General features: G+C 40.8%; 9 protein-coding genes, 4 non-coding genes and 3 pseudogenes across 44 annotated transcripts; 9 read left to right on the top strand and 7 right to left on the bottom strand.

Moving 5' to 3' along the window:
- Positions 1 to 29,513: 29,513 nt before the first annotated feature.
- Positions 29,514 to 177,279, bottom strand: Brap (BRCA1 associated protein). Of its 3 annotated transcripts, none has more exons than XM_087198403.1 (12): positions 177,112 to 177,279; positions 57,713 to 57,874; positions 56,386 to 56,584; positions 54,821 to 55,010; positions 48,625 to 48,738; positions 46,246 to 46,394; positions 42,811 to 42,886; positions 41,945 to 42,083; positions 41,310 to 41,419; positions 38,834 to 38,923; positions 34,968 to 35,071; positions 29,514 to 31,884 (listed from the first exon to the last, which is right to left on the bottom strand). In XM_087198403.1, exons 2-12 carry the CDS (start codon positions 57,864 to 57,866, stop codon positions 31,521 to 31,523), a joined length of 1,689 nt encoding a protein of 562 aa, XP_087054529.1. In that variant the 5' UTR covers positions 57,867 to 57,874; positions 177,112 to 177,279; the 3' UTR covers positions 29,514 to 31,520. The 3 variants fall into 3 exon arrangements, with proteins under 3 accessions (XP_087054529.1, XP_004843847.1, XP_087054530.1); XM_004843790.4 differs by lacking the exon at positions 177,112 to 177,279 and adding an exon at positions 60,036 to 60,297; XM_087198404.1 differs by lacking the exon at positions 177,112 to 177,279 and having other exon boundaries at positions 56,386 to 56,465; positions 57,713 to 57,871.
- Acad10 (acyl-CoA dehydrogenase family member 10) lies at positions 60,335 to 107,457 on the top strand. 11 transcript variants are annotated; one of them, XM_087198393.1, is made up of 22 exons: positions 60,335 to 60,692; positions 64,420 to 64,495; positions 66,010 to 66,209; positions 69,666 to 69,814; positions 72,009 to 72,203; positions 73,709 to 73,867; positions 74,532 to 74,691; positions 77,253 to 77,394; positions 82,667 to 82,735; positions 85,086 to 85,267; positions 86,283 to 86,433; positions 89,970 to 90,115; positions 91,024 to 91,197; positions 97,363 to 97,763; positions 102,009 to 102,149; positions 102,568 to 102,705; positions 102,808 to 102,898; positions 103,800 to 103,958; positions 104,375 to 104,547; positions 105,734 to 105,877; positions 106,574 to 106,651; positions 106,913 to 107,457. In XM_087198393.1, exons 3-22 carry the CDS (start codon positions 66,023 to 66,025, stop codon positions 107,051 to 107,053), a joined length of 3,180 nt encoding a protein of 1,059 aa, XP_087054519.1. In that variant the 5' UTR covers positions 60,335 to 60,692; positions 64,420 to 64,495; positions 66,010 to 66,022; the 3' UTR covers positions 107,054 to 107,457. The 11 variants fall into 11 exon arrangements, with proteins under 11 accessions (XP_087054519.1, XP_087054516.1, XP_087054520.1 ...); XM_087198390.1 differs by having other exon boundaries at positions 106,574 to 106,666; XM_087198392.1 differs by having other exon boundaries at positions 60,382 to 60,562; positions 106,574 to 106,666.
- On the bottom strand, positions 87,978 to 88,161 carry LOC147822024 (U2 spliceosomal RNA). Its single transcript, XR_015446355.1, has one exon. It is a non-coding gene; the product is annotated as a U2 spliceosomal RNA (small nuclear RNA).
- LOC101725761 (rho GTPase-activating protein 15 pseudogene) lies at positions 119,073 to 124,795 on the top strand (annotated as a pseudogene).
- Aldh2 (aldehyde dehydrogenase 2 family member) lies at positions 132,981 to 164,146 on the top strand. The gene is made up of 13 exons (XM_004843781.4): positions 132,981 to 133,181; positions 146,698 to 146,802; positions 148,040 to 148,180; positions 149,335 to 149,414; positions 151,427 to 151,538; positions 152,022 to 152,150; positions 153,241 to 153,354; positions 154,822 to 154,924; positions 155,426 to 155,610; positions 156,641 to 156,805; positions 158,591 to 158,748; positions 160,139 to 160,253; positions 163,671 to 164,146. The coding sequence occupies exons 1-13, from the start codon at positions 133,056 to 133,058 to the stop codon at positions 163,701 to 163,703; spliced, it is 1,566 nt and encodes a 521-aa protein (XP_004843838.1). The 5' UTR covers positions 132,981 to 133,055; the 3' UTR covers positions 163,704 to 164,146.
- Positions 177,158 to 364,973, bottom strand: Tmem116 (transmembrane protein 116). Of its 8 annotated transcripts, none has more exons than XM_087198411.1 (13): positions 364,830 to 364,962; positions 364,232 to 364,278; positions 363,535 to 363,598; positions 352,559 to 352,690; positions 288,171 to 288,275; positions 283,990 to 284,039; positions 282,899 to 282,982; positions 282,454 to 282,592; positions 276,884 to 277,028; positions 276,136 to 276,209; positions 203,581 to 203,657; positions 197,598 to 197,682; positions 177,158 to 177,300 (listed from the first exon to the last, which is right to left on the bottom strand). In XM_087198411.1, exons 1-12 carry the CDS (start codon positions 364,875 to 364,877, stop codon positions 197,622 to 197,624), a joined length of 1,026 nt encoding a protein of 341 aa, XP_087054537.1. In that variant the 5' UTR covers positions 364,878 to 364,962; the 3' UTR covers positions 177,158 to 177,300; positions 197,598 to 197,621. The 8 variants fall into 8 exon arrangements, with proteins under 8 accessions (XP_087054537.1, XP_021113119.1, XP_021113120.1 ...); XM_021257460.2 differs by lacking the exon at positions 177,158 to 177,300 and adding an exon at positions 181,622 to 188,308; XM_021257461.2 differs by lacking the exon at positions 177,158 to 177,300 and adding an exon at positions 195,201 to 195,571.
- Mapkapk5 (MAPK activated protein kinase 5) lies at positions 186,717 to 226,906 on the top strand. 12 transcript variants are annotated; one of them, XM_004843773.4, is made up of 14 exons: positions 186,717 to 186,894; positions 194,442 to 194,515; positions 195,128 to 195,203; positions 196,183 to 196,280; positions 197,226 to 197,334; positions 198,844 to 198,933; positions 199,543 to 199,638; positions 214,992 to 215,072; positions 217,510 to 217,697; positions 219,550 to 219,670; positions 222,966 to 223,096; positions 223,359 to 223,474; positions 224,454 to 224,558; positions 226,713 to 226,906. In XM_004843773.4, the coding sequence occupies exons 1-14, from the start codon at positions 186,859 to 186,861 to the stop codon at positions 226,805 to 226,807; spliced, it is 1,416 nt and encodes a 471-aa protein (XP_004843830.1). In that variant the 5' UTR covers positions 186,717 to 186,858; the 3' UTR covers positions 226,808 to 226,906. The 12 variants fall into 12 exon arrangements, with proteins under 12 accessions (XP_004843830.1, XP_004843828.1, XP_004843829.1 ...); XM_004843771.4 differs by having other exon boundaries at positions 226,707 to 226,906; XM_004843772.4 differs by having other exon boundaries at positions 223,359 to 223,480.
- LOC101705123 (disintegrin and metalloproteinase domain-containing protein 1a-like) lies at positions 227,105 to 234,970 on the top strand. Its single transcript, XM_004843776.4, is given in 4 exon segments — positions 227,105 to 232,744; positions 232,746 to 233,155; positions 233,158 to 233,785; positions 233,787 to 234,970. Coding segments are annotated over 4 exon segments (2,424 nt in total). The 5' UTR covers positions 227,105 to 231,824; the 3' UTR covers positions 234,253 to 234,970.
- Positions 248,283 to 250,852, top strand: LOC101705493 (disintegrin and metalloproteinase domain-containing protein 1b-like). Its single transcript, XM_004843777.3, has one exon. The coding sequence runs from the start codon at positions 248,283 to 248,285 to the stop codon at positions 250,698 to 250,700; it is 2,418 nt and encodes an 805-aa protein (XP_004843834.2). The 3' UTR covers positions 250,701 to 250,852.
- On the bottom strand, positions 363,867 to 363,971 carry LOC147822023 (U6 spliceosomal RNA). Its single transcript, XR_015446351.1, has one exon. It is a non-coding gene; the product is annotated as a U6 spliceosomal RNA (small nuclear RNA).
- A 558-nt stretch (positions 364,974 to 365,531) lies between the features above and the next one.
- On the top strand, positions 365,532 to 365,635 carry LOC147822022 (U6 spliceosomal RNA). Its single transcript, XR_015446350.1, has one exon. It is a non-coding gene; the product is annotated as a U6 spliceosomal RNA (small nuclear RNA).
- Positions 365,636 to 372,660: 7,025 nt separating this feature from the next.
- LOC101725367 (large ribosomal subunit protein eL6 pseudogene) lies at positions 372,661 to 379,125 on the bottom strand (annotated as a pseudogene).
- A 194-nt stretch (positions 379,126 to 379,319) lies between these two features.
- Erp29 (endoplasmic reticulum protein 29) lies at positions 379,320 to 387,122 on the top strand. The gene is made up of 3 exons (XM_004843768.4): positions 379,320 to 379,669; positions 384,693 to 384,831; positions 386,288 to 387,122. The coding sequence occupies exons 1-3, from the start codon at positions 379,526 to 379,528 to the stop codon at positions 386,788 to 386,790; spliced, it is 786 nt and encodes a 261-aa protein (XP_004843825.1). The 5' UTR covers positions 379,320 to 379,525; the 3' UTR covers positions 386,791 to 387,122.
- On the bottom strand, positions 382,864 to 465,485 carry Naa25 (N-alpha-acetyltransferase 25, NatB auxiliary subunit). 2 transcript variants are annotated; one of them, XM_087198401.1, is made up of 24 exons: positions 465,168 to 465,485; positions 453,298 to 453,383; positions 452,053 to 452,191; positions 448,588 to 448,706; positions 443,913 to 443,987; positions 442,365 to 442,472; positions 441,915 to 441,993; positions 439,123 to 439,234; positions 437,930 to 438,019; positions 436,142 to 436,311; positions 433,014 to 433,126; positions 425,071 to 425,278; positions 423,968 to 424,057; positions 420,585 to 420,765; positions 419,240 to 419,339; positions 414,365 to 414,516; positions 413,234 to 413,359; positions 410,973 to 411,216; positions 410,427 to 410,550; positions 409,334 to 409,399; positions 407,128 to 407,225; positions 406,139 to 406,249; positions 401,018 to 401,164; positions 382,864 to 395,048 (listed from the first exon to the last, which is right to left on the bottom strand). In XM_087198401.1, exons 1-24 carry the CDS (start codon positions 465,223 to 465,225, stop codon positions 394,926 to 394,928), a joined length of 2,919 nt encoding a protein of 972 aa, XP_087054527.1. In that variant the 5' UTR covers positions 465,226 to 465,485; the 3' UTR covers positions 382,864 to 394,925. The 2 variants fall into 2 exon arrangements, with proteins under 2 accessions (XP_087054527.1, XP_087054528.1); XM_087198402.1 differs by lacking the exons at positions 452,053 to 452,191; positions 453,298 to 453,383; positions 465,168 to 465,485 and adding an exon at positions 443,487 to 443,563 and having other exon boundaries at positions 448,588 to 448,694.
- On the top strand, positions 459,119 to 459,660 carry LOC106009281 (large ribosomal subunit protein uL23 pseudogene; annotated as a pseudogene).
- Positions 465,486 to 475,970: 10,485 nt separating the features above from the next.
- On the bottom strand, positions 475,971 to 477,069 carry LOC106009319 (uncharacterized). The gene is made up of 2 exons (XR_015446185.1): positions 476,687 to 477,069; positions 475,971 to 476,224 (listed from the first exon to the last, which is right to left on the bottom strand). It is a non-coding gene; the product is annotated as an uncharacterized LOC106009319 (transcript).
- Between the last annotated feature and the right edge of the window lie 11,608 nt (positions 477,070 to 488,677).

Below are 488,677 nucleotides of genomic sequence, written 5' to 3'. Positions count from 1 at the left end.
TTTTTTTTAAAGTTTTGTGAGACATAGGGCCAGGGATTTAGCTCAGTGGTTTTGCCGCCTGCTACCCAAGCGCAAGGACCGGAGTTCCATCCCCGGCACCAAAAAAAAAAAAAAAAGAAAAAGTTTTGTGAGACAGGGTCTCATTATGCAGTTCAGGCTGGCCTTGAACTCATTATGTAGTCCAGACTGGTCTCAAATTCATGCCAATCCTCCTGCCTCAGCCTCCTGAGTGCTGGGATTACAGGCACGGGCCACCACACTCAGCTGTATTGTTTTTCAGAAGTTAAAATTGTAGCCAGGTATGGTGGTGTACCCCTGTAGTCCCAGCACTGGGGAGTCAGAAGCAGGAGAATTGCTGCAAGTTCAAGGCCAGCCTGGGCTACATAGTGAGTTCAAGGTCAGCCTGAACTACAAAGCAAGACCCTGCCCTCCCCCCCCCAAGAAAGGTTAAAATTGTGAATGCTCCCTCTACCCCATATGATTTTCAGGTAGCCATCTAAATAAAACTCTCAACTCTCTTGGGAGAGTTGTCATCAAAAAGAATGAAGGATATTGTGCTGAAAGAGTTTGGTAGCCAAGAAGTACTGCTAACAACCTTAAAAATATCTCTGACTGGGCTGCGGATTTAGCTCAGTGGCTCTGTGCCTGCCTGGCAAGCACAAGGTCCTGAGTTCAATCCCCGGTACAAAAACAACAACAACAACAAAAAGCTCTGACCAACTAATATTTCAGAAATGAAGCAAAAGTCTGTTGTGAGAAAGCATATAGGGAGAGACTTTCAGACTGGGGAATTTAATCCTGTGGAGTCTTTACTTAATTGGGTGATTTTCAGTGACACCCCCCACCCCAGCAAGCCACACAGTCCTTTTATTAGCCTGTTAATTTTCCTCACTTCAATGATTAATCAAGTCTCCGGATTTGGAGATGACAACCTGATGGAGCCATGTTCGGCAGAAAGTACAAAGTGATTTGCTATCACTAACTACAACAGCACACATCACATGATCCAGTATTCCCAGCAATTCATCTTTCCGCAATCATTTCTTTTCAATTTGCTTCATTTGCTCGTGTTTAATGTATGATGATACATCATTTACTCAGTGCTCTTGATTTCACTTTCTAAAGCATGAATATTCAAATCAAAACTAACTTGTACTCCCCAAAATCCATCCTCTTCAAGGTTTTGTATAGTCCAATCCTCATTTAAAAAAAAAAAAAAAAAGATGTAATTTTGAAAATGGGACCATAGCTAATTAAACCAATAGTTTTTTTCCTAACCATGGTTTCTCAGGATTCTTAGAGGCTAATCTATCTGTTGACACTCCAGGAATCCCAAAAGACTAAAAAAAAAAAAGAAAAAGAAATGGATATGGGGTGGGGGCTTCCAGGAGACAATATTTATATACCTTGTGTGTAAAGTAACAACTTTACCACAGCTTAAAAAAAAATGAAGGGTGGGCCAGGGATTTAGTTTAGTGGTTCCGGGGCCTGCCTCACAAGTGCAAGGTCCCGAGTTCAATCCCCAGGACCAAAAAACAAAAACAAAATGTGAATAAATGAAGGAGGTATAGCAAAACACTAAGGAGCAGCCTGGGGATTTAGCTCAGTGGTTCCACTGCCTGCCTCACAAGCACAAGAACCCAAGTTTGATCCCTGGTAACAAAAAAAAAAAAAAAAAAAAAACACTAAAGAGCATAGCAACATTATTTGCAAAGCTTTTAAATAAGGCAGTCCCCCGAAACACACACACTCCTTAGGATGTTGTTATGTTTCATTTTTACCTTATAAAGGTAATAGAATAGTGATACGGTGACTTTATTCACAAGGCAGAAGCTGGTTGCCAGCTAAGACACAGAAGAAAGAATTCTTTATTTTTCATTGGAAATGCTTGTGTTGTGCAGGGCCAGAAATTTAAAGAAACTCAGCCTTTTGTTTTTCCTCCTTTTCTTCTTTTGTTTTTATTCACCCCTGTTTGGGCGTGAATTTTGTGGGCAGGCTGTAGTTTCAGGAGCACAGACTCATAGAAAGCCAGAGATTTGAAATGTACATTTAGAGATGCAGGAAAGGATTAAGGTAGATATGTATGGTGCAGCATCGGTGACAGCAAAGTGGACCTTCACAGGAGATCCTGTTAGAATACCACGAGCCCTTCAGTGGAACCCCAGAGGGTCAGACTGTCATTAATATTGCCATGGCTGGTTCCACCACTCCCAGCCCAGAGGAAGGGGCTTCCGGGCTGCCGTTCCACCACCCAGTGCAGAGGAGGTGAGCTGTGCGGGTGCCAACAGCACACACACACACACCTGCATCGAAATGAGAAGACACGTAAACAAGTCTCAAAACCAGACTTCCAGATCACCTACAGCAACCCCAAAGGGAAAGGAGATGGAACACTCTGATACTCAACCGCCTGGACTCCCAGAACTGGCAACAAAAGAGGATCTGGAAAAAATGAAATCAGAAATAATTTCTCAGATAACAGAGATTGTGCCCGTAGTGCAAGACATAATTAATCTAGAGAGGACACAGATTAAAAAAAATAAATAAAATAGAGGAGCTGAGGAACATGATGGAATCCCAACATAGGAAACAAATAGAATCCATAAAACAGATACAAACAGATTTCCAGGAGATTAAAAACTCCATTGAAAGTCTAAACAGCAGAATGAGCCAATGTGAGGACAGAATTTCAGTTGTAGAAGATAAGATTGCAATTAGTGACCAGGAAAAGAAAAATTTCTTTAAAATTGTAAGGGACCCCGAGAAATCAATCCAGCAGCTGCTAGACGATGCAAAGAAGAATAACATAAGACATTGGAGTCAAAGAAGAAACAGGAGAGAGCACAGATGACATAAAACTGTTCACAGAAATAATGGCAGAAAACTTCCCAAGCAGGGGAAAAGAGCTTGACATACAGATAAGTGAGGCATATAGGACTCCAAATAGCCTTGATCCAAAAAAGTCTACACATAGACATCCAATTGTTAAGGTTCCAGAAACCCAATAGAAGAACCAAGTTCTACAAGCAGTTAGAGAAAAGGAACAAATCACATACAAAGGAAAGACCATCAGAATCACAGCAGACTTCTCAACACAAGCCCTCAAGGCAACAAGAGCTTGGAGTGACGTATTCCAAGCCCTAAAGGAAAACAGCCTCCAACCCAGATTGATGTACCTTGCAAAACTATCTTTCAAAATTGATGGAGAAATAAGATACTTTCATAACAAAGAGCACCTTAGGAACTTCGTGAATACCAAACCAGCACTCCAAAAAATTTTAGATAATATCCTAGGAACAGACAATGAGGATCACAACCCCAGGAGGCCCAGCAGAATGAATCCATCAGGCGCGACAATACATTAAATGTAAAGGGGAAGAATCCAACAAAAAGAAATGTTTTGAAGATAGGATCCAAAGCTAACCACAAAATTAATTTGTCTCATATATAGCATATACACATTGCCTGAAGGTAATTTTATAAAATATTTTTAGTGTACCTGCATTTTGATTATAACTCATAATGTAAGATCACATGTGGAATTTTCCTTTTGTAATGTCATGTTGGTATTCAAAAAGTTTTGGATTTTGGAGCATTTCAGATTTCCAAATTTTGAGGTAGGGAAGCTCAAGCTGTAAACTTTTAAATGTAGGGTTCTGCTGTACTGCTTGTTACTATTTTAGTTTTTCTTCTTAGATCAGTTCATATTTTTTCCCTTTTGCTTCCTTTCATCTTTGTTGCTCAGGAGGCCCAAGTGTTGGTTTTCTGCCTTCTTGAGTCATTCTCTTAAGGAATCGATCCCATCTCATTTTTTTATTTTTTGGTACCGAGGATTGAACTCAGGGCCTTGCGCTTGCGAGGCAGGCGCAGTACCCCCATCTCATCTTTTACCTGCACCTCTACAACCAACTTGTACCTTTGACTCAGCTTTCTATGATGTACTGAGCTGCTAATTTGACTTTTATTCACTTGGTACACTAATTTTTTTTTAATCAGGGTATTGAGCAACATCATGTACATCAGCCTCTTTGTTATTCCTTGTTTAGGCACCATTGCCCTTTATTCAAAGAAGCATTGGCAACGGGTCAACTATGAATAAACCCAGTCCTAGCTCTCTGGCAATTTATCTTAAATATTACTTATCATTGCTTTTTTAAAAGAAATGCACATCTATGTTTTTTGTTTGTTTTTGGAAAACAAATGACTTGCAGACACTATAGTGTAACACAACAAAAAGTTAGAAGTCAGCCTACAGTGCCTGCTGTAGGACTGTCAGATGCTGTGTTAGAGTCTATGCTTCTTGTAAGATAACTTTGGGGTTTGGAGGAAGAAGCCAAGTCTAAAATTCAACAACAGCATCATGTAGACATGTTGTGACATGATGCATTGTTTCATAGACTGGAAATGCCTAAGAAAGGCATTTGATAAAGGAAAGGTAACACTAAAACAAAATGAAATATCACTAAAGCCTAATGTGATAATATATGTACACACACACGTACACGCAAAAGCACACATTTTTTTAAAAACACAGTTTCACTGTGTTGCCCATGTTGGTCTTAAACTCCTGCACTTAAGCAATTCTCCTGCCTCAGTCTTCAGAGTAGTAGGAACCATAGGCATGTCCCGCTATGTCCAGCCCTGATGAAAAAAGTACTTACCTCCAAAACATCTCTACTGTTACTAACAATATTTCTCATCACCTTTTAGTGGATTTAATACTTCTCCAGGAAGTTCAGAAACCTGGGTATTCTCTTACTCTTTCCTCTAACCTCCAGCATTAGCTGACATCCTCAAGTCTATCATAGTCAGGACCCACCATTGTTTGATGGCCTCACTGGTAGCATTCTTTCTCTTCCTGGTCCTAGCTGACAAAATCACTGCAAGCCTCAGAATCAGCCACCATGGCTAAGATAAAAAATCTGAGTTGCTCTGCAGATGGATCTTGAAAGGAGCTATAGGGTCAGGAAGCATGAATAAGCACATTTTCTAGGGAACTGACAGTTGCAGGGCTGACACACCATCCCTAGAACTGGACGCCTGATTAGAGAAATTCTGTCAGAGAGCCTAAATGACAGCCTTTTTCTTCAGTACAGGGTCAGCACAGGTCTGTTCTTTCTAGCTTGGTGTTCAGACATAGCGAATATTTTCTAGCTAAGAAAATTGATCCAAGACAGGAATTCTTTTTTTATTTTGTATTTTTTACTAGTATATGTTTGCAACACATAATAAATATGTTCATCATGGGGGACTGGTACATACATATATTGCATCTGGATCCTTTTTACATCCATTTCCCTTCCTTTTCATACAACAGAAATCATGCAATACTTAACCCTTTGTGTCTGGTTTATTTCACTTAACATTATGGTCTCAAGGTGCATCCATTTTCCTATAAATGACTCAACTTTACCTTTCTTTCTACCATAGTAGTACTCCATTGTGTATAAATACCATATTTTATTCACCCATATATCTGTTCATGGACATATAGATTGTTTCCAAGTTTTAGCTATTATGAATTGTGCTGCTATAAATATAGGTATATATGTATCACTGTAATATGATAAGTTCTATGCCTCACTTATCTGTAAGTTAAATTCTTTCCCCATATTTGGAAAATTTGCTGCTATTATTTCTGTAAACAGGTTTTTAAAACACTAAAAAAAAATATATTGCCATGGCTGTCCTCTGATCTTAGAATAGGGACTTGGGTTCTTGTTCTGGAGTTGAATCAAATATAGGCTTAATAATACTCCCCTAGTACCAAAAAGATGTAGTTTCTACAAGGTAGCCCAGGACTGGGGAATAATACAAACTGCAGACCCTCGTATGTGCAGGGTATGTTCTATGTGCTTTCTACACAATGACTTGAGCATAATTCTCAATGGGAGGAAGGAATTTTTGCCTCTAACCAAGACATTTGGCAGTGTCTAGAGACATCTGTTATGTCACAGTTGGAGGCTAACTGCATCTTGTGGGTTGGGCCAGGTATGCTGCTTATGAAGTAGGTGTTTGGTCCTTGTCAGGGTTGTAGCGCACAAGCACTCAAACCCTTGGAATCCCCAAAGTGATGAGTGACTTTCTGGATGCTAATGAGTACACTAATTAAGTCTCCTGGTCTCCTAGACTCAGGTTTGCATAGGCTAGACTGGCCTCACCAACTCGCCTGGCAGTTGTTTCTGTGTCAGCTGGGAATTTAGGGACAACTTGGCCACACCTTTCTACTCATTCAGTGGATGAGCCTGGGCTCATTTACCTGGTGTTGGATTCCACATTCCTAAGAGCAGCAAAGGAAGGCAAGCCCCATGCACAGGCACTTTTCCAGATTCCTCCTTGTGTCCATTTTTCTATTATCAGATTAGTCAAGCCTATGGCCAAGCCTAGTTTTGAGGAGTGGAGAACAGATTCCATCTCTCGATGGGACAAGCCACAGAATCATTTTGCAAAGGTGATTTGCAAAGGTTGGCATACAAAGGAGGAAAGAATGAGGGGCCTTTTTCAGTAATCATCACAGTTACAGACGGACTATCTGAAAATTACCCTTCCCCCCACTTTTTTTAAAGAAGATACCTTACAAAATTCCGAAGATAGGCCAGGGATTTAGCTCAGTAGTTCTGCCGCCTGCCTCACAAGTGCAAGGACCTGAGTTTAATCCCCGGTACCCCCCGCCAAAAAGAAACCCAAAGAAAGCTGAGAAGCTGACTTTTAATAATCTTGTGACTTCTAAACTCTACATGTTTGGTTATCTCTCTCAGGACTATTAGAACCATCCAGATGAAATGGCAAAACTGGAGCAACCCATTTGGGAGCCCCCCATCTCTCAGGAGCTATTCTTATTCCACATTCCTATTCTCCATTCCTATAATCTAATAAATTTTCTTACTCTTAACCTCCATTTATCCTTAGAATTCATTCTTTGACTTTGGGGGACACAAATTTGGTGTATCTGGCATCTAGGATGTTGGGAGTTACATTTATTTCCCTTATATCATTCCTATACCATTTGGAGGCCCCAGTGAGATCATTGGATGGAGAGACTGCCAAACTCCAAGTGATCATGCAGATGGAACTAATGATAAATGTGTTCGACTCCTTTTACTGAGATCCACCAGATCCACCTTGTTAAGAGAATTCATAACTGCTAATTTACATCATGGCTTTTATCTGACACCCATTATATTAACTATCTGGAGAAGGTCCCTGACTGCGATCTGCCCTACATGAATCCCTCTCCCCTAAGTACAGTTAGGGAAACCTTTTCAGAGGGGAAAATGTTATAGACAGCTAAGTTAGGGAGAAATACTGTAGGTAACAGGGATGTAGCTCAGTTGTACCATGCCTGCCTGGCAAGCACAAGGTCCTGAGTTCAATACCTGGTCTGGAAAAAAAAAATACTGTAGGCAGTCAGACAGGGCTGAGCCCTTGAGGAAGTCAATGCAGAGAATGAGAACACATTGAAGCTGTGGCTCGAGATGCATCTGAAGAAGACTAAAGTCACAATGGCCAGATTTGCATACTTCCCTAAGGGATGAACAGAAGCTTCAGATTATTAATACCACTCTTTTGGGGCTCCTTGTGTAGATAGACCATTATCTCCTTGGGGTTGGGCCATCCTCTCCCACCCACTGATGCTAAAACCACTAAGACTAGGAAGACTAAAACTACAGATTATTGACCAAGGTTAATGATGTCATCCATATACCCTTGTTACTATTGGATCAGTACTACCTAAGTGACTATACTTGTAATCTTATTGGTTAATTATAGTTTCTAGTCACATTGTAACTACCCCTCATTATTTTGCTCTATAAAACTTCCTTCACGGGCTGGGGATTTAGCCCAGTGGTTCCGTCGCGGTTCTGTCGCCTGCCTCGCAAGCGCACGGACCCGAGTTTTATCCCCGGTACCAAAAAAAACCCAAAAACTTCCTTCGAGAAGTGGGCTCCTTGGCAACCCATTCAGGATCCCTCCTGTCTCTCAGGAGCTATTCCATTCCTATTCCCCAATACATTTTCCTACTCTTTCTCTCTCTCTTTTTTTTTTTTTGGTAGTGGGGATTGAACTCAGGACCTTGTGAGGCAGGCGCGATGCCACTGAGCTAAATCCCTGGCCCTATTTTCCTACTCTTACTAAAAGAAAAGAAAAGAAAAAATTGCAAAACTGGTTGTCGAGAAATGCAACTGTAAGACTAGAGAAAAAGTCATCCTCATTGTCTCTCCTCATTGATGGGGGGCTATGCTACATGTTCTTTTTTTTTTTTTTTTTTTTGGTACCAGGGATCAGACTAGGGTCCTTTCGCTTGTGCAGCAGGTGGCAAAACCACTGAGCTAAATCACAGGCCCTATGCTACATGTTCTTAAATTGTAAGGAATTTTTCAGAAGTGCTGTTGCGGAAATGTGAAAGAACAGTCCATGCACTGGACTGCCAAGCCCTGCTTGTAGAGATAAGATAGAGCCACAGCTCAGTGGTAGAACGCATACCTAGGATGCCAAGGCCCCAGGTTCCATCTCCGGCACCAAAAATAAAATTAAATTAAGAGAAAGAAATGAAAAGATATAGAAATTGGCCCCAAATTGAAATCAAGCCTGAAAATTTCAGCTTTCATCCAGATTTTGGGATGGTGTGTGAATCTCTGGTTTTCAGTTTTTTTTCTGTCAGGCCCGACCATACTCTTTGACCTCACTTTGTTGGGCAATATTATTACACCACTTTACAAACACACCACATGGTACAGGCTGATCTTAACAGTCATTTCCTTTCCCACTCCTTAAAGGGCTTTGGTCATTAGTAGAATCCTGAACAATACCAAATTATATAGTGGCTGTTGAAAATGTTCAGATAGAAGGTCAGGTGGAAGAGAGGATGCTGGGTGTGTTGGCACATGCCTATAATGCCAGCACTTGGGAGGCTGAGGCAGGAGGATTGCTGTGAGTTTGAGTCCAGCCTGGGCTACATAGTGAATTCAAGCCCAGACCTAGTCTCAAAAATAGATAAGAGCTGGGGATTTAGCTCAGTGGTTCCGCCACCTGCTTCCCAAGCGCAAGGACCCGAGTTTGGTCCCCGGTACCCAAAAAATAAAAAATTAAACAAAATAGATAAATAAAGAAATAAATAAAGAAAATTTTAAAAGAAGGAGAGGAGGAGAATGAAGGCAAATGAACATAAGAACTTGTTTAGGATATTTCCTAAGCCTGCCCAACTTGAATGTTTTTTTTTCCAGTACTAGAGATTGAACCCAGAGTCTTAGGCATGGAGCTACACACCCAGCTGTCCAGCTGTTTTAATTTTTTCTTTTGAGACAAGGTCTTGCCAAGTCAGTGAGTTGCCCAGGCTGGGCTCTACATTGTGATCCTCCTGCCTCAGCCTCCTGAGTAGCTGCAATTGTAGGCATGTGCCACCATGTTTAGTGTTTCAGTGATTTTTTGAAAGTTTATTCACAGAATTGGACAACTGTCACCATAGTAAGATTTTTTTTCTCATTTTTTATTAGTACATCTTTACAGTACATAATGTTTACATTTTTTTTCCTGGTACTGGGAATTGAACTCAGGACCTTGTGCTTGTCAGGCAGGCAAATCCCAGGCCCAATGTTTACCTTCTTTATGTAGCATTAGTACACATAAATTAATACTTTTTTGCTTGGAGGAGAGACAGGATCTTGCTATGTAGTTCATGGTGGCCTGGAACTAACTGTGTAGCACAGGCTGGCCTTGAACTCACAGCAAGTCTCCTGCCTCAGCCTCCCCAGTGCTGGGATTACAGATGTGCTCCACTACACCTGGCTACATAACACATTTTAATTCCTTTTTTCATCACCTCTTCCTCCCCTCCCTCCCTCTCTTGACCCCTTCCCATTTGAGAAAGATCTGTCTCCCAGGGCCAGGGATTTAGCTCAGTGGCACCGAGCCTACCTCATAAACACAAGGTCCTGAGTTCAATCCCCAGGCGGGGGGGGGGGAATCTGTCTCCCTACTTCCTATTATCTATCTTTTATTTTGTTTTTTATTCATAATTTGAGCTTCTCATATGAGAGAAACCATGTGATATGTAAGCTTATGTGTCTGGCTTGTTTTACTTAACATTGTGGTCTCCAAGTGCACCAGGGTAAAACTTTAGAACATTTTCCTCATTCCAAATTGAAATCCCTTACCCATGAGCACTCAGTCCCTATTCTCCCTTTGCTGAACCGTGGTGACCACTATCTACTTTCTGTTACTTGGGCTACTTTTTTGGTGTGCAATAAAACATACAGAATATATTACCATTTTAACTGTTTTTAAACGTACAATTTAGTGGCATTAAATACATTCATGTTGTTGTGCAATTATCACCACCATTCCTCTGCACAACTTTGTCATGCTCCCAAACTTAAACTCTGTCTTCATTCAACACTACCTTCTCAGTACTCCCTCACCCAGTCCCTGGTAAGCACCATTTTGCTTTCTGTCTCTATGAATTTGACTAAACAAGGCTGAGGTAGGAAGATCACAAGTTTGAGCCCAGCCTGAACAACTTAGCAAGATCCTGTCTCAAAATAAAAGGGCTGGGGATGTAGCTGAATGGTACTGTGCCTCTGGCTTTGATCCTGAGAACTGTTAAAAAAAAAAAAAGTCAAAAAATCAGCTAGGGGAGTGTGCTGCCTAAGAGGCTGAGGCAGGAGGATTCCAAGTTGGAGACCAGATTGGGCAACTTAGTGACATTCTGTCTTAAAATAAAAAGATCAGGGAGAGGGTTTAGCTCAGTGTTAGAGTACTTGCCCAGCAAGTACAAGACCCTAGATTCAATCTTCAACACAAAAACTAAAAAATAAAATCAGAGATGTGGTTGTTCATACCTATAATCCCAGCGTATAGGAGGCTGAAGCAGAAGAATCTCAAATGAAAAACAATTTAAACTACATAGTGAGACTGTCTCAAGAAACCCCCAAAGCAATCATCATCATCATCATCATCATCATCATCATCATCATCATCATCATCATCATCATCTAACGTACCCTGGCGTGGTGGCACACATCTCTGCTCCAATACTCTGGGGGCTGAGGCAGGGGCATTGCAAGTTTGAGCCCAGCCTTGGCAATTCAGTGACTTAGCAAGACCTTGTCTCAAAATTAAAAAAAAAAAAAAGTTTTGAAAAGGGCTAGAGATACAGTGCAAAGGCCCTGTGTTCAATCCTCAGTACCGCACGATAAATAAATCCGTAAATAACTTCCAGGTGGCCTTGGGTAAGAGAACGTCGGTGAAGTCTCCACTAACACCTGAGGGGCTCAGCGTGGAGCTCAGTGCCCCGGGGAGGCGCCCGCGGCAAAGTCAGGATTTGTGCACACGGGGGCGGGCGTTCTGCGCAGACGCTCCCTCTTCTGGGCTCTGTGCTGCCCTGTCCCTCCGGGACACCCTTGACAGCGCAGTCCTCTCACAGGGCCGCCTCCTCCCAGGACGCCCCACTCCGGCCGCCCCTCCCGCGCCGCCTTCACGCAGTGCCCGCCCCTCTGGCCCACGCGGTCACCGCCTCCGTGGCAGACTCCGGTCACGGGCTCCCTGGCCGGCGCTCTCTCGGTCCTTCCCAACCCACGGCCTTCAGAACCGAAGGACCCTGATGTCTCCCACGCAGTTTCCAGCTCCGACGCCTCCGGAGCCCAGATTGCTTCCTTGAGGTCTCCCAAAGAGATGTCAAAGGGAGCTGGAGCTCCGCTCCACCTTCCCGGCCGACGACTCAGAAAACTCCACCTCCCGCGTCCCGGCAGCGCAGGGACAGGTTAGCCGGGCCCAGGGGAGCTCTGCTGGCAGAGGTCCCAGATCTTTGGGCGGCTGTGTAGCGGGGCGCAAGCTGGAGCCCATCCTGGGCAATTTTAGCGAGATCTCGTCCCAGAATTAAAGATTAAAACATGCACGCACGCACAGATCTGTCCTTGGCTCCTCTGGTCTAATTCCCCACCCCCAGTGTATCAGCACAGACTGTTGGCCTGACCCTCAGATAGATCCAGAATTAGCTGTTTCTCTCAGGCCACCATTGTCTCCCATCTTGACCTTAGCCAGAGCCTCCTGCCATGCTTTCCGCTCCCAATCGCACCCCATCAAGTCTGTTCTCCAATTAGCATCCTTTTAAAGCCCAAGTCATTCCATTAGGATTGGATCCCCTCCTGGAAACCTTCCAGGGGCTCTTATGTCAGGAGAGACACCATGCACCTTACCTAAATATCGGGCCCTTCCTTGCTCCTCAGTCTTCAAGCCCTTCCACCCTCCACTTGTTAACTCCATCCTGGATACCCTGTCCTCCTGCGAACTCCTCCAACATGCCAGACACACCCTCACCCCCGGGCCTTTGCACCTGATGCCGCTGCACCTAGGATGCCCTTCCCGTAGGTATTCACATGGCTCTGCTTCACTTCGTGCAGGTATCCGACCTCATTTTTATTTTTACTTTTTTACTTTTACTTTTCTAAAGCAGTGGCAAAGTTTATTTGAAAAAGTAAAAGTGAAGAGTGAGAGAGAAACTGGCTCTCCCGAGCAAGTTTCGTCTAAGTTAAAGAGGAAAACGCAAGATAAAAGAATACCCTGGAGGCTGGGGATTTAGCTCAGTGGTTCCGCTGCCTGTTTTGCAACCGAAAGGACCGGAGTTGGATCCCCGCACAAAAAAAGAAAAAAAAAAAAAAAAAAAAAAAGAATACCCTGGAAAAAGCAGGATGGGCTATTGTAAGGAAAGCCACAATAGCCTTGACCTCATTTTTAGATGCTTCTCACTGGGGAATTCTTCCCAGAGTACCCCATTCTATACATTTGGTTCCCCTCATTGCTCTCAATACCTCCTCCTCCTCCTCCTGTTTTGAAACAAGGTCTCCCTATGTAGTTCAGGCTGGCCTTGAACTCACTATGTGGCCCAGGCTGGCCTCAAATTTAGCAATCCTCCTGCCTCAGCCTCCGGAGTGCTAGGATTACAGGCATGTGCCACCACACCCAGCTGACTGATTGCTTGCTTGCTTGCTTGCTTGCTTGATTGATTGAGACAGGGTCTCACTATGTAGCTCAGGCTGGCCTTGGACTCACTGTGGAGCCCAGGCTGGCCTAGAACATGCAGCAATCCTCTTGCCTCAGCCTCCCAAGTGCTAGGATTACAGGCATGTGCCACCGTGCCTGGCTTGGTACATTTTAGATATACATAATGGTAACATTCATCATAGGGAATTTGTACCTGTACATGATATATTTTGCAGCTTCTTTTTCTCCCATTCCCCCTTCCTTATTTACAAAAGCTTTGTTTCCATTTTTCCTTCTATTTTCTCTTGTCCCGTCTTTCTTTTACCCCTACCCCTTCCCTTGTTCCCCTTCTCATTTGAACATTTTCTTCCCATTTCCCAATATCTATTATACATTTTGGTCCTTATTTTCACTTTCAGTTTCTCATGCCAAAGAAACAATGCCGTAAACATGTATCTGATTTATCTCACTTAGGAGTATGGTCTCAAGGTGCATCCATTTAGCTAGAAATGTCTCAAGCTTATCATTCTTTATGGCAGAGTAGTACTCCATTGTATAAAAAAAACCCCACATCTTCTTTATCCATTGATAGCTGATGAGCATTTGGGCTGTTTCCAAGATTTAGCTATTACAGAGTGTACCGCTGTGAACATGGAAGTGCATACATCAGTGGGGTAGGATGGTTTTAATTCTTTCAGGAAGATACCAAGAAGGGGAATAGCTGGCTCAAATGGAACCTCTAGTTTTAGTTTGTGGGGGTTTTTTTGGTACCGGGGATTGAACTCGGGACCTTGCGCTTGCGAGGCAGGTGGAGGAACCACTGAGCTAAATCCCTGGCCCTTAGTTTTAGTTTTTTGAGGAATCTTCACATTGATTTCCACAGTGGTTGCATCAGTCTACACTCCCACCCACAGTGGAGAAGGGTTCCCTTTTCCCCACAGCACCTCCAGCATTTGTTACCAGTTGACTTCTTGATAACAGCCATACTTTCTGGAGTGAGATGGAATGTCAGCATTGTTTTAATTTGCATGTCTCATTGACTGATGATGTTGAACTTTTTTCATATATTTGCCATTTATATTTCTTCATCTGAGAAGTATCTATTCATTTCAGATGGCCGTGTTTGAGTTGAGTCTTTAAATTTGGAGGTTCTGATTTTTTTGAGTTCTTTATATATTCCAGATAGTAGTCCTTTTTCTGAGGAACAGCTGGCAAAAAATTTTTTTCCCACAATGTGGGTTGTTTCTTCACTCTGTTGGTGATTTCTTTTGGAGTGCAGAAGCTTTTTAATAAGATGAGATTCCAGTTGTTGATTCTTCGTGATAGTTTCTGTGTGATTGAGCTTTTGTTCATAAAGTCTTTGCCTACAGCTATGTCTTCAGAAGTTCTACCTATTCTATCTTCCTGCAGATTCAGTGATTATGTTTTTTTTCCCCAAAGGAAAACATCATTTATAGTTTATTACTATAAAATACATTTGGCAAGCATACCCAAACAACTCAGTGGAGGAAAGAATACTCTTTGCAACAAATTATATTGACATGCAAAAGAATACCTACCTACACAACATACAGAAATTAACTAAAGGGGTCAGGGATTTAGCTCAGTGGTTCTGCCGCTTGCCTTGCAAGCGCAAGGATCCGAGTTCAATACCCCGTACCAAAAAAAAGAAAGAAAGAAAAGAAATTAACTACAAAATGATCATAGACCTACATGTAAGGGTAAAATTATACACCTCATAGAAGAAAAAAAGGAATAAAAATTTTTGTGATCTAAGCAATAGTTTGATATAAAAAAGAGAAGTGGCAAAAGTACATAAATTGGACTTGACTGTCAAAATTAAAAACTGTGTATTATAAAACATTAAGAACAACATAAAGAATAAAAAAACATATTTGTAAATCATATGCCTCATAAAAATTTGTATTCAGGATACATAAAAAGCTTACACAACTCAATAAGAAAATTACATAAGCAAAAGAATACTCTTGTTTCTGCTCAGGTCAGTTTTAATATTTAGATCTTTGATCCATTTTTATTTTAGTTCAGTGTATGGTGAAAGATTAGGGTCTACTTTTAATCTTCAGCACGTGGAAAGCCAGTTTTTCCAGCACCATTTTTTTTTCCACTTAACATTTTATTTATTATAAATTTTATTTTATCCTATTCCCCCTTCAATCCCCCTCCCCTCCCTATGTACAAAAGCTTTGTTTCCATTTTTTCCTTCCATTTTCACTTTTTTTCTTGTCCCTTCCTTCATTTCTCCCCCTTCCCTTGTTCTTCTTCCCATTTGAACATTTTCTTCCCATTTCCCAATATCTATTGTACATTTTAGTCCTATTTTCACTTTCGGTTTCTCATACCAGAGAAAAAATGCAGTGTTTAAACATGTGTCCAGCACCATTTATTAAAGAGGTTAACTTTCTTCCAGTGATGGTGTTTGGCTCCTCTATCAAAGATAAGATGGCTGAGATGTGTGGAGTTGTTTCTGCATCTTCTAATCTGTTCCACTGAGCCTTTCTGCCAGTACCATGCTGTTTTTATCACAGTAGCTTTGTAGTATAATTTCAAGTCAAGGATTGTGATGTCCCCTGCCTTGCCTTTGTTACCCAGAATTTCCTTTACTAATTCTAGGTCTCTTCTGGTTCCAAATGAATTTTAGGATTGTTTTTTCTAATTCTGTGAGATATGCAGTTGGAGTTTTGATTGGGATTGTATTAAATCTGTATAACAGTTTTAGAAGTATGGCCATTTTCACTATATTGGTTCTTCCTACTCAAGAACAAGGGATATGTTTCCATTTTGTGATATCCTCTTTGATCTCCTTTTTCAGAATACTGTAATTTTCCATAAAAGGTCTTTTACTTCCTTCATTAGGTTGATTCCTAGGTATTTCATTTTTTTGGATGCTATTGTGAAAGGTGTTTTTTCCCTAATTTCTCTCTCAGTGAGTTTGTTATTTGTGTACAGGAAGGCTATTGATTTTTGAGTGTTGACTTTGTATCTGGTTATACTACTGAATTTGGTTATTAAATCTAGAAGTCTTTTGGTGGAGGTATTGGGATCTTCTATGTAGAGTATCATGTCATCTCCAAATAATGATAATTTAACTTCTTCCTTTCATTTCTTTGTCTTGTCTAATTGCTGTGGCTAATGTTTCCAGAACTATATTGAATAAGAGTGGTGACAATGGACATCCTTGTCTTGTTCCTGATTTCAGAGGGAAAGCTTTCAGTTTTTGACCATTTAGTATGATGTTGGCTGTTGGTTTGTCATACATGGCTTTTATCAGATTGAGATAAAGACCATCTATATCAATTTTCTGTAGGGTTTTTATCATGAATGAGTGTTGGATCTTGTCAGACACTTTTTCTGCATCTATTGAGATGATCATATAGTTTTTTCCCTTGAGTCTGTTAATATGGTGTGTTACACCTACTGATTTGCATAAGTTGAACCATCCCTGTATCCCTGGGATGAATCCTACTTGGTCATGGTGTATATAACCTTCTTGATGATTTCCTGCATTCTACTTGTCAGTATCTCATTGAGGATTTTCACATCTATGTTCATTAGGGAGATTTGAGCCATGTCTTTTATTTTTGTTTTTTTTGTTTTTGGTACCGGGGATCGAACTTGGGTCCTTGTGCTTGCGCAGCAGGCGGCGAAACCACTGAGCTAAATCCCCGGCCCTGAGCCATGTCTTTTAAATGCATTGCTGATTAACAGAAATTTTTATTTTGTTTGTTTTTGGGTACTGGGGATCGAACTCAGGACCTTGCACTTGCAAGGCAGGTGCGCGGTGCCACTGAGCTAAATCCCTGGCCCCAGGAATTTTTATTTTGAAACAGAATCTCACTGAATTGCTAAGTTGTGCAAGCTGGAACCTGCAGTCCTCAGGCTTCAGCCTCCCAGAATATTATACCTACATTTTATTTATTTATTTATTTTTGTTTTGGTTTTTGAGACAAGGTTTTGCTATGTAGTTCAGGCTACCCTTGAACTCACAATGTATCCAGGGCTGTGCTTGAACTCCTGGCAATCCTCTAGCCTCTACCTCCCAAGTGCTGGGATAGGCATGCACCACCTCCTCTGGCTACCTATCTTTAATAGAGATTAGCAGATAAATACAAATACAACTATCTGTATAAACTGCTCTTAAACACTTCTGATCATGTCCAAATTAATACAATACGTATAAACAGTTGGATTCTGGGTTTTTTTCCTGTTTTGCTCTATTGAAACAAGGAAATCACAATTCTTTTTACCCTCTGATAATTATTTAGGAGCCTGGCTCAGCATTGTTAGTATGGGTTTCTACCGTCCTTTTGTCGATTTTGTTTTTAAGCAGTTTAGTAAGTTTAACTTACTAAGGGATATGAAGGTATTGTCAAACCTCAACCTGGTCAAAAATCAAGCCTTGTTGGATCAGATGAAGGGTAGAAACTTTGTCCCCCACCCTTCTCTTTGTTGTTAAGATAGAATCTTGCTCAAATTGGCCTCACACTTGTGATCCCCCTGCCTTAACTTCTCAAGTGCAGGACTACAGATGTGCGTCACCATGCTTGGCCTCCTGATGCATTAAAAAAAAAAAAATCAAATGAACCCGGCATGGTGGTGCACACTTGTAATCCCAGCACTCAGGAGGCTGAGACATGAGGATCACCCTGGGTTCCAGGCCAGCCTGGACTACACAGTGAGACCCTGTCTCAAAAAAAAGCAAGTAGGGGCTGGGGATTTAGCTCAGTGGTTCCGCCACCTGCCTCGAAAAAGCAAGGTCCCCCCCCCCCAAAAAAGGAAGGACCAAGTGTGATGGGAAGTGCCTCTAATCTCAGCACTGAGGGAGGCTGAGGCAGAAGGATCACAAATTCAATCTCACCCCGGGCAATTTAGTAAGACCCTGTCTCAAAATTTCAAAAATAACAAATGGGCTGGGGATGTAGCTCAGTGCAAAGGTTCTGAGTTCATAACCCAGAGCTGTAATAATTAATTAAAATTAAAAATGAAGGAAGTACTGATATATCCTACCCTGGATAGACCACAGAAACTTGATGCTGAATAAAAGAAGACAGACACAAAAGTCACATATTGTAATATTCATATGCAACATTCAGCAAACTCAGACAGAAAGAGGCTGTTGGTTGCTAGGGGTGGGTAGGGAGGGGAGGAGGGGGAAGGCAGGGTTTCCTGCTTAGGGTGATGAAAATATTTTTGAAGTACAGTAGACAGAAATGGTGGTTGTACAACACTGGGAATGTACTAAAGGCTACTGAATTGTTTGCTTTAAAATGGTTAATTTTATGTTCTATGCATTTGACTTCAATTAAAAAAAACATCTTGGCTTCACAGATCCTTCTTTAGCATAACCTTGGCTTTCATTATGTTTTTATTTCAGACTCAGTGATAAAAAGAACTATTGTGCCTCTAGAGAGAACGCACATTACAAAATTTCTAGAGCAGAGGGAACAAAACAGGGTCCCGGGTCAGAAATGAAACTCCATTCATCTTATTGTTCTCTTCCTCCTGTTAAATATATACTACTCAAGAATTCAGGATTGAACTGCGTGTTAAATTTAGCTCCTCTTCTCTGAAGCCCAGTCCCTGCCTGTCTGAGCTTCTTGGCCCAAAGTCCTTGAGCTTTCCCTGCGGGTCCCCCACCAGCCAGGCTTTTCCCTGCTTCTCTCATGCAGCCCTGCGCGTCCGAGGAAATGCTCAGCCCACTCCCAAGCAGCTAATCCCAGGATAATCCAGTCTCCTTGCTAGGTCAAAGTTCAGGAATAGCCAGTTGCCCTAAATCTGATGAATCAAGATGTGAGGAGAAAGCAGGAGGAGTGGTGTGAGGATTTCACACACATTTCAGAGAAGGCCACCAGGAGCTCCAGGCTTCCCTTCTACCTAGGTTGGTAATCCCTGGAAACAGAATTTTAGCCAAAGTTTCAGAGCAAACTTGCCACAGTGGTGCACACCTGTAGTCCCAGCTACTTGGCAGGCTGAGACAGGAGGATCACAAGTTTGAGGCCAGCTGGAGTAACATAGTGAGACCTTGTCTCAAAAATTCTTCGATCTTTTCCCTTTAAGAAATGGAGTTTGGGGCCAGGGATTTAGCTCAGTGGTTTCGCCGCCTGCTGCGCAAGCGGAAGGGCCTGAGTTCAATCCCCAGTACCAAAAAAATTAAAATAAAATAAAGAAAGAAATGGAGTTTGGGGGGTGGGGGGGGGGAAGAAGCAGCAAGATATATCATGTACAGGTACAAATTCCCTATGATGAATGTTATTATGTATATCTAAAGTGTAGCAATAAAATTTTAAAAAAGAAAAGAAATGGAGTTTTGCTGAGTGTAGTGGTTACATGCCTGTAATCCCAGCATCTCAGCACTGGGAGGCTGAGGCAGGAGGATTGCCACAAGTTCAAGGCCAGCCTAGGGTACATAGTGAGACCCTGTCTCAAACAAACAAACAAACAAACAAAAACCGAATGGCTAATGTGGAGAACTCAAAAAAAAAAACAAATGCTGACATGGTTGTGGGGAGAAAGGAACTCTTCTACGTTGTTGGTGGGAATATAAACTAGTAAGACTATGGATATCAATATGGAGATTCCTCAGAAAACTAAAAATAGAAATTTCATTTGACCCAGGTATCTCTTTTGGGTATCTTCCCAAACATGTTAAATTCATCTTGTTAACAGTGATATACACATCCCTTATTCCATAGCAGGACACTTTGTAATAGCTAAAGTATGGAAGCAGTCTATATATCTATTAACTGATGAATAAACAAAGAAAATGTGGTATATAGATATAATACAGTACTACTCTGCCATAAAAAAAGATAAATTTGAGTTACTTGTGGGAAAATGGATGAATCTTGAAACCACAAGGCTAAGTGAAATAAATCAGATATGGAAGGTTAAATATCACATGGTTTCTCTAATATGAGAAAACCAAGGTATAAATGAAGAGTGAAATAAAACAGAGATGGTAGGAAAAAGCAAGGTAGACTATGTGGCCATGGGAAGAGGATCAGGAGGAGAGAGAGGATAGAGTGAGAGGGGATGATGGAGAGTAAAAATGATCAAGATGTGACATATATATGTACCAGTTCCCCAAGATGAATGTAATTATTAAGTGTTCCAGGCTGGGCGTGATGGTGCACACCTGTAATCCTAGCACTCAGGAGGCTGAGGCAGGAGGATTGCCCCAAGTTCAATGCCAGCCTGCGCTACATGGTAAGTTCAGGGCCAGCCTGAACTATATAACAAAACACTGTCTCAAAAAAAAGTGTACCAAATGTATACTAAAAACCAGAAAGGAAAGAAAGAAAGAAAGTTAGTTCCACTTATAATCCCAACATTCTGGGAGGCTGAGGCAGGAGCACTGTAAGTTCAGCCCAGCCTGGGCAACCTAGCAAGACCCTGTCTCAAAATTAAAAATTTTTAAAGCAGCTTGGAATGTATCTCAGTGTCAAAGCTCTGGATTCAATCCCCAGTACTGAAAAAAAGAAAAGGAAATACAGGGTTGTTTTGTTTTGTTTTGTTTTGTTTTGTTAAGGAAATAGAGTTTCAGGCTGGATTTATGACTCAGTGGCAGAGGACTTGTCTAGCATACACAGGGTCTTGAGCTGAGTTCAATCCTAATACTGGCCCTTGTGTGATGGCAAAGAGGGCCCCCAAGAGCTCCATGCTTCCTTTCTGACCAGGTCTATCCCAAGAGCAAAAGTTGTTGAGCAAAAGGTCCAGGGCTAATGTTGACTGGACAGGACCGTGTCACATGGTCTTTCATGAACCTATCACTGTTCTCTAGACTAGAACAAGCTGATTGGCCAGGCCTGAGTCACATGACTACTTCCAGAGTAGGAGCTGGCTATAGGCCAAGAAGGAGAGGAAAGGTGGTTCCCTAAAGGAAAGTCACTCTTAGAAGGAGAAAGTGACACAACAGATCTCCACTGAAAAGTTCAGTGTGTTTACTGCTTCCTGTGAACATGTCCATGTCTCCCCCAGTCAGTTAACAAATCCAAACATTCTATGACTCCTTTGAGCATCTACAGATCACTCTCCTATCTTTTTCTGCCAAACTTCTGGTCTACAATGGCTGCCCATCTTCCCTACTTTGTGCCCTCTTTAGTCTTGAGTAACGAGCCCTGCCTCTGCATTCAAAGTGCTCTAGAGTGGTCACCAGTGACCCAATACCCAACATACTGGCATTTTTTCTACCTCTGCCTTGTTTGATTTCTGCTCCACTCTAAACCATTGGCACCCTGGTAAGGCCACCTCTTGGTGGCCTTCTTCTGTCCCTTCCTGCCCCAACTCCCATTCTTCTCTAGGTTTATGTCTTTTTGTTTGTTTGAGACATGCCCATCTTATGTAGTTCAGACTGGCCTTGCACTCATTATGTAGCCCAGGCTAGCCCTGAACTCACAGTAGTCCTCCCACCTCAGCTTCTTGAGTGCTGGTATTATAGACAGGCAAGTTAGGTAGAAGATAGCAGGCAGCTAAAGAAGCACAGGGTCCAATGTAGAGTCTGGATGAACAGGTCTTGATCAGATAAGCATGAGCCTGAGGTCAAGAGTTAATAGTAACCAAGTGGACAATTAAATCCAGGGGTATAACAAGCAAGGGGATAAACAACCATTATGGCAACTTATGGTCCTACCTATCTGGAAAACATTTTTTCCTTCTCACTTTGTTCTTTTAGTATATGTGCTGCTGAAGCGAGCACTAACTTTGTTCTTTTAATAAACCGCTTGGATAGGCTAGAGGCCAAGAGGAACCTACAATCATGCTTGCTACGTGCCTTGAGTCCTCATAGGCCCACTTCTACTTTAGGTAAACTTATTTCAGTCTTGTAGGTTGACCATAGTTTGACTCAGAGTTTGAAAGAGCCCTGTCATTTTTTTGGTATAAAAACTCCTGAACAAAGAGTCCATATGGCAATTCACTTTCAAGTCCTCTCCAACCACTGGGAGCTATTTCTCTGGTCTTAATAATAAGCATTCCTCCTGTCTACCTCCTTTGTCCTCATTCTCTGATTTCCTGAGACACAGACCCAGATCTGGATGCTATTGTATGGTAATTATGTCTCAAAAGTAAGAACATACAAACTAAATTTTTGTACTTTCTGTTTTCTTCTAACATTTAGAATATATCATTATAAATAGGATACATGGAATAAGTAGAGAAGTGAGTTACAGAACACAAAAGTAGGTAATAAATCACATCATAAATTTGACATGTTCTAATACTACAAAAAGAGAACATATTCTTGCAACACATTTGCATGTAGACACACATAGCACTGACTTACACCTTTCAAGTTAACACTGCTTTATACTGTTCTCCAGCAGTTTCTAGGCATTGGCTCCAGGCTTTATACTGTTCTCCCCCATTTATTCCATAATACACTGAAACTGCAAATGAAGCAGATCCCTCACAGCCTAGTTTCCAGCCAGGCTCTTTGTACGCTTTTCCTGGGGCCTATGGGGAGTAAGAGCATCTCCAGTCCCAAAGAGAGAACTCTGTAGAGTCTGGATAGTTTTGTTCCAGAAGCAACTTTTCTAGCCAAGGAAGCACCTTGGCTTCCATGAGTGAGGCTCTGTGTAAAAGACCTGAATTCGGCTAGAATGGTTTCTGTGGACTGCATGACATGCCTCCCAGGGCGAAGGGGTGAGGGCAGCCATGAAAACAGCATGACTTCCCACAGCCAGCCAAACACCCTCCCTGGGGGAAAGATAGCCTCTTTAATAAATGGTGCTGGAAAAAGTGGCTTTCCACAGGCTGAAGGTTAAAACTAGACCCATATCTTTCACCGTGCACTAAACTCAAATCAAAATAGATCAGAGATCTAAATATTAAAACAAAACACTGGGCTGGGGATTTAGCTCAGTGGTTTCACCGCCTGCTGTGCAAACACAAGGACCTGAGTTCGATCCCCGGTACCAAAAACAAAAACAAAAACAAAAAACAAACAAAAAACACTAAATCTGCTGGAAGATAGAATAGGAAGAACTCCTGAAGACACTGGTGTAGGCAAAGACTTTATGAACAAAAACTCGATCACACAGGAACTATCATGAAGAATCAACAACTGGGATCTCACTTTATTAAAAAGCTTTTGCAGGGCGGGGGATTTAGCTCAGTGGTACCACTGCCTGTGTCGCAAGCGCAAGGTCTGGAGTTTGATCCCTGGTACCAAAAAAAACCTTTTGCACAACAAGAGAAACCACCGACAAAGTGAAGAGACAACCCACAGTGTGGGAAAAACAACTTTTGCCAGCTGTTCCTCAGACAAAGGACTACTATCTAGAATATATAACAAACTCAGACAAGTCAGAACCCCCAAATTTAAAGACCCAATCCAAAAGTGGGCATCTGAAATAAACAGACACTTCTCAGATGAAATAGAAACAGAAAACAAATATATGAAAAACTGTTCCACATCAGTGGTTATTCAAGAAATGCAAATTAAAACAATGCTGAGGGCTGGGGCTGTAGCTCAGTAGTGCCAAGCCTGCCTGGCAAGTGCAAGGTCCTGAGTTCAATCCCCAGTACCACAAAACAACAACAACAACAACAACAACACTGAGATTCCATCTCACTCCAGAAAGAATGGCTGTTATCAAGAAATCAACCAGAGGGCTGGGGATTTAGCTCAGTGGTTTCGACGCCTGCTTCGAAAGTGCAAGGACCTGAGTTCGATCCCCGGTACCAAAAAAAAAAAAAAAAATCAACCAGTAAAAAAATGCTGGAGGAGATGTGGGGAAAAAAACCCCCTTCTCCACTGTGGGTAGGAATGTAAGCTGATCCAACCACTGTGGAAATCAGTGTGGAGAGTCCTCAAAAAACTAAAACTAGAGGTTCCATTTGAGGCAGCTATTCTCCTTCTTGGTATCTTCCTGAAAGAATTAAAAGCATCCTACCACACAGATGTATGCACTCTCATGTTTACAGCGGCACAGTCTGTAACAGCTAAATCTTGGAAACAGCCCAAATGCTCATCAACTACAAAATGGATAAAGAAGATGTGGGCTTTTTTATATAGACAATGGAGTACTACTCTGCCATAAAGAATGATAAGCTTGAGACATTTCTAGCTAAATAGATGCATCTTGAGACCACACTCTTTGAGATAAATCAGATACACACGTTTAAATACTGCATTGTTTCTCTGGTGTGAGAAACAAAGTGGAAATAAGGAACAAAATGTATAATCGATATTGGGAAATGGGAAGAAAATATTCAAATGAGAAGGGAAACAAGGGAGGGGCTAGGGGGAAAGGAAAGACGGGACAAGAAAAAAAATAGAAGGAAAAATGGAAACAAAGCTTTTATAAATAAGGGGAAGAGGGATCAAAGAAAGGGAATGGGAAAAGAAACATCAAGATATATCGTGTACAGGTACAAATTCCTTATGATAAATGTTATCATTATATATATCTGAAATGTACCAATAAAGATTTTCCTTCAAAAATAAAGCCCTGCAGACCAGGGATTTAGCTCAATGGCGCTGTGCCTGCCTCGAAAGTCCAAGTTCCCGAGTTGGATCCCCAGTAGCGGGGAGGGGGAGCCCTGGGATCAACCCCCTATACCACACACACACACACACACACACACACATACACACGCGCGCGCATGCAGAGAAAGCTCCAGGAGAAGCAGGAAAGGCTTTCAGACTCCCCCAAACTTTCCAGCTTCCCCAAAAGTAGTCTTAACTCAGTATTCTCTCCCTTTCCCAAAGCAACAGCAGACTAGGAAGGAGTTGCCTAAAACTTTCTCCAGCTACCAATAACAGAGCGATCACCACTCAAATCAATTACTCATTTTAAACATTTTATTATTATTATTGTTATTAGTATTTTGGTTTTTGAGACAGGGTCTTGCTATGTAGTCCAGGCTGGCCTCGAACTCATGGTGATCCTCCTGCCTCAGCCTCCCAAGTGCTGGGATTATAGGCGTGCTCCACCATGCCTGGCTCTACTTTGTGTGTGTGTGTGTGTGTGACCCTCCCGCCTCAGCCTCCTGAATGCTGGAATTATAGAGGTGCACTACCATGCCAGAAAATTCCTAATCGTGAACAGAATGTGTCATTTACATTTTCAAGTCCCGAAGGAGGCCATGGATTGGAGTGGGGCTGAGCCCAGATTTGGGGATTAGGGGATCAGATGAAGCCAAAATTGAGCAGTGCCTTTATCACTTATCAGCCAGGTGACCTCAGTCAGGGCTCACCAAGTCCCACCCTGTCTCCTCTGAGCCTATGCTTCCTGCTGTGTAAGATGGGATGAGTGTGCGAATCTGACAGGGCTGGGCTAGGAGTGCATGAATGATATGTGCCAAGGGCTCAGCAGTGCCCGTGGCTCCCCAAGGGGAATTCTGCAAACGTGAGCTGGCTTTGGCATAAACAGTTAAACTGCAGGACAGGCTTCACCTCCACTCTGATTCTCAGCAAGTGCAAGGTGACTAACACCTCTGGGGTTCTTCCAAACCAGGTAGACGTTTGGGTCTGCCTCTCTGGGTTGTTTAGTTGGGGTGACCAAAGTCTCTTGGAGGGACGTTCTAGGTTTTTCCCATCACACAAGCTAGCAATAACCCAATCAGTGTTCCCATAAGAATGTTATCTCAGTAGGTGAAAACTGTTTTTGTTTTTGAGACAGAATCTCACTATGTAGCCCAGGTTGGCCTCTAATTTGCTAGGATCCTCCTGCCTCAGCCTCCCAAGTGCTGGGATTACGGGTATGCTCCACCCTACCCAGCAAAAACCGTGTTTAAGGAGTTAAGTCTGTGGGCCATAAAAGGGCTTAATGGACAAGAGTTCGGACTTGGTCATCGTTTTCAGGATTGTTTCTGAAAGCAGAACTTTCTTATTTACAACTGTGAGGGGCAGAGGGGCTGCAGGGAGAAGAGAACTTAGCTCATAGAGGAAGAAAGACAGGAGCAAGCTTTAGCATTGCTCAGGCCAAACACGGCCCAGAATCTCACCGACATGAAAGTACAGGATTGGAAGCGATGGAGGAAACTTGCACGGATTTTCAGGAAAGATTCTGGGCCACAACCCAGAGCCTCCTGTTTGGGCCAGGAGAATTCTGGCAGCAGCCCCCAGCCCAGGCATGTCCCTGCATAATGGAAGTCGGGTGTGCTGGGAGAAGAGTGGCCGGAGGAGGCCTCGGCATTCTTCCTGGCTGCAGAATCCTCAGCGTCCTGCAGTTGGCGGGGTTTGGGATCAAAGCCATAGTGTTGATTTTCTGCAGCATGAAAACAAATGCAATGAAGCTGTTTTCCCAAGGCCTTCATTTTGAAAGGAGGATTTTCTCCCCCCCTCCCCAAGGACAGGTTGGGTAGGGAGGCTGCAGGGAGTATAATATGGCTCTTGTATTGCTTTTTTTTTTTTTTAAATAGAGCTCATAGCTTCTGCATGAGCATAAACAAATCAGAAAATGAGTGGGTACAACTTCAGTTAAGGCTGTGTCTCTCACCAGAGATAAGACTTATTTTAAAAAATTGCTGCTGGGAGACCCTCTGGCAGTGTGTGATAAGTCACATTTTAGTTGCTCTCTGTTGGAATGTTTCCAAGAGAAAACTCTCTTTAGTCCTAAAAATTTTCCACTGACTCTACTTCACTTCTTGGTCTTTCTCTGTGATCGCTTCTTTTTGCTCCAGAAATTAGTTTGTGTTCCTTCTTTGCAGTCAGCACTCAAGTTCGTTGGTGCTGAGCATTATGTTAATGATGTAAAGTGACATGGGCAAGTTACAGTTGTGGAAACATCTCATTCTTTTACAGGGGACTTGACTTCTGAGGTGCTCTGGTCAAAGTCTAAAATTTTTGCCTGAGGCCTATCACCAAGTCATTGAGAATTTACAATCAGGAATCCATAGAGCTAAAGGGGATCTCAGTGGGCTCTTTATTATATTTTGGTGTTTCTGGGAATCAATACCACACACTACTTACCGAGCTATGGTGCCAGGGCTCTTTTTCTTTTTTTGTTTGTTTGAGACAAGATCTCACCAGGTAGCCTAGGCTGCCCTCAAACTCATGAGCCTCCTGCCTCAGCCTCCCAAGTGCTGGGATTATATGCCCAGTTTAGTGCTCTTCCTTTATAAACAAGGAAACAAATATGAAGTACATCTGGTCTGGGACCTGCTGCTTCTGGGCAAAGTAAGGCAAATGACATCTCCATGGAGGCCAGGCCAGAACTGGTCCTCCCTCTGGGTACTTACGCTCAGTGCTATGCTCAGACTTTTATTATTTGCTTTGTACTAGGGGCCATCTACCCTGGGTCTTGTAAGCTTTCAGGTTGCAAAACTCTGAATGTGATTTCACTCTTTCACTTCTCTTGGACTAACCTCCCTGCATTAATTTTGAGGCAATCTTGGGTTAGATCTGAAAGGAGTTTCAGATCAGGGGATTTAGAGCAAGGTCTGAAAAGAAACAAAGCTGCTTTAGTTCATTTAGTCAGCTTCGTAATTAGCTTTGAAGTAGCAAATGTTATCTCCACCAGCACAGCTCCATGCCAAGTACCAAATCCACATTTTCTAGATGATTCCAAAAAGATGTTTTTGACCCGAAGCCATTCAACATTAGGCCCTGAAGGCCTGCAATCATCTTGTAGAAAAGATTGTTCATCTCTTCTTACATTTAGTTTTTTTGTTTGTTTGTTTTTTGGGGTTTTTTTTAGTACTGGGGATCAAACTCAGGACCTTGTGCTTTCGAGGCAGGTGGCGGAACCACTGAGCTAAATGCCCAGCCCGTTCATCTCTTCTTTAATGAGGCAAGAATGCAAAATCCAGATTAAGAAATGACTGCAGACCAGCTTCCACGCTCTCCTGTGCTTCCAGGATTACAGTGAGATGACTCCGTGTCCCTGAAGAGCATACCTAGGTTTCTGAAGTACAGCTTCCACATTAGTCCCTGTGCTCCAAAGTATCTGTGAGCCTTCCAGGGATAGCACACACCTGCATTTCAGGAACTCAAGGTAAAGAAGGGTTTTCATTAAAAAATGAAAAGATAGTGTAAAGTTGATTATGACATTAATCAGGATAAAGGGGCCACAACCCCTCTGTCCCAATAAAAACATGAGAGAAGCCTTATATAATTTCTTCTAATAAGCAAGTGCAAACATTTTTTGGTTTGCTCCAGGAAGACCACAGAACATTTCTGGGGAAATCTCAAGTTTATATCGCAGAGTGGAAGGAGACACTTGTCCCTTGTCACTTTTCTTCTTACTGCTTCACTGTCACTTAAAGATTTTAACTTTAAATTACATCTGTTGGTGCACTATGAAGATATTCTAGAACTCCCAATTTAAGAATTTTCACAGCAAAAGCCAGGGATTTAGCTCAGAGACGCTGCACAAGCACAAGGTCCTGAGTTCAATCCCCGGTATGGGGATTTTCACAGCAATTATGAAAGGGGACAGGGATGAAGCTCAGTGGGAGGGTACTTGCTCAGCAGATGCAAGGCCTTAGGGTACATCTCACAGAACGACAGAAAGGGGCTTGCCAGCAGCAGAGGGCTGCCACAGAATACCTGGTGGTGCCCTAGGCTTTATAAGGTGATGGCTGGGTCTCTGGGTAGCTCAGATGTCCTCTGTATAATCAAAGAAGCAGGAGCTGGTTCTTCTGACTCTGAATCTCCCTCTGCAAAAGGAAGGACTACAGCTTTATTGCAGAGAAAGCAAGTTTCCTGCAAATGTTAAGGGTAATTTTTGCAGCAGTGTTGTGGTGCAAACCTGTAATCCCAGCTACTTAGGAAGCTCAGGCAGGTGAATCCCAAGCTTAAGGCCAAACTGGACAATTTAATGAAACTCTGCCACCCCACCGAAAAAATATATATTTTTTAAACATACGCCCTTTGATCCAAAATATGCTACCAGCCCAAGAACTGTGGCATTGTGCGTGGCCACTAAATCTTATGAATAAGACTTTGGACCAGGAGGTTTTCCAAACGATAACAGAATGGTGCTGTTCATTTGTAATGTGCTGAATGCTCACCCTCAGTGGCTGCTGTCTGCACGAGTTTCCCAGCCTTTGGATGAGGACACTTTTGCTATGCAAACAGGGACAGGTAGTAGCTTCAGGTGACTTACATTACTCAATGTATCCTAACGGGTCACATTTATTTCCAAAAACAAAAACAGTCTCAGCTTGGTGTAGGGACTAGAAAAAGTCACAGGCGTACAAAATTGGTTGTTTTTTGCTTTCACGAGTTGTATGTCTAGGTCTTCAATTACCCTAAGACTCCAAATTCAGATATTTTCTCTAGCTTATACACCTGGCTCCACATTTTTTTCCCTCTGGGCCAAAGGGATCCTTCTCCTTCACCCTCCGGAGCAGCTGGGGTTACAGGCCTGTGTCACCGTGCGTGGCATAGGTTCAGGGACTTTTCAGTAGTTTAGGGTGCTGGAAGAAAGATGGAAAATTTAGTGGCTCACTATAATGCTGAGTTGATTTTCATGCTGCTTTCTAAATCCAGGCCACTGTTACTTAGATCACTGGATACATGCTCCCAAACAAATGTCAAGAGAATGCAAATTTCATACTTGGCAGAGTAATTTCAAAGTTTAGTTATTTTAATATAATTTTATTATTCAAGGTAGTAGGGGTAAATTAAGTGGTTCATTTCCACCCTGAAGAAAACATTAACAGCTTCTATCTCATTTAATTTTGTCAAGTTCAAACATAACTTTTTGATCTTTTGAAATAATATTTTCCTTAATTTTTTTTTTTTTTTCTGGACAAGTTTCTTTTAAACCTTCAAGTAGTTTGGAAACATTTGCCTGTTTGCTCATCCCTCCGGGCACAGCCTTCCTGAGCATTTATTCCACCTGTGCTGAAAGACTCTGCTCTCCAGCTGGTGGCAGGGCCACTTGATAGAGGCAATTAGAATGAGACGAGGAGCGAGCAAGCTTTGTAAAGTACTTCTAATTCTCTTAATTAATATGCTACGATCCACCCCAGCTTCTGCAAGGTCAGACATGCAAGACAAGTACTTGGCCAAAACAGCAGGATTCTAACTACTGCAAAAATAGATTTTAAATAAAATAGAATCTCTATAGGAAAGAGAATTAGGTTATGCTTTGCATTCCCACTCTTGCTTTATGCTATCTGTATATTTAAGTCCATGGAGTGTTGGTCTGCCCTAAGTAAAAATTAAGAATGTCTAAGTACATTCATTTTTCAAAGTTCCAGATGAGGTTTTCTGAGAGATGCTGCAGCACATCCCACAAAACTGGATGGTGATTAGCAACACAGTTGATGTGTTAGTAACATGTAAGACAGGTCAAAGGGGATGGGGCCCAATAACAGCCTTAAAAAAAAAAAAAAAACCTAAAATGTGATAATTAAAAAACTTTGGTTATCAAGCAGAAAACAAACCCATCATTTAACAGTATGGCTTGCTAACAGCCAGCTACCTGTTCTAGGAGCTCATTTCCAATATGGGTCTTGCTTCAATTTTGCTCGATTTCTCCATGTTAGGAATTATTTGATGCTTCTGGTTCAAGAGAAAGTACACAGCCCTCTGTTGGCCCACAACAAACATTATCTGACTGCTTTAAAGGGGACTCTGTTGAAATTCCAATTTCAGGATTTAGAAAGAGCCTTTGGTTATATCTTGAAAGCATAACTGAAACTCTGCCCAAGCTCCCTCTAGCTGCAACCTGAACATGCAGCCTGATCTTCTGTAAACATTCAGAAAATACTGATCCTAGCAAAATACAGAATTAGCTAGTCAGAAGGCTCACTCTACATTTTCACAGGGATGATACATGGCCTTGCTTATTCTTGCTAGATGCTAGGAAATCCACTGAAGATTTGAATCTTGGAGTAGCCATTAAGCCTCTCTTATTTGAGGTGTAAAAATAAACAATGTGGAACTGCCACCATTTTTCCAACACTGGTGGGTCTACTCAACCTGCCCTGGGCTGCTTGTTTTTCCTGGCTAGCCCCAGAGCAAGAAGAGATGGCTGCTGATGACAAGCCAGTGCTTCATTTACAACCCAGCCTCTCTTCATATAACATTTGAGCAATCCTTCAAGTCCCCAGAAGAAGGGAGGGATAGCAACGATATGACACTGATGCTACGGAACTTTCCTAGCTCCTCAGCAGCCAAGGGGAACCTCTCTTTAAAGCAGTAGCTATGACCTTTGGGAGGTTTAGTGCTTCAGTGCTAGGTAACATTACCTTTGAGGTCACAAAAAAACTTCATGTCTTAAACCTACCCAAGAAGTGAACGCCAAATATTCCAACTCAATAAACATAACAGAAAAATGCACAGCAGAAGTGGGGCATCTACCAAGCAGGAAGGCAAAATGGTTATTAGAATGTCTGAGGTTAGTGAACTCTTACCACCTTTGAAAACAGTGCCCATTGCCATCAGCTCTCCTGACAGCAGCCTCTACATTTACTACACCACACGCTAGCAAATGAAAGAGCCAAATGCTTCGGCTTGATCCTCACTTGTACTTATTAGGGCCCACCCTCCCACTTAGCCAAAGGTCCCAGCACACCCTCGAAGTGCCAGGAGGACAGTCTCAGGGACTCCGTTTCTCCAAAGGTCACTTGCCCCTCTTGCTGCGGCCCTTCCGGGATGGCACTTTCCCACTGCCCCCTGAAGAGGAGGGGCTGGAGGCTGAGGCCATGGGGATGTTGATCTGTCCCTCCTGGATCTCCTGTCGCGCCTCAGCAGGCAGGTGGCTGATCTGCTGCTGCGCCTCCAGGTAGAACATGACATCTCGAAGCTGCTCCTGGATCTCAGTGATCTGCAGGTCTTTCTGGTCGCAGGTCTCCTTCAATAACCTCTCCTCCTCCTTCAGCTTGTTCTGCAGAAGAACCTGGTTGGCTCGCAAGCATTTGTTCATTTCCTGCTCTTCCTGGAGCTCAGTTGTGAGTTTGGCCACTTTTGTGTTTAGCTGAGTGCACCTTTTGCAAAACAAGGGAAGATAAGAGTATGTTTTTCACTTGCTGACACAGACTCCCTCTGCATTTGGACTGAAGAGCAGCCAGCACCTCAGAATTCATTTCTAGCAGGCCCCTCCTCCCATGCTGCAGGAGACCACCACCACTGCAATCAGCTATACGATGCAAGAATTTGACCCAGGTGGACTTTCAAGACACTTTTTTTCTTTTATTTTTGAGATAAGGTCTCGCTATGTAGTTCAGGCTGGCCTTGAACTCACTGTGTAACACAGGTTGGCCTCAAACTCGAAGTAATCCTCTTGCCTCAGCCTCTGAGCGCTGAGACTGCAGGCAACCAGCTCAAGACACTTTTTTAGAGCATCAGAAAATTTTCAGTGGCAGAAATGTACGACTCATGGTAAAAACTCTACTGCTTCTCTGCTTGGCAGTCATGGCTAAATAGGTGCTTCAGAGATGGTAGCTGTGATAAGGAAGTTATGAAGAACAACGACATTCTTGGAGAGTCAAGGGCTCTGACCTCCTTGTATATGCTGGAGAAGAAAAGGTGTTTATGTCTAACCAAAGGGTTTTCAAGAATTGGGTGTGTCGATTCTTGATACCCAATCTTACTCATAAGTAAAGAATTACAAATTAAAACACCATTTGAGAGCCCATTTTTGTGTATCAGAATGCCAAAAAGCTCAGACACAGGAAATGAGGTACTCTTACATGCTGGCGCTGGAGTGTGAACTGGTACAAACTCTGGAAGTCAACGTGGCAATATGTAAATATGTACACAAATTAAAAATTCACATGCACTCAGACACAGCTAATCTGTTTTTTTAATCTCACAGAACAGATATACTTAGGATTGTGCAAAAAGTCAAATGAAGGGCCAGGGACTTAGTTCAGTGGTGCCGCTGCCTGCCTCGAAAGCACAAGGTCCCGAGTTCGATCCCCAGTACCAAAAAAAAAAAAATGTCAAATGAAGAAAGATGCTTATTCCAAGAATGTTTATACAGCTGGCTGTTTATAGAGTGCATGCCTGAGATCCCAGCACTTGGGGAGGCTGAGGCAGGCCAGCCTGGGCTCCATAGTGAGTTCAAGGCCAGCCTGAGCTACATAGCGAGATCAACTCAAAAATGAATGTTTATAGAAGTGCAAGACATGAGAACTAGTTAAATTATGGTACATCTATACTGTGAAGACCATCCAACTGTATAAAAATCAAGCTAGATCTAGATGTGCCAGTATGAAAAAGCATCTCCAAAACAGTACTTCACCAAAGGAAATATTTTTTTTTGTAGAAAAAAAAAAGATGATGTAGGTGAGATGTTTACATAGGTAGAGCCAAAGATGTAGAAGAATAAATATTCACTGGTACTGGTGATAATAGTTACCTCTAGGTAGCAGGACCCAGGGGATTAAAAAAGAAAACTTTTAGTTCTAACTTTGGTTTTTAATGCACTTAAACTTGTTAGGAGAATTTTTAATTTTTTGGTGTGCTGAGAATTAAACCCACAGTGCTGAGCTTTACCCCACCCCAACCCCCTTTTGGAGGGGCGGTACGGGGATGGAACTTGGATGGAACTTGGGACCTGGCGCTTGCAAGGCAGGCAGCGGAACCAGAGCTAAATCCTCGGCCCTTTTTTGGTTTGTTTTTTGAGACAAGGTCTTGCTATATAGTCCAGGCTGGCCTTGAACTTGCAGTGATCCTCTTGCCTCAGCCTCCCAAGTGCTAGGATTGCAGGTGTGTGGCGCCATACCTGCCTGGGCTTGAACTTACTTTTTTTTTTTGGTACAAAGGATCGAACTCAGGACCTTGCCACTTGTCAGGCAGGCGTGGTGTCACTGAGCTAAATCCACAGCCCTGGGCTTGAACTTTCAATCTGTCTGCCTCAGTGTCCCAAAGTGCTGGAATTACAGGCATATACCATGGTACCCGGCTGGACAATTTTTTTTTCCCTGGTACCAAGGATCGCACTCAGGACCTTGCGCTTATGAGGTAGGCATGGCACCACTGAGCTAAATCCTGACCCAATAATTTTTTTTTTAACAGAAGGGGGAAATGGGTGAAGGATATAAGGGAAACCTATACATACTATCTTTTCAATCTTTTTGTAAGCTAAATTTACTCCAAAAAAAAGATTATTGAAACACATTCTAAGGACCAATTACCTCCTCTACATGTGTTTTTTGATCTATTTGTAGGAATGTAAAAAAATCCAATCATTTCTGTGAATATAACTTAAGCCAGAAAGATAAATGCAATCAGTAACAATTTTCTTTCCAAACAACAGTGGCAGGGAATGTTCTTGCCATCCTGTTTGGAGCTTTTTACTCTGCAGCTTTTTACTTTACATCTTGGGCCTTTATTTCTTGCCAAAGGCCAGATCCTACATTTCCAGTGTAGGTGGGATCTCTTTCCTAACTGCCACGTCTCAGCCATCATGACTCAAAGAAGCTGTGGGCTCCTGACACAAGGAAGCTCCTTCCCACAGGCAAACATGGAAGAAATCCAGACACACAGCAATCCTAAGGACAGCAGGAGAGACTCCATTCTACACAGTACCCACTTTGCGGGAAGCACCTCACATTTTAGTAAAAGACAAATCATAGTAAGTTTGCTCCATCTGTAGGGAAGACTTTTGAAAACCTGGCCACATACAGAACCTAATTGAAAACAAGGGTATTTCTAAAAGAATGAAGAAAATTATCAGCTTATAGCGCCTGTGACCAGAAAGTGGCTAATTTAAAGAACAGAAGCTAAGAGCTGGGCGTGGTGGTACAACCCTTTAATCCCTAGCACTCTTGAGGCTGGGGCAAGAGAACTGCCCCAAATTCAAGGCCAGCCTGGGCTATGTAGTGAGTTGAAGGCTAGACTGAACTGCATAATGAGATCCTATCTCCAAAAAAAAAGCAAAAAGCTGGTGTAGTAATGCACACCTGGAATTCCAGAACTTGGGGAGAATGAGGCAGGAGGATCACAGCAAATCTAAGGCCAGGCTGGGCTATGTAGTGAGTTCAAGACCAGCCTGAACTACATACCAAGGCCCTGTCTCAAAAACTAAAAATAAAGAACAAACTAATGAATCAATTATACCTACTTCCTTTCCACAGACTGCTTTTCTTTCAGGAGGTCATTTAGTCTATGTTCCAGACTATCACACTTCTCAATTGTTTCTTTAAATTTGGTCTTCATGTTGTTAATCTGAAAGAACAAATGAGAGAACAGGTAAAATTTTGTGGTCCTTGGGACTAATGTCATCCCTCCTCCATTATCTGTTACAACTTTGACAGAGCAAACTTTGAAAAGGTCAGGTAATCATTTGAAAGAATTTTTGTGATAGGAAAATATATATATGTGTGTATGTATTTTTTTTTTTAGTACTGGGGATTGTACCCAGGGCCTTCTAACTGAGCTATTTCCCCAGCCCTTAAAAAAAAAAGAAAAACAAAAAACTGCTGGGAATGGTGGCACACACCTATAATACCAGCACTTGAGAGGCTGAGGCAGGAGGATCACCATGAGTTCAAAACCAGCCTTGGGCTCCATAGTGAGTTCCAGGCCAGCCTGAACTGAACTACATAGCGAGACCTTGTCTCAAAAAAAACAACAAAAAGGGCTGGGGATTTAGCTCAGTGGTTCTGTCCCCTGCCTCCCAAGTGCAAGGTCCCGAGTTCGATCCCTGGTACAATAAATAGAAAAAAATTTCTTTTGAGTTGCCCAGGCTGGACTTGTGTTAGGGTTACAGGTTTATACTACCATACCTGGCCCAGAAAGAAAATTTTTGAGGAATCTTTTTTCTGCTTACTATTTCTCTATACTAGGATAAGGAAGAGAATAAGCTGCTGAATATCCAGTGCAGCCAATGAAAAGTATCACCAAGCCTCAGGCCCTGGCACAGGAGATAGTCTGTCCGAGGCCAACCAGAGCTTCCCATTATTAACTCCCCACTGGCTTTTCCTCCTGAGCTTGTATTTCAACAGTTACTACCTACTGGTCATCTGAGAAACTTGGGACAGTTCATTATAGCTAGTTCTTGTGTTGTTTTCTAAACTACTGATTTTCTCACATACTTTGAAGCCATATAAAATAAAGGCAGCCAGTGGTTTTTTTTTTTTTCATTTATAAAGGCAATGTATCTTTGGAATACATACTGCTAGGGGAACATTGGACTGATCCCAGTGTGCCTCTACAGACTTGGGAACCACCTCAACTCCTCTGCCTAAGGACACTGGGAGAAGATAAATGGGAAAGGGAAGTGCAGAGGCTGGGTGACCTGGATCACAAGGCAGTAATAATAAGGACTGAAAGTGACCAAAAACTTAAACTCTATAGTCAAGACACTGGCTATGTGTTTCACAGGCAATATGTTGTTTATTTTGCATAACAGGCCAGTGTTGTAGATAAGTCAACTACTGACAGAAACTGGGGTTTAGACAAATACAAGGCAGTATGGCCAAGGTCACACAGCTGGAATGTGGTGAATCCTGTCTGGGACCAAAATCAAGTTCTAAACCTTGTTCCAGCAGGGAGGTAAAAGCTCTATACCAAAGGAGACATGACTTCTGGACTAGATCTAAACTCGTAACAGAGATCCTACCTGTGATTCATATAACAAGCCTCTATGGGCCTCTAGCTCCATTTAAATCAGTGACTGTGAAATGTGTCTGGTGTTATATAAAAATACATATATAACACGGTAAATGTAAAATGTTACAGTGTAGCCAGGCCTGGTGGTGCATGCCTGTTATCCCACCTACTTGGAAGGCTGAGCCAGGAAGATCACAAGTTTGAGGCCAGCCTGGGTAACTTATCAAGACTCTGTCTCCAAATAAAAAATTAATAATAAAATAAAGGTTGGGCTGTAGATCAGTGGTAGAGCACAGACGTAGCATGCGGAAGACCCTGGATTCAACCCTCAGTACTACAAAAATACTTAATAAAGAGTAGCAGTGGTAGAACAAGAGGGCTGCATTGGCCATGAACTTCTAAGGATAAATGACATTTGTTACTGGAAAACAAAAAGTTCAAGCTTTCATCTGGACTGCCCTGGGCTCTGTCTTACCCACCCAGAAGTATGGTACACACAGGCACAAGCACTTTTCTGGCGCTCCCTTTTCCTGCCCCTGACTTATTTCCTCTGGTACGTCTTCAGGAATGCAGTCAATCCTAAGAAATCTTAAAGGGCAGAGAGAATCCTGAGCTGAGCTCTCAGGGGTCTGCATCAAGTACTTTAGGTGGTCACGCTGGTGTCTCCTGTAGAAAAACCCATTAGTGAGGCTGCACCTGCGTTGCCAGAACGCCTCCCTGCGAGTCCATAATGTGAGACCAAGTGGCAGCGAGCGTGGTCTGCCTCCAGCGAGTGCAGGGAGGCAAGTCCTTCCCTGCATGTGCTGCAATCAAGCCCTATTCAGACTAGAAGGTCAAGTGACCCTGAGTGCCTCTGCTGCTGCCTCGAAGGTTCTTGTCAGAACTGCATCAATAACTTTTCATTAGAGATTATTTAAAAGCTAGTGTCAAGCAACTATTTTTTAAAATGAAATCCTGTTTCTCATACTTATAGTCATACCCAGAAAGTAGGGCCTGTGGTCCTAGCACAAAGTAAGAGCCTGGGCCGGCTAGGCTTCAGGACAATTCTACCCCGAATGTGGGCCCCAAGCCTGGCCTGCAATTCTTGGCTCAGAAGGTCCAGGCAATGGTGGGGACTCGCCAAATCACTAAGATAATCATTTTAAAAGCCTTTATTTGCTACTAAGGAAATGGCTGAATCACACATACTGTCATTAGGTCTAAAGCCCTAATTATGCACAAACCCACAAGTGCTTTTCTTTTTTTTGTACCAGGGATAGAACTCAGGACCTTGCACTTTCGGGGCAAGCGGTAGAACCACTGAGCTAAATCCCCGGCCCCTTTTTTTTCTTTTCATTAGTACATGTTTGCAGTACATGATGATTACATTCACTGTAGGAGCTCATCCATGTACATAACACATCTCAATTCTTTTTATGTCCCCTCTCCCTCTCCTCCTTCATCTTCCTCTCACTGGCTTTAAAACTACCTTCTTTGGAACCCTCAGGGTTTCCCTTTACATGCTGGAAACAAGTGTAAAATCAAGCAAGAAGTTTTGGGCCCTCCTGCAGCTTTTCATTAAAATCACACCACTTTTCTCTTTTGTGTGTTGGAAGAACTGAATGGGATTTTCCTCTTTCCCCTAGTTAATTATTTTTTGAGACAAAGTCTTACTATGTTGCAAAGACTAACCTCAAACTCTTGGGCTCAGGTGACCCCATCTCAGCCTCCAAAGTAGTTGGACGACAGGTCTGTAATACCCTGCCCAGCTGAATGGCATCTTTAAAGGTTATTTGATTAAAATTTGGAAACTTCTGCCAGTAGTAGCAGTTTGGAAACTGCTATACCAGTAACTTACCAGGGTGATCCCCAAAGCTCCAAGATATTGGCTCAATTTTCTTTCTTTCAATTTAGAAAGCCTCAGCACTATCTCATCGCCTCAGAAGTTCCCATTCAGCTCCCCAAAGCAGCTGTTCCCAGGTTGAAAAATCAACTGTGTGACCCAAATTACAAACCCTCATGTAAATACTTCTATGTTTTTTGGGGGGGTACTGAGGATCGAACTTGGGTCCTTTCACTTGCAAAGCAGGCGGTGGAACACTGAGCTAAATCCCTGGCATACTTCTATGTTTTTAATGGAATTACATAAGGTACTAGAATCTGATTGAGGTAAAAAACCACACAAAACCTCTTAAAACTCTAAAATACCGAAACATTCAATTTGTTAAGTCCAAGGTTTCTTTTTAGAGGTGAAATAGTTCTCTACCAATTATCACACTAGGAAAATTATCACAAAGGGAAAATTCTGAAGATTCCTTTTGCCTTGTGCTCTCCCTTCTTCCACACACCACCAGATTGCTTTCCACTGCATTTCGGCAGTCACCAGACCAGACTTACTTCCTCTGCTGTGTCCTTCTCTAGCCGAACTATCTTGTTTTCCCAGTAGATTCGCTGAGATTCCAGTTGGCTTGTTAGTAAATATGAATACTAGAAATAGAGAATAAATGTAAGTCATTGTTGTTAGTCTGTGAGATCCAACTAAAACCTGATCCTTAACGATTTATAAAAGAATAAATGTAACCATCACAATGTAGTTTTTTGTTTTTGTTTATGAGATAGGGTCTTGCTGTGTTGCTCAGGCTGGTCTCAAACTCCTGGGCTCATGTGATCCTCCAGACTCGGCCTCTAGAGTGGCTGGAACTATAAGCGTGGGCCACCATTCCTGGCTCATCAGAATGTATGTTAAAAGCTGGGGGTGGTGGCACATGCCTATAATCCCAGCATTTAGGGAGACTGAGGCAGGAGAATTGCAAGTTCCAGTCCTGCCTGGGCAACTTAGCAAGAACCTATCACCAAATAAAAAGAGCTGGGGATGTTGCTCCATGGTAGAGCACCCCTGAGTTTGATCTGCAATACCACACACACACACACACACGCACAGAGGAGTGTATGTATGATATGGCTGACTTCCACTGTACTCAACAGGCACTGGACTAAGGGACACAGAAATGAAAATTACACTTCTGCCCCCCATCCCTCTGAGGTCTAAAGTCTAATTGGGAAAAACAGAAAAATATACATATACAAAAACTTATAGTGGTCTGGCTGATTTTAAAAAGAAACACAGTGGCTTTAAATTTACTTATAACTCAGGGCTAGGGTGTAGCTCAGTGGTAGAGCATGAGCTCAGAATGCACAAGGCTCTGGTTCAATCTCCAGCACTGCAAAAAAAGAAAAAAGAAATCTGTGTATAACTCAAACGAACTCATCCATCTCCCAACCTTTGGTCTAAGCTCCCCTTCTTGGCTTCCTTAGCACCCTGCCCACCAGCAGCAGCAGTATGATACTAGTCCTTAGTCACTGGTTTCTCCACCTGTTTTCCTGACTGGACTCAACTCTGAAAGTGAGCTGTATCTTTACTTCTGTATTTCTAGTACCTGGCACACACTGGGTGTCAAAACTTGCTGCATGGGCGCATGAATGATCCAACAGTGCTGTAACTACAAAGAAGGAACAAATGCCTTATGGCACTAGATCTGGTAGGACTTTGGACAAAGCTCTTGACAATCAGAGAGATCTTACTCCAGAGGACTACTGGACCAAATCAGAGCTGTGGATGTTTAGGATCTCTTCAGCAATGAAAAAGTGACACCAATGAGGTTGGGGAGTACAGTATGGAGAGACAGGGCCTATGGAAAGCTTTAGGGTGGTATATTAAGAATTGTGGGCAAAGGAGAATCCAAGCAGTGGCAAAATCACATCATTATTTTGGAAAGACCATTCTAGAAGAAGAGACCTAAATGTTTGTAGGCTAGAGGGAAGGAACAATTAGGAGAATGTCTGTGCCATCAGAATACATAATTCACAAGGGCAGGGAGTGGGTTCCAGTGGCTAAAAGATAGCAGCCTTCAATAAACACTTCTCTCTCCTGTCTCCTGTCCCTCCCAACCCCCCTCTTATACTAGGGATTGAACCCACGGAGCACTGAGCTACATCCCCAGTCCTTCTCATTTTTTTGAGACAGGGTCTAAGTTGCCCAGGCTGGCCTTGAACTTGTGATCTTCCTGTCTCACAATAGTAAGTACCTGAGATAACAGGTGTGTACCACCTCGCCTGGCTTAAAACAGTCTTTTTCAAAATTTACATAAAGAAGGACTCATATTGAAATTTCCCCTTCATTAACACAGAATTTATGAGAATTTTACAGTAGACAGGATTTACTGCTATGGAGAAAAACAAGATTGTGCAAATTTTGTTTCTTTAAATATATTAATACTCAAAAAAGGCTTTAAGTATATAAGTCTATACTTACATACTTTAGGGAACTACCTTTTTTTTTTGGTACCAGGGATCAAACTCTGGACCTTGCGCTTTCAAGGCAGGCAGCGGAACCACTGAGCTATATCCCCAGCCCTATACTTATGTACTTAAAATGTATACTTTGAGTATACATTTAAATGTAAGTCTCTGATTCATAAAGTGCCAGCCCAAAGTATGTACCCAATAATTCCAGGGATGGAGAGATACTATGGGTTTTTTCTGTTTAGTTTCCAGTTGTTAGTGTGATGCCAACAGGAATGTTCTTATATCCGGTTTTATTGCAGCTATGGAAGCTACCTTTATTATGTTAATTACCCTGAATTTGAGATAGCTAGGAATGTCACACTGAAAGTAAGAAAAGCACATGAAGCTTAGACTTTCAAAAAAGAAAAACAAGACAAAATAATTCTTCACATCAATGATGGAATTTTTTTTTTTAAGTTTACATGTAGGGTAAATGACAAAACTAAATGGCCAAACAGCTTTTCCAGTTAGAATAGTAAAAGGAGCAGAAACAGAATAGGCTCTGAGTGATAACTAGTAAGTATCTTACCTCTAACTGTAAGGCATCTATTTTCTCTTCTTGGCAAGTGTCACCCTCACATTCATACTGTACTATTTTTCCATCTGTTTTACTTGCAACCAGTCGATGGACATAATTATCTAAAGGAAAGAATGAGTCAAAAAAAAGAGGAAAAGAATGAGTCGACCAAAGCATGTTTCTTTAAAATGAAAAGGGTTGCCATGTGTTTTTTCTTGTTTTGTTTTTTGAGACAGGGTCTCGCTATGTAGTTCAGGTTGGCCTTGAACTCACTGTGTAAACTAGGCTGGCCTTGAACTCATGGTGATTTTCCTGCCTCAGCTCCTGAGTGCTAGGATTACAGGTGTGCACCACCATACCACGTACTTTTAACTCTAACAGAAATTTTGTTTTTATACATCTAAATTTTTTTCAAATTGGTCAAATCATTTCAATTTTAAAGAGATACTGAGAAGCCAAGAGTGGAACCATAAATTCTCTTTATAATGTGGAATTCAGGTCGTTCCTAGGAAATGGCACCATTAGAATTAAAGTTTGCAACAGCTCTTAGGAAGATGACGTTTCACACTGTGAGGGAAAATGGAGAGGTTCAGAAGGAAAAGTTTCCATGCAGAATGAATCTAAATTAGAAAACGAGCGAGGTTCACCTCCAGCATAGTCCCAGACTCGGTGGTTGGTGAGCTGCATTGCGTAGGTGTGCTGTGTTTCCTCAAAGTGTTTATACGCATGTCGACTCACATACCGTCCACATCCTATGTGGCCACATATGAGACAAATCCAAAGGTTCTGCCGAGGAGGAGGGAAGATCTTAATTAAATAAAAGTACATGACCTGGCCCGCATGGTGTGGCAAGGCACTGACAAAGAACGAGACTTAAGAGTTGTTTCTATAAGAGTTTTAAATAAATAGGTTTAAAACCCAATAGCTAAGGATGCTTTTATGGGTCATTTTTTCTGATTTCTACAGAACTTTAGGGAAATGGCGAGAAAAACATTCACAGTATGTCAATAAAAGTTCAAGTCTTAAGCCAGGGATGTAGCTCAGCAGCGCTGCACTTGCCTGGCAAGCACAAGGCCCTGAGTTAGATCCCCAATACCAGAAAAAGAAAGAAAGGAAGGAAGGAAGGAAGGAAGGAAGGAAGGAGGGAAGGAAGGAAAGAAAGAAAGAAAGAAAGAAAGTCAGTCAGTCTAAGTCTTTTAAGGAACAGAGAACAAAAACATAAAGTATTTTGCTTAGGAATAACATATTTGTACATTTCTATGTCTTGTCTGACCCCAAACAAACAAAAAGACACAAAAGGAAAAAAAAAATATCAGACTCAGAAAAAATTTAAATCGCACTAGGCAGAAGAAAATTCCAAAGTTGTGTTCTCTGGATTTTTTTTTTTTTTTTTTTTTGGTACTGGGCATCGAACTCGGGACCTTGTCTTTTGAGGCAGGTGCCAGAACCACTGGGCTAAATCCCTGGCCCCCCAAAGTTGTGTTCATTGTTCTTCCCACCACCCATTACTTACTTCCTGAACACCACACTCAAAGCATTTATTTTCTTCCACTGGCTCTGGTGTTTGACAGTATCGGCAGACAGGACACCTATCCCAGACACCAAAGATAATGGTTCAGATTAGATATAAAAGAATCCGAAAGCAAAAAAACGGTTGTGTGACACACAATAGTCACTAAATATTTTGAACAGGAAACATCTTTTTGGGGGTGGTGCTAGGGATCAAACCTAGGGTCTCATGCATGCTAGGCAAGTGCTCTACCACTAAGCCACATCCCCAGTCCCCAAACTGGACTTCACATCCTCTTCTCTTAAAAGCTTTTTTCTTTTCTTTTGGTGGTTCCGGGGGTTGAACCTAGCTAGTGCCTTTGCACTGAGCTATATCCTTAGGCCATTTATTTAGTACTAGGAATTGAACTCTGGGCCTCTCGAATGCCAGGCTGGTGCTATGCTGCTGAGCTACATCCCCAGTAGGGGCTTTTTATTTTCTGAGACAGGGTCTAAGTTGCTAAATTGCCCAGACTGGCCTTGAACTTGTGGTCTTCCTGCTTCAGCTTTCTACTTTTTTTCTTTTTTTGGTACTGGGGATCGAACTTGGGTCCTTGTGTTTGTGCAGCAGGCGGCGAAATCACTGAGCTAAATCCACAGCCCTCTACTCTTTTTTTGTTTGAGACAGGGTCTTGCTATGTAGCTTTGAATTCACTATGTAGTGCAGGCCTCCTGCTTCAGCCTTCCAAGTGCTGGGATTACAGGCATGTACCACCAGTCCAGCCTTACATGCTATTTTAAAATTATTTTCCTAAGTGATTACTTTTAAATTTGAAATAACTAATTACCTTGGAAACATTTTGAGCTATTCTCAAATAAAATGAAATCATACAAAATGATACCACAGAAGAAAAGGGAGAATTTTTGCTTCATATACTTTCCTACTTTTATAAGAGTTAGCTGATCAAAAGCCTGAATATTTACAGGTTAGAATTAGGACATAAGAGTGCTTGCTTCGGCAGCATATATATTAGAATTAGGACTTGAGACACATTATTTATTTTGTTTCATGTCTGGTTATTCATAATGTACTTTTATGCCAAACCATCTACCTTGTCCCCATTTTCCAAAGATTTAAATCATTAAAAATCACAAAAATGGGGACTGGGGATTTAGCTCAGTGGTTCTGCTGCCTGCCTCACAAGTGCAAGGTCCCAAATTCAATTCCCGGTACCAAAAAAAAAAAAAAAAAAAAATCACAAAAAATATAAAAAAATTAAATCATTAAAAATACGTCCTTTATTTTTATTTATGTATATATTTTTTGGTACTGGGGATCAAACTCAGGACCTTGCACTTTCGAGGCAGGCTCCAGAACCACTGAGCTAAATCCCCAGCCCAGGTATACCCCTGTCTTATCCAGGTTTCTCCTAAAAGTTAGATCTAAAATCTGCAGTAAATGTTACCAAATTTTGTGTTTTGAGACAGGGTCTCAATATGTAGTTTAGGGTGACCTTGAACTGACTATGTAGTCCAGGCTAGCCTTGAACTTGTGTTGGTCCTCCTGCCTCAGCCTCCTGAGTGCTGGGATTATAGGCATGAGCCACTGCTACAGACTACCAAATTTTTTTTTAAAAAAGAGTGTGTCAATAAAACTAAACACATATAACATTTTGCTTTACAATGAAGATCATATTGAAGATCCCAGTGCTCTACTTACTTTCCAAGTTTGGATTTACAAAGAACCAACAAGTTAGACATGGTGGCACAAGCCTATAATCTCAGCACTCTGGGAGGCAAGAAGATTGGACGTTTAAGCCTAGCCTGGAGCCATTTATGTAGCAAGACCCTGTCTCAAAGTACAAAACAGAAAAAGGGATGGGGATGGGGATGTAGTTCAGTGCAAAGGTCCTGGGTTGAATCCCCAGTACCAGGGGGAAAAAAGCCAGTAAAAGAACAATGAAAAAAAAATGAATTAACCCTTTTCTTTTTTTTTTTTTTTTGGTACCGGGGATCGAACTCGGGACCTTGTGCTTGCAAGGCAGGCACCGGAACCACTGAGCTAAATCCCCAGCCCAATTAACCCTTTTCTATTAGTCAAGACAAAGTAATACTACTCAATATGTCATGAATATATTTTAACAGATGGGCAAACAGAAAGTGGGGTATATTTGAGGCTGACTAAACTGGCACCAAGAAAGAAAGCTCCAAGTCGGTAAAAGCAAGAAAAGGAGAAAAGCAGAAAGAATACTAAGTTCTTGCACAGACAGGCAGGCTATGAGTTTCCTATCAGAAAGCTGAAGGATCCAGTCTGTCTCCTTTGTATGAAAACCCACTCACACAATGACCTGTACGTTTCTGAGGAGGAAGCCATGTCTCACACTCCACGTGATCGGCATGACAGGGAGCAAGGCAGGCCAGGTCCTTGCTCTGTGGAAACTGTGCAAACATGGATTCCTGTGGACTCTTTCCCTCCTAACTCCTGGACTCCTCGAATGTGCACTTCCCCTTCTTGTGCACAGCCCTCTGCATCACTGCTTTCTCTTGCTCCCGTATTCCAGCTGCTAACTCCTACCTATCCCTCCCTCCTTGTGACATCACTTCTCAAGTGGCCCTGGTGGTGTCAGGGCCCAGGTCTCCAGTCACAATGCTGCACACTGGGAAGGCTGTGGTTCCACACTTAATTGTGTGGCTGCTTGGTTGTCAATTTTTCGCTCTGTTCTGGGAACCCGTAAGGCCAGTGCCTGACATACCTTTCTAGCTAAGCCCTGCAGTGCAGTTTGCAAAGGGAGCAATCACATTGGACTTAAGGGGGAAAAGGTATTCTTTGTGTGCAGCAATGTCACCTATGACTAAGGCTTTCTTTGTGCACTGGGAATCAGGACACGTAAGTGTGTGCCTCATAGCTGATGGCTGCTGTCACTAGCTGGTATCAAGTCATCAACAGCCCAATAAAGGTTGCCGCTGCCCAGTTGGGAAGACAGCTGAAGCAAATGCTAGAAACCAAGAAACCAAGTGCACATAATAGGTAAATTTGAGACCCAGAGTTCATTCTTTTTTCCCCCTGGTGTTTATGATTAAACCAGGGCCTTGTGCACACTAGGCAAATGCCCTACCGCTAAACCCAAGACACAGATTTCACTTTAACACAAAAGCCTTAAAGCCAAGTTTTGCTTTTTATTTTTTCGATTCTGGCTCTTGGAAGGAAAGAACAATTCATGCTGTTCTGGGAAATGCCAAAAGAATTCAGAACCAGCATCCATTCTAAGAAGGACTTGGTCTAAGAATCCAGATTCCCTGGTGAACTGAGGAAGAGGAGAAAAATGGAAGAGTCTGTACTATCATGGTGCCTGGCTGGTAGAATCAACACTTGGAGTGGCTCGTGTTTGGTGATGGCGATTTTTAATTCTGGGTAAGTGTTACAATGCGGTCCTGTGGTGGGGAACGGTCCTGCACTCACGTGGTGTCATCCCAGCGCTGTAGACACTGGCTGTGGAAGCTGTGGTTACACAGTGTGGTGAGGATGCCATTCACGGACTCGTCCATGCGCTCCAGACACACTGTGCACTTAGGGAGCTCAGTGAGGTCCATCACTGGGAGACTGGCGCCCTGCAGGAAGACACTGCGCGTGAAGCCTCACTGTGCACCCCTCAGCCATCTCTTTTTTCCCTCTTAACAATACTTTTCCAGTTGACTCCTAGGAGGGTGTTTTCAACATTACAGCTCTATGCAAGTAATTTAAATTAGTAAGCTTTTCATTTATTTATTCATTCATTCAACAAGTACTGATTGAGTACCATTTATATTCCCAGCCCTGTGCTGGGCCCTGAGAATACAGTAGTGAACAGAGCAGACAAAAACTCCTGGAAAAACAAAACAAAGGCCCAGTGTGGTGGTGTAGGACTGTACTTCCAGCACCTGGGAGGCTGAGGCCAGAGAATCACTATGAGTCTGAGGTGAGCCTGGGCTATACAGTGAGTCCAAGGGAAGCCTGAACTGCATAGCGAGACCCTGTCTCCAAAATAACCCCAGACAAATGGAGAAAAACCATATTACAGTCTCTGAAAAGTAGATATTTACGAGAAATTTCTCAAGAAGCCATGCACATTTAGAGAAAAGAACCTCAAATCAGAGGCCTCGTGCACTTGGCACAAAGGAAACCCAATTGTATCATTCATTCATTTTAGTTCCCTAATCAAACAACAGAACAATCGAAGTAGAATTTATTTCAAAGCTGATTTCAAGGTAAAAAGATCACTAGCTGTACTTTATTCATGTATTTGTTTTATTTTTTTTTTGGTACTGGGGACCAAACTCAGGACCCTGTGCTCATGAGGCAGGCAGCGGAACCACTGAGCTAAATCCCCAGCCCAATTTATTGGTTTTTTTTTTTTTTTTTTTTTTGGTACCAGGGATCAAACTCGGGTCCTTCCGGAAACATAGTAATGATTGATTTTTTTTTTTTTTTTGGTACCGGGATCGAACTTGGGTCCTTCCGCTTGTGCAGCAGGTGGTGAAACCACTGAGCTACATCCCCGGCCCATTTTCTTTTTTTTTTTGGTACCAGGGATTGAACTCGGAACCTTGTGCTTTTGAGGTAGGTGGTGGAACCAGTGAGCTAAATACTGGGCCCTGAAATTTTTTTTTTTTTCTTTTTTTGGTACCAGGGACCAAATCTGGGACCTTGCACTTTCAAGGCAGACAGTGGAACCACTGAGCTAAATCCCCAGCCCTTGGTTTTTTGAAACAAGGTCTCACTATGTAGCCCAGGCTGGCCTCAAACTCTTGGCAATCCTCCTGTCTCAGCCTCCCGAGTGCTGGGATTATAGGTGTGTGCCACTAAGCCCGGCACTAGGTCTACTTTCTTTCTCTGTCTCTGTCTTCTTTCCTCTCCTCTTTTCTCTCTCTTCTTTTTCTTTTCTTTCACTGGTACTGGGGATCGAACTCAGGACCTTACGCTTGTCAGGCAGGCACAGTGCTGCTGAGCTACATCCTCAGCCCTCTAGGTCTACTTTAAAAGAAAGGCAATCTTAAAAATTCTCATAGAGCTGAATCTGCTGTTTTATAAAATAATTTGAGTAAGCACATGTTGCAAGAAGGGTTCCCACTGAGGGTGGCAGATCAGAGCAACTGCAAATCACAAGCAAAGCAGAATTAATAATTAAAAGGAGGACTAATGGTGCTCACTGCGGCAGTACATATACTAAAAAAAGGAGGAATAGGGTTAATATTTCCAATAAAAACATTTCGGGGGCCGGGGATGTAGCTCAGTGGTTCCACCGTCTGCCTTGCAAGTGCAAGGTCCAAAATTTGGTCCCTGGTACCAAAAAAAGAAAAAAAAAAAATTTCAGGGCCCGGGATTTAGCTCAGTGGTTCCACCACCTACCTCAAAAGCACAAGGTCTAGAGTTCGATCTCTGGTACCAAAAGAAACAAACATTTCAGCACTAGGGATGTTTCACTGATCTGGAATAGATTAACACTCAATTTCAACAATATAGGGTTTTTTTACACATTTAAAAATATTTTTTGGAACATAAAAAAATGAAATAAAATTCATATCCCACGAAATTCTCTATGTTAAAGTGTACAACTCGGTGGTTCTTAGAGCAACTGTCACCACTATCTAATTCCAGAACATTTCCATCACCTCAAAAACAAACCCCACCACCTGTTAGCAGTCACTCTGCATTCCTCTCTGCCTCAGCCCTTGGCAGCCATGTATCACCTTTCTGTCTCTAGGGTTTGGCCTACTCTGGGCATTTCCACAGTTACCTTAGCATCCAATTTTATACCAATCTGATGGATTTAGAATCAATATAAGCAGCATTCACACTTACGTCTTCTGATTTCAGCACCTCAGCCCTTTCCACGTAGACCAGCTGGCAAACGTCATCTTCTATGGAGTTGAACTGGCGGCCATTGCATGCCGTATAAAAACTGTCTGCATCAGCCTGTGCACCCCAGTGGGGAAGAGGAAATAAGACAGAATGACTGAAAATCTGCTTCATATTCCAGATGTATAACTTCGATTGTTTACCTCATCAGCTTTGTAAATCTATGCTAAGGAGACAAAACAACTGCCAGAAAGAGGTAACAACTACTGAGGCAGGCTGCTGAGCTGATTACACTCTGCAGGGCAGTCTCCAGCAGCTTGGCAGTGTTTCCTGGGCTACATGTGAGTTTTGACTCGGACTGGCAGGAAGTATTGAGGTGTAGGAAGATGAAAGTACAATTTTAATATTCAACCAGCCGTGGTCCACATTTCCCTTGATAAGTTTTTCTCCTCTAGCCTTCACTTCTGCAGCAGCTGAGAAAACATGCTTCTATAAAGCTTGTAACCAAATCATAACTGATGACAGCTATGGAAGAATTCTTTTAAAGAAATCTATCAGCATTCATCTTTTAAAACAAAACAACAACAACAAAAAAGGAGTATGTGGTGAAAACCCAACTCCTTTTCAATAAATCAAATAATACATCACATAACTCATGATATATATAATGTATGATAGTTCCATAAGGATCCCATCAGGAGTGTCCAATATCAAAAGCAAAACTCTTGGTGATGGTCAAACAGTCCAAAATAAACCAGTTTTTAGAATACTAATAGTCACCAGCTGGGCATGGTTGTGCATGCTGGTAATCCCAGCACTTGGTAGGCTGGGGCAGGAGAATTACCACAAGTTCAAGGCCAACCTGTATTAAAAAAAAAAGAAAAAAAACAACCCAAACAAACAAAAGCCCCCCAAAACCAGCCAAACAAAACAAACAAAAAACTAATAGTCACATTCCTTCATAGTGGAAGACAGATGAAGAAAAGCAGCCTCCTTTAGGTAAATTTCCAAAAGCACATACCCATTTGTGATAAGGACACTGGTAAAATCGAACCTTCTAGCCTAGGTTTAATAGACAGCAACAAAAAAGATTACAGTTTTTAAACTGAGTCAGTTTTTTGAGGCAGCAGGGAGACCAAGGCTTGTCTGTATTTCTTTCCTCCACACAGGCATTAGCCCAAACAGAAAGTTGTGTGCTTTGGCTCTACCAATGTAGAGAAGCTGCTTGGGGTACAGGGGAAAGAGGGATTTTACTGTTGTCAACCTCTACTAAAAGATTTGAGGCTGTCCCAGGCAATGAGTCCTGCCTGTCTAACTTCTCTCACAGGGTTCTGAATTTCACTGCCACCCCAAGCTTCTCACAAAGCTTTTAATTCCACTCCAAAGATGTAATCCAATTGTGGATTTTTGATTATTTATGCTTTCTTAACATGACCAAGTAAGCTAAGCAGCCGAGGATGGACGATCAATTCTGAATGCAGTAGTTTTATTGGGAGAAGGGAAGGACAACTTTCTTGAAGGAAACATTCTGTGTACTGTGCATTTTAAATTCAAAATGTGTACAACCAGTTGTTGGATAATAAATCTCTGTAATATTAAGAAGAGGCAAACTCAAGTAGCTTCCTTCATTGTTTTGGAGCAATGGCTTTTTCTTGAAACACTACTGCCTGAGTAAGCAGCACAGGAAGCTCAAGGCATTCCTCGCTGAGGGAACTACCTGCCTGGATGATGGACTCAGCTCAGCTCTTCCAGGCTCCCAGCACCACCATGAGCTGAGCCAGTCCTGAGGGAAGGCAGACAGACTCCTGCTTGGATCTGGAGCTCTGCAAATGCTCACCAAGTGCCTGGGCCTCAGAGAAACAGATAAGGCATGTGACCAAATCTGCTTAACACCAAATTATTCTTTTCTTGGGGGAGATGTTCATCTATACCAAAGAAATGTACTTAAAAAAAAAAACCTGGTAACATCTACACAGCTGAGATCTCCAATTTGAACACCGTGATGTCTTCTTTAAAGTGTCATTATTAGAGCTGGGCGTGATGGTGCCCACCTGCAATCCTAGCACTGGGGAGGCTAAAGCAAAGGTCATTATTAGATAAATAGCTTTATTTGTTCAATTTTTTTTTGAGGCAGAATCTTGCTAAGTTGCCAAGTTCCCAGTGTGGGCTAAAACTTGTGATCCTCCTGCCTCAACCTCTCAGAGTCCTATAATTACAAGTATATACCATCATGCCTGGCTTACTTTTCAAATATTTACTGAGCACCTACTAAGTGCCAAGCACTGTGCTCTTCACCAGGAAGAGAGGAGGGAACAAAATACACACGGCTTCTTCTTCAATACAGTATCAAAATGCACAAAAGCCGGCAGCTCATTGCAAAGAACGGAGAGGAAGCAACTTTTAATGTCTGCATTGTATGGAGTAAAAAATTTAAAGGAACCCAATTTTCTCCCTCCAGTCTTTTGATTTTACTGTACTCTTCAGAGGCTACACTTGGAAAAAGAAACATCCATTGTAACAGGGTTCCTCCACTGTCACAGCAATCAACTGCAGCGTTGAAAATACATTTTTATTCTCAAAATGGTTTTCTAGACTGTTCTACCCAAGCAGGCAAGTGAAAATAAGCCAACACAGTACCGAGGGGTTATCTTTTTTTTAATCTCTAAGAACAATAAAATGAACCATCTCTTATTTTTGTTTCCTGATAAAGTATAAATTTCATACTCAAAGACCAGATTTCCTAAAGTTCATATTACAAATCTGGTGGGGGTTTGTTTTTTGGTTTTTTGGTACGGGGGATCAAACTCGGGTCCTTGAGCTTGCGAGGCAGGCAGTGGAACCACTGAGCTAAATCCCCAGCCCTGGTGGGGGTTTTTTGGGGGGGAATTATTTTTGTTTTTTGAGACAAGAGTCTATGTAGTTCAGGTTGGCCTTGAACTCGTTAAGTTGTAGCCCAGGCTGGCCTTGAACTCCCAGCAATGCTCCTGCCTCAGCCACTCAAGTGCTGGGATTACAGCATTGCACCACCACACCTAGCTCCATATTACAAATTTGTAAGCACATCTCTTTTTATTTTTTGGTACCAGGGATCAAACTCAGGACCTTGTGCTTGCGAGGCAGACGCAGTGCCACTGAGCTACACCCTCGGCCCCTGTGAGCACATCTCTTTATAAGATCTCCAACATAAAGCTAAGGCCAAAAGAAACCCAAGAGACTGCAAAAGATACAGAGGTTTATGAAAAATTCTCTGGTAATAAAAAGAACAGAGTAATAATGTAGATAGCTGCCCAGGATAGTCAGTCTGCCTGGGATTAAATCCTAAGTCTGACACTTCTTACCTAACAACTTTGGTTAGTGAATTATCTATGCCTATTTCCTCAACTATAAATAAATGAGAAGTACCACCACCTGTCTTGTGACATTGCTGAAAGGATTCAAAGAGCTACTAAATGAAAAGTACATAGAAGAGGGTCTGGTATCTAGTAAGTGCTCAACAGTCAGTTGAGCTATTGAGTCTATATTCTCATTAGAGCCTAGTAGTAATTTAACAACTTCAGGTCTTATGCCAAGAGGTTATTAGGTCTTAGTCCTTGGGAGGATGGGCCTGGGTAGGATAAGGATCAGAACCTAAGATCCAAGAGTAACAATAAATAGTACAACTCAAAACAAAACAACCAAAACAGAAGTGGAAAGGATAGTGCAGATGTATAAATAAAATCTACCAAAAGCAACAGAAAATATTCATGGTATCATGTGCACATTAAAAGAGTAGCACCTGCTACAAGGAAGTTTGTGGGTGTACTAAGTAGGTTAGTGTGGTGGGTTTATTAGACTTCAGACTATTAGAAAAGCCTAATACACTTTTTTCTCCCTTAGTACTGGGAATTGAACCTAGGGCCTTTGCATTGATCTATAGTACCAGACCTTTTTTATTTTGCAAAAAGGTCTTGCTGGGCTAGGGATGTAGCTCAGTGGACCGTCGCCTGCCTCGCAAGCACAAGGTCCTGAGTTTGATCCCCAGTACTACAGAAAAAAAAAAAAAGCTGAAAAAGAGAAAAGGTCTTGCTAAGTTGCTTGGGCTGGGTTTGAACTTGTAACCCTCCTGCCCAAGCCTCTCAAGAGTGCTGGGGGGTTGGGGATTTAGCTCAGTGGTTCTGGCACCTGAACACAAATGCAAGATCCTGAGTTCAATCCCTGGTACTGGAAAAAAAAAAATCGATCTTTAGGCCGGGGATTTAGCTCAGTGGTTTCGCTGCCTGCTGCGCAAGCACAAGGACCCGAGTTCAATCCCTGGTACCAAAAAAAAAAAGTGTGCTAGGATTACAAGTGTGTGTCTGTCATCGTACCCAGCTTTTTGTTTGTTTGTTTTTTAGAGGTTTTTTTGCAGTTCAGGCTGGCCTTGAACTCACTGTGCAGCCCAGGTTGGCCCCCAACTTGAAGTAATCCTCCTGCCTCAGCCTCCCAATAGCTGGGATCACAGGTGTGTGCCACTACACCCAGTTAATAAAGGTTACCTATTATCACCATTATTATTATCACATGTGCTACCAAATTCAAGGTGTCACTTTCCGATAGCTTCAGAAGTTCCTCAGAGCACTCAGAAGGTCTGCTGACAGTCAGTAAGAGGAGTTAAGTGCTTTTCTGTTCTCACTGTTAACTTGTGAAGTCTAAGTCTACAGGACCGTTGAAAACACATTTTAAATGTGTTTTAATGATGGGACATTTCATAAAGGTTAAAGATAGTAACTATGTGCCCTCTTGTACACAGAACTCCACACTAAAGGGACCTACAGAACAGGTACGAATATATTCCAACTGTCATTTTCTCTTGATTTCCTCCACATGGCCACTGAATGGCTGCCACTGCTCCCAATGCTGGAGTTCTGTAATGAGGAAGGAGAGAGCCTTGGGCTCCCTTTCACTCACAAACCTGGGGAACTGGTCAGAGAGGCAATAGCAAATGACCGCAGTGACACATCCAGCTAGCAACTATTTATCTGGGGCAAATTCAGGAGGCTATTTACCACTGAGATGACACAGAAATGATGACAAAGGTGCATTTCAAAACCTAAAGAAATTCCAATGGACATGTACAACAAGCTATTAACAGAAGATATACACTGAATGAACCCAAGAATAGAATAAGTGAATACCAAAAAAAAAAAAAAAAAAAGAATAACTGAATACCTAAATCTTATTCACATAGAAACATACATGCTTGCCAGGGATTTAGCTCAGTGGCACCGCGTCTGCCTCACAAGCACAAGGTCCTGAGTTCGATCCCCGGTACCAAAAAAAAAATACATGCTCAAAAGAATGAGTAGGCAAAACCAACGGGATACCTTCCTAACATCTTTAGAACAGAGGTGCATGAGAATTGCTGCTTAATGCAGTGAGTGAAATGGAGGGATGGTAAGACCTTTCTGCATCAAACAGTAACTATTATATTATTATTTACATGCACTTTCAAAAACTGAAAATAACACCATTTTTTCAGTCTCCCTGTTGCAGTGATTTCCAATCAGGACTCTAAAGCATCTTTAACACTTCAAAGAATGCCACAAAATCTCTCTTATCATCAAAATTTTACAAAAATTTCTAAAATGTGTCAAAGAGCACCTTGTAAAAAGAAAATGAAATAAAAAAAGAAAAAAAGAAAATGAAAGAAGTAGGGGTAATAAAATGGCAAATAAAATGATGGTGTCAACTTCAAAGAGTTTGGGAATTACTGATTTTTTTTTTTTTTTTTTGGTACCAGGGATTGAACTCAGGTCCTTGCGCTTGTGCAGCAGGGGGCGAAACCACTGAGCTAAATCCTTAGCCCGGGAATTACTGTTTTAAGAGTAGGGTTACCATTGGATAAACCGGTAAAACCTCAGATTTCATGCCCAGTGAGATACATTAAGAACTCACCAGTAAGAATAACAGTTGTATTTCTGCTAATGAATTCAGAAATACATCTACGGTTACAAGAGTACCCTACAAGACACATGTAAAGAACCTCACACACAGGGCTGGGGATTTAGCTCAGTGGTCCCACCACCTGCCCCGAAAGCGCAAGGTCCCAAGTTTGATCCCTGGTACCAAAAAAAAAAAAGAACCTTACACGCAAAACATTGTCAATCACATACTGCTAGATCATACAATTTCAAAATGACAGTTTCTGTGGCAAAGAGATTTTTAATATCTTAACTTTTACCTGTGTACTAAACTTTATCAGCACCATATATTGATTTGGAGTAGAGTCTCTGATGATTTTCATTTGTTCAATTACTTCATTAAATGGGGCGACAAACTTCATAAGGTCATGACTGGTCATTGTAGCAGGCACTGTGAGAATACACAGCATGGCACTGCGCCTCACATCTTCTTTTAAGGAGGTCATCTTACTAATAAGACAATAATTAGACTGTCTTGAATAGATGAGGTATGGTTAGTTCAATTAACACTAATTAGATAACTTATGTCCAATAAAATAGGAAAAATACAACTTGTAATACTTCCCAAATCAATTTAAATATCTTGTCATTTTGCTTGAAATATGCACTAGATGAATAAATGTGAAATCCCCAAACATATCTTCAGTGGACACTAAGGCAAGCTTTAAAATGTTCTATATTACACCCCCTTAGGGCTGGGGATTTAGCTCAGTGATTCTGCCGCCTGTCTCTATATTACACCCCCCCTAGAATTTCCAATCTTCAGTTAAACATTTATTATGGTCATAAATTAATACTAGGAAAATCTAGTTTGTGTTTTATTCTTTTCTTTTTTTTGGTACTGGGGATCGAACTCGGGACCTTGCGCTTGTGAGGCAGTTATTATTTTCTGAATAATAATCTGTTGTTGAGTAACTCATTTCTAGCTGTGACTTCTCTCAAGGAGTTTAGATAAAAATAAGACTCTAAATCTAGAAGAATTCTAAATCATGAGGATGGGATTAAAGATTACAGAAAGTATTGTTGAGCTGGAATAGCTAGAAGAGAGGACAGAAAAATCCCCCACAATTCAATTACTTTTTCTTTGGAACCAGGGATCAAACTCAGGTCCTTCTACTTGCGCAGCAGGCGGTGGAACCACTGAGCTAAATCCCCAGCCCTCAATTACTTTTTTTTTTTTGGTTTGTTGAGGCAGTCTTGCTATGTAGCCCAGGCTGGCCTTGAACTAACTATGTAGTCCAGGTTGGACTCAGCCTCCCAAGTGCTAGGATTACAGGCATGTGTCACCAGCCCGGCTTCATTTGCTTTTAAAATGCTACAAACTCACTTGACAGCTGTTTTTCCAGGAGGGAAGTGGCCAACAAGTTAGAACAAGGACAGCCTTTAAGAGATCAGATACCAATTATCAAGAGGCTCATGGCCCACCTCCTCGATTATCTAGCCAAATGTTTTCTTTCTCTGTGCCTCTGGCAAGCTTTGTATGGACCACAGTAAAGTAAAATTATAATTAGTTAACTGACTTCTTATTTTCTTTAGTAAGAATTCAGTGGGGGTATGGGACAATAATGATGTTGTGGATCATTTTCTTTGGTTGTTTTTATCATTTTTCTTTCAATTCCCCAATCACCATCCATGCCTAAGTGCTAAGGGAATATTTTCTTAACTACTACATGTTTCTTTCATAAGAGTTTTGATCCCATCTACAAAATCAAGAGAATATAAAATATCTAAGAATCCCCTCAGGCACAGTACATGAAAGGCCAAGAGTTTTCTCTACTCCAAGGCAAAAAACAGATCAACCTAAAAGGAAAAAGGTTTTTCTTACTTTGTCTTGTATAGGTGCATTATACCATGAACTATTTCAACTGAAGGATTTCCACTGAAGAATGAGATCTGGTCTGGAAGCTGTTTGGATGGAGAATCAGGAGCTGCATTTATGCATTCTTTATTTTGATCTCTATTTTTCTGTGCAGGGAGAGATGCTTCTGAAGACTCCTTTTCTTCCATTGTATCTTTTAACTCATCTTTTATAAATCAAAAATTAATAGATCATAAACAGAAATATGTTGAAGGATTCTAATTAGGTTAAAATACAAGTCAGAACAACAAACTCTGACAAAGGAAGTGTAAAGTATTGCATTAAGAACTAAATTCACAGAATAGCTGAGTTTAGGGTCATCCCAACTTTAAAGTGCCTTTTCCCCCATAAAAATCTCAATACTGAGAAACTCAAGGACACCTCTTATATCCAGTAGTAGCATAATCAGCAGGCATCTTCCATCATGTACTCCTAAGTAGGACAAACAACCAGGGGTATTGCATTTGAAAATCAAATCTACCAGTTTTGACCACACCCAGACACAGAACACAGTCACCCCTGAGCTGGAGAGTGCTGGTAGAGCAGGGGCAGGGGGAGGCACAATACACTTTTCTGGATGCACTTAGGATCTGCTGCTCACTTAGTGGTAAGGAGCTTTCTCCCCTCACTGACTAGAGTGGCAAATCCAACTTGTTAGGATGAATTAACTAATCAACCATATATAGATAGATAGATAGATAGATAGATAGCTATATAAACAGATATCTATCTATATCGATATAGATAGATACATAGATAGATATCTATCTTGGTACTGGGGATTGAACTCAGGACCTTGTGTCTGCGAGGCAGGCACTGCTGAGCTAAATCCCTGGGCCCCAATCATGTATTTTTTGAGACAAGGTCTCATTATGTTGCCCAGACTATGACTTTGAACTCCTAGGCTCAACTGATCCTCCTGTTTCAGCCTCCTGAATAACCTGGATTTTATGTGTGTACCACCATGCCTGACTTAGAAGAAACATTTAGAGGCAGTGAGACATGGCTTAACAAGAATCACATACGTCTCTAATCCCAGCACTCAGGAGGCTGAGGTAGGAGGATCACTGTGAGTTCAAGGCCAGCCAAGGCCAGCATGAAGTACATAGTGAGATCCTGCCTCAAAATAACAAAAAAATAAAGAACCAAAACAACAATCAAGCTCACATAAAGCACGGCAGTGAAACATAAAAGTATGCTAAAGGTCAACATGAGGGACTCATCAAACAACATGTGTAAAACAGGTAACCAGAGACCTACATTACAAGACAATCCAGGGTTTCAGAAAGTCTACCTGGGTTGGACTTCATGGTCTCAATGATCACATCTGTCATTTCCCGACGGCCAAGGTGCTGATGGATAATTGCCGCTTTCTCCCCTGGTGACTTCCCTTCTAAACAGGCTACAGCTGAGGCAAGTGTCTTCTTTTTGATCTCCTCATCAGACATTTCCCTGACTAAAAATAAACAAACAAATGGAAGATTAATACATGTAATAGACAAGTTCTTCTCCATTCTCAAAGTACCCATGAATAGGTTTCCCTTTTCTCTTTGCTCCTCTCCTCACAAAAAGATATGAAACCTTTGCAGTATCCATCTCACTCACTTTAGGACTTGTGCAGCACCCTCAGCAAACAGTCAATAAGCAGTCAGTACAATAAACTCAAAAATGTATGGCCCCTTTCATGAAATCATACAGTATAAAGTAAATCTATAAAAACTCAGGAGGTTGAGGCAGGAAGACTGCCACAAGTTCGAGGCCAGCCTAGACTACATAGTGAGTTCCAGGCCAGATTGAACTGTATAGCGAAACCCTCTCAAAAAACCAAAAAAAAAAAAAAAAAAAAAGTAAATCTATAAAAGGAGGGGCCTTGGAGGAAGTTCAAAGATGATTATGCCCAGAGGAACTAAAATATTAGCCACACCTGACAAACTAAGACCCTGTTAAGCCCAAAATGAAAGTGGCAAGTCCATTAATAAGCCATATTGTAAAAACCTTTAAAAATCATCTTGAAGATCCTAGATTATGCTCATGCTATAGATCAAGCCATGAAAACCTATGATTTGTCTTAATCCAATGAAACACATTAAAGGGAAAAGGAATTTGGAGACTTGACTGAAATACCCTTAATGCAATGTCAAGGAAGGAACCACCCACGCTTATCTTGCCCACCACTTACTGACACTACCATGTCCAGCACACAGTGAAGTCTCTCTACATATGTTAAAAGAAATGACTCCATGACTAACCCCTGCAGATGTATGTGGCTAAGGACAATTTAGTTGATGTTCAACTCATTTTTTGTTTGTTTGTATCTTAAGGCATGATCTTGCTATGCAGTACAGAAAGCCCTTGAATCTCTTATGTAGTCCAGGCTGGGCTCAAACTAGTCATTTTCCTGCCTTGGCCTTCTAAGTGCTGGGATTATTGGCATGTGCCATCAAGCCCAGCTAAGTCATATATATACTTAAGCCCCACTGGAAAATGTAGTGAGACCCTCCCTGTTTCAAAAAAGAAAAAAAATTTCTCAATCTTTAGTTTGCAACTCCGAAGTTCACATACTCAGGAAGTTTCCAGTGACATCATCTTTACCTGTCCCAGGCCCTCTCCCCATACCAGATTTTCTTGCAATAATGTTCCTGTTTCTCCTTTCATTGACATCATTTTTCACATTTGTAATCCTGTTTACTCGTGTGTGTGTGTGTGTGTGTGTGTGTGTGTGTGTGGTAGTGAAGATTGAATCTAAGGTTGAGCTACATCCCTGCCTTTTTTTGAGACAGGGTCTTGCTAAGTCACAAAATTGCCCAGGCTGGGCTTGAACTTGTGATCCATCCTTATTCACCTGTCTCCCTTACTGAACCTTTGGCACCTTTCAAGAACATACCACAACTAAATCTCCAGCAGACACTGAACATTCAATTAAAAATAGCTTTTGAATATTATTTGTAGGTAACTTTTTGAGCATCAAGGAAAATAGATGCATTCCCACTAAGGCAGTGTGTGGCTAGGGCGAAAAGTCCAGCTTTCTTGAGTTAGATTCCCAATTTGAACACGTACCGATAACCTTGGGCAAATCTTTAAATCACTGGGCCTCAGTTCCCCAATTTGTAAAAGGCGCATGCCATCCATCCATCTACCATATAGGGCAGCTTTAGAGATTCTTAAAGAAGATAATGCACACCAGGAAGGAGTTTAGCGCAGTGCTGGGACACAGAAAGGGTCTAAATTTTATTTTTAAACGATTTTTGTCATGGGACATCTCCATGAATGCCCTACCAAAGAATGACTTAAACCCGGGACCAGCAGCGTCGGTGGGTCCTTGCTTTCGCGGAGCCTAAAGGAAAGGAAGCAAGAGAAACAAACAACTTGATTCTCTGGCGGGGAGGAGGGAGATACGCCCGTGGGAGGGGACAGGAGAAAGGGTCGCAGAGGACCTCGCAGAGACGACACATAAGGATTTTTAATTAAGGACGGAACGAGAGAGATCCCAACCCACTCTCCGTTTCTGGCTGAAGTAAAAGCCCTCGCCGGGGCCTGTCCTTGGCGTATCCTTAGGGAAGGCGAAGCCCCGGGCCCAGGCCAGGGTATAGGGAAAGCGACGAGACCGCGGAACTCACCGACGGCGCTGAAGCCGAAGCCAACGGGGACGGGCGAGTGTTCCGCGAGCTCCAATCGGATGACAATCAGTGACACACTCATAGGGCAGGCGCTGGCCGGTGTAGGCCCCGGCGGCCTCTGGGGAGGTTGGGAGCCGAGCTGAGAGGCCGAGCAGCCCGGGGCGGGCAGCGCCGCCACCGCTTCGTCGCCACCGCCGCTGCCTCAGCAGCAGCAGGTCGCACAGTTCTCGGATTCTCCACCACCTCCACTTCCGCCTCCCGGCCGCCGTCGCTGACCCACGGGGTCACGCAAGCGCACAGCAGCACGCGCGCCGATTGGCGGAGCGGTGCAGAGAAGCTCCTGTGATCTTCCGGTAGCGGTCCGGTAAAAGAAGAGTAAATTGCGCCAGTGTATGCTGCTCTCCTTAGGAGACGGAGGGGTGGTTCTGTACCCCGGCTGAGTTAGCGTCTGCCACCCGGAGAGGCCACGCTCTCGCTCCACCTCGGCTGACGGTTCAGGGTGCCCGGCTCGACGAGATCTCCAAATTGTACGAGGAACCTGTTCTGTGCTGAGGGCTTTTGCCTATTGTTATTTTCGACCTCTCGCTCGCCCCCAGGAGGGGTTGCTTTGTGTCAGGCCCTCTTTACAGGTACCTAGGGACTCCGAGACTCTGAGAGGTGAAGTTGTTTCTCTGACGTCTCATGGGGACTCTGTTAAGGTTGGGCAGTGGGCAGGTTAAAAGCACAGAGCTAGCAATAGTTCGGGATCCTGCTTCCCGTCTCGCTTCAAAAATGTTTACTGATGTCTCAGCACTGTCAGGGTGGTTGGGATATATGGGTGAAGAGAGTAAGCACACTTTCTGCCTTTATGCAGTCGACCTTCATCACTAGTTATGCAATTTTTAAAATTTTTCTAGATAAAATTTTGCTGAGTCAGTAAGTTGCCCAGGCTGGGCTTGAACTTTGAATCCTCCCTGAGCTTTCCAGAATGCTGGGATTACAAGCGTGGGCCACCATGCCCGACTAACCAGTTGTGTAATCCTGAATTAGTTGGTATAATATATCGTAGTTGTAAGGATGGAATGAAATGTGTACAGAGATAATGGTAACATTCTTCTCAACATGTTACACTGCCTTTAATATATAATAGCAGCCACAACCAGTGCATATATGGCACATAATCACAGGATGCTATTCTAGGTGCATGCTGTGATGCATAAGATGTGTCAGTACATCCTAGGCGGGTATGGGCTATTTGGACTATATACGAATAACATGACCACATGATATATCTATACGTACAGTTTACGGGGCCGGGGATTTAGCTCAGTGGATTTGTCGCCTGCTGCGCAAGCGCAAGGACCGGAGTTCGATCCCCGGTACCCCCCCCCCCCAATACACCTTACGACTACACCCTGTGGAATACATTTATACCCTTGTTTATATCAAAGTTTTTCAACCTTTGCATTGTTGACATTTTAGGTCCTGATAATTCTTTGAGGATGTATGAATGTGTGTTCTGTGCATTATAGGATCTTTAGACACATCTCTGGCTTGACCCACTAGACATCAGTAGCACTCAATGGTGACCGACAGAAATGTGTCCAGATGTTGCTAGGGCCCTAGTCACCCCCTATTGAGGAACATTGGTTTATGTGAAAGTGCATAAGCCATACACACACACACAGTATATACACATAACATATGAGGTTTAATGTGAACTTTTTTTGTTATATTACAGTACTAGACAATTTTTTTTAGTGATGTTGGAGCCTTGCACATACTAAACACACTCTACCACTGAGACATGCACCCAGCCCAAGTGGTAGATAACATTTAATGTTGTGCCAGATACTAACTTGCAATGGTAACAACACCTTTAAGAGATAGGTACTGTAATTGTGGACATTTAACAGAGGAGGAACCTGAGGCTTAGAGTAATGTACCCAGGATCTCAAACTTAATCCAGGCAATCCAACTCCAGACCCAGAACTATTCATCTCTTTATTAAATCATCTCCTTAATGTATAATAACACATACTGTGCATGAATATAAAAGCATAATTTAGGGAGCAAATCTACATTATACTAATCACATTCTGAGTGGCAAGGAGAAGACAAATATTCTTTGTGGTTTAACAGTGCCAATTCCAGAGAGTAGGAATTGTTGGACAATGTTACAGTTCTTTGTGGCTGTCAACTCCTTCACCTTTTTTATTTATTTATTTATTTTTGGTACCAGGAGTTAAACTCAGGACCTTGGTGCTTGCAAGGCAGGCACAGCACCACTGAGCTAAATTCCCAGCTGTCAACTCCTAAGCTTGACCTCAACTTTTTCCTATTTTAAAAAATTTTCAGTACTGGGGGTTGAACTCAGGGTCACTCTACCACTCAGCTGTATCCCCAGCCCAGCCCCTTTATATGTTTTATTTTTTGGCAGGTTCTTGCTAAATTTCCCAGACTGGGATTGAATTTGCCATCCTGCCTCAGCCTCCTAGAGTGCTGGAATTACAATGCCTGGCTTTTCCCCTGTTTTCTGATATATCCAGTGTATGACTTACAAGTCATATTTATACTGAGCACCAGCTATGTCTAGAGCTGTACCAGGACCCAGGAGAAGATGTATACAAAGATGTATACAAAGACAGTATAGTTCTCACCTTAAGGGAGCTTATATTTATAAGGGCAGTTAGACATAAAAACAGTTACAGGGTAATTAGGTAAGTTCTCTATTGAAGGTATGGAGGAGTAAAAAAATGATTGCTGTCGTCTGCTTAGAAAAGGAAGGAAAGAAAGAAAGATTGATTCTGTAGAAGAGATAAAAAGGCTCATGCATGCTAGGCAAAAGGCTGCGATGTGAAAGTCAGTGGAGGGCTGGAGATTTAGCTCAGTGGTTCCACCATCTGCCTCACAAGGTCAGGGTCCCAAGTTTGATCCAAAAAAAAAGCGAACGGAAATTCACCAGGCAGATAAAGCAGGGGAAAGTGTTCTAGTCCATGAGCTTAGCAAGTATCAAGGCCTGAGGAGTGAGAGGTTACCTTGTTTTCCTGGTCTAAAGAGAAAGTTGGCAAGTGGCTAGAACAGAGCTGTCATCTGTAGTGGGAGGAATAAGCAAGCTGCTAGTGGGAGCATTACCCACATATCCATTAGCGGGAGAGTGTGGAAGATGGTGACCTCAGTAGGATTAAAGATGGTCCTTCAGGCTTCAAAAACACTTTTCATCTGTCTTAAGCCTCACACAAGATGTGCTGATGCTTTTACAAGACTATAAATACATTTCTTCTTATAGCGTAAACTTTGGCCTTGGCATAGAAATGTAAATAAATGCAAACCAACCTCAAAGTTGTTATTTCAAAATTTACTTACAAATACAGCAAATATCCCATTACCTGAGAAGCACATCATAAGATTTTTAAGCTTTACTGCTCAAAATTCCTAACCCTTTTTTTTAAACACCGGATATTATGGATGCTAGGCAAGTCTTCTTCCACTGAGCTACACTCCAACCCATGATTTTCTTTAGATGCTTACAGAGTTTGGTTTGTTTGTTTGTTTTGAGACAGTTTCACTGTGTAGTCCAGGCTGGCCTGGACTTTACTATGTAGCCCAGACTGGCTTCAGACTGGTGGCAATCCTCCCGCCTCATGAGTCTGTGAAACTGTGAACTGTCTTACCAACCTTTGTGCTCTAACCTGATTTTTAGAAAATTTTGGTTTTGGTGTTGGGGAATTCAACTTAGGACCTTGTATGTGAGGCACATGATATACCACAGAGCCGCATCCCCACACTTTTTTAAAAATGAGGTCTCCCGGGCCGGGGATTTAGCTCACTGGTTCTGGTACCTGCCTGGCAAGCGCAAGGTCCTGAGTTCGATTCCCGGTACCAAAAAAAAAAAAAACCCACACAAAAATGAGGTATCCCTTTGTTGACCAGGCTGTTCACACATTCTTGTGTTCCAGTGAACCTCCCACCTCAGCCTCCCAAGCAGCTGAGACTACCGGTGCATGTCACCACATCCCACTGGAAAAGCTTTTTAAGTATAAGACTACATGAAAAGCTCAGTGATTTCCATAAGAAAAATAGAACTTTCCTAATTCTTTTTTTTCTCCCAGCTTTTAAAAATCTATAGAATTTGGGCTGGGGATTTATTTAGCTCAGTGGTTCCGCCGCCTGCCTCCAAAGCGCAAGGACCCGAGTTTGATCCCCAGTACCAAAAAAAAAAAAAAAATCTATAGAATTCAAAGAAAGGACAGTGATCTCCCTTATACCTTTTATCTCAGTTGACTATTGACATACTGTCATATTCAGTTTAATCTCTGTACATATGCATTTAGAAGTATATTGTATAGATGTGTGTCTGTGTGTATGGTTTTTTCCTTGAACTTTCTTTTCTTCTTCGTTGCAGTACTGGGGATTGAACTCAGGGCCTTGTATATGCAGAGCAAGCACTTTTACCCCAACCCTCCTGCATCCTTTTGAAAGTAAGTTTATTTCTTCTTTTTTTTTTTGGTACCGGGGATTGAACTCAGGACCTTGAGCTTGCAAGGCAGGTGGTGGCATCACTGAGCTAAATCCCTGGCCCGTTTTTGGGGTTTTTTAGAGTAACTTTAGAAAATAGGCAGTGGGGCAGGGAGTGGTGGTGCATGCCTATAAGCCTAGCACTCAGAAGGCTGAGGCAGGAGGATTGCCTTGAGTTTGAGGCCAGTTTGGGCTACAAAATGAGACCCTGCCAAAAAAAAAAAAAAAAGGCAGCCAGGAGTTATTAGGAGTCCAAGTCAATGATCTGTGTGTGTGTGTGTGTGTGTGTGTGTGTGTGTGTGTGAGTGTGTGTGAGAGAGAGAGAGAGATGATGTTTTGATGGTGTGATGCTGGCATCCAAATGCTAGGAGGAGATGATTCTAGGATATCCTGGGAGTATACAAGAGAGACTCCTTATTTGTCTTTTCTGATAACCAGAAGAGTGATAGTACAACCCAGAAGACCGTTTGGAATTAGCCAGGCAACTGGTGCAAAAGCATTCCAGGTCAAGAGAATAGCATATCCAAAAACACGAGAATATTATGTATCTAAGGAAACCACACATAGATTTGTGTGTCCACATTATTCAGGTTGAGGTGATAAAACAGGGTGAGTTGAGTTGCTGGGGAAAGATCTTATTAGGCCTTTTTTTTTTTTTTTCCTGTACCGGGGATCGAACTCAGGTCCTTGCGCTTGCGAGGCAGGCTATTAGGCCTTTTAAACCGGGTGAAGGACCTGAAAGTTTATTTTGAGAGCATTAGGGAGCCACGGAAGGTTTTAAATGGGGTTAACATGTGATCAGATGTGCAGTTTTTTGTTTTCATTTTGTTTTTTGAGGCAGGGTCTCACTGTGTAGTGCAGGCTGGCCACCTTGAACTCAACTCTGTAGTGCAGGCTGGCCTCAAACTTGCAGTGATCCTCCTGCTTCAGTCTCCTGAGTGCCAGGATCATAGGTGTGTGCTACCACACCTGGCCAGATGTGCGGTTTTGAGTGACCACCCTGGCTGACAACTCAAAAAAGAATTGGAGAGAGGTTTGGGAAGAGGCAGAGCTGGAGATGACAGCAGTGAGAAAAAGTAGGTGAGCTGGGGATGTGGCCACTGCTGCCTCTCCTGCCTGGCAATTACAAAGTCCTGAGTTCGATACCCGGCACACCGCCCCCCCCCCCAAAAAAGAAAGAAAGTAGTAGGTGGAGTTTTCAGGAGGGAAAATGGGCAGTACAGAGCAACTGGAGCTGGGGTGACCAGGTCAGGATGGCAGAAAATCAGGGCCAGATCCCCCTCTTCTAGCTTGTGCAGCTGAGTAGTTGATGGAGCCCTTTGAGGAAGCAGTCAGTGAGGGAGGGAATGCTGAGGTCATCTGTGGATGCAGTTTGAAGCATTCATGGAGATCAGTTGGAGATGTCCACTTGGCATCCGTGAGCTCCTGGAGGGAAGCAGTGTGATTGAGCTGGGCCCTGTGTCTTCTTCCCGTGCAGCCTCAGCCTCGCCATGTGCATAAGGAGGCTTTTCCAGTCCTCAGACCTCCAGTGGGCATGGAGGGTGGCCTTCCTGAGATGCATCCAGTGCAGGTGGCGGGGAGCCCATCGTTGGACACATTCTGGAGGCAGTGCCTACCGAGCAGTGATTTTCGACATGGGTGGTGTTCTCATCCCTTCTCCAGGGAGAGTGGCCGCTGGTGAGCTCTTTCTTGTTTCATTTTGGGGCCCTGGAGTGGGCATGGGAGAATGGAGGTGTTAGGGGAGACAGGAGAACCTTTGGGCAGCAGTGGATCCTGTTGGGCAGTGCTCGGGTCCTGGACTCAAATTCCAAGCACTACTTAGTGGCCAACTGTCCTGGGGAGATTATTCTCTGGGTCTTAGTTTGCTCATCATTAAATTAGGGCCAATAATAGTACCTACCTTGTTGGGATTTGGGGAGAGTTAAGTGAAGTCGTGCATGGAAAGCACTTGCTAAGAACAGTGGGTGTTCGGCTCATCCCATATTCCCAGGAAATGATTGAGCTGCCCTGTTTACCGTTAGGATTAGAGTTTAACCGCTTTTCCCTGGGAATGGTGCTACTTCTGAAATCTTGGATGGCGCCCTGAATTCCTTTCTCTCTATCTCCCCAAACTTGCTTCTGAACCCACACTGTCAAACCTCAGATCTCTTTAGTCCTCTCTTTTATTGGCCTTTCCTTGGTTTTACTTCTGCTTAAACTCAACTCAACTTAAATTAGTCAGATTAGTTTTGGCTTCAAATATTAGAAACCCTAATAAAACAAGGACTGAAACAAGATAGAAGTTTGTTTCTCTACTACGTGAAAGCCCAAGTATGTTGTGTGGGGCTAGGAAGCAGCTCTGTGGCATCAGGGGCTCCAGCTGTCTGTGTCTCTGTCTGTCCCCCTCTCCCCACCACTGTGCTAGGATGGAACCCACGCCTCTTGCATGCTGTGCGACCTCCCTACCACTGAGCCACACCCCTAGCCCAACTCTAGCTCTCTCTTTCTGCTGCCCTGCCACGAGTTCTCTTCATTTCCCAGTTTCACACCATGGTGTGCCTCCTGCTGTCACCTCTTGCTATCACATTCTCATCCCACCCAGTGGGAAGGAGAAAGGGCCAAACAGCTGTCCTCCTGTGTCCTTCTATGGGGGATGGTGGGCCAATTCTTCCTCCTAAGGCGGCACAGAAACCTGTGCCCGTGTCCAGGCTTTCTGGCACTGCTGAGAAAGTCACCCAGCTGGCATATTGGCTGCATGGGCTGGGTTCTGTGCTCCAACCTCAGTTGGGCCCTCAGCACCGTATTGGAGCCTCTCAGTGCTCCCTCTCCTGTTCCTCTCAAGTATGTTGGGGCCTATACCAAACTGTCAGTTCCCCCCAGGCTCTTCACCCTCAACACCAGCCTTTATGCTGACAACTGAATCGTTTTTTTGGTTTTTCTTTCAGTGGTAGGGATGGAACCCAGGGCCTTGAACTCACTACATAGTCTAGGTGGTGACTATGATAGCCTAGACTTTGAGACAATGATGGCGAACCTTTTAGAGCTTTCAGTGATAATAAACAGCCCGCTGCAGCACACATGCCATAGGTTTGTCATCACTGATGTAGGCTGTCTTCAAACTTGTGGTGGTCCTCCTCCCTCTGCCTCCTAAGTGCTGGGAGTATAGGCATTTGGCACCATGCCCTGCCTAACCAACCTTGCCTACAAAGGGCTTTATAGGCTTGGTACTTTGTGAGTCATACAGTCTCTGTCACAACTATTCACCTCTATCATTATAGCGACAAAGCACTGATAGTAGTAAAGGAATAGATGTGAAGTATTAAAGGAATAGATGTTCCCATAAAACTTTATATGTAAATATAGGTAGGCCAGGCCTGGTGGCACACGCCTATAATTCCAGCGTTTGGGAGGCTGAGGCAGGAGGATCACTATGCCAGCCTGGGATAGATAGTGAGTCTAAGGATACACAGTGGGACCCTGTCTCAAAAAAAAAAGAAAGAAAGAAAAGAAGGCAGGGCATGTAGCTCAGTGATAGAACACTCTTAGGTTCAATCCCTGACACACACCCAAAACAAACAGAAAGGAGGCAGATTTGACCCTTAAGCAATATTTGTTCACCCTTAACCTACTTTGTACATTTTAATATCTGTACAGTGTTCCCCTATGTGGGTTTACCATAATTGATTTAATAAGCCCTTTATTGATATATACATTCAATTTTCAAGTTCTTTTTATAACAAATTTTGCACAAAAAGATTATGTATATAATCTTTGCTTAGTTCTATAAATGCATCTGAAAGAAATTCCTGGAAGTGGAATTACTACATTTAATATATATGCATTAAAATTTTGACAGTTGCCAAATTCCTTTCCATAGAGGTTATACTTGTTTATATTCCATCAACAACAGCATATGCAGCTGCCAGTTTACCCCCAGACTTACCAACTCTGGCACTATCAAAAGGGCTATACACTTTAGCTCTAAAATTAAAGAAGCATTATTTTTAGATTGAGTTTTAAAAGTCTTGTTGGTCTCAAAGTACATACATCACATCAGTAATGTTGGTTATTTCTGAAGAATGAAATTGTTTGTCATTTTACTTTCTTTTTTGTACCTTTTTATATTGTCTGAAATATTTTCAATGCGTAAGTAGTACTTTATTAGAAAAAGCAATAAAAATATCTTCAAAAGATATAAATAAAATGTATCATCTTAGAGATATAATTATGAATTTTATATATAATATACACACATATATATTGCCCCCAGTGGCTGTATTATATAGAATCAGCAAAGAAACAACCTTGTACAAATATGACATTTGTCCAGGTGTTCCTAGCATTACACCATGCTGATATTTCTCCTGCCTTAACTCTTTCTAAAGAGAAAATTTCCACAAAGACAGCATCTCCCAGTTGAGTATTTCAGTGATCCAGCAACACTGCCATAAAGGATCATGCAGCTTATTTATTTATTTATTTATTTATTTATTGGGTTGTTTTGTTTTTTTTTTGGTACCGGGGATCGAACTCAGGACCTTGTGCTTGCGAGACAGGTGGCAGCACCACTGAGCTAAATCCCCGGCCCATATTGGGATTTTCTGAGACTAGTCTCACTATGCAGTTCAGGCTGGCCTTGAACTCACTATATAGCAGACAGTGGCCTTGAACTCATAGTGATCCACCTGCCTCAGCCTACACGGAGTGCTGGGATTATAGGCATATGCCATCACACCCGGCGATCATATACCTTACAAAATGAAGAGTTTGGTGTTGGGAGTTTGCAGAATCTAGTGGCTTTCATGGGTTTCCTTAGTATGTGCCATGCCAGGATTGAGTAAGTGACCTAATGGATGTGGTCCATACAGTGACAGACAAGGATGAAGGTTCAGCCTGCTGTACCCCAGGTCATCTCAAACTAGTGGGGGTAAGGACCTGATGCTCAGCAGCACTGTGATGTTAGGCAAATTAGCATCTCTTCCTTTAGGTCCAAGGTTGAGATTTTGCGTTTTCTGCATTTCTCTGAATTCCCAGTAGCACCCTTCTGGGCACCACAGTGATGCCCTAGCAACTGGTACCATCATTCCCCTTGCCATCCTCAAGCCCCAGCCATTTGTGAGTGTATTTTACTTTCACATATTTTACTTCCTGTAGAATGGGAAGTGCAGAATCATGTCCCTTCTGGAACTATATTGAAAGCCTTGATCAAAGATGGTGAAAATGGACCTTGGATGAGATTTATGAGAGGAGAGATAACAACAGGGGATTTCATACAAGAATTTGGGAGAATTTGCTCTGAAATAGTAAGTGATAAACATCGGAATTTCTGTATTTTTCTTTTTGGCTTGAATAGCATTTACAACATTTCATCCATAAATTGGTCAAATTGAAAATAATGTGAAAACCTAGTAGGTTTTTAAGCTGTTTATTATGTTTTTGGCTATTATCCTTAGGTACTCAATTTTAACTTTATATATGAATAAGTAAAAATATTCTTTCCCATAAACCTCACCAGCAGCTGTTGAAACAAGAGCTGTCTGCATAATGGCTTTGATCCAAAAGCTGATGGAAGCAATAATAGTACTGACTATTTTCTCTGTGCTATGCATTGTTCTAAATTTTTTATTTATATTAATTTATATAACCTTTAAATAGCTCTACTAAAATATAATTTAAAATATAATAGTAAGAAAAGTTCTGTGGATGGATGGTGGTAATGGTTGTTGAACAGTATGACTATACTCAATGCCACTGAACTGTATTCTTAAAAATGGTTAAAATGGTAAATTTTATTTTATGTATACTTTCTACAATTAAAAAATGGTTATCCTTGAAAATATGTTAAAGCAAACAAACTTGTCAAAAGCATTCCTCCTGCCTCAGGCTCCGGAGTGCTGGATTTATAGGCATGTGCTGCCGGGCCTGGGTTATTATTGATTTTCTGACACAGGGTCTTGCTGTGTATTCCAAGCTTGCCTCGAACTCACTATATACCTCATACTGACCTCAAACTAAGTGATTCTTCTGCCTCAGCCTCCCAAGAGCTAGGACTATAGGCATGTGCTAGTTAGCTGGGTGTGGTGGCGCATACCTATAATTCCAGTGCACTGGGAGGCTGAGGCATTAGGACTGTAAGTTTGAGCCCAGCCTAGGCAACTTAGCCATTTAGCAAGACATTACTTCAAAATAAAAAATAAAAAGGGGCCAGGGGTATGGCTCAGTGCAAAGGCCCTGGGTTCAATTCCCAATACCACACACACAAAAAAGACAATGTATTATATGATTCCACTTATAGGAAATGTCTACAATACTAAAATCTATACATAGAGACAGTAGATGGGTGGTTTTCTAGGACTAGGGTTGTTGGAGGAAAATGAGGAGTGATTGCTAATGGGTATAAGTTTCTCTGTAGAGTAACAAGTGTTCTAAAATCAACTGCATGGTGTTGAACAACTTCATGTGTATATTAAAAACCATTGACTTGTACACTTTAGGTGAATTGAATGGTATGTTAGTTATATTTCAGTAAAGCTGTTAAAAATATAGCTGACTTGGCCTTTGCAAATTTTGAAACATGCTGAGGGTTTCAAAATCCACACAGATTAAATTTTAAAACAAAATTGATTGCAAATTGAGGTTCATAATGTTGATGTTAGGATAAAACAAAATCATTAAATGGCTTCTGGATCATTAAAAGTAAATTACATCTGCTTAATATACTTTTAAACTTTAATGTAACGTCTGATGATCTGATTTATAAAAAATAGTCAGCTAAGAGTAGAATAGAGAACTCATTTAACTGCAGTATTGATATGAACAGGCCATTTCCCTAATCATGGTAACTAATTCTGAGTCAGTTAAAAACTCATTTGTAGAAGAAATTCACTTTTGAATTCTCCCTTCCTGTCTAGAGTAGCTTTCTGCCATCTCTCTTCCTCTTCCTCCTCCTCTTCTTCTCCATCTTCCCCTCCCCCCGTCTCTCTCTGTCTCTCTTTCCCCTTCCCCCCACCTTTAAATAGTCTTCTTCTATTAAAAAAAAAACAAAACTCCCTTGTAGTGGAGGCGTGGTCCTGCATACTTTAGTCCTAGCTACTCAGAAGGCTGTGCAGCAGGATTGCTTGAGCTGAGAGATTTGGTGCCTGTTTGGATGAGGTAGCAATACCCCACTAAAAACAAAGAAGAAGAAAAACCTCACATGGAGAGTTCAGGACTCAAGGTGAGGGAGACAATTCCTTTAGGCAGTAAGCCAGTGGCTTGGGCTCTGACCACCGGGTAGCAGTAGCAAGCCAAGAATTAGTATTTTTCCCTTGTAGCTCATGAGCTTTGCTCCCCCCCCCCCTTTTTTTTTAAGATAGGATCTTGCTAATTTGCCAGGCTGGGCTCTCCCTTGCAGTCCTAGTGGCTCTGCCACCCATTGGCTAAGACTGCAGGTGTGTGCCGCCACCCTGTCTTGCTCTCACTCTTGATGACTGCTGGTTCTCTTCCTTCCCTATCCAGTCTAAGACCTCAGTGCCTGTGGACTCATTTTTCTCTCTGCTGACCAGTGAGCAAGTGGCACAGCAGTTCCCAGTGATGACCGAAGCCATCTCTCAAATTCGAGCAAAAGGCTTTCAGACTGCAGTCTTGACCAATAATTTTTATGTGTCCAGCGGGAAAAGCTTTTTGCCCCTGGACCGGAGCCAGTTTGATGTGGTAAGCTTGAGGAGTTCTACAGTGATGGACATAGGATCTTTGCACCTGGGCTTTTAGCAGCATTTGAGTGAATGTGTTTTTATACAGCCACTTGACTGGGTTATACTTAGATATAATAGGCCGAAACAGAGCTTTTAAAATATCATTGTGCCTTAAGCAAGGCCAGGCATTTATGGGATTTGATCCTCAGCTGTAGAGGCCCCTTTACGTTCTGAGTTCAGACCTCAGGTCACACTTAACACGAGCACCTCCATCAGCCTGGGTGTCTTCGTGGTCCTTTGAACTCTACTCTTCTTTTTTTTTTTTTTTTTTGGTGCTAGGGATCAAACTCAGGACCTTGAGCTTGCAAGGCAGGCAGCGGAACCACTGAACTAAATCCCTGGCCTGCAAACTCTGCTCTTCTGAGACCAACTATGTTGCCCTGTCTTTTTGTGTTGTTAAGTCCAGTGCTATCTAAGCCCTGATTTACTCCCCTACTAAATTCCACGTGATTTGCTCCATGTGTACACCCCAGCATTTAATGTTTATGGTAGAACTTTGACATGCTTGGCTATATTTGGGTACTTTTTAAATGTTTATCCCTTATAACCGACAGCAGTGATAATTCCCTTTGGAGACTCCAAAGCCGAGTGGCAGTAAGGCTTCAAGGGTCTTCCAGAGTTGTGATGACTCGAGGGGACCCTTCCCTTCAGTCCCATTCTCTGTGGATAGTCCCAGTCAGTGCAGATTGAAACACCTCACCAAACACAGTGAGAGATATGGCAGCCTCTGGAGCCCATGGGAGGAAATTTCCCTGATAATTTCAATATCATACATTTTATTAGCAGAGCATTTTTCTTTTTCTCTCCATCCTTAGAAGACATACTTTGGTTTGACTCTAGAAAATGGCATGTTCCCAGCCCTTACTTAGTCCCTTTCATTGGACTGATGAGGTGGAGATAAAGATTTTCAGCTCTGCCTACCCATTGGAATGACCTGGGGTTTGTAAAGACTTCAGGTTCCCTTCCCTGAGGTTGTTGTTGAGTGGTCTGGGTGGGACCTGGGCATGTGCATGTATGGAAAGCTCCACTGGTGATTGTGCTGTGTAGTTGGGGTGAGACCCTCTCCCCTGACATGCTTTTGGTGAAATGTACAGCCTTTCTTCTGTTCTGGGTATCCATAATGTGTGGCATTAACAAATGCTTGGTCTTTTTGAGCTCACCCAAGTTTCATTTAAGCTTCACAGTAACCACTGAGATAGGTAAGATGGCAGTTATTAGTCCCATTTTCCTGAGGGTGAAACTGAGGCTAGTTGTTTGTACATGGCCATGGGGTCTGAACCAGAACTTTGGTTTCCTGAGTTTGCCCCCAGGTCATAATCCAGAATTTCCTAATCATTCTATTTAAGAAGATTAAATTTCTTGTAATAAGTTTCAAATGTCCTGCTTTTTTTCGCGAAAAATGTGCCACCGTGCATGTGGGTGCTCTACCTTTAGGGATGTCCCTCTCCTTTCTGCCCCCCTCAGGTGGTGGAGTCCTGCCTGGAAGGGGTCTGTAAGCCAGACCCTAGGATATACCAGCTCTGCTTGGCGCGCCTCGGCCTGCAGCCCTCCAAGTCTATCTTTCTCGATGATCTGGGACCAAATCTAAAAGCAGCTGCCAGCCTTGGTATACATACTATTAAGGTAATTGTCCTTATTCTCCCCTCACCCCCACCCCTGTACTGGGGATTGAACCCAGGCCTTCACACATGGTGGGGAACTGTTCTGTTCCTGAGCTACAGCCCCTCCCCTTTAAATTCTGAGATGGGATCTCCCTTCGTTGCCTAGGCTGGTGTCAGACTTGCAGCCCTCTTGCTTCAGCCCTCCAAGTAGCTGGAAAACCATGCCTGGCTCATCACTTTTTAAAAAACCGTCTACTGTCCACCAGGAATTAGTGCAAGCCTTTCAGAGTGACATCTAGGCTTTCCAAGTGATGCTTCTCTAGATGGGGACTCAGCAGCCACCAGCCACGTGGGTCACCCAAGTTATGGCTGTGAGCATGGAAGCCAAGTGACAGGATCACAGGCCAGTTTCTACATTGGGTTTTCATTATTAAGCAGGTGGCAGTAAGGACACAGAAGACACTGCAGCACAGTCTTCTGCCCCATTAATAGGCACTCTTCCAAGCGGAAAGAAAGCTCAGTGCAGCTAGGAATTACCTGGAGGCAAAAACTCATTCTGCTTCTGCCTTAGAGTTGCATGTCCTGACTCCACAGGCTTTCCTCAGAAAGCTGACTCGTGGCTAAGTCCCTCCTGAGAATTAGCTCCATAGAGACTGGCACAGGGTGGGTCTTCTCTCCAAAACCAGGTCAACGACCCGGAGATTGCAGTGAAGGAATTAGAGTCTCTTCTGGGTTTTTCATTGCACCGGGGTATTCTCAACACTCGTCCTGTGAGGAAGACCATGGAGATCCCAAAAGATGCCCTGGAGAAGTACCTTGGAAACTTGCTGGGGACCCAAACCAAAGGTATGGAAGGTGGTTTTTGTTGTTATTATTGTTGTTGTTGTTGAGCTACACTCCCGACTTTTTTTTTTACATAGTGTTTCACTAAGTTGCCAAGTTGCCCAGACTGGGCTTGAACTTTCTATCCTCCTTCCTGGGCTCCCAGAGTGCAGGGATTACAGGCATACAATACCATGCCTGGCTAGGTTTTGTATTTGGGTGGTTCTCTCCAGGCTACACTTCCTTTCTAGTTTTCACTCTCAAACCCTGTTGTAATATGCTGTAGACAAAGAAGCAATGCCATGGAGAAGGTAGCCATTGAGCCTGGTAGATCCAAGTACTGATTTCAATTTTTCTTGGAAAAAGCATTAAACTCCTTTTTTATGGATCCACAGAAGTACATTTGCCCTTGTTATCCACTGAGAGTTTGGTATGGCATGGCAACATCTTCTGCAAATGGCCACCAAGGAGGAGAGGAACTTGGGGACTGTATTATGTGCATGGGGGTGTTTGAGTGTTTCTAATTTTTTGAGACTACATCCTGTTTTGTGAAGGTGACCTAAAAGTTGCATAATTTAGCTAGGTGTGGTGGCATACATCTGTAATCCCAGTACTTTGAGAAACTGAGGTAGGCAGATCACAAGTTTGGGTCAAAATACCTGACATCCAAAGTTAAAGGAGAAAAAGTTTATTTAACTCACAGTTTGTAGAGGTTTCAGTTTATAGTTGTCTGGCTCCAAGCAGGGTGGCATAGCAGAGGGGCATCTCAGAGGAGAAACAGTTCATGGTGGGCAGAAAACAACAAAGTAGCAAGCAAGGACAGCAGTCCTCTTTCTGTCCCTTACTTTCTATCTAGGCTACACACCCTTAGGGTGGATAGTACTCACACCCAGGGTGGGCCTTCCCACTACCACACCCAGGACTATGCCAAACCAATCAGTGGACTGATTTAGTAATCACACACTTTTTGTTTTGTTTTGTTTTTTGAGACAGGGTCTCGCTGTGTAGTTCAGGCTGATCTTGAACTCATATGTAGCCCAGATGGGTCTCAAATTTGTAGCGATTCTCCTTCCTCAACCTCCTGAGTGCTGGGATTACAGGCATGGGCCATCATGCCCATCCCCAGCATCACACACTTAATCCCAGCATCACAATTTAATCCTAGCATCACACACTCTAGATCCAACCACCTCTGAAAAGCCCCACTGGTGACTACATGAGGCTTTTGGGGACATCTAGACATAAGCCATAACAGGCCCAGCCTAGGCAAGTTAGCAACTTAGCAAGGTCCTATCTCACAATCAAAAATAAGAGGGCTGGAGATGCAGTTCAGTGTGAAGGCCTGATTTCATAACCCAAGTACCAAAAATAAAGTTGCTTTGTGGGGGTAGTTTGGAGACAGGTTCTCACTATGTAGTTCAGGCTGGCCCTTAACTGTGTAGCCCTGGCTAGTCTCGAACTCCTGGCAGTCCTCCTGCCTCAGCCTCCCGAGTGCTGGGATTATAAGCATGCACCGCCACACCCAGCTAAATTGAATGATTTTAAAAAGCAACAAGTTGACTCTACTTCTTCAAGGGTCCCTTTGTCATTCTTCATATTTTACCCTCAGGGAAAAAAAAAAAGAAATGCAAATTCTAGCCAGGCATGGTGACACAGGGATGTAATCCAAGCACTCAGGAGGCAGAGGCAGAAGCACCACTGCAAATTCGAGGCCAGTCTGGGCCACATAGTGAGTTCAAAGGCCACGTGAACTACATAGCAAGATCTTGCCTCAAAAAAAGACACAACAACAACAAAAAAAGAAGCACATTTCATCCTCAGAAAAATAGATTCCCTCTGCCCATGCACCCTGTTTTTTTGCCTTGAATTCACTATGTAGCCCAGGCTGGCCTCAAACTTGTGGCAGTTCTCCTGCCTCAATCTTGGGAGTGGTGAGATTACAGGTGTGCACCACCATGCTGGCTGTGTGACTCCCATTATTGCCTGCCCTCTTGACCAAATGAATGGGTAAGCATCTACAGTTTGGTTTTGCATAGCCAGGAGTTGGCAAAGGAGAACTCAAGTTAGTGGGAGGAGATTGCACCACCTGAAACAGCTTTGGTGGACAATGAAAGGCCCTGCATAGCTCCTTCCAGCTGTCACATCAGCCTCGGGGCGTGGTTTGGCTGAGTAGGGGCGAGGGACACACTAGGGCACTCTCCTTCTCAGGCTCAGAGCATTCCTCAGGCCTGATGGGTTGCCATAACTGAGTGTGTGTTGCAAAATAGAACTAAAGTGCTTTTGTTCCCAGGCAGCAGTTGGCAAAAAGCACACAAGCCGACACTGTACAAAGTGAGGAAATGATTGTGCTGTAAAGCGCGTGGCCTTTGCCCCACTGAGGCCTTATGTGATTCTGGACCTGAGCCTGTGGAATGTGCCCAAGACTCAATGCCCTGGTGCCCAGGGAGGAGGTGCTTTTATGCATTGCATCCCATGTGAGGATGTTCTGTATCCCAAATGCAAAACTCACTAGATATAAGAGATGTTTGTCCAGATGGGCTGGGTGCCAGCTCCAGTTTAACTGTTCTTTTTTTTCAAACTTGCAGGTCTGATGGAACTCCTTCAGTTTGATCACGGCCATTCAAATCCCACTTACTACATCAGGGTGGCCAATCATCAGCTGGTTCTGAGGAAAAAACCACCAGGGACTCTCCTGCCATCTGCCCATGCCATAGAGAGGGAGTTCAGGTAAATTCTCAGTGGCCAGGGCCGCCTCCACAGCACATCAGCTCAGACCTAGGCCAGGAGGTCAACCTCCGTAAAGTACCCTGAGTCATTTAAAATTGCAATTAGGAATCACCATGTTATTTTAAGTAAGAACATTTGACCTATTATTTATTTATGCATTTATTTATTTAAAGATCTGACCTCTCAAAAAACCAAAAGAGAGAGAGAATAAAAGAAAATATTATTTTCTTTTTAAAAAATGTATTATTATTAGCGTCATTATTTTGGCTTCTTTTTTTCTTTTTTTTTTGGTACCGGGGATCGAACTCGGGACCTTGCACTTGCGAGGCAGGCAGCGGCACCACTGAGCTAAACCCCTGGCCCTTGGCTTCTTTTTTCTAAATGGTAGACCATTTTTTTAAGAACCTCTCAAAGAATAAAGGCAACATCGAGGTACTCTGTAGTCCTGCCTTTTAGTCTTAAGGACTCTGTGTGTGTGCGTGCGTGCGTGCGTGTAGAGTGCTGGAAATTTAATCCAGGCAAGTGTTCTACCACTGAGCTTTATCCCCATTTCTAATCTTACAGACTTTAAAAAAAATTTTTTTTGGAGACAAAGTCTTGCTCTGTAGTTCAGACTGGCCTTGAACTCACATTGTAGCCCAGGCTGGCCTTGAACTTGAGGTGATCCTCCTGTCTCAGCCACCTGAGGGCTGGTATTACAGGCATGTGCCACCACACCCAACTCTAGATTTAAGGGCTTCGAAGTAAAGATTGAAGTGTTTAAGACCTTTAGTCTTACAATCAGTGTGTTATTGGGGTGATAGTCCTTGGAGCTGGATGATGAGTATGTGAGAGTTTATTATACAAGTCTATGTTTATATGAGATTTTCCATAATAAAATGTTTAAGAAAATAATATTATAACCTATCCCCCATAAAATAGGTTGTTCTACAAAGAGAAAATCTTAACCATACAAGATTGAAAAACAGCATGCCCAGCCTTGAATGAGACTAGGGTGTGCTCTGCTGGAAGGTTCCCTTTCTCTTATCTTCCTGGCCACCTGCAGCCCGTAAGTCTGCACAAGAAAGCTGCAGAGCCATGTGGAGAATGAGACTTTAGCTGGTGGCCCTCCTCCTCCTTCATGTTTTCTGTCTCACCTCCTGACTTCTGGGTTTCTAGAATGTGACCTACCCAAGTGTTGCAAGGACCACTGACTGACAATTTATGAAGCCCAGGGTTCCTCAGGGCAGGAACACTGTAGCTATTTCTGAGCATTTGTATCCATGTGCCCATGTCATGGCAGGTGTGTATTTGTAGCCCCAGAGACCCAAAACTGAAACTGCCACTGTCTTTTCTATACATCATGTTTGTTAACACTTTCTAACCATTCCCAGCAAGGAATTTTGGAGGCCTGGAATGATTCTGAAAATATCCAGGAATGCACAGAATTTCCATTGTATTGAAAAAAAACTGCACTGGGCCTGGGATGTAGCTCAGTGGTGCCACATTTGCCTGGCAAGCCCAAGGTCCGGAGTTTGAGCCCTGGTACTGGGAAAAAAAAAAAGAAAAGAAACTGCATTTGAAGACGAAACAATGCAATATCTGCTTATAGGATGCCAAATGTAAATTTGAACTCTTTGAGAAAACAGTATGATATTATTTATTGAAAGTCTTCGAGTACTCATAACTTTAAACCTAATAATTTCAATTTGTGGATCTAATTTAAATAACCACTTGGAAATAGAGAAAAATCTTTATGTATTAATATATTCACCACAGTGGAAATACATAGAGATACAGTAATCAGGAGATGATTAAGGAAACGTTGGTGTATCAACCTGTTGCAACCATAATAGGAATAGCTGACATTTCTTGGCTGTTTAGCATGTGCCAGGCAATATAATAAATGCTTCAAATGGGTTAACCTAAAGCATCCTCAGTCTGACTTGTTACTGTTGTGATCCCATTTTACAGCTGAGTAAATTGAGGCTTAAAGAGGTTAAGCAGCATATCCAGGGTCACATATTAGTCAGTGAGTGGTGGAGCCTAGCTTCAGGGCATTGCTAGCAGTGGGATTCCATAGCCCAAGCTAACATGTTCCTGCTGGCTTGAACCACTGGTGGTGGTACATACATGGCTGTCCCATCAAGCGGCTGTATCACCCAATGGGACTGTCGCACCCTGCCTAGTGAAACAGTCATGCATGTACCACTGGTGGTTCAGAACTGCATGGCAGCAAGGTGTATGAATTAGAGCCTTGTCATGGATGTGTTAATGATTTTTTGTGTGTGTGTGGTGCTGGGAATGGAACCCAGGGCCTCATGCGTGCTGGGCTAGCGCTGTACTATTGAGCCACACCTCAGACCCAATGACTGTGCTATTACAGTACCCAAGAAGTATGCCTAGAATAATAGAAAAATGTGTATGATAAAATTTTATGTACATACTATACATATAGTATTACGTGTCTTAAAGACATGCATGAGAAAAGGAGCACACTGAAATGTTTGCCATGGTCATGTTGGAGAAGCATGTTAGTATATTCTCCAGTTGCCATTGAATCCACCTAGCCTCACTTAAGCATAAACAGAGAAGTGATATGGTCAGATGTTTGGATAATTAACATGTGTCACGCACAGCTGGATCCAGAGGCTCAGTAAAGGGAGCAGGACCCTCTCTCCCTTTGTATTTCCTGTCTTTTCAATAATCCCAGTAAAGTTTCCTGCACATCTCCTAAGACTGACTCATTGGCCCATTTGGGTCACAGATCTGTCCCTGGACTTTTCTTCAGCCTACAGATATATTGGTCAGAATTGTCATAACTCCGTCTTGTACCCATCCCTGGAACCAGGGTTGGGTCAGTCTCACGTAAGCTATGTGGACTGAGAATGGGGAGGGCTGCTTCCCGAAGGACAATCTATCAGAACATGGGAGGGGAACAGGCTACCAGGCAGGCATAAGCACTAGCCACTGGGATCAAACTATGGGTTATTATTTTTCTATTAAAAATTTTAAAATGCTGGGTGTGGTGGCACATGCCTGTAGTCCTTGCACTTGGGATGCTGAGGCAAGAGGATTGCCATGAGTTTGAGGCCAGCCTGGATTACATAGTGAGTTCAAGGCCAGCCTGAACTACGTACCGGGACCCTGTCTCAAAAATAAATAAATAAATAAATGAATAAATAAATAAATAAAATTTTTTTAAATGTCCTCCTTGCTGTTCATAGACTTTACCGATAAAACCATCTGGGACAGTTTTCTTTGGAGGTTTCTCATTGTGAATTCAATTTAATAAATATATGGCTATTCACATATATTTATCTTTTTTTAAAGGTTATTTTGGTGGGGGAGGGAATCTCACTATACAGGCTGCCCTTGAACTTGCTATGTAGCCTAAGCTGTTTTCCAGCTTGCATTCTTCCTGCCTCTGTCTTCTGAGTGCTGGCATTGCAGGCATGTACCACTGTGCCTTTTTTTTTTTCAATATGTAATAATTTCTAAGAAATTTACTCATTTCATCTAAGCTAAAAAAAGTACTGTTCATAATATTCCCTTATTACGCTTTTAAAATCTATACTGATAAGCCAGGCATGATAGCGCACACCTGTGATCCTAGCATGTGGGAGGGTGAGGCAGGAGGATTGCTGTGAGTTCGAGATCACCCTGGGCTACATGGTGAGTTCAAGGGCAGTCTGAAACACCTAGTGAGACCCTGTCTCCAAAAAACAAATCTGTAGTGATAGCCCCATTCTTGATTTTTGTTGTAATTTTTTTCTTTCTCATATCAGTCTAGGTAGATATTTATTAATTGTTGATTTTTTTCAAAGAAGCAACATTTGGTTTTGTTAATTTTTTCCTGTTGTTTGTTTTCTACTTCATTTTATTCCCTTCCAGTTACTTATTCTGGACTATTATTATTATTTTTTGGTACTGGGGATTGAATCCAGGGCCTTTGCACTGAGCTACATCCCTATCCCTAACTCGTTTTATATTTTTAATTTTTTTTTTTTTTGAGACAGGGTCTTGCTATGTTGCCCACTCTGGGCTTGAACTTGGCATCTTCCTGCCTCAACTTCCCCAAGTGCTGGGATAACAGGCATGCACTATTTTTACCTTCTTAAGGGATAAATCTTAGATCATTGTTTTAGAATCCTCCTTCTTTTGTATTACAGGGATTTAAAGTTATAAGTTTCTAGGGCCAGGAATTTAGCTCAGTGGTTCTGGTGCCTGCCTTGCAAGCGCAAGGTCCCGAGTTCGATCCCTGGTAACAACAACAACAAAAAAGTTATAAGTGTCTAAGTATTTATTAAACTGCATCTCACAAATTTTGACATTTTATATTTTATGATTCTTTTTTTTTTTTTTTGGTACTGGGGATACTTGCGCTTGTGCAGCAGGTGGCGAAACCACTGAGCTAAATCCCTGGTCCTATATTTTATGATTCTTATTCTGGTTTGAAATATTTTTAAATTTCTCCTGTGGTTTCTTCTATGACCAACAGAAATATATTAATTAATATCCTAATATTGTTTTCCAGATTATCATGTTAATGATACCTAGTTTTATTTCATTGGAATATGAGCAATACTAAGATGTCACTAATGTTTGAACTTTATTAAAACTTACTTTACAGACCAGCATATGACTTATTTTGGTGAACATATTTTGTGGACTTGAAAATAATATGTATTCTGCAGTTGCTGACTGAATGCCCCAGAAATATCAGTCAGGTCAAGGTTGTTGATAATGTTATTCAGATGTATGTCTTTAACTTTGTTTAGTTCTGTCAGTACTGGGAGAGGAGTGTTAAAATCTCAACTGTGGTTATAGATTTGTCCATTTCTCTGTTTGGTTCTGATCATTCTGAGCTGTGTTGCTGGGCTTCTTGGTTTTGGTTTTGCCATACTGGGGATTAAACTGAGGGGCACTCTTCCATGGAGCTATACCGCTAGCCCCAAGGTACTGTTTGTTTGTTTTCCTGGTACTGGGGATTGAACCCTGGACTCATACATACTAGGCAATTCCTCTACCACTGAGCTACATCCCCAGCACACACACACACACACACACACACACACACACACACGCACACACCCTGCTTTGAGACAGAGTCTTGCTGATCTTGAACTTGCAGTCCTCCTGCCTCCGCCTCAGCCTCCCAAGTAGCTGGGATTGCTGGCTTGCACCACCTCACCCAGCTCCCAATATACTATTTTTTTAAATCAGAAAAGTAATTTCAAGAAAATCTCATCAATTCAGCCAGCAGTTATGCTCATATTTATTTGTTCTACAGGATAATGAAAGCCCTTGCAAATGTTGGAGTATCTGTCCCCAGGGTTCTTGACCTTTGTGAAGATTCAAGGTAAAGTTCAGATGTACTTTTTGCTATTACATGTTGAATCTACAGAGAGAAGGTGCACTTACTCAAATGCGAGTTTGTTAGGGTGAAGACAAGTCAAATTTGGACCAGAGAGAAAAGAGACTGTAGAGCAACCTCCCTCAGAAGTTCTCAGGTCTTTAATTTATCCTGAAAGATAAAGGCACTGCTTGCTTTCAAGGGGCTTGGTAGAAAACAGCTTTCTTTAACATTCTCTCTCTTTTTTTTTTTTTTTTTTGGTACCGGGGATCGAACTCGGGTCCTTGCGCTTGCGCAGCAGGCGTCGAAACCACTGAGCTAAATCCCTGGCTAACATTCTAAAAACATGTATCCCCCTAGTTTCATCTGCTTGTTTTTTGTTTTTTGTTTTTGGTACCGGGGATCAAACTGAGGACCTTGTGCTTGCAGGGCAGGTGGCGGAATCACTGAGCTAAATCCTGGGCCCTCATCTGCTTGTTTTCATTAATTTTTTATTGTGGTCTTTCTATACTGTTATAAACTACTTTGAAGGATACTTTTTGAGTCTCTATCTCAACTAATTATGAATATTTTGAAACATACAAAAAAATGAAAGAAAAGACAGTAGTATCAAATCATCTAGTTACATGCACACAGATTAAAACTGTTAATACGTGCTACCACATCTGCTTTCTATAAATGTATGTGGGGATGTACGTATACGTGTCTTCTATATTGTGTTGTGGCTAAACCTTTTGAAGTAAGTCACAGATAGTATGTGTCTTTTCAAAGTGGAGGCATCTTTTCCACCGTAGTGTCATTATTACGCTTAGGATAATTACTGAGCTTCCTGAGTAGCTGGATCCAAGTTGCCCTGAGGGTGCCAAGCCTGAGGGAGCTCAAGTCCCTTACCTGAAACCCAGAGTATTTATTTGCACAGGTGCTCCGCATATGCTCCCACATACTGCAGATCACCTCTAGATTACATACAGCATCTAATGCAATATAAGTGCTGTGTAAATAGTTGTTACTCTCTATTGCTTAGGGAACAGTGACAAGAACAAAAGTCTGTATGTGTTCTGTTCAAATGTATTTTTTCCAAATGTTTTTGATCAGTGTTTATTGAACCCTTGGATGCGGAGCCCATGTATATAGACACTGTACTTTAATAATATTTAGTATCTAGCCCATGTTCAAATTTCCCTAATTATCCAAAGAATGTCTTTTACAACCATATTTTGTTTTATTTTGGGTACTATGGATGGAGCCCAGTACTCTACCACTGAGCTACATCTTGAGCCCTTTTTGTTTTTTAATTTGAAACAGGTTCTCACTAAGTGCCCCAAACTGGGCTTGAACTTGCAGGACTCAACCTCTCCAATAGCTGGTATAAGTTTTTACAGTCAATACAAATATTTATAATTCTAGAATTTTCAAAACTACTTTTGAGGGTAGTATACTGATTTCTTCTTTTTTTATAGAGGATCAAACTCAGGACCTTGCGCTTGCGAGGCAGGTGGCAGAACCACTGAGCTAAATCCCCAGCATAGTATACTGATTTCTAGTAATGACTAACAAATGAATTAATGACATGTTGATAGGTAATATCAGAACTATCATATGGTAGCTGAATGTAGTGGTGATGCCTGTAATCCTAGCACTTGAGAGGCTGAGGCAGGAAGATCACTGCAAGTTTAAGGCCAGCCTGGGCTACATAGTGAGTTCAAGGCCAGCCTGAAGACTCTGTCTCAAAAAACAAAACGACAATAACAACAAAAAACTATCAGGTGGTATATGTGGCATTCATACCATGAAATAATGATAAAAATAACATCAGTAACAAGAAGAGATACCTGTTGGCCCCTCACCAGACCCAGTGACAAGCTCTCTGTATGTTTGTTTCCTTAGTTCTTACAACTACCCTTTGAAGTGGGTCTGCTTTACAGATCAAAACAACAGCAACAAAGTTTAGAGAGGTGCAGTAAGTGTCTCGTGGTTACGCTGCTAGTAAAGGGCAGAGGTGGGATTTAAATCTGGCTCTGTATAACTCCAAACCTCCCTCTTTCAACCATATCACTTTCTATATTACCACAGTTAAACCCATCTGATGGTTTCTGCAAATGGACCAAAGAGCAGAAAGAGCAGGCTGTGTGTTAGTGTGTGTGTGTGTGTGTGTGTGTGTGTGTGTGTCTTTGGTGGATGTTCACCTTCCTTATGTGCACAGGAAAAAGGAAATGTCCAGTATGCCCAGTGCTCCAGGCCTGAGCATTTCCCCAGTGCCTAGCCTGTGTGCACAGCAACATTCAGAGCAGTGGGGGGACTGACAGCTGCCACGCTGTGTGTCGGGGCCCTGAGACCCCGTCTGTGTCCCCTGCAGTGTCATCGGCACACCCTTCTATGTGATGGAGTACTGCCCAGGCCTCATCTACAAAGACCCTTCTCTGCCAGGCTTGGAGCCCAGCCAAAGGCGAGCCATATACACCGCCATGAACAGAGTCCTGTGCCAGCTCCACAGCGTGGACCTGCAGGCTGCAGGCCTGAATGACTATGGGAAGCAAGGTAGGCAGGAGCCTCTGGTCCTCCAGGCTGGCTGTTTCCTCACAAGCAGCTCTGCTGGTAGGGTCTGCATTATTTGCAGTGTTAATAATCAAATGTGTGCTCAATGGAAGATGGACTTGGCTCCCACTTGAAAATCCAAGTCTTTTTTTTCCACCTTGGTACTAGGGATCAAATCCAGAGGCATTCTACTATAAGCTATATCTCCAACCCTTTTTGTTTTTTATTTTGAGACAGGGTCTTATTAAGTTGCCCAGGCTGGCCTTGAACTTGGAATCCTCTAGTTTTAGCCTCCCAAGTAGCTGGGATTACAGGCATATGCCACTACTGCTAGCTTTTTTTTTTTTTTTTTTAATGTATAAGAGAGGGTTCCATTTGCTGTTCTTCCTTGCCAATGTTGGTATTGTCAAGTTTTTTCTTTTCCCGTTTGTTTTTTTTTTTTTAACTTTTAAGTGAGACTGGATTTCTCTATGTTGGCCAGGCTGGCCTTAAACTTGTGGCTCAAGTGACCCCCCTGCCCTAGCCTCCCGAATAGCTGGGACCAATACAGGTACATGGCACTGGAGGGCTTTACATAGTTTATCCTCTCAACTACTCTAGGAGGACCATTTCAAGATGAGGAAGGTAAGGCACAGAAAAGTTAAGTAGTGTGCCTAAGATCACACAGCTAAAAAATGGGATTCAAACCCTAGCAGCCTGGCTCTAGAGTTCATACTCTTTCATCACTGTTGTCCCCAAAAAGGGATTTATTAAAGGCTCTTTGGAAGCTCACAAGATTTTCAAGAGGGCTGGAAATAAGGCTTGGATGATGTGTGCAGAGAACAGTGCCCAGACCACACTGAACCAGCCAGGAAAGGTGGCTGGAGGCAGCAGGAGCCTCATGTGGGACTTTCTCTAGTCATGGGAATGTGTTCAGGGACACAGCACATTCCAAGGGTTTCACTGCTCCGGTGAATTTTTGAAACCTTGGGGGGCGGAGTGGAAATGGCACACAACGTTTTAATCCTCTCTCCCACAGGGGACTATCTTCTTCGCCAGGTACAAACCTGGACAAAGCAGTACCGAGCCACAGAAACCAGCACCATACCTGCGATGGAGAGGCTCATCCAGTGGCTGCCTCTCCATCTTCCCAGGAAACAGAGAACCACAGTGGTACATGGGGACTTCAGGTAGACACAGCCACCAGGGGGCTGGATATCAGATGTTTCAGATGATGCCAGGGCACTCACTCCAAGGGGAAATTAAGCCATTGGTCTTGATCCAGTTTACAGATGGGAACTATTCTCATTACTAAGTTCCTCCTTGTCATGGAAGCTGCTCTTTTTTTATAGGAGGCCAGGGATCATCCTTAGCTTCTACTGACTTAGTGACAGTAGCACCTCCCTCCAAGCTGTGGCCACCAAACTTGCCTATAGACGTTGTCCCCTGAGAAGACAGCATTACTCTGCAAAGACAACTGCAGTTTGAAGGTCAGGCAGAGGAGGGAGCCTCTTAAATCCTATAGGTTGGTGATGGACAGGGAGGACATGGTTTCCAGGGTTCCTGTTAAGTCTGCAGCCCAGCTAGAAGTGGGAGCTGAGTGCACCCTGGGTCTTTAGCTTACGGACCCTGCTGAGAACACCTCCTTGGATGCACTTGGGCAGCTCTTACAGTGTTGTCTGATTCCCAGCAGCTCCTGGAGGCCTGGTTTGGATACATACACTGCTTATTTGGGCTCTAACCATTTAGTAGTTTTCTTGCCCACCCTGGGGAGCTGTGACTGTATTTTATTTTTCTGTATGTGTATTTTGTGCTGGGGATTGAACCCAGGACCTCACACATGCTAAGCACACAATCTACCCACTGAGCTACATTCTCAGCCCAGTTGGGCCTTTTATTGTACAAAGCTTGACAGTAAACCTAATTATAAAGACATTTCTTTGCTTTCCAAATAAGACTGGTCTTTCTTTGCTGGCTTGACTGGGCCTGTCACTCCCAGCTCGTTCCTCTAGCTGACATTGGTGATCCTCTTGAATCCCAGAGTGAAAGGCTGGGCTTTGACTACACCATTTGATCACCCACAGAACTAGGATCCATCTGATCTTGCCGCAGTTTCTGACTAACTGGACAGAGTCATTTCCCCCATACTGCTTTGGACTTGGCAGGCAGCCAGGCTACATTTGACCCCCTCTTCCTTCTCCCTCCAGTTGGGCACCAGAGGACCTTGCCAATAACAAAACCCAGACTCTTTGGTGGGAAAGAGTAGCAGGTGGCCTTTGGACTCCCAGCTCACAACAGCTGTTCTGTGGACCTGGGCTTTGCCTGTCTTCGCACCTCAAATGTCCACAAATGTGATTAAGTACAGTGGCAGGCAGGAGACATCTGGTGGCTGTCTGGGAACCTCTTCACCAAGCTGTCATGAAGTAGAACGATCTTTTCCAGTGATGCTTTCTGAAAAGGCATCACAGATTTTAGAGACGTACTGCCACTTATTGATCCACACTTAGAGTTGAAGACACTCCCATCTGTTGCTAGATGGAAGAACATTTCTTGCTTATGCAGTGAATCAGTGGTAGTGGGAGCATAAACTTGTACAACTACTTTGAAAATAACAGCCAGTAACATAGAAGACAGGAAGATGCTACATCCCATAATTCCTTTTCTAGAGGTACATTTGCACCTGTGCACCAGGAGACTTGGCAAAGAGTGAATTATAAATGGGCATGGTGGTACATGACTGTAATCCTAGCACCCAGGGAGGCAGAGGCAGGAGAATCCTGAGTTTGATCCGAGCCTGGGCAACTTAGCCAGATTCTATCTCAAAATAAAAAAGAGCTGGGGATGTAGCTCAGTGAGAAGGCTTTTGAGTTCAGTCCCCAGTACTACACTTGATCTTAGCCAAAAGGCCAAGAAGTGATTCAATCCCCAGTTCTGCAAAAAAAAAAAAAAAAAAAAAAAAAAAAGAATTGTGCTTTTGCTTGTAATTGTAACATATGATAAACTCTGGTTAGGTTATATGATGGAATTCTGTTTAGCAGGTAAGATAAACTAATGTGCTGTAATAAGTCATCATAAATCTCAGAAAGATAATTCTGAGTAGAAAAAGATAAGCTCCAAAAGGATATATACAGTGTCATATCATTTATACAAATTTAAAAAGAAATGAAAGCATGCTGTGTATGGCTTATAGGTACATGCAAAGCAAGGAGAAATATAACTATGATTAATATATACCAGTTTTAGGGTAGCACTTATCTTTGACAAAGGTGAGGAGGAAATAGATGGAGGCCATTTGCTAAATCTGCAAAGTTTTTCTTTGGTTTTTTTGAGACAGTAGTTCAGGCTGGCCTTGAACTCACTATGTAGCCCAGGCTGGCCTGGAACTGAGGAAATCCTCCTGCCTCAGTCTCCCCAGTTCTGGGATTACAAGTGTGTGCTGTTACACCTGCTTTCTGTAAAGTTTTGTGTTTTAGAAATTTGGAGGCAATATAACAAGGAGATATAACATCTGTTGAATTATGTAGATGGGCACAATGAGTCTATTTATCTTTCTCCGTGTTTTTTTTGCATGTTTGATCATTACTTTTTCTTTTAAATAGAGCATGCATTAGAGTTGTGGCAGAAAACTCAAAGGGGCCATTGGAGGAGAGTTTAACACAGGGATGCAGCATGGTTTAGAGGAACAACTGAACAGCTAGGAGCCCTAAGCTTAGCAATAGTGGGGAGTCTTTACCATCCCAGGTCTGAAGGGACCAGCCTTCTCCAGCTGTTACTACAGCTATTAATACTCCAGCTATTCAGATGCTCCAAAGCTGAGTGTCTGGAGACAGTGACAAGTTATTTTGCTAGGCGTCTGCAGTTTGGGGATGGAGCAGCTTATTTCACTGGGACAGCTCTCATGCTATGCTGGAATCCTGTGCTGGGTCACTTATATGCTGATCCTGGGGCAGAGAAGGCACAAACAGCTGGGCTTCTCAGGCAATACCCTGTAGCTTTGTAGTTTCCCACAGCTCCCCCTAGCATGGTGGCTTCTGGGTAGCTGGACTTCCTCCCTGGTGGCTCGGGCTCCAGAGGTGTATGTTCCAAGAGTGGAAGCTGTGTCACCTTTTCTGACCTGGATTAGTGCATAGATACCTGCAGCATCGCTTGCTTATACTTTATATTTGTTAGAAGCCAAATGATTCAGGAGTGAAGATTTAGATTCTACCTTTTGTGGCAAGCATATCAAAGAATATGCAGATTGTTTAAAACCATCACAGGGTGGGAGGGCGTTATTACCAGAACCCAGAGAGGGTAGATGGAATGGGAGGACTGCCTGGCCACAGCTGTGTCCCTCGGTAGAGAGACTCAGCTAATCCTCAGCTCTGTGCAGAGGGAGCTGGGGGAATAAGTAGCTAGGCCCGCTTCCATCTCCTGCTGGTGACTCTGATTGCTAAGTCCAGCTGGAAATCAGAGGACCAAGGGGCCCTCAAAAAATGGGCACATGGGCGGCGCATTTAGCTCAGTGGTTTCACTGCCTGCTGCGCAAGTGCAAGGACCCGAGTTCGATCCCCAGTACCAAAAAAAAGAAAAAGGGCACAGCCCATGTGTCTCAGGCCCTTGCAGAGAGAGCCCAGGGAAGGTGGGGAGTGAGCCAGGAAGGGCAAGCAGACCACACCTGGGCCAGAGCACACCCCATGGTCAGTGTTCTTAGAGCAGTCTCTCCATTTCTTCTGTGATTTTTCAGGCTGGACAACCTGATCTTTCATCCGGAAAAGGCTGAGGTAGTTGCTGTCCTTGACTGGGAACTTTCTACCTTAGGTGATCCCCTTGCTGATGTGGCCTACAGCTGCCTGGCTCACTACTTGCCATCCAGTTTCCCCTTGTTGAAAGGTAGGACCCGCTGCTAGGGACAGACAGGGATGGGGCTGGCTCCATTCACCAAGCGTTTGGGAATGAACTTGGCTAAAGTCATTTGTGATTGGGCTGGGGTGTCCTGGTGGTTTAGGTAGAAAATGTCATTAGAATGTGTTCTTGTCACATTCAGGGGGAAATAAATATAGGATGTATGGTAAGTGACAAATACACTCTTAGAGACTCCTCTTGTGCTCTCACACAGCTGACTTCTACTTAACACTTTAAACTAAAAAGGTTTTACAACAAATACAAGTTTGTTATAAAAAACATTAGGGCCAACAGATAGCAAAATAAAACCCAGTTAAAATCACTAGTAGTCCCAGAGATAACCACTTGGTGACATTTCAGTATCTGTCCTTGTCGTCTTTTCTTCTGTGTGTATATGTACATTTTTTAAAACAAAAATGTGATTATATCATTTTATAACCTTTTTTTCCTTAATTGTATACTTTGAACATGTTTTGATGCTTTTAAATATTTCTCCTGCAGCTTAATTTTTAATGACAGCATTGGATTTTATCATATAAAATTAACTGAAGACATCTGATTTACTTCCTCTTTGAATACTCAACCTGCTTTTTTAATAAGATGCCCAAACCCCACCAAAAAACCATTGAACATCTTTGTGGTAATATTTTTGCTGTTATATAAGAATCAGGTCCTAAGGATGGAATGTATTTGTGCTTGTATATCATCAAAATATCACAAATGAAACAAAGCACTGAGAATCTTAATTTGTTGAAATTATCTTTGCCCCTAATTTAGTGGGACAGTTCTTCCAGCACTTTGTGTTTTGTGTTGGAGACAGAAACCAAGACCTCGTGCATACTCAGCACATGCTGTGCCACTGAGCTACATCCCCAGTGTCTCTGTCTCTACCACAGGTGTCAGGGATTGGGATTTGACCCAGCTTGGCATACCTACTGCTGAGGAGTATTTGAGGTTGTACTGCCTTCACATGGGCATCTCTCCCATCAAGAACTGGAACTTCTATATGGCTTTCTCTTTTTTCCGTGTGGCTGCAATCCTACAAGGAGTCTACAAGCGATCACTCAAAGGTAATGAATGGGTGGCCAGGCTGACCTAGACAGGTAATGGGGTGGCTAGGCTGATCCAGGTGGGTAATGTCGTGCCTAGGCTTACCTAGACGGGTAATGGAGTGGCCAGGTTGATGGATGAGCCATGACAGCTCTGCCACCTGGATCCCTTCCCCAGCCACAGAGGCTTTGGTAGGAGCTGTTAGGCCAGAATTCTGTAAGATTCTATTAATCTAATCATTTGTCGTGCGTGTGTGTGTGTGTGTGTGTGTGTGTGTGTGTATGTATATGTATGTGTATATACACACACACACACATATAAATATATATTAGTTATTTTTCTTGTTGCTGAGACAAAATACCCAACACCCAAAGTTAAAGGAGGAAAGGTTTCTTTATCTCACAGTTTGTAGAGGTTTCAATCTCTAATCGGCTGTCTTGAAAGCAGGGTGGCATGGCAGGCATCACACAGGAGAAACAGTTTATGGTGGACAGAAGATAGCAAAGCAAGCAAGGGAGGAAGATGAGCCTCTTTTTGTCTCTTATATTATATCCAGGCTAGGGAGATTAGGGTGGTGCCAAACCAATCAGTGGGCTGATTTAGTAATTACTCACCCTCAATCCCACCACCCTTAATCCTAGCATTGTACCGTGAATCAGTCACACATTCTGGATTCAGCCACCTCTGAAAAACCCCCACCTATGACTGCATGAGACTTTGGGAGGCAACATCTAAACACAAACTATAGCAATATATATATATATTTATTTATTTATTTATTTTTGGTACCAGGGATCGAATTCAGGACCTCAAACTTGCCAGGCAGGCTCTGTGCCACTGAGCTAAATCCCTGGCCCAACCATAGCGATATTTATTCTTTAAAATATTCTTTGTTTTTTTGGTACCGGGGATCGAACTCCGGTCCTTGCACTTGCGCAGCAGGCAGCGAAACCACTGAGCTAAATCCCCGGCCCTTTTCTTGGTTTTGTAATAGTTCAAATAATGCACAATGTTTTTCAGTAAAAGCATACATCCACGTGATAAAAATTAAGTCACATAAAACAGTATAAAATTATTTCCTTTTCTTCTTAAAACCATCCCTCAAAAACAACCTAGAATTCTAAGTCTGGCAATTTATCCTCCAGGTATAATCACACATGTGAGAGAAAGGATGTTTTCCCTGAAATTTCTTCTGTACATCTGTCTTTTACTCCCTCTGTCCATCTTTCTTCTATGCTTATGCGATCATCCTATGTGTATTTTCTAGTACCTTGATTTAAAATTCTTTATCCTTAAGAATTACTATAAAATATCAATATGTGTGTGGATATAATATATATTTAATAACTATATATAGCAAATTGTTTGCTTTCTTTGTTCACATAACAGTATTTAATAGAGACTTTCCATGTGACACAGATCTAGATCATTCTTTTCGATCTCTAGCACATTCAGTTGTATGGATAGACTGTCATTTGTTTAATGTTTCCCTGTAAGTGTGTATTTCTATTGCTTACAGATTTTTGCAGCCACACATAGTTGCTGGTGAACATCTTTTCTCATACACATGTGAATGTATCTCCAGGATAAATTCCCAGAATTGGAATCTCTGGGTTAAAAATATGAGCATTTGAGATTTTTATAGATGTTGTCAAATTGCCTAGTAAGAAAGCTGCTAGGTTGGGGGTGGTGTAATTGTGTTTCTTTGATGTTGCTTTTACATGGGAAAATACTTTATTTAGCTAACTGAGAGTTCTAGATTGTACCTTTTAAGTTGGAATGTGTGAGAAAAAAAGGTATTGCCACTGAAACTGACTGTTGATTGTGTGTGTCTACGTGTAGTGTGTATAGAGTGTTTACAAATATATATGGGGTGGAAAAGTGTTTTAATTCTAAAATTTATAGGGTAGCAAGTAAAATAATATATATTCCACTTGGTCTTTTTTTGGGGGGGAGGGTACCAGGATCGAAGAAATAATATATAAAGCTATTTAAGAAGATTGAAGGGTAGGTAAAGTTTGCCTCCTATATATAGGAGGGAAAGCAGGTAGAAAGAAAGGCTTTTTTCTTTTTTTGTTCTTTTGCTGGGCTGGGGATAGAACCCAGGGCTTTGTGAGTGCAAGGCAAAGGCTCTACCACTGAGCTACACCACAGCTTGAAAGAGAGTCTTGAAATACCCCTTGTACCCACATTGGAATTTTTAGATAGCATTCCCACCAGAGGAACCAGGACTTCTTGGAAGTGGATCCTTTCAGGTCTCATTGGCAGGGTGTCTATGAAATGAACCTGCAACAGGCAAAGATGTTATTCGAAAACCACAAGGGTCAAATCCAAAGATTCAGGAGATGGCCTGAGTTGGCTCCCACTTGATAACAGGAGTCAGAGCATCAATAAAGATGCTAGTGGAAATGGATGCAAACCCAAGGACTTTAAGATCCATAGGTAACCAGTGACACAAAATGGAGATGAAGTCACATTGGTGACTTAGGACTATGTCATGGAAACCACTCATTCTGAAAGTTGGCAAATGGGAAAAAAGGTCAAGCATTTATCCTGCTTTTCCTCTACCTTAGGCTAACCAAATAATTGACGAGGGAACATTTCACTCTAGAGAATGTCCTGGAAAGAATGATAGAACTAGATTATTGCCATTTTGCAGCCTGGAATGTATTCCCAGAGTTAGGGGGCCGGAGATTTAGCTCAGTGGCACCGCACCTGCCTGGCAAGCCCAAGGTCCTGAGTTCGATCCCCAGTACCAAAGAAACCCAAAACAAACAAACAACAGAGTTGTATAGGAAGCCTGACCCTGCGCTAACATCACCAAGAAAGACAGAGACAGCCAGACATGACATACGCCTCATAGCTTCCCCCAGAGTCAAACCCGATTCTGCCCACATCTCCATCACTGACTACACACTCATAGAATGCATGGGATTCAGAGGACACAGTCAGTAGGGCTGCAGGGTATAGCAAAAGCAATTGTAGGAAATTTCACAGGGCAAATACCTCAGTTTCTTCACATGTCAAGGGGGTGGGAGAGAATGAAAAAGGAAGCAGAGGAGGAGAGACTAAAAGACATTAATTTATTTGGATCTTTGCTTGAACAAATTGTCTTTAAAAAATTTTTTTTCTTGGTTGGTCATGTGGCACACACCTGTAATTCTAGCATCTGGGAGGCTGAGACAACTTTGATCCCGAGTTGGAACCCAGCCTGAGCAATTTAGCAACTTAGTGAGACTTAGTGAGACTTCTCATCTCCAAATTTAAAAAAAGGACCTGGGAACATAGCTCAGTGTGAAGGCCTTAGGTTCAATCCTCAGGACCACACACACACACACACACACACACACACACACTCATCTTATGCTAGAGTGACACTTGAATTCTGATTGTATTGTTAACAATATTAAGGAAGTATTAACTCTGTGTGTGTGTGTGTGTGTGTGTGTGTGTGTGTGTGTACACATTACTGGGGATTGAGGCCAGGGGTGCTATACCACTGAGTTATATCCTCAGCTCCTTTTTTATTGTTTGTTGTTGGTGTTTTGTGTTGAGACAGGGTCTTGCTGAGTTTCCCAGGCTGGGCTTGAACTTTCAGTCCTCCTGCCTCAGCCTCCTATGTACCTGGGTACCAGTGTACCACACCTGGGTAGTTAGCTTTTTTCTTCTTCTTCGGAACTGGGGATCAAACTCAGGACCTTGCACTTGCCAGGCAGGTGCGGTGCTACTGAGCTAAATCTCCAGCCCTAGTTAGCTATTTTTTAAGTGTGATAATGTTACTGTGTTTTTTTTAAGGTTTTGTCTTTAGATATAAATGAAACATTGCCAGATGACCTAATATGACATTTGGGTTTTACTGCAGAAAAATCGGGGTGGGGGGGTGGGGATAACGGAATGAAACAAGATTGTGCAGACACTGATCATGTTGAAGGTGAGTGATGGACACGTGCAGGCTCATCACACTCTTCTCTCTACTCCTGTATGTATATCTTTGCATTTTCCAAAAATGAAAAATAAAAATAAAAAACAAAAGAGAGGAAGAAAGCTATGCATTAGTGGGTTTGTGAGTACTGTGGGGTGTCCTCAGCTTCCTGGTTGGGGACACCCCGTGCTGGCTGGCAGCAAGTTTCATGTTCAGGTTGCCACATTCTTCAGAGAGAGGCAGATGCTGTGGGGCCATTGGCCATTGGTTCATTCATTCCCAAGTCTCTGAGCCTCTCTTCAGTGCCAGCACCTGGCACATGGTCCATTTTCACCAGCAAAACAGTGTCTAGAGGGTTTCCAATTCACCCTCACCGATTGTAAGGAACAGGGGAAGGGGACGTTACCAGAACCTCTGTAGTAAATCCTAGTCTCCTGCGAGCCACGGCAGCACACGGCGAATTACAGGAAAGGTAGACAAAGGAGAAGAAGCTGAGCTTTGGGTCTGATCAGTGCTGCTCTGGGTAGCAAAGACAAAAGCCCCCTAGCTTGCAGCACTTTTTATTCAGTCCATGGGGAAACAGATGTAACAAGTGAAAGTGCAGAGTTCAGTACTTTACATTGGGATAAACAAGGTGTAAAAAGACTGGGGGCCAGTGGAAATCTAAGAACGATGAGGAACTATGCAGATGAAGATTTGGTTCCTCCCTGGCATCTCCCGCAGGTGTGGTCTTGTCCTGGCACATTACAGCATCTGGGGATCACTGAGGTCTCAGTTGTGACCCGAGGCCAAAATGCAATTATGTCTGGAATGTCGTAGCTGGCCTGTAGGCAGGAGAACTAGGCCTACTCAAATGATTTTTCCCAAGAATTATGTAGCATTGCTCCCAACAACCGATCAGAGGAGCAGGGCTCTCACAAGCAGGAATGCATAGAAACAATAGCTTTCCCTCCTTTGGAATTGGTAGCTTAGCTCTGAGAAGCCACCATTCCCCTTGTTGGTTATAGCTTTGCAGTTAAAGCTAACCCGAAACATTTCCTGGAGGGCTGCTGTGTTTTCTTTGTTCTGTTCCAAGGACTGGGGGGCGGGGGGGGGGGGAATAGTGTTATAGCTTGTGCTTATAAAGAATTACCCATTTTAGCCAGATGGCACACCCCTGTAATCCCAGCACTTAAGAGGCTGAGCCAGGAGGATCAGGAGTTCAAGCCTAGCCTGGGCAATTTAGTGAGATACTATCTTAAAATGAAAAATAAAGGGCTGAGGATATAGCTTAGTGCACTGTATGCAATAATTCCCAGTACTGAAAAAAGAAGTTGGTGATAGATGAAAAAGAGGACCGTGAGAGTTAAATGTGAGTGAGCTCTGTAATGCTGGTCTTTATTTTTTTTTTTTTTTGGTACTGGGGCTTGAGCTCAGGACCTTGTGCTTCCAAGGCAGGCAGCGGCACTACTGAGCAAAATCCCTGGCCCCTAATTTTGATTTTTTTTAATGGAAATAAAGTCTTTGTAAATAGGGAAGGGTGGAGGGGGTGAAGGGAGTGCTAGGAATGGGGAAAAAGTAAGAACCAAGATGCATTATGTAAAGGTACAGTTCCCAAAGAGAAATGTAATTGTGTTGTATACCTAAAATGTACCAATAAAAGAATTTAACAAAAAAAATTTTTTTTTAAATTTTTTTTTCCTAGTCTTTGATTATTGATCCAGACAAGATGGGGCCTAGAAACTGGCCATTCATCCACTCAATCTTGACATTGCTGTCAAATTCCTAGTAGGGCTGGTCTAGGATATTGCAAGATGTCTTACAGCTGCTGGTTCAGCAGAAGTGACTCAGGCTGCCACTGACTCTGGAGGAGAAGAAGAGGTGGAGAGCAGGGTGCAGGCAAACCCAAGTTTGTCTTCTAGTTCCTGGCCTGCTGACCTACAGCTTGAGCTAGTTATCTCTGTCTCTTAAGATTCCGTTTCCTGGGCTGGGGATTTAGCTCAGTGGTTCTATAGCCTGCCTCTCAGCGTAAGGACCTGAGTTCGATCCCTGGTACCAAAAAAAAAAAAAGATTCTGTTTCCTTGTCCACAAAGTGGGGATTCAAACAGTTGGGTTGCTTTGGGAATTCAGTGAGTTCTAATTGTTCTCAGCACAGCATCTGGTACATAGCAAGTGTTCAGGCTCTGGGAGTGGATGCTAATGGAATGATCATCATATCACAGGTCGCCCTTGTTAGGAAGGGTTGGTTAAGAGTAATCACTAGTTTTCTTTCCTTCTGTTCAGGGCAGGCAAGCTCAGCAAACGCTGAGCAAAGTGGAAAGCTGGTTGAATTCATATCTAACCTGGCATGGGATTTTGCAACTAAAGAAGGATTCCGAGTTTTCAAAGAGATGCCAGCTGCCAAACCGTTAACAAGGTCCTGCCACACTCGGGGTGGTCCATGGTCGCTGCTGAGTCCCATGGGAACAAGAAACTACAGCTCTGCCCCGGAAGCTCCCCCAGCGCATGCCTCAAAGAGAGCACTGGTCTTCTCAGTAGAAGGCCTCTCCCCACATGCCAGAGACCTGTATGATCGGCTGCAGCAGTTTATGGAACAGCATCTGTATCCCCTGGAGCCTCAGCTGCAGAGACACCAGGCCTCGGTGGACAGATGGACCCCATCCCCGCTGATAGAAGACCTTAAGGTCAGGTAGCCTGTGAGAGAGTTGGGGTTGCCTTGTTAACATGGCAGACCCCACATATCTGTGCTTGCCAGGTGGGGAAGAGACAGGTGGACAGAGCAGAATTGTCCTGGCTTTCCACCATCATCTGAAAGAGCCAGCTCCCCATTACCCAGCGTGTGTGTGTGTGTGTGTGTGTGTGTGTGTGTGTGTGTGTGTGTGTGTGTAGTTGGTTTGTTTTTGAGACGGGCTTGCTAAGTAGTCCAGGCTGGCCTTACATTTGTGGTGATCCTCTTGCCTCAGCCTCCCAGGTGTGTGCTACAGTGCCCACCTGTCCTGTGTTCTTGCTGTGTGAAAGAGGAATGCTGTCTTTGGCTTAGAAAGCAGGGACAGGTGGGCTTCTACTATGCAGATTTGAAACTGCATACTATATTGAGGATAAAGTCTCTCTTTCTAGAGAATCTATACTATCAAGCCACAAGGGCAATGAATTGTAAGCTGTCTGATGTTGAATTCAGTGATTGCTCTTTAGCTGGTAAACAGAAATGCCTGCTATTCTTTGTCAGGGTTAACCTTGGATTGAGTTGGTTTTTAAGTTGGGGTCTTTAGGAGCACAATGCAATCATCATCTACTTTTCTAAAAACTAGCATTGTCAAAACTGGGCATGGTGGCACACACCTGAAATCTCAGATATTTGGAAGGCTGAGGTAGGAGGATAGTGAATTTGAGACTAGCCTGGGCAACTTAGTGAGACCCTGTCTCAAAAAAAAGAGAAATAGGGATGTGGCTCAGTGTAGGGCCCCAATTCCACAAAAAGAAAAGAGTTCCCCAAAATTCTCTGCCCTCTGAGGTAATCGCTGTCAACAATTTGTTATATTATGCTCCCAACATTTCCTTTTCGTGGTAAGTATATTGTCAGGTAAAAGGGCCGAAAACCAAGACCAGACCAGGCCACGACAAGCCTTTATTAGGGGAATAGATCTGCCGAGCTGTCTCTGAACAGAGGAGAGACAAAAGCAATATGGCCGGGGCAGGGAGAGTCTTTTATAGGAGACTGGGGTGAGGTTTGTAGGGGCTGAGGCAGGGTTGAGTGAGGTAGTGACTAGGGAATGGAGGAGCCAGTGACGTCACTAGCTGGTAGAAGGTGACCGAATATTAGGTTACTCTCTAGGCGGGAACAGGGGCATGCTGGGAAGAAGGGTTTGTTCTTTGGTGGGAGCAACCATCTTGGCATAATGTCACACAGGGGAGGGGGCAAGGCATGATAGGAAGAGGGCAGCTACTATACATAATAGCTGCTGAGGTAATGGGAGACCTATCATATATCATATATCATTCCTATGTTTCAGTGAAATTCTTTTATACATTCAAGTCTACCAGCTGCTTTTTAAATTTAGATTCATGGAAACACATGGAGATCAACCTCTAAGGGTTCTACAGTATGGATACCCCATAATTTGCCCTGCCCCTGGTTGAAGGCCACTGTGCCTTGTGATAACAGTAGCCAGTCCAGGTGCAAGCCATCAAAGCCAACTCTGGGTCACTTAACCATCACAAGACATCAGACAGTGGTATTATTGACAGGGACACAGGGGAGCTGGCTTTAGAAGACAGTAGAAGAGAAGGCAGGCCACAGGGCAAAGCAGGGCCTTCTGCCTAAAGAAGCCAGCTTTTTTTCCTTTTTCTCCCCCCACTTTTTTCCAGTATGAGGATTGAACCAAAGGCCTTCTCGCTGAACTACATCCTCAGCCATTTTTTAAAATTAAGTTTATTGGTACATTTTAGGTGTACAATATGATGACATTCATCATTGGGAATTTGTACCTGTACATGATATATCTTGGTTCTTATTTTTCCCCATTCCCCCGCCCTCCCTTCAATCCCTCTCCCTCCCCCCTCCCTATTTGCAAAAATTTTGTTTCTGTTTTTTCCTCCTCAGCCATTTTTTTTTTTAATACTGGGGATCAAACTCAGGACCTTGTGCTTGTGAGGCAGGCAGTGGCACCACTGAGCTAAATCTCTGGCCCTTTCCTCCTCAGCCATTTTTAAATTTTTATTTTGAGACAGTCTCAGGCTGGCCTTGAATTTGTGATCCTCCTGCCTCAGAGTGCCAGGTGCGCACTACCACACCTGGCATACAAAATAAATTCTTTCAAGTAACAAAAAGTGGTTCATGAATGAGATATTTGTTAGTTATCCATCACTATAACAAAATACCTGAAACAGTCAACTTAATAAGAGAGAGGGATTATTTGAGGGAGTTTAAGAGGTTTCACTCTGATAGGTTGGCTATGTTTCTTTGGCACATTATGGTGGGTGCATGTAGCACCCAGCGAGATGTTCACTTCATGAGCAGAAAGTGAAAGAGAAAGGACGAGACCAGGATCCCACAATCCCTTTTGAGGGTTCATCCCCCGTGATTCCAAGGCCTCCCACTAAGCCTCACCCCTGAAAGTTTCCACCACCTCCCAAGAACTCTAAACCAGTGAGCAAGCTTTTAATGTATGTGTCTTTGGGGAACATTCCAGGTCCAAACCCTAGCAAGACCGTTCATACTTAATAAACATTACCAAATCGTCAACTGCAAGGTATTTACCAAGTCACACTCCCATCACTTCCATGTGAAATGCTTCCCCCCCCCCCCATGCTGGACAGCACGCTTCACCCTTGCCCATCTGATAGCCCAACAGATGGAGAAAGTGGTTACTGTACTCAGGGGGTGAACACCTCCAGACTCGAAAAGCCAAGCCTGTGGTAGCACAGTAAACACCTAGTGTGGTACACATTCTCCTTATAGTCACACCCGAAGGGATTCATAATGGTAACCAAGATTTTGGGGTAGAATGATGAAATCATAGCTCATCACTTTTATCCAAAATGGCATAAATGAGAAGTAGTATTTGGCTGTTTCCCATGCTTTTCAGAAATCCTGTGATACAAGCATTATTGTCTTCAATTTAAAGGTAAGGAGGGCCAGGGATTTAGCTCAGTGGTTTCGCCACCTGCTGCGCAAGTGCAAGGACCTGAGTTCTATCCGTGGTACCAATAAATAAATAAATAAATAAATAAATGAATGAATGAATGAATGAATGAATGAATAAATAAATAAAATAAGGGTAAGGAAAAGGATTTGTGCAGGGTACACAGCTAGCATTAATAGCACCTGGGTTTAAATCTAGCTCTCCAACTCAAATTCAGGAGGTTTTGGTCTTCTCCCCTCCTACAAGCAGATGATTATATCCACTTCCTCTTACTGCCTCCTCTTAGAATTCCCTCACTTCCTCCTCCTCCCTTCCCATCCTTTATTTGTTCCAGTGAATCTGTGCTTTTTATCCTTAGTCATTATGCTTTGTACTAATTAGCTCAGTGCAAATAGCGAGGAAAGTCAGCTATTGATTCTAGAAGCACAGAGCAGACAGCTGGTATCCTCCCAGGGAGAAACAGCCAGGAGAATGATTATGTCCATAATCTCCACTACTCATTGTAACCCCTGACTTCTGTGGCAGGCTATTTATATTCTGTTATTTCATCCAGTCTTCACAAAAACCCAGGAAGGTGTGTGCTGTGGACCTGGTTGGATTTGGACTACCAGGTATCCACTCCCCACTTTCTTGGTATCAGCATCCTGGTTTTATTTACTTAGGGACATTTCTCCTCCTCTTTGGAGACATTCTGGCAGAACTGTCAGTTAAGGTACCAGCCTGGCCCTGCTTGGGCAAGAAGTGGGCACTAGAGCCAAGCTAGGCCAGCCAGATTTTCCCTTCCTGGAATTAGAAGGAGGAGGAGTGTTTTCCAGATGGAAAACAGTTGGTGCTCAACCATTGCACAGCAGTAGGGTCCTGGCAGGACTGTCAAACATCTTGTCCAGTTCCCGTCCATTTCTGAGCCGCCTTCTCTAATCTCCCTATCCAGTGTTGGAGCTCCAGCTAAGCTTCCCTCGCCATCCTTTTTTTCTTTCCTTTAGTTACTTGCCATCTGTTTCTGTGGCTTCAGCTCAGTGGTCCTAATGGGAGGATGGGTACATCCTTGTTTCACAGATAAGAAACAAATCCAGAGAGGAAATCTCTTCTCCGGAGTCTCCCAGTCAGGTGCATCTTGTGTTTATGCCACCCACACATCCACAGGCTCATATCAGCCAGTATCCTTGTTTTTGGCACACTCTGTATCTATGGCTGCCACCTTCTTCCTTCCAGTTCCTTTCATTGTGTTCCCTGGATCAGAATAAAACTGTCAGTTGCAGGGCTTCCAACTTGCTTTTCCCATGACAGGAGAAAGCCAAGGCCCAAGGACTCTGGAACCTTTTCCTACCCTTGGAGACTGACCCCGAGAAGAAATACGGAGCAGGACTAACCAACGTGGAGTACGCACACCTCTGTGAAGTCATGGGCATGTCGCTGTATGCTCCCGAGGTACCTTCTCTGAAGCTTCCTCAGCACCCTAGCATGCTAGCCCTCTGTGGGAAGATCTCCTCACGCCTTGTTGGTTGCCCTCCTGCACACACAGTCTGATTTGGGGGCACTGATGTGAACTTGAACATCTTATTGGGAGGGAGAACAACTGCAGGCAGCTAGCTGGAGCTAGAGCTGGAGCAAGAGAGGATCTTGGGTTGGGGTCTCCTGAGTCCATAGTAGTCACTTGGGCCTCAGGCTCTTAACTCCAGTCCTTCCTGTCAGACAGCTGTCAGACAGCTGAACCTCACAGTCTGGGGTTCTATTTCCAAACTCAAGGACCCCTTGAGTTGTAACGGGGGGGGGGGGGGTCTGAGACATGAAAGAGACATTCTCAGCATGGGAATGGGCATCACCAAGTGCTCTTTTTTCTTTTCAGATATTCAACTGCTCTGCCCCTGACACAGGAAACATGGAGGTCCTGGTGCGATATGGCACTGAAGAGCAGAAGGCCCGTTGGCTGACCCCTCTGCTGGAAGGCAAGACCCGCTCCTGTTTTGCAATGACTGAGCCCCAGGTACCTGGCGTGGACTGTCCCCACCTGCTGAGCCCCTACAGGGCTCTGCCTTTGGGGAACAAGGGACACTGGCAGCTCTAACAGGAATGTGCCCCTGTGTAGGTTGCCTCATCAGATGCCACCAACATCGAGGCTTCCGTCAGAGAGGAAGATGGCTTCTATGTCATAAATGGTCACAAGTGGTGGATTTCAGGTATTTGGCCTGAAATTTGCTTTTCAAGTACATGTCATTCAGTCTGTATCAACAAGCAGGTCTCTTGATAGTAGAAAGGGGACAGTCTCTTTTTTTCTCAATTGACACTACAGAGATTCTGTCACCAGGCCCCCCACAGAGGCAGCAGACACTAAGAGAACAAGAATTTGCTGCATGGGGTGTGCTGCTCTCAGTTGCTGCCTGTAGGGGGAGGCATCACCAGACACCCACACCTGTGGCCATCTCCTCCTACACATGGCTCTGGGAGCCTCTTCACTCACTCTGCTCACTTCATTCTCCCCCAGCAGCTCCCTTGAAAGGGCATAAGGTCACTTCCTCCATGGCTTCTTACACCTAAGGCAGGTGTGTTATACCTAAGGGCTAGGAACAGCCTAGCCCTCAGGCCAACCCCCCATAAGCACTCTGTGGACCCCACCACACTTCCCCAGAAGTGAGGGGTTATCATTCTCATTTGATAGCGGTGGAAAACAGGGCTCAGAGAGTGATGAAATCACTTGCCTAAGGTTCCACCCCACAGCTGGCAAGTAAGGAACCCAGAGTTCAAGATTGTTTTGACTCCAAGGCCAGTGCCCAGAGTCATTATAGGCTAGCAGGGATGAAGTACCAGTTTTCAGTGTCTTATCTCTAAATTATATTTTTAACTCTAATGTGATGCTTCTTAAATATTTGCTCTTATGATGCTAGATTTATGCCTCACTAGGACAAAACTCAGTTTGCTTTATTTTTTGTCTGGAGCCCACAAATGCCCATCTGATGATGTCACGTCCCACAGAGCTCTGTCTGGTGCTGGCCCAGCCTATCCTGGGCCAGGATCTCATGTGAACAGAGACATGGTAACCCTGGTGTCAGCTAATGGGACCTGTCTCTCCTTTCCTGGCAGGTGTCATGGATCCGCGCTGCCAGCTCTGCATGTTTATGGGGAAAACAGACCCACAGGCCCCAAAACACCAGCAGCAGTCCATGCTCTTGGTTCCCATGGATACCCCTGGGATAAAAGTCATCCGGCCTCTAACCGTGTATGGGCTGGATGATGCACCAGGTTAGCCCTCCAAGGGTGGGTCACACTGAGGGTGGGTCTTCTCCTAAGGGACGGGGTCTGGTCCTGGAGGAAAGGCTTTGAGCCGGGTGAGGGTGCCTCTGCCAACAATGCTCACATTTTCACTTTTGGCACTTCAAGAGGATCACATTTTTAGAGTCGCATGCTAGGGAATTTCAGTTTAAGGTTGCTTTGTTATGTTTGTATAAAAGAAATGACAAAATATTTATTTGCCATTATACATCAGTGATTCCTTTCCTATCTTTAAAAGGCTCCTTCCTGCCCCTTTAGCCCAGTGAGAAGGCTAAGTAAGGGACAAGAATATTGCCAGCAGGTGATCAGAACTGAGGGAAAGAAGAAGCATAACCAGGGAAGACAGGAATGACAGTTGTTCCAGGTGGTATGTTTGGGTCTTTCAGGTGGCCACGGTGAAATTCTATTCGAGCATGTGCGTGTGCCCAAGGAGAACATGATTCTGGGTCCTGGCCGAGGCTTTGAGATTGCCCAGGGCAGGCTGGGACCTGGCCGGATCCATCACTGCATGAGGCTCATTGGGTCCTCAGAGAGGGCCCTGGCACTCATGAAGTCCCGCGTGAGTGCCCCCCTCATGCCCACACTGACTCGACCACCTCTGCTGTGCTGGTAGACTTCAAATCTAACTCTTTTCTGAGAGCAGACTAACAGGTGAAGCTGAGAAGCTGCATCCCCACATTTGCTTTGCATCTGCTACTTTGCTGCCACTTGACACTGAGAACAGAAAGGGCTGCTGAAGTGACCAGGAGTGAGAGGCCAGGCTCCCTGGCAGCCAGGGTTGAGGTTCCCAGCCCCAGAGGGTCCCTGGCTGCTCAGAGCATGCTTTTGGCTCAGCACTAACAATCAGATGCCAGAGAGAACCATGTTGCTTGTTTTTGCCCCTGGGATTCCAGCATCAGGTTTTCTACCATCTTCCTCCCCAACATGTCCAGAAAATGTAGTCTGCATGACTCTCTCAAAGGTTGGAACCATATGTAAAAGAGCCACTTGCAGGGACAGGAATTCACATCACCTGTATTGATTTCACAGTGAAGTGAACCCTTGATTAAAAAAAAAACCAAATACCTGGCTGGGGATTTAGCTCAGTGGCACTGCGCCTGCCTTGCAAGCACAAGGTCCTGAGTTCAATCCCCAGTACCAAAAAAAAAAAAAAAGAAAAAAAAACCTTGTGAGAAATGTTCTACAAAGAACTGAGGCCATCAGGTGCATTTTTAATCCTGAGCAGACCTGTGATTTATGTTTTTGGCTGAGACAGACCAGTTCTTCTTTCTTTAAAAATTAAGTGCTCCTCTCTATAGGCTCGGGTATGGTAGTTCAGCCACATGTGGTATTGAAACTCAGGCCAGCCTTTGGGAGAGCAATTTGTGGGGTTTTTTCTCTTTTTTTTTATTGTTGTTGGGGATTTTTTTGGTACTCGGGATCGAACTCAGGACCCCACGCTTGCAAGGCAGGTGAGGTGCCACTGAGCCCTGTTGTTGGGTTTTTTGAGACAAGTCTCACTCTGTAACTCAGGCTGGACTCAAACTTGTGATCCTCCTGCCTCAGCCTTCTAGACTCCCTGGAAAGTGCTTGGGCTGGGAGCTGGTGAATGGCTGAGAAACAGCATGCTCCTGCACTCCTCACCTGCCCTCTCCTGTGCATGCCCCACCACACACACCCACAGGCCCCAGGCCCTTAAGCCTCTAAGGACTCAGCATGGACTTTGAGCCTAGCATGGCCCCCGCTCTGTGTGGTGGTGTCTACAGGTGAAGACCCGAGTGGCCTTTGGGAAGCCCCTAGTGGAGCAGGGCACAATCCTGGCCAACATCGCCCAGTCTCGAGTGGAGATCGAGCAGGCACGGCTGCTGGTGCTGAAGGCCGCCCACCTCATGGACGTGGCAGGAAACAAGGTAGGAGGCGCAGGGGCCCCTCCAGGGGCTTCCCAGATGAGAGAGGTCCCGAAGTCACAGTGTAAGAATCTATTCCCTCTGTCCATGACGTTTTTTTTTTTGGTACCGGGGATCGAACTCAGGACCTTGCTTGCAAGGAAGGCGCTGGCACCACTGAGCTAAATCCCCAGCCTGTGAATTTTTGACATTAATAACTACTTTAATTCTGCTTGGAACTGTTTGGGCAGCCATTCAAAATCCAAAAAGGACTGAACTTTCTGGACTTCTGGGGCATGTTGGTGCAGGAGTCAGGGACCCTCTCCTGCCCTAACCCAAACAGAATCAGCCAACAGAGGGGCTTATTTCCAAGGGTGACACTGTCCATTAAGGCTCTTTCTCAACACCTGGAATGGCCAGGCACGATGCCCGCGCTGAGTCCCGCGTTGTACAGCTCTGGACAGCCTCCATGCCCTCACCAGCAGGCCCAGTAAGAGGGGGGGGACAGGCAGGCAGCCCAGCATGGAGCTGTGGTCTAGCTACAAGTCATAAGCCACCCTCCTTCTATGTGGAGTCACCCTTGTTGTTACCAGTACTACAGATGCACTGATGATCCAGCAGGACCCTGGGGCCCCTGACTTTTGAGTCCTGGTATGTTTGGGAACTGATCTTCCAAGCTGTCTCCCCTTGGCTCTTTATAACCTCATCTCCTCCCTCCAGCCTGCAGCTTTAGATATCTCCATGATTAAAATGGTAGCCCCGTCCATGGCCTACCGGGTGATTGATCGTGCTATTCAGGTGAGCACGGACCAGGTGAGTGGGTTTGTCAAAACCAGTGGCAGCAGATGGGAAACTCTCACCTCCAGCTGCATGATGTCTGTGGACCCCTGACAGCTGCCCTCAATATCCACTCACTACGCATGCAATTTTCTGTGTCCTTTTCAAAACAACCCTATAAACTGGGAATGGTGGTCAAGTGTGTAATCCTAGCCCTCAAAAGCCTGAGGCAGAAGGATGCTTTGAGTTCAAATTCCTCCCTTCCCACTTTGTATCCACCAGGCCTTTGGAGCAGCAGGCCTGAGCAGCGACTACCCTCTGGCACAGTTCTTCGCCTGGGCCCGAGCACTGCGCTTTGCCGATGGCCCTGACGAGGTCCACCAGGTCACAGTGGCCAAGATGGAGCTAAAGCATCGGACTTAGACCCATGGACAGCAGGAGCCTTTATCCCTGCTGGCCAGCCACACCCCAGCTTGGTAAATGGTGTGCTGGGAAAGGCCTGCTATGTATGGTTATTGCAGACCACCCAGCTCTTCCCTCTCTGGAGGCATGTCTCCCAGAGGCATCTCTGGGAGAAGCTGTGAGGAAGGGAAAGAGCTGAGAGCTGAGGGGTTTGATACAGAGCCTGGAAAGTTGGTCTTCAGTCTCTTGGGACTGCCCTGTAAGCCACTGCCTCTGAGCATCCTCATTACACTATCTACAACACAGAACACTAATGATAATGTTATTTTGGAAGGGGACACAAAAGAATAAGAAAGTATACCTCAGAGACTGAACTTCCTGTGTCGTATAAAAAACAGAATAAAGACTCCCTCTCAGGTCCTGTGTCTCGGTTGCCTCCGCACACTTCCATTTCCGTGGCACCCTGCCTCGACTCTCCATAGTTCCCAAGTCACTGGTGCCTCATATCACTGATTAACTCTCTGCTGTGCTCATATAAACTACCCTGGAGAGCTGGGGACGATGGGGAGGCCTATAATCCCAGCTAGTCAAGTGAAGGCAACAGGGTTACAAGTTCAAGGCCAGCCTGAGCAACTTAGGAAAACCCTGTCTCAGAATTAAAAAAGTGCTGGGGATGCGGCTCAGTGGAAGGCCTTGGGTTCAATCTGCAGAGCCACAAACAAACAACAAACTCTGCCAGAGGAACTGATGAGACCCTGCAATACCACACTTCTGTACGCGCTGTAGTCTTGCTATATTGGGAAGGGAGATGGCAGGCAGTGTGCAATTTGGAGAGCAGTGTTTCCTCCCTGAGGAGGTGGGAACACTCACACCAAGGCTGTGAGGACCCAGGCTCCTCGTCTCATCACTGTGATGTGGCCACCACCCATTTCAGGACAGCCAGGCACCATCCACTCAACTGTGCAGATTTGACTTTGGAGCACTGCTTTCCCTGAAAAGTGCCCATCCACATGCCACACATAGGACCAAGGATCCCAGGATGCAGTGAGTGTCTCCACATACGCTGGCCCCAGGCCACACTTGAGAAACTGCTTGTTGCTGGAGGAAGATGAAGTAAAATTCTATTCCCTACTAACTGTCATCATAACACCAGTGCATGGCAGAGGACCTGGCAGGGTCCTAGCAGCCTGAGTTCTGCTTTGGGCCTCAGGAGGGAGAAGAAGATTTTAAGGGAAGCGGTAATGGCCTGACAATCCCGAGGCCCTAAGAATTTCTCTCATGGCTTAACCTTGCTTGTACAGTAGTGCTGCTGCACAAGGGGTGCAAATAGCTGTGGCTCGGTGCAGAGCACCTATTTTCGGGGTGAAAATAGACACTGTAGCCAGGTACAGTGGCACATGCTTGAATCCCAGATCTGAGGGAAGCTGAGGCGGGAGGATCACAAGTGTAAGTACTACCTGGGCAACTTAGCCCCTGTCTCAAAGTAAAAAATAAAAAGGGCAGGAGATGTAGCTCAGTGGTGATAAAGTACCCCTGCATTACTGCAAAAATGAATGAATGAGAAAAGGAAAAAAAACAGGCTGGGGATTGATCTCAGTGGCACAGCACTTGCCTGGCAAGCATGAGGTCCTGAGTTCGAACTCTGGTACTGGGGGAAAGAAAGAACAAAGAGAAGCTATGCTGTTGAGTGATACTGCATCTCCCTCATGTACTCTGCTCCAAGGTTGGAGGTACTCGGGTGGCACTGGGAACACTGCAGAACAGCGAGTCCCAGAGAGGAGCCCTCTGGCAGCCCTGGTCAGGGTGTTCCACAGTTCCACTCACTGCCTCCGACTGATCCTTAGCACCGAGCCAGGCACTGGTGGAGGTCTTGGGGAATGTGCGGTGAAGAAAATGGGTAAAGGTGCAATCAGGTGCTATCCTCATAGTGTTCACATCACAAGGGGGATGGCAATAAGGGCCCTAGGTCTGTGCCTGACACTGCTAGGGGTCCTGGGGTTCTGGGGGTACAAAGAAGGACCTTTTCTGGAAGGGACATTGGAACCAAAACCTGAATGTCAAGAAGGGGCATGGGTGCTTCCAGAGTCAGGAGTGGCAAGTGCCAAAGCCCTAGGGAGAGAGCCCATGGCAGGGGGGCATGGTGAGGAAGTTAGGCAGGCACCCAGCCACGTTCAGCGTAGATTCTTGAGGTAATAGGTGAATGTAGGTGATGATGTGACCTGACATGCTTTGAGTTTTGTGCCACCATGCGAGAGAACACAGAACACAGTGGCCCCTCCCTCTTTTTTAATCTGTTTTTCATTTTCTTTTCTAATTCTATAACAGTGGTATCTTGGTTCATGAACTTAATTCTTTCCATGATCCTGGTCACAACCAAATTACAAGCATATTCTGCAACCAGAATCATGGGAAAAATTAAGTTCGTCAACTGAGGTACCACTGTAACCTTCTCCATAATAGGATTCTTTGTCTCACCTTTCTCTCCTTATCGTCCATTAATTTTTCAATTTTTTCTTTTTTATTCTCAATCTCTTATATCTTTTAATAATATAATCATCAAGGTTTATTAATCTTTAGGTAGTTGACTCTGTGTTACTACTGTTGAATTCTTTTCTCTGATTAGTAGAGGTATGGTTATCACAGTACATATTTGCTGTATGTCAATGTGTGGTTTGTCAGGGTTTATACTATAATTGTAGATTTCTAAGGCTAAGGGCGGTACATTACTGACTTTTATGGTATATTAAGATCCAGTTTGTCTTGGACAATATTATTGTTGCTGATTTACTTGATACTGCCAGGGTTGCACAGATGTTGCTATCAATAAGGTTTTTTTTGTATGCCAGTATCTGGATTACCTTATGACATTAACAATACTGTGGTCCATTCCCAGAGAACTCCCCATATTAACCCAGGTGATCGGATCTTGGGACACAGGCAAAGGACTTTTGTTAGCCACTCCCTGAGTGCATCACCAGAAAGCAGACTAACTAAAGAGATCCCCATAGTAACAAGCCTTTTCACAATAAGCACACATCCAAGCAAAAAACAAACAAATAAACAACAGAAACATGAGTCAGCAAGGCAACAAAATGCCTCCCCACACTCCCAGCTCCCCCAAAGCCTACCCATGGGGCATTGAGGGGGAGGAAAGCAAAAGCCACACTGCTAAATTATTCAAAACGATTAACAGTGGAGATTAAAAAGCAGATCAATGCATGGTTGGGCAGATTCACAGAAAATATAATCAGATAAAATACAGGTAATAAAATGGAGATTATAGAAGACCTAATAAAAACCTAACTAAGCTAAACAAAAGTGATATAAAACATATATGATCAGTTTAGCAAAGAACTAGAGTTCATGAAAAGGTTCCAAACAAATACAGGGTGATAGATAGATTTCCCTCCGATTTAGGGTGGCTGCTGTATATAATAGTGAAGTTCTTCCCAACATGCCCCTACTCCCACCAAAAGAGTAACCTAATACTTGCTCTCCTTCTAACAGCTAGTGAGGGCACAGGCTCCTCCAGTCCCCAGCCACTACCTCATTCAACCCCACCTCAGCTCCTATAAGAAGCGCTCCCCGTCCTGGCCATATTGCTTTTGTCTCTCTTTTGTTCAGAGGCAGCCCAGCAGATTGTCCCTGCAATAAAGGCTTGTTGTGGCCTCGTCTGGTCTTAGTTTTCGGCTTTTTTACCTGACACAGGATTAAAAATTACATTGAAAGTAGGGGAAGAAAAGTGACCAATGTGAAGAATTGGAAGTTAGGGAAACTTTCAAAGACCAATTACTCAGAGATACCTTAAAAATGAGAACATGAAAAATGGATTCAACAGCTGCTAGATGATGCAAAGAAGACTAATTGGAATAACTGAAAAATCACAAAGAGCACAAAGGGCATTTTAAAAAAACCTTTACAGAAATAATAGCAGAAAACTTTCCAAATATTTGCAAAGAATTAAACATACAGATAAGAGAGGCATATAGAGCCCCAAATAGCCATGATCAAAAGAGAACCTCTCCATGTCACATCATTTCCAACACGGACAGAATCTTAAAAGCTATGAAGAGGAAAACAACAAATCAATTAGTACAAAGGTAAACCCACTAGAATTACAGCAGACTTCTCAACACAAACCTTAAAGACCAAGAGAGCTTGGAGTGAAATGTTTCAAGCCTAAAAAATAACAACTTCCAACCAGACTTATATATTCTGCAAAACTTTCTTTCCAAATTGATGGAGAAATAGGTACTTCTATGACAAAGAAATTCATGACCACCAAACTAGCACTCCAAAAAATTCTCGAGGATATTCTAGAAAGAGACAGTGAAGCTAACAATGACATAAAATCTAATAGAACGAGTATACCAGGCAGGGTGAAAAGTTCAGTAAAAAGGGTGGGAGCGGTGGTGTCAGCAACAGGAAAATAATGTAAAGACAGAAATAAGTCAACACTTTTCAGTAATAACTATCTATGTGAATGGTCTCAATTTCCCAAACAAAAGATACAGATTGGCAGCATGGATGAAGAACCAAAACCCCGATATATAGTATACAAGAAACACATTTAAATTAAATCATCAACTGGCTGGATAAGAATCAGACTGCAGAGAAGGAAGAATTTGAACATCAGCAGAAGGATCTGGAGAAAGTCTGCCATCCCATCATTACCAAGCTATACCAGAGTGCAGGTGGCATGCCTGGAGGAATGCCTGGGGGGCTTCCTTGGTGCGGAAGCTCCTCCTTCTGGTGGTGCTTCCTCAAGGCCTACCACTGAAGAGGTTGATTAAGCCAACTCTAAGTATAGATTTAGCATTGTTCCACACAATAAAACATTAAAGGACCTAAATTTGTAGCAAATTCTATGGCAGTTGTTAAAGTTTAACTGCTACAGTGAAGTACTGGGCATTCTCAATACTTGAACATGGAACATGTGCACATTGAAAAGATAACATTGCACTTTATAAGCACTGTGTTATAAGTGGAAATGTAATGTCTTCAATAAAAGTATTTAAAATTGGCACCATTAAAAAAAAGAAACACATTTAATCCAAAAAATAAACAGATTAAAAGTCAAAGGATGGAAAACAATATTTCATTCAGTAGGAACCTGGAAAAAAGCATCAATAGTTATCCTAATTTCAGACAAAGTGGATTTCAAGCCAGAACTGATGAGAAGAGGCAAAGAAGGTCACTACATATTGGTTATGGAACAATTCAACAGGACCAGGTAACAATTATAAACATATGTGTACCACTGCTCCACTGCTGGTGGGAGTGTAGATTGGTGCAACCACTGTGAAAATCAGTATGGAGATACCTCAAAGAACTAGAACTGGAAGTCCCATTTGACCCAGCTATTCCCCTGCTGGGGATCTTCCCCAAAGAATTAAAAGAATCATACCACAGTGATATATGTGCACCCATGTTCATAGCACAGTTTGTAATAGCTAAAACTTGGAAACAGCCCAAATGCCCATCAACTGGAGACTGGATCAAGAAAATGTGGGGTTTTTTTAATAAAATGGAGTACTACTCAGCCATCAAAAATGAGAAATTAGAGACATTTACTGCTAAATGGATGCACATTGAGATGATACTCTTAAGTGAAATAAACAGGACACACATGTGTAAATACTGAATAGTTTCTCTAGTGTGAGACACTGAAAGTGTAAATAAGCACTAAAAGGTATAATAGATAATGTGAAATAGGAAGAAAAGGGGCAAAGGGGAGGGTGAAGTGGGAGGGGTAGGGGAAAGGAAAGAGGGGAATGGAATTAATATGAGAAAATGAAAAAAAAGGAAACAAAGTCTTTGTAAATAGGGAGGGGTGGAGGGGCTGAAGGGAGGGTAGGGGAAGGGGGAAAAATAAGAACCAAGAGGGTAGGTAAAGGTGCATATCTCCAATGATGAATGTCATTATGTTGTACACCTAAAATGTACCAATAAAAGGATATACAAAAAATAAAAAAATAAACAAAACAAAAAAAACCATATGTATACCAAACACTAGTGTGCTCAACTTTGTAAAGCAAACACTACTGGACATAAAAAAAAAATCAGATAAATGCCAACACAATTATAATGGGTGTCTCAGTTACTTCTTCACTGCTGGAACAAAATACCTGACATCCACAAGTTAAAGGAGGAAAGATTTATTTTAGTTCACAGTTTGTAGAGGTTTCAGTGCATAGTCAGCTGACTCCAAGGCAAGGTGGCATGGTAGAAGGTCATAGCAGAGGTGAAACAGTACATGGTAGGGCAGGGAGGAGGCAGCAAGTAGCAAGCCTCCCTTTCCCTTTATATCCATCCAGGATACAAGCCTATTGGTTGATGCCCCATACACCCAGGGTGGCCCTTCCCATTATATCCACACCCAGAACTGTGCTAAGTCAATCAGCAGACTAATTTAGTTACCACACACCCTTAATCCATATCAACACACCCTAGATCCAACCATTTCCTCTGAAAAACAACACCTATGAGTGCTTTTGCACAGACTTCTAGATACAAGCCATAAATATGGGAGATCTCAATAACCCACTGTCACAAATAGACGGATCAACTAGATTAAAAAAATCAAGAAATATCAGAGTTGAACCAAACTTTCAAACAAATGGACTTAGTATATGTCTACAGAGTGTTCCACCCAACAACAGAATACACATTCTTCTCAGCAGGATATGGGATTTTCTCCAAAGTAGACCACGTTAGCCCATAAAGCATGCTTAAGTAAATGCAAAAGAATCAAAATTATCTCATGCATATTATCAGATCATAGTGCAGTGAAACTAGAAATCAAGGATAAAAGAAGCCACAGAAAATATTATTATTATTATTGATTTTTTTTTTGGTACTGGAGATTGAACTCAGGACCTTGCACCTGTGAGGCAGGCGCAGCACCACTGAGCTATATTCCCTGCCCCTTATTATTATTATTATTATTTTTCTTTTAGTACCGGGGATCAAACTCCAGTTCTTGTGCTTGCGCAGCAGGCAGTGAAAACACTGAGCTAAATCCCCGGCCCCCTGCCTCTTATTATTGATTTTTTGAAACAAGGTCTCACTGTGAAGTTCAGGCCGGTCTTAAATGCTCTATGTAGCCCAGGCTGGCCTTGAACTTGTGGCGATCCTCCTGCCTCAGCCTTCCAAGTGCTGGGATCGAAGGTGTGTGCCACCACCCCCAGCAGAAACCACAAAAATTATGCAAACTTTTTTTTAAAGAGGGAGATATTTTCCAGTGACCACTGGATTTTTTTTTTTTCTGGTACTAGGAATGGAACTCAGGACCTTGTGATTTCGAGGCAGGTGCGGCACCACTGAGCTAAATCCCTGGTACCATGGATTATTTTAATTTCCTAAATTTTTCTTTTTTCCCCCTTAAGTTTCACTTAAATCACTAGCTAGGAACAGGTGTGGCTTTGCCAGTCCACCCCTTGACTTGCCATGACCGGGAACATCCCAGCCATGTGACAAAGGCCTGTTTGTGTGTTGGGGATGCTGTGAAGTCTTGACTTACCCTGTCCCTTTGTGGGGGGTTGGGGGACCATCTGTGACATTTCTGTGCAAATTTTCTGTAAGCCACTGCAAGTAAGGGCATTCAAAATGAATTTCAGCACTCAGCAACCTGTACCAGCATTTGGATTCTCCTCATCCTTGCAGCCAGAATAAGTCGGAAACTCATCTCCTGAGGCAGAATGGTTGACATGCAATCCCAAGAGTGAGAAATCTATTTTTATGAATGCCAATCAAGGGAGGGTCTGGGGGGCTACTATTCATGACTGCTTTTTAAAAAATGAGTCCTATCGTGTTCTGTAACAAGAAAGACTCAAACCATTGTACTGTACTGAAAATCTCTCAGCCATCACCACCCTGAATTTGATTGTACCTCCCTCCTGCCCTTGAATCTGTTTTTGCTGTGCGTGGGGGAGGTGGGGCAGCTGGCTCAGACCCAGGAGTTTGTTCCTTAGATGGGTGAGCACCCTGATTTTCTTTCCCTGTAAAGTTGTTTCAACCACAAACCAGTTCATTCCACTGTTTCAATTGCATAAAGGAAAATTACATCGAAAAAAAAATTAGACAAACATGTAGAAATTAAACAATGCCCTCTTGAAAAATCAGTAGAACACAGAAGAAATCAAGGAAAAAATTAGTGCCTAGAATCAAATGATAATGCCGGTGCAACATACCAGAACCTCTGGGACATGGTGGAAGCAATCCTAAGAGGGAAGCTTATAGCTGTGAATGTCCTCATTACAAAAACAGAGTGAACTCAAATCAGTAATCTAAATGTGTACCTCAAGGTCCTAGAAAAACACAACTCAAATCAAAGGTAGTACAAGGAAGGAAATTATAAAGATCAGAGCAAAAAGTAATGAAATTAAGATGAAAAAATACAATATGAAGAATCAATAAATTGAACCATTGGAAAAAAACAAAAAAACAAGGAGTTGGTTTTTTGAAAGGATAAAATAGACAAACCCTGAGCCAATTTTTAAAAAGTGGGGGGGACCCAAATCAATGCAATTAGAAATGAAAAAAGGCAAAATCACAACAGACTCTGCCAAAATTCAGATTATTAGTAACTACTTTGAGAACCTGTTCTCCAATAAAATGGAGAACTCAGAAGATATGGATAGATTCCTAAATACATATGAACTACCAAAGCTGAACCAAAAATAGATGAAAACATTGAATATTTTTTTCTTTCTTTCTTTTCTACTAATTTTATTGGTACATTTTAGGTATATAATATAATGACATTCATCATTGGAAATTTGCCTCTTTACATAATCTCTCTTGGTTCTTATTTTTTCCCCATTCCCCTGCCCTCCCTTCAACCCCTCCATCCCTCCCTATTTACAAAGACTTTGTTTCCATTTTTTCATTTTCTCATATTAATTCCATTCCCTTCTTTCCTTTCCCCTACCCCTCCCACTTCCCCTTCCCCTTTGCCCCTTTTCTTCCTATTTCACATTATCTATTATACCTTTTAATCCTTATTTACACTTTCAGTATCTCATATTAGAGAAACTATTCGGTATTTACACATGTGTGTCCTGTTTATTTGACTTAAGAGTATCGCCTCAACGTGCGTTCATTTAGCTATAAATGTTTCTAATTTCTGGTTTTTTATGGCTGAGTAGTACTCCATTAAAAAAAAACACATTTTCTTGATCCAGTCTCCAGTTGATGGGCAATTGGGCTGCTTCCAAGTTTTAGCTATTACAAATTGTGCTGCTATGATCATGGGTGCACATATATCACTGTGGTATGATTCTTTTAATTCTTTTTTTTTGTAACAGGGATCGAACTCAGGACCTTGCACTTGCGAGGCAGGTGGTGGAACCACTGAGCTAAATCCCTGGCCAATTCGTTTAATTCTTTGGGGAAGATACCTAGCAGGGGAATAGCTGGGTCAAATGGGACTTCCAGTCCTAGTTCTTTGAGGTGTCTCCCACAGTGGTTGCACCAGTCTACACTCCCAACAGCAGTGAGCAGGGTTCCTCTTTCCCCACAGCCCTACCAGCATTTGTTATTGGTTGCTTTCATGACAGCAGCCATTCTTTCTGGGGTGAAGTGAAATCTCAGCATTGTTTTCATTTGCATCTCTTGAATGACCAGTGATGTTGAACATTTTTTCATATGTTTATTTGCTATTTCCACTTCTTTGTCTGAGAAATGTCTGTTCATTTCAGATGCCCATTTTCGGATTGGGTCTTTAAATTTGGGAGGTCTGATATCTTTTAAGTTCTTTATAGATTCTAGATAGTAGACCTTTGAGGAACAGCAGGTGAAAATTTTTTCCCACATTGTGGGTTGTCTCTTCACACTGTTGGTGGTTTCTCTTGCTGTGCAGAAGCTTTTTAATGAGAAGAGATCTTACTTGTTGATTGTTTGTGGTAGTTCACATGCAACTGAAGTTTTGTTCATAAAATCTTTTCCTACATCAATATCTTCAAGAGTTCTACCTAACCTCTGAAAAACACTGAATATTATGGCTTGTATCTAGATGTACCCCAAAGCCTCATCCAGTCATAGGTGGGGCTTCCCAGAAGTAACTGGATCTAGGCTATGTGATGCTGAGGAAGAGGGGTTGAAGGGAGGGGAAGGGAGTGGGAAAAAAGAAGCAAGATATGTTCAGATTCAAATTCCCCATGATGAGTGTTATCATTATGTAAATCTAAAATGTACCAATAAAAAAATGGACTGTGACACTGGGATTAAGGGTGCCCCACTGTGGGTGTGAGTGTCATTTGTAGGAAAATGGTTGTACCTTGAGACCCTAATGTTAAGTGAAATAAATCAGATACACAAGCTTAAATATTGCATGGCTTCTCTTATATGAGGAACCCAAAATATAAATAAAGAGCAAAATAAAAGACAGATAATAGGGAAAAAAGAGATGGAGCGAGGGGAAGGGAGGGGAAGGGAAAAATGCATCTGGGAGGGAAAGGAGGGGAAAGGAATGTAAAAAGAATTAAAATGTGTTATGTCATGTACCAACTCCTCATGATGAATGTAATCATTATGCATTGCAAATATATACTCCTTTAAAAAGTTTTTTTTTAAAAGGCCTGTGGATGTAGCTCAGTGGGTAAGCACCGAGTTCAATCCCCAGCGTCACCAAAATAAGGGGGAAAAAAAGTGGGGGAGCAAAAGATCCAAAGAGGAACTCTAACTTGGTCCTAATCTCATTTTTCCCCACCTTCACCTAGGGTTGGCCTTTCTGTTGGCCTTGACCTGGGGACTGTTGGGGTGATACAGCTTCCCCAGCACTGGGGGTGACTGGTCCTGTTTTGGAAATGATGGTGCCTCAGCAATTTTATTTGTGGAATTCTAACCCAACTTGGCTAGACCTATCTTGGGAAAGGGAACAACAGATAATGAGTACATATTGTTTTTTCTCTCACAGTGGTGTTCTATCTCAAAGGGACTGGACACACATTCCCTATTCCCCTCTTGATGTGCTGACCTCTCCAGTGACCCTGGGTCTATTAGGGCTCCTCATGTCCCATCAAGGATGCCATCTCAGGTTCCCCCTCCGCTCCATTCTCCCTGAACCCCCTGCAGTCTTGGCATCACAGGCTGCCTGTGCCCCATCCAGCCCTGTCTTCACCTCTGTCAGATAATTCCAGAACAATCCTGAAAGGTGGAAGGGGGTCTGAATTGCAGGCAGCCTGCATGGGTGGGGCTCCTTCAAGAGCACAGTGGGGAATGGCACCCAAAGAACAGGCTCCAGTGTTTTCTGCCCCATGTGTCCCATCATAGAGTTGTTGTCTGTTACCAATGGCTTCCCTAGGGAGCACCAGGGCTGTGTCTGGGCTAAAGGCCCATCTGGGTTGGCATCTCCACTGCCCTCTGGGCTGCCACGTGGGTACTGTGTGGGCTCCTCCTTCTGTTAACAGGAGTGAATGTCAGAATGGACAGATGGAGTCTGCGCTCTAGCAACCCTGGGCCAAATCCTAACTGAAAATTTATCAGACAAGTCATCTGGGACAGAGTTTCTTTTTATCAAGTTGACTGAGTAGAGAAATGGCTTCAGGAATTTTGTTATACAGTGGACCCTCCAGTTACAACCAGCCTGACATACAAACAACTTGGGTTATGACTAGAATTTTAGTTTTAACTTATGATCAGAGTCTTGAGTTATGGCCCAAATGCTGGCTGCTTGTCCTTGCAGATGGTCTCAGATACAGATTTAACCCTTAGAGTTCTGGAAGGAACACTACAACATCCTTTCCTGTGTGGGGTTGAGAAATCCTGGGCCAATGTCTAAGGACACTGAGATCTGCCTGTACACAGGAGAGAGATCTTGAAGGCTGTGTAGAGGAAACTAAGCCTTCAATTGATCAACCTGAGTTACAACCAGCCCTCAGGAATGAATTGAGTTCGTAAGTCAAGGATCCACTGTACTAGTATTAGAAGAGTAACATGGTGGTTAAGAGCTGTGGAAGATAAAGCTGGACCCAAGTTAAAGTGGTAAGGACAGGTTTTAATCTGCACTATACTACTGCAATAGGAAAGAGGGCCCGGCATGGATTCAACTCAGATTTGTGTAGAAATGGTGAGAGTGGCAGAGTTAGGGGCTGGAGTGGAAATTTAAACAAAGCAGGAAGGGGGCTTGGTCTTGGTGGACTCATCTGGGTTTGCCAGCTGGCACTTATGCAGAAGTCTTTGAGAAAGGACCCTATCTGTCTTACGGTGCTGTCTGGAAAAAATAGTAACTTTGGGGGGGCAGCTTTGAGCTTTCTCAGGCAGGTACTTTAATAGGACCTGGGGTCATCCTAGTGACAAAGTCTTGAGCTGATGGAAACTACATGAGTGTTTGCTCAGATCTTTTCATGTAGTATGGTAGTGGGTGGCATGGACTAAATCATTTGTGCTGAGAGGCTGGAGCTTTTGTTGGCCAAGATAGAGGACTAGTCAAGAAGAAGTCCTAGAAGGGCTTAGCTAGAGGTTTGATCAAACAGAGAATCTTAGTTCTTATTCAAATAGCCAAAATTCCCCACTACAGACTTGATGGATGTGATTTTCCACCTCTTCACTTTGGGTTTTTCATTTGAAATGTGGAAAGAACAGCACTTCCCTGCCAAGGTTGTTTGGAGGTTAAATGAGATGGTGCATGGCTTGTTATAAGCTGGAAGAGCGTGCCAGCTGTCCCTGTGTGGTTGGAATCAGGAAGGGGGCAGCTGAAGAGGAGGATGTGCTTTAGTTGGGGCCCAGGCCTAGGAAGTGTCATCAGGGCCAAGGGCCAGGTTGGACTGCTTCACAGACCTAACATCCAAAGAAATACCCTGGGGATCTGTCTAACATGAAGACTGTGACTCACTAACATGTGTGCAGGCCAGGCTGTTGGCTATGGAACCCCACATTGAGGATGGAGCATGAGGAGAATGACTTGACTTCCAGGTGAGTGGTACCACCTGATTTGACAGAGCCACTAGACATTAATATTAGGCTCCAATATCTGTATATGTATTGTTCTGAACCCTTAAAACAATTGGCACATACTATTTTCCTGCCCATTTTGGGGATGAGGAGATTGAGGTTCAAAGAAGTTACATAACTTGCTTAAGGTCACAGAGCCAGTTGGTGAATTCAGAAATTCAGAGACTCCAGAGCTCTTTCTGCTCTGAGACATAAACTTTTAAGGTCTCTAAAGGGATTCCTGAGAAGCACTGGTAAAGGAGGAAGGAAGGAAACAATAAGGTCCTTCCCAGCCAAGGAAAGAAGGCTCTGTCTGAAAGTATATGAGTTTCTTCTGATGATTCTATTTCAAAAGATGAGTAATATCAGATTACCCCAAATGCCTCTTAATGGTCAGGCCTCATGCAGGGGTATCTGTCATGTGATCCTGGCTGGACCCAGGGTGTGGTGAGCCAACTGTGTGTCACAGGTTTGCATGTGTATGGAAATCAAGAGGGCAGCTGGGGCATGGGGCTGGAATACATTTTCCTTCCAGCTTGTGAAGGAGAAGGTCTTCCAGTTTAAATGCTCATTTGAATTCCTGCCCTAACATCATTATTTGGAGTGGGCTTGGGGAGCTGCCATATGATAGAGTCAGTGTCCCAGAATGGGGACCAAACAACCAAATTATCTCGTCTCACCTCAGTGTCCCTGAGGGAGACCTCAGTTATCACATTTTTAGGGAGCAAGTGGAACGAGGCATTTTCAACCAGAAAACACATAACTGGGCCCTGACAATGAAGTGTTTGAAATATTTCAAAGCTGAGAGGTGGTACCTCTTATCAGAATAAGTAGCTCTGGGGCCTCTCCCTGAGATCTTAGCACTGTAGAAGTGATTTTGCCTTTGTTGCCTCTGTTCTTGGCAATGAGTCAAGCCAACAGGCAATGAAGAACAAGGGAGGAGGGCCGGGGATTTACCTCAGTGGTTCCACTGCCTGCCTTGCAAGCAGAAAGACCCAAATTCGATCCCCGGTACCAAAAAAAATAAAAAGAACAAGGGAGGAAGACTTAGAGAAAAGGAGGTTTCTATCAGACTTACACAAGAAAACAGAGAAAAAAGAGCCCATGTAGACTGTCAGGGAGAAAACTAGGCTAAGAGTTAAATTTTAGTTGATGCTTTGGACAGACTGAGCCACATGGAGCCATGACAATTTTAGGGTTACAGCATCTCCATTTGACCTTGAACTGAAGACCATGAGAAAGCAGTGTGGTTATGTAAGACTTGGCCAAAAGGTAGGATTTGTGCTGAATCTCATTAAGTAAAATCTCCTTAAAGAGAGGGGGTAGGTGGGAATTTAGCTCACTGGTTTCGGTGCCTGCCTCGCAAGCACAAGGTCCCAGGTTCAATTCCCAGTACCAAAAAAAAAAAAAGAGTCTAAAGAGAGGAGGTAGGATGGACATGGGGAAGAGGTGAGCCAAAATAGGGGCCAGGGCTGATGGTGAGCACTGTAGATGAACAACTGGAGTAAATGAACTGTGGACCAACACATGCTACACTGAGACACAATATCCCCACCAACATTGCCATACACTGCATCAACCTGGGTAAATGTCCATAAGCTAACTCGTCTCCTTCCCCTCCATACAACCAACTTTACAACTTCTCTGGCTTCTCCATCCTGGTGAACAGCACATGGCAGAAAACTGTTTCCCACACTGTCCCCAGAAGGATCCCTCAGAAGCACATATGCAACCCCATCGCTTCCACACTCGAAAATCTTGGTTAAGAGGAAAGAGCGTATGAGAGATGAAGGCTAAAAGAAAGCCACATCTTAATGGTGCCAAATGACATATGGATAGATTAGTGAAACAGAACATAGTTCAGAAATACAACGACTTGGGTTGGGGATTTAGCTCAGTGGCACTGCACCTGCCTCATAAGCACAAGGTCCTGAGTTCCATCCCAGGTACCAGAAAAAAAGAAAAGAAAAGAAATACAACTACTTGGCCCACTCAGATACCATCGGTAAGTATGTGCAGATCCCAGCAAGAAGCCTGCATGGACCAGAGTGGCACAGGTTTGCAGGTCCCAGCCAGGGCCCCACCCAGACACCAGCAGCTTGGGCCCCCAGGCCCCAGCCAAAGGCTCACCTGGAAAAGAGCTGTGCAGGTGCACAGGCAACAGCCAGAGATCCACCCAGATAGCACTGGTAAGTGCATGCAGACCCCAGCCAGAAACCCACTCAGACACCAGTGACTCAGGTGCACAGCCTCCAGCAAAAGGCCCTGCCAGACAATAGCTATGCAGGGGGCCAGGACCCAGCCAGAGGCAAGCCCAGATACCATCCCAAATTCTGGCAGACCCCAGCCAGAACCCTGCCCGGACAACAGTTCAGCACAGGGATCCAGAAAGACACACCATTCTGAATACAGGAATTGGTGCAGTGGTGAGCAGCAGAGAGAAGGCCTCTCTGAGACTTGCTGAGAATTGAAGCCCACTGGGCAAGCAAAAAGTTGCCTCAACAAAGGTGCAGCAGGCTGCATCTGTTGAAATGAGAAGACACATAAACAAGTCTCAAAACCAGACTTCTAGATCACCTAAGGCAACCCCAAGGGACAATGAGATGGAACAATCTGATACTCAACCACCTGCACTCCATGAAATGGCAACGAAAGAGGATATGAAAAAAATGAAATCAGAAATAATTTCTCAGATAACAACAGAGATTGTGTCCATAGTGAAAGACATGATTAATAACTCTAGAGCAGACACAGATAAAAAATAAAATAGAGGAGCTGAGGAACATGATGAAATCCCAGCATAGGAAACAAATGGAATCCATTAAACAGATGCAAACAGATATCCAGGAGATTAAAAAATCCATTGAAAGTTTACGCAGCAGAATGAGCCAATGTGAGGACAGACTATTAGATATAGAAGACAGGATTGCAATTAGTGACCAGGAAAAGAAAAATTTCTTAAAAATAGTAAGGGACCATGAGAAATCAATCCAGCAGCTGCTAGATGGGCAAAGAAGAACATAAGACTGGTCAGAGTCAATGAAAAACAGGAGAGAGTGCAAACAACATTAAAAAAAAAAAATGTTCACAGAAGCAATGGCAGAAAACTTCCCAAGCAGGGGAAAAGAATTTGACATACAGATAAGTGAGGCATATAGGACTCCAACTAGCCTTGATCAAAAAGATCTACACCTAGGCATATAATAGTTAAGATTCTAGAAACCCAACAGAAGAACAAAATCCTACAAGAAGTTAGAGAAAAGAAACAAATCACAAACAAAGGAAAGACCATCAGAATCACAGCAGACTTCTCAACACAAACCCTCAAGGCAAGAAGAGCCTGGAGTAAAGTATTTCAAGCCCTAAAAGAAAACAACCTCCAACCCAGATTGATGTACCCTGCAAAACTATCTTTCAAAATTGATGGAGAAATAAGATACTTTCATGAGAAAAAACACCTGGGAAACTTCATGAATACCAAATCAGTACTCCAAAAAATTTTAAACAATATTCTAGGAAAAGACAATGAGGATCACAACCCCTGGAAGCCCAGCAGAATGAACCCATCAGGCAAGACAAGAAATTAAATGCAAAGGGGAGAATCCAACAAAAAGAAAAGGTCATGTCACACCTGCCTGCCAAGCACAAGGTCCTGAGTTCAATCCCCGGTACCAAAAAAAAAAAGAGGCTGCTTTACTGCCTTCTGCCTGCCATGCCACCCTGCCTTGGAGCCAGCTAGCTATGGCTGAAACCTCTACAAACTATCACAATAGCATCAGGAAATGAATTCCTTCTACAGTCAGACACTGACTTCATCATACTGAATTGGTTCCAAGCTATCAAAAATACAATTGACAGATTGCCAAAAAACCTGAGTTGTCCATCCAGAAAGCTGGAATTATTCCAAATCCAGAGATCCTCTAGTACTGAATTGTTAAATCACTATGATAGTGATATTAAAGAACAGAAACCCGAGCACAGGAAATCTTTAATGTTCAGACTGTATCACAGTGCTTTGGATACAAGTGACAAAAACAGAGTTAAAAGCCGATTAAAGAAGTTTATTACCCGAAGACCTTCCTTGAAAACTCTGCAAGAAAAAGGACTTATTAAAGATCAAATTTTTGGCTCTCATCCGCACACAGTGTGTGAATGTGAAAATTCCACAGTTTCATGGTTCGTAAAGCAATGCATTGAAGTTGTCAAAAAGCGAGGTCTGGATGTTGATGGGATATATAGAGTTAGTGGCAATCTGGCAACAATACAGAAGCTAAGATTTATCGTCAATCAAGAAGAGAAGCTGAATTTGGATGACAGCCAGTGGGAGGACATCCACGTTGTCACTGGAGCACTGAAGATGTTTTTCCGGGAGCTGCCTGAGCCACTCTTCCCTTACAGTTTCTTTGAGCAGTTTGTCGAGGCAATCAAAAAGCCAGACAACAATGCAAGGATTGAAACTATAAAGTTTCTCGTACAAAAACTTCCTCCGCCAAATCGTGACACCATGAAAGTTCTCTTTGGACATTTTACCAAGGTAGTGGCCAGAGCCTCCAAGAACCTCATGTCCACACAAAGCTTAGGGATTGTGTTTGGCCCCACCCTTCTGAGAGCTGAAAATGAAGCGGGGAACATGGCCATACACATGGTGTACCAAAACCAGATAGCAGAGCTCATGCTGAGCAAGTACAATGAGATCTCTGGCTTGGGGGAAGACTGACAGACAAGACAAGTTACTGAATATGTTCACATCTGTCTTGATGCCTAATATTTTTACATTTCTGTAAACATATTTCTGAAATATTTTTTTCCTTTCAAGTGACAGATGCCTTATTCTGTAAAAACTTAACGATGATTTTGTGTATAAGTTCCAAACATTTGAATAAAATAATTGACAATAAAAAAAAGAAAGAAAAGAAAAAAAGAAAGGAAAAGGTCACGACAAGGATAAGTCAATACATATTAGTTATAACCATCAATGTCTCAATTCACCAATCAAAAGAAACAGACTGGCAGAATGGGTCAAGAAGCCAGATCCAACAATATGCTCCATACAAGAAACACACTTAAAAAAAAAAAAAGAAACACACTTAATTAAAAAAGAAACTCATAGACTGAAAGTTAAAGGGTGGAAAACAATATTCCATGCGACAGGAACCTGAAAAAAAGCAGAAGTAGCTACCCTATTTGCAGATCAAATGGATTTCAAACCAACACTAATTAACAGAGACAAAGAGGGGCACTACATCCTTGTAAAGGGAACAATCCAGGAGGAAGAGATGACAATCATAGATATACATGCACCAAATACTAGTGCACTCAATGATATAAAACAAATATTAATGGATATGAAAAATCAAATCTAATGCAATCGTAGTGGAGAAGCTCAATACCCCACTGTCACAAACAGATAGATCAACTAGACAAAAAATACACAACAAAATACTAGAATTCAACCAAACTCTTGGACAAATAGACTTAACAGGTGTTTACAGAGTGTTCCACCCCACAAAATCAGAATACACATTATTTTTGGCTGCACATGGATCATTCTCCAAAATAGACCACATACTTGCTCATAGAACATGTTTAAGTAAGTGCAAAGAAATTGAAGTTATCCCCTGTATATTATCAGACCATAGTACGATGAAATTGAAGATCAACAGCAAAAGAAATCACAAGAATTTCATAAACACATGGAAATTGAACAACACACTTCTGAATAACCAATGGGTCACAGAGGAAATTAAAGAAGAAATCAGACAGTTTCTACAATTAAATAATCCCAATACAAAATATCAGAATCTATGGGACACATTGAAAGCTGTCTTACAAGGGAAAATCATAGCAGAGAATATTCATATTAGTGTAAGACCGAGGGCCTTACCAAATGCTCCGAGGAGCTGACTGCAGCAAAGAACACCTGGGAAGGAACACACCGGACAAGTTGGAAAATAAAACAGACCTTTATAAGTCTGGCCAGACGGCACTCCCAAAGCAAAATAGCTTAGAGAGGCAACTTGCTCAGAGTCCGAGGCTGTTCTTATAAGGGGTTGAGGGGGAAGTTAACATATAGAATTAAAGAAAAGGGACAAAAGTTAGTGGTCGACTGTCACGTATTGATGGTCAGCAGACATTTGCAGCTTTTTCTATAGATTGTGGTGTCCGAAACATCAGTTCCGGGCAAACAAGGAGTTGAGTAGTTTACTTTGGGACTTTAGGTCTGTTACAGATTTTTATCTAGTGTCCCAAACTAACAAGCATCTTTATCCATTAACTCACATTTAATCACAATGGGGCTGGAGAAAAGGAACAAAGGTTATGCAGTCCCACAATTAGAAAAACAGAGCAAGCTCAAATAAACAACCTGATGCTGAACCTCAAGCTTCTAGAAAAAGAAGAGCAGGACAAACCCAAGCTCATACAAGGGAGGAAATTATAAATATCAGAGCAGACATCAATGCAATGGAGACTAAGAGAACAATACAAAAAACATCAATGAAGCCAAGAGTTGGTTCTTTGAAAGAATAAACAAAATTGACAAAACCTTAGTCAATCTTAGCAAAAAAAGGAAAGAAAAGACCCAAATCCATGGAATTAGGAATGAAAAGGGTGAAATTACAATAGACCCAACAGAAATCCAGGGGACCATCAATACCTATTTTGAGAACCTATATGCCAACAAGATGGAAAACACAGAAGAAATGGACAGATTTCTAGATACATATGAATTACGAAAGTTGAACAAAGAAGACCTAAAAATTCCAAACAACCCAATATCAATCAACGAAATTGAAAATGTAATTAAAAACTTACCAACTAAGAAAAGACTGGGTCCTGATGGCTTCACTGCTGAATTATATATGACATTTAAAGAAGAACTATTGCCACTACAGTTTAAACTCTTCAATGAAATTGAAAGGGAAGCGTTCTCCCAAATTCATTCCTGGAAGCAAGCATCACCTTGATCCCAAAGGAAAGAAAGACCCAACTGAAAAAGAGAACTATAGGCCAATCTCACTAATGAACATACATGCAAAAATCTTCATAAGAAACAGGTAAACAGAATGCAGATCATCAAGAAGATCATACACCCTGACCAAGTGAGATTCATCCCAGGGATGCACAGATGGTTCAACACATGCAAATCAATAAATGTAATACACTATATTAATAGAGCCAAGGACAAAAACCTCATGGCCATCTCAATAGATGCCGAAAAAGCATTGGACAAAATCCAACACGTATTCATGATAAAAGCACTACAGAAAATTGGAATAGACAGTCTCTATCTCAACCTGACAGAAGCTATCTATGAAAAACTAACAGCCAATATCATACTAAGTGGTCAAAAACTGAAATCCTTCACACTAAAATCAGGAACAAGACAAGGATGTTCACTATCACCACTCCTGTTCAGTATAGTTTTGGAAGCATTAGCTAGAGCAATTAGACAAGAGAAATAAATAAAAGGAATAAAGATAGGAAACAAAGAAGTTAAATTGTCATTATTTGCAGATGATGTGATACTCTATATAGAAGACCCCAAGAACTCCACCAAAAGTATTCTAGACTTAATAACCAAATTCAGTAGAGTAGCTGGATACAAGGTCAACACACAAAAGTCAATAGCTTTTCTGTACACAAAGAAGAGACTCACTGAGAGAGGAACTGGAGAAACAACTCCTTTCACAATAGCATCCAAAAAAGTGAAATACCTAGGAATCAACCAAATGAAAGAAATCAAAGATCTCTACTCTGAAAACTATAGCACTCTGAAAAAAGAGATCAAAGAGGATATCAGAAAATGGAAAGGTGAGGGAGTTACCTCAGTGGTTCCAGCGCCTGCCTCGCAAGCACAAGGTCCTGAGTGCAATCCCCGGTACCAAAAAAAAAAAAAAAAAAAAAAGGGAAAGACATCCCTTGCTCCTAGGTAGGAAGAATCAACATAGTGAAAATGGCTATACTTCCAAAACTGCTATATAGATTCAATGCAATCCCAATAGCATACTTCACAGAGCTTGAGAAAACAATCCAAAAATTCATTTGGAACCAGAAGAGACCTAAAATAACAAAAGCAATTCTAAGCAACAAAGACAAGGTAGGGGATATTACAATCCCCAACTTGAAACTATACTACAAAGATACTGTGATAAAAACAGCATGGTACTGGCAAAAAAACAGACCTGAGGATCAGTGGACCAGATTAGAAGATGCAGAAACATCTCCAGACACATTCAGCCACCTCATCTTTGAAAAAGAAGCCAAACACCCTCACTGGAGGAAAGATAACCTCTTTAATAAATGCTGCTGGAAAAATTGGGTTTCAACCTGCCAAAGATTAAAACTAGACCTATATCTCTCACCATGCACTAAAGTAAAATCAAAACAGATTAAAGATCTAAATATTAAAATGAAAACACTAAACCTGCTGGAAGAGAGGTTAGGTAGAACTCTTGAAGACATTGACCTAGGAAAAGATTTCATGAACAAAACCTTAGTCGCAGGTAAACTAGCACAAAGAAGCAACAAGTGGGATCTCTTCTTATTAAAAAGCTTCTGTACAGCAAGAGAAACCACCAATAGCATGAAGAGACAACGTGGGAAGAGACAACATGGTGGGAGTGTAGACTGGTGCAACCACTTTGGAAATCAGTATGGAGATACCTCAAAAAGCTAGGATTAGAGGTCCCATTTGACCCAGCTATTCCCCTGCTAGGTATCTTCCCAAAAGAATTAAAAGAATCGTACCACAGCGATATATGTGCACCCATGTTCATAGTGGCACAGTTTGTAATAGCTAAAACTTGGAAACAGCCCAATTGCCCATCAACTGAAGACTGGATCAAGAAAATGTGATTTAAAAAAATAAAATAGAGTAGTACTCAGCCATAAAGAATGAGAAACTAGAGACATTTATAGCTAAATGGATACACAAGGAGGCCATACTCTTAAGTGAAATACATAGGACACATATGTGTAAATATCGAATAGTTTCTCTGGTGTGAGAAACTGAAAGTGTAAATAAGAATCAAAATGTATGATAGATAATGTAAAATAGGAAGAAAAGGTCCAAAGGGAAGGGGAAGTGGGAGAGGTAGGGAAAAGGAAAGAAGGGAAAGGAATAAATATGAAAAAAGGAAAAAATGGAAACAAAGTCTTTGAAAATAGGGAAGGGTGGAGGGGGTAAAAGGAGGGCAGGGGAATGGGGAAAAAATAGGAACCAAGATATACTATGTAAAAAAACCAAAAGATACATTATATAAAGGTACAAATTCCCAATAATGAATGTCACCATATTGTATATCTAAAATGTACCAATAAAATTAATGGGAAAAAAGAGAAATACAACTAACTAGGGGCACTTACTAGTAAAATGATAAATGATGATTGGCAGACAGCATTTGCCTCATATACGATAGACAAAATATTAATTGTCTGTAAAACTAGCTTCTGTAACTCAATTTTAAAGAGGCCAACAATCAATCCAATAGGAAAAATCAGCCAGTGTTAGTTCCTAGCAGAGGAAAAACACCTGACTGCATATGGGCAAAGCTTACTCATAAGAGAAACACAGGGCTGGGATTTAGCTCAGTGGTTTCGCTGCCTGCTGTGCAAGCGGAAGGACCAGAGTTCAATTCCTGCATACCAAAAAAAGAAAAGAAAAGAAAAAAAAACAACAATAAAACGGCTAGGATGTAGCTCCATGCAAAGGCCCTGACTTCAATCCCCAGTACCTAAAAGAAAAAAAATCTGATAGAGCTCTGTGGTAGAGCACTTGCCTAACACATACAAAGTCACTGCAAAACAAAACAAAAAACAAAAGAAACTGAAAGATTGTATTGGTTAGGGCATAAGGCATGATAGAGGGTAGGGCATAAATAATATGTATGGGAAATGCTATCTGGATATATAAAAGGTTCCTGACTTAGGATGGTTTGCCTTAAGATTTTTAAACTTTATGATGGCATGGAAGTGATATACACTCAGTGGAAACTTTTCTTTTTTTTTTTTTTTAAGACAAGTCTCACTGTATAGCCCAGGCTGGCCTCGAACTCTCGGTGATCCTCCTGCCTCAGCCTCCCAAGTGCTGGGATTAGAGGAGTGCACTACCAAGACCAACCCATACTTTGAGTTTTGAATCCGTATTTTTTTCCCAGGCTACTGATATATCCTCCAATCTCTCATGATGCTGGGTAAAGAGTAGTAGGTTGCAAGCTCCTGGTCAGCCCCACAATCAAGAGAGAGAACTACAGATACTCTGAAGTGTGCAGCATAGCTAAGCTAGGATGTTGGCAGGTTAGTGTGTGGGACTCCCCCTTGAGCATACCCAAAGCAGGCTGTGAGCAGTGCAGACTGTAGAGTTAACCCTGCAATTGGCAATGTTTAAGAAATGAGTCTAACCAAAGCTTACATGACTCATAGGGCAATGTGGATGGCATTTGGGCCAATATCAGCCCGCCACCCTCAATGACCATGGCAAAGACCAGAGAAATGGCTGTGGTGCTATGGGGCTTAATACGAGACAATACACAGCTGATGTCAGAGTGATTCACATCCAAATTTCATTCCCAAAATTAAAACCATCTTAACTGGAAGGACAAGGTTATTTGCTAACCACAACCTATATTTTGTCTGTTCTGTTCCTAATTCAAGAATGCTTTGTCTCTTCCTTTACAAGCCTTGCCTGTGTCAACAACGTATCCCTAGCAACTACACGTAGCCCATTTACTCTGACCCATCTGTGATGTCACCAATAAATATCAACAGTTTTGTTTGGCCAGTGCCTTTGCAAATTACAAGCAATGCCACAATGTATACCCTTGACTTACCTGAGAATTCACAGAAATGAAACCACTAAGTCAAGGAATATTGACAGTTTAAATGTAAATATTGCTATACAGATGCTCCAGGACTTATGATAGGCATATGGTCTATAACTCCATCTTCTGCTGGAAGTATCATAAAACAAGAATGCACTCAAGATTCATTGGGGGGGTGGTACAAGCCTGTAATTCCAGTACAGGATGCTGAGGCAGGAGGATCTCTGTGAATTTGAGGCCAGTCTGTACTATGTAGCAAGAACCTGTCTCCAAAAAAAAAAGTATTTTTTGGTACCAGGGATCGAACTTGGGTCCTTGCACTTGTGCAGCAGGCACAGAAACTACTAAGCTAAATCCCCAGACCTACGTTTAATATATCTATATCGGACACCCCTGTAGCAGATCCCGATCTCCTGCTCGGTGCTATGACACAAGGTGAGAAGAAAGACACAGAAACAGAGTTGCAAAAGATTGGATTGCAAAAGATTGGGGACAACCTAGATGTCATCCACAGGAAATTCTTTAAATAAAAATGGTACATGTAGCCAATGGAATACCATGTGAAGGAAAGGGAGGAGCTTAGGGGTAGAAACCTCCCAAGTGCCAACTTTAGTGTTTTTTTCTCCTCGGGTTTGAGTGAAATGGTGCTGAGTCCTACCCTGACTTTGACAATTCTGATGAGACTGGTGTCACACAAATGGGCCTGGGTTGCTGAGTTCCCACCTGGAGAACTTGGAGTTTCCTGCCGATGAGAAGCAATTTGACCAGGGATTTTCTTATTTGGCCACCGGAATTTTAAGGGTATATTTCTTACAGAAGTTCTATGATTGTTCTTTTTTTTTTTTTTATGGTACCGGGGATTGAACTTGGGTTCTTGCACTTTTGAGGCAGGCGGTGGAATCACTGAGCAAAATCTCCAGCCCATTTTTCTTTTTTAAAATTTTGAGACATGACCTCACTAAATTATCTAGGCTGGCCTTGAACTTGCAATCCTCCTGTCTCCACCTCTGAAGTAGCAGGGATGACAGCCATGTACTCCCATGCCCAGCCAGATAGACTGGCTCTTTAAAATAAAGAAAGACAAAGCCCCCCACGCACATGCACTTACACACACTGTTAGTCTCCCTTACCCCTGGATCAACACTTAAGCCTGCTACTTTGTAAGTAGAACTTGGCCAACCCCTTGGGCCTGTTCTAGGGGCTCCAGCCTCAAAGAGCTCCTTGGACACTTGTCTAGCCGTGGCCCTAACCATTCCTTTCTCTGTGCCAAACACCTTGCTTTGCACAGCCCAGTTCTTCACCTCCTTCTTGAGCTTTTGCTGCCATTTATCTGGTTGAAATGTGCGTATGTGACTGGGTCATCATGGCCCTTCCTAGCCAATGTTCTCTCATTCCTTCCTGCATGTCCAGTTTTGGGATGTCCCTGGCATAAAAGTATATGCACATTCCTTACTTCCACACCCGCTATCCTGTCTCTTCTTGGCAGATGTGAAACCACCAGAGGCAGAAGTAACCTAGTTATCCAGTTCTAAGCACCTCGGCCTCCAAGCCCCTCCTTGCTCTGGCCAGGCCCGCCTCTCATCCACTTCCCATCACTCTCCCCAGTTCCCCTGGCATTCTTGGCACTTCTCTAACGTTTGGTGGCCCTATCTCAGGGTCTCTGCACTTGCTGTCTCCCCTACCCACTCCCTTAGACATTTACAAGATTCCTACTTCTCATTCAGGTCTAACTTGTGAGGTTTCTTTCTGGCCCCCTTACCTCCCCCCCCCCCCCGCTACATCCCCAACCCTTTTGTACATCCCAACCCTATTTCTTCACGTATTTAAAAACAATCTTCTCCGCCCCCACCCAATTTCCAACCCTTTTCATGTCCTTCATAGCCCTTATCACCGTCTGAAATGACCTCCTGTTTGATTTTAGGGCTGATGTCTTCCACCAGAGTATCAACCCCGGGAAATTTGGGCGGGCGCACATTAGGGGTTCAACCAAGGCATGCTAAATTCTCGAGGTCCGGTTCTTCTGCCACTCGGGGTTGAGGATGGCCTCCCGCAAAGGGCCGGGGCGCCGGCACTCCCCGCCCCACACTTGCTCCACGGTGGGGAGGTGACTGTCCCGCCCCGGGCCCGCCCCCTCCTGCCCATTGGCGGGCGCGCAGGGCGAGGCGGGGCGGGGAGAAGTGGTGGGCGCCGAGACTCCGCCCGCACCCCGCACTTGCGCCCGCGCCCGCGCCCTCCGCCGCAGCCGGTCCTCCAGCCTTCTTCACAGCAAAATGTTGCGCGCCGCCGCGGTCGCCGCCGCCGACCTTGGGCCCCGCCTTGGCTGCCGCTTGTTGTCCGTTGGGGCCGCCCAGGCAATCCCGACCCCCAACCAGCAGCCTGAGGTCTTCTATAACCAGGTGAGACCCCGCTTTGTCCTCGGGCCCGGGTCCCCGCAGGCCCCTCGGAGGGAGGGAACTTCCCGTATGGGAAAGCCCTGGGGCGCTGTGGGCCTCACTTTACCCAGAGTACCCAAAAGGTTCGCTGTGGTTGACTCCCCCATAAGTATATTTTAGTGTTTTGAATTGTAACAATTCAAGTAATCTGGTTGATTTGCTTTTCGATGCTGGGGATTGAACCCAGGCGGCCTTGTGCGTGTTGGGCAAGCGCTCCATCAATCTCTAAGCCCCTGAGGTTGATCTTTGCGCTTATCTTTCTCTCCCCGTCCTGCGAGCATTTTGTCCTCTTCGCCTCTGACAGTCTTTGTCCCATTTATTCCTCTGAGAATTGGGCTCCTAATTCAGCTTCATCCAGCTGCTCTCGGCGTTCCGTTTCGATTGCCCCATCTTCATGGCCCTAAACTTTCTGGCTCTTAGTGTCGCTGCGTCTGCGCAGGGTCCCCACCGTCACCGACCAGAAGACGCGTCCACCTCCGTCCATCTTTGCAGGAACTTTTCTTTTTCTTGGTGATCTCTTTTACCCTTGATTCACGCAAGCTGGGTCCTCGGCAGTTCAAAAGGAAAAGCTAAGGGGCCGGGAATTTAGCTCAGTGGTTCCGCCACCTGCCTCGAAAGCGCAAGGTCTCGAGTTCGATCCCCGGTACCAAACAAACAAACAAAAAAGGAAAAGCTAGGCGCAGGAAATGGGGAAAGTGTGGAGGATTCCCACGAGGTGTCTGCCCCCACCAAGGAGGTGTCTTTGGCCAAACTAAGGAGGGACCCTCCACGATCAGACGGATTCCCAGTGACCGATTTCTTGCCCAACCAGGACTTCAGATTATTTTTTCAGGGCCAGGGATTTAGCTCAGTGGTTCCGCCGCCGCCTGCCTTGAAAGCGCAAGGACCGGAATTAGATCCCTGGTACCAAAAAAAAAAAAAGCAAGTAGAATATTTTTTCATTGATCTTTCAAGTTGGGTGAAGTTCTGGATTCACACAAAGGGAAACTGATTATGAAAGTGTTCGTTTTGTTTGTGCAACAAGTGGGAGTTGGCTGCTGTCTTTTGGCCTCTAGTTTCTTCGGTAAAATGGGAAGGCGTTCAGAGGGATAAGAAGGGTCTTACACATGCAGGGCCTCATGCAGGTGCTTCCTAGTTAATAATAGCCTTCCTCTGCACAGCGTGTGGACCTGTTACCATTTCCTGTTTTGTCTTTAATTTTTACAGTAGTCCTGTAAGGAAGGTTTTGTAATTATCTCCATTTTGTAGTTGAAGAGACTGAGTCACAAAGAGGTTTAGTGACTTGCCCAAAGACCCAAGTCACTGGCTAAGTTGGGATTCACATCTAGGCTCCCAAGAGTAAGCCTTTAACCAGAACATTTCATGGTATGTTGCAACTCTGGGTGGGAATAAAGGGACCACAAATAACCAGGATGCACTAGGCAGGCTCTTGGCTTTTAGCAAAGCACCTGCTCTGGCTCCAGATCTCATATAAGTAATGGGAAAAGCACATCAGTGCTTTGAATGTTACAAAAACAAAACAAAACGTCCTTTATGTAACACAAGCCAAAAGTGCAGTGGCTGTTGCTCCCTTGAGGGGCTGCTTAACTGAGGCATTCGGCCTTGGAAGAGCTGAACATCAAAATGATCAAGCAGAGGTGTTCCCAAGGAGAGGTGGGCTTGCCTTGGAGGACTTGATCTGATCAACCTCTTCAGCCTTTGTGCTCATGTGGCAGTGAGGCAGCTGGGTCCTAACGTGCACCCTTGTCTGGTTGATACATGAGGCTTATTGTCCACATTTAGTCTGAGGGTATAGGGAGGGGGAGTGGACCAAATTCTCCCTGTGGCTCCTTTAAAAGATTTTTTGAGATCATAAAAGTAGCACATGTTCTCTGTACAAAATACAGAGTACAGACTTAAAACTCTGGCTGGCCTATGGCCCTTCCTCTCAGAGTTAATGTGTGTGGGAGAGAAAGCTAGGACACCCACTGCCACTTATCTCTGTCTTGATAAACAGTGTATCTGGATTATCTTCCTGAGTCAGTGTAAGCTTTCAGAAGAACCCAAAGCCCTTCACTCTGGCAGTAATGTACTGGAACTGGCTCTGGCTCCTTGGCTGGATCTAGGAACTCCTTGGTTGATTCTTGGACTGTTCTTGTTGCAAACTCTGCTGCCACCAATGCCAAGACTCTTACCAGAGACTCTGGGTGCAAACCAGATCATATTCCTGGATATTTTCCTGGTGCCCTATTGGTGCCTTGAAGTTCAGTGAACTGGGATGGATCTGCTAGGATTGCTTTCATGTTGTTTTTGCAGCACTGGGTTTGCTTGCAAGGGGTTATGGACACTCAGGGACATGTGACTCTCCATACCTGGGGGAGGCCATAGGTCTTCTTCCCACACAACAAGCAGAGGTGGAATGGGGTGGTTTGGTCCACCTTCCTGGTGTCCTCTTGCCGCTTCTTGTCCTGGGTGGGGCCAGAGGGTGGGTATACATCTTGGGTGGACAAGGGAGATTTTAGGTGACTTCTTTCCTCAGCTTCTGAGGACATTTCTTATCCTTGTTCATTTCAGGGACACACCTCTGTCAATGAGACTGATTTTTTTTCTTTTTTTAAAAATTCCTGTTTTCTCCTTGATGTGGAGAATAATTAAGATCTGGAAAGAACTCACACACCAGAGAGTTCATCTTCCCTGTTACTAATTCATATTTGTCAGTAATGAAAAGAACACAAGGGCCAGGGATTTAGCTCAGTGGCACTGTGCCTGCCTCGGAAGCGCAAGGTCTAGAGTTTGATCCCCAGGACCGAAGAAAAAAAAAAAGAACATGAGACATGTTGCCCTCTTGATTTAGACTGCCTGCCACTTACTAATCGATGAGAATTTGGAGGGAGGTTCATTCTTTGAAAGGGCACTTTCTGAGCACCCTCAGTCCCAGTGAACAAAAGAATCCTTGCCCGTGGGAAGCTTGAATCCTGTCAAGTGGAGACAAATACATAAGTCAAATGCATGGCATGGCCTGAGGTGATCAGTGTAATAGAGGAAAATAAAGCAGCAAAGAGAAGAAGTGTGTGCAGGGGTGGACTCTCTAACTCAGCTGCCACATCTGTAATATGGGTACAAATCCCATCTGCATTATAGGGTTGCTGTGAGGATGAAGTGGGGTCATCTTGTATAGCCCTTAGCAGTGGCGCATGGCTACTGAAGCATCCTTATTTGGCCTTGAATATGAATGGGGATAATAGTGCTGCTGTGAGCTGACAATATAATATGGTAAAACTCTATTTTATGTGAGTGCTGATGTGTTTGTAAGTGAACTAGGCCGTGGTAAAGTTGGATAGGAGTTGAATGAATTCAGTTGTCATCTTTATTCTTAGCTTCTTGACCACAGTGCTCAGGAACTAAAAAGACAACTGATGAAAAGGGAATTAAGAAAAGATCTTCCTATACAAACTTCTCTGATTACTATAGTAATACAAACTCAGTGCAAAAAGTGAGGCATTACCTAAGAAGTTAACCTGCTGGACATTCACTGGGAAGATACATAAGCCCTGCCTAGTTTATTGCAAGATAGGTTATATTAGTAGCAATTTAAGGAATAATCCAGGGCCAGGGATTTAGCTCAGTGGTTCAAGGTACTGAGTTCAATCCCTGGTACCAAAAAAAAAAAAAATCCAGTTTGTTCTCTTTAAGGAAATAGAGAAACAACCTCTATTACAGTTACAGGAAGGAATGCAGCAATTATAAAGAATTAGCTAGAGCCAGGTATGGTGGCACACACTTGTAATCCCAGGCCTCTAAGAGGCCAAGACAAGAGGATCACGAGTTCAAGCAGTGTCTGGACAATTTAGTGATTTAATGATACCCTATCTCAAAATAAAAAATGAGAAATAGGACTGGAAACTTCTAGCATGCATTGGTGGGTCTAGGGAGCAGTTAGGAGGCAGTGCCATGCAGCATTCAGTGTCTCCACTGCACCTGTCTTGTACCAGCCTGGTTACTGGAATCCCCAGCAATAAAGCAAGATATTCCAGCACAGACGATGGCTACCTTAACCTTCAAGGAGAAACTTCAGCAGACTGTGGGAATCTTCCTTCTTTCCTGATGTCACGAGATCCAGTTTATTAAAGGTTAAGAAATACTCTCCTAAGATCCTTCACAAGGCCACTGCACTTTCCACTGTGCTGTTTTGTGGGGGGATTTTTGGACCAGGGATGGAATTCGTGTCCTTGCGCCTGTGAGGCAGGCCGTGGAACCACTAACCTAAACCCCCAGCCCCACAGTGTGCTGTTTTTGATCAGCACCTTTCTTATTATCATAGGCTCCTTCCTGCTGTCGGGCTACATGGGGGAGGGGGACCAAGCTGTTCCCAGCCTGATCATTGGCATTCTGGTGGTCCTGCTGGGATTTTACCACCTGCACATTGCCTACTATGCATCCAAAGGCTACCAGAGTTATACCTACAATGACAGTCTGGACTTTGATGACAACCCTAAAGAGAGTCATGTGTAACTGTACCCATCTTTAAGATACTGAGGAGAAGGGTGGGGGATTTAGCTCAGTGGTTTCGCCGCCTGCTGTGCAAGCGCAAGGACCCGAGTTTGATCCCCAGTCCCTCGTACCAAAAAAAAAAAAAAAAAAATGCTCAGTTTTTCCTGGATAATTAACAACGCTATTCTTCCACAGTATCTACTGATGTGGAAAAACCGGAGCTTTTGCCAGAGGCAGGAATAAAATTTCTAAGGATGTAGTTCATGTATCTCAGTGAAGCTTGTGGGTTCAATCCCTAGCACTGCAAAAAAACAAATAAAGAATTAGCTGGATGTGTATGACTAATAGATCTCAAAAACAATGTTTCAAGGGGGAAAATGTCCTGCACCCTATACATTTGACAGGATGAAACCAATTAAAACTACTTAACAGCCAAGCTACTTGGGAAGGTGAGGCAGGAGGATTGCAAATTTAAGCCCAGCCTGGGCAATTAGCAAGACCCTGTCTCAAAAAAACACCCCCAAAACAAACAGAAAACTGTGCTAAACAAAACTTTATATTGAACATAGATAGACCTATCTCCATATAAAATGTGTCAGAATGTACAGGAGGGAAACATTCTTTGATATGAGGGTGGTGGCTGCCCAAGTATGCAGGGTTGGGTAGGGAACTGGCCTGTGCAGAGTGATGAAGAGGGACTTTGGCTTAAGTATTTTGTTTGTTTAAAGTTGATTATGCTGTGGGCAAATATTTTAAAAAATCAAACCACCAATATCACACCTGTGCAGATAATCACTGTTAATAGGTACACAGAGTGGCAACTTGATCTTCCTGGTTTTCCTGGGAGATTGGAACAGAATGAGCAAAAACTTTTGTTAAGCTAAGCAGAGGTTTGGAGGGACTTCGTGCTACTGTTACATGAACTGTTACCCTACATTGCCCTGGTTTCCTGCTTGTCTGGGAGTTTCAAGAACTTCTGTAGAAGTAGTTTAGGCAACCCAGAGAACTGTGGGTTTCATGGAGCCCTGCCTTGGTTACTTCTGCTTCTAGTAACAGTTTCTTAGCAGAGGTCACAAGTGGTGTGCAGCACTCCCTGCGGCACAGGATCTGTGGGACACTAGAGTTACAGGTAAGTGGCTATAATGCCTGTGGTGTTGAGGTCAACTTGAGGCCAGAATATATGTGCTATGGACATTTGTATACATTTCTTGATCTAATTATAGTTATTAATCACTTATTGCTTATCAGGCCTAATGCTGAGAACTTTAACCTCCATTTTCACTTTTCACCCCACTTGCAACTCTAGAAGCCAGGTATTATTGGTGTTCTTATCTTGGAGGTAAAAAAACCTTAGGCTCAGGGAGGTCAAATTCACAGTGAATTCTGAGTTTGAAACCAGGCTTTACACTGAGCTCTGCCCAACTCAGACACCCGCACCCTTAGGCCCAAGCTGTGCTGTATCGTGACCAGACCCTGTTGGTCAGATAAGGGTGTAAATAAGGAACAAATAGATTGAATATTTGAAATCAGAGAGGAGTCAAGCTGGGCATGATGGTACACATCTGTAATTCCAGCACTCTGGGAGGCTGAGGCACAAAGATCACAAGCTCAAGACCAGAGTGGGTAACTTAGTGACTTAGTGAGACCCTGCCTAAAAATAAAAGAGCTAGGGATATATTTCAGTGGGAGAGTCCTAGGTTCATTTCATAGTACAAAGAAAGAAAGAAAGGAAGGAAAGAGAAAGGAAAGGAAGGTATTGGGCCAGGGATTTAGCTCAGTGGTTTCGCTGCTTGCCTCGTAAGTGCAAGGACCAGAGTTCACCGGAGTTTGAGCCCCAGTCCCCAAAACAAAAACAAACACAAAAACCACCCTCAGGAAAGGAAGGTATCAGTGGGTGTGTTATTCCTATTTGTATTCCCAGTACCTAGCAAACTTGTCACAGATTTGCTGTTCAGTAAATAGTTACTGAATGCATAAATGGTTGCCATTTATGAAACAATGTTTACAGATTTGCAATCCAGAGCCAGAAAAAGGATACCTTAATGTATCCCAGTGTTTCTACCTATAAAGTTTTATTTCAAAGTACACGGTATGATAAAAATATAAGGTGAATGTTGAAATTATTAAAAATTTATTACAGTGAAAGGCACATTCCCCTTAGCCCCCCCCCCAAATACCCCTCCTTGCTTTAAACACACTTATTTCAGCATTCTTGCCACTTTCTGAAGCACTCTTCGTGTCTTTATGAGCATGATAGAAAAATACAGTGAATGCTGCTGCCAAGCGTCATCCAACAGAAAACCAGACTTGTAAAAACATTACAGTGTGTTCTCATCCACCTTATTCACTGGATCTGGCACTGTGTGACTTCTAGTTCTTCCTCAAAGTCAAAATGACCATGAAAAGTAAATGTTTTCCATTGATTTTGGACACTGAGACAGCTATAACAAAGCAACTGAAGACACTCACAAAAGAGGGCTTACAGGGCCGGGGATTTAGCTCAGTGGTTTTGCCACCTGCTGCTCAAGCGCAAGGACTGGAGTTCAATCCCCAGTACCAAAAAAAAAAAGAGGCCTTACAGAACTGCTTCAAAAAGTGGCAGGAACAATGGGATAAGTATGTTCAAAGCAAGGGGGTGTACCTTGAGGGGGATTAGTGGCAGTGTGTCTTTTACTTTAATAAAGGGTTTTTTTTTTTTTAAGTTTAACCATTCACCATATTTTTTGAACATTGTATTTGGGAGATTACAGAACAGGAATGTGGGGACACATAGGAGGTGGTGAAATTGGCCAGGGGCAGGTGATCACAGCAAGATAGAGGTTGCCAATTCATAAGCACATGGATAAAGTTAAACTGCACCTTCCTGGCAAACAGTCCAAAGTAGAATTAACCCTTCCACCCTGAAGTGGTGAAAATCCAAGAATACAGAACCATTCCACTAGGGGAAAGGAGGGGTGGGGTGGGGTCGGGTGCTAGAATGTCTCTAGCAAGTCTGGGGAGATGGCTGCCCTTGGTCTCAGCCCCAGATTAACCCAGAGGTCTGGATGATATGTGGTATTCCATTTTTATCTTGAACTTTACCCCCTGGGATCTTGCCATGTAGCAGACAGCTTTGCTTTTGTTAACTTAAAGAGCAAATATTAAGAATCACCCCACACAAGAAAGCCACCTCATTTACCTGCTCACTCTTTGGGGAAAATAAGCTATTCAGGAACATGGATTTCCCAGGTAACATCCCTTATTTTATGCATCAAAGCTCGCACTGAGATCTTTCTAGAAAGTGTCCTACCTCTTTAAATCAGTTACTGAGCATAATTTAACCTTCCCCTGTCCCCAGGCCACCGCTACTGCACCTGGCCTCCATTTTCATGTCATAATCTATAATTTGCTGGGCCTGAGAAACAAGACACCCCAGGCAGTGAAGGATCATGGTATCCTCTAACTCAGCAATTCTGATTTTTACACAGTAATCTGCCCCAAGTTTACTAACGTGCACATAAAGGGACACTGGCCACAGCAGCATCTTGAGAATAGGGAGCGCTTGTTCTAGAAGCACACTCATGAGAAGTGGTTAAGCAAACTGTGATCCATCTGTACTGAGGGATCTGTTACTTAGTATGGTAGATCTGCCTAGGGAGTAAATTCAAAGTAAACTGACCTTGGGAAAGCGAGTTTCCCCAATAGGAAGCCTGCTCTCCCCACTTAGAGTGGACATTGGACCCCCAGCAGCAAGCCCAGATCCTGGCACAAGGCAAGTAGAATCAAGCCCCGCCCCCCTTATCATACACTGCAGCTAGATGGGCCCTCTCATTTCCTTCTGTCCCCAAGCACTTCCTGCTGCTTCAGGTCCCCCCTAAATGGCACCATTTGAGCCTGGTCCTGGTCTGTGAGCCATCCCTCCCTGGTGCCACAGCCTGTGCACCCCACTCCTTCCTGGGTTTGCTTGTTTACTGTGTCCCCCCTCTTAGCTCCCAGGAGCCAGGACTTGGCCATTTTACTCCATGGCTGGCCTGGCAGTGGCACCCAGTTAAGGCTTATGGAACACATGGAGAGAGTCCAGCCTTTACAGAATGACATGGGAGGATCATTTCATTTACAGAATGAAATGAGAGGATCTTGATGGAAACATTCTATGCATTTTACCAACGGACCAGATTGAAAAAGCCAACTCCTGACCTGGCTCTGCTTCTAGAAACCAGAAAGAGGAAATGTGAGCTAGAAGCACCCCGCCACACACACACACCAGAGCTAATCATATTTAGAGTGTTATGCAAGTTAGGCTTGGTTTGGAGCCAGGAGGTTTTAAAGTATTTGGCCTGGACTCTGGTCTTGTGTTTTTTAAGATGTTGCTGGAAGCAGAGCTGTGACAGCTCAGTGTGAGAAAGTTCCTGCTTAGCCCCTTTGCCAGGATGGAGGCCACTAAGTCTCCAAGCCAGAGCAGTTGTCAGGATCCTGCTGGGCAATGCTCAGTTTATCTCATCAGCTCAGAAGGGAGGGCAGATTGTTGAAAACTGAACCAGTTTCACCCATGAAGAATGATGCAGCAAATTCAGGGCTTGGAGAAGCACATGGCCAGGGAGTGACTGTTCAGAGCCATAATCTGTATCAAAGGGAGGGGGTGAGGCCAGTGAACATCGAACCTGGCAGGCCCTCCTCTTCCCTTCTTCCGGGTCTTTGCAAAATAGCGAAAACCTTTTCAGAACAAGCTAGTTTAGGGTGCTGTTGGCCAGGGAGCAACACAAATGTGGCAGACCTGACCCTAGCTGCTAAGTATCCGTAGCCCAAGAGCCGAAGGGTCTGGAGTGATGGTGCTGTAGCTAGGTCCTGGCCTGGCAACTGTGCACCCCTTATTGCACTTAGTCCTCATGCTGCCCCCAGTAATACTGGAGGAAGCAGTTGGGAAGGGAAGGGTTTTGCTGAGGCTCCCATTTCTGAGGAGCAGAGTCAGGATTCAGAGCCCAGTCTGTCTGGCTTGGAGGTTGGTGCTTTTTATGACATGCAACATAAAAGTGGGGTGTAGCAGTGAGTAAACTATCGAGGTGGAGATTTGGGAACAAGAGAGTTCTAGCTTTCTTGAAAGCAGACCTGAGCCCTAATGAAGTGGAAGGAGCTGCTAAACATAACTTGAAATGAATAATTACTGTAGCACATCTGTCCATGAACTGTATGTCAGCTTCACAATAATAATAACAATATAGGAGAAATATGTTGTTTTTGTGCTTTGTGTGAGCTATTGCAAAACCTTGTCTGTGTCAACTTGTCCCTGCTTTAAAAAACACCAGGTGAGCCTTTCCCCTCAGATGAGGCAGCCTATTTCCAGAAAGATAAGAGAACAGCCTTGAAACTGTTTATGTAAGCCCCCAACCTTGAAGCTATGAAAAGGTCCCTTGCTGTCTTGCCACACAGCTGTGTAACCACGACTTGAACTTCTTACTCTGTAAACGATATATAAAGGAGAAACTTTCTTAACTCATGGTCAGTCTATAAGGACTTGTTTCCTGAGACTGGCCATTGCCTGGCAGTACACTTCTTTCTTATTTTACCCAACTCTCCTGGTCCCTGAAAGATCATTTCGACTCCCACTTTGCCACAACACTAACGGGAGGCTAGGGTTGGAGTTGGGAAAGAGTACACACTGTAGAGTCCTGCATTCAAATCCTGGCTGTGCTTTCACTGCTGTGTGACCTTGAACAAATGGCTGGCCTCTGCTGTGCCCCAGTGTCTTCCTCTGGGAAGTCAAGAAGACGAAGTCTGCTTTCAGGTTTGCCGTGAGGTTGACATGGGAAAGAGCCAAGCACATAGAACTCCCAGTATAGGGGCTGCCACAGAGTGAGCAGCTTGTGTTATTGGTTCCTTGACCTGCAGGTGGCTGAGCATTTGCTTTCCCTGAGCGTGCCTGTCCCCAACCTGCTGCTCCAGTGCTTTGCTGTGTAGCAGCTGCTGGTGGTGGGAGCCCTGAGCACATGGTGGGTGAAGGTGGAAGCAGAAGCTCAGCCAGCGGCCATGCCTGCCTGCCAGTGTCACCAGACCCTCCGCATGCTGCACAGATGCTCAGCTGCCCCTCGCTTCCCTCCTCGCTGCAATGCCCAGAGGAAGCTTGGACCCACCCAGGCATGGCCAAGGCCCAAGGCGGCTGGCACTGAGGCCTGGAGGTCAGAGGCCAGTGGTTGGCCTGGCTTTGAATTTGAGCCCTTCTTGCCTCACCCAGTGTCGTGCTGGAGACTGCTCGCCCTCGTGGGAAAGAAGACAGGTATCATTTCTCTAAAGGTTAATAATTGACTGACTCAAATGAAACCGTAAAAACTTAGTTCCAAAAACCTAGGTAATGTTTACCCAGTTCTCCTGCCAGATCCCCAGAGCCTTGTACTGTGCACAGCTGTGTATCAGCTGCCATGGTGGCTTAGGGACTGGGTGGAGAGACCAAATTTCAGCAGTCCCTTCCCTGACCACTCCTTCCCGTCACCACCCTGTCAGCGGCACAGCATTGTGCTAGGCTGGAGACAAGCCCTTGGATCTGAGAATGCCACTCTGTGAAGGGTGTACACTGGTGGTCCCCTACTCTGTGGATGAGGAAGGGAGGAGAGGGGAAGGCCTTGCCCCTGTGACAAACTAGGAGCAAGAGCGTCCCATTCATCTGGATTCTTCCCTTGAACCTTTGTTCTTGCTCACTGAGACTGGCCACCCTCCCTGGGCCCTAGTGGGAGCCAAGCTCCAGGCTCTGCTTGGTGGCTTGGTCTTAGTAAAGGCCACAGCTGCCCCTGGGTGGCTGTAGATGACTCCCTGGGATCCCAGGCCCGGAGCCACCCAAACCAAAGAGACCACTTGAGGATGGCAGGCAGCCCTCATCTCACCTGTGGCCTTTGCTTGGTGAAGTGACTGTGGACCCTCCTTTGAGACCAGGTTCTAATCCCAAGCCTGAAGGGAGTAGCAGGCTGGGAGATCTCTGTGCTCTCCTCAGTCTATTGTCAGGCTATTAGGTAGCAGAGAGCAAACTCTGGTATTTAGTAAGTAGCCAGCTTTGATAAGGACCCTTTCTCTGAGTCACCTCCCTGATGCTGACCTCCTGAGCAATGAGGTCTTTCCCCAGATGTGGCTTGGTCACTATTAGTCCAACAGCAGCCACAGTGATGGCCTAGTCCCTATTACAAGCCAGATGCCTAATTATGAGCCAGGGTTTCACAGGACCTGCCCTCCACTCTGAGCCATCTCCTGTTCCTTCCTGGTTCACCAATAACCCTGGCTGCCTTTACTTTGTATCCAGTTCATTCCTGCGTCAGGGCCTTACACTTGCTATTCCTATTGCCTGTAGTGTTCATCCTCTCACTCTGTGTGTGGCTTACTCTTTTACACCATTCAGGACTCCAGGCAGAGATCTCTTCAAGGAGGCCCTCCATGGCCATCCTGGGTGTATTCCATCCCCTTCACTTAGTCACTCTCTCTGGACCCTGTTTTTCCCCCTCACACTTAACACTTAAATCTGAGGGCATCATGTGTATTTGATTGCTATTTTATTGTCTGTGCCAGCTGGAACAACAGCACCATGAAAGCATGGTTGTCTTAGTCACTTTTCTTGTTGCTGAGACACAACACCTGATACCCACAACTTAAAAGGAAGAGGGGCCGGGGATTTAGCTCAGTGGTTTCACCACCTGCTGCGCAAGGGTAAGGACCCGAGTTCAATCCCTGGTACCAAAAAAAAAAAAGAAAAGAAAGAGAGATTTATTTTGGCTCACAGATTGTAGAGGTTTCAGAACATAGTCTACTGGCTCCAAAGCAGAGCAGCACAGCAAGAGTCTGGAGGAAAGTTGCTTGCTTTGTGGCATCCAGGAAGCAGAGAACAAGGGGGAGGAGCTGGGGAGGGAGATGTACCCTTCTGGGCCACGCCCTCAGTGCCCAGCCTCTTCCAAGCAGGCCCTACCTCCTAACAGCAAGTCAGCTACAAACCCACATAATCCGACCACCTCCCACAAGCACCACAAGAGTCTTTTGTTGGGCGGTCTCCATTGTGCCCTCAGCCCTTGAAAAGTGCCCACCTGTGGCAGGTACTCACTCAGTAGCCAAAGGGTGAAAGAATAACCTAACCCAGCCAGGCGTGGTGGCACACTCCTATAATCTCAGCACTGGGGAGGATGAGACAGGAAGATCACTATGAGTTCAAGGCCAGCCTGGGCTACATAGTGGGTTCAAGGCCAGCCTGGACTGTACATCAAGATCCTATCTCCCCCCCCCCCCCAAAAAGAATAACCTAATCCAGTTCTCCACTACCTTGGATGGTAGCATAGTACAGTAAGGATGGCTGAAAATGTTTTGCTACTTCTACTAGGGAGAAGGTGTTGCTTTCTTCCCTGCCTGTGAATCTGCACTTGGTCTGTGACTCACTGTGTGACCAACACAATTCGGTGACAGAAATGAAACCATGCAACTTCTGAAGCTAGACCTTAGGAAGCTGGTTAGCTTCCACCTGGCTCTCTGGGGACACACTGGCAAGGCTAGCTACTACATGGAAGGGGAACCAGCCTGAACCCACCATGCAGCCTAGTGGTGCCACATAGGCAAGTAGAGAGCCACCCTGCACATCCAGCCAGGTGCCTATGGCCCTAGCTGCCCTTGGACTGCAGCTACCTGCAAGAGCCCTTATACCACCAATTTTTGTCATTGGTTACACAGCAGTAGATAACTAGAATATAAGGAACACTCTTCATTTTGCAAAGAAACCAAGGTACTATAAGGTTAAATGACTTACCCAAAGTCACTTTGGAGCATGGACATTCTCACTTAGATGGTCTCCAAGGCTTGTGCTTTTAACACTGAGGCTACAGCAATTGATTCGTATTTCTTATTTGTTTCTGATTTTTTTTTTTTTCTTTTGGTACCAGGGATGGAACTCAGGACCTTGTGCTTGACAGGCAGGTGGCGGAACCACTGAGCTAAATCCCCAGCCCATGTTTCTGATTTTTTTATATTGCTGGTGGCAAGCTGGTCCTGAAAATATATCTCTGTCTCATTGTAGATCTTCATAAACAATGAATGGCACGATGCAGTCAGCAAGAAAACGTTCCCCACAGTCAACCCATCCACTGGGGAGGTCATCTGTCAGGTAGCAGAAGGGAACAAGGTAAGAACTGGTGACTTCCTTCAGGGCAGCACTGCATTCATTTTTAAATTTTTATATGTTTTTATATGGTTGCCACTTGACCATGTACATATATTACTTTCATAACCTAAAAAAGCCAATTAAAATTGTTGAGTAAATGAATCAACAGAAAGTCTTTACTACAGACAGAGATGTTTAGAATGTAAGTGGATTCAGTGATCCATATAGTGTGGAATTGTAGACTTGGAAGTACATTTGGGGAACATCTAATCCAGTGTCTTCTTTACAGACCTGGAAGTTGAAGGTCAGAGAAGGGAAGTGCACAGCTGGGTGGAATCTTGTTGGGTAGACTTTGGGTCTCCAGAGATATAGTTCTGGTGTCAGGTTGAATTATGTATGACAGGGACTGAAAAAAGTAACAGTTTTTTGTTTGTTTGTTTTTTTGGTACCAGGGATTGAACTCGGGATCTTACACTTGCAAGGCAGGTGGCAGAACCACTGAGCTAAATCCCTGGCCCAGTAATAGTGTTTTTAAAACTTAAAAATTAGATTTAGTAAAATATTTTCAATAGAAAAAGCATTAAAAATAGCTCAAGAAAATTTCCTGCCCTCTGCTTTAAGACAAGCCTCTACATTCATATACAAAGCCTTGCATCTTTTGCTCAAAGCAAATATGAATATTTTTCTGGTTTATTGGAAAAACATCTGATGGTAAACGTGTTTAATGTAAAGTGAAAACTCTGTTCCCTGCCTCCTGCTTCATATCTCCCTATGTGAAAGATGCTAGCATTTTACTGCTTCTCCAAGGAAAGGGAAGTGGGTTAAGCTTGCATTTTTCTGGAGAATGCCAGGCATCTTAGAAGAAATGGTTCCTTTTGCTGGCTTGCTTTCTTAGGGAGTGGGGAAAAGTGGTCAAATTCTAAGTGCAGACCCCTGGGTGCCTCTTCTCCCAAAACTCTGAGGGATATTTTGCCCCTCTTTGGGGGTTTTTGAAGTAAAATTATACAAGCAGAAATGGTCAGGATTCTCCTTTCCACCATGACTCCTGGCAAGGAGAGAAAGGAAGGTGCATGATCTAGCCCTGTCCTGAAGCCTGGTGCTAGTCATACCAAGCCCTGGGGGCTGGGAAGGACTGTTTAGGGCATTTTTCTGAGCAAGCCTGTACTGACGGCCCTGCCCATGGCTTGGCATTGGGTTGGGCAGTATTTGGAAGTGCTTATGCTGAGAAAGTCTGAGCTGCCCTGTGCGTGTTTTGCAGGAAGACGTGGACAAGGCCGTGAAGGCTGCCCGGGCCGCCTTCCAGCTGGGCTCGCCCTGGCGCCGCATAAATGCATCAGAAAGGGGCCGGCTGCTGTACCGCCTGGCTGATCTCATCGAGCGGGACCGGACCTATCTGGCAGTGCGTCCTCAGCCCTCTCGCCCTCCCTTTCCACATGGCCAGGGAGCTCACAGCATCCTATGCACAGCCAGGGGCTACACTGCTGACACCTAACCAATCAGAGTGGCATAGGATGGTTGCCATTGTGCTACACCCCTGCACCCCTAAGAGCCACAGTAAGAAGAGCCTCTCGATCCCTGATGCAGTGGGTTTGGCTAAGAAAAGAGACTAAGGAGAGAGGAGCTTTGTTGGCGAGGCCTTCCTGGGAGTGACCCCCAGAAATAGTCATGTTTCCCTTGGACCCTTTGTATCTTGGGCCCTCTTCTTGACCACAGAGGCAGAAGAAATCAGGAGACAGTCCCTTCTCCCATCCACACTATTCTGGACACAGGAGCTGGAGTGAACTTCCAGAAGGCAAATCACACCACGGTGCTCTGCTCCTAACCTTTACATGTCATTTGCAAGAGCCTGCTGGTCTGACTCCTTTGCCCGAGTGCTGATGTCCTGTGCCCCTAGAACACAGAGCTCCACTCACCAGCCTCCCCTTGAGTTCTTTTTTTCTTTGGTACAGGGGATCGAACTCGGGTCCTTGCACTTGCCAGGCAAAGGGCGGAAACACTGAGCTAAATCCCCGGCCCTCCCCTTGAGTTCTTGATGGCCAGGCTTCTTTGAGCACCAGGCCCTTTGCACACACTGTTCCCTCCGGCTGGGTTCTGTGCATTTCATTACCATTTGTACCTGATGCCTCCTACATGTCCTTCAGGTTTTAGTCTTAGGTAGGTGTTTCTAAGACTGAGCTGGGCAGTCTGGTCTTTTCTTTTTAGCATTTTCACCATGTGCAGTAGATTCTTAACATGTGTCATGGATGATTTGCATCATTATTCACTGTCTCTTTGGTCTGTCAGCTCCATGTTTATTTCTGTACTCCTAGCACCTGGATTTGGCAAAGGTTGGAAACTAAAAAAATGTCTCTGAAATGAGGGAGTGAGAAGTTGGTATCTCATCCTGCCTGTCCCCTTTCCATCTTCTCTCTGCCTTGGGAGAGGTGGGGCTATGGTTCTGAAATATCTTTGATGTTCAGTGTTAGCCCAGGCCTCTATGCCTTTTCTCAGCCCATTTACTCCATTTTGTTCCTACATCAACATGTCTTTGCTAAACTGGATTTCTCTTCTCAGGCCTTGGAGACCCTGGACAATGGGAAGCCCTATGTCATCTCCTACCTGGTGGACTTGGACATGGTCTTGAAATGCATCCGGTATGGGATTGGGTTTCTTGTTCTTTGTTTTGGCTATGCCAAAAGGGAGGGAACAATGTTGGCAGGTAGAAGTAGAATTACAGAAATGTAAAAAGATCGCAGGAATTGGAGAAGGAAGTTCCATTTAGACTCTATCCCATGGGAAAATCTCTCAGAATCAACAATTATAACTTAGTCACAAATGTTTTCTCTTTCTTCTTGAGTCACTTTCTATAATCTACGCATTACTCGATTGGAACTTGTCTATTTTATCTGGGTTACATAATTTGCTGGTACACAGTAGTTCATCGTTTTCTCTTTCAATCCTTTTCTATCTCTGTAAGGTTGGTAGTGTCTCCACTTTCAACATTTTTTTTTTTTTTTTTTTTTGGTGGTATGGGGGATCAAACTTGGGACCTTGCACTTGTGAGGCAGGCGGCGGAACCATTGAGCTAAATCCCCAGCCCTCCACTTTCAATTTTGATTTTGGTTATTTGCATCTTCTCTGTGTTTCTTAGTCCAGCTAAAGGCTTATCAGCTGTTTTGTTGATTCTTTCTGTTCTCTATTCAGTTCTCTACTCTCATTTCTATTATTTCTTTCCTCTGGCCAGCTTTGGGTTTAGTTTCACCATAAATATCTTAATGGCCAAGAATAGAAGCTTTAAAAAAAAAAAAAAAAAGAATAGAAGCTTTATTAGAGCCCTTGGGGTTGCAGGTAACAGAAACTCAGCCCAGCACAGACAATAGAGAGCCCACAGGTCTCAAATCCACAAGAGGCTTTGAGTGTCACTCGCCCTGGCCCCTTGCTTCACTGTTCTCTCCTCCACGTGGCCTCTTCCCAGGCCAGTCTTTGTGCTGGAACCTGGCTGCTCGTGGCACCTGACCAAGCTGTAATTCTTCATCCTAAATCCAAGACATGGGGGGAGGGACCATGATTGGCACCTTTGAGTCTGACTAGCTGTGTGCAGGGTGGACAAGCCATTGTTTGTACAAACAGTGGCTGCTCCTCTCTGATATGTAGACAGAGGTGCTGAGGAGAAAGTAGTGCTGGAAAACTAGGAGTTACCCTTCACCACAGGAGTGCTCAGCCAGGGCTGTCACATCTCCCAGGGGAAAGTGAGCAATTCCAGGCTTTTTTTTTTGTTTTTTTTTTTTCCAGACATTTTTGATTGCCACAATGCAAGGGAGGGGTGCTACTAGCCTCTAGTGGGGAGAGGCCAGGGATGCTGCTAAGCATCCTGCAATGCACAGTGCACAAGATAAGTCCCCACAACAAGAACTTTTCAAACCCTAGATGTCAGTGGTACTGAGATAGAGAAATGATACAAGGGCACCCCAGAGCAGCTTGGTGAATCTCAGACTTTACCACACTTCTTCCCGAGTTTTAGTGTTATTCTTTTTTGCTTATTAAAAACTTTCTGAAGCTGGGTGTGTTGGCACATACCTGTAATCCCACAAGTTTGAGGCCTAGGCTACATAATGAGTTTAAGGCCAGCCACAACTACAAAGGGAGACACTGTCTCCAAAACAAAACAAACCCTTTCTGAGCCAGGCATGGTGGCACATGTCTGTATTCCCAGCACTCTAGGAAGCTGAGGCAGGAGGACTGCAAGTTTGAGCCCAATCTGGGCAATTTAGTGACTTAGTGAGACCCTGTCTCAATATAAACAATTTTTTAAAAAGAGCTGGGGGTGTAGCTCAGGACAAAGGCCTTGGCTTCAATTCCCAGTACTGAAAACCAAACAAACCCCTGGATTCCCCTAGATAGCTGGACTGAGCATAGTTGGGGAGTGGGCTCATGGAATCTGGTGTTTTTTACAAGTACCCCAGGTAATTCTGAAGCTTTGAGGATACTTACATACAGTGGCTTATTGTGCCCTACCAGTCATTCACTGGTCTATCTCTCAGGGAGAAAGCTAGAATGAGGGTGGGTATCAGGAAGATGCCCCTGGACCAATTTGAATCTCTTCTTTCTGCCAGGGATTGCAGGGGTCCCTGACATTGACAAAAGCTTGGATTTTCTTCTTTTAAAGGTATTATGCCGGCTGGGCAGATAAGTACCATGGGAAAACCATTCCAATTGATGGAGACTTCTTCAGCTACACTCGCCATGAGCCCGTGGGGGTGTGTGGGCAGATCATTCCAGTAAGTGCCAGCCCTCCAGAGGTCATCAAGGGGGTGGGGTGAGATTTGGCAGTGTCTGCAGGCTCATGGCAAAGGGAGAGGGTCTGTAGGGGGTGTAGGAATCCAGCCAGGTGGTGGCTGAGAACAGCTCAAGCCAACCTGAGTTCAAGTCCGAGCCCTGCCACCTGTGCACTTGGGACCTTGAGCAAGTCACTTATGCCCTTAAGCCTCCATTTAATCATCTGAAAAGTGGAAATTAGTGCCTGCTTCAGATTAAGGCTTAGCATGGTGCCTAGCACCTAAGAGCACAGATGAATACAAGTCACTGTCTTCATCATTGACTACTGGCCTCGTCCATCCATTTTAATCCTATGATGCAGGTGTGGGGTCACATGGGGTTCAAAGGACTCAGTGCTGCCTCTGATCTTGGGGAAGCATTTCCTGCCCCTCAGTGTAGCTCTCTGAGGAGGGCTTGGGTTTCGGGGTGGCTGTTGTTTTGTGCAGTGGAACTTCCCACTCCTGATGCAAGCATGGAAACTGGGCCCAGCCTTGGCGACTGGAAATGTGGTTGTGATGAAGGTTGCTGAGCAGACGCCTCTCACTGCACTCTATGTGGCCAGCCTAATCAAGGAGGTGTGTAGCTTGTTTCTATCTTGACCTTTAAATGCCTTTGCACAGGCTTGTTCTGGAGGAGTTCTGAGGAGAGGTGTCCAGGGCCTCAAAACATGGGTGTTTGCAGAACCCCATCATTACCATGTTAAACCACAGGGGCTCCCTGCTTGCTTTTTCCACATTGGGCTTCATGGCAAGATCACCTTTTAAAGAGTGAAAACCACTGAGCAGGTGTGGTGGTGCACACTTGTAATCCTGGCACTTTGGGAGATGAAGGCAGGAGGACTGCAAGTTCAAGTCCAACTGAGGCAATTTAGTGCCTTAACAAGACCCTGTCTGAAAATCAAAAAAGAGCTTAGCTAAAATTGAAATGGATTAAAGATCTAAATATTAAAACAGAAACACTAAACCAGCTGGAAAAGAAGTTAGGTAGAACTCTTGAAGACACTGGCCTAGGAAAAGATTTCATGAACAAAACCTCAGTTGCACGTGAACTAGCACAAAGAATCAACAGGTGGGATATCTTCTTATTAAAAAGCTTCTGCACAGCAAGAGAAACCACCAACAGCGTGAAAAGACAACCCACAATGTAGAAAAAAATTTTTACCAGCTGTTCCTCAGACAAAGGTCTATTATCTAGAATATATAAAGAACTTAAAAAAATCAGACTTCCCAAATTTAAAGATCCAATCCAAAAATGAGCATCTGAAATAAACAGACATTTCTCAAAGAAGTAGACATAGCAAATAAACATGAAAAAATGTTCAATACCACTGGTCATTCGAGAGATACAAATGAAAAAAAGAGCTTAGGATGTAGTTCAGTGTGAAGGCCTTGGGTTCAATCTCCAGTACAAAAAACCCCCAAAAAACCCCAAAACACAGAAAGAGAAAGCCGTTGCCCTAAGTGAATTATGAATTGTCCACAGGGACCCCCACAAACAGGCTTCTTGTCCAAAGCATTTTGGATTCTGTGCCCCATAAAAGCTGGTGTCTGTTCCCTTGTGTCCCCATAGACTATCTTGGCCTGTCTGGGGAAGAGTGTGTTCTCCCTGTCCAGGCCCTTGGAGCAGGACAGTGACTCACAGTATCCCCCTGGCTTTTGCCTACAGGCTGGCTTCCCTCCTGGTGTGGTCAATATTGTTCCTGGATTTGGCCCCACGGCTGGGGCTGCCATCGCCTCCCATGAAGACGTGGATAAAGTGGCATTCACAGGGTCCACCGAGGTAAGCTGTCCTGGGGCTTCATGCTTGCAGTGTAGCAGGCTTAAGTTCCCACTGTCCTCAGAGGCTGCTAAGTCAGGAGGAGCACCTGGGTGCCATATGTTGGTTTCTCCAAACCAGGACTGGCCTCTGAGCAGCTTGAGCAAGGGCCCTGTACTACTGGAGGTTAGGACTGGTGGACTTCATAAAGCCTGGAGTGGAAGCCAGACCACCTTGGCCACATTAGGCTTCTTGAGCAGCACTGCCGTTGTGGGCCTCAGAAAGACACGAGTTCAAATCCTGACCTTCACTTCATGACATGGTTCATTCTCAGAGCGTCTGTAAGGCTCTGTTCATTTCCTTTATGAGGATGGTAGTATCTGCAGTAGGGACAATAGGGACATTGTAGTGGGAAGACAATGGGCTCTGGTGTCAACTACTGTTTGAGCAGCATTTACTTGTTGTGTAACCTTAGGGCAAGTCACTTGGCCGCCTAATGCCTCTATTTAAAGTGGGAGTAAGAACCACACCCGCCCCAGGGTTGGAGTGAGGGTGGGAGAGGTAAAGCTTATCCTGGAGAAAGTGCTAGGTGATTGAATAGATGAGTGGGTGAGAGGAGAGAGAAAGATAAATTCCATCTCTGGTGATTCCATAACATAATCTCCTTGAGAGCAGGGACAAAATTCCTTCTAGAGATGAGCTTTTTCTCAGATGTCTATGTTGATGGATTCAAGAGGGACAGAGAATAGGGTAATGAATGTGATCTTCAAACAGTTCCACCTGCAATAAAGTGTCATACATGCAGCTTTCGCATAGTGATGGCGTTAAGAATCCCCCTTTGGTTTGGCCACCTCCTAATTTAAAGCTGAGAGGTGATGTTGGGAGTCTCACGGAGGGGCTGGTTCCCTGAGGGGGATGTTTGTGTTCAATCCAGAAATACGCTCAGGAGGCTTAGGGCCAGGCTTTGGGAAGATGTCGGTGAGAAGCACACTGTCTTTGCCCTCATGGAGCACAAAGTGTGCTGGGAAGGAGGCTTGGAAGCAGATCTGAATCCGAGCGAGTCCTGATCCTGCATTGACCAGCTGTGTGATTGTGGGCCTGTGGCTTGGCCACTTGGAGCCTCAGCTCCTTTTTCTAAATCAAGGGGAAGAGTGACATTTGTCTCTAAGGTCATTGCAGGGATTGGGCTTCATGTACACACAGCATTTGGCATAGGGCCCAGTGTGCACGAGGCACTCAGCGTGCAGTTATTCTGCCTAGGACAGTGGTGGCAACCTCTGCAATGTCTGCTGCAGCAGACTGTTTGTATCATTGAAAGCTCTGAAAATCTCACCATCACTGGTCTAGGAGCTCGGGCTGGGGCACAGATGCAGAGTGAATTCTCCAGGGCTCTTGTGATCTAGTGCAACTCAGGGGTCCTCTGTTCTACATCTTTGCACTGCATTTGGCTCTTTCTTCCTCCACTGAGAGCTTGTCTCTGTATCCGCACAGGTTGGCCAACTCATCCAGGTGGCTGCGGGGAGCAGCAACCTCAAGAAAGTGACACTGGAGCTGGGGGGAAAGAGCCCCAACATCATCATGTCGGATGCCGATAGTAAGTTACACGGTCCATGTTGTGATCTTGCTCTCTCCAGCAGCCTTAGGCCTCCAGTGGGATTGGCATTGGGACCCACGGTTCTGGCCACAGCCTCTCCTCTCTCATCCTTACCCACTCGGTTGGGCCAGGCCACTGTGCCCCACATGCTGTCAGTGCAGGCCGCTCTGCTGTCATCCTGGACTTTCCTCCCAGAGGAGATTTCCTTCTCTATCCAGTCCCCATGCTCTGGGAATGGAGAGATGACCTTGTCTTTTTTTTTTTTTTTTTTTTGGTACTGGGGATTGAACTCGGGACCTTGTGCTTTTGAGGCAGGCAGAGGAACCGCTGAGCTAAATCCCTGGCCCTAGATGGCCTTGTCTTATTAAAGCCCAGGTTCTGGCAACCAGCAGGCACCATCCCTGATAGTGGCATGAATAGCTACGTGGGAGATGAGTGACAGGGCCAGGGTTAGTCACCTCTTCTCATGGTCGCTTTTCTATTCCTGTCTCCAACCCACAGTGGACTGGGCCGTGGAACAGGCCCACTTTGCCCTGTTCTTCAACCAGGGCCAGTGTTGTTGTGCCGGCTCCCGGACCTTTGTGCAGGAGAACGTTTATGAGGAGTTTGTGGAGCGAAGTGTTGCCCGGGCCAAGGCTCGGGTAGTTGGGAACCCCTTTGACAGCCAGACAGAGCAGGGGCCGCAGGTATGCTGGGCAGCTCCAGGGAGGGGCTGGGAGTCTGGAGCCAGCATGGCCAAGTAGAAATGGCATCCAGTTTGGAGGCAGGTAGGGCTGGGGTTGAGGCTCACTGCGCCACATGCCCCACTGGCTGAGCATGAGACCCCGTTTTCTGTCTCTTTCTCATACTCTGGAGGCCTCGTGGATGTTGGTAGAGGAGCCACAGCCCTGGCCTCTGCATGGGACAAAGTTATGGGCCTAATTTCTTTCTTTCTTTTTTATTTGTGGTATTGGGAGTTGAACCCAGGGCTTTCACACTGAGTTCCCCCTGCACTACCCCTTTTTTAAATTTTGAGACAGGGTCTCATTAAGTCTCTAAGTTGCCCAGACTCCCAGTAGGTGTGTGCCCTCTCTTTTTTTTAACAGCTATATAGAGATATAACTCACATACCATAAAATTCACCATTTGAAGTGTATGCTTCATTGGTTTTTAGTGTATTCACAGAGTTGAGCAACCATCACCACTAATTCCAAAACATATTTATCAGCCTCCAAATAAATCCTGTATCCCCCCATTGACAGTCATTCCCAATTTGTCCTTCCCTCTATGTTTTATTTTATTTTTTATTTTTTATTTTTTTGGTACCAGGGATCGAACTCAGGTCCTTGAGCTTGCGTAGCAGGTGGCGAAACCACTGAGCTAAATCCCCGGCCCTGTGTTTTATTTTTACTTTCTTTTTTTTTTTTTTTTTTTTTTTTTTTGGTACCAGGGATCAAACTTGGGTCCTTCCACTTGCGATCTGTGTTTTATTTTTAAAAATTTTATTAATCTCATAGTTGAAAAATAAAAACAATAGGTTTGATATGCATTTATTGATGGCTAATGTAGTTGAACATTTCTTGTATTTTATGTTCCTTGATCCCTTTGTATTTCCTCTTCTGACCTTGCTTAGCAAATTCAATACTTTAGCCCATTTTACAATTGCCTCATGGCCTGTGTGGTTCTCAGCTGGAAGCCTGAATCTCACATCTCCAGTGCTCTGGGCTCCTTCTGCAGGTAGATGAAACTCAGTTCAAGAAGATCCTTGGCTACATAAAATCCGGGAAGGAAGACGGTGCAAAGCTGCTGTGTGGTGGAGGGGCCGCTGCTGACCGTGGCTATTTCATCCAGCCCACTGTGTTTGGAGACGTGCAAGATGGCATGACCATCGCGAAGGAGGAGGTTAGCAGCTGGGGCCAATGCTCTGGGGAATCCTCTTAGACTTCGGAAAGGAGGGTGAATAACTTGGTCCTGCATCTTGACATTGTGACCCACCAACTGACTTTGGATCAGCCCTGTGCATAGAACAGGACATTCACAGTTTGCATCTGATGGTCTTCTCTTCTAGTTTTTTTTTTTTTGTCAGGACTTTCAATATGTAGTTGAGACTGGCCTTGATCTCACTGTGTAGCACAGGCTGGCCTCAAGGTCTCGGCAGTCTTCCTACCTCAGCCTCCCAAGTGCCAGGATTATAGTTGTGGACTGCCACACCTGGCTATTTTCTTCAGCCTCTTTTGACTACTGGTTGTCTCAGACATCTGAATTCCCTAGTGTAGACCACAGACCCAGTGAGCCACTCATCTAGGAATGATGTGTGGCCCTTCCTATGGCCTTGATATAAGCAGGATATTGGATTAGACCCAGGGGCTGCGTCTCTGCCTGATGGTATTGGTTTGGTAGTCTCCCCTCCGAGCTCACTGTGAATGCAGGGCAGCAGCTTTTCTGATTCAACCACCATAATTTCCCAAACAGTAAGTGAATGCCTGCTGTGTGCCAGGCTCTCTGAAACCCTGGAGATGCAGAGGTGTCAGGACTCCACTGCTCACAGCTGCATTAAACCCTGGAGAGGCCCTAGGGAGGGAAACCATGGTGCCACCCCCTCTCAAGTGTAAGTCCAAATAAAATAATAGTAAATGCACAACAGGGTAATAAAGTCCAGCTGAGTTCTGCATTTACCCCACTATGACTAGTTTGATTCTTTTCTTATAAAAACCTCAAATAGCAATTTCCTGGCAGGGCAAGAGCCTGTGCTTTGCAAGCACCTGAGGCACTTGATATCCCAACTCACTGTTCTCACCTGACCATGGGAGTTCCTGCCCATCTTCTCCCACCTCTATCTTTACCCTTTTTCTTCCTGGAACCAGCCATTTTTTTTCAAAGAGCCCTAGTTCCTTTTAGTGGATAATAGGATTTATGAGAAAGGATGTAGGGTGTGCTTGTGTCTGGGACTCTTATTTCCCTCCTCTCTGCTTCTCACCCTCTTGTTGGTCAGCTACTTTCTGCTCTCGTTGTATCACAGGGTGGCTGTCACTTCTGTGGTCTTCCCTGACACCCTCTACTTCCTCCCTAACTTCCAGTTAGGCCCCTCAGGTTCCTATACTCACTGTGTGCAGCTGATCACATTGCCACTTGATTACATTATGATCAGTTATAGTCGGCCCCTGTCCAGTGGTCTCCTCTGAGAAGACCCCAGGCCAGCGATACCCAACCATAACAAGTGCACCTAGCACCTAATGTCTTGGTTTTTAAATATCCTGTCCATGAAAATGAGTCAGAGGGCCTTGGAGAAATGGCCCATTCAGGAACAGGGCAGGAGAAATGCAAGCCTGGGACATCCTGAGAGCAGAGACTATTTCATTCATAGTCCTTTCTTCAGTGTCTGGTCTGTGCCTTTCACTTAGATAAAATTTGATGGATGATTGGCTTAAATTCTATGACACTAAATCTGCCTGTCACATGTGATACAATGATACATCCCACATTTGGCAGGACTGTTTAGAAATAAGTACTGTAGGTAACACATAGGGTGCACAGAAGGTAGCAATACCCGTGAACTTCCTCCTCTTCATGTCTCGGGAGCTGGGGGGCCACCATCTCACTCTGGATTGGTAGGTTCTGTCTGGGGCTTTTACCTGGATCACCAGCTCAGCACTTTCTCCACCCTCCTACTCTGCTCTCTCCCCACAGATCTTCGGGCCAGTGATGCAGATCCTGAAGTTCAAGACCATCGAGGAAGTTGTTGGGAGAGCCAACAATTCCAAGTATGGGCTGGCTGCAGCTGTCTTCACAAAGGACATAGACAAGGCCAATTATGTGTCCCAAGCCCTCCAAGCCGGCACCGTGTGGTAAGAGCAGCCACCACACCCTTTCCAAGACTCCCCAATTCAGCATCTTCTGGACCCTCAGAATTGGGGTGCTTGTCCAGTTTCTCCTGGGTCAGGATGTGTCATAGCCAGTGGATAGCCTGAGATTTCCAGCCACTTACCCTGCAGGAAGTTAAGCTTCTTGCAGTCAGATGCCTCTGCAGCTCTCCTGAGCACACAGAGGGATGACTAGGCTCCTTTCCTAGATGGGCCAAGGACCAGAGACCAGAGCTGGGGCCACAGACCATCACAATGCTGATCTAAAAAGCTTGGTACCTACTTCATACCCACTAGGGCAGCTTTAATGTTAAAAAACAGAAAATAAGTATTGGTGAGGAAGTGAAAAGATTGGTATCCTCATACACAGCTGGCAGAATGGAAAATGTTCTTGTGGAAGAGTCTGAAAGTTCCTCAAAAATTCAACATACAGTCACTGTATGATACAACAATTCCACTCCTAGCTATATGACTAGAAGAAATAAAACACATTCACACAAAAACATGCACCCAGATGGGCACAGCAGCATCTTTCATTAACAGTAGAAACAACTCAAATGTCCATTACTGGATGAACGGCTAAACAAAATGTGCTCTTAGACTGAGGGGAGGAGGGTGGATGACTGGGTTCCTATCCACAATGGAATATGAGTGAGCTGTAAAAAGGAGTGAAATCCAGATGTCTGCTGAAGCATGGATGTGAAAATACGATACTAAAGGAAAGAAGCCAGACACTACTGACACATGCTATCTGTTTACAGAATGCCCAGAATAGGCAAATCCATGAGGACAGAAAATAGACGAGTGGTTGCAGGGCTGGAGGAGGGGAGATAGGGAGGACTGTTTATTGGGCCCAGGGCTTCTAGGGTAATAGGAATATTGTGGAATTAGACAGTGGTGATGGTTCCACAACTGTGAATATGCCATAAAGCTCTGAGTTGTAAACCTTAAAAAGTTAAATTTTAAATTCAGTTAAAATTGAATACTTTTTTAAATTTGGGGGGGAAAAACCCCATCACCTAATGATTCAAAATGACTAGTTCAAGGGCCAGGGATTTAGCTCAGTGGTGCCATACCTGCCTCGCAAACACAAGGTCCTGAGTTCGATCACCGGTACTGAAAAAAAAAAAAGACTAGTTCAGATTGGAAGCTATCATATAGTGCAGTGTTATTGACACCTCCCTGTGACCACATCATGAAGGACAGAGGTGCCTTAATGCTGTCTCACTGGCTTGCTTTGGGCTCCTCCCTAGCTGACTGTTACACTGACGGTACACTTACATTTTTCTCCGGGAGATTTTACAGCCATGTAGGGGGCCCTAGGGTGGAATATATATCTCCTAGAGCAATCTTGACATTCTTACTTCAATTACAGGGTCAATTGCTACAATGTGTTTGGGGCCCAGTCCCCCTTTGGTGGTTATAAGATGTCTGGGAGTGGCCGGGAGCTGGGGGAGTATGGCCTGCAAGCGTACACCGAAGTGAAGACCGTGAGTACTGGGCCCCTGGGGTACCACGAGGCTCCTTGAGTTAGAGGGAATCAGTAGTTATTACTTGCTTCTTGTATACATGCTGGGGATTGAAACTAGGGCCTTCACACTGAGGTACATCCCCAGCTCTTTAATTTTTTATTTTCAGACAAGTTCTCACTAAGTTGCCCAGGCTGGGCTCCAACTTTTGATCCTCTTGCCTCAGCTTCCAAGAGTGCTGGGATTAATCTACAGAAGCCACAAAAGAGGTGAAGACCCAATATCTGGGGTCTTAATGTTCACCAGGCCTACATAATCTTGTGCTGGGCTTTGTTATATGCCAAGGCCTAGACAGCTGAGCTGAAGGAAAGATCCCTACAGCTGCAAGTGAGCGGACACAGCAAGAAAAGCCTTCCAGGGGAGTAGGAATTAGATATCGAGGGCCAGACCATATCCATGGACAATTTGATTTTGCAATTTCACCAACAGGAACATAGCTAGAGAAACTGAGAAATACAAAGAAGGAATTATGCCATAAATACTTATGACAGCAATATCTCACCCTAAGAGGAAAAAATCAAATGTAACCTAAATGCCCAGTAATCTATGAATCAGTCCAATCATGAAGTACTAAACTAGGTAGCCTTTAAATGTCCATAATAGGAAAATGCTCATATTTTAAAGTTTAAAAGCAGGACATAAAGAATAATATATCCAATATAGGCCTAATTTTAGAGCAATATGAGGACACATACATTTACTTATAAAAAATAGGAAGGAAATACACCAAAGTAAACATTGTCTTCTCTCTATAATGAAACTAGTTACAGTTTAACCAAGAAACATATACACAGTTTGGTACTTAAAGAAGAGACATGGAGCCAGGTGTGGTGGCAAATGTCTGTAATCGCAGCATTTGGGAGGCTGAGGCAGGAGGATCACCATGAGTTCGAGGCTATATAGTGAGTTCATAGTATAAATGAGTGGGAGGCTATATAGAGAGTTCAAGACCAGCCTGAACTACATAGTGAGAGCCTGTCACAAAACAAAACAAAAAAGAGAAAGAGAGAAGGATGAACCAAGTTGCACCTTCCCAAAATTGGGAAAGAGAAGAGTTAGGGCAGCCCATTAGTGAGGCAGGTGAGGTGGGGAAATGGGGGCTTCATTCCCTATGATAACACTAAGCCTGAGACAGACTAAGAAGATAACTATGTTCACTGGAATAAAATAAACATGTTTGGAGCTTACTGAGAAATTTTCCCATCATATACAAGAGTAGGTATAATAGTGTTGTGATAAGCCCGTGTCTCCACCATACTAGTTGACAAAGATCAGCTTACAGCCAGTCTTGTTTCCTGCATACATACTGCATACAGTCTCCTGCACACCCTACCCAGTTCCTGGCATACATACTTCATACAAGATGCTCATATACAGCAGGATGGCCTTGTGGGTAGGAAGGAGGCTGTGTTTGGATAGGAAGATCCATCTTCAGTTGATGCAAGGTCCTAAGTCTTGGAATATGATTGATGCTAAGGGGATGTACAAGATGCCTACGAGACAAGTTAGTATTTAAACTGACCTGGAAGGATGAGCAGGAGTAGGTGCAGGGATGAAGAACATTTTAGACAAAGAGCTTGGCTTATTGAGAACACTGGTAGCAAGAAACTTTTCCTAGCTTTTCTAGGAATTACCAGCAAGTTTCTAGTAGTAGAAGACAGTGCTTCAGGAGTGAGTGGGGCCAGACCATGTAGGGCTCTTTTTTTTTCGGTACTGGGGATCGAACTCAGGACCTTGTGCTTGCGAGGCAGTCGGTGGCACCACTGAGCTAAATCACCAGCCCATGTACGGCTCTTTTGCTGTGATACGAGGTTTGATCTCTTTCATAAGAACCACAAGAAGCTGTGGAAGCATCTGAAGCAGGAGAGTGAGGTGATTCTATTTTGCATTTTTAAAAGATTACTCTGCTGGGCCGGGGATTTAGCTTAGTGGTTTCACCGCCTGCTGCACAAGTGCAAGGACCCGAGTTCGATCCCCGGTACCAAAAAAAAAAAAATTACTCTGCTTAATCAGAGAGTAGATTAATGGTGGCCTGGGACCTGGAAGGAGGGTGCAGGGGACAGGACTGGGGAGTGACTGTTAATGGGTGCAAGGTATTTTTTGGAGATGATGAAAATGTTCCAAGGTTAGAGTATGGGCATGGTTGCATAACACTAAATACAGTATGTTAAAAGCCAGGTGTGAATTGTATGATGTATAAACTCTTCCCAAAGCTGTTTAAAGATGGAAGAAAGGGGCCAGGAATGTAGTTCAGCAGCACAGTGTCTGCCTGCCAAGTGAAAGTCCCTGAGTCTTTCCCGGTACCAAAAAAAAAGGATGGAAGAAAGCCCCGCCTGTCTGCTCTGGAGAAAATGGACCATCCAGGAAAGAGGGGCAGTGGATCAGGGGAAGAGATGACAGGGATTGTGGAGGTGGAGGGAAGGAAATTTTTTTTTTTTTGTACCATCATGCCTGGCCAAAGATGCTTGTATTTTGAGCTTTGGAGACACAAAAAAAATCAAATGAAAAAAAATGGGGATTTTAAAAGAAGACAGTCAGGTTTGCATTCGGAGGCTGATGAATGTATTCATTTTTACCAAGTGCTGGCTTTGTGCCAGAATCTGTGCTGCACTGTGTGTGTGGCTTCCTGTGGAAGGAGGGCATATTCTTGTCCCCATTTTACAGATGAGAAAACACTTGCCCTGTTAGAGGGCAGAGCTGGGATTCAAAACAGCCCCATCTGAATCTGGACTCTTCCCATTTAACACACTGAGACATCTGTGAGCTTAAGCACAGTTATTTTCACCTTTTAATTCTTGTGGAGGAAAATATAGATGTAGCATAGGGTTTCTCTACCTTGCCTTCCTTTCTTTCTTTCTTTCTCTTTCTTTCTTTCTTTCTTTCTTTCTTTCTTTCTTGGTACTGGGGATCGAACTTGGGACCTTGCGGTTGTGAGGCAGGCACCTGAACCACTGAGCTAAATCCCTGGCCCCTACCTTGCCTTTATTTTGGGGGGCTGGGTAAGTCTTTTGCAGAGGCTGCCCTGTGCAGTGTGGGATGTTTAGCAGCATCCCTAACTCCAACCCATTAGTATGTGTGCTGTCGAAGCAGGCACAACTCCAACTCATTGGATGCCAATAGTGCCACCCCTGTTACAATCAAAAAAGTGTCTAGACATTGCCAGTTGTCTCCTGTGGGACCTGAGTGCCCTTGGTTGAGAACCACTGGGTTAAGAAGATACAGGTCCATGTAGGGTAGGCTCTGGCAGTAGCTCTGACTGGCCAGTTGGCCAGCGAGAGGTTAGACATAAGAGAAGGCCCCTCTGCTCCTACTCGGGGAGCTCCTGCCAGACACCAGGAAACAGGAAGATTTAACAGCTTCTCTGTACCCTTCTTTCAGGTCACAGTCAAAGTTCCTCAGAAGAACTCATAAAGAACCAAGCAAGCTTCCTTCCCCACCTACCTCTGGAAGGTCCATGGAGATCAGCAGAGAAGCCAAGAAAAACCACCCTTGTACATTGAGAGCCTCCCACAAAATCTCACAGTCAAGAAATTCAGTTGACACTGATGGAGAGAAGGGAATGTGGAAAGCTTTTTGTTTTTGTTTTTTGGTACCGGGGATTGAATTTAGGACCTTCCACTTTTGAGGCAGGTGGTGGAACCACTGAGCTAAATCCCCAGCCCAGTGGAAAACTTTTAAAAACTGCAGTAGTACAACTTGCTGTCAGTGATTTCTTTAAAAAACAGATTCGAATGTCTTACCTCTCTGTAACTTGCTGTGCTAGGGAAGAAAAGGCCACAGTTTACAATTGTATTAGCATTGTAGCACCTGCTTTGTATTTTGGACTAAAGCCCATTAAAGACAGCTGCTCTCAACTTCTTGGGTAACTCTTCCTCCATCTCATCAGTTCAGGGAAATGCTGCCAGCCAGGATTGCTGTCCCACGGCTGGTGTGTCATAGTGTGTACGATCACTACCACTCTTCCATGGGTAGATAGCTCTGGTTTCCTGCATTTAATCACACATATCTCTGGCTTGGATTCCTGGGCAGGCCCCGAGCCAGGCACTAGAGATAAAACCCAAACATGACTCATAACCCCTACTCTGTTCCCTGAGAGGAGGGATAGTTCAAAATCATGGCAGGACCAAATAAGACAGAGTCCTGCTGGCCAATTTCACAGCTGACTGAGTGGACAACCAGACTCTGGGTCTGTCTACAGGAACCAGACCTCTGAGTCTCCTATTCAGGATGCCACCTTCATTTAATCAAGGATCCTGGCAAGTTAGTAGTTGGTGTTCTTGGCAGTCAGAAGAATAGAATCAGAGTGAAAAGAGGAGAATTGCAGAAGTTGTAATGTTTGTGATCATTTTTGAGTTACAATTCATTTGAAAATTTAAACGTTTGACCCTTGTATCCAAAATGGATACAGCTGAAAATGAAGACAGTGTGGCAAAGGTGGAGCCAAGAGATAGCTGGAAACTCTTTGAACCTCTGAATCAAGCCACAGGAGAAGGCAGCTACCCAAGACTTGTGGAATATGGAAGCCAATGTCTGTTCTGCTTGCCTGCCTCCCTCCCTGCTTTCCTTCCTGTACTGGGGGTTGCACTGAGGAGCATGTACCACTAAGCTACCTCCACAGCCCTTTTTATTTTTTATTTATTTTTCTTGGGGGGCGGGTACCGGGGATCAAACTCAGGACCTTCTGCTTGCGAGGCAGGCGGCAGAACCACTGAGCTAAATCCCCGGCCCCTTATTTTTTATTTTGAGACAGGGTTGCACTAAGTTGCCCAGGCCAGCCTTGAACTTGCAATCCTCTTGCCTCTGCATCCCTATTAGCTGGGTTATATGCTCTATGCCCTTTTCTTACATCAGACTGAATTTGGCTTTCTGATGCTTCCAACTGAAGTATTCCCCTCCTCAGGTTTATTGAGGTATAATTGACATTGTGTATGTCCAGGATATACAACATCATATGCTATATGTGTATATTGTTATATGTATACATTATAAAATGTCTGCTAGAAGCTAATCAACATGTCCATCTCACCTATTTGCCTTGTGTATCTGTGGTGAGAACACTTAAGATCTACTCTCTCAGTAAATTTCAGGAATACAATACATTATTAACCAGAGTCAACTATGTTGTAGAATAGGTCTCCCAGTTTATGCCAGCTGCCCTCAAGAAGTCCAGCCTCATATCATGCTAGGCTAAAGTTCACTGGCAAGGAGAAAGGCCCCCTCTGCCCTCCACATATTTTTTGTTAGTCCCTGAAAAGAACCTGGGGTTCAGGCTGACGGGCCCAGTCCCACTCCCATCACATTGGCCAGAGAAGAGATACGATGATCAGCTTAGACCTGAGTCGTATGGTCCACCTCTTTCGCCATTAGTAGAGCACCCTGGTCTGCATGGCCTGAGAATGAGAAAAGGACCCCTAAAAGAAAATAAGCTGTTGCCATAAGAAGAGGAAACTAGAGTCCCTATTAAAGGACACTGATTTCTTTTTCTAGTACTAGAGGATTGAACCCAAAGCCTTCACACTGAGTTATATTCCCAGCCCCTTCCACCCCCACCCCCAAGGTTTTTTGAGGTGATCTTCCTGTGTAGTTCAGGCTGATCTTGGACTCACTATGCAGCCCAGGCTGGCCTCGAACTTGCAGCAGTCCTCCTGCCTCAGCCTCCCAAGTGCTGGGATCACACACATGTGCCACCATGCCAGGTGTCCTTGCCATTTGTTTTTAGTACTGTAAACAGTGCTGCAAAGAACCTCCTTGGGACAATTAGAAAAAGGGGAGATGTAATTCTTGTCTGCCAGGCATGTGAGTCAGACTCACTAAAGGAGAACTGGCTCTGTAAACCAACGGATACCAAAGGAAGTCTATGAAGAACTGCCTACAACTTTGATTCTGACATCCCAGGCACTTAATCTCCTTGTCCTTTCAGTGGCAGGAACCAATTAGAACCTTAAGTAGCTGTCTGAAGGAAAAACACGAGTTCTCAGGTTATGAACATCGTAATCTCGTCGGGACGTGGGTCAGTCACAGGAATACTGGGTTTAAAGCTGCTGTCTCTGGATTTAGCCCTGCTGGGTCTCCAAGAAGAAATGGTTGGCTTCTGGCTCAATAAAGAACCCTATGAGTTTTTCACCCAGTTGGCCAGTCCTGCTGATTGAGGCACTTCCTGAGTGTGGCCGCCACCTTGTGGCCTACGAGAGAACCCCAGCGCTATCCTCTCCAAGAGCGATAGGATCCAGTTTTGCCTGTGTCCTTTAGGGTGGTCTTGCCACACCTGGCAGACAGTGCCCTGAAGGATTAAGGAGCCAGGGTCCCAACATGAAGTAACTGAAAACAGTGACTCCAACAAAACATGTTCACAAGACCCCACTGTTCACAACAGCCAGAAGCAGGGAACAACCCTAATTTCTACCCCAATGTACATCAGGGGATGAAGGGATAAACAAAATGTGGCATCTCCACACGGTGGAATATTATTCAGCCATAAAAAGGAAAAAAAGCACTGATACAGAGTACTACATGATGGATCATCCTTGAAAGTGTGATGCTAAGTGAAAGAAGCAGACACAAAGGCCACATATTTTATGATCCATTTACATGAAATAACCAGAAAAGGAAATTTATACCTAGCAGACTGGTGGTTACAGGGGGCCAGAGAAGAGGCAAGTAGGGGATATGGGGTGTCCTGAGGGGATGAGAATGTTTTGGAGCTACATATGGTAGTAATGGTAATTCCACAACATTGTAAATGTACTAAATGCTACCAAATTGTTCACTTGAGGTAAATCTGATGTTTTATGAATTTCACCTCAACTTAAATAATATAGGGCCAGGGCAGGGGATTTAGCTCAGTGGTTAGCTGCCTGCCTCACAAGCACAAGGACCTGAGTTTGATCCCTAGCACCAAAAAAATAAATAAATAATATAGGGCTGGCCGGTAACTTAGTGGTGGAGCATTTCCACCAGCTCCATGAAACACCAAAACAAAACAAAATTTAAAACCAGTATGATCATTGTACCGTGTATATATGCATTGAATATCACACTGTACCTCATACACAGGTATATACATATATATATACACACACATATATATATATACACACACACTATATAAATCATATGTATATGGTTTTCCTTTTTTAATTTTAATATGGGTGGGATCAAACTTCATAAAGCTTTGTGTCCTTTTTACTTATTTTGAAATTATTTCAAACTTACAGAGAAGTTGTTAAAATAGCACAACAATCTCTCATATACCCTTTCATCCACTTTTTTTTTTTTTTTGGTAACAGGGATTGAACTCAGGTCCTTGCCCTTGTGGGGCAGGTGGCAGCACCACTGAGCTAAATCCCAGGTCCCTTTCATCCACTTTTAACCTTTGTCCCATTTGGTTTATTACTCCTTGCCCTTCCCTTTTTTCTTACCATATATATATATAAATATATTTATATATATAAATATATTTATATATATATATATATATTTTTTTTTCTCTCCCTAGGCGATCTACAAGTCGTTCGCAAGCATCATGCCCAGGATAATCTCTTATGTAATCACAGTTCACTAACCAAATTCAGGAAATTGAACTTGACCCACACTGATACAATACCTGTGGGAGAATCTGACAACACTAGAAACATCTGAGGGGCAGGATTATCCCAGGGCAAAGCACTGACATTTCCTGGTCCTACTGTGCCTCCTCAGCGACTGTCAGTGAGTTTCAGGAAGTCCAGTTGGCTCATGGACGGCCTGGAACTGTGTTCCCTCCCAGCCCCACTGGAGCAAACGATGCACACGGGGCTCTGTTCTCTACCATGGCCCAACAAACTGCACCAGGGCAGGGTGGGCACCTGAGCAGGACAGACCCGCGGGACCCCTGGCACCGTGCAACTGGACCATTGAGCTGAGTGAACTGAAAGGTCATGTGGCAAATCAAAATCAGAAGACAGGAGGCCAGTGGGCAGATAGAGCAGAAATGAAAGGCTGTGTGCCCTGAAGAAGAGTGGGGTTGTGGTCTCTGACAACAACTCAGCAGTCCCTGCAAGGCCTGTCTGTACTCTGATGTTGGTGCAATCCTCTGAACCTATTCAGATGGCCTCAGTTTTTCTTCGTGTGTGTGTGTGTGTGTGTGTGTGTGTGTGTGCGCGCTACATACTTTCATCACCTGTGTGGTTCTCATATCTATCACCACAATCATCAGAGTGAATACTGCATGTGTTTTACTACTGTAAAGTTGATATAATATAAAATTTTTACCTTTTTTTCTATACTGGGAATTGAACCTGGCGCTTTTGTACTGAGCTACATCTGCCAACCATCCCCCGCCCCTTTAATTTTGAGAGAGTACTGCTGAGTCACTAAGTTGCTCAGGCCAAGCTTGAATTTGCAATCCTCTTGCCTCAGCCACCCAGAGTGCTGGGATTACACCTGGCTAAATTTAACATTTTAACCATTTTGAAGTGAACAGTTCAGTGGCAGTAAGCACCTTCACATTGTTGAGCAACCATTCCCACTTCCACAGCCAGGATGTTTTCATCTTTCCAACCGAAACTCGGTCCTCATTAAACACTAACTCTCAATTTAGCCCTCTCCTCAGCTCCTTGAGTCAAAGACAAACACATACAGGCAGTGGTGAAAACAGATTTGATTCCATCTGAGAGCAGAGGAAAGAGCTGAGCTCCATTTTGATCTGTGCAGAAGTGATGTGGCATTTTAAGGTGGGGAGTGGGGCTCAGGGGCATCAGAGCAGAGAACAAGTACAAAGGTGAGCACTGTGTGTGTGTGACAGGCCAGCTGTGTCTGCCAGCTGGCAGTTGTGCAGTAGGATTCCATTGTCCCACTGAGACTGGAAGGCAGAGGCCCTGACCTTCTTGGTGATGAAGTCTCAGAGGAATGGCTCTCCGGTCCTTAAGAGAGATACTTCTGAGTTGCAAAAGGTATATATTCACAGTTGGAAGGATCTTACTCTGTGCTCTAAGAAAAGGAGGCCAGGGGCCTACTGTGAGGTGTAAACCAGAACACTGGACAGTGCTGAGCTTTCTCAGGAAGGCACTTTAGTGGGGCTGAGATCATCTAGGGATAGAGCCTTACACTGGTATGAGCCACATTGAAGTCTGGTCGTGTCTCAGTGTAGGGGTTTAGACAATGCTGTGTGCCAAGAGTTCTCCCATTCAGGCTGGGATCTACCGTTCTGCTTTCTGTCTCTGAATTTCATTACTCTAGGTCTCTCTCATAAGTAGAATTAGTCTTTGTCTTTGTGTGTGTGTGTGACTGGCTTATTTCACTTAGTGATATTATCCTTGACTTCTTTTTCTTTTTTTTGGTACTGGGGATGGAACTTGGGTCCTTGTGCTTGCGCAGCAGGCGGCGAAACCACTGAGCTAAATCTCTGGCCCTATCCTTGACTTCTTATTTCAACCCTGACCTCCATACCCAACTGCAGGGAACTTTCGGTATTGTATTTATTTTTGTACTACTTGGAGTTTTGAGAAGCCAGGAAAAAACTCATATATTCCTTTTAAAACCATTAGTCTCCCAAGGCATGCTTATTCCCCATCCCTCCAAAACTGTCACAGGAAGTTTGATAACATATGTTAGTTTCCTGTGGTACCTGTAACAAGGTACCACAAACCCAGTCCTCTAAACACAGATTTGTTTTCTCACAGTTCTGGAGGTCCACCTCCGAAGTCAGCATCACTGGGGTGTACCAAAGGATCAGCAGGATGGAGAGCCCTCTGAAGGCTCCAGGGAAGACTTTATTATTGTATACCCAGGGCCTAGAATAGTGCCCAGAGCACCAAGGCGGCAGGTAAATGCACCTGGAATGAAGGCATAGATGTGATACCTGGCAATATGCAGTTTGCTTGCCAAGTGGCCCCTGGTTTTTGGCCATTTCTGACTCCTACTGTATCTTCCGTGCCAGGGGTTGGGGTAAAGACACCTATCCATAATAAAAAGCTGCAAGTTTAATGATTTTCAAAGGTGTATTGAAATGTCATACTCCTGTACATTTGAGGCAACCTCAGTCTCTTTTCTCACCTGTAAAGTGAAGAATAACAGCTGTGAAATGAGATGTTATAGGGCTGGGGATTTAGCTCAGTGGTTCCGCTGCCTGCCTCGCAAGCACAAGATCCCGAGTTCGATCCCTAGTAGCACCCCCCACCCCGCCCATGAGATGTTATAATTCTTTGGGGACCATGCCTCTCAGCATCCCACTTTTTGCCTGGGCTTCACAAGGCTACCAAGTGGAGCTGTTGTTTAATGGGTATAGAGTTTCAGTCTGGCAATATGGAAAGGACTGGAGATTGGCTGCACAACAATGCCCATGTATTTAGCATTATTGACCTACCACAATAGAAACCCTTTTTAAAAAGGCTACTAGGTGAGATATTGGAGAAGCTCTCCCAGGAGAAGGATGATGTTTACTCTGTGAGCTCTCAAAGGAGAGACCAGAGTTTACTGGCAAACAGCAAGGGAAGCAAGCAGGAGGGCTCTTGCAATAGGCAGGAGAGGCTGCGTGTGGGATGGTTCACACCAGGTTGAGGGAAGGTTCCAGACTGGACTGCAGAGTCCCTACAGGGACCCTGTGGGTGGTATTGGCCATGATCGCTAGGCCCTCATCCAACTACAACCATTTAAAGGATCTGAGCCAAGTCAAGTTTAGCAAATGCTACAACTTTCCATTCCCAGACTGCCAAGTTTTACTATGACATAATTGCAGGACAGACACTCAGGTCAGAATTCAGGAGTGTGTTCTCACTGTGCTAGGATAATTTATCTTGATATAACCTTTCTGGTAGGCATCCATGACTAAGAATTTATCCAAGAAAAGGCTGGGGGTTGTGGTATAGGCCTGTAAGCCCAGAACTTGGTAGGCTGAGGGAGGAGGATAGTCACAAGTTTGAGGCCAGCCTGGGCTACATAGTGAGTTCATGGCCATCATGAACTACATAGCAAGACCTTGTCTCAGGAAAAAAAAAAAAGAATTTATTCAAGAAAACAACCAGATGAGTATGGGAAACCCATTTACAAAGAACACTATTTCTAATACCAGACAATTTTAAACAACTTAAATGCTCATTTAGAAAATCAGGGATGCTTGGTAGCATTCAAGGTGAGACTCACTCAAACTATCACACAAAAGAGGGACTTTTAGGAATGACATGGACCAGGAACTTCAGTGAAGAACGGATGCCAAAGGATGCAGTGTCTCTGGGCTAGGAGACTTCTCTTTCCTGTTCCTCTCCACAGCCTTCCCCACTCTCTACAAACTGGCTTTCCCCCTTTTGCATATTTCCAACACAGACAAGGACTGCTTTGGTGTGGGACAACATGACCTCTCCCTGTGTTGTCTGACATCAACCCACAAGTGGCTTAATGTTACTGTCAGTTCCTAGGAGCCTCATGCATCCTCCAGGGTTCATGTGTCAAGGACTTAATCCCCAAAGTCGCATATTCATGGTGTCTGGAAGTGGGGCCTAAGATTAGTTGGGGTCACGAAGTCGGAGACTCCTTGATGGCACTGATGCTGTATAAGATGACAGCATCAAGCTAGCCATGTGTGCTGTCTTGCCATGGACGCTCTTCATATTGTGATGTAGCAAGAAGGCCTTTGCCCAATGCTGGCATCATGCTTTTGGACTTCCCAGCCTCCAGAACTGTGGCTTAGTAAATAAACCTCTGTTCTTTATAAATTATACAGTTTCTGGTATTTTGTTTTAGCAACAGAAAACAGTCTCAGACACCTCTGATGTCCCAGCTTGAGTCAGATGCCCACTCCTGAGCCAGTTGGCTCAGCCAGGTGGTCAGTGTCAGGCTTGACCTGGTTGTGAAATGGTTAATGAATATGTTCTTTAATTCCAAGCTACAGTTTGACAAGATACAAAAAACAAAAAACAAACCAACAAAAAAAAGCCCACAACAAAACAGGCAGCCACACAGGATGGGATGTTCCCAACACAGAGATAACAACTACAAAGTACAGCATCTTTTCAATGCCAAGTCACCTGAAAATATCCACACATCTGCCTTGATCGCTGTATGGACCCTGACATATTTGCTCTGACCCCTATATGTGATAGACGTGCCAGACCTCTCTTCCAATGTCCTATAAAACTTTCTGCCTTTTCATTGTTTGGTAGTGACAGCCTCTTGCTTGCCATCAGTCCACCTCTGCCTAGGTGAATAAAGTCTGTACCTCTCTGTCTTCACTAGCCTGCTTGGGTGGTCTCATTTCTCCACCATTTGTTATAGTCAGGTCACATGTCACTTGTTATAGCTTTTGTCTAGACATCCTCCCAAAGCCTCATGTGGTCATAGGTGGGGCTTTTCAGAGGTGGCTGGATCTAGAGTGTGTGATGCTGGGATCAAGAGTGTGTGATTACTAAATTAGTCCACTGATTGGTTTGGCATAGTTCTGGTTATAGATAATGGGAAGGCTTCCATGTTAGGGCTACCTGCCCTAAGGGCAGGTAGCCTGGATAGAATATAAGGAACAGAAAGAGGACAGTTACAGTTGTTTCCTGCTGCTATTGCTTCTGCTTCTGGTGCTGCTTGCTGCTGCCTGCCTGGCCTGCAATAGACTATTTCTCCTCTATGATGCCCATTTGCCATGCCACTCTGTCTTAGAGCCCGCTGACTATAGACTGAAATCTGTATAACTGTAAAACAAAATAAACCTTCCCTGCTTTATCTTTGGGTATTGGGTCTTTTGTCTCAGCAATGCAAAAAGTAATTAGGATACCACTTACAAAATAAGGCCCATTCCATAAGCCTGGCTCATGGATGCTGGGCACCTGGGAGGTACCTATACTCTCCTTTAAAGTATGGTCCAGGACCAACCAGAAGCACTGACATCAGAGGGCAGCTTTTTGGAATGCAGAATCCCAGGGTCCACCCTACACTTACCCAGAATCTGTATTTTAACAAAGTCTCCAGTGGTCAGTATATGTGTGAAAATTTGAGAGATAAAAGAAAGGACAGAAGCTCCCATTTTCTTTCTTCCTTTATCTCTTCCTCATTTTCCTCCATTTAAAATAGCTTTTTTTTTTGGTACCACGGATTGAACTCAGGTCCTTGTGCTTGTGAGGCAGGCGGCGGAACCACTGAACTAAATCCCTGGCTAAAATAGCTTTAATGAGATAGAATTCATTTAAATTGTATGATTCAATTTTTTTTTAGTATATTTAGAGTTGTATATCTCTCATGCCACAATAGATCTTAGAACATTTCCATTGGCTCAAAAAGAAACTTTGTACTTTTTAGCTATTAGCCCCTAGTGCTACACCTACACTTCATTACTGGCCCTGTTAGCCACTATTCTACTTTCTATCTTTATATATTTGTCTATTCTGATCATTTCATATAAATGGAGTCTTAAAATATGTGGTCTTTTGTGACTGGCTTTTCTTTACTTGACCTAATGTCTTCAAGGCTCATCGGTGTTGTAACATGTATCTTACTCCATTCCTTTTATGGTCAAATAATATGCCATTGTATGGATAGATCACATTGTGTGGATAGATCACTCATCTGTTGCTTCCACCTTTTGACTATTATGAATGGTTCTCCTGTGACCATTCATGTACAAATTTTTCTCTGGACATGTTTTTTATTTCCTTTGGGTTAGGCTCCCATTTTTGTAAAACAAAAAAAAAATCATATCACAGAAACTAACATGTAACTTGGCCCTGCTAGGCAACTCCTAATATTGCCTAATGGTAACAGGACTCAGAATTATTTGGTGGGGGGTACTGGTGATATAATCCAGGGCTCATGCATGCTAGGCAAGTACTCTACCACTGAGCTACACCCCAAGCCTGGGAATCAGGATGTTTTAGATTCTCTCAAAGCAAATATGAGCCTTAAAGGAAATCTTACTGACATCATGTATCACTAGTGCTGGGTGCTGGCCCCTACTATGTGTCTTCTTTGGAATAGCACTTAGAGCTGGTTCCCTTTAGGATGTTGGGTGTTCTCCCCAGCTCTAAGTTCATTACTTTCTCCTCTTAACTACTTTCATACTTTGATACTTTCATACTTGATACTTATTGCCCAAAAATTGTGCTATATTTGATCTGCTTCCTTCTTCCACTGTGAACCCTTTGAGGGAAGGGACCTACTCTACAATGCTAGAATATGTGTAGCAAAAGCTCAAAGGGATGTAGAGTATACAAAATTGTCCTGGGACACTACTGAGGGATTGTACTATTCTAAACTCAAGAAACTTAGGCCTGGGACAGGGAGGTTCCAAGAATGGGTTTTCAAAAAACCAAAGAGAGTGACAGCTGGGAAAATATGGTTTGTGGACCAAGCAGCACTGATAGCACCTGAGAATGTGTTAGAAATAAGGACCTGAGACTTCAGCTCAGACCCAGTAAACTTTCATCTGGATTTTACCAAGACCCCCAGGTGATCTGTCTGCACATTCAGGTTTGCTAAGTTTTACACTAGAAGAGAGGCCTTCCGAACAAGTGAGTTAGTTTATCCTTGGCCTCAGGTGATGGGACCATCAAAGAAGGCAGAGTTACCTGGGGAGACCACCTGAGTCTTTCATGCTAATGAGTGCCACAGAGGGAACTGGGGTAGTGGCAAGAGAATGGGGTCTAGCCGAGCACGGTGGCTCATGCCTGTAATCCCAGGACCTAGGAGGCTGAGGCAGGAGGATCTGTGAGTTTGAGGCCAGACTGGGATACACAGTGAGTTTAAGACCAGCCTGAACTACATAGTGAGACCCTGTCTCAAAAAACAAACAAACAAACAAACAAACAAACAAACAAAGAGAATGGAGTCTGTCCTTATTTCTAGGATTGCCTAATCTAGATATTTCCTATCAATGGACTTACTCAATATGTAAGCTTCTTTCACTTTGTATATTATTTTCAAGGTCTGCCTGTTGTATAGTATGTAGCAGAATTTCATTTCTTTTGTTCTAATAGTCTATTACATGGATATACCACTTGTATTAACTTCATGTTACTACCTGACACAGGTAACTTAGTAAGTAGAGAACATTACTTTGGCTCACAGTTCAGGAGGTTCAAGTCCCAGATTGGGTGACTGAGATGGTTAATCTTTTTTTTTCTTTTTGGTACTGGGGATCAAACTCAGGACCTTCCGCTTGAGAGGCAAGCAACGCACTTTTGAGGCAGGCAGCATTGATGGTTAATCTTGATTGTCAACTTGACTAGATTAAGACATGTCTAAAGAAATAATTGGGTTTGAGGGAGCTAATTTCATCAATGGATTAACCCACTGATTTCCTATGTGAATGGGCTATTAGGAGGTAGGGCCTAATTGGAGAAGGTAGGTCAATGGGGAGGGGCCTGACTTTGTGGGTTTTTGTTTTTTTTTTTGAGACAGGATCTCACTATGTAATTCAACCTGGCCTCATTCACAGCAATTCTCCTGTCTCAGCCTCTTGAGTGCTGGGATTACAGGTGTGTGCTACCACACCCAGCTGGAGGGGCTTGACTTTGAAAGATATATCTTCTCACTCCCCCCCCCCCTTCCTGGCTGCCATGAGGTGAGCAGCTTTACTCCTCCACACCCTTCCACCATGATATTTCAGCCTTGCCACAGGTCTCAAGCAATGGAGCCATCTTACTATGAACTGAAACTTCTGAAACTGAGCCAAAATAAACCTCTCTTACTTTAAATTGTGTGCATCAGTTATTCTTTCCCAGCAACAGAAAGCTGACTAACACAGCAATTTGGCTTAGGCCTCTGGTGAGGGCTATCCATCATGGTAGGAGTGCATGTCAGAGTGAGCAGCCACATCTGAAGCCAGGAGGCAAAAGAGAAACCCTGATCCCACAGTTTCTTTTGAGGGCACGCCCCCATGACCTAAGGACCATCCACACAGCTACACTGTAAAGGTCCACAGCCCTTCCCAGTACCATCACCCTGGGGGTGGTGTACATTTGGGGGCCACTCATGCCAATCAATTTCTCCACATTTGCCACCATTTCTCTTTCTTTCCCTTCCCCTTCCAACCCCCGCGCCAGGTTACACTTCTGAAACTTCTGCTGTTGATTAAGGATAGCTGCACACAGAGAGAATAACATTCAGTGACATGTTCAACTGCATGTTTTCATCCATCCACTACTGCATTTCAGTTGTTTAGTTTCTGCTGATATCCTCAGATCTTTTCTCTTTCTAATGTGCTCAATCTTAGTAAATGCACTGTCTCTGCTGAATTGCTTGTGCCCTGCAGATAGCCCCAGGGCACCTCCTTTCTCTCTTAGCCCCACATCTAAGTCATCACCAGCTCCTGCTGTTTCCACCTGCAAAATACCTCTCAGATATCGCTTCTCATTTCTGCTGCAGTCATCCTAATTCAGGCCACCATGACTTTTCTCCTGTAGGCCTTTCCTCTTTTCTTTAACCATTTGAATATGCTACCTATTGTTATATAATAAATGATCATAAACAGCAGCTTCAAAAAACTCATATTTGTTATCTCATAATTTCTGTGGGTCACAAATGTACTACTGTGGCTTTGCTATGTGCCCATAGCTTCTAATAAAGTTGCAGTCAGGCTGTCAGCCAGGGCTTCCGTCACCTCCAGGCTGCACAGAGGGAAGATCCAGTTCCAGGCTTATTCCCGTGACTACTGGCAGGCCTCAGGTCCTTTTTGATTGTCAGCCAATTCTTTGTCATGTACATTCCTCTAGACAGCAGCTTACAACATAGTAACTGGCTTTCCTCAGAGAAGTAAACAAAAGAGTTGGAGAAAGAGCCCCAAAAGTCACAATTTCTATACAACTTAATCTTAGAAGTAGTATTCTATCACATTACTGTTTTCTATTCATTAGTAGTAACTCACTGGTCCCAGCATATGGTCACGAGTAGACGATACGAAGAGTAGAGGCCATCTGAGAGGTTGCTAATGCTACTGGCCCTCGGACAGCCAGGGAGTCGAGGTTTCCCACATGCAAAGTGCGCTCTCTTCTTCTGAAGGTCCTCAAAAGCTTCTTCCTCCTATGGCATGGATATCCAGGTTGGTTTCCCTGGGCTGCACTGAGTGAAGAGGAACTGTCTTGAGTCACATATAAAATGTATGATATAGTTAATGTATATAAGTAACAAAACTTCTTTTATTTTAAAATATTTTTTACTATAACACTCAGAGCAACAGAAACATAAAACTAGCTGGATATCTGACCTTGTTTTTGTGAAAATAATTCATCAGGGTCTGATTCAAGGCAAGCGGTTGCAATCCTTAGTGAGTTCTTAAACTGCTTGTTAGAAATTTTGATCTAATTTTTAATTTAAAAAAATTTTTTGAGACAGGGTCTTGCTATGTAGTTCAGGCTGGTCTTGAACTATGTTGCCCAGGTTGGTCTCAAACTTGTGAGGATCCTCCTGCCTCAGCCTTTGAAGTTCTGGGAATACTGGTATGTACCACCATGCCCAGCTAGATCTAATTTTATCCTTCGTGCTTATTCTTTGAGGCCATTGTTTACAATATAACAGTGCACTGTGCCCTCCCCTACATAGAATTCTGTTGTCACCTACACAGTCCATGTGCCAGAACTGTGCAGTTGAGTCATGAAAAAAAAATCACTAAGAATCACACAATAATGTTAAAAGTTTACAATCTTGTGGAGCCACATTACTGGCTTTCCAGGGCTGCATACAACACAGCCTGTGGGCTGGACATGCCTGCCTTATAGCATCAGCTCAAAGTCCAGAATCCCAAAATCAAATCAAGCCCAGATGTAATCTCCTTGACTGCAGTTCCTTAAATATATTTCCACAAGTATAGATTCTCTTGATTTGTAGAACATGGAAAATAAGGAGACAAATTATTTGTCCCTTCCACATTCAAGGTACAACAGTGAGCCATAAGAGAAAGTGATAATTAATTTTTTTTCTTAATTTATGCTTTCATTTTTTTATCATTAAGTTTGGTACATTTAGGTATACAATACAGTTACATTCATCAATGGAGCAGGTGGCAGAACCACTGAGCTAAATCCCCACCCCCATACATTCATCATTGGGATCTTGTACCTTTACATGATGCATCTTGGTTCTTAGTTTTTCCCCCTTCCCCTGCTCTCCCTTCACCCCCTCCACCCTTCCCTATCTATAGAGACTTTGTTTCCATTTTTTCCTTTCCCTTATTTCCTTTCCCCTACCCCTCCCACTTCCCCTACTCCTTTAGACCTTTTCTTCCTATTTCGCATTATCAATTATACATTTTGAACCTATTTACACTTTTAGTTTTTCACACCAGAGAAAGTATTCAGTATTTACACATGTGTCCTATTTATTTCACTTGAGTGTGGCCTCCTCAATGGGCATGTGATAATTAATTTTATGTGTCCACTTGAGTGGACAGAGATATTAAGGTGTATAACATTATATCTGGGTATGGCTGTTTCCAGAAGAGATTAGCATCTGAATGAGTATAGCATCTGAATGATCACCCTCATGAATACAGGCGGGCATCACCTAATCCGCTATAGAATATGATAGAACAAAAAAGGTAGAAGAAGGGTAAATTTGCTCTTCTTATTTATTTATTTTTTTTTACCTCTCCTGTCTTTGGACACAGGCATTGCTGGTCCTTAGGCCTTCAGACTCTGATTTATACCAGCAGCTTTCCTGGATTTCAGCTTGTAGACAGCAGCATATCAGGCATTCTGGACTTCCATAATCACACAAGCCAATTCCCATAATGAAGCCTCTCTCTATCTATCTATCCATCCGTCTTATTGGTTCTGTTTCTGCGGAGAACCCTGACAAATATAGGTCAAACCAACAGACATTATTGTGAAAAAGGAAGAAAGTAGGAGGTAGGAAGAAGTCACTGCTCCATGGAAATTCTGAAATCCACCCAGGCCAATGTTAGATGTTCCACATTTGGTCCTCAAGGCTTAAGAATGATTATCAGTAGCTTTTGGTTGAGTTGTACTTTTCCATAAAAAATAACACAGCTGTAGTCAAGGAGTTTAATCTGCTTCCTGCCCATAAATTATACTGTTCATTCTATAGTATCTCTTTCTCCCTCAGTCCAAGAGTCCAAATATAACTCTTTCAAAATGTTTGTAATTTCCTGGGAATCTTCTTGGAGTTCACTGCATTAGATAAAAGCCACATCCACAAATCTCCCTGAAATGTTCTTTTCTATCTTGGGGTCCTGCTGCGATTTGAGGAACTTATTAAGATCTATAAATTACTAGAGGTCTTATTAAGATCTATAAATCTCTTTAGTTTTCTGAGGCATCATTTTTGATCTTTCTAATGCCTTCACAAAATATTATACAGTGACATCTTCTACTTTAGCTTTATAGACTCTGTTATGGATGGATGTGTCCACTCCTTCCACTCATATGTTGAAGTTCTAATACCTAATATGATAGTATTGAGAAAGGGATCTCTGAGAGGTTATTAGGTTTCTATGAAATCATAAGGGTAGGTCCCCCATAGTGGGATCAGTGCCCTTATAAGAAGAGGAAGAGAGCAGAGCTCACTCTTTCTTACAGGAGGACACACTGAAGTGGCACCTGCAGGTCAGGAAGCAGGTCTTCACCAGGAACCAAATCTGCTGGGGCCCTCATCTTTTTTTTTTTTTTTGGTACTGGGGATCCAACTCAGGACCTTGTGCTTTCAAGGGACGCACCAGAACCACTGAGCTAAATCCCCAGCCCATGGGGCCCTCATCTTTGACTTCTCAGGCTTCAGAACCAAAAGAAATAAATGTGTTGTATAAGCTACCCAGTCGGTGTTTTGTCAAAGCAGCCTGAGCTAAGACAGATTTTGTTTTACTTTTGGTGCTGATTTTTTGTTTGATTTTGGACACAGGGTCTTACTATGTACTCCAGGCTAGCTTTGAACTCACTGTGTGGTCCAGACTAACCTTGAACTCACAGTCCTCCCATCAGCGCTGCACTACTGATTTTGACCCATGCTCGAGACTGGTTTCAAAACCATCAAGTCCCAACTCCTGGTTGTTTAATAATTCTAACAATTTTATCTCTTTCTTTTCTAATAGCAGCAAGAAGAAACCAGGCAGCCTGTCTGTTTAGAATTTTCCTGAGCCAGGTCACCCAGTTCATTGGAGTATTTTCTACTTTCACAGAACTGCAGATGACAGTGTCTCCTGTCGAAATAAAAAATAAGTAGTTCTTGGCAGCAGAGGGCGGGAGAGTGTGATATCTGGTTTTAGGAGGGAGTTGAAAATGCCAGTGCTGCAAACCTTGAGAGCTGCAGATTTACATTCTTCTATTTTTTTCTTTTGGCATTGGGGATTGAACTCCGGACCTTGCACTTGGGAGGCAGACAGTGGAACCACTGAGCTAAATCCCCGGCCCCAGATTTACATTCTTCAAGGGACTGTGAAATAAGAAATCAATCAATTACTCAGTTTGAGGACTCAGATAGCAATGATGATTTTATATCTGCAACTGTACCTTTAAGCAAGAAATCTAGTTGGGCATGGTGGTGCATGCCTGTAATTCCAGCCCTCAGGAGGCTGAGGCAGGAGGATCAACATAAATTTGAGGCCAGCAGCCTGGAGTACACTGTGAGTTCAGGGCCAGGTTGGAATACACAGCGAGACTCTTGTCTCAAAAAACAAAACTAGGGCCAGGGATTTAGCTCAGTGGTTTTGCCGGCTGCCCCACAAGCGCAAGAACTCAAGTTTGATTTCCAGTACCAAAAAAACCCAAAACAAAACAAGAATAAGGTTGAAGAAAGAGTAGAAACTGCTGTGTGTGTAGGGAGGGGACAGTAGGTTCCTAGTAGAGAGAAAACGTGTAAATCAGTCAGTAAGTTGAGTAGCTAGACTCAGCTGCATGAGGGTCTGTTCTTCATTTCTGCTCCTCCATTATATAGCACAGTGCCTGACACAGAGATTTTGATGTTCTTATTGAATGAATGAATCAAAGGCATCTTCTATTTTTGGTTATGGATATGTCAATTCAAGTCATTTGCATAAGCAAAGACTCAAATTAAGTCAAATTAAGCAACACCTCAATATAATTGTATTTTTGGTTTTGCTCATGTAACAGTTTAAACAGACACTAACAATGAGCAAGTGGGATCTCTTCCACGTAGGAATCTTCAATCTTGAGGACTTGTCCTCTCCAAAATCTGGCCATCATCAGCTTCCAGCTGGCAGAGTTAGAGCAAGCACAGGAGGACTCCTGTTGAAGGTTTCTATGGGCTTAGGCCTAGAGACCACGCACATCCCTTCTGCTCACTTTCCACTGGGAAGAGCACAGCACATGTCATACTCTACTGTAAGGGTTGAGGAATGTCGTGCAAATGTATACAGCACAAAAAAGAGAACAATAATTTTGGTGGACAACTAAGTCTCCACAATGTTCAATTACATGCTTGGTTTATTGTCTGGTATGTCACAAGAACCTCAAATTAGCCTAGATGGTAAAGAACTCCGGACTGTTCACTCTCATCCCCATTCAAGTTTTTCATTCACTGAATGGAAGCAGCCTCATTCCTCCAGTTGTTTAAGTCAAACACAAAGAAGTTATCCTTAATTCATTTTTTATCCTCCTCTTCTTCATCTAATACTTTAGAAATCCTGTTGATGCTATCCCCCAAATATATCTTTTTGCTTTTGTTTTTGTTTTTGGAGACAGGGTCTCACTATGTAGTTCAGGCTGGCCTTGAACTCACTATGTAGCTCAGGCTCGCTGTGAACTCATGGAAATCCTCCTGGCTCAGCTTCCTGACTGCACCACCACACCCAGGCCCCAAAATATACCTTAAATCTGTCTTCTCTCTCCATTTTTACTGTCAGCTCCTTAGTTCAAACATCATAGTAATGTGTCATCTGGATTATTCCAACAGTCTCCTAATAGCTCTCTGTGCTTACCTACATTTCATTCTTTATACAGCACATTTTAAAATACAAATTTGATTACATTACTCTCTAGTTTAAAACATTCCAGTGGTTTAGAATAAAGACTAGAGTCCTTACTATGATCCCTGAAGCCATGTATGATGCAGCCCCTGCCCATTCATCCTTTCTCATACTATTCCAGCTACAATGCTGTTCTTGTGAAATCATTTAGGGGCCTAGACACACCCGGAGATAGATTCCTTAATTAATACAGTATTTAACTTGTTTTTCAGGAAAACCTTTTAGAATTCACTCAGGGACTATTTGAAACTGGCTTTTCAAAAATGGGTATATGCAGAGAAGCCAGGTTATCCAGTCAATGACCTATTGTCATCACACATGCTACGTGCGAAGAAGCATGATGATCTATGTCTAAGCAAAAGAACCCTAAGATAACTCCTTTTCCTCTTCTGTCAGTAAGCAGCTTACCCTTTCTTCTAAATTCTCCTGCTACCAAATGACCAGCTGACAGCTCCCGGCCTCCTTCCTGGTTGACCATACATTAAAGCCTTTTCTTTTTGCTAAAACCCAGTGCTACTATTTTGGCTTTCATGATCACCAAGCAGAGTACTTGTTTAGTATCACGTGATGCTCCTTGAACACATTTTGTTTATTCCACTTTAAGACTTTTGGACTTGCTGTTCTATCTACCCCCAAATTTCTTCCTCCAGTTGGCTGGATTTCCAATAGTCATCTCCTCTTTCCTCAGGGATATCAGCCTAAATGTTACATCTTGACTTTCTCTAACCATCTAACATGAAATAGTTCCCACATCCAGTGATTCTAGCATTAGTGCCCTGTTCATTTTCTTAACATCACAGTTTTTCCCTGTGTACTATCTACTTCCTTTTCCTGAAAGATCCACAAGCAGGTACTGTGTCTTGTTATTACGGTTTCCTCACGGTCTAGCAGGTCTCGCATACATTGGGGATCAGTAATGAATAACCATAAGTGATAAAAAAACATCAAGAGGTGGCAATGTGCCTGCCTGTAATCCCAGCACTTGGGAGACTGAGGCAAGAGGATTCAAAGTTTGAGGCCAGCCTGGCTACATAGCAAGACCCTGTCTTCAAAAACAAACCAAAACAACAAAAAACTTGAAACAATTGGGGCTGGGGTGGGCTAAGCTCCTGAAAAATTCCTTCAAAGGTTCTTGGTGTAAAGAGCACAGACCTGGGTTCCAATTCTATCTTGACCAATTTCTGGCTATGTGCAAATGGGTTCAGCTTGTCCTTAGGTGCCCAATGGGAAACTATAGACATAATAAAGCTTGTCATCTCTGCCTTCATTTCATATGTCTCTTTCAGTTTGTTATAAAAATTTCATGTATCTTGATCAAAGTTTGGACCCATGAATGTTCTGATATACTAAGTATAAACCTTAAAACTTTGGCTTAGATCCCTGCTCAGCTCTGAACACAAGCATGTTAATCACTTAAGGAGCAGCTGTTAGACCTAAATTTATACAACCTATCTCATCCTCCTTCTAGGCTGAGTGTTACCAGCCTCTTAGGTTCATTTTCTTACTACTGACCAAATCAAAGGAGGCCAGTGTGGTGGACTAATGGTCAACTTGTAACACCTAGCTGAACTGAATCAGCATGGTCTGGGGATGAAAGATCCATCTGAAGATTGTTACCAATAGCCATAAAAAGAGAACTGGAGGGGAAGATCTTGACCTGTTGATTTGCTAGGAGAACCTTGCTGTGGATGGTTGTCCTGATGCAAACTAGGATGTTTTCACTGAAGGAGGAGCTCAGGGCCTCGCTGTTGTTGGGAATGGCTGCTGTTGTCATCAGGGGAGCTCTGATCTTCACCGTGAGCATCACTTCCTGGCTCTAATGTGGATCCCTCAGCTTGGTGGCACAAATCCATATCACCAGCATAGATTTTCTGGTTTCTACCACTGGCCTTTGGGCCTTCCAAGTGCAGATCCTCAATACAGACAAGCATAAGACACTGCTGTGAGCCCTAGGCCACTGGCTGGACTCAGGGAGGACGATGCCTTGGACTCTAGGCCTTCAGCTGGACTTGTGTGGAAAACTGCTGGGATCCAGGCCCTCAGTTGAATCCTTTGGGCTTCTAGTATGCGGTTAATCTCTTGCACTCCTTTGCATTTTAATCTTTGGGTAATTATCATAAAATAACCTTATTAAGTTATGTGTTCTGTATTTAATATATTACCTTGCCCAATCCTGCTGACTACAACAACCAGCTATTCTGGTAAAAAGGAAAGTGGGATTTATTAAAGCTAGCTTGAAGGAGATGAGGAATCCTTTTGCCTCAAATCACCACCTTCTCATGAACAGGTGGGTAAGGGTCTTTTTTTTTTCGGTACCAGGGATTGAACTCAGGACCTTATGCTTCCCAGGCAGGTGCTGCGCCATTGAGCTACATGCCCGGCCCAGGTAAGGGTCTTTTATAGAAAGGAACAACAACAACAAAACAAAAAAAGAAAGAAAGAAAGAAAAAAAAAAAAAGGAACAGAGGGGAAGCGGAGCACAATGTAGATTTCCAGGCCTGCTTTATCATTTCCAGCCATCTTTGGCTAGCTGACCCTTTTCTTGTGGAAAGGAAACTGGGCTCCTGCCTCCTGGGGCTGGAATCTGTATATACTATCATTTCATCTGGATTGAGGAGAAGTGGGGGTGCTGGTTTTGTGTTCAGCAGGAGGAATTTTGGAGAAATTGCTTCTTTTTTTCCGAGGTACCAGGGGTCGCGAACTCAGGACCTCAGAACCTTGCACTTGCGAAGCAGGTGTGGCACCACTGAGCTAAATCCCGGGCCCGAAATTGCTTATTTCTACAAGAAAAAAAAATCTAACTTTAAAAATTTCATTTTGCAGTGCCAGTTACATGAGCACACTAAGATAAGCAACACTGGGAGGGACATTAACTTGCCAGTATTTTTTTGTTTGTTTTTTGAGAGAGGGTCTTGCTATGTAGTTCAGACCGGCCTTGAGCTCACTTATGTAGCCTACTCTGGCCTCAAATGCATGGCGATCTTCCTGCCTCAGCCTTCCAAGCGCTGGGGTTACAGGCGTGCGCCACCACACCTGATTTCACTTGCCAATTTTTATAACATCCTCATTCAGATTCCTTGGGGTGGAACCTTAGTAAGTCTCAAGTTATCCTAAACCGGCAGTCACACATACACACGTTTTCCAGGAAAAGCAGTCTTCATGCTTCCGAGGAAGGTGGCGGCACCACTGAGCTAAATCTCCGGCCTGAAAGCAGAGTCTTGAGGACCACCTCATGATGGTCACTCACCCACCCCCAGCAGGAGAACCGATTGTCCCCTCAGGCCATAAAGATTTCTGGTCAATCTCACAGAACCAGGGATAATAACAAGACTGCGAGACTGCGCCTTGACCAGGGTTACTTACCCTGACTGCTATGCAAACTCCTAGCCCTTGTCTTTGTTTCCCTCATCTATAAAACCACCAAGTTTCTGTCAGCGCCTCAAAGACGGATCCTGAGGCTTTTTCATCTGTCCTTCCCAGCGTTGGCCACGCTGACTACAGCTCCTTTCCTGCCCATCAATACTGCTCAAGTCCTTCGCTGGTGTTTTGGACGGGTGGCGGTGTATGGTCTGTTGGGACCGCTGGAGCCGAATATTTCGTCCTAAAAGTCCAGGAACAAGCCCTCGAAGCCTCAGTTACCAAATATGTAAACGAAGGACAAGAATATACTTCACAGCTCAAAAAGCTTATCTTGTGAAGGACGCAGTGGAGCAAAAGAGCTTCACGAAATACACAATTTCGTTCCCCTACGGCAGGCCTCAGTTCCCTCTTCTGTATCACCCGTCGGCCTCGACGGGTCTTTTCCACCGGGTGTTCCTGCAGGCAAAAAGCACTGCAAAGCCAAGTTAACAGATAAGGTACCAACGCAGGCGCAGTCACACATGTCCTGCGGCGACCTCCAATGACCCTGCCCAGTCAGGCCGCCTCCTACGTCATTAGCTTAGCGCCAGCGCAGCCGAAGGCCCGGGGGCCTGTGTGGCCTGCGGGCGGTCTCAGGGAGGCCTAGGCGGGCGCCTGCAGATCAGTCGCAGGGCTCGGGGGCGGCGCGGAAGCACCAGCGGACGGCGGCGGGGGGCGTGTGGAGCCGTGGAGTAGCGGAACTGGGCGGCTGGAGCGGCAGCCCGGAGCTCCAGCCGGGTACAGCGCGGGCGGGTGGCCGGCGGGGCTGCCCGGCGCGGGTGTCCCGGCGATGTGTGGCGCTGAAGCGGCGGCGGGAGCAGTAGTGGCCGCGGCGGCGGCGGCAGTGGGCTCGGTTTCGGCTTCACGACGGTGTCGGCGTCGGCGTCGGCGGCGCAGAATTCTTCTCAGGCCCTGGCGAGCCCGGGTCTAAGTGGCGGCCCGGCGAGGCCCCATCACAAAGCCCCGGGCCGAGGCCCTCCTCGCCTCGCCCTGCCCGGGGAGCCTGCCTCCCCGGCTGGGGATGAGGCTGAGAGGCGACCGCGCGGGGCCCAGCACAAAGGTTTGTCCCCAGGGGCCGCCGCCGCCGCCAACCTAGAGCCACCCCCCGAAGCGGATCTGGCGCCGGGGCCCTCTTCCCCTCCTGTCGCTAGTGGCGGCTGCTGTCCGTCTTCCCGAGACCCAGGGGCCAGATCTCCGAGCCCTTTGCTCCCTCGGCTGCTGGGGGACCGAGTAGCTGCGCAGCCTGCTGCGCTCTTGGCTGTAGGGGCCTCCCGGAGCATGTCGGAGGAGAACGACATGGACAAAGCCATCAAGGTAAGGGGAAGATGCCACCTTCTTTCCCGCTTTGTCTTGTCTCACTTCTCCCAGCTGCAGCCTCAGAAAACGAGAAAATTTGGGCCGAGAAGTTCCAGCACACTTGGGTTTAGTCCTCCCTGGGATTCCAAGGGACCACTTTTGACAGCCCTGGGGTGAAGGATTTGTGTGTGTGTAGGGTGGGTTGTCCGACGCTTTCTCGCTGTCCTGTTTATTGTGATTTGCGCTCAGCTAGAACGAAGGTGAGTGGTGTTGAGATACTTGCTATGAGTGGGAGGAAGAGGGCCAACTGCTCTATGGTTTCCACAACTCCCCAAGTGCCTCCAGCTCTTGCTTCTGGACCGTCTGCTGCAACAGCACTTCCGAGTGGTTTTACCCATCCCTACGAATTTATTTAAATCAGCCTCCTGGAAATCTGCAGTTTCAGAAGAAAGTGGTTTGATTTCCTATAAAACCTGTCTTTTGGGGAAAATTGTTCTTTTCCGTGTTTTCTTTTCCCTGTCTTCCTTGGGAGCATTGAGTACATGCAGGAAGAGCTAAGAGTGTCGTATGATTTACAGATCCAAGAGAAAAGCAAATCTATGTGTTCAAAATGACCCAAATAAAATTACGTCTTCTAAAACCTATTTTTAACTTTTAACAAATTTTGTACACTGAGTCAGTTATCTGGCTTGTTAATTGTAGCTACAAAATTAGAATTATGTATTCTCAACACTGAAGTTAATGTTTGATGTATTATTTACTTATTTTACAGTGTTAAATAATCCACTGCATTTAAGATTTTCATTTTCCCTTGAGGGACAAGCGCCTAATGGCAGCTTGATTTTATTTTCCCCTCCAAGATACTTCACTCCACAGTCACTATTAGGAATAACTATTTAAGAACTTAAAACTTGTAACAGTTTTTGAGGTGGTATATATAGTTATAGTAATCATTAGTCATTCCAAAGAAAGCCTTTTAAAGTTGGCATCAACATAAAACATACACATTAAGGAAGGCTTGTGTGTGTGTGTGTGCAGGTGCGTGCACACTGGGGATTGAACCAGGATCTTGAACATACCACTATCATAGATAAACCCTCTATCACTGAGTTACGTTCCCAGTAGGAAGATCAAATTTTAAATAATGTAAAGGTTCTTTAGCCATTTTTTTCTTTTCAGATTTTATTAGTAGAGTCATGATCTGCTGCTTGAAGCTGTATGAATGTATCATGAAGCAAAGCATAAGAGGCAGATTTTTTAAGTTCAGGTATCTGCTTCATGACAGGTGCCCTCTTAGGCACAAGTGGTGAGAGTGAGAGATGGTGGAATTAGTTAATAAACATCGCCAAGTGGTTATAAATAGGAAATACAGGGCCGGGGAGCTCAGTGGTGCCGCACCTGCCTCACAAGTGCAAGGTCCTGAGTTCGATTTCTGGTACGAAGAAGAAAAAAATATAGAAAGGGTGAGTAGTACTATTTTAACTAGGGTAGTCAGGGAAGTTCTAAGGAAGTGACATTTATGTAGCATTCTGAAGGACAGGGAGCGAGTGAGCCTTCATCTTCTGAAGGAAGAATTTTGGTGGCAGTGGGAACAGCAACTACAAAGGCCCTGAAAACAGCAGACCTAATGTGATATAGGAACAGAAAGATGGTTGGAAGGCAGTGGGTCAGTGTAGATAATATTAAAGAGAAGTAGTGGGAAACAGCAAATTTAGGGAATTGTAGGCCATAGGAAGGGGGAGCTATGGGAGAGCTGGGCAGAAGAGGGGCATAGTTAACAATGGATGAGAATACAAATTAAGAGGCGATGTTAGTGACTGTTAATAGTTTCTCAGCAAACTCATGGGTTGAAATCTCAGCCTTGCCATTTTCTGTGTGCCCTTATGTAAGTCCCTTCACTTCTCTGTCCCTTAGTTTCCTATTTATGAAACGAGAAAAGAGGACTCCCCTGCTCATAGGAACTTTTTGAGGATTAAATGGACAAATGTACCTAAATGTGATTACAGTAATAACTAACACCTAGTAAGAGCTTGGTGGATATTGGCGCATAGCAATTTAAGTAAGGGTCGTTTAGGAAGAGTTGTAGTTTTCTTCATTTGTTAACTTGTCCCACCTAATTTTCTTTTTTGGTTTTTTAAAGCTTTTCTTCACTAAAAGTACTTGCTAGGTTATTGGTGCATCTTCCTACTAATTTGAACTTGTCTCCAACACAATTTGGTGGAGCTGAAAATACCTGACAACCAGTACTGGCTTGGTCACAGTGATGGCAAATGTTTCAGAGACGAGTGCCTAAACTGCAACTCCAAACCCACTTACTTATTGCAGACTGTCAACCCTGCAATTAAACCTGAATACTGAGGTTTTACTTTAGAAAAAACAACTCACACATTAACATCTTTTGTCTTAAAAGGAAAACACGCATGCCATAGGTTCTCCACCACTGGACTAGGATGTACTCCTTTGGAAGCAGGCCAGTGCTACTCAGACAAAAAACCTTTTGGTCTGTTGCATTGTGTTGTATTTATTGAGGGGTTGTTTTTTGAGGTGTTCATCAAATGATGAGCACTGAGAACTTGTAGAGTTCAGCTGGAAAAGCTATTTTCCTGGACTCCAGCCATAATGCTTGTAATTTCTGTTATTTGACTACCAGAGAAAGGACTGATGAACTTTGAGATCTCATCCTAATACTTAAAAAAAATACTAGAGTGGGGATTTAGCTCAGTGGTTCCACCGCCTGCCTCACAAGCTAAGGACCTGAGTTCAATCCCCGGTACCAAAATAAACAAAACACAAAAAAAATACTAGAATGCCAAATTGCTATAAATGAAGACTCTCTATCCCCACCTCTATCTACTTCTTAGTTATGCCTTGAGAATAAACATTTTGGGATTAGGGATTCTTACATACAGTCAGCCTTCTGTTATACATAGTGAGTTTTTAATATATGATGAGCGTGGTAAAGATTAATTTTCTGCCAGGGATTTAGCTCAGTGGTGCTGCCACCTGCCTTGCAAGCGCAAGGTTCTGAGTTCGATCCCTGGTACCAAAAAAACCCCTTACGATTCATTTCCTTAGTTTTAAAACTAATTTGATACCATAAATTGCTACAGTAATCATATAATATGTTTTAAGACAATTTACAGTTATTCAGCTATCATCACAGTCCAGTTTAGAACATTTTCACTCCTCCTTGAAAGTTTCGTGTGCTTGCTTGTAGTTAGCCATTCCCATTCCTCACCCCACACCAGTGGTGGCGAGCCTATGGCACTCATCTTTGAAAGGTTCGCTATCACTGCTCTACACTATATGTCACTATAGTTTGCCTTCTTTAGAAATTCCAAATTAATGAGTCTGACAACAGTCTTACATGTTTGGGTTCTTTTACTTGGCATAGTACTTTTTGAGGTTCATATTAGTGCATCCTTTAATATTTCATTCCTTCTTATTAAGTAATCTTATTTGTCTTGCTTAATCCTTTGATAGACATTTAGATTTCTTCTACTTTTTTGGTGTTAATAAAATGATAAAACTACAGATTTTGAGGTGAATATGTTTTAATTTCTTCTGAGTAGATACCTAGGTGTGGAATTATTGGTAGTATGGTACATTTATGTTTAATTTTTTTTAAGAAACTCCCTAACTTTCCTGGAGTGGTTGTGCCATTATTACACTAGGGATGTTTAAGGGTTCTAATTCTATTACTGTCACAAATATTTAGCATTGTCAGTTTTCTATTTCACCCATGCTGGTGGGTGTGTAGAGGTATCTCATTGTGGGGTTTTTTTGTTGGTTTTTTTTTTGAGACAGGGTTTTGCTCTACAGTTGAGGCTGGCCTTGAACTCACTATGTACCCCAGGCTAATCTTGAACTCACAGAGATCATCCTACCTTAGCTTCCCTGAGTGCTGGGATTACTGGTGTGCACCACCATGCCCAGCCTCATTGTGGTTTTAATTTGCATTTCTGAAATGACTAATGCTGTTGGGCATCTTTTCATGTGCTTATTTGCCATTTGTGTATCTTTTCTGGTGAAAGATCTATTCAGATCTTTTGTGCATTTTAAAATCAGATTGTTGTATAGAGTTGTAAAAGGTATTTATTTTATTCTGAGTATGTTAGAGAATACTCGTTACTATTGAACATCTTTTTATGCCATTCCTGAATTTTTTTCCTAGTGAACTATATTCAGATGTTTTGGCTGTTTTTTGTTTGTTTGTTTTTGAGACAGGGTCTTGCTACATGGTTCAGGTTGGCCTTGAACTCACTATGTAGCCCAGGCTGACCTCAAATTCAAGGTCATCCTTCTGCCTCAGCCTTCCAAGTACTGGGATGGATTGTTTGTCTTACTGAGTTTTAAGAGTTCTTTATAAACTTTCAATAAAAGTTATTTAACAGAGACATGATCGGCAGATACATCTGTGACTTATGTTACCACCTTTTTTTTTTTTTTTTTGGTACCAGGGATGGAACTCAGGACCTTGCGCTTGTGAAGCAGGCAGCAGAACCACTGAGCTAAATCCCTGGCCCTACCTTTTTGTTTTTTTGAAACTGATCTCCCAATACTCCTACCTTAACCTTAGGCGTGTCCTGCCATGTCTGGCTATGTTATTTTTTTTTCTTTTTTTCTTTTTTTTTGCAGTACTAGGGATTGAACCCAGGGCCTTTGGATTGAGTGACATTCCCTACCCTTTTTGTCTTTTATTTTGAGATAGGTAGGGTCTTGCTAAATCGCCCAGGTATGACTCTGAGTTGGAATCCTCCTGCCTCAGCCTCCCTCCCAGGTGCTGGTATTGTGTGTGCCACTGCACTGGGGTATATTATTTTTTAATGTCTTTTGAAGAGCAAATTTTGATGACTTTCACTTAGCATATTTTCATCTTTTATGGCTTTCTTTTGTGTATTTATCATATAGCTAGGAAATCTTTGCTTAGTTCAAGGTCACTAAATCAGTCTCTTCCCCCCCCCCCCCCCGTCTTTTTCTCTGTGCTGGGTATTGAATCCAGGGCTTCATGCTCACTAGGTAAGCACTCTGTCACTGAGCTATACTCATAGGCTTACCTTCCAGCTGTTTTCATTCCAGGAACATCTGTTAAAAGGCTGTCTTTTGCACATTGAATTACTTTGCCATTTTTGCTGACAGTTTATTTTAAGTGTTAAATTTATGTTTGGATTCTCAGTTCTATTTCATAGATCAAAATGATTGTACTGCCAATACTACATTTGATTACTGAAACGTAGCAAGTTTTCAAATTGGGTAGTGTGAGAACCAATTTGACATTATTTTTAAAACTGTGTAGGCTGTTTGAGTTTTTTGTATTTCCAAATAAAGTTTTAGTACCAGTTTGTCAATTTCTCCTAAAAAACCCACCAAGCTAGATGTGGTGGTGTATGCCTGTAATCCCAGCTACTTGGAAAGCTGAAGCAAGAGGATTGCAGGTTCGAAGATAACCTGGGTAATTTTTCAAACTATTTATTTATTTATTTATTGCCATACTGGGGATCGAACTCAGGACCTTGCACTTGCCAGGTAGCCGAGGAGCCACTGAACTACATCCCTGGCCCTCCTTTTTTTTTTTTTCACCTGTATAATTCAGTGATACCCTGTCTCAAAAAAGGAGGCTAAAGATGTAGTTCATTGGTAGAGCATCCCTGGATTCCATTTCCAGCACTGCCAGAACAAAACAAACAAGCAAAACCTGTGCTGGGATTTGATGGAGGTGACTTTGAATTTATGGGTCATTTTGGGGACTGTTGCCATTTTAACAATATTGTCTTGTAATTCATGAACATAGTATGAACTTTACATTTTTTAGGACTTCTGTTTCTTTTAGTAATGTTTTCTTGCTTTTGGAATATAGATCTTGCACTTCTTTGGTAAAATTCCTATTTTATTGCTTGTGATGCTATGAGAGTCGTTCCCCCCGCCCCCCCCATTGTGGTATTGAGGATTGAACTGATACCACTGAGCTACAACCCTTTTATTTATTTTGAGAGAGGGTCTCACTAGTTTTCCAGGCTGGGCTCCAACTTGCATTCCTTCTGCCTCACAGATAGCTGGGACAGGTATGCATGTCAAATCTGGCTGGAATTGCTTTTTAAACTTTGTTTTTCGATTTATTGCTGGAGCATATAAATATAGTGGATTTATGTATATTATTTTTAATTTTATATCCTTAACTACATTTGCATATTAGTTCTAGGAGATATTTTGTAGATTCCTTAGGAGTTTTTTTTAAACATATAAAATCATGTCCATCAAATAGACTACTTCTTTACAAGTAGATGTCCTTTGTCTAACTAGGGAAGTTTCCGTCTATTCTTTGCTAAATTTTTATCAGGAATGGGTGTTGAGTTTCTGTTAAGTGTTTTTTCTGCATTTGTTTAATTGATTATATCCTTTTTCTTTATTTTTCTTTCTTTATTTTTGAGACAGGTTGCACTTGAACTCAGTATGTAGCCTAGGTGGGCCTTGAACTTGTGGTAATCCTCCTGCCTCAGCCTCCTGAGTGCTTTTTTTCTTTATTCTTAATATAGTATATAACATCATTAATTGGTTTTTCAGAGAGTAAGCAGTCTTACATTCCTGATATGAATTCTAGTTAGATCCTACCTCCCCCTTTGAGATAAAGCATTGTTGTGTTGCTGATCTTGAACTTTTGAGCTCAAGTGATCCTGCTATCTCAGCTTCCTGAGTAGCTGGGAGTATGGGCACATGCCACCATGCTTGGGTTCCACTTAATGTTCTTTTTTGGTTTTTTTTGAGCCTGGTTTATAGTCCAGGCTGGCCCTGAACTCACTGTGTTGCCTAGCCTGGCCTTGAACTTTCAGAGATCTTCTTGCCTTTGCAAAGTCAAATGTTAAAACTCTGGTCAGAGCCTCTACAAGTTGAATTTTCTTGGCTATCAGGTGGAGTCCCTAATCCCCAGGCCATGCCATACCACCTCACCTCCTCAATGGAAAAACTGTCTTCCACAAAACAGATCCCTGGTGCCAACAAAGTTGGGGACTGCTTAGGTAGAGGACCATCTTAAGTATAATGAAGAATTTAGTCTTAACTTGTTTTCACATCCCCCACAATTTGACTAATACATTCAAGCATATAAGCCTTTATAGAATAGCAGCATATATGTGACCAGTCTTTTGGGAACGTCCAAAAATATACCTATTGCAGCAAAGAAGCATTTAATAGTTACTGGATTTATTTATTGTGCTGGGGATTGAACCCAGGGCCTTACGGGTGCTAGACAGGTGCTTCATTATTGACCTACAGGCCCAGCTCAGTTTTATTGTATTTTGAGTGAATATCTTCCTGCAGATCCTCAAAAATGCACTATGGTTTATTCAAATAGACCTTGTAGATGAGCTGAATAATTTTATTCTGAAGTCTTTGGTGTATTGGAAAGTAGTGACTGAGTTATTTAGGTAAAACATACAATTACAAAGCCCTATGGAGTCTCTCAGAAGATAAAATGTTGAGCCATAGTTCTTTTATCCCACTCCCACTTAACTATTTAGCTTTTTAATTGGGGAATCATTTTCATGCTCTCCTTTTTTTAATTTTAATAGGAAACCTCCATTTTAGAAGAATACAATATTAATTGGACTCAGAAGCTGGGAGCTGGAATTAGTGGTCCAGTTAGGTAAGACACCCATGTGAGAATTGTGACAAAATTGTTCTGAGAAGGACCATTTGAAATGTGTCTTGAATTAGAAGTGTCAGGTGTGCCACATTTGAGAAATAGTTGTAATTTAACAAGTAGAGGGTTTTTGTTTGTTTTGGGGGCTTTGGTGCTGGGAATTGAACCCAGGGCCTCATGCCTTCTAAGCACATGCTCTGCTACTACACTACACACCCCTGGCTCCTCCTAGAGGTTTTTATGTTAGTTTTTTTCTCATACATCTGTAAATAAAGCTAAATGACCAAGTTATATGGTCTATAATATGGATTCATTTAAGATGTCGAGACTGTGAGGCTACTGTGAGAATCTTCGATAGCCAGCAGAGGCTGTTTCTTCATTGGCTTGTTGTGAGTTCATGTCACCTACTCAGGAGCAGAGACCTGAGCACGGACAGCTGGGAAGAGGAGTGAGATGCTTTTCTGCCTCACCACCTGCTGCCCGAGGGGCAGGTTTGTTCTGATGCACCTGGATATATCTTTGATTAGAAGTATAATTCTCAAAGAACAGACTTCTGGAGTTAATTTTCACCGTAACATAGACAGTTGCTGATTAATTTTTTTCCTCCAAATCTAGAGTCTGTGTGAAGAAATGTACCCAAGAACGGTTTGCACTGAAAATTCTTCTTGATCGCCCAAAAGCTAGAAATGAGGTATTGTTCTTTATTGCCTTGACTTGCCTAAATATTTGAAGTGCCTAAGACTTGTTCATTTTACAATTATGGTAGATTCCTGGAGAGAATACAGAAATGCATAAGGAATTTTATGCCCATACTTTTCTCCTGTCTCTATTCATGTTATCATTATAGAGTAGTCCTAGATCTGTCAGCATGGAGGTTATTAATACGGCCTTGTTTCCTTTCTTGGACCCTGACATATTCAGGTTTACTTCTGTTTTTGGTTATTGAAAATGTTGCCCAAATGATGGAGATAAAATATGACAAGGAGGGCCCAGACGAGTGCTATATTGGAAGTGATGCTTCAGGGGCCAGGAATTTTAGCTCAGTGGTTTCGCCACCTGCTGCGCAAGCACAAGGACCCAAGTTAGATTCCCAGTACAAAAAAAAAACAAAAACGAACAACAAAAATTATACATTGGTTTTAAATTATCTGGGTGGGGTGATAACATGCTGTTAACATGTTCAATAAAGGACTTACTCTTTTTTTTTTTTTTTTTGAGACAGGATCTCACTGTGTAGTTCCAGGCTGGCCTTGAACTCAACTGTGTAGCCCAGGCTGGCCTCGAACGTGTGAAGATCATTCTGCCTCAGCCTCCCAAGTGCTGGGATTATAGGCATGTTGCACCATGCCTGGCTGAAGAACTTATTCTTTTGTTTAGAAGTAAAATGAGTTATTTGCCAAAATTTTCATTTGATAATAGGTAAGACAGTAGAAAGTACATCTGTTAGTGAGGTTTTCTTTGTGGAAAGAGCATCAAAGAGATAATTGGTGTATGAAAATACTTTTTTTTATATCATTCTAGTGATTTTTAGTCATTTCTAGTTTTGTTTTTTTTAAACTGAAGTAGACTTTTATCACTTGCCCCTAGCGTGGTCTGTTTTTGATCGGAAATTTGAGGAGAAAATGTTTGCATCCCCTTTGCACAGAAACATTTCCTTTGTTCTCTTTAAGGTACGTCTGCACATGATGTGTGCCACACACCCAAATATAGTTCAGATTATTGAAGTGTTTGCTAACAGTGTACAATTTCCTCATGAGTCCAGTCCCAGGTAAGGCAACACAGGATCATCCTCACATGTGCATATGTAGGCCAAGGTGTAGCAGAGTCTTCCTCTTCTATCTTTCCCCTTCCTCTCCCTTTCCTTTCTTCCTACTACTCCTTCTTATTTCTTCTCCTTCCCCTCCCCCTCTCTGTACTTTGGAAAATTTCAGATCTTTGTAAAAGCACAGAATTATATAATGAATCCTCAGGTACCCACCACTCAACCTTAACAGTTTTATTTACCCAGTCTCCCAGCCCTTGATTATTTTTTATTTCTCTCTAAAAAAAGCATTTAATGTGGAATTTAAACAAATTCTATTTCAAATTAGTCAAAGGGGCCCAGTGTTATTCTAAGCAAAGTCTCAGAGGCTGATATAGTAAGGCTCTGTTGCTTAGTTTGACTTTCCTTTCAAAGGAAGAAATCAACACTATTCTTTTAGCTGCCAAATGTTTTAAAAGCACATTGGTGGCAGTCTGAGTCTCTTCTAGGGAATTCATTGCACAGATTGAGATGTAAATTCATCATCATTGTAGCAGTGTGACAGGCACCAAGGAGAGACAAAATATTCTGAACTTTATAAAGGAGGGGAGCTACTAACTTGGGAGGTGACATGAAGGAAAGCTAGCCCTTGAAAGAAGGGTAGGAATTTTATAGGTGGAGAAAAAAAATGGAATTTAAAAAACAAACAGGAATCAGTGATTATTTTTCACTTTGCTCTGTTGGTGAAAGCATTTGGATGGAAACTGGAAGCATTTTATCAAAGAATGGTAACCAAAATTCGTGGATTTTTTTTTTTTTTGAACGTGAGAATTTTTGTTCTTATTTAGTAGCTGCATTACCCTGGTTACACATTTTGTAGATGAGATCTCTGTAGTTTAGTTTTTTATATTTCAGGGTTCTTTTTGTTTGTTTTTTTTTTTAAACTTAACAAAATCAAATGCTTTCAAACAGGGCTCGACTCTTAATTGTAATGGAGATGATGGAAGGGGGAGAGCTATTTCACAGAATCAGCCAGCACCGGCACTTTACAGAGAAGCAAGCCAGCCAAGTAACAAAGCAGGCAAGTTAACCCCGGGTACCAATCAAACTGCCAACTATGTTGGTTAACAAGTGCAATTTCATTAGGGGGAATAAAAGAAAGCTTAAAGAAAAGCTCTATTTGACTTCTCATTGCCTGCTTTGTTATGTAATCAGAAAGAATGTCTTAACAGAACAAATGTCATCCCTTTTATATTTTGGAGGGGGGGAAGACTGTATTCTTAATTGGTTGTCAACTGTTTCCTGGTAAGATTTAAATAAATTCTGAAAAAAAGATGATCTTACCTCCTTTATTGACTCTCCATATCTTTAGACATGCAGCTTCCAAGCACTGTAATTGGACTTTGAGATAAAATGTTGTTGATACCACCTGAAAGATTGTATGGTACAAAAATATGTTTTATGGCAGTTGTATATAAGATGCTTCTTACATGAATCACCTATCTTTTCTGCAGATTTTTAATAGTATTCTAAGATCTTTGTAGTTCTGGGTTATTCCTAGTTATATTCCATCTTGAACCACATTGAGTCAATGTGAATGATTATGTCACATTCAATACTAGGAATACAACTGTTACTAAACTCTTACAAAGGTGAGAAACTAAACCCTCAAGGCCTATCTTCAGACTAAGCAAGCAGGGTAAAGAAAAGTAGGAAGCACAGCCCAATTAGGTAATAATAAACTTTGCCAAATTTTCCATAAGCATTTTCCAAGTATTTTTGGCTGGCTTCTTTCTGATTGATTACAGATGAATTAATATTTGGATTGCTGAGAAAATTCCATACTGAGAATTGAAGAACAGTAGAATCTATCGTATTTGATTTTTAAATTACATTTTTCATTTTTCAAATATTAGGACTAAAAGATAAGCTCTGATAATCTTTTTTTTTTGTACTGGGGATCGAACTCAGGACCTTGTGCTTGCCAGGCTGGCGGCGGAACCACTGAGCTAAATCCCTGGCCCTGATAATCTTCTATAAAACAAAAACCCCTCAAATCCACACAAACAGGCAGCATTGTCAGCATGTAAGATGAACAAATTGGAACATCAGTTGGAAAAATCTGATCACCTGGTTTGAAGGTGGAGTCTGCCATTCAGTTCCTTTGCAAGTGCAATTCTCTTTTGCACCAGGTGATCCTGCTGCTGCCCTAATGGGAAATGCATGCCTGCTCAAGGCTGCCCAGCTTAGCAGTTTCTCGTCAGTGCCCGTCACATGTCACTGAATAAAAGTGGGAAAATTTCATTTTTCCCATTTTTTTTTTCATTTTTCCCATTTCTTACAGGATGTAATCATCAGTTTATTCTGACAGAATTGTTTTACTGTCATATTTTTCTTTTTGTTTAACAGTCAAACTACAGTCTATTTCTTGGTACCCCAAGTCTTTCTTAATTTCTCATTTCAAATTGAAACTGAACAAGGTTTTGATTGACTTAATGAATTTTTTTTTAACATCCTGCATTCTCTACAACAGGAGTATTAAAGATTGCTCTTTTCTAAGAGCCTGTTGCTCCACTGTGTCCTTTTTCAGATATCTTTGGCTCTACAGCACTGTCACTTGTTAAACATTGCACACCGAGATCTCAAGCCTGAAAATCTACTTTTCAAGGATAACTCTTTGGTGAGAAAAGTTGCTTTTCTGTATTTTAGTACTGCTAGCTGTACTCTTACCACAGCTCAGAAGTGGTTGTGTATGTGTTTGGGATGCTGCAGGTTCATGGGAAAGAGGCTTTAGGCAAATAGCTTATTCTACCTCTTTCTTTCCTAGAGGCTCAGAGAAACTGTATCACACTCCTGGCATTGATAATTTTAGATGATACTCACATATATTTGTGGGACTTAGGATTGTAGATGTTATTTGGGAGACCTTTGGAAGTCTGTGTACTATTATATGTTACCTTGAAACTTAACAGTTTCAAGTGAAGTAGCAACCAGGATTGATGAGAGATGATGGGCCCATTAATGAGGGACCAGAAGGCTAATATCTTGATTTGATAGCTGACTTTATAAAGCAAGGCTAAGTAAATGGGTAGAAATTCTTTTGTCCTATATTACTAAGAACCATTCTTCAACATGAACTGTTGTCTCCAGACCTGATGACATGCCATTCATAGGCTCAGATCTCAGCCGGAAACTTGTGAGAGCTTAGAATAGTATGTCGTGCACCTGGATTTTCTTTTAATATTTACTGACAACTCTGGAGCAGTGACTCCCATTTGTTTTATTTCAGGATGCTCCAGTGAAATTGTGTGACTTTGGATTTGCTAAAATTGACCAAGGTGACTTGATGACACCTCAGTTCACCCCTTATTATGTAGCACCTCAGGTAAGCATGTGCTGTTTTTTCCCTAAGATGTATTACCAAGCTGCCATCTAGATTTATGTTCCTTCTGTTCTGTCACGCAAGTAGGCATATATTACAGATGGGAGAGGGAAAACTCAACTTAAGAAACCTACTGATATTTCATTCTTTTAAAACTGGCTTTTATTGAGTTACGATTTAGAGGTATGATTTGTATTTATAATAAAATACTTTAGTCTCCTCTTACCTATCGGGGATACATTCCACGACCTCCAGTGGATGCCTAAAGTAACAGACAGTACCAAATCCTATATGTACCATGTTTTTTCTTACACATATATGCCTATGGTAAATTTTCACCTTTTCACTTAAAGAAAGTGTTTTTGGTGGGGAAGGGTACTGAGAATTGAATCCAGGACCTTTGCACTAATCTAAGTCCTTGGCCCTTTTAAAAATTTTTTTTTTTTAAATTTTGAGGCAGGACCTCATTAAGTTGCTAAGTTAACCCAAGGTGGGCTCAGACTTTCAGGCTCCTGCCTCAGCCTCCCAGAGGACTGGGATTACAGGTATATACCACCATGGCTGGAAAAGGAAGCTCTTTATAGCTTTTCTTTGGCATTTGTGAACTGTCCATATTACTACTTCTATGCCTTGGGCCATTATTAAGTAAAATAAGGGTTACTTGAACACAAGCAGTGTATTATTTACACAGTTGATGTGATTATCAAGCCTGTTACTAAGTGACTAATAGGTGGGTAGCTGATGCAGTGTGGATACTCTGGACAAAGAGATAATTCAAGACCCAGGGTTGATTGAATAGGATGACATGAGATGGTGAAAGATTTCATCATGCTACTCAGAGTGGCACACGACTCAAGAATTATTTCTGGAATTTTCCATTTAATATTTTTGACTGTGGTTGACGTCAGGTAATGAAATCACAGACCCCTCCCCCCTCTTAAAAAAACCCCCACAGAAAAGGGAGGATACTGTATGCCTATTTCAGGTGCAGTTTGATAAGGTTTGAAAAATGCATATGACCACCACCACAGTAAAGACACAACACTTCTGTCACTTTACAAGCTGCCTTGTGCCTTGTCCCCTCCCATACTAACCTATAGTCCCAGACAACCACTGATCTGCTTTCTGTTATTATTAGTTTCAGTTTTCATAAAAACGGAATCATAGCCTTTTTTTTTTTTGGTACGGGGGATTGAACTCAGGACCTTAAGCCTGCAAAGTAGGCATGGTGCCACTGAGCTAAGTCCCTGGCTCGGAATCATAGACTTCTTAATGTTTCATTTCTTTTGATCAGCATGTCTTGGAGATTTATCTCTGTTGCTGCAATTATCAGTAGTCCTTTTATTACTAAATAGTATTCCATCATATGGCCAAACTATGTTGTTTCCTGCACTGACTGATGGCCATTTTGGGTTGTTTCCTAGTTTGGGGTATTATGAATAAAGATGCTAAAAACATTCATTTATAATTTTTGGAGGCTATAGTTTCTGACTCAAAAAGTATCTTTTTCCTAAAATGGTTTTACCATTTTATGGTTTTATAAAGAACATATAACAGTTCCAGTTGCTTCACATTCTTCTACACCATGTTTGTCAGTATTTGTAATTTCATCATTCTAGTTGGTGCTAGCTGTTACTTCATTATGTATTTAACTGTAGCATTTTCTTGATGACCTCTGTTCTTGAGGTCATCATGTATTTATTTATTTATCATGACCATCCTGTTGTGAACTATAGGTACAACATTCTGTTATGAAGTATGGGTACAAATCTTGCCTGGTTTTATTGTTGGTTTATCTTATAATTGAAGTATAGTGTATAAGAATTTTTTAGTACATATTTGTAGTACATTATCATATTCCTCGTTGAAGTATATACGAATTTAAAAAATACTCTAGATTTCATTACTGTTGTAACAAATTGCGACATACTTAGTGGCTTAAAACAACATACATTTATTACTACCTAATACTTCTGGAGATGAGAAGACTGAAATGGGCCTCAGTGGGCTATAATCAAGGTATCCACAGGACTGTGTTTCTTCTGGAAGCTTTAGAGGAAAATCCATTCCTTGGCTTTTCCAGCTTCTAGAGCAGTGGTGGCAAGCCTTTTAGAGCTTTCAATGATAGCAAACAGCTAGCTGCAGCACTTGTGCCACAGATTCGTCACTACTGTTCTAGAGGCTGCCTGCATTTTTTTGTCTTTTGTTCACTTCCTTCATCATCAAAGCCAGCAGAATAGCATTTTTGAAAAAAATGGCTAATATCTTTTGTTCCTAAGATCTGTTAGCATTGAAGACTTTCTCTTGTAAAAAGTTATAGTTTTTTTTTTTAAGCATTTACAGTTTGGTCTGTGATCTGTTTGAATATGTGTATATGGGTGTGTGTGTGTGTGTGTATGTGTGTACACGTGTATGAAATAAGGGTCAAGGTGACTCCTTATTTTTCCATGTGGATAGCAAATTGTTGCAGCAACATTTGTTAAAAAGACAATTTTTGGGGCCGGGGATTTTAGCTCAGTGGTTCTGCTGCCTGCCTCGCAAGCGCAAGGACCTGAGTTTGATCCCCAGTACCAAAAAAAAAAAAGACAATTTTTGCATCTTTGGATTACTTTGCAGTTTTGTTGAAAATCAGTTGACCATATACATGTGCTGGTTTATTCCAAACTCTGTTCTCTACTTAAATATATATATATATATATCTGTAGTAAGATCATCTAGATTACTGTAGGTAATGTACTAAATATTGACTTCTGATAGGATAAGTTCTTAAAATTTCTTTTTCAAAGTTGTTTTGAGTGTTCTAGACACTGCATTCTCTCTGAAGTTTAGAATTTATTTTTTAACAACAAAAAAGCTTCTTGGGATTTGATTATAATTGTGTTTAGTCTATAAATGAATTATAAATCTTCCAATCAATAAACAAGGTATATCTTTCCATTTATTTAGGCATTCAGTTTTTCTTAGAAATGTTTATAGTTCTTGTGTTACATGTCTTGTACATATTTTCTTAAATTTATTCTAATTTATGTTGTTGGATGCCGCTGGAAATATTTTTTAAAATTTCGTTTTCCAGTTGTCTCTTAGCAGTTTGTGGAAATGCAAATGAGTTTTGTACATTGACCTTGTATCCTAAGATTTTACCAAATTCATTTACTGTGCTTGCTTCAGCAGCACATATACCAAATTCATTTACTAATTCTCTAAATTTATTTGTAGATTTGTTAGTTTTCTCAGATTTGTTAGAATTTTCTACATATAAGGTCATGTCCTTGAATAAATAGTTTTCATTTGTATGTCCTAGTATGTTTGCCATCGTTTTCCTTTCCATATTGTACTGGCTAGGACCACTACTTGAATACAAGTTGAATTTTAAGTGATGAGAACAGACATCAGTGCCTCATTACTGATTTTAGAGAAAAAAGTGTTTACTCTTTCACCATTAAGCTCAGTGTTATATTTTTATAGGTATCTATTATCATACTAAGGAAGTTTCTCACTTTCTAGTTTTCTGAAAGTGAATGTGTATTGAATTTTTTTTTTTTTGGTTTGAGGCATGGTCTTCCTTTGTAGTTCAGGCTGGCCCTCAACTCACTATGTACCCCAGGCTGGCCTCAAACTCGGTGATCCTCCTGCCTCAGCCTCCTGAATGCTGGTGTATTAAATTTTTGTCCAGTGCTTTTTGTCTGCATTTACTGATTTGATATTTTTCCTTCTTATTTTGTTAATATGATGAATTGCATTGATTTTTTTTTTCCCAGTGTTAACTGATCTCACATTCCTAGGATAAGCCCCACTTAATCATGATATATTCATCTTGCTTAATTTGATTGCTAATATTTTTTTAAGATATATATATATATATATATGCTCCTTGATTTACAGTAGATTTATGGTCTATAATCCCATCATAAATTGAAAATGTTGGCTTGGTGTGTTGGTGCATACCTGTAATCCCAGCTACTTGGGAGGTTGAGGTATCCGGATAGCAAGTTCAAGGCCAGCCTGGGCAACTTAGTGAGACCCTGTCTCAAAATAAAAAATAAAAAGGGTTAGAGATACAGCTTAATGCAAAGGTGCTGGGCACAATCCCCAATACTGTGAAAGAAAAAGAAATTTATTTGTAGCTTGAAAAATGCATTTGGTATACATAAACTACTGAATATCATAGTTTGGCAACTCAGTAGAATATTGGTTGTTTACCATTGTGACTGCATGGCATGCAATTTAAAACCTACTTCAGTATTTATGGATTGTGGGCAACTGAAAACTTCAGAAAGCAGGGCCAGGGATTTAGCTCAGTAGTTCCGCCACCTGCCTTGCAAGTGCAAGGTCCCGAGTTCGATCCCCGGTACCAAAAAAACCAGTAACAACAAAAAAGAAAGCAAAACCACAGATAAGAGAAGGTACTGTAATACATCATAGAGTATTTTCTTTTTAGGGGGTGCTTGTCTCAGCATACCTGCTTTGAGATTTGTCCAGGTTACTGCATGTATCAATAATTCATTGCTTCTCCTGAAAAGTATTCTGTTATATGGGTATACTATGATTGTTTATCCATCTATTGACAGACATTGAACTGTTTTCCTCCCACTTTCATACAAAAAGAGCTATTATGAACATTTATATATAAATTTTCTTTTCTCTTAAGTAAATATCTGTACCTGGAATGATATGATCATGAGGTAGGTGTTCAGCTTGTTTAGAAACTACCAAATTTTCTACAGTGACGGAGTTATTTTATGCTTCCTGTAGCAATGTGTGAAAGTTTTAGGTCCTTCACATTTTCACCAGCATTTGTTATGGTCAGTGATATTAAGTTTTTTCTCTTAAGCAGGTATGTAGTGTTATTATGGTTTTAATTTGTACTTCTTTAGTGACTAAAGATGTTTGCTTCTTTGTTCTCGCTATATTTTCTTTGCTGAAGTATCTGTCTTTGGCTTATCTTTTCATTCTTTTAACAATATTTCTGAAGAGCAGATTTTAATATTGATGAAGGCCAGTATCAGAATTTTCTTTTATATTCTGTGCTATTTTGGTTTTTTTTGTAAAAGTTTTTGTCTAACCCCAAATCACAAAAATATTCTTCCTGTGTATTCTTCAAGAAATGTTATATCTTTTTAGATTTTACATTTGGGTCCATGATCCATTTGAGTTCATTTTTGTATATGTATAAGGTATGGGCCCAAGTTCATTTTTTAGCATTTGGGTATCCATTTAATCTAGCACCATTGGTTGCAAAGGCTGTCTTTTCTCTGCTTATTGTTTTTGAGTCTTTGTCAAAAATCAGTTGGGGCCAGGGATTTAGCTCAGTGGTTCCGGCGCCTGCCTTGCAAGCTCAAGGTCCTCAATTTGGTCCCCGGTACCAAAAAAAAATCAGTTGAACTTATATGTATAGGTTTCTTTCTAGACTCTTAATTCTGTTCATTAATCTCTTTATGTGTCTTTATACCAGTATTACAGTGTCTTGATTACTGTTGGGTTATACTGATTCTGGAAATCAGATATTCCTAGCCTTCCAGCTTTGTTCTTCCTTTTTTTAAAAAATGTGCTTTCTTTTATTTTTTTGAATTTTTATATTGGTACATTTTGGATATACATAATAACATTCATTATAGGGAATCTATACCTGTGTGTGATATATCTTGCTTCTTCTTTTTTTCTTCTTCCTCTTTTTTTTTTTTTTTGTACCGAGGATCGAACTCGGGTCCTTGTGCCTTTGAGGCAGGCAGAGGAACCACTGAGCTAAATTCCCAGCCCTCTTCTTCCTGTCTTTATAAGTTTTGTTTCCATTTTTCTTCTATTCTTTTTTTCTTGTCCCTTCCTTCCTTCCCCTGCCCCCTCCCTTTTTCTCTTTCTCATTTGAATATTTTCTTCCCATTTCTCAATACATTTTGGTCCTTCTTTCTACTTCTGATTTCTCACACCAGAGAAACAATGCGGTATTTAAACGTGTGTCCGATTTATTTTACTTAAGAATATGGTCTCAAGGTGCATCTATTTAGCTAGAAATGTCTCAAGCTCATCCTTCTTTATGGCAGAGTAGTACTCTATTATATTAAAAAAAAACAACCCAGATCTTCTTTATTCAGTCATCAGTTGATGGGGATTTGGGGTTTTAATTCTTTTGGGAAAATACCAAAAAGGGGAACAACTGGGTCATAAGGAATCTCTAATTTTAGTTTTTTGAGGAATCTCTACACTGATTTTCACAGTAGTTGCACTAATCTACATTCCTACCAACAGTGGAAAAGGGTTCCTTTTTCCCCACAGCCCCTCCAGCATTTGTTATTGTTTGACTTCTCTTTTTTTTTGGTACCGGGGATCAAACTCGGGTCCTTGCACTTGCGTGGCAGGCGGTGAAACCACTGAGCTAAATCCCCCGGCCCTCTGTTTGACTTCTTGATGATAGCTCTTCTTTCTGGAGTGAATTGTTTTAATTTGCATGTCTCGAATGACTGATGATGTTGGACATTTTTTTTCATATATTTATTTGCCATTTCTACCTCTTTATCTGAAAAGTATCTATTCATTTCAGATGCTCTTTTTTGGGTGGAGTCTTTAAATTTGGGCGGGGTCTGATTTTTTTGAGTTCTTTATTCTAGATATTAGTTCTTTGAGGAACAGGTGTCAAAAATTTTTTCTCACGCTGTGGGTTGTCTCTTCACTCTGATGGGGGTTTCTTTTGCTATGCAAAAGCTTTTTAATAAGATTATCAGTTATTGATTCTTTGTGATAGTTCCTGTGGAATTGGGGTTTTGTTCATAAAGTCTTTGCCTACACCAATGTCTTCAAGAGTTCTACCTATTCTATTTTCCAGCAGATTTAGTGTTTCGTTTTAATATTTATTGTTTGAGTGTTTTTGGTACCGGGGATCAAACTCAGGACCTTGAGCATGTGAGGCAGGCACGGTGCCACTGAGCTAAATCCCAGCTCTCTGTTTTAATATTTAGATCTTTAATCCATTTTGATTTGAGTTTAGTGCATGGTGAAAGATATGGGTCTAGTTTTAATCTTTGGGAAGTAGAAAGCCATTTTTTTTAGGATCATTTATTAAAGAGACTATCTTTCTTCTAGTGAGGGTGTTTGGCCTCTTTGTTGAAGACAAGGTAGCTGAATGTGTTTGGAGTTGGTTCTGTATCTTATATTCTTTTCCACTGATCCTTTTTCTGTGTTTTCGCCAGTCCCATACTATTTTTATCACAGTAGCTCTGTGGTATAATTTCAAGTCAGATATTGTGATGGCTCCTGCCTTTCCTTTGTTGCCTAGAATTGTTTTTACTATTCTAGATCTCTTCTGGTTCCAAATGAATTTAAGGAATGTTTCCTCTAGTTCTGTGAGATATGCTATTGGTATTTTGATTGAGATTGAATTAAATCTGTATAACAATTTTGGGAGTATGGCCATTTTTATTTTGTTGGTTCTTCCTACCCACAAGCAAGGGATATCTTTCCATTTTCTGATGTCCTGTTCGATCTCTTTTTTTCACAGTACTGTAGTTTTCAATGTAAAGGTCTTTTACTTCCTTCATTAGGTTGATTCCTAGGTATCTTTTTTTGGGGATGCTGTTATAAAAGGTGTTTTTTCCCTAATTTCTCTTTAGGTAACTTTGTTGTTTGTGTACAGAAATGCTGTTGATTTTTGAGTGTTGACTTTGTATCCACCTATGCAAGTGAATTTGGTTATTAAATCTAGAAGTCTTGTGATGGAGTTTTTGGGGTCTTCTATGTTAGAGTATCATGTTAGCTGCAAGTAATGATAATTTACCTTTTCCTTTCCAGTCCTTATTCCTTTTATTTCTTTCTCTTGTCTAATTGCTGTGGCTAATGGTTCTAGAAGTATATTGAATAACAGTGGCGCTTCGGCAGCACATATACTAAAATTGAATAATGAGTGGTGACAGTGGACATCCTTGTTTTGTTCCTGATTTTAGAGTGAAGGTTTTCAGTTTTTGTCCATTTAGTATGATGTTAGCTATTGGTTTGTCATAGATTGCTCTTATTAGATTGAGCTAAAGCCTATTTCAATTTTCTGTAGGGTTTTTATCATGAATGGTTGTTGGACTTTGTCAAAACCTTTTTCTCCATCTGTTGAGATGATCATATGGTTTTTGTCCTTGGCTCTGTTAATTTGGTATATTACACTTATTGATTTCCGTATGTTGAACCATCCCTGCATCTCTGGGATGAATCCTACCTGGTCATGGTGTATAATCTTCTTCTTTTTTTTTTTTTTTTGGCACTAGGGATTGAACTTGGAACGTTGTGCTTGCAAGGTAGGCAATGGAACCACTGAGCTAAATCCCCAGCCCTATAATCTTCTTGATGATTTGCTGCATTCTGTTTCCCAGTAGCTTATTGTGGATTTTTGTATCTGTGTTCACTAAGGAGATTGGCCTGTAGTTCTCTGTTTTGGTTGGATTCTTCTCTAGTTTTGGTATCAGGGTGCTTCCAGGAATGAATCTGGGAGTATTGCTTCTCTTTCAGTTTCATTAAAGACTGTGAAGTAGTGACATTAGGTCTTCTCTAAATTTCTTGTAGAATTCAGCAGTGAATCCCTCAGGGCCTGGGCTTTTCTTTGTTGGTAGGTTTTTAATTACATCTTTAATTTCATTGACTGATACTGATTTATTTAGAGTTTTTATATCTTCTTGATTTAGCTTTGGTAATTCATATATATCCAGGAATCTGTCCATTTATTCTGTTTTCCATCTTATTAGAATACAGTTTCTCAAAATAGGTAGTGATGATTATTTGGATTTCTGCAGGATCTATTTTGATTTCACCCTTTTCATTCTTAATTGCATGGATTTAAGTCTTTTCTTTCATTTTTTTGATAAGGTTGGCTAAAGGTTTGTCAATTTTATTTAATCTTTCAAAGGACCAATTCTTTGATTCATTGATTCTTTGTATTGTTTTCTTAGTCTCCATTGAATTAATTTTTGCTCTGATCTTTATAATTTCCTCCCTCATATGAGCTTTGGGCTTGACATGCACTTCTTTTTCTAGAATCTTAAGTTCAACATTAGGTTGTTTATTTGAGCTCACTTTGTTTTTCTGATATGAGAATTCACCACTATAAATTTTCATAGGAGGACTGCTTTTATTGTGTCCCATAAGTTCTGATTATTGTACTGCCATTATCATTTGATGATAGAAACTAATTTCTTTTTTAATTTCATGTGACCCATTGGTCATTCAGAAGGGTGTTATTTAATTTTCACTTGTTTATGAAGTTTTTGTGGGGTTTTTTTGTCATTGAGTTCCAATTTTATTGCACTATGGTTTGATAATATTAATTCCTTTGCATTTAAGTGTGTTCTAGGAGCTAGTATGTGGGCTCTTGGAGAACATCCCATGTGCAGCTGAGAAGAATGTGTATTCTGATGTTGTGGGGTGGAACACTGTAGACATCCACTAAATCCATTTGTTCAAAACTTTGGTTCAGTTCTGATATTTTTTTGTTGATTTTTTTGTCTAGTTGATCTCTTTGTGACAGTGGGATATTGAGGTCCCCCATTACAACAGTATTAGTGTTAATTTGATTTCCTTTTATTAGTGTTTCTTTTAATATAGTTAGGTATGCTAGTATTTGGTGCATATATATTTATAATTGTTATCTCTTCCTCTTGGATTGTTCCCTTTATAAGGATGTAGTGACCTTCTTTGTCGCTCTTATTCTTGGCTTAAAATCTACTTTGTCTGCAAATAGAATAGCTACCTTTGCTTTCTTCTGGGTTCCTGTCACATGGAGTATTGTTTTCCATCCTTTGACTTTCAGTTTATGAATTTCTTTTTGAATTAAGTGTGTTTCTTGTATGTAGCATATTGATCAATCTTGCTTCTTGATCCATTCTGCCAGTCTCTTTATTTTGATTCATGAATTTAGACCATTTACAATGATAGTTACAACTGATATGTTATTTTCCTATTGATATTACCATTGTTGTTCCTATTTCCCCCTCCCCCCCATTTAATTACTTGCCTGTTGGATTCATTCTGTTGTGGTTCATGGAGTTGTAGTTCTCATTATCTCTTTCTAGAATGACCTTCAGAACATTTTGGAGTGCTGATTTGGTGTTTATGGGTTTCTTCGGGTGTTCTTTGGTTTTTTTTTTTTGGTACCGGGGATCAAACTCGCTTGCGCAGCAGGCGGCGAAACCACTGAGCTAAATCCCTGGCCCCTCTTTGGGTGTTATTTATCATGGAAGTATCTTATTTCTCCATCAGTTTTGAAAGATGGTTTTGTGGGGCACATCAGTCTGGGTTGGAGGTTGCTTTCTTTTACGGCTTGAAATACTTCACTCCAAGCTCTCCTTGACTTGTGGGTTGTGTCGAGAAGTCTGCTGTGACTCTGATGGGCTTTTCTTTTTTCTTTTTCTTAAAATCTTTTATTGGTACATTTTAGGTATACAATACGTTTACATTTATCATTGGGTGCTTGTACCTGTACATGATGTATCTTGGTTCTTATTTTTTCTCCATTACCTGTGTGCCCTTCATCCCCTCCACCCTTCCCTATTTACTAGATTTCGTTTCCATTTTTTTTTCTTTTTTCATAATTTTTCCTTTCTCTTCTTTCCTTTCCCCTTCCCCTCCCACCACCCTTACCCCTTTGGACCTTTTCTTCCTATATCAAATTATCAGTTATTCATTTTAATCATTTTAACCCTTATTTACACTTTCAGTTTCTCACACTAGAGAAACTATTCATTGTTTATACTTGTGTGTCCTCTTTATTTCACTTAAGAGTATGGCCCCAGTATGCATCCATTTAGCTATAAATGTTTCTAGCTTCTCGTTCTTTATGGCTGAGTAGTACTCCATTTTATGAAAAAAACACATCTTCTTTATCCAGTTTCCAGTTGATGGGCACTTGGGCTGTTTCCAAGCTTTAGCTGTTATGAACTGTGCCACTATAAACATGGGTGCACATATATCACTGTGGTATGATTCTTTTAATTCTTTGGGGGAAGATACCCAGCAGGGGAATAGCTGGGTCAAATGGGACCTCTAGTCCTTGTTCTTTGAGGAATCTCCATAGTGATTTCCACAGTGGTTACACCAGTCTGCACTCCCATCAACAATGGAGAAGGGTTCCTTTCTTCTCCCCACACCCCCACCAGCATTGGTTATTGGTTGATTTCTTGATAGCAGACATTCTTTCTGGGGTGAGGTGGAATCTCAGTGTTGTTTTCATCTGCATCTCTTGAATGACCAGTGATGTTGAACATTTTTTCATATGCTTATTTGCTGCTTTACTTCTTTGTCTGAGAAATGTCTGTTCATTTCAGATGCCCATTTTTGAATTGGGTCTTTGAATTTGAGGGTGTCTGATTTTTTTCAGTTCTTTATATATTGTAGATAGTAGTCCTTCATCTAAGGTACAGCTGCTAAAAGTTTTTTCCCACATTGTAGGTTGTCTCTAAGCTCTGCTGGTGGTTTCTCTTGCAGTGCAGAAGCTTTTTAATAAGATGAGATCCCAGTTGTTGATTCTTTGTGCTAGTTCCCATGCTACTGAGGTTTTGTTCATGAAGTCTTTTCCTATGCCAATGTCTTCAAGAGTTCTACCTAACTTATCTTCCAGCAAGTTTAGTGTTTCTGTCTTAATATTTAGATCTTTAATCCACACCAGTCTTAGTTTAGTGCATGGTGGTAGGTATGGGTCTAGTTTTACTCTTTGGCAGGTTGAAAGCCAGTTTTTCCAACACCATTTATTAAATAGGCTATCTTTCCTCCAATGAGGGTGGTTGGCTCCTTTGTCAAAGATGAGGTGGCTGAGTATGTCTGGAGTTGTTTCTGCATCTTCTAATCTATTCCACTGATCCTTGGGTCTGTTTTTTTCCCAGTACCATGCTGTTTTTATCACAGTAGCTTTGTAGTATAGTTTCAAGTTGGGATTGTGATATCCCTAGCCATGTCTCTGTTGCCTAGAATTGCTTTTGCTATTCTAGGTCTCTTCTGGTTCCAAATGAATTTTTGGATTGTTTTCTCTAGTTCTGTGAAGTATATTGTTGGAATTTCAATCGGCATTGCATTAAATCTATATAGTAGTTTTAGAAGTATGGCCATTTTCACTATATTGGTTCTTCCTACCCAGGAACAAGGGATGTCTTTCCATTTTCCTATATCCTCCTCCATCTCCTTTTTCAGAATGCTGTAGCTTTCAGTGTAGAGGTCTTTTGCTTCCTTTGTTAGGTTGATTCCTAGATATTTCATTTTTTTGGATGCTATTGTAAAAGGAATTGTTTCCCTAATTTCTCTCTCAGTGAGTCTGCTATTTGTGTATAAGAAGGCTATTGTTTTTTGAGTGTTGACCTTATATCCAGCTACTGTACTGAATCTGTCAATTAAGTCTAGAAGTCTTTTGGCTGAGCTTTTTGGGTCTTCTATGTAAAGTATCATCATCAGCAAATAATGACAGTTTAACTTCTTCCTTTCCTATGTTTATTCCTTTTATTTCTTTCTCTTTTCTAATTGCTGTGGCTGTTTCCAGAACTATATTGAACAGGAGTGGTGATAGTAGGGATTCTTGTCGTGTTCCTGATTTTAGTGTGAAAGTTTTTAGTTTTTGACCATTTCGTATGATGTTGGCTGTTGGTTTTTCATAAACAGCCTTAATCAGGTTGAGATAAAGACCTTCTGTTCCAAATATCCGTAGGGTTTTTAGCATGAATGGGTGTTGGATTTTGTTGAATGCCTTTTCTGCATGTGTTGAGATGATCATATAGTTTTTGTACTTGACTCTGTTAATATAGTGTATTACATATATTGATTTACAAATGCTGAACCATCCTTGCATCCTTGGGATAAATCCGACTTGGTCAGGGTGTATGATCTTCTTGATGACCCTCTGTATTCTGTTTGCCAGTATCTTGTTGAGGATTTTTGCATCTATGTTCTTTAGAGAGATTGGCCTGTAGTTCTCTTTTTGGGTTGGGTCTTTCCCTGGTTTTGGAATCAAAGTAATACTTGCTTCCAGGAATGAATTTGGAAGCCATGCTTCCCTTTCAATTTCCTTGATGAGTTTAAAGAGTAATGGCGATAGTTCTTCTTTAAATGTCTTATAGAATTCAGCAGTGAAGCCATCAGGACTTGGGCTTTTCTTTGTTGGTAAATTTTTTATTACATTTTCAATTTCACCCATTGTAATTGGGGTGTTTAGAATTTCCATATCTTCTTCAGTTAACTTTGGCAATTCTTATGTATCTAGGAATCTGTCCATTTCTTCTGTGTTTTCCATTTTATTAGAGTACAGGTTCTCGAAGTAGATATTGATGATCTTCTGGATTTCTGCTGGGTCTGTTGTGGCTTCATCTTTTTCGCTGATGGGCTTTTCTGTATAAGTGATTTGTTTCTTTTTTCTAATATTCTGTTCTTATGTTGAATTTCTGGAATCTTGACTATTATATGCCTTGGTATAGATTTGTTTGATCATGGCTAACTGAAGTTCTATATGCCTCACTTACTGTATGTCAAATTCTTTTTCTATGCTTGGGAAGTCTTTTGCCATTACTTCTGTGAACAGGTTTTTTATGTCCTCTCTGCTGTCTCCTGCTTTTTCATTTACTCCAGTCAATCTTTTTTTTTTGTACCTGGGATCGAACTCAGGACCTTGTGCTTGCGAGGCAGGTGGTGGAACCACTGAGTGAAATCCCTGGCCCCTTACTCCAATCAATTTTATATCATTCTTTGCATCATGTAGCAGCTCTTGGATTGATTTTTCTTGGTCCCTTGCTATTTTTAAGAAGTCTTTCTTTTCTTGAAAGCTAACCAAAATTCTGTCTTCTGTATCTGATATTGTGTCCTCACATTCTCCTGCATATACTTTCAATGGAATTTTTAATCTCTGGATATCTGTTTGAATCTGTTTCATGGATTCCATTTCTTTGCTTTGTTGGGTGTTCATGGTTTCCGTCATTTTCCTAAGCTCCTCTGTTGTTAAAAATCTAGTCACTAGCCATGGCTTTCATCATGCTCACCATTTTTGTAGGTATCTGAGAGATTATTTCTGATTTAATTTTTTTTTTTTCTAGAGCCTCATTCACATGCTTTGTTACTTCCACTGTTACCAGTTCAGAGAGTCCAGATGGGTGGCTTTCAAATTGTTCCACCTCATTGCCCTGTGGGTTTGCCTTTGGTGAGCTAGAGGTCTGGGGTTGCATCTTGCTTAAGTGTCTTCTCATTTTCTTTTTCTTTTTTTAACTTTAATTCCTGGGCTGATGCCTGTAAATTGCTTATGACAGGTAGCTTTATTGCTAGTATTTAGAACCTTTAAGAAGTGACTACTTTCCAGAGATGTCTTCCAGGTTTTTAAGGCTTTTCGGCTTTGAATCTGTTGCAGGATCCTACCTCTTCGATTTATTGGGGATAAGAAGTTGCTGCCTATTTGGCCTAGCTCCTGGTTCTTTGGCACTGGCCTATACTATTGTTTATAACCATTTGGCAATCTCAGTCTTGGCATACCAAGAAGAATATTTGATCAGAACAATTGTTACCTTGGCTAAAATGGTACAATCAGCATAACAATAGCATCAAACACAGGGTAGAAGGGGGGCGGATTTAGCTCAGTGGTTTCGCCACCTGCTGTGCAAGCACAAGGACCCAAGTTCGATCCCCAGTACCAAAAAAAACAAACACAGGGTAGAAAATGACAAACTGTGGTAACTATTAATTTGCCACCTTTAATTGTATGCTATATTTATGGTTATATAACAAAATCTAAACCCAGAAAATTATATACAGTAAATATGCCCTCAATATGGCAATTTTACCCTCAGGCAAGAAAATTTAAAAGGGATTGGGAGAAAATAGAGAAATAGAAGAAGAGAAAGAGATTAGAAGCAAGGTGGGAGGACAAAGGAAGATTACTTGAAGTTCAGGAAACTGGTGAAGACAGGAGGGAAGGAGAAGGAAAAAACAGAAAGAAGAGAACAACAACAAGAAAATTAGAAACAAAGTTCACATTCATATAAAAACAAGAAGAAACAATCAAGAAAATAACAAACCCAAAACAAAAGAAGAAGAAAAATGTCCACTTCAGAGTGATTCTCTGCTGTTACGGGTAGACACAGTGGGCAGAGCCCAGATCCTTAATGGGCAGGAAAAAGAGATAAATCTCCTTTTTGGGGGATAAGAGGACTTGCTCTTTATATTTGTGACCTAGCCAAGTCCACTGATTGATAAATTACTAGTTATAGGAAGAAAAAAGGTTTGTGAAAGTGTTGTGTTGATGTGGAACTATTTTTCAACTGTTAAGTGCCAGTTCCTTTTCAGCCTTCCAGTAGTCTGTCTCAGGTTGCAGAATATTGGTGGTATGATTTTCAGTAAATTATCCTTCTTGATTTGACTGTTGACAGGTACTGGAGGCACAGAGAAGGCATCAAAAAGAGAAGTCTGGTATCATACCTACCTCGCCAACACCCTACACTTACAACAAGGTAGGTAAAGATATGTAGCTTCATCCTGAGAATATAACCCCGCTCTTCTTGTGAGGTGTTTGTAGCTCTCTGAGACTGCAGCCATGTACAATCTTAATGCTTAACATTTCAGCTCAAAAGACTGGAAACAGCCAGATATAAGAAAGCTGTTTGGGATTCACACTTTTGTCTGATAAAAGGAGAAATGTCCTTACCTACTTAACTTTTGGAGCAGGAACCAAGGGCTATGGCCACCCTGTTAGGTTATTTGACTGGCTGTAGAATCTACTGACTACATTAAAAAGATATAGTTGGCTTACTTTTGGAAGTAGAGGCCATTTCTGAGATACCAAATCTAGAACACTCTAGTTACTTGTGATACCATTCTTTCTTAGCTCATAAAATACCCAATTTAAAACTGTCCTGAAGATGGATTGCAAGTTCACGGTCAGCCTGGGCTACATAGCAAGATCTTGTTTCAAAACAAAGACAAAAAACAAAACCTAGTGTCCACAGTGTCCTGTACACAGCAGTTGCTCTCAGATGTTACTTGGTACTATAGTTTCTCATCTGTTGCCCACATATCAAGCATCTCTATTTTAAAGCACAAGAGTTTTAGGGTTTAGGGCCTCTGAAAACAGGTCCTGGAGTTGCTGAATAGATTAGAAAAAATGATGCTACTTGGGAACTTAAGGAATATGGACGACAGAGAAGGAGCTGAGTATGGTAAGCAGGCTGGGAGACCTGCTCTGGCTCCCCTGCTCTTTTTTTTAGTACATGTTTGCAGTACATACTGTTAACATTCTTTGTGTGGAGTTGATACATGTACATAACACATCTTAATTCCCTTTTTCATCCTGTTCCTCTCCCATTCTTTCTTTTCTTTATGTGGTACTGGGGGTCAAACCCCAAGGCCTTTACACTGAGCTGTATTCCAAACCCCTTTAAACTTTTAAAAAAGATTTTGAGAGCTGGGGATTTAGCTCAGTGGTTCCGCTGCCTGCCTTGCAAGCTCAAGGACCCAAGTTCGATCCCTGGTATCAAAAAAAAAAAAAAAAAGATTTTGAGGCAGGGTCTTGCTAAGTTGTCCAGGCCAGGCTTGAACTGAAATCTTCTGCCTCACCTCCCAGGGTGCTGGGGTTGCAAGCATGATCAATTATGTCTGGCTTGATTTTGGTCATTTTAAAGAACCCTTTTCACCTCTGTGATTTTATAATAATGTGCATGCATCATAGTGTCCACATTCACTTGTGTGATGCCAAAACATGGGTGAAAGTACTTGAGACACCATTTTTCAGGCTTCTTTCCAAGAAGCACACAGCTGTGGTTGAAGAGGAGCATGTGGTCCCAGTGGCAAGCTCAGTGGGGTGCCCTTCTCAGGCAGATACCTCTCCTGTCCCATAATTAAACCCATTTTCCAAGGCAGACAGAGCTGCATTTAACTACATTTAGGGATTCTTACTTGATTAATTGTCATGCAGTGATTATAGACATAGTCACCTTAATAACTACTGACATGGTAGTTGATGGTAATTTTCTTTGTTTTACAACATCTTCCCTTAGGGACATAAGGTTTTGCAAATGGGCTGAGTCCTTTATGGCCAAAGGAATGTTTTTAGATGTCCTGTTCTTCCTTTCAGTGCTTCTCCCCACTCTGTGTCAAATGTCTTTGGACCTTATCGAATGGGTTGTGCTGTATTATGGGGTCAATCTATATGTATCTTAGCTGCCTTTTTCCTGAACCCTTAACTCTACCTACATTGATACAATACATGTTTCATAGCCAGCTGGTTTATATCTGTTTCTTCTCTGGCTGGGAGCACAGTATCCTACACCTGTACTTAAGGATCAGATAAGAGCTTGGGCTCAAGCATTGAGAAAAAAGGTGACCATTTTACCTCAGACTGGCTTAGTGTGATGATTTATACAGTGTTGGTGGCATATAAAAAATACGAGGAGCCAGATGTGGTGGTACATGCCTCTAATCCCAGCACTTGGGAGACCAAAGCAGGAGGATTCCCAAGAGTTCAAGGCCAAGGCTTCTGGGCTACATACTGAGTCCAAGGCCAACCTGGACTATACAACAAGACCCTGTCTCAAAAAAGAGAAGAAAAGAAAATGCTGAGCATAGTAGTCCATGCCTATAATCTCAGCTGTTTGGGAGGCTGAGGCACGAGGATTGCAAGTTCAATGCAGCCTGTACAACTTAGACTGTGTCTCAGAATAAAAAATAAAAAGGATGTAGCTTACTGGCAAGTGGCTCAGTGATGTCCTGGTTCAATACCACTACCTCCAAAACAGAGAAAGGTTAGGTTTCCTAAGATGTCCCAAAATCGTTCTAACTCTGGTAAGTGATTTTTGGAGGTATCAGCTTATGTATTTTAGGGTTATTCCTGAGCCTTATTTTGGGGTTCTGGCTCTGCTGTGAGTAACCATTTTTTTGTTTGTTTGTTTTCAGAGCTGTGACTTATGGTCTCTAGGGGTGATTATCTATGTGATGCTGTGTGGATACCCTCCTTTTTATTCCAAACATCATAGCCGGACTATCCCGAAGGATATGCGGAGAAAGATTATGACAGGCAGTTTCGAGTTTCCTGAAGAAGAGTGGAGTCAGATCTCAGAGATGGCCAAAGATGTTGTGAGGAAGTAAGTCCCTGGGCTGCTGAGTGGGGAAGATAAGAAGGCTTCAAGGTGTTAGGGCCCAAGGAAATATTGGGTAGAGAGAAGTAATTTGTTTTTCTGGTTAGGCTCCTTCTTGTTTTAGTATCACAAAAATCATCTCTTTAACCCAAAGTGAGAGTCCTGAGTTTCCACACTTCAGGAAATATGGAGCTTTTCTTCCTCTTGTTGCACCCCTAGACTTTGCTCCTGAAATTGCAAACCTGGGTCTCTCTTTAACCAGTCTCTGTGGGAATTAACTTAAGGCCCAAGGTGGCAAACCTCTTGATATGCCCATCTTCTTGTGTGTAGGCCAACCACTGGGGAGGGATCTGTTGCCAGGAACTGGACTGGGGAGCTAAGATGACAATGACATGTTTGGCTTTTCATTTCTTGGATGCTGTTATAGTGTGTGGTTATGTTAGCTCTGGAACCCACTCTCCAGTCTTCCCAGTGAGAGTTGGTTGCTCTGATACCTATTAAACTGGGAAGATTTAGTTAAGAATTTGGGCTACTGAATGGATGAGCGAGAGTCTCACAGACTTGGTATTGGGAGTATTAAAGAAACCAGTACTGCAAGGACCCGAGTTTGATCCCCGGTACCAAAAAAAAGAAACCACTACTAACTTTGAAATATATTTATTTTTTCTGCCCAACTTGGTTCTTTTATTCATACTGCTTGAATTCACTGAGTAGTATCTCCTTTAGTTGGTCTGTTAAGCATTAAAGGGACAGTACTCAGAGGCTGTGTTATGACACTACAGCTGTTTCTCTGTGGAGATTACTCCCTTTCAAAAGTGAGCTTGTCCTTTAGGAAAAAACCAGGAACTAGAAAGAGGTACTATTTTCTAAAGTATACCAGTAAAATTTTTTAGGAGAGTGGGGACAATGTTGGAATCCTCATATGTCTTGACATGCTATTTCCATGCTTTATGTCCAACTCTTTAAATCTTTAATGTCCTCTCTGGTTCTTTGCCAGTTTTCTGTAGAATATATTTCCTTTTCGTAGAGCAGTATTCATTATCTTCCTTTGAATTTGTGATTCTTTTCTAAATAATCTTTGTTTTAGAAATTTGAAGCTGTTTGTTCAGAATGACCCGGAAGTTTGCAGAGTAGCTGAAAGAGCAGTTAGACTTGTGGTCCTGACTCTGACACTTGGATTGGGAGGATATGTAGTTGGAAGGAGATGGTGCTGCAGAGAGCTCAGGGAACATGGTAAGGTGAGTTAGGAATTTTGTTAGCCTGAATAAACAAGAGGTAAAGAAGTTTTATCAAAAAGCAGACGATAAACAATATGTTAGGCTTAGAAGAGATGCCAACTCCTTCTCAGAGACTTGATTTTTAGTTTTTGAATGTTTGCAGTAAGGAGAGGCACATGTCCTGCCACATGATGATATGACCTCTCAACTAATTTTGCCACCACTATTAACTAAGAGCACTTTGAATTTCTTTGTAACTTAGAACCCCTTGTTTTTAGAAATCTCAATATGGAGATTCAAGGTTTCAGGAACTATAAACCATTTAAAATTACTGTAATGAACCCTAGAACTCAGTTTGAAATATCATTGGATTAAGCCTTTTTATGCTCCTTTTATCTCTGTCTAGTACAGAGTGCACCACCTCAAGACACAGTATCCTCACAACAAAGGGTTGGGATGTAGAATCCTTTTTTTGCCCTTCAGGGAGAAGGCATAGGCCCGCAGGAGTTGGTGGAAAGTCAGAAGAAGCTTAAGAAAAAAAAAAGTCAAAAGAATTTAGAACTGGTGGGAGCCACACCCTGGAACTCCCTGTGCTTCCTTGTAGGGCATCTGTGCATGGCAGCCTGTTCTTTTCTCCACAGGCTCCTGAAGGTCAAACCGGAGGAAAGACTCACCATTGAGGGAGTGTTGGACCACCCCTGGCTCAACTCGACTGAGGCCCTTGATAATGTGCTACCCTCTGCTCAGCTGATGATGGATAAGGTTTTGAATGATGCTTATTTTGTTGGCTGAAAAGGCTGCACTGAGAAGGAAAGCTGGGGCTTGACTCAGTAAGAGGTTAAATGCAAAACAATGGAGAACACACGGTCTTTCTCAGAGGAACATCTCTGGTTTCCTGAAAAACAGAAAATAACTTCTTTCCATAAAAAACCAGATCAGAGTCTGGAAAATATGCACTAATGGAAAACTCAAAGGAATATTCTGCATATTTATGCTGTGGTTTTGGGGGAGAACACTAGGCAGTGTAAGACACCCTTTCCTTATGCAAAACTGGTAGGAACTTAAGGCCAGTACACACAAAGAGGGAACATTTCAGACACAGAAACTTTGCAGGTTAAATTTTCTGTGAGTGTAATGGGAATTCAGAAAAAAAAATACTTCCAGAAGGGGTGTAATTTGCCCAGTGAAAAAATCCTCACACTTATTAACTACTGTGTAGCAGCTTCTAAGCTCTTTCACAGGTTCAGGCACGAGTTGTCCTGGAGGAGTTTCAGTAGACTGTGCAAGTGCCCATGTGTAATGAAGAACATAAGCAAAAAAATAGAGACTAAAATGTCCTAAAATAAATTTCTCACTAATGAACAGGCAGTGAGACAGGTATGGCAGGACCAGGCCTTGCAAGTAGACAGTGGGTTTAAGTCTCAGTGGGGTGCAGCTGAGAGGCCATGTGGATTTTTGAGAAGAGTTTTGCTACTGGGAATGTATTTAGGAATGGTCATGGTTGGTCAGACTTGCAGACTTGCCAAGTTATTACCTTTGCAGTGGCCTAGAAGTTTAAAGGGTGGCTCTGGGGAACAGAGAAATAGAGGTAGTGATAGGCCCAGTATCTATGATGAAAAATATCTAATTTTTAATGATAAATAGATGTAAGGTGATAGTGACTGGTTTAGATGGTGATACGACTGGTAAACAGGGAAATCAGGAAGGAGGCTACTTTGGGTAAGGTAGTCTTATAGGCTTTAGATATTGACTGAGGTAGCAGAGGGATATTGAAATGAATGAGACGTGTACTATGGGACAAGAGTGGCTGAGAGGTCAAGGTAGTGGCACAGACTTAAGCATTACCAACTTAAAAGGGATGAAGTTAATGTTTGAAAAAAAAGTAGGTAAATAGCAAAAATAAAAGAAAAAAAGCTAACTTTAGCAGGAGAATAGGAGAAAAAGGAGATCTGCAAGTAACAGAATTCCCTGCCATCTCTTTGATTTGTGAGTGGTTATCTTCCTGGTTTAAATGTGCTCAGTTTTCCAGAAATGACATGGCCAGTCCAAAGTCCAAGAGAATTTGTAGATCCTGGCTGTCAGCTACATGGAGGTAATAGTATGGCATTCCTTAAGATCTTAGGGCTGGAGATTTAGCTCAGTGGTTCCGGTGCCTGCCTTGCAAGCTGAAGGTCCTGAGTTCAATCCCCAGCACCAAAAAAAAAAAAGAGAGAAAGAGCCTTAAGATCTTAGAAATGAAGAAGTAACATTGCTTTTTGGAGTTACTTAAAAAATCAGTACATGGGCCAGGTAATTTTAGCTCAGTGGTTCCGCCGCCTGCCTCGCAGGCGCAGGGACCCAAGTTCGATCCCTGGTACCAAAACAACAACAACAAGAACAACAACAGCAACAAAAAAATCAGTACGTAATGAAGCAAAGTCTGAAAATGGAGAATCTTCCTAAAGATAAAGAGGGATTCCTAGGCCTAGAGGACGACACTGTAATGTGACAGAGCATTCTCATTTCTAAAGAAATCATGTGGTCAGGATGTTAATAGAAAAATGGCTTTGTATCAGATGTCAAGTAGCATCTATCTAAGCCCTACCTAGGAGCCTGAGTGCATGAACTTGAGGTATTTCCATCTTTTTGGTTCTGCCATTACTGATGAGGAGATGGATGGGAGAGTATAGAAGGGTATAGCCAGGACTGGCTCTGAGTACACAGGATTCTTCAGTGAGCTTGAGTTCTTCCTAAGCTGACTGCAAGCTCACTAAAGAACTTGCTACTTTTTAAAGTTATTAAAACACTCACTACTTTTTTTTTGAGACAGGGTCTTGCTGTCTCAAATTACTGGCAGTCCTGCCTCGGCCCCCAAGTGCTGGGATTATAGGCATGCGCCACCCCGCCAGGCCTCACTACTTTTTAAAAGTTGTCAAATTTTGTTGTTAGAATTCAGATAAAATAGAGGTATTAAAATAAAAATCAAATTCATTCTGCCACAATCTTTGTTTTTTAATTTAAAAAATTATTTTTTATTTTATCCCATTCCCCCCTCAAGCTCCCTCCCCTCCCTATGTACAAAAGCTTTGTTTCCATTTTTTCCTTCTATTTTCACTTTTTTCTTTGTCACTTCCTTCCTTTCTCCCTCCCTTGTTCCCCTTCCCACTGGAACACTTTCTTCCCATTTTCCAACATCCATTATACATCTCAGTCCTTATTTCCACTTTCGTTTTCTCACACCAGAGAAACAATGTGGTATTTAAACATATGTGTCCGATTTATTTCACTTAAGAATATGGTCTCAAGGTTCATCCATTTAGCTATAAATGTTTAAAGCTCATCCTTCTTTATGGCAGAGTAGTACTCCATTATATTAAAAAACCACATCTTTATCCACTCATCAGTTCTGCCAGTCTTAACCCATCAGAGGTGAGGTATGGTTTTATTTATCTGTCCTGATACATCCTCACAGTTGGAAAAAGGGAACATCTCATTCCTGCAAAACAACCTACTAATTATTTGGCTTTCTATCTTGGTCAGCCCATGGTGAGAATACACACTAGTTTTAAAGGCACAGACTTCAAGAGTTCCAGACTCCATGAATGTTATTTCTCATTGTAAATTAATTGACTGGCTTATCCATTGGGATATGGTCTCAGTTCATGAGGGTCTGCCTTTGGGCTTGGCCAGGGTCAGAGTTTTGAACCATCAGGGTTTTATTCACTGTGGGGGCAGTGAATAAAATGTCAGCTTGTAAAACTTCTTGGTCAGCAGTTGATCACCCTTTCCCCTGAGGTACTTGCTCTCATCAGTGGCTGTGAGCACAAGCCTTGTTAGTATTTCTTATATTTTTCTTTCTATTGCCAAGGAGGAAGACCTAGTGGTTGTGTGGCCTTTGGTTGGTCTAGTGTTCTAGTGTGCCCCTGATGATCCAGGAAATCCTCTGCTTATCAGAATTTGTATATCATTAGCATAAGAGTGAAAATGTCTTTTGAATACTTTGGGCTTTTCTTTTTAGATTGGCATTTTAGGTACCCAGAAATGAATGTGAAAAACTGATGGCAGTGTTTACCTTTAGGCAGTGGTTGCAGGAATCCAGCAGGCTCATGCGGAGCAGTTGGCCAACATGAGAATCCAGGATCTGAAAGTCAGCCTCAAACCCCTCCACTCAGTGAACAACCCTATTCTGAGGAAGAGGAAGTTACTTGGGTAACTGAGCTTGTTTCTTTGATTCTCATGGCTGGCATGGTTGAGTGCTGGGTGGTAAAAGCTCAGCCAGGGTCTACCTTTTTTTCTTTTTTCCTCTTAAGAGCATGGAAAGGATAAGATCTTTAAATAGCATCAGAAACTGTTCATATTCTATAGTTATTTATCTGAAAACTCTGTTACCTTGTGTTTAGAGTTAATATCTGTCTAGAGTTGAGTTTTGAGGTTCTTACTTTGTTGTTACTTCTCCCCTAAACTTTTAAAGCACCAAGCCAAAGGATGGTGTTTACATCCATGACCATGAGAATGGAGCTGAGGATTCAAATGTTGCCTTGGAAAAGCTTCGGGATGTGATTGCTCAGTGTATTCTCCCCCAGGCTGGTAAAGGTCACACCATTTATTAATGCTCTGTGTGTGTGTGGGCATGCACGTGTATATGCATATAACAAAAGGAGTGGTTTGATTTGGACTTGTCTGTTTTCTTTGTTTTATAAGAAAATAAATACATTATATAAATTAGTCTATGTCCACTAAAAAGAGTGAACAGTGGGAATTCAGAAATGTGGTAAGTTGTGTTTTTATGGTTTCCTGTGGGCTTGTGTCATCTTAATTGTGTTATCTTAACAATGAGGGCACAGAATGGAGGATGAAGAATGAAAATATAAACAGTCGAGATTAGGCTGCACGCTGTGAACATCATGTTCAGTCTTCAGAATGCAATACCACATTTAGCTTGTGAATATAAAGAGAACAATATCCTAGTTCAGAATTAGTGTTTTTTATTGTGTGAGGCACAGGCACAGGCAGTGTGACTGGTACATGGTTCCTTGGGAGCGAGAGCTTTCTTTCCATGTGTGTTCTCTCTCTCCACTCAAAGGGATGTGATGTGAGGAGCTATTCTCAACTGATGAATATTATGCTTCACACATTAAGCCAGAAAATGTCTTACCAGATTCCTTGGTTTTAAGAGAACTCATGTAATATGTCTCAGCCTTTTAAAGCAAAGAATGATTGAGGAGAAAGAAGGTCTACTTAGCCTTAGCCTCCCTTTCTTGATCTTAGGATGGCCAGGTATTTTTGCTCAGTGATAGGGTCTGCTAAATCCTATTGCTCATCACCCAGCACTAAAGGCTCTGAGTCTACTAGAGCATTTATGAGAGTATGGCAGAGTAGAAGAGTTCAGTGACCAGAAGTGGTTGATATATAATGTAGGTACTAGCAGTAAGCCAGTGTCTGGCGAAGGTTTGCACATTTAGTCATCATTTTTCAACTAGTTGGACATCATGTCCTTCCATCTCTGACACTAGAATCCCATGATGCTGCAGGAAAAATGCAACTTCCTCTTCATCCTTACCAATAGGAGAGAATGAAGATGAGAAGCTGAATGAAGTAATGCTGGAGGCCTGGAAGTATAACCGGGAATGCAAACTCCTAAGGGATACCCTGCAAAGCTTCAGCTGGAATGGTAGGGCCCTTAATCATTCCTTTCCTCCAGAAAGCAGACAAGTGATGATCTTTAGAATATGTAACATTTCTTTGGGTCCCTAACTGGGGGTGTTTTCAGATAAAGTGAGGTTGGAGAATGAGTGGGATATTGACGGGGGGTTAGCCCTACACTAACTTCCCAGGCATGTGTGGATATGTGGTCCTTTCACTTACTTTCTAGAATTCAAATGAATTATGCACTGCAGATTCAACACTGGAGAGTCCATATGACACACCACTTGAGCAAACGAATCCCAAATCACAGAATTCTTTCCACATACCTGGGCTGTGTTCACCAGGTTATTAAGGAACAGCACACAGTGAAGGGGAGAAAGAAGACAAAGTACCAGGAAGTTCAACCTGCTGATCTGCTAATTAGAAAGGAGCCATTTCACTAAAGAGTAGGAAGTTTGCCAGATCAGCTGCTGGTTGAATTTCTTCCCTAGGCAAACAAAGTAGAGAGATACATTTCCTTTTTTTTTCTTTAAATTAGCATTTTTTGAACTGGTTTTTATACAGTAAGTCCCCAACTTATGACCATTCAAGTTGTGAACTTTCACAGATATGAACGGACCTTGTATTACAAACATTTGTAGAGGTGAACAAGTCATAGAATTAGCTCACATGTCTGCTGGACATTGTCACAGTTGTGCTACTGTATGCTTACTGTACAGTGCGATCGTTTACAGTAGTACAGCGCTCAATCAGAGTCCAAGATGTCTAGAAGCAAGAGGAAAAGCAGTGGTGATGTGGAGGAGACAACTAGGAAGCACAAAGCAATACACATTGTGTATTTGTGTCAAAGGTGTATAAGACTTGCTCTGTCAGACTTACAAACGTTCTCCTAGAACAGAATTCATTCATAAGTTGGCGACTTACTGTATTGTCATTCCAATTTAGTACATTACATTAGAAGAGCTCCAGGATGTTTAGGGAAGGGAGCAAACTCTGACTTCATTACTGAATTTGTTTCTTGTATGTGCTGTTGGGAAGGGGGATGGGGCACGAGCCTGCCCATTACCTTGCTTGGAAGAGATTAACTTCCCTGGGAATTCTTTTTTTTAAAAATTTGAAATATATCAGCAATCTAAAAAAGTGATCACATAAAGTGTGCATTTTCATTGAATTTTCACAAAGTGAACACTCCCCTGTAACCAGTACCTAGGTTATACAGTAAAACATATGCTCTCTCTACTCAAGGGTAGTCACAATCCTGATTTCTAGCACTATACGTTAGTTTTGCATTTTATGTAACTAGAATCAGACAAGTCTTGTATCTGGCTGCTTTTAGTCAGTATTCTGTTGAGTTCCATCCATACTGTTGTGTGTAACAGATGATTCTCATTATATGTATATATTTATCCATTGTACTGTCGAATGGATATTTGGGTTTTTAGGTTTTATTAATCAGGAAAAGGTATAAACATCTTGTCTATGTTTTTTGATCAACATTCTGAGAACTCATTTCTCTTACATATCTAGATCAGAATTGCTAGTCCATGAAGGTTATTCATCTGTTTGGCCTTAACAGGCAATGCCACCAGTTTTTTTGGTACTGGGGATTGAACTCAGGTCCTTGCGCTTGCGCAGCAGGCGACGAAACCACTGAGCTAAATCCCCAGCCCTGCCACCAGTTTTTTAAAGTGGTCGTATGAGTTAACGAACTCCCACCAGCAGTGTTTGAGGTCTCTAATTATCGCATACCCACATCAACTCCTGCTGTTGCCTAACTATTCTTGTTAGTATGTAGTGCTGATGTTCATTGACCATTTAGATTTCCTCTTTTGTGAGTGCTTATTCAAGTCTTTTACCCATTGAGTGTAGCTTTCTTATACATGTGTTCTTTATATATGTTGGATATGTGTGCCTCATCAGACATACATATTACAAAGACCCCTCTCTCTCTCTCTCTCTCTCTGATTTGATTTTTTGTTATTGTAGTGAATTTTGAGCTTTTACTACCAGGTTAATGGAATGGGTCAATCTCTAAATTGCTATTGGTCAATATACAGAGGTTTTCCTACATTGGTAAGAGTGAGTTTGAGACTGGACAGTGTACCTTACTAGGTACCTGTCCGAAGCCCATCACCTCTTAAAGTTTGAGAACTGACCTTGTTTTTTTCTTGAGTTTCAGGGCATGGATTCACAGATAAAGTAGATCGACTAAAACTGGCAGAAATTGTGAAGCAGGTGATAGAAGAGCAAACCACTTCCCATGAATCCCAATAATGACAACTTCAAACTTTGTTTTTTTAACAACTTGAAAAAATATTGCTTAATGTATAAAGTAATTTTTATGTAAATTAATAAATCATAATTTAATTTCAACATTGTTTAAAGTTGCTATATAGATTTAGGGACAGGATTTACTAATAGAATAATTATTGTTTTTAAGAAAAGCTCAATTCTTAGAAACATACTATTGCTTTAGGACTGTTTAATCTTATATTTGTAAGATGACAGATGGTATTGTCAAACAGTATTCATTTATTTGTAATAAAGTATTCAAAAACTTGCCAGAGGTAGATACAGGATCAACTATACTGACCTTTCTGCTTAGTGAAAAGTCAAATATTGTGGAATCTGGTTTCAATTGCTCTGTGTATTTACTTTCTACTTTATTGGTAGATTAGCTCTAGTGCCAAGAAATTTTTGTGTACCCCTCATTGGAGACTATCTGCTGGAATTCACAGGATCACAGGATGCACACTTGGGGACCTGAGGAGCCAGTTCTGATAATAAAAGAGGCAGGGAGCTCTGCTGTCATTTCTCTTGCACCTAATTCCCCAGAGAAAAGTGAAAACATTTCCTTTTTATCTTATCTGCTAAAAGGGTATTGATGTATTTCTTAAATCTAATGGGTTTTGCTTTTGGGTTTATTCTTTACAGGTTTAATGAGAGCTTCCCTTTCCACTTCCCTGAGGTCTCTCACTTGTTGCCTCCCTTTCCCTTCATCCCTTACCTGCTCTATCACATATTTTCCTTTGTCCCCTGCTTCACTTTTTGGAATGCTTTCCCTGAGAAAGTCATATATAACAGAAACTACTATTAGATTAGCATCTAAAGTTATCTAGTTTTTTTAGCTAATCTTTTTCTCTCTAATGTTTCTTCCTGAATTTCTTACTGGTATCTCCTGGGCTGTATTTATTTTCTACATTCTGGCCCAGAATATAGCTTTTTGACTGAAAAATTCTAGTTTTCTGTTGTACACATGGACACAACTTTTTTAAAATTTTTAAGCAGTATTTGGTGTGTACCGATGTTGGTAAATAGAATAGCTAATAGGATTGGGGATTTAGCTCAGTGGTTCCGCTGTCTGCCTCACAAGCGCAAGGTCCCAAGTTTGATCCCTGGTACCAAAGAAGAGCTAATAGGCAAACTCCAGTTCATGGTACAGGGTAACAGGATGAGTAGTCTGAGTCATTCAGTTTTATCCCATCTCTTTAATCAAAGTTGATCACACATAGAACTCACTTCTTTTCTAACCCCTCCATTTTGGTTAGTACATCCCCTATGTGTGAGAGTGAGACTGACTGTGGGAATGTACGATAAGAACACATGGTTGGGCCAGGTATTTAGCTCAGTGATTCTGCTGCCTGCCTTGCAAGTGCAAGGTCCCAAGTTCGATCCCCAGAACCAAAAAAAGAACACATGGTGATGGGCTGGGGATGTAGCTCAGTGGCACTGCAGCTCCCTTGTAAGCTCAAGGTCCTGAGTTCGATCTCTGGTAAGGGGGGTGGTGGAGAAAGAACACATGGTGTCACTGGGTGTGGTGGTGGATTCTTGTAATCCCAACACTTGGGAGGCTGAGGCAGGAGGCCTGCCATGAGTTTGAGGCCAGCCTGGGCTACATAGTGAGTTCAAGGCCAGAATAAACTCCATAGCAAGACCCTGTCTCAAAACAACATTATTATACTGATTCCCTTTTACCTTGCAGAATATACAATTCAAGGTATTTTTTTAAGGGAGGTTCACTAATCTTAGGTGACTGATAGATGTTATAAGTGTAAACACTGCAAGAAGAGCGGATAACAAAATCTGAAGCAGTAAAAAAATTTTTACATTTACCAACCAGAAAACTTAGCTGAGTTGAATGAAGGTTTTTCGTAAAAGGCAATCTTGCAGATCATTTTTTGCAATCAGGGAAAACTACTTGTTTCTTAACATACGAACATCTGTAATGTTCTGTCTTAGGAAGGAGGTTCAGGATTACATGGGGAGAGGAAGGCAATAAATACCATTGTTACTCTTCCTTAAAGACCTGTATAGCATACCCAATGTACAATTAACTTGCCAAATTTATCATTAGGTATATTCTAAAGGCTTGGATGATTGTCTTTTCTTTGGTGTGGTGAATTTTAGGCATGATGTCAGAGTATCCAAAATGATGCTTCCCTTTTTGAGCATCAGTTGCCCATGTTTCAGTTACTTCAGGCTAAATTCATCTGGCCTTCAAAATGAAAGCTATATCCAGACTTCTAGGAGCATGCTTAAAGTCTGTAAAAACACTGGAGGATGCCTCAGCTGTTGTAACTCAAAAATGGGTCCTATCTTGTATAGTTCCTTGAAAACAGTAGCTCCTAAGAGGCCCCGCACTGTTGTCTTCAAAGAGTTTTGTTTGTATATTTCTAGGCTAACAGTAAATTCTACATTAACATATGAGTCAGGCTTGCCAACAATTCAAAAGCCACATGTAACTCGAAATGAAATTATATCTAGTGGTCTATAGCCTGTCTCTCTAACACCCATACTTGTGGAAACACTGTAAGATTAGTTCTTACAATAGTAGGTTTCAACCTTGATTTCTACACTTCATCTTAGCCAAAAGGCCAAGAAGCGATCAACCTTGATTCCTAAAGATTTGCTAGCCTGCTTATTAAAAGTGTTACTAGCCACTCAAATACCTTTAGAGTTTTCCACAGTTACAAGTCTGCTTAATGTAAAACAACATGTGTCTTTCGCTGTTACATTTTATGACCATTGAGAATGCCTGACAAATTTATTTCTTGAAACACACATAGGAATTGCTTTTTTAAAAAGTTTATGTTGCTATTTTATTTTATTTTGTTTTTTTGAGACAGGGTCTTGCTATGTAGTTCAGGTTAGCCTTAAACTATGTAGCCCAGGCTGGCCTCAAACTTGCAGTGATCCTCCTGTCAGCCTGCCGAGTGCTGGGATTACAGGCATGCACCACCATGCCCAGCCTTGTTGCTTATATTTTATATAAGAAAGAACAAGTAGAAGTTGACTAGTAGGTACTGTTGATCAAAGAAATCAAAAGATTTAGGTCAGATGTTATGTGTCAGTGCACATGTGTATTTATCAAAATGTGTTTGAATTTGAGAATTGGAAAATTGGATATTTCATTTTAATTATGTTTTGTTTTTGTTTTTTTTTTGGTACTGGGGATCAAACTCGGGACCTTGTGCTTGCGAGGCAGGCGCCAGAAGCACTGAGCTAAATCCCCGGCCCTTAATTATGTATTATTTAATTTAAAAAGTAGAGTGTTCTCCCATTCTTAATTTTTTTGTTCCATTAAATGACTTAATCTAATTTTTTTCCCTACTTGTTTTGGTTAGGCACAGGGAAACACCTTAAAATCTTTGATGTTTTCCAAAATATATAATTTAAAGATGTTTGCTCTTACATAAGCCACATTGCTATACATTTTTAAATGGGTTTATGATGACAATATGAATTTGTTTGCTAGATGTTAATGAAATATTTCAGTATTTGGACCAGGAATTAAATACTATTAGTTGAAGACAGATAATGATGTATCTGAGATCTTATGGTACCATATGATTTTTTTCTGAATTAGGGCATTTCTCTATTTTCAGGTATTATCATAGTCTACCCTGTATTTTTAAAGTTTTATGCTGTAAATAATATAAAATTATTTTTATATAAGATAAAAGATGTAGACTCTTATTTTAGTTAATCTTAGAATGCACAGGAGAATGAATAAATGGGAAGGGAATTGGTAGACAGGGCTTTTTTCTTTACAATTTATAATGCTGGGTCGGGGATTTAGCTCAGTGGTTCCACTGCCTGCCCTGCAAGTGCAAGGACCTGAGTTTGATCCCCGGTACCAAAAAAAAAATGTATAATGCTAAGCACAACCAAGGAAATTAACATCAAAAACCAAATCCAAGGACTTCCAGACAATATGGTTCAATTTTAGTTATAAAAATGAAATTTTTAGAGTTTTTGTGTAGCCCCCCCCCCCTTTTTTGTACCAGGGATCGAACTCCAGACCTTGTGCTTGTGAGGCTGGCGGTGGAACCAACGAGTTAAATACCCAGTCCCTGTAGCACATTTTTATTTTCTTGATGAAATAGTAACTAGGAAACTGATTAATCAGTTTGTTTTCATCCCACATTTTATTACATTGAAAGAGTTGAGAACTGAATTTTGATTCCTTATATATTTCCACACTGAACATAATTTCATTTAACACTTATGTCTGTGCCTTAAGAAAAGGATTTTTAGAGAAGAATTTTATTTATAGGCAGATATAAGATGTCTACACTCATGAGCAAAGGATAATGGGGACATCCAAAGGCTATCTACATAGAGTATTTCTTAAAGGGAAAAAAGTCAGGGACAAAGTAGGGTTGAACCAAGGACAGTACCCTGAATACTGTACAAAGGGGAAAAATAAAAGCAGTGGCCAACAGAGAACTCTGCTTTCCTCAGAGATCCCTAGAGAATTCTTATTCTACTCCCCTGGCCTCCCTTCAGAATGTTGGGTTTCGAAGAATGACCAGATTAAGAAATATCAGGAGTTCTGTGGCCTGGGGAGAATAAATGATAATTTATGTGCATTAAACTACTGGCTGAATCACTACAGGTCTTCTCTTTCGTTCATTTCTCCATGATCATCGAAGTAATTTACCAAGGAACACTAAAATTGTTGCTGTTGAAATTGCTGTATTACCAAAGGTAAGGAAGGAGATAGGCAAGAATAGAAACAGCCTGAAGGGCCTAAGACTCATGGTTGGAAAGGAACCACCCCTGAGGAAACCAGCACAGATCTGGAGATAACATACCTGAGTCTGAACTTGTCAGAGAGCAGCTGCTGACAGGCATAGACCTGCATCATCAACTGATTTATTTGGACCACATCGGTGGCAGCATCGCTGAGAGACTCTACCATCATCCTACCTTGTTTATACAAAAAGCAAGTAGCCTTGGAGGAAGTTAAGATGAAGTTAAGATAAAGTTTGAGATTTGGGACCCCAAAATGTGGAACTGGAGGATAAGATCAGTACTAAGACGTTCATATTTTGTCCTAGGGTTTTTCAGGCTATTGGTAATATTTCTGCCCAGCATGTACTGCATAGGACCAGTACAATACTCTTCCTATGAAATAGTGATCCCCAAGAGTCTGACAGTCAAGGGAAGCGAAGAGCCAGTGGAAAAGACATCTTATATGCTGCTTATGCAAGGCCAGGAGCAGCTGGTTCACCTGAAGGTGAGGAGAGACTATTTTGTGAATGACTTTCCAGTCTACAGTTACCACAGTGGCATCCTGGGGCAAGAAATTCCTTCCATCTCACATGACTGTCACTGTGAAGGCTACATAGAAGGAGTGGCGGGTTCTTTCGTTTCTGTCAACACCTGTTCAGGTCTCAGGGGCATCCTGATTAAGGAGAAAACATCCTATGGCATTGAGCCCACACTCTCTTCCAAACGGTTTGAACACGCGTTATACACCATGGCACAGCAAGCTCCGGTCCCCTGTAGTGTCTCTCCCAGAGACAGCCAAGCGGTGTCCGCCAGCCAGCAGCAAGAGGGCAGGAAGCCTCACGATCTACAGGCACTGTCCTACTTGTGGTCACACACCAAGTACGTGGAGATGTTTGTTGTGGTCAACAGCCAGCGGTTCCAGATGTGGCGCAGTGACGTCAATGAGACAGTGCAGAGAGTAGTGGATGTCATTGCTCTGGCCAACATCTTTACTCGAGGAATAAACACAGAGGTGGTGCTGGCTGGGATGGAGATTTGGACGGAGGGGGACCTGATAGAGGTCCCGGGGGACCTGCAAGTTACACTCAGGAATTTCAATAGCTGGAGACAAGAGGAGCTCTTCCCTCGTGAGAGGCATGATGTTGCCCACATGATCGTTGGGCATCATCCTGGAGAGACCTCGGGCCAGGCATTTCAATGGAGCCTGTTCAAGTGGTTTTGCAGCGGCTGTCGAAGCTTTCCAACATGAAGATGCCCTCCTGTCTGCAGCACTCATGGTCCACCAGCTTGGGCACAACCTAGGTATTCAGCACGACCACTCAGCCTGCGTTTGTAAAGATAAGCACTTTTGCCTCATGCATGAAAATATCACTAAAGAAAGTGGCTTCAGTAACTGCAGCTCTGACTACTTCTACCATTTCCTTCATGAACACAAAGGGGCCTGCCTATTTAACAAGCCACGGCACAAAGGCCGCAGGCGCAGGGATGCCAGTTGTGGAAATGGTGAGGTGGAGGACCCGGAGGAGTGTGACTGTGGTTCTGCTTGTCACAGTGACCCATGCTGTGAACCAACATGCAAACTGAAGGAGCATGCACGGTGTAGTCATGGACCTGTTGTGATAAGTGTAATTTCATAAAGGAGGGGGTTGTATGTAGTTTTGCTCACCATGAGTGTGACCTCTCAGAATACTGTGATGGTATTTCTGCAGAATGTCCCGCACACAGTTACAAACAAGATGGCACACTGTGTGACAGAATTTACTATTGCTTTGAGGGTCAGTGTAGGTACCCTGACAGGCAGTGTCTAAATCTATATGGGTATCCTGCAAGATCTGCCCCAGAAGCCTGTTACATGTCAATGAACAGCAAAGGGAGCTGGTTTGGAAACTGTGGCCGAGCCACTACGGCTAATGCAGCATATATTAAGTGTAGCAGTGATGATATATTTTGTGGAAAAGTTTTATGTACAGATGTTCCAGCCCTGCCACTAATGATGTCGCATTATACGGTGATCCAGGTTGCTCATGGAGACGACTGGTACTGGAGCATGGATGCCTATAACACTACTGGTGATGATGTGGAACATGGCAGTTACTGTGCCCCAAACAAATTTTGCAGTGGTTACGTCTGCACTGAATATTCTGTGCTCCACCATGACTGCGATTCAGAGTTACTGTGTCATGGGAATGGAGTGTGCAACAATTTAAGACACTGCCATTGTAATGATGGCTTTGCACCCCGACTATAGATATCCAGGATATGGGGGTAGTGTGGACAGTGGTCCTATTGTTAAGGTACCTGAAATACTTTTAAGTACCAATAGCCCTTATTTTACTATTAAGGCTCGAAATATGAATTTCAAAGTGATAATATTCATAATCCCTACATTTCTTTTCATTTTACTGTGTTCTCCACTTGCAATTGCTTACCTCTGGTCTGAAATAGAGGAGTTGGTGACATCAGAGAAGTCAGAGGAATCAGAAGATTCTTCAGAAATCCCATCAGAGGTGTCAACTGAGGGTGCCCTGCCACCCTTGTCTGCCCCGCCACCAGAGGCTGCACCACCACCCGAGGCTGCACCACCACCGGAGGCTGCCCCGCCACCCGAGGCTGCACCACCACCCAAGGCTGCACCGCCACCCGAGGCGGAACCTCCACCCCAGGAAGCCCCTCCACCCGAGGTGGCACCACCACCCACATAGGCTCTGCCACTCAAAGCCCCAGAAAAGCCTGCACCAAAAGAGGAAGCAAGTGAAGGGCACGAAAACCCAGAGTCACAATTTTAATGGAGGATGAAGCCAAATACATTAAAGCACCTTAGAGAACCAAATGTGAAGTAACAATTTACATCTGCAGTGGCTTTGACTGGACTGTATCATACTGATGTGGGGGAAGAATTTATTCTACTTTTAATATATGTTGAAATATATATAACAATATAAATTGGTTAATTTTCATATATGAAATCATAAAATATTGTATATTGTTGCTTTTTTACTTTTCATGAAACAATTTTATTAAGCTATTTTTATGAATCACTGCTATCTGTTTTGTATCAATTTTGAGTCACCTGAAACTGATCTTCAGAGTATGCCATCTTCTTGGGCCAGGGATTTAGCTCAGTGGCACTGGGCCTGCCTCACAGCACAAAGTCCTGAGTTTGATCCCCGGTACCAAAAAAAGGTATGCCATCTTCCATCTGCATTGTCTGACATAATGTATTATCTGTACCTACACTGCTATACCTGAGTTACCCCAGTTATAACTACAGTTTTGTTACCAGTGTTACCCCTGTTTTATATGCACTGTTTTGCTCTGTCAGTTTCTGTTCATGAAATAATCAGTACTTTTCAAACAATTAAAAGGCTTTCTGCAGATGAGGCAACATTCCAGACTACAAGCAGCCTAGTCCTTGAGGCTCCTTTGTTTTGAGGTTCTCTGTAAGGGGTTAGATCTGATCTATGGACATCTAACATACCCAGTCTTGAGTGCCTGGGGAAGGGCAGCTAACCTAGGCAAGGAACTCCTGGCACAATGCTGAGTTCATGTTTGAAGTATTCATTTGATTTTCTCTTGGTTTATTTCTATTGAATTTGATATTTTGTATACTTATAAATATTGATAGAAACATCTCTATATTTAACAGAACTTTGAGGTAGTGGTTACTTCTCTGTAAAGCAAGCACAGAGCAAGTATAATATTACTTTTTCTGTGCCAAGGACTACGTTAAATATTTTACATTTAAAGTCTTAATCTTCCCCAGTTCTTTGTGAAAATTCCATCATGTATATGAGAAAAGACAGGCCAAAGAGCCAGCTGGGCATGGTGGCATATACCTGTGATCTCAGCACTCAGGAGGCTGAGGTAGAAGGATCACTGCAAGTTCGAGGCCAGGCTGGGGAACATTTTTCATTGTCCAGAATGTGGCCTCTTTCTTAGTGACTATTGAAACAAAAGCCTCACAAGTAGACACTGACTTCTACCAAGAAACTCCTGCATTGTGTAGCAGTCATGGATTAAAGTATCTTTAAAGTGGGCAATTGCTGGGGATTTAGCTCAGTGGTGCCACTCCTGCCTGGCAAGTACAAAGTCCTGAGTTTGAGTCCCAGTACCGACACACACACACACACACAAAGTGGGAAATTGATTATAGAAGCAGTGAGCCCCTAGCAATTCTTGTGATCTGCCAAGCAAGAGATGTTGGGAGATTTAGGAAGTAGTTGAAGTGGTAGTAGTAGTGGTGAAAACAACCTGGAATCTAGATTTTGTGAGGAAGGCCAAGAGGACTCGCTGATAGAGCAGTTATAGTAGTGACAGAAAAGCAGCAGAGAAGGCTGGTTCTAGCACTTTGCACTGGGCAACTATAACAATGGAGTTACCATTTACTGAGATGGAGGTGAGTGTGGAAAGCACAAGTGTTAGGTGTATGTATGTGAGATGCCTGCAGGACACTCAATCGGCATGTTCTCTAGGCAGTGAGATGACTGGGTCAGGAGTTTAGGAGATGAGTGAGCCGGAGTGTGTATTTGAGAGCTTTCCACGTGTACCTGATATATCAAGCAAGGGGACTGGTCGACACTGCCTAGAGAACAAGTATTGCTAGAGAAGGGGTCTGAGGACTGGGTGAGGACTTAGCTCTCGGGATGTTCTGCGTGTACATGTTACTAAGATTCTGGAAGGAGGTCAGAGAGGGCATGTCCGGTGAGGCAAGTGTACTACCAAGGCAGAGCTCTGTCCTGAAAACAGAAAAGAAAGCCTTTCTAAAAGAATTTAACACTACAGATCCAGTTCACTGGCGAATTCTCTTGGCTCCATGTTCAACACATATCTAGAATGTGATCTCTTGCCAGCATCCTCAACTCTCCATAGCAGTGCAGGTCACTATCAACTCCCTTTCTAGACAACTGCATAAATCATTAACTGGTTTGTGCTTCCACCCTGACTCCTTTAGAAGCCTGTTCTCTACTCAGTAGGCAGAGTGATTCTTTTAAAATGTAAGTCAGATCACTGGTGAACCCGGAGTTCATCCTGACTAATATTCAGGGAAATGCAAAGTATATCACTACATATCACAACCTTGGAAAGATGTTAAAACTCACAATACCAAGCATTATTGAGAATGCATAGCGTTAGAGATTCCTATTCTGCTCTGGGACTAAATTGGCACATCATTTTGAAATACAGTTTGTTATATTCTAATCAAATTTACACTTTGCCTATCTCATGACCTAGCATTCTACTTCCATGTATATATCCTAGAATCCATGTACATCTGCTATGGACATTATTCATAGTATTTCCTAAAATAAAAGGATATAGGTAGTAGAATCGATAGTGAATTGTGAGATATTTACACAGAAATACTGCTGCAGAACAATAGAAAGAAATGTACTATGGCTTCACACAATAATATGGAGGAAAACTAAAGTACAAATAAAAGAAGCCATATATAAAGTTGTAATTATATGTATCATAAAAGTCTAAAGACAGGTAAAATGAAATTACATGTTATAAGGTGTGTATTTAGAAGCCAAAACTAAGAAACATAAGAAAATGGTCACCACAAAAGACAAGATCATGGTTATCTCTGTACAAGGAATGATTTGTAAATATAAAGGGGCACATAGGCTACATCTGTGGAAGTTATAAGTGTTAATTACTTGATGGAAGTTATGGTTACACAGATCTTCTATTTTTCTAATTCCCTGAAATGTACATCTATTCTTCCAAATGCACTTTTCAGTGAATGTGCTGTATTTCTCAATTTAAAGAGTGTTACATGGGGGGAAAAGACAACCCCTTCAGCATCCTGCAGCTCTAGGACCAGGCACAGCCACAGCTCAAGTTCCACCTGTGTTCACATGAACTCTAGGAAAGGTCTCTTCCCCAGGCCACAGCCTTGGGACTATAGCAACCGGTACAACGTCTGGGCTTCACTTGCATCTGTCCTTTGAGACCTGGGAAAAGCCCAAGCTCTTCCCACTTCCCATAGTTTCAAGGAGCGTGGCTCCTAGCAGCCCCCATCCCTGGAAACACCTGCACTCACTCTGGGGGAAAGGTCTCCTCTTCAACCCACAGCCTTGGGACTGTGGCTGCTGCTGCCAAAAGTCCAGCATCACCTGTGCCTATCCCTTGGCACTGGGGAAGGTCCCAAGTATGTCACACAGTTCCAAAAACAGAGCTAGCAGGGACCCAAACCCTAGGACGACCTGTAGTCACTTGGCAAAACTAGGGAAGTCCTCTCCTCAGTCCACAGCCTTCAGACTGCAACTGCTCATCCAAAAGGCCCCAGCACCCCAAAAGCCTGTGCCTAGGGACCAGGGGAAGGTCTCATCTGCATCCTGTAGCTCCAGGATCATGACTACCAATGCAGTAAATCTTGGTCCCATCAGAAGTTGCCCCGCATGACCTGGCAACATTCTCATCCATGTTCTGCAACTCTAGGACTGCAGATAACAGAGCCACAAGCACTGTTACCACCTGAACTTGACCAACAGGGTATAGGGGAGATCTCCACGTGGTACATCTCCAGGACTGTGGATACCAGTGCCACAAGCCTAAATTTTGACTGCAGATCAGGGGGACCTAGGGAAGGTCTCCATGGCCTACGGACTTGTGACCATAGATGCTTGTGCCAAAAGCCCTGGTTGTTATTTGTGCTTTTCCCTTGTGAGCTAGAGAGGGTACCACATGGGTTCCATGGCTCTAGGAAAGTGGCTAACAGCACCATAGCCCCACCATCGCCCACAGTCACCCCATAGGACCTAGGGCAAGTCTGCTTTGTGTTCCACAACCTTGACTCCCTGGTTACTGGTGCCACAGACCCCAGCATCACCTGTGCTCATTCAGCAGAACCTGGAGAAGATCCCATCCCACACTGTGGCTCCATAGCTGGTGGTGTGACAGGCCCAGGCATCTCTTGCATTCATCTTTAGTGCCCCAAAGGTCTCCTTCACATTCTATGGCTTAGAGTCCATGGCTGCTGATGCCACAACCCTTTGTGTTACCTGTGTTTGGTTCAAGAGACCTGGGACAGTTCTCTCCACATTCTGCACCTCCAAGCTTGTGGCAGCTGTGACCATAAACTCTAGTGCTATCAATGGCCCACTCTGTGGAACCTAAGGACACGCAACTTTGGAAGGCTCTGTTTACTGCAAAGTTGTATAACTATATTCAGGAACTGCTGCAGTCTACACTATTGAGACATTCATCGACTCTGGTGACATCAATCAAAGCCCAAAAAATCATACAGGGGCAACACTTTTGAGCTTACCTATAACTGAAGCCAAAGTGCCTGCCTTACAGAACCTTATATCTCATCTAAGTATAAATATCTTTTTCTACAGTAGCTACTCCATACAATTGGAAGAGACAACCACTACAATACTTGTGCAGACATCAATGTAGGGACACAAGAAACATGAAAGCAAATATGACACAGACAAAGGAAAACAATAATTCTCCAGAACTAGGTCACAGTTTGAAGGAAATCTATGAAATCCCTGAAGAATTCAAAATAATCATTTTTAGGAAACTCAGATGCAGGAGTATACAAATAAACTATACAAATAAAATAAGAATAACAATTCAGGATATGTATGAGTAACTGACCAAAAAGACAGAACCCATAAGAAAGAATCAAGGTGGATGTAGTGGTATACGCCTGTAATCCTGGCTACGTGGGAGGCTGAGGTAGGAGGATTGTAAGTTTGAGGCCAGCCTGGGTAATACAGTAAGACCCTGTCTCAAAATAAAATTTAAAATGCTGAGGATATAATTCAGCAGCAGAGCACTTGCTTAGCATGTGGGAGGCCCTGAGTTCAATCCCCAGTACTGAAAAAGAATCATAAATCTTGCAGCTGTGGGTTTGATCCTCACAATGCCCCTCCCTCTCCATGAACACTTCAATAACAGACTAAAAAGAAGAATGAGCTTGAGGACAGGTCTTTTGAATTAATCTGGTCACATACACACACAAGTAGAAGAAAAAGGAGGACAGATGGAGGAAGAGGAGGAGGGGAAAGGAGAAAGGAAGGAGGAAGGGAAAGAAAAGAAAAAGAGGGAGGTAGGAGGAAGGGGAGAAGAAGGAAGATGAATGAGGAAAGCCTATGAGACTTACAGGCTACTGTTAAATACCTTAGGAGATTTGAGAAAGTGAAGAAGAGGGTAAGGTCCCTGAAAACCTGGTTCATGAAAAAATAGTCACAAGGGGCCGGGGAATTTAGCTCAGTGGTTTCGGCGCCTGCTGTGCATGCGCAAGGACCCAACTTCGATCCCTGGTACCAAAAAAAAAAAAAAAGAAAAAGAAAAAAATAGCCACAAATCTCCCAAATCTTCAACGACATATGAACTTCGAGACACAAAAGGCTCAGAAGACCCAACTAATCTAGCACATATAAGGCACTGGATACAATCCTTAGCATACACCCCCCTAAACAAACTCAACTAGATTAAACCACAATAAACCATTACCAAGTCATGCCATTGTTAAAATGACAAAAGTGCAGGACAGAATTCTAAAACTAGCAAAAAAAGTGGGGTGAGTGGGTGTGTCAAGTCAAATATAAAGGAATGCCCATTAGACCTACAGCAGAAACAATACAGGCCAGAAGAGAACAGAATGATATATTCAGAAAAAGAAAACTGTCACCCATGAGTACCGTACTCAGCAAAATTATTCTTCAAAAATAAAAGAGAAACAGTCTTGCACAGAGAAGCAGAAACTGAGGGAATTCATCACCACCAGGCCAGTCCTACAAGGAACAATCAAGAGAGTACCGCACTAGAGACAAAAGGATGATAACCACCATCGTGAAAGCACATAGATGTACACAAAACAAACCTAAATTGGTAAAAGGAAAGAAATAATAAGGATCAAAGCAGAAAGCAATAAAATCAAAATTAAAGTAAAACACAAAAGCACAATGAAACAGAGTTGGTTGTTTGAAAGGACATACAAAATTGGCAAACTTTTAGCTAATGAAGAAAAAAGAACCAAATAAATAAATAGATGAAAAAAGATATACAACTGATACCAAAAAAAATACAAGATCATAAAAACTACTACAATTACCTGCTAAGAAACTAGAAAACCCAGAAGAAACAGATTAATTTCTGAAGACATACAGCCCACCTAAATTGAATCAAGAAGAAATAAAGAATCTAAATAGACTAATAATAAATAATTATATTGAAACAGTAACTAAATCTCTCTCCCCTCAAAAAGTTCAGGACCTGAGGGCTTTACTGCTGAATTCTGCAAAACGTATAAATAAAGAATTCCAATTCTTACATTATTCAAAACACTGAAATGGAAGGAACACTGCCAAAAATCTCTTTATGAAGTCAATATTATCCTAATACCAAAATCAGGTATTAGGTATAAAAATACAACAACAAATGAAAGCTACAGACCCCATGATGAATATGCATACAGAAATTCTCAAATACTGGCAAATGAATTCAACAGCATATCAAGAAGATCATACATCATGATCACATGAGATTCATCTCAGGGATACAAGGATGAATCAACATCCACAAATCAATGAATGTGATGCAACATAATTACAGAATGAAGAACAAAAACCATATGATCATCTCGATAGATGCAGAAAAAACATTTCTGGATAAGATTCAACATTCTGGAGCTAGGGATGTAGCTCAGTGGTAGAGTCGACAACCTTTTGTGACTACAAACTCTCAACAAACTAGGTACAGAAAGAACGTACCTTAAAATACCTAAGGCTGTATGTGAAAAACCCACAGCCAATATTTGTACCAAACAGGGAAAAGTTGAAAGTGCTTCTTTTAAGATTTGGAAAAACACAAAAAATGTCTACTATCATTACTCTTACTTAATATGTACTGGAAATCTTACTAAGAGAAGTTGATAAGAAAAAGGAAGAAGGAGCATCCAAACTGGAAAGGAAAAAGTTAAATTATCCATGTTTACAGATGACATGATTTTATACATAAAAACTAAATATTTCATCCAGAAGCTATTAGAACTGATAAACAAATAAAGTTGCAGGCTATAAAATCACCACACAAAAAATGTAGAGCTCTTATTTTTATTTATTTATTTTTGTTTTTTTGAGAGAGGCTCTTGCTATGCGTTCCACGCTAGCCTTGAATTCACTATGTAGCCCAGGCTGGCCTTGAACTCTCAGCAATCCTCTTGCCTCCTGAGAGCTAGGATTACAGGCATGCACTACCACACCTGGCATAAAAGTAGCATTTTTCAACACTTTCTTTTTTTGAGGGGTGTGGGGGTACCGGCGTTCAAACTCAGGATCTTGTGGTTGTGAGGCAGGTGCGGTGCCACTGAGCTAAATCCCTGGCCCAAAAGTAGCATTTTTATATACCAATAATTAACTTACTGCAAAACAAATTACAAAAGTAATCCTCATCACAGTAGCTATACAAAATTTAGGAATTTCTTATAGAGAGTGAAAGATCTCTAAATTGAAAATTAGAAATTTCACTGAAATTAAGTTACTAACGAAAGACATTACAGAAGACACTAAAATGGAAAGATATCCCATGTTCATGAATCAGAAGACTTAATATTGTTAGTGACTGTACTTCTGAAAACAATTATAGATTCAATACAATTCCCATCAAAATACCAATTTTCACAGATATAAAAGAAACAAAGCTATTTCCACATGCTGAAGATTGAAACTAGGCCCACATCTTTCACCATGCACCAACCTAAAATCAAAATGAATCAAAGATCTACATATTAAAATGGAAACACGAGGGCTGGGGATTTAGCTCAGTGGTTCCGGCGCCTGCCTTGCAAGCACAAGGTCCCAAGTTCAATCCCCGGTACCAAAAAAAAAAAAAAAAAAAAAGATGCACATAAAATGGAAACACTAAATCTGCTAGAAGAGAGAATAGGTAGAACTCCTGAGGACAAAGGAGTAAGCAAAGACTTCATGAACAAAACTTAGACCCCACAGGAAATACTACAAAGAGTCAACAAGTGGGACCTCATCTTATTAAAAACTTTTGCTCAGGGTGGGGATTTACCTCAGTGGTTCCACCACCTGCCTCGCAAGTTCAAGGACCCAAGTTCGATCTCTGGTACCAAAAAAAAAAAAAAATGTTTGCTCAGTGAAAGAAACCACCAACGTAGGCTGGGGATTTAGCTCAGTGGCACCATGCCTGCCTTGCAAGTGCAAGGTCCTGAACTTGATCCCCAGTTCTGAAAGAAAAAAAAAATAAGAAAGAAACCACCAACTGTGGGAAGAGACAACTCACAGTGTGGGAAAATTTTTTTACCAGCTATTCATCAGACAAAGGACTATTATCTAGAATCAATGGAGAACTTAAAAACTTCAGACCCCCCCCAAATTTAAAGACCCAATTCAAAAATGGGAATCTGAAATAAAAGACACTTCTCAGATGCAGAAGTAGAAACAGGGCCAGGGATTTAGCTTAGTGGTTCTGCTGCCTGCCTCACGAGTGCAAGGTCCCAAGTTCGATCCCCAGTACAAAAAAAAAAAAAAAGAAGAAGTAGAAACATCAAATAAATACATGAAAAATGTTCAACATCACTGGTCATTCGTGAAATGCAAATTATAACAACGCTGAGATTCCATCTCACTCCAGAAAGAATGGCTGCTATCAAGAAATCAACCAGTAACAAATGCTGCAGGGGCTCTGCGTGGGAGTGTAGACTCGTGCAACCACTGTGGAAATCAGTGTGGAGGTTTCTCAAAAAACCAAAACTAGAGGTTCCATTTGACCCAGCTACTCCTCTTCTTGGTATTTCCCCCAAAGAATTAAAAGTATCATACCACAGCAATGTATGCACACCCATGTTTATAATGGCACAGTTTGTAACAGCTAAATCTTGGAAACACCCCAAATGCCTATCAACCAATGAATGGATAAAGAAGATGTGATTTTTTTTAATACATTGGAGTACTACTCTGCCATAAAGAAGGATCAGCTTCAGACATTTATAGCTAAATGGATAGACTTTGAGACCATACTCATAAGTGAAATAAATCAGACACACATGTTTAAATACTACATTGTTTCTCTGCTGTGAGAAATTGAAAGTGGAAATAAGGTCTAAAATGTATAATAGATATTGGGAAATGGGAAGAAAATGTTCAAATGAGCAGGGGCTCAAGGGAGGAGAGAGGGGGAAAGGAAGGAAGGGACAAGGAAACAAGGTGAAAATAGAAGGAAAAAATGGAAACAAAGCTTTTGCATATAGGGAGAGGACAGTGCTTGAGGGGAGGGAGGGAATGGGAAAAAGGGCAGAGTATACCATGCACAGGTGCAAATTCCCTATGATGAGTATTATCATTATATATGCCTAAAATGTACCAATAAATGTTTCGCTATTCAAAAGAAAAAGACAAAAAAGCTAAACTTCATACAAAACCACAAGACCAAACATTGCCAAAATTGTCCTGGAGAGAGGGAGAAAGAAAAGAATGAAAGAAAGAGAAATAAAAAGCTGGGGCACCATGAGACCATATGACTCCCAAACATACTACAAAGCTGTAGTAACTAAAACAGCATGATATCAGCATAAAAACAGGTACAGAATAGAGGACACAGAAATAAATCATGTTCATACAGCCAAAGTGCCAAGAACATACAGTGAAAAAAAGGACAATCTTGTCAATAAATAGTGCTGGCAAAAACTAGATGCACATATGCAAAAGAATCATACTAGATCCTTTTCTCTAACCACACACAAAAATCAACTCAAAATAGATCAAAGACCTAAATGTAAAACCTGAAATTATGAAATCACTTTAAGAAAATAAAGGAAAACACTTCAAGATACTGATATAATGACGTGTGCTTTTTTGCTTTTGGTGTTAACTAATGAAGTCTCAGAAATGGGTCTTAGAAATAAGTCTTCAGAATTAACAAGCAGACTCAGAAAGAGATGAAGTAGGTTGTGATGGTTAATTGTCAACTTGAGTAGGAACACCAGGCTGAACTGAGTCGGCATGGTTGTCAGAATGGTATAAAAGAACACCAGGGAAGGATTTCAGCTGATTTTCCTCAGAGAAGCTTTGGCTGTTCTCTTTGGAGAAGCTCCGGTCTTCACCTTTGCCTTGGGCATCATCTCCTGCCTTTGGCACTGACACTTTGCCTTCCAGCACTAGTTTTTTGGCCTGCCAGTGCAAACTCTAGCCTCTAGCACCGGCCACTGGGCTTACTGGTGCAGCCCCTTTAGTCTTCCATCGCAGATTCCTCGGCCTCCTGATACAGACTTGAATGGTACATTGCTATGGGCTCCAGGCCTTCGGCTGGAGTCCTATGGGACACTGCTGTGGGCTTCAGGACCTCAGCTGGATTCTTTGGATCTCTAGTGTGCAGACACATCTCTTGCACTCTTCAACATTTGACTCTGCGGGAGAATACAGTAAGCTAATCTCATACATTTCTGTGTCCTGCATTAAATCTGTTTCTCTTGAAAACACTGACTACAACATGGGGGTTGTCTCCCCCATATCCTCAAAAGGAGAGACCGTTCTCTTATAAAACTACTACAAAGACTCTTATGTAAAGAAGTTGAGACTCTTCAAAAATCAGTCTTTTTTCTTCTTCTAAAATCCGTCTTTTTTTCCTGTGTAACATGGTAGCTGGTGTGACTGCTGGGATTGTTAGCAGCTTGTCCTGGAAATATAACATGGAAATTGTTGCTGTGTTCTCTTAATCTTCCCCAAAATCATCACAAACTCTGGTTGTTGTTCTTGAGAATCTGGCATTTGGGTAACTTCTACACAGTAAAGGAAATAATCAAGAGAGGTAAGAGACAACCAGAACAGGAGAAAATATTTGCAAAATATCTGAAATTATTTGACAAGGGATTGCTATCCAACATATATAAGGAACTCAAAAAGATGAACACTGAAAAAACAATCCAATTAGAAATGGATTGGGATGGTGCCGGGGATTTAGCTCAGTGGTTCTGTCGCCTGCCCCGCAAGCGCAAGGACCCGAGTTCGATCCCCAGTACCAAAAAATAAATACATAAATAAATGAATTTCAAAAAATGGATTAATGAACCAAGTAAACTAGTACAGTACAGATGTAAACTAGCACAGCAGTTATGGAAGACAGTAGGGAAGTTTCTCAAAACCTAAAAACTAAAAATTGAACTACTATATGATCCAGCAGTTTCACTACTGGGTAAATAAAAAAAGGAGATAAAATCATTTTACCAAGAAGATATTGGCACTCCTATGTTTATTACAGCACTATTCACAATACACAGTTAAACCATGGAATCAATTTAGATGTCCATCAGTGGATGAATGGATAAAGAAAACATGGTATATACAGTGGAATGTTTTTCAGCCATAAAAAAGAATGAAATCCTGTCACTTGCAGCAACAAGTATGAAATGGAAGAGTATTCTGTTAAATAAAATAAGCCAGGCAGAAGGACAATACCACAAATATTCACTCTTTTACAGGAACTGAAAGTTGATCTTGTAGAAGAATGGAATGGTCACTAGAGACTGGGAAGGGCAAGGGTGGGGAGAACTTATTCAACAGAGGACACCAAAACACAAAGAAGAATTGTGTTGCGCGTGGCGGTACATGCCTGTAATCCCAGCACTCGGGAGACTGAGGCAGGAAGATCACTGAGAACTCCAGGCCAGCCTGGGCTACACAGTGAGTTCAAGGCCAGCCTGAACTACATTACAAGACCCTGTCTTAAAAAAAACAAAAATGAAAATAAAAATAAAAAAGGGCTAAGGATATTGCTCAGTGCAAAGTCCCCGAGTTTAAAGAGGACAAGAAACGAAATGAAAAGAAAGAAAAGAGAAAAAAAACCCTCGGCATATTTGAAACAGGCATGGTGTGTACTCTCAACATAGAGGAGGCTAAGGCAAGAAGATTTTGAGATTGAGGTGATCCTGGGCTATGAGTCCCAGGACAGCTGTGGCTAAAGACAGAGACCTTGACAAAAGAGAAAAGAGAGGGCCGGGGATTTAACTCAGTGGCACTGTGCCTGCCTCACAAGCACAAGGTCTTCAGTTGGATTCCTGGTACTGGAAAAAAAAAAACAAGAGAGAAAAGAGGGATATTAGATGATGAAGAATGAAGACAGTGAGTATTTACACTTTTCAAAGAGATAATATGAAACAAAGGCAAGCTCTAGATGGCTACTAGAAACTGATATGCACGGAAAGAAATGGTTTTATTACACAATGATATTACAGAATATGAAAATTTAGATCTGATGGACAATTCATATTTAAAATGTAAAGAAGAGAGAAGACAGTGGTAAAAGTGTAAAAGAAACTGAAATGAAAGGAGACCTCACATGGAAGAACTGCTTTTATACATGGACAATTCATCCACTATAATATGAGAAAAAAAATTTTTCTTGAGGTACCAGGTATCAAACTCAGGACCTTGCACTTGCAAGGAGAGCATGGTGCCACTGAGCTAAATACTCAGCCCAATAAGAGGAAAGTTTAAATACAGGTAAGATTCAACTGGGGGCTACACATGAAAGTGCTCTTTTGATTACTTCTCATGTTTTCAGTTAAACACGAGGCAAGAATAAATTAGGTGAGTGAGCTTATCAGCAAAATATAGTAGGAGATAAATTTGGAGACCATGCATGTGCTCTTATTGGCCTTAGTTACCATGTAAGTTTGACGGAAGTCATTTTTAGCCAACAGCCCAGTTACAATGCAAGTACAAACAAGTGACATATAACAAATGAGAAACTGTAGCATCCATGCCCAAGTGTCATTTATTCATTCAAAGAAACACTTCTTATTCTTCTACTCTTGGATAAATGGTTTCCTAATTTAGTGGTGGTATTGTCAGGGTTAAAATGAGTAAGTGGACATGGTCACTGAAAACATGGAGATTATGTTCTAACACAGGGGAATGGGCACAATCTTAGGATACCAATATATCAGGGCTACTCCTAAGAGGGTGCCATCCTGGAGATAACAACGAATGTGGCTGTGACAGTCACACATAATATGAGCAGCGGAGCTGGCATTTCTCATATACACTTATGGACAGTGTTACAAACAGAACTTGAGAAACTAACTTTTGAGAATGTTAAAGAAAATAGTTACTCATGGACTAGGGGCACAGCTCAGTGGTAAAGTGCTTGTCTAGGACATCAAGACCCTGTGTACAATACACACACACACACTATCCCTTCCCCGTGGGTCTGTCTGTGTTGGGCACCGAGCAGCTCTCTCACTACCCTAATCTAACAGATTGGTCTTGGAGATGTGTATGTATCTATAATGCCTAACTGAGTGGAAAAGGTCAGCCTAGGTTAGGATGTTCAAGTGCTACAGAGCAAGGGTTTTTAAAGACAGGAAGAGGACAATGGAGTATGCCCACCAAACATGTCTCCAAGTCTCCTGGTCTGGAGTAAATATTTGGAGTTAGCTGAGCCAACTGCCTACAGGTGGGGTGGGGGAGGGGCAACTGACAATAGGAGGGGCAGGAAGGGGTGTTCCCTGTGGCTTGTGGAGGAAGAAAGAGGGGTTTTGGATCCTTTAACAAGGTACATGCCTGCACAATAGAGTTCACAGTCCTTCTTCATGACACATTCCTCCATCCTATCAAAAGGAGCTTAGCTAAGGATCCCTGGAATTGATATGTAAGCAGTACAGATCTGGGGCTAATACGTGTGTCTGAGGGTCTGAATGTCAGGGAAAGCTGGTGCTGATGGACATAGGCCCCACAGCATCAACTGATTCATGAGAGTCATGTCAGCGATGGCCTCAGTGACAGACACTGTCTCCTTCCTGTCTTCTCTACAGAAAGGCCCTGTGTTTTTGTGTGTTGCTAGGAGACTGCTTCAGACTTGGGCTCCCCTCATGGAGGCCCTGAGGCTGGGGCTAGTGCCAGAACATTCGAGTGTCAGGTTGGTGACCATGTTGCTCTTGGGGATGGTTCTTCTCCCAAGCATTCACTGTCACCTGGGACCAGTACATTACTCTTCCTATGAAATAGTGATCCCCAAGAGTCTGACGGTCAAGGGAAGCGAAGAGCCAGTGGAAAAGACATCTTATATGCTGCTTATGCAAGGCCAGGAGCAGCTGGTTCACCTGAAGGTGAGGAGAGACTATTTTGTGAATGATTTTCCAGTCTACAGTTACCACAGTGGCATCCTGGGGCAAGAAATTCCTTCCATCTCACATGACTGTCACTGTGAAGGCTACATAGAAGGAGTGGCGGGTTCTTTCGTTTCTGTCAACACCTGTTCAGGTCTCAGGGGCATCCTGATTAAGGAGAAAACATCCTATGGCATTGAGCCCACACTCTCTTCCAAACGGTTTGAACACGCGTTATACACCATGGCACAGCAAGCTCCGGTCCCCTGTAGTGTCTCTCCCAGAGACAGCCAAGCGGTGTCCGCCAGCCAGCAGCAAGAGGGCAGGAAGCCTCACGATCTACAGGCACTGTCCTACTTGTGGTCACACACCAAGTACGTGGAGATGTTTGTTGTGGTCAACAGCCAGCGGTTCCAGATGTGGCGCAGTGACGTCAATGAGACAGTGCAGAGAGTAGTGGATGTCATTGCTCTGGCCAACATCTTTACTCGAGGAATAAACACAGAGGTGGTGCTGGCTGGGATGGAGATTTGGACGGAGGGGGACCTGATAGAGGTCCCGGGGGACCTGCAAGTTACACTCAGGAATTTCAATAGCTGGAGACAAGAGGAGCTCTTCCCTCGTGAGAGGCATGATGTTGCCCACATGATCGTTGGGCATCATCCTGGAGAGACCTCGGGCCAGGCATTTCTCAATGGAGCCTGTTCAAGTGGTTTTGCGGCGGCTGTCGAAGCTTTCCAACATGAAGATGCCCTCCTGTCTGCAGCACTCATGGTCCACCAGCTTGGGCACAACCTAGGTATTCAGCACGACCACTCAGCCTGCGTTTGTAAAGATAAGCACTTTTGCCTCATGCATGAAAATATCACTAAAGAAAGTGGCTTCAGTAACTGCAGCTCTGACTACTTCTACCATTTCCTTCATGAACACAAAGGGGCCTGCCTATTTAACAAGCCACGGCACAAAGGCCGCAGGCGCAGGGATGCCAGTTGTGGAAATGGTGAGGTGGAGGACCTGGAGGAGTGTGACTGTGGTTCTGCTTGTCACAGTGACCCATGCTGTGAACCAACATGCAAACTGAAGGAGCATGCACAGTGTGGTAATGGTCTGTGCTGTTCCAATTGTAAAATGCAAATGAGGGGTCACACGTGCCGTCATCCTGTGGGACCATGTGACCTCCCAGAGTACTGTGATGGTGTTTCTGCAAAATGCCCAGCAGACATGCATATGCAAGATGGCACAAAGTGTCATTTCAAATACTCCTGTTTGAATGCTAAGTGCACAGACCCTAGTGTACAATGTGCAACCTTGTTTGGGTTTGGGTCAACCTCTGCCCCAGAAGAATGTTACAATTCATTTAACAGCAAAGGGAATATATTTGGAAACTGTGGCCATTCTGGGAATCCGGCCACATACATTAGTTGTTCAGGAGACAATATAAAGTGTGGAAACCTTATATGTACAGGAATTAATTCATTGCCTCCCATCAAACCTCTATATGCATTGATCCAGAGTCCTCATGAAGATAACTGGTGCTGGAGTATGGGTACCTTTGATACTGCTAGCTCCAGTGAAGAAGGAGTGTTAATGGGCATACCTTGTGCTGAAAACAAAGCCTGTGTGAAATCCCAATGTGATAATTTCACCCCTGAGAAAGGTACTTGCAGTGCAGTTGAAAAGTGTAATGAGAATGGAGTTTGCAACAATTTAGGGAACTGCCATTGTCAAGATGGTTTTGCTCCCCCTGACTGCAAAACAGAAGGAAGTGGGGGTAGTGTGGACAGCGGCCCCCCTAATAAGCCATCATTTGCAATTCCACCTGATAAAACTGAAGAAAAATGGACTTCAAAGTTACTATTAATTGCCCTTGTAGTTTTGGGACTACTAATACTACTTAGAGTTATTTGTGTCTGCTGTTGTAAACGTCCTGCTGCAGCCGCAGTAGCAGCAGCAGCTCCTCCAGAAAAGACTGCAGAAGAGGCTCAAGAGGAGAAGGAAGAAGAGGAGGAGGAAGAGGAGGAGGAAGAAGAGGAAGAGGAAGAGGAAGACGATGAAGATTAGAGTGATAAGTGGTAGAAAGTCAAAACCAAATATATCAAACTCCTCAAGCACTGACTAGGAATGAGAAGCTCAGGGAAGCAAAAGTTAAGTGGGAATTTATGGTTCCAATGGCTCTGATTGGGATTTCATAGTCTAAAGATATACTATCGTGGGAAGAGAAATTCCTCCACCTTTATTACTCATTTAATAAATAAGTATTTACTTAATATATTAAATAATTTGGTACTTTTTGTTTTTCCCCCTTTCATTTGAACTTATTACATGTATCTTTGGACATTAATGTCCTTGTGTCTTTGGGCCTATATTTTTCAGTCACCAGAAACTGTTTTTCAGGACATGCTATCTTCCATGTAGTTGCTTAAATGTAGTAGTATTTGTTCCTGAATTTATTACTATCTATGAGATTTTCATTTCTTATGACAGCAATCTATTTTGTAAGGACAACTGTTCATGTGACTGATTATTGTAACTTGGCTTATCAAGGGTGCATTCATTGAGTGAGGAGTTTTTAAATCCAAAAATAAAAGTGTAATCAAGTTAGGTATGTTTTCAGGTTCTCTGTAGTGTAATTATTGAGTTCATTTTGTTTTGCAGGCATGTAGGAGGTATGCATCTGATAAGGAATAGGATCCTAATTGCCCCTGGGCTGAGAAGCCAGCATTGAAGGAATTCACTTTTCCAAATCTATCAGATATGTAATATGATGTAACATGCATATTCAATTCACTACTTCCCAGTATTTCTCAGTGCTCTGTACAGCCATATTCCATTTTTACCTAAAACAGTTTTTCTTCCATGAAAGCTGTCATAGCCCTCCTTTTTGCTAGTTATCAACTGATGAATTTCACACCCCTCTCATATCTCCAGGCCAATGAACATTGTCTCGAGTTAGGTAACTGCATTTATACTAATTTTACAATAGTATAGGGTGCCTACCAGAGTACTGAATGCATATATGAAATTTAAAAAGTTTATTTAAATTAATACCTTGCTCACTGACTCTCAGAAGGAAACTTTTCAGTATAAGTAATAGAGTTCTAGAGGTTGCAGTTACTTCTCAGGGAAGAGGGCATGAGACAAAAATAATAACATTTATTCTGTGTTAGGTTTTCTGTGTTAACCTTTTTCAGGATTGGAGAATATAGCTCAGTGGTAGAGCTCTTGCCTAGCATACCTGAAGTCTGGGTTTGATATCTATTGCTACAAAAAACAAAACTTCTTAATTTCCCAATGAAACTTCCTGTACATGAGGAAACAGTGATCAAAGAGTATGCTCTCAAGCTAGAGAGTAAGTGGCATAACCAGGATTCTTCCCCAAGTAGGACTGAATTTATAATCTCCCTTCCTCATGAGACTGTTCTTTCAGTAAAAAGGAGAAGACATTTGATATGGCTTTAATTGCCTAGAACAGTGGTGGCAAACCTATGGCATGTGTGTCACTGTGTTTTTCTTTTAGGACAAAAGATGTTAATGTATAAGTTGTTTTTTCTAAACTAAAATATCAGTATTGAGGTTTAATTGCAGTGTTGGCACTTAGCGATAAGTAAGTGGGTGTGGGGTTGCAGTTTGGCACTCAGTCTCTAAAAGGTTTGCTATCCCTAGCCTAGAACACGGCTTTTTTCTCAGTAACTACTGAAAGAGAAGCCTTAGAAGTGTACGTTGATCTCTTTCAAGAACTTATCGCACTGTGTAGTCATTATGGATTAAGTCTTTCCTCCTACTAAACCTAATAGTATGGAGTGGCAATCTGGTATCATCATTTGGGTCTGTGGGACTAACTTACTATAGATGCTCAATAAATGCTTACCAAGAGAATGAATTAACGAAAGCAAACTTTGAAAAATTGGGCAAGGTGGACACTATGCCGCATGCTTTGTAATTTAAGCTACTCAGAGGCTGAGGCAGCAGAATGGGTTGAGCTCAGGATTTCTAGGTCATCCTGGGCAAGATAGCAATATAGTGGGACCCTGCTCGAAAAAAAAAAAATGGGATAATATCTGTACTTTGGGAAGGATGCTTCTTGCTAGTACATAGACAGTATGTGACTTAAATCTTGCTTGGATACAATATTGCTAATTTTATAAACCATGAAGTTGTAAAATGTTTATAATACCCCAAACTTCAGCCAAAGAATGCTGAAGCCCATTAGGATAGATTACGGCAGGGAGGAATACTTAGATGGTCCAGTAATCTGTGTTGGTAAATCCTTGGGACCCAGCCAGGTGCTTCCTCATGGCCCCTGATGGTGACTTCTTGCCATCCTTTCCCTAGTTTCTTCTCTGGGCCACTTTTGTACTTTCTGCTACCTCAGGCCAGTGAAGACACATGCGCTTCTCTCAGCTGCACAAAGGACAGCCACATCCAGGCTCTAGATTTTTCTCTAGCTTTGAAGGTAACAAAGGGAAATTATAGTGTGGAAAAAACATCCACAGGTGCTGGAGGTATTAATGCTCTTGAAGTCCAGAGGTCATGCCTGCCTCCTCATCAGCCATCTCTGTTTGGACTTGACCTGACATCTGTTGTTCTACTAAGGGTTTAGGGGAATGTTTTCCTAGACTGGAGTCAATACTCGTTGTCTGGGGCTTGGTTGAAGGAAAAATAAGGTTTTCCTCAAATCCAGATAACAGAGTAACCTCAGATGGATGTTATTTTGCACACAAGGAAAATTGTTACATTTATTTGAAAAAAGTTTATCTTTTTGTTTCTCCAAACTTTTTGTTTTTGGTATGGGGATTGAACCTAGGCCTTTACACTGAGCTGTATCCCCAGCTCATTTTTAAATTTAAATTTTAATATATATGTATATATATATTTATTTGATTTTTTAAGACATGGTCTCATGTAGTTTAGGCTGGGCTTGAACTCATTATGTAGTCCAAGCCGGCCTGCAACTTGCAGTCATCTTCCTAACTCAGCCTCCCAAATGCTAGAATTATTACAGGTGTGCACCACCACGCCCAGCCCCAATTAAAAAAATTTTTTTTCGAGGCCCAATAATTTATTCCCTTTAAAGTTCTAAATGGCAAGAGAAAATAAAGTAATATGTGGAACAGTAAGGATTTTTGAATAGAACACTTTTTTGCAACTATATATAACAGATTTTTACATAATGTGTTTTACAAACTAAAAATGCTGTGATACACATACAGCATTTCACAAATCAAGCATCAGATGAAAAGCAAGTTTACTTTCAAGTTAGTAAAGAATGATATTAAAATGTTTGCTTCAGATTAACTGTCGGGTTTTATCTTGACATCTTACACTCTGCAAAAGGTTATGTTTGCATTTGAAGTTTTTAGGCATTTTTCACATTGTTTGACAAGGGAACTTGTATAATAGTATCAGCTACTTTACTGTTCCTTTCTAACAGCTGCTTAATAGTTTACTACACAAACCTACCTAGCAAATGTTGGTGGTATTCAGGGCCACGCACTTCCACAGCCCTGGGGACACAGTTCACATAAAACAGTTCAAAGTATCACGCACTTTGATATATGTTTCAGAAATGTTCATTACCACAAGTTCACATGCTGTCATTTGAAAAAATTTACTGTGAGCTTTTTACGATATTAGAATGATGCTCACTAGTACTGTCATTTCAGTGTGAGAAATTAAATTTTGATGTCTGTATGCAACATGTTGATGAGTCTCTGTAAGAAATACTAGTGGGGCTGGGGATTTAGCTCAGTGGTTCCGTCGCTTGCCTTGCAAGCGCAAGGACCTGAGTTTGATCCCTGGTACCAAAAAAAAAAAAAAAAAGAAAAAGAAATACTAGTGTTGGTCCTGATTTACAATGTAGGAGATGTAATATTTTCTTTTCCTTTGTCCTTTTAGGAATACAGTAACATGTCTTTTTGTTGTACATAGTTTTCCAATGTTAATGAACTTAAATAAATTAATTGGAAAGTTAAAAATTTTTTTTTCTTTTTTTTTCCTTTGGTGTTGGGAATCGAACTCAGGACCTTGCGCATACACCGCAGGCATGGTGCCTCGTAAATTAAAGACGGGATCTCACTAAGTTGACTGGATGCCTGGGCTCGAATTTGTGATTCTCTTGCCTCAAGTTTCCCAGAATCCTGGGATCACAGGCTTGTATCACCACACCTAGCCAAATTTCATTCTTAAATAGAATTTTGTCACTATAGTTGAGTAGGGGAAGGGTACAAAAGTCTCATAGAAGCTTTTTTTTCAAGAAAACAAAGGTAGAGTTCCTCCAATCAAAAAGTAAAATGGTAAACAACTATAAATTTTCATCCTCCTTCTAGATATAAACCTTTCAAAATTTTGTGAAGTTTTCGAAAATCACACCTGCATTATCTGTGTAATATGGTGCCAAGTATTTATTCTGAAATTAGGAAAGGAATCTTTATCCTTCTCCCACAAATATGTATGCTCCATCATCAAATGTCTTGTTATGGAAACTCTATTTCCAGAGGCTTCTGGGGAGAGAAAGAACCTAAATACTTTGGTTTTTTCCTCTATCTATGAGATAGTTCTGGGTCTTTGAAATTTGTGGACATAATGAACTACCAATATAGACATTTCAAAGGCTCATTAGCTTTTGTTTAATCAGAAATGGAGACAAAATTTACCTTTATTTGTGTGAGAGTCTTTTTATGAGATTTTATTTTATGGAAAGGTAAACCTCAAATTCTATTCTTCGCTAGAATGGTTAATACAGGATTAATACAGGTTGGCTCAATTTTTTGCTGAGCTGTCTTCAAGGTGGACAAAGTAAACCCCATGCTTTAGTTCACTATAATTTTGACCACTGAGGAAGGAGGATTTTGATGTGAGCAAACTTGAGTTCGAGGCCTAGTCTTTGCTGAAGGAGCTTCAGGTAAATACAGAGGAGCATAAATGGCTGGAAGTTAACCTCTCCTAGAGAACCATGACCTATGGAGTCTTGAAGAGTTGAGTCAATTATCTGTTGTCTCTTATTTTCTAAATTGTAATCCCTGCTATTTTCAAAAATCCCAGACACAGATACTTTTACAAGATGGAATCTTACCCTATGCTCCTTTTTATTTTGGATGTTCCTCCTTTTATAAGTTGCTGTTTTCACTTCTTTCATTCATCATTTTCTCTTTGCTGGCTATAGCTTTTCCCATCTTTGTTCTTGGAAATCACCATAAGCTCAGTGCACAGCCTTCCATATCCCTGTCCATGTTCATATAATTATATGTATTTTGGGGCAAACTTTATTTATTTATTTATTTAGTACCGGGGATCAAACTCGGGTCCTTGCGCTTGCGCAGCAGGCGGCGAAACCACTGAGCTAAATCCCCGGCCCTGGGTAAACTTTTATAAACGAAATAACGTTATTTTTATTCCTTTTAATACTGACTTCCTCTCCATAACTGCAAGTTCACAAAATCATACTACAGTCTACATCATTCCTATTCCATGGCATATGTTAAGTACTTCTATAGTTTTTCCATTTTATTATACATGGACATACATTTTTACAGTGTTTTGCTTTTAGCCATTACAAATAGTATGCCAACAAAACGGACAAATCAAAATACAGTACGTCTAGGATTTTCTTCTGGGCCCTATTCTCTACCCATGTTGTCAGCTCATTGCTTTCTTTTTTTTTGGTACTGGAGATCGAACTCGGGTCCTTGCGCTTGCGCAGCAGGAGGCGAAACCACTGACCTGAATCCCCGGCCCATGCTCATTACTTTCTTTCCTGCAGCATGCCTCCTGAAAGAATTCTTTTAACTTTCAGGACAATGACAGCAGACATGTTTAGAAAGCTCAGATCAGGTAAGAAGTACTTTTCAGAATTCTGCTTCAGGAAATCTTTCTGCTGAGTTAATTCAAGTTTTGGCTGCGTTATGTCCTACTTGATTCAGTGAGACAGTAATTCTGCAGATAATATTTTTCAGTAATAGTAGTGGATGAGGCTGATAAGATTTACAGGAATCTTCCCTTCTCTTATACGCCCTTATAGAGGTAGCCTCAGAGGACATCATTCTATGAAAGAAAATTATTAATATCTTTCCCCAGATACTAGATTAAGGTTTACGAGTAATTCACTGTGTGCCCCTTCAATTCACTCACCAAGATAAAATCTAAACTGCTAATATAGAGAGAGCACTTCCTATCCCACTGGCCAACCCTATGCTAATAACAGAAGTTGGTCATAACATTTGGGTTTGAAGTCATAGATTGATTGACTGATTTTGTTTTTTGAGACAAGGTCTTGGTATGTAATTCAGATTGGCCTTAAATTTACTATGTTGCCCAGGATGGTCTTGAGCTCATGGCAATCCTGCCTCAGCCTCCCAAATGCTGGGATCACAGGCATGCGCCCAGTGCCTGGGTGAAGTAGTAGTGATTTAGATTTGAATCTCTACTCACCTTTTTTATCTGTGTGAGTTTGGATAAATCAGTTTTACTCCATTAGCACTGGTTTTCAACCATAAAATTGGATAAATTATAAATACCTTGTAGGATTATTGTAAAGATTACTAATATATAAAATTTCCCAGAACAAAATAAATATTCAATAAATATCTATTCCACTTATCATTGTTTTGTTACATATCCTACACTGTTAACCAGTTAAGTCATTATATATATTTTTTGGAGCAGGGTAGTTCAGGCTGGCCTTGAACTCACTATGTACCCCAGGCTGGGCTCAAACTCGCAGCATTCCTCCTGTCTCAAGCCTCCTGAGTGCTGGGATTACAGGCATGCGCCACCATGCCTGGCAATTAAGCCATTATTAGGAAGATATATTTCCTGCTTACTTAACATCTTCTTAATCTCCACAAGTTCCTAATCGTAGTTTACCTCCAAAATAAGGACCTAGCTTTATGATTTATAAAGATTCCATCTATATTTAATTGAATCAAACTGTCTTCTTCCAACACCTATTTTGATTGAATACCCGATGAAAAGGAAACTTGTCAGGAAATTATACAAGAAATAGGATCTAGTAGAGCAGGCAGAAGAAGAATCTTCAGAGAAGGAAATTAAGGTGCTGAGTTAGTCTCATAAAATATAGTTTTGCCTAGGGCTTGGTGACCAAAAGGTAATGACTGAATTTCTAATCTCAGCTCCACATGCCTAACCATCCATTAGATGTTATGGACAGGTACTTTCACGTGTCTTTCCTTATTAATAACACAACTGTTATGTAGGTGAACAGCAATATCTCTATATTAGATATCAGACTCATAAAAGGGAGGGTTTTTTTTCTTGACATCACCATGTAGCTAATGAGCAGTAGAGTCAGAATTGGAATTTTAGGTCATCTGATATCACGGTCAGTTTTTCGCTCTGGTATTAGTAATGTACTAGAGCCAGTCAATATCTACTTGTAAGAGAGCTGGTTGTGTCATATCTTACCAACTTTGTGTTCACTGATGTCACACTGGTAGCTGAAAATTGGTCATGGTGGTGGGAGTGTTTGTGCCACAGAAATAAGCAAATGATATAAATGTGGGGTTTAAAAAACCAAGAGTACTACTTGTCAAACACTTATCAGCACATAACTACAATTACTGCTGGTATTACAAAGAAATTATGACATGTTTCCTAAACCGAAGGTATTTATAATCTGTCTTTTTTTTTGTATTAAATTCTTTTATTGGTACATTGTAGGTATACAACACAATTACATTTCTCATTGGGAATTGTACCTTTATATAATGCATCTTGGTTCTTATTTTTTCCCCATTCCTAGCCCTCCCTTCACACCTTCCACCCTTCCCTATTTACAAAGACTTTATTTCCATTTTTTCCAGTTCTCATCATTTTTCCCTTTCCCTTCTTTCCTTTCCCCTGTGCCTCCCACTACCCCTACCCCTTTGGACCTTTTCTTCCTGTTTTACATTATCGATTATTCATTCTAATAATTGGTACATTTTAGGTATACAATATAATGACATTCATCATTGGAAATTTGCACCTTTACATAGTCTCTCTTGGTTCTTGTTTTTCACCTTTGCCCAGCCCTCCCTTCAACCCCTCCAGCCCTCCCTATTTACAAAGATTTTGTTCCTATTTTTCCATTTTCTCATATTAATCCCATTCCCTTCTATCCTTTCCCTTAGCCCTCCCACTTCCTTCCCCTTTGCCCCTTTTCTTCCTATTTCACATGACCTATTATACATTTAGTCCTTATTTACACTTTCAGTTTCTCACACCAGAGAAACTATTCGGTATTTACACATCTGTGTCCTATTTATTTCACTTAAGAGTATTGCCTCAATGTGCATCCACTTAGCTATAAATGTCTCTAATTTCTCATTTTTTATGGCTGAGTAGTACTCCATTTTATTAAAAAACCACATTTTCTTTATCCAGTCTCCAGTTGATGGGCATTTGGGCTGTTTCCAAGTTTTAGCTATTACAAACTGCGCTGCTATGAACATGGGTGCTATAATCTGTCTTTGAAAGCATGATAAAATTATATAAATGAAATTAGTGGTGATATGTTTCAGACTAAATTTGAAGTTCATTGATAGAACAACATAAGTTCATAAGACCAAATAATAGCCAATTTACTAAATATATAACATAAATCCAAGGAATCTGATCTACTCTGGATCAACTTATGATTAAAATTGAGAAAACAATGGTTAAAATAAGCAATTTATTTTCACTGTGATTTGCTATTAAGTAACAAATCTGAAGCCAGGTGTAGTGGCGCACTCCTGTAACCTCAGCACTCAGGAGGCTGAGGCAGGAGGACTGCCACAAGTTTGAGGCCAGCCTAGGCTATATAGCCTGAACTACAAAGCAAGACTCTGTCTCAAAAAGAAAAAAAAAAAAGAAACAAATCTGACTTCAGTACATTTATTTCTGCATTACTCATTTAAATATTTACATTCAAGGAATATTTATATGCTAGGAACTATGACAGATGCTAAAGATAAAAAGCACAATTCTGGATGTGAAGAAAATGGAACACCCCCCCCACAAAAAAGAAAATGGAACCCACATACATTGTTGGTGAGAATGCAAAATAGTTCAGCCACTCTGGGACACAGTTCGGTAGTTTCTCAAGATGCTAAATAAATCTAGTTACTATATGACTTCACAGTTCCACTCATACACACATTATGTACACTAGAAATATGAAAGTATATATCCATAAAAAAATTTGTACGTGTTTATAACAGCATTATTCACACAAAAAGAAACAATCCAAATGTCCCACAACTGATCAATGAATAAATAAAATGTGAAATATTCATATAATGGACCATTATTCATCAATAAAAAGCAATGAGGTACTGATACACGCTATAATATGAATGAACTTTGTAAACATTATCCTGAGTGGAAAAAGCCAGTCATAAAAAGTTACATATAGTATTATTATTACATCTATACTAAGTGAACAGAATAGGTAAAGACATAACAGAAAGATTAGTGATTGCCTAGGACTAGGATATACGAAGCTAATGGTGACAATGAGGATTAACTGCTAATCAGCACAGGTTTCTTTCTTAAGTGACAGAAATGCTAAAATTAGATTATGGGGATGGTTGCATAGTTGATAAAGCACTGGATCATACACATTAAAAGGGTGAATTCAATAGTAAATAAACTATGTATTATAAATTATTGTTAAAAGTTAATAATATGAAATATTAGAGTAAGGTCCCCTTTTATAACTATTCCTAACATCAAACCTTCCCCAATCTCCACACAGGTAATCATTTTTAGTTTAGTGTCTTTCTAAACTTTCTTCTAGGTATAAAATATACAGTTTTGTTTTACATATATGTGTATGTATAAGTAGTATGTTTTTAAAAAAATTTATATCTTGGAGATGAGTTTACATTATATATAAGCTCTTCAGAGGAAGTGATTTAGTGGGATCTTAGGGCTTATCAACACTTACTGTATTTGATGTAATACGAATAAAACATCATCAAGATATTCGGGAAAAGGACTTCCTGCTTGGCTAATTTAACAGATCTCTAGGACGGAATAAATATTTTTAATTATAGAGTAGGAAATTTCCATTACTCTTCAATTAAAAATGTTTTTGTTAAGGCCTTACATCACAAATAATTCATGGGGAGAAAAAGGATTTACTGTAGGACACAGTATTTATTTATTTAGGTTTTTTTGAGAAAGGGTCTCGCTATGTAGTTCAGGCTGGCCTTGAACTCTCAGTGATCCTCCTGCCTCAGCCTCCCAAGTGCTGGGATACAGGTGTGCACCACTCACTACACCTGACCCTCTAGTCTTTTAATAACCAGGCCACATATTTAAATATGAAAAAGGGAGGGAGATTGGAGAGGAGGTGGCAGAAACAACAGTTTTTATAAACTCCTTATATTACTCCCATAAAAAGACAAAAACTAAAACAGTAAAATGAAAACCTACAAACAACAGTTATAACAAAAAAACAGTGATGAGCATCCCACAAACTTCAAAATATGAATGGGTAAAGACAAATTATAGGCAATTCCAAGATCTGAGTAGTATTAATATTTATAAGGAAGAAAGCAGAGATTAGTAATGGGGTGCCTATTGGACTTGAGAACAGGAGAACCCCTAAAAATCCAACATATACTGGAAAGCACAGTGAGCCAATTAAAAAAAAAAATCTGAAACTGAGCAGGGTTTTTAACACTTCCATTCCTGGGAGACGCAAATAGTCCATTGTAAGGTAGGAGGAAGCCAGAGAAATCTGAGGCCTGTGAGCTTTTGAAATGATTCTTCCAGGACAAAGTCTTATGCTGAGGAAAATCTGCTGGGAGTAGAGTTCAAATTGATGAGCACAAAAAGGCAAGGAAAGAGATTTTAAGTGGAAATATCTTCATTGTTTTACTAATTAATATGCTATTTGCCATTAGATTTTAGAAAGTGATCTTTACCATGTCTATGTAGTATCTTTGTATTTCCATATTTAGGTGGACTTTATTGCAATCTTTGCAAAGTGTGATGCCCATGATGACTCCTGAGAAATCTGGTTGGTTTTCCCTGCATAGTTTCCCAGCATACTATAAGTAAAATCGTTAGACTGGTATGTGGAGCTTTATGACTGGACTCTGGCACCATCAGCATTAGGATTGTGCTGACATCTTTGATCTTACTTTGAGATAAACCAGGTACATTCAAGTTTGGATGAAGTCATTTTTATTTTGACCACTATATAAGCCCCCTTTACTTCTGACACAAATTTGTGGGGTTCAGTTCCTGCCATTGCCTGGGGCTATGATTTTATCAGTAAATCCCTGGTAAATTGCACTTCATCAAATTCTGGATCTGACTTTTTTTTTTTTTTTAAGTCTCACAGCACCTTGGGGCCAGCTGTCATACACTAGAACCAAGTATTTCTAAAATAACTGGTAAGCTGGCCAGGAGACCAACAAAGTGGACAAGAGGAAGGAAGCTTTATGAGGGAAATCATGGATTGGCACCTAAATCTATGTAAGGAGGGATGGTTCATATGTTAAAATGCTTGCAGCCCCCCACATAAACATGGGGATACTCTGAAATCATTCCAGGAGGCAGGTGTGCTTCCTTCCCTAATAAAGGAACAAAAGGAAATCAGGGATGGTGGTACATGCCTGTAGTCCCAGCTACTCAGGAGGCTGAGGCAGAAGAAACACTTGATCCCAGGAAATCAAAGCCAGCCTGGGCAATATAACACAACCCTGAAACAAAACAAAACAAAACAAAACAAAACAACTATTTCACTACAGGGTTTGACGCTGAGCATCAGAATGCAGTGGGAATGTGGCAGAGATAGTGCAGAGGATGTTGATACATGATGGCTTTAAAAAGGGAACAACAAAAAAAAAGGGAACTAAGCACACAGAATCTACTGTTCTGTCTCTTAAGATCAGTCCTTTACCAAAAGAGACACTGCTTGGGAGAAAAAGAGTAAGCAGGAAGAAGCTGACAGTCCCCACTCACACTATTGACACCTAAGGCATTCACTACTGGGGAAACCTGTGGTCTTCGCAGGCCCTGAGCTCATGCTGTGGAGTTGCCTAGTCACCATGTCACTGCATTGTTCTGAAGAAAGAGTATAGCCCGTATTGTTTCCTCTTCCACCCAGCATGAAGACTATTTAAAAACCTACCATTTCCTTGGTCTTGTGAAGCAGCCAAATAGCTGCCCTTAGCAGCTCCCCTATCCTGCCCCGCAAACCAGCCAGTCAGTCCTACCTACCCTCCCATAAGCCCAGGCAGCACCTGGATTTTCAGCCCTGCCCACAAACCCTGTGCCCTGGGAAGCAACTAGGCAGAATTTCCTGAGAAGGTCAGCCACCATATGCTTCATAAAGTCATACATGTAGCCCTTGGACAATGACGAGGGCCCCATCTGAGCTCAATGGTGTGGCCTGGCCCCCATGCGGCCCTCAGACACTGACAAGTACCTGACTCTACTATAAGGCATACTGTACCACACTCAGTTGAGCCCACCAGGGTGGCCCCACCCTCATACAACCTACAGAAACTGCTGGGCACCCCATAACTGCAGCAAGGCACCCCATAACTGCAGCAAGGCACACCATGCCTAGAGCCACCAAAGAGCCTACCTTACCTAACAAGGCTGCATCCCAGCTGACAGTGCAATCCCCTAACCCTCCCAGCCCAGGCCACTGAGATACCTGTATACATTATCAATGTTGACTACAGCTAAGGAGGCTATGTGGACACTAAAACACCCACCTGGAAACCAAGTCAGTGTAACACATCCAACAAATACCTTGTCAGCATAAAGGCAATTCATTACCAGCAGAAAGTCTTTTACTGTGAAAGCCAACCTATTAAATTGGTAGAAACAACTGACCCACCAGATTCACAAATACTGACATAGGGATACAAGAAGCATTAAAAAACAAGATAACATGACTCCTCCAAAGGAAGACAATAACTCTAGCAATAGATCATAAAGAAAATGAAGTAGATGAATTTCCTGACAAAAAATTCAAAAGAGAAAATTTTAAGGAAACTTAAAGAGATATAAGAGAAAGCAGGTAATTCAATGAAATTAGGAAGACACTTTGAGGTGGATTAACTAATGGTCAACTTGGAACACCCAGCTGAACTGAATCAGCGTGGTCTGGGCATGGAAGACCCACCTGAGAGAATTGTTGCCAATGGCATGAAAAGAGAACTGGAGAGGAAGATCATTGGCTGTTGATTTTCTTGGAGAAGCTTGCTGTGGGTGGTTTTCCTGATGCAAACTTGACTGTTTTCTCATTGTAGGAGGAGCTCAGGTCCTCACTGTTGCTGGGAATGGCTACTGCTCTCCTCAGGGGAGCTCTGATCTTTGCTGTGAGCATCACTTCCTGGCTCCAGTGTAGATCCTTCAGCCTGGTGGCACAGATCCTTCACCCCACTGCCACAGGCTTTCTAGCTTCCACCACTGGCCTTTGGGCCTTTAGGTGAAGATTCTCAATACAGACTTGCATAAGATATTGCCATGGGCTCTAAGCCACTGGCTGGACTCATGGAGGACATTCCCTTGGACTCTAGGCCTTTAGCTGGACTTGTGTGGGACACTGCTGTGGGATCCAGGCCCTTGGCTAGATTATTTGGGTCTCTAGTGCATGTCTAAATCTCTTGCACTCCATTGTATTTGACTTTTGGGGGGACTATTATAAAATAATCCTATAAATCATGTGTCCTGCATTAAATCTATTTCCCTTGCAAACCCTGACTGCAACACACTTCATGATATGAATGAAAAATTCATCAGAGAAACATAAAAAAAGAACCAATCAGAAATCTTAGAGCTAAAAGACTCAATAAATAAAATAAAAAATGCAGTTGAAAGTCTCAAAAGCAGAATTGATCAGGAAGAAGAAAAAATTTCTAAGCTTAAAGACAAGTTTTTAAAAATAGCCTGGGGACCCATACTCTTAAGTGAAATAAATAGGATACACATGTGTAAATACTGAATAGTTTCTCTTGTGTGAGAAACTGAAAGTGTAAATAAGGATCAAAGTGTAGAATAGATCATTTGAAATAGGAAGAAAAGGTCCAAGGAGGAAGTGGGAGGGGTAGGGGAAAGGGGGAAAGGAATAAGTATGAGAAAAGGAAAAAATGGAAACAAAGTCTTTGTGACTAGGGAAGGGTGGAGGGGTTGAAAGGAGAGCAGGGGAATGGGAAAAAAATAAGAACCAAGATATAGCATGTAAAGGTACAAATTCCCAATGATGAATGTCATCATACTGTATACATAAAATGTACCACTAAACTTAATGAATTAAAAAAATAGTATGGGCCAGGGATTTAGCTCAGTGGTGCCGTGCCTGCCTCGTAAGTGCAAGGTCCTGAGCTGGATCCCTGGTACTGTAAAGAGAAAAAAAAAATAGCCCAGGGAGGAGGAAGAAGAAGAGGAGAAAGAAAAGTAGAAAAAGAAAAGAAAGGGAAAGGGGAATTAAAAAGAATAAAGAAGGTGTTGTAGTGGGGCATGTCTGTAATCCCAGCACTCTGGGAGATTGAGGTAGGAAAGTTTTGAGTTTTAGTCCAGCCTGGGCATTTTAACAAGTCTCTGCCTCAAAAAATAAAAAATGGGCCAGGAATGCAGCTCAGTGAAAAAAAAAAAGTCTTTTAAGATTTATGACACACCATTAAGTGAGCACATATTTCCACTATCAGGATTCTAGAACAAGAGAAGGGAAAATGTATTCAATGAAATATTTACTGAAAACTCTTCAAATCTTGGGAAAGATATTGACATTATATCCAAGGAAGCTCGAAAGACCCCTACTAAATCTGACCCGAAAAGATTCTCTCCAAGGCATATTATAATCAAACTGTCAAAAGTATAAGACAAAACATTTTTTTAAAAAGCATCAAATCTGTTATAAGGAAATTCCCATTAGACTCAGTATAAACCTTATAAGCCATCAGAGAATGGAATGATTATTCAAAATTCTGCAAGAAGAAAAGTGCCAACCACCAAGAATATACCCAGCAAGGCTATTCTTCAGAATGGGAATTCATCACCACCTGACTGGCCCTACAAAAAATGCTTAAGGAACTCCTCTATTAAAAATGAAAGGGGCCGGGGATATAGCTCAGTGGCACAGCACCTGCCTGGCAAGCGCGAGGTCCTGGGTTCAATCCCCAGTACCAAAAACAAAACAAAGAAAAAAGAAAAGGATGCTTCAATCCCTGGTACCAAAAAAAAAATGATGGCTGGGCATGGTGGTACATGCCTTCATTCCCAGTACTTGGGAGGTCAAGGCAGGAGGATCACCACGAATTTGAGGACAGCCTATGCTACAGAGTGAGTTCAAGTCCAGCCTGAACTACATAGTGAGACCTCATATCAAAAAAATAAACATTTTTTTAAAAATGAAAGGATGATAACTACCATCATGAAACATAAAACTCAACAGTACAGCAAGTAACACAAAAGAGAAAGAGAATCAAACCCTATCAGTACAGAAAGCCACCAAGTCACAAAGATGAACAAGAGAAGAACAGATACATGAAGGAAGTAGAAAAAATTGAAAGAATGACAAGAGTATGTCTTTACTTATGAATAATATTTTTTTTTTGGTACCGTGGATCAAACTCATGACCTTGCACTTGTGAAGCAGGAAGTGGAGCCACTGAGCTAAATCCCCGGCCCTATGAATAATATTCTTGAATTTGTTTTGTTTTGTTTTGGTACTGGGGATCAAACTCAGGACCTTGGGTTTGTAATGCAGGTGCAGTACCACTGAGCTACATCCCAGCCCTTGAATGTATTTTTTGAGACAAGTTCTCACTGAGTTACCCATGGTGTTTTTAAGTTCCAGTGCTCCTCCAGCCTCAATGTATTGAGTGCTAAAACTAGCAATGTGTGGCACCATGCCTGGTTCATAACCTTGAATGTAAAAACATTATATTCCCCAATTAAAAGGCACATACTGACTGACTGGTGAAAATAAAACCAACTATGTGCTGCCTAAAACAAACTCACTTCACCAGTAAAGGTACAGGTGCACTGAAAGTGAAGAGGTGGAAAAAGACAAACTGTGCACATGAAACTAAAGTGAGCAGATTAGCTATACTTCTGCAACTAAAGCTTCAATTAAAAAACTTTAAAAAACGACAAAGGTCATAAAATAATAACAAAAGGACAATTTTAACAACAGAAAATACTTGTACATATTATTTTCTCCAATGGGAGTACACAGTTATACAAAGCAAACATTGGACCTAAAAGGAGAGATGAATTTTTTTTTTTGCTTAAATTCTTTTATTGGTACATTTTAGGTATACAATACATTTACATTTATCATTGGGATCTTGTACCTGTACATGATGTATCTTGGTTCTTATTTTTTCCCCATTCCCTGTCCTCCCTTCACCCCCTCCACCCTTCCCTATTTACATAGGGAAAAATTGTTTCAATTTTTTTCTCATAATTTTTTCTTTCCCTTCTTTCCTTTCCCCTTCCCCTCCCACTTCCCCTACACCTTTGTATATTTTCCTATTTCAAATTATCAATTATTCATTTTAATCATTTTAATCCTTATTTACACTTTCAGTTTCTCCAACTAGAGATACTATTCGGTATTTACACGTGTGTGTCCTATTTATCCATTTAGCTATAAATGTCGCTAGTTTCTCGTTCTTTATGGCTGAGTTGTACTCCATTTTATAAAAGAACCACATCTTCTTTATCCAGTTTCCAGTTGATGGGCACTTGGGCTGTTTCCAAGCTTTAGCTGTTACGAACTGTGCCACTATAAACATGGGTGCACATATATCGCTGTGGTATGATTCTTTTAATTCTTTGGGGAAGATCCCCAGCAGGGGAATAGCTGGGTCAAATGGGACCTCTAGTCCTAGTTCTTTGAGGTATCTCCATACTGATTTCCACAGTGGTTGCACAAGTCTGCACTCCCACCAACTATGGAGAAGGGTTCCTTTCTTCTCCCCACACCCCCGCCACCATTTGTTATTGGTTGATTTCTTGATAGCAGACATCCTTTCTGGGGTGAGGTGGAATCTCAGTGTTGTTTTCATCTGCATCTCTCGAATGACCAGTGATGTTGAACATTTTTTCATATGCTTATTTGCTGCTTTTACTTCTTTGTCTGAGAAATGTCTGTTCATTTCAGATGCCCATTTTTGAATTGGGTCTTTAAGTTAAGGGGGTCTGATTGTTTTCAGTTCTTTATATATTGTAGATAGTAGTCCTTCATCTAAGGTACGGCTGCTAAAAAATTTTTCCCACATTGTAGGTTGTCTCTCAGCTCTGTTGGTGGTTTCTCTTGCAGTGCAGAAGCTTTTTAATAAGATGAGATCCCAGTTGTTGATTCTTTCTGCTAGTTCCCGTGCTACTGAGGTTTTGTTCATGAAGTCTTTTCCTATGCCAATGTCTTCAAGAGTTCTACCTAACTTATTTTCCAGCAAGTTTAGTGTTTCTGTCTTAATATTTAGATCTTTAATCCACATCGATCTTAGTTTAGTGCATGGTGGTAGGTATGGGTCTAGTTTTACTCTTTGGCAGGTTGAAAGCCAGTTTTTCCAACACCATTTATTAAATAGGCTATCTTTCCTCCAATGAGGGTGGTTGGCTCCTTTGTCAAAGATGAGGTGGCTGAGTATGTCTGGAGTTGTTTCTGCATCTTCTAATCTATTCCACTGATCCTCGGGTCTGTTTCTTTGCCAGTACGATGCTGTTTTTATCACAGTAGCTTTGTAGTATACTATCAAATTGGGGGTTTGTGATACCCCCAGCCATGTCTCTGTTGCCTAGAATTGCTTTTGCTATTCTAGGTCTCTTCTGGTTCCAAATGAATTTTTGGATTGTTTTCTCTAGTTCTGTGAAGTATATTGTTGAAATTTCAATCGGCATTGCATTAAATCTATACAGTAGGTTTTAGAAGTATGGCCATTTTCACTATATTGGTTTTTCCTCCCCAGGAACAAAGGATGTCTTTCCATTTTCCTATATCCTCCTTGATCTCCTTTTTCAGAGTGCTGTAGTTTTCAGTGTAGAGGTCTTTTGCTTCCTTTGTTAGGTTGATTCCTAGATATTTCATTTTTTTGGATGCTATTGTAAAAGGAATTGTTTCCCTAATTTCTCTCTCAGTGAGTCTGTTATTTGTGTACAAGAAGGCTATTGTTTTCTGAGTGCTGACCTTGTATCCAGCTACTCTACTGAATCTGTCAATTAAGTCTAGAAGTCTTTTGGCCGAGTTTTTTGGGTCTTCTACATAAAGTATCATATTGTCAGCAAATAATAACAATTTAACTTCTTCCTTTCCTATCTTTATTCCTTTTATTTCTTTCTCTTTTCAAATTGGTGTGGCTAATGTTTCCAGAACTATATTGAATAGGAGTGGTGATAGTGGGCAGAGAGATGAATTCTAACATAATAATAGTTTAGAACCCAAACATCTCACTTTTGTCAATCAAGAAGCAGAAAGAGGAGGAGAAGCAGCAGCAGCACAGTTGAAAGGCAGGTGTTATCATGTAATACTGAGGAATGGCTATCGTTCTAGCAGCCAGCATAGCTTTGAGCTTTGACCAAACAACTGAACTACTGAAAATGATTTGGGTCCAGGGAAGGAAAGTGAGATACAGAGGTCAAGAATCATTGGCCGTTTCACTTGAGCCATGACAATAACATCCCCAATGTTCCTCTACCTTCCTCCTGACCCTTCTATGAAATCAAGTAGACACAGGAAAAGTTTGGAATAATTTTTTGTTCAAGAATTCTCATTATGGAGTGTTTGAGAATAGGTCCTTCTTAAGTCAGGCTGTAACATGTTATCTTATTGCTGATAGTGACTCTTTTTCAAGGGATATGTTGTGAGAACTTCTGTATTATCAAATAGTCATACCTAGGAACATGACAATGTTCAGAGGACTGGAAGAAAAAGTTTAAAAAAGTGGCATAGTTCCTTGTTATGGTTTACATCTGGATGTCCCCTAAAAGCCTCATGCACTCATAGGTATGGATTTGGGGATGTGATTGGATCATAGAGCATGATACTTGTCTGTAGATTAGTCCACTAATGAGTTTATAGCTAAAGAGGATTTGGGAGGTGAAGCCTGGTTGGAGGAGGTGTGTTACTGGGGACATGGCCTGGAAGGGTGTATCTCCCTCATTCCTCCTTTGATCCATCTCTCTGTTTCTCACTGACAAGTGATGAGCTATTTCTCTTCTACCATACCCTCTGCTGTGCTACCCGGCCTGGGAACCAGCTGACCATGGACTGAAATTGCTACAAATTGTGAGCCAAAATAAATCTTTTCTCCTTTAACTTGTGAGTTTCAGGTATTGTGTCTCAGCAACAAAGAAAGTAATTAAGGCAATTCTGTCCACAGGAGAAAATATAGGACACAGTGGACCTCATGGGGGATTACGTTCCTAGAACACCTGTGAACTGTGAAAAACTGCAAATTTCAGTTATGGTCAGAAAAATGCCTATTTTTATAGTTTAAACCCTAAATGTGCTATGTTTCCCACAGCTATGTAATTTAATAAAACACTGTATTAATAAAGCCTTAGAAAGTACAGGGCATTTTGGTGGCATCTTAGGGATCTTAGAGCTTTAAGAAGAACAAAACCGAGAACACTTGAGATAGCTACGTGCGATACTGCAACCTGGTATGATGTGGGGAATGCTGGTGCATCTTCTGGAGATGGATTACAGGACAGCAGCCAATCAGCAGTGAGGAGAACTGAATTACGCTCTCAGATTGGCTACTTGGAAACTTTCTGCCAAAAAAAAGAATTGTGAGATTCCCAGTACCAAAAAAAAACCTGCTTAAAATATTTGTGATTTCCACAAAATTGAGGGAGTTTCCGTGAACAATTACTAGTTAGATTCTAAGGAAAAATCCATGAACAAGTGAAGTCGCGAATTTTGAACACAACTTCATGGGGATATACTGTATTATTAACTTGAAGCAAAATAAAGGATTGTTTACCAATAAATTCCCTGTCTATACCCATCAAAATGGATCCCTTTGATGGGATCAAAGGAGGAATGAGGGAGATACACCCTTCCAGGCCATGTCCCCAGTGACACACCTCCTCCAACCAGGCTTCACCTCCCAAATCCTCTTTAGCTATAAACTCATTAGTGGACTAATCTATGGACAAGTATCATGCTCTATGATCCAATCACATCCCCAAGTTTGGACATGCCTTTTATATAGAATGGCTGCTACTATAATAGATTTTTTTTTTTTTTTTAGTACCAGGGATCAAACTCGGGTCCTTGAGCTTGCACAGCAGGCAACGAAACCTATAACAGATATTTAGTGGGTTACCTAGATTCTTTTGTGACTATCAGCACTTCCTCAGGGTTAAAGGGAATTCTGACTTTACACTACACTATTTTTGGCATCAAGCCTATATATACCTTAGACAATTTTAAGTATGTGTTTTATATATGGTTTATAACATATCTGTGAAATCAGGTGAGTCCTGTGCAGTCAGTGGAGATGAACTCTTAACAACTTCACAATATTAGATCATTAAACTTTTTTTTTTGGTACCGGGGACTGAACTTGGGTCCTTGCACTTGCAAGGCAGGCACAGAACCACTGACCTAAATCCCCAGCCCACTTCACAATATTAGAGCAGAACTTGCTCTACAGGACAGCCTGTTATGGCTTGTATCTAGATGCTCCCCTAAAGCCTCATGCGGTCACAGTGGGGGTTTTCAGAGGTGGCTGGATCTAGAGTGTGTGATACAGGAATTAAGGCTGTGATGCTGAGACTGATTCATGGTGCAATGCTAGGATTAAGGGTGTCCCTCCCTGAGGGGTACTACCCACTGTACAGTGGGTGCTACCCACCACAAGGGCAAGTAGCCTGGATACCATATAAGGGACAAAAAGAAGGCTGCTGTTGTCACTTACTGGTTCACTACTTCGCTGCTTTGTTGCCTTCTGCACAGCATGAACTGCTTCTGCTCTGAGATGCCCCTCTGCCATGCCACCCTATCTTGGATCCAGCCAACTATGATCTGAAGCCTCTATAACAAACTGTGAGCTACAATAAACTTTTCCTCCTTTAACTTTGGGTGTTGGGTATTTTGTCTCAGCAAAGATAAAAGGCAGAACCTAAGATATATATTTTTTTCTCAAAATCTGTATAAATGTTTATTATAGTTGACAATAAGTGGTTCTTAATGTGAAATAATATGACTAGTCAGACAATGTATGTGAACAGATGTGCATGTATTGGTCAAATGTTACATGAAGGAGGTAAATGTGCAAGAAGTTCAAGACATGGTCAGAGAGAAAACTAGTTCAAATATCCCTGAATCTACAGAAAACATTTCAACGCATCCTATGGGAAGTGTGCAACATAGTGCTGTCTATATGATCAATGGCCCAAGTCTTGGGAAGTATAAGAGCCATGTATTTCTCAGTGGTGTCTGTACTGCTAAGAAAGCAACCATTATCCATACCCAATTTTTCAGTTCTTGTGGCTCATGAGGTTGGCCCCAACATAACATGACTTATAATTGTTAGGGCCAGAACCTCTGTACAATGCAATGAATTCATTATTGTAAATGTGAGCTTCAGCAGTTCAGCTTCCATTACTTTCACCAGCTGTTATATAAACACAATGGGTATTTGTTTAATAAACCTGAGCTCTAAAGCTCCTCTGGAAAGCCATTTTGTAAGAACAAGATTGAATAAAGGAGAAGAATGTGACTGTGGCAGCTTCATTATCAGAATGATCACTGTTGTCTGCTCTCATGCTGACTAAAAAAGGGTTCATGGGCCGGGGATTTAGCTCAGTGGTTCCGCTGCCTGCCTAGCAAGCACAAGGTCCTCAGTTCGATCCCTGGTACCACCCCCTGCCCAAAAAAGGGTTCAGATTATGCATTTGGATCCTAATGCAAAAAAATATAACTTTCTAAAAGAACTACATATTTCTACTTCAAGGTAGATGAGTATGACCTTTCAGTACTGTAATAGCACATCCACATGTTGCCAGACAGATACACACAAGCAAGGTGGTACCCTTGCAAAGAACACAGTTATGGTTACCAGGACCAGGGCAGAAACCTGGACAATCAGTGCAGTAAAATCTGGGGAAAGAGCACAGTGATTGCCTGGAAACACTGATATTATTACTAACAGAACAAGTTTGGAAAGGCCATGAGCCTGAAAGAATGTGTAAGGTTTTCAGCAAGTACAAGGGCAAAGATGTAAAATATTAAGACTGCTATGCAAAAGCATCCAAGGCTCCTACATACTGAAAAAAATTAAAAACTTAGCTAGTTCCCCAAGAAAGACATGAAGTATAGCAGTGTAGAGATTTTTGAAGCTGTAGACAGGGCTGATAAGGGGGAGATAAAAGATTGTAGTTCATGTGATCCATGGAAAATCTGTATCATCAAACCTACTTAGATATCATTGCACTTCACTATGACTGCAACTTGAAAAAGTGTCATGGGAGGGATGTTTGCAACAATTTTAAGAACTCCTTGTGTTTATGGATATATCTCTCCTAGGGCTATTGGAATAGTCTGAAGAGTGACCCAGCTCTACATATCACATGACTCTCAGTATGAGAAGAAACTGATAATCCTAATTTGGGTCTTGTTGAGAGTCTTATTATTTCTTATTCCTATTATCTTTTTGTCTGCCTACATCCACAGAATATCTAAGACCAGTATCAATGAAAATAAAAAACTCAACAGAGCAGCAAGATACTGCTCTTGACAAGCATTTTCTAATTACCTTTTTTTCAGATAATAGAAGCCAATACAAAGTAATACTAAAACGATCTTTTAAGAATTGGACTTGGGTCTTGGATTTAGCTCAGTGGTTCCACCACCTGCCTCGCAAGTGCAAGGTCCTGAGTTAGATCCCTGGTTTAAAAAAAAAAAAAGAGAATTGGACTTCTTAGGTCTGGCCCCCTTCAGGGACTATGGAGATGGGCATTCTTTCATGCTTCCATCTATTTTTCTATATGATAAATGCTTTTTAGTTCTTAAATTAAAAAAAAATCAAAGAAGCTCCCTGGGTGAGGTGATCTTTCTTGTTCTGTGCTACCCTGAAATCAGGTCCCAAACCAGAGCTTTGGGACAATGAGAAACCTCAAGATGTAATCTTGACAGAGTAAGGCCAGGTGGCCCTCCATAACGTCCATGAAGCACATGCCCTAAAACTTCAAGAACTATTACTGATTTACCTAATATTTCTAAAGAACTCCTCTGGAAAGATCTTTAGAATTTACTATTCAGAGAATCCTGCTTAATCTGGTCAATTTCTCTAATCTTAAAGATTTTACCTTGGAAAGAATTTATCATGACAGAAGTATCTGCCTATTAGTTCCAATGTCTTGGTTGATTATCATTCCAGTCATATTGTCCATTTAGCTTTCCCTTTTTTGGCAACATGGTACACGATGCTCAGATCTTAAACTGGCCTTGTTCATATCTTAACTGGAGAGACCAATATATTTGTTATATGATTTGAGAGAGAAAAAACAGGTGAGACAGACATTCCTACCTCTTAATGATGCTTTGTGATTTGGAAACTTTTTCATTTCCAAAAGGTTCAAATTGTACCTATTAGTCGTTCATCATCACTTGCTCATTCATTCTATAAACATATGTTTTGCACTTGCTATTAGGTTGGACCATGTGAAATGAACTACCTGAGACATTTTTACTTATAATAATAGCAAGTTAATATAGGTCAATCTAATTTTACATGTCTGGGTATTATGAAACCAATCTTTTAATTCTGCTTGCAAATGAGAGTTGAGAGTTACTGCTTCATAAAGGATTTTTAAAATTTCAATTTTCCTTAAATTTTATTATCCTTGTGACTTCAAAAGATTGGTCTTAATTTTCTAGTATAGGATTTTCCTTTTGTTCAAGCCCTAAAACAGATCTAAACATATGAAACTAAGGGTCCTGCTGTCACTTTTTAAAATAATTGTCTTCCTAACTGCTTCTGAATTTCAAAACTCTTCAAAGAAAAGAAAACCAGATTCCACATTCACTCTCAGAAAATGCAATAGCAATCTCAAGACCTGAGCAAGTTGCTGCATGTCCCCCTCCTTGCACTGCAACAATGGAGTAGAGTCTGGAAAAGACATATATAAATAAGAACCTGGAATTTATTTTTTCTAGAAGAGACTTAGACAAATCTAATATCCATCAAAGTAGCATGAGTCTATCTCTTAGACAGAAAGTGTCTTTATCTCTATGAACAAAGTGTAACTGGAAAGATCCTTCCCAATTCACCTAGAATAGCTGCTAACTCTGGCACTATATTTCCTTTCAGTTCTGAAGTCTATGGCATGCTTAGAAAAGATGCATAACGTGTCCCCCACAACATTCTTTTCAATCGATTAGTGTGAAATAACTCCAGTTCCTGAATGTTCCAGTATTACAGTTTCAAAGAATGGTGGATGAGCTGGTAGCAAAAGCAACAGTGGACTCCAGTGGATCTAGGCCCCTGCTATAGACTCTCTTCTGTGAACATAACAATGGTGTTTGCGTATCTGCATCTCGCCGAGCCTCTTGCTTTAGTTGGTGGAATTTGTGCTGTGTCCAGCCATACACTCCACAGTTGAGCAGACCCTGGGATGTTGCTGTTAGAGCCTGGAGGAGATGAAGGAGTGATGGAGCCCATCCTTCAGGTTTGCAGAGATCCAGGAATAATACCCTTGACCCTTTTTTATTGGAGACAGGGCCTTGTTATACAGTTCAGGCTGGCCTTGAACTCACTATGTAGCCCAGGCTGGCCTCAAACTCGTGGCCATCCTCCTGCCTCAGCCTCCTGAGTGCTGGGATTATAGGCATGTACCACCATCCCCAGCTTGTTGGATAGCATTGGACTAGAGATGACTAAGATTTAGTCATATTCCTTAGTATACACAAAAGGTCAATGAAGTGGCTTCGATGCCCCTCTTATTGACCCATTTCTCAGAGAAAACTGCCCTATCAGTTAGATAGTCCAGAAGTCCCCAAACTGGCCTATACTTGGATAGTCTAAAAAGTTCTTCAGTCTGATAAAGGAGGAAAACAATAATCATTCCATTATCCCCCCTTCACTACCCACTTAATTTACTACCAGTGTTTCCTAAGAATATGCCCTGGTAGATATTGGGTTTTTATTTTTACTGCCCCCAAAACACATAAATAAAACAAAGTTGACCAGCGATACATATGCTCTGGAGTGCATTGTAGCACTTTTACTAAAGCATCTACCTTGCCTCTGAGAAAATTTTCATGGGTGTGGGGGGTTCCGGGGATCAAACTCGGTACCTTGTGCTTGCAAGGCAGGGGGTGGAACCACTGAGCTAAATCCCTGGCCCAATTTTCATATTTTTTGTAACTGAGCATTTCATAACTAAGCAAACAGAGCATAAATATGATCCCTTTTGCAATGTAGAAATAAATATCCTTAGAGGATAAAATTGTGCTTACTGAGTACTAGAAGTATAAGTGAATAGAATAAGAAAGCATAAGAACAGAGATTCTAAGTTTTGAAGGTGTTACCTGGAGAATATAGAGGGCCATATGCAGCTTGGTGTCCTGTGGCTTGGTGAGCTTTATGATCATCAGAATGATAGCTGTGAATACACAACATGTAAATTTTGCTGTTAGTTTTCACTGCATAAAGTTCTCAAATACAAATGCCTGGGCATTATTAGAAGGGAAGCTATAGGGCCAGGGATTTAGCTCAGTGGTTTTGCCGCCTGCTCCGCAAGGGAAAGGACCCAAGTTTGATCCCCAGTACCAAAAAAAAAAAAAAAAAAAAAAAGAAGGGAAGCTATAGGCATATTGAAGCCCAGCAGTGAGACTAACCAGTTATGTAAACCACTGGGCCTTTCACCTCTGATTTCTACTCCTTATTGATTAAACTTTATGGATTGTTAGTGTGGTAGTGATGGAAATTTATACTATGGGAAGATAATCATTTACACTTCTTAGCATTTCAGATTTTTTCAAGCTCTTTCATAAACATTGTTTAATCTGATTTTTACAACAAACATATAGTAGGAAGGGCAGGTATTAATATCTAACTCCAGTCAGGACATTTTTCCTCTTATAAGCATGCATCTCATGCTTAATTAATTTCTAAATACGAAGAAAAAGTAGTTGGGGGGATTGGGGTAAACTGGAAATATGGTGGGACCAACATAAATTTCACAAGCTGGATGGGTATTTGTAGTCATCCATCCTGGTAAGAGCACCTTGCTTGATTAGAATCAAACAGTTGCCCTCTTCCTAATAAGGTACCCACCTGGGCCCCAGCAGCATAGGAAGGCCACCGGATAGAGGCGTACTCGCTGCTCCACAATATGAATCACTGCCCACTGTTCACTTCCCAGAAAGCCAGTTGACTTCACAAATTTCTTACACAATATCTGCGCTTGGATGAGTAAGACCTAAGAATGAGTATGGCAATGAGCAGTTTGCCTAACAGTAAAATTTCCTATCATTTTACAAGGATCTTTCTCTCAGCATCTCACAATAGGAAAGACCATTCTGTTTTTACCATCTGAAACTAAGCCTTTTTTTTAAGAGAGAGAGAGAGAAAATTGCTCAGAGTGAACTTATACTCAGCCAAGGAAATGAACAGATACTAGCCAAACTCCTGGTCATCATGTTCAATACATTAACCATACATCAACCCTGTAAACCACCCTTGGGCTAATTACAATATACACAGGAAGCTCTAATCAGGTCCTCTTTAAAATTTTTTATTAGAGATTCTGTTAGAAAGTCCTTTACACTTAATACCTTTAAATATCTTAGTACTATAGCTTAAATTCTCAACCCTAAGCAAAAGAAGTTTTAGAAAATCTTTTCTTGCCCTTAGACAAAAAAAAATGGATTATTTTACTCTTCCATTTGCCAGCATTTTGAGTAAGGTTCAAGTTATGAAAGAAATACAAATAAAAAAGAAAGAAAGAAAGAAAAGAAAAGAAAAGACAAATCAATTCAGAAGTCCAGTATAGTTTTTTCGTGGGGAGTAAACAGGAAATAATCTTGGTAGCAAATCTTACCAAATCTGGCTGGGGGTTTAGCTCAGTGGTTCTGGTGCCCGCCTCACAAGTGCAAGGACCCAAGTTTGATCCCCAGTACCAAAAAACCCAAAACCAAGTCTGAATTTTTTCCTAATAATCTAGATCCATTCTCTAACAACCCAACTGCCTAATCAAGTTCAGCCATAGTCTTCTTTCCACACAAACAGACAGAAGGATCAAAGAGAGGCTTGAATGTATTTGAGAATGTTTATGTCTAGAACAGTCAGTTAACCATTTGTTGATTTATTCTTTTTTTTTTCTGGTACCAGAGATTGAACTCAGGACCTTGCATTTGCAAGGCAGGCGCAGTGCCACTGAGCTAAATCCCTGGCCAGATGTTGATTTATTCTTTCTTCCTGCCTTTCATCCTTTCTGTCTTTTTCTGTTTTTGATTTTTGTTTGCTTGTTTTTGGTGCCAGAGATTGAGCCTTAGGACCCTCTACCACTGAGTCACATCCCTAGCCTTTTTTTTTTTTTTAAATTTTGAGACAGGGTCTCACTAAGTTGTCCAGGCTGGCCTTAAACTTGCAATCCTCCCCTTGGCCTTCCAAGTAGCTGGGTTACAGGTGTGAGCCACTGTGCTCTACACCATCTGTTGATTTTTAAAGAATCCAGAAAGTGATTTCTCAATGCTCACTGAAACCTGGGTCAGTCTACCCAAGCAAACAATAATCTTCAGGGTGCCAGCCTTGGGGAACCCATCTATCTTGCCAACCAGTTCCAAATGTAAGCCATCAAAGCCATTTTAAGATAATCTCTCTTTTTTTTTAAGACAGGGTTTTACTATGCAGTCCAGGCTGGTCTTGAACTCACTAGGTAGTACAGGCTGACCTTGAACTTGCAGTGATTGTCCTGCTTCAGCCTCCTGAGTGCTGGGATTACAGGTGTGCACCACCATGGCCAACTCACTAATTACTCTTTACAAAGCTGATGATTTGAGCTATGCTTAAACTTACTTTTAAATTGTCAAAGGAAATTACCTCTTAATTACAAATGGTTTATAGGTGTTGGAAAACAAAACACTGTTAGGATAAATTTGGTCTGTAGGTAGTTTGTAATTCCTGAACTGAATATAAGAATAGGAGAAGAGAAAATGATACTGAAAATTAAGTAGATATGGAAAATTAAAAAGGCACATTTTCTTGTTTACTAGTATAACTTATTTTTTGTTTGTTTTTTGTTTTTGTTACTGGAGATCGAACTCGGATTTTTGTGCTTGCGCAGCAGGCGGCAAAACCCCTGAGCTAAATCCCCTGCCCTTAGTATAACTTATATCACCTGGTGGATTATTTTAATTCTACATCATTCTGGTGGTATCAAATGAGTACTCCATGTGATAAATGCATGAGTTACTTAACATTTTAACCAGTTGGCATAAATGCAAACTAATGGATAAAAATCATTTAAATCATACATTATTTGGGCCAGGGATTTAGCTCAGGGGCACTGCGCCTGCCTTGTAAATGCAAGGACCTGAGTTCAAACCCCATACCAAAAAAAAAAATCCCCACACATTATTTGGAAAATTAAATCAAAGCATATATTCTATGTATCAGAATGTCATCCTGTATAAAAGATATACAGCTGGGTGTGATGGTACATGCCTGTAATCCCAGCCCTTGGGAAGCAGAGGCAGGAAGAATATCTTGAGTTTGAGGTCAGCCTTGACTCATAATGAGTTTAAGGCCAGCCTAAATTACAAAACAAAACCCTATCTCAAAAATAAATAAATAACCCTAACTCTAAGTAGACAAAAGTCACATGATTATCTCATTAGATGCAGAAAAAGCATCTGACAAAGTCAATACCCATTCATGATAAAAACCCTACAGAAAATTGGAATAGATGGTCTTTATCTCAATCTAATAAAAGCCATCTATGACAAACCAACAGCCAACATCATACTAAATGGACAAAAACTGAAAGGTTTCACTCTAAAATCAGGAACAAGACAAAGATGCCCACTATCATCATTCCTGTTCAACATAGTTCTGGAAAAATTAGCCAAAGCAATTAGATAAGAGAAAGAAATAAAAGGAATATGGATAGAAAAAGAAGATAAAGTATCATAATTTGCTGATGACATGATACTGTACATAGAAGACCCCAAAAACTCCACTAAGAAACTCTTAAAATCAATACCCCAATTCAGTAGCATAGCAGGACACAAAGCCAACCCTCAAATATCAATAGCATTCCTATACACAAATAACAAACTTACTGAAAAATAAATCAGGGAAACAACACCTTTCACAATAGTATCAAGAAAAATGAAATACTTAGGAATCCGTCTAAGGAACCAAATTAAAGACCTTTACATGGAAAACTACAGTACTCTAAAAAAGGAGATTAAAGAGGATATCAAAAAAATGGAAAGATATCTCATTCTTGGATAGACAGGATTGATACAGTAAAAATGGCCATACTTCCAAGACTATTATACAGATTTAATGCAATTCCAATCAAAACACCAATAGCATACCTCATAGAATTAGAGAAAATAATCCTAAAATTCATATGGAACCAGAGAAGACCCAGAATACCAAAAGCAATATTGGGCAACAAGGGCAAGACAAGGCATCATAATCCCTGACTTGAAATTATACTACAAAGCTAAAATGATAAAAACGGCATGGTACTGGAAAATAAATAGACTCAAGGATCAATGCAACAGAATAGAAGATGAAGAAACAATCCCAAGCACACTCATCTATCTTATATTTGACAGAGGGGGCAAACACCTTCATTGGAAGAAAGATAGTCTCTTTAATAAATGGTGCTGGGAAAACTGGCTTTTCACATGCTAAAGATTAAATGTAGACCCATTTCTTCCACATGTACTAAACTAAAATTGAAATGGATCAAAAATCCAAATATTAAAACAGAAGCAAGGGCCGGGGATTTAGCTCAGTGGTTTCGCTGCCTGCTGTGCAAGTGCAAGGACCCAAGTTCGATCCCTGGTACCAAAACAAACAAACAAACAGAAAAACAGAAACAATCTGCTGGGAGATAGAATAGGTAAAACTCTTGAAGACATAGGTGTAGGAAAAGACTTTATGAACAAAACTCTGATCATACAAGAAATCAATAACCGGGATCACATCAAATTAAAAAGCTTTTGCACAGCAAAAGAAACCACCAAGAGAGTGAAGAGACAGCCCACAGAAGGGGAAAAAAAAATTTTTTTTTGGTACCAGAGATTGAACTCAGGACCTTGTGCCTACGAGGCAGGTGGCAGCAGAACCACTGAATTAAGTCCCCGGCCCTGGTAAAAATTTTTTTACAAGCTACTCCTCAAAGGAGTAGCTAGAATATATAAAAAACTCAAATAAATCAGACCCCTCAAATTTAAAAAGCAATCCAAAAAATGAGTATCTGAAAGGAATAGATACTTCTCAGATGAAGAAGTACAAACAGCAAATAAATATATGAAAAAATGTTCAACATCACTGATCATTTGAGAAATGCAAATTAAAACACCACTGAGATTCCAATTCACTCCAGAAAGAAGAGGTACTGTCAAGAAATCAATCAATATCAAATGCTAAGGAGGCTGTGGGGGAAAAAGGAACCTTTCTCCATTGTTCATGGGAGAGTAAATTGGTACAACCACTATGGAAATCAGTATGGAGATTCCTCAAAAAACTAAAACTAGAGGTTTCATTTGACCTAGATATTCCCCTTCTAGGTATCTTCCCAAAAGAGTTAAAAGCATCATATTACAGTGATACATGCATACCAATGTTTATAGCAGCACAATTAGCTAAATATTAGAAACAGCCCATATGCCCATCGAAAGATGAATAAAGATAAGGTGATATTTATATGCAATGGAGTATTACTGTGCCATGAAGAAAGATAAATTTCAGCCATATGTAGGAAAATGGATGCATCTTGAGATCATAATCTTAAGTGAAATAAATCAGACACACAAGTTTAAACATTGCATGGTTCCTCTTGTGTGAGAAGCCCACGGGGTAAATAAACATAATGGTGGACAGATATTGGGAAGTAGGAAGAACATATTCTAATGGGAAGGAAAACAAGGGAGGGAAGAGGGAGAAGGGAAGGAAGGGAAAAGGGAAAAAAAGAATGGAGGGGAAAAAGTGGAAATAAAGCTTTTGTAAATGGGGAGGGGAAGAAGAGTAGAAGGGAGGAGAGGGGCATGGGAAAAAAGAATTAAAATACATTGTGTACAGTGATGAATGTGATCAATCTGTATGATAAATATTACCAATAAAAAATAAAGTTAGAAAAATAAATAAACTTGGAAAGATGAGAGAGAGAGAGAGAAAGAGAAAGAAGGAAAAATGGAAACAAAGCTTTTGAAATGGGGGAGAAGAAAAGTTGAAGGGAGAGAAGGGGAGTAAGAAAAAAGAATTAAGATATATTATGTACAGGTACAATTCCCTATGATGAATGTGATTGTTATGTATGGCAAATATGAATAAAAAAGTCTAACTAATACTGCAAATAAAAGATATATTTGAATCATATAAATTTTCTGGTATTCTCTTTCATGGGGACCAACAAAACATATTAGTTCTAGAGTTAGCATAATTTTCACATAATGAATACAAGCTCTCCCTCTCTTCATCATTTAGTTTTAGGAAATCCAAAAAACTGAGGTAGTAATTACATTGTCAGGATCTCTTGGCCACTTTCTTAGTGCTATGACTACAGGAAATGCCTCTCTGCCCTGTCTTTCCAGGGCCCCAGGAATACTGGCCTAGCCCCTCCAGTCCCCCTTCTTTCCACAAAAGCAGATAAGGTGGTACCGTACCATAATGGTGAAGAGGCTGAATAAAAAGCTGGCCAGGAAAATGGTGATACCATAAAAATAAAGTATGCTGCAGACAGATATGTTGGCAGAAGGCAAGAGTTCAGCCATGGCTGATGGTGGTGAGTGCATCAGGATACACCTAGGAAGAGAATCAATGGACAAAGTACCACTACAGATGTAAGACATGAGACACTCAGTACAATGTAAATTTATGAGTAATTGTACTTATAATTTTGCTAACTCTTGCCTATAACATTTTGTTCCTTCCCACAGACATACTATCTTTTCATTTTATGTTACATTATTATATATTTTTAGCCATCAATACACTCTTTTTCTGTACCCATTTCTAATATAGGCACCTTGGCCACACAGTATATAGGAAGTCTTTTTCCAGCCCTGTTCCAGCCCTGTTAAGAGTCTAGGATGAAAATGATTTCCTTACCTGTGACTCTGGCTGAAGTTATGGAAACATTCACTAGCATTGCCCAGACAGAATACAGGTATCATCAATAGTAGAGGTATCAGGCTGGGAGAAAAAAAAAGTATTATCCTAATATATAGAATTTCTCATGCCTTCCCTCCTTTGCAGAATATTCCCTCCTTCCCCAACCGCATGACCCCACCAATCTCAACAAATATATACACATTTACTTTTTCAAGAAAAACATCTTCAATGCCTTAGGTATCCTTATTTTCCAGTTCTTACTTAAATGCAGTGGGAATTGGGTTTTGTACCTAGGTTAATGAACTCTTAACAGTTTCATGGAGAATCTGGTATTGTATGGTCAGATAAAAATCTAAGTGGGTCAAAGTGAAAGGAAAATCCACCATGGAGCTTATGCGGAGTCTGTCTCACTTTCCACAGTGGCCAGGAATAACTTCATTCTCACTTGCCCTTGCCTAGGTGCTTTTCCAAAGCATACCTTTACAGAGTCAGCTATTTACCCAGCTTAATATAGCCAACTTCCTGTATGAGGAGAAGGTTTAGGAGCAAAATTCACAAAATTTAAAATCATACCTGATGCAATCACCACTTTAGGTGAGATTCAGACTCTTTCAGGGTTTTATAGTACTAAGAGTCACCCAATGTTATAAAGTGGGTAAGATCTTGAAGCCCATCTATTACTAATCTTTATTATATAATAAAATGAATTAGAGGCTCAAAATCTTAGCGCTAAACTCTATAATATCAAACTGCTTCCTTAGTCTACATGGGAAGACAGAATCAATGATCACATATTTGTTGCTTCCTACTCAGTAAAACTCTGTGAGGACCTAGGAGTGACAACGGAAATAAAGACCACTGAATTATTTGTTCCCACTTGGACACCAGAAAAATCAGAGTCTATGACCTACTTGAAAGGAAAGAAAAAATATTTTTAAAGGAAAACTTATTGGTACTTTTATATATACATAATAATAACAATCATCATAGGGAATTTGTACCTCTACATGATATATCTTGTTTCTTTTTTTCCCATCCTCCCTCCCCTTCAACCTCTCTTCCCCTCCTGGAAAGAAAAATAATCTTACCTTGATAAAATGAAGGCTATCTGGCCAACTTGACAAGTATAAGCCACCACCTATGAAAATAATGAGAAAAATGTCTTAGACATTGCCGATCACAATAAATAATACTGGATCTTCACCATTCAATAAAACAAAGATGATTTCCAAGAGCCAATTTGCTTTTGTCAAACAATATTTGCTATAAAATTCATGAAGTAGATAGTTACCTAGTATTAGAGATGATTAAATTGTATCTGTATTACTATGCTCTAGAATGTATAATAAAAAGCCACAAAGAGATCCTGTAGGAAGTAACTTAACATAAGATTTGAGTACCTATAGAAATTGTCTTAGGAGAAAGGCAAATATGAAATCACAAATTAATCCTCCATCTTTTAATAACAATTTAGCCCTTTTCTCTTTTATACTCAGAAAAGTGTGGACATTTTCAGACCCTACGGATGGAATAAAATTCTGTGTATATCATGATCAGCAAAAGCACAACAGGCCAGAGTTAATATTACAGGGTAGGGTCAAATAGGCCTTTTGGATATATGATCATTAGATCCAACAAGACTGTTAGATCCAACATAAAATTCTCTACTTGTTTTCCCGGGATGTGGTGCACTGGTAGTTTGTATTTAGCATATGTGAGGCTCTAAGTCTGATCACTAGCACTGCAAAACAAACCAGAACTTCTTACTTGTATCAGACACTATAAAATAACTCAAAGAAAAAACAAACAAACAAACAAAAAAACAAAATAACTTAAAGAGCAAATGTTTTCTACTGGGACTTTATGATGAAAATTCTGAACAAAACATCTTACGGAAATGGCAGGGTAAAAAATAAGCTATTTTTTTCTGTTTTAAGGCAGAAACCATATCATACTAGAGTGATTACTAGCAATCAATAAACATTAAATGAGCAATTAATCAGTAATCAAGGAATGGTCACTGATCTGCTCTAAGAAATCTGGACCAGGAATACCAATGATTTTAGTAAGACAGCTAGTACTGACTTTAGAGAAATATGTAAAATTAGGTTTTTGGTTACCTCTCCCACCACCTCCCTAGTCTCTTTATTCTATTTTTAGGTGGCTATCTTCTCATTAATTCTTATTCTTACCTGGATGACAATAGATCTCTGACAAAAAGTCAACTAATAATAATAGTTTGTGGCAAAAGTCTTGCAAGGTATTAAAAAAATTCAAAGATGAAAAGATTTTCAAGGTTCTCAGTATATAGCTACAATGGCAGAATAATAGGCACAGGGGTTAATATTTGAATTTAGAGCTTGTCTCCTTGAAACTAGTGATGGGTTTTAAAGGAATACAGTATGTGTGTTTCTATGCATAGAAAGCAGAATGCCATATGTGAAAGGTTATGTTATGTCTCTCCAATTTCTCCTTCAAAGATGAATTTATTCTTCTCAAAAATTCTCCCATATTGTCTCCATTCTTGACTCTGGTTTCATCACAGCGACTTCTTGAGGGAATGATTCTGTGGCTGAACAACTTCTCAAAATGTCTCATGCCTGTATTCCCAGCACTCCAGAAGGCCAGGGCAGGAGAACTGTAAGATGGAGCCACGCCTGAACACCTTATTGACCTAGCAAGACCCTGTCTCAAAATTTTAAAAATATGTAAAAAGGGCTGGTGAGGTAGTTTAGTGCAAAGGCTCTGGATTCAATCCCAGTACAAAAGAAAATAATAATTCAAGTTAGTCCCTTGGCTCTTGAATGGGTGAATGAATAAAATGTGAAATAATAACCCTGTAAGGCTATTGAACTTCTTAGGCATTCATCTTCCTAAAGGGAGGAAAATGAAGTAATTGTTTCTTTGTAATATCATCCAATTCTAGGATTCTTCAGACAAGTATGTAAAATGATAAGTAGTCATGGATCCTTACTAACTTGTAGGGAACAGAGAAACTGTGTAAGTTTAAGATATACGAGAGTAATCGTAAGTATGGAATGTACAGAGTTAACGTGAGAAAAGGGCAGTAGGGTACAGTCCTGGGCTCTTCAATACAACAGTCACTAGCTAAATGTAGCTAGTTAAACTAAAATGAAGATTAAATAAAATGAAAATGTTGCTAACCACATTTCAAATGCTCAGTAGTCACATATAGCTAAGGGCTACTGGACTGGACTGTGAATGAAGTATTTTGGTTATTACAAGGAGTTCTATTGAACAGCTCTTTTACAGACTGTAGTATCTGTTCAAGATTCTGCTTAATGGGCCTTTTTATGTTAATTTTCAATGATTGCCCTCCCTTTTCTCCTTACTGCTGGGTGGGGTGGTGGGGAGACATTTTAAAAGTATTCCTTCTGTCTCTCCCCTTCTTCAACAGTGAGCATCTTTAACAAAGCTAGAAAAAGGCAAGAAGAAAATCTTCTTAACTCAGTCAGATGAAGATTTTATAGAATCATAACATCTTGGTACTTGAAGGGTCATTAAAGATCAAATAAAGGGGCTGGGATTTAGCTCAATGGCGCCGCACCTGCCTGGCAAGTTCAAGGTCCTGAGTTTGATTCCTGGTACTAGAAAAAAAAAAGATCATATAGATCAACACTTCATTTTATGATGAAAAATTGAGTCCAAAGAATCCTAGGCCAGGCTTTCATGGCTTTCCTCATGATAGCCCACCCTGCGTCCTCCACAGTATACTTCCGTCTTGCCTTTTCCTCTTTTACTTGGTCCAGGCTTGCTTTGCACAGCCAGTTTCTCCCACATTCTTCACTTTCACTTTTTCAAATAAACTTTTCTACTGTAAAAAAAAAAAAAAAGTAGGCTCTATATAAAATAAATAATAGATCTGGATCTAAAAGGCAGATCTCCTGATCAAATGCCCTTTTCTAGGATCCTATAAGCAGACAAATATATACAGAGATATATAGCTATGAGTTTCTATAATTTATTCATTCAACAAATATTTATTATGCTTTGTCATGTGCTCGACAGGTTGCCACATTTTGTTTGTTCGAGAAGTGATCTCTAGGCTCTAGGAAAAAGTGTTGCGAGGGTTTCCAGGTTGTTTTACTCTATCATATCCTTAAAGAAAATTCCCCTTCAAAAAGCCATAATAGAATACTGCAGAAATAAGATTAGAATACATAGTAAGATATGTATAAGATTAACATTGTATATTTAAAGCAATGAAAATTGATATTACTAAAAATGTTATCTACCAGGGTCACACTGAAAGAATTAGAAATAAGAAACTCAATTTACTATACAATGAAATACTACTAGGCAATAAAACAGGAATGAATTATTTACACATGCTTCAATAGATGAAATTCAAAATCATTATCTGAAATCAAAGAAACTAGACACAGGAGACCATATAAAGTGTTATAGTGTTTATACGAAATATCCAGAAAAAAGAAGATCTGTAGAGATGGAAAGTAGGTTAGTGGTTTCCTAGTACAGATGGCAAGGGATTAACTGTAAAGGATATAAAAGATTTTATTGGGGTAAATATTCTGAAATTGGTTTATAATGATGATTACACAACATGGTAAATTTACCAAGAAAGCATTGAATTGTACACGTGAAATAGATAAATTATATGATATATAATACACACAAAAAAATCTAGATTAATGACTTAGAATTCTCTCTTTTATTACTGTAATGCAGGACAGTGCCTCAAATTCCGCTTGTGAATTAAAGAAGGGAGGACAACTGCTCTCTAGATCTATTTTGTTTTCTGACTAACACATATTGAGTTTCCATGCCCTTCTGTAAACCAACACATACTAAAGACATAGAAGAGTAAAACAAACGCGCTTGGAAGGCAGGTGGAGAAACCACTGAGCTAAATCCCCGGTAATGCTCCCCTTTTCTAATACCTGTAACCCCAGATCCCATGTTAGCAGACAAAGCACACTTCCCTGACTCTTCTCTGGTACCTTTTTCTTTATTCTAGTAACAATGATAGATTGGCTTGGAGTCAAAGATTTCCCTTACTGAATCAAACCAGGCAGGAATGCTAGCACTGCAAATGTTTCCAATAATAGGACATGGAGGAGCGGGGAGGAAGTGGTAGGAGAATGGAAAATCTGTGGGATCATGGTTTTTCTCTGATTAACCTCCACAGATTCACCTAGCTTGTGCTACATGCTTACACTGTCTGACAGGGATATATGGGTTTATTTTAACATGCTATTCTTAACTATTATCTCTGAATAAAACTTACCAGTGGAGATGGGCTCTGTCCACTCTGGTTGTGTTTCATCCTCAGTTCTGTGTACAGATACCAGATATAACTGATGGTGTAGAAAAATGAGGAAATGTAGAATATCTAGGCGAAAATTAAAACAACCAATCATAACTGTTTCAGTCTGACTTCCTTAAATGTATTATACTATTTTCTATATGAAATTTCTACTTGCAAGCTGTTAGTAACACACCATCTATTATGCATACCACAAAAAAGCAGGCCAAGTCCAGGAATTCTACCCAGGCCTACCTAAAACATGTACAACTTTTCCATCTTATCCTCCCCGCCCCCCCGGTACTGGGGATCAAACTCAGGACCTTGCACTTGCAAGGCAGGCGCAATGCCACTTAGCTACATTCCTGGCCCTGCATCTTATCTTTTTAACTGTTCAGAAGAACCACAGCATTATCCACCTCCTCTCATCAAACTGTTCCACTTTTATGAAGATGCCATAGAATCTTTTATTATATTTTTAATCAAAAAGGCAATAAGGATTTCCATTTCTAATAATGTTAGTTATATTAGTCCATTTTTATTACTCTAAAAAAATACCCAAGGTTGGCCACTTTTTGTGGGCAGTAGAAAGGACTGAACCCAAAAGCTGGGCCAGTGCTTTACCACTGAGCCATATCTCCAACCCTTTTTATTTTATTTTGAGGCAGTCTCACCAAGTTGCCCAGGCTGTCTTTGAACTTGTACTCCTCATAGTTTTGGCAATAAAAGTCTAAGGGCCTCATCTGGTGATGACCTACTCACAGAGCTCTGGGGAGACAAGAGACAAGGAACACACAGACCTATCTGTGTCTGTGCATGTCTCTTTCTGATTTAAATGCTACCATAGGGTATTTCAACCATGGGGGATTCTAGCCTAGTGATTTTATTTTACTTCTAATAATCTCCTAATGGTCTCACTTCTAAACACCATAATCAGAGTAAGTTTCCATTCTCTTAATACCATTAATATAAAAGATGTTGGGGATTAAATTCCTGTATGTGTTGGGAGGTGTGGCATAGTCAAACCATAGTAGCCTAGATGAGTGAAGAGAATTTTTTAGTATATGTGCTGCTGAAGTGAGCATATAGCAAATCTTTTAGACTCAAGTACCTGAACTGCAACACAAAACCCACTTATTTATCACAAAGTGCCAACACTGCAATTAACCTGAATATTGAGGTTTTAGTTTACAAAAAACAACTCATTCATTAACATCTTTTGTCTTAAAAGAAAGACAAATAACATGGGTGCCATAGGTTTGCCACTACTGGTCTAGACTATTTGAATTAAACCTTCCACTAAAATTTTTGAACTAAACATGCTGAATAAAATATTTTTCAAAGATTCTTAAAAGCATTGAAGAACTGACATGATAGCAAAGAACCAACAGGACAAATTTAAGAGAGTGAATTTTGATGAGATAACAGGAATAGAATTGACCCTCCAGCCTTAAATAATTAAAAATTGGACAAAATATATGGAAATGCCTTCTTTTCAAACAGTAAACAACAAGCAGTACAGAACATCAATACCTGAAAGAAGAAAATCACAATGAGTCCTTTGCATGCCCCAAGTCCCTGGTTGAATGCAGTGAGGGGGCACTGAAACAGACTGCTGTCTTGGTGACTTGAGGAGACAGGAAGCAACTTAAATTTGTGAAGCAGGACATCAGAGAAGAGGTAGCTAAACAGAAATACAGTGCTCTAGAAATCTGCAGAGATCACTCAAGTATTTGATTAAGTACTAATCTACATGCATAGAAGAGAAAATCATGAAGACTAGAGAAGAAACCACCATAAAAGAATAGGTATAACAATCTCCAAAACTCACATAGAGCCAGGAAGAGTTTATATTCCCATCAGGCAGAGCAGTAAGATTCCCTACTACAGTACACAGGTCATAATCACAAAGAGTACTACATCAATAAGACACCAAATTCCCATACATGAAAGGCTGCCCTCATGAAATTTAACAACCAGCTTTGAAAAAGAGGCACTACTTGAAAAGATCAAAGAGATTCAGAGTTAACTGCATCCAAAATACCCTCCTAACCAACTCTAAGGAATATATTTAAAAATCTTATACCCAACAACATAAAATCCACACTGTAAGATATGCAAAGAAGCAGGAAAGTATGACCCATAAGCAAGAGAAAAATTAACCAGAGAAAAAATTATTCTGAAAAATGGACTCAGAAGGCTGAGAGATAGCTCTGCAGTAGAGTGCTTGCCCAGCATGCCTGAAACCCTGAGTTCAATCCCCCAGCACAACACACAAACACTCATGCATGCATACACAAAAGCACACACAACTGGACTCAGAAAAAAACATGGCTTAAAAATTAGTAGGCAGCCGGGCATGGTGGTGCATACCTCTAATAACAGCACTCAGGAGGCCACTCAGTTCAAGGTCAGCCTGGGCTACATAGTGAGTTGAAGGCCAGCCTGAACTATAGTGAGACCCTGTTTTAAAAAACCAAAAAATTGGCCCGGGGATTTAGCTCAGTGGTTCTGCCACCTGCCTCGCAAATGCAAGGTCCTGAGTTCGATCCCCGGTACCCCCCCCCCCAAAAAAACCAAACCCCACAAAAAACCAAAAAAAGCAAAAAATAAAAAAATAGACAAAGATGTTAAAGGAATTATGACAAATACATTTCCTATGTCCAAAAAAGTAAAAAGCAAAAAGCATGAGTTTGGCAAGTAGAAAAATGAAAAATGTTTTAAAAAGCCACCCCAAACTGCTGAGTGTGGTGGTACATACCTGTAATTCCAGCACTCTGGGAGGCTGAGGAAGGAGGTTTGCAAGTTTGAGTCCAGCCTGGGCAACTTAGCAACTTAGTGAGACCCTGCTTCAAAATAAAAAATAAAAAAGGGCTAGGGATGTAGCTCAGTGCAAAGGCTCTGGGTTCAACCTCCAGGACAAGAAAACAAAACAAAACAAAAACAACCCTCCCGGGGCCGAGGATTTAGCTCAATGATTCCGCCACCTGCCTTGCAAGCACAACGTCCCAAGTTTGATCCCTGTTACCAAAAAAAAGAAAAAGAAAAGAAAAAAAAACCCCTCCCAAACTGAACTTCTAGAAATGAAGATATATATCAAATGAGAAATACAAGGAGATCAGAAACTTCAAAAGAAGGAGTAGTAAACCTAGAGACAGAAATATAAATGATCTAGGAAGAGAAAAAGATGGCAAAGTAAAGGCTGGAGGTATATCACATCTCCAGGACATGGAATTGAGACATCTGGAAAACAACAACCTGGCAAAGAGAAAAAGAATTACTCTGAGAATCAAGTAAGAGCCAATACACTTTCAATTTCTCTGAAATCACAGAGAAACTAGAGAAACCAAAGACAATGTAGAGGAAAGAACAAAGCAGTCTGAAAAGGTAACCCCACTTCCCAAGGAAGGGGATCTATCTCTGCAAACACAAAGTAAGCCTGGAGAGGGCAGGCAGTTCCAGGGAGAAACAACAGATGAACAGCACTAGTTCCAAGAAAAGCCCATGGTCACTGTAATCTGCAAATACAGTAGTGTGAGGTTTTACTCTGAGAGGGAGTCCTTCCACGTGGCGGGCTAGAGTTGAAGAAGAAATCCATTGCAATGCCTGCCATATTTGGGAATAATATGATCAGATGTCATTTAATTTTTATTTTTATTAGTATATGCTTACTGTATATAATGATTACATTTATCATGGGAAAAGCCATTTCAGTAACAGGCTACTTATTTAAGACTGAGCTATTGGGAATCAGAAGTCACAGAACAACTATACTTCAGGGTTTCTGAAATCACACTACTATGATGACTGGTTGCCAAAAGAGACAGTTATGGAAAGGGGGCAGGCCATTCATAGATGCCCTGAGAAGTTTGAGTAGCAGTGAGCTCAGGCTGGGAAGAATAAAGAATATGGTGGTCCTGCTCTCTGTGGTGACAAGCCAGGTAAGCTGCATGTGGTTTCCTAAAAGGCTGTATCTGAAAGACCTGGCATTAAGTCCAGTGGTCCATTTGACACCACCATGCCTACTTTCACCACAAAGCTCAGTGTTCTATTTGCTTTTCCTTGTCTGCCAATGTGATCAGGGATATGGCTCAGTTGGGATGGTTGCCACATACTGGGATGTATGGATAGAGGAGACTCTGGAACAAGGAGGGTATCTCATAAGCCCATAGGCCATAAAGCTCGGTGGAGACAGCAGTGTTTTCTTGTCTGTATTATTATTGCAGGTATCTTCTCTGTTGTTAAGGGTAGTACAGCTGTAGCTTTTATTAGTTCTTATGGTATGACAATATCCAGTTTGTCTTTGATTCTATTATTACTGATAATATCTTTGCAACTGTCAATGGTGGCATAGTTGTTTCTTTAATTGGTTATATCTAGCTTGTCTTTGTGTCATCAACATTACTGGAGTTCATCTTCTACTGTCTGAGTGGTGCTGGGGATCAAGCCCCAAGTAGAAGGTTGGACACTAAGAAGACCCTCAAATATTACTCTGAATAGGTTGAACACCAAAACATAACTAAACCCAAGAATACATCACAGGGAGACAGATTCATAAAGTCAACAATAATCTACACACAACAAGACACCATGCAAGCTTGATCCTGTAGCAGCTAGATGACTCAAAAAAACCAACTGCAGAATTATAGGAATAAAGGAAAAATGAGAAGATGACTCAAAAGTTATAAAAAATTGAACCACTGAAATTATAGAAGAAAACTTTCCAAATCTAAGGAAAGAATTCAATTTTCAAGTGTAAGAGGTAGACAGAACTCCAAACAGCCATAACCAGAGAAGAATCTCTCCATGACATAATCATCAAAACTCCAGAAATTCAACAAAAGGAGAGAATACTAAAACCTGTTAGACAAAAACAGCATGTAACCTATAAAGGCAAGCCTACAAGAATACCAGCAGGTTCCTTTAAGGCCAACAGAGCTTGGAGCAAAGTTTTTTAAGCCCTAAAAGAAAACAACTGTCAATCCAGACTTCTGTATTCTGCAAAAATAGCCTTCAAAACTGATAGAGAAGTAAAGAATTTCCGTGACAAAGAAAGCCTAAAGAAATATATGACCACTAAACCACCATTGCAGAAAATGCTCCAGGAAATCCTAGACAGAGACAGGGAGGACACCATAACCAAAGAGCCCAAAGAAGGAAAGCAAAAAATACACACACACACACACACACACACACACACACACACACACACACACACACACACATGCTTAACTTATCTGGGAGAATAGCTAAATGAAAAAAAATAAAGGAATCAGCATTGGAAAAATAGTACAATGACAGGATTCGGTTAACACTTTATAATAACTCTCAATGTCAATGGTTTTAACTCTCCAATCAAAAGACACATACTGGAAGATTGGATCAAAAACAAAATGCAACCATGTACTATACTGCCTGAAAGAGACACAACTCACCCCAAAGGAAGCTTACAGGCTAAAAGTGAAAGGATGGAAAATGATACTCTATGCAACAGGAGTCTGAAAGCAAGCATAAGTAGCTATCTTTTTTTCAGACACAGCAGATTTCAAAAGAAAACTGATCAGAAGAGACAAAGATGGCGACTACTGCACATACTGTTAAAGGGAATAATTCAAGAGGAAGAAATAACAATTGTAAATATTTATACATCCAATGTTGGTGCACCCAAGTTCATAAAAAAAAGTTACTGGACAAAAAAGGACAGAGAGACACCAATACAATCATAGTGGTGATTCACTATCCTACTCTCACAAATAGGCAACAAGAAAAAAAGAAAGAAAGAAAAGAAAGAGAGAGAGAGAGAGAAAGGAAGGGAGGAAGGAAGGAAGGGAGGGGAGGAAGGAAGAAGGAAAGGAAAGACAGAAAAGGGCCGGGGATTTAGCTCAGTGGTTCTGCTGCCTGCCTCACAAGTACAAGGTCCTGAGTTCAATCTCCAGTACCCCCCCCCCAAAAAAAAGATACAAAAAGAAAGAAAGGAAGGAAGGAAGGGAGGAAGGAAGAGAGAGAAAGTAAGTTAAACTATACCACTGAGGGCAACCCATTTTCTAGTCTCCCTTCTGTCTCTCTTAGAGGCTATCTTTCTCTCAATAAAGTTTTCCTACTCTTCTTAAGTAATAAATTTTTAAAAAAATTTTATTTATTTTTCTGGTACCAGGGATCGAACTCAGGACCTTGCACTTGCAAGGCAGGTGGCGGAACCACTGAGCTAAATCCCCAGCCCAATCTTTCCTACTCTGAACCTCCACTGTTTCTAGAATTCATTCTTCGATTTCAGAGAACACAAACTTGCGTTTCGGATATCTAGTAGGTTTGGGAGTTACATCTCTTCTCCCTATATCATTTTGGAGGTCTTCCCCTGAAATTACTGGATGGAGATGAGAAACTCCATAACTGAACCTCTCACTCTTTTGGAATGTATTCTTTTTTTTCTTTTTTTGGTACCGGGGATTGAACTCTGGAATGTATTCTTAAACACTGAAAATATTTGACCCCACATATTGAGAAAGAGCAGTTTAATATTTGTCTGCACTTGCACATGGCCTACCTACCTCCTAGAGCCAAAATGGAATGCAAAGGGATTATGATGTGATCTCACAACTAGAATCATACTGTAAAAAAGAGAGAAAATGGTTGGAATTGCCTTATGTTCAGATTTTCTTTGCATTAAGAAATAATCCTTACCTGTGTTCAAAATATAGATATAAGTCACAGAACGTAAATGATAAATTCAGCCACCAAAAAACTATACCACTGAACAAATGGACTTAACAGATATTTACCAGAGTGTTTCATTCAACAACAAAATACACATTTTTCTTCAACAGCACGTGGAACTTTTTTCACAATAGGTCATATCTTAGGTCATAAAACATGTTTAAATAAATATTAAAAAATTCAAATCATTCCCTGAATACTATCAGATCATAGTAGAATAAAACTAGAAACCAACAGCAAAGGAAACCACAGAAACTAAACAAACATATGGAGATTAAATAATACATAAGTGAATAATCAGTGGAACACAGAAAAAGTCAGAGAAGAAATTAAAAAGTTCCTAGAATCAAATGACAATGGAAGCACAACACACCAAAACTTGTGGGATTCAATGAAAGCAGTCCTAAGAGGAAAGTTTATAGCTGTGAATGCACACCTTAAGAGAAATGAATGATCCCAAATAAATAACCTAATTATGAATTTCAAGATCCTAGAAAAAAAAGAAAAATTTAAATCCAAAACTAGTAGAAGGAAAGAAATTATAAAGATCTGAGCAGAAATTAATGAAATTGAAACTAAAAAACTACAAAAGACTAATGAATCAAAGAGTTGGTTTTTTGAAAGGATAAACAACACTGATAAACTTTAGCCAAACTTATAAAAGAAGAAAGAAAAAAATCCTATATAAATGCAATTACAAATGAAAAATGTGAAATCAAAACTGACATCACCAAATACAGAGGATTATAAGAAATTACTTTACAAACTTATATTTCAATAACTTGGAGATATTAAGAGAAATGGAGGGCCGGGGATGTAGCTCAGTGGCCCAACACCTGCCTGGAAAGCACAAGGTCCTAAGTATGGGGGGCGGGGGGAATGGAGAAATTCCTAGATTCATATGAACTAACAAGATTGAACCAAGAAGGCCAGGCATGGTGGAGCATCCCTGAAGTCCCAGCACTTGGGAGGCTGAGGCAGGAGGATTGCTGTAAGTTCAAGGCCAACCTGGGCTATACAGTGAGTTCCAGGCCAGCCTGGACTACATAGCAAGACCCTGTCTCAGAATAAAAGAAGATATAAAAAGATAAAAATCTGAACCAAGAAGATATAAAAATCCTTGATAGACTAAGGACAAACAGTAAAATGGAGGCAGTAATAAAAACTTTACCAAATAAGAAAAGCTGGAGACTTGATGGATTCACTGTAGAATTCTACCAGAACTTCAGGGAAGAGCTAATGCTAATACCCCTCAAACTCTTTAATGAAACTGAAAGGGAAGAGCCACTGCCAAACTCATTACCCTGGTACCAAAACTGGAGAAGGACTTAACAAAAAAAAGAAACTACAGCCAATGTTCTTAGTGAACAAAGATGCAAAAAAACCTCAACAAGAGACTGGAAAACAGAATGTAATAAATCATTAAAAAGTTCATACATCATTATCAAATTCTCTTTATCCCAGTGATTCAAGGATAGTTTGATATATGTAAATCAATAAATATAATACATAACATAAACAGAAAGACAAAAATCACATGATCATCTCAATAAATGCAGAAAAAGCCTTGACAAAATCCAACATCCATTCATGATTAAATAAAACAAAACAAAACTCTGATTAAAACAGGTATAAAAGAAAAATAATAGGTATAGAAGGGCCAGGCATGGCGCCACATGCCTGTAATCCCAGCATTCAGGAGGCTGAGGCAAAAGGACTGCCATGAGTTCAAGGCCAACCTGGGCTACTGAGTTCAAGGCCAGTCTGAACTGCACAGCTAGACTCTGTCTCAAAATAAACAAAAAAAGGGGCTGGGGATTTAGCTCAATGGAACTAAGCCTGTCTCACAAGTGAAAGGTCCTGAGTTTGAGCCCCAGTACCAAAAAAAAAGTGAAAGGATAGAAAGACAAAAAAAAGAATAGAAAGAAAAATGGAAACAAAGCTTTTGTAAATAAGGAGGGGAAGAGGAGTTGAAGGGAGAGGAAGAGAAGGGCAAAAAAAGAAGAATCAAGATATGTACAGGTACAAATTCCATGTGATGAATGTTGAATGTTATTATATATATCTAAAATGTACCATCACTTCTTGGTCTTTGGGCTAAGATCAAATATATATCTAAAATGTACCATTAAAATAAAAAAAGAAAGGTATAGAAGGACCTTATCTCAAACTGACAAAAGCCATTTATGACAAACTCAATACCAATATCATACTAAATGGGGAAAAACTGCAAGCATTTCTTCTACAATCAGGAACAAGACAAGGACATTCACTCTTACTTCTCCTTTTCAATATAGTACTCAAAACTCTAATCAAAGTAATCAGGTAAGAAAAGAAATAAAAGGGATAGGTATAGGAAAGAAAGAAGCCAAACTATTTTTATTCACAGATGAGATGATCCTTTACATAGAAAACCCAAAATATTCTACCAAAAGACTCCAAGGATTAATTAACAAATTCAGCAAATAAACAGGGTACAAAATCAATAGCATTCCTATACACCAATAATGAATCCACCAAGAAAGAACACAGGAAAACAATCTCATTCACAATAAATTTTTTTAAATTATATAACTAGGAATTAACCTAACCATGGAAGTGAAAGACTTCTATAATGAAAACTAGAGTACTCTGAAAAAAGAGATTGAAGAAGACATCAGAAAATGGAAGAAAATGGAAAGACATTCCCTATTCCTAGACAGACAGAGCCAATATTGTCAAAATGGCCACATTACTGAACTAGAAAAAAAAAATCCTAAAATTTATGTGGAACTAGAGGAGACCCAGAATAGCAAACAGAATCCTAGGCAAGAAGAACAAAGAAGGAATCATCACAATCCCAGATTTCAAATTATATTACAAAGCTACAGTCATAACAACAGCATAGTACTGACACAAAAACAAACATGTTAATCAGTGAAACAGAACTGAGGATGCAGAAAAAAACCACAGGCACCTTCAGCCATCTGATCTTTGACAAAAGAGCCAAAAACACACCTTAGAGAAAAGATAGCATCTTTAACAAATGGTACTTGGAAGACTGTTGTCTACATGCAGAAGAATGAATCTAGATCCACATCTCTCCCCTGTGCTAAAATCAAGTCAAAATGCATCAAAGCCGTAATATAAAAACAGAAACACTGAATCTTCTGGAAGAAAAAATTGGTAAAACTGTTGAAGACATAGGCATAGGCAAGAATGTTCTGAACAGAACCTAACTGCACAAGAAATAACAGCAACAATCAATAAATGGGACTATCAAATTAAAAAGCTTCTGCGCAGCAAAGGAAACAAACAACAGAGTAAAGAGGTAACTTACAGAATGGAAAAAAATATTTGCCAGCTACTTCTCAGAGAACTAAAATCTAGAATGTGTAAAAAACTCAAAAATTAAACCCTCCCCCAAAAAGTAAAAGATCCAATCAAAAATGGGCAATTGGGGCTGGGGATTTAGCTCAGTGGTTCCACCGCCTGCCTCCCAAGCTCAAGGTCCCACCCAAGTCCAATCCCCAGTACCAAAAAAAAAAAAAAAGAAAAAAGAAAAGAAAAGAAAAATGGGCAACTAAAATGAACAGACACTTCTTTAAAAAAGTACAAATGGCCATGAATACACAAAAAAGTGCTAGGCATCTTTGGCTATTAGATAAATGCAAATCAAAACAATACTAAGATTCTATCTTATTCCAGAAAGAATGGATATCATCATGAACTCAAAGCACAAATGCTGGCAAAGTTCTAGAGATAAAAGAATACGACTTCTACATTGTTGGTAGGAATGTAAACTCGTACAACCACTACAGAAGTGAGCAAGGAGATTCCTCAGAAAACTAAAGATTCCATTTGACCCAACTATACCTTTTCTAAGTATCTTCCCCAAAGAGGTAAAGGCATCATGTTACAGTAATACATGCACACCCATTTTTATAGCACCACAACTCATAACAGCTAAATGTTAGGTGCAGCCACAAGCCCATCAACAGATGAATGGACACAGAAAATGTGGTGTATATGTATGGAGCATTATTCAACTATAAAGAAGTATAAATTTGAGTCTTTTGTAAGAAAATGGATGCACCTTGAAACCATAATGAAAAGTGAACTAAATCAAATACAGTAGGTTAAATATTGCATGGTTTTTCTTATATGAGAAACCCAAAGAATAAGTAATTGAGAGCAAAATACTGTAACAGATGGACGACAGAAAACAGAGAAATAGAATTTGTACAGATGGAAAGGGGATCTGGGAATGAAGGTAGATGCCAGGGAGGGAATGGAAAGGGGAAGTAAAAAATATCAAGATGCTTTTCCTCTATGATGAATAGATTTATTAGGTTTCATAAACATATACTAATAAAAAATATAAATGATCTTAAATGTACCACCTAGAGAAAAGAAGACTGAAAAATGAACAAACACTGAATTAGTTATGGGATAATATCAAGTAACATAACACACATGGAACTGGAATTTCAAGAGTCAAGAGGGAGAAAGAGAAAAAAATATTTGAAGAAAATGATGTCTTAGTTACTTTCTCATTGACACAATACCTGACACCCACAACTCTAAGGAGAAAGGTGTATTTTTTTAAATTTTTTCAAGTATGACCTTATTTATTTTAAAATAAATTTTATTTTATCCCATTCCTCCCCTCAAGCCCCCTTCCTTTCCCATGTACAAAAGGTTTGTTTCCATTTTTTCCTTCTATTTTCACTTTTTTCTTGTCCCTTCTTCCTTTTTCCCTCCCTCTTCCCTTGTTCCCCTTCCCATTTGAACACTTTCTTCCCATTTCCCAACATCCATGATACATTTCAGTCCTTATTTCCACTTTCAGTTTCTCACACCAGAGTAACAATGTGGTATTCAAACATGTGTGTCTGATTTATTTCACTTGGGAAAGGTTTATTTTGGCTAACAGTTGGTAGAGGTTTCAGTCCATAGTTGGCTGGTTCCAAGGCAGAGCGGATGTCAGAGGGGCCTGGCAGAGGAAGCTTGTTTGTGGCATGGCAGTGATCAAGGGAGAAAGACTAAAGAGAGGCCCTGCCAGGCCATGGCCCCAGTGACCTACCACCTCCACCAGGCTTTACCTCCCAAATCACATTTAGCTATAAACTCATCAGTGGACTAATCTGCTAAGTACAATGGCCCTATGATCCAATCACCTCCCTAAAGCCCCACCAATGAGCACATGAGGCTTTGGGGGGATATCACGATATAAACCATTAACAAATGGCCACACGGAGGGGATTTAGCTCAGTGGTTCTGCCACCTGCTTTGCAAGCACAAGGTCCTGAGTTCCATCCCTGGCACCAAAAAAAAAAAAAAAATGGCCACAAAATTTATTTCAAATGTGATATAAACTATCACATCCAAGAATCTTAACAAAATCAAGCACACAAAATGTGAAGAAAATACACCAAAGTATATTATAATCAAATTATGGTAAGCAAGTAATGAATAGAAAATTCTAAAAGGAGCCACAGTAAAAAACACATTACCTATACAAAAACAAAGATAAGGTAGCAGACTTTTTATCAGAAACAATGCAATCCAGAAAAGACTAACATCTTGAAAATTCTGAAAGAAAAATATCCCATAAATATGGAATTTTATACACAGCAAATATGCCTTTCAAGAAAAACATGAACCAGCCGTGGTGGCACAGATCTGTAATCCCAGCACTTAGGAGGTAGAGGCAGGAAGATTGCTACAAGTTAGGGCTACACAGTGAGCTCAAGGCCAGCCTGAACTACATAGCAAGACCCTGTCTCAAAAAAAAAAAAAAAGAAAAAAGAAAAAAATTAAAGAGTTAAGGAGTTTTTTACTTTGAAGTGATGGGAATGTTTTGGAACTAGACAGATGTAGTGGTTGCACCACACTGAATATATTAAATGCCACTGAACTATTCACTTTAAAATGGTTAATTCAGGGGCCAGGGATTTAGCTCAGTGGTTTTGCTGGATGCTGCACAAGTGCAAGGACCCGAGCTCAATCCCCGGTAGAAAAAAAAAAAGGTTAATTTTGTGCTCACTTTGGCAGCACATATACTAAAATGGTTACTTTTATGTTATTTGAAGTACACCTCAATAAATTATTTTTCAAGTTTTGTGCATCAAAGGATATTATCAAGAAAGTGAAAAGATGACCTGCAGAAGGAGCAAATACTGAGAAAATATTATTTATAAATCATATACCCGATAAAAACTTGGTATTCTGAATACACTAAAACATTATACAACTCTACAACAAAAAGACAATCCAATTAAAAACAAAGAACTTGAACAGACTTATCTTCAAAGAAAATATTCAAATGGCCAAGAAACATAGGAAAAGATCTTCAGCATCACTAATCATTAGGAAATGCAAATAAAACCATACTGAAGTAACACTTCAAGAAGAATGGCAGCAATTTTAAAAAATGAAAAATACTAGGGCTGGGGATTTAGCTCAGTGGTTTCACCACATGCTGTGCAAGCGCAACGACCCGAGTTTGATCCCCAGTACCAAAAAAGAGAAAAATACCAAGAACTGGAGAAGATATGGAAAAAGTGGAACCTTAGTACATTAGTGGTGGGAGTATAAAATGACCCAACTACTGAGGAAAAGTCTGGTACTCTCTCACAGATCACCACATGATCTGGTAATTCCACTCCAAACTATGGAAAAAAACTGACAACAAACAAGTATATATATGAGTACATACATGATCACAGCAGCAATAGGCACAATAGCCAGAAGGTAAAAACACCTGAAATCTCAAAACAATGGATAGATGAGTAAATGAACCGTGTATATACATACAATGAGAAATTATTAAGTCATGAAAAGGTACATGTAAGTTGGGTGTGGCGGTGTATATCTATAATTCTCAGCACTCTTTGAGGGTGAGACAGGAAGATTTTAAGTTCAAGCTCTGCCCAGGCAACTTAGTGAGATCCTGTCTCAACATTTAAAAAGAAATTTTTTTTTCAGGGCTGGGGATGTAGCCCAATACAAAGGCCCTGGTTTCAATCCCACATACCAAAAAAGAAAAAAAAAAGAGAAAGAGAAAGAAGGAGGGAGGGGAAAGGGGAGGGAGGGAAAAAGGGAGGGAGGAAGGAAGGAAGGAAGGAAGGAAAGAAAGGAAAAAAAAAAGGTACATGCTATATTGAAAATAATCCTCCAGGGTTGGGGATTTAACTCAAGTGGTTCTGCCGCCTGCTGCGCAAGCACAAGGACCCGAGTTCGATCCCCAGTACAAAAAAAAAAAAAGAAAAAGAAAATAATCCTTCAAAACATTTTGCTAAGTCAAAAAGAAGCCAAACACAAAAGGTCATGCATTGTATTATTTCATTTACATTAAATATTCAGAAGAGGTAAATCAACAGGGACAGAAGGCAGATTTGTAGTTGCCAGAGTTGAGAGGAGATGGTAATGGGGAGCAACTGCAAAAGACAATACAGTGTTTTCTTTTTGAGCAGTGGAATTGTTGTGGAACTAGACAGAAGTGATGGCTGCAGCACAATATTGTAAAGGTGGCAAACAATGTTGAGTTATTCACTTTAAAGGGCTCATTTTACATCAATTTCATCTTTTTTAAAAATTCTTCTATTGGTACATTTTAGGTATACAATACGTTTACATTTATCATTGGGTGCTTGTACCTGTACATGATGTATCTTGGTTCTTATTTTTTCCCCATTCCCTGTCCTCCCTTCACCCCCTCCACCCTTCCCTATTTACTAGATTTCCTTTCCATTTTTTTTTCTTTTCTCCTAATATTTCCTTTCCCTTCTTTCCTTTCTCCTTCCCCTCCCACTTCCCCTACACCTTTGGACCTTTTCTTCGTATTTCAAATAATCATTCGTTTTAATCATTTTAACCCTTATTTACACTTTCAGTTTCTCACACTAGAGAAACTATTCATTGTTTATACTTGTGTGTCCTCTTTATTTCACTTAAGAGTATGGCCCCAGTATGCATCCATTTAGCTATAAATGTTTCTAGCTTCTCGTTCTTTATGGCTGAGTAGTACTCCATTTTATGAAAAAAACACATCTTCTTTATCCAGTTTCCAGTTGATGGGCACTTGGGCTGTTTCCAAGCTTTAGCTGTTATGAACTGTGCCACTATAAACATGGGTGCACATATATCACTGTGGTATGATTCTTTTAATTCTTTGGGGGAAGATACCCAGCAGGGGAATAGCTGGGTCAAATGGGACCTCTAGTCCTTGTTCTTTGAGGAATCTCCATAGTGATTTCCACAGTGGTTACACCAGTCTGCACTCCCATCAACAATGGAGAAGGGTTCCTTTCTTCTCCCCACACCCCCACCAGCATTGGTTATTGGTTGATTTCTTGATAGCAGACATTCTTTCTGGGGTGAGGTGGAATCTCAGTGTTGTTTTCATCTGCATCTCTTGAATGACCAGTGATGTTGAACATTTTTTCATATGCTTATTTGCTGCTTTACTTCTTTGTCTGAGAAATGTCTGTTCATTTCAGATGCCCATTTTTGAATTGGGTCTTTGAATTTGAGGGTGTCTGATTTTTTTCAGTTCTTTATATATTGTAGATAGTAGTCCTTCATCTAAGGTACAGCTGCTAAAAGTTTTTTCCCACATTGTAGGTTGTCTCTAAGCTCTGCTGGTGGTTTCTCTTGCAGTGCAGAAGCTTTTTAATAAGATGAGATCCCAGTTGTTGATTCTTTGTGCTAGTTCCCATGCTACTGAGGTTTTGTTCATGAAGTCTTTTCCTATGCCAATGTCTTCAAGAGTTCTACCTAACTTATCTTCCAGCAAGTTTAGTGTTTCTGTCTTAATATTTAGATCTTTAATCCACACCAGTCTTAGTTTAGTGCATGGTGGTAGGTATGGGTCTAGTTTTACTCTTTGGCAGGTTGAAAGCCAGTTTTTCCAACACCATTTATTAAATAGGCTATCTTTCCTCCAATGAGGGTGGTTGGCTCCTTTGTCAAAGATGAGGTGGCTGAGTATGTCTGGAGTTGTTTCTGCATCTTCTAATCTATTCCACTGATCCTCGGGTCTGTTTCTTTGCCAGTACGATGCTGTTTTTATCACAGTAGCTTTGTAGTATACTATCAAGTTGGGAGGAGTGTGATATCCCCAGCCATGTCTCTGTTGCCTAGAATTGCTTTTGCTATTCTAGGTCTCTTCTGGTTCCAAATGAATTTTTGGATTGTTTTCTCTAGTTCTGTGAAGTATATTGTTGGAATTTCAATCGGCATTGCATTAAATCTATATAGTAGTTTTAGAAGTATGGCCATTTTCACTATATTGGTTCTTCCTAACCAGAAACAAGGGATGTCTTTCCATTTTCCTATATCCTCCTCAATCTCCTTTTTCAGAATGCTGTAGCTTTCAGTGTAGAGGTCTTTTGCTTCCTTTGTTAGGTTGATTCCTAGATATTTCATTTTTTTGGATGCTATCGTAAAAGGAATTGTTTCCCTAATTTCTCTCTCAGTGAGTCTATTTGTGTATAAGAAGGCTATTATTTTTTGAGTGTTGACCTTATATCCAGCTACTCTACTGAGTCTGTCAATTAGGTCTAGAAGTCTTTTGGATGAGTTTTTTGAGTCTTCTGTGTAAAATATCATCAGCAAACAATGACAGTTTAACTTCTTCTTTTCCTGTCTTTATTCCTTTCTCTTTTCTAGTTGCTGTGGCTGTTTCCAGAATTATATTGAACAGGAGTGGTGATAATGGGCATCCTTGTCTTGTTCCTGATTTTAGTGTGAAAGTTTTTCAGTTTTTGACCATTTAGTATGATGTTAGCTGTTGGTTTTTCATAAACAGCCTTAATCAGGTTGAGATAAAGACCTATTCCAAATTTCTGTAGCATTTTTATCATGAATGGGTGTTGGATTTTGTCAAATGCCTTTTCTGCATCTATTGAGATGATATTATGGTTTTCGTCCTTGACTCTGTTAATATAGTGTATTACATATATTGATTTACAAATGCTGAACCATCCTTGCATCCTTGGGATAAATCCAACTTGGTCAGAGTGTATGATCTTCTTGATGATCCTCTGTATTCTGTTTGCCAGTATCTTGCTGAGGATTTTTGCATCTATGTTCATTAGGGAGATTGGTCTGTAGTTCTCTTTTTGGGTCGGGTCTTTCCCTGGTTTTGGAATCAAAGTAACACTTGCTTCGAGGAATGAATTTGGAAGCCTTGCTTCCCTTTCAATTTCCTTGATGAGTTTAAAGAGTAATGGGATAGTCCTTCTTTAAATGTCTTGTAGAATTCAGCAGTGAAGCCATTAGGACCTGGGCTTTTCTTTGTTGGTAAATTTTTTATTACATTTTCAATTTCACTCATTGTAATTGGGGTGTGTAGAATTTCTATATCTTCTTCATTTAACTTTGGCAATTCTTATGTATCTAGGAATCTGTCCATTTCTTCTGTGTTTTCCATTTTATTAGAGTACAGGTTCTCAAAGTAGGTATTGATGATCCTCTGGATTTCCGCTGGTTCTGTTGTGACTTCACCTTTTTTGTTCTTAATTGCATGGATTTGAGCCTTTTCTTGATAAGGCTGACTAAAGGTTTTATCAATTTTATTTATTCTTTCAAAAAACCAACTCTTTGATTCATTAATTTTTGTATCATTCTCTTAGTCTCCATTGCATTGATTTCTGCTCTGATCTTTTTTTTTTAAATTCTTTTATTGGTACATTTTAGGTATACAATACATTTACATTTATCATTGGGTGCTTGTACCTGTACATGATGTATCTTGGTTCTTCTTCTCTGATCTTTATAATTTCCTTTCTTGTATGAGCTTTGGGTTTGTTATGCTCTTCTTTTTCTAGGAGCTTGAGGTTCCACATTAGGTTATTTATCTGAGTTCCCTCTGTTTTCCTAATATGGGCATTCACTGCTATGAATTTCCCACATAGGATTGCTTTCATTGTGTCCCATAGATTCCTGTATGTTGTACTGGCAATATCATTTACTTGTAGAAACTGTCTAATTTCTTCTTTAATTTCCTCTGTGACCCGCTGGGTTGTTCAGGAGGGTGTTATTCAATTTCCATGTGTTTGTGGGAGTTTTGCAGTTTCTTATGTTATTGACCTCTAATTTTATTGCACTATGGTCTGATAATATACAGGGGGTAACTTCAATTCTTTTACATTTACTTAGACATGTCCTATGAGCTAGAATGTGGTCTATTTTGGAGAATGACCAGTGTGCAGCCAAAAAGAATGTGTATTCTGATTTTGTGGGGTGGAACACTCTGTAAACATCTATTACATCCATTTGTTCAATAGCTTGGTTCAGTTCTAAAATTTCGTTGTTAATTTTTTATCTAGTTGATCTGTCTATTTGTGAGAGTGGGGAATTGAAATCCCCCACTACAATTGTATTAGTGCTTATTTGATATTTCATGTCCATTAATATTTGTTTTGTATAGTTGGGAGCATTCGTATTTGGTGCATATATATTTAGGATTGCCATCTCTTCCTCTTGGATTGTTCCCTTCACAAGGATGTAGTGGCCATCTTTACCTCTTTTAATTAGTTTTGGTTTGAAATCTACTTTGTCTGCAAATAAGATTGCTACCCCTGCTTTTTTCTGGGTTCCTGTCATGTGGAGAACTGTTTTTCATTCTTTTACTTTCAGTCTATGAGTTTCTTTTTGAGTTAGGTATGTTTCTTGTACACAGCATATTGCTGGATTTTGCTTCTTAATCCATTCTGTCAATCTATTTCTTTTGATTGGTGAATTGAGGGCATTAACATTGAGAGTTATAATTGATAGATATTGACTCATCCTTGTCATGATGTTTTACTGTTGTTGGCTCTTTTATTTCTTTTTTTTTCCCCCTTTTCCCTTTAGTTTCTTACCTTGCCTGGTGGCTTCCCTCTCTTGGGCCTCATGGAGTTGTGACCTTCATTGTCTTTTTCTAGGATATTGCTTAAAATTGTTTGGAGTGCTGGTTTGGTGTTCATGAAATTTCTCAGGTGTTCTTTGTCATGGAAGTATCTAATTTCCCTATCGATTTTGAAAGATAATTTTGCAGGATACAACAGTCTAGGTTGGAAGTTATTTTCTTTTAGGGCTTGAAATACTTCACTCCAACCTCTCCTTGATTTGAGGGTTTGTGTTGAGAAGTCTGCCATGATTCTGATGAGCTTTCCTTTGTAGGTGATTTGTTTCTTTTCTCTAACTGCCTGTAGGATTTTGTTCTTCTGTTGGGTTTCTGGGATCTTGACTATTATATGTCTAGGTGTAGATTTTTTTTTTTGATCAAGGCTAGTTGGAGTTCTATATGCCTCACTTATCTGTATATCCAATTCTTCAGCTCTGTCCGGGAAGTTTTCTACTATTACTTCTGTGAACAGGTTTTTTTTTTGGTACCGGAGATCGAACTCGGGTCCTTGTGCTTGCGAGGCAGGAGGTGGAACCACTGAGCTAAATCCCTGGCCCTGTGAACAGTTTTTTTATGCCAATTGTACTTTCTCCTGTTTTTTCATGGACTCCTATCAGTCTTATGTTATTCTTTGCATCATCTAGCAGCGGCTGGATTGATTTCTCTTGGTCCCTTACTATTTTGAAGAGATCTCTGTTTTCATGGTCCTAAACTGCAATCCTGTCTTCTATATCTGATATTCTATTTTCAGATTCCCTTAATCTGCTCTGCATGCTTTCACTGGAGTTTTTAATCTCCTGAATATCTGTTTTAATCTGTTTCATGGATTCCATTTCTTTCTTTTGTTGGGTGATCATGGTTTCCATTTCTTTCTTATGCTGGGCATTCATGGCTTTCAGCATGTTTCTGAGCTCATCTATTTTTTTTACCTGTTTCTGTTCTACAGCCTCTAATCATGTCTTTCACTCTGCTTGCCATCTCTGTAATTATTTGGGAAATTATTTCTGTTTTGAATTTTTCTAGAGCCTCATTCATCTGTTTTGTTACTCCTGTGCTATCAGTTCAGGGTGTCCAGATGGTTGATTATCAGACTTTTCCACCTCATTTCCCCCAGAATTTGTCTTTTGTGGGTTGAAAGTCTGAGTTTGTGCCTTACTTAAACGTCTTCTCATTTTTGTTTTTGGTACTGTCCTTGGTTTAATTCCTGGGTTGATACTTTGAAGTTGTTTATTGTAAATATCTTTGTTGATGTATTTAGAACACTTATGGAATGACTGCTTCTCAGAAGTGTCTTCCAGATATAGCTGGTCTTTAGGTTTTGAGTTTCTAATGGCTCTGAGGCTGTGTCATTTTCATTATACCAGGAAGGACAACTGATTAGATCAATCACAACACCTTAGCCCAAGTGATACAATCAGCAACACAATAACATCAAGTGCCTCTTAGAAAATGACAATTTGTGGTAGTTATTAATCTATCACCTTTAACTGTGTGAATTAAATCAAAATCAACGACCACCCTAACATATGTTTATAGTGAATAAACTCTTCAATAGAGCAACTTTACCCTTTGGGATGGGGAGTTAGAAGGAGTTGGGGAGGGAAGAATAGGTAGGTTAGCAGTGAGGCCAGAGGGCACAGGCAAGAGAAGAAAAGAGAAGAGAAGAAAAGAATGATAAAGAAGAAACACGAATTAGGGGCAGAATGGGAACACAAAGGAAGATGAAGCACAATGTGGGACAGCAAGGGAGCGAGGCTGAGAGAGAGAGAAAGAAATGTGAAAAGAAAGAAAAAAGAGGAAAATAAAAATTTTAAAAGAGTAGCAAAGAAGAAAAAAAATTAAAAATAAGAGCAAAAAAAATAGTGATAATTTTGAAAATAACAAATAACAAAAAAAAGATAAAAATGAAGGGCCCCCTTCAGGGTATGTCTCTGCTGTCACAATAGACAACATGGGCAGCAGTGTGCAGTTATAAGTCAATGAGTCTCAGTAAGCCAGTCACAGACTTGTGAGATTCAGGCAGATTTCTGGCTCCAAGTCCCAAGTTGAGCTCCCTGTCCTCCTGCAGGGTTGAACTCTGCAAGGTTCTACTGCAGGTTCCAGCTGCCTTTCAATCAATTTCATCTTAATGTTTTCGGGGGAAAAAAGGCACTGTTAAGCAAATGCAAGTCACAGTCTGGCAAAAAGTATTTGTAAATTACATATTTGGTAAAGAACTGATATCTGGAATATATATGGAATATATATATATATATATATATATATATGTATGTATGTATTTTAAAAGCTCTTACAACTCAAAACTAACAAGACAAATAATTTAGAATGGGGAAAAAAAAACCCAAGGAAGTGAAAGACTTCTATAATGAAACTTATAGTATTCTGATAAACAAGATCAAAGAGGACATCAGAAAATGGAAAGACATCCCCTGTTCCTGGAGACAGATCTTTTACAAATGAAAAGGGAACCAAGAGTTGAAGGAGGAATAAAAAAAATAATTGACATATGTTATCTACATGTATTAACTCCCTGAGAGGAATGTAATCATTGTGTATTGCAAACATATACTAATAAAAAATAAAGTGTGCATGGTGGTGCATACCTGTAATCCTAGCATTTGGGAGACTGAAGCAGGACTGCCATGAGTTCAAGGCCAGCCTGATCTACATAGCGAGACCTAGTCTCAAAAACAAACCAAAAAGGGCTGGGAATGTAGCTCAGTAGTACTTGCACTAACTTAGCATGCATGAGGCCCTGGGTTCAATCCCCGGTACCGAAAAAAAAATTGAAAAAACATATTTTTTAAAAAGCCACAAATGGTTTTGCCTCCTGCTGCACAAATGCAAAGACCTGAGTTCAATCCCTAGTACCAAAAAAAAAAAAAAGACACAAAAACAGGCAAAATATTTGAAAAGACATTTCACCAGAAAAGACAGATTAAAGGTAAGTAAGCACTCCAAAAAAAATTCTCGAGTTTGAGTTATTACAGAAATAGAAAGTAAAGTCACAATAAGATAAAATTATTCATCTATTAGAACAGCTAGCCGGGCATTTAGCTCAGTGGTTCTGGCACCTGCCTCGCAAGCGCAAGGTCCCGAGTTCAATCCCTGGTACCAAAAAAAAAAAAAAAAGTAGAACAGCTAAAATGGAAAAGCCTGACACTACCAAGCATTTATGAGACGTGGAGCAACTGTCTTATGTAATGCCTATGAAAAACTAAAATGACACAGCCACTTTGGGAAACAATTTGGTAGTTTCATGACATCAATAATAAAATTATTGAGCCGGGCATAGCGGTACATGCCTGTAATCCCAGCACTCAGGAGGCTGAGGCAGGAGGATTGCCTTGAGTTCAAGGCTAGCCTGGGCTACCTAATGAGTTTAAGGGCAGCCTGAACTACATGGCAAGACCCTGTCTCAAAAAACAAATACCCACCCCCAATAATAAACTTATTGGCTATGGCTATTGCTCAGTAGTAAAGTGCTTGCCCACTATGCATGAGGTCCAGAATTTGATCCCCAGCCCATAAAAACAAAACAAAATCTTATCATATTGAAGCAGGAGGTAGAAAGAAGAAATTTCTGGAAGGAGAAGGTCTGAAGGACAGAGAAAAGAAAAATGAAATTGGCTCTCCAAACACTGCAGATTGCCCAGTTTCAATAGCTAGACCACAGCTGGTAAAGACAAGAGGATGCATGCACTATAGACTTCTGGGAGTCTAAGATTAGCTCTCTAGAAACCACAAAGAATAAAAAAGAATTAAGATGTGTTATAAACATGTATTAATTCCCCAGGATGAATGTAATCATGCACTACAAACATGGACTAATATAAAGTAACGTTAAAGCAGGCCGGGGATTTAGCTCAGTGGTTCCGCCACCTGCCCCACCAATGCAAGGACCTGAGTTCGATCCCCGGTACCAAAAAATAAATAAATAAAAATAAAGTTAAATGGGGCCGGGGATTCCTGCCTCACAAGCTCAAGGACTGAGTTCTTTCTTTAAAGAAAGAAAAAAAGAAAGAACAAATGCACGCACAAACAAGTACCTACCTCTAACAACTATGTAAGCTTATGCCAAAGGATGCATGTGCTACAGGATATCCTAAACAACTGAAAGTGACTCCAATGTAATTATAATTAATTGTAATCCTGTTTACATTTTATTTTTTACTCCCCCCCCATGAGCTTTGGGTGCATGAGTTTTCAAAGATCCATATAGGCACAAAATCTCTGCCCTCCAACAAAATGTGACCTGAGTGAATTACCAGTTCAAAGAGCTGTTCTCTCCCTGTAAAAACCACATGCTAGTTCTGGCACCTGGTTTCTTCGGGGCCATGACCTCTTTTCACTGCCCCACTCCTGCAATAAGGAGTGCATCCTTGCTAATAAATCTATGCTTTCATTTCTACTTCTGTGTGTCCTGCTCAATTGTTTGTTCAGGATACCAGGAACCTAGGACAGTCACAACCCCCAACAACAATATGACCTAGCAATTCCACTTCTAGGTATTTACCAATGAAATGAAAACATTTGTCCATGCAAACATTACGAGAATATTCAGAGTAGCTTTATTTACCAACAAAAGGATAAATGAATAAACAAACTAGACATCTCTATGCAAGAATATTACTTGGCAATAAAAAGGAATAAATTAGTACACAACACTGTGAAAATGTATCTCAAAAGCATTAGGCAAAGAGAAAGAAATTGAACACAAAAAGCTGGAGAGTGTAAGATTTCTTCACTTGACCTTAGCCAAAAGGCCGAGAAGCGATTGTAAGATTCCTTTATATAGAATTCTGCAAAAGGCAAAATTATTGACAGAAAGCAAATGAATGTTAACTGATTAATGCAATGTAAATTTCAAGCTACTAACATGGTATCACTGAATGTGGAGCTGGGAAGAAACAGGCAGTAGTATTCCATTACATAGTATTTTCACCACATAGATATAAAAGACAGATATCCTGAAAGAAAAGGTGATACTAGGATATAGTGAAAGAATTAGGTAACTATTAGCTTTGATTATTTATTATCTTTGTTTTAACTCAATCTGGAATTATAAGTTTATATAACTTCCTTTTCAATAATGGTTGTATCTAATTGGGCTCACAAAATTTCAGAAAATTTAGCAATTGCCAAAGCCAGCTCCAACCATACCGCTGTTTGTTGAATCCAAGCTCAATGACTATATTTCTACATACTAGTAATAAACTGTTAGAAAATGATAGTTTAAGCAGCTGTTACATGTTTATATAATATACAAAATACATATATTTTATAGTTTATTTAGAATATGTAATGAAATATATGACATATATGATATATAGTAACATTTGATATATAATATAAATACATATTTATATATAATAAAATCTATGAATTACCTAGGAATAAATCATTTAAAATCTGTCAATTCCTTACAAAGAAAATGATTAAAGTTGTTGCAGATCTCAAAATATAGATATACAGTATGTTTTTTTCTTTACAGGAACACCAAAGTGAGTCTTGATTTCAATAGGGTCTGTGCTGCAGCACAGGGCAGGTCAGTACACAGGAGGAAGCCTTCCTAGATTAAAACCAGAGAAGTGTCTGGGGAGTGCTGCTTATACATATAGCAGTTGCAGGTCTGTTTCACTGAGGGGCAGGGCTTTTTAAAAGTTTGCTATGACTGTTAGGTAATCAAATAAGTGGCCCAGAACCCTCCTTTCCTGATCTTGACACTCCAGGGTGCTCCCTCCCTTCCTATCAGAAGTGGTGGGAGTAGGGTAAGGGCACCAGGCTGCACTCTGTTGGAGTGGATAATGTCAGGTTGATAGCCAGGGAGGGCACTGCCAGATAGCCAGGGAATACACTAAAGCAAATTATCCTAGTCCTTTGGGGGAATGAGGGGGGAGCAAAGGGAAGTGAGGGGCAGAGGTACACTGGTGACTGGCCATGCCACGCCCACGGGGGGGGGGGGGGAAGAGAGGCACTTCTCTGTCTTTCTCCCCTGGGAGATTTCATCCTCCTGTAATCTTAGCTGGAAAGTCGGCTTGTTTGTTTTCTTTTCAGTTTTTGAGACAGAGTCTTGTTACGTAGTTCAGGCTGGCCTTGAACTCACTATGTAGCCCAGGCTGGCCTCAAACTTGGGGCAATTCTCCTGCCTCTGCCTCCCGAGTGCTAGGATTACAGGCATGCGCCACCAGGCCTGGGTGAAAAAGTTAGTCTTTTGTAACTGCTTCAAAGCTCATCTGGGGAAGCTGGTCTTGCCTATTGGAGTGAAGAAATGTTAATTTTCTTCAATATTATTTATAGATTCAGTAAATTTTTATCAAAATCCTAGTAAATTTTTTTACTGACCTTTACAAGCTGATTCCAAAGAACTCCTGAAGGGTCAGGCCTTAGTAAAGAAGCTAACCTAATCTTAGTGAAAAGGCTACTCTAGACCTGCACTAACAAAGTTTACTAACAAGGTTCAGAGGATGAAACTGACCCACAAATAATTTAACTTTCTGACAAAATCTAACACCGCACCCCCACCACCGGGTTCTTGTGCTTGCCAGGCAGGCGCAGCACCACTGAGGTAAATCCCTGGCCCAAGATCTAAACTCTTTAAAGGGAGACAATAAAAATCTCAACCCACAACAATATAATATTCCCAATGCACAAAATACAATTAAAAATTACTAGACATTCATAAAGAATAGTCGGTGGGCCAGAAAAGGAGAGAAAATGGGGAGATAATTGTGTAGAAGGGATGAAGAAAAAGTGACACCTCTATGAGTATGACTTTCTACACAAGTCTGAATTTTAGAATAATGTTAATGTTCTCATACTAAAAAAAAAAAAATTAAAACCAAGATTAGGAGGTGGTGGGAAAATAATACAAACTACTAAAACTAACTGCATTATTAATGAATAAAGTAGCCAGGTATGGTGGTGCATGCCTGTAACACTAGCACTCATGAGGCTGAGGCAGGAAGATTGCCATGAGTTCAAGGCCAGCCTGGGCTACATAACCAGACCTTGTCTCAAAAAAAAAAAATTTAAATTGATGAATAAAGTTAGGCAAAATAAGGGAATTGAGAAAGAAAAATTAAGTTACCTCAGTAACTTTGGAAAATCTTGTTTTGGCCATATATTCAGAAGGTAAAGACAATAACTATAAACAGGTATGGAAAGACAAGTACTACATAATCTCACTTATATGTGGAAACTAAAAAGGTCAAATTTATAGAAGTAGGGCCGGGGATTTAGCTCAGTGGTTCTGCCACCTGCCTTGAAAGTGCAAGGTTCTGAGTTTGATCTCCCGTACCAAAATAAAAAATAAAAACAAATTTATAGAAGTAGAGAATAAAAGAGTGTTTAACAGAAAATAGAATGATGGTTAACAGAGGCTGGGGGGTAGGAGAGATGAAAGTGGAGAAGGGAGAGATGCTGATCAAAGGGTACAAAGTTTAAGTTAGACAGGAGAAATAAGGCTTTAAGAGTTATTATATAACACACTGACCATAAATATACTGAATATTTCAAAAATTGCTTAACAAAAAAAATTGCTTAACGAGTAAATTTTAAATAGGATCTCACTGAAAAAGAGTGAAATGAAATATAGTATATATAAAATTAGCTTGATATAATTCCACAAGGTATACAGGTATCAAAATATCACATTGAATCTATATATATATATATATATATATATACACATTACTCTTTACCAATTAAAAACAAAAATTTGGGGGCCAGGGATTTAGCTTGGTGGTTTTGCCGCCTGCTGCGCAAGCGCAAGGACCCAAGTTCCATCCCTGGTACCAAAAAAACAAATGATGCCTTACCGACGTCCTGAGTCGCACAGAACACGCCGAATTCTTTCTGGAATGAAGTGGAATCTCAGTGTTGTTTTCATTTGCATCTCTCGAATGACCACTGATGTTGAACATGTTTTCATGTATTTATTTGCTATTTCTACTTCTTTATCTGAGAAATGTCTGTTCATTTCAGCTGCCCATTTTTCGATTGGGTCTTTAAATTTGGGAAGTCTGATCTTTTTAAGTTCTTTATAGATTCGAGATAGTAGACCTTTGTCTGAGGAAGAGCAGGTGAAGATTTTTCCCACATTGTGGGTTGTCTCTTCACACTGCTGGTGGTTTCTCTTGCTGTGCAGAAGCCTTTTAATAAGAAGAGATCCCATTTGTTGATTGTTTGTGCTAGTTCACGGGCAACTGAAGTTTTGTTCACAAAATCTTTTGAAAAGATTTATAGGTAAATGGATGCATATTGAGGCCATACTCTTTAAGTGAAATAAATAGGACATAGATGTGTAAATACTGAATAGTTTCTCTGTTGGGAGAAACCGAAAGTGTAAATAAGAATTAAAATGATTAAAATGAATAACTGATAATTTGAAATAGGAAGAAAAGGACCAAAGTGGTAGGGCACTTGCCAGGCAGGCGTGCAGCCACTGAGCTACATCCCTGGCCCAGTTCATTGATTTTTCAGCCAACTCAAATTTACTGTTCAATCCCATTACACTTATCATACTTTTCATAATTTTCTTTTCTTTTTTTTTTCTTGGTACCAGGAATTGAACTCAGGGCCTTGTGCTTGCCAGGCAGGGGCTGCACCACTGAGCTACATACCCGGCCCTTCATAATTTTCATTGGTTCTTTTAAAAATGACTTTCTATATTTTCATTGTTGTGCTCTATTTGATGAGTCATTGTTATCAGACACCCCTTTACTTATTGCTCCCCTGAGTTCTTCCAACATATTTATAGTAAGGGCTTAAAGTCTCTAAGAAAGCTAAGTCTAGGCCCCCACAAAAGTATTTTTCATTCCCTAGGGGTTTTTTTATACCACCACATACACAGCCCACCCCACCTCCCAGCAGCTTAGCACAGAGCTTTAATATACAGCTGGCATTATACAAATTAAGGCGAATCATTACTAGAACTGTAAAGTGCATGAGGGAAGGAAATTCATCTACAGTGTCTTGTTCATGGATACATGCTCCAGTGTCTAGCATAATGACTTGAGTCCCTGTAAACATTCAATAAATATTTACCTAATAACTTTGAGTTCCGCCCAGTACTTGGGAGGCTGAGGCAGAAAGATTGCCAGTTCCAGCCCAGTCTGGGCTACACAGCGAGACTCTGTCTCAAAAAAACAAACAAAACAGACAGGAGGTGGGCTGCTCCCAGCACCCAGGAGGAGGCTTCTGAGCTACTGTACCACCCCCTCCCCCAGCACACAGGAGGTGAGCCACACAGGTGCCAGCAACATCCCCCACCTCCTGTCAAAATCAGAAGACATGTAAACAAATCTCAAAACCAGACTTCCAGATCACCTAAAGCAACTCCAAAGGGAAAAGAGATGGAACACTGATATGCAACAACCTGGACTCCCTGAACTGGCAACAAAAGAGGATCTGGAAAAAATAAAATCAGAAATAATTTCTCGATAACAGCAGAGATTGTGCCCATAGTGCAAGACATGCTTAATAAATTTAGAGAAGACATAGATAAAAAAATAGAGGAACTGAGGAACATGACAGAATCCCAACATATGAAACAAATGGAATCCATAAAACAGATACAAACAGATTTCCAGGAGATTAAAAACTCCACTGAAAGTTTACACAGCAGAATGAGCCAAGGTGAGGACAGAATTTCAAACATAGAAGATAAGATTGCAATTAGTGACCAGGGAAAGAAAAATTTCTTTAAAATAGTAAGGGACCATGAGAAATTAATCCAGCAGCCACTAGACGATGCAAAGAAGAATAACGTAAGACTCATCAGAGTCAATGAAAAAAACAGGAAAGAGTGCAGATGACATTAAAAAAACTGTTCACAGAAGTGATGGCAGAAAACTTCCCAAGCAGGGGAAAAGAGCTTGACATACAGATAAGTGAGGCATATAGGACTCCAACTAGCCTTGATAAAAAAAAAAAAAATCTACACATAGGCATATAATAGTTAAGATTCCAGAAACCCAACAGAAGAACAAAATTCTACAAGCAGTTAGAGAAAAGAACAAATCACATACAAAGGAAAGCCCATCAGAATCACAGCAGACTTCTCAACGCAAACCTTCAAAGCTAGAAGAGCTTGGAGTGATGTATTTCAAGCCCTAAAAGAAAACAGCCTCCAACCTGGATTGATGTAACCTGCAAAACTATCTTTACAAATTGATGGTCAGGGCCAGGGATTTAGCTCAGTGGTTTCACTGCCTACTGCGCAAGCGCAAGGACCCGAGTTCGAGCCTCAGTACAAAAAAAAAAAAGAAAAAGATGGTAAATAGAAACTTTCATGACAAAGAGCCCCTCAGGAATTTCATGAATACCAAACCAGCACGTCAAAAAATTTCAGCCAATATCCTAGGAAAAGACAGTGAGGATCACAACCCCAGGAAACCCAGCAGAATTAATCCATTGGGCCCAACAAGAAATTAAATGCAAAGGGGGAGAATCCAACAAAAAGAAACAGTCATGACAATTATAAATCAATAACGTATCTGTACTGGTTATTTATCATCTTCTTATGCCTACTTTCTAATTGGGTTGTCTATTAATGAGCTGTATGAGTTCTTTATATATTCTGGTCTCAGGTTATATGTATTATAAATATGGTCTGTTTAAGGACTACTTTTCATTTTCTTAACAATGTCATTTAAAGTTCTAAATTTTTATGGAATCTCATTTATCAATTTCTTTCTTTTATACATCATGTTTTTTGTATCCTAGGAAATTCTTGCCTACCCTAAATTCATGAACTTTTTCCCTTATAATTTCTTCTTAAAGTTTTACAGTTTTAGTCTTTCATATTTAGGTTCATAGATTCTTTCAAGTTATTTTTATGTATGGAAATAAAGGGTTGAGGTTAATTTTTTACATATGTATACCAAGTGTTCTAGTACCATTTGCTGAAAACACTATCTTTTCCTCTGCTCTTGAATTGAGTTTATGTTCTAAAAAATGTTAATGTTAAATAATCTTTCAAAACTCAGTAGCCTGGGGCCGGGGATTTAGCTCAGTGGTTCTGCTGCCTGCCTCAAAAGCACAAGGACCTGAGTTCGATCCCTGGCACCAAAAAAAAAAAAAACCCTCAGTGGACCATATATATGTGGTTCTATTTCTAGATTCTCTGTTTTATTCAAATGGTCTATATGTCTTTCCTTACACCAACACTACCTTGATTACTGTAGCTTTAGAGGAAGTCTTAAAATTAGGTAATAAATGTCTTCCAACACTTTTTTTTTCTTTTTACTTTTCTAGGTCCTTTGTACTCCTACATAACTTTTAAATTTCAATATCCAATTCTTCATTTATAGCAAGTATACATAGATCTAAATTTTTATATATACCTTGTGTTTTCTAATCCTGCTAAATTCAATTACAAGTTCTAGGGGCTTCTAGAGATTTCTTAGTATTTTCTCTGTAGATGATCGTTTCATTTACATATAAAGATTTTACTTCTACCTTGCCAATCCTATGCTACTTGTTTCTTTTTATTTCCAGACTATTTTGGTTTGGGCCTATGTTTCAAAGTTTAATGGACAGATGAAGAGTAGGCATATTTGCCCTTGTTCCCCACCTTAAGGAGAAAGCATTGTATCTTTTCCATTCCTATATGGCGTTTTTGCTGGAAGTATGGAGTACATGTCTTATCTGTTGAGAAAGTTCTGTTCTACTTCTAGTCTCCTGATAGCTTTTACCATGAAGAGCTGTAGAATTTAGTCTAATGCTTTTTCTGCAACTACTGACAGGATCATATAGCTTTTTCCTTTCCTCTGTTAAAATGATGACTTTTGGGGGTGGATCTTCCAATGCTGAACCAACACTGCCATCCCTATAATAAAACCATTTTCTACATACTGCCAGATCTGATTTCTAATAGTTTGTTTTGTTAAACAAATTTTTATCTATGTTCCTACTTTTGTCTTCTATTATCTTTATCCAGTTTTAGGATTAGCACAATGTTGATTTCCTAAAATGAGGGGAGAAGTGTTCCTTCTTTTTCTGCTTTAAATGTTTGATATAATTTATCAGTTAAAATGTATATGAGCCTGTTGTTGTCATATAGGTAGGTTTTCAAGCTATGAATACACTTTCTTTAATAGGTGCTATTCAAATTTTATATTTCCTCCAGAGTTAGTTTCATTCATTTGTTTTCCAAGGTAGTTCTTAGAAGTTGTCAAATTTATTTCAAAAAAGATTTTTGTAATATGCTTTCTACATCCTTTCAAATTCTGTAAAATCTGTGGCAATGTTCTCTAAATTTTTATATTGTAATTTAAAAATGTATAATTGATATTGTGTAATAGGAAGAAAAGGTCTAAAGGAGTAGGGGAAGTGGGAGGGGTAGGGGAAAAGAAAGAAGGGAAAAGAAAAAATATGAGAAAAGGAAAAAATTGGAAACAAAGTCATTGTAAATAGGGAAGGGTGGAGGGGGTGAAGGGAGGGCAGGGGAAAGGGAAAAAAATAAGAACCAAGATACATCATGTAAAGGTACAAGATCCCAATGATGAATGTAACTGTATTTTTTTTTGGTACCGGGGATTGAACTCAAGTCCTTGCACTTGTGCAGCAGTAGGCGAAACCACTGACCTAAATCCCCAGCCCTGTAACTGTATTTTACACCTAAAATGTACCAATACACTTAATGGAAAACACACACACACACACACACACACACACACAGAGCAGGGATTTAGCTCAATGGCACTGTGCTTGCCTCACAACCACAAGGTCCTGAGTTTGATCCCTGGTACCAAAACAAAACAACCACACACACACAAAAAAGCAAAGCCACAAAAAGAAAAACAACTCTGAATTCCCTCATGGTCTCACTGAGTTCCTAAGGCCATAAGCGTGTGCAGGCTTAATTAGGCTGTTTAATATTGGGTGTAAGATTTGAATAGTGATCTGGTTCTCTTGTCTTCCCATCTTCTTTCTGACAGACTAACCGTTCTATGCTAACAGGTGCCTGAAAAAGCAACAGGTAATTTCATTTAAGCCCAGCAGAGGGAACCAGGATGCATTACATTGGATATATTCCTCAACTAGACACATAAGCACTCTAAATACACATAAGCACATAGACACATAAGCACTGTAAATCTGACCTGCCTCAAAACAATGGTCAAAGATGTTAACAGTATCTCTCAGGCTTTTTCCAAGTTTTAAAATCTTAAAACTTCATAATAACATTTTTCAATGTCAAAGAGTAGTAATTATGCATTTACCATACTAACTACTGTACTTTGTATTCTTTTGAGAGACTCAGGACTCATCAAATCTATTATCTTCATTTTCCTAAATTCCAGTGAGGAAAATATTTATTCAATGGCTACCCTATGTGAGGAACAATCTATGACTGGGAAGACAAATAACTTTCTGCTCATCTTACATTTATATTTTTACACTGTAAGTTAAAAGAACATGCATACTGACATTCCATCTTATTTTTATAATGAGAAAACCAAGACAATAAATAACTTATTTTCTAATGTGACTTACTTAAGGTTCAGTTAGTGGCAGAAACTATTTTGCTTCTACTACTAAGTTAATAAAAAACTAAGGTAAGTTATGGGCCAGGGATTTAGCTCAATAGTGCTGCTGCCTGCCTTGCAAGCACAAGGTCCTGATTTTGATCCCTGGTACCAAAAAAAAAAAAAGAAAGAAATTATTTGCCCCAAATCTCCCCTACTTAAAGCAGATTCCCTGCCTAAAGAAAATCCAGAATGGGAACTCCAGAGTTCTGGGTTTCAACCAAAACTTTAAAAAAAAAACCTTGACAGTAAAACAGACCTTATTTAGTGTGCCCTCTTGCAGAAAAACATACCTAAAACTAATTATTTGTAAAAATACCTCAAATAGATGGCAGATCAAGCTTATCATAGAAAATACTTTCCATTTAAGTATAAAAATACACTTATGCTCGGTGTGGTGGCAAGTACCTGCAATTCTTGATACTCAGGAGGCTGAGACACCAGGAGCGAAAGTTCCATTCCACCCTATGAAACTTACCAAGTCCGTGTCTCAAAATAAAAATTAGAAAAGGACTGAGGCTTTAGCTCAGTAATAGATCACTCCTGGGTTTAATCACCAATGCTGTAAAACAAAATAAAAAACCTCTCACAATTTATATGTCAATTATATGTCAATAACTGGAAGTTTTCTAATTTTTACTATCCATTTGCAAAAGTTTACTTGAACCCCTTTTATATTTAAACCTTTACAAGACCACAAACATCACAATAAGAATGTTATATAAACCCCTAATCACTGTGAAATTTAGGCCTGGAACCACAAAAGCAAAGTCCAAAAGGTCAAAGAGGCCTTGAGAATACATTAATGGGCAAAAATCTTGAAATCTAGTCCTACATAATTCTTTTAATACATTATGCTTTCTATTCCCAGGCAGATGAAGTAATAAACCAACAAGTATTGTGAAGAAAACAAAAGGTCTGTGGGTGAATTTTATTTTTTTGAGAGGTACGAGGAAATTCTGTTCTACCTCTAAAAGCAGAGAAAGAATAGTTTACAATAACTGAGGGCAAGCACTTTTCATTTATTATCTAATTTAATCTTCACAACACTATGAAGCCTATCATTCTTATTTTATATGAAAAAACTAATACTCAGAGAAGTTGACTTGCTTTAAAATCATACAGCTAGGGCTGGGGATTTAGCTCAGTGGTTCTGCCGCCTGCCTCACAAGCGCAAGGACCCGAGTTCGATCCCCAGTACCAAAAAAAGAAAACACACTAAAATCATACAGCTAACAGGTACTAAAGCTGGAATTTGAATTCAGATCTGTTTGACTACAAATTGTGCTGTAATTCTCAGCCTCAAACTTCACTGGCATTTTAAACCCGAACTGGTGCCTCTAAAGCATATGACTAGGAGTCTGGCCAATAGGTGAATGTCCGGTGACTGCCAGTCACTGCACTCTGCCAGGCACAATTGTGGCGGGCAGCCCAGCTTGGGGGTGGGGGGAAATTTTGAGAGTCCTGCCCGGCCTGCCGGACCGATGGGCAGGGGCTAACATGGGTTCTGTACTGGCAGCACTGTCTAGGGAAGGAAAAAAGAGTGAGCAGGGTGAGATGCAGGGCAGAGAAAGGGGAGAAAGACAAAGAACTAAGGGGCTGTCTGTCCTATGCCACCAGTGGCTGCTTCAGGCTCCACAGCTGACCTCTGACAGGTCTCAGTCAAAATACAAATACACTGAAAATGTATAAAGTTTCTTCCAGGATATATGAAACAAATTCAGACTTGGGTCCTCTCCTCAGGATCTCATTATGTATGCAAATATTCCAAATCTGAAAACATCTAAAACAAATTCTTTATCATTGACTTAGTCATTTTGTAGCTATGTTCTGAAATAAAAACATCCTGTGGAAACAAATGACTTTACATTATAAACTCTATTCAAATAGTGGTTTAAAACAGGGTCCTGTTCAGGACAAAGGATATTAAGAATGTCAAAGTCAGACTTGCCCTGTCTGAGGTGAGTCCGCTTGGGCTTAAAAGAGATAGAGTATAGGGCGGGGGATTTAGCTCAGTGGTTCTGCTGCCTGCCTCACAAGCACAAGGTTCTGAGTTTGATCCCTGGTACCAAAAAAAAGAAATCTTGATTTAAAAACAAAAATGTAAAAAAGATACAGTATACTAATCACATCTTTTATCATTATTGCTTATTTCTTGGAATAATTTCTGGCTTTCTCAAAGTAAAATAATATTAATCAAGAAGTAAGTGAATTTTCTGCATTTTTCTGATTTTAGCCTTTGAGACAACTGGAAATTATCAAGACAGTCTGCATTTTTCAAAATGTAATTTCATAAAGAATCTTATTTTGTCTCATTTTGACTATACAGTACCACCTTATACATGTAATAATTTTTGTACTTATAAATACTGCCAACTCATCTTAGAGATGAGTTGAAATAACACTGATTTAAAACTTGCAGTAAAAATGCCAAACACTACTACCTTGGAAGCAGTTTTTTCTTGTGCTAAAACTGTGAGATAGTTAAAATGTCTTATCATATAATTTGCTCATTATATAGGTAACGTTTTTGTTTTTATTCAGTCTTTGTTTTAACTTACATGATAATGATATCCTGTACTTTTTTGGTCAAACAGGTTGAGGTGAAAATTAAAATTTCATTTTTTTAAAGGAACTCTTAAAGAGTTAACATTTAAGTCATACTTCATAAGCGGTAAAGAAAGGCCTAAACTTTGAGAAAATTTTGTTGGGCATAGTAGTAAATGCACAAAGAGGATAAATTATGTCAAAATGAGGATTGATATAGTTAGGTCCAGAGCTAATGGATCTTTCAATTAAGTAGTATAACCAGAATTTTTTTACTATTAAACATGGTTCTTTTTTGTTGTTGTTAAATTCTTTTATTGGTACATTTTAGGTATACAACACAATTACATTTCTCATTGGGAATTGTACCTTTACATAATGCATCTTGGTTCTTATTTTTTCCCCATTCCTAGCCCTCCCTTCAACCCCTCCACCTTTTCCTACTTACAAAGACTTTATTTCCATGTTTTCCATTTCCCATCATTTTTCCTTTCCCTTCTTCCCTTTCCCCTGCCCCTCCCACTACCCCTACCCCTTTGGACCTTTTCTTCCTATTTTGCATTATCAATTATTCATTCTAGTCATTGGTACACTTTAGGTATACAATATAATGAATGACATGTATTTTTGGAAATTTGCACCTTTACATATTCTCTCTTGGTTCTTATTTTTCACCCTTGCCCAGTCCTCCCTTCAACCCCTCCATTCCTCCCTATTTACAAAGATTTTGTTCCTATTTTTCCATTTTCTCATATTAATCCCATTCCCTTCTAACCTTTCCCCTAGCCCTCCCACTTCCTTCCCCTTTGCCCCTTTTCTTCCTATTTCACATGACTTATTATACATTTAGTCCTTATTTACACTTTCAGTTTCTCACACCAGAGAAACTATTTAGTATTTACACATGTGTGTCCTATTTATTTAACTTAAGAGTATCGCCTCAATGTGCATCCACTTAGCTATAAATGTCTCTAATTTCTCATTTTTTATGGCTGAGTAGTACTCCATTTTATAAAAAAACTACATTTTCTTTATCCAGTCTCCAGTTGATGGGCATTTGGGCTGTTTTCAAGTTTTAGCTATCACAAACTGCGCTGCTATGAACATGGGTGCACATATATCACTGTGGTATGATTCTTTTAATTCTTTGGGGAAGATCCCCAGCAGTGGCATAGCGGGGTCAAATGGGATTTCCAGTCCTAGTTCTTTGAAGTATCTCCATACTGATTTCCACAGTGCTTGCACCAGTCTACCTTTCCACCAGCAGGGGAGCAGGGTTCCTCTTTCCCCACAGCCCCGGCAGCATTTGTTATTAGTTGATTTCATGAGAGCAGCCATTCTTTCTGGAGTGAGGTGGAATCTCAGCATTGTTTTCATTTGCATCTCTCGAATGACCAGTGATGCTGAACATTTTTTCATGTATTTATTTGCTATTTCTACTTCTTTGTCTGAGAAATGTCTGTTCATTTCAGATGCCCATTTTCGGATTGGGTCTTTAAATTTGGGAAGTCTGATCTTTTTAAGTTCTTTACAGATTCGAGATAGTAGACCTTTGTCTGAGGAAGAGCAGGTGAAGATTTTTCCCACATTGTGGGTTATCTCTTCACACTGCTGGTGGTTTCTCTTGCTGTGCAGAAGCTTTTTAATAAGAAGAGATCCCGCTTGTTGATTGTTTGTGCTAGTTCATGGGCAACTGAGGTTTTGTTCATAAAATCTTTTCCTACACCGACATCTTCAAGAGTTCTACCTAACCTCTGTTCCAACTGGTTCAGAGTTTCTATTTTAATATTTAGATCTTTAATCCATTTTGATTTTAGTTTAGTGCATGGCGAGAGATATAGATCTAGTATTAATCTTTGGCAAGCTGAAGCCCAATTTTTCCAGCACCATTTATTAAAGAGGCTATCTTTCCTCCAGTGAGGGTGTTTGGCTCCTTTATTGAAGATGAGATGGCTGAGTATGTCTGGTGTTGTTTCTGCATCTTCTAGTCTGTTCCACTGGTCCTCAGGTCTGTTTCTTTGCCAGTACCATGCTGTTTTTATTGCAGTAGCTTTGTAGTAGAGTTGCAGGTTGGGGATTGTGATACCCCATGCCATGTCTCTGTTACCCAGAATTGCTTTTGATATTCTGGGTCTCTTCTTATTCCAAATGAATTTTTGGATTGTTTTCTCAAGGTCCATGAAGTATGCTGCTGGGATCTCAATTGGAATTGCATTAAATCTATATAGCAGTTTTGGAAGTATGGCCATTTTCACTATATTAATCCTTCCTACCCAGGAGCAGGGGATGTCTGTCCATTTTCTGATATCATCTTCAGTCTCTCTTTTCAGAGTGCCAGAGTTATCAGAGAAGAAGTCATTGATTTCTTTCGTTAGGTTGATTCCTAGGTGTTTCAGTTTTTTGGATGCTACTGTGAAAGGAATTATTTGCCCTATTTCTCTCTCAGTGAGTCTGTCATTCGTGTAGAGGAAAGCTATTGATTTTTGTGTGTTGACCTTGTAACCAGCTACTTGACTGAATTTGGTTATTAAGTCTAGAAGACTTTTGGTGGAGTTCTTGGGGTCTTCTATATAGAGTATCATGTCATCTGCAAATAATGACAATTTGATTTCTTCATTTCCTATCTTTATTCCTTTTATTTCTTTCTCTTGTCTAATTGCCATGGATAATGTTTCCAGAACTATATTGAACAAGAGTGGTGTTAGTGGACATCCTTGTCTTGTTCCTGATTTTAGTGTGAAGGATTTCAGTTTGTGACCATTTAGTATGATATTAGCTGTTGGTTTTTCATAGATGGGTTTTATCAGTTTGAGGTAGAGACCATCTATTCCAATTTTTTGTAGGGTTTTTATCATAAATGCATGTTGGATTTTGTCAAATGCTTTTTCTGCGTCTATGGAGATAATCATATGGTTTTTGGCCTTGGCTCTATTGATATAGTGTATTACATTGATTGATTGCGTATATTGAACCATCCCTGCATCCCTGGGATGAATCCCACTTGATCAGGGTGTATAATCTTCTTGATAATCTTCTGCATTCTGTTTGTCAGTATCTTATTAAGGATTTTTGCATCTATGTTCATTAGTGAGATTGGCCTATAGTTCTCCTTTTCTGTTGGGTCTTTCTCTGCTTTGGGGATCAAGGTGATGCTTGCTTCCAGGAATGAATTTGGGAGTATTGCTTCCCTTTCAATTTCATTGAAGAGTTTAAACAGTAGTGGCAGCAGTTCCTCTTTAAATGTCTTGTAGAATTGAGCAGTGAAGCCATCAGGGCCTGGACTTTTCTTAGTTGATAAGTTTTTAGTTACATTTTCAATTTCATTGGTTGATATTGGGTGGTTCAGAATTTTTAGGTCTTCTTCGTTCAACTTTGGTGATTCATATGTTTCTAGGAATCTGTCCATTTCTTCTGTGTTGTCCATCTTATTGGCGTATAGGTTCTGGAAGTAGGTACTGATGATCCTCTGGATTTCTGCTGGGTCTGTTGTAATTTCCCACTTTTCATTCCTAATTGCATAGATTTGGACCTTTTCTTTCTTTTTTCTGATAAGGTTGGCTAAGGGTTTGTCAATGTTGTTGATTCTTTCAAAGAACCAACTCTTGGCTTCATTGATTTTTTGTATCATTCTCTTAGTCTCCATTGCATTGATTTCTCCTCTGATCTTTATAATTTCCTCCCTTGTATGAGCTTTGGGGTTGTCCTGCTCTTCTTTTTCTAGAAGCTTGAGGTGCAGCATCAGGTTGTTTAATTGGGCTCGTTCTGTTTTCCTAATATGCATATTCACTGCTATGAATTTCTCTCGTAAGACTGCTTTCATTGTGTCCCATAGATTCCGATATGTTGAATTGTCATTCTCATTTAATTGAAGGAACTGATTTCTTCTTTAATTTCCTCTGTGATTCATTGGTTATTCAGAAGTATGTTGCTCAATTTCCACGTGTTTATGAAATTTTTCGAGTTTCTTTTGCTATGGATCTCCAATTTCATTGCACTATGGTCTGATAATACATAGGGGATAACTTCAATTCTTTTGCACTTACTTAAACATGTTCTATGTGTGAGTATGTGGTCTATTTTGGAGAATGACCCATGTGTAGCTGAGAAGAATGTGTATTCTGATTTTGTGGGGTGGAAGACTCTGTAAGCATCTGTTAAGTTCATTTTTTCAAGAGTTTGATTGAGTTCTAGTATTTTATTACTTATTTTTTGTCTAGTTGATCTATCTTTTTGTGACAGTGGGGTGTTGAGGTCCCCCACTACAATTGTATTAGTGCATATATGACTTTTCATGTTCGTTAGTATTTGTTTTATATAGTTGGGCGCACTAGTGTTTGGTGTATAGATATTTATGATTGTCATCTCTTCCTCTTGGATTGTTTCCTTTACAAGGATGTAGTGTCCTTCTTTGTCTCTCTTAATCAGTGTTGGTTTAAAATCTATGTGATCTGCAAAGAGGACAGCTACTTCTGCTTTTTTTCGGGTTCCCGTTGCATGGAGTATTGTTTTCCACCCTTTAACTTTCAGTCTATGACCTTCCTTTTGAATTAAGTGTCTTTCTTGTATGCAGCATATTGTTGGATCTTGCTTCTTGACCCATTCTGCCAGTCTATTTCTTTTGATTGGTGAATTGAGACCATTAATGTTGATGGTTATAACTGAAACGTATTGACTTGTCATTGCCATGACTTTTTCTTTTCGTTGTGTTCTCCCCCTTTACATTTAATTTCTTGTAATGCCAGTTGGGTTCATTCTGCTTTGCTTCCTGGGGTTGTGATCCTCAATGTCTGTTCCTAGGATATTGTGTAAAATTCTTTGGAGTGCTGGTTTGGTATTCACGAAGTTCCTAAGGTGCTCTTTGTCATGAATGTATCTTATTTCTCCATCAATTTTGAAAGATAGTTTTGCAGGGTACATCAATCTGGGTTGGAGGCTGTTTTCCTTTAGGGCTTGGAATATGTCACTTCAAGCTCTTCTTGCCTTGAGGGTTTGGGTTGAGAAGTCTGCTGTGATTCTGATGGGCTTTCCTTTGTATGTGATTTGTTTCTTTTCTCTGACTGCTTATAGAACTTTGTTCTTCTGTTGAGTTTCTGGAATCTTACCAATTATATGCCTATGTGTAGTTTTTTTTTTTGATCAAGGCTATTTGGAGTCCTATGTGCCTCACTTATCTGTATGTTAAGCTCTTTTCCCCTGCTTGGGAAGTTTTCTGCCATTATTTCTGTGAACAGTTTTTTTATGTTGTCTGTACTCTCTCCTGTTTCTTCATTGACTTCAATCAGTCTTATGTTATTCTTCTTTGCATCATCTAGCAGCTGCTGGATTGATTTCTCATGTTCCCTTATAATTTTGAAGCAATTTTTCTTTTCCTGGTCACTAATTGCAATCTTATCTTCTATATCTGAAATTCTGTCCTCACACTGGCTCATTCTGCTGTGTAGACTTTCAATGGAGTTTTTCATCTCCTGGAAATCTATTTGCATCTGTTTTACGGATTCCATTTGTTTCCTATGTTGGGATTCCATCATGTTCCTCAGCTCCTCTCTAGATTTATTAATCATGTCTTGCACTAGGAGGACAATTTCTCCTGTTATCTGAGAAATTATTTCTGATTTCATTTTTTCCAGATCCCCTTTTGTTGCCAGTTCAGTGGGTCCCGGTGGTTGAGTATCAGAGTGTTCCATCTCATTTCCTTTTGGGGTTGCTGTAGGTGATCTGGAAGTCTGGTTTTGAGACTTATTTACGTGTTTTCTCATTTCAACTGGGTGGGGGGTGCTGTTGGCGCCTGCACGGATTACCTCCTCTGAGCAGGGAGAGGTGGGACAGGGGCCGGGAGCAGTGGTAGGGATGGTGGCCCAAAAGGCCTTTCCTGTGGGCTGGGAGCAGTGGGAGGGATGGTGGCCAGGAAGCCCCTTCCTCTGGACCAGGAGCAGTGGGACGGCGGCTCAGAAGCCCCTACCTCTGGGCTGGGAGCGGCAGGACTCAGTACCGTGGTCTGGTGATCCGGTGTCCTCTGAGTCTTTGTAGTGTGGAACCAGCTGGCTGTACAGAGGAGCGGGGGGCGGAGCGGGGGGTGGAGCAGGGGGCGGGGCGGGGGGGGCTCCAGTGGATTGTTGCCAGGCTGTGGGCTGATTTGGCATGTTCCGCGTGACTCGTGACCTTGGTAGGGGGTGCGCAGACCTGCCTGTCTGCAGCGGGCTGATTCGGCTTGCTCCGCGTGACTCCTAAACATGGTACTTCTAAATGCATGGTCCAGTCATTTTACTTACTGCAGTATTTAATAGCTTATTAATGTTTTGTGCACTTCTGATGATGAACTTTAAGTTAAAGTGATTGTCCCACAGCTCCAATTTAAAAATGAAACTAGGCATGAAATAAATTTGATACTTTTTAATATAAAAATAAAGTATGTGAATAGCATATTCTTTCAGGAAATAAAACTGCATCTGTTCACTAAGAAAAAATGACTACTGACACTTCAACTTGTGTCAAAGTATACAGCAGAATACATAAGATTAAACAGAGAGGCTGACTGGGACATTGTCTGCCCCTCACAATGTAGCAGGTATATCTGTTAAACAGAAATCTTTTGTTTTTCCTTAAATTCTTTTATTGGTACATTTTAGGTACACAATACATTTACATTTATCATTGGATATTTGTACCTGTACATGACGTATTTTGGTTCTTACTTTTTCCCCATTCCCTATCCTCCTTCACCACCTCCACCCTTCCCTATTTACAAAGACTTTGTTTCCATTTTTTCCTCGTCTCATAATTTTTCCTTTCCCTTCTTTCCTTTCCCCTTCCCCTCCCACTTCCCCTACCACTTTGGTCCTTTTCTTCCTATTTCAAATTATCAATTATTCATTTTAATCATTTTAATTCTTATTTACACTTTCAGTTTCTCCCAACAGAGAAACTATTCGGTATTTACACATGTATGTCCTATTTATTTCACTTAAAGAGTATGGCCTCAATATGCATCCATTTACCTATAAATGCCTCTACTTTCTCATTCTGTATGGCTGAGTAGTATTTCATTTTATAAAAAAAAACACATTCTCTTTATCCAGTTTCCAGCTGATGGGCACTTGGGCTGTTTCCAAGCTTTAGCTGTTATGAACTGTGCCACCATAAACATGGGTGAACATATATTGCTGTGGTATGATTCTTTTAATTCTTTGGGGAAGATACCCAGCAGGGGAATAGCTGGGTCAAATGGGACCTCTAGTCCTTGTTCTTTGAGGTATATCCATACTGATTTCCACAGTGGTTGCACAAGTCTGCACTCCCACCAACTATGGAGAAGGGTTCCTTTCTCTCCACAACCCTGCCACCATTTGCTATTGGTTGATTTGATAGCAGACATTCTTTCTGGGGTGAGGTGGAATCTCAGTGTTGTTTTCATCTGCATCTCTCGAATGACCAGTGATGTTGAACATTTTTTCATATGCTTATTTGCTGCTTTTACTTCTTTGTCTGAGAAATATCTGTTCATTTCAGATGCCCATTTTTGAATTGGGTCTTTGAATTTGAGGGGTCTGATTTTTTTCAGTTCTTTATATATTCTAGATAGTAATCCTCTGTCTGAGGTACAGCTGCTAAAAGTTTTTTCCCACATTGTAGGTTGTCTCTTAGCTCCGTTGGTGGTTTCTCCTGCAGTGCAGAAGCTTTTTAATAAGATGAGATCCCAGTTGTTGATTCTTTGTGCTAGTTCCCGTGCTACTGAGGTTTTGTTCATAAAGTCTTTTCCTATGCCAATGTCTTCAAGAGTTGTACCTAACTTACCTTCCAGCAAGTTTAGTGTTTCTTAAACAGAAATCTTAACACAGAAATACTTCTAGATCCTTTTGGAGAAAGCATAGAATTTGCCCCATACTGAAGATTAATCTGGGGGATAATTATATACAATCAAATCAATACTCTGTATGTAAAACTAACCATATAATAAAGTAAAAAAAAGTTTTAAAAAAACCCAGTTTGGCAGCTTAGATTATAGATCAGTCTATCTTCTAGAGTCAGATGCTATAGTATAGACAGGCTTCTGGTTCAAAGGTTAAATGTGCTCTGTAACATCTGTTCACTGCTTGGCTGAGCTGACAAAAGAAACAGCACTTGGAAACCCTAAAATCTCAGCCTATTAGTCAAAAGTAAAAAGTATTTCTGATGGCTTCATGCTCAAATTTACTTTGTCTCTCTCATCTAAGTTCCATAACAAAACACTAGCTCTTAGCAAATGATTGATTTATTGTGTTCCAGTTCAGTGAAGTAGCATAAGGGTGCTCCAGCTGTACTCGGCCAGTTCTCCTCTTGACAGCTCTGGGTTCTACAAAACTCTGTTCATTATCTGAATCAGGCAGGAACTCAATAATTGCAGGCACATACTAAAGTTATAATAATCTAAGAGGTAAACAAGCATAGTTCTAATTTGTACCCCACATCTATTCATGCAAAGGAGGAAAACTTCAAAACAAAAAAATATCTGTGCTTCCTGAAGCTTTAGCATCCTAAACCTGAAAAGAATATTTAACACACCACTTAGTATTCCAAATGCCAATTCATAAATTAGTGCTGATCCCTGATGCTATTCTAAGAAATACAGAGGAAAAATACAGTCAAAATAATGAAATTTTTTTTTTTTTGGTACCGGGGATCAAACTCGGGTCATTGTGCTTGCGCAGCAGGCGGCGAAACCACTCAGCTAAATCCCTGGCCAAAAATAATGAATATTTTATGCAGCTAAGTTTTTATTTTGGGATTCTATTTTAACAAGTTTTTTGTCTTAACCGTCATGTAGAATTAGAAGGTTAATATTTTTTTTGAAGGTAAATATTTTTAAATGTTCTTTATTTAGCAAAATATGAAGTTGGCAACATTATGACAACTCCTACATATTTTATTTTTAGTTTTACTCATTTGAAAAATCCTGAAGTCCAGAAAGCACTGAGCCACTTGTGTAGTATGTCATCCAGCTTTCAGGTAAAAACACCAAATCTATTTCACACAAACAAAAATTACAGATACATCTGAAAAGGACTCCATGACTCTCAAAGTGACTCTCATGATTTACTTTCATCATAACAATCCTCAGGACTTCTACTCACACTTTTCAAAAAGGGCAAAGATTTTTCTACCAGTCTTCCTGCTCAAAGAATGGAGAAATCTAGATTCAGTAACTTGGATATTCTGTTTGTCTAGATCAGGTGCCTGGCTCTCTTTACTATGACTCTCCAAAAGCATAGGACTTCTTTAACTACTTGTACAAACAAGGGAATGCTCTGCTTCCCTCAACCTTCAATTATTTTTCTCAAGAACTGGCTAGAATTTTGAAAAGTAGAGATATATCATCTAACCTGACCAAAAATGTACATATTTATGTATTCTCTAACTCTCTGAAAAGTAGTAAATAAGGTACCTGGATGCTCCAGTATCATAGAGAAACAGGAAAGAGTAAAGTTGTTTTTGTTTTGTGGTGCTGTTTGAGGATAAACCCAGGGTCTCCAACATTCCAGGTAAGTGCTCTACCACTGAGCTACATCCTCACCCTTGGGTTTGCTTTTTAATAGATTAGCAGAATAAATAATAATAATTATTATTATTACTATTTTTTTTTGTACCAGGGATCGAACTCGGGACCTTGCACTTGCAAAGCAGGCGCGGGAACCACTGAGCTAAATCCCCGGTCCAGGATAAATAATTATAACATCTCCCTATTTGCCCCAGCTCTAGAATAGGACAAATAGGAAGTCTTTTCAAACAATTCTTACTAAGTGGGACTAAAAGTAAAGATTAGGACATAAAGATCCTTTTTCCTCAAGGATTAAAAATGGTTGAGTAAAGATCAACAGCAAGTACAGTACAGCCCCTCTGAGAACTGGAATCAAGACACCTCAAAAACAATAACTTGGTAAAGAAGAAAAGATTTCCAGAAATCAGAAGGGAACTAACAGGAAAACCAGAAACTACAGAGAAGCTGAAGAAACTGAGTATGGTGCAACAAAACAGCCTGGAAAGCTAACTCCATCTCCCAAGATCTGTCTCCACTAGCACAAAGTAAGCCCAGGGAGGGCTGGCAGCTCCAAGGAGAAACAACCAACCAGGCTTTCCACATGGCAAGCTAGGTTTGAAGAAGAAATTCAGTGCAGTGCCACCATATTTGAGAGGGTTTAATCAGAAGCCACTTTGGGAAAGGTTGTTTTAAGACTGAGCTACAAAACAACTACCACAGGGGCTGGGTGGAAGACAGCCACAAGAGATAGTCATGAAGAGGGCAGGGATTAGACACAGACCCTCGGACAAGTTTAAGGCAGGCTGGGAAGGGCATGGGGTTCTTGCCCACCGTGGTGAGAAGTAATCCAGTTGTGTTTGGTTTTCAGAGGGAGCTAGGTCTGAGAGTCCAACAGACTACTTTGCACCATCTTCTCCCTTGCTGCCTATCTACATTCAGCATATAACTCAGTAGTCTGTCTGCTTTTCCGATCTGTCAAGGTGATCAGGAATACAGCCTAGCTGTAAGGACAGAGGGGTCTCTGAAGCAAGGGGACAGCTCACAAACTTACAGGCCATAAAGCTAGGTGATAAAGTCAGTGACTTAAAGCACACAGAAGGACATGGAAACTGGGAGTGGCTGTAGTGAATACAGCCTTAGGGCAGACACCACTGGAAAGGCAGGGCAGGATTCAGCATTCACACAAAAAAATGTGAGTGTGGAAACAAAACAGGACTTAGCAGTGACTCACTGTCCCTTCCCCATAGAAGGTGCAGTCCAATATAGGAGACCCTGGAAAGAAACCACTTACTCAAAAACATGGAGGAATTGTTTTTATTCATTTCTCTTTTTCTTCATTGGTTTTGGGGGTTTTTTTCTCTTTTTCTTTCTTTCATTTGCTCTGATTTTTCTTTGCTTGTTTGTTCTTTTCTGTTACTTTTATGTATTCTATTAATTTTCTTTTATTCTTTAATAGGATCTTTTATCTCACTGTTCTCTCTTTTTCATCTTGCTTTTCTTTATTTTTCAAATTTTACTTCTTTCAGGCCAGGGATTTAGCTCAGTGGTTCTGCCGCCTGCCTCGCAAGCGCAAGGTCCCAAGTTCAATCCCCAGTACAAAAATAAATTTTTTTATTTCTTTCATTTTTCCCTTTGTCACTCCCTCCATTTTTACTAGTATTTTTGTCCTTGCTTCTGTCTATATGATATATTACATTTACTGATTTGCATAAGTTGAAGCACCCTTGCATCCAAACACTTCTAGCTCCCTAAAACTGATCTATGGAGCATCAATGAGGAGAAAATCAAAAGCCAAACAGATGAATTATACAAAGGGACAAAAAAAAGAAGACTCTCCCCCAAAAAAGAACAGATCAATAAGGTGCTTAAAGAGCTCAAAAATGATATAACTAAACAGATAATGGACTTCATAAACAAAATACGTGAGCTTACAGGAGACACTAATAAAAAGTCAGCTGAGCTAAACAAAACAATTCAAAACATGAATCTACTAAGAAAAACATTAGGAAAAGAATACCATTCATAGTAGCTTCAAGAAAAATTAAATACTTAGGAATTAACCTAACAAAGCAAGTGAAAGAGTTCTGTGATTAAAACTATAGTACTCTGAAAAAGGAGATCAAAGAGAATATCCAAAAATGGGAAGATATCCCTGTTCCTGGAGAAGCAGAATCAATATTGTCAAAATGGCCATAATTCCAAAACTGAGCTGGGTGTGGTGGCACATGCCTGTGATTCTAGCACTTGGGAAGCTGAGGCAGGAGAATCACTGTGAGTTCAAGGCCAGCCTGGGTTACATAGTGAATTCAAGGTCAGCGTGCACTACAAAGTGAGACCCTTTCTCAAAAAACCAAACCACAACAATAACAATAACAACAACAACAAAAACCAAAACTGCTATAAAGATTTAATGCAATTCCAACCAAGATAACAATAGCATTCCTCACAGAACTAGAGAAAACAATCCTAAAATTCATATGGATACAGAAGAAACCCAGCCTGGACAAGAAGAGCAAAGCAGGAGGCTTCACAATGCTGGATTTAAACTTATATTACAAAGTACAGTGATAACAACAGCCATGGTACTGGCACAAAAACAGACATGTTGATCAAAGAAACAGAACTAAGGACGCAGAATCAACCCAGGCACTTTCAGCCATCTGATCTTTGACAAAGGGGCCAAAAACGTGCACTGGAAGAAAGATAGCTTCTTTAACAAATATTACTGGGAAGACTGCTGTCCACATGGAGAAGGATGAATCTAGTTCCATATCTCTCATGCTGTACTAAAATCAGATCAAATGGGTCTAAGGGTCAGGAGTGGTGCCACATGCCCATAATCCCAGCACTTAGGAGGGTGAGGCAGGAGGAGTTCTGTGAGTTCCAGGGCAGCCTGGGCCAGCCTGAACTACATAAAAAAGCCCTCTAAATAAATGAACAAATGAATGAATGAGGAGATTAAAAACTCCATTGAAAGCATGCAGAGCAGAACATGTTATGATTGATCTAATTAGTTTTCCTTCCTGGTATAAGGAAAATAAAATAGCCTCAGAGTCATTAATCTCAAAACCCAAACACAAGCTATATCTGGAAGACATCTCTGAAAAGCAATCATTCCACAAGGGTTTTAAACACAAGAAACAAAGATACCTACACTGAGCAATTTTGAAATATCAACACAGGAATTAAACCAAGGACAGTACCAAAAACAAAAATGAGAAGACACTTAAGCAAGGCACAGACGCAGGCTTCCATGCCACAAAAAGGAAATTCTGGGGGAAATGAGGTGGAAAAGTCTGATAAGCAACCACTTGGACACCCTGATCTGATAGCACAGGAAGTAACAAAGCAGATGCATGAGGCTCTAGAAAAATTCAAAACAGAAATAATCTCCCAGATAAATACAGACATGGTGAGCAGAGTGAAAGACATGATTAGAAGCTCCAGAGCAGAAACAGATAAGAAAATAGATGAGATCAGAAACATGCTGGAATCCATGAATGCCCAGCATAAGAAAGAAATGGGAAACATGATCGCCCAACATAAGAAAGAAGTGGAATCCATGTAACAGATTCAAACAGATATTCAGGAGATTAAAAACAAACCGAATGAATGATAAAAATGTGACAGACATATATAAAAACAGAAATACTGAACTTGCTAGAAGAAAAATTGATAAAATTCTTGAAGATACAGGCATAGGCAAAGACTTCTTGAACAGAACCTCAACTGCACAAGAAATAACCAACAATCAACAAATCAAGTTAAAAAGCCTCTGCATAGCAAAAGAAACACCAACAGAGTGAAGAGACAAACCTACAGAGTGGGAAAATTTTTTTTCTAGCTACTACTCAGAGTATTTAGAATATATGAAGAACTCAAAAAATTAGACCCCCCCTCAGATAAATGACCCAATCAAAAAAATGGGCAACTGAAATAAACAGACACTTCTCAGAAGAAGTACACATGGCTGAAAACTCCATAAATGGTGTCCAGCATTTTTGGCCATTAGAGAAATGAAAACCAAAAAAACACCCTTATTTTATCTTACTCCAGAAAGAATGGCTATCATCAAAAACTCAAAAAACCACAAATCAGTACTCGCTTCGGCAGCACATATACTAAAAAAACACAAATGCTGGTGAGGTTGTAGAAAAAAGACTGTTAGTAGGAATGTAAACTAGTACAACCACTATGAAAATCAATATGGGCGGGCAATCCACTTTCCAGTCCCCCTTCTGCCTCTCTTAGGCAGAAGCTTTCTTTCTCTCAATAAATTTTTCCTATACTTAACCTCTGTTGTTTCTAGAATTCATTCTTCGAATTTAGAGAACATGAACTTGTGTTCTGGATATCTAGTAGGTTTGGGAGTTACATCTCTTCCCTCTATATCACTTTGGAGGTCTTCCACTGAAATTACTGGTCAGAGTTTGGACCACCATTTCATGCTCCTAGGGCAGAGAAGCTGAGCTGGTCCCAGCACCCGGAAGGAAGCTCCCCTGCCAGCATTCCACACTCCTAGGGCAGGAAAAAGTGAGCCTCGCGGGTGCCAGAATCACCCTCCGTTCTAAATGAGAAGACACATAAACAAGCCTCAAAAACAGACTTCCATCAACTACAGCAACTCCAAAGGGAAATGAGATGGAACAATCTGATACTCAACCACCTGGACTCTCTGAACTGGCAACAAAAGAGGATCTGGGAAAAATGAAATCAGAAATAATTACTCAGATAACAGCAAAGATTGTGCTTATAGTGCAAGATGTGATTAATAAATCTAGAAAGGACACAGATAAAAAAATAGAGGATCTGAGGAACATAATGGAATCCCAACATACGAAACAAATGGAATCCATAAAACAGATGCAAATAGATTTCCAGGAGATTAAAAACTCCATCGAATGTCTGCACAACACAATGAACCAATGTGAGGACAGAATTTCAGATATAGAAGAAAAGATTGCAATTAGTGACCAGGAAAAGAAAAATTGCTTTAAAATTGTAAAGGAACACAAGAAATCAATCCAGCAGCTGCTAGACGATGCAAAGAAGAAAAACATAAGACTGATTGGAGTCAGTGAGGAAAGAGGAGAGAGTGCAGACGACATAAAAAAACCTGTTCACAGAAGTGACGGCAGAAAACTTCCCAAGCAGGGGATAAGAACTTCACATACAGATAAGTGAGGCATATAGGACTCCAGCTAGCCTTGATCAAAAAAAATCTACACATAGGCATATAATAGTTAGGATTCCAGAAATCCAACGGAAGAACAAAATTCTACAAGCAGTTAGAGAAAAGAAACAAATCACATGCAAAGGAAAGCCCATCAGAATTACAACAGACTTCTCAACGCGAACCCTGAAGGCAAGAAGAGCTTGGAGTGACCTATTCCAAGCCTTAAAGGAAAACAGCCTCCAACCCAGACTGATGTACCCTGCAAAACTATCTTTCAAAATTGATGGAGAAATCAGATACTTTCATGATAAAGAATACCTCAGGAACTTCATGAATACTAAACCAGCACTCCAAAAAATTTTAGACAATATCCTAGGAAAAGAAAATGAGAATCACAACCCCAGGAAACCCAGCAGAATGAATCCATTGGGCGTCACAAATTAAACACAAAGGGGGAGAATCCAACGAAAAGAAAAAGTCATGACAAGGCTTTTAAAACTTTTAACTTCATCTCCGTAATGAGTGTATAATTCAGTCTTGTTATTGTACTGGTTAGTATTTTTCTGATTCTAGAGTTTCACACCTTTCCTTGTGCTGGCTATTTATCATCTTGTTATGTCTACTTTTTAATTGGGTTGTCTATTAATGAGCTGTAAGAGTTCTTTATATATTCTGGTCATAGGTTATATGCATTATAAATGTGGTCTGTTTAAGGATTGCTTTTCATTTTAATGATGTCATTTAAAGTTCTAAATTTTGATGGAATCTCATTTATCAATTTTTTTTCTTTTATACATTATGTTTTTTGTATCCTAGGAAGTTCTTGCCTACCATAAATTCATAAATATTTTCCCTTGTAATTTCTTCTTAAAGTTTTATACTTTCAGGCTTTCATATTTAGGTTCATAGATCCCTTCAAGTTATTTTTATGTATGGAAATAAAGGGTTAAGGTTAATTTTTTATATATGGATACCAGGTGTTCTAGTGTCATTTGCTGAAAACACTATCTTTTCTTCGGCTCTTGAATTGAGTTTATATTCTATAAAATGCTAATGCTAAATAATCTTTCAAAACTCAGTGGACCATATATGTGTGGTTCTATTTCTAGATTCTCTGTTTTATTCCAGTAATCTATATGTCTTTCCTTACACCAGCACTGCCTTGATTACTGTAGCTTTAGAGGAAGTCTTAAAATTAGGTAATAAATGTCTTCCAACACTTTTCTGTTTGTTTGTTTTTTGTTTTTTGTTTTTTAACTTTTCTAGGTCCTTTGTACTCCTACATAACTTTTAAATTTCAATATCCAATTCTTCATTTATAGCAAGTATACATAGACCTGAATTTTTATATATATCTTGTGTTTTCTAATCCTGCTAAATTCAAATACAAGTTCTAGGGGCTCCTCGAGATTTCTTAGTATTTTCTCTGTAGATGATCATTTCATCTACATATAAAGATTTTGCTTCTACCTTGCCAATCCTATCCTAATTGTGTCATTTTATTGCCAGACTATTTTGGTTGGGGCTAGGTTTCAAAGTTTAATGGACAGATAAAGAGTAAGCATATCTGCCCTTGTTCCCCCCCACCTTAAGGAGAAAGCATTGTATCTTCTCCATTCATATAAGGCATTCTCACTGGAAGTATGGAGTACATGTCTTTGATCTGTTGAGAAGGTTCTGTTCTACTTCTAGTCTCCTGATAGCTTTTACCATGAACAGCTGCAGAATTTAGTCAAATACTTTTTCTCCAACCAGTGGCAGAATCATGTGGCTTTCTCCTTTCCTCTGTTAAAATGATGATTTTTGGGGGTGGATCTTCCAATGCTGAACCAACACTGCCATCCCTATAACAAAACCACTTTCTACATACTGCCAGATCTTACAGAATTCTAACAGTTTGTTTTGTTAAACAAATTCCTATCTATGTTCATACTTTTTTCTTCTATTATCTTTATCCAGTTTTAGGATTAGCATAATGTTGATTTCCTAAAATGAGGGGAGAAGTGTTCCTTCTTTTTCTGCTTTAAATGTTTGATATAATTTATCAGTTAAAATGTATATAAGCCTGTTGTTGTCATATAGGTAGGTTTTCAAGCTATGAATATACTTTCTTTAATAGGTGCTATTCAAATTTTATATTTCCTCCAGAGTTAGTTTCATTAATTTGTCTTCCAAGGTACTTCTTAGAAGTTGTCCAATTTATTTCAAAACAGATTTCTGAAATATGCTTTCTATATCCTTTTAAATTCTGTAAAATCTGTGGTAATGTCTCCTAGGTCTTGATATTATAATTTTAAAAATGTATAATTGATATTGTGTAATAGGAAGTAAAGGTCTAAAGAAAGAAGCAGGGGAAGTGGGAGAGGTAGGGAAAAGGAAAGAAGGGAAAAAATATGAGAAAAAGAAAAAAAATGGAAACAAAATCTTTGCAAATAGGGAAGGGTGGAGGGGGTGAAGGGAGGGCAGGGGAAAGGGAAAAAAAAAGAACCAAGATATTCATTAATGATACAAGATCCCAATGATGTATGTAAATGTATTTTATACCTAAAATGTACCAATAAACTTTATGGGGAAAAAGAAAAAAAGAAAAAAAAAGAAAATCAGTATGGAGAGTCTTCAAAAAACTAAAAGTAGAAATTCCATTCAACCCAGTATTCCCCTTCTAGGCATCTTCCTGAAAGAGTTTAAGACATCATATTACAGTGATACATGAATACCCATGTTTATAGTACCACAATTCATAATAACTAAATCTTGGAAGAAGCCTATATGTCCATCAATTGATGAATGAATAAAGAAAATATGTTAGTATATATACAATGGAGTACTACTCTGCTATAAAAGGGATACATTTGAGTCATTTATGGGAAAATGGATGTATCTTGAAATCATAATGCAAAGTGAAATAAATCAGACACACAAGCTTAAATATCTCATGGTTTTTTTTCTTTATACTTTTAGAAATCCAAAGTATAAATAAATTTTTAAAAATAAAATATAATAGAAAACAGGGAGATCTGCAAATGGGAAGAGAAATCAAGAGATGGAAGGATGGGAGGGAGAGGAGGGTAAGAGGAAGTAAGAAGAATTACAATGTGTTATGTACATGTATATAAATGCTAAATGTAATTAATCAATGTGTACTGAAACTATATACTAATAAAAATTAAAAATTAAAAATAAATTTTAAAATTCTCTCATCCTAATATGTCTAAGAAGAAATTTAGCCCTGGTACTAGGTACATGATTACCTCTTCAGAAACTTAAAAATGAGTTCTAGGAAATTTTGATTCTATAAAACTGATGTCTGGATATGCTACCAAGTTAAACAGATCATAGTAATGGGATAATTGGAAGATTAAGCCAATCAGGACAAGAAAATGACTCTGAATATTTCCCAAGGATTGTGGAAAATTACATTTAAGCTGCTCTTGGAATAGTTGCAGGTTTTGTACTACTCTATTTTTAAAAGAAAATTCAGGACTGGGTATTTAGCTCAGTGGTTTCGCCGCCTGCTGTGCAAGCGCAAGGACCCAAGTTAGATCCCCAGGACCAAAAAAAAAAAAAATTCATGGGCTGGGGATTTAGCTCAGTGGTTCTGGTGCCTGCCTCGCAAGCGTAAGGTCCCAAGTTCGATCCCTTGTATCAAAAAAAAAAAAAATTCAGAGAGAGAAGCATCTTGATGGATGTTATGATATGTCTAGATGTCACCCCAAAATCTCATGTGGTCATAGATGGGTCTTTTCAGAGTGGCTGGATCTACAGCGTGTGATGCTGGGATTGTGTGACACTAGGATCAAGGATGTGTAATTACTAAATTAGTCCACTGATTGGTTTGGGAAAGTTCTGGGTGTGGATAATGGAAGGCTCACCCCGGATATAAGTGCTACCTACCATAAGGGTGTGTATCCTGGACAGAACATAAGGGACAGAGAGAGGGATGCTGTTATCACTTGCTGGTTCTTTGCTACTTCGCTGCTTTGTTGCCTTCTGCCTGCCATGAAATGTTTCACCTCTGTGATGCTCCTATCCCTTACCACCCTGCCTTGGAGCAAGCCAACTATAAAATGAAACCGATGGGGCTGGGGATTTAGCTCAGCGGTTTCGCTGCCTGCTGTGCAAGAGCAAGGACCCCAGTTCTATCCCCAGTACCAAAAATAAAATAAAATAAAATGAAACCGCTATAAACTGTGAGCTACAATAAACTTTTCTTCCTTTAACTTTGGGTGTCTGGTATTTTGTCTCAGTAATGAGAAAAGTAATCAAGACAATGGATATTTAGTATCTTAACTAAAAAAGAGGTATTGGATGACATAATATGGGGTTCTGGTTTGATACTGGCCCAGATATTCAAGTCTCTGGTTCAGAGCACTTTCCACTACTGTATTCTCTTTTGGTGGCTGTAACAGTTAGTGCCTTATTTTCTCTCCTCACTGGTCTTGCTGACCTTGTAAGCTAAAGATACTCTCTCATTTTACTGAGATAATTCTTCTCCCTATTTCTAGGTTTCCTATATCTAGCCAAAACAGAGACATCTGGGCTATTTACAAATTAATTTTGGGAAAAGAAGGCTCTAATGTTTTGACAGACCAGCACAGACAACCTATCTTGCCAGAAAGAAGTGTCTACCTTTTTTTTTTTTTTGGTACTCAGGATTGGACACAAAACCTTCACACCGAGCTCATCTCTAGCCCTTGTAAAATTTGAGACGGAGCCTCATTAAGTTGCTAAATTGGCCAGACTGGGCTCACATTTGCAATTCTCCTGCCTCAGCCTCCACAGTGCTGGGATTACAGGAATGAACCATCATGCCTGGCAGTGTCTTTTCAAACAGATCTCTCCATAGGAAACTATCAGAACAAGATCCTAAAATCCTTCCAAACTGAGCAATAACCTGGATACACTTTCAAATCTAAGAAGAAACAATTGGGCCAGGGATTTAGCTCAGTGGTTCTGCTGCCTGCCTCACAAGCGCAAGGACCAGAGTTTGATCCCCGGTACCAAAAAAAAAAAAGAAAAGAAAAGAAACAATTGCTCTTGGAATAGTGTAGTCAACCCTCCATATCCAGTCCTGAGTCCACAGATTCAACTAACCACAGATCCAAAATACTCAGAAAAAAATTGAGTCTGTATTGAACATATATAGACATTTTTTCTTGTCATTTTTCCCTTAGAAAAACATTATTAACAGCTATTTACATTGTATTAGATATTTTATGTGATCTAGAGATTAAAGTATAGGGAAAGATGTGTGTAGTTTATATGCAAATATTCTTGTCATTTTATATAAGGGACTTGAGCATCTACAGATTTTGGTATCTTAAAAGGCAAGGTAAAAAAAAAGGCAAGGTCTCAGAAACAATCTGTCATGGATACATGGGATAATAACATTTAGTTTAATGAGCTTGATTCCCTTGCTCAAACAGAGAAATCCATAAAACACTGCATACTCAAATAATACCTTTAATTTTACTAAATATGCTTACAGATATTATATTTAATAATTTTTAAAATATGCATGAAGTACATTAGACCAGCAATAATAGTTTTCATTTTACAGGGAAAAATAAACAAGATTTAAAGAACAAATTCCTCAAAGTTACACAAATTCTTAAAGAAAAACTAAGATGAGAATCTTGGTTTCCTAAACTGAAGTGTAGTTCTTTCTCTACTAATTAAATAAATTAGTGGCCAGCTGCCACTAATTTACATGCATTGTGGGCCTCAATTTAAAGGATGGAGCTAAGTAAAACAGCATTTTTCCCTTCCATGCTGACAGAATTTATCAGGAAGGACAAAAAGGAATAAAACTTCTACTTTAGTCTGGAAGAGTCTTGATATTTTTTCTTCTACTCTACAGAATAATTTGGATATTTACTAAGAATTGTTTATATAATATATTCCCCCAAGACCTCTAAGTTTTCCTGAATATCCAAAGGCTGAAGTCTTTTGGGTGTATTCTCAAACCCTGAACTTTAGTTATGAAATACCAAACAGCTATGATTTTTTTTAAAACCACATAAACTAGATTTGGTGGTACATGTCTGTAATCCTAGTACTTGAGAGTCTAAGGCAGGAGGATCACTGCAACTTTGAGGCCAGCCTAGGCTACATAATGAGTTCAAGGCCAGGCTGAACTACATAGTGAGATCCTGTCTCAAAAACAAAAAAGGAAAAAGAAGAACCAAGATACATCATGTAAAGGTACAAGATTCCAATAATGAATGTAACTATTGTATATCTAAAATGTACCAATAAACTTAATGGAAAGAAAAAAAACCCCACAGAATACCAAGGTAGTAATACAATGATATGAGCCCTAATTATCATCACATAGAAAAAAAACAACACACTCTTTAACCACATGCAGAGTTGTACACCTGTAATCCCAGCTGCACAGGAGCCTGAGGCAGGAGGACAGCAAGTTCGAGGTCAACCTGGGCAATTTAGCAAGAACCTAACTCAAAAATAAATTAACAAGTTCAACACACACACACACACACACACACACACACAAACCACATGTTAGAAAAACAACCTGAGAATTCCACTTCTAAGACTGAGAGACAGAAACTATATTTACTATCTTGGCAAATAGCAAAAACATTTAAAACACTGTTTTCAAGGCACCAGACATTAGACAATTATAAACAGTGATCTCTGAGACAAGGAAAACAAATGATGCCCCATCTTAGTATCTAGAGCAGTAGTGGCGAATCTATGGTATGCATGCCGCAGTGGGCTCTTTGTCTTATTGAAAGCTCCAAAAGGTTCACCAGCACTTTCTGGAGAGAGCTCAATATAGGAAGGCCCACAGAAACAGGGCCTGGCAAGTTTGTGTCTGAGGCAGAAGTGAGTCCTAGGAGATCAAAGCAGGTAGAATCTATAGGACAGAATGCTGGAGAGAAAGACATAGCTCAGAGAACCCTGCAGATTTGTACAGTGTTGTTTTCAAGTCTTCATCATGTATTAATTGGAATGAATTGTAAGGAAACTGCCCAAAGCTGAAGAAAGAGCCATCCAAAAGTATCACAGGGACAGTATCTGGAGTTCACATGGTGCTTAGAACAGGACCTTTTCCTACCACTAAGACTAGACTGATTGATAATCCAACAGAGTATATGGTAAAATAGTCAGGAAGGTCTTGCCTCGATAGTGAGAAATAACTAAAAACTGAACATTGCTCCTTAACCATCTAACAAATTATAAAAGCATAACCAGGAAAATTCAAACTACTTCCAAGTAATGTAACTGTATCTGAGAGTACAATTCAAAAAATGATTACAGTGAACAAAAAATATTTAACACCCATAAAAATAATTTACAATGTCTAGAATCCAATAAAGATTGACAAGCATGTAGAAAAAAAAAGAAGGAAAAGGAGGGAGAGAGGAGGGAGGAAAGGAAGGAAGGAAGAAAAGAAAGAGAGAGAGAGAGAGAGAGATCCTAGCTGGGAATGATGATGCTGAGGCATGAAGATTACAAGTTCAAGCCCAGACTGGGAAACTCAGTGATATAGTGAGGCCCTGGTCTCAAAATATAAAAAGAAGTATAAAGTCGTAGCTCAGTTGGAAGGCTCTGGGTTCAATCTTCAGTACCACACACACACAAAAAAGAACCTATATTAAGGCAAACAATCAAGCAATCAAAACCTACCCAGAACTTAAACAGATATTACAATTAGCAGTAAAAGATAAAACTGTCATTATATCTATATTCAATATTTTTAGTTAGTTGAGACATAGATTTTTTTAAATATCTAAATTAAACTGCTAAAGACAAAAACTAAAATGGCTGAGATAAAAAATACTCTAAAGGGAATTAAAAAGTCAGATATGGTGGCACACAGGTAATCCTAGCACTCAGGAGGCTGAGGCAGGAGTACAGCTGTGAGTTTGAGGCCAGCCTAGACTACATAGTGAGTTCAAGGCCAGCCTGAACTACATAGTGAGACCCTGTCTCCAAAAACCAAAAATAAATAAATTAATGAATGGAAGTTAGGACAGAGTAGATATTGCAGAAAAAAGGATTGGTGAACTTGAAGCTATAACAACTAAAAAATACCCAAAATAGAAAACAAAAAGAAAAAAGACTCAAAAAGAGAAAAGAGCATCAGTAAACCATGGGAAAGCATCCAGCAGCCTAATATATATGGGTAACAGAGCACCTAAAAGAGGACAAATGGGAGCAAAGAGAGAAAATAAAAAAAATAATGGTAAAATACTTCTCAAATGTGATGAAGGGCCAGGGATTTAGCTCAGTGATTCGGCCACCTGCCTCGCAAGCGCAAGGACCAGAGTTCGATCTCCGGTACCAAAAGAAAAAAAAACCAAAAAACCGTGATGAAGACTGTAAAACCATAGATTCAAAAAGTTCAATTAATCCAAGAACAAGAAATAGAGAAAAAAGTACATCATAATCAAATTATTAAGAGAAAATTTTAAAGCAATCAGAGGGCCGGGGATTTAGCTCGGTGGTTTCGCCACATGCTGAGCAAGCACAAGGACCCGAGTTCGATCCCCGGTACCAAAAAGAAAAGCAATCAGAGAAAAAAGGACATGTTATATACAGAAGGAAAAAGATAAAGATAACAGACTTCTAGTTGGAAGCAGTGTAAGCAAAATGACAATGAAATAACATGTTTGAATACTGAAATTCTGTAAACCTAAAGTTCTATATCTAGAAAATATACTTTCAAAAAAAAAGATGAGCCAATCATGGGGGTGCATGCCTGTAATCCCAGCACTCAGGAGGCTGAGGCAGGAGGACTGCCCTGAGTTTGAGGCCAGCCTGAGCTAGCTATGTAGTCAGTTCAAGGCCAGCCTGCACTATAAAGTGAGACCCTGTCCCAAAAAATAAAAGACCAAATAAAGATGTTTGAGGCCAGGGATATAGCTCAGTGGTGCCACGACTGCCTGGCAAATGCACGGTTCTGAGTTCAATGCCCAGTATGGGGGGGGAGGGGTTGAAAAACATGCAAATATAGGCCCACACAGAAGGGATGTGAGACTAAATGGCAACTGGAGATCTATACAAAAGAATGAACAGTACCAGAAATGCTAAGTATAAAATTTTTTTATTATTTAAATGTCTTTACTAATAATTAACTTTAGGCAAAAATCACAACAACAACACATTGTGGGCTTTATAACATATTTAAAAGAAAAATACATGACAACAATAACAAAAAGGTCAGGAGGGGAGAGATGAAAGTACACTATTATAAGATTCATACCCTACTGCAAAGTGGTATGGTAACAGTTGAAGTTAAACTGTGTGATAAGTTAAAATACATACTATAAACCTACAGCACAAACATTAAAAAAAGAGAAAGTTTTAGCTAATAAACAACACAGGACGTAAGATGTAAAAATAAAACAGATCAACTCAAAAGGCAGCAAAAAGGATGGAATAAAAAACAAACGGAACAAACAAAACACAGCAAAATGGCAGATTTAAGTGTAATCATATAATCAAATTACTTAAGTGATTAGATTTTAAGATTGTCTAAAATAGTAAGATAATTACACTACCTAAAGAATACATTTTAATATAAAATCATAAGTAAATTAAAATTAAAAGATGTTAAGAGATGTACCATGGTTGAGCATAGTGCTGCAAGCCTGTAATCTCAGCACTCAGGAGGCTGAGGCAGGAGAACTGTTAGTTCAAGGCTATATAATGAAACTACACAGTGCGACCCTGTCTTATAAAAATAAGCAAACAAAAAATAAGGTGCACTATGCTAAAACTAATCAAAGAAAGCTGAAATTGATACATTATGTCAAGAAACAGTCAACTTCAGTTCAGAAACTTACAAGCTAATTCTTAAATTCATATGAAAAAGGTAATGAACCTAAAAGAGCCAAATCAATTCTGATAAAAAACAACAAAATTCTTGTCTTTTGGCTAAGACCAAGTGTAGAAGAACAAAACTGGAGCACTAACACTGTCTTATTTCAAAAATCATGTTACAGTTTGGATCTGAAATGTTCCCCAAAACTCAGTGTGCTTAAGGTTTGGTTGCTAGTTGATGGGCTTTTCAGGGAAGTAAATGGATCCTGAGGGGCTCTACCTTCGCCAAGTAAATTAACCCACTGATAAGATCATACTTTAATAGTATTATTCAAAGGTGACAAAAAAAGGAGCTGAGGTCTAGTTAAAGAGAGAAGATCATGGTGGCATGATCTTGGGAACTAAACCTGGTGTTTGGCCCCTTCCTCTCATGCTGTCTCCCACCCCGCCCCTCCACTCCCTCTTCCTCTCCCTCCCTCTCTCCTTTCCCCTCTTCCCTCCCCTTCCCCCCCACTTCCTGGCAGCCATGAGGTAAGCAACTTTCCTCTGCCATATCCTTCATGATGTTTTGCCTGACCACTGCCTGCAGGAAGGGAGCCAGATGACCATGGACTGAAACTTCTGAAACAGTGAGCCAAAATAAACTATTCCTCTTTAAATTGTTTAGTTCAGGTACTTTATCACAGGAACAGAAAGTTAACACATCATTTCACAGTTTTAAAAAAATCAAAACATGGACCAGGGATTTAGCTCAGTGGCACCATGCCTGCCTCAAAAGCTCAAGGTCCTGAGTTCAATCCCTGGTACTGAAACAAAACAAAACAACAACAACAACAAAAAATCAAAACACCATGACAGGAACTTCTGACTTCAGTTCCAACACAGAAAGACCTTTGGAAGTCATTACACCCATTCTCACAAGAAAAAAACTAAACATACTGAAAATCAGTGACTTTTTAAGAAAAGATCCATCACACTTGAGATCACTGGGCAAAACTACCACCTGAGGAAGACAGTAGTGAATACAGAGAACCAGAGAATACAGCTGAGATCAGGCTGCTTGAATAAAAAGCTGGGTCGTAACTGTTAACTAACACTTAAATTTTTTTATTTTTTTGGTACCAGGGATCGAACTCAGGTCCTTCCGCTTGCGCAGCAGGCGGTGAAATCGCTGAGCTAAACCCCTGAGCTAAACCCCCAGCCACTTAAATGTTAATTTTAACAAGCTCCTGGGGCCTGAGTGTCTACTACATGGATAATTAAAAACTCATAGCATCCAACATTAGCTAGGCCCCACACTTTTATGGGTTTTGCTTTCAGGAACTCTTTCATGTTATCAAAAAGAAGATCAGATAATGTATTTTAGAGAGCAAAAGAAGGAAAATATACATTGTTAAATATACCCAGAATGTATTCCATAACAATGACCTGCCTTCCAGTGGAAACTATACCGAAGCCTCATCCAACCTGGGGAAAAGGCATATAGTCAGCTCCCAGCCTTCTAACCTTCATGAATTATGCAAGGAAATAAAAAATACAGAAATATTTCTAAAAGGTCACAGCCTAGGAATTGAAGCCTACAAAAACAAAACAAAACAAAAACACTAAGATTTCATCATAAAATTATAAACTGCTTTCCCTTCCCAAAACCTTACCATCGCATCAAAGGGGGTTTTAGTATATTTACAACTGCTGCAAACCACCAACTCTAAGAAAAAAACACTTAAACCTACAGACAACAGGGTAACAAAAGGAAAAATGAAGCCTAAGATGGCTACACTTTGGTTCAGGCTGGGCAGGGGGGATTTCCAGCAGACATTAACTCCAAGTCAGTAAGATTTTGGAGCAGGTGTACCTCATAAGTCTCAGTGTAAATAACTGATATAACAAAGGTTGATGCTGGCCAGTGTAAATAACTTAAATAACCAAGGTTGTTGGTTATATAAGCACATGGCCACTACTGTGTATTTTGATATAAATGTAGACCACCACAAGGGCTGGCAGGAGACTAAGTGGCTTAGAGCTGCTGTGAGAATGGGAGGGTCAGCCTGAGCACTGCCACATGAGTGAGTGCAGCTAATGTTCAGGTATCTCCAAACTTTCTCTTTTCCAGGCTTCCCAAATCTCAAGAGAACCTCCCCAGTCTGAACTGATGACAAGATGGGGAAAATCCAATAAACTATAGGAAATTGAGGCCCTGGCACTAAAATGTATATTATGCATTAAACACAGCCCAAACACAGTTCCTACTCTTTAATATGTCACATTCAACTTTTAACAAAACATTACAAAGTATGCTTAAATGCAAGGAAAAGACCACCACCTGATCAGACAAAACAACCATTAGACTGGATTCAGATAGAAATCAGTTTGAAATTGTTTAGGGAATTTAAAATAATGATGATTAGTATGTTAAAGGATCTAATGGAAAAGACAACATTAAGAACAGATAGAGAGGGCCAGGGATTTAGCTCAGTGGTTTCACCACCTGCTGCGCAAGTGCAAAGGCCCGAGTTTGATCCCTGGTACCAAAAAAATAAGCAAATAAATGGCAAACATTGCATTATATTGAATTTAAAAAAAAAAAAGAACAGATAGAGAATGTAAAAATGAAAACTCTAAAAATGAATCAAAAGGAAATACTAACCATCAAAAATATTATAACATAAATGGAGAATGGCCACATCATAGATGGAGTCACAAGTAAACCTGAATGTAATTAAATAGAAATTTCTCACATTGAAGTGCAAATAAAAGAAAAAAACCAGAATATCCATTAACTGTGGAACTATTTCAAAAGGTTGAAATATAAAGGGTTGGAGATGTAGCTCAGTGGTAGAGTTAGTGTTCAGCATGTGCGAAGCCCTAGGGTCAATTCTCAGCACGTGCATGCATACACACACACAACACACACACACACACACACACACAAAGAAAAAAATATATAATATACTCATAAATGTAATAGGATTACCACAAGGAAAAGAGAAAGCTACAGAAGAAATATTTGAAGAAATAGCAACTCCAAATTTTTTTTAAATAGTCAGACTTCAAATTACATTATCTCCAAAAGTTCTTAGAACAGGATAAAAAGACAACAAAATGCACCTACATGTAGGGGCTGCCCATTGACAACAAAAAGGATTAAAACACTCCAGTTAGGGGCCGGGGATTTAGCTCAGCGGTTCTGGCGCCTGCCTTGTAAGCGCAAGGTCCCAAGTTCGATCCCTGGTACCAAAAAAAAAAAAAAAAAAAACCAAAAAAAAACTCCAGTTAAAGACACCCCACTCTTGGTATTCAGAAAGAAAAAAAAAGAAAAGAAATGCTTGAAAGTGTTTAGGATTTGATGCTGGAGGGGCTGGAGGGGAAAAAGGAACCGTTCTCCACTGTTGGTAGGAGTATAGACTGCTGCAACCATTGTGGAAATCAGTGTGGAGATTCCTCAAAAAACTTTTTTTTTTTTTTGGTACCAGGGATCGAACTTGGGTCCTTGAGTTTGCAAGGCAGGCAGCGGAACCACTGAGCTAAATCCCTGGCCCTAAAAAACTAAAACTAGAGGTTCCATTCAACACAGCTATTCCCCTTATTGGTATGTTCCCAAAAGAATTAAAAGCATCATACCACAGCAATGTATGCACAGCCATGTTTATCTTGGAAACAGCCCAAATGCCCATCAGCTGACAAATGAATAAAGAAGATGTGGTTTTTTTACACAATGGAGTATTACTCTTTCATAAAGAAGGATGAGCTTGAGATATTTATAGCTAAATGGATAGACCTTGAGACTACACGCTTAAGTGACCTGAATTAGACACACATGTTTAAATACCACATTGCTTCTCTGGTGTGAGAAACTGAAAGTGGAAATAAGGACTAAAATATATAACAGATATTGAGAAATGAGAAGAAAACGTTCAAATGAGGAGGGGAACAAGGGAGGCGGAAGGGGGAAAGGCAAGAAGGAACAAGAAAAAAGGAGAATAAAAGGGAAAAACAGGAACAAAGCTTTTGTACATATGGAGGGGAAGAAGGGTGGAAGGAGGGGAGAGGAATGGAAAAAAAAGCAAAATATTTATGAACTGTCAATTCTATCATTGATTTTTTTTTTGGCAGGGAGGGTGTGTGTCACTTTGGAATCAAGTTTTGCATATTTAGCTTTATTAAAAGACTTCTGTCAGGGCTGGGGATTTAGCTCAGTGATGACAAGCCTGCCTCATAAGTGCAAGGTCCTGAGTTCAATCCCCTGTACTGGAAAAAAAAAAAGACTTCTGTCAGAGTTTAAAAAAAAACAAGCACTCACTGTATTTTAACCTCTACTCTTTTTTTAACACTGTAAATCTCAGAAATTTAGAGGAAGCATTATACACTGATGGAACTGTGTGTTAATTCATTGATAAAATTCATGAATATATAACCCATATATGATTATCTATAGTATTTCAAAAACTCAAATGTTTATGATAGTGCTATAATACATGCAACCATTTCAAAAGATGTTATAGAAAAGTATTTCATTATGTAGAAATATGGTCAAAATATGTTTCATAATAAAAGCATATTACAAAAAGTATTAATGTATTATTTTACAGTGTAAAAATACATCCAGAAAAAGATAAGAAGGATCTAGTACAGGGGTGGTGAACCTATGGCACATGTGTTGTTTTTCCTTTAAAACAAAGTGTCAGGTGTGGTGGCATATGCCTATAAACCCAGCACTTGGGAGGCTGAGATAGGAGGATCACTGAATTCAAGACTAGCCTGGGCTACATACTAAGTTCAAACCCATCCTGAACTACATACCGAAACCCTGTCTCAAAAAAAAAAGAGAAAAGATGTTAATGTATGAGTTGTTTTTTCTAAACTAAAACTTCAGTATTCAGGTTTAATTGCAGTGTTGGCACTTTGTAATAAATAAGTGGGTTTGAGGTTGCAGTTTAGGCACTTGTCTAAGAAGTTCACCATACACACAAACACACACACACACATACACACACACACACATGTTTAAAGAGTGAATGATTTTTGAATTATCTATACTTCTCTGAATTTTCCAAAATTTCTATAATAAACATTTGTAATATGAAAAAGTGATGAAAGGTATTGTTTCAAATTGTAACAATGAACACATGGGTCTCCATGTCCCAGGATAGATCACATTTGCTTCCTATTTAGATCTGAGTGTGCTTTCCTTGCAAGGCACAGTCGAGTAGCACTTACCTGTCCAACTGCTTGCAGGTTATAGCAGACAATGTCCTTATAGGCTGTTGAAGTTCCATAAAGAAGTGCCTCCGTAAGCCAGCAAATTCCCAGGAGCAGGTCAGAGCAGCTCAGATAAAAGAGTGGCCTTATCTGTCAAAAGCCACAAAATTCTCATATAAGTGAGATAGCTGGGAGAACATAAGAATCAATTTTTTCTCTTTTTGAGACAGGGTCTCATTATGTAGTTGAGGCTGGCCTTCAACTGTGTAGTCCAGGCTGACCTTGAACTCACAGTGACCCTCCTGCATCAGCCTCCTGAGTGCTGGGATTACAGGAATGAGCTACCACGCTCAGCTCTAAGAATCAATTATTTTTACAGTTTAAGTTTTGAATAGAAAACTAGTGTCATTTTGCCAATACTTCTGCTATTGGTTGTGGGAAATGTAAAGGAAAATTCCAGACGGGAAGGAATCTGTAATCACAACTATCTCAACTGTCCTGGAATCAGAATACTCATGGATGGATTAACACTCAACCTTCTTACTCATAGAGATAATCCTTTCTCAGACAGACAGTCAAAGGAAGAATGAAAAAGTAAGAAATATTGTGCTGGAGACACACCACAAATGAAAAATCAAAAGGTCTCTAGTTGTACAGTCAATATCTTCTAAAATTAGAAAATGAGATCATCATCAGCTGTTTAGGAATATAGTTGAGACTTCTGACCACACTGATGAAGTTTGTCCTCTTACTCTCTAGCATTCTCCTTTTGGATTACCCATTCCTGCTTATTTAAAAATAATTTTGGTCCTTCTGGAAAAAAATTACGTTTTGGGGCTTTTATTCTTTTGCTTTTTTTTTTTTTTTTTTTTCTCCCGGTACCAGGGATCAAACTCAGGACCTTGCGGTTGCGAGGCAGGTGTGGCGCCACTGAGCTAAATCCCCAGCAAAAAATTATGTTTAGTGAGAGATATCAAAGAAGATCTAAAGAATTATGTCATGCTGGCCAGGGATTTAGCTCAGTGGCTCTGCTGCCTGCCTCGCAAACGCAAGGTCCCGAGTTCAATCCCCGGTACCAAAAAAAAAAGAAATATGTCATGCTCATAGATTGAAAGATGCAATATTATAAAAATGTCAGTTCTCCCTAAATTGATCTATAGATTAAATGTAATCTCATTTAAATTTCAATCAATTTTCCTATAGAACTTTACAAGCTAACTCTAAATATGATGCAGAAATACAAAATATTAAGACATTCTTTTAAAAAAAAGGAGGAGAACGTGCCCTATCACAGTTTAGGATTTCATCTAAAGCTAGAGTACAGATACAGCACTATAGTATTAGCACAGGAACAGACAAACAGAATGGAGCAGAGCCCAAAACAAATCCAAACATACATATGGACCTTTGATATATGATAAAGGTGGATTTTTCAATCAGTGGGGAAAGGGTTGTTTTTTTCAAAATATGATATCAGAATAACTGGATGTCCACCTGGAGAAAAATGAAATTTCACCCCTACTTTACTCCTCATACTATACTCAAAAAATAAGCTCCAGGTAGTTGAAAGACCTATGTATGAAAGGCAAAACCTAAAAAAAAAATTTTTAATGATATAGGAAAATGTTTTCAACTTCTGGTTAGGCAAAGTATTCCTAAACAAAACACAAAAGGCTCCAAAAGAAATAATTTAAAATTTCAGCAACATTAAAATTAAAGGAAAAAAGGTCTTTAAAAAAACACCAAAAATGGCCAGGGATTTAGCTCAGTGGTTTTGCCGCCTGCTGTGCAAGTGCAAGGACCCAGGTTCGATCCCCAGTACCAAAAAAAAAAAAAAAAAAAAAGAGTTGGGCATGGTGCACACTTGTAATCCTAGCACTCTAGGAGGCTGAGGCAGAATTCCAAGTTTGAAGCCCCACCTGGGCAACTCACCTACTTAGCAAGATCCTGTCTCAAATCAAAAAATTAAAATTACAAAAAGGATTTTAAAAAAAAAGGAAAGTGAAAATTGAAAAGACATGCCAAAAAGCAGAAGATATTTGCAACACTTGTAACCAACAAAGAACAAAATATATATAAAACTTTTACAAAGCAATAAAACCCAACATAAAAATAGACAAAAGTACTTAAGAAAAGCGGGCCGGGGATTTAGCTCAGTGGTTTCGCCACCTGCTGCACAGGCGCAAGGACCTGAGTTCGATCCCTGGTACCAAAAAAAAAAAAAAAAGAAAAGAAAAGAAAGAAATCTAAATGGCCACAACATGAAAATATGTCTGACTTCATCAGTAATTAAGGAAATGAAAATTAAAACTATAATAAGAAAAAGATTACACACAATAGCAAAACTTTCAGAAGTCTGGCAGGGTATAGTGGTGCATATCTGTAAACCCAGTACTCTGGGAAGCTGAGGAAGAAGGATCACAAGTTCAAACCCAGCCTAAACAACTGAGTGACTTAGCACAACTTTATCTCAAGAGATTTTTTTAAAAGAGCATGAGGACACTGAGCGTGGTGGCACAACCTTGTAATCCTGGGGGTGGGGCAGCGGCAGGAGGCTGCCACAAGTTCCAGGTCAGCCTGGGCTACATAATGAGTTCAAAGCTGGCCTGAACTACATAGTGAGACACTGTCTCAAAAAAAAAAATGAACAAAAAACCCCCAAACAAACAAACAAAACAACTGTGAGGATGTAGTTCATTGTGAAGGCCCTGGGTTCCATTCCTTCTACTATAAGAAAGAAAGGGGGGCAGAGAGAGAGAGAGAGAGAGAGAGAGAAAGTACTGCCATAATGATTTGGAAAAGTGACATTGCCAGGTATAGTGGCACATGCCTGTAAGCACAGCACTCAAGAGGCTGAGGCAAGAAGATCACTGCAAGTTGGAGGTCATTCTGGGCTACATAATGAGTTCAAAGCCAGTTTGAACTACATAGCAAGATCCTGTCCACCGCCTCTCAAAGTGGCATTAATCTAGAAGATATACAAATGAACAGTTCTAATATTAGGTAAGTTCATTACATAAATGTGTTCATTTGTGCATTATTACACATTTACATGAATGTTTATAGCAGCAGAATGCTATATACATCAATAAAAATGAAATGTACCAGAGCTGTACACAACATGGACAAATCTCACAAAAAATATTTAGAAATAAATGCAAATCACAAAATATATATATAGGAGCTGGGCACAGTGGCATGTGTCAATAGTCCCAGTTACTTGGGAAGTTGAAGTAGGAGGAACACATGAAACCAGGAGTTTAGACCAGCCTGAGAAACATAGCAAAAAAAAAAATCTTGTCTTAAAACAAACAAAAAACACATAGTATTTACTCCATTTACATCAAATTCAAAAAAACACTAAATTGTTTAAAGATATATACATTATCAGTACACTAGACATAAAGCAAGAAATGATTATCATAAAATCTAGGTGCGAGGTGTGGTGGCTTGGGATCATGCTTATGATCCCAGCACTCAGGAGGCTGAGACAGGAGAATCGTAGCGAGTTCGAGGCCAGCTTGGTCTACATAGTTTAAGACTAGCCTGAACTACATAGCAAGACCCTGTCTCAAAAAGCCAAAACAAACAAACAAAAAAATCTAGAGACTGGTTACTTCTAAAGGTGAGGAAGAAAGCTGTGATTGGAGGAAAACTTGTTTTGAGGTATAGCTAATGTTCTATTTCTTATTTGTTTCTAACCATTTTTTATTTTATTTTATTTTATTTGAGACAGGGTCTAGCTATGTAGTTCAGGCTGGCCTTGAACTCGGTATATAGTCCAGCTAGCCTTGAACTCATGGTGATCTTCCTGCCTCAGCTTTCTGAATGCTGGGATTACAGGTGTGTACCACCACCCCCAGCCTCCTAATCATTCTTTAAACACGTTTCTTGTACTGTAGTACTTATCTATGTCTCACAATAAAAAATACGTTTAAAAAATGTTCAGTCCTCATGAGATGTGACCTAGGAACAAGTCTCTAAGAATTTTTCTATTATCTTTCTTCAAATAAAAGGAAATTTAAGATGCCAAGACTCTGTTAATAGGGTTAGTGGTCAAGTTGCCTTGGCTAACAGAAATATAAACAACTGAAATAGTGTACAATAAGCAATTTTTTTTGGTACCGGAGATCAAATTCAGGACCTTGCACTTGCGAGGCAGGAATGGTGCCACTGAGCTAAATCCTCGGCCCTGTACAATAGGCATTTTAAAGTACAAAGTAATCTGAGTGTGGTGGCCATGTCTGAAATCCTAGCTACTGGGGAGGCTAAGGGGGAGGATCTCAAGTTCAGGACCAGTTTGGGCAGCATAGTGAGACCTCTAACAATAAATAAGTTAATAATTAAACAAGCAAGCATGTAATAATTATCAGATATTATTTAGCCATATATAGCCTATGCTAAGCTTATTCAAATTGAAGCCAAATAGGTGTGGTGGTGCACACCTGTGATCCCAGCACTCGGGAGGCTAAGGCAAGAGAACTGCTAGGAGTAGGAGAGCAGCCTAGGCTCCACAGTGAATACAAGACCAGCCTGAACTACATAGCAAGCAAGACCCAATGTCAAAAAAAAAAATTGGAGCCAGAGATTCTACTAGCCTAGAGTCTACCACAAGTTTGTAGCTTTTAGCAGACTAAAAACTTAAGGCTAAAAATGAAATAAACCCTGGAGAAGCAACACACACTAATTTGAGAAATATTCCTATATATAGGGGGTTGTTGGCCATTAAGACATATCTGAGGTTTTTGGTGGGGAAGGAGGATAAAAAGGAGTTTATCTGCCTGCATTCATGACAGAAAGCCATGAGTTCTCATAACAGAAGATAAAGTATATCAAGTAAACAACAAATATTAACTAAGTGCCTATTACTGAAATCAAGAAAGATTTCACCTTCCTATGTATAACAAGATACAACATTCAAGGAAAAAATACGTATAACTTATTTTCTTGAGAAAACTATAATCAGCACAGTCATTGGTAATGAGGAAAACTCAAAAAAGCATAAGACACACTGGACATGGTGGTACATGCCTGTAATCCCAGCACTCATGAGGTTGAGGCAGGAGGATTGACCCAAGTTTGAGGCCAGCCTGAACCACATAAAAAGACTCTGTCTCAAAAAACAAAACAAAACTGAAAAAGGCTTAAAACATGGTCCTTAACATGAAAGCAGCTGGGGATGTAGCTCAGTAGTAGTGAGCCTGCCTGGCAAGTGCAAGGTCCTGAGTTCGATCCCCAGTACCAAAAAAGAAACAAACAAAAAAAGGAAATCAAAATCTCTAAAAACACATACATATACAATTGCACTTGTCTTTAATTTAAACAAGTGCCAAACAAGGGAGTGGTGAGAAAAAAATACAAGCGTGAAAAGTCTTCCCTAGGGAAGTTTCAGGTCCAGGTCTAGCCTCATAAAGTGAGAGACCTACAACAATTCATACTAATATTCTTCTAAAATACTACTTCTCAGTACTTCTACTTAAGAGAAACCAAATTACTCTCCAATTTAATCTCATTATTATTATTTTGGGGTTTTTTTGTTTTGTTTTTTGAGACAGGGTTTTGCTGTGTAGTCCAGGCTGGTCTCAAACTCACAGCTTCAGCCTCCCAAATATACAGTATATTATGTTAGTATACCATTTTTTTCAGATTATCTTCCATATGTTTTTGCTGTTAAAAATATTCTTTAATGAAGAAATAAAGGAAAACAGTGGAGCATAGCTGAACTAGAAAAATGAAAATTTTTCCTAGACCAAGAAAATAAAATGTGTAGGAACAACTTAAGAGATGCTAAGATCCTTCGGTTGTGGCAATGTAAATTATGTGAGAAATGAAGCCACAGAAATCAAAGGTCTGATTCTAAGCCAAACTAGACCCCTACATCTTTATAAAACCCTAACACATATCATGTTACCTTAGAGGATGTCACCTTACAGCAAGCAGGAGTGAGCTGTCCCCATCCCAAGGAATATTTGACAATGTTTAAAGACATTTTTTGTTGTTATAACTGAAAAGGAGAAGGTGTGCTACTACTATCTGGCGAATAAGGTCTGCTAAACATCCTCATGTGCATGGCAGCACCCAATAACAATTATGTAGCAAAAAAAAAAAAATCAATAATGCTAAGGTTGAGAAACTATACTTCTGAAGTGAAGCTTAGTTCACTCCACTGTGTAACTCATGCTTTACTAATTTAGTCACATCTAGACTCAAGTTCCAGCATAGGAAAAAAACATTAGAGAAATCAACCAGAGGAACATTTGGCCTAAAATTACTTTGGCAGACAAGGACAATTTAGTATCAAGACTTTTTTTTTTAGACTATGTTCCCCAGGCTGGTCTCAAACTTCTGGGCTCAAGAGATCCCCATCTCATCTCCCAACCAGCTAAACATACAGGCTTGACACCGCACTACTTTCTAGTTTTATTTACAGTTATATTCTAATTTTGAAACTTTAAAATTCTTTCATTAGGCAGTATATCTCAGTGGTTTTAAAAGTGTACCTGGGGCAATGTTTTGCAACTAGACAAGTCTGAACTCAAATTCCAACTTTAACTGTTCCTAGCTACAGTATAAATCCTCAGGAAAGTCTCTCAATCTTACTAAGATTCCATTTCCTGTCTGCAACATCTGACTAATAATATCCATATCAGAGTTGCTCTTGTTGCTGTTGTTGAATAGGGTTGTGCTATTTGGTGCTAGGGACTGATTTTACGGCCTTGTGCATGTTAAGTACATGCTCTGCCACTGAGCTATACCTCCAATCCTTTCAGAGTTGTTTTCAGGATTAAATGAAAATAAAATTTTTTTTTGGTTTTTTGAGATACGGTCTCACTATGTAGTTCAGGCTGGCCTTGAACTCACTATGTAGCCTAGGCTGGCCTCCAACTTGTGGCGATCCTCCTGTCTCAATTTCCCAATTTCTGGGATTATGGGCATGTGCCACCATGACCAGCTGAAAAATATATTTAAAGCACTGAGCACATGTATTGAGAATACAGTAAATGCAAACATTTCCCTTTAATTTAGAGGACTACAGTTAAAAGTATGAACTTTTGACCAGGGCATGTTGGCTCTGTGGTAGCTCCAGGTGGTGTAATTCTAGTACTCTGGGAGGCTGAGGCAGGAGGATTACAAATTCAAGTCTAGCCTGGACAACCTAGTGACTCAGAGAGACCTTGTCTCAAAATAAAATATAAAAATGGCTAGGGATATAGTTCAGTACAAAGGCCCTGAGTTCATTCCCCAGTACTGGGTGGGGGGGAGGTATGGACATTTGAAAATTCCTGCTCTGCTAGTTACTATGTAAACTGAATAAGTCATTTCCTGACTTTGAACCTCAATTTCTCAATTTCTTCATCTGTGAAATAAACCTAATATTATCTTTTTGATAGGAGAGTGATAAGGAACAATGAGATGAAGTATATAAATACTCAAGACAGCTGGAACACAGTGTCTCAGTTACTTTTCTCATCACGGAGACAAAATACCCAACACCTGCAATTTGAAGGAGAAGAGGTTTATTTCGGCTTAAGGTTTCAATTCATGGTTTTCTGGCACCAAGGCAGATACAGCATGATGCAAGGGCCTGAGCAGAGGACAGCAACTCATCCCATGGCAGTCAGGAAGCCGAGGGAGAAGAGACCAGCTGGGGAGGGAAATAACCCCTTCCAGGTCACACCTCCAATGACCACTTCCAATGAAGCCCTACTTCCTTTTTTTTTTTCTTTTAAATTCTTTCATTGGTACATTTTAGGTATACAATACGTTTACATTTATCATTGGGTGCTTGTACCTGTATATGATGTATCTTGGTTCTTATTTTTTTCCCCATTCCCTGTGTGCCCTTCATCCCCCTCCACCCTTCCCTATTTACATAGATTTCGTTTCCATTTTTTTTCTTGTCTCATAATTTTTCCTTTCCCTTCTTTCCTTTCCCCTTCCCCTCCTACTTTCCCTACCTCTTTGGACCTTTTAATATTTCAAATTATCAATTATTCATTTTAATCATTTTAATCCTTATTCATACTTTCAGTTTCTCACACTAGAGAAACTATTTGGTATTTATACATGTGTGTCCTATTTATTTCACTTAAGAGTATGGCCTCAATATGCATCCATTTAGTTATAAACGTCTCTGGTTTCTCATTCTTTATGGCTGAGTAGTACTCCATTTTACAAAAAAAAAACACAACTTCTTTATCCAGTTTCCAGTTGATGGGCACTAAAGTTTCCAAGTTGGGCCAGGGATTTAGCTCAGTGGTTTTGCGGCCTGCTGCACAAGCACAAGGACCCAAGTTCAATCCCCGGTACCAAAAAAATAAAATAAAGTTTCCAAGCTTTAGCTATTACGAACTGTGCCACTATAAACATGGGTGCACATATATCGCTGTGGTATGATTCTTTTTTTTTTTTTTTGGTACCAGGGATTGAACTCAGGTCCTTGAGCTTGCACAGCAGGCGGCGAAACCACTGAGCTAAATCCCCAGCCCTGTGGTATGATTCTTTTAATTCTTTGGGGAAGATACTCAGCAGGGGAATGGCTGGGTCAAATGGGACCTCAAGTCCTAGTTCTTTGAGGTATCTCTATACTGACTTCCACAGTGGTTGCACCAGTCTGCACTCCCACCAACTATGGAGAGGGTTCCTTTCTCCCCACACCCCCGCCACCATTTGTTATTGGTTGATTTCTTGATAGCAGACATTCTTTCTGGGGTGAGGTGGAATCTCAGTGTTGTTTTCATCTGCATCTCTTGAATGACCAGTGATGTTGAACATTTTTTCATGTATTTATTTGCTAATTTTACTTGTTTTTGTTTGTTTGGTTTTGGTACCAGGGATCAGAGATCGAACTCAGGACCTTGCGCCTGCGTGGTACTTTTACTTCTTTGTCTGAGAAATGTCTGTTCATTTCAGATGCCCATTTTTGAATTGAGTCTATGAAGCCCTACTTCCTACAGCACAGTTGGCTACTGAACTCATCAATGGATGAATCCTCTGATGACTGTAGCACTTGGTTGACCCAATCACCTTCTAAACACATAAGACTTCAGGGGACATTATATATCTAAACCATAACAGTAAGTATTCCATTAACAGAAACTATTTTTATTATTGAAGTTGAGCCCAATAAAACCTAACAGTTCTGGGTATAGTAGGGCATATCTGTAATGCCAGCTATTTGGAAGGCTGAGGCAGGAAGATCTCAAGTTCATGTCCAACCTACACAACTTAGTGAGATTTTTTTCTCAAAAAAAAAATACTTTTAAAGGACTGGGGATGTAGTTCATTAGTAGAACACTTGCCTAGTGTTTGCAAGTCCCTGGGTTCAATCTCCAGTACTGCAAAGAAAATAGGAAGAAAAGGGGCAAAGTGGAAGGAAGTGGGAGGGGTAGGGGAAAAGAAAGAAGGGAATGGAGTTAATATGAGAAAATGGAAAAATAGGAACAAAATCTTTGTAAATAGGGAGGAATGGAGGGGTTGAAGGGAGGGCTGGGCAAGGGTGAAAAATAAGAACCAAGAGAGATTATGTAAAGGTGCAAATTTCCAATGATGAATGTCATTATATTGTATACCTAAAAATGTATAAATCATTAGAATGAATAATTGATAATGCAAAAGAGGAAGAAAAGGTCCAAAGGGGTAAGGGAAGTGGGAGGGGCAGGGGAAAGGAAAGAAGGGAAAGGAAAAATGATGAGAAATGGAAAAAATGGAAATAAAGTCTTTGTAAATAGGGAAGGGTGGAGGGCATGAAGGGAGGGCTAGGAATGGGGAAAAAATAAGAACCAAGATGCAGCATGTAAAAGTACAAGTTCCCAATGAGAAATGTAATTGTGTTGTATACCTAAAATGTACCAATAAAAGAACTTAAGAAAAAAAATTCCCAATGATATTTTCCAGATATAAAAGCTCTCCCATATATGTCCTGAATTATGTTTTGCCGAATTTTGTTGTTACTTGGCCGGGTTAGAACAACTGTTATATGTCTCTTAAAATCTTTACTTAGCCAGCTTATATATCATTATGTAATAGTCTATGAATCAGGATAGTTTTAACTTATCTTTTTCATATGAATTGTTTTACCAAAAATGTATTTTTGCTCACTATTAAATTTTAATTTCCTAGATGGAAAGAGCAGCAAAACAAATACCTTTCATATACTAAAATCTTTGAACTATCTCCTAGTCCCACAAGCAATTTTACTAAGGTATAAAAATCAACAAATTTATTGATAGGTAGGACCCTGCCACGTTTAGAGTGAATATAGGCTTCAGACAACACTCTTTAATTAATAATGCATACCAAAGAAATCCACATTTAATAGTTAATCTCTAAGATTTCAAAGTTATAGTTAAAATAGTTGCCTAAAAGGGCCAGGGATTTAGCTCAGTGGTTCTGCTGCTTGCCTTGCAAGCCCAAGGACCTGAGTTTAATCCCCAGTACCAAAAAAACAAACAAACAAACAAACCACATTTCAATTTAGGGCCAGGGATTTAGCTCAGTGGTTCTGCCGCCTGCCTCAAAAGTGCAAGGTCCTGAGTTCGATCCCCAGTACCAAATAATAATAATAATAATAATAATTGCCTAAAAGAAAAGGGAGTTTAGCCGGGCATGGTGACACACACTTGTACTCATTGCATTCTGGGAGTCTGAGGCAGGAGGACCCCAAATTTGAGCCCAGCCTGGGCAAATCGGCAATTTAATGAGACCCTGTCTCAAAATGAAAAAATTAAAATGGGGGGGGGGGGGGGGCGGGCATGGCACAGTGAAAAGATCCCAGGCTCAATTCCCAACACTGAAAAATAAAATAGAATATAAAAAATAAGAAATAAGAAAATGAAGCCCAACTGACAATGCCTAAAATATATCAGTCTTATATAGTGAGGAATTTATAAGTAATTCATAGAATTATTCATCATTCATAGATAATACTTTTATTTTATTTCAAAGGCTAAGATACTAACACTTCAAATTCAACACAAAGAGACACTGCTCACCTCTGAAGATTTCTGCATATTCTGGAATACAGCATAAGTAATAAGTGAACTTGAACCTATAACACTGACAAACAGATGATGATCATTAAAACAAGACAATAATTCATTTTTGCTATTGATTTTTGTTACAGTTTTATTGACATAATCAATGTAAACTAAACTAAATATTTTTAAAAATATGGAACAGCTAGGCACAGTGGTGCACGTCTGTAATCCCAGCACTTGAGAGGTTGAAGCAGGAGGATCACTGCAAGTCTGAGGCCAGCCTGGGCTACATAGTGAGTTCAGGACCACCCTACACTACAAAGTGAGACCCTGCCTCAAAAAACAAAAACAAAAAGGAATATTTCATGAATTTTCATGTTATCCTTGTTTTCAGGCCATGACAATCTTCTCTGTATAATTCCACTTTTTAATATACGCACTGATGAAGGGGAATTGTGCTACTGATTTTGTAATCAATCAGGCTGACCAGGTTCTCCACTGACTTCAGATCTTATCCCTCAATCTGTTTTTGTTTCTGTTGTTGATGTCATGACATTTTATTAGAAAGCATCAACACAGTAAATGATATCATTTCTCTCTAATCAAAGAATAATATCAAGTCCCTAGGGGGAAAATGTAAAAACTGGAGGAGTCTCCAGTTGTGCTCATATCACTTTAAACAGTCATGTTATACAAGATTAAATAAACATACCTTAGAATAGCCATGACAAATTGTATCCACTGAATTGCAGAAAAAAACTAAGAAAGAAAAGAGAGAAAAATTAAACCTTTTACATTTAATATTCAACCTAACCCCAACTTCAGTATTTTTTAACCATCTCCCCAACACAAATTCTTCTTCAAAGTCCAATCAAAACATATTACAAGTCTGAGAATGAGTGAAAAGGCCAAATAGGCCTCTGGAAAGGCAGAGTGGCTCCCTTTTCCATCTCCTATTCTTACTTCTCTGGAAAATAGTAAAATAAATAGAGGTGGATAGAAAATTATTAGATGAAAAAAGATAATTGAATGAGAAAACTGAAAAAGGAGGAATAAAGAAGAAGAAGTAGAAAAGTTGAATTTTGAGAGAGAACAGAGAAACCCATAGAAAGAATGGGTAACATGAAAGACAAATACTAAATAAGGCCGACAGCTGGAAGGGAAAGTCAGACAATAATGGAACAGTAAATGACACAGAACAGAAAGAAAAAAAATCAGTAGCATGATGAGAGATACTGTGAGTAAAAATATAGAACAGAGAGGAAGAAAGAGGGAGCAATAAAGAAGAGTTGGCCAGCTCCTGACCTTACCAAGTCCCACTTGTCCTCCAGAGTGCTAACCTCCAATGGGAAGGCCATGGGGACTTCAGTCCCAGCTAGCGGCAAGCAGCTCAGATCCTTCTTAGTCAGGTTCTAAACCAGCAGTGAATAGGTAACTCCACCCCTATCACAGTGAGGCTCCTCCCTACCTAATTCTGCACTGTACCTTGAGGGCAAGGAGTGAGATGACCTCAAGAGGAGGAAAAAGGCTGAAAGTCCACAAATAGAAAGAGCAGGTGACCAGGAAACAAAGCTGTACCAAGGATTAGGAATTATAAAGAAACAGAATGAATAACAGTGAAAAGATAAACACAGCTGTAAGAGGGAAATGGAGAGAAGCAAGGTCTGCTTTAAACTTGTCCCTATTTCGAGACAGAGCCTATGATAAAGAGATTTCAAATTCAATTAATAAAGTATTAGTAACACTAATGAAAAGCTAGGAAGAAAGGAGATTATTAATGTTTATCATATTTAATACTAACATCTTTTAAAATATTCTGAATACAAAATATCACTCAAAATATAATTATATTATTAAATTACAGTATTCATTTAATATGCTTATGCTTAAATATCAATGTTGTGCAAAGCAGTGTGCTATGGAAGATTTAAAGATAAATAAGACACAGACTCAACTTTCCAGGAGCTTGTAATATAATAGGAAAAATGGCTTCAATGCCAAAAACTCAATCAGTGCTTGCTTCAGCAGCACATATACTAAAATTGGACGCATACAGAGATTAGCCTGGCCTGTGTGCAAGAATGACATGAAGGTTCATGAATCAAAAACTCAAATGATCTCAATAACAGCAATAACGCACACAGAGTAGCACCGAACAGGATTTGTTAGTAAAACTCAAACAAAAAGCTGGGGAAAATGAGCAGAAAGGAAGAATACTCATTTATACAATCATTCATCTTAATCTAATCATACTTTCATATATTCTAAAAATACTTTTTCTTTGTCTTTTGTGGGGGGTGCACTGGGCATTGAAACCAGGACCTCAAAAATGCTAAGCATGTGCTCTACCACTGAGCTAAAACACCAGCCCCCAAATATTTCTTTCTTTTTTGGCTACCAGGGATTGAACTCGGGTCCTTGGGCTTGCGAGGCAGGTGGCAGAACCACTGAATTAAATCCCCAGCCCTCCCAAATATTTCTTAATAACATAAATTAGATCATTTGCATGACTAGAGTGATTTAAACATATGATATTTATATCAAATTAAGATCATAGTCTGGAGTGAAAGACCAGACAGACATTGTTAAATGGAAAGTTTTAATAACTTTTGCATAAATTATTAGATAAATAAAACACTAGATTTCTGGATCAGAAACATTTCCAGCAACAGATTGTGAAGAATATTTTGAGGTCACCAGTCATATCTCTATCTAATAAGAGTGAGGAGAGTAGAAAAAGCCTCACCAAGTGATAAGAACATGCTTTTGAACAAAAGACTCTTGTCTCAGTCCAAAACAAATCTCAAATTCTTCAGAGAATAGCCATGCCAAATCAATTTGCTGCTCTTGATAACATAATCATCTTTGGAGAATTTTTCTCTTTGGCATCTCTTCTAAAATGTCTATGTCACCTACCAAGGTTTGGCGATTTACTTTTCAATTTTTCTCTAAATTAATCCCCTACCATCTATATATTCAGCACTTTTCCCATCTGAGTATCTTTGGAAATATAATCTTGCCATCTTTTTTTTTTTCCTACAAGGGCTAACCCAAACTCAAAGAACAAAGGAGGTGATGTTTATTTTTTGTTTCACTTTTCCCTTTCTTTCTTTCTTTCTTTTTTTTTCCATTAAGTTTACTGGTACATTTTAGGTATACAATACAGTTACATTCATCACTGGGATCTTGTACCTTTACATGATGTATCTTGGTTCTTGTTTTTTTCCCCATTCCCTTTACCCTCCCTTCACCCCCTCCACCCTTCCCTATTTACAGACTTTGTTTCCATTTTTTTTCCGTTTCTTATATTTTTTCTTTTCCCTTCTTTCCTTTCCCCTACACTTCCCACTTCCCCTACTCCTTTAGATGTTTTCTTCCTATTACACAATATCAATTATACATTTCTAATTACAATATCAAGATTTAGAGGACATTACCACAGATTTTACAGAATTTGAAAGGATATAGAAAGCATATTACAAAAATCTTTTTTGAAATAAATTTGACAACTTCTAAGAACTACTTTGGAAGACAAATTAATGAAACTGACTCTTAAAGAAATATAAAATTTGAGTAGCAGCTATTAAATAAAGTATATTCCTAGCTTGAAAACCTACCTGTATAACAACAACAGGCTCATAGACATTTAAACTGATGAACTGTATCAAACATTTAAAGCAGAAAAGAGAAGGAACACTTCTCCCCTCATTTTAGGAGATCAACATTGTGCTAATTCTAAAACTGAATAAAGATAATAGAAGAAAAAAGTATGAACATAGATAAAAATTTGTTTAACAAAACAAACTATTAAAAGTCAGATCTGGCAGTATGTAGAAAGTGGTTTTATTATAGGGATGGCAGTGTTGGTTCAGCATTGGAAGATCCACCCCCAGAAGTCATCATTTTAACAGAAGAAAGGAAAAAGCCATATGATCCTGTCAGTAGTTGCAGAAAAAGTATTGGACTAAATTCTACAGCTGTTCATGGTAAAAGCTATCAGGAGACTAGAAGTAGAACACAACCTTCTCAACAGATAAAAGACATGTACTCCATCCTTCCAGCAAAAATGCCTTATAGGAATGGAAAAGATACAATGCTTTCTCCCTAAGGTGGGGAACAAGGGCAAATATGCCTACTCTTCATCTGTCCATTAAACTTTGAAACATAGGCCCAAACCAAAATAGTCTGGAAATAAAAAGAAACAAGTAGCATAGGATTGGCAAGGTAGAAGCAAAAGCTTTATATGTAGATGAAATGATCATCTACAGAGAAAATACTAAGAATTCTCTAGGAGCCCCTAGAACTTGTATTTGAATTTAGCAAGATTAGATAACACAAGGTATATATAAAAGTTCAGGTCTATGTATACTTGCTATAAATGAAGAATTGGATATTGAAATTTAAAAGTTATGTAGGAGTAAAAGGACCTAGAAAAGTAAAAAAAAAAAACGGTGTTGGAAGACATTTATTACCTAATTTTAAGATTTCCTCTAAAGCTACAGTAATCAAGGCAATGTTGGCATAAGGAAAGACATATAGATCAATGGAATGAAACAGAATCTAGAAATAGAACCACATATATATGGTCTACTGATCTTTGAAAGATTATTTAACATTAACATTTTATAGAACATAAACTCAACTCAAGAGCAGAGGAAAAGATAATGTTTTCAACAAACGGTACTAGAACACCTAGTATCCGTATGTAAAAAATTAACCTCAAGGGCTGGGGATTTAGCTCAGTGGTTTCGCTGCCTGCTGCACAAGCGCAAGGACCCGAGTTCGATCCCTGGTAACAACAACAAAAAAATTAACCTCAACCCTTTATTTCCATACATAAAAATAACTTGAAAGGATCTATGAACCTAAATATGAAAGACTAAAACTATAAAACTTTAAGAAGAAATTATAAGGGAAAATGTTCATGAATTTAGGGTAGGCAAGAATTTCCTAGGATACAAAAAACATGATGTATAAAAGAAAGAAATGGATAAATGAGATTCCATCAAAATTTAGAACTTTAAAAGACATTGTTAAGAAAATGAAAAGTAGTCCTTAAACAAAACATACTTATAATACATATAACCTATGACCAGAACATATAAAGAACTCATACAGCTCATTAATAGACAACCCAATTAAAAAGTAGACACAAGAAGATGATAAATAGCCAGTACAGCACAAGGCAATGTGTACAACACTAGAATCAGAAAAATACTTATCAGTACAATAACAAGATCTTATTATAGGATTAAGGAGATTAAGTTAAAAGTTTTAAAAGAACAAATGTCAACTTAGGTGTGAATCAGTTAGAACTTTCTATTACTGCTAATGTGAATGTAAAATGATAAAACTATTTTGGAAAACAATATAGAAATTTCTTGTATTACTGTTAAGAACCAACAGTTCTGTTCTTAAGTTTTTACTTAAGAGAAATAAAAACACTTGTTCACAATAGATTTCTACATACAAGTTGACTATCTGAACTTCTTGGGACCAGAAGTGTTTCAGATTTTGGTTTGAAATCCACTTGATCTGCAAAGAGGATAGCTACTCCTGCTTTTTTTCAGGTTCCTGTTGCATGGAGTATTGTTTTCCACCCTTTAACTTTCAGTCTATGACCTTCCTTTTGAATTAAGTGTCTTTCTTGTATGCAGCATATTGTTGGATCTTGCTTCTTGACCCATTCTGCCAGTCTATTTCTTTTGACTGGTGAATTGAGACCATTAACATTGATGGTTATAACTAATATGTATTGACTTATCATTGTCATGACTTTTTCTTTTTTGTTGGATTTTCCCCCCTTGCATTTAACTTCTTGTCATGCCCAATGGATTCATTCTGCTGGGCTTCCTGGGGTTGTGATCCTCATTGTCTTTTGCTAGGATATTGTCTAAAATTTTTTGGAGTGCTGGTTTGGTATTCATGAAGTTACTCAGGTGCTCTTTGTCATGAAAGTATCTGATTTCTCCATCAATTTTGAAAGATAGTTTTGCAGGGTACATCAATCTGGGTTGGAGGCCGTTTTCCTTTAGGGCTTGAAATACATCACTCCAAGCTCTTCTTGCCTTCAGGGTTTGCATTGAGAAGTCTGCTGTGATTCTGATGGGCTTTCCCTTGTATGTGATTTGTTTCTTTTCTCTAACTGCTTGTAGAATTTTGTTCTTCTGCTGAGTTTCTGGAATCTTAACAATTATATGCCTATGGGTAGATTTTTTTTTAATCAAGGCTAGTTGGAGTCCTATATGCCTCACTTATCTGTATGTCAAGTTCTTTGGGAAGTTTTCTGCCATCACATCTGTGAACAGTTTTTTTATGTCGTCTGTACTCTCTCCTGTTTCTTCATTGACTCTGATCAGTCTTATGTTATTCTTCTTTGCATCGTCTAGCAGCTGCTGGATTGATTTCTCGTGGTCCCTTACTATTTTAAAGCAATTTTTCTTTTCCTGGTCACTAATTGCAATCTTATCTTCTATATCTGAAATTCTGTCCTCACATTGGCTCATTCTGCTTTGTAAACTTTCAGTGGATTTTTTAATCTCCTGGAAATCTGTTTGCATCTGTTTTATGGATTCCATTTGTTTCCTATGTTGGGATTCCATCATGTTCCTCAACTCCTCTATTTTTTTATCTGCGTCCTCTCTAGATTTATTAATTGTCTTATACTATGGGCACAATCTCTGCTGTTATCAGAGAAATTATTTCTGATTTCATTTTTTCCAGATCCTCTTTTGTTGCCAGTTCAGGGAGCCCAGGTGGTTCAGTATCAGAATGTTCCATCTGGTTTCCGTTTGGGCTTGCTTTAGGTGATCTGGAAGTCTGGTTTTGAGACTTGTTTACATGTCTTCTCATTTGGGTGGTGGGGTGCGCACTTCACCTCCTCTGTGCTGGGTGTGATGGTACACCAGCCCAGAAGGTTCACCTCCTCTGTGCTGGGGGCAGCTCTGCTCCTTAGCACCGGGGGCAGTGGTTCGGTGGCCCGGAGGGTTCACCTCCTCTGTTTTGGGGGCAACTCTGGTCCTCAGTGCTGGGGGCGGTGGTTTTTGGAGTTTTTTGTTTTTTGAAAGCTCTCAGCCAGGTGTGGCAGCACACACCTGTAAGACCAGCACTGGGAGGCTGAGGCAGGAGGAGTGCCTCAAGTTCAAGGTCAACCTATGCTACATAGTGAATTTAAGGCCAGCCTGAACTACATAGCGAGACCCTGTCTCAAAAAACAAACAACAACAACAAAAAGCTCCTTAGCAAGTTCAAACACATTCCAGTTCTCACATAATGTAATAGGAATTATATATTACAGATCAATTAAAATTAACTGATATATGGGCCGGGGATTTAGCTCAGTGGTTCTGGCGCCTGCCTCGCAAGCACAAGGTCCCGAGTTCGATCCCTGGTACCAAAAAAACCCCACAAAAATTAGCTGATATATATTAAACTTCTACCATAAACTAACATTACTCAAACTGATACAAAGTCAAGAAAGACACCTATTAAAATATTTTTGCTGAGGGAAAAGTTCTCTAAAATAATACTTAAAGAAAAAATAATAATAATAAAGACGATTTCTAATAATATAGCTGGAAAGTTTCAAGTGTTTTCTTTGTATAAAGCTCTATACCAAGCATTTTAATCTTTCACGTAAAATTTGAGGTAAGAAGTACTATTATTCCCATTTTATACATGAAGTTGAAGCTTTAAAAAGCTGTCACTTTCCTAAGATTATAAAGTAGAAACACCAACATTCAAACTCAGTGTGACTCAAGAGTTCTCACTCTTAACCACTACATATTCTGATAGGAAACGGTTTAGAAGAATAAGGAAAGATAATTTTTAAAGTTAATATGACATCAAGGGAGCTTTTTTGACTAGCTCAGATATAGAAAAGAGAGCACATATTTGGTGCTGAAGAGAGAAGCACAGATCTTTCAGAAATTAGGCAATGGTTTCTCACATGTAACAGCAAAACAACAAGAAACAATAGCAGGAAAAACACTCATCTTACTAAAAATTTAATTTTATAAGTATCAAGAAAGTGAAAAGAACTCACAGGAAGTGTGAAAATATTTGTAAGTCACATATTTGACAAAGACTATATGTAGTTTATGTACATAAACACCTCAATAATAAGAAATAACCCAATTAAAATCTAGGTGAAGGGCCTGGGGATTTAGCTCAGTGGTACCATGCCTGCCTCGCACGTGCAAGGTCCTGAGTTCAATCTCTGGTACCAAATAAATAAATAAATAAAACCTGGGTAAAACTTTTAAATAGAAACTTCTCAAAAATGTATATAAATGGGCTGGGGATTTAGCTTAGTGGTTCTGCCGCCTGCCTCACAAGCACAAGGTTCCAAGCTCGATCCTCGGTATCAAAAAAAAAAGAAGACATAGTACACCAAGCGTGGTGGCACACACCTGTAATCCCAGTACTCGGGAGGCTAAGGCAAGAAAGTTGCCATGAGTTCAAGGTGAGCCTGGGCTACATAATGAGTTTAGGGCCAGTCTGAACTACATAGCAAGACCCTGCCTCAAAAACAAAGATATAATAAATGATGATATGGAAAAATATAATCCCCTTACACTGCTCATGGAATATAAAATGGTGCGGCTACTTTGGCAATACAGTCTCCGTATGACTCAGCTCTTACGTATATAACCATCTCTACTCCTAGATATATAATCAAGAAAAACAAAAACACATGTCCACCTAAAATGCTGGACACAAATGTTCATCGCAGCAATTATTCTTAAGAGGCAAAAAGTAGAAATGTTCATCAACTGATGAATTGATAAATAAAATGTAATACATCCATACAATTAGCAATAAAAAGGAAAAAGTACATATATGCTACAACACTGATGAATCTTGAACACATGCTGTGTTAGAAGTCAGTCACAAAAGACCACATGTCCTATGATACCATTCCAAAGAAAGGTGAAAATAGCCAAATCCATACAGATAGAAAGTAAATTAATGGTTGCCTGGAGCTAGGAGGTTAATTTGGGAAAAAGGGTGATTAATAACAGAAATGGGGTTTCTTAGGGCCAGGGATTTAGCTCAGTGTTTCCACTGCCTGCCTTGCAAGCGCAAAGTCCCGAGTTCAATCCCCGGTACCAAAAAAAAAAAAAAAAAAAAGATGTTCCCTAAAGAAATGGGGTTTCTTTTTTGGGTAACAAAATGTTGTAAAACTAGACAGTAGTGATGGATGTCCAACTCTGTGAATAAATTATGGAATTATGCATTCTAAAAGGATGAGTTATATTGTACACAATTTATATCTTAATAAAGTTACTGCCAAAAAGGATGAAATTCAGAGAAAAGGCAAGGAAAGAAATGTCCCTTGCTGGAATTCATGATGCAATGATTAATGAGTAACCCATTTCTTTCTTTCCTACTGAAAAAAATCATATTAAATTAAAAAGTACAAAACAAACATCATAAGAGGGAACTGAAGATAAAGATTATGAGAACACCTGACTTCTCTAAATAAATCTACCACTTGTAGGCTGAACAAATTACATTCCAAGGTTTTGATGAAACTTACAGGTTAACCCATAAGCTACTGGCAAAATCTGAGCACTGATACAAAACCCAGTAGATTGAGAGAAAACTGGAGATAGGTAAAACATTTTACTTTTATAATAAGAAAAGATGGTAGAATCTGCAAACCGTAAGTCAAGGAAATGTCCGAAAGATGTGTTTTTAAACAACTGGGGAAAAAAAGTAACCACTAAGTCAGCATGAGTTTATAGAAAAAGCATGACAGACGAACTCATTCTCTTTTTGGACAGAACCATAGTATACCTGGAATTTTAACAAAGCAGCTGGTAAGCAGTTTCATGATACAAAAATGAGAACATGTAGGCCAAGTGAAAGCACAATTAAGACTATTTCTTGCACAAATAAACCTAAGGGAGTGGTAATTAATTGATCAGTAAAAACTTAAAATGGTTTCTAACCAAGTGAACCAGCGTTCTGACTTAGCACTACATTATTAGAGACTTTCAATGACTTGAAAGAAAGCACAGGGGGTTTTTTTGTTTTGTTTTTTGAGACAGGGTCTCACTACACATTTCAGGTTGGCCTTGAACTTAACTTACAGCGATCCTCCTGCTTCAGCCTATGGAGTGCTGTGATTACAGGCCTGCACCACCATGCCCAGCTACAAGAAAGCAGTTTTATCAAATGTATGTGTTACTTATCTACTGCTGTGTAACAAATTTCCATAAATTTATCTACGTGTATTATCTCACATCTTCTGTGGGTCAGAAGTTCAATGCTGAGCTGGGTCCTCTGCTTCAGGATCTCTCACAATGCTATAATTAACAAAACTGGAGTCTTAAGCCTCAAGTATGGAGGGATCTAAATCCAAACTCATGCAGTTGATCTAGTTCAGTTTCACAAGGGTTGTGGAGTCGACTAAGGACCTCAGTTTCTAGTTGTTAGTCAAAGGTTGTATGCAGTTCTTTGCAGTGTGAAATTCTTCAAGATGTCTTTCCTAAAATGAAAGTCACAATCTTATGTAACAAAATCACTGAAAGGATATTCTTTTTTTTTTTTTTTTTTTTTGGTACCAGAGATCGAACTCGGGTCCTTGCGCTTGCACAGCAGGCGGCGAAACCACTGAGCTAAATCCCTGGCCCTGAAAGGATATTCTATCTGCTGTCCTGTATCTTTTAAAAAATTGTTTTTGAGAGAGGACAAGCCCAGTCTGGTCCCAAACTCCTGGGCTCAATTGATCCTCCCATCTCACCCTCTCAAGTAGCTGGGACTAGGGCCGGGGATTTAGCTCAGTGGTTCGGCAGCCTGCCTTACAAGCGCAAGGACCCGAGTTCGATCCCTGGTACCAAAAAAAAAGTAGCTGGGACTAAAGGTGTGTGCAATCATGCCTGGTTCCTGTATTCTACGATCACAGATGTTGCTAAGGGACTGCAAAAGAAGGTGAATACTCAGAAGAAGGGATCACTGTAGGTCATCTTAAAGTTGGTCAACCACTGTGTATTCTTCCAGTCAAGAACTTTCCACTTCAGATCATTTGTGATACCTGTTCCTTCTGTTTTGAAGGCTTTTCTCTGAGACAATCACATGACTGGCTCCTTCTTATCCTTCAAGTATCTGCTCAAATGTCATCTCAGAAAAACAACATTTAGGGACGGGGATATAGCTCAGTAGTGCCGCTGCCTGCCTCACAAGCACAAGGTCCTGAGTTCAATCCCTGGTACCAAAAAAAAAAAGAAAGTAATATAACATTTATCAAAATCTAAATATCTTGTTAATTTGCTGTTTCCATCTAGAAGACAAACCTCCTTGGGGGTAGGCAAGTTACTCCAGTATTTCTATTGCCTAAACCAGTGCCTAGAATAGGTACTTGATATTTGTATCAAAGTTAAGATCCAATGACATCTTTTTTTAAAAATGTATCAGTTATTTAATTGGTTCTTGGTAAGACACCTAGAATGCTAATTAAATTTCATTTGTTAGAGTAAAAAAATAATCCCATGTAGACCTGAAGCAAAGGGATAACTGTAATTTTGGGTAAAAAAAATTTTTTTATATTAGGGATCGAACTCAGGACCTTGTGCTTGCCAGGCAGGCGTGATGCCACTGAGCTAAATCCCCAGCCCTATGGTAAAATTTTTGAGTCCACCACTTCCCTGTCAATCTTGTACTGCTCAGTAATCTTGTATTTCTTTTTCTGTGTCTAAGATTTCACCATCCTGGTGTCTAGGTTTCCACAGCTACTTCTTGACTGTTTGTTTTGTTTTGTTTTGGTACCAGGGATCGAACTCAGGACCCTGCGCTTGCAAGGCAGATGGCAGAACCACTGAGCCAAACCCCTGGCCCTAGCTACATCTTGAAGTAATCATCAGTGAGGTGTTTTGGGATTTTCATATTGACCATATCAATTTCTGTGGAGGTGGTGATGACAAATTTCTGATGTGTCTACACAAAGGAAATTGATTGAGGGAAAAGGACCAAGGTACAAATAGCAAGCTACTTCTCAGCTACTTCAGGAAAACCACTCTCCTGCCCCTGTGGCACCCAGTGAGGATGATTGAGTTGGTCCCAGGAGTGATGCTAACTCACAATTTTCTCACATGCTGACTGAAGGTTTTTTTGTGTGGTGAGTTTTGTTTTGTTTTATTTTATTTGCCCTGGCTCAAAAATGTTTGTGGTACATCTTCAATAGTATGTAGGCATTTTGCAAAGCACAACCATTCCAGGTAGCACCATTCTTGTCACCACCAGCTGGTTTTGTGACAGTAGCAAGAACCTTTTCCTTTTTCTTTTCAACCTTGGATTTAACAGCTGAGTACTTTCTCTTCTACATGGCCTTTCTGGGATACATAGCAGATTGGGGATACTTGGAAATTACTCTAACCAGTACAGGGTTTCAGCTGCAGTGGGGCTTTGACTTCTTGGAGTTTTTAGCTTTAATAGATCTTACATTCCAGAGTAATGTTTATTTAATAAAATAAGAGTTAACATAGCCAAATACTCTACCAGTGAACTACATCCTTATCCCTAAAAGTTAATATAAATTTTAGTATAATGTATCTGGTCATTACAGAAAACCAACAGGAGCATTCTTAGCATGCAAGAGGCTGTGGGTTCAATCCCCAGTACTGAAAAATAACCAGGAGAACAGAAATTAAGATGAGAAAGTAGCAACATTTTTTAAAAATACTATAGATTCTTCTTATCTGATAGAAATTTGATGTGAACCACATGTAATATTACATTTTCTACAGAAAAATTTAAAAAGTAAAAAGAGCCAGGCATGGTGGCACATGCCTATCATCCCAGCACTCAGGATGCTGAGGCAGGAGGATCACCTAGAGTTTGAGGCCTGCCTGGGCTACACTGTGATTTCAAGGCCATACTGAAGTACATAGCAAGTTTCAAAAAAAAAAAAAGAAATTAGTTTTGTTTTAATTTTATTAGCTCTGGATTGTTTGTTTGTTGTGGTACTGGGGATTGAATCCAGGGTCTTGCACTTGTTAGGCAAGCCCTCTACCACTAAGCTACATCCCTAGTCATTTCTATTTTTACTTTTTAAGATAAATTAAAGTTTTGCTAAGTTGTCCAGGCTGGTCTGGAACTTGTGATCCTCCTACCTTAGCCTGGTACATGCCACCAAGCTCAGCTGAAATTAGTTTTTTGGGTTTTTTTTTTTGGTACCAGGGACCGAATTCAGGACCTTGCACTTGAGAAGCAGGCGGCACCACTAAGCTAAATACCCGGCCCTAGCTGAAATTAATTTTAATAATACATTTTACTTAACTGCAGATCCAAATTATTATTATTAATGCAATGAATATGAAAGGATCAATGACCTAGGTACAATGGCACATGCCTGTAGTCCCTGCTATTTGAGAAGCTGAGGCAAGAGGATCACAATCTGTATAAATTTCAAAGCCTCAATAATGACATAAAATATTATAAGTGGCATCTGAATTAAGACTGTTCTTATTTATAAGAGTAAATTATGGATGCTCTTGCATTTGGATTTTATTCTGCAGAAATGCCTTATAAATTCCTGAGCAAAGAAATTATAAAGGGCTGGAGACATAGTTCAGAGGCTGACTGCTTGCCTAGCATGTGCAAGACCTTGGGTTTCCCAGCACTGAAAAAGAAAAAAAGTATATTTTAGGCTATATGCCGTGTAGTTCCAGCTACTTGGGAGGCTGAGGCAGGAGGATCATTTGAGACTATGAGAGTTGAGAACAGCTGGGGTAACATGAGATTCCATCATAAACAAACAAACATTATAACCATAATAACTAGTCCTTAGTGAGTAAATACAATTATGCCAAGCACTGATCTAAATGCTGTATATATATTAATTCATTTAATCTACCCCCAATCCTATAAGGCAAGTGTTATTATCCTCATTTTATGTGACAATATCATGATTATTAATATGATGGCAATGTGCAAGACCAATTAAAAGAAGAGCCTGCTGGGCATAGTGGCACACACCTGCAAATCCAGCACTCTAGGAAGCACAGGCAGGAGAATCATGAGTTTGAGCCCAGCTTGGGCAACTTAGTGACTCAGGGAGACCCTGTCTCGAAATAAAAAGGGACTGGAGATGTAGCTCAGTGCCAAAGCCCTGTGTTCAATCAAAGGTACCATGGGGGAGGGGCACAGCAAAAGTTAAGTTACTTGTATTTATCTACTTCTATCCACTTTGACCTAGGTAACATTTCAGGTGGCTTATAAGACAAAACAACATGAATACATCAATTGAAAGTGGGACAAAAGAAAGAACATCTCTGTTTATGTGATTTCATCCCTCAATATTAAACTCTAAGTTGTTGAATGTTATTTTATTGCAAAAGTAATATTAAAATAACAGAAATCCAAAGTAAAAAGTTTCCTGCAATCCCATTCTCTAGTCAAAACAATGTTTGGATTTATCTAATATTAACTGTTTTAGTTCTTATTCATATGTATATTCCATTTTAACATATTTGCAGTGATTGTCTAGCTAGTATTTTACATTTTTATCAACATTATGTATAACTTTTTTCCTTTGGCTAAGAATCTTATTTTCTGTCTCACTACTCCAACTAATATTAAAAACCCAGTGTATTTCTCTGTATCTTTATGTTTGCCGAAACATGCTAAAATATGAGGTGTGATCAAAATATATAGTGAATGTATAAATTTTTACAAATCTATTACAGTAAAAGACACAGTGCCATTAATCGCTCTCAAAATACTTCCCCTCACTTCATACACACGTATCCCATGATTCTTGCCCCTTTTTGAAGCAGTTCTGGAACTCTTCTGTGAGCATCTTCATGAGGTGTGATTAAAAATATGGTAAAGGCTGCTGACAAGTGCCAACAGGCTTGCAAGAACACTAGTTTTTTTTTGTTTGGTTGGTTTTTTGGTACTGGGGATTGAACTCGGGACCTTGCACATGCGAGGCAGGCACTGTGAACCACTGAGCTAAATCCCCGGCCCAAGAGCATTGTGGTATACGGCCTCAACCACTTCACTCACAGGATCTGGCACCATGCGACCTGTGGGTCTTCCTCAAAGTCAAAAGGACCATGAAAGGTAAATATTTTGAAGAGACTCAAGACCTGAATGCAGCAATACAACTAAAGACACAAAAGCACAGAAGTGCTTCAGGAAGTGGAAAGAATGATGGGGTAAGGGTTTTTGCAGCAGGGAGTGGGGATGGGGTGGGGAGGTATTTTGAGGCAGGTTAATGTATCTCTTACTATAATAAATTTTAAAAATTTAAATATTCACCGTATTTTTAAAAACACTACACACCCACATGCACACGCACACATACACACAGGGGTGGTTGTAAGGTAGTAGGTTTTTGTTTTGTTTAGTTTTTTGTTTACTGTACTAGGGATCAAACCCAGGGCTTTCACACTGAGCTCCCTGCTCTAGTGAGTCAATGAACTGACGCCTGACGAAGGGGAGCCGCTGAGAATGTCAGAATAACTGACTGACAGTAGGAGCGGGTACCCATCGACACCCTGATGAACCAAAGGCAAGCGAACATGGTATCTAGCTTTGTCATCTTCCAAGGGATGGAGGGACAGCACAGGAATCGCTAAAGTCTCACCTCACACGCATTTCCCGCCTTTTCTCACGCGGCCGCTGACTAGAATAAGGGTGGAACCAAGATGTGCGCGTGCGCAGCCTCGACACCCCCCCCCCACTTCACGTGATGCTAACCCCTGACCCTGGTCAGCTCAAGGTTCACTGATTGCGCGTGCGCGGAGATCCCTCTTTCCCGCCCACTTTCTGCACGTGCCTACCCTCTCACCCTGGGCATGCGCGCGTGTGGCCAAGAGCAGAGCGTGGCGGCCTCATTTCCCCACCCTTCAGGTAGCCCCTCCTTCTCGACCTAGGCCGACGTGACTGTAAGTGTGCTCTTGCGCGCGCGCGGCACCGCCCTCCTACTCACGTGACCGCAGATTCGCAGCGTTCTCCAGTACAGCCATCCTGCCTCCAGTTCTCAGAATCCGGCGTTATGGCCGCCGTCGTACCCCGTGTCGCTTCTCTCTCTTCTCTGCTTCCCCTTTTCCTGGGTCTCCTGCTTTTCTCCGCCCCTCATGGCGGCAGCGGCCTGCACACTAAGGGCGCCCTTCCCCTGGATACAGTCACTTTCTACAAGGTAACGGGGGTTGAAAACACGGCGTACAGGTCTTACTGGGGCGTCTGGGGGAGCGCACGCCCGAGGGGGACGTTGGGTACTGGGGCTGACGTAAGGTAGTCTCGTTGCGACAACCCCAGGGCTTCCCACCATCCTGTACGCCGTTTGGAGTCTGGACCAGGGGCGTACCCTGACCTCAGGGCACACGCGCTCCAGCCTGGGTCACACTTGCCTCTGCAGCATTTATGCATGTTTCCTCGTTTACAGAAGAGCTGCAAAGATGCTTCCAGGCAACTAGGTGCCCCTTCTCTTTACCTATGGGGAGAGCACGGTGCCGGGGAGATCCAATCCACGAGTCCCACGTGGGAGACCCGAGGGTGGAGCGAAGGCAACGGTACCCGCCCTCTGGTTACGTTGACAATGGCAGGAAAAACTCGTTAATATGTTTTCTGGGCCTTTCTTTGAGGATGGATTACAACGTGCTTTGCAACACGTAAACTGTATGGATACGTTATGCATCGCCCAGAAAAGTGCAGGCGTTAAGAATAAGCTGCAGTTGAGCCATCCTGCAGGGAACATCTTGGGTCTGAGAACAGAATGAATAAAATCATTCGTCAAGGCTTGGAAGGAATTTGGGAACCTGGTCTGCGTGAATGGACAATGGAAATGTTGAATACAACACCCTCCTCCTACTTCCCTCCTTTTGCATCTGTCTCCAGTCACTAACAATTTTTAACTTCCTCTAGATCAGCAAGCTAAGCGTTGCGAGAAACTGTAGCCAGTCGTTTTATTTTTTGTACCCGTTGTGAGGAAGTGAAACCGAAGTGGAGCTCTAATGTATCTTGCAAGTAGTTGAACTATTCTGTTTTTGAAAGAGCTGCTTGTTGTGGACTTGGCAGTTGTAGTTCATTCAAGGCAAAGTTTCAGAGAATTTACAAGTACAGAAAATGATTCTTAGTTGTTAGGCACACACCCCTGGCGCCCTGTGTTTTTTGGTCCTTTTTGCCAAAGTGGGAATCAGGTAACATAACAGTCCGGGTGTGACTCAGAGGGATGCTTTGCACTGTAAGGTTGAACAGTATTTCCTAGTCTGTTTGTGCCACTCCTGTCTTTGCTACTCTACATTGATCTAGGCTGTTATTTACCATAGCCTTCTCAGTGGCCTCTGCTTCCACCTTCAGGCTCCACCCAGCAAATCCTAACTGATCTACACCTTGCCTCCTCTCCTCATCTGCCTACCCTCCTCCAGTCATACAGTTCTTCCTTGTGTCCTTTGTTCCTAGCTCATTATTACCTTTGGGCATTTCACTAGCTGTTCTTTGTGACTGCAACAATCTTTGCCCTACCTCTGAAAGGCATTGTTCAGGCATAGGATAGGTTACCTGCTCAGATCCTTTCCTTGGTTTCCCCTACCCTCAAGTCAAAGTGCCAGTCACATTAACCTGTTTGCTTTCTCTACAGAGCACTCATCACTGAGTTGTTGGGTTTTTTTCCTTTGTCGTTATCTGTCTCTCACACTGAATCATTCTATGCTTGTGAGAAACTACACTATTTTATTTATTATCTGCACAGGGTATTAGGTTACCTGTCACATAGAAGGGGCTAAATAATTTGTTGTATTGCTGGGCTGGGTGGCACATGCCTGTCCCAGCACTTGGGAGGCTGAGGCAGGAGGACTGCCAACAGTTTGAGGCTAGCCTGGGCTACAAAGTGAGTTCAAAGCCAGCCTGAACTATATAAAGAGACCTTGTCTCAAAAACAAAGAAAAAGATTGGATAGATGAACAAAAGTTTTCTCCAGTCTTTCCAAATCTCACTGTTTTCCATCACCATTTAATACTAGATGAGTTTTCTAGTGTTCTCTCTAGGAGCCTTGTTTCATATCTTGCTTTTCAGTGATTTCCGACATCTTTTTTGCTTCTTGCCATTTACCATCACTTAGAATGTTTTGTTCACTGTGTTCACTTAGAATAGGTGCCTGGCACATAATGAGCCCTTAATAACTTTTTATTCAATGAATAAAGAATTTTTCTCAGGCTGGTTATGTAGCTCAGTGGCACAGTGCCTGCCTGGCAAGTGCGAGGCCCTCAGTTCAATTCCCCATATCAAAAAAAATTTTTTTTCTTTACAGTACTTTGAAGAAGCAGGTTGCCTGGTTCTAGGTATAGAAGAGTCGATTCCTCACAAGGGAAGGGGAGAGATTTCTGAGGCAATTAAGAGATAAAGACTACAAGCCAGGGGCTCAGTATATAGCTCAGTGGTAGAGCACTTGTCTAGCCATGTGTGAGCCCCTAGGTTTGATCCCCGGTACTACAAAAAAGGGAGGGGGGCTGAATTAACACACATTAATATAACCAGTAAATGCTTTTTTAAAAAAACAAAATAAAAGACTGCAAGCTAGGAGCCCGAGGTAGGGAGATCACAAGTTCAAGCCCAGCATAGGTGATTTAGCAAGACACTGTCACAAAATAAAAAATAAAGGGCTGGGAATGTAGCTCAGTGTGAAGGCCCTGAGTTCATTAGCAGCACTGCAAAAAGGGGAGAGGGTTGGAGAGTCGAGAAAAAATTCTTTCTGTAAATATCTGCCATTCTAAACTACCTTGTCTTACCCAGGTAGCTAAGAATGGTATAGTTAAAAGAGGGAGGTCTCTCAAATCTATTTCAGTGTTAGATTTCTGTGTGATTATTATTCCATAATATAAGTACAATTCCCTGAAGATAGGAGTCCTATGGTGTTTTGTTGTTGTTGTTAATTATTTTTTATTTTGAGACAAAGGCTCACTAAGTTGCTCAGACTGAACTCCAACTTGTGATCCTCTTGCCTCAGCATCCCAGAGTGCTGGCTATGTTGTGGTTTTTACATGTTTTCTTCTGGACATGTAGCATCTGCTACCAAACACTGCAGAGTTCTGTTCATTCATCGTGTATTTTCAGAGCATCTGCCACACTCCAGACACTGTGGGACCCTAGGGATACAGCAGAAGGCAGGTCAGACAACATCCTTTCATAAATGTATATTCTAGGGCCGGGGATTTAGCTCAGTAGTTTCACTGCCTGCTGCGCAAGCGCAAGGACCCAAGTTCAATCCCCAGTACCAAAAAAATATATAAATAAATAAAATAAATGTATATTCTAGTGGAGAGGATAATACAAACAAAGAAGGATTTCAGAGAGTGATATGATGAAAATTTGTAAGATTGAAGTATTGGGGGGGGGGGTACCAGGGATCAAACTCGGGACCTTGCACTTTCACGGCAGGCACTGGAACCACTGAGCTAAATCCCTGGCCCGAGATGGAAGTATTTGTTAGGAATGCAGCAGTAATAGATAATTGGAGTCCTGTGCATTGGAAGGGGACATTTGAACCAAGCCTTGAATGATAGAGTCAGCCATGCAGAGAACTGAGGGAGGCTGTAACATTCAGCAGAGAACAAATGGGAGGGCCCAGAGCAGAACAAGTTTAATGTAATAAGGTCAGTTGGGCCAGAGGGATGTGATCTGATTTATATTTTAAGTTTTCCCTGTTTTAGGCCCCCAGAGCTCAGACTTTTGGTGTCATTGACCATTAAAAATGACCTGTTCTGGCTTCTCCTTCCTTTGTATCCCTAGGGAGTGTTAAATATTCCTAAAATCCTAAACCCAGATGGACAGCACTACACAGTAAGGGACACAGCCTAACAAAAACATTTAGTTCTTGTTCCACTGCCTGATTTGCAAGCACAAGGTCCTGAGTTTGATCCCTGGTACCAAAAAAAAAAAAAAAAAAAAAATTTAGTTCTTTACTTGCAGCTGGAATCATGTCACCCTGACATAATTATGGGCAGTGATTGCCTGTGATGAAAACCTGACCATAGTGATCCCTGGGGTAGAAAAGCAAAAAGGTTGTGAGAGGAAGAGAAGGCAATATTACTGACCTGAGGCACCTTGTTAGATAAAATCTGTGCATGGGGAGAAACCATCAAAAGATCTTTGGTTCCTCAGTAAGTCAAATGAAGACTTACCATATGACCCCCACATTTCTGCTCCTACATATACTCAAAAGAATTAAATACAGTGTTCAAACAAAAATGTGAATGTTCAGGGCAGTACTATGCACAACAGCCAAAAGGTAGAAACAACCTAAATGTCCATCATATGGATAAATGGTTTATTTGCCTATAAAAAGGAATGAATTACTGATGAGTACTACAAGGACAGACCTTAAAAACATTATGCTAAGGCAAAGAAGCCAGACCCAAAGGTACATACTGTATGTTTCCATCAGAATAGACAAATCCAGACGCACAGCTGAGGCAAGAAGAAGAGGGCTGAGGAATAAATGTTTAATAGGTACAGGGTTCCCTTTGGGGTGATGAAAATGTTCTGGAACTAGACAGTAGTGATAGTTACATAACACTGTAATGCACTAAATTCCACTTTAAAATGGCAAATTTTATTTTACTACAATTAAGAAAACATCTTAGGGCCAGGGATTTAGCTCAGTGGTTCCGGTGCCTGCTTTGCAAGTGCAAGGACCTGAGTTCGATCTCCAGTAAAAAAAAAAAAAAAATCTTGGCGGTTTAAGAGCTGGAGATCTAGTCCAAAGGAACATTCACCCAAGCGTTACCTTTACCAACTTTGCCCTGAAATTGCTGGGTTTGAACTCTGGCCTCTAGCCAACTCCTTTTTAGATGGTTTTGTTTATATTTTCAGATTTCTGGTTCAGTGTTCACTGAGAAAGGCATCCTGAGATGATGGTGTACATGCCGAAGGCCTCCTTGACCCCTGGTTTTATCTACAAGTCTGTGTATTATATATTGGGTTGTATGTATACTGTATCTTTCATTAGTGTGCACAGGTACCTAATGGGGTGCCCAGCACATAGGAGGCACTCAATATAAATTGTTAAATGTATCATGGGTGAATGAATGAATATTAAGTTGTGAGAGCTTGTCTCCTTTGTAGGCTCGTTTCCACTCTTATTTTTTAAACAAGGGTCCCTTGGGAAGGGGAATTAACCCCAAAGCCCCTGGACACCCCACTTGCTCAGCTCTGTGCACCCTCAGGTCATTCCCAAAAGCAAGTTCGTCTTGGTGAAGTTCGACACCCAATACCCCTATGGTGAAAAGCAGGACGAGTTCAAGCGACTGGCTGAAAACTCAGCTTCCAGCGACGATCTCTTGGTGGCAGAGGTGGGGATCTCAGGTATGCACTTTAAAAGCTAAGGCTCAAGAAGCTTAAGTGACTTCTCAAACCACAGGGTATGGAAGGGCTCATCCAGAACTCCACCTAAACCTGGGCCTGGTGTCACATGCCTGTAATCCCAGCACTTTGGAAGGCTGAGCCAAGAGTTTGCAAGTTCAAGGCCAGCTTTGCAAGACCCTGTCTCAAAAAATGGCTGGGGATGAGGTTCACTGCAAAGGCCTTAGGTTCAAGCCCCAGTACGGGTGCAGGGGAAATGCTGACACAAATTACCTAAATGTTTATCATAGGTATAGCAAGCACTTACCAGACCTAGCATCTTCCTAGCTATGATGCCTCCATTCTCTTGTAGGCTAGGAATTTACTGGTCTGGTCCCTGTAGAGTTAGCTGGCATACCTCTCTGGAGCAATTTTGACTCAATTACACCTGTGGAGGCTTTTTGAATAATAACAATAATGTGCCCAGGCATGGTGGTGCACACCTGTAATCTTAGCCATTGGGAGGCTGAGGTAGGAGGATCTCCATGAGTTCAAGGCCAGCCTAAACTACATAGCAAGACCCTGCCTCCAAAACAAAACACCAAAAACAGTAATAATAGCTAACACCACATGTTTACTGAGTGCCAGGCTACTATGTGTATCTCATCTTTGTGACAGCTGTGACGGAAATGCTATGGTACCCTTACCCCCCATTTTTCAAATCAAACTGATGCCTAGATTGAGCTGTTAAATGGCAGAATTAGGATTAGAACCTTAGGTTCCTGTTACTGTTACTCATTTCTTCTTGCTGAGGTGTAAGAAACCAGTTGTCACAGCACCAGCCCCTGGAACTGCTGCTGTTAGGAAGGACACTACAAATGCTACCAGGAATTAACACATATTAAGCACTCAGCTCTGAAGGTCTCATGTACGCTTATCCTCCCCACAGCCCTTGGAGAGCAGGGACTACATTCATTACCTACCACATGCTCCCCTTTCTCACTAAGCTCCAGCCAGATTGGAATTTGTAATCCTTAAATAGTCCAAGGTCAGTCCTCTCCCCTGAGACAGTTCCCCATCTTCAGGAAGCTGGCTGTATGACATTTGGGTCCTTCGGTTGCTATCAGAAGCCTTCCATAGCTGCTGAAAGTGATTTTCTTACTGTTCTTGTCACATCATCTTGTTTTATTTTCATCATGACATTAATACCTTATCTCAGAGAGCTTGTTGGTCTGGCTCACAGCTGATCCTTAGTACTTAAAACAGTATCCAGCACATAGTCTACATAAAATATTCGGAAGGAGGAATTAAAACCAGGGCCTCACTTTGAACGATTACACAGCAAAATTATTCTTCCCCTCTGCCCAGTTAGAACCCGATTACACAGCAAAATTATTCTTCCCCTCTGCCCAGTTAGAACCCGTAATAATATCCTGCCCATATCATGGTCTTGCCCTTCATCTCTGGTTTCTTTTCACAGATTATGGTGACAAACTGAACATGGAGCTGAGTGAGAAATACAAGCTGGACAAAGAGAACTACCCAGTCTTCTATCTCTTTCGGGATGGAGACTTTGAGAACCCAGTCCCATACAGTGGGGCAGTTAAGGTTGGAGCCATCCAGCGCTGGCTAAAGGGCCAGGGTGTCTACCTGGGTATGCCTGGTTGCCTGCCTGCCTATGATGCCCTGGCGGGTGAATTCATCAGGGCCTCTAGTGTGGAGGCCCGCCACGCCCTCTTGAAGCAGGGGCAGGACAACCTATCAAGTGTGAAAGAAACCAAAAAGAAGTGGGCTGAGCAATACCTAAAGATCATGGGGAAGGTCTTAGATCAAGGTGAGGACTTCCCAGCAACAGAGATGTCTCGAATCACCAGACTGATTGAGAAGAACAAGATGAGTGACGGGAAGAAGGAGGAGCTCCAGAAGAGTTTAAACATCCTAACTGCCTTCCAAAAGAAGGGGGTGGAGAAGGAGGAACTCTGAAAAGGCACTGGAATTTCCCAGGGTTTGCTGGGGTATGTAGGGAGGGGAGAATTACCCGCTGGCTGTAAGACTCTTGTGGAATATAAGGGGGTGGTGGAAAAACTGGTATTAAACCAGAGATCTGACCCCTGAATATGCCTGGACATTGATGCGGATATGACCATGCTTAGGACATCTCTAGAGCCGGTCTGGGGATAGCTGGAACACTTACCCTGATGATTAGCTAATGTCCCCTCTGAAGGAATCGGTGCTACAAAGAGGAGGGTACTGGCCAGGTCCTTGACAAGTGTAATTCTGATTCAAATAAAGTTTCATTGTTTTGGTTAAGTGGACCTGAAGCCATTTGTTTCTTTTTCAAATTATGCTCTGGGCCGTGACTTGCTTTCTTCTTTGAATGTTTTTTGTTTTAATTCCAAACCCATATGGACTCCACTCTGCCAGGGAAACAAATTAATTCTGATAAGTCTGGAAACTGGTCTCAGTTTAAGGCACAAACTTTGTTACTTTCCACTGATGTTCAGGGTCCTATGGATTACTTGTAGGTGGTAAAATGCGTTGCCCTTTCTAAGACTCAAGAGCAACACTGATAAACAACATTGAACCAATATTGGGCACAATTACTTTTTATGATCTATGAGATATGTATAGCAAATTGTTCTTAGAGTTTAGATGACTAAGGGCCAGGGATGTAGCTCAGCAGTGCTGCACCTGCCTGGCAAGCTCAAGGTTCTGAGTTCGATTCCCAGTACTAGAAAAGAGTAAGAGTTTAGATAACATTATATGATTCAGCCCAATTTAAAAGCTAAAAAAAAAACTTTCCCAGTTAAATGACTATCATTGTTAGTTACTCATTAAATATCCCGGATAAATGACTATCATTGTTACTCATTAAATACCAACTTTAAAAAGCAGCGTGGAGCTGGGTGTGGTGGCACATGCCTATAATCCCAGCTCTTGGGAGGCCAAAGCAGGGGGATTGCTGTAAGTTCCAGGCCAACCTGGGCTACATAGCAAGACCCTGTCTCAAAAAACAAAACAAAGCAGTGTGGAGAGCATTGTACTGACTTTCAAATTTTTTCTCAGGAGTGATGAGCAGTTATCTGCAATGGTAAGCTTCCTAACTGAACCCCTCTCATAACCATTTAAAAATACCATCAGGCTGGGCATCATGGCACACACCTGCAAAGCTAACACTGAGAGGCTGAGACAGGAAGATCGCTATCAGCTCCAGAGAGGACAGCTTGGGCTCCATAATAAGTTCAAGGCCAGCTTGGACTATATAGCAAGACCCTGTCTGAAAACAGTAAAGCATCAAACTACAGCTGAAATATGTCTAAATGCACACACACGAATTTAAGTTAAATGGAATTGGCAGATAAAACCTTGTTTATTTTCCTTGATTTCAGCTGCATTGGTATTAGTCACTGAAAAAAGGTGGAGGAAAATCCATATATTGGACAGAACAAAAAAACGCTTATGCTTACAATTCACTTAACGTGAAAGATAGATATACTTAAACATTCACCTCTCATAAATGGCATATGCACTTTACATTTCAGGAAAGAATGTCACTATGTTAGTCTAATAATTTCAGTATTTCCCTTTCTCATTTTATTTAGAGACAGGGTCCTGCTACATAGTTCAGCAAGGCCTTGAACTATGTATCCCGGGCTGTCCTCAAACTCATGGTAATCCCCTTGCCTCAGTTTCCCAAGTGCTAGGATTACAAGGGTGCCCCACCACCCCTGGTGCCTTCTCATTAACTTGCTGTAGCTGTTTTTTCCCATGTAAGCTGGATTGCTTCTAAAAAACTTGAGTATTCACTGTTTGTTGTGTACCGGGGATCAAACTCAGGACCTTGTGCTTGCTGAGCTAAATCCCCGGCCCAAATGTTAAAGAGTTTTTTTGGTTTTGGGGAGGCGGGGGGGTTGGTTTGTTTGGGGGTTTTTTTGTTACTGAGGATCAAACTCGGGACTTTGCACTTGCAAGGCAGGAGGTGGCACCACTGAGCTAAATCCCCGGCCCTTGAGTATTCACTGTTGCATGGAAAGTATAGTGAGCCAACAAATGGCAAGTAAGTAAAGGACTCTACAGCCACAGTCCCTGAATGCAGTCTAGTCTTGAGTCTATTTTGAGGTATAGAAAGGATGGTGGTAGTCCATTCAAAGGTGTCATTGGGCCGCTTTAGCCCAGAATCTTGAACTTAAGAAACAAGCTATTGGGCGAACTAGATGATCATGTTAGAAGCCTCTTACTACCAAGTATTTTTTTTTCAGAGACATCTAGTTTGAAGGGATATGGATATGCCACATAAAATTTAGTCTCCTCTGACACTGAAGATTAATGAGTTCCTTTCCTCTGCTTCTCAGCATCTAATAAATATTGTGGCTCAAACTCTAATGAAAGCTACAGACTAACTTGCTACACATCTGAAGGCTACAAACTGGCATCCTAGAATTAAACAACTACATAGGATTTTAAGGGAATCTCCTGATAAACTGAAGCACAGTAGACACTGGATCCAACACGAACAGTACTGAGAGTAAGAAAAAACTTGCATAGACAAACACAAGAAAATAATCTGGTTTGGAGCAGAGCTGGCCTAACCAACCACTCCCGGCCTTCCTTCCCCAGGACAGGAGAGAACTCCTAGCTGGCCACAGTGGTGTGTGACACCCAGGAGGCTAAGGCAAGGCTGCAAGTTTTGAGGCCAGTCTGGGCAACTTAATGAAAACCAAACTGCTAGGAGCTGGATGTGGTGGCACACGCCTGTAATCCCAGCACTCTGAAGGCTGAGGCAGGAGGACTGCAGATCAGAGCCTAGCTTGGGCAACAGTGCAACTTCATGAGACCCCATCTCCAAAAAAGCAAAACAAAAGGCTGGGGATGCAGCTCAGTGTGAAGTCTCTGGGTTCAATTCCTAAGTGCCAAAAAAATTAACTAAAAAATAGCATCAGATTTCTAACCTGTGGCTTTTTTTGAGTAACAAGGAATTGTCTTGAACTACAGCTATAGTTTATGCATAAATAACAAAACTTAGATTTGAACATTTTGTTAAAAAGGGCAAAAGGGGGCTGCAGGTTGGACACGCCTCTGAGCATGAAAAATTGGTTCTAAGGAACATGGGAGTTTTCTAAAATGGTGCCAATGAGACAGGCAAGAAGTGCCTGACTCTCATTTTTCCTGTGCCAACTGGAGGGATGTTATGGCTTGGCCAGCAGCTGTCCCCACCCTCCACTTCCTTTTGCTCCCCCTTGCACCCCAATGGAGTAGGACAGTTTGCTTCAGTGTCCTATCTGGCTATCAGACCACACCATTCCTCACTCCAGCAAGACTGCAGCCAGACAGCATGGAGCCCTCCTTCAACTCCCACTTCAGAAGATACAGTTGCCTTTTTGAAGAAGGGAGGGGACACTCTGAAATGGCTAAGATCAGGAAGGGAGGGATCTGCATACCCAACATTCATAGCGCACTTTCAGACTTGCCCTTCACTGGAACAGGCCACCTAAAAGCTGCTGTATAAGCAGCATCCCCAGCCACTTGAGTTTTAGCGTAGGAGGACTCCCTCTTGTGTATCGGCCCCCTTGTGCTGCAGCACACGCCCTGTCAAAATACTTACTTTGGTGTTCCTGTAAACCTCAAGATTTATCTCTCTGGTAGTGGGTTCCAAAAGTCATGTAAATCTGGGCCAGGGATTTGGCTCAGTGGTTCCACCCCTTGCCTCACAAGCCCAAGGTCCCGTGTTCGATCCCCAGTACCAAAGAAAAAAAAAGTCATGTAAATCTACTTGGGTTTTTATCCCAAGTAGTGTGGACAGAGCGGTCATTTCTAAAGAAAGAACAATAAACACTCAAAGCTTTTAACACCGAAGAGCTCCAGAGACCAGCACCAGGTAATCAACCTACTGTCCAGCACAAGCCAGCACTGTATGGTGATAGCCAAGCAGTGGCAGTACCAGCAGCTGGCTGTGTCAGCTGTTGGCATACAGCTTTACCTGGTTATCATCTGGTGACATCAAGACTGCTAACAGAGTTGGACTTTGCATACACCAAGAGTAATTTTAATTTACAAGTAGTTCTTGGTAACTGATAACCACACACACAAAAAAGGTAGAGTCACAACAAGAGACATTATTCATGAAGAACTAAGAATCTAGGGATTTGAACCTGACCACGAAGAGTAAGAAAGAGATGGTTTAGGGGTGAAACTAGATTTTAGCTTATTTATCAGGGACCCATGCTTCCTGTGCTATAGGCTGGAGGCTGCTGAAAAGATGTGTACACCCTAAGCATAAACTGCAGTAGGAAGCCCACAGATGTCACATATGAGTCATGGTAGCACTCATCGTTGAAACTTAATGTTAACAGCATCTAAACACAAACATTAAAAATATATGCCTGAGCCCACCTTTATTGAATATAGGAAAGTACATGGCCTTCTGGAACTCACTATATAGCCCAGGCTGGTCTTAAACTCACAGCAATCCTCCTGCTTCAGCCACCTAAATGCTGGTGTTATAGGCCTGAGCTACCATACCTGGCTAAAAAAACTAACTCTTAAGGGACATACAAGGGGATTTTAATCACAGGAGAGAAACTAGAGAAAAAACAGCTATTTCCATTGTGTTATCAATATGCCCAAAAATCAATTTTGGATCTCAGTTTAGGGGTTCAAATACTCTTGGGTAAATGTCATCAGGCTACCTGAAGTCCTCCAGCAACTTCTCATCAAATTTAGAATAAAATCTCAATCCTTCCCCTGGTTACAAAGGCCTAACTAATCCAGTTTCTACTACGCTCTCTTGCCACTCCTTTCACTAAGTTCCTGGGACGTATGCTGCCATTTCCTACTGGAGAGCCTTTGCATGTGTGTTTTTCATGACTGAGTCTTCCTCATTCAGGTCTGATGGCACCACCTCATGACCCAATTTGAATTGACCCTCTAGACATACTCTATTCTATACCCTGACTTACTTTATCAAACAGGACTTAATACAAACTGATAACTTATTTTTACTGCCCCTTCCCCATCTCATAGCCAGTAAATAGGACTAGGACCTCATTTACCATTCTATCAGCAGAGCCTAAAATTTAGGAATCGCATACAGGATAAGGTCAATACATACATATATGTTAAGTTCATAAATGTGAGTGTAAAAGGAATTAGTTTTAAACCAAAGAAAGGTGGCCTTGGAACAAAAAATGTAAATTTGCAAATAATAAATTTTTGCTGGGGCTACAGCGCTCAATACAGAATTGAGATGAGTTACACCATTCAAAAGGTTGTAGCTTCTAAGAATCTGGGGGAAAAAAATGAACCAGGTAGAAATGCCAACTGAAAATGAAAATGTTTATATAAATTAACCCATCCAATTTAAAGTAGATTTGTTATTTACTTAATTTTGAAGAAGGAAGACTATAGACTTCCCATTATAAATCACATCAAATAAGTAATAAGAGTTTCAATAACAAGCCTGTAGATACATTGAAACCCCTTTATATATTAAAAGTTAAAATGAAAGACAAATCCAGATTGAACATAGTGATTGCAAAATATGATGCAATTTTAAACAATTAAAATTATGAAAATATACAAAATTGATGGGCAACACAACTAGGCATTTGTACATTTTCCATTATGTGGAGAACACTGAAAGTTTCTCTACCTTTTATGTGCATCAGATAAATGATTTAAACCAAATGTTTGCTTTGGAGAATCTTAACTTAGGATTTCAGTAGTATAAAAAGCAATAATTTTTTCAGTCTGTAAACAGTAGTTGTGTTTTTTCTCTTTTCCTTTTTTTAAATATCAATTTACTACACAAAAACAAAACAAACCATACAAACCAAAAACAGCAGCAGCAGCAACAGGTTATTTGGGAATTCTGTTCAAATATCAATGACATACAATTGCTGGGAGAGGGTGCTTTATACTCATGTAAGAATATATATTTATAGATATAATTTTTTAACTGTACACAATTTATAGTGCATGACAGATTCCAAAAGAATAGACTGATCAAAGATATTGGCCATTTCTGCATAATTTCATTCTTTTTACAATTATCTCAAAATGCGAGAGTTGGATCTAATTGAATTGCTACATTTAGTAGGAAAACCAGCAAGTAACAAAGGAAACATAACTTCAAAAGTAACATTATTTGTCAGTAAAACCAGTAGAGATCCCAGATACACCTAGGCAGGAGACTGGTTAGACAGACCACTAGAGTCACACACTGTCCCTGAGGACCAAGGCCAGCCCACTGAGCATATATATGCTAGATTGATCATGGTCAGTTGATAGATGTTTTAGAAGGATTTCTATTTCTATGTACAGTACTTTTTTGGATATTCAAAGAAACATCATTCTAAAACACATGCCATACACACATCCCTCCCACCCCTGCATACATACAGTTCCATCTAAAATAGGCCACAGTTCTATGAAATAATGATGTTATCATTAAAGGAGATTCAGAATCAGAATTTTCAATTCATTTTGTTTGAGACAGTTCTTCCTTTGAGGATGGGGTATCTAATGGCCATGATTACCAATTTATATCAAAAATAGAATTTTCAAATTATTTGATGAACTAGCTTCTCCAACAAGCCTTATTTTAAACAGGTAATGTAGTAATTTCTACAAATTTCCTTAAACAGTTATTAATCACCCTATCAAATCGTAAATCTAAGAAAGTCAAGATGAGGGAATGAAAATGCAAACTTTGGACAGATTTTCCCAGTTCTCTTTTGGTTGCTTTTAAAATAAGTATCACATTTCACTGGAGCAGTGCATATAAAAGGATCACTGAGGTCTTTAAGACCAATCCTCTGTCAGGTGCTTGAATTTCCTCATCAAATTCATTTCTTTGCTCTTACAGAATTAGTAACTTTAACTCTACTTAAGTAACAAAGTCAGAAGCAAGGATTCCAACACCAAAAAAGTTATCAAAGAAACTGTAAAACTTGCATAACATTTTCAAGAGCAATTTTTATCTTTTCTATCAGATCAACCTCTGAAGCTACACAGTCTTGGGGATCAGACCTCCAGGTGAACAAAATAAATACCGTCTTGGTATAATTCTCAAGTTTTAAGAAATCAAACCGAGCATCAAATCCATTGGGTAACATTTCTTTTGCCAGCCTAAAACTTAAAACCTAGGTTAAATTGATTCATCCCAAACCAAATTAAAAAGACTAAAATAGTAAATCTTAATTTTCAAGCATATACATATATATGTGAATATATATATATATATATATATATATATATATATGAAGGACTCAAATCAATTGCAGAATGACTCACAAAACCAATGAAAGAACTATCAGACTTGCCTGTATAAATTATGTACACCTCTCTCTAAAACAGTGATTCCCAATTGGATAAACGACAGCAAACTAGTCCTCAGCAGGTTTATTAAGTGGTCTGCACTGCTTTCCCCTCTAAACAGCAGTAAATTAAGAGAGCTATCTTTGCCTTCTATTTGAGACTTAATTCTCACAGGAGGGATGGGGACATCTTGGCTATCAAGACCGTTAAGTCAAAAGTGAGCACCTGTGGTCATCTTCGTGGTGCCTTTCAGAACAAGTACTTATGCCCAATCTCAGCAGAGGTGGACTTGCCTGGAGTTCTGTAGGAGTAACATAGCTGAGAAAGCCTGCTGTGGACAAGGGCCTGCTCCTAATCACGTCTCCCACTACCTCTGCTTTTTGCTTCCTATGACTCACGACCAGGCTAAAACTCCCTTTGCTCCAATGGGAGGGCTGATTCAGCTGCTCTGAGGTTGATGCTTTACACTTAATTTCTATTGCTGCTTTTACCACCCCACCCCCCATGTTTCTGGTAATGGGAGGGAAGAAAAGTAGGGTACTCTTGTTGCTGCCATATGTATATGAACATGTATAAAAAGTGGTCAAACCCAGATAAGGGTCCTGCTTCTGATTTATATACAATAATTTAATCAGTTGTATATATTTAATACCTAAAAAATTAATTCACGATCAAAGTCCTTCATGCATTTTATGAGGAAGTTCTGGATTAAAATGATGGTCAACCAGATGTTGCTTTTGTCTGGGAAGATGGTACTGTCATTTTCTGCTGTAGAGTCATCAGTGCTTATGCTTTATATGTCGTTAAATTTTTAGTTTCTTTGTGGTCTCGAGCCTTCTTTTCAGCAGCTCCCCCATTTCCAGAAGTGAGTGCAGATAACTGCCCTGCACCTTCTCTTGCACAGTCTTTGAAAATTTTCTCTCTTCCTGCAAAAAGACAAAAATAAGAGGTTTTGCTCAAAATTCATCCTCCTACATTACAGTTCCTCAGATAAAATTTCAAACTACCATCACCTCACTGGAAGCTCTATCAGAATAGGATGGGTAACTTTCCATGTCATGAAGTGCACAGAAGGCTAAAGCACAAACATGTCTAAATGCAGTCATGTTTTTCCATGTAACTTTTCAACAAAACCTTTTTGCTTCAGCATTATTATTCTGTCAAATACATTTTTCTGTAAGTTACATAAAGTAGAAAAACTGAGATTTCTATCTGTTAGCTTTTAATCAAGAAAAAATGGTAAATTACTTCTAAGCAGTTTGAACATAAAATCATTACTACTTTATTATAAGCTATAAAAAGTGTAAAAATTATAATTTCTGATTTTTTTGTTTACATAAAAAATATAGCAGGTAGGGCAGGGGATTTAGCTCAGTGGTGCCACTGCCTGCCTTGCGAGTGGAAGATCCTGAGTTTGATCCCCAGTACCAAAAATATATATATATATATAATAAAAATATATATAAATATAAAATAAAATATATATATATGGCAGGTATTTATACTCATTTGGAGATCACCACAGCCACTTAATATAACGGCATCAATTTTATTAACTCCATCTTTTTTTGTTTTTTGTTTTGTTTTGTTTGAGACAGGGTCTCACTATGTAGCCCAGGCTGGCCTCAAACTCACTGCAGTCCTCCTGCTTCAGCCTCCTGAGTGCTGGAATTACAGGGATGCACCACAATGCTCAGTTCTAACTCCAGTTTTTGCAGATATACTTACAAGTCTCCCTCCATCTTACAAAGTCCATAAATTCAAGAGACCAAACAATAAAAAGCCAAAGTTTTTTAACCCTCCTCAATAAATACTGTACAGTATTTGCTGCCACATATTTGCAGTTGTAAGAACCATAAAAAGTAAATGGGATGTAGTGTTCAAATAGAGGAAGGAAGATGAGTGAGGACTGGTCAGGTTTACATGAAGGTAGCAGTATTGCAAAATCCAAAAATACAAGAGAAACCAGGTACAACAGTACTCTAGCAGATTCAGTCTACCTTAGAAATACACATATGCATACGAAGGTCTGGAAAAACATATTTCATTCAGGCCAAGGATGTAGCTCAGGGGTGCCGTGCCTGCCTGGCAGGCACAAAGTCCTGAGTTTGATCCCTGGTACCAAAACCAAACAAAACAAAAAATAACAAAAAAAACGTATTTCATTCAGCATCAGATGTAAAACCAACTACATTCAGCCTTCTATATTCACATGTTCTTAATCCAGATTCAACCAACGATGTATTGAAACTATTCAGGGGGGGAAATGAGTCTGTGCTGAATACATTAAGATCTGTTTATTGTCATTAAGATCAAAACAGTGTGACAAATATTTAACATTTACATGGTATTAAATATGTCACTAATGGAGAGATTATATATAAAGTATATATATATGAAGTATTTATATATATAAAGTATACCAGAGGATGTGGGCATGTCCTATGCAAATACTATGCCTTTTTTTTTTTAAAGAGACCTGAGCCTCTGTGGATTTCTGGTATGCACAGTGCATGTGTGTCTTCTGCATAATATCCAACTGTGCATATATACTGAGGGATGAATGTATAAAGAGAGAACACAAACCAGCCATGGTGGCACACACTTATAATTCTAGTACCCTGGAAGGCTGAGGCAGAAGGATTGCAATTTTGAGAGATCGATATAGACAACTTAGCAAGACTCTGTCTCAAAAAATAAAAAAGGGCTGGAGATCTAGTTCAATGTGAAGGCCCTGGGTTCAATCCCCAAAACCACAAACTAAAGAGAGAGAAGACAAGAAAGAAGGGGAGGGAAGGGAAAGGGCCACCTAAAACATCCAAGGTACACTCATATTTTGCATACTATTCAGCCATTTAATGAATGAGATTGATCCAGATAAAGTAGCCTCAAGGTCTCTTGAATATAAGGTTGAATAAAAAAAAAAAAAAAAAAATGCCTAATAGCCAGGTGAGGTGGCACACTCCTATAATCCCAGCACTCAGGAGGCTGAAGCAAAAGGAGTGCCACAAATTTGAGGCCAATTTGGGATACATAGAGAGTTCAAGACTAGCCTGAACTACATAACGAGACCCTGTGTCAAAAACAAACAAACCCAAGTAGAATAGAATGTCTCGTGGTGTACAAAATAATACAATAAATTTTCTCCATGAGTATAAATATACAAAAAGGGTCCTGACATATGCGGTCAAGACAAAAGGTCTTCCCATGGGAACAGAAAAAGAGATTAGGACTAGAGGCCATAATCAAGAGGTCTGATTCATAGGCTCACAAGCTTAGAAGAAAAGGAAAAAAATAAAAAGGAGGCAAGCCCTATAGAAATTAAATTGAAGGGAAATTTTTTTTAACCCCAAAGTACCTAGCACTCTATGGACACTCCTGGGTAGCTGGTACTACTCAGTGTACTATATCCATCATGACTTTCACAAACACAGGCAATATAAAGCCAATTACTGCTTGTTAAATCCTCACTGTAATCCCAGGAAGTAATGATCAGTGTCTCCATTTACAAATAAAGAAATTGAGGTTCAGAGAAGGTGAGTAACTTTTCTAAGGTCAAAAGTTGAGGACAGAACCAGAGCTAGAAAAATCTAAAGAGTATTACAAAATTAAGGGTAACGTCTTGCTCCTCATTTCAACAGACAGATCTCTTAACAAAAACAGTAAGCGCAATCTCTAACAGCCCTTCCCATGCACCTTGTGCTTTCGCCTGGCTGACCATGATGCCCCACACGACTGCCTTACTGTATCAATGTGTTTCCTCTGTTTCTGTCTGCCTGGCAAAACCTTTATTAATCCTCAAATGGGGCTGGGGATTTACCTCAGTGGTTCTGCCTCCTGCCTCGAAAGCGCAATGTCCTGAGTTTGATCCCTGGTACCAAATAAAAGGGGAAATCTTGGGCCGGGGATTTAGCTCAGTGGTTTCACCGCCTGCTACGCAAATGCAAGGACCCGAGTTCCATCCCCGGTACCAAAAATAAAAATAAAAAGAGGAAATCTTCAAATGTCCCTGCTCCAATGAGACTTTCTGACTCACTCATTTCAATGTGACCATATCTGCTTTATTAATCAGTCTCTGGTAACGTCAAATGCTCTGAGCCCCTTCCCATAGGAAGCAAACAGCTTGTTCAGAGTTCTAACCTATTTAAATTTTACAAAAGCAGAGCTTGCTTACAATCTTTTAAGGCTGGTATGCCAGTGAGATTCCACTCATTTCTTTCCCTAGGAGGGTCTGGGTGGAGGTTTGGGGCCAGGGCTATGGCTGCCTTCAGATTGCTGGATGAATTCCCTCATTGGCAAAGTTTAAGCCAGATTAACTACTCAAAGAAAGCTTTCTCTAAAACGTTTCCTTTCTGGAGCAGCTGGATAGAAACACATTGTTCAACCACTGCCTGTAGGGCCCCTACCAAACTTCTAAACCTAATCTAGGCAAGTTAAGTAACACTCACCAGGAAGAATTCATTTGTTTGTTTGTTTTGGGGTTGTTTTTTTTTTTGAACTAGGGTCTCACTATATAGTCGAGGTGCCCTTGAACTCACTATGTAGCCCAGGCTGGCCTCCAACTTGAAGCGATCCTCCTGCCTCTGCTTCCCAAGTGCTAGGATTATAGGCATGTTCCACCATACCCAGAAAGAATTCATATTTTAAAGAGAAAGGTTTCACAGGGATTATGCTAACAACAATCAGAACTTTAAGAAAAGTGCTTAAGGGCCAGGCCGGGGATTTAGCTCAGTGGTTCCAAGCCACCTTCCTCAAAAGCGCAAGGTCCCCACTACCAAAAAAAAACAAAAACAAAGAAAAGCGCTTAAAATAATATCAGGACACACCTGGTGGTTGGTACTTTTTGATTCCTACTTGGTTCTATTTCCTTTGTGGCCTGCTTGTTTTAGCCTAATTATGACTGACATAATTATTTACAATGTCCAACATCTATTTTTTCAGGTGATAACTGCTGGGGTAGCAAGGAAGCCAACCAATTCTGCAGCAGGTAAATTCTTATTCAAGGAAACTATCCCTAAATCCCAACAGTATAGCTGATTTTCTCTGGTACTCAAAACAGGAACCAATTCATCATGCTGACATTAGTTTCCATAGTAAAAGAACAATGCCAAAAATGTGTACAAGGATGGGAAAGAAAGAGAACAAAACCCACCATCAACACAATAAAAAACTACTGCTATATTGCAAACATATACTAACTATAAAGATTAAAAAAAAAGAAAGAAAAGAAACTTAAACAAAAAAACTCCCAGAGCTGGGTGTGGTGGCACACGCCTGTGATCCCAGCACTTGGGAGGCTGAGGCAGGAGGATCACTTGAGTTCCAGACTAGCCTGGGCTAACAGAGTGAGTTCAGGGCCAGCATGAACTACAAAGGGAGACCCTGCCTCAAAAAAAAAAAAACTGCCAAGCTAACCCCTACTCACAAGTCTTTTTACTCCCGTGATACTGGAGGATTGAACCCAGGACCTCTGCACTGAGATATATCCCCAGCCCTTTTTTCATTTTTTATTTTGAGAGAGTCTCATTAAATCAGTAAGTTCCCCAGGCTGGGCCTGAACTTGAGACCCTCTTGCCTCAGCCTCCTAGAGTGCTGGGATTACAGGCATGCGCCACTGTACTCAGCTTAGTTAGAAGGGCTATAAGGAAAGAATGATTAATTGAAAGTTTGTGCTTATAATAAAAAAAAATCTGAATGCATATATATAAAGTACAGTTCTCAAACCATACAATTAGCCCATTCAAAGTGTTCGATAGTTTTGTTTTATTTTTTTGAGATAGGCTCTCACTACATAGACCAGGGTGGCCTTGAACTTGCCGCGATCCTCTGCTGGTACCACAGGCCTCCACCACCAAGCCTGGCTATAATGGTTTTCAAATGTGTAGCCATCAACATAATCAATTTTAGAATACTTTCAGCACCCCAAAAAACAGGAACACCCCCTTCAACTTTCCAGCCATAGGCAAGCACTAATCTACTTCCTGCTTCTGTATATTTGCTTCTTCTAAAAATTTCATATAAATGAAATAATATCGATGCTTTTTTGTGACTGGCTTCTTCTATGTTTTTAAGATTCCCCTATGTTGTCCCATGTGTCCGTATTTCACTACTCTTTTTTCTGTCACATTAAAATTCCATTGTGTGGCTATAACATATTTTATCCATTCAAGAAATGAACATTTAGGTTATTTCCATTTTTTAGCTATTATGAAACATGCTACCAAGAACATTTATGTATTAGTCTTTGTGTGGACACAGGTTACTGTTTACCATTTTGAGAGCTGTTGTATTCCAAAGCAGGTACACCATTTTGTATTCTAATTAACAGTATGTGTGGATTCCAATTTCTCTACATCCTCACCATCTCTTACTGCTTTTTATGTTTGTGTGTTCTGTCTTGTTTTTGTGCAATACTGGGGACTGAACCCAAGAACACTGGGCTACATCCCCACTGTATGTTACCTGCCTGTCAGTCACTTAGTAGTTGGCTTGGTTATCACGCTGACTACTGCATTGTCCAGATGCTTGTGTTCAAATAACACTTATTTTACTTAATAATGGCCCCAGAGCACAAGAGTAGTGATGCTAGAAATTTAGATATACCAAAGACAAACTGGAAGAGCACAGCAAGTTGTGGCTCAAGTGCCCCGAAACCTTGCTGTTTTTAATGAGTTTTGGCAGATTTTCTTGAATAAATGTTTCTTCATGTGCTCTACAGCCCTAAGACAACAATAATAATGTTCACCAGTTATGGTTGTTTCAATAGAAAGTGGGTCTGAGGAGCTCTTCATATTGTTATTCCAGAAGTCCCCCCCCCATAATTTTATGTGTTAATTCATCACTTAAGAGCAACCAAACAAGCTTATAAAAACATGAACTGCCTATAATCTCTTACCAGAGAGAAAGAAGTGTCTTCTAAAATAAGTTCTTCAAGCTTAAGTGCAATTAGATGTGTTTCAAGCCCTTTAATATGATCCACAACGTTGGAAATTAAAGTCTGAAGTCCAGACACATAGTCTTGGAAACTGGTGAAGACAGGTGGCTGGAAATTAGATTTAAAAAGAGTTGAAAGATTATCAAACACATCTCCTGTGCTTATGTCACATAAACTATTCTAATTTCATGCTACACCATTACTTAAAGCTATTAACAACAGAGATGGACACAGTTTTGGCTATTAAGACAGTCTCAAACTACCAACTGCAAACTCAATGATGACAGGCTTTTTTTTTTTAAGTGAGATTTTATTTCACTCTGGGGAACTGAAGAAGAGAAACTAATAGAAAATATGTTAGTTAGTTGGTTATTACTCAACTCAGAGCTGGGAATCTCCTAGAACAACAGGAGATGAGAGGAGCCAAAACTTTATTTTCTTCTCTGTATCTTCAAGGTTTCATTTAATGTTAATGGAAAACAGAAATAGAATATTGTAAGTTCTAATTTAAAAAATGGGTTACAACAGTCAATAAAATTCAGAGAAAGAACAGTGAAGGGACAACTTGCCTTAACAGACATTAGGGCATTAGACAAGTTAAAAGTTACATTAAACCAGGTGGAACTACAAGTAAACTGTATGTATAAGTAACTGGTTCATACATATATTGACAGAGTGCTTGGAGGGTGGCTCATTGGTGGAGTTGCATGATTAGGATGCATAAAGCCCTGTGTCTTCCTGGGCTATTAAAAAAAAAAAAAGCCTGGCATAATGGCACACCTGTAATCCCAGCATGGTGGGAGGCTAAAACAGGAGGATAGCAAATTCAAGCCAGTCTGGACACCTCAGTGAATTGAGAAAATCCTGTCTCCGGCCGGGGATTGAGCTCAGTGGCACCATGACTGGCTGGCAAACACAAGGTCCTGAGTTTAATTCCCTATGCGGGGTGGTGGTGGTGGGGGGTGTCCTATCTTGAAATAAAAGGACTGGAACTGTAGCTCAGTGGAAAGACCCGGGATTCATCCCCCGTGCCACAAAAGTAACAGATAGATAGATAGGAGAGGAACCCTAAAATCAGATATGGCAGAAATAAATCAATCATGTTATTTATACAATCTTTGTTATCTCAGTGTTTTTGTAAAGTACTTCAATTGCCTATATTCACTGGAACATTGTGGCTAGGCAAATGGAACCAGTAATGGAAGTGATGCACTAATTCCCAAAACTACACAGTGTTCACTGTGAAACAGCAAATGAATAAATATACTGACACTTTCGGGAACCGGGTTCTCACACTCTGGGAAAAGGAAGCTACATGCAGGAAATAAGGAAAGAAGAGTGGAAAGAAGAACACTGATGATGAATTGAAACTGGAAATTATCAGTAAAAATTCATTATTTAAAACTATGTGCATGTACATGTATAATATATTTCCCAGGACTCCTCACTGAAGTAAACTAGAAGCAATGAAATCTCAAAAGCAATGTTCACACAAGACCTTGGTTTTTTGCTTTTGTTTTGTTTTTTCGGTCCTGGGGATCAAATTCAGGACCTTGCGCTTGCCAGATAGACAAGCACAACTGAGCGACATCCCTGGCCCGTTTTTTTGTATTTTTTTTTTTCTTTTGAGATTGGGTCTCACTATGTGTAGTTCAGGCTCCTCGAACTCACTATGTAGCCCAGGATGACCTCAAACTCATAAGCCTCCTGCCTCAGTCTCCCAAGTGCTGGGATTACAGGTAGGTGCCACCATGCCTGGCTAAGACTTTGATTTTGAAACAGAATTCCCCATAAGGAAATCAGGCTCTTGGGCTGGGGATTTAGCTCAGTGGTTCTGCCACCTGGCTCAAAAGCGCAAGGTCCTGAGTTCAATCCCCGGTACTAAGAAAAAAAAAAAAAAGGAAATCAGACTCTTGAATGGTCTAATTTCAGTTCAATGAGAAAATACAAAGCACATGAAGCATATCTGCTGTTCTAGAAAGTAAGGCTCAATCAGACAAAGGACTACTGTCTAGAATATATAAAGAACTTAAAAAAATCAGACCCCCCAAAATTTAAAGACCCAATTCAAAAATGGGCATCTGAAATGAACAAACATTTCTCAGACAAAGAAGTAAAAGCAGCAAATAAGCATATGAAAAAATATTCAACATCACTGGTCATTTGAGAGATGCAGATGAAAAAAACACTGTGATTCCACCTCATTCCAAAAAAAATGGCTGCTATCAAGAAATCAACCAAAAATAAATACAGGTAGGGTTGTGGGGAGAAAGGAACCCTTCTCCATTGTTGATGGGAGTGCAGACTGGTGCAACTACTGTGGAAATCAGTATGGAGACACATCAAACAACTAGGATTGGAAGTCCCATTTGACCCAGCTATTCCTTTGGGAATCTTTCCAAAAGAATTAAAAGAATCATACCACAGCAATATATGCACATCCATGTTTATAATAGCTAAAACTTGGAAACAGCCCAACTGCCCATCAACTGGAGACTGGGTAAAGAAGATGTGGTTTTTTTATAAAATGGAGTACTACTCAGCCGTGAAGAGTGAAAAACTAGAGACATTTATAGCTAAATGAATGCACATTGAGGCCATAATCTTAAGTGAAATAAATAAGACACACATGTACAAATACCAAATAGATTTTCTGGTGTGAGAAACTGAAAGTATAAATAAGGGTTAAAATGTGTAATAGATAATGTGAAATAGGAAGAAAAGGTCTGAAGGGGAAGGAAAACTGGCAGGGGTAGGGGAAAGGAAAAAATATGAGAAAAGGGAAAAATGGGAACAAAGTCTTTGTAAATAGGGAGGGGTGGAGGGGTTGAAGGGAGGGCAAAAGAATGGGGAAAAAATAAGAACCAAGATACATCATGTAAAGGTACAAATTTCCAATGATGAACGTCATCGTATTATTGTATACCTAAAATGTACCAATAAACTTGAAGAAAAAAAAAAAAGGCTCAAACCAACCAGGACATGTTAAAAGACAAAAACAAGCTTGAAGGGACTAGCCAAATTTAAGACAATTTGAGCATCCAAAACAAGATCATAGTAACAGATTATAATAAAGTAAATTTTTAAAAAAATATAGTGACAATATATATATATTTACTTACACATTCATATATATATACATACATATCTCTGGTACAGAAAGAAAAAGAGAAAAGAAAGGGGAGAGGGGGGAGGGAGGCAGGCAGGCAGGCAGGGAGGGAACAGGATATTCAGTCTCAAAGCATTGTCTCATAGCTTACTTATTTGGGGGGGGCGGTACTGGGGATCAAACTTGGGTCCTTGCATTTGCGAGGCAGGCAGCGCAACCACTGAGCTAAATCCCCGGCCCTCATAGCTTATTTATTAATTACAGAGAGAAAAAGGCACGTCTATGATGAGGAAACCCAGTAGACACTTCCTTAACCAAATATCATAATGTGAAATCACCAATAATGGGATAAAACAACACTAGTGTGTCTTCTAATTTTCTAAAAAGGACATTGTCTATGTTTAACCTAAATCTTAGGAAACCATTAGCCAAAGCAGATGCTGGGGTCATCCTACCAAAAACTAGACTCCTTAGTAACAAAGATAAAGCAAAGGGACAAAGAAATGTTCTAAATTAAAGGAGGGTAAAATACATTATGATTAAGATTCTAGTATTTTGGAAAAGGCAACAAAGGACATAATTCGATGACTGCAGAAAAGTGAATACAAGGACCAGGGATTTAGCTCAATGGTTCCAGTGCCTGCCTCGCAAGTGCAAAGGACCCAAGTTCAATCCCCGGTACCAAAAAAAAAAAAAAAAAAAAAAAGCAGAAAAGTGAATACAGACTTTACTAGACAGTATCATTGTGTAAATATTCAATTTGACTGTGATGATCTTGAGTATTGTAGTTTTGTAAGGGACTGCTGTTTTCTTTTGGGGGGGCAGTACCGAAGATCGAACTCTGGTCCCTCCGCTTGTGAGGCAGGCGGCGGAACCACTGAGCTAAATCCCCGGCCCAAAAGTGTATCTTTTTTTTGGTACCGGGGATCCAACTCGCATCCTTGCACTTGCACAGCAGGCGGCGAAACCACTGAGCTAAATCCCCGGCCCTTTTGTCCTTTTCTTTTAAATGGCTCAACAGTCAGACAAACAGCAAAAGTGGCAAAGTATGAACAAGTGGTAATCTAGGTAAGAATCTTGGTAGGTATCATTAATCTTTCAACTTTTCTATAGGTAATTTTTAAAAAATTTATGCATGGTGCCAGGCGTGGTGGCATGTCTGTAATCCCAGCATGCAGGAGGCTGAGGCAGGATCACTGCAAATTTGAGGCCATCTGGGCTACATAGTAAGTTCAAGGCCAGCCTGGACTACATGGCAAGACTGTGGCTCATAAATGAATGAATGAATGAATGAATGAAGACATGCTGCATGAGCCTATAGTCCCAGATATTTGGGAGGCTGAGACAGGGAGACCACTTAACCCCAAGAGTCTGAGACCAACCCAGGCAACATATTATAAAACCTTTTTTAAAAACATTGGAAGCAGGGCCAGGGATTTAGCTCAGTGGTTCCGCTGTCCGCTTCGAAAGCACAAGGACCCAAGTTTAAAAAAAAAACGTTGGAAACCAACAAGAATGCATATAGGATCATGAAGACTCTTACAACATGAAAGAAAGAAGTGAAAAGAAAAAGCAGCCCACAACCAGATGTGCTGTTGTATACAGATAATCCCAGAACTGTGGGAGGCTGAAGCAGAAGGATTTCAAGTTTTCGTCCAGCCTAGGCAATTTTAGCAAGATCCTGTCTCTAAATAAATAAATACATAAATAAATTAATAGACCTGGGGCGGCAGCTCAGCAGAGACCCTAGGTTCAACAGAGAGAGGGAGAGGAACAGGGAGATGGGGGGGAGGGGGAGAGGGGGAGAGGGGGAGAGGGGGAGAGGGGGAGAGGGGGAGAGGGGGAGAGGGGGAGAGGGGGAGGGGGGAGAGAGGGAGAGAGGGAGAGGGGGAGAGGGGGAGAGGAAAACAAAAGAGCAGCAGCTTTGCACTCAGATTGTTACTTGTTTTTGTTGTTGTTGTTGTTGTTATTACCGTGATGATGCTGGTTTCTTTTTTCTTCTTTTTCTTTTTCTGTAAATTTAATTTGTACGGTCGCAGGATGCTCTCACAGTAACTAGATACCCAAAGGATAATGGAAATGGTCTAAAAGAGAAAAAATAGCCAAGCCATCAATAAAGATTTCTATCAGAGGGCTGCAATTTAGCTCAGTGGCACCATGCCTGCCTCACAAGCACAAGGTCCTGAGTTCGATCCCCAGTACTCCCCCGCCAAAAAACTATCAGAAAATTAAAGGCAATGGATTAAACAAAAAATTCTAACTGGCAGTTTCTATACAAATTCCTTCAATTTCTTTCCTGAATTTTTACTCTCTGGTTTCTACAATCACACACTGACCCAGGCCTTCACCATCTGCTTAGACTACTGAAATAGCCTAACCCTTTATCCTTGATATGGCTCTTCCAGCTAAATCCATTTTCCACATCACTCCAGTTTTCTTTTACTTCCCTGTAAAAGTGGGGATCCATTCTTTTCATTTAGTGAAAACTCCTAGGAAAGTTCCTAGGCATGGAATCCAAAGATTCTTTACCATTGGCTCGCACCACATACCTCACTGGCCAGCTGAGACCCTGACTTACAGACCTGTGGAAGGACCTCCCCAGGTCATCAGAACATAGTCTGCCTGTATGAAAGTAGCTTTTTATCCATTTTTTTCCTAGTCTGCTGTGTGGGCATGTACACAGGTGTCATTATTACTCACTTACTAGGTATATCTTAGGAACTTTTAACATGCTAGTTCTCAGAACACAGTATACTACCTTCAGGAAATTACTGAAGCAAGGAGAGAAAAGTAAACAGATACATGACAGAAATACAAGGAAAGATGATGGATTATGAATAAAGTAGTGTTACAAAGGTTAAATTGCAGGTATAACATGCCTATTGCCTATTCATAGTTGGAAATTGAATACTGCATACCATTAAGGAAAATCACATTTTTCAGGAAGAGAACAAAAACATACCTCAACAAAGAAGACTAGATTTTCTAAAAGAACAGGGTGTGTTTTCAAATTACCATCTTTTACTTCTAAGAGGTCACCTGTACATTTACTGAAGACATCTGAAGACAGAAAAATATTTTACACTTTTATTCACTTTTTTCAATATCATTTTTAAGAATACAGTATCTAATCTACTAGAGAATAAGCAAATATAAAAGCTTAATTTGGAGAGCTTTTCATTTCCACTTTCCACAATGAACCAAATACCAGAGGGTATCTATGTTAAGCTCCTTAAAAATCTATGTTGACTACTGCTCAATAGTCTTTTGTTTGTTTGTTTGTATTTTGAGACAGGGTCTCTACTAGTTCAGGTTGGCCTTGAACTTCCCATGTAGCCCAAGCTAACCTTGAACTCACAGCAAGCCTCCTGCCTCAGCCTCCCATGTGCTGGGATTACAGGTGTGTGCCACCACGTCCGGCCTGCTCAGTAGTCTTTGAAATATAGAAAGTGGCTTTAAAAATTACATATTCTGGTCACACATGGTGGTGCATGCCTGTAATCTTAGCTACTCAGGAGGCTGAGGGAGGAGAGTTGCAAGTTCTAAGCCAGACTACCCAATTTAGTGAGATTGTGTCTCAATTTAAAAAGAGGCTGGGGGGAGAGCCGGGGATTTAGCTCAGTGGTTCTGCCGCCTGCCTCGCAAGCGTAAGGACCCGAGTTCGATCTCTGGTACCATAAATAAATAGATAGATAGTTAGATAGATAGATAAATAAATAAATAGAGGCTGGGGTTGTAGCCGAGTGATAAGAGCACTTGGCTAGCATGGGCAAGTCCCTGGGCATAATTCCCAGGGATCACGCGCACGTACATGCACACACACGCACACACACACTTACACACTGTTTTTTCATTGTAGGGTCGGCATATCAGCTAAAACATTTCAAAGGTTTTAGGCACAATAAAATTCCAAAGGTCACAAGCACAATAAAATTAAGAGTTTAAGTGAATGATTTAGGAGAACTTGTGCCATTATAAAGACCAAGAAGGTATTCTGTAGAAATTCATCTTCATAATAGATACCATATTTTATTCACACCTTTTAATTTTCAGGCATTTCTCATTTGGGCAATAAAGACCATTTAGGTCCTTGAAAAAAAGCTCTTATGGATTTAAAATGCACATACCAATCAACTGCATTCCTAGAAATTCAATTCCAAGAAAATAATCAAATAAGTATCCACACACTATGTCCCATGATGAATTTCTGCATTATTTTAAGAAATAAATAAATGATGCATTATGTACTCAACAGAGGAGTACATAATTAAATTTGGTACACTGATACAATACCATAGAATTGTATACATGCTTTAAAATGAATGGAATAGAGCCAGGCATGGTGGTTCATGCCTGTAATCCCAGCACTCAGGAAGCTAAGACAGAAGGATCAAATTTAAGGAGTTACATAGTAATTTCAAAGTTAGCCTGGACTATAGAGTGAAACCATGTCTCAAAACACACATACAAACCAGGTGTGATGGCGCACACCTGTAATCCTATCACTCAGGAAGCTGAGGCAGGAAGATTGCCATGAGTTTGACGCCAGCTGGACTACAAAGTGAGTTCTAGGCCAGCCTGAACTACATAATGAGACTGTCTCAAAACAAAACAAAACAAAAAAAGCAAAAACAAAACACACACACACACACACACACACAAACACAACCAAAGGGGGGGAGGGGGAAAGAATTGCATATAGGACTGGGGATGTAGCTCAGTGGTACAGAACTTGCCTAGCATGCCTAAGGCCCTAGGTTCAAATCCCTAGCAGTGCCCATAAACAGGGAAATATATGTATTTATATAAAGTTGACATGTAAAGATATCAAAGATTTTTTAAAAATCAGAAAAGCATTTGTTTCATGTTAAAAAAAATTACTACTACGCATTTCCACACACACATTTATGACTGTGTAGATGGCAGGTGGGTATAATGACTCCAAAGGGTTAACAGTCTCCAGGCCAGGCTGGGGAATGGGGGAGACCATGTAAGTATTTACTACTTTTGTAATCAAAACTTAATTTTTAATAGTAAAAAGTGAGTTTTTAAGAATTCTACAAATATGCACTATTTTTGAGTTCTACCACAAGTTTCCATTAAAAAACAAAAATTAAGTTAGTGCCAGACAACCATTTACAATACAAGAATCCATAGTAAAAACTTACCTTTTAACTGTTCTAATAAAGACTTAAGGCTATTCTCTATTCGCTCCTGTATCTCCATTGTATCCTCTAAAATTGAAAAGGAAAATATAAAAAGCTATCTTCTTTTAATAAGATAAAGAAACGATTAATACTTGTAAGTTCCTCACGGGCAAAGGTCATCCCCCCTCCCCCTTCAAGATACTAGGGCATCTAAATTCCATTATTGAGATAAAAATAGAAGAAAAGGGGAAAAAATGTAAAAAGGAGAAAAAGTCATTAATTATCTACTACCTAAAATGTTTTAGGAGAATTTGAAGTTTATGCATTTCAAATACTCTGATAGGAAGCTGGGGATTTAGCTCAGTGGTTCCAGCGCCTGCCTTGCAAGCACAAGGTCCCAAGTTCAATTCCCGGTACCAAAAAAAAAAAAAACTCTGACAGGACCTACAAACCTTCTAATTTTAAAGGAAACAAAAAATATGGTCAATGGAATAACTGATCTCACTGGGTTGAGAACTCAGAAAAAAACATAGGGCTAAAATTTTAAAATCCAATTCAATATAAAATCCAGTAATATTTCAACAAATCAAGGATTTCATCAGCTTTTAGATTTAATGATTGACTATTTTTTTTAACTGTTATTTTATTTTTATTTATTTATTTTTGAGACAGGGTATCACTGTGTAGTTCAGGCTGACTTGAATTCACTATGTAGCCCAGGCTGGCCTCGAACTCACAGCAATCCTCCTGCTTCAGCCTTTGAGTGCTGGTATTACAGGCATGCACCATCAGGCCCAGCTAATAATTGACTTTAAATATGGAAAGGAGCCAGGGATTTAGCTCAGTGGCACCACACCTGCCTTGCAAGCCCAAGGACCTGAGTTTGATCCCCGGTACCAAAAAAAAATATGGAAAGGAATTATGCTTCTGAAACATTTCTTTGAAATCTGTGAATGTACCCACTCATAGACTAAACCAGACATTTCCCAAACAGCTTCCAGCTTTCCTTAATTCTACATTATTTTTAAATGTGAAGGTATAAACATTTTATTTCATTTGCTAAACTTTCAATGATAAAGACCCAGTGAACATACATGCCAGTATATATACTTACCTAAACCATTGGTATCCAGCTCATAAATATCATTAACAAGATAAAAGGAACTTATCTGGCATCGAGAACAGCCAGAATTAATGAATCCACCCATTCTGGTAGGTACAGGACCAAGGAAAGGATACTGGAAATAAAGAGGAAAAATGATATCTTTTAATTCATGCAAAATAAGACTACAAGGGATTGTAACAACTGGATAAAACCTGTTTCACTGATCCAATGAAAACCCATTAACCAGCAAACTAATAACTAAATCATTATGGTGTAAACAGAATGCCATATTAATTTGTTGATGGTTATTTTAAATTTACTTATTACATAAAAAACCTTTTGCTTTTCTTCACTATCTATTCCACATATAAAGAAAGCCTATGCAATTCTGAATCTATAAAATTCCTTTTTCCTACAGATGCCATAAACTGGGACCAAATGTTAAAACTGGTTCTTTACTGCTCAGCCAATCCTAAACTCCTATTTAAAAAAAAAAACTACATCATTAATAAAATGATTGCAGCTCTAACAACAAATACTTTTAATGAATGATACCTGAATTTTTTTCTCAATAAATCGCTTTCCTGTTTCCACAGCCACCTCTAGCTGTTGAAGGAGCAAACGCAGAGTATCAATCCGGGAGGAGACACCATTCTCAGCAGTCTTCTCTGAGTTCTTTGGCTCCACAGGGTGGTTAAGACTTGGAAGTCCACTGATCAGCCTCAATGTTAAGGAACGTATTCTTAACCACATGGTCTCCTCCTCCAAGGAAAGTTTCTTATGCTCTTCAGAAACATCCCTTCAACAAAAACAGCACCAGACCATCCATTTTATTCAACTTTTTTATTCAAATTTTTCAACATTTGCTGTCAACAGTCAAGATACCTTTGAATGACCCTATGACCATTCATTTTCTATCTGAATGATCTTGGACAAGCCAAAAATTGTCTGAAACTTCATCTCACTATAAGTAAAATGGGTATGGTAACCTACCTACAGATCACTTTTCCTTTGACTTTCACTGATAATTAAAGTACCTCACTGCACAAAATATTCAAATGACAGGGCTGGGGATTTAGATCAGTGGTTCCGCTGCCTGCCTTGCAAGCACAAGATCCTGAGTTCAATCCCCAGTACCAAAAAAACAGAAAAAAAAAACCACTTACTTAAAAAATAAGAACCAAGATGGATTATGTAAAGGTACAAATTGATGATGAATGCCATTATATTGTATACCTTAAATGTACCAATAAAATTAATTTTTAAAAAATTCAAATGACTGAAAAGAAAAAGTATCCTGATAATGAATCAGTAACAAGCCTGGTATAAGACTTTTGGTATACATAGACTTTTGTAATAGAGATGTATAAAAGTAGCTAGAGGTGTAGCTCAGTGGTAGTTTAGAGAGAGGGAGGGGAGGAAAAAGGAGGACAGGGAAAGAGGGGAGGGAGGAGGAAAGAGAGGGGGAGGGGGAGAGATAAAATCGTAGGCCTGCAGACATCACCTTTAGAAGGGTCTAGTCTACTTGCAAGGTAAGCCCCTGGCTGTTGTCTGAAAGCTTGTACTCTATCCATTCCTTAAATGTCAAGAATGGCTTATTGTGCCCACATTGTTCAAACCACATGGTTTATGGTGAACATCTTTCCTTCTAGAAGTCTGGGATTTTGGTACATGCTGGATATAGCCACTAAAAACCTTGGGCATGGAGTCTCTATTCAGTTTCCCTGGGCAGAAACACTGCACATGTGTTACAGCATTATTCCCTGCTAGAGAGGAACACATTTGGTGTGTCTCCTCACAGGAGGGACAGAGCAGTGGAAATCTCCAGGCTCTGCCTGTGCCTTTTCCTTTGCTATCCTGACCTGTATCCTTTTGCTATAACAAACCTTAGTTGTGAGTGCAACTATATGCTGAATCTCCTGAATCATTCTAGCAAATCAGACTGTGATCTTGTCAAACTACAGGTTATATTTTCAGAACCACCTCATATATCTATCTTTGCATTCTTTTGCATTTATTTCCTTAGGCTCCACATTCTTAGAAGCAGATATGCTGAAGTAAATAGTATGTGGTAGCATTTAAAATTTTGATACATATCGCTAAAATCCCTATAGGAAGGTTACATAAAATTTTATCACTATGTAAACACGTGACAATAACCATTTTTTTCATACAACCTTGCTGATCACAAGTTTTAATCTTTTTGTTAGAAATAAAATTTCTATCGCTGTAAGGTGCATTTCTTTGAAGTTCTTATTAATCCCTTTGTACAGTGTTTCTTATCTTCTTTGTCGGTTTATTAAGTGTTCTCTATACAGATGAAGGATACTGATGTACATGAACAAATTAGAGACCGAGGATGAAAAGTGCTTACCTAGCATATGCAAAGCCCTGGGTTCAATCTCTGTATCACTAAAACGATACACACCATGAAGAAATTTACCAATTTACCATAAATCTTTAGGACTTAATGAGTCTAACTTCCAGATGTGATATACTTCTAAGCTTTCTCCACTTACTTAAAAAAAGTGGGGATTTTTTCCTTATAATTTCTAAGGAATTTTAACAGATAATCTTCAATCTATCTGGAATTCCTTTCCATATATACTGTAAAGTAGATCTAAACTTTAGATAGAGCCAGACAGAGTTAGTAGTCCCGACAGAGGAGTGAGATATATCATCTTTCTTTGGCTTATCTATATTTTCTGATCTCAACAACAAACGTGCAATTCTATATGTGCACAAAAAGATTTTTTTAATGTCTTAGATTCACCCTAATTTTTTAGAAATAAATTGCTTGAGATTAAATCTCTTACCGGTCTTGTGGATCCCAGCTGAAGAAAACATTTAAATCTCTGTTATCTCTCAAATCTTCCCATGGAATGTCATCCTCTTCTGGCCTAAGATTCATTGACTTTATACTTTCTGCTAAACTGGTTGATCTGTAATATAGAGTAATTATGTTTTATTTCAAAGCAAAACAGACATAAAAATATATTAGCCAGGACTGTGTTTTACTAGAAAGATAGGAAGGAAAAGAGGAAGGAAGGATTTACTATTAAGAAATAAGAACTAAACCAGGCATATACAGGTGGTGTACACCTGTAATCCCAGCACTCTGGCCCAGGCAAGAGGATCATGAGTTTGAGTCTGACCTAGGCAACTTAACAATTTAGTGAGACCTTGTCTCAGAGTAAAAAATTAAATGGCCAGGGATGTAGCTCAGTGCAAAGGTCCTGGGTTCACCTAATACCACATACATGCATATATACATAAAATAAGAGCTAATATAAGATGAAATAGAACCAGATGAGCCATGGATTTAGCTCAGTGGCACTGCGCCTGCCTTGCAAGCACAAAGGTCCTGAGTTCAATCCCAGTACCAAAAAAAAAATAAATAATAGCAAGAGAAAGTTTTCTGTACGCCTAATCAAAACAAAGTAGATCAGAACTAATTCCTGAAAACCTTTGTTTGTAGGGGAAGGAAAACTTTTAAGCACAATATGGACCAGGGTTGCCAGGTGTAGGGGCCCATCCCTATAATCCCAACACTCAGGAGGCTGAGGCAGGAGTATCACTGTGAGTTTGAGGCCAGCCTCAGCCAGGGAGTGAGGATCCTGCCCAAGACGGCTTCTGAATTGGATCTCAAGATGTTGCTGACAGTACTCTATCATTCTCTGTTTTGTTTTGTTTTTTTGTACAGGGGATCAAACTCGGGACCTTGCGGTTGCAAGACAGGTGGCGGAACCACTGAACTAAATCCCTGGCCCTCTATCATTCTCTTTGAAAGGCTAGAGGCTATTTCCCTCTGTTCGCTCCTCTGCTCTCCCTTTCACCATCATTTTTCCCTTAACGTAAGCCTGCTAATGACACCCACGAGCCCATTAAGAGTTCTACAGCATCTAAGATAATCCTATAGATCTTTTTACCTCTCATGTAATACTTACATATTTGCTTCAAGTAGAAGATCTAACAGCATCCGTTCAGTACGAACTTGTGCAAAATGAAGAGAATTATTCAGCCTGTTCCTAAAAGCGATAAACTCTGGGATCTTCTCAAACGCACCATATTTGTAAGCTTGAATAATATATTCTGAGGTCTGGGAAGGAAAGATATCACCTTGGTATAAATATTACATTTTAGGCAATGTAAGCAAGCTTTGCCAGCCAAAACAAAATACTTGGGCTAAAATCAAGTAACATTTTTAATTCAATCTTCAAAGGTTTTGGTCAAATACAGTATCAGCTTTTAAAAATGTTACTTTTCTGCCTTCCTGCACATGAGTCACATGTCTTCTTTATTAGTACTACTAATTACAAAATCCAGCTCCTGCTACCATCTCATGAACCTTCTCTAGGCAGCCAATTTTTCAATGCAACAGGACTGGAGATTTTGTTATGCCACATTAGAGAAAAATTTGGTTAGTGCCATTCTGGAAGGGATATTACTCCATGTTTTTCTGCATCCAGGATAAACTGTATTTTATACAAAGGTTCCAAAGATGAATAATGTAACCACCCCACACACCTAAAATAACAATCACTCTCCTTCAGAAAAAACAGACTGCTCCTTGGTTTTCTTTCTAAATACTATTATCACATATATATATATGTGCATTACATCAGGATAGAAGACACCAAACTAAAGACCTATAAAAAAAATCATATAGTAATCCATTCTGAGGACAGAAAGACTTCAAGACCAGGTTTCTTGTCCACAGACAAGTGAAAAAAACTTATCATATGTGTTTTAATTATAGATTAATACACATATACACATGAAACATTACAGAACAGAGGCAAGATAAAGAATTCTAACCAGAAATCTTGGCACAATAGAAGAAAATCTTGGGGAAGAGCATTTCACAGGTAGGGGGCCTATGCCATCAGGATCAGAAGAAAGGAGATCACCCCTTTGGGCCAAGAAAGTGTTAGCTCAAAGCTGATGTTTGCCCCAAAAGATCTTTTCTAGAAAAGCCAGTCTTTTTGCACAGCCTCAATTAGCTCTATTCCCATCTCCATTATTTCTGAGTGATCTGCCCAGTAGGAAAATAGGCCAATAGTCAACAACATACCCTCTGATACACAGCCTCGCAGGGTTCATTTCAGGCCGCGGGATTGCGCCACGGGCGCTAATTCAACTGCTTTCGATGCAGCTTTTAAACCCCCATGGGACACCTCGGCGAGCTGTTTGCCTGCAGTATCTGGAGAAATTAAAGACGGACGGACACAAGAAAATTAAAAAGATTACTTGTGATCCTGCAGGTGTAAAGAGGGACTATCTGAAAAAGCTCGAATGTACTTGTTAGCTTGATTAAGGATAGTGATATGGCCCATCAAGAAGAGGCCAGAACACTAATCACATATGCCTATCCAGGGCCCCTAGGCTTAGAAAACATAGCAAGGTTTACTTACTATCAGCCCTTGCAATAGGAACTTACAGCTTGAAAAAGCTGAGAACACTTGATTCATCCAATAATCAGGACAAAAATATGACTCTGGTAATTCCAAATTTATAAATTACAGTTCCAAAACACGCTGTGATTAAAGAAAAGAACCCAGCCTTACCAAGTGTAGGGACAGTTTTAAATGAGTGGTCTATGGAATACCACTTTGAAAAAAGCACAGTAGCTTTTAAAAAAGAAAAATAGGGGGCAACAGGAGGTAGTATAGACTTTAACAAACTAAGAAAGTAGCTATAGTTCTCTGTTTGTCTTGTTTAGATAGTCCTCCTTAAACACTGTAGTAATGTACCCCTGCAGAACTGGACAAGGGCCAGGAAGTGAGCAATAGCACAAAGGCTGGGCAAGTATTACTACATGAGAGAACAGCCCCCTAATGGAACTGCAGGCAAAACTGGAACCCAGGCATATTATAGACTTCTGAATGGAATCTGTTGTCCATACCTATTTCTACTCAATTATGCATCAATGAGATTATTTAGATCCCATATGGATTCCTGAAATGAACCCTGATAACTGTAAAATTAGCAAAATACATCAGACCCTTAAATAATGATCTTCACAAATACTTAAAAAATAGATTTTAAAAGGCTTTTAACCACAAATACTTAAGTAACTACAAATTTTAATATGAAACTCTAGCACTGATTATCATATTGTAAAAAATCTATTCCAAAGTAAGATGACAGCAGGCAATGACCTATAAGAAAATCCCTATGCAGACTTTCCAAAGATAATTTAAAAGCCTCTGTATTAACCACACTGGATTTTCTATCTAGTGACTAAATGTTCTTTCAAAAAGTTAGTTGGAAAGCGAAATACATCAGCTGCCCAAGGGAAAAGCATGTGGGGATCCCTAAAACGACCAATAATAAAAGACACAGAACAGAGATCTGGCTTTGTAGACACATTTCTAATACTATGAGGGAAAGGTCTGATACACACAGAATGACAGTACAAGCATGACCAGCCTCAAAGTCCTTCAGGAGTCAGTCCACATCACCATCTGTTTCCTTATTTAAGAATGCAGGCATCAAGGTCTAGATGCATTTTTCTTGCTGTACTGTGTCTTTCTTTTACCTCCAGACCCCTTAAGATTATCTACTTCTGTGTCATTAAATTAGTCCCATCCTAAATTTTTTTTTCTAATTTTTATTTTTATTGGTACATGTTTGCAATACATGATTACATTCATCATGAGGAGTTGGTACATGTACCTAACAAGATGAACAAAAGCCATTCTTATGACATAGGCTATCCCATCCTAAATTGCTAGAGAAGTCCTAGTCTCAAATCAATAAAATGCTATAATTTTATCAGGCTCAACATCACATACATTCAACAAAATAAGGCAACCCTGCTACTACACACAATCAACAGCAAAACATCAAAGACACACAAAAAACCCACTGAGAATAACAAACCTCAAATTCCTCTTTTTCTTTTTTACTAGTATAAAATAATGTGCCTTTATTGACCAAATCATGATGACTGATACGGTTCTTAAAAATGCTGGATAACTGAAGGCTGAATGAAAACTAGCCATCAGATGATGATTATTATTATTCCCACCTCACAACTATTTGAGAAACAAAATTTTATAAAGGATTCATCAGTAAGTGTAATGTGCCTTTAATCTCTTTCTTCTAAATACAGAAATGATAGTCAAAAAAAAAAAAATGATAGTCAAAATTATGAAATTTGAAGAATTCAATTCTTTTGACTCTGAATTAGTGGAACTCCTTGAAAACAGAGGCCAGCACAGGTAACTTGAACACACAGTGATAACTTACAGATTTATACCTCAACTGCCCACTCACACTTGGAGTTTCAATACCTAATGTCCTAGAGATGCCTTCTGGCCTCTAAAGCCAGGCCAGCATCATCTAAGCAATGTGCTCAGATGCTAGTACCCACTTCCCTCTCTCCCTGATTAGAAGTTATGTCACAAAAAGAGATCTGAACAAAGACATCAATCACTGGGAGGCAAGCTAAAAACCAAATGATAGTACACAGAGAGGCATCACCATCCAAGCAGGGAGCCAGCCAGCCAGTCTTCCAATTGCTCAGAGTTGTCCTGTGCTACTCCAGCCCTTTAGACCATGCCTTGAAGCTTACAGAACATAACTATCAAAGCTGAGAGCAATAAACCTATATTCCAGTCTTCGGAATCTCTTTTTACTCTGCCTTCTATTTAATACACCTGAACTAGACAGAGGCTCAATTAGCCATAACTCTTGTAGTTTTGTTTTTTAAGTTGAAAAAAAAAATCCTCAAGAGTACTGCCAAGAAGCATCCCAGATGACAACTTCTTACCAAGTTTCTTAGTTGCTAATAAACCGTGAGAATGGAAAGCTATGGCCAGATACCTGGCATGGTCAAATTTCTAGGAAATAAGTTTTAGAAATGTGCAAGAACCAAGTAGGCAGAGACTCACAAAACCTCTGCTTAACCAAATAAAGACCAAGTCTGCTTGCACTGAAAAATATGGTGCAAATCCCATCCTTTCATTATGGCACAGAGCAGTTCTCTTTTATTGCTACTTTTAAAAAGGTACAATTGACCTAATTCTCTTGAAATGTCCCTCAACTGATCAATTTCATAATTCTTTTTCTCTTTTTTTTCTTTTTAAATTCTTGAACCCAAGGACCAGGGATTTAGCTCATTGGCACCACGCCTGCCTCACAAGCACAAGGTCCTGAGTTCGATCCCCAGTACCGGGGAAAAAACTTTTTTTTAATTAAAAAAATCAAATTCTTGAACCCAGAACCCTGCACATATTATGTGAGTTCTACCACTGAGCTTCATCCCAGCCTCCCAGTAGCTGAGATTACAGGCCTGTGCCACCACCCTCTCCCAGGCTATAAACTCTTATGGGCTATTTCTTTTTCTTTCTTTTTGGGCTATTTCTTATACCTTGGAAAAAAGTCTTAGAGATTGAAAAATAAATCTATGTGTCATAACACTTCTTAGTCTATTAAGAGTCAGTTTTAGTTGAGCATGGTGGCACATGCCTGTGACCTCCAGCACTTAGTAAACTAAGGCAGGAGGATGGTTGAGTTCAAGGCCAGCCTGGGCTACATGGCAAGTTTAAGGCCAGCATAAACTATATAACAAGACCCTGTCTCAAGTAAAAATTAATAAATAAAAATTCAGTTTTAAATGTAATTTCCCAACAAATGTATTAAACATACCCACATCCCTACAAACCCAAGTTATCTCTACCTCTATTTAACAGCCTTGGACTGTAAACTATGGCTGAAAAGCACTTGCTAGTACAGTACAGGGCCTCTCAACACGTGCACACCCTCTTTTCTATGCAGTCAGCAGGCACTAACAGTAAAAATAGTTATTCACTTACATCTTTCTGGTTGGAGTGGAAAAACCTGAGTGCGAAGTTACAGGATTGGGATGCAGCAGCATACTGACCTAGAGATTCGGCGTATCGGGTCAAAAGATAACTGGGTTGGAAGGAAAGAAAAACATACATGTTTACTTACCCACCTTTAGTACAAACATTACACTTCAAAATACTATAAATGACAAAGCAATAGCTAAGGATAAAAAACAATTGAAATATCCTGCCATTTAAAATGATCTAGAAAATGAAGGGATCAAGAGATGGATAGAAAAAAGAGAGAAGGATGGAGAGGGGAAGGAAGAGAAAGGGGATGAAAAACAAGAATTAAGATGTGTTATGTACAAGTACCAATTTCCCACAAGGAATGTAAACATGTACTACATACATGCATTGATAAAAAAGAAAGGGCCAGAGATTTAGCTCAGTGGTGCCACCACCTGCCTTGCAAGCGCAAGGTCCTGAGTTCGATCCCCGGTACCAAAAAAAACGGAAAGAAAAAGGGGCTGGGGATTTAGCTCCATGGTGCCACTGCCTGCCTCCCAAGCACAAGGTCCTGAGTTCAATCCCCAGTACCAAAAAAAAAAAGGAAGAAAAATAAAATAATCTAGTTTGGAGAATCAAATTAAAAAAGAAAAAAAATGGCAAGGTCCATCCTGTTTTGTGGGAAATGTGAAGTTACATGCCATGGTTTCTTTATAACCTGCCCATTAATGAAACACAAAAGTTGTAACAGCACATAATGCTGTGTTCCTAAAACACCAGAGAGGATAAAGAAAATGTTCTTAAATAATCACAAAAATAGCCAAAACAAATGCAAAAGGACATGTCAGGTCAATAAATGAAGCACACGTCAGCCTCAACTGTGAGGCAAAAGTAAGATTTTGGTGTGTACTAAGAATAAATGTTCAAAACACACAGCTGGTTGGCTGGGCGTGCAGCTCAGGGGCATAGTATGCTTAGGGTATGTGAGATCTGGGTTCAACTCCTAGCACAAAAAAAAAAGGTTGGTTGCTGTCTCTGGGAGAAAACTTTCTTACTATGTTGAAATTGTGCAGTTTAAATTAACCACAAAAATGCTAGGAAATATAAACTCTATTCTTTGGCCATCAAATTCTTTTTTTTTGGGTACCGGGGATCAAACTCAGGACCTTGCGCTTGCGAGGCAGGTTTGGAGCCACTAAGCTAAATCCCTGGCTCCTAAAATTCTATTCTTTACAATGGGTAATAATAGTTTATGACTGAATGTCAGGAACAACTGTACTGCTAAAATCTAAAAGTGGGAGAGCCCCATGACTCCCACCCTGAGGCAGCTGGCTAATCATTATTCAGAGTATATACTACCAACCCAATGGTGTCATGCTGGATATGTTTAGCATCAAGGCTGGAGTAGAGATCCACCACTGGTTCAAATGCACCCAGCATACAGTAGATTCGAACAAGCAGCAATTTGAATTGAGCATTGGAAGGGCTATGGGTTAATCCTTCTTCCAGCAGGGTCAGGGTCTGCCACACAGCAGTCTCATCACCTAAAATCAAAATATAGCACATTATTATCTACCCAACTTGACAGCAAATGGAGAGTTCTCAAAAAACAAAACTTATTGCAATCATCACCTCCCTTATTCTATGAATGAATTTAGATGGCAGAAAACAAATTTTAGATAAACACTTGTTACCAGAATAGAGAATTATCTGAATACACAGTCATGTATTTAGATACATGGTTTAGTTCTTAAACATGCCCTTTGTAAAAGTGATGCAAGATTTAAGTGGTCAGATCTTGTGGTGGAAAATTATAGAATTTCATAGAATCCCAGATCCTGGAAGAGATAGACTTTGAAAGAAAACTGGAATCCACCAAGCTTCATACTATAGAATTTTCTTCACAAGACTCCAGAGATTCTCCAGACACCATTTTTCTCCCATATGTAACTCTACTTTTATATGATTTTTTTTTTTTTTTTTTTTTTTGGTACCAGGGATTGAATTCAGGACCTTGCACTTGCGAGGCAGGCACCAGAACCAGTGAGCTAAATCCCCAGTCCCAATATGTAACTCTACTAACAAGATGTCATATAAAATACTGCTTATTAATATCAGACAAAAATGTCACACTTCTTTTGATAAACTACCAAATTATAACATGTATTAATAGTCCTAAAGATCAACTTGTCCTATAAGATCTAGCTAAAGAAAATAAAAAACACAGACAAAGCTTCATATATAAAAATACTGATTGTACCGTCCAATGAGGGGAGGAAGATTAAGAAAATGACAGTAACATCCACACAAAGAAACATCATATAGCTATTTGACATTAATGAAATTTTTAATTACCAAGGAAAATGCTTGTGCAACAATGTTCAATCAACACATGGAAAACTCAAAATATCAAGAACTGATCTCAAGTCTATAAAATACAAAAAACAGAAGAAAACATGCAAAACAAGGTGTGGAGAGGTGAGACTTTAAACTATTCTCCAAAATTTTACAAGCTATTTTTATTATCACATAAGATCTAACATAAAAAGACTTATGCATTAACATTTGTTTTTGTTTTTTTTTTGGTACCGGGGATCGAACTCGGTTCCTTCCACTTGCGAGGCAGGCGGTAGAACCACTGAGCTAAATCCCCGGCCCAATGCATTAAGATTTTAAAGTTATTCTATACACTTTATTTCCAAAAGAAACAGAATATAATCAAATAGTGGAGACCTTAGATAAATACCACCCATAACCCTACTCTACACTATGAAAACTACCCATAATCTACTCAAACCAACATTACTATTTTTATGTATTTCTTCTGTACTATAACTCCTTTACACAGTAGTAATCATAGCATACATCCAATTTTGCATTCTATTACTGTGTTTCCCTATGTTGCCACTCTGTCTTTCCCATCACAATTTCATGTAACTCTACACTCACTGACCTAAACTCTGGGGCAGCACTGGACATGGACTGGAAGTAAGAGTCACAGGTAAGTCCCGGCCTCAAGAAGCTTAAATTTTGAGTAGAAGAGACAAATGGACAATTATTGTATAAATGTAAGAAATCCTGTTTTATCTAAGGATAACTAGTATCAGGAAAAACAAAACCAAAAAACAACATGAGATAATCCCCAACACTATCACCACTACTGTACAAGGGCTTGTGCACTGAGCTACATCCTCCGGTTTTTTAAATTTTAAAGCTAAGATCTTCACTAAATCACCAAGTTGCCTAGGCTAAACTCAAACCTGAGGTCCTCTTGCCTCAAGAATGCTGAGAATAAATAAATTAATTAATTAATTAGGGACCGGGGATCTAGCTCAGTGGTTTCACCACCTGCTGCACAAGCACAAGGACCCGAGTTCGATCCCTGGTACCAAAATAATAATAATAATAATAATTAATTAATTAGTTTTTCCCCCTTGGGAGACAGGGCCTCACTATGTAGTTCAGGCTGGCCTTGAACTCATGGTGATCCCCCTGCCACAGCCTCCCGAGTGCTAGGATCACAGGAGTGTGCCACCATACCCAAATGGGATGGTATTTATAGTAAGATGACTTTCCTGGATTCAATATCCCCAAACACAAAGGGAAAAAGATAGACTTATATAGCCTCATAAACAGGGTTTCCCTGACAAGGGTTTCACTTTCATCCTTGGTACAGCACAGTATAACAAGCAGCACCCTATGGGTACATACAACATCTTACACAACTCCAGAAGGGGCAGAAAATCTGCAATGGAGGAATAGGTGAAATTAAGACAGGCTCTGACAGAGACATCATTTGACTATAAGTTAGATAAAGAAGGTAAGGAAATTACTTCAACCCGATGTTCAGTGACAAGATCGGTTTTTAAAAAGTAAACTCAGGGGCCGGGGATTTAGCTCAGTGGCGCTGCGCCTGCCTCGAAAGTGCAAGGTCCTGAGTTCAATCCCCCATACCGCCAAAAAAAAAAAAAAAAGTAAATTCAGCATTGTAAGGACCTAAGAATCTGGAGATGTGGGCAGAAGGCAGACTACAATGGGCTGACTTTCATCCTCTGGAATGCAGGGTGTCTTTTAAGAATTTTAGAAAAGGAGATGACAGCAGACTGAGTGTTCTGCGAAATGGTCCTATAAGACAGAGGCTGCACCATCTTGCTCACCACTGTCTACTCTTGTACTTTATTCTCATGAATATTTGATTAGCACCAAAAGTTATTTTTTCTCAAAACTGCTAATAAAAGAAAATATCAAGAAGTGCGACTTAAAAAGAAAAGGGTGATCCCCATACCATCTGTGGAATCATCCTACTCTTCTTCAGTGACTCACAATGCTGCTTTTAGTGTGTTTATATTTTTCTCTTAAAAGAACTACTCCAATAAAATGCGTTTCCACAAGTTTTAAAAGTGGGCTGTTCTGGTCCAGGTGTCTATCCATTTACTTTTGAATCAGTTTCATCATAATTTAATTGTTATAGTTTTATAACAGGTTTTTAAGAGTCATTATGCATTATTCAGAACCATAGAATAGAAATAGAATAGATATCCACTGATTTAAGAATATCCTGGTTACAAGGGGTAGGATAAATTGGAAACTTGGTTCTTCTAGAAGCACCTTGGAGAAGAATAAGGAAGAAAAAACTAAGTACATAAGTCAAATTCATGGATTATACAATCAGCCTAAAGAAGGAATGCACTACTTATAATTACTAAAAACAAAAAGTAAAGCTGTATTGAAATCATAACGACTCACCTGTTTCTCTCCATATATCAATAAGCACATGGACAGCAAGGAGACAATAATAGTCAGAAAACTGCAATTCTGTTTTCAAACAGGATTTCCCTGTGGGGGGAAAAAACATACCATATTTTCAACACTTGTTCAGGTATTACTGTCCTCAAAGGAGGTTTTTAAAGCAGAAAAGAGAGACGGAAGAAGAGAGAAAGAAAAAAGAAAAAAGGAAGAATTGAGTTAAGTACCAGAACAAAAATAGAAGGCACAAATCAAAGTGATCAAAAGAAAGTAAGCTCACATTCAGCTGGAACAGAAGGAAGGGTTCCAGACAGAATGGACCCATGACAGTACCCAAGGAAAAGATCTAGGAGGTTTTAGGTGAATATAGGCGGATAAGCCAAGGGCTATGTATAACTAAGTTAATATTATATTCCTCACAGGGCCAAGGATTTAGCTCAGTGGTTTCGCTGCCTGCTGCGCAAGCGCAAGGACCCAAGTTCGATCCCCATTACCAAAAAAAACCCAATATATATATATATATATATATATATATATATATATATATATATAAATATTCCTCATTTACCTAATTTTTTGGAATATAGTCAGGAAATACTGACACCTGCTAGTCAATTTATATTTCTATCCCATAGATCTAGCAAACTCCAGGCCAATCAACCTAAAGATCAGCTACTTCTAAATTAAATGTTTATCTTACAATCTACAATATCCCTTTGCTTCATTTACATACTCTATACATTAAGAATATTAAGTCCTATAGGCAGATGGTGACAATTATCACGAGCTATGCAATTCATATAACCCAATGTAATAGCTCATGAGATGAGAATCTGGACAACTAGAATTATTTAAACTCCAAGTTTATGAAAGTCTTTGCATCTTACTACTTAGATGATGTTTCAAACTGGTAAACTCATTAAAACAAGGGTGGCCCAGGATGTAGCTCAGTGGCACCACGTCTACCTGGCAAGCGCAAGGTCCTGAGTTTGTTCCCCAGTATGGGGGGGTGGGAGGGACAAGGGTGCTATAGGTGCATTAAAAACTGACTTCTAAGTCTTAGTGGCTCAGGAGACTACTGAACATTATGAAAAATTGCTCACCAAATTCCAGGCCATGCTGGTACCTTAACATCAATTCTCTGACAACACTCAATTTTTGATCTTTATCCATGATGTGGTACAAGCCAAGTAACCTCGTCAGCTGTACCACACACAAATGTTGCTGCAGAGCTCGGATATCAGCAGGCAGTGCCAGCTTATCTTCTGTTGGTGTCGACAAAGGAACAACTCCAAGTAACTGATTAATGAACTGCAAGGTGGGGAAAATAAGAAACGCATGTCTCAAAATTCAACTAGTCTTCAGTAGCAAACTCCAGGCCAATCAACCAGAGGATCAGCTACTTCTAAATTAAATGATTAACAGCAACTGAAGGTGGGCATGGTGGCATATGCCTGTAATCCCAGCACTTGGAAGACTGAGGCAGGAGGATCGCCAGGAGTTTGAGGCCAGCCTGAACTACACAGTGAGACCCTACCTCAAAAAAAAAAAAAAAAAAAAGGAGGTGGGGCGGGCAGGGATTTAGCTCAGTGGCACCGTGCCTGCTTCACAAGCCCAAGATCCTGAGTTCAATCCCTGTACCAAAAAAAAAAAAAGAAAAGAAATTGAAATGGTCTGGAAAGGATATCAAGAAAAAAAAAAGTTCCCTTACTTTACCATTTCCTTTTCTTTTTTTTCTTTAACTGTATCATTTTCTATCTACTATAGCTTAAAATGCTATTTGTGCCGGGCTGGGGATTTAGCTCAGTGGTTCTGCTGCCTGCCTCACAAGTGCAAGGTCCCAAATTTGATCCCTGGTACCAAAAAAATATATACATATATATTTGTGACAGTATATAATGCTTGTGAAACTCAAATGAAACTGATACATTCACTGATGGCCAAAAGTATTTTGTCAATACCGTGTACTACAGGCACTAAAAGACTTAAAATTATTAAAATTATCTTTTAAATTAACATTAACATATATTGATTGTAGCAATGAAAAGTTTTAATTAGGAAGACTATACAAAAAGTAGACTCCCAAAAAATTTAAACCTACAACTATACTGACTTACAAATAAATTCTTAAAGGTTATACACTGAAAGGAATGGTTATTGTGTCAGTGACCTTTTTAAAAACTTTTATTTCGGGCCAGGGATTTAGCTCAGTGGTTCCGGCACCTGCCTTGCAAGCGCAAGGTCCCGAGTTCGATCTCCGGTACCAAAAAAAAAACCTTTTATTTTGAGATAATTGTAGATTCACACTCAGTTACAAGAAATAACACAGAGGCTGGGTGTGATCATGCATGCCTGTAATCCCAGCACTCAGGAGGCTGAGTCAGGATTGCTGTAAGTTTGAGGTAGCCTGGGCTACATAGTAAGCTCAAGGCCAGCCTGAACTACATAGTGAGACCCTGTCTCAAAAACCAAACCAAAACAAACAAAAAAACAAACTAGGACACATGGTAAGTAACAATTTACAGGCTTCAGAAGACTAAAATATAGGTTTGCAAATGGGAGGCACCAAGAAACAGCAAGGTTATTCCAGTCACAGGTGCTTGGAAAACACAGATTTTCATTCACAGAACCATGAAGGCTCAGAAATTAAGGGTGTCTCTGAGGACCAAGGTGCCGATGACACTAAAATTTGGTAAATTTGTTCTAAGAAGCTGGTCCCTTCCCCAAGCTCACAGACCAACTTCCTACATATGAGCAGAAACCTGGGGTTTTATACATATGAGAAGCTGAACCAAAGATGCTATATTTAGGGCCAGTAAAAGAAATCAGACTTGGGGACAACAAGATAGCTAAAAATGAGGATAAGTGAAAACTGGCTTTTCGATGATGAGTGCCCCAGATCCCAACCTGATCCCAGAATGCTGCCAGCCAAAAGTTTAAGTTCCCAAGCAGACAGTGGCAAATGGACATTCTATGGAAAACATCTCTAAGGTGGGGTGAGGAGATAAAGCAAATGGAGCCTCATGTTTCAGACTACACTAGGAGTGAAAATCTTTCAGGTTCTATGAGACCAGTGGTGGCAAACCTATGACCACCACAGTAAGCTGTTTGTATCACTGAAAGTTCAGGTTCACCATTACTATGCTAGACTGATTACAGCTGATGGAACAAAAAAAATTTTTTAACTCAAAGAGAAAGCCAGGCATGCTGGTGCATGCCTGTAATCCCTGCACTCGGGAGGCTGAAGCAGGAGGATCACAGCAAACTTGAGGCCAGCCTGGACTACATAATGAGTTCAAGGCCAGCCTGAACTACATAGCAAGATGCTGTCTCAGAGGGGAGACAGGAGAGGGGAGAGGGGAGAGAAAGAAAGAGAGAGAGAGAATACTGTATAAGAAAGCTAAAAAGGTAATCAATTTCATTTCACTTAACATTATGGTCTTAACATTATGGTCTTATCTTCATTTTTAGCTATGTTTGTTGTCCCCAAGTCTGATTTTTTTTTTTACTTTAATACAATGACTCAAGTTTATCTTTCTTTCTTTTTTTTTTTGGTACTGGGGATCTAACTTGGGTCCTCGCGCTTGCACAGCAGGAGGAGAAACCACTGAGCTAAATCCCCAGCCAAGTTTATCTTTCTTTATGGCAGAGTAATACTCCATTCTATATACAACCATATTTCTTGATACATTCATCTGTTGATGAACATACAGGCCATATGTAAAATGTATTATGAATTGTGCTGCTAGAAACATGAGTAGCATATATCACTGTAATATAATGTCTTTAAGTCTTTAGGGAAGATACCTAGAAGAGGAATAGATGGATCAAGTGGAATTCCTAGTTTTTGTTTTTTGAAGAATCTCCATATTGATTTCCATAGTGGTTGCACTAGTTTACATTCACACCAACAATGTAGAAGGGTTCCTTTTTCCCCACTAATAGGAAGAAAAGGAAAGAAAAAAGAAAGGAAGAGATTTCCAAATACTCCACAATAGAACACCAACAGATGAAGATAGTAACTATAAAAATAAATTGCTACATATAAGCCTATAATTTAGAAATATGGAAGTAAATAATAGAAGAGTTCAGGACTGAAAGTGATTTGTGTCTGTCCAGTAGGAACAAAGAGTAGCTGTTGTCAAAACAAGCTTTCTGATTCTATTGGATTTTTCCAATAAGATACATATAATTTTATGATACAAAAACAAATTCCACTGGCCATGCAGTTTCACATCTGTAATTATTTTGCTTCAATCTGCCTAAAATGTATTAATTTTAGTTGAGATCAGATATATATTTCCTATTTGTAGCAAACTATAGTAACTGGTTTTTATAGTTTTGCTTACAAGCCTCTATGGTTTCTACTCCTAGCTCTGTCACTCCTGGAAGCCATTTTATGTATTAGTTTGTTTGCTATTAATGCCTTCTTTAGTAAACACTAAAGATTTCCAAACAAATCTTATTATGAAACAATATGTACATTTTTTAAGCTGTTCAGTTTTTCTGATGTGCAAAAAGCTTCTTTAAAAACTAGAACCATTCTGGGCCGGGGATTTAGTTCAGTGGTTCCAGTGCCTGCCTTGGAAGCGCAAGGTCCCGAGTTCGATCCCTGGTACCAAAGAAAACAAAAAAAAACTAGAACCATTTTATTGTTTAGCTAAAAATCCCAAAGCAAAGAAAACAAAAGATGAAAACATCACCCTGGATGAGCCACTTCAGGATAACTAGATTCAAAGTCCCCCTCTTATGAGCTAACCAATACTTTAGAAAGATCTGGCTCATAATTCATCAGGACAGCAGTTCTCAGCTTGAACCTATTTGGATAGTCTGCAATCCTCCTACAGACATATTTGCTGAGTGGCAGGATTTTTAGCCACTGAAGTCATTCTACTAAAAAGTTAAAAAGTTGTGGCAGCAAAATAACTCCTCTCAATTAAAATTTACTCAGAGCAAGACTACAAAAGTCACTGCAACAACTTTTTAAATCCTTAATCTCATAGAACAATGACAATCATGTCACTGCTCGTATTGTTGGGTTTATGTGAACAGATAAATATTACCATATGTTTTCAAATGAGATAACCTAAGATTTTCTTTTTGGTACCGGAGATTGAACTCAGGACCTTGTACTTGTGCAAGGCAGGCATGGTGCTGCTGAGCTAAATCCCCAGCCCTGACCTAAAGATTTTCAAACAAACAAATCAAGTAAAACTACATAGAAAAAAATTACTGGTACTAAATCCATGGCAGCAAGCCTTTATGAAGAACCTTCATTTCTTATTAAAGGAAAGATAAGTATTTCTCCAATGCAGCCCTACTATTTGATACTTAAACCTCCAAGATGGTAATCACTGTAGGGACAAGATCAGTTGCTCCCTGTTAGGGCTGAGTACATAATATGTTCAATAAGCACTGGATCAATCTATTCTACACGCTTATCTGGATTCTGCTTGAATCCCTCCAGTAGTAAGAAACACACACTGTATTTTTAGAAAATTCTGACTAGTAAAAAGATCTTACTCTCACATAGCCTAACTGAATTCCCTATAAAAACCTTGCCAGTTCCTCTTCTCATCCCTCTCCTACAAGACTGCTTTTCAAGGGCCGGGGATTTAGCTCAGTGGTTTCGCTGCCTGCTGCGCAGGCGCAAAGACCCAAGTTTGATCCCCGGTACCAAAAAAAAAAAAAAAAGACTGCTTTTCAAATATATGGAGGAAAATCCCACTCTCCTCAACAAACAAAATTCTCCTTCCCACCTCACATTTTTTCTTCATAGGCTTTCAAATCCTCCTACAACCCAGAACCCTCTTTTCTACATGTGTTACAGTTTATCCAGAAACTTCCAGACTTGGCTTGAAGCTGGCTCATGAGCTCACCATTGCAGAACAACTCTACTAAACCAATGTGAATGATTACAATCACTTCAGGGACCCACAGAGACTACTGGCTCCTTTCTAGTTAGGGAGTGCACTGCCCCATCTGCCCTACTACATGTGACACCTTAAGTCTACCAAAGTATTGAGCCCTGCTGTACTCAAGAGATCACCAAAAACCAGTGAAACATCGTCACTGTGTTTAACTCATTCCACATGGGGACGACGGAAGATTTTTCTGGGAGAACGGATAGTGGGAGCCCTGTGACAGGAAAACTTGTAACCTTCACCACATACAGACCAAAGTCATTTCTTCCCTTTCTTTCTTTCTCCTTTTCTCCCTCCCTTTCCCCTATTTCTTCCCCTTTCCTGTCTAATTTTTCTCTTTCCTCCCCAACTTTTTTTGTGGTAATAGGGACTGACCTCAGGACCCTGTGCATGCCAGGCAAGGGCTCTACCACTCTCCCAGCTTTATTTACTTATTTACTTTGAGATAGGGTCTAAGGTGTATAGGCTGGCCTCAAACTTTTGATCCTCCTGCCTCAGCCCCCTGAGTAACTGGGATTACAGGTGTATACCACTGTGCTCAGCTCACCATTATTCCTTCAGATGATGCTCTGTCCTACCTGAGGCATACTTCCAATGGGCAGAGTATGGCAAATGCCTGCCTACTACCCAGGATACTCTGAGATAAACATTAAAAATCTTTAATGTGGAACACGGGGCAGGCATGTTGGTGCATGCTAGTAATCACTACTACTCACGTTGAGGGAAAAGGATTGAAAGTTCAAGGTCAGCCTGGGCAATTTATTAAAAATATGTCTTAAAGGTTCCACTGTCTGCTTTGCAAACCCAAGGTCCTGAGTTTGATCCCCAGTACCAAAAAAAAAAAAAAGAATATGTCTTCAAATAAAATTTTAGGGGCCGGGGATTTAGCTCAGTGGTTCCAGCACCTGCCTCGTAAGCGTAAGGTCCCAAGTTCAATCCCTGGTACCAAAAAAATAAATATATAATAAAATGAAATAAAATTTTAAAAAGGCCTGAGGCTGAACATGGTGGCACACATCTGTAATCCCAGTGCTCAAAAGGCTGAGGCAGAAGAATCACTGCGAGTTCAAGGCCAACCCAGGCTACACAGTGAGTATAAGACCAACATAAACTACATAGTGAAACCCTATCTCCAAAAATAGATACATAGACAGATAGGTAGGCCTGAGGCTGTAACTCAGAGATAGAGTGCTTGCTTAGCATGCACAAGGCTCAGAACTCAATCCCCAGTATCTTTAAAAAAAATGTGAAACTAAGTACGAAGTTCCCATTGATGGGTAAGCAAGCTGACCCAATTCATACTACTACAGCTGGAAACCATAAGAATGTGGTTCTCCATCCTGATTTATAATTGATTTACATTGGACCATTTACATTAAAAACTCCCAATGCATAATAACTAAATACAATGTGGTAATCTGGATTAAATCCTAGAAGATGAAAAGAACGTTAATGGAATAACTAGAGAAATCTAAGTAAAATCTACACTAACCCATAGTATGAAATAAGCAGTTTCTTGGTTCTGACAAATGTACCATGATAATTTAAAATCAATTAGAAAATGAACAAAGATACAAACAGACATTTCACTAAATAGAACATATAGATGGTAAAATATAGGACTATGATCACACACATATCAGAATGGCAAAAATAAAAAGTGACAACATATAATCCAAGCAGACATCCAGAGAAACTGGATTACTCTTATGCTGCTAGTTAAATAATTTAATATGGAAAATACTTTGGCCATTTCATGAAAAACTAAACATGCAGCTATCTTAAGATTTAGCAAGGCTGGGGATTTAGCTCAGTGGTTCTGCTGCCTGCCTCGCAAGCACAAGGTCCTGAGTTTGATCCCCAATACCAAAAAAAAAAAAAAAAAAAAGATTCAGCAATTGCTGATTTGGGTATTTTCCCCAGGGATTTATGTTTACATAAAAAGACACCACTCAAATGTTCATAGCATATGTAACAGTTAAAAAGTAAAAATACTAATGTCCACCAACAGGTGAGTAAAGAAAGTACGATACATTCATTCAATAGAAACTTATGCAGCAACAAAAAGGTCTGAACTATTGATACATGCAACAATGTAGATGACTATCCAGGGAATTATGATGTATGGAGAAAAAAAAAACAACCTGAAAAGGTTACACACAGCATGAACCCATTTATATAACGTGCTTAAAGTGACTGGAATGGAAAACAGATTAATACTTTCTCAGAGAGAGGAAACACAATGCCAGGCGTGTTGGCTCATGCTTGTAATCCCACCACTCCAGAGGGTGAGGCAGGAGGATCACAAGTTTGAGGCCAGCTCGGGCTACATAATGAGATTAATGCCAACCTGAACTATATAGGAAGACATTCTCAAAAAAAAAGAGCTGGCGATTTAGCTCAGTGGCGCCACCCTTGCCTGGCAAGTGCGAGGCCCTGAGTTGGATCCCGGGTACAAAAAAAAAAAAAAGAAGAATAAAAAGTATTACTGGGCCAGGGATTTAGCTCAGTGGTTTCGCTGTCTGCTGTGCAAATGCAAGGAACCGAGTTCAATCCCCGGTATCAAAAAAAAAAAAAAGGATTTTTATTTGCCCAAAGATAGAGGTCAGGAGGAGAAGGTACAGAGGTACAGGGAGGTGGCCACAGGTATAAAAGAGCAGTGTGGCATTTGGTGGTGGAACTGTTCTGTATGTTGCTTATAGTGGTGGTCACAAAAATCCATATGCACTACATACTACATTAACTACACACATACACACACTATTAAACTTGTGACATCTGAGTAAGATCACCAGGATGTATCGATGTCAATTTCTTAATTATATTATTATACTTCGTTATGCAACATATTGTCACTAGGGCACAATGGATGGGCTCTCTCTGTGTTATTTCTTCCACCACATGTAAATCTACAATTATCTCAAAATAAAGTGATAAAACAAAAAGGAGAGTTATTCCCCTTGTGGCCTAACCTGACCGTACATCATGCCTTTGATGTGACAGTGTCTAAGGTGCTCCAATTCCTGGGGTGGGTACTCTGCTACCTCTTGTTCACCACTCCCACACACTTAGCCTAGTTCCAAAAAATAGAGGAAGCCAACAGAACTCTCAAATATACTTACTTTTGTACACTGTGTAGCAGGCAAGAGGTCAACAAACACCTTCAGGTCTGTAAAACAACATGGTTTATCCCCAAACTTTTTAAAATACTGGAACATTAATTCTTCTGGGTCACCTAAGGGAGAAAGGGAAAATCATCAAATTACTCATGGACTGAAAATTTTTCTATTTTTTTTAATTTTCTAATTCAAGTGAGAGGTTTAATTTGAAAATGTTTATTATATTAAAAATTTGCTAAATGGGGCCAGGGATTTAGCTCAGTGGTTCTGGCGCCTGCCTCACAAGTGCAAGGTCCCAAGTTCAATCCTCAGTACCAAAAAAAAAAAAATTTGCTAAATGTTTTAATGAGAATGAATGAAATAAGAAAGAGAACTGAGACATGACTTGCCAGTTTAAAAATAAACAAATAGGGGGCCAGGGATTTAGCTCAGTGGTGCTGCAGCCTGCCTTGCAAGAACAAGGTCCTGGGACGGGGATTTAGCCCAGTGGTTCTGTCACCTGCCTTGAAAGCGCAAGGACCCGAGTTCGATCCCTGGTACCAAAAAACAAACAAAAAAAAAGAACAAGGTCCTAAGTTTGATCCCGGGTACCAAAATAAATTAACAAACAAACAAATAGCCAGGCCTGTTGGCACATGCCTGTAATCCCAGCACATGGGAGGTTGAGGCAGGAGGATCACCAAGAGTTCAAGGCCAGCCTGGGCTACATAGTGAGTTCAAGATCAGCCTGAACTACACAGCAAGACTGTCTCAAAAACAAACGGGATAGGGATTTAGCTCAGTGACACCTCGCCTGCCTCACAAGCACAAGGTCCTGAGTTCAATCCCCCATAAGAGGGGGAGAAAAAATAAACAAGCAAACAAACAAATTAGAGCCAGGCATTGTGGCGAATGCATGAAATCACAGCACTTGGGAGGCTGAAGCAGGATTGACCTAAGTTCCAGATAGCCTGGGCTACATAGTGAGTTCAAGGCCAGACTTAAAAATAAAGCAAAACCCTGTCTCAAAAAACCAAAATAAAATAAACAAATCAGCCAAGCATGGTGGCTCACACCTGCAGTCTCAGCATTCTGGGAGGCTGAGGGAAAAGGATCATAAGTTCCAAATCACCCTGGGCAATTTAGCAACTCAAGGAGACCCTGTCTCAAAAAATATATATAAAAAACTGGGGATATAGAGGAATGCAAAGGCCCTGGGTTCAATCCCAGTACCACCAAAAAAGATTTCAGGTTTCAATTTCTGTTCACATTTCTCTATGATGAGAGGCCCATGGCTTTAATCAGATTCCCAGAGGAGTCTGAGACCCCAAAGAGAGTAAGAATCATTTACTGGTCTGGTAAAAAATATTTTTGTGGAGACTAGACAAATTTATGTATTTGTATGAGGTAGGGTGGAGACTGAGAAGAGAAAGTTAGGGGATAAATAAAGCAGGCAGTAAGGGAGATCCAGATACTTTTTTTTTTCCTGGTACTGGGAATCGAACTCAGGACCTTGGGCTTGCAAGGCAGGCACCAAAACCACTGAGCTAAATCCCCAGCCCAATCCAGATACTTTTAAATTCAACTTTGCAGAGAAATCAATTCTCAAGAATCTATGTAAACAATATTTTGCTGAATATCAGATGAACATTTTCATTCACAATTCTAGAGCTAAACTTTACTGATCCAAAGAAAGATATCAACATGGGATTCAAAGTCAGCTCTGAAAAAGCTACAAAGGGAATAATAGGAGTACACAGTCAGTTTTAGACTGAGTTGTGGAAAACATTAATCAGATGATCAAAATGGACAGAGATGTCCAGGACAGACTCAGATCCTAGAGGTGCTCATTATCACAGGACAAATGAGTCTCAAAAAAGCCTCTTGGGTAGGGCCTGGTTGGAAGTGGATCACGGGGTGTGATCTGGAAGGATGTATATTTGTTCCTGGCTACTCTCTTTTCTTCTTCCTGGATGCATGGGTTGAGCAACTTTTCCTCTACCATGCCCCTCTTCCATGCTGCTTCTGCCTTGAAGCCTGCCAACCAAGGACTGAAACCATGGGCCAAGACAAACTTCTCCTCCTTTAAGTTGTGAGTGTTGGTTGCTTTATCCCAGTGATGAGAAAGTGACTAAGACACATAAGGATGAACGAATGAGTAAAACAATTACTGATGTTGTCTTAATCCACTAAGCTTGGGGCAAGGTGTTAGATAGCAATAAAGATAACTTTCCTACTGTGAAAAAAAAAAAAAGCCTTTTGACCAATTTTTTTTTTTTAACAGGGACTGAACATTCATAATGGTGAGTAAGGGAAAATACTTTTCTGGAGCCTTCTCTTTAAAAATGAAGCAGAAAAAAAAAAAAAAAAGAAGTAGAAAAAGGAAGATTATTTTCTAAATTTGGCAAAAGTCAGGGTAGAGTTAAAACTGTAAACTAATTCTTAGTGCACAGATTAGCTGATTTTGTTGGGGAGAGGGGTCATTCTTTCCTAAAATATCATGAACTGGTACAATATAGTATCGTTCACTTTTGGTGCAGCGAGATCATAAAAAGCAATTTATAAAGACAGCTAAAAACAACAACAACAATAACAACAAAAAAACCACCCAGCTAAGACTTTCATCAAATTTCCTACAGACTTCTCTTAAGGCTTTACCGTCTGTAACATTTTTTCCCCAGGTTATTGTTTTTGCAAATTTAAATTTTTTCTCCAGCTGCTATTTGCTCTAATTGTCTCCAATGTGCTTTAGTCAAAAGCTCTGTGAGTACCTGGAGCAGATTTCCAATAAAGCTTTTATCTACTTCATGAAATTCTGAAACTTTTATAAAACTAGCACTTTTTCTTTGAAAGTGATTTCACTTTATTGTTGGGTCAATCGCTTCTCAGCCTCTTGGCTAAGATCAAGTGTATTGTTGGGTCAGCAAAATTGATGGACTAGGGAGAGGTGTTAATATTAAGCCAAGTAGAATATGTGATTGAAGACCAATTTTGCAAGCAACCCATGCAATTAGTAAATATTTTCAGGTTATGAAAATGTGTGCTTCCCAAACATGACGCTGTCACTAAAGGCCTCTCAGATTACTGCATTTGTGTACTGAGGTCACCTCTCTATATTCTCCACGATTCCCAAATACCATACAGTTTCTTACCTAGTTTGAACTCATCATTACAACCTTGACTTCGTAAACGCCTAATCAGCTCCAGTTTAGCTAGATGTGGTCCCCTGAGATGGCGAGAACTTTTAGATTCTTCTGTTATCTGATCCTCTATAAACTTCACAGCTTCTTCTGCAGAATAATGTACTTCTCCTTCTAAAGAGCTGGGTATAAACACATGAAAAAGGTATTTTATTGCCTTTATTATCCTTCTCAAAGTTGAAAGTCAAGCCAAATTGATCATTTAAAACAAAAGAAATAAAAAACGGCACTTTTTCCTAGTTTTGGCATTTGACTATTAAAGAGTGATTAACCCCGCCTGCTGTGCAAGCACAAGGACCCGAGTTCGATCCTCAGTACAAAAAAAAAACAACAGTGATTAACCATCACAAATTCTTTTGGGGGGGGTACCAGCAATCGAACTCAGGACCTTGTGCTTGTGAGGCAGGCAGAACCACTCAGCTAAATCCCTGCCCCACATAAATTCTTTTTTTATTGTGGTTGTTGTTGTTTTGAAACAGGGTCTCACTATATAGTTAAGGCTGGCTGTGATCTCATTATGTAGCCCAGGCTGGCCTCGAACTTGTGGCAAGCCTTCTGCCTCAGCTTCCCAAATTCTGGGATTACAGGTGAACACCACCATGCCCAGCTTCAAATTCTTTCTTTAAAAAATAAAAAGGATAATTGTGTGTGGGGGTACACATATATATATTACTGCCTAATAAAAATGTAAGTGAGGGGTGGGGGTTTAGCTCAGTGGTTTCACCGCCTGCCCTGCAAGAGGAAGGACCCGAGTTCAATCCCTGGTACCAAAAAAGTAAAAAAAATTTTTTAAATTAAAAAATTGAAAATGTAAGTAAATTTTACTAAAAAAACGAGGTTGAAAAAAACTAGATAACTTAGTTAATATGAAGTAAGCAACAGCTCCTAATTGGTATCTTTTATTTATTTATTTTTTGGCAGTGGAGATTAAACTCAGGGCTTTCATGTATGCTGAACCTGCACTCTATACTGAGCTATCCGCTAGGCCTATAATAAGTATCTTAAAATTTTACTTCTGTATTCATTTTTTTTGGTACCAGAGATCGAATTCAGGACCTTGCGCTTGGGAGGCAGGCGGCGGAACCACTGAGCTAAATCCCCATGATTTAATTCTTTTTTTTTTGGTACCAGAGATCAAACTCGGATCCTTGCATTTGCAAGGCAAGTGGCAGAACCACTGAGCTAAATCCCCAACCCTTTTTGTATTTTTTTTTTTTTGGTACCAGGGATCAAACTCAGGACCTTGCGCTTGGGAGGCAGGCGCAGGAACCACTGAGCTAAGTCCCCAGGCCCTCTGTATTCATTTTTGAAAAAGATTCCATTTATGTTTGTTGTGGCATTATCTATAACAGAAAAAAAAAGACAAAGAAAAAAGTCTGCAAAATATCACCAATAGAGAAGAATGTAAATTACATATTATATATGAAATGGTGCCTAAGATATATTTAAAGAAAAAAAAAAATCAAGCTGCAAATTATTATGTCTAATACAACCCATTTTTATGGTAATTATGTAAGTATGTGCAAAGAAATAAATCTGGGGGGATGACCATACCACATATTTCATCACTAAGAAAATTTTTACAATGTGCATGTATTTTATAATTTTAAAAAGAGAAAAATCTTACTTTGAAATGAATATATTATTAAGACAGAAAAAGAGAATTTAATTGGCTCACAATGAAATATTTTGCTACATTTTAAAAGGTGCCGTCATAATTCAGGAAAGAAGATGACTTACTGTTCACCTTCAGCAGGAGGAGTCCAGGCCTCTTCAATCAGTCGAAAGACAGAATCGAAATAAGTCAGATAGAACTGCCAGTCATCTGAGCTAAAATCAAATTGAATGATGCACACAGGATTAAACCCAAGTTGTGACAAATATGACTTAGGAACCATGATATCAACTTATTTACTAAGTTCTATTCCATGTGTACTAGCAGTGACCCAACCCTTCCTCTCAGTTTCCTCTGCAGCCCTAAAAAGGTGGCACCCAGAAGGATTTCAAAGTGAAAACTTGTAATACATTCCCATTGGCTTGAACCACCAGTGGTATATTAACAACTGTCCCATCGAGTGGCTTGTACAAACAGATCTAATCACTTTAATCAGTTTTTTTACTAATAAAATTAATTATAAGTCTATAAATGGACCAAATCTAGTTAGTTGCTTCAATTTGAATAATTATTGCCTAAATATATTAATACTATTCATACCAATTTTAAAATTATAGTAAATTTATTTATTTCATTATAGTTAAAGGAATTTATGTATATTTGTGAATAGTTTATAAATAATTATCTAAATTTTAACATGGAAATCTTACAAGTACCCCTTTGCTGGTATATATAATATGTATTTACACCTGTTATACCACAAATTAGCTATATTACAATTTTTATACCATTCTAATGTTTTCCTTAAGAAACTTTAATATGATGACATCTGGTCTGCTAAGTCAACACTTTTCTTTACATTACTGTAATGAAAGACAGTTACACATGTACCAACAGTGGTTCAAGCCAGCAGAATAATCAAATTCAAACTGGAACCACATGGCAGTGAGACATATAAATTACCTCTTTCCCTCAATAAAATGACCAGGTCTAGAAAACTAATATTCTTAAATGAAAACTCCCCAAATAAACGCTTCCTAAACAGGAGATGATACAAGCAGGAAGGAAGCCTATTTCATTTAGACCAATATTGAATTTGAAAAACTAATCATTCTAAAGAACTAATATTAGCACCATGGTGGTACCATTATTCCTCTGCTGAAAGATGAAGGCTTACAGAAAACTTCTAAAAAACATTAGGACACAACTAATAAAAAGAATATTCTATCCCTAGAAATTTAAAAATATACAAACAATGCCAATAGTGAGCCCTAAAGCCTCATTACAATCTCACAGCCCAAAAGCAGCATCTACTCACTTTTTCAGTAAGAGGCGCCGAGAAAGGGCATTGCATTCCGGCCACCTGCTTAGCTTCTTGTACATAGCCATGCATTTATTTTCCCGACTCTGAATCTCACTTGTCAGCTTTTCTACAATTAAGTTATAAAAGTTGGTAAGCTGGTTTCATTTCTAGCAAAATTAAGGTCCAAACATAAGAAGGAAAATGTTGTATTTTCTTATTCACTCTCTTAGAAAATGGGAACATTATTAGATACCAGTTACTATTTTTTTTTTTTTGGTGCTGGGGATCGAACTCAGGACCTTTCGCTTGTGAGGCAGGCGCTGGAACCACTGAGCTAAATCCCTGGCCCTCGGGACCTTTGGCTTTTGAGGCAGGCGGCACCACTGAGCTAAATCCCCGGCCCACAAGTTACTATTTTTATAAAGATTATGTTGCAGCCAGGCACAGTGGCTCAGGCCCATGATGAGGGTACTCTGGGAGCCTGAGGCAGGAGGATTACAAGTTCAAGCCCAACATGGGCAACTTAGCAAGACCCTGTCTCAAATTTTAAAAAGTGCTGAGGATATAGATTAGTACAAACGCTGTGGGTTTAATCCCAGAAAAGAGAAGAAAAAGGTGAAGGCGAGAAAAGAAAGAAAGATTATTTTGTTAAAGAGAAAAAAAATACATTTGTGATACTAAACTTTATAATCATTTCCTAAGTACAATACAACCACCCACAATCTAATTAAGAAGGGGAATGAGTATGTAGGATACATTTATAAAACCTCAATAATATCTGTACTATAGAGAATCTAAATTATAGCTATCTATGGAATTACAATCTAGCTGAATAAAAAAGAGAATGGCAGAATTATACCCATCTGTAAGAAGGCTAAGGTTAGGCAGTAAATTATATTTAAAAAGCAGGGGCTGGGGATGTACCTCAGTCATAGTGTTTGCCTACCATGCTGGAGGATCTGGGGTAGATCACCAACACTGCCAAGAATAGCACTACAGTTTTATGACTATACATAATCCAATAGAAACCACACACACTTGTATGAAACAAAGTCAGTTTATGACTGAAGCTAATGAAAGATCTGTGGCTACTCCTACAGTTAAGTTACTCCCAGATTGTAAGGAAACAAATAAAAAAATAAATTTATTAAAAAGTAACTGCATTTCTCCTAAGAAAATCAAAGATGTATAAATATTTAAGAACCAGAACCTTTGTCATAAATGTACAGAAATAGTGGAATTAAATCAAACTATGAAGTTCATACAAATAATTTTCCAACAAAAAGGGAAGTATTTTCACAATAATGGAAAAGAGTTCATTTCTTTGGACACACAAAGTACTCTTTTTTTTTTTTTTGGTTTTTTTTGTTTTTGTTTTTGGTACTGGGGATCGAACTCGGGTCCTTGCGCTTGCACAGCAGGTGGCGAAACCACTGAGCTAAATCCCCGGCCCACAAAGTACTCTTAAAGCTGAGTATGATGGTGCAGGCCTGTAATCCCAATACTTAGGAGGGTGAGGCAGGAGAATCATGGTGAGTTTGAGGCTACACCTTGAGTTCAAAGCCAACCTGAAGTGCATAGCAAGACTCCGTCTCAAAAACACACACAAGGGCCGGACATTTAGCTCAGTGGTTCTGCTGCCTGCCTCGCAAGTACAAGGTCCCAAGTTCGATCCCCAGTACCAAAAAAAACAAAAACAAAAAAAAAACCACACACACACAAAATTTAATTAAATAAAGTGGTCTTGAAAATCAATAAAACAATTAACCAAGTATCTTAGAAATAAGAAGGCAGCTCAGAAAATAGTAATGGCTTTTACACAAACAAAAAAATGATCATCCTACATCATAACTACGGAAGTTAAAAACTGTAAGACACGTTTTACCTGATGGACTGAAAAACATAAAAACTCCTGGGTGTATACTCAGTGGTTCAGTGCTTGCCTAGCATGCACACGCAGTCTTGGGTTCAATTCACCAACACAAATTTTTTTAAAAACTAAAGAAAAAATTTTAAGTAAAAATACTGTGCTAATTAATTTTTTTTGAGACAGGGTTTTGCTATATAGTTCAGGCTGACCTTGAACTCACTATGTAGCCCAAGATCATAGCAATTCTCCTGCCTCAGCCTCCCAAGTATTGGGATTACAGGTGTGTATCATCACACCTGGCATCAAATAAAATTATTTATGAGTGAGGTTTCCACTTGTAGTTTTAAAATTTTTTAAAAAAAGGAGAGAGGAAAATACATCTTTATAAAGATATTAATAACAAGTAACTAGAGGAGAACCAAAGAGTAGGGGCCCAGAGATCTGGAACACTGTCTTTCACACTGCTTAAATTAGCCATGAATTATTCTCAACTGAAAAATAGTTTTAAAAATAAATTTACAGGGCCAGGGATTTAGCTCAGTGGTTTCGCCACCTGCTGTGCAGGCGCAAGGATCCAAGTTCAATCCCTGGTAACAAAAAAAAAAAAAAATTAAAAAAAAATAAAAATAAAAAAATAAATTTACAACATGCAGAAAAGTCTGGAAGAATATAAAAAGAGATCAGGAACAAGCAATTATTTTTCCTTTTTCCTTTTACTATGTTGCCCAGGTTGGCCTCAAAGTTATGATCCTCCTGCTCCAGCCTCCTAAGTAGCTGGAATTACAGGTAGACATCACTGCACCTGGCCACAAGTGATATTTTTTAAATGTCTTCATATCTTTGTGTTTCTGTGTGAGGAAGAACTTTTTCCACAATAAACAATTTTCATGTTTTATTAGGAAAGAAAATAAAACTTCAAGAAAACTTTAAAAATTACCTCCTAATTTCCCTCTAATGACATCCAAGGCCTCCTGGTACTTTCCCAATCGTTCCAGGATCATATAATAAAGTTCAACCTTACAGAAGAAACAAGTAAGCGCAACCATTGAAACTTTTCAATAATCAGAAGACAATAATTTGTATATTTTTAAAAAATATTTCATAGAAAAGAACACTGTTCTCAAATGAGATAAAACTGATAGTAAGAATGAGACAATGTCTTCCCCATTCACACACATCTCAGCTAGAGTACATGCTTGAGACAGCTCAGTGTTCATTATCCCTAAGCAGAGGGCTTCCAAAGCTTTACATTTAAACAAAGGCCAAGACTGGGGACCCAGCTATTGAACTGGAATAAAGTAACAAATCATAATAGTAAAGTGTAACATAATATATAATGGCACTATCAAAATCATGAAAATATAAAAGTAGGGCTTAAATTACTCACTTCGGCCTCAGCTTCTATCTTGTCCTCTTTCACCATTTTTTCGACCATTCTCTCAGCAAGAGGCAGAAACATTGTTTTTGAGAGGTTTTCATCCTGTGCTGATATTGACTAGAAAAGGAAAGATAAATGTTTCATTCTAATTTCTCCCCTGCTTGCACTACTCTCATTACCATGCAGGCCATTACTATGACTCTGGCACATAATCATCAATCCAGTATGACAAACACTAGACCTAATCTGAACTTGCCAAGTGGATACATTACAGAGTAGTTTTTGTTGGAAGTGGGGGTGGTGGATATTAAAATGTGCTATGTACATGTACCAACTCCCCAAGATGAATGTAATCATTAAGTACTGTAAATAAGTACTAATAAAAATTTTTTTAAATAGAATTATTTGCTTGACAAGAAGTTTCTGTTCTAAAGATTGATCATAGTATGAATTCCTGAAATGAACTTTCACAATTTGACCCAACATTTAAATAGGTTTTTTTCACGCATTCTTCTAGAAATATGTAAAGAGCGAGTATACCTACCCTGTCTATCACACATCAAGGGTTTCATCAGGTGTTTTAAAGATGAAAGCCTCTCAGACATATTGAGATGTTAACATTATTTAGAAAAAGTGAAATGCCAATTCATTTTATTCAGTTTACTACTAGCTATAGTTACCTTAAATTGAGAATTAAAAATTAATGTACATTGGTTTCACCGCCTGCTGCACAAGCGCAAGGACCTGAGTTTGATCCCCAGTACCAAAAAAATAAATAAAAAAAAAATAATAATGTACATTAAGAATTTTAATAGTGGGCTGGGGATTTAGCTCAGTGGCACCATGCCTACCTTGCAAGTGCAAGGTCCTGAGTTCAATCCCTGGTACCGCAAAAAAAAAAAAAAAAATAATAATAATAATAATTTTAATAGTGTCACAGATTCAGCTCGGAATTCACTTACCCCTTGTAAACAACTTTTCAAGTTAATATTACTTTTTTTTTAATTGAAAAAGAAACTAAGGTTAAGAGATTCCCCCAATAACTCTCTGAAACATGTGGTAAAGCCACATGCATTCAAAGACAGACTTGTTTGACCCCAGAAAATCTGTTTCTTAATCACTACATTTTACCTCCTTTCTCCCATCCTTTCCTACATAAAATGTCATTTTAGTCCTTATAGCAGTTCTGGGAAATAAGCATCTCCATTCTGCAAAAGAGCAAAGTGAGTCTCAGACAGAAGAAGTGCTAAAATAAGGCCACTTGGTTCAAAGATCTGCGTTAAACCTCAGATTGAAACAGTAAACTCTTGGAGGCTTGTACTTTATCAAATAACCCAGAAACAGATCTAAGATTCAGGGGAAATACAGTCCATGTAGCATCCTAATAAACCAATCTACCAACTCACAAAAAGTACCAAATATCTCCAACTTAAGTCAACTGATAATATATGTAAAGCCCCTATTTGACCCACAATAAAACACATACAAGATATTCAGAAGACACATTTAGGACAATGATTTTAGAGATCTCAATGCCATTCTGAATGCCATACTCACTTGCATAATTAAGCTCATCACAGACCAAAAATAGTAAGGATTTTTGGGGACAATCTTATACAGAGCCATGCCAGCCTGAAAGACAGTCACAAATATTTAATTTAGAAAATATCATATAGAAAATAATAATCCAGATACACGGTAAGATATTTCCTAGGAGAACAAGACATTTACATATCCCCGTTAGTATAAGTGCCCAGTGACTTGATGGCTATAGCAATAGGGGTAATCACAGATGTAAATTTTTATATCATGAGTAATATTTCATCTTTTGAATCATATTTTTCTAAAATTGAGGACCAGTATTTCTTTTCTTTTTTTTAGTACCAGATATCGAACTCAGAACCTTGCACTTGCAAGGCAGGCATGGTGCCACTGAGCTAAATCCCTGGCCTGAGGATCAGTATTTCTAGACTATACTGTGGTCCAGTGGCATTCTAATAGACTACCAAGCAAACAAAAAAATTTGACTTGAGTATACATCAATAAACAATCTTTACCCTGGGATAGTGGCACACACTTATAATCTCAGCACTTGGGAGGCTGAGGTAGGAGGACTGCAGTGAGTTTCAAGGCCACCCTGGGCTACATAGTGAATTCAAGACCAGCCTGAACTACACAGCAAGACCCTATCTCAAAAATTTTTTTTAAATCTTTATTGAAGACAGCATATTAATGAGTTACAGTAAAATAAACAAAGAAAACCAGACAGTATATTTAAACTTGAGAATCAGAGAAGATGCCAGGCACACTCTTGTAATCCAAGTTATTCGAAGGCCAGGGATTTAGCTCAGTGGTTTTGCCGCCTGCTGCACAAGTGCAAGGACCTGAGTTCGATCCCCGATACCAAAAAAAAAAAAAAAAAAAATTAACCAAGTTACTAGAGAAACTGAAGCAGGAGGATCACAAATTCAAGGCCAGCCTAGAGAATTTAACAAAATAAATAAATAAATAATTTAAAATAAACTGAGGATGTAGCTACGTGCCACAGTGCCCGCCTAGCATGCATAGGGTTCCACCCCTGGAATTGAGGGTGATGAGGGCAAACTGACCCTTTCATTTTGAAATACATAATATTCAAGGGCTAGAGGTATAGCTCAGTGGCAGAATGCTTGCCTTAGTATGCTGTTGAATCCCCAGAAATGCAAAAGAAAGAGAAGGGCAGGGAGAGAGGAAGAAAGAGCAAAAGTAAGTCAAGGACTAGGGATGTAGCTTAGTGATACAGCACTTGCTTAGCATATACCAGGCCCTAGATTCAATCCCCAGCACTAGGCGGGGTAGCACTAGTAAACCAAGGGACACAGGGACTAGGAAGAGTAGCAGGGGAAAGGGCTGAAAGGTATGTTTGTTGTAAGGTCTTCCAGGAGTCTACAGGAAGTAGGGAAATGCTAAGTATAAATCTATTTTCTTCTAAGAAAACCATGTTAGTAGTACTATGAAAAGACAAAAGAAGCAGAAATGATGAGGTTTAAGCCAGGATGAGGTAGACCAGATGGAAAAGAGACCTGAACACCTATGGAGGTAGAACCAAGATAATCTGAGACATAATGGAATGGACACAAAGCATGAGCTACAGAGTGTAAGGTGTCCGAGTTCCCTGTGCCTAACAGTAAGGGACACATACTCTGAAGGTATAAGAAGCATCAGATATAAGCTTTAGTTCATAAGTTAGGAAAACATTTTCATAATGACATGCAAAGATTTAAAAAGGCAAGAGAATATTAGAAATTAATACAAAAATTTTAATGTAAAATGTGAGACAAAAATTTCATGCCCACACCCTACCATTCTGTAGACTTGGATAATCTGCTAATACAGAAAATTTTGACAACAGACACGTTTTAAAACATGGCTCTATACTGCAAGCACAAGGTCCAGAGTTTGATCCTCGGTACCAAAAAAACCCAAAAAACATGGCTCTATCAAGCTCCCTCCAAAAAAAACCAAACCAAAACAAAACAAAAACTATGGCTCTAGGGGGCCAGGGATTTAGCTCAGTGGTTCCACTGCCTGCCTCGCAAGGACAAGGACCCAAGTTCGATCCCCGGTACCAAAAAAAAAAACAAAAAAAAACCAGATTTCTTGCTGGGCATGATGGCACGCGCCTGTAATCCCAGCACTCGGGAGGCTGAAGCAGGAGGATCTCCAAGAGTTCGAGGCCAGCCTGGGCTACACAGTGAGTTCAGGCCCAGCATGAACTACAAAAGGAGACCCTGCCTCAACAAAACAAAACAAAACAAAACACAGCTTTCCGCGTCAACAAAGACATCCACCATTATTTAGGGAAACAGGGTACTGGCATCTTATTCTACAGATGAACCGAAACTTTAGGATTTTTTTTTTTTTTTTTTTTGCACCAGGGATCGAACTCGGCTCCTTGCGCTTGCGAGGCAGGCGATGGAACCACTGGGCTAAATCCCTGGCCCGAAACTTTATGTTTATTTATTTTTAGTACTGAGGATTGAACAGGACCTAGCACATGCTAGGCAGTCTACCACTGAACTGTATCACCAGCCCTGTTAAAAAATTTTATTGAGAGATAGGATCTCATTAAATTCCCCCAGACTAGCCCCAAACTTGCTATTCTTCTGCTCATCCTCCCAAGTAATTGGAATCGAGAGGGGTGCACAACTGTGCCCACAAATCATAATTTATCTTAATATCTCTATAAACAGGTATTTAATAAGCTTTGCTTAAAATATATTTCTAGCCAAGCGTGGTGGTACATGCCTTTAATCCCAGTCAGTGGAGGCTGGGGCAGAGGATCACTGAGACTTCAAGGCCAGCCTAGTCCACATAGTGAGACTGTCTCAAACTTTTGAAACAAAGAAATATATATTTTTTCCCTAGAAATCTAAATTATAGTAAGGATTTATTTGTACCTGTTTTGCCAATTTAAAAAAAAATTCCCACAGAGAAAAAGTAGTCTCAGAATACTTTTCCTGAAAATATTAATCAATAAATAAATAATAAAAACATTTTTTAGCTGGGTATGGTGGTGCACACCTCTAATCCCAGATCTCTGGGCGGCTAAAACAGGAGAACCCATAATTTCACTCTAGCCCGAGCAACTTATTGAGACCCTGTCTCAAAAATAAAATTAAAAAGGAGCTGAGTGCAATGGTTTATACCTATAATCCCAGAGCTCTAGACTGAGGCATAGCAAGTTTAAACCCAGCCTGGACACTTTAGTAAGAATACTGTCTCAAAATAACCGGGTGTGGTAGCACACACCTGTAATCCTAGCATTTGGAAGACTGAGGCAGGAGAATCAAAAGCCCAAGACCGGCCTGGGCTATATAGTAAGTTCAAAATTAGCCTGAACTACATAGTAAGGCTATCTAGGGCCGGGGATTTAGCTCAGTAGTTCTGGCATGGGCCTCGAAAGCGCAAGGTCCCAAGTTCGATCCCCGGTACCAAAAAAAAAAACAACACACACATAGTAAGACTATCTCAAAAAACCTAAATAAGTCAATCAATCATTCAAAAAAGATTGGAGATGTAGCTCAGTGTAAAGCCCCTGGGTTCAATTCCCAGTACTGAAAAAAAGTTCTTTTTACAGAACACAGCCATGCCCATGCATGTGTGCACTGTCTATGGCTGTTCTGCTACAATGGCAGGGCTTAATAGTTACTACAGATACTTGGGATCCTCCCACCTCAGTCTCCTAGAATGCTGAGATTACAGGTGTGTCCCACCATGCCCAGCTTACAGACTGATTTTAAAAAGAAAGAATTTATATTACAATAGTACTATCTACCCTGCCTAATTTATCTATTGCTATAGTTTGAGCAAAAGAATAACATAAAATAAGCTGGGCATGGTGATGCCAGCTTGTAATCCCAGGACATGGGAGGCTGAGATAGGATTGTTGCAGGTTCAAAGCCAGCCTGGGCTACATAGTGAGTTCAAGGCCAGCCTGAACTATACAGTAAAACTCTGTCTCAAAAAAACCCAAAACAAAACAAACAAAAAAGATCAAAACCGAAGTAAGAAATCTCTGCCTTCAGAAAACATTATACCCACAAAGAAAGCATTTCTTTAAAAAAAAAAAAAAGAACGAAAAAAACCTATAGTTTGACATCCTACTTTTTTATGGGCTTCCTAGTGCAGGTTTCCTTCCTCTGGGATATCAGTTTTACCTCTACACTACTTCAAATATGTTTAAAGGAGGCTTCTTTAAATATGTACTAAGAACACCTGAAACAGAAAGACTGGCAAATAAGCTGCCTCCAGCAAACAAATAGACTAACAAAAACCAACTATCCCAGACAATGGGGAGTTTTCCCCTGGTAGATTTAAAAGTCTTAGCAGAACAGAGACACTTAAATTTACAAATTAGATGTAAACCTTAAAAGATACTCCTTCTATATATAGTCTCTTTATTTTTCACTCAGGGAGTTCTGCCTATTTTCTGAAAATTTAACAGTAATCTTGGGCAGTGGAAGAATTTGAGGTCGACTTACCAGAACCAAACAAAACACACTATCAAGCCACAAATGAAGAACAATCAATTTTTCCCAAATAAAACACTTAAAGAACTTGAACAATAAATAACTGGTTGATCTCCACATACAAATGCATAAATTCAATACACACAGACACACATTTAATCCCATTAAAGACATTTACAGTACCTCTAATAGTAGCCCAGTGGGTTTGGGGATCAAGTTACCTGTTGCATTTTCTTGTATTCACCCACTCTGGCATAGGCCATGAAGAGGTGAGAGTGATACTCCTCACTGTTGGGAACTTTCTTCACAGCCGCTTCATAAAGTTTCGTAACTAATTCCGCTAATAGAAAGAGAAATAAGACTTAGTTATATTATAATATTAAAGCAAATCCTAACAACTTTTAACATTTTTTCCTATTTGGTGAAAACAGGTGCTTCCTATCATTAAAAAAAAAAGAATGAGGGCCAGGGATTTAGCTCAGTGGTTCCACCGCCTGCCTCGCAAGCGCAAGGACTTGAGTTCGATCCCTGGAACCAAAAAAAAAAAAAAAAATGGGAGCCCAGGATTTAGCTCAGTGGCACCTCTCCTGCCTTGTAAGCACAAGGTCCTCAGTTCGATCCCTGGTACCAGAAAAAAAAAGAATGTATCTGCTTTGCCTCATCTGATCACTACTCTTCTCTTGGTTAGGGGTTGGAGGTCGGGCTTCCTCATCACAGTTACAACATACAAGACCCTTCAGGACCTGCCCTCTGTCCCTGTTCCCTTTCCCCAGCACTAACACCTAGCCACATCAAACTATTTTTAGTTTCACCGGATGTCCTGTGATACATCCTATCCCCATGCCTTTATACTGCTCCCTCTGCTCCTTTCCTTTCTAGTCATTCACAACCCAGTTCAAATATCTGCCTCTGTACAAGACCTTCCTTGAGCACTGTCTCTGCTCTTCCCCTCCAGTTTGATCAGTCTGCCTCTGGCATCTTAGTATCTTATAAATAAATCTATTAACTTATTAATGCATAATAAAGTACACTGTGCTGCACCCTTATCATCCCAGCAATTCAGGAGGCTGAGGCAGGAGGATCCCTTGAGCCCAGGAATTTGAGACCAGCCTGTACAAAACGGCAAGAACTCACCTCAAAAAATAAACAAAAACCCCACCATAGTGCAGTACAACACCTGGTGATCTATTTCTCCTTATACACTAGGAGTAACATGACAGCAGAAAGCGTGATCTTTTCTCTTTGACTCTGATACAATACTCGACAAGAGAAACATCCAACCAATAATTATTTTAAACCATATTGCTAAATCAACATAATCTCTAAATAGATATAATACCTTAACTCTTAAGTTTTATCTTTTGTAAGAATTAAAACAAAATTCAACTACAAAGTAATATTTTCTTAGGTTGGCAAAACTTTTAGAAGTTAAGAATATCAGGGCTGGGGATTTAGCTCAGTGGTTGTGCCGCCTGCCTCACAAGTGCAAGGACCTGAGTTCAATCCCTGGTACCAAAAAAAAAAAAGAAGTACTTGATATTCTTGGGCTGGGGATTTAGCTCAGTGGCTCCGCTGCCTGCCTTGCAAGCTCAAGGACCCGAGTTTCATCCCCGGTACCAAAAAAAAAGAATATCAAATATTGGCTGAGGATGTAGCTTAGTAGTAGAACACATGCTTAGCATGTTAGGAGGCCCTAGATTCAATTTCCAGCAATAAAAAAAATTAGAAAAAAAGAATATTAAATGTTCACTAGGATATAGACCAATCATAACTCATAAACTGCTAGTATATTTTAGAAAACAAGCTGGCACTATCTTTATGTTTAAGCTAAACTTACACTTACTCTATGATACAATTCCTTTCCTAGACTATGGTATAGTCACTCTATAAATATTCTCTGGCAATGAAAATGAGTTAACTACAGCAACTTGGATATTAGATTAAAAATGTAAATCATGGAGTACATACAATATAAATCCATTTATAGAAAATTAAAAATTAAGCAAAAATAACAATGTATTATTATTAGGGAAATAAATGTGATAAAAGATTTAAAGAAAAGCAAGAGGGCTAGGGGTACAGCTCAATGGTAGAGCACTTGCCTAATATCTGCAAGGCCCTGGGTATGATCCCCAACACAAGAGAGAAGGGAATAGAAAGAGCAGGAAGGAAAAGGAAAAGAGAAAAGAAACAAGGCCGGCCAGGTATGATGGTGCATGCCTATAATCCCAGCACTCAGGAGCCTAAGGCAGGAGGATGTCCAAGAGTTCAAGGTCTGCCTGGCTACATAGTGAGTTCAAGGCTGGTCTAAACTACATAATGAGATCCTGCCTTAAGACAAAATAAAACAAAGCAACGCCATCCAAATAATAAAAAGTAAAAAGGGCTGTGGGCATAGCTTAAAGGCCCAGGATTCAATCCCCAGTACTGCAAAAAAGAAAAGAAAAAAAACCAAGAAACACTCAGAAACAATGCAGCAGAGCAAGTGCTCCTTGGGAGGTAAAAGGGGAATGGACGTGGACAAGGAACACACACAGGAAACCTTCCTAATATCAACTGTGCTCTATTTCTTAAGCTGCTGCTCATTACTAGTGTTCATTACTGTGCATCCACTGTATTAGCGTGCTATATAAACTACATTCTTTCATAATATGCATCATGAAAAAATATTATTTCACAATAAAATATCTAAGAAATCAATTACAAGCTGGGTGTGGTGGTGCACAGCTATGATCCTAACACTTGAGAGGCTGAGGCAAGGAGATTGCCACAAGTTTGAGGCCACAAGTTTGAGGCTGGGCTACATAGACCCTGTCTCCAAAAAATGAACAAACAGCGGGAGATTTAGCTCAGTGGCACTGCGCCTGCCTCACAAACACAAGGTCCTGATCCCTGGAACAAAAAAAAACAAAAAACAAACAAAAAAGAAATCAATTAAAACCCCTTATTTCAAGCAACTTATTTACAGATTAAATGACAGACTCTTTAGGATATGCTCTGAAATAATCTGGCTGGGGTACAGACAAAATTGGCCATGAGTTAATAATTACTGAAGGTGAGTAATGAATACAATGGGATTATTATGTTATTCTAAATGAAAACAAACGATCCAAGCGAGGTGGCACATATCTGCATTCCCAGTTACTAGGGAGGCAGAAGGATTCCAAGTTTAAGGCCAGTCTGGGCAACTTAGCAAGACCCCATCTCAAAATAAAAGAAAAAAGAGCTGAGAAATGTAGCTCAAGGGCCAGGGATTTAGCTCAGTGGTGCCGCCGCCTGCCTTACAAGCTCAAGATCCCGAGTTCGATCCCTGGTACCAAAAAAAAAAAAGGAAATGTAGCTCAAGGGTTCCCTGGGTTAAATCCTCAGTGCCACAAAAATAAATAAATAAATAACCAACCAACCAACCAACCAACCAAAAACAAGGGTAAGGGCCCCATTTAGCAAATCACGGTGTTACAAATGAACTCACTTTAGCCCTCGTTCCAATTCAAGGATGTATCACATCTAAACCACCCTTTCTGTCAAAGTCTTTGCAGACAGTGGTTAATGCATGAATCTACCTATTGTCATCCTTGCAAATCATAAGTGACAAGCAAATTGGACAAAACAAAACAGAGAACTCAGTAAGAAATATCCAAAAACATAAGCTCAGGTCAAAAAGCAATGAAAAGAAGGAAACATACGCCGATGCATCTCCCGGTAGAGAATAGTGAGCGCCTGCAGTGAATTGTCATCTGTGGGTTCCAGGGCCGCCACCTCCTGTGCTAAAGTAAAGGCTTCTTCTTGCTTTCCAGTTCTCTGTAAACCAATTGCCTTTAAAACCTAATCACAAGGAGAGAAAAATCAGCTTTTAAAGGATACAGAAGGAAATATAAACCAAACAAAACAAATCTGAAAGACATTATAAGGTATGCCTAGGCTGTTGGTCAACTAAATCTATTTTTACAGCAAATCAAGATTCCTGCTGAAGGTGGTAGCATACACCTGTAATCCCAGCACTTGGCAGGCTGAGCAGGAGGATGCCTGCAAGTTCAAGGCCAGCCTGGGCTACACGGTGAGTTTAAGGTCAGCCTGGACTACATAGCAAGATCCCATCTCAAAAAGCACCTCCCAGGGCTGGGGATTTAGCTCAATGGTTCCACTGCCTGCCTCGTAAGTGAAAGGTCCCAAGTTCGATCCCCGGTACAAAAAAAAAGAAAGTACTCCCACACAGTCTTCCCTATTTCAGTTATATTAAGAGTGCCCAATAGCGTTTAAAAGGACCCTATGAAGCTCAGCATGTCAGCATGGTGGTACATGCATGTTATCCTCGCACTCAGGAAGCTGAGGCAGGAAGATACCCATGAGTTCAAGGCCAGCCTGGACTACACAGCACTCTGAAAGAAGTAAAGAAAGAAAGAAGTGGGCTGGGGATTTAGCTCAGTGGTTCTGGTGTCTGCCGCGCGAGTGCAAGGTCCTCAATTCAATCCCCGGCACCAAAAAAAAGAAAAAAAAAGAAAAGAAAGAAGGAAAAGGAAAAGGACTCTGTAAAAATAAAATAACCAGGGGCCGGGGATTTAGCTCAGTGGTACCGCACCTGCCTCATAAGCACAAGGTCCTGAGTTCGATCCCTGGTACCTCAAAATAAATAAATAAATAAAATAACTAGATAAGTCATATCCCACAATATAAATAGTTAGCTTTCAATTAAACATTATTTATGGCATGTAGGCAATCAGGAAAATAAATAGCCTACAAAGTACTCTGAAAAAAACACGAATAGTCTCTAAAGAGAGCAAACATCTGTAATACTATATGTACATGTCCCAATTCCCCCAGATGAATATAATTATATCACATATACTAATAGTAAAGATTAAAAATCTTTTCCCTTTAAAGAATTACAAATATAGCCCACAAATATAAGTGACTCAGGCAAATGAACTTACCTTAGCACAATGAAGATCCTTATGCTTCTTCAATAATTTATCTGCTTGCTGAATTGCCATTTTATTATTACCATTATCAAGATAATCTGTAAAAAAACATTATAATAGTTATATTCCTTCAGCAATGTAAAAAATGCACAGGCTGCTTTCAGATGTTTCAGAAAGTATCTTAATTTGCTATAAAAAACTTCATGGTGAGTCTGGAGCTCAGTGGTAGAGCACTTGCCTAGCATGTAGGAGGCCCTGGGTTCAATTCCCAGTACCACAAAAAAGAAAGAAAAAAAAAAACAACAAAAAACCAAGCCACAAAAAGACAATGAGGAAACTTAAACACATATTGCTAAGAAACCTACCTGAAAATACTATATACAATATGATTCAAGGGCCGGGGATTTAACTCAGTGGTTTCACCGCCTGCTGCGCAAGCGCAAGGACCTGAGTTCGATCCCCAGTTCCAAAAAAAAAAAATATATATATATATATATATATATATGATTCATATATGATATTCCAGAAAAGCCAAAACTACAAACATTAAACAAGTTACCTGGGCACAGGAAGGCTGGGATGAATTGGTGGAGCACAGGGGACTTTCAAGGAGTAAAACTACTCTATAATACTGTAATGGAGGATACATGACATCATACATTTGTCAAAACCAAAAGAACGGGCCAAGGATTTAGCTCAGTGGCACCGTACCTGCCTCATAAGCGCAAGGTCCTGAGTTTGATCGCTGGTACCAAAAAACCCCACAAAAAACCCAAGGAATGGCCAGGTATGGTGAAACATGCCTGTAATCCTAGCACTTTAGAGGCTGAGACAGGAGGATCACTACGAGTTTGAGGTTAGCTTGGTTTACAAAGTGAGTTCAAGGGCAGCCTGAAATACACAGTGAGAACCTGTCTTAAAAAACAGACAAAAACAAACCCCCAAAGAATGTACATTACAAAGCAAGAACTCTAGGGCTGAGGATTAGCAGAGTGGTAGAATACTCACCCAGCATGCTAGCATGCACCAGGCCCTAGATTTGATTCCCAGCACTATAAAAAAAAAAAGTGAAAATGCTAATCTAAACAATGTAGGGCTGGGGATTTAGCTCAGTGGTTCTGCCGCCTGCCCTGTAAGCACAAGGGCCTCAGTTTGATCCCTGGTGCCAAAAAAAAAAAAAAAGTATGAACTTTACTTAATAATGTATCATTTGGCTCAGCAATGGATGTGGAATGTTGGGAGATGAAGGAGTACATGAGAACCCTATTTTCTGTCAACTTTAAATTGCTCTAAAAATAAGGTCTAAACCAGGCATGGTAACAGGCCTATAATCCCAGCACTCTCAGGGGCTGAAACGGGAAGACTGCAAATTCAAGCCCCAGCCTAGGCAACTTAGAAAGTTACTGAGACTCTGTCAAAAAAAAATTTTTTTTAATTTTTTTTTTAGGAGACAGGGTCTGCTATGCAGTTCAAGATAGCCTTGAATTCACGACAATCCTCCTGCCTTAGCCTCACAAGTGGTGGGATTACAGGTATCTGCCACCACTCCCAGCTAAAATTTAAAAAAAATTTAACGGCTAGGGATGTAGCTCAGCGGCAAAGGCTTTGGGCTCAAACCCTAATACTACCAAATGAATTAATGAATGAGATCTATTAAAAGAAAGTAAGAATGTCTAACAAAAACATTCATTTCCAGAAAAGGAAAATGAGAAGTGTTATACATGAGAAACAGTCAATTCTAAACATACGAAGGAACACAAGCCAATTCACAACCTACTATCAAGTTCCTCTCTGCTCATCAAAGTTCCAAAGCAACATAGGAACGTTCAGTGCAAAATAATCTATGGTTCTGGTGGCCCAGAGCATAATTCAGACTCATATAACAGACTATCATACATGAGGGCGATCTGGCTACAACATTTGTCACCCACTGATCATCAGGGTTGATTCAGCGGATCTGCCTGGCGAGGGAGGTATCCCCTTCCTCTCTCCTTGCTAGGTGTACAATCCTCCCGAGAAGCTTCACACTTGGTCGGCCTTCCCCAGTAGAGGAGGGCATGTCCCTGGTCAAAGGTACACAAGTAGCTGCACTTCCCTGCTAGAACCTCCAAACAAGCTCTCAAATAACAGGCTATCATTTTACCGTATGGTTTAAATTTTTCTCCAATGAACTCTTTACTAAAACTTTTAATACAATGAGTTTCATCTCTTTAATCTTTTTTCTTTTGGTACCGGGGATCGAACTCAGGACCTTGAGCTTGTGAGGTAGGCTGCTGCACCACTGAGGTAAACCCCCAGGCCGCATCTCTTTAATCTTTTAGTCCACTCAATATACTGATAAGCACCAATAAAGCAAGTTTAAAAAAAAAAAAAAAAAAAAGAAACTCCTTCTCTAGGGAAGCATAACTGGAAAGGAAGATCAAAGATGTAACACTTTCAAGGCATGGTGGTGCATGCCTAGAAAGACAGCACTCAGGAGGCTGAGACAGGTGGATTGCTGAAGATAAGTTCAAGGCCAGCCTGGGCTACACAATGCCTGTCTCAAAACACACACACACACACACACACACACACACACACACACACACACACAAAAGAATAAACATACCAAGCCAGGTATGGTGGCACACATCTGTAATCCCAGCACTCAGGAGGCTGAGGCAGGAGAATCACCTTGAATTCAAGGCCAGCTTGGGCTACACAGTGAGCTCAAGACCCGCCCAAACTATGTATTAAGACCCTGTCTCAATAAATAAAATAGAATAGATCAAGAGTAAACTTTCTCAAAGAGCAGAGACCCAATGCTGAGGATTTACCCATAAATGAGATCAAAGCGTAGGACTAGAGGGTATTTTCCTATTCCCTCTGAGGTTGACTCTGATATACTTTACCAATGTGACCATGCTCTCTTCTGTAAGAATGGTTTCTATGCCCCTGGTGATGACATAGAACTACATGACCATGTCTAGACAGAGTAACTTGCAGTCCACCCCAGGGTAGACATGCAACCACAAGACACAAATTAGGTCTCTTCCTGGTAATTTGTAATTACAAAATCAGAAGCCTGAATCAGTAAGCCATGGGGAACCCCACTTGAGAAATCATAAGTCTTTTGAATCTAGCCTTACCAGTGGCAGCTCTAAATTTTTGGTTTTGAAGAGGCTTTAGGGTGTGTTGGGGACTGCAACACATGCTAGGCAAGTACTCTACCACTGTGCTACACTGCTATCCCATCCCTCTTTTTTTTTTTTTTAATTTTGAGATAAGGTCCAGCTAAGCTGCCCAGGCTCACCTTGAACTCACCATCCTCCTGCCTCTACCAAACATCTAAAAGGAAAGGGAGTCCTGATGAAGTTTGTGAGGGAGAGGCTAACACAGCTTGGGATGGCCACAGAGCCAACAGATGAGACCCTGGGTGAGGTGAGGAAATAGCAGGAAAAACCAGTCTGAAGAACATGCCTGTAATCCCAGCTCCTGGGGAGGCTGATGCAGAAGGGTTGCAAGTTTAAGACCAGGCTAGGGAATTTAGGGAGACCCTGTCTCAAAATAAAATTTAAAATATCTGGGGGATGTAGTTAAGCACTCACTGGGTTCAATCCTGAGTACTTCTGGGTTGGGTGGGGCACACACCAAGCAAAGACAAAGAAAAGCTGAGATGGGCAACTAAGGAAGAAGCTTCAGATCCTGACAGCTTCCCAGTTTCCAGGAGGACCCAAGGTATTACAAATTTCTGCCTTCGCCTCCCACGAGGGTTTCTAGCAACCTCCCCCTGACTTTAACTAGGCCCTCCAAAAGACTTTTAACTAACATACTTCTCCTGGGATTTAGCTCAGTGGTGCCACCACCTGCCTTGCAAGCACAGGGTCCCAAGTTTGATCCCCAGTACCAAAAAAAAAAAAATTTTTTTTAAAATAACTAACATACTTCATTACATTCAGCTTGATATCAACCTGTCTTTTCCTGAATTCTTAGATGACTGCAGATTAACTGGTTGCTCTTTTGGGAGAAGTCCATTTTCATTTAATATTACTAACTCTCTAATATACATCTTGTGCCCTTGGAGAAAACAGGCCAATAAAAATAATATCCTAAATGACACACTTTTTAGTAAATTTTTTTAAAGTTATTCAAGAGTAATTGCAATTTTGCCCCTGGGGATTGCTGTTGTTCCCTTAATAAAAGGAGCTGGCCAAAATTAGCCACCCACAAATCAGAGGAAACAATAAGAGGCACTGGTTTAAGCAATGTTTCACAAAGCAAGGGTAAATACGATTCCAAATGAAAATTTTAAGTGGTCCTTGAGACAGCTCTACATAACACTCATTGAGAAAGCTGATCACTTTTCTAATATTTCCTTTACATTAAAGAGAAAGCGTCAGTTTGGTTCCAGCCTTTCACTTCTCTAATGTACTTGCTAATCTTTTTTTTTAAAAAAAACAAGTCTCAGTTTCACAAGTATCGAAGTCTAGGTAAGAATGTAATAACATTGTTTTGGTTTCACTGTACTATATTTTTATAGTTTTGTTTTCTTAGGTCAATGATACAAGTTTTCTAGTAAAGATAATGATACAGATTATCCTAAATAAAGTTTAAAAGCCAATTTGGAGTGCACTCCTGTAATCCCAGTCACTCAGGAGACTGAGGCAAGAGGATCTCAAGTTTGAGGCCAGCCTGGGCAACTTAGCAAGAATCTGTCTCAAAATAAAAAACAAGGGTCCAGGATTTAGCTCAGTGGCACCATGCCTGCCTCGCAAACACAAGGTCCTGAGTTCAATCCCCAGTACCAAAAAAAAAAAAGAAAGAAAGAAAATAAACAAATAAATAAATAATTTTGTCTTTTTTTTTTTTGGTACCAGGGATCAAGCTTGGGACCTTGCGCTTGCAAGGCAGGCGCCAGAACCACTGAGCTAAATCCCCGGCATAAATAAATAAATAAATAAATAACAAAAGGGGCTGAGGATGTAGCTCAATATCCCTAGTCCTGCAAAAACAAAAATAAACAACAAACAAAAAGTCAACATAGAGAAAAATATTAAGTAAATAACAGCTCAGACAAAAACATAATACAGCTAAAATCTGTTTGGTCTAAAAGAATGATTGAAATTTGGGAAGCATTAGATAAATCATTGGCAAGATTATCAGAGTTTGCTCAATGAACACTCAGGCTAATACTTCTCAATAGAAACTCCTCTGAAACACAAAGGCCTACTCATCCTGTGGAAGAGGCCCTGGGACTTAATTCTCAAATCATACCTGGGGATACTGAGAGAGAAATGGTGTCCATCTTACAAATAAAAAAGGAAAGCATTAAGATGCATGTTCTCATAACTGCCATGAAGGTTTCCACAGCAGCTGAAAAGGTAACTTGTACTGCTCTCACTTCCTACAAGTTTCAGAGGCTACTAAGGCTATTGCTCCAATTTGGAAAAACACTAAATACAGGACAGCTGCGTCTTTAAAATGCAAAGTCCTCAGACTGGGAGTGCCTCCCTGGCAAGTGCAAGGTCCTGAGTCAATGGGGGCGTGTGTGTGTGTGTGTCTGTGTGTGGTGTGTGCAAGGCCCTGGGCTTGATCCCCAGTACTGCTCCTCCATATTATATATAGATAATTATATATATTAAAATATTGCAGATTAGGATCCCTGCTTTTACAGTGGATACTAATACAAACTGTAGATGAATCATTCTTCAGTCAACAAACCTTGTTTTTTTTTCCAGTATGGGAATCGAACTCAGGGCCTTGCATTTGCCAGGCAGGTGCACCACTGCTGAGCTACATCCCCAGCCCAACAAACTTTGTTAAAAACCTACTATGCAAAAAAAACAAACACCCTTTTTACCAAGATGGCGCCAAAGGCGAAGAAGGAAGCTCCTGCCCCTCCCAAAGCTGAAGCCAAAGCAAAAGCTTTGAAAGCCAAGAAAGCAGTGCTGAAAGGCATCCACAGCCACAAAAAGAAGAAAACCCACATGTCACCCGCCTTCCGCTGATCCAAGACACTGTGGCTCCAGCGGCAGCCGAAATACCCTCAGAAAAGCGGCCCCAGGAGAAAAAAGCTTCACCACTATGCTATCATCAAGATCCCCCTGACCACAGAGTCAGCCATGAAGAGGACAGAGGACAACAACACACTCCTATTCATTGTGGATGTCAAGGCCAACAAGCACCAGATCAAACAAGCTGTGGAGAAGCTCTACGACATTGATGTGGCCAAGGTCAATACCCTAACCAGGCCTGATGGAAAGAAGTAGGGGTATGTTCGACTGGCTCCTGATTATGATGCTTTGGATGTTGCCAACAAAATTGGGATCATCTAAACTGAGTCCAGCTGGCTAATTCTAAATACACATTATTTTCACCATTAAAAAACAAACAAAAAAACCCTACAATGTACAATATTGGAAAGAAAGGAGATAAATTTAAAAATGAATAATCCCTAACTGATTGCTCTGTCCCACATTTGCCCCCTTTTATACTATTTCTCACAGAGTATTTAGAGCAGTGATGGGGAACTTTTTAGAACTTTCAATGATAACAAACAGCCCGCTGTGGCATGTGTGCCACAGGTTCGCCACCACAGATTTAGAGCTACAGTATCTTAAAATGGAAGCCTGATCACTCTGCTCCCCCTGGTTAAATCCCTTCAGTGTCTTCTGCTGTCTTTAAAACAAGTTTCAACATCCTCAAAATGGCTTAAAAGCTCTGGGGGCTGGGGATTTGGCTCAGTGGTTTCGCCACCTGCTGCGCAAGCGCAAGGACCCGAGTTTGATCCCCGGTACCAAAAAAAAAAGCTCTGGGACCCTGCCTAACATCTGCTACCTCATCTCACTTCCTCTCACGCAGCTCTGCATTCCCAACTACACAAGACTTTGCTTAGGTCTTCAAGCCGACCAGGCTCCTCTTCTCTGTATCTTCGTCACTGTCTCTCATGTCTTCACCTTAATCCTTATTCATTCATGTCAAAAGTAAACATTACTTCACAGGGGACCTTTTCTGGACCTGCCCCCAAAATCCCAGACGCCCATTTTGTGCCTTCCCATGGGATCCTGCACTTTCCTTCAAAGCCCTTAGTACAAATACAATGATTATGTGTACCATGATTTAAGTCTGTCAAGACTATGAGCTCTTTTCTGTGTATTCCTCCAAGAATTTTTTTGTACACTAAAATGTACCCTTTAGCCAGGCATAGTGGTACACACCTGTAATCCCAGCACTTGGGAGGGTGAGGCAGGAGAATCACTGCAAGTTCAAGGCCAACCTACATAGTGAGTCAAGGCCAGCTGGAACTACATAGTGAGACCCTCTCTCCAAAAAAGAAAAAAATTTTTCCTTTAAATTTAAAATTAAAGGCCCGGAGATTTAGCTCAGTGGTTCCAGTGCTGGCCTTGCAAGCGCAAGGTCCCAAGCTCTATCCCTTGTACCAAAAAAAAAAAAAAGTAAATTTAAAATTAAAAAAAAAAATTTAAGGCCCAGGGATTTAGCTCAGTGGCACCATGCCCGCCTTGCAAGCACAAGGTCTTGAGTTTGATCCCCAGTAACGAAAAAAAAAATTTTTTTTTGGTACTAGGGATCGAACTTGGGTCCTTGTGCTTGCGCAGCAGGCTGTGAAACCACTGAGCTAAATCCCTGGCAAAAAAATTTTTTGATGAGTTTTAATCCCAGCACTTGAGGCGGGGTAGAAAGACTGAGTTCAAGACCAGTCTGGGATAGTTAGCAAGGAGTTCAAGGCCAGTCTGTACAGGGTAAGACCTTGTCTCATTAATTAATTAATTTTTTTAAATGGTTAAAAATTTAAAAGTCAAAGGCATGGTTTTTTCTGTTTTCATTTTGGCAGAGCTGGGGATCTAACCCAAGGCCTGGTAAGTGTCAGGTAAGCATTCTACCACTGAGCTACATCCCTAGCCAGTTAGGGCTTTTAAAATGATTTTTAGAACAGAAGAAGAAAATAGGTTGTGCCAAGTGACTTTCTACAGTCAAAACAGTCTTCAGTCACCAAGATAAACTGTCACTTTCAGGGTAAAACTGAAAAAGATTCACAAAGCTAACACTACCCAACAGGAGGCTCAGAATAAGTATCACTTTTGATTGAGGACTTAGGAGTTTTATTAATGAGCTCTGCCAGGATAATTACCTGAACTGGCATTTGAACAGGGATCCAAGGGAAATGTCCTAACTCACCAAAGAAGTGATTATCACTGGGGAGACACTGCTGGGAATAATGCTACACCTGATCCAGGCTAATGCAAGACCAGAAGTATAACAGATTAGAACAAAGGATCTTGTGCATGTGTGTGTATATATCGTGTATTCTAAAGACTACAGACTTTTCTACTTTGAAATTTCTCTATTTGTATTTTGCAATATGCTGACCTACCAATTCCTATATTCTATATCTAACCATCACTTCCAACTCTTTAAAAAGGGGAATGAGGGCTGGGGATTTAGCTCAGTGGTTCCGTTACCTGCCTCGAAAGCATAAGGTCCTGAGTTCGATCCCTGGTACCAAAAATATAAATAAAAAGGGGAATGAATTACTTAAACAAATATTTATTATGTCTCTCCATCCCTCCCTTTTCCTATCCCATAACCACTAAAAGCTTTTTTTTTTTTGGTGTGGCTGGATATCAAACTCTCAGGCACTTCACAGTGAACTACCTCCTTATCCTATCCTCTTTTTGAAATTTTAAGACAGGATCTTTTTTTTTTTTTTTTTTTTTTTTTTTGGCGGTACAGGGGATCAAACTCAGGACCTTGTGCTTTTGAGGCAGGCGCAGTGCCACTGAGCTAGATCCCCAGCCAGGGATTTTTTTTTTTTTTTTTTTTTTTTTTTTAGAGTAGGAAAATTGGGGCCGGGGATTTAGCCCAGTGGTTCCGTCCCCTGCCTCGCAAGCCCAAGGACCCGAGTTCGATCTCCGGTACCAAAAAAAAAAAAAGAGTAAGAAAATTAAATGGGTAATGGGAATGGAGAAAAAGAACAACTCCAGAGAGACAGGAGGGTCCCTTATGAGTCGCCCTTAAGACAGGAACTTTCCATCCTCCTGCCTTAGCCTTTTTAGATGCTGGGTTTACAGGTGTCCATCTCCATGCCCTGCTAAAAACACTTTTAAGTTGGGGCCTGGGATTTAGCTCAGTGGCACTGCCTGCCTCACAAGCTCAAGGTCCTGAGTTCGATCCCTGGTACCAAAAAAAAAAAAAACAACACTTTTAAGTTAACAGTAATGATAGAAGAAAGCGCTGGGGCTTTCTTTCACCGAGTTACACAAGAGTACAAAATGTGTTGAAGGGGCCGGGGATGTAGTTCAGCAGTACAATGCCTGCCTGGCAAGCGCAAGGCTCTGAGCCGGATTCCCAGTACCAAAAAAGAAAAAAAAAAGTGTTGAAAACTACACAGCAAAAGGAGAATGAATTATCAAGTAGGAGTTCATGGGTGAAAGCCAAGTGTTGAGGCTGAGGCAGGAGGATCACAAGTTCAAGACCAGCAACTTGGCAAGACATTGTCTCAAAATGAAAAATAAAAAGAGCTGAGGATGAGGATGTAGCTCAGTGTCAGGCCTGGTTTCAATTCCCAGTACCCCTCAAAAAAGAAAGAACAAAAGTTCATGGGTAGTTTTCAAAAACAAAAATGTAATGTATTACAAGTAATGCAAGAGGCACTGCAAAAATGTTTCAACTAATCAAATGTATCTACGAAAAGGTTCTCTCAACTCTAGACACAACTAGAATTTCAACTCCTGACAATTACACACAACAAATCACCTCACAGCCCTATTCAGGTGCACTCTCAACAGTACCCAGCAAGAGCTGAGGTCCCAGGCAAGGTTTCTGACAGCTGTAAAACGGTAAACCCTTGGCAGTACAATAATGCTGTACAAACAGTGGTGCTGCCAAGCTGAGCTTAAAGAAGAGCTGGGCTCCCCAGTGAGAATGGTGTTTGAATGCCAGTTCTACAACTTACTAGCTACAATCTTGAGGAAATTAATCTCTTTGGCCTTCAATTTCCTGTATGTTCACAATAGTCTAGAGCATGTAATCCCAGCACTAGGGAGGCTGAGGCAGGAGGATCACTGTGAGTTTGAGGCCAGCCTAGACTACATAGCAAGATCCTGTCTCAAACAAAACAAAACAAAACACCAATAATCTTACCTATCTCGTGGAGGAGTTAGCCTACAAGTAAACACTCAGTTAATGCAGTTATTGTACTTTTGAGTAGTGGGCAAGTACCACCATAGATGAGCTTGTGTATGTGTTAACTGGTGAACATCTGGATTCAAAGATTAATAGGTGCTGAGGCCAGGCACAATGTCCGGTGTCTGTATCCCCAGCTACTCAGGAGTCAAGGATAGGAGGGTCTCAGTTCCAGGCCAGTTTAGGCTATATAGTGAGACCCTGTCTCAAAAAAAAGTCTTTTTAGTTAAAAAACTTTAAAAGTTGGCAGGTAGCTGCTGCAGAAACATGTAATGAGTCAAACTATGAACTCTGCATTTAGTTCTTTTCATCTGTCACCTACCTTGTATACACCATCCCTACCCTCTTGAAAATATATACGGGAGGGCAAGGGCATATGAATATTCAGAAATGGGAAAAAGGGAAAAAGAAAATGGGAAAAAGGAAAGAACCCTATGTCTGCCACTCACCGCCCATGTGACTTCACCCAATTCAATGTCTTCAACTCAAAGTGAGGGGATCATACAAAATTATCCAATAAAAGCAGCTCAACTGTGCCAAAAACATAAAGCTAACACCTGCCCCTCAAAAGACCTAAACGACCTCAGCCACGCAAAGAAGCCTCCATTTAATAAGGACCACACTATAAATTAAAGGAATTTTTTTTTTTGGTACTGGGGATCGAACTCGGGACCTTGAGCTTGCGAGGCAGGCGGTGGAACCACTGAGCTAAATCCCCGACCCTCGAGGAATATTTTTGCAAAAACCACTGACCTTGACGCTTCCTCATATCCCTATATGAGATAGACCAAGACCATACAACCATCTGAGAGGAAAGAAAATGCAAAAGAAACCATTGTCCGATGACAGAACATCCCAGTTATTCAAAAAATATCAATCCTGTAATTATTTTTCACTACCAGGGTAGCAGGATAACATCAAGGTTTATGTGAAAGCCTGAGGGTTGAGGTAAGTGTTGTAGAGCGGGATCCACTTAGCACGCGGAAGGCAAGCTGCAGAGAAAACCACACAGAAACTGCAAAAACCCTTCCGAAGCTCTACATACTCTCTGACAGCTAGAACAGTCTCTTCACCGCTAATCTGGGTCCAAGACCCCCTCCCCCAGCCTCCCACGTGTGCCCAGAGCAGCTGTTTTCTCCACCAAACAGCTTTGGATTGGAAGCCTGGGATTCCGGGCCTGGTTCTGAATCTGAGTGACCTTGCGTCAGCCCCTTCCCTTCTGGACCTGTTTCTCCGAGTACACGGAAGCCCATCTAGGCAGACAACCCCCTTAGGCCTAATTTCCGTAAATAAAAAAGTCATTAGCAGAGAATTTTTTCCTCGGGTTGGTTGGACCACCCTCTCGCCAAAACAGGTTTCCACTTGCAGAGAGACCGCGGGGTCCTCTCGGAGCGACTGCAGCAACGCAGCCCACAAGTAGTGCGGGAACGTACACAGGATGCTTCCTATCGGGTCTGCCTGTCAGCCCACCTCGGCCCACCCGCTGCTGCCCGGGCCGCGCCTTTCCGTCCAGAAGCTCAGGGAGACCGGGCTGGCACCTACGCGAGGCCCGGGGCTGCGGCCTAGTGGCCCGCGCGGCCCGCCCCTGCACGCCTGCCCGCTCCAAGAGTGCCCCCTCAACGCCCTTCCTGGGCCTTCGCCTGGGCCTCGGCAACTCTGGACGTGTCGGGCCGACGACCAGGCTGGCCCTGCGCACTCACCGTAAATGGGCCGGAGGCGCCTGTCGTTAGGGTCCTGCACATGGCCCCGCGTCGCCATGATGACAAGCGCAGAACCACAGTGCGCACGCGCTGGGCAGGCCCCGGGGAAGGGGCTGTTAAAGGGCCAGCATCGATCTCACTCGTCTATCGCGATAGTCGAGGGTCTGCGGCTGAGAGCGCCCGCGGAAAAAAAGGATTTCCCCACCACCACCTAGTCCCCACTTTACTCGGGCTTTCTTACAGAGGCTTTAATAGGTGCTGTTCCTGGCGTAATGCTGGTGGCGTAATGCTGGTGGAGTAAGCGGGCTACAGGAGGCATCTGTTGCTAAAGAAACTATTTCCAGGGTAACCGCTGAGGAGCAGGAGAGGAATGGGAGAAAGCTCTCGGCAAAAGTTAGGGCTCGGAGCCGGGCCTGACGGCGCACTGCGGTAATCTCAGCACTGGGAGGCTCAGGCAGGAGGTTCGCAAATTCAAATACAGCAATTTAGCGATTTAGCAACACTGTCTCTAAATTAAAAAAAAAAAAAAGTAAAAGAGCTGGGGATGTAGCTCAGTGTGAAGGCCCTGTGTTCAATCTCCAGTACCACAAAACGGGGAGGGGGGAGGCTACCCCTGTTTATCCTTTTTTTTTTTTTTTTGGTACCGGGGATCGAACTTGGGACCTTACGCTTGCGTGGCAGGTGCCAGAACCACTGAGCTAAATCCTCAGCCCCCCTTTATCCTTTTGACTTCCTGCCTTGAGGAACCAGTTAACTCTTTGTTGAGAAACCAGGAACTCTTTGAGGAGATTGCCTCAGAGGAAAGAAGGCTAATCATAACTGCACTCCCAAAAAGTTGGAGAACTCTCCACCCCTCTCCTGGGGACACAGCCAACTAAGCATACTAGACAAATTGTAATTAAGTATTACCCTAGGTACTATGTTGCAAGCTCTTTAAACGTACAGTATTATCACATTTAATATTCATAACACCCCTAGGTACTATTATGACTTACTTCCCTTTTTACAGATAGATTTATTCATACAACACACAGTACCTATAAGTTTAGTGTGGTTTGGGTAATTTTCTGGTTTGTTTTTTTTTTTTTTTTTTTGGACTGGGGATCAAACTAGGGACCTTGTGCATGTGAGGCAGGCAGCAGAACCACTGAGCTAAATCCCTGGCCCTGTTTTTTGGTTTTGTATTTTTTTCAGTACCGCCGGTACCAGGAATCAAACTCAGGACCTTGTGCTTGCTCAGCAGGCGCTGGAACCACTGAGCTAAATCCCTGGCCCTGTTTTTTGAAAAGATTCCACTAGGTAGTTCAGGCTGAGCTTGAGGTCATTATGTAGTCCAGGCTGACCTCAAACTCGAAGCAATCCTCCTGCCTTAGCCTCCCCATTGCTGGGATTACTGGCAAGTAACACCACACCCGGCTATGTAAGAGATTCTGAAAGGATATTTACAGACATTAAACTTCCTCACCTCTTGATGGTGTTTAGAGGCTGATTTACTTAAATCTTTAAACTACTCTTTACTGTTTTAATTGTTTATTTAAAACAAAAATAAAACAAACAAGTATTTTAGCAGCCATGAGTACACTTAGCACCCAGATCTTGACTTCTATGTTTTTTTTCGGGGGGGGGGGGGGAGATTGTTTTGAGACAGGATTCTGGCGATCCTGTACCAGAGAGACCTCCATGTACCCAAAATCATTCTAACCAATGACAATGAAGGGCAGGAGCCTCAGGTAAACTGATCCCTGGATCACCATGAGATGACTCGAAGACTCGATGACTCGAGTAGTTCTGACCTGGCTGAGGTTGGGTGTGGACAGAGAAGGGAGGAGACCTGGGATTTACTTTTGATGCAGGTGAGTCACTGCAGTTTCAAGAATTTCCCAGAATGGAAAAATACAGCACCTTCAAGAGGGGCACAAGGGAGGCTCCCAGCGGGGACTGTGTCACTCAGCTCTGTTCTTAGGTTACTTTTGTTGGCAAAGCCCCAAAGGAATGCTGACGGCTTGGCACCCAACTCCCCCCAAACTTCACAAGGCCAGGATGTGCTGTGGACCTCCTAAAAGCAACCTCTAGAACCTCAGGTCACCACTGTTAGTAGGATATATTTCCTTTCACCCTGAAGCTGTGTAGCATCCAAGTCAGATGAATTGGCGTTTCTCTCTTCCCATGCCTGCACCTTGTCCTCACAAACCTGAGCCAGGGCCGGCCAGGGATTTAGCTCAGTGGTTTCACCACCTGCTTCAAAAGCACAAAGACCCAAGTTCGATCCCCGGTACCAAAACCAAAAAAAAGCCTGAGCCTGAAACAGTGCTCCAGCTCTGGGCCTGTCCTTACCTACTCCTGCAGGGCAGCTTCCATGCAGTGTTGCAGGCCTGAGTCTCACTGCAGGTAGCAAATGCTCTGACACCCCCACCCGCCCCAGCGAGCTCAAAAGCCCATCCTCGAAGCCGCACACTTGAGAACTTGGAACTCTTAGAGGTGACATTATGGGGAGTGCTTGGCACACAGCAGATGCTCATTACATAGAGGCTTCCATTTTTTCAACTCAAACACAAAGGAGTACACACCCTTTGTTGATGGCAGATTTGCTCTGGTGCACTGGTGTGGCGGTACAGGCCTGTAATGCCAGTACTTCAGAAGGCTGAGGCAGCAAGATTGCAAGTTCCAGCCCAGCCCGGGCAACTTAGTGACTTAGCAAGATCCTGTCTGAAAATAAAATGTTTTTTCAAAAAATTAAAAAGCTCTAGGGGCTGGGGATTTAGCTCAGTGGCACTGTGCCTCCTGACATGTGCAAGATCCTGAGTTCCATCCCCGGTACCAGGAAAAAAAAAAAAGGCCCAGGGATTTAGTTCAGTGGCACTACGCTTGCCTTGAAAGCGCAAGGTCCTGAGTTCCATCCCCGGTACCAAAAAAAAAAAACTAATTAGGAATCTTCCACAATATTTACTTAGCATAAATAAAGCCTAAAGGACAAAATAGACACAATTAAAGGTAGACAGAGATCAAAGCAGAGAAACACAGAATCTGAAACTAGTAATAGTTGGTATAAAGTAGGTATGGGCTTGGTCTTGCCAACAGTTCAAAGTATGAATTACTTTCCCCATCTGAAAGAAAACAAACTTGTGTGGTAGCATATATCTGTAATCCCTCCACTGTGGGAGGCTGAGGCGAGAGGATCACAAGTTTGAGCCCAGCCTGAGCAACTTAGTGGTTTAGTGAGATCCTGTCTCAAAATAAAAAATAAAAAAGGCTGAGGATGTAGCTCCGTGGGAAGTTTCAGTTTCAATTGGGTGGGAAGGGGGCCAGGAGAAAGAGGACAGAGACCAATGCACCTGGCTAGCAGTGCCTATTTTGGCCACCAGGTGGCGTATGACTACCAGATTGCCGAGGCCATTTTCCAGATCAAACAGGATGTCTCATTTTCTTCTTGTTTAATAAAATAGAGCAAATATGGGTTTTTTGTGTTTTTGTTTTTGTTTTTTGGTACTGGGGATCGAACTCAGGACCTTGCACTTGCGAGGCAGATGCGGCGCCAATGATCTAAATCCCCGGCCCAGCAAATATGGTATTTGGTCAGCTATATTTTTAAGTTTTACACTCAATTTTACTGAGGCATAATTTATATACTATGAAATTTGCCTGTCATTGTTTTGTGGTTTTTTGTTTTGTCTTGAGGTTTTTTGGGGATACTGGGAGTGGAACTCAGGACCTTTCGCTTTCAAGGCAGGTGCAGTGCCGCTGAGCTAAATCTCGGCCCTGTCGTTGTTTTCTTTTAAATTAGAAATATCCTGGCAGCTTCAGCCTCAGGCTTGGGGTCACTGAGCATCCTACAGGGATAAAACTTCCTTAAATGATGCCATGCCATGCACATGCTTTTGTAAGCTGCTTTCTCATCCACCGCTTGGATAAATATTTCCTAAACACACTTCGCAGAAATACTATATCTGTGCTCTTCCCAGCTGAAGGTAAAAAGGCCAATTTACTGTGGAAATATTTTGTGTTCTCAAGTTTTTGTGTCTTTGACAGTTTCCAGTTTTGCAGTGAAAAAAATCTCAGAGTAAGTCTAATTCACATTTCTAAGGTTATGAATGATATTTAGCAAATTTTAATGTTTAAAACACATTTGCATTTCTTTGATCAAGCTGATTATGTCCTTTGGTCATTTTTTTTCAGGCTGTTAGTCTTTTCTCATTAATTTATAGTCATTCCTTTTTACATTGAAAAAATTAGCCCCATGGCATAAATATGTGTTTGAATTTTTCTTTTTTCCAGCATATTGTTTGCATTTTGACTTTGGGCATGGTTTTTTGTTTTGTTTTTGTTTTTGTTCTTTCGGTTTTTGGTTTTTTGAGTTTTTGTTTTTTGGGGGGTTTTTTGGTACTGGGGATCGAACTCAGGACCTTGCGCTTGTGAGGCAGGCGGCGGAACCACTGAGCTAAATCCCCAGCCCATGGTTTTTGGTTTTTTGAAACAGGGTCTCACTCTGTAGTTCAGGCTGGCCTCAAACTCACAGCCATTCTCCTGCCTCAGCCTCTTGAGAGCTGGGACTACAGACACATGCCATCCTACCCCACATCCATTTGGAATTTATTTCCACATGAGTAATCAGTTACAATTCCAGCTTCATTTTATCTTATCCAGTTGCATCGAACCCTGCCAGTTACATAATCCATCTGTTTCATAAAGCGAACAGTGCTGCCTCGATCACATATGAAATTTCCACGTGCATTTCTGTCCGGTTTTGGAATAGTGTACAGATTCCATCCAGGGACAAGTTAAGCCATGGCCCACAGTGAGGAATCTGACAAGCTGGCTGGGTTCCCTGGTGGGCATCTACACTGGCTCCTAGAGCCTCTCAGCCTCTGCCTGCTTGGCCAAGGGGGATGCCCTGACTTGAGAGGAAGCATCCTTGGGGAGCAGTGCTGCTGTTCAGTCAGTTCTTTGGTAAAAATAAAATCCAGTGTGGTGGTTCACACCTAAAATCCCAGCACTCTGGCAGGCTGAGGCAGGAAGATCGAAAATTCAAGCCCAGCTTGAGAAATTTAGCAATTTAGGGAGGTTCTGTGTCAAAATAAAAAAGGAGGCTGGAGATGTGCCTGAGTGTAAAGATCCTGGGTTGAAGCCCCAGCACTGGGGGAGGGGGGATAAGAGATAAGGGCTTAAAACCATCTAGGAAATACAGGAAATGATTCTAAAATTTATAAGGAAATGCAAATGACCTAGAAAGGCCTAGATAATCTTGAGAAAGAGGAACAGAATAGAAGGACTATGTGAGGAGATTTCAAAACTTACCATAAAACCCGTATTCAGACAGTGTAGAATTGGCTTAAAGATAAACAGATCAGTAGAGCAGGGTCCAGAAATAAATAATGTATAGTTACTTGATTTATGACATAGGTCCAGGTGCAGTTCAATGGAGGAAAGAATTTTTCTCCCAATACATGGAGCTACAGGGTAAGTCTTTTGAAACACAACAAACAGGCCTGAAATAAAGTTCAATGGTAGAACACTTGCTTGAGTTTGATCCTTAGCAACACAAAAGAAATTTTTAAAAATCTTTACCTCATACCATACACAAATATTAATTAAAGCTAGGACATGCCAGGCCTGTGGCACACTCTTGTCATCCCAGCACTCTGGGAGGCTGAGACAGGAAGATCACAAGTTCAAGCTCAGCCTGAGCAACTAAGTGACTTAGTAAGCCCCTGTCTCAAAAAAAAGCTGAGATGCAGCTTATTGAGAAGGTCCTGGATTCAACAGCAAAAAAAAAAAAAAAAAAAAAAATAAGGATGGGGGAGGTGTCATAGACCTAAACATAAAAAGTAAAACAATAACACTCTAGAAGAAAACACAGAATATCTTTGCAAACTGGGGGTAAACTAGGATTTCTTAGGTGGGCACAAAGAGCACTGTTCATAATAGATAATTCTTTCCTTTGAGCTTAGTATGGTGGCACACACCTGTACTCTCACACTCAGGAGGCATAGGCAGGAAGATCATCACCAGTAGAGGCCAGCCTAGGCTACATAGTAAATTCAAGACCAGCCTGAACTACATAATGAGATCTTGTCTCCAAAAAGCCAGGTGGGGGCCAGGGATTTAGCTCAGTGGCACTGTGACTGCCTCACAAGTGCAAGGTCCTAAGTTCGATCGCCTGGTATGGTGGCACATGTCTGTAATCCCAGGAAAAGGGAGGCTGGGTCAGGAGAACCACCACAAATTTGAGGCCACCCTGGGCTACATAGTTCACATTCAGCCTAAACTCCACAGTAAAGCTGGGCATGGTGGTGCATGCCTATAATCCCAGTACTTGGGAGGCTGAGGCAGGAGGATTGTGGTGAGTTCAAGGCTATCCTGGGATATATATTGAGTTCAAGGCCAACCTGCACTAGAAAGCAAGACTCTTGTCTCAAAAAAAATTTTTAGAACCAGGGATTTAGCTCTGGTTTTGCCGCCTGCTGCGAAGCACAAGGTCCCAAGTTCGATCCCCAGTACTGAAAAAAAAATTTTTTTTAGGGCCAGGGATTTAGCTCAGTGGTTCCGCTGCCTGCCTCGAAAGTGCAAGGACCGGAGTTCGATCCTCCGTATCAAAAAAAAAAATTTTTTTTAATTAAGAAAATAAACTTATTGGAGTTCGATCCCTGGTACCAAAAAAACCCCAAACATTAAAAAAAAAAAACTTCACAGTGAGACCCTGTCTCACGCACACACACACAAAATCCTACAAAGCCCCCCAAAAAACCCAGAATTGCAGAAGTAGCTCAGTGTGAAGGCCTTGGGTTCAATCCACAGTACTACAAAATATAATACAATACCATGCAATACAATGTGAAAAAAAAAGAATCACTGAGAAGTCCTGGCAGGGAGACGGGTGGGTGGGGAGACTTGGAAGTTGTTCAGTTTAATGGGAGCAGGGGAGTGGGACTTGACCATAGTCTCAAGTATTGTCTCTTACTAATTTTCCTTTAATTGATCATTCAAGTGAGGGTGTTTTCTAAATTCAGTGGGCACAGAAAATTACCCTAAACTTCTAAAATGAACATTCTGGGATATAACCCTGGAAACCTTTATCCACACAGCGCACCTAGAAATTTACATTTTAACACCCCACCCCACTCCATTTCCCCTATCCATTCTGCCTATCTTACCAAACCACCTTCTGAGAGATACTGACTTAACAGGAAGGGTCTTCCCCTGGGAAACTCAAAGTATGTTTTTAGCCAGTATGGGGAAGAAAACTGAGGGTTTTCCTGGAAAATCAGACTAAGATGTAGGTGATTCTTTTTTCTTTTTTCTTTTCTTTGTACCAGGGATCGAACTCGGGTTCTCACACTTGTGCGGCAGGCGGCGGGAAACCGCTAAGTAGGTGATTCTAAGAAGTCTCCTCCTGGAGCCTCTAGAACAGTGTCTGTGCAGTCTGAGGGATGAAGCTGGAGGAAGGGAGGGTGCAGCAGCGCCTGGCAACTCTGCCTAGTAACCAGGCAGCCTGGAAAATGTCCCAGCATACTCTGAGGACTTTGGTCCAATCTCTAGCCTCCTCATGAATATGTATGAGTCCCCAGATGTCAGCACCCCCCTTCCTGCTCAAACACAACACACACACACACACACACACACACACACACACACCACTCCTCAGCATTGTCTTCTCCACAATAGCTGGCAACAACTCTAGCTCTCTGCTTCAGATCTGAAATCCTAATTCAAAATTTCATTTCAGGCCCTGAGGACACACACACATACAAACTCACACACAGAATGTTTTGGGGCCTGGCAATTCTGTCAGGAAACTGGCTTTTAGCAGTGGTTTCACACATCATAGATGAATATATTTGTGACTAGGTGCAAAAGACAAAAGAAACAAACCTTAAAAATAAAATGGATGCTTAAAGCCTGCCCCTAGAAGTACTAACTCCACACAGAAGATAAGGCCATGTGGTGCCTGCCCTTCCTTGTGTAGACCCTGTGGGCTGACTCCCTGATCCCAGCTCCCACCCTACTCTCTGTAGAGGCCATGTTTCCCCTTCTCAGCTGTCCCTAAGTCCCTCTGGGCAATCATCGGGCAGCTGCCTTGTTGTGTGCAACTGAGTCACACCTGGGGTCACTGAGAAATACAAGAAGAAAATGGAGAGCCATTGGTGGGGCATGCTGCAATCCCAGCACTCTGGGAGGCTGAGGCAGGAAGATTGCAAGTCTGAGCTCAGCTCTTAGCAAGACCTTGTCTCAAAAATACAAATATTGGGCTGGGGATTTAGCTCAGTGGTTTTGCCACCTGCTACACAAGTGCAAGGACTGGAGTGCGATCCCTGGTACCAAAAAAAAAAATTTAGGAGGGCTAGGGATATAATTCGATGTGAAGGTCCTGGGTTCAATCCCTAGTACCCTATGCCAAAAGAAAGTGAAACCTCAAAACTTTCAGGTGGAAATTAAAAGGCTATACTGGGAGTATAGCTCAGTGGTCAAGAACTTACCTAGCATGCATCAGATCCTAGACTCAATCCCCACCATACACACACACACACATACAACACACACACAGTAGTGTAGGTAAATACATTCTAATGCACTCACAATTTATTTGGAGCCCTCTATAACAGTGATGACAAACTTTCAGAGCTTTAAGTGATAACAAATGGTCTACTGAGGCACCAGTGCTCTATAGCAATGAGAAGAAATAAACTAAATTTATATGCAACAAGGCTATACAACAACATAGGTAACTGGGCATGGTGATACACACCTGTGATCCGAGCACTAGGGAGGCTGAGGCGGGAGGATCACTGTGAGGTCAAGGCCAGGCTGGGCTACATAGTGAGACCCTGTCTCAAAAAAGGTGGGGGGAGAAAAGTGGGGTCATTGCTGTGACACCACCTGACTGTGTGGTTCAGAAGCCTTTGGAACTGGTTCACAGGAGGGGTTTGGAAAGGTTTGGAAATGCCAGCAGGAGAAGCAGCACTAGAATGCTGTGGGCCAAGCTTGATGGAAGCTTCTGGTTGGAGCTCAGGAAACCAGAATGCTGATAAAAAAAAATTTAAGAAAAGGCAGATGGTAAAGACCAGGCCCAGGAGATTTCAACTGGGGGCAAGGACCTCATTGGCAGCTGGACTCCAGGGCATGTGGGTTATGCTCTGGCAGAAAAAAATTGTCTACATTTTGCTCCTGTCCTGAGATGCTGCATGAGACTGAGATTATGGGCTATAGACTAATTAATCTGGCAGAAGACATTTCAAATCAGTCTAATTTTGAAATGGTGACATGGGTATGGTTGGGAGCTTTTAGCCAACTCTTCCTTGAGAATTAAAAGCAAAAGACACAGCTGAATAGTTTAAAAAGTTTTGGGTCTGACCAGAAAGGAAGCTCCAGTAAAGTTAAAGCCTGCAAAGATGGAGCAGAGGAGAGCTTGGCTGCTAAAAAGATTACCATTAAAAAGAAGCCAAGAGGCCAGGTGTGGTGATGCACACCTAGGCAGTTCGAGGCCTGAGCTATATAGTGAGTTCCAGTCTAAACTACACAGCGATACACTGTCTCAAAAAAAAAAAAAAAAAAGCCAAGAGTTAGGCATGGTGATGCATGCCTGTGATCCCAGTACTTGGGAGGCTGAGGCAGGAGGACTACCACAAGTTCAAGGCCAGGCTGGGCTATATAGTGAGACCTTGTCTCAAAAATCAAAACAGGGGCCCACTGCCTGCCCCACAAGTGCAAGGACCCAAGTTTAATCCCTTGGTGCCAAAATAATAAAAATAAAACAAAATAAAAATGGGGAGGGCCGGGGATTTAGCTCAGTGGTTCCACTGCCTGCCTCACAAGCGCAATCTCCCAAGTTTGATCCCTGGTACCAAAAAGATAAATAAATAAAATTTAAAAATAAAAATGGGGCTGGGGATTTAGCTCAGTAGCACCAGCCTGCTTCCCACGCACAAGGTCCTGAGTTCAATCCCCACTACCAGAAAAAAAAAAAATCAAAAGAAATAAAAAAGCCAAGTACTTTGGATCTGGACAATACAAAGGATAGCTTGAGGGTTGGGGGGGGGTCCCCCAAAAGACCCGACCCTTTGCAGGTTCAAAATTGCAAAAGTGAAAGGCTTTGCTTTGAGGAGAGCCCCAGACACTATTGGTGAAAGGTTGCCTAGGGAATTGATTCCCCAGGATTCAGATCACGGAGCTCAGACTTTCAGGCACTCAGAGGCCTTTACAACCTCCAGCAAGATTCAAAAGGGCTCAGCTACTGCTCAAACTGGTGACAGACCTTGGCATCATCTACGTGGTGCTGCTTTTATGGACCCACAGAATGCTACAGTTGTGGGGTCAGGCAACTTCCGTCCAGATTTCAGAAGAAAGCCTGGGAGGCCAGTGTGCCCCTCGAGGGCAGTGAGTAAAGCTGTGTGAAGCCATAGGTGTGGTGGAGACCTCAGGATGTTGAAATACCCAGGAACGTGAAATGTCTGAGGAAAGCTGCAAGGATGGAGCAAAGCTGACCCAAGAGAGAAGCCATAAGGGCTGAAACTATTGTAAATAGGTAAGTTAATTAGATATCTTGTAGGCAGTTAGACGGGGCCAGGGCCTGAGAAGCCAACAAGGAGGACAAACAAGACCCATTCACTGAAAGGCAGTATTGTAAAAGAAGAGAAACTACTACACCCGCAGAGCATGAATAGCAGTGATTGATATTCTAAATAGGTATCAATCACCTGGGTGGGGAACCAAGATCTTCCAAGAAAAATCCCTGACCCAGTCCTTACCACTGAAAATCCTTGCTCATTCCTTGTAGGCTTGCTACTGACTTGTTTCCCCATTGGATCCCCATTTATTTATTTATTTATTTTTTTACTTTTATTTCCATTTATTTTATCCCTAATTTATTCCCGTGCCATAAGTTTTTGTTTCTTCAGTTTCTTCTGGGATATCTTTTTCTTCTGTGCAACTTCCTCCTCTGGTTTAGGAACAATTTGTTCTTTTTCAGTAAGGATCATCTCAATATGGCAGGGGGAGCTCATGTATGGGTTAATCCGGCCATGATCTCTGTAAGTACGGCGGCGCATCTTGGGTGCTTTGTTCACCTTGTAAGACCGAGGGCCTTACCAAACGCTCCGAGGAGCTGACTGCAGCGAAGAACACCTGGGAAGGAACACACCGGAGAAGTTGGAAAGTAAAACAGACCTTAGTCTGGCCAGACAGCACTCCCAAAGCAAAGTAGCTTAGAGAGGCGACTAGCCCAGAGTCCGAGGCTCTTTTTATAGGGGGTTGCAGGGGAAGTTAACAGGCGAAATTTACAGAAGCGGAACAAAGGTTAGTGATCAGCTGACACGTACTGATGGTCAGCAGATGTTTGTAGATTGTTCTGTAGATAGCGGTGTCCCGAACATCAGTTTCGAACAAAGAGTTGAGTACTTTACTTTGGGACCTTATGGCTGATACAGATCTTATCTAGTGTCCCGGAACTAACAAGCATCTTTACTCACATTCAATCACAGTGGGGGCTAGGGGAGTTTTATGATTACAGAGTTATGCAGTCCCACAACCTGGATATGTTCAATGACCAGAGAATCGAGATCTAAACCCTTAAGCTCAGCATTACTCTCTGCATTTTTAAGCATGTGCAGCAAAAATTCAGCACTCTTTTTGGGCCACTGGCCCTGTGTCCAGCCCCACTGTTTGGCCTGGGCACACCTACCAACTCCACCATTGTAACGCCTGAATGGCACACATTGTTTCTTTAATGTGACATCCTTCAGATACTTGGTGGCCTTTCGGATATGCATACTCTTGATGGCCTGGGCAGTTTCATGAGTATTCTTAAAGTGAACACGAAGATTTGAGGGTCTTGATTTGCATGATTTTGTGGGGTTTTCTGGGTCAAGAGAGTATCGAACCATTTTCACAGGTCACCTCTGGCCACTTACAGGAAGAGCTGGATCCCCATTTAATCAATATTACCAAAGTGACTTTACTTGTCATAACCTTATTGGTTGTTCATAGTTTTGTCCACCTTGTGATTTCTCATTGGATCAATATTACCTAAATGACTGTACTTAAAATCTCACTAGTTGAATATAGTTTTGTCCTACCTTGAACCTGCCTCCCCTCTTGGCTTTGTCCCATGAAACACCTTTGAGAAGTTGGGTGAGCAGGCAACCCACTTTTCACTTTCCCACTTTCCACTTTTTCTTCTGTATAAATTTTTCCTACTCTTTTTTTTTTGGTACCTGGGATCGAACTCGGGTCCTTGCACTTGTGCAGCAAGCGGCAAAACCACTGAGCTAAATCCCCAGCCCAATTTTTCCTACTCTTAACCTCAATTGTTTCTAGAATTCATCCTTCAATTTTAGAGAACATAAACTCGCACTTCAAATATCTAGCAGGTTTGGGAGTTGTGTCTCTTCCCCCTTGCAATGCCATAGGGGTGGGGTTGCCTAAGTCCTTTGGAATTCACATTTTGCCACAGATTACCCCAGGTGCCGGACAAGGAACTAGGATTTAATATTTGCCCTGCAGGGTTTAGGTCTTGCTTTTGTCCCTTTCATTTCTGTCCCCCATTTATACCTTTTGGAATGGGAATGTTTACCCTGCGCCTTTGTATGTTGGCAGTGTTTAACTTTCTTTTTATTTTTACAAGGGCACAGCTAAGAGTTTGCCTTAAATCTCAGAGGAGACTTTGTACTTGGACTTTTCAGCAATGCTGGAACTGCATTGGATTCTTAAAAGACAGATTAAATGCATTTTGCACAAAGTGCCAGGGGCAGAATGTTATGGTTTGTATCTAAAGGTCTCGCTAAAGCTTCTTGTACTCATAGGTGGAACTTTTGGGGGGTGTTTGGATCATGGGGTCATGATCCTCATCAGTGGATTAGTCCATGAGATAAGTTTACAGTTAAACGTGATGGGAAGTAAAGCCTGGTCATAGGAGGTGGCTTGGGCCAGGGATTTAGCTCTGTGGTTCCGGCACCTGCCTTGAAAGCATAAGGTCCAGAGTTCGATCCCCGGTGCCAAAAAAAACCCAAAAAAACAACACACACATAGGAGGTGGTTTACTGAGGTCATAGCCTAGAAGGATATATCTCTGTTCCTCCTTCCTCTTCTTTCTCTGCTTCTTTTTCCTTTTTCCTTTTTGTTTTTTTGAGACAAGTTCTTACTATGTAGTTCAGGCTGACCTTGAACTCACTGCTTAGCCCAGGCTGGCCTCAAATTCCCTAGGTAGCCCAGCCTGCCCTCAAACTTGTAATCCTTCTGCCTCAGCCTCACTAGTGATATAGAAATTTTTTTATTTTTTTTTTTGCTGGAATTAAACCTGTGCACCACCACACCTGGCCTTTTCTCTGTTTCTTGCTTCTCACTTTTATGCCATGAAGGAACTTTTCCTCGGCCATGCTGTCCTGCCTTAGATCCAATGGGCTATAAGTTGAAACCCCTATAAACTGTCAGCCAAGATAAACCTTTCCTCCTCAAACATAAATAAATAAATAAGCAAATGTATTGAATAGACACTTCTCAAAAGAAGTAAAATTGGCCAATAAACCAGGCATGGTGGTACACACCTATAATCACAGCACTCTGGAGTGCAGAGGCAGAAGAATCACAAGTTCAAGCCTAACTAGGACAAGTCCTTGTCTCAAAATTTTAAAAAGTTTTAAAAAGGACAGGGGGCAGGGGCGGGGGGAGGACCAGGGATATAGCTCAGTATAAGAATCCTTATTTCAATCCCAGTACTACAAAAACAAAAACAAAAAAGAGGCCAATAAGCATATGGAAAAAATGTTCAACATCTTTACCCATCAGGGTAATACAAAGTAAAACTACACTGAAAGTCCATCTTACCCCATTAGGAATGGTTTATCATCAAGAATTCAGGGGCCAGGGATTTAGCTCAGTGATGCTGCCGCCTGCCTCAAAAGTGCAAGGTCCAGAGTTCGATTCCCGGTACTGGAAAGAAGAAAAAAAAGAATACAAAAAACAGTAAATATTAGCGAGTACAGGAGTCGAGTGGGACCCCTTCTATACTGTTGGTAGGAATGTAAATTAGTACACCCACTATGGAAATAAGAGCCACCCTTCGATCTAGCTACCCCACTCCTTGGCATATATGGTAGCTGAAGGAATTAAAGTCAGCATACTACAGGGATGCTGTGTTTATTGTAGCACAATTCACAATACCCAAGATTTGGAACCAGCCTAGGTGCCAATCAACAGATGGATAGATTAAAAAAAATGTTATATATATATATATATAATGAATTTGATTTTGGGGGGGCAGGGGTACTGGGGATCAAACTCAGGACCTTGCGCTTGCAAGGCAGGAAGCACCACTGAGATAAAGCCCCAGCCCTGTTTTGTTTTGTTTGAGAGAGGGTCTCATTCTGTAGTGCAGGCTGGCCTTGAATTCACAGTGATGGATTCAGCCATAAAGAGGAAGAGGAGGGCTGGGGATTTAGCTCAGTCACACTGCACTGGAAAAAGAAAGAGAAAGCAAGAAAGCAAGCAAGCAAGCAAGAAAGAAAGAAAGAAAAAAGAAAGAAAGAGAAAGCAAGCAAGCAAGCAAGAAAGAAAGAAAGAAAAGAAAGAGAGGAGAGTAAGGAGGAGGAGAGAAGAGAAGAGGAAAAGAGAGGATGTTATCATTTGCAGGAAACTGGATGGAACTGGAGATCAACATGTTGAGGGAAATAAGCCAGACAAAGAAAGATAAATATTTCATGTTATGCCTAATATGCGGAGGTATAAGGGAGGGTAAGAGTGTAGAAGATAGTTGATTTAGTTAGCTTATGAGTAAGGCAGCTAGCTAGGGGAAGGACCTGAGATAGAGTTGGGTGATCATTCACACTGATAAGAATTATGAATGCACAGTGAACTAGGTCCTTGGACAAAGAATGAACTTCCTCAGGCAACATGGGTTGCACCCCTTCCCTACTAAGCTCCTGAGGTTTTTTTTTAATTAATTAATTTTTTTGAGACAGGGTCTATGTAGCCTAGGCTGGCCTTGAACTCCCAGTGATCCTCCTGCCTCAGCCCCCTGAGTGCTAGAACTACAGGGGTGTAGTTTCACCACTACACCCAGCAAAACCCTACATGTTGAATAACTGGGTTAGTGAGCCTGAGTTCCAACTGGCATTTTATTTATTTATTTTCTCTTTTTTTTCCCCCCTATTAACTTTATTGGTACACTTTAGGTATAAAATACAGTTACATTCATCATTGGGATCTTGTACCATTACATGAGTCTCTTGGTTCTTATTTGTTTTCCCTTTCCCTTGCCCTCCCTTCACCCCCTCCACCCTTCCCTATTTGCAAAGACCTTGTTTCCATTTTTTTCCTCTTCTCATATTTTTTCCTTTCCCTTTTTTCCCTTCCCCTACCTCTCCCAATTCCCCTGCTCTTTTAGACCTTTTCTTCCTGTTACACAATATCAGTTATACATTTTTAAAATTACAATATTAAGATCTAGGAGACATTACCACAGATTTTACAGAATTTAAAAGGATATAGAAAGCATATTACAAAAATCTTTTTTGAAATAAATTTGACAACTTCTACGAAGTAACTTAGAAGACAAATTAATGAAACTAACTCTGAAGGAAATATAAAATTTGAATAGCACCTATTAAAGAAACTATATTCCTAGCTTGAAAACTTACCTATATGAGAACAGCAGGCTCATAAACATTTTAACTGATAAATTATATCAAACATTTAAAGCAGAAGAAAGAAGGAACACTCCTCCCCTCATTTTAGGAAATCAACATTGTGCCGATCCTAAAACTGGATAAAGATAATAGAAGAAAAAGGTATGAACATAGATAGAAATTTGTTTAACAAAACAACCTCTTAGAAGTCAGATCTGGCAGTATGTAGAAAGTGATTTTATTATAGGGATGGCAGTGTTAGTTCAGCATTGGAAGATCCACCCCCAAAAGTCATCATTTTAACAGAGGAAAGGAGAAAGCCATATGATCCTGTCACTAGTTGGAGAAAGAGTATTGGACTAAATTTTACAGCTGTTCATGGTAAAAGCTATCAGGAGACTAAAAGTAGAACAGAACCTTCTCAACAGATCAAAGACATGTACTCCATACTTCCAACAAAAACTCCTTCTATGAATGGAGAGGATACAATGTTTTCTCCCTAAAGTGGGGAACAAGGGCATATATGCCTACTCTTCATCTGTCCATTAGACTTTGAAACATAGGTCTAAACCAAAATAGTCTGGCCATAAAATGACACAATTAGGATAGGATTGGCACAGCAGAAGCAAAATCTTTATATGTAGATGAAATGATCATCTACAGAGAAAATACTAAGAAATCTCGAGGAGCCCCTAGAACTTGTACTTGAATTAGAAAACACAAAGTATATATAAAAATTCAGGTCTGTGTATACTTGATATAAATGAAGAACTGGATATTGAAATTTAAAAGTTATGTAGGAGTACAAAGGACCCAGAAAAGCCAAAAACAAAAACAAAAACAAAAACAGTGTTGGAAGATATTTAGCACCCGATTTTAAGACTTCTTCTAAAGCTACAGTAATCAAGGCAGTGTTAGTGTAAGGAAAGACATATAGATCATTTGAATAAAACAGAGAATCTAGAAATAGAACCACACATATATGGTCCACTGAGTTTTGAAAGATTATTTAACATTACCATTTTATAGAATGTAAACTCAATTCAAGAGCCAAGGAAGAGATAGTGTCTTCAGCAAACGGCACTAGAACACCTGGTATCCGTATATAAAAAATTAATCTCAACAGTGTTTTTCCATACATGAAAATAGCTTGAAGGGATCAAAGAACCTAAATAAGAAAGCCTAAAAGTATAAAACTTTAAGGAGAAATTATAAGGGAAAATATTTATGAATTCAGGGTAGGCAAGAACTACCTAGGATACAAAAAACATGATGTATAAAAGAAAAAAAATTGATAAATGAGATTCCATCAAAATTTAGAACTTTAAATGACATCATTAAAATGAAAAGTAGTCCTTAAACAGACCATATTTACAATGCATATAACCTATGAGCAGAATATATAAAGAATTCTTAGAGCTCATTAATAGACAACCCAACTAAAATGGAGACATAAGATGATAAATAGCCAGTATAGCACAAGGAATGGTGTGCAACTCTAGAATCAGAAAAATACTAATCCGTACAATAACAAGATTGAATTATACACTCATTAGGGAGATGAAGTTAAAAGTTTTAAAAGCCTTGTCATGACTTTTTCTTTTCGTTGGATTCTCCCCCTTTGCGTTTAATTTGTCACACCCAATGGATTCATTCTGCTGGGTTTCCTGGGGTTGTGATCCTCATTGTCTTTTCCTAGGGTATTGTCTAAAATTTTTTGGAGTGCTGGTTTGGTATTCATGAAGTTTCTGAGGTGCTCTTTATCATGAAAGTATCTTATTTCTCCATCAATTTTGAAAGATAGTTTTGCAGGGTACATCATTCTGGGTTGGAGGCTGTTTTCCTTTAGGGCTTGAAATACATAACTCCAAGCTCTTCTTGCCTTGAGGGTTTACACTGAGAAGTCTGCTGTGATTCTGATGGGCTTTCCTTTGTATGTGATTTGTTTCTTTTCTCTCACTGCTTGTAGAATTTTATTCTTCTGTTGGATTTCTGGAATCCTAACTATTATATGCCTATGTGTAGATTTTTTTTGATTAAGGCTAGCTGGAATCCTATATGCCTCACTTATCTGTATGTCAAGTTCTTTTCCCCTCCTTGGGAAGCTTTCTGCCATCACTTCTGTGAACAGTTTTTTTATGTCATCTGCACTCTCTCCTCTTTCCTCACTGACTCCAATCAGCCTTATGTTATTCTTCTTTGCATCATCTAGCAGCTGCTGGATTGATTTCTCATGTTCCCTCACAATTTTAAAGCAATTTTTCTTTTCCTCCTCACTAATTGCAATCTTATCTTCTATATGTGAAATTCTATCCTCACATTGGTTCATTCTGCTGCGCAGACTTTCGATGGAGTTTTTAATCTCTTGGAAATCTGTTTGTATCTGTTTTATGGATTCCATTTGTTTCCTATGTTGGGATTCCATCATGTTCCTCAGATCCTCTATTTTTTTATCTGTGTCCTCTCTAGATTTATTAATCATGTCTTGTACCATGAGCAAAATCTTTGCTGTTATCTGAGTAATTATTTCTGATTTCATTTTTCCCAGATCCTCTTTTGTTGCCAGTTCAGAGAGTCCAGGTGGTTGAGTATCAGAGTGTTCCATCTCGTTTCCCTTTGGGGTTGCTGGGGGGGGGGTGTGCTTCTGGCACCCACGCGGCTCACCTTCTCTGCCCTAGGAGCTTGGGATGGCAGCGAGGGAGCTTCCTTCCGGGTGCTGGGACTGGGCTCAGCTTCACTGCCCTAGGAGCCTGAGATGGAGGCGGGGAGCTTCCTTCTGGGTGCTGGGACCAGCTGAGCTTCACTGCCCTAGGAGCCTCTCATCTTACTATTAGAAGTCTTGTTATCAGGTATAGGTTAGTAATGGGCTCAGGAAACATAGGCGTGTCCCTCAATAGGTCACTAGATTTGGCCATAAATATAGTGGATGCTTCAGGGCATGGTGACACACACCTGTAACCCTAGCACTCTGGGAGGCTGAGCCAGGTGGATCACAGGTTCAAGCCCAGCCTGGGCAATTTAGTAGGACCTTTCTCAAAAGAAAAAGTTAAAAAAAGGTTGAAGATATAGCTCAGTGCAAAAGCCCTGCTTTCAATCACCAGTACCACAAAAACAAAGAAAAAATACTGGATGCTCAATTAAAACAGAATTTCAGATAAACAATCAACAGGCAACCCAGGTACCATTCCCCTCACTGATGGTGAACTGTGACCAGGACAAACCTGAGTCCCCTCTCCCCTGCAATAACTGACTTGAGAGTGGGCATATTACACAGTTCTCTATTTATTTATCTTCTTAAATTCTTTTATCGGTACATTTTAGGTATACAATACATTTACATTTATCATTGGGAAGCTGTACCTTTACATTATATATCTGTTTCTTATTTTTTCCCCATTCCCCTGCCCTCCCTTCAACCCCTCCACCCCTCCCTATTTACAAAGACTTTGTTTCTTTTTTTCCTTTTCTCATTTTTTTTTCCTTTCCCTTCTTTCCTTTCCCCTACCCCTCTCACTTCCCTCACCCCTTTGGACCTTTTCTTCCTATTTCACATTATCAATTATTCATTTTAATCATTTAAATCCTTATTTACACTTTCAGTTTCTCACACCAGAGAAACTACTTAGTATTTACACATGTGTGTCCTATTTATTTCACTTAAGAGTATGGCCTCAATGTGTATCCATTTAGCTATAAATGTCTCTAGTTTTTCATTCTTTATGGCTGAGTAGTATTCCATTTTATTAAAAAACCCCCAAAAAACACATCTTCTTTATCCAGTCTCCAGTTGATGGGCAGTTGGGCTGTTTCCAAGTTTTAGCTATTACAAACTGTGCTGCTATGAACATGGGTGCACATATATCACTGTGGTATGATTCTTTTAATTCTTTGGGGAAGATACCCAGTAGAGGAATGGCTGGGTCAAATGGGACCTCTAGACCTAGTTCTTTGAGGTGTCTCCATACTGACTTCCACAGTGGTTGCACCAGTCTGTACTCCCACCAGTTATGGAGAAGGGTTCCTTTTCCCCAAAAACATTTCCTGCCAACATTTGTTATTGGTTGATTTCTTGATAGCAGCCATTCTTTCTGGGGTGAGGTGGAATCTCAGCGTTGTTTTCATCTGCATCTCTCAAATGACCCTAACTGGTCATTTTAAATTCAAGCTCAGTTTATACAGAATTAACTTTCAATAGGGAAGATGGATATGGTCAAAATATATTATATACATTGAAACTCAATATTTTCTAAAATTAAAAGACACTAGTAATAAAAACATAAATTATGATGATAATCGGACAGCTGCACAACTCTGACTGCACTAAAAGCCCTAGTAGGGTACACTTTTCTTTCTTTCTCTCTTTCTTTCTTTCTTTCTTTCTTTCTGGGACTGGGGATTGAATTCTGGGCATTCGCACTCAGCTAACTCCTTAGGACTTTTTATTATCTTAATTTTGAGACAGGGTCTCACTAAGTTTTTATATTGCCCAGGCTGGGCTTGAACTTGCACCCTCCTGCCTCAGTCTCCCAGAGTAATGAGATTATGGAATCACAGGCATGTACTTCCTTGCCTGAGTCACTTTCTTCTCCCCCTCCTCCCCTCCCCTCCCCCTCCTGCTCCCTCTCCCTGTCTTTCTTTTCCTCTGTGTCCTTCATCATCTTTTCCTTGTGGGTACTGGGGATTGAATCCAGGGCCTGCATATGCGATTCATGTGCTCCAGCACTTTGTTATACCCTCATCCTAGGGAGCGTTTTGTTTGTTTGCAGTACTGGGATTGAACTCATGGTCTTTGGAATGATCTATCTCCCCAGCTCTTTTTTTTTTTTTTGGTACTGGGGATCGAATTCGGGTCCTTGAGCTTGGGCAGCAGGTGGCGAAACCACTGAACTAAATCCCCGGCCCCTCCCCAGCTCTTTTATTTTGTGTCAGAGTCTTGCTAAGGTGCTAAATTTGCCCAGCCTGGGCTCAAACTTGGGATCCTTCTGCTTCAGTCTCCAGAGTGCTGGAATTACAGGCAACTACCACCATGCCTGGCTCAAGGGTGTGCTTTGCATGGATGAATTGTATGACATGCGAAATACACCTCAGTAAAGTTGTTATTTTAGAATTTCACAGCATAATACACTAAAGTTTGTGGGGAGGTTTGTTTGTTTTTTAAGACAGGGTCTCACTGTGTAGCCAGGCTGGCCACAAACTCATGGCAATCCTCCTGCCTCAGCCTCCTGAGTGCTGGGATTACAGGTGTGTACCACCATGCCCAGCTACAATAAAAAAATTTTAACTTTATTATGTGCAATTATACCTCAATAAAACTTAAAAAGAAGACAAAACAATAATAGTGCCATCCTACCAGAAAGATTTATTTATTTATTTATTTATTTGGTACCGGGGATGGAATTTGGGACCTTGAGAGGCAGATGGTGGAACCATTAGACTAAAATACAAGAAGTATTTTTTTTGTTTATCATATATTAACATTTCTTATTTCATTTCAGTTATACCAAAAGTATTTTTGAAGAAGGGTAGAGAAGCTTGAGGTGTTTGGGATGAGGCACTTGCTTAGATATCAGGGATCCAGGGACTCACTGTCAGATTACCCTTTATTGTACCCTAAGAAGTGCCAGGAAGATCCAAGATGGAGGAGCCTAACAGTTCAGAGAGAGCCTGAGCAGGGTTGAGAGTGAGGGTGTGCAACAGACAGAATGGTGGAGAGTAATGTAAACAAATCCAATTCCAGAAAAACCAATGTGGTATTGAGATAGGAGATTAGGGCACGGCAAAACTGGCTGGGGAAGTAGGTGTGACCTGTTAATTACAAGATCCCAGAACACATGCACAGAACAGTTCCCAAAGGCCCGCATGCAGACTTCTCTGGAAAATGGAGCAGGTTTTCAATAGGTCTGCCAGAGGTCAGCGCCTCAGAGGTGGTATCTCAGCACCGCCTCTTTGGACCCCTATGTAGTTCTCCATTTGAACAGTATAACAGGACACAGGTGCCAAGAAGAGCTTCCTCTTGTGAGGCAGGCGTGGTGCCACTGTGCTAAATCCCCAGCTTTTTCCTCTTGTGGCTTTCCTCACAATAGTCCACCCTACTTTCTCCAGGGTGTTATTTTACCTTGCTTTTTCCTCCTTTACTCAGCCCAAACTTGCTCTGTAGAGCCAGTTTCTCCCTCAATCTTTTACTTTTTCAAATAAATTTTGCCACTGCTTTCTGCTCGTTTCATTCAATTCTTTGTTCCAGATGAGAAGAACCTGGAATCTAACTCCAGAAGGAGAAATGAGCAACCCAGAACCCAGTACTGCTTAATTGGTGAGCCACTTTTAGAAGGAGCTACCCAATAACATTTTGGCATAACCAAGAGATCCCCATAACGGTATTGGCCAAATGAAAAACTACTGTTCAATGTTTAATACAATGCTGCACAAACAAAATCATCGACTATACCAACTGGATTTAAAATGCGCAAACACCTTGATGTAATTCAGGAAGTATGAACAGAGTGCCTTCCATGAGTCCGAGACTGTGCTGGGCTCCAGGCCAGGAATCTGTGATTTCAAGCAGCTGCTGGGAAATAAAAGTGGGAGGAAGGGAAGAGACTGGCAACTAGAAACACAGGGAAAAGCTGCATTTCATCAGGGAAGATCCCACAGCAGTACTGAGGCTGAGGGGCAGCAGGGATTGGGGGAGTCCATGTGGCTTCCCTGACCTGGTAGGGAAGCCTTGGCCAAAGCAGAGGGCTCCCTCCCCCAGACTGGCTGGGCCCTGAGTTTGGCAGAACAGGGAAGGGCAGGGCAACACCTCTCCCCTGGGGCTTTATCAAAATTCCACTGCAGCCAGTGCTGAATCAGAACCCAGAAGGGTTGTTTAGACCTTGACACCTGAAATTTAGGTCAGATAATTTGGTGAGGGGAAAGCGGGTGTGAGTAATGAGGAGCTGTCCAAGACCAAAAATGCTTTAAACTTCTTTTTTTAAAGAGGTGAGGTCTTGCTGTATTGCCAACCCAAACTCCTGGACTCAAGGGATCCTCTTGCCTCAGTCTCCCATGTAGTGGCTGGGACTAGAAGAGTACCTCCTTGCCTGGCAAACACCACAAAAACCAGAAACAAAAACAAAACCACACACAAACCTTGAAATTTGTTGTTGTTTTGCTCTTTTTGTTTTTGGTACCGGGGATCGAAATTGGGACCTTGTGCTTGCACAGCAGGCGCCGGAACTACTGAGCTAAATCCCCAGCCCTTGGTTTGCTCTTTTTGAGAGAGTCTTGTTTTTTTGTTGTTGTTGTTGATTTTTTAAAAAAATATTAAGTATCTTTTTATTTATTTAATTTTTATTTTTTTTTGTTGGTACCGGGCATAGAAGTTGGGACCTTGTGCTTGCAAGGAAGGTGCCAGAACCACTGAGCTAAATCCCCTGGCTCATTGTTTTTTTTTTTTTTTTTTTTTTGGTACCGGGGATTGAACTCGGGTCCTTGCGCTTGCAAGGCAGGTGGCGGAACCACTGAGCTAAATACCCGGCTGTTGTTGATTTTTTAAGACAGGGTCTTGGGCCGGGGATTTAGCTCAGTGGTTTTGCCGCCTGCCTTGCAAGCACAAGGACCTGAGTTCCATTCCCCCTACCAAAAAAAAAAAGACAGGGTCTCACTGTGTGGTTAAAGCTGGCTTTGGACTCATTATGTAGCCTAGGATGGCCTTAAACTCCTGCATCAGCCTCCCAAGTGCTGGAATTACAAGCGTTTGCCACCATGCCTGGTTTAAGACTGCTGGTCTCATATTTACTCAAAATACATTTACTGTATACCAGGTTGGCAAGTACAAGTAGCAACCAGAACTCTCCTGTACTGTTGGTGGGAATGTTAAATGCTTCGATTACTTTGGAAAAGAGTTCGGCAGTTTCTTAT

This window comes from Heterocephalus glaber, unplaced genomic scaffold, assembly GCF_053883595.1.
Source record: "Heterocephalus glaber isolate CG9 unplaced genomic scaffold, H.glaber_assembly_v1.0 deba00001687, whole genome shotgun sequence".
Taxonomy (NCBI): Eukaryota; Metazoa; Chordata; class Mammalia; order Rodentia; family Bathyergidae; genus Heterocephalus; species Heterocephalus glaber.
The sequence above is the reverse complement of the archived record's forward strand: the minus strand, read 5'-3'. Positions and strand labels throughout refer to the sequence as shown.

Bases quoted from the DNA above. Each gene is read 5' to 3' on its own strand.
- Naa25 (XM_087198401.1), bottom strand. From the start codon at position 465,225: ATGGCGACGCGGGGCCATGTGCAGGACCCTAACGACAGGCGCCTCCGG. The intron at 453,384-465,167 runs GTGAGTGCGCAG...GTTTTTTTACAG, and splicing joins GCGCCTCCGGCCCATTTACG to ATTATCTTGATAATGGTAAT. The intron at 414,517-419,239 runs GTAAGTGAATAA...TTTCCTTCCCAG, and splicing joins TCCACTCCAACCAGAAAGAT to ACCTCAGAATATATTATTCA.
- Brap (XM_004843790.4), bottom strand. From the start codon at position 60,117: ATGAGTGTGTCACTGATTGTCATCCGATTGGAGCTCGCGGAACACTCG. The intron at 42,887-46,245 runs GTGAGTGCAGGA...TGTCTGGGATAG, and splicing joins CAGCGCTGGGATGACACCAC to GTGTCCTGTCTGCCGATACT. The intron at 38,924-41,309 runs GTAAGATACTTA...CTCTATTTCTAG, and splicing joins TAGATGCCTTACAGTTAGAG to TATTCATATTTACTAACAAG.
- Aldh2 (XM_004843781.4), top strand. From the start codon at position 133,056: ATGTTGCGCGCCGCCGCGGTCGCCGCCGCCGACCTTGGGCCCCGCCTT. The intron at 148,181-149,334 runs GTGCGTCCTCAG...TTCTCTTCTCAG, and splicing joins GGGACCGGACCTATCTGGCA to GCCTTGGAGACCCTGGACAA. The intron at 155,611-156,640 runs GTATGCTGGGCA...CTCCTTCTGCAG, and splicing joins AGACAGAGCAGGGGCCGCAG to GTAGATGAAACTCAGTTCAA.
- Tmem116 (XM_004843778.4), bottom strand. From the start codon at position 364,877: ATGGCCTTCCCATTGGAGGTTAGCACTCTGGAGGACAAGTGGGACTTG. The intron at 282,593-282,898 runs GTAAGGAAATCA...TTCTCTTCCTAG, and splicing joins AACTTCAGCCAGAGTCACAG to GTGTATCCTGATGCACTCAC. The intron at 275,236-276,135 runs GTAACACCTTCA...CATCTCCTCCAG, and splicing joins TGGCCCTCTATATTCTCCAG to GCTCTAACAGCAACATCCCA.
- Mapkapk5 (XM_004843770.4), top strand. From the start codon at position 186,859: ATGTCGGAGGAGAACGACATGGACAAAGCCATCAAG. The intron at 197,335-198,843 runs GCAAGTTAACCC...GTCCTTTTTCAG, and splicing joins CCAGCCAAGTAACAAAGCAG to ATATCTTTGGCTCTACAGCA. The intron at 223,097-223,358 runs GTAACTGAGCTT...AAACTTTTAAAG, and splicing joins AGGAAGAGGAAGTTACTTGG to CACCAAGCCAAAGGATGGTG.
- Erp29 (XM_004843768.4), top strand. From the start codon at position 379,526: ATGGCCGCCGTCGTACCCCGTGTCGCTTCTCTCTCTTCTCTGCTTCCC. The intron at 379,670-384,692 runs GTAACGGGGGTT...GTGCACCCTCAG, and splicing joins ATACAGTCACTTTCTACAAG to GTCATTCCCAAAAGCAAGTT. The intron at 384,832-386,287 runs GTATGCACTTTA...TTCTTTTCACAG, and splicing joins GGCAGAGGTGGGGATCTCAG to ATTATGGTGACAAACTGAAC.
- Acad10 (XM_087198390.1), top strand. From the start codon at position 66,023: ATGTGCATAAGGAGGCTTTTCCAGTCCTCAGACCTCCAGTGGGCATGG. The intron at 105,878-106,573 runs GTAGGAGGCGCA...TCCTCCCTCCAG, and splicing joins TGGACGTGGCAGGAAACAAG to CCTGCAGCTTTAGATATCTC. The intron at 106,667-106,912 runs GTGAGTGGGTTT...TGTATCCACCAG, and splicing joins TTCAGGTGAGCACGGACCAG to GCCTTTGGAGCAGCAGGCCT.
- LOC101705493 (XM_004843777.3), top strand. From the start codon at position 248,283: ATGAGAGTCATGTCAGCGATGGCCTCAGTGACAGACACTGTCTCCTTC.